At 50.9% G+C, this 562,512-nt stretch overlaps 4 protein-coding genes, 2 long non-coding RNA genes and 1 pseudogene across 18 annotated transcripts; 4 read left to right on the top strand and 3 right to left on the bottom strand.

Annotated features, from left to right (window-relative positions):
- Positions 1-17,651: 17,651 nt before the first annotated feature.
- GAN (gigaxonin) lies at positions 17,652-73,278 on the top strand. Of its 3 annotated transcripts, none has more exons than XM_054511242.2 (12): positions 17,652-17,973; positions 18,500-18,646; positions 41,445-41,559; positions 44,123-44,473; positions 46,307-46,524; positions 46,747-46,868; positions 50,262-50,374; positions 51,315-51,464; positions 52,322-52,458; positions 52,694-52,822; positions 62,227-62,336; positions 62,424-73,278. In XM_054511242.2, the coding sequence occupies exons 1-12, from the start codon at positions 17,807-17,809 to the stop codon at positions 62,603-62,605; spliced, it is 1,941 nt and encodes a 646-aa protein (XP_054367217.1). In that variant the 5' UTR covers positions 17,652-17,806; the 3' UTR covers positions 62,606-73,278. The 3 variants fall into 3 exon arrangements, with proteins under 3 accessions (XP_054367217.1, XP_045746637.1, XP_064437804.1); XM_064581734.1 differs by lacking the exon at positions 18,500-18,646 and adding an exon at positions 37,212-37,341 and having other exon boundaries at positions 17,845-17,973; XM_045890681.3 differs by lacking the exon at positions 18,500-18,646.
- LOC123855946 (small ribosomal subunit protein eS21-like) lies at positions 22,309-32,226 on the bottom strand (annotated as a pseudogene).
- Positions 73,279-110,506: 37,228 nt separating the features above from the next.
- Positions 110,507-340,847, top strand: CMIP (c-Maf inducing protein). Of its 5 annotated transcripts, none has more exons than XM_064581015.1 (22): positions 110,512-111,183; positions 209,494-209,634; positions 253,095-253,220; positions 264,702-264,752; positions 289,723-289,884; positions 294,439-294,480; positions 299,381-299,443; positions 301,975-302,055; positions 307,596-307,699; positions 309,066-309,170; positions 315,073-315,426; positions 323,952-324,017; positions 325,230-325,256; positions 325,557-325,605; positions 328,062-328,169; positions 330,240-330,356; positions 332,152-332,292; positions 333,032-333,079; positions 334,170-334,331; positions 335,160-335,265; positions 336,781-336,851; positions 338,851-340,847. In XM_064581015.1, the coding sequence occupies exons 1-22, from the start codon at positions 110,884-110,886 to the stop codon at positions 338,902-338,904; spliced, it is 2,478 nt and encodes an 825-aa protein (XP_064437085.1). In that variant the 5' UTR covers positions 110,512-110,883; the 3' UTR covers positions 338,905-340,847. The 5 variants fall into 5 exon arrangements, with proteins under 5 accessions (XP_064437087.1, XP_064437085.1, XP_064437086.1 ...); XM_064581016.1 differs by having other exon boundaries at positions 110,516-111,183; positions 334,185-334,331; XM_064581017.1 differs by lacking the exon at positions 328,062-328,169 and having other exon boundaries at positions 110,507-111,183.
- A 14,783-nt stretch (positions 340,848-355,630) lies between these two features.
- LOC135362824 (uncharacterized) lies at positions 355,631-358,925 on the top strand. Its single transcript, XR_010408086.1, has 3 exons — positions 355,631-355,743; positions 357,585-357,639; positions 357,768-358,925. It is a non-coding gene; the product is annotated as an uncharacterized LOC135362824 (long non-coding RNA).
- Positions 358,926-367,118: 8,193 nt separating this feature from the next.
- Positions 367,119-534,636, top strand: PLCG2 (phospholipase C gamma 2). Of its 4 annotated transcripts, XM_064580799.1 has the most exons (34): positions 367,119-367,209; positions 367,295-367,572; positions 383,707-383,941; positions 432,888-433,031; positions 435,090-435,183; positions 435,740-435,787; positions 450,512-450,596; positions 452,003-452,086; positions 461,338-461,381; positions 463,453-463,525; positions 467,646-467,747; positions 468,558-468,676; positions 470,405-470,490; positions 472,128-472,248; positions 474,308-474,476; positions 477,356-477,460; positions 478,441-478,530; positions 479,073-479,248; positions 480,463-480,663; positions 481,632-481,751; positions 486,423-486,603; positions 488,195-488,266; positions 490,589-490,698; positions 494,086-494,182; positions 495,497-495,563; positions 496,352-496,509; positions 499,109-499,211; positions 500,303-500,512; positions 501,770-501,915; positions 502,416-502,530; positions 503,395-503,562; positions 508,516-508,604; positions 529,085-529,269; positions 529,956-534,636. In XM_064580799.1, exons 2-34 carry the CDS (start codon positions 367,387-367,389, stop codon positions 529,996-529,998), a joined length of 4,026 nt encoding a protein of 1,341 aa, XP_064436869.1. In that variant the 5' UTR covers positions 367,119-367,209; positions 367,295-367,386; the 3' UTR covers positions 529,999-534,636. The 4 variants fall into 4 exon arrangements, with proteins under 4 accessions (XP_064436869.1, XP_045746634.1, XP_064436870.1 ...); XM_045890678.3 differs by lacking the exons at positions 367,119-367,209; positions 367,295-367,572 and adding an exon at positions 378,620-378,759; XM_064580800.1 differs by lacking the exons at positions 367,119-367,209; positions 367,295-367,572 and adding an exon at positions 382,380-382,488.
- On the bottom strand, positions 483,107-486,762 carry LOC123855226 (uncharacterized). Its single transcript, XR_006793481.2, has 3 exons — positions 486,684-486,762; positions 484,525-484,586; positions 483,107-483,732 (listed from the first exon to the last, which is right to left on the bottom strand). It is a non-coding gene; the product is annotated as an uncharacterized LOC123855226 (long non-coding RNA).
- A 15,607-nt stretch (positions 534,637-550,243) lies between the features above and the next one.
- SDR42E1 (short chain dehydrogenase/reductase family 42E, member 1) lies at positions 550,244-561,114 on the bottom strand. Of its 4 annotated transcripts, none has more exons than XM_045890676.2 (3): positions 561,046-561,114; positions 555,098-555,233; positions 550,244-554,520 (listed from the first exon to the last, which is right to left on the bottom strand). In XM_045890676.2, exons 2-3 carry the CDS (start codon positions 555,205-555,207, stop codon positions 553,407-553,409), a joined length of 1,224 nt encoding a protein of 407 aa, XP_045746632.1. In that variant the 5' UTR covers positions 555,208-555,233; positions 561,046-561,114; the 3' UTR covers positions 550,244-553,406. The 4 variants fall into 4 exon arrangements, with proteins under 4 accessions (XP_045746632.1, XP_054367216.1, XP_045746631.1 ...); XM_054511241.2 differs by having other exon boundaries at positions 555,140-555,233; positions 561,046-561,111; XM_045890675.2 differs by lacking the exon at positions 561,046-561,114 and adding an exon at positions 560,809-561,039.
- Positions 561,115-562,512: the final 1,398 nt, after the last annotated feature.

Genomic DNA, 562,512 nt, shown 5'->3' with positions numbered 1-562,512 from the left:
TACAGGTATTTTCTTAAAGTACTAAATTCTTCTAATGGGAGCACGTTACTTCATCTTTGGGACATGGCATGATGTACACTATCCTACTTCTGGACATTTAGGCTGTTTCCAATTTTTGACTATTATAAATAATGCCAGATGAGTAATTTTGCACACACGTTTCTAGAGCTGACCCCTCCCCCAGCTCTGTATTTAAGTGGTTATTATTGCGATTTTCTTTGGCTAGATTCCCAACTTGGTATTTCAGAGCCAAAGAGTAGAAAAACAAGGTTTGGTGTGTTCTTTGAAAGGTCTAGGGTTTTGGCTTGACTCAGAGGAAACTGAGAAGTCATTACAGAATCCAAGAGGCTCACATGGTCAAAGTGGCTGGAGGTCACAGAAAAAGAAGGGGGTACATGGTAATATAACTTTCGTCCAAATCCTCCCTTCCTCTTCTTCCCTATTCCACCTCCTCCACATCTTTCCACTCCGTGCAGACACATGCTCTTTTCCAGGTATATATTCACTTCAGGCACTCATTCATCCATTCAGTGATAACCAAGACTGTGTTGGCATTTAATGGTGAGCACAGCTAGCACCTCAGCTGTCCTCAGGGAACGTGCGGCGCCCTGAAGGACACAGCACCAGGGAGACAGACGGACACCATTCAGTGGAGTGGTGATAAGAAACAGGAACACCCCAGGGGCCACCCAATGCTGTCTTGAAAACCAGGGATGGTTGATATGGGAAGGATGGCAGCAGGGAACTAGGGGAAATGGGCGATTCCAGTGCTGAGGCCTGGAATCAGGGGAGAAGTTGGGAAATTTAGAAAACTTCAACTGTGAGGTAGAAGCAGGCAAGTTTCAGCCAGATCCCCAATTTATCTGTACTCAGGTAAGAAATGGAATTGGCACTAACTAAAGAAATCTCCAGTGGCCTCTTCAAGGACAATCAAGGACTGATAGTCATTCTTCTTTCTATTCTATTTTTTTAAAGATTTTATTTATTTATTTAGACAGAGGTGGGTAGGGGCAGAGGGAGAGAGAATCTCCAGCAGACTCTGCCCTCAGCACAGAGCCTGATGCGGGGCTCAATTTTACGACCCTGAGATCATGACTGAACCGAAATCAAGAGTCGGGTGCTTAACTGACTAAGCCACCCAGGTGCCCCAATAATACTTTTTTGAGATCTAATTCACATACCATAAAATTCACTCATACAAAGTATACAATTCAATGGTTTTTAGTATATTCAGTGCGGTGTAACAATCACCACTAACTTTAGAACATTTTCATCACCCCCAAAAGAAACCCTATCCCCATTAGCAGTCTCTCCTTCTGCACCCCCACCCCCAATTTCAGACAAACACAAGTCCATTTTCTATCTCTGTGGATTTGCCTCTTCTGGATATTTCATATAAATTGAATCACACAAGGTTTTTGTGTGATTTTGTGTGGGGTTTTTGTGACTGACTTCTTTCACATAGCATAATGTTTTCAAGGTTTGTTTATGCTTTTGCATGAATCAACACTTCATTCATTTTGTGGCCAAATAATAGTCCCTTGTATGAATACTCCACGTTTTATCTATCCATTCATCAGGTGATAGACATCTTGGTTGTTTCCTCTCTTTGGCTATTGTGAATAATGCTGCTACGAACATCATGTGGACACATGTTTTCATTCCTCTTAAGTATATTTCTAGGAGTGAAATTGTTTTGTCATATGATCACTCTGTGTTTAACATTTTGAGGAACTGCCAAGCTGCTTTTCAAAGTGGCTGCACCATTTTACATTCCACCAGAAATATATGAGAGTTTCCATCTGTCCACATCCTTCCTAACCTGTTATTGTCTGCTGTTTTTATATTAGCCATTCTAGATATAATGAAGTGGTATCTTGTGGTTTTCATTTGCATTTCCCTAATAACTAATGATGTTGAGCATCCTTCCATGTGCTTACTGGCCATGTGTATGTCTTCTTTGGAGAAATACCTACTCCAATCTTTTGCCACTTTTTTCTTTTTTTTTAAATAGACTCCATGTCCAGCATGGAGACCAACAGGGGCTTGAACTCACAACCCTGAGATCAAGACCTGAGCTGAGATCAAGAGTCGGATGCTTAACCAACTGAGCCACCAGACACCCCTCTTTTGCCATTTTTAAACTGGGGTATTTGTCTTTTTATCGTTGAGTTGTAAGGGTTTTTTATATATTATAGATGTAAATCCCTTATCAAATATATGATTTGTAATATTTTCTCCCATTTTGTAGGTAGTCTTTATTTTCCTGATGGTGCCCTTTGAAGTACAAAGGTTTTAAAATTTTGATGAAGTCCAACTTATGTAATTTTTTAAATTTCTTCTACTTTTGGTGTCATATCCAAGAAACCATTACTAGTCTACGGTCCCAAAGATCTACTCCTACGTTTGCTTCTATGAATATTATGGTTTTAGCACTTACATTTAGGTCTATGATCCATTTTGGGTTAATTTTTGCTTACAGTGTGAGGTAGGGGTCCTCCTTCACTCTTGCATATGGATATCCAGTGGTCCCAGCATAAAAGTCACTTTTTAGGGTTGATAAATCTTCCAGGCAGGGAAAAAAAAAAAATGTATCACCTTTTCCTCCATCATTCCCTAGAAGATGTTTCCTTCAATCAGCAAGAAGAAACTGTAGGCAGCTCTTGGCTGATCCCAGCAAGGCCTTGGTTCACCAACAAGGAAACCAAGATGGAAGGCTCAGTCAGTAGTGCATGGCTTCTCTGCAGTGGAAATTTAATATCTTCCTGCATCTTCATTACTGGGCCCTGGCAAAGTTCCAGGTAAGTCCAGCATATGTATGCTTAATTTGGAGTCACAAGCTCTGGTGGGATTTTCTAGCATTTTCTTTCTTTGAGTACATCCACTGTGTTCCAGGAGGGCTGTAGATGGCTGGTCTTTCTAGAGATCCTAGCGCATCCCAGGAGGAAGGAGAGCTGGTGGATGGCTTTGGGGCTAGTGAAAAGCATGAGTTCCCTGATTTTGTCTTCAGTCTGCCATTTGGGTTGAACAAGCTAGAGACCTTAGCCTAGTTCAGGGTTTTTATTTTTTTTATTTTTATTTTTTTTAAATTTTATTACGTTATGTTAGTCACCATACAATACATCATCAGTTTTTGATGTGGTGATCCACGATCCATTGTTTTCATATAACACCCAGTGCTCCATGCAATACATGCCCTTCTTAATGCCCATCACCAGGCTAACCAATCCCTCCCCCCCCCAAACCCTGTTTGTTTTTCAGAGTCCATAGTCTCTCATGGTTCACCTCTCCCTCCAATTCCTCCCCCCCGTTCATTTTTCCCTTCCTTCTCCTAATGTCCTCCATGCTATTCCTTCTGTTCCACAAATAAATGAAACCATATGATAATTGACTTTCTCCGCTTGACTTATTTCACTTAGCATAATCTCCTCCAGTCCCACCCATGTTCATCCTTTCTGATGGCTGAGTAATATTCCATTGTATATATGGACCACATCTTCTTTATCCATTCATCTATTGAAAGGCATCTCGGCTCTTTCCACAGTTTGGCTATTGCAGACATTGCTGCTATGAACATTGGGGTGCACATGGCCCTTCTTTTCACTACATCTGTGTCTTTGGGATAAATACCCAGGAGTGCAATTGCTGGGTCATAGGGTAGCTCTATTTTTAATTTTCTGAGGAACCTCCACACTGTTTTCCAAAGTGGCTGTACCAACTTGCATTCCCACCAACAGTGTAAGAGGGTTCCCCTTTCTCCACAACCTGTCCAAAATTTGTTGTTTCTTTCCCTGTCCATTTTTGCCATTCTAATTGGTGTAAGGTGGTATCTCAATGTGGTTTTGATTTGAATTTCCCTGATGGCTAATGATGATGAACATTTTTTCATGTGTCTGTTAGCCATTTGTATGTCTTCTTCAGAGAAGTGTCTTTTCATATCTTCTGCCCATTTTTTGACTTGATTATTTGTTTTTTGGGTGTTGAGTTTGAGAAGTTCTTTATAGATCTTGGATACCAGCCCTTTATCTGTAGTGTCATTTGCAAATATCTTCTCCCATTCTGTGGGTTGCCTCTTTGTTTAGGGTTTTTAAAATTACCATGGGAATGAACATGGGAGGAACAGTGATGTCTGCATCATTTGTGGAGCCTTCTTATTCTGACAGCAGTATAACAAGAGCAGATATGTAATGACAACTCAACCTCTGCCAAGCACTGTACTTAAGCACTTCATGTGCTGGTTCTCACATAATCCTCAGAATGCCCTGAGGTAGATCCCGGGACCATTCCCATTTTATCAATGAGAAAACTGAGTCTCAGAACAGTTAACTGACTTGACCAATCTCACATAGATGGTTCCTGAGACTCCAAAGTCCAATTTCTTAACCACTACTTTTATAGCCTGAATCTTACTCACTTCTCCACCTTTGGTGCTTAGTACAGTGCCTGGGGCAAAGCGGATCAGTTATTTAACTTCTCTGTGCCTCTGTTTCCTCATCTGTTAGAATGAGGATAGTAACAGAATGTACCTCACAGGGCTACAGTGAGGATTAAATGAATCAGTGTTCTTAAAGTCTCAGTCCTAATCTGAGTTAGCTGAGGTTATGTGGGCAATTCAGGCAGAGGATGCTACTTGTAAACCCTTGAGTGAAGGCTGGTCTTCCTCTCTCTGAGCAAGGCCTTCTTCCTGCTGTGGTGAAAGAGGAAAGGTCAGCCTCCCAGGCACCCAGAGTGGTCCAGTCCATCCCAATGGCCAAGTGGCATCAGAAATGACAAGCAGATTGTTGGCACACCCCAAATAGCCACCGCACAACAAATAATCTAATTGGGCATGGGCAGAACACGGTTGCAAGGGTTAGAGAGCAGGGCCTCTGGCTTACTGGGTTTCAGTTCAAATAGCAGCCATCTCCTGGGGTTGATATGACAACTAAAGAGGATACTATGTTACCAAAGGCACAGGCCAACGCCCAGCACAGGATGAGTGGTCAAGAATGGGAAGTCCACGCGGCAGGGATTTTCATCAGTTTGGTTCATCACCATATCCTTGTCTGAAATAGCACTGTTTTCTATGGCTGCTGGAACAAATCACCACAGACATGGTGGTGTAAGCAACCCAGATTTATTCTTACAGTTCTGGAGGTCAGAAGTCCAAAATGAGTCTTGTAGGAATAAAATCAAGGTGCAGAAGGGCAGCTTCCCTCTGGAGGCTGCAGGGGAGAGTCTGTTTCCTTGCCTCTTCCAGCTTCCTCATCCCTTGGCTCCGGGTCTCACACCACCTCCCCCCTTGTCTCCCTGCTCAGCATCCCAACACTTTCCTCCTTCTGCAGTCAAAAGCTCCTACCTCTCTCTTAATAGGACCCTTGTGATTATATTTAGGGCATACCAGATAACCCAGATTACCCTTCCTATCTAAAATCCTTAACTTCATGCCATCTGCAAAGTCCCTTTGCCATCTAGGTGACATTCAGAGGTTCCAGGGATTAGGACTTGGGTATCTTTGGGGACCGTTATCCAGCCTACCCCAAGCACCTAGATCTTAATGCACTCAGTAAATACCTGCTGCGTGAATGCGCAAATGCCAGACATTGAGCAGTGCCACTGGCACCACCTTGGCTTGGCCCTTACAAGAGTGACCATAGCAGCACACATGGCCTCTTCGCCTTCAGGTCCTGCTCAAATCTCACCTTCAGTGTGGATTTCCTGACCCCAGTTTAACACTGCAGCTTAACTCTGCCATCACACACACTCCGGATCCCCTTTATCCCTTTTAACTTCATTTTCCCTGAAGCACTTCTGGCCTTCTAGCACACTGTAAAATTTACATGTTTATTATGGCTATTGGTATTTATCCATCTTCCTCACTGGAAACTCAAGGATTACTTTCAGGGCAAGGACTTTTCTGTTTTAGTCTCACATGTCTCCTAGGGGTCTAGAGCAGTGTTGGGCACATAGCCAGGGTTCCATACATGAGTGTCAAATGAACATAGGACCTGCATGGCCTCACCAAGTTTCTCTCAGCTGTGAGTCTGGTTCTTTATCTTTTGTGCTTGATCGTGGCTTTCATAACCATGAAGGCATTGCCTGTGGTGAGGCCAATTGATTCTAGGCAACCTATATATTACCCTGTTCATGGTCTCCACCCCGTTCCATTAACACACTGGCAATTTTGATGTCTAAAATACACATAACCTCAATTCTTATCTCCACCAAGACTTGCGAAAGTCTGGGAGGGCAATGGATGATTTGGCTTTGGATATTTACTGAAGGATAAACGTTTGAGAATTGAGATGATGCAGAGATGGGAGGGTAAGTGATCCCTGGCTGAAGTTGCTGGGGTTTGTTATATTGAGTTATAATGTTTCTAACTAGTCTGCCTAGAGGTAATGAGTTTGTGGTTTCTGTAGTTGGTCAGGCATGGGGTTATGGTGGAGGAGCTTCAGGGTGCCCGTGAGCTTCCTGAAACTGCATATGTATGTATATGTATATATATAAGGAGAGTACAATCCATTGCTTGAATCAGCTTCTCAACAGGAGAAGTGGAGAACTTCTGCACTGCCCCAGCTGTGAGGATTCTATGAGTCTGTGACTCATGACATATAGCTCAAATGAACAGGCTGCACACAGCTCAGGGAGGAAAGGCATGCCCCCTTCTCACCACTCCTACCCCCTAACAAGTCCCCAAGCTACTGAGTTAAAGATGCTGAACCAGGCACTGGTTCAAATCTCAAGTTGGCCAATCTCAGTTTTCACAAGACTCTGGGCATTTCTTGAGGTCCCAGTTGTTCTCATAGGTAGAACTGGGATTGCTCTACTTTATTTGATTTTTGTGAGAACATGAAAGTTTTTCAAGGGTACAAAATGCTGCAGAATCGCAAAGTATTAATGATAAAGAAAATTGCCTTTTTTTTTTTTTTTGCTACGTGGCAACAGACTACCATCCATCCATCCACCCATCCATCCCATAAATATTTGCTTCCTCACAACATGCATAAAAGCTACTGTGTATGTGACAAAGCTTTATATAAAACACTAACCCTCATTTTAAAAAATCACGAATAAACTGAGGTTCAGAGAACTCAGGTTACTCACTCAAAACCTAGAAAGTGATAGAGCAGAGCCTGATTGAAAACCTAATTCTGAGTGCTGCAATGGCAATGTTCACCGTCATCACCCACCAAAACACTCCTGAAGGCAGAAGGGAGGGGAGCTACCTCCCAAAAGGAAGGCGGGAGGACAGGTCTACCAAAGACAGTACCTTGAAATCTGTGTTTCACCTTACAAAGCATGCTCATGTTACAGTGCACTCTGTATTATGCCCATGCTCATTTGAATATCAAAGAGTTTCCCAGCAATCTTTAAGTCCAAGTAACGCTCTGGGAAGGGGGTCTCCCCCCGTGTAGCTCTGCTACAATCCACACCCCAAACACCATTTTCCATGTCAGATGTTGGTTGTTCATTTTTGAGACTTACCTCCTGCACTGGACTAGAAGTTCCTGGAGGGCAAGAGCTGAATCTGATTCCTCCTTTCTCCCTCCTGAGACTGAGTCTAGTGTCCAGCCTGAAACAAGCACACAGATCATGAATTTGGCAAATACTTACTGCATGCCTGCCTAACCAAGTTCAGGTGCTGCAGGAGAGTCCGATGGGTTGCTTCTCTCAAAACATTTACAACTGAGCTGGAAAGGCCAGGCTTCCAGAACCTGCCTGAAAAGGATCTTCCCGAGACTCTTGGCACCACGTTTTAAAAGCTTGGGACTGTAATGCAGTAATAGAAGAAATGGTAGGTAATTAGACACCAAACAAAATGTGTCATTAAATAGGACAAATTTTGTGAAAAGTGACAACCTGTTCCTCTGGAAAGGCAGCATTGTGTCGGTTAGAGAGCACACCTTGAAGTCACAAAGTACAAATTATTGATGATGAAATGAGTCTTTCCCAAGAGGGAAAAGTTGGAAGCACAGCCACCTGCTCTTGACGCTCTCTGTTTTGCCAGAAGGGTCTCAGTCTCTGATTGCTTGGCCTTTGAGGGCCACATTCTAACCTTCAGCGGCACAGATAAACCCGTGTCCCTTTCTGACAAACATGGGTAGGTTCTGGGCTTATTAGATTGAATTCAATTCATGAGATATTTACTGAGCTCACTGTGTCTGTGCAGGCCATGCAGCGAGAGGCAGGGATACATGATGAAGGGCTTGGCAATGAAACAAACTTGGCAGTGAAACAGGGAGTCAAAATCCTGGATTCTCCGTGAATCAGCTGAGGGATGTGGAACAGGGTTTTTAGCTCTCTGAGCCTTGGTGTTTTAAACCACAGCATGGAGATCCTAATTCTTATCTTGTAGGTTGTTGTAAAGGTTCATTGGGGTGATAGACAAAAAGCTCTCCTCACAGGGAATTGCCCACAGATGACACAAGAAGGGGCAATTGTGGAAAAATTAAGGAAGTGATCTTTAATTTTAAGAAACCTCGGGTCTAGTGAAAAGACCAGTATGTTAACAGGTAAATGTCATTAGTATGATGGGTGTGACTATTTTTTAAAGTGAACATTTCTTGAGTGCTTACTGTGGGCCAGATACTGTGCTTAACGACTGTAGCTGGATAAGCTCATTTATTCTGCACCAAACGATGTATAGCAGGAACCACAACTGTTTCCAGTGGGGCACATGAGGCATAGAGGCAGTTTAAGTAACATGCCCAGGGGCACAGAGCTGGAAAGTGATATGAAGCAGGCTTTGAACCCAGCAGTCAGACTCCAGAGGAAGATTTCAAGGCACAACAAAAGAGAAAGAAGTCAGGAGAGGCTTCACAGAGCTGATACTAGAACGGTGAGCAGTTTTTCAGGCACCAGCCATGAGAGAAGGAGCCCAGGCAGGAGGAAAAAGCAGCTGCAAACAGCTGGTGGGATGAATAGCTTGTTCTGTTCGGGAATTCAGGTGGGTGTGTGCAGAGGGTTTGGGATGAGGGTGGTCAGGATCTAGAAGATGAAGGGGGGGACACCTCAGATGCCAGGCATAGGGACTTGGGACTTTAACCTGGAAGAAATGAAGGACCAATGATGGATGAGAAAGACGGGGTCACTGGCATGTAGGGAATGCGCCTGTCTGCTAGGTTCAAAGAGGAAATGACTCTGGGTACTCTATTGGGATAATCAGGCTTATATCATATCATATCAAGTTTTCCAACTAAATTACGACTTTCTAGATATTGTGTATGTGCAAGTCTCCCCTTTCCCCTACTGGCCAATAAGTTCCTTAAATGGGTGCTTGAAGAATCGGGTGAATGAGTGATGACAAGCATGAATGAGTAAATGAGAACTGAAGTTGTGAACTGAGTTGTGAGCTGGATTTAAGAAAATGCATGTAGCTGGGGTGGGTCGTGAACCTAAATGTGAAAGGGAAACAGAAAAACTTCTAGAAGAGAGCGTAGGAAAATAGAATTGTGGCTGCAGAGATTTTCAAACAGAACATGAAAAGCACTAGCCATAAAAGGAAAGAGTAATAAACTCAACTTCAATAAAATTAAGAATGTCTGTTCATCAAAGACGCTATTTAGAGAGTGAAAGGCAAGCCCCAGATAGAAGAAATGAGTGTTCCCATATATATGATAAAGAACTCCTAGGGCACCTGGGTGGCTCAGTCGTTAAGCGACTGCCTTCAGCTCGGGTCATGGTCCCAGGGTCCTGGGATCGAGCCCCGCATCGGGCTCCCTGCTCGGCGGGAAGCCTGCTTCTCCCTCTCCCACTCCCCCTGCTTGTGTTCCCTCTCTCGCTGTGTCTCTCTCTCTGTCAAATAAATACATAAAATCTTAAAAAAAAAAAAAAAAGAAGAACTATCACTTTGAAGAACCAATTTTTAAAAATGAGGGACAACTCAAACAAGCACTTAAATACATGTATTTAATATATATACACACACACAAACATATTAAAATACATACATACATATGTACATATACCACCACACACCCACCAGAATGGGTGTAATTAAAAGAGCAACACCACCAATTACAGAAGGATGCAGAGCAAATGGAACTCTCACGCATGACTGGTGGGAGTATAATTTGGTACAACCACTTTGGAAAACTGTCTGGCAGTGTTTGCTGAAGCTGAACATATGCCCGCCCTATGACCAAGCAATTCAACTCTTGGGCACATCGATGCAAGAAAAAAGTGCCAACAGCCCACCCAAAGACTTGTTCATAACAGCTCTGTTATAATAGCCCCGAACTGGAAACAATCCAAACATCTATCAGCAGGAAAATGGATAAACATAGAGTGGCACAGTCACACAATGGTATAGTCACATTTACAAAAAACCGACTATGGCTACAAGCAACCAAATGGAAGAATTTCAAAGACATTGTAGAGTGAAAAACGCTGGACGCAAAGGTTCAAGAACAGGAGAAACCAATCAATAGTGACAGAAGTCAGACGGTGGGTTCCTCTGGGAGGTACTGCCCAGACATGTGTCTGTGGGAGCCTCTGGGTTCCTGGAAATGTTCTTTATCTTCATCCGGCTGGTGATTCCATGGGCATGCTCATACGGAACAATTCACTGAGCCATACACTTAAGAATAGTGCACTCTACTGTACATTATACCTCAATAAAGATGTTTTGATAGATAATATCTTACAGTTTTGAAACTTGCTGAAGAAGAGGTCTGACATATTTTAGAAAACATTAAGAATGAATTTAAATGTTAAAACAATAAAATTAAAGGCACGGAGCATGAAATAAAAGGGCTAGAATGGGGTGTTTCAAGATCTGGAGCAGGAAAAGGGAGTGTTAGGGGAGTCAGAACAGACTACAGCCACCTAGAGCCAGGCACCAGGGAGAAAGCCTCAGAGAGGTCGTCAACCCAGACCTGCAGGGGACCTGGCCGGAGGGGAAGGGACTAGATTTTGCCATGGAAGTCAACTAGAAGCTAATCATTCCTGGGGCTCCTTGGTGGCTCAGTCAGTTGAGCATCTGACTCTTGATTTCGGCTCAGGTCATGATCTCGGGGTCGTGAGATTGAGCCCTGCATTGGACTCAGTGCTGAATGTGGAGCCTGCTTGGGATTCTCTCTCTCCTTCTGCCTTCCTCCCACTCATGCTCTCTCTAAGTAATTAAATCAAATCTTAAAAGAAGAAAAAGAAGAAAGAGGAGAAGAAGAAGCAGCAGCTAATCATTCCTGAGCTGGGCAAGGATGCCACTGAAAACCAGGATGAGGACTGGTGGTAACAGCGACAACCAACATAACACTTAGCATTTACTGAGCACCTACTACGTGCCAGGCCCTGTTGTCGGCACTTCACTGGAGTCATCTCCTTTAATCCTCCTGACCACTCTGTGAAGTTACTCTGGTTACCCCAAGTTTACAGAGTGCAGTAACTTCCCTGGGGTCTCCAAGGGTCAGAGAAAGACCCAGGGCAGGCAGGTAGGAAATCCAGTGAATTAAAGAATTTCAAATGACTTCAGACATTTGAACAGGTCTTAGGAGCAGACGGATTACTTACATGGTACCAATTCTGCAGGATAGACCTCCTCATTGTACACCCAGCAGTGTATTGACCAGAATCCTAGGAAAAGAGCAGAAATGGGGTATTTTTTTTAATGCTTTCAGGTATATAAACATATAATACCCAAACTAAATTTAAAGGGTACAGTGTGCAAAAGGGTGTGGCTTGAAAGGGGTAAAGTAAATGTTCTTGCACTGAACTTGGTTTGAAAGTAGATATTGGGGGGGCACCTGGGTGGCTTAGTCATTACGCATCTGCATTCAGCTTGGGTCATGATCCGGGGTCCTGGGATCGAGCCCTGCATCGGGCTCCCTGCTTCACGGGAAGCCTACTTCACCCTCTCCCACTCCCCCTGCTTGTGTTCCCTCTCTCGCTGTGTCTCTGTATGTCAAATAAATAAATAAAATCTTTAAAATAAAATAAAAAGTAGATATTGGGGCAACCTATGCCAAGAGCTGTTATATTGTGACCTCCTATGATCTGGGAGTTTCATTCTGTGTCCTTCAAGTCACTCTTGATAATTTGTCTTCCTCCACATTGGCAATGTCAGGTTAGGCAGCAAGAGATGAAAAAATCCAGGAAGCTTCCTCCCCTCCTCCTACCTTCCTTCCTTCTGTTTCTTTCTTTTGATAAGTATATATTTATTACACACATATTATATTCCATGCATTGTTTTAGAGGCTGAGGATACAGTGATGAATAAAATAGGAAGTTCCTGCCAGGCCTCATGAAACCTGTATTAAAGTTAGAGAAGACACACAATTCACAAATAAACATATATAATTTCAGGTAGTGATTGAATGCACTGAGGAAAAATGAAGTTAGTTAAGTGGGGGCCTTTCTGAGGAGTTATGTTTAAGCTCTGAGCTAAGTAGAATGAAAGAGCAAGCTATGAGAACATGAGGAAAGAGACTTCCAGGATCCAAAATCAGCCAGTGCAAAGGCCCTGAGGTGGGCATACATGAGGCCTGGTCAGAGAAGAGCAAAAAGGCCAGTTTGGTTAGTGCACACTGAGGGAGAGGACAGTGGTAGGAAATGAGGTCACAGAGAAAGTAAAAGCTCACACAGGGCTTTGTAAGCCACAGGGAAGCCATTGGAAGGTTTTGCATTGGGAAGCAATTTGATCTGATTAGCTTATGGGGAGAAAGAACTCACAAGGGGGCAAGAGAAAAAGCAAGGAGGGCAAAGAGGAGGCCATTGCTGGAGTCTAGGGGAAGTTGATTAGTGGCTCTATCAGATGGTACTGGCAGAGGTTGTAGGACGAGGCTGGATTCAGGAGACTGTCTATAGGAAGAGCTGCAGGGTTTGCTGGTGAGAACAGTATGAGAGACAGAGGTCAAGGATGTCCCTAAGTTTCTGTCCTTCAGTCCTTAAACGAATGATGCTGCCACAGATTTGAGGAATGATTAGGTTTAAGGGGTAAACCAAGAGTTTAATTTCTGACATGTTGAGTTGCAGATACCCATTAGATATTCACTTGGAGTTATTAGCAAACTGTTGCTTGGTGTTCGGTGGGGGAGTCGTAGAAATCATCTGAAGTAATCCCTTACGGACAGAAAAATCTCAGTTCTCCCTAGTTATTAACATTTATTCATTCAAGTAAATATTTCTTGAGTACCTACTGTGTGTCCCACACTGTACCGTGTGCTGGGGAGTACAGCACAGATTTGGTCAGAAACAGTCACTATCTTTGTTACAACTTAATTAGTTCACTGGCTTCTGAGACACTTCTCTGAATATTTTGTAAATACATGGAATCAACTCTCAAGAGTTATAAATACTGAGATGCTCTCTGACTCAGCAATTTGGAAGAGCTTAGATTTTCCGAAAGAAAGGAGCTATAAATAGATTTGGACAAATGACAGATTTACTCATAAAATATGCAAAGACCGCCTTAAAATGAATCAGAAGAGACTGTCTCAACCAAATTAATGTTTACGAACAGTCAACTTGGTGTAATGGAAAAGCTTACAGGGCTAGAAGGCAGAACTCTGGGCCTGTGTGTTCCGCTTCGACTAGGTCACATGTATGACCTTGACTGAGTCCTTGACTCATCTTGCGTCAGTTTTCTCTTCAACAAATTGAATCTGAGAGTCAGTGTTTTCTAAAGAGGCTCCAAACTATTGAGTTCTTTCTTTGCATTATTTCTTTTACTGGATTCTCATTCCTCTTTCCAACATTTATTAAAAAAACAAAACCCCAAACTCCAAGGTGATTCTTCTCTTCTATGAGGGCTCATTTTTCAAAGCAAAATAAAGCTTTTTTTTTTTTTCCTTTTTGCAACTGGAAAATTTTTTTCTGATTGTAAAAATGATTCATGATCAGAAAAGCACAGAGTAAAAAGTCTCTACAATGATACCAGTGAGGTAACTATGTCTGTTTTCACCATGGTTGTATCTGCTACGTATCATATGGCAGGTGCTGAATAAATATTTGTTGAATGAATGACCACTGCTGATATCTTGTGAATTTTAGTCAAAAAAAGAAAAAAAGGAGAAAAAGAAAATCCTTTCTCTGGGGGTTGTTTAGCCACTAAAGCAGAAGGGGTCAGTTACAGTCACCAGGGACTGAAATGGCTGGGAGCCTACCGGATCTCAAATTACTGGTTTCACAACAGCTGAGGTCTGAAATCTATGGAATGTGGGGAAACAATAACACCAAATATACCATTCTGATGGCTGTAAACAGTATCAAGGGTGGCTCAGTTGGAGCAATAACAAGAAAGGCTACAAAACAGTCCAAGGGTTGACCAGGAGTGGCTCTTGCAGCTGATGGGAGGCAGGCTCTGCCCTACAGATCCTTCCTCCCACGCTTGGGCCCTCTTCCTTCCCTACAGCACCAGGATGTTTTCTTGGGGCACCCGAGCTGACCTCAACACTTTATTGAAAACCTAGCATCTTTTTCATTGTTAACTCCCCTCTTAGTCAACCAAGGTCATTTTCTGATTACCTCTGGAAGTGAATTAAAGCCAGAACCTGTCTGCAGACACATGCTGCATCTTTTTCTCCCAAATGAAAGGAGGAGCTAATGTTGAAAAACTGGGACATCTGACATGTGGATCTGAATTTTCAGATCTCTTGAAAAATCACTGGTTTTGGCCCCACTGGGCCCTAATCCCATGGAGCAATCATCTAGAGCTGAGGGGCAGCCTCCTGCTCTGGACGGGGTGTTGCTCAGCTCCCTGTCATCCCCCTGACCCCACTGTGTTAGTTACATCCTGCCTCCTGTGCTCATTTTCCCAACTTGCTACCTCTAATTATGCAAAAGCACTCGAGCGGCATCTATTAAGTACCAGGCACTATGCAAGTCCCTTGGAACATGACTGAATATAACACAGCTCCTATCTTGAAGGAGCTTACAAACCAACTTAGAAACTGGTTAATTACAGTGCGGTTAAGTCCAGCACAGAAAGCAGGAACATGGCATAGCACAGGGACTCTGACCTGAGAGGCTGCTTGGAGACCTTCCTTGAAGGTCATGTTTGAGCTTGGTTTTGAAAGATGAATGAGTTACTCAGGCAGGTGGGTTGTTGGGAAATACTGCCAACAGCGGGGCTGTTTCTGAAAGCACAAATAAGGTCTTCTGTTGATCAGCCGCCTGTTGCGCAGGTGATCCTCTCAAGCCAGCAACTACCTTTTCCCTGGTTGATGCAGGTCTGTCTACAGTCTGTCTATAGCCCTCTGCCCAGATGTCCCCTGGTAATCAGAAAATCACCTTGGGTTTACTAAGATGGGAGTTAACAATCAAAAGGATGCTAGGTTTTCAATAAAGTGTTGAGGTCAGCTCAGGTGCCCCAAGAAAACTTATCCTGGTGCTGTAGGAAGAAAGAGGGCCCAAGGGTGGGAGGAAGGCTTTGTGGGGCAGAGCCTACCCCTTCCTTCTCTTTTGTCAAAATGCCAGAGAAGGTTCACCTCTACCAGGAAGAGCCTACCTGACTAATCCCCGGTCACCTCCAGTTATTTCAACTAAGGCAACACTCCCATTCCGGGGAAACTGGTCACCTGAGGGTAATTCTGTTATTTGAAAGTTGTTTTGTTTTGGAACCTCCTGATAGTTCAAGAGTAGACTGGCATTCCATGCAATTAATAAGTATTTATCAAATATCTATATTGTACAGAGAACTGTCATATACATCATCTTTGACCCCAACAACCCAGTTGAGAATGAAGACAAAGACAAATCAACTAAAAACAGAAGATAAAATTCAGAAAACATTTATTAAGTGCTTGGTATTCACAATTTTGTTAATCCCTCCATCCATCCAACATTCAGTGAGCATTACCAGGGCCCGGCACTGTGCTTAGCACCTGGAAATCGAGCCGCTTAAATATACAAGCTTGCTGGTGACATGGATAAATAAACCCATTTATAATAAGTTACCTGCCAGAGCAATGTTCAAAGTACAGCAACAATTTGGAGAAAGAAGTTTTGACTGCTTCCAGGGATACTGGGCAGGTATCACGGAGAAGATAAGTTTGAGCTGCTTATCTCGTTTTTTTTTTTTTTTTTTTTACTTTTATTGTGACATTTTACAACATACACAAAATACAGAGACTAATACAATGAAACTCCGTGTACCCACAACCCGCTTTAACAATTAGTAACTCATAGACACTTTTGATTCATCTATATCCTCACCCGTTTCCCTCCATCCCTTCATTTTGTTTTGAAGCCAATCTGAGACATCCTTATCATTTCATCCATAAATGCTGAGCTGAGTTTGAAGAAGGAACTAGAAATGTCTAGACCTTCCACTATTAACTTCCTTTTCCCCATCTATTCTGCCAGTGACTCTGCCAGAGTTACATACTCTGATTCCTGCGGTGACTCCAAAGCCTGAGCTGGTTCAGGGTAAAGACTCAAGGCTGTACTGGACCCTTTCAGCTGGTTGAAGAAAAAGATTGAACTGATCCAGTGAAAACCCCCTCCTGCCTTATCTGAAATGCTGACCATTCTTCAGGTCCTTGGCCCTAATCGCTAATTCTCCAGAAAAATTGCTAATTCTTTAGAAGCTTCTTGAGGGTTGTACAAATGAACTAATGTTTGCACAATCAGGTTGTACAAACAACCTAGTGTTTGAACAAAATGGTGGCTACATTCCACGTTCCCATGTGCCCTTTAACCTCCAGGGAAACCTCAGACCAAAGGGGCTTGCCCTGACTGAGCTCACCCAAAGTTGCTTCCTGTCACAACTCTGATCTTCACCGGGTTGGGACTCTAGTCACATCTTAACATCTGGTTCTCTACACACACATCCAACTCCTCTGGCATTTCCTATCTGTCCGAAAAGTCCCAACATCCAAGCAGTTACTCAACCAGAACACTGTCCTGACCCCCTCTCCCTCGCAATTCTGTCTATTCCTTTAAAGCCGCCCATTATTATCCACGTCCATCGCCATCCTTCGGTTTAGGTCCCGGGGCCCTTCCTTCAAGTACTGCAATATTTAAGCATCTTTCTGCCTTTAGCACCACCCTCCGCATTCTCCACGCAGCTGGGTGATCTTTACAAAACACCCTGTTCAAAACCCTCTCATAGGTCCTAACCCCTGCAGGATCAAGACCAGCCTCTTTACCACAGACAAGGAGGCTCTGCAAAATATAAGGCCTGTCAGTACTTGTCTAGCTTCATCTGCTACATCTCCTTGGCCGGCAACCAGATGCTCTGAGGGCCTGCCTTCTCGGCTCTCTGTCCTCTTACCCGGGAAGCGCCTTTTCTCTCATCAATAAGAGAAGCTACACCCACTGCGCCCTTGCTTACACGCGTGAGCTCACAAGAGTCCACAACAACACGAAGAAGTCAGCACCTTCATTTTGCATACGGAGGAATTGAGGATGGGCACCTTACCCATGGCCACACAGCTACTGAGTGGAAGAGCCAAGGCTCGGATTCAGACTCGCGGCGCCAGAGGCCCCGGGCGAACCACAGAGTCCCAGGTGCCTGCGCACCTTCCACCACTGCAGCAACGGTTCCTGGCGGCGGACAGACGCACCGCGACCAGCTGATCCAGCAGAGGAACGAGGCTTCTGATTGGCCGCCTCCGGCGATCACTGGCGAGGGGGAGGGCCCGAGGGCGCGGGGGCGTCGCGGAGAAATGACGCAACGCCGCGGCTCCTTAAAGGCGCAAGCCCCTTGCGCCGCCGATGGCGCAGGCGCGTTCCGGGGGCTCCCGCTTCTCCGAGCGCAGAGTCGGGCTGGACGGGCGCGCGCGCGCGCTGTGCAGACTGGGCGCGCGCCGGACGCGGGCAGCTCGAGGGGTCTGGCGGGGCGGCTGGGGCAGCTGGACCAGAGGGCTGACGAGCCGGCGCCGAGATGGCCGAAGGCAGCGCTGTGTCTGACCCACAGCATGCCGCGCGTCTGCTGCGAGCGCTCAGCTCTTTCCGCGAGGAGTCCCGCTTTTGCGACGCGCACCTGGTCCTCGACGGGGAGGAGATCCCGGTGCAGAAGAACATCCTGGCGGCGGCCAGCCCCTACATCAGGTGAGGAGGGGGCCGCGGCGGGCCGGGCGGGGCCGCGCTGACGGGCGCCCGGGGGCGGGCCGGGCCGGGCGTGTCCCGGGAGTCCCTGGTCCCCCTCCCCCAGCCGACCCACTCCTCCCTGGTCACCGCTCAGCGCGGGGTCCCTCTGGACGCCCTGCCGGGCTCCCGGGACAGCCCCTTAGCTTCGGTTACCCTCGGGCCAGGCCCGTGCCCCCCGGGGGAACCTCGGCCCTCTGGAATCGACCCCGGAGCCCGGCCGCAGCCCTCCCGTCCTCCCAGCTCCGGTGCCCACCGCCCGGCGTTCGCCCGGGCCTGCGAGCCGCCGAGGCCCCCGGACGCCGTCCCGAGGCGGCCCGGGACCCGCACCCGCGAGCAGGGCGGGGCCTCGCCCGGGCCCGGCCCGCGGAGCCCGGCTGAAGTTTGCCGGCCGCTCGCGTCCAAATCGCGCAGTGGGCCGGGCCCGCGCGGCGACCTGAGCCGGGCGCGCCCCTCCCGCGGAGACGCCAAACAAACACTTCCTCGCCAGCCGTGGGCAGAAGGAAAAGCTCGTGGGATCTTCTCCCTGGGATCAGCGATCCGACCCCAAGGCCGAAGTTCCTGTCCGACGTGTCTTTTTTCACTCCCGGTGGGAGCTCCATTTAAAAGCAAGGCTGCGCCTTATAGACACGTTAAAGTAAGCTGTAGCTAATTTTAGAGCACTTACTGTAATTCTCAGGATGCGGTTACAAGCGAGGATCATGAGATTTTAGAGACTCGGAGGGCATTTTAAAACAACTAAAACAAAGCTTAACCTGATATCCTAAGTCAACTAACCAGGTTAATTAAGGTTGATTAGATGGTGCTTAACCAAGTGTATCAGATCTTGCAAGGGGCTGTATTTTCTTATAGCAACTTTCTGCAAACTGGGTTGCTCTTTTTTTTTTTATTTTTTTTTTATTTTTTAAAGATTTTATTTATTTATTCATGAGAGACAGAGAGCGAGACAGAGGCAGAGGGAGAAGCAGGCTCCCCATGGAGCAGGGAGCCCGATGCGGGACTCGATCCCAGGATCCTGGGATCATGACCTGAGCCGAAGGCAGACGCTTATGGGTTGCTCTTTCAATAAAAGAAAACAAATACTAAAAGCTGGAGAAACTGTCCAGTAAGCGGGTTAAATATAGACTAATAGAGAATGTCGTTAGAATTGACAGGTCAGAAAAAGCAAAATGATGTGCATCGTATTCTTAGTGCTTTGTCCTAGCACAACCCAAACTCCATTTTAACCTTTGCGTTAGGAGATATCTATGCCAACTCAGAAGCAGTTCAGGTGCTCTTGTAACTTGTCCTGGCTGCGCTCTGTAAATCTACTTGGACTCTTTGTGGATTTAAAGGTGGGGTGCAGGGGCGCCTGGGTGGCTCAGACGTTAAGCGTCTGCCTTCGGCTCAGGTCATGGTCCTAGGGTCCTGGGATCGAGCCCCGCGTCGGGCTCCCTGCTCGGCGGGAAGCCTGCTTCTCCCTTTCCCACTCCCATGCTTGTGTTCCTTCTCTCGCCGTGTCTCTCTCTGTCAAATAAATAAATAAAATCTTTAAAAAAATAAATAAAGGTGGGGTGCAGAGAGTCTTTGTTAATATGGAATTTGGATTGCCGGTGTGACAGACAGATCCTAGCTGGCAGTTCCAAGATTTGAGCAATCAATATCAAATTGGAATCGGCGGATCAGAGTCTTCCCTGTATCCGAAGTATTCCCTGTTTGGGGAAATACTTAGGACAACTACTTTAGATGCATTATTGTTGCAGTTCTGTAAGTGGCATCCAGCAGGCTTAAAAGAAAATTACAAATCGCCAAACACATGCTCTCTATCCCCTTTCTATGCTTCAATTTTCTCCATACCACTTACCACTATAATATACCCTCTATTTCACTCATTTACTTTGCCCGGTTTCCCTAACCACAGTGTAAGCTCTGTGAGGTCAGGGATTTTTCCTTTGTCCATTACTGTATCCCTGGCAGCCAGAAAGGACAGTGCCTAGTGGTTCAGCATATGTGTTGAATGAGTGACTGCCTGCCTTTCTTCCCCAGCAGGTTGGACATTAGATGATTGGCTCTGTTATATTTCATTTCAGATGCTCAGTTATCCCTGATTGAGAAGAGCACTGGGCCTGCTTTCTCCTTCCAGCTTTTACTGTTATAGCTGTGAGCTGTTGGCAGATGACTTACTCTTGACTTCAGCTCACTAGTCTGATAAACGAGAGAGAAAATGTGTCTTTGTCTCATTTAATCTTTGACCTGTGCAGGAATGTGAATAGTGCTTTGAACTCTTCCAGGTCGGCACACAAGTCTACAAAGGTAGTGGTATTTACTGCTATATCTGCTGCATTTAGGAGAGGTGTGGTATCCACTTGTGACGTGGTGGCAAATAATGATAATATTTCGTAGGGTCAAATGTTACTTATTTATAATAGCAGTAATTTAGGTGTTATTAATTTAGGTGTTATTAATCAAGGTGGCCAAGCTGAAAGGGACTTCAGATCTTTTCTGGTCTAACTCTGTTACTCTTCAAATAAGGAGATGGGACTCAGTGGGCCTTAGTGATTTTATTATGATGAAGTTACTAGTACTTAGTGGTTGAACTAAGATTAGACTCCAAGTTAATGACACTTCATCTCCTACTCTAACTATACCAAGTTACAACATTAACTCGTAACTATTCTTTGTGTAAGCTCTACTGCTTATTGATTCACAATATGTTATAATTTAAATGCTTATCAAGTACTTTTACATACTATCTCATTTCGATTTTCACTTCCATCTTGTTTAGTAGGTAGGACAGATGTTTTTGACATTTTATAGATAAATATGAATCAGACCATGTGTTTTTGTCAGTGACATTATTTTAAGTTTATTTGACTGTTAAAGTGCTAGAATGTTCTTGGTTGTCTTTTAAAATGGTCAATCTCAAGACTATTTCAAAGCAATTTGACCAATCTGTATTACTACTTTGAAATAAACTGTTTAGTTAACTTTTGACACCTATGATTTTGGGCTTTTATAATGTGTCTGTTTTGTTTGAAAGGAACTTTAAAGAATTATGTTGAAACAAAATGAATTTGCATGTTCTAGCACTTGATGTTTCTTACTTTCTCTTTTGAAGCTTAAGCATTTGGATCTGTGATGTCATTAATACATGGATTGAGTGTTCAAAAGTCTGGTAGTCTCTGACATTTTATAAAAATTTTAGTTTTATTTATTATCTTTGGTTATCCTAGTTTAACTATCCTAAGCAATGTAAAGTTGTGTGGTTTAGAAACAATGTTATATATTGCTTTTGAATTGGTTCCCAACAGAGGGAACCAATTCAGCTTTGTCAGAGTAGGAATTAAAGCAACTCATTTGGCATACTTTCTACTATTTTAATATAGAAAAGTCTTTTAACCTAACGTATTGGTTTAATCATTTCCTGTGCTTTATCTCTGGTTTAGCATTTATTTTTCCTCCCGCTACTCTTAGCTATCATACACTAGGAAGACTTTCAGTATAAAAGGAAAAAAACAAAACTCGGCTTTAGTAGTAGAACCCTAATGATAACCTGAGAAGAGGTTGTATAGAGTATGTGTCAAGCAGCGTTAGGATACAGATGCTACTGGAAGGCAGGCAGGACCTTCCACAGTCCATCATTAAGCCCAGTAAGTGGGATTCTGCTTTCCCATTATGCCTTCTTTGCAGCTCCCTGAAGGACGTTTTTTCCTTCAGTTTGTTGGGAAAACTAAATCTAAATGTGGCTGATGTCCCGCCTGGGTGGCTCAGTCGGTTAAGCAGCTGCCTTCGGCCGGGTCATGATCCCGGGGTCCTGGGATCGAGTCCCACACCGAGCTCCTTGCTCAGCAGGGAGCCTGCTTCTCCCTCTCTCTCCCTCTGCTTATGCTCTCTCTGTCAAATAAATAAAATCTTTAAAAAAAAAATGTGGCTGACGACCTTTAAGGCAAAATTGAATTCGTTGGTATAACGACCCACAGAATCTTTCCTTTCTCAGCAACCCTGAGACCTTCTGGGAAAGGTTCCCTGAGGCTTATAGGAAATTTCCCTTTCTCTTGAATATTGCAGAGTTTGCTCTGCTTCATGTCTGAGGCTCTTCTGATTCTGGCACAATCGCATTGATCTGATAGAGAGTTCAGACTCTTTTCTCTTATGAGCTGTGTTTCTTTGGGAGTAATGTAGTTGAAAAGGATTTGAAAACGAACCACTGTATGATTCTTCAGGGACAGGTGTAAGTTCCTGTCTTCTATTCACTTTTTTTTGGTGATGGGGGGTGCTATTTATTTATGACAGATATTCTACATCCGTGATCCTCTCCAGTCAGAATTTCTTTAAAATGTTGCCATTGGCCTTGGCCAGTCAGAGGATAGAGTCCTCTGACTCACCCACCCTGCAAATGGCCCCACAGATAGCATAGGTTTTAAACTGGCTGTTGAGCCTGCCATTCACCTTGTCAGCCTCAGCCAAGTTCACGTAGTTCTTGGCACCGATGATGCAGAGGAGTATCTCCACAGCACGTGCAGGTGCACAAACTTGCCTGTGCCCTTCTGCACGTCGAGGGCATGTCTGCTGCCACCACCATGATCATGGGCCCAGAAGAGCCTCTGTTCACTCTTGAGAATTTCGTTTTTTGGAGGGTAGCTGTTGGAACGTTAATTTGTTTAGCTTTTCGTCCTGGAGAGTAAAGGGAAGAAAGATCCTCAAGATTTTTAGAACCCTTGAGTCAGCCAACGGTAAGAATGGCAGTTTCTCCCCCTTGTTTTTCAGGGAAAGCAGGTCCTGTGAGGGTGGAGTGGAGACATTGGGCCCAGAAGCCAGTCTAGAGCATCTTGTACTGCTTTTCTGGGACTCGGTTTCCTCATTTGCGAAGTGAGGTTGGCCTGGCCACATGAATGGCAAATCCCCTTTAAGTGTGAATTGTGTGGCTCCGTGCTATTTTTGTTTTACTTTGTGTATATGTTGTGGAGAGGGGGTCTGTTTCTGTTCTTACAGCTTTATTGTATCCTTTAAAGTTTTGTTGCGCATTGACATTAAAGCGTTTCCTTTGCCCTCTCATACAGGATTTGGTTGGGTATTCTGCTATATAAACCCAGCCCCATAGAGCTGTTTTGTAACAAGCATTTATTTTATGCTGTTACTCTGGATGTATTCCAAGGCCTAATTATCGATGAGCCTGTTTTGCCATTTAAATCTAAACTTTGACTCATAGATGATGCTGATGAACTACTTAAGGAGGCTAATATGATCTCTGTAGGAAGTCCAAGTTTCAGAGCAGCATGGAAATTGTCATCATCCTTTGGGCACCTGAAACCTGTCCTGTTAGTACTTGATAGGCACTAATGTACATTAGTTTTGTCTCCTGTGTGCAGAGCATGCTGTTGGTACTCAAGTCCCTTTTCTTTCACTTGTGCTTTGAGTTTGTGGTCCCCTGCATACGTCTGCTCCTGTCACGGGATTTTGAATGATGACTGTAGCCTGGTAAGTTCCTTAGTGCCCAAGGGTTCAGCTAGAAGCTCCCGGTTCTGAGACTCTTGCTGAGTCTTGAACATTCTTAAAATTCAAATGATGAGACCTGCCCCTTGCTGTTCCTTCATGGTGCTGGGAAATAAGTTGGGCCTGAATATCTTTCGGTGGATCTGGGACTTGTTTTCATCCAGCCACTGTAAGGCATCCCGAACAACTGCTTCATGAGATGAAATCTGTCCTGAAGGGCTTACAGTCATATAATGCAAAATGATTTTTTTTCTTCTTCTCCTCTCCCTCTTCCTCCCCCTTCTCCTCCTTCTCTTTCACCTTCCCCTCCTTTTTAGTGTTTGCAATTGTGTTTGATTAAACCCTTTTCTTACGTGAGTTTTTCAGAACTGATATTAAGTATGTTCCATTTCAGAAGACCAAAGCAGTATTTTCTCTGGCTTCTAAGGAAACTAAGCACTTGCAAATTGGAGCTCTAAGTTTAGCATAGATTACTCAATTCAGCTTAAAGGTATTTGTTTATTTATCCGAGATAGTGGTTGCCTGCTAGTAGCAGTGAATGCTCGAATTCTGGAGAGGTTTTTGGAAGGTTTCAAATGATGAAACAAATCAATAAAATTCTTGTTAGACTAGTGAATCTGACATAAAGTGAAATGTTAAGTGTTTAGATTTACTGTAGAACCTTCCTGAGGATTGGCATTTTGAGTAATAGTATATGTGATAGAAGTAAAACATCTCTCTGGGTGCCTGGGTGGCTCAGTCGTTAAGCGTCTGCCTTCAGCTCAGGTCATGATCCCAGGGTCCTAGGATCGAGTCCCACATCGGGCTCCCTCCTCGAGGGGAAGCCTGCTTCTCCCTCTCCCACTCCTGCTGCTTGTGTTCCTGCTCTCGCTATCTCTGTCTCTGTCAAATAAATAAATAAAATCTTTAAAAAAAAAAAAAAAAAGTAAAACATCTCTCATGAGCACTGATGGATAAGTTGTCATTTTTTTTTTTTTAAGATTTTTTTTATTTATTTATTTGAGACAGAGAGAATGAGAGAGACAGAGAGCACATGAGAGGGGGTTGGGTCAGAGGGAGAAGCAGGCTCCCCGCTGAGCAGGGAGCCCGATGCGGGACTCGATCCTGGGACTCCGGGATCATGACCTGAGCCGAAGGCAGTCGCTTAACCAACTGAGCCACCCAGGTGCCCTAAGTTGTCATTTTTTAATCTATGCCCTTTGACTTCTGCCTCTTCTTACAGTTTGTATTTTCTCCTGTAAGTCCTCTTCAGTGTTTTTAAAGTAATTTCTCTTATGTAATTTAGAGAATCAAGCAAAGTGCTTTTCTATAAACTCTGGTTCTTACAATGTAGATTAGGATAATATAGCCTAAGCGTCCAGATTACAAAGCCACTCTATCCATTGTTTAAACTGTTAATCAGTTTGTCTTATGATATCAAAGTGAGGCTTAAAATCTATTTATAATCCATAAAGAAAACATAATTAGGACAAATAAGGAGTCATTTGGCTTATGTGAGGTTAGTCCTTCAGGGAGCCGCATGATCCTTCAGCAGGAGACAAGTCTATCATTTTGTGTACTGAAGCTATAATATGAATGAATAATTTGTAAGTTAGAATTCTAGGTTAAGGGTGGAGATGCGGAGGTGTGCGGTGTGACAAGTGGCAGACTGGTTGCAACCTTGAATTCAAGTGCTTCCCGTGGGTTCTCCATCCCCTAAGACACGCTGAGTCCAAAGAAGGAAGGAAATCAAAGGCTGAGGTAAAGGTAGCATCTGTAGTTCTTCAGAGGGTAAAGGTCATGTCTAAATGCCCTCCAGTGCTCAGCCGGAGCTCTTGACCCCTGTGCTCAGAAGAGCAGAGAGTGAAGTCTTCTTTCTTGGTGTTTAGTGCCAAAAAGTGACTTAGCTATAAAATGATGGTCTAATGTTTGCTGATTCCATTCTTCTGTGGGAATAAATTATAGTATTTTTCCCTCTATTCAGAGATCTTAGGAAAATAGAGTACTTAGGAAAATAAGATCTTGGTAAAATTTTGTTAGATGAAATAACCTTTAAGCAATAAAGTTTTGAGAGGCAGCATGTATAAAAAATGGAAGATGGAAGGACTGGTTTTAAAAAAGAGACTGTTGAGTAATGGGATGTAGACAAATGTCCTTCGTTTTCCTTTGTAGAGTTAATGTGCTGATGGATATAGAACCTTAAATGTGTATTTTTTCCCACAGGTTGTGATTCTTTTCAACTACTGAATGTTTCCTTATCTTTTTAGGAATAAAAGACATTTGATGCTTGTGATTTTCATATTAACGTGGTAAGATGAGTAGAAATATTGTGGTTTTGTAGTCACATGAGCATCATTGGTAGCCTGTTGCCTGTGCCTCTGAATAATTGTAAATTGTTTAATATTCTTTTTTTTTTTTTAAAGATTTTATTTATCTGAGAGAGAGAGAATGAAAGAGAGATAGCACGAGAGGGGGGAGGGTTGGAGGAGAAGCAGACTCCCCGCTGAGCAGGGAGCCTGATGCGGGACTCGATCCTGGGACTCCAGGATCATGACCTGAGCCGAAGGCAGTCGCTTAACCAGCTGAGCCACCCAGGTGCCCCAATTGTTTAGTATTCTTGAGCTAAAAATATTTGTAGACTTTTTTTTTTAATTAAAGATTTTATTTATTTATTTGACAGAGAGAGACACAGCGAGAGAGGGAACACAAGCAGGGGGAGTGGGAGAGGGAGAAGCAGGCTTCCCGCAGAGCAGGGAGCCCGATGTGGGACTCGATTCCAGGACCGTGGGATCATGACCTGAGCTGAAGGCAGTCGCTTAACCAACTGAGCCACCCAGGCGCCCATTTGTAGACTTTTGTCACTTAAATTGCTCTCTCTCAGTCCTTGAATTGGAGGAAAACTCCCATTTAGGAATGTGGGGTTGGTATGAGGCTCTTCTGATGCGTGGAGCACGTTCACTGGGAGTAGCCGGAAGTTTGAGCAGAGTGGCACTTTGAGAGCTGAGGGGATCCTTGGTTTCCCTTTTCTCCTTGCCCACTTCTTCTTCGGGATGGAATTGGAGGCCAGTAGGCCTCAGGTCTTCTTGTATAGTCTTCCATTTGGTTAGCAAAAGGAAGCGTTTCCCACCAATGCCCAGTTTTCCTACACCAAAGCTGGAGTGCAAAGTTTAGACCTACTCTAGCAGGTATGGGGACATTTTGGGTGTGTTTGGTTGGTTAATTGGTTGGTTGGTTTGTTTGCTTGTTTTCCTGCCTGGCTCCTTTCAAGTACTAGTACTGCCTTGTGTGACCAGAACTACTAAGTCTATCCCCTGCCTGAAAATGATAATCCCTGTGGTTGGCAGGAAGGGAATAAAATTTTAGTTTTTTTACCTCCTGCAGTTGGGGGGCAGAGGGGTAGGAACAAAGTAGTTGTTTTACTTCCTTTCCCCAACGTCTCCTTTGCTACTGATAGGAAAGTGAATTATGAACATATGCACCACTGTCACAGCTGTTGGTACGTTCTTTAGAAATGACAACTGCCTTAACCCGTATGCATGTGGGATTGCGCTTACCAATAATACACTACAGTTCAAGAATTAACTTTGTCCTTCTTTCCAAAGAAGACACAGATGGCCAACAGACACATCAAAAGATGCTCAGCATCACTCATCATCAGGGAAATGCAAATCAAAGCCACAATGAGATATCACTGTATACCTGTTAGAGGGGCTAAAATCAAAAAGACAAGAAATCACAGGTGTTGGCAAGGATGTGGAGAAGGAACCCTCATCCACCATTGCTGGGAACGTAAACTGGTACAGTCACTGCAGAAAACAGTATAGAGGTTCCTCAAAAAATGAAAACTAGAAATACCATATGATCCAATAATTCCACTATCGAGTGTTTATCTAAAGAAAATGAAAACACTCTTCAAAAGATACAGGTACCCCTACCTACATTTATTGCAGCATTATTTACAGTAGCCAAGATATGTAAGCAACCTAAGTGTCCATCAGTAGATGAATGGATAAGGAAGATGTGGTATATTTACACAGTGGACTATTACACAGCCATAAAAAAGGATGAGACCATGCCATTCAAGACAGCGTGGATGGACCGAGAGGGTTTTATGCTAAGTGAAATAAAGAAAGACAAATACCATATGATTTCACGGATAAGTAAAATCTAAAAAAATAAAAGCAACAAATGAACAAACAACAAAAAGCAAAAAATCAGACCTAGAATTACAGAGAACAAACTTATGGTTGCCAGAGGGGAGGGGGAAGGGGTTGGGCATAATGGAGGAGAAGGAGATACAGGCTTCCAGTTATGGAATGAGTAAGTCATGGGAATGCAAGGCGCAGCATAAGGAATATGGTCGATAATACTGTGATCCTGTGTATGGGGACAGATGGCGGCCACACTTGTGGTGAGCATAACATAACGTATAAACTGGTTGAGTTACTGTGTTGTCCACCTGAAACTAAGGTAACATTGGGTGTCAGCTATGCTCAAATAAAAAAGAAAAGAAAATCCATTGTAGAAAAGTTAGCACTGTCTTAAAGGAGGACGTGTACTGTGTTAACCCATCACAGCTAGAGGTGGCAGTAAGGAGACCTTACGTCATTAGTGTTAACTGTCTAGGGGCTTGATTATAGGTTTAGCCGTTTGTCCATCAGGTACACAAGAAGCCACTCGGTGGCAGCTGGGTGCCGCGGAGACCGTGGTGACAGGTAACAGGCGAGGAGCTCACACCGCACTAGTCGCGGAGTCTTGTACGTTGCGAGGCTTGGTGGTGTTTGTGCGCCGATTGCTGTCCGATTGCATCTCCCACAGACAGTGTCGGGCCTGAGCCTGTGTGCGTGGGGACCTAAATCACTTAGTTATCTTTTCTACCTCGTTGGGGCTTGTAAAGGAAATAAACATAGGACCAAAGACTTTTCAACGTACTTTCGACGTTCACTTAAGTTTTCAATACTGTATATCCTGATGTTGTATGGTGCTGTCCGTTTCAAGAATGGGGAAGGAATAGGTTGACTTTATTTTTGGAGTAGATCATTCTGAAAGTCTGCTCTAAAAGTCTATTTCAATGACTCATCTGATCATGGACTATTACATTAGTGACTCCAGTTAATCACCTTTACAGAAACAACTGTCTTTGAGAACATGGATGGTTGGTCAAGGTTCCCTAATATGCTCGTTCATTCACTAAACTTTTCTTTTCTTTTTTTTTTTTTTTTAAAGATTTTATTTATTTAACAGAGAGAGACATAGCAAGAGCAGGAACACAAGCAGGGGGAGTGGGAGAGGGAGAAGCAGGCTTCCCACAGAGCAGGGAGCCCGATGCGGGACTTGATCCCAGGACCCTGGGATCATGACCTGAGCCGAAGGCAGACGCTTAACGACTGAGCCACCCAGGCGCCCTCACTAAACTTTTCTTGAGCACTTTTGTGCGGCACAGGCGTGCCCTGGGCACCCAGGGCTCCGACATCCATAGAGTCCATCTGAGGAGGCAGACAGTGAAGACGTCTGCCGCAGAGAGATGTAAGGATGGACATGGTTGCTGCTGCGGTCCAGGTGGAAGGAGCACCACTCTGAGGGTCTGAAGGTGCAGGAGGATTGACGAGAGCAGGTGGGGGGGGCCTGGAAGGGGGGTGGGGCAGGGGGGCACAGGAAACCGAAGTGCACTGGTCCAGAGACCAGAACAGACAGGCACACCAGATGGGGCGGGGGGTGGGGGGCAGAAGAACACCAGCATAAGATGGTGAGCAGTGGGTAGGATGGCATGAAACAAAATTAGAGGGGTGGGCAGGACCCTGTTGTCCTGGGTTGGCACTCACACTGCTCTCCAGTAAGATTAAACTTTTCACTGTAGCATTTCCCTGAGCTGCTGGATGTGTATTGGGAACCGACTGGGGAGGTGGTGGGTGTGGGAAAGGGACCCAATATAATCTTCCAACGTAGTTTAGTCCGTGCACGAGTTTAGGTTTTATTTTAAGGGTTATGGATAGACATTGAGGGGTTATAAGAAGGAGAAGATGTAGTCTTATTTGGGAGGGTGCTGCAGTTGTTGGGACAGGAAATAAAGAGGCTCTGGACTAGGGTTTGTCAATGAGTTGGAATAAACTGTCTGAATTAGAGGTAGTAGCAATAGGACTTGTCAGTGAGAAGACCAAAGAGAGTCTAGGTTCACGTCCTCATGATCACTAGTGAACAGTGCTTATCACTTTGAGTATTCAATTAGGGACAGCTTGAAAAGATTCTGTAAAGCACAGAATCTGTTTTCAAAGTTTACAGCTTAGTTGTGCAAAGACACAGTGTAGGACAGTATTTTAATTGTATAGCTACTTGTGGTTCTAGGAGTTGTGCAGAGGAAGAAGTACTTGGGTGATCACCTAAGGTTTCGTGCAGGAAACAGAATTTGGGCAAAGCCTTGAAGAGGAGGACTAGCGGGTGAATTGAGGGGGGAATGTAAAGAGAGGCAAGGATCATTCAGGTAGGAGAGAGGTATAAGCACAGGATCAGAAGGTGTGCACTCAGGTAGTCAATAGACCGATGGGACTGGACTGGAGGCTCGAATAGGAATGGGGGCAAGTGTGGATGGACAGGTAGGTAAGAACGGATTCTAGAGTGCCAGCTAATTAGTTTAGATTTTTGTTCACTCATTAAACACTAGTACTATGAATGGAGGTCCACTTTAGGAAGGTGACTTGGTTCTGGTATGTCCACAGGCCTGGGAGGGCCCTGGAGTTGCTGGCTGATGTGGATAGCCCACCATGGCAGTGTCCTGCGCATCGGCTAGAGGCCAGTATCCACGATTAGGGAAGAAAGCAGCCCGCTGTTCACTGAATGTGGGGACTAAGGATGAGGAAGGAGGAGGGGGTAGCAGGTTTTGAGCCTGGCTGCCTAAGGAAAGTGGGAAACGTAACATTCTGGTTTTGTGTTGAGTTTGGGGTAACATTGCTGAATAAACATCTTCATTATACTCTTCTGGTTCTTAAAAATTCTGCGAGTGCTTCACAGGTGAAGTATCTGTGAATACATATGTTTATTTTTGCACGTGTTTCTTGTCTCTGCCTTTCTTGACCTCTTTTCTGACAGATACATATGTACTCCTCCTTCAGGCCCTGATTCTGATAGCCCTGCCTAACATTTTCCCAGTTCCACCAAATAATCACTCCCTCCTACAGGCTACTTTAGCATATCGTGTGTGCCTTCATCACTGCCTGTCTTTCATTCTGTGGGGAGAACTAGAACAGACAGGTGCACTGGGTGCTTTCAGAGCCCTCGTCTTTATCTCTAGGGCCAGAGGCACTAAGTCCATTACTGGAAACCCGGTCCATGAGAGAATTGAGTTGACTGCTGTCTGTGTGTACTGACAGAGATGTGGAAGATCAGAGTCCAGGATGCTGGACACGCTGCTCCCAGACAAGGTGACACTTTTTCCTGTAACTTTTGCTGAGTAGCTGGCCATGTGCTGGGGATGGGGGGAGAGAGACAGAATAGACCGTCCTACGACAGAAGTTACTACAAGGGAGTCTTTAATTTGCCCTGTTTTAGATGCACAGTCAACCCAACAGGCTGTTTCTGGTGCCAAGAAACCTGGAGAGGAAGGGACCAAATTCTTTATTCAGAAGGAGCAGCTCCAGTGAGAGAGCTTTTGTGATGACATGACTAAAGAATTAATTGAGAAGCATTCATTCCCTTGACAACATTTTGGAAGGCGCTTTGAGCTTCAGGTTGTTTGGAGAAGTTTATAACAGTAGATTGCAAGTTGCGGAGGCGGCTTGAAGCTGCTGGAGAGGCGCTCAGCCCACCCTTTCTGAAAGGGGATGCACGGGGCCGTGCTCGAGGCCGTGTTTCTGCTTCTGTTTTTCTCTACCCCACTCACTATCTCCTTCCTCAAAAAGTGAAAATAAAAAAAAGAAACGTTTCATAACCTTCACTTCATGCTTTGGTTTGAACTGCTTTGAAAGGATGCATACAAACACAATAATAAAGTCATAGAAATTCTTACTCTTTCTGTGAGCTGATTCAGGAGCACAAATCCTCCTCCTCACTCTTTACGTTGGCAAAGAGGGAATGGGAGGTGAGTCGGAATGCAGAAGTTCTGTAGCACTTCATATCCTGCCGTGAAAAAGAATGAGAGGAGCCAGTTTTCCACTAGAGAACCCTCGTGAGAAGTGCCCCCAAATCAAAGGGCCAGCGCTTGAGAGGACCGTGTGCATGGGGTCTTCAAAGGGTACAGAAGGAGCCTCTTTTAAATAGCATCTGAAAATGCATCCTGAGTAGAAAATCTGGAACTGTCTTGACAGGTTGTGGCATGAATATCTTTCTTTTATGTGCTTTTCCAGAAGGTCAGGGTGTGCCCGGAGCGAGGGCTCAGGCTTGTTTCATTCTAGAGGAATTTTTTGCTTCACAAGTTTGCTGCATCATGATTCTGCCTTTGAACTCATCTTAAAATTTTAACGTGCATTTTCAAACCTTGTCTTCTAAGACGTAAATTTTATGGACTGCTTTACTTGCAAAGTTACAAGAACCTGATTTACATTTTAAGAATTTTTTTTTTTTTACACAAAAAAATCACGGAAGATCACACAAGAGTTATTCATGTCACCCTTTATTCTGGTTCTGAGCAGTGTACTTAATAGTCGTCATCACCCAGATAGACCTGTCACTTACGGCTCATCTTTCCCTCTCCTTACAGCTTAATATCACGTCCTAATCATCCTTTTTAATAGCCAGTTCTTACTATATCATGTTGCTGTATGCAACTTGCTCCATCGTTCCCCTTTGACGTTTTAATTTCCAGTTCTTTTTTCTTCTGAATAGTGACTCTATAAGCAAATTAGGAAAAAAAAAACCAAAACAGGAGGTTCTTTTTTCTTTGTATTTTTTGTGGGTACAGGTAAACCCACTTGGGGGGCTATGTGCCTGGTATATCTACTTCTGAAGATAGAAACAGATTCATTCTTGGAGAATAAAACCAGATTACTGTCCAGGAAGACTGGATTATCATGGAGAAACCCTGGCGGTGTATCTTACGTTTTTCCCACAGGCCTGTCACCATGGCCTTGTCGCTTTTGCAAGTGTTTTCTCAAAGGTATTGCCGTTGTGCCTATCTTTTAGACCAAATTTTTAAATGTTGTATGCTTGCTACGAGGAGGGTTTGGCAAAGTTTTTCTGCAAAGAGTCCGATGTTTTAGGCTTTTGAGGCCACAGGTGGCCTCTTTCACCTAGCTGTCTTTGTTGTTGTTTTAACAACCTTTTAAAAATGTAAAAACCATTTTTAGCTCAGACGCCCTACAGAAACAGGCTGTAGGTGGTAGTTTGTTGACCGTTGACCCTAGATTATTAAATTTTTTAAAAATTGGGACATAGAAACTGTAACTCTGTAAGATCATCTTTAAAGCTGTTTAAATCATGTAATGATGACTTGCGGGCCAGCCTTGGGTAGAGCACAGATCCACAGTCAAGGCTGATTCCCTCTGGCCCACCCTCACATCTTCTCTTTCTTCTAGGTGGTTGTTCTGTTGCATATCTTCTTCCTTCTATATTTTTTATTTTTTTCCCCTCCCTTCTAGCTCCTTGCCCCGGCACAGAAGCATGCTTGGGCCGCTTTCACGGCCTGATATGTGGGAGACAGACAAATGTCCAGCAGATGCATCTCTGCGACCTCTGCTAAGGAGTGCATGATTTTTTAAAATTTGTTTATTTATTTTAAGTAGGCTTCATGCCCAGCATGGAGCCCAACACGGGGCTTGGACTCAAAACCCTGAGATCCAAACCTGAGCTGAGATCAAGAGTCAGACACTTAACCACCTGAGCTGCCCAGGCGCCCCACAAGCACATAATTCTTCAAACAAGAGTCTCTAAATTTTGTCTTGTCCCTGGTCTCGCCACCTCTTTTTTCTTCCCTCTGCTCCTCTCTTATCACTCCATTAAACCTGCTTTTAAAAATTGCTAAATATAATTGCCAAATCTAGTGAAAACGTGGAAGTGTTTATCCGACTTGACCCGTCTGCTCTATTTATCACTCTTGGTCGTTTTCTTGACACTTGGTCTCTCCAGGCTTCTGTGACCCTTCTTGTCCCATTTCCCCTACTGCTGGCTTTTCTGGCTCTCCTCCCTGTCTGTCCCTATGCGTGATTGGCCCAAGTTCCTGTCCTCCCCCCCTCCCCCCACTCTCTCAACGACTTCATCTACTCCCGTGATGCCGCTGCCTTGGCCTCTCTGCTGAGCACCAGGCCTGATATACCCGACAGCCTGCTGCAGGGCTGCCCTGCCCCCCCAGGCCAGCTCCCCTCCCCTGGCTGGGTGGCCCACCCTTCACCATGCTGGTCAGTGTGCTGCCAGATTCCCTGGGAGAAATTCGGAGACCTTGGGGATGCGCCCCCCCTCCCTCTGCACCTCCGTGATGCCACGGCCCATCATTTTGGCCTCTCCGATCTCTGCCACTTGTCTCCTCTTCAGCATCACTGCTGCTCACATTCCAGTTCCTAGTTCTGAAAGGTGCCAGAACTGGTCTGTCTGCCCCCAGGCTCTGTCCCCATCAGTCCACACCGCTGCTACCCCAGTGCTCCTTCTGGAATGTCATTAGATAATGCCTAGAACTGATGGCTTCCGAGATAAGGTTGGTGCCGGTACTGGAGCAGGAAAAATACACCACGAGCCCAGAGCATTTGTGCCAGAAAGTCCGGAGGTGCTCAAAAGACGAGAGAGCCAACGTGAAAGAACTCTCATGTGGCAGTTTGAGCAAGGAAATGAATATCAGTAACACTGGATCATAAACCATAGAATGGATACATAGCCACATGTGTAGGCATGAGTAAATGAAGGAGTGGGTGAATAAATAAATGGGAGAAGAGATAGCTTTTATTTTTCAGTTTTATAACCAAAAAAACAACTGTTTTTGAGAGAGAACATGCATGCACAAGCTGGGGCAGGAAGGGGCAGAGGAGAGGGAGAGAGAGAATCGTAAGCAAACTCCATGCCCAGCACAGAGCCCGACGCGGGACTCGATCTCAAGACCCCGTGTTCATGACCTGAGCTGAAACCGAGAGTCAGATGCTTAACCGACCGAGCCACTGAGGCGCCCGAGATAGCTCCTCCTTACAGAAGAATTTCCATTAATAAATGTAGATGGAATAAAAGAATCGAAAACCATCATTTGAGCACCATAATAATAATAATTGTTACAGGCAAGATATACCAGTGGATACTGAAATTAGTGGGCAAGAGTTTGAGGAGAAAAAGGATATTTGGGGGCGCCTGGGTGGCTCAGTTGGTTGAGCGTCTGCCTTTGGCTGGGGTCGTTATCTCAGGGTCCTGGGATCGAGTCCCACACTGGGCTCCCTGCTCAGTGGGGAGCCTGCTTCTCCCTCTTCCTCTGTGATCGCTCTTGTTCTCGAATAAATAAAATCTTTCTTAAAAAAGGGTATTTGTATATTCTTCTAAATTATCTTCTCCAATAGACTTCATAATAACAAAGGGATAAATAGTGACTTTTAACTTCTTAGTGGAGAAACCCAGCAGATGCCATCATAGCCAAATGGCCAAGGTTAACCTCCTACACATCAGCATCCTGATACGCTGCACTGAAGGACGTGACATGACTTCTGTAGGGTTCCTGCCAAAAGTACATAACCTCAGTCTAATTATAAGAAACAAAACCCAACTTGAGGGACATTGTACAAAATAATTAACCACTACTCACCGAAGAGTCAGCGCCTTGAAAGGTGAAGATTTGAAGGACTGTCACAAGTTCGAGACACAATCATGAACTGAAGTTTGGAACCCTAGATTGGACCCCAGAACAGAGAGAAGACATTAGGGGAGAAACTGGTGAAATCTGAATAAAGTCCATAATTTACTTAATAGTATTATATCAATCTTTAGTTCTTAGTGTTGATAGTTGTACTAAGATTATTTAAGATATTAACATTAGTGGAAGCCATGTGAGGGGGGGTATAGGAACTCTCCGATTAAAAACTTTTCTGTAAGTCTAAAATTATTTCAAATTAAAAAGATTTTTAGGGGTGCCTGGGTGGCTCAGTCATTAAGCGTCTGCCTTCGGGTCAGGTCATGCCTGGGATCGAGCCCCGCATCGGGCTCCCTGCTCGGTGGAAAGCCTGCTTCTCCCTCTCCCGCTCCCCGTGCTTGTGTTCGCTCTCTCGCTGTCTCTCTCTCTGTCAAATAAATAAGATCTATAAAAAAAAATATATATATATTTTTAAAAAATTCCTCATGTACAACTCCATTTCCCTTGAGGTGAAGTCCAAATGTGCTCACCCCTGTCGTTGCTTGGACGTACAATACTTACTTCACTGCCTTTGCTGTCCCTCCTCAGTGTAAAACCCTCAGCTGAGGCCCGATTCAGGTGCCACCTCTGTGAAGCCTTTTCTGACCTCTCTCCCTAGAGAGCTGACTTTTTGACTCCCTTGTACTTAGCACAGCACCTGCTCCACGGTATTTACAGTGATTCACTTGTCTTGTCCCCTCGGTCTCCTCCTCTGTCACTCCTGTGACAGTTCCAAAGTCTTCCCTTATCTTTCTTGGCCTTGGCCCGTATGGGTGGGTACTGATCAGTTATTTGGTAGACTGTTGAGGAACTTGGGTTTGATTTCTTACAATTAGATTGAGGTTCTGCATTTGTGGCAAGAATAGCTCGGGAGTGGGCGCCTGGGTGGCTCAGTTGGTTGGGCGACTGCCTTCGGCTCGGGTCATGATTCCGGAGTCCCGGGATCGAGTCCCGCGTCAGGCTCCCTGCTCGGCGGGGAGTCTGCTTCTCCCTCTGACCCTCCTCCCTCTCATGCTCTCTGTCTCTCATTCTCTCTCTCGCAAATAAATAAAATCTTAAAAAAAAAAAAAGAAGAATAGCTCAGGAGTGACGTCGCATCCTCCTCCGTGTACCTGTCAAGGCCCCATGATAGTTTGTCCCAGCGTTAGATAACATTAGTTGATCACGTGGATAAAGATGGCGTCCACTGGTATAATCCACTGTATTTCTCTTTGTGATTAATAATTATGGGGCGATACTTTGAGACTATGAAAGTATTCCATGCCTCATCAACTTTCACTCACTAGTTTTAGTGTCCACTTGGCTTTGTAACTCAGTCATTCCTTCTGTCTTTAGACTCCTGTCAGGCTTATGCAGCTGGGTAGAGAACAGCACCTCGTCCTAAGATGGGGACAACCTGGGGAGGAACAGGCTTCCAGAAGGCTGGGATAGAGATTTATTGTGGGGACATAATGCTAGAGGCATCAGACTCCTAGAAATAACTCGTAGCATTTCATTTTACTGACCTGAAGCCCAGGGTTAGAGGTGATGGTTTGTCAGTTCCTCAAGATTGGGGCCCACCACCTAGTTGAGATCTGATTTCTGAATCCATACCTAGTGCTTGGTGCTGTGCCTGAACAGCAGGGGGACTCACAGCAAGGTTAGCAGCCTGGCCCTACAGGCTTTATGGGTTTGATCCCGTCTGTCCCTTCAGGGGTCGCTGTGCTTGGGCAGGTGTAAGTGAGTTCACTTGTAGCTGTTGCATATCCACAGTCCCTGCCGTGTGCTGTGGGTACCGCCTCCCCTCCCCACCCCTGTCCCCCCAGCGCATACCCTGGGGAAGTTTTCTCAGGCTCTCCTCCTGCTGAAGGTAATTCACACTTGGCATGTTTTCTTATCTGAAAACATTATCTCCCTCCAGATAAATTTTTCCTTTGTGCAGATCACATGACTCAAAGGCATACACTTTGTGTTCTCGTATTTCTTCCAGATATTGATGTAATTGGACATGGTTGCTCAGAGCAGGTCTAAATAGGAACACTGTATTTCATCTTCAGAGTGGACGGTGTGCCGTCAGAGGAAAATGGAAGACGTTTCTGTGACTCCGTGTGTGCTGCCAGGTCGGCGGTCGGCGGTGGGCAGTGGGGAGGTTGTCAGGGATGGATGGCACTGTGGCCGCAGCCTCTTGGGACTGGAGGTGGTTCTGCTTCAGCTTCATTACTGTGGGGCTGCTTGGTGGGATGACACCTGAACAGTAAACTCTTGCTTTTCTAGAAACCTTTCCTAATCTTTACATTTTTCCAAGCAGTGCGCTAGTGACGGTGAGCGGAGGGCAAGGAAGCAAAGATGGAACACCGGCCAGTTAGGCAGCTTCGTTCACAGACCGCAGACCTCCCCTAAGCCAGCCTTACGCTCCAGTTTACGTTGGCCCTCAGCACAAACTCAGGTGGTGGCACCCTGGACATTCGGGTAGCTTTGCAGCAGAGGGACAGTCAGTTCTTGAATTGCGGGACAGCACCCACGGATTGGACGCTGGGGGAAGCACCCCCTCCCGTCAGTGTGGGCGAGCGAGTGGGGTGCAGCACAGGAAAGCTCCCAACCGTCGGGCTGGTCAGTGGTGCGGTTTCTGCACAGGCGTGCTCGTTTCGTTTCAGTAACGGGCATTGCAGTGGTGAAAGGCATTGGTCCCCCAGCCTGGCTGTACGCTGCTGTTAATTCAAGTCATACACATTTGCCCAGTGCCGTTTGGTACCAGGCACTTCGTGAGGGAAGGGGATAGAGTGGTAGACAAGACAAAGTCCCTGTCGTCATGGATAGAGACATTAAACAGATGCGGTTTATGAGATGATGATAAATTCTGTGAAGAAAAATGAAGCAGAGGGGCGCCTGGGTGGCTCAGTCGTTAAGCGTCTGCCTTCGGCTCAGGTCGTGATCCCAGGGTCCTGGGATCGAGTCCCACATCGGGCTGCTCGTTTGGCAGGAAGCCTGCTTCTCCCTCTCCCACTCCCCCTGCTTGTGTTCCCTCTCTCGCTATGTCTCTCTCTGTCAAATAAATAAATAAAATCTTTAAAAAAAAAAAAAAGAAAGAAAGAAAAAATGAAGCAGGGAAGGGAGTAGAGGTGTTATTTTAGATAGCGTGGTACCCGGGCTGCTCTTTGGAGCAGAGACCTGAAGTGAGTGCAGTATTAAACCATGTGATTAGGGGGAGTAGAGGGTGAAGGGAACATTCCAGGGGTGAGGGAATGTGTCACAATAAGCTGGGGAACTTTTTAAATGTACACAGTTTTGGAACCTGACTCAGTTGGTCTGGGATGGGACCCAGGGATCTGCTTTTCTAGAAGAGCTTGCCAGAAGATTCTGGGAAGCCAGGTTCAGGAGCTACTCTTTTTTTTTTTTTCAGTCTTGGTGCTGTACATTCTGTGGGTTTAGGCAAATATATGATGACAGGTATCCATCATACTTTCACCGCCCTGGACATCCATTTCTGATGTGGTTTTTAGGAGCTCATGAAGATGAGAAAGGTGGGGAGGAGCATCTGTAAAACAGATTTCCTTCCCCGCCCAGGAACATGAATTAGGAGTTTGGCTTAAGCGGGCAAATGCAGTGGTGAGCCTAAGCCCCTCTGCACAGATCTCAGAGAGCCTGCTGTCAGTAGCTGCACAGTTTAAGGTGATATGAATCACTTAAAACCATATGAGTAATGCCCATGAATCATCCCAGAATTTCTATAAATCTTCACTTAAACATTACATTCTCTTGCATTCTATTTGAGTATGTTTCCTTACTTTTATTGGAGACAAGCTTTTGCATCAGAGAGGAAGAAAAGTCACTTAGATTTATTCTGTCACCGTTACATCAAATCCCATTCAGTGATGTCTAAAGTGGTTCTTGGAAGAGTAGAATCAGACCTGGTTACCTGGGCATTTAGACATATTGAACTTGTTCAGTAATTGGAAGCCGGTGAGGAAAGAACGATTTATAACCAACAGTTTACTTTGGCTCTGTTATACTCACTTAAAGGTTGTAGGCCTCTTTCATGGATGCAAAATTTTGAATAATACCAGCTTCTTTATTAACTAGTAGCCAACAATGCTTTTTGTTTTTCTTTACAAAATCTCTTTTCAGTGTTGCCAAGAAAAAGAAAAATTGATTTTGTTTCACATCTGTTCAACTTTAATAGGACAGAAAATAAATGCTTGCCTGCCCAGAGGATAGGTGATTGGAGGAAAAATAAACTTGTACAGCATATTCCACAGCAGGCGTGTTATAAATCCTCGATCCCTGATCGAGTTGGCGTGACTTCACCCTCTAGGACTCCACAGGACGCTTCCAGAGCCAAGTCTCTGCACAAACTCAATGGCCTGTTTCAGCTGTTTTGTCCAGAAATGTTTGGGGGTGGGAGAGCTCTCAAATCGCCTTATCTAACTGCTTCTTTTTACAAATGAGAAAACAGAGGCAGAGAGGGGAAATGTCTTGCCCTAGAAACAAAACTGGGGAAGAATGTGACAGGCGTGGATATTTATATCTGAACACCCGAGGCCCCATTTTATGATACTCTCAATTATTTCTAGTGTTTTCTGCGTGTGATAAAATTCTCAAAGTGACATTTTAAGACTGCTGCATTCTCCAGGAGTTTGTAAATTGACATCATATCATAATAAAAAAGAAGATGTTGCTACTTCCAGTAAATTTAGGTATGACCCTAAAGCTTCCTAGGGGAGAGATGAAGAACACAGAAAAGAACAGTTGACTTACCTCCTGTTTTTTTACGGGCTAACTTTCAAAACAGAACTGTTAGTTATAACGCTTTGGGTGAGGTTTCTTTCTTTTTTTTTTTAAATTTGTTAACTCAGCGCAGTTCACCGAATTCTGTGTAGCAGAGGAGAGAGAGATGATGTGCAAGATGAGAAAATTCTAGATAAAAAGGGGAAGTTATGGAGAAAATGTATTGGGCTGGAGGGTGAGGACAGTTAATTGGTGGATCTTGGGCAAATTAAGGTCTTTCCTGAAGGAAAGAAATGTTAAGTCAAAGTGACAAAAACTAAAGAGATCAAGAGACTTAGCTGGGGAATCAGGAGAAAGGGAAGACAAAAGGAGGGAAAAAGACACACTTGAGGTTACTGAGTTGGAAAGGCATGGCAGCTCTCCAAGAACTGAGAGAAGGAGGTGACAGAGTGACGGTAGGCTCTGAAGCAAGACTATTTCAAAATAGATTTGAGTGACTCTTACCAGCTAGGGTTAGAAGAGACTCGAGACCAGCTTTCACCATATTTTTGACAAACGGGTGGTCATCCAGCCTACGAGGACATCACCTGCACACTGATGATGTTCGGATAACAAGCCGCCATAGTACAAGTACATGCATGGAGGTTAAGAGTTGTTTTTTTTTTTTAGGATTTTATTTATTTGGTGGGGAGGGGGAGAGAGAGAGAGCACGAGCTGGGGAGAGGGGCAGAGAGAGAGGGAGAAGCAGACTCCCTGCTGAGCAGGGAGCCCGACGCTGGGCCCAATCCCAGGATCCTGGGATCATGACCTGAGCCGAAGGCAGATGCTTAACCGATCGAGCCACCCAGGTGCCCCACTGAGGTTAAGAGTTTAGACACTGGTAGCAATTTGCCAGAGTAATTTTACGTCTGTTGAATCTGATGATAAAATAATTGGGGCCTGCATTTTATGTGTCTTTTTATTTCAGTTTTCTAATAATTCCTTCATTTTTTAATTGCAGTATAATTGACATAACATTGTATTAGCTTCAGGTACACAACACAATGATTCAATATTTGTATACATTGCAAAATGATCGCCACGGTAAGTCTGGTTAACCTGTCACCTTACACAGTTACAAAACTTTTTTTCTTGTGATGAGAACTTACAAGATCTACTCTCTTGGCAGCTTTCCAATATGCAGTACAATATTATTAACTGTAGTCACCATGTGGTACATTATATTCCCATTATGAAGTAGGGATCCTTACTCAGGTGGCTCTCAGTTCTTCGGTTGTCTGTTTTTTAAGAAGTAGCATTCTGAATCCTGGAACAAGTGTTTTGTAGTCAGAAGTTATAAAAAATGTATATATATATATTAATCTAAGGTTAACAAATGACATTTCCTAGGTGGGGTTCATATGCTGATAATTATCTACTTTATAGAGTTTTAGTACATAAATATTTATAGCTGTTTCTGTTCTTTCATAGAAATTTTACATTTTTTTCCCTTTCTTAGGACAAAGTTAAACTATAATCCTCCAAAAGATGATGGATCAACCTATAAGATTGAACTTGAAGGGATATCGGTAATGGTTATGAGAGAGATCCTGGATTACATCTTCAGTGGGCAGGTATGATGAGACACACAGGGAGGAAGACTTAAGTAGAGGCCTCTCAAGCTCAGGGTGAGGGTCTCCTTCATCCATTCTATGACCCAGCAACATTGTCCTCTTCATCAGTCATTGTCTGCGTGACATGTATCTCCTGCTGGGAATGACGCCCAGCTGTTCTTCTGGGGCTCTGCTCTTAAAAGAAAAGCAGACTGAGTAAAATCTTAACCCAGTCCCAGTTTTTGTATTTATCATTCTGAGCTCCACCTTCCATCGTGAGATGGGAAGGACCTGGGATGCTCCTTTCATGGCTGTCTTTATGTTTTTAAACCTTAATTCCCATCTTGCTCTGTACCCCATAACCTGGAAATGGGAGCTTCCTTGGGCAGTGGGAGTTATTTTATAGAAATAAAGAGTCTGAGATTCATACAAATGACAAGCACCTGCGTTGTGTTCATGATGCCTGGGTTCTGTTGCCCCACTAGGACCAACATCCCTGTTGCACCCCATTCTTGCTGATGTCCCTTTACTTTCTGCCCACTTATATTTCTGGGGATTTAATGAAACCCAAGGGAAAAGGTGATAAGTGATTAGACTTTTTCTTTTTCTTTGCCATCCTCAAGCCCCCAACCCCTGATTTTGTGATTTAAAATGTAGCACGAGGGCTCTTATGAACAATCTTAGGTTGAACCAGGGCTAGTTTATTAACAGGAAGAAATTAGTGTATCTTACATTTGGGTATGTGAGAATACATTTTATCTTGACTCTTTTTGAGAGCTTCTTTCCTTCTCTCTCCTGTATTCCATCCTCATCTTATTTTACCTTTCCTGTTTGTAAGAGCCGCCTCCTACATGTTTTCTAACACACTGCTTGCCTTCTCTGCATATATTCATTCAGTCAACCTCGGTGATTGTCATTCTTTTTGAAGTTTTTGGGTTAATTTCATGATGTTACCCCTTCTCTTTTCTCTGAACAGTAGGTGGGGGGGGGGTATGTGCATGTAAGATGATGTGTGTGATTGTTAAAAATAAATGAATTTAGATTGATTTGGGACAGTCCTTAAAATACTGAAGATACTCGGAAGCATCACAAACCAGGCTGAGGACCAACCTCTCATCTAACTTTTAAAATCATTTCAGCAGCAACTATAACAAGTTACAAGCCAGGAGGAACATATTCCTCTTCGGGCTTGGATTTGAATCTTGAAACCTTATTTACAGATAGACTTCTGTGTTTTGTTCCCAGTTAAAATTAATTATGGTTTAAGAAAAGAAAAATAGAGAAAAAATTTAATTATGGTTTATAACCATAGTTGCAACATAAGTTATAACCAACTCCTGATCTGGCACTTCGGTTTTACCAGGATGGAATGTGGTGGTTTTCTTGCATGCCTGTATCTGACTGGTGTACAGCCATCCACTGCTGTGTGGCTGAATTTATTTATTTTTTTAAAAGATTTTATTTATTTATTTGACAGAGAGAGACAGCGAGAGAGGGAACACAAGCAGGGGGAGTGGGAGAGGGAGAAGCAGGCTTCCCGCGGAGCAGGGAGCCCGATGCGGGGCTTGATCCCAGGACCCCGGGATCATGACCCAGGCGCCCCTGTGTGGCTGAATTTAATACATCAAGTAAATGGGAAATTTTTCCTTACTTGTGACTTGCTCGACACACTTGTTTCCACAGTTCTGTTGCTCAGTTTATATAAGGTGACTGGCAGTCATACATTCTTTTTCTGCATCTGTGGTACACAATGTGTGAAATGTGACACAACATTTCTTGCTGTACTGTACTCTGGAGCCTCTCCTTCTCATTTCCAAGTGTGGGACAAGCGCCCATTCTTTGGGAGAGGAGAACCTGGACCGTTGTGATTGTGGCAATGTTTTAGAGGCTTGTTTCTTCACATCGCCTTAGTGTTGCATGCAAGAACTGTGAGATGGGAGGAGGAAGCAGCATCAGAAGATTAAGGAAAAGTGAAGTTCTTAATGATAAACAAGAAATCTTACCTTAGGGATTTCTTCCAGAAAATAGGTTTGAGACCAGAGTGTACATGTGGCACCGAATGCGATGTTTGGCATTCAGAATGAGGTCCTCCGGCCGCGTGGCCCGCCCCTCTCCAAGGGACCGGTGTGGTGTGTCTGGCATGCCATCTGGCAAAAGACGGAACGTGGTGTATCTGGAGGCAGGATTTGACGCAGTTCCAGTGCTGGTGTTTAAAGGAAACCCTTTCAGTTTACCACAGAAGGCAGCACTGTCCACCTCGCAAGCATTTCGGCCACTTAGTTCTAGAAGTGAGCAACGCGGACAGTGCGCCCGGGAAGGGTTCGTGATAGTTAATGTTGGTAAAGCCAGGGAAGTGCTGGGAAAAGTCAGCCAGCCATGTTCTGTTCACATTGTTTGAAGGTTCACCGGTGCCCTCAAACTCCTTTTGAAAAAGAAGCACTGGGCTGGACTGTGTGAAATTGCCAGTAGTTGATCATCTCTGACCTACAGAAGTGGAGCTTTCATACGGTTCAGCCTAATAGGTTAGTGGTTTGGGCTTTAAATACATACATTGAAGCGTAAAATATTTATGATACTCTTGTAGATCCGGCTGAACGAAGATACAATCCAAGATGTTGTACAGGCAGCGGACCTGCTCCTGCTGACAGATCTTAAAACTCTGTGCTGTGAGTTTTTGGAAGGCTGCATCGCAGCCGAGAACTGCATTGGCATCCGCGACTTTGCCCTCCATTACTGCCTGCACCATGTCCATTACCTAGCCACGGAGTACCTGGAGACTCATTTCCGAGACGTCAGCAGCACAGAAGAATTCTTAGAACTTAGTCCTCAGAAGCTTAAAGAAGTGATTTCTCTCGAGAAGTTAAATGTCGGCAATGAAAGATATGTGTTTGAAGCAGTGATTCGCTGGATAGCACATGATACAGAACTAAGAAAGGTACCTGTGGTTTATAACGTGGTCTGACCCTGCCTTTTTACCTCCTTATTCCATTCGTTCACTCATTTATTGGGTGTTTTCTCCTTTCCCATAAACTGGAAAGGCTTACGAAGTAGTGATCTAAAAGATGTCTGGGGGCGCCTGGGTGGCTCAGTCATTTGGGCCTCCAACTCTGGATTTCGGCCCAGGTCGTGATCTCTCGGGGTCATGAGATCGAGCCCCACATCGGGCTCCATGCTCAGAGAAGAGTCTGCTTGGGATTCTCTCTCCTTCTCCCTCTGCTCCCCCCATGCTCTCTCTCTTTCTGTCTCTCTCTCAAATAAATAAAATCTTTAAAGAAAATAAAATAAAAGATGTCTGTGGTACATCTTTGCATAGGATCACTGAAGTGGTTGTTTTTTTCAGACCAGACTACAAAAGCGCATGTAACTCCTAATATGGCAATGAAAATATTAATACTTGTAAGGAACATAATATCCTTTCTGTATTGCTTTTAGCGGGAAAATGCATTTCAAGCTTAAGCTGGGGATTTTAGAGATTCAATGTCTCTAACTCTCTTGTTCAGCATCCATCTCTGCACCATTACTGGGCGGACCCACACGGGGACTCTGATAAGGGCAGCAGAGTGAGAGAGGTGAGGGGAGGGGGCGTCTGGAACCTCTGTGGTGTGGGCTCTCCCTGGAGTGATCGACACCACTCAGCAGAGAGCAGGAGAGCGCTCTGCAGTGCGGCAGTGCGGTTCCAGAGGGGAAGGTTCTGGGAGCAACGGCTGGGAAGGAAGGGTCTCAGAGAATATCAGCCTTTAGATCCAAACTGGCACCACAGCGGGGGAGGGAGCAAAATCACGGAGCTTTAAGTCCAGTGTTTATAGACTCCAGCTACAACTGCTATATTTGAAATAAGAACTACGTTAGGTTTTAGGGAAGTTTTCAAAATGTATAATCGCATTGTTAATGGTTCTCAGCAACTGTTGACTTGGGTTTTAGTGAATATCTTGTACTTTTTAAAATTCTATAGGCTTATTTAGAAACTGTGGACTACTGTAACACGGATGGAAACTGTTGCGCAGTGATGATAAAGAAACGCACACTCCCGTATGGTCGTAGTCTCAGCATAGTCGGTACAACTAGCATTCGGTTTTCCACATTTGTTGGGTAGATGAGGAAAGGAGATAGGAGAGTTCCCAGTTTGCTCCCGCGCACAGAGACCACAGTCGTTAGCTGTCATTTCCTTTCTTCTTCAAGGGGCGAGGTTGACTATTCCAAAACCAAGAGAAACTAGTCACTAAGGAGTTTCACCTCGTGTATGTAGAATGCTGTAGTCCGTTAGTTCAAATTTAATGAGTCATCATGAAAAGTACATAATTCATATTATATGTTAGATTTTTTTAACAATGAAGAAATACATAGTACTCAGAATTTTTCTGAACTATACCTTTTCTGTGTTTTTCTTGTAATGTTAATGTTGATCTATTTTAATTATCTATTTAACTGTACAGAATCAAGCTACTCCTGTGTATAATGTTCCCATGAATGTGATTTAACTCCCAGCACATCCAGCTGTGTGAAATAAGGCCACTGCAGCCGAGTGACCCTTTGGGGTATAAAGAAAGCTGCTTGCTGATGATTCTTTAAGTTAAACTTGTCTTTATCAAGGCTATGGGGAAGTAGAAAGGAAAGGGGCCAGTAAAGCATATTCCTGCACTTGTGACTTGCCCGCTGATAATCCTTTAACAATTTCAGCTTTTCCGTGAGTCAGAAAACATATGTTCTACAAACTGTGTGCTGTGTCCTACATTTTTTTTCTCCCCATCCTTCCTACCCTCTGGTGCAGGTCCACATGAAGGACGTGATGTCAGCTCTGTGGGTTTCAGGGTTAGACTCCAGCTACTTACGGGAACAGATGCTCAATGAACCATTAGTACGAGAAATTGTCAGAGAGTGCAACAACATACCGCTGAGCCAGCCGCAGCAAGGGGAGGCCATGCTCGCAAACTTCAAGCCCCGGGGCTACTCGGAGTGCATTGTGACTGTTGGCGGAGAAGAAAGAGTGTAAGTATGGATCTGCATCGTTTCAAGAGTCGTAAAGGAAGAGCTATTTCCGTATAAACAGGAATTCATGGTATTTTTTTTTTTTTTGGTATCTAAGCATAATAGCAGTAGATTTTTTTTAAATGTTTTAAACATTCTTTAGAGCAGTAAAACTAGTCATAGTTATTATAAGCAGAACTATATAAAACACATTAACTGCTAATCAATTATTTATTTCCTTAGTTCACGGAAACCAACAGCAGCGATGCGATGTATGTGCCCTCTTTATGACCCTAATAGGCAGCTTTGGATTGAACTGGCCCCTTTAAGCATGCCAAGAATTAACCACGGAGTTCTCTCAGCAGGTACCATTCTGTGGTCAATTTTACTTAAACACAAGATCGAGTAATATGTACTTTTAGGGTTGTACAGAATGATTCAAAACCTTTTAGAGATTTAATTTTAAGAGATAATTTTATTATCTCCATGATGACGTCTTCTGTGTAGCTCTCGCTTTCAAGACTTTGTAAGGAGAAGAGTATCTTCTGTCAGTCTTTATTGTTCCTGAATCTTTAATACGTAAGCTATTTTTAAGACTTTAGTAGAGGAGCATTTTATTTGATGTCTTACCGATAGAAGAGCCACATTCAGTGACTCTTCCCACTCGTTAGCTCTGTGGCTGCACCCAGAACACGGAATTCCCTTGAGCCATAATAGTCCCGTTTTTTTGAATTCATGCAATTTAGAATTAAGTAACTACATGAAAAGTAAAGGTGTTATGTCAAAGCAGCCATTTTGTGTGAGACTTTAGAAAACATTTTTTATATTAGCAAGGCTTCAAGTTATTTTACTACAGAACGCATGTTTCACTTGACCTTCCCAAGTTTGAAAACGGCTCCATGTTAGTCAAAGCTCTCACTCACGAAGGTGATAGGAAAGGCTGTACTTGCTGCCTTCTGACTGTTCGCTGCCTTTCTCTTCACCTTGCTCTGCTCTTTTGGGTCCACCCACAAGTGCCATTTCACTAAATTCCAATTAAAATCAACAGTCTTCCAGGAATCCTTCATATTTTATAGTCTCTGCTTGCCCACTAACATTACTTTAAAGATTTTGAAAGCTATACCATACCATTCCATATTATAGAAATGGCCAAAGCTGTACTATAGTACAGAAATGGAATCATTTTTGGGGTTCCAAAATGATTGAAGTTATTGTCAGTAATAAGCAGCAGGATGCAGTGGGGTAGCCAACAGGATGTGAGTCTGATTTCCTTGTTCTCTCTTCTCAGAATTAGCTGCCTTACATTTCCTTCCCACAACGTGTACACCTTTTCATAGTTTTCACACACACATACCTGCCACAATGTTTCCTATGTCACAGATTTTCCAAGATTTCCTCGAGGGGTTGGTATTTCAGAAACATTGAGCAGTGAGGATGGGGTCGTGTCCAGTTGTAGTGAACAAGGCTGTGACATGACCAAGTGGTTCCTATTTGTCCAGCCAGTACTGTGTTACTTCTTTTCCTGCCTTTTTTTTTTTTTTTAAATTGATGGACTTTTTTTGTCATTCACTTTGTTTCTGCTCTTCCAGGTTAGAAGTTATATTCTTTGTCTATATTGCTTTGAAAGTCATCATAGATACCATAGCCTGTATTCTTAAGTTATAAAAGCCCAAGTGCATTTCTCCTGTTCTTCATGTTTCACAGTCTTGCATTATTAAAATATATGACTATTTATGAATAAGTATCTACATATGAATGTTTGATTCATCTGTTTTGAATATATGCATATAGAGAGAGAGAGAGAGAGAGAATGTTTAGATTTACCCACATATTCACCACTTTCTTTGTTTTTCCTTCTTACTCCTCAGACCTTCCATCTAGGATTATTTGCCTTCTCTCTGAGGTCTATCCTTTTGAATTTCCTTTATTGTGGTCTACTGGTAGCAAACGCTTTGATTTCTTTGTCTAACAATGTCACTGTTTTGCCTTCATGCTTAAAGGATACTTGTGCTGGGTATAGAATTTTAGGGCATCTTGACTCTGTGGCTTGGCCTTTCCTCAAATCTGGAAAATTCTTATTTTTACATATTCATGTATTGCCTCTGCCCCATTGTCCTCTTTCCTCCTGCTTTGGAAGTCCAATTAAACATGGCTACACTTTTTGCTCTGTCCTTAGCCTCCTGCCTCTGTTTTGTCTTGTTTTTCATGTTTTTGCCTCTCCATGTGCTGCCCTCTTTATGGTTTCTTTTGACTTACCCTCCACTTAATGAGTTCTGTCTTCAACTGTGACAGATCTGCCATTAAACCCATCTATTAATTTTTTTAAATTTTATCTGGTGTTTTTCTTTTTTTATTCCTAGACATTCTCTTTAAATCTTTTTCAGATCTGCTGTGTGACTTCTACAGCCCTCTTTTTCCAAGAGTTCTCTTAAAATTTGTCTTTCAGGGCATTTGCATCAGGCTCCCTGCTCAGTGGGAAGTCTGCTTCTCCCTCTCCCTCTGCCCCTCCCCCACGCTCATGCTCTCTCTTGCTATCTCTCTCTCTCTCTCAGATAACTTAATAAAAGCTTTTTTAGAAATTTGTCACTCAGTTTTTAAACAGAGTAAGCATTCTCATTTTATCATCTTTCTGGGTAGTCCAGTATTTGAAATTTGAAGTCTTTGCAAGACTACTTCCTGTTGTTTGTTGTTGCTGGTTCTTCTTTATAGAGTCTAGTTTGTGTGTCCGAGTATCTTTGGTTGGGTGCTGATCATTTTATTAAAAATTATTTATAGGAATAATTTGATGCTTTAAAATCTTAGAATATTAGAATCTAAAGATTAGGTAAGGATACTTCCTTCCACACAAGTTTTGCATTTGTTTCTTCCAGTTGCCTATAAGCACTGCAAATTTGGACTTGAATTACTGTAAATCAAATTCAAACCTTGAGATCTCCTAGACAAGGGAGGAGATTTAAATCTGGGTTCTAATTCCTGTTGAACTTTGGAGAGGCTCTCGTGCCAAAAGTCACACTTCCTGTGGGCCTGGGATTTTGATTTTTGTCCCTTTCAAGCCCTCAAAGCCATTATAAGAAAGGTTGGAAATTTCCCAGTGTGGTAAATGCCTTCAAAGCAAAATGGTTTCCATGGGTGGTGACCTCTCCAGCTCCCACTTTTCCTTTCAGCTTTGCCGTATTGTCCTGTTGGCTTCTTCTCTTTTAAGATTATTTCAAAAATGCTTGTCAAACAAAACAAAACAAAACAAAAATGTTTTGTCCAGCAATTTAGCTGTTTTGCACAGGAGTTGGTATGAATAACTTAATCCACCATTACTTGAAATAGGAACTTCAACAGTGATTCTTAGATGCTGTTTTTAATATGAAGTGCACAGGTGCCCCGGATCTGAGTGCTCCTGGGTCTTGAACGAGCATATGTGGGCTGTGGATCGGAAGTTGTTTGAGAATCACAGAGAGGGGTAGGATAGGTGGAGCTGCTTGGTGTCCGTGTGGGTGGTGCCAGTCTGGGTTGTACGCTGTAGGGTAGTCGGAATCCACTCAGCTGCCGAGTGAGGTGAATTGGCCAAAGTGACCCACAGATGTGAATTAGCCTCTCTCAGTGAGGATCGAATGAATTGTGATGAAGACCTCAAATCCACTGTTGTCATTAGAGAAGTTGCCTCCACATACTGTCTCTACAGCTGTGCCATTTGTATTCAGCAGGAGATGGAAGTTGAAGAGTGAAGTTTCAACTTTCTCGTGTGTCTCATTTGATTTTTACAGAGGGATTCTTGTTTGTGTTTGGGGGCCAAGATGAAAATAAGCAGACCCTGAGCTCAGGAGAAAAATACGACCCAGATGCAAACACATGGACGGCATTGCCACCAATGAATGAGGTAAAACGGTCTTTTTCATTTGTTTGGAAGTGTGTCTGTCTTCCCTTCAGCACTTCCCTTTGTTTTACATCTGTGTACATGTAAGGAGAGAAATGGCGACCCGCCACACCCCCTGCTGGCTACGCTAGTGGCCACCGTCCCAGCTCTCCTCTCGTCCATCAGACCTCCTCGTGGCTCCGCAGACCTGCACACTCGTGCTTTGGGACTTCTGCCAGCTGCCCATGGGGCTCGCTCCTTGCTTCCGCCAGTGTTTGTCCACGTGGGGCTTCCCAGGAAGCCTTCCCTCCCGCCCCTCAGCTATCCCATCTCTGCCTGTTTTCTTCCTCTTCATATCATGTGGCACTTTCTCACATATTGGGTATTTTTTAATTTTTCACACAAACGATGGCTGAGGATTTTGTCTGTCTGCTCAGAGCCCCGTCTTTAGTGCTAGAACAGCGCTGGGCACAGCGGGGATGGCGGGGACACCAAGTATTTGTTGTCAAATGACCCCTCAGGCTTCTGTCATTCCACTTGGCTGTAGCAGGAGCCTGGCCTCCCTGTGCCTCTCCCATCCTCGGGCAGTGCTCTTGCTGTGGTTCTTCCTTGTCTTTCACACACCAACTTGGAAACACTTAGCTACAGCCCATTGCTAAACACAGATAGTTTTAGTGAACCAGAAGGTAATAGTTCTTGTTGTTGTGAGCTGTGGTGAGTAAAAAATGGTGATTCCGCCAGTGAATTTATCATTGTCCCGAATAACTCCTGGGTTGGGTTCTGTCTCTTGTGACAGAAGGGTGAGCTGCTTAGGGAAATTACAGATGTCTGAGAGAGATGGTTTTGAGCATGCACCTCTTTGCTGAAACTCTGGAATGTGATGATATCTGTAATTTTTATTAAATGTGTGGATATCTGCTTTCAGTCTGGTAGTTGTGTACAGAGATCTTTGATGTCTTTTCAGCCACGACATAATTTTGGAATTGTGGAGATAGATGGAATGCTGTACATTTTAGGAGGAGAGGATGGTGAAAAAGAGCTAATTTCCATGGAGTGTTATGATATTTATTCTAAAACCTGGACGAAGCAACCTGATTTGACCATGGTTAGAAAGGTGAGAACCGTATCTTGTGATTACAAATTGGCTTTTAAAGTGAGCATTTCTTCTTTTCCCACATACGCCTTTTTTAGTGCAATCGGTAGTGTTAAAAGAGTGAACGTTGTAGGCTTCTGTCGCTATCGGTGGCCCGCCTTCATGGTCCTCCGCCGTGCACCAGGATAGGAGACGGAGTGTGTGCGAGAGCTCGCCCTGACGGTGGGCTCTGCGCTGGGCTGCTGTGTCCGTGCCTGCGCTTGACAAGCGCCTCGGGAGCGCACTCGCCTAGGAGGCGGCCAGGTCTTCCAGCCCTGTTTTCTTAATCATCATACGGGCCTGACGAGAAACAGCCTGCAGGTAAGCATGGCCACTGTGTCCTGAGTAGAGTGAAAACGTGGCTCCCACTAGCTGTTTCGAGCCCGGTCTGTCGTGTTCCCGTTCCCGTGTGGGAGGGAGGGGCTCTTCTTCACACCAAAGCTTCGTCCGGTCCTGTGGATATTTACGCCTCATGTGCTATGCTCCCAGTCTCAGTGCTTCACTCAGTTGGAGCAGGAATTGAGTGAGATGTTGCTCGACAGAATCTAAATCTTGGAATCTTCAAATAGTGGTAGAAGAATGGAGAGACTGGAAAGCTCCTTGAAAAATTAGGGTCATTTATGTATCTCCCTGAGCACAGTCGTGTCAGTGGAGGTAACAAACAGTATGTGTACTACCTCCTCTTCTCACTTTTCAAGTCCTGTCTTTGTAGTATTGGAAGATACCATAGTTTTACTATTAGAAATCGAAACCTTTCCCTACGGTGCTCTCTAAGGTTAGCATTTGCCGAACGTGGAGTGTAAGTGTTGGCCTCCCCAACTCTCACTTTCTCCTTCCAGATCGGCTGCTATGCAGCCATGAAAAAGAAAATCTATGCCATGGGGGGAGGATCATATGGGAAACTCTTTGAATCTGTGGAGTGTTACGACCCAAGGACTCAGCAGTGGACCGCTATCTGTCCGCTGAAGGAGAGAAGGTATGAGAATGCAGTTGTGGACTCTGTAGGCACCCCCTTTCTTTCAGATGAACCTTTCCCTTGACGTAGCATTTGGTTTCTATAAAAATAAAAGAATAATCCATTTCCTAAAAAGAAAGACTCACATATTCATGAAACCCAGAACGTTGCAGAGTTAAAACAAGCAGAAAAGGGGTTCGGGGATCAGCCATGAGTTGTAAATCCAGTAGCTGATATGCTCTGTGTGACCTTTCAGATTTGGAGCTGTGGCCTGTGGCGTGGCCATGGAGCTGTACGTGTTTGGGGGAGTCCGGAGTCGTGAGGACATCCAGGGGAGTGAGATGGTCACTTGCAAGTCTGAATTCTACCATGACGAGTTTAAAAGGTAAGTTTGAACGGTTTCACATAACTTGTACAACTTTCCCTTTCTGCTTTCAAAGTCATGTCTTAGATTTGTTTAGTTTTGTTTTCAAGTTACTTGACTGAGTTACCTTGTCTATTTAGGACATATGCCTAATGCCAACTAGAGATTTCGTCAGAGACTTCAGAAGTATTCGTAGCTTAAAACCATAGAAAGGTGTTTCTGAAATCTATATCAGACCTTGACCCTTGGTTGTTTAAAATCATTCATTGGCTTCCTATGGCTCTTAGGAGAAAGTTTAAACTCCTTAGCCTAGCATATATGGCCTTCTGTGATACGGTCTTTCTCTATTCTTTCTGCTACTATTCAACACATATGCTTTACTGGAGTTACACTGAGCAACATTTCCCGCCCCCCAAAACATGTTATGGTTATCTTGGCTCTGTGCTTTTGTACTACTCCTTTTGCCTAAAATTTGCCTTCCAACATGTATCCAGTTAATATAGCCTTTTCCAAAACTGTGCCTAATTATCACTGCCTGGAGAAAACCTTCTCACACCTCTCAGTCTCGTTTAGGCTCCTCCATCTGTAATCCCAAACATTTAGTTCATGTCTTTTGCATTGTAATTGTTAACCATAAGATTTTCTTTTTTTTTTTTTTTTTTTAAGATTTTATTTATTTATTTGAGAGAGAGGCTGAGAGAGAGAGATCACAAGCAGGGGGGAGGGGTAGAGGGAGAAGCAGACTCCCCACTGAGCAGGGAGCCCAATGTGGGATGGGATCATGACCTAGCCAGAGGCAGACACTTAACCAGCTGAGCCATCTAGGCACCCTAACCATAAGATTCTTGAGGGCAAGGTTCGGCTCATCTGTCCATGGATCAGTGGATGATTGATTCAGTGGATGAAGTCTGGTGTCACAGAGTCTTAAAACATCTGACGGGTTGCCGTACTGGTCTTGTAGAGTAGACACCCTCCTACTGACCTCCTTTCCTTCTCTCCTTCCACACGTTTTATTGTGGTAACCACTAAACTGGACTATTCAAATCCTTAGAGGGAAACGGTCATGTGAAAATTCATCTTGTTACAGTATTTCAATCCGGTTACCAGGAGGGGGTGCCTTAAGGCAATGTTTAATTTCATACTATTTTAGATGAGGGCAAACAATGAGCAGCGACCAAGACTTTAGAGAAAAATGTGAATGTTACCTAACTTTTAATGTATTTTAAATTGAGGATATTTGCATAGCCTTTCTTCCCCCTGTCAATTACATGGGTAGGCCCTCTTTGGAAAATTTATTAGACAACATATGAGAGCAGTTTAGAAAATGTCTGCTATGGTGGGGGTGGGGCAGAATTTCAGACTTTTCTACATTTCTCTGGATCCATTACTGTGAGGGCTACTGTCCAAGGTATAAAATAGCATGTTAATTCCTGCCCAAATGAATCTCAAGACTGTCTGCTCAACTTCATGCATAAGCAGTGGTCAGGGTGTTCGGTCTCCGGTAGAATATTGACTTGTGCCATCCTCAGAGGGGCCGAGTTCCTGTTTGGGCAGTGTGAGCTAGAGGCTGCCGCTGGTTTGCTGGAGGAACCAGGGCCACTTGTGCTTCACCCTCCCCTGTCCCTGTTTGTTTCTAGGACTTAAATCTGGTGCAGAGTTTCTCGTCTGCCCCTAATATGCTATCAGTTGCTAGAACTTTTATATTTCTGTCAGGTTGTTTCATATTAATAGTTGATAAGCTTTAAATGTAAGGGTATTACTTGCTTTCAGTTCATAAGTATTAGGCATAAGAATATGGCTCCTTCCTTGCTATTAAAAAGAACTTCCAGATAAATTCATGGATCATTAGTCTCTTTGTTTTTGAGCTGTCCAAAGTTAGTTTTTATTTATTTATTTATTTTTATTTTATTTTATTTATTTATTTTTTAAGATTTTATTTATTATTTGACAGAGAGAATGAGAGAGAGAGAGCACATGAGAGGTGGGAGGGTCAGAGGGAGAAGCAGACTCCCTACCGAGCAGGGAGCCCGATGTGGGACTCGATCCCGGGACTCCAGGATCATGACCTGAGCCGAAGACAGTCGCTCAACCGACTGAGCCACCCAGGCGCCCCAAAGTTAGTTTTTAAAGTAAGCTCTGGGCCCAACGTGGGGCTCGAACTCACAAACCTGAGATCAAGAGTCTCATGTTCTACCAACTGAGCCAGCCAGGGGCCCACCAGTGTTAGTTTTTAAATAATAGAATGAGGAAAGGTTCATTTCTTCTGTCAGTATAATGTATAGGATTCTTGCTTGGGTGACACTAGACACATACATAACACTGTTAACTCATTTGTAACTCAGTCTTCAAAACAACCCTCTGAGTCCATGTGCTCTTTTTATTCCTCTCTTAAACCAAAACACAGAGAGGTGAAGTAATGTGCTCAGAGACACAGGTAGCAAGTGGCAGAGCTGGAATTTGAACTCAGGCACTCTGGCCCCAGAGGCCACCTTTTCAGCCACCACACTACGTTGCGTTAAAAATACAGGCTTTCCTGTAAATATCTATAGGAGGAAAATAACATATAGCCGAAGTTTATTTCTCAGGAGAGCAGATGTTTCCAAGTATGTTATATTTGCGTATTGTGGAAACTGTTGCCAGATGAGCAATCTGTATTAGATTGGAGACCATTTATTGTTTTTAAGTAATCTCTTGTCTTTCCTGTCTTTGTTCCCTATTTTTAGGTTAAAACTTTCCTGGAAAAATGCCATATCTTATTTTCTGTGTTTCTAATGAAAAACAAAACTGTTTGAAGGAACGCAAAGAAATTGCCATAAGTTCTATCACGTCATAGTGACAACTTGATAATACATACAGAATGACAGGCAGCTCTGTTTCTGTTCTGGTGTCCCTGCTCTTCTAATACCACCATCCTCCCAGTTATCCCTACTCAAAAAAGCTCATCTTTGATTCTCTCTCATGCTTCACGTCTCATCATTTGCCAAGTCTCGTCTTCTTTTTTAGACTCTGGAATATTTCCCATGTCACCCACCTTCATTTCTCTGCTCCTGCCCTCCCGTGTTCACTTTCTCGTGTGTGCAATGGCATTAGCCTTCTAACCAGTTTTCCTGGGCATTTGGCCTGTTTGTGGTTTTGAAAGATTAACCCGACTTTGGTCATTCCATTCTCCTCCTGGAAATTCTTGGTATTTCCCCTTTGCTTACCAAACAAAGATAATAGTATGTAGCCTCCTGCTGGGGTTCTCCATTGTCTGAGGTTAAGAGAAATGTTCAGTCTTTTCTAGTCTCTTCCTTCCCATGTCCTGCACTTTAGCTCCCTTCTTAACCCATCCTGTGTCTGACTGCCTCCATGCACGTGCTCAGCCCGGATGCCCCCCTTTTGTTTCTTTAGAATAGTCATCGTGACTGTTGAAGTCAAGATCTGTCAATTTCATCTTTTGATCTATAATTGAGCAGACACACTTGACAACAGGCAGAATCCCCATGTTTGTTCTCTGATCCACGGGGTGAGGCCATTATGGTAGGAAAGGCTGCATGGAAGTCTCTGTAACTTTCCTACCAAGACAGAAAACCAGAAGCAGTTCTACATCCTTGAGGAATTTACGGAAATTAGTGCCACCATCAAAAACTTGAAAATGCAAGAGTGGAGCTGCCTTTCATATCCCCACTTAATTCACTTAGAAGAAGTAGAAAAGTCAGATGGATTTTGGAAAATAACTGTATGCTTTCATAAACGTAATTCGGTGGTTACCCTGATGATCACAGATTTAGTCCCAGATGTGGTGCCTTTCTGCAAATGTATCTTTATGCAACACGGACTCTGGCCTTGGTGTGCGGCTATTAACCCAGCTCATGCTTTTTCTTCGTACCAATTTGCAGGGACCACCAGAAGCAGTTTGCTTTTGCCCGGCAGGGCCAACAGGACCCTGCACTGTCTGGCCTCAGCGCTGTGTCAGTTCTGCTGTCTCCATATGTCACTCCAGGGAGATCTTGATCACCTTGGTGTTCCATGAAAACATCCTCCTGGCCCACCCCATTGACATTATGTGTGTTTGGATCATTGGTTAGGAGGTAGCAGGTACTACAGATGCCTTTGTAAGACATGGGGCGCTGAACCATACTCCTGACCAAATCTGTTTCAGTCACGGTCCAGTCAAGAGAAACCACACCAGTAATCTGAACAGGGAAAATGTAATTCACATAGTTATTTGACTGGTGGAAGAGAGTTCTGATGAGTGCAGAAATAGCTACTGTCGGAAGTGTGGTTACTACTACCTTTGGGCTGAGGGAAGTATCCTAAGGAGGAAAAACTGGGGAGAGAACTCCCCACCCTGCAAGGTATGGTGTGGCCACTGCATGCAGGACACTGCCTGTTGGGTGGCAGACCTTGCTGAGGGCAGGCACCTCTGGGTCTCCTGCACACTGCAGGCCGCAGCCCATGGGAGGAGGGAGAAAGGCACACCAACCCCAGGAAGGAAGCCCTTTGCACTATCCAGCCTTGCGTTCCCTCCGGCGCCCTCTACTGGCCAAGCCTACCACTGCATTTATTTTTTTCAAGGCTGGTTCATTTTCTCCACTGTTTCGCGTTTCATTGGTTTCTGCTCTTGTCTATATTATTTCCTTCTTTTTACCTTCTTTGGGTTTATTCTGCTCTTTTTTTCCCAGCTTCTTCAGGTAGAATTTTAGATTTTTTCATTTCTTTACTGAAATCTCCATCTTTTCATCACAAGCATGTTCTCTTTTGAACATAGTTCCAGTAGCCACATTCAGGTCCCCGCCTTATAGATAATCCCAGCATTCGGTCGTTTTGGAGTTGGCATCTCTGCATGGTTCTGAGAATGGGTTCTCATTTTTCTGGCTTTTTCTTTTGTTGAGTAATTCTGGGTTGCATCCCAAACATCGTGACTGTCACGTTGTCGGGGCCCTGAAGTCTCTTCCCGTGCTTCAGAGTGTTGCACTGAGAGTTCTGGCAGGCCGTGTACCTGGTTCGACTCCTGGCAGGCTGTCAACGCCTGCAGTGCACGGCAGCTCAAACCTCCCTATGGTTCTGTAAGCCAGCCTCAGTTACGAGCACTCGTGGTTCCGGGGTCAGTCGAAGACTTGAGACGAGTGCACGCACATAAAATTAGGCCTCCTTCTCTACCTCTCGTCTTTCTGAGACTTCCATACACCCTGGAGATTCTGGTTGGCTCAAGACACTCTGCCCTGTTTCCAGTGGCCGCGAAGACGGCAGGTCTTCTCTAGGGGTCTCAGCCACCTGGAGCTGGGGTGTCACGCTGCCTTCGGCCAAAGCTATCAAAGATCCACAAACTCCCTCCATGTGGGTTGCTTGTTCAACTTTCCCTTTCTTTCTCAAATCTGCCTGCTTTTGCTCAGTCTCCAGAGCCCTCGGGCAATTGTCTTTTGTATCTCGTCCAGAGTTTGTAGCTGTTTATCACAGGAGGATTGGCTTGTTAAGGGCTTCTTTCTCCCCCCTGGAAGCAGAAACCTCACTAAAGCTCCCTCTGTCTTTCCTCTCCTCTCCAGTTGATTGCTGCCCACCCCCCCATCTCTCCTGGCCTGTCTTTCCTTCCTACTCTGCTCTTGCTGAACTTCACTGCTACAAGCCAGGCTATATTCTAAAGTCTCCTTTGCAAGGGACATTGCTAATTCTAAGTTACCAGAAGACACATCCCTGTACCCTCAAGTCCTGATAAGCCCGTGTTTGAAAACACTGTAACTAAAGGCATACTATTGCTTCTTCTGTTACAAACAGGATTGCTACTTAGTGATGCCCGCCAGGTACAGGGCGCTATGTGAAGTATTTTATGCTGGCCACTTCATTTCATCCCTGCAAGTCATTGGATGTTAGTGGTTGTGTTTGGTCTCCCCACTTTACAGATGACGGTTAGCTAAATTGTCCAAGGTCAACAAGGTGATAGATGGCAGACAAAGAAGGCAAAACAATATGCCTTTTATACCTGTTTTAAAAGCAGCAGCTAAATACAATTCAGTTTTTATGTTTCATTTCCTTTGAAGCCTCAGCGTTATATGAAATAGATCACCTAGGATTATTTTTCTGAAACCCAGGAACTCTTGAGTCATTGATCTGCTTTGGACCAAATTTGGTAGATCATCTACATAGCCCGATTTCTTGAGCTTTGTTTAATTATTCCAGGGAGGAATAATAGGAGATTCTCAACTCTACAAAATTATGCCAAAATATTGTATTCTGATAGGCTTTTCAGTAAACAGTCTAGTCATAGATGCTCATTTAGAAGTGGCAGTTACCCTCATGAGCATACACATGGCCCCGTTATGGATTTGCCCAGAAGAGTTGTGTGCCTCTCCACTGGGGTTGGGCCTGGCTGTAGGGTTCAGCAGCAAATGAGACCTGGGGATGCTCATCGGCTTCGTTTGATTCAGAACCTGGGAAGAATTTAAATGTCAAGGTTTACATATTTAGGTTTAGCCCTGAACACATAAAATGTGAATAAGCCAGTTATTGTAGTTGGACGTTTTCAAAGATTTTCTTTCAAGGCCCGTTCAGGTCCCTATTTTTACTTTTCAGTGAGAGCTCTTGAATGTTTTCTTCCCCTATTTCTTAGAGACATTTTGACACCAAGAGCCAAACTATTCCCAGTTGCAGCAAACTGCTGGATACCGGTCAGCATTCAGGTGGAAGAGGAATCAAATGTTGAGTGCAGGTATTTGACTATGGCAGCCGTCCATTAGCCTTGCCTCTGAGTCGTTATGTGATCTTGGACAGGTCATTTTGCTTAGAATTCAAAATATGGAAGCTGCTGCTTTCCAACAATCTGGGAAGAGTTCTTTGAAATAAAAGTGCTGTTCTTAGTCATAGAGTTCCACATTTGTATTTAACATCCGGATGCACTAGATCTAAGCCGCTGGCTTCTTGGGCACTTCATGACAGAGTTAGAGACAAAGGAATAACGTCCACACGCTGTCTGTTCCACTAAGGAGTGTAGGCCTGGACGTTGGTAGTTCTGAAGGGTTTAGATCCATTCCCAAAGTCTGACTGAGGGCTGCTATACCCCAGCTGCGTCGTTAGCTACTGACAGGAAATTGTTTGGTCCAATTACCTTAAGTAAACGTTCTTATATAGCAGAATCTACAGTTGTTGTGGTGGTTGTTTTTTAAACAAAAACCACTTCAATTTTGAAATAATTTTACGCTTAAAGTTGTAAAAATAAAGTCCCCGTTAAGCCATTCACCCAGCTTTTCTTCATGTTAACATCTTACGTAACCATTATACAGCTATCAAAACCAAGGTATTTTTGTTGGTACAGTATTATTAAGTAAACTACAGTCTTTATTCGAATTTTACCAGCTTGTCCAATAATCTCTCCTTTCCCTTTGCTCTGGGATGCCATGCGGGATCCAACCACACACTGAGTTGTGTTTCTTTAGTCTTTTTTAACCTGTGATGGTTCCTTGGTCTTTCGCTGCCTTTCATGATCGTGATATTCCTGAAGATGACTGGTCCATGTTTTTATAGGGTATCTCTTCATTTGGCTTTGTCTGATGATTTCTCATGATAGGCTGAGGTTAAGCATTTTTGGCAGGAACACCATGGAGGTGATGCCCCCCTTCCAGGAGGATGTGCTGTCTCCATGTCTTATTATTGGTGATGCTAACCTTGATTACCTGGTTAAGGTGGGGTCTGTTGGGTTTTTCCACTGTAAAGTTGCTGTTCTTTCCTTTTAATTAACAAATATCTTGGAAGAGATGATTGAGAATATGCAAATACACCATTTCTTCTCAAACTTTCACCACTGATTATGCTTCCATCAGTGGACCCGCCTGCAGTCACTAGAACTGTGGTGGTCTCCTAATGCTGATCTTTCTCTTTCCCTCGTTCTGTCTACATTTGTTAACTGGAACTCTGTAAAGAGAAGACCCGTCCCTTCTCCCCCTCTTTTTTTTTTTTTTTTTTTAACATATTCCGTTACTTATTTGTATCAGTATGGACTCACGGATATTTATTTTACTCTCTGAGTTAGAAATCCAGTACTATCATTATTTATTTTGCTGCTCACTTGTTCCAGCTTCGGCCATTGGGAACACCTTCCTATTAGAACCATGTCCTGTGGACACACCCCACCCTTCTTTAAGCACTTCCTATGTGGCAGCACAAAAGCTCCAGACTTGTCTTGTATTTTCTCTCTCAGCTGGGGAATTGGCCACCTCTTTGTGGAGCCCTGGATCCCTTTTGTGGTTATTAAATTGATTTTCAACAGAAGTGCCAAGGCAATTTAGTGAGGAAAGAAACATCTTTTCAGCAAATGATGCTGGAGCAACTAGATATCTGTATGGAAGAAAAATGAACTTCTACCTCATACTGTACCCAAAATTCAACTTGAAAATATACTGTAAGACCTGAATGTAAAAGCCGAAACTATGAAATCTCCAGAAAAGAGCATAGGGAGGAAAACCTTTGCAACCTTGGAATAGGCAGGGATTTCCTAGAAGGACACAGAAAGCATGAACTATTTAAAAAACAAAACAAAACAAAACAAAACTGGAATTCGTCAAAATTAAGAACTGTTCTTCAGAAGGCTCCATTAAGAAAATGAAAAGATAATCGACAAGCTGGGGAAAATATTCATGATATATGTATCTAACAAAGGACTTGTATCCCCAGAATACAAAGAATCTTACAATTCAGTAGGAAGACAAAAAACCCAATTTAAAAAATGAGCAACTCTTTGAGCAGATGTTTCACAAAAGAAGATGGGTAAAATGGTCAGTGAGCGCACACGGAGATAGCCAGCATGCTTCTTCTCAGGGAAGCGCCCACCACTAACACGGCTACACTCAGAAAGACCGACAGTAGTGAGGGCAGGTGGTAATGCCTAGCCGTTGGAATTCCCCGATGTTGCTAATTGGAATGCAGAATGGCACAACACTTTGGAAAACAGTGTGGCATTTTCTTACTGAGTGGAATGTATCTTAAACCATATAGCCAGTCAATTCTGTGACATAATATCCACAAAGAAGATTTGCACTCCAATGTCCACAACGGCTTTATTCACCATAGCCACACACTGGCAATTACCCGGATGAATGTGAGCAGGTGAATGGATAAACCAATTCTGGTCTCTCCATACAATGGAATACCACTTAAAAAGAAATGAATTATTGATGCAAGCAACAGTGTAGATGAATCTCAGGAACACTGTGCTGAGCAAAAGAAGCAGATTGAAAAGTGCATGCTCTTTACGTTTCAATGTAGGTGACATTCTAGAGCAGGCAAAACTAGTATCCGTAGTGACAGGAAGGAACTCAGCAGTAACCCGGCAATGGGGATGCGGGGTGAGCTGAACTGGCGCAGTGCCTGGCACTGTGGCTCACCGAGTCGTGCTGTCTCCCTAGACCTCGTCGACCTCTTGACTTCCTTGGTTTTGCCCATGTGTTCACTTTCAGGTGGATCTATCTTAACGACCAGAACTTATGCATCCCTGCCAGTTCCTCTTTTGTTTATGGAGCTGTACCCATAGGAGCCAGTATTTACGTTATCGGAGATCTTGATACAGGTAAGACCGTTGTGGTGCTTCTGCTGGATCTGTTTCCTGGTGACTCCAAGGCACGTTGTATCATCTGTGCTGCTTCTCGCGGTCTAGGTACCAATTACGACTACGTGCGTGAGTTTAAAAGAAGCACAGGAACCTGGCACCACACGAAACCGCTTCTTCCGTCTGACCTTCGCCGCACCGGCTGTGCAGCCTTACGCATTGCAAACTGCAAGCTCTTCCGCCTGCAGCTCCAGCAGGGCTTATTCCGTATCCGTGTTCATTCACCTTGAGGAGGAGGCAGAGCAGAAGCAGAGCTCCTGACCAAGCGCACCATAACACGGCTTTCTGCGAGGGGAACAGAGGTGGCAGCCGAAACTTGCTGTGTGCCCGGCTTTGTATGGTAACTCTGGTGGTCTTACTGTAATGCTTAGAAGCCTGAGCTTCCGCTCTCGTTTGGGAGAACCCGTACCTGTTGAAAGGGAGGAATCCGTTCCTCCAGGGAGATGTGTCTGCAGACAGACGGAGGCTAGTCCATGTCAAAGGGGGAAGGGAAGTGGGAATCGGTATCATGTAAAATATTGAAGTTAAAATCCTAAGGTGCATCTTCCTTGAAGGGAACGCATGTCTGAGTGACTGCTGTGTTCAAGTACCTGACTTCGGTCAACAAACAAAAATCCGTATATGCAAATCCACATATCCAGACATACCAAGATTGCTTTTCTGCTGTACTTGGAAGGAAATATCATGCCCAACCCTGTCCGACAAATAAGGTTTGTGCCTAAAATGTTAGATTGGACTGTATGCCAGTTAGTGTCCACTTGCTACTAGTACTGTGTCCGAAGAATCTTTTTTAAACTGTATTATCATGAATTGAAACTAAGATAAAATTTCTCTTTTATGACATTCTATCTTAGTCATCTAAAGGTTCAATAAATCCATGAGTCAGGTTGCAGCCCTCGTGTGAATTGAAGGGAAGTTGCTAACTTCTGTGTTAATTCATATACATCATGCCATGATTTCTGGGGTTGTGAAGGCTCTCATACAGTGCCATTCCTCCTTGCAAATAATCAGAACCATTTTATAAACACGAGGTTATGAAGCGGAGTAGATTTTCTAGAAGAAAGACCTACGTCAGACAAATCATAAAGGTCTGCCATGGCTACAAAAACTGTCCAGACAAAATATTATATAGGGATCAAAAATACCCTTCTGTCCGAAAGCACACAAAGTCTTGTTTACTACTGTTAAGGATTGAAAACTTGTCTTAGAATGTGCACCTGCATTAAGTATCTAGTCTTTGTAGCAGAATTTTCTCAATGCCGTTCTCTAGCAAGAGTTTTAGACAAATTAAGTTATAAGTAAAGTTTGGCTGGTAGAATAAACTACCTCAACTTAATTTCATTCTGTTCATAGAAGAGCAAATTCATCTCTTCTCCACCCTCCGCCCCTCTCCCACACTCCCATGTCACCCCATGCTACCCCACTTCCTGTTGGGGGTAAAAGTCTGTCATTAGTAGCACTTATCGTGTAAGATACTTTGTTTTCCATTCAAATTATGCCACCTTAGTGTGCAATCAGGGACTTCACAGTGCTTGATGATGTCATAATTTGAATTTTATGCAATATCAGATTTCTAATCAATTTAATACAGAGCTCTTCATTTCTAATTGTTTTCTACAGCTTTTTTTTTCCCCCTCTTGGTAAATGGCTGTAAGAAGCAGTATTTTGTCTTAATGATTAATAAATGTATAAATGTATCCTTTGGTTATAAATTTGAGAATAGGAGTTTCTTGTGGAAACTTCCTAGATGGAATGCTTTATGCTATTAACAACATGCATATGAAACATCACTTACGTTTCCCCACCCATGAACAGAAGAAAGGATAACCCCCATCTGCAGTTTTTATTCCTACACCTATTAGGAGTCAGTGCAATGCTATAAAAGCTGCTGGGAGAAGCCTTGCCTGTGGGGGTTCTAAAGAACATTGTGTGTGGCAGAAGTTCCTGGTAAAAGAAGGCAGGCGGTGTTTATCTTCTGTATCAGAGGCACTGGGCCAGATTTGCCAGACATTCATATATAAAGCAAAGCTGACCTTTTTTCCTGTGTATTGTGTACCAGTCAGCTGTAGTCTGCAGACCTTCCCAGTGATTCCTGGGATATCTTTTTATCAAAGCAAGCCACGTGGCCACCGCAAAGAAAGCAAACTTCTTTTTCCAATTAGATAATACATTTTTTAGGGGAAACAAATTGCTGAAAAAGTGAATTTTCTTTGGTATCATACCCTGTACCGAACAGAACCTTGGCCTTCAGAAGTTGCAGCTGAGGTGCATTAAAGCAGTGACTGATGTCCGATGAAAGCCATGACAGTCAGCAACTCTCTCTCTTTCATTTCTGAAGTTTAAAATTCTTCCCAGTCTACGCCAGGCCTCTCCAAGGAGACAATTCATTGTTTAGGAGTGAATGGGTCCCTATTGCAATATTTTCAGTGCCTGCATGACTTGGTAAATTCATTTTATAAAAACAGTTATTCTTTTTTAGTTTTTTATTCAGTTCATTGACACGGTAGCTGCAGAAATTAGGTAATATTTTTTAAAATAAATTTGCCACATAATATGGGATGCTATAACCAACAGGATTAAGCTAAGTGCCAAGCTGTTATTTTCATATATATAGTATATATATTAAAATATGATGTCGAAGTGTAGGAATATATTTAATTTTATTATGTTCCAAAATTAATTTTTTTTGTAAATGACACTTCAGTATTGTGAAGTAAATTTTAACTCATTTCATGCAGGTTTGTTTTAACATTCCGCTTATGCTTGAAACATTTTTTTTGATAAATTTTTAATACTTCTTTTTCATAAGGCACTTTTACCAGGCGTAGGTTGGAATTGGCAGTTGAGGGTAGATCTTAAAATTTTAAATAAAATACCTTTGGGGGACGTGCAATGTATTTTCATTATCCCACCAACAGAAGGAAAGTTGTCTCAGGTTAGTCAGTGAATATTTAAAGGATCTCTCCTAGGCTACAGTCTAAAGTAGGCCTGTTTGTTTGTTTAATACATCCAAATATAGAGTTTTCGAAGAGGTAAGTGTTTAATTTAAAATGAAGTGTTTTTTGTGAGTGTGGGAGGGTGCTTGTATCCTGCCGGAGGGAAGAGTGTGAGAGAGGGAGAGAATGTGTGTGTGTTACGTGACTTGATGAGTGTGTTTATATATGTTTACTTTTTCAATTGTAGTTCGAGACTACATATATTATTACTGTTTCCTGGTGCTTCCGATAAATTCTTGAGCCTGTGGCCCTTCAGTTTATACTATTGTGTTAAACTCATGTTGGGTGTAAATATTCACAGAGTTGTAGTTGGTAGTAAGTTTTACTTGGTGTTTGCATTTCTTTAGTGGGATTAAGAACAGTGTCTGCCAACTAGTGTAGCCGGTAGACTATAAAGATTTGGCCTAAGAAATTTTTAAATTCATTGTTTATTTCATCAGTTCTTTATTTTCATTGCTGTGAGGAATCGATAGCTAACAGTAGGCCTTCCTCAAACTGCGACAACCAAAAACAAGTCTTTGGACGATGATGGTTGGTATCCTCTCTGTGCTGAAGTGTCTGGTTATGTCGCCACTTCAACGATGCTTTGACGGTGCCCATTTACAGGACGCACATCCGTACATTGACCTGGTAGCGATAGGGCTGTGTTTGCCCTGACGCCTCATTCCTCATGGTAGTAAGTTAGGTTTTCAGAGAAATTCTTTAGCTGCCTTGGTCCATTGGGGTTCCATCTGGTGCATTCCTACTTCATTGTACCAAACCAAAAAGATTTCCAAGGAGTGCTAAAAATACTGCAGGATTACCTTCTTGCTGGCCTGCTTGATTCCAGAGGGGCCTCTTGTGGTCAGATGAGGACAATCGATTATCTGGGGAAAGAATGAGGTGGCGCTTGGCATGGATTTAAAAGGCACTGGAACCCCCTTAAAAAGCACCTGGTTTGGGGCGGGGGGAAGGTAAGACTGCCTTGTTCTGTGGCTGCCCCTCATGTCCGTGAGCCTTTGTGGAGCCAGGGAGAGAGGAGACTCTGATTAGTGCAGAAAAGCTGCCCAGGGCTTAATCAGCAAATGTTTCTAGAGCACCCACCAAGAATTCTGTTCGGATTTCTGGGGAGCTTTCATGCTGCCCTCCCTCTAGATCATAAACTTCTTGTGGGCAGGCAGCGACCCTGTCTTTGCCCATCTGCCTATCCCAGTGCTTGGCACACAGCAGGTAGTCAGTAAGTGGTTGGCCACGGCATACAGTACCCTTGTAATCAAAGCGATGTTCGTCACAGGATGGAGAAGTCCTCTCCATGAGCAACTTATTTTGCTGGATTTTAAATGAGAAACTTTATGCACAGATGGGCTGGCCTCATAGAGTGAGAAACTAGTACAGAATAAAAAATGCAAAGTGCCTGACATATGGACACAGACCTCTGTGGTGTCCGTATGTTCTATAGGATTTGGGGCACCCGATCCTCAGCACACCTAATGCCGTTTATCACATTTATTGTTGGGCTTTATTTATTGTTTTTTATGTGTGGCTCCTAGCCTTTTCCAGAACATACTGCTTTGATCCTCACGTCTCTGTGATGGGTGCAGTGCATGCCCCCCTCCCGGCCCTTGGACAGAAAGCAGTCTCTGAGGCGCAGTAGATGGGGCCTCGTTCCCCACCCCACATGTGAGTAGAAACCAGAAGCAGAATCCAGATCTTTGTATTATCATTTCACTGTTCAGCCTTTGAGACTCCCACTTAATTTTCTAGGCACACAAGTATTTTTAGTCATAAAATAATCATTTGTGGTACAACTTAAGCCCCCACACATGTCCTTCACAAGTTACACAGATGTAAGCTGAAAGATCTTTGGTTCCCTTTGTCAGTTAGCTAGAGGAAATTTAAGGATTTATTAAGGTCGTAAGAACAGAAGTACTGTTTGTGTTTGACAGAAAAGCACTTTTTCCTTTTAAAGACCTGAAGCGTCATTTTTACTGTTTTTCTTACCCCGTCTAATCAGTAAGGGAGAAGAAATTGTGTCTTAGAATGATGGAGAAAGTCTTCTGCTAGTTTCTAATAACCCCTGAAGTACTCTTTCTAGCCGGTTCAGAATATAGAAATGTATCAAGGTGAGGGATGGCCCACTTGCCCATGCGGGAGAAGCACATGGGATCAGGTTGAGGTTTCGCTGCCTGCTGGGGGTAAAGTCCGTAGTATGGAAACAGAGACTTCTGCTATTTTTTTGGCAAGCCAACTGGTAAAACTTGTAAAATTTTTGTATTTTTCAGAAGGGATTCTATTTTTAATGTTAAATATATCTCAGCTTTGTCTCATGGCAGTCCTTGTGTTTACATGACATCTGAGGAGCTCACTTAATGCCTCTGTGTTCTTTGGTCTAAGTGCTCACGGTTGGGGAAGGTTTGTTCGCTTTCTGTTCTGTCACTGATGTTCTCTAAGTGATTGGGTCTTTAAACTTCTCCCCTTCCTCATCACATATCTGACAAATATAAACAGCCTTCCATAATTACCTAGGGGGAAGTACCTGTCGCCTTTTCTTTTCTTTTTTTTCTTTTTTCTTTTTTTTTTTTTGAGATAAAAACTAATACTTTAAAATTGCTGCTCAGCCGGAATGTAGGCTGATTCTAGTTTTTGGTATTGATGTCCTCGTGGCCCAACAAAGCTGCTGTCAATTCTTCAGTCACTGTGATGCGCGTTAGAGAAGTTACAAGCCGGAGGAGGAAGGCAGCCCACACAGCCTGGGTACTTTCAGATCAGGCCATTCATGTGACCCGTATTAATACGTGGCCACTTCCGATAATTCGGACCCCAAGCAGATGCAGGTTCAACTTTCTTTCTGGTCGGCAAATTATATTTATTAGACCTTTATTTTTAGCATTTCCATAAAAATCATAGGTTTTAAAATACCTTATTTTTATGGATCCTACTCATCAATTACAAATAAGGCATACATTAGAACCTTGGGTTACATTTTTTCCAGTTAAACCTGTGAACTTGGAATAAATATGACTATACGTAGCTCTCTTTATCATGTTTCCTGTTTAATTGGATGAGAATTACATGCACTTATTCCCTTGTTCTTTGTGTTTATAGGAAAAACTCTGTTCTCGGCTACCTCATTATGTAGTGTTGTGCTTGATCCCCTGCCAATTTAGGAGAATTCAACACATTCTGTCCTTTAACAAAAGCCTGGAAGCAAGCAGCAGGCAGCCTTGAGGAATACAATTCTCTTAAGGCATATTTTCCATTTTACTACTTTTTTCTCTTGAATAGGCACTTTTAATCAGGAGGAACAATCATTCTCCTAGAGCTGCTGCAAAGTGATTACTTGAAACTCAACTTGAACTTTAAAGAGTCTTTAAAAGACCGTGTTTTCATAGCGTAGAAAAGTAGTATATTTAAACAGCACTGCTGTGTAAAACAGAGGGCTTACTCCCCATCCTGTTAGGATCAGACAGGAGAAGGTGTCTATGTGGACTCTCACCCGGCGTGTGCAGTTTAGATGCTTGGGGCTACTGTGTTTTGTTGTCTACAAGGTGTTACTGTGAGCAGTTTAGGGAGCTAATAAGTGTGTTTTCGTGAATTTGTTTCCCAAGAATCTTTACTTTTGATGAAAATAGAGGTTCATTAGTAGATTCCTCTTCTCTTTTGGTTCTGACAGTCTAGGGTTTTAAAATGAAATCTGAAAGTATTTCCTAAGTACAGGGTTCAGGTTGACCAAGCAACATAGATGTGCATCATACTTAAAATCATGAGTGATTGGATTTGTTCTGAGCATCAGCGGAACGTGCCTTCTCCACGTGGCTCCGTCCTCGCCAGCATCTGTCAGCTTCCCTGGTCACTAAGGTAGGGGGAGCCGTGAGGCCCACCGATTCCTGCAGTCAGAGTGGTTTCTCACGGGAATTACCCAGCATCCCCAGTGCCCAAAAGAGTTATGCCCATTCTCAAAAACCTAGCGTACTGGGAATAATCTACGGACCAGGTAAAACCTAGCAACGGAACTGTCACTGTGCTCTGACGTGATCTAGTTTTCCAACCTGTACTTTTTAGAGTGAGAGGCAGAGTTTCTGCCCACATGACAGTACCACGTGGGGCTGGCAGCAGGCATGAGACATTTCCCTAAGTGGTTTCCAAGAGAACCGAGACGTACTGCCCTAGAGCCCCAACCTTGCTGTTTATTTTGAGGAAAGCATGTGTAAACACTTTGTGTACTTTCCCAAGCAAACCTGGTTGCTACGAGCATGCGCAGGCCGTGGTGCCAGGTGCAGGTGGCTTCAGAGACTGGCACCGCAGACTGTGACCTTTGGGAGCCCTGAAGCCCCGAAGCCCAGTTCCTTACCTGCAGACGCAGGCTAGACAGGGGTGTTTACCTCTTTGGGCTGCTGTGAAGATCAGGGGTGTAATGAAGGTGAGAACCCAGCACCCCTGTGCTTGAGCCATCACCGCGGCCACAGTGTTCGCTCAGCTCAGCTTCGGGTCACTGATTGTGAGCCCCGGGGGTGGGGGGACGGCAGTGTCCTCACTGCGTGTCCTGGCCTTCGTGCTTCCCCATTGGAATGTCTGCTGCCAGGGTCTGTAAGGAAATGGATGTTTGTGTTGATAAAATGATTTGCCCTAATATTTGAATTCAGGATGATTCTGTAGAGCTGAACCATCCCCTAATACCTGCTTGGAGTGTTTAGAGTTGTTTTAAATAACCCTGAATTCAGAATTTGCATAACGAAGCCCTCTAATGATACTTAAAACTCTTTACCAAAGTTGAATCTTTTTCCCCTAAGATGTCACAAGTAGCAACCTATACTGGTCTAATAAACGAAGATATTTTAGATCTCTGAGATCGGTATACCTGTTCTCTCTTAACTTGGATGCTTTGTGAAACTTAAGCAAACAAACAAACAAAATTTGTGTTACAAGTATGTGTGTATGTGTACAACTTTTGCACCTTCAAATAAACTAGGGTTATTTAAGAAAATGTTACCTAAAGTGAGCTTCTGAACCCTTCCATACTGTCACTTCCTCTCCAGTTCCCGCCCTGGGACCAGCAGATGGGGCGGCATGAAAGGCATTCTGTAAAGTCATGCTCTCTATCTCTGTGAATAAGAAAAGAAAGGAGAAACGGGGTTGACAGGGCTGAGAAGTGGACGAACAGCCGTGCCAGACAGCGCTGCCCAGGACGGCTGCAGGTGCCGTGGTGTGGCCATTTGTAAGGCTTTTCTTAGTGGCATGTATAAAAATCTAGAAGGCCGAGAAAAGTGCTGGGAGGGATTAAGTGATGGTTGTGAGGGTCCACAGCACTGTGACAATCTGATAAACGGCTAAATAGAGAGTCTTGTATCCAGGTTCAGAAAAGATAGTTCCTAAATGAAAAAGAAAGAAAGAGGGGTGGGGCGGGGAATCACTGATAATTTGAACATAAGCCAACTGTTGAAAAACAAGAATACGGGCACCTGGCTGGCTCAGTTGGCAGAGCATGTGGCTCTTGACGTCAGGGTCGTGAGGTCAAGCCCCATGTTGGGCATAGAACATACTTCTAAAAATAAAAGAAAGAAAAAAAAAGAATAGTGTTTGGGTGTGGGACTGGTAGCCAGAAAAGGAAGTCTCTTCTGCCACTTCGTCCTCCGACTGCACCGATGGGCCCCAGACCCACAGCATTTAGCTGCCAGTTCCAGTGCCACCATTGGAGAGTCCTGAGGCTCTGGCCTGTGGGGATGTCTTTAGAACCAGCAGGTGTGTGTGGCTCAGGCCAACAGCAGACATTGAGACAGAGTGGCCTCAGAGTAAGATGGGGACTCTCTGTGGCCCTGAGCGCTTCTCTGAACATGTTCCATAGGAGAGTACTTGCCGCATGACCGCATCAGTGAGAGAGTTCTTGCTTTGTGGCAGGATACTGGTCACCATCTCCAAAGCTCCTTGCAGATGAACAGTTTAGTTAAAAAAAGAGGGGGGGGGGGGAGTTTGTACTTCTACACCGATTTTGAGGAGAACAGTCTTTGTTCCTTTCAACCTGTGCTCCCTCCTCCTTTCCTCCCTGCCCACCTCCTGTCCATGGCCTCCTGACTGTGGCCTCCGGCTAACAGCCACGGCCTTCTTCAGCAGAACTTTCAGAAATAGGCACAGTTCTAGAGATTTCCCTAAAACTATATTGTCAACTAGAACAGCGATTCTTGCTTTTTATCTACTTTTTGCTTGAAATCTGTTGGTACCTCTGCAGATGTAAGAAAGCTGATAAGTAAAAATTGCATTCTTTCAAGCAGGACCTAGATGACTGAGGCCAGGGATGCTCTCGAGAGGGCTTGTGTGCTAGGCGGATTGGGCTAGCCGATTTCCTCGGGCCCCTTCTAGCTCGATGGAGTCTTGCCCTTTGAGAAGAGTTTCCAAGGGATCTGATTCCTCTTATGGTTTTGCTTTCCCTCTTCTATGGAGGCACAAGGCAGTCTTAGTCCTGGAGGGGAGGGAGGCCACCCCTGACTTCTCGTGTCTCTTCTGGCCCCACTGGCCTTGGCAAAGATCTGCCCCAAAACAGAGGAACCAAGCATCAGCCGGGGCATGCACCCAAGTCCTCGGGAAGGAGTGGTCTGTGCTCTCCCATTTCTTGGGTGCATTTTTCTCCCGATTTCTCGAGTCGTCTTGGCTTACAATAAGCTCTGTTTGAACCAGTGTTGGCTTTCCTCCTCATGTCCCGCCGCGGCTGCCCAAAGACCCCGCCGGTGGAGTCTCCAGGAAGTGGGCTCCCCCTCAGTTGGCACGTCCCTCTGCACCAGTTGAGGGACTTCAGTCAGGGTAGAAGAGGTTATTTCAGTCTCGTTTCCAAGGGTCCTCTTACTTACACCCTCTGCTTGGCCTTCCCGCCCTACCCTCTGCTCCTCATCCCACACCTGTCCCAGCCGGGCTTTTAACGGCTTATAAAGTACGTATCCCAAAAAGGGGAAAAAAAGAAAAAAAACAAAAAACCTCTTCTTGTCCCCCAGACCATTAGCCTAAAATTATTTATTGAAAAGGCATTCTTCTGGGAGCCCCTGAGCCAGCCTTTGTGACTCGCACTTTGCACAGCCAGCTGGCCCTGGCTGAAGAGAGCCAGACCTGTGCCCCGGGGCCCCGGGAGCCTCCAGAGTCCACGCCGCCCTGCTCCTCCTGAGGCATGGCCCGCTGCAGAGCGGAGCTCCTGGGGCCCGGCACGGCCGCCTCCCCCACAGGCCCCCTGAGCCACGCATACTACCTCAGCACCCAGCCGCAGGCACTGCATGGGCCCCGCATGGCCTGGCGAGGCCTGCTGGGGGGGCGGGGGGCTTGCCTGCACCCCGCCGCCCGCACACCCGCCGCACGGCTCGTCCCCAGGCTCATTAGAGTGCAGCAAGACCGCGGGCTCCTTTTCTCTTCGTTAGCTCGGACTTAAAAACACGCCGCTCAAATTGTGAGTAGAATCGGAAATTAGACTTGCTCATTTACACAATCAGAGAGAGACCATCTTTTCATACTTTTGTTCAAAAGGGATTTTTTTGCTTCAGAAGAAACTCCAGAAAAGACGTGTATTACTATTAATCTAGCATGTGCTTCCTGAGTTTGACTCTTAATGCTTTGTAAAAAATTATGCAGGATCTGGTACATGGGGCAAAAGGGAGTCATGAGCTTAAAAGCAAACCAATTTACGTGGGTTCACAACATCTTTTTCCCTCTGTGGGACCTCAGAATTCAGGTTCTCCATAAAAACAGCCAAATTCTGGGCGCCTGGGTGGCTCAGTTGGTTAAGCGACTGCCTTCGGCTCAGGTCATGATCCTGGAGTCCCAGGATGGAGTCCCGCATCGGGCTCCCCGCTCAGCAGGGGTTCTGCTTCTCCCTCTGACCCTCTTCCCTCTCGTGCTGTCTCTCATTCTCTCTCTCAAATAAATAAATAAATAAAATCTAAAAAAAAAAAAAACAGCCAAATTCCACATGGCAGATAATTTTATGGTGGGAGATGTATCAAGCGGCCTTTAGTGGAGAAAAGCACAGACTATTTAGCAACACTTGCTTAATTAAACCATCAGTGGCTTTTTCTGCTGATGGGATTCTTTTCCTTTTGACTCATTTGTCACATAGCTTTTGTTTGGTTCCTCACTCCTGCACCCCTCCCTGTTGCCAGGGACACAGCGATACCTGTTTTGCTTTGAATCTTACCATTTGTGAATTCTGACAACCGAACAGCAGGAATCATGGCCTTGGCAGAAATGTCGAGAGCTCACGGCAGCCTACCGTGCGGGAGTGTGCCTCCGCAGAACTGGGGTGGTCTGCGCCTTTAACGGAAGCCGCTCCCCGGTCCAACCCTGTCCGTTCCCATCCTCCTTAGAAACCATACTAAAGAAGCACGTTAGGCAGGCTCGGGCAGACTTCATGTTATCAGTGTATGTCCCCGGTAACGGAAATGCTTGTATCTCTGTGAATGAGATCCATCCATAACTCGTGATGCACCTGTAGATTCATTTGGTTTGTATCACTAATGCAGATCTCCTGCTAGAAGAAAACGATCAAAGGAATTCATTAAAATTCCTTAAAACGGCCAGCGATGCCCCTGTTGGCCCGTGGGCTATGTGGTACCAGGTATAAATGCATGACATTGTCAAGAACTGGTTTTTAGCATGCTCTTGATTTGCCATTTTGATGATTTTCGTGCCATAAGGAAGACACCATATCAGAATTCATCTGGTTAAACAGCAGTCTTTGTTTAATTAACATATTTATGTTTTCTGACATGGCACATACAGAATCGTTTTAGTTTAAACCCTGCAGCTTTTATTATCTGTTAAGGTTCCAAGTGGAGCAGTCTGCTCAGATGTGTGTACAGTTGAGGTTGTATTGTGTGTGCTAGGTATCCCGATCTTTCAGGAAACACCTCCTGCTTTAAAAAAAAAACAAAACAGAAAACCAGAGATTTGCAATGAAATACACAGAAGCTAAAGGAAGGACATTGTACGGACAGTTGGAAATACTTGTGGTACCAAGAAACTGCAGCTTGTAGAATTGTCCTCCTCAAACTCAATAGGACAGTAGAGAAATTGTGCTGACTTGATTTCGCTGAAATGTCATGTCTCAAACATCCTGTGGTCCAAATGTATTCGTTTGTTCTGTGGAGTAACTTTCTCTTCCTTTGCTGGTATGAAATTTAGCAAAGTGGAAGTAATTTTGAATTAGTAACGTTTCTTACAGAGTTGCTTGATGGTTTACAAGTAATACTGATGCAAAAAGAGTATGTTCACTTTGTCCAGTCCAGTAGCACGCGCTTTGTTCACCTGCTTCAGTGTGTTGTGGGGTAACTGGTCGATCCCTCGCCGCGAGCGCGGGCCTTGTGCTTGGGGAACACCTGCATTCGTGCTGTTCTCTTGTACCGAGGATCAGTGACAGTGTTTTATCTTTTTTATGTAGTTTGTATTGACTGGATTTTATAACTGTAAGAAAACAGAAACAGAGTGTTGTATTTTGATCTGAAATTTGTCTATGGTAAAGTAATTTTGTTTTATGTATTGGAAGTTCATTTAAAACTTGAAATATTTTCTAGAAGCGTACCGAACAAAATGAATTGTCTTTAAGCCGTTTAATTAACCTAATAAAACAATTTGATGGGGAAGGCATTCTGATTGGTCCTAATTTTTACAGCAGCTCCTAGTAAATTTGCATCATCGATAAAGCTTGACTTGATTTCCGAACGGATTATTGTCTTTTTCACACCACAGCTCAAACGGTTTGGGTCTCAGCTGCGTGGATCGTGACTCTTGATGTAAGATCAACTCCTTGACGGCCACTCTCCACGGTCATTGCCTTGGTGGCTTCCAGCCCTACCAGAATAAGTCTCTATTCTGTCCTTCCCAAAAAAATCGGTCTCAAATTTCCTTTTCTTGGAAGAGAGAAAGAAATTACACTTCAGAGTAATAGAAGAGCTTGATATCAGCAATGTAGTTAAATGAGAATTCCTTCTGTGGCAGATAGAAGTCTAATTTCCTTTTGCTGCCTTGCCCAGAGACAGCAAGCCTGCAATGACCAGTGCTGCTGAAGACGTGCCAAAGGGAGATCTCTACCGGAGGTCAGGGGCAAAGAGCTTAGAGAATCTACTAGTAATGTTGAAGTTATGTAAGTCTGCCAGAATCACTCCTGAAATCACAGCAAGAGAAGAAGAAATGGAACATATATAATGGGATGAGTATATATTTCATACACACACACACACACACACACGAACCCAGTCCTGGAGGAATATACCCGAGATTGCCTGTTATAAATGGGGGAGGGGTACTTTGCTGGTTTTGACACAGGTGGAGAGAAGCACCTCACATGTTAACTCACTTCGTCCTCCCAACAACCCATTTTATAGCAGAGAAACTGAGGCCCAGAGATGATGTCACTCTGCCAAACCCATGGGCCCAGTGTTCCGGGAGGGGGCAGAGCTGGGATCCAAGCCCAGGCCGTCCAGCGTCCCGCCTCTCTGGGAAGGGGACAGACCTTTGTGAAAGCCACTCATTTGTTTCCTTAATGGCCAAGGGTAGAAAATCGGACAGTTTTGTGGCTGAAAGGGTCAGCTGGGGGGAGGCTCCCGGATGGGAGCCCGTTAGGAGGGTCCATGCTGCCGCCGCCACCATTTTTAGCTGAAACAAGCCAATGAGAGTCAAGGTCTAGCTTTAAAAAAAGTAAGACCAAGTTTGAGTGAGTTTGTGTGCATTTTGTTTTATTTTAAAAGAAACCTGTACTGGTTCATTCTTGTGTTTTGATTCCAAAAAAAAAGAAAAAAGAGACTTGTAGCTTTCCGGACAACCTGAGGGAGTTCATTCCTATGCCTGCCTGTGGTTCAGAGTAGCTTCTGAAATTTGGGTGTGAGAGGGGTGTGCTCTGAGTTATTGGCGCTGGATTTTTTCCGAGGGCGGGGTCAGCTGCTTCCGCAGGCCCCAGTCCGTTTGTACCCAAGGATCGATCTCTGCATTCCACACATTCCCTGTTAATAGAGTCGCCCGGGGACTGCAGGGGCTGTGGGCCCTGAGGGCAGAGGGTTTGAGTTCTAGGATGACCTTGGGAATCCATTTCCTGGGCTGGATCAGTGAGGTGGGGCCGGGTGGTGTCTCTGCTCTGCTTTCAAAAGTGGAGGATCAACACTTCATACACACTAGGATGGTTATCATAAAACAGCAGAGGGTATCCAGGGCTGCTGAGGGTGTAGAGACATCGGAACCCTCACGCGCTGCTGGTGGGGACGTGAAATGGTGCAGCAGCTGTGGAAAACCGATCGGGACTCTGATACCCAGATGTTCCCAGCAGCGTTGTTCACAGTAGCCACAAGGTGGAGACAACCCAGACGTCCATCAGGGATGGATGGATACACAAGCTGGGCCCCATCCGCACGGTGGAATATTATCCAGCCAGCAAAAGGAATGAAGCGCGGGAGAACCTTGAAAACATGATGCCACGTGAAAGAAGCCAGACACAAAAGGCCACGTAGGATTCCTTTTATATGGAATGTCCAGAGAAAGCAAATCCCTAGAGACAGAAAGTGGATCCCAAGTTGCCGTGGCCTGGGGGTGGGGCGGGGCTGGGGCGTGAGCTCTCATGGGCATGGGATGATGAAAATGTTCTGGAACTAGGTAGAAATGCTTGCACGCCATGGGGACTGTACTAAATACCACCAGACTGTGCACTTTTCAGTGGTTTGTGTTATGTAAAGTTCAGCTCAATAAAAAACAATGAAGGATGGACTAGAGCAATGAAGGAAACAGATCAACTCCGAGGCTGCCACGCTGGGAAGACTGAGGAATTCGGGAGTCCGGTGTCAAACGCAAAGTGCCGTGTGCTGCAGACGGTCCTGAGCGAGCAAGGTCAGGATAAAGAGGGCCAGCTTGGCGGTGTGGGGAGGCCACTCGGGGGTGGCACCCCTGAGGGTCTGCCAGTGTCTGGGTGACCTGCTGATGTCTTCCACGCCATCAGGGAATTGAACTACGTTTCTAAATTAGATTCAAGAGGAGCCAGTCAGTTAAACAAGAGACTGCTGGGTTCAAATCCAGTCTCCGCCACCAACTCGTTCTTTGCCAAGAGCCTATCCCCTGAGCCTCAGGTCTCCTAGGGACAATGACAGGACGTGTGGCCACGGCGTCGTGGGGGAGAACTCAGCTCGTATTCGGCCGTGGCCCACACTCGGCAAGACCCTGTGCTGGTTATTACGCTTTTGTCTCAGTCAGCACTGCTGTTGGAAAAGGAGCCATGTTTTGCCCTCTGTCGCCACTGCCCAGTCCGGCCTGCCTCTTCCCCAGTGGCAATAAGCGACCCGTCTCGGTCCCAGAGCATGGCAGAGCGGCGAGATCGCGCGCCCCCTCACCACTGAGGGGGAACCCGAGCCACCGCGAGATTGTAGAAAAGGCAATGCCCGCTCCCCCAGCCTGGAGGTGGGGATGCTCAGAGAATTCCCAGCCTGGGAATCTTACCGTAAGGGTAGATATATTTTTATCCAGCAGGATATACTTATCAGCTAGGGCCAGGAAAGGGGAAACTGACTAACAATTCCAGCTGGACCAGATTTTCCAGATTCTAGAGCTGCCGCAAGGGCTGTGTTTCCCCGATGCAGCCGTGAGGCAGGGAGGGAGGAGAGCAGGAGACATCACCTGCCTGGGGTGTCGGCTCCTTAGCTGTCTTCCCCGCACCCTTTAAACTGCCCGGAGACTTGGTGGCCAGCATCCACTGGACACCTGCCATCCCATGCCGGGTCCTTGCTGCCGGTTATCTTAACCACATGCTCAAAGATCACGACCCTCACTTAACAGATGAGAAGGGCACAAGCTGTTTGAGTCCCTTAGTCCAAGTCATGTGGCTGGTCTCAGGCAGAGCTGGGATTTGAACCCAGGTCTCTTGATACCTAGGCCTGTGTTCCTTCTGCAACTGTCCTTTTGCCTTTTCACCATCTCTTTTTTGTCGTTAGACACAGTACAGTGGGACTGGCGCTAAAGAAGTGTCCCCTCCAGGGGTCCCCACAGCACCCTAAGATGAGGCCAGAAGAGCCAGCCGTCCTCGAGGACCGCCCTTTGGCTACACTCACTATGCAGAAAAGCCTTGGGACACCTTAGCCCCGTGGCAGGTGGGAAGATACCCGCTGCGTCCCAAGTACGTCCACGTCCTAATCCCCAAACCGGTGAACCTGTGAGCTGATGTGGCCAAAGGGACTTCGCAGATGTGACTCACTGAAGGGTTTTGAGATGAGGAGATGATTCTTCGTTATCCAGGTGGGCCGCTTGTCCTCACAAGGGTTCTTATTATAACAGGGAGACCAGAGGGGCAAACGGAAGACATTACAACAGAAGCAGCAGAGGTTGGAGTGACATGGCCACAGGTCAAGGACCACGAGCAGCCTCCAGAAGCTGGAAGAGGCCAAGGGATGGTTCTCCCTGGCAGCCTCCTGAAGGAAGGCCGTCCTGCATCAGCTTGACTGCAGCCCAGTGAGACCCTTGTTGGACTGCCGGCCTGCAGAACTTCGTTCGAGAGGATAAAGGCCCTCAGCCTGCAGCCGTGTGTCACAGCAGCTGTGGGAAACTCACACTGCCCCACCCTCTAGAAGTTAGAATTTTTTTTTATAAGATCTTATTTATTTATTTGACAGAGAGAGAGCACAAGTAGGTAGAGCGGCAGGCAGAGGGAGAGGGAGAAGCAGGCTCCCTGCTCAGCAGGGCTCGATCCCAGGACCCCGGGATCATGACCTGAGCCGAAGGCAGATGCTTAACTGACTGAGCCACCCAGGCGCCCCTAGAAGTTAGAATTTGCTTAGTCCAGAGGCGCCCAGGGAGAGGACCCAGGGGACCCTAACGTGCAGCTAGAGCTGCGAACCATCCATCTTCAGACGTCTTGGAAATGATACACCTGCTTCCATCGCTGGCCCGATGTGGCCGAAACTTTCAGGGGCCAGAGCTCACTGGTCCTACTTCTCCCCAGATCTGCGCCCCGCAGACTTTCTACTCTGCAGAGGCTACGGTAGAAGTCCCTGGGCTCGCCTGAGTTGCTGGAGGCCCCTCCTTACCTAGGCTTCCTTCAGACAGTGTCGAGGACCAGGAATCTCGACAGACAGCCCCTCCTGTCTTCATCACTGATCTCTGCCAATCCCACCCAGCTCAACTGGAAAACCCATCCCCCAAATCCTAGCCCCCTCCCTTTGCAATCTGCATTCGCAGGCTTTGGAAGTCCCACCGTGTTACTCCCCTGCTTAAAAACCCTTTGCTGCTGTCCTACACCTTGGGAAGGACACCTAACCCTCACGCTGTAGGCTCTGCACCACTGCAAGGTGTCTCTTACCCACTGCTTCAGCCTCATTTTATGCCACTTGACACCTCCCCTTACCACAGGATCCCTCTCTGACCACAGGGCATTGGCACATGCTATGTCTCTTCACCCATCACTCATCCTGACTCCTCATCCTTCAGGATGTGGCATCGATGGCACCGCATTATGGAGGGCTTCTCTGCCCCTCTCCCCCCAGCTCTGTATCAGAAGGCCTGAAAATGCCAAAAGGCCTAAAAGGTTCCAAAGTGAAGCCGAGGCATAGAGAATCAACTGCTGATTCTCTACAAATACGGATAATGTCCAAACACAGGCTTCTCAGTTCATCTCTCAGGTAGGGGCGATGTTTCTTGCTTTCCTCCTCAGCCCCACTGTCACAGCAACAAAGCCGAAGGGTCCTAGGTGGGAACAGACACTCAGTCCAGAGTTAGACATCACTGGGGAGGCAAGACCAGCAGCAAAAGGAGAGGGGCCCCCCCCCACCTGGTGGAGGCAGCTGCCTCTCAACTAGCGCTCTGCAGCCTGCCGTGCGGAAATGGGGGCCCAGCGTGGCCAGACCTCCTGACCTTTCCAAAGAAGCTAGAAAACCTGGAGTTTTACGTGAAAGGCTCTGGTCTCTGCATTTAAAGTCAATTCAATTTTTCAAAAATGGTAACACTGTTCAGACCAAGCAACTATGTCTGTGGGCCTGATTTCTGACTTCTGCCCTATTTCATCACCTGATGTATGTCTTTCCGAGCTGGGGATAAATGGAAAAACGTGGCCATGCTCTTTTGCAGCTGCTGCCACCAAAAACTGGGAGTTCATGGTGCCATCTCCTGAATCTGGGCCAGTTTCATGACTCACTGGCCAACAGAGTGGCCGAAGTGACACTGATCTGGTTCCAGAGCCCGGCCTGGAATGGCCATGTCGCTTTGCCTTTGCTCTCCTGAAGCCCTCCAGCCACCTTGTCAGGAAGCCCTCCGGCTAGACTCTCAGATAATGAGGCCATGTGGAGAGAGGGGAGGCGTGGTGAGGCCCGCTGAAGCCCTCCCACCCCAGTCCAGGTGCCAGATGCCAGGGGAGGTGACAAAGGGCCTCAGGCAAGAGCAGCCAAAGAACCTCCTCCTCCCGCCGAGCCCAGCCCAAGCTGCAGCACTGTGACGAAATGAACGGTGGTTCTGTGGCGTCATGTGTTTGGGGGTGTTTGTTACGCAGCAACAGATAACTGACACATAGTCCTTATCACAGGCTTTCATTCCCTTTTCTTACTTTCCGTCTCTTTTCCCTGTGCATCCTACTCCCCACACACACTCCCTGGACGTGGGCTCTATTAACCCACCGACCTTGTCTGTCTTGCTCCCTGTTGGGTTCCTAGTACCTCATATAATACCCAGTGGGTGTTCAGTAAATATTTGTTGAAAGAATGAATAAGTCAATGTTTAGTTCAACAAACATTTGTCATGCCAGCTCCTTGTTGCAAGACACCACGCTGGAGATGAGAGGTGACCCAGTCCCTCCAGAGGGAACTCAGAGCTTCCTAGACTTGTGGCTCATCTTCCATTGTATTCTTTTCTTTTCTTTTCTATTTCTATTTATTTTGTTTAAGTAACCTCTATGCCCAACGTGGGGCTTGAATTCACAACCCTGAGTATCAACTGAGCCACGCAGGTGCCCCCCTAAGTTATCTATTTAAAATAATACAAGGGGGGGCGTGTCTTGCTGGCTTAGTCAGTTAAAGGTCCGATTCTTGATTTTGGCTCAGGTTGTGATCTCAGGGTCGTGAGCCCAAACCCCACATCGGGCTCTGTGCTAGGTATGGAGCCTACTTTAGAGTCTCTCCCTCCCTCTCCCTCTGCCCTTCCCCGCCACCCCCCTTCCTCACTCATGCTCTCTCTAAAAATAAAAATAATAATAATAATAATTTAGAGAGGTCCCTTAGGTCCCTGGCTGATGTTTCACCCACATCCCATTCCAGTGTGCGAACAAAGTAGAAGAGGTAAGGCTTCACACTCGGGCAGATTTGGGCATGGATTCGGGAGCACTCACCCCTCCGTCATGTTGTCTTTAAATGGAAACAGAGGCTAATATCCCTTGAAAGGCTGCCAGGGGGCTTACCCGACATGCACGCAGCACCCGTATACACATCTTGGCCTATGCCTGGCCCGCCGGGGGGGGGGGGCACAGGAAATGCTGGTCCCTTCATGTTTTGGGAGGAAATGCTTGCATCTTAGCAGGGGATGGGTCTGGCTTTTGCACCAACTGCGTTTTCTCTCTGTCAGCCTCCAGCCCCTGCCCTCAGGGCCCCAGGCCTTGAGCCTCTGTCAGCTGCCCTTCCTGGGTGACCGGGCCACAGCCCACCTCCAGAAGGGTGCTTCTGGTCGCCTCCTGGACCACCCCCGTCCCCCCAACCGGCGTGACTGCTGAATCGTAGCCACCACTTATTGCGGACTCTCTTCTGTCGTTTATCCTCACAAAAACCTGTGAGGTATTTTCAGATGAGAAAACAAAGACCCAGAGAGCTGAAGTCATCTGTAAAAGGGAATAAGGAACCAGTATGTGTCATCCTTTGTGGGAGAGGGATTTGAGTGCCTTGGAAGGGAGGGGCCCAGACCAGAGCCACAGGCCGGAGCTCAGAGGCCTCCGCCTGCCCCCACATCCTCGCCGGACCTGAATTTCTCCTCCCTGGCACACCCCAGAGAAGCCAGGAGCCAGCAGCATGGGACTTAGAAGGAAGCAGGGTGCGTCCCTTCTCGGGAATTCTCAGGAACTTGGCTCAGTCCCGGGCGGATCTCCCACAGCCCTTGGCAGAGGCAGGGCTGGGATGACTTCATGTTTGCATTAGGCACTTTCAGGATGGCACAAAGCTTGTCTTCATATTTCAGGCCAATGACCTCGACGTGAGTGGGTGACCTCCCTCCTACCTGATGGGAGGTGAGATCCAAACTCATTGGGATCTTGGTGCTGAATTAAGAGTGACATAGACCCAAAGGGCATCTGAGCAGCCCTCCAGCATTTCCTGACACCTGCTGGGTGCCACCCACTGTCCCTGGTGCCCAGGACACCACCCCTGCTGTGGAAACTCTGGCCAGGTGCATCTTGCTTTTGCCTGAGCACTGGAATCACCCGGGGAGCTCCGCCGCCTGAGACCAGTTAAATCAGAACCTCTGACGTGGGACCCGCACGTTGGCATTTTTCTAAAGCTCCCGGGTTGATTTGCAACCCGGGCTGAGAGCTACGGCATGAATGAATAAAAGCCCACGTGTTGGGCATTTATCTTGTACCAGGCTCTAAGAATTTCATATTTATAAATATTAATTCCTTTACTCTTCACATGATCCCTTGGAGGGAGGTATTATTACCATTATCCCTATTTTACAGATGGGGAAACCGAGGCATAGAGTGGTGATGTCATTTACCCAGTGCTGGCAAGTGGCAGGCCCAGGATTAAATCCCAGACAAGCTGATCACTGAGCCTGTGCTCTTAAACAGCACACACTGCTGCCAGATGGGATAGGAAGGCCCCTGTAAACATGGACAAGAAGAAGATCTGGAAGTCAAAGTGGGCCATAGGCCAATTACAAATGTCCCTTTAATGGGAAAAGCATGGATGTCTTTGGAACGGGGAAAGGTCTGAGTTCGAATCCTTCACCTGTCACTCCCCAGCTGTGTGACCCTGGGCAATTAGTATTATATATAGACCCATGGAAATTAGTATTTCCATGCCTCAGTCTCCCCATGGGTGAACGAGTGCCGACCTCATACAGAGCTGGTGAGATGGCAAATGGAAAACAGTCAACACAGAGCCTGGCAAGTGGGGTGGAAGGTGTTCAGTAAGGAATAACTGTGCATCTTCCGCCCCCCCCCCCCCCCCCGCCAACCTCCCCATGTCCGCCTTGGTGCATCCCCAGAGAGAAAAGCCAGGGCTCCTCTGGACCTCCTTGATCTTCATGAAGCGCTGCCTGCCTGGGACTCACCCCATAGAGCTTTGAAAGGATGTTTTTAGAAGAGGCTGTCCCTCCCCAGCCAAGGAAGGACTTTTCTTTACTCAACATTCCTGGTCATGGAGACAGATGGGCCCAATGCCTTTTTCACTTCCATGCAGTCATGTCATTCTCGGGAGGGACGGGTTCCAGGATGCTTGGGGAGCCCTGACCTTCCACTCGGCAGTGCTGAGAGCCCTGCAGGAACTCGGGGTGCACAGGTACCAGGCCCTATGTCTTTTGCACCAACACTGCCTCAGTTGCTACCAGACAGAACTGCTCCAGGGGATGGCAGAAGGTAAGCAGCTTTCCCAGCACGGGAGCCCCCCACCTCCGGGGTGAATGAGGGGTCCTCTGCGTCCTAGGGGGGGCGGTACTATGGCCACAGCTGAGGGGGCCAGCCAGGCAAAGGAGAGAGTACTGACCCCGGGGTCCAGCCTGGGGTTTGATGAGGGTCTGCACCTGCGGAGCTGTGTGGCTTTGGGTGTGGCACTTGGTCGTTGGGACCTTCAGCTTTCTTATCTGGAAAATGGGCTTGATGACAGAAATGAGGCTTGAGCTAGGTAATGAAGCATGGGGCACATCACGGCTACTCAATCAATGAGTGATAGCTATTAGCCCTAGTAGTTCTATTCATTCAAAAATTATCAAATATCCAATAACTAGGAGGAGTAGTTCTAGTCATTAAAATAACCTTTTTACAATGATTATCATGGCCTTCTATGAATCCAATAGCCAATAAATAATATCTGATATCTAACAAATAATATTGAATAAAATATCCATAATAAGTAGGAGTAGTAATTCTACCCATCCAAGTAATATCCAATAAATAAGTTGGAGTAATAGTTACATCCATTAAAATAATTTTAATACTATTATTATCATGGGCTACTCTGACTCCAATATGTAGTAAATAATATCCAATAAAATAGGTAGTAGTAGTAGTTATATCCATTAAAATAATTGCAATGCTGTAATCACCGCGGGCTACTGTGAATCCTAAGAGAGGCCATAAAAGCCAGCGTGTGGGAGGGACCGAGTGAGGGTCCCGGCAGGGCGGGCCCTTATTGACGGGGGCACAGGCACCGACATGGAAACCACAGGCTCATCTGCTCCGGGCCTTCTTTCTCTTCGCTGGGGGACCGGCCACCTTCTCCCTGGGACTGTCTCCCCCTCCCCACGCGAAGAGAAAGGAGACCCTCTTCCCTGCCCGCCCCTGCCCTCCCTGCCACAGACACCTAAAGATCCAATTCTAGAGGCGGGTCCCGGCGGTACCCGGCAAACAGCGAAAGCGCCCAGCAGAGGGCGCCCCAAACCCACGCGGCCGGGGGCTGCTGCGCGGGGCCGCGGAGGCTCGGCGTCCCGACTCGGGCTGGTGTCCAGGGGAGGAGCCAGGTCGCTGGTTCCATCCTCTCCCCTCCCGGCCAGGTCTCTACAGGGTGACCTCCGGACTCTGGACAGGGCTGCATAATTCCTGCGCCTGATGCTGGAGGCACGAAGGGAGGGGTGTCCTGCATGCTCAGGAGCCCTGATTAGGGCGACCCCTGACCTTGGGAGGTTGCAGGTGGGTCTGGTCCACCCCCGGCTTGGGGCAGCTGTGTCCACTCAGGAGGTTCGTGGCTGTACCCAGGCCCTTCAGCTGCTTCCCTGAGAACAGTCTTATCGGGGAGGCAACTCTGCAGGGCTGCCTTCCTGCCTTTGCAGCTGGAGCACGTTTGAGTTCGGGGCTTCAGGCCCAACAGAAGAAACTCAGTTCTTTGTTCCTGTGCGTGGCCAGGCAGACCCTGGGCAGTCCACGTAGACAAGCGTTCTTCCTTGGCACAAATCCAATCATGGGACCCGTCCACAAGGCCTCTGAAAGAGCTCTAGAATCTCTGAGAGGCAGGTGCAAAGGCTTAAGTTCTCTGAGTCCCCATTTCCTTGTCTGTATACATGGTGACCCAGTGGACCCGCCTTTGCTGGAGGATCATGTGGGCGGTGCCTGCACGGGGCATGGGCTGCAGAAGGCTTGCACATGACCACTCTCCTCGATGCCCATTTGTTAATCCAGGCCACTGTCCTCTACCCACCCCTCCCCCCCAGGACAAGACAGGCCACCTCTGTCCCCCACCCCCACCCTCCAGACAAGTCAGGCCACTTTCATCTGCCCCCCCCCCCCCCCCGCATGGCCCCTACTGTCATTTCTTGCTCCTGCACAATCTGGGACACCATCCTCTCCCGGTGCCCGAACCCCCAGGCTCCTGAATGACCTCCCCGCATCTAGTCTCAGCCCCTCCCATCCACTGTCCACCCTGTAGCCAGAATGACTTCTCTAAAATGCAAATTTGATCACGTAGCTTCCTGCTCAACATCCGCCAATGGCTTCCCATTAAATTTGGGATTAAGTTGCAGCTCCTTGACGTGACTTACGAGCCCTTTGGTCGTCTGGTCAATGGCTGGCTCTCCAGCCTCATCCCTCTAAGTGACAGGGCACAACCATCGGGGTCCCAGGCAGGTTGGAAATATGACACTCCTCTTGATAGTTTTTAAATATGTGCACTTTTCTCCCCGAGGAAATGACGCTCTTTGTTAATATAAAGGACATCTCTCTCCCTCTCTTTGGGTGAGTACAAGAACATGCACTCAATCCGAGTAACCTGACAATTGATCTGGAAGTGAATTTCACTTGGCGCTTCTTGCCCTCATTCGGTGGCTAACAGTAATCAGTCACACTCCTGACAGACTGTGTGTTAGGTGGATTCCATCTCAAAGTCTTATCCACCATAAAGAGCCTCTACCTTTCTGAGCTGAATCGGGGCAGCTCTGTGCACCCAGCTGGTCTCAGGGCTGTGTCCTCACACGAGATTCACACATGAGAACACAGATGGGTCCACACCGGGCCAAGGTGCCTTTTCTGTTTCCACCTGAGGGCACTGTTTCGGAGGAGGCAGTGCGATGTTCAGACCCCCATCTCCTGGTCACCCACATCACTGAATCCTTCCCGAGGTCTGCGTGCTTCTTGGTGGGGGCCATGAGGGCTGGCTGCCCCATCCTTTTAGCCCTGGCTCACGGGCACGAAACCATTTCCCCAACTCCTATCTCAGGGGCTGGAACGTATTCAGACCTGCTGCTGCTTTTATAAAACGAGTATTTTGTAATGTGACTTTCTATTCTGAACTTGAATTCATGGGTATAGAATTCACCTGTACGTGTGACTTCCAAACCAGCAATATAATGCCCTAATTATAATATAAAGGAGAAGGACTAAAAGGGAGATAATTTGCCATAAAATCATATGGGAGGATGCTGGACCCTCTCAAAGATAGAGAGAAGGAATCAGAAGCTTGGCCCGATCCAGGAGCCCCAGGTCACAGGTGTGCCCGTGGGTGAGGCCGTTGGTGATGTGATTTTTAGAAATGGTGGCCAGCTCTTGGTTAATGTCCAAAAGAAACAAAGAACAGCCTTCCCCTCCATTGACATGGTGGTTGCGCTCCTAGAAAATTCAGTGACTGTGATAACTGGGCAGGGAAGGGAAATTTGCATTTATATGTAAAATGAAATTAGATTCTGGATGCAGATAACGTCAGGTAGGGTTTCGCCTCCATGAACGCGGGTGAGCCGTCGTGGCTCCCACACACCTGTTATCAGGACGAATTTCCAGCTCTGGTAAGGGCAATCCTGCCCCCAGGAAAGCAACAGTTGGTGGGTCAGGCCGTGCCCCTCCCCCACCCCAGCAGGTCTGGTCATGCTGTCCCTCCCTCACCTTCCCATGGAGGGACTGCGCTTTCTGCAGCTCTTCTCATATGTGTCATCCCTCCAGGGAGCCCACCCTGCCAGGCTGGGGTGAACGCCCCTCTAGGCCTCCACAGCCCCACACGCTACACTTTGCCCGTCAGCCCCCAGGAAGCCCGGAGCCGTCGCCCTTCCCCTGTGAACCCCAGGTCAGCCTCAGTGCCTGGCATACAGGAGACACGCAGTAAATTCTTGTCCGAGACCTGATCCTAGTGGTGGCTTCTGCCTCTGTGCTCTGCTCACTGGATCCTCCCAACAGCCCAGGAAGTGTTCTGAGTCCTGTTTCAGAGGACGAGACTGAGGTTCAGAGAGGTCAGGTGACAGACCCAAGGTGGCACAGGGAACTGGGATGCGAATCTGGAATTTCAAATCCCCTAGAGAGGCACCTTCCCTTCATTCTCCCTTGCTGCCCTGCCCAACACACCCAGTGACTCTCCAGCACAGACACAAGGACGGGGCCCCGCCAGCCCCCTGATGGCCCTGGGGTATATGGTGGCACCTGCCCACCCCCCACACACGGTCCCTGCTCCGGAACACAGCCGTGCTCCTTCCTGCCAGGCTTCCCACTCCATCCCCGCCATCTCCAGCTCAGCCACCCTGCACAGCCCACCTGCCACCTGCCGAGCGGCTGCACCCCCACCCCTGCTCCGCGCCCCTGCTCCCAGCCCATCCTCCCCGACAGCAGTGCCTGGAGGGTGGGGCCCATGCCTTCCTCACTCCCGAGCCCTTCCCCTGGCCCCCCGCACAGGCCCGGGCCTGTGGCCTGTCGCTGACCACGTGTGGATGCTCACTGTTAGCCAAGACACTGCAAACGCACGCCAGGGAGCTGAGGAGCAGGCCGGAGCATCTTCAGTGGTCCCCAAAGTTGCTGAGAAGGCTGCTGTCGCCAGCCGGACTGGGAGGCAGGCAAGGCTCCCTGTCTCCTGCCAACACCAAGCCAGCCCTGTGTCCCCCTCACCCAGAGCAGAGTCGGCTGCATGGGCTTCGGTGAGCTTCCAGCCACGAGTGGATGAGGGCTTGCCCTGTATTGGTTGTGATGGATGACGAGCAGGGAATGTCGGGGGTGGAGCCCCAGGGTCACACAGCAGACGGGCATCTTCCTTGCTGGGTCACTCCACAGCTGTGGTGACAAGTGGCTGATGATTTAGCCTCTCTGTGCCTCAGCTTCCTCATCCGCAAACTGAGAGTTTGGGAGCAGATGATCAGTCAAGGTCTCTTGTGCCTTTTTTATTTTAGGATTCATCCAACAAACACAACAAAATTTTCTGGAGCACCTATTATGTACCTGGAGAGTGAGATGCATTCCAGAACAAAATTAAAGGGTCCATCCTACCTAAAATCAAGCCATCCCCATTCCCTATCCTCCATCCCCACTTTATTTTTCTCCTTAGCTTTTAACAGCACCTAAAATACTTTAGATTTCATGTATGTGTCTTCTTCGCCACGTGTCTCCGTCCACAGCACCTACGGCAGGGCCTGGCACACAGTAGGTACTCAATAAATACATGTTGAATGAGTAGATGAACATATGAACTGTTTTCTGGATCAAATGATCTGAATGAGATCTAGAGTACGAGTTCACAAGGACAGCAACAGTGAAAACCATCTTTTATTTTATTTTTTAAAATTCTTTATTTAAATTCAATTTAGTTAACATATACTGTATTATTAGTTTCAGAGGTCGAATTTAGTGATCATCAGTTGCATACAGCACCCAGTGCTCATTCCATCACGTGCCCTCCTTAAAGCCCATCACCCAGTTACCCCGTTCGCCCCACCCACCTCCCAAAAACCATCTTTTAGGAGTGGGTTGTGATCCACACGATATTCCTGTTAACCTCTTTTGTGCCTCCTCAAACCTGCAAGAGGTCCTAGCAGGCCAGCGCTGCCTTCCAGAGGAGGAAAGCCGCTCCTAGACATCAGTGACCTGCCCCAGCACCCCTGGGTCTCCAGGATTATGGGCACGTTCCTCAGCTGCCACCAGCCCACCCTCCCAGCCACAGGGAGCAGCTCCCTGGATGTTCTGTATCTTTTTGTCCACGCCCTGTGCCTTTGCACACGCAGTTCCCTTTGCCTGAGAAAATCCTTCCCCAGCCCCTCCCTCCCTGCCGGGCACAGTGCTTCCACATCCTATAGAATGAGCACCTGAACTCTGACCTCCCTGCAGCACCCCAGACGTCCGCCCATTCCAGCCCAGCATGCGTGTAAATGACCAAGTAGGCACCCGCTTTCTGCCCACCAGGCTGGGAGCTCCTGGAAGGCAGGGCTATGCCCAGTGTCTAACTGGCTCAGCCCTCAGAGGTTCTGCCTCCCAGGGGGATGGGAGGCTGAAAGCAAATCAAGGTCAAGGCCGGGGGCCAGGTGCCTCTGGCAGATATGGACCACACAGGTCCCTGGCAGACAGGCAGGTGGGCTGGCCAGCCACCAGCGCTTGGTGAATGACCTGCTGGAAGAAGGCGTGCATGTCATTGCCAAAATCGCATCTGCTGCTGGAAGGTTCCTGGGAATCCCGGTGTACCTACTTTTTGTGCTGAATACAAAACTTTTTTTTTTTTTCTTTTTGTCACTCCACATGAAAGCACTTTAAAATGAAGTGTCTGGCTCTTTGTAGGGGATCTCCTGACCCATCATTATGTTTTAACCTTTATGTTTTAATTTTTTTTAAAAGTTAGGATGTATCTTCTATCCCATAAAATGACCAAATCTTAAGTGTACAGCTCCATGACTTTTTATACATGTTGACTCTGAGAAACTACCACAGAGATCAAGATGCAGAACTTGACCCCAAACCCCCACCTCCCTCCCAGTCAGTACCTCCAAGGTAATCCCCATCCTGACCCACCCAGCAGGTCATTCACCAAGCAGGCCAGCCTGTTTGCCAGGGTTACCATAACAAATTAGCATAAGCTGGCGGGCTTCATACAACAGAAACTTATTCTCTTATGGTTCTGAAGGCAAGAGTGTGAAATCAAGGTGTGGGCAGGGCCAGGCTCCCTCTGAAGGCTCTGGGAGAGGATCCTTCCTCATCTCTTCCAGCTTCCGGTGGCTCCAGGCATTCCTTGGCTTGTGACAGCATCCCTCCCATCTCTGCCTCCATCCTCCCAGGGCCTCCCCTGTTCTCTGTGTGTCTCCTCTGTGTTTCTTTTGTAAAGACACTCGTTATTGATTTAGGGCCAACCCAGGTAATCCAGGATGACCTCATCTGGAGATTCTTAACTTAATCACATCTGCAGAGACTCTTTTTCCAAATAAGGTCGGGGATGAGGACGTGAACATATCCTTTTGGAGTCACCATTTAACTCCCTATATGTACCAAATGCGCAGAGTGGAGGTGACTGCCTTCCCATCTTTGTCTTGCACAGAGTTCCAGTGTGTCCTTCCAGAGCTAGTCTTTGCCTGCGTGGGAATATAGGTATATATGTATGTGTGTGTGTCATTTTTTCACACACAGCGTTCTCTACACCCTTCTGTACTTGGCCTTTCTTAATGTGTCGTAGTAAGCATCCCATAGCCATACAGCTGCCTTATTTTTTTAACAGCTATGTGGTCCTCTTTGTATGGATGTACCCGTTTTATTGAAGCATTCCCCTCTTGATGGATATTCAGGTTGCTTGCAATCATCTACCGTTTCCACCAGTGCTGCAAAAACCATCTTGGCAAGTGATGTCTTTGACAACGTGCATGAGCCTATCTGTGCAGAAAATTCCTAGCTTCCCCTCCTTGATTTGTAAAAGACAATATAAGGGGATTAAAAACAATAATTAAAAAAAAAATCTTCTCTGAGGTGTCTGTGTGGCACGGTCGGTTAAGCGGTTAAGCGTCTGACTCTTGGTTTCGGCTCAGGTCGTGATCTTAGGGCTGTGAGATTGAGTCCCGCCTCGGGCTCCGAGCTCAGCAGGGAGATCTGCTGGAAATTCTCTCCCTCTGCCTCTCCCCCCACTCGTGCTCTCTCTCTCAAATAAATAAATCTCTTTTTTTTTAAGATTTTATTTATTTATTTGACAGAGAGAGACACAGCGAGAGAGGGAACATAAGCAGGGGGAGTGGGAGAGGGAGAAGCAGGCTTCCCACGGAGCAGGGAGCCCGATGCAGGGCTCGATCCCAGGACCCTGGGATCATGACCTGAGCCGAAGGCAGACGCTTAACGACTGAGCCACCCAGGCGCCCCTCAAATAAATAAATCTTAAAAAAAAAATTCTTCCTTTATCTCCACCATACCCACCACTTTGCACATTCCTTTCCAAACTGGTCCTTTATTGGAAGCATTTTGCAAGGTTGCAGGCACAAGACACTCATGATTTTTATTCTGTCCCATAAGCTACTACCTCACATCCTAAGAGCTTTCCGTGTTGCTACCTAGTCATCAGTTACATTTTTGTGGCTCTGTGACAATGTCCCTGGCCAGATGGGTCATGATGTACGAAGCCATTGCCCTGTGTGGACTCTTCAGGTTTATTTTCTCTTCCAGATAATTCTGCAGAGAACATTTTCTTTCCAATAGCTTTTTAATTTTTTTTTAAAAAGGATAATTTCCTTAGAATAGTTTTCCAAGCATAATATTATTCAGTCAAAGGGTATGAACAATTTTGCAGTGTTAACTGCAAGCTGCCAAATTGCTTTTCCAAGGAGACTGTCGGCCTGGTCCTGACGCAGGTGGTAGCTGGGCCTGCCTAACTCACCAGCCCTGACCCAGCCCCGAGGACTAACTACTCTTACCTAAAAGAACACAGGTGTGGGCTTCCTCAGAGTTGCTCTGATCTGGGTGCTTTTGACTTCTCCGTCCCACCACCCCTCTGCCGTGGACGCCCACGGGCCCAGCTTCCCACCCTGGCTCAGCCACTTGGCCTTGGTCTGGTCACTTCCCCCCTCTGATCCTGTTTCCTCATCTGGAAGAGGTAGGGTGACCATGATCCCTGTTTCCCTGAGATGCGGGATGCATGTCCCAGGCAGACCGGGCCACGTCGGGAGCCTAGTAAAAGTCAGAGGAGCCCCGTGCCCGCCGAGACATGCTGTGAGTAGGAAACCAGCTGACGGGATTCGAGGCTGGACTCTGGGCCCCTCCTGATCCACGTGGCTAGAGGACCCTCACCCTCCCTCACAGCACAGCCAGCGACCTCCACCGCGGGCTCCCCGGAGCCCAGGGCGGGCTGGCGCCCAAGAGGCACTCACCAAGTGGGCACACAGTGAATTCGTGGGTGATTCAGAGCCTGCTTTCAGACCCCTCAAGGTCTCCCTGACAGGAGCAGGCGGGGGGAGGGGTGGGATGTGGGATTCTGGCCACTCCTGAGATTCAACATTTTCCATAAATTTGTTTACTCTTTGCATCTCCTCTGCGCCTTCATAGGTTTACAGGCTCTGGGATTTGCATGCCTTTGTTGCTGGAAACTGGGTTCATTTTGTCTTGCTGGCAGCTTCTTTCTCGGCATATATTTGTTCTTTTCTTTCCTGTTGTCGTGATGTGAAAGGTGTATCTGAATTTTTCTGTTTCTTTATGAAAAGAAAATAGGGAGAGAAAATTGCTATGTCGTGTTGCTCTTTCTGGAGTCAGTGTGCATGTGCGTGTGTGTGTGTGTGTGCATGCACGCTCAGAAATGCTGCTTTCTGAAACTCACCTTGTATACAGAGAAAACTTGTGACGTCTCCTGGGAGAAGGGGTGACATGTGCCCAGAGAGGGGTCATGCATTAAGGAGCGTGTACCCAGACTCTTGTATACAGCTTTGCATGGGGCCCACCCCTGCCTCTCACCTAGTGGGCGGTGTTTGTTGAATGCATGAATTTTACCTTATTTCCTTCAATCCTTTTTAAGAAGCATCACATTCTAGGTTGGAGCTGAAGGCCCTGAGTTCAGGGGCTATTTTGCATCCAGGCATGTCTCTTCCCATGCGTGTTTTGAGACTACTGCTATTCATTTATGCTTGCAAAAACTAGACCTAGCGTCTTCGTGTGTCCACATGTACGGAAATGGTATCATGCTGTCCGCGTCACTCTGCAGCTTGTTTTTCTCGACTGCTTACCCGCTCAGCGAGCACTCCGCTGGATGGATGAACCACAGTTAAGGAGCCGCTCTTTGGTTGATGGCTGTATTGGTTTTCTGGGGCTACCATGATAAAGTGTTACAGGCTGAGTGGCTTAAACAACAGAGATTTATTCTCCCACAGTGCTGGAGGCGAAGTAAAGGTGTTGTCAGCGTGGGTTCCTGCTGAAGTTCAGGAGAGGAGAACCTGTTCCGGGCCTTGCTCCCAGCCCCTGGTGGCCCCGGGTGTCCCTGGGCTTGCAAAAGCCCTTCTCCCCCAAGTCTTCCCATTGCTCTCTCCCTGTGCTTTTCTTTCTTTCTTTCTTTCTTTTTTTTTAAGATTTTATTTATTTATTTGAGAGAGAGAATGAGAGACAGAGGGCATGAGAGGGAGGAGGGTCAGAGGGAGAAGCAGACCCCCTGCCGAGCAGGGAGCCCTATGCGGGACTCGATCCCGGGACTCCAGGATCATGACCTGAGCCAAAGGCAGTTGCTTAACCAACTGAGCCACCCAGGCGCCCCTCCCTGTGCTTTTCTGTCTCTGTGGCCAAATGTTCCCCTTTTCAGAAGGACACTGGTCGTGTTGGTGTAGAGCCCACTCATATGACCTTGTCTTACCTTAATTACCTTTTTAGAGAACTATCTCCAAGGAGAGTCACATTCAGAGGCACTGGGGATTGGGGCTTCAACGTCCGAGTTTGGGTAGGAGGGGGGCCCAGTGCGCCCGGGACACCAAGTGAGGCCTTTGCCCTCCACGATGGCTGCATTGATGCACATTGGCCAATAGGCCTTCCTGCTTCCCCGCCGTCCTCATGGCTGCTGACGTTGTCGGACCGTTCCATTCTCTGCCAATCTGGTGGAAGAGCAATGGCACGTGACCGCCATTTAATCTGTGCTCCCCCCTCCGATTTTTAATGAAACCAAACATCTTTTCATAGGTTATTGCTTGGGCCTTGGTGAATCCCCTCTTCATACCTTTGCCCGTTTTACAGTTGGACTTAAGAAGTTACCTCTCGTGTCGATCTGTAGGAGTTCTTTGTAAACCCTAGGTCCCAGCCTGCTCTGCAAGACTTTTCTGCTGGTCTTCAGCTTGTATTTACACTTGTTTATCCTTTGACGTACAGAGGGTTTTAACTTTAATGCAGTAAAACACTTCAAGCGCCAAGGTTTATCTTGCTTAGGAAATCCTTCCCCACACCAAGGTCAAAGTTATATTTTCTACTAATTCATTCGGAGTTTTGTTTCTCAAGTCCCAGCCTCCGTCCACATGGAATTTATGTGTGTGTGTGATGTTTGAAAAGAGCATCATTTTGTTTTCCCAGATGGATTGCCGGTCGCTGTTCTTACCCCATTTCACACTCTGGTATCCCCGGTGGGCTGAGCCCCGCATCCAGTTCCCCGACATCAACACTCACTGCATACCTGGGGATTTCTCTCTGACAGGGCAAGCACCCAGACACCTGCGCCTGCCCCAAGGATGAGCCCAGCTGCAGGCTGAACGGTGGCTGCGTCCTTCTGGAAGGGACTGCAGAGACGGGCACTATGTTAGTCTCCCGTGTCTGCCATAGCACATTACCCCAAACACGGGGCCTTGAAATAACAGACATGTATTCTCTTGTAGTTCAGGTGGCCAGAAGTGAGCAGTTGAGGTGTTGGCTCCTTCTGAAGCTCCAAGAGAGAACCTATCCCATGCCTCTCTCCTAGCTTCTGTGGCTGTCAGCAATTCATGGCGTTCCTTGGCCTGGAGATGCATCCCTCCATTCTCTGCCTCTGTCTTTACCTTCTGCTCTGTCTGTGTCTGTTTCCCCTCCTCTTCTCTTCTAAGGACTGTCATTAGATTTAGGGCCCACTCTAATCCAGGATGATCTCATCTTGAGATCCGGAGGTTAATTATATTTACCAAAACCTTTTTCCCAAATAAGGTCACATTTACAGATTCTGGGTAGACACATCTTCTGGACACATTCAACCCACTACAGGGACAATCGAACGTGGGGAGAAGTTTCTCCTCACAGGGTGGGAAAGTAGCAAGCCAACACCGGTCTCCCTCACCAACATACACTTCCTTCTGGCTCCCTTGCTCAGTGACTGGCACCCAGTCTGCCATTTTCTTTCATTTCCTCTTCCCAATCCCAAATCCGGTGATGTGTTATCCGCCCCCCGCCTCCAGAAATAAATCTTAAGGAACTGGTTCAACAGCATTAAAAAAAAAAATCCTCTCTTTGTCATTGCTTTGTTAATAATATTGAAAAGTTGGAAACAGCCCTCAAGAGAGGAGGTAATTACTTAATTACTTCAATAATATTTGATCATGCAAACTTACTGATAGACTTAGCAGTAGACGCAGGAGGGAGAGAGCAGAGAATGAGACCGCAGCCTTTACCCGCTTCTGAGTGAGGAGTGAGCAGGAACTTTCCCAGGTGGTGACCCAAAGGATCACCTAACATAAATTAAGAGGGGGGCACAAAGGGAAATCCCAGTTGCTGTTGGGTGCCCTAAGCTAGTCTGAGTCCCTGAAGCTGAGTCACGAGAGCAAGGGCGGACGAGGCAGAGACAGAAAGGAGGATACAGGAGGAGGTCCACCTCACTGGGACCCACGACTGGCCACCAAAGTCACAAAACCATGGCAACACAGAAAGGCTTGTGATTAGGTGAAAAATGCAGCATTAAAATGGATTCAGAGGGGTGCCTCGAGAAACAGAATTGCCATATGATCCAGCAATCCTACCCCTGGACGTCTACCCATACCAAAAAATAAATAAATAAACAGGCTTCAAAGAGATGTGTGCACACCTTTGTCCATAGCAGCACTGGGCAGCATAGTCAAAAGGTGGGAACAACCCAAATGTCCACTGATGGACACATGGATAAATCAAATGTGGTATATACATACGAGGGAATATTCTTCATTCACCTCAGAAAGAGAGGGAATTCTGACATATGTTACAACTGGATGAATCTTGAAGACATTCTGTGAAGTGAAATAAGCTAGTCTCTAAAGGACAAATACCATATGAGTCCATTTACACGAGGCTCCAGAGCAGTCAGATGGTGGTTGTAGGGGCTGGGGGCAGGGTGCAGGGTTCATGTTTCATGGGGACGGAGTTTCGGTTTGAGAAGATGAGAAAGTTCTGGAGATGGATGATGGTGGTGGTTATACAACTTTGTGAATGTACTTAACGTTAACAGAGCTGTACACTTAAAAATGGGTAAGATGCAAAATTTAGGTTATGTGTATTTTACCACAGTTTTTCTTAAAAAAGGGTGTCTAGCTCATTAGCGGAGAGCCGCCTGCCTCTGTGAGTTCCTTTACCCATTTGGCGAATCTTTTTTCTCCTGTCAGGTGAGGTGGTGAGGGAAGCAGACAGGATAGCTGCCCTCCTGGGGTTCCAGGTGAGAGGGGCAGGCAGACCTTACTCAAGTCACACCATCAAATACGTGCCTGAATTTCTTATTAGTTATTAGCTCTGTGACCTTGGATGATCCACTTCTCCTCGCTGAGTTTGTTTCCCTCTCTGTGAAAATCGGGATAGTACTATGCCCTGATAATGACGCTGGAGGGCCAGTGAGTGTCCTCTGCGTGGCCCAGGGGAGAGTGCTCAGCTCAGGAGGTGCTCTATATGGCTTAGCCCCTTTTCCATAGTTCTACATCAGAAATACCTGCTTAAGGACACACTAACGTAATTTGTGTTATGCAAGGATGGACTCATGCAGCATATATATATTTTAAGGTATGCAAAATCCTTTTATATGCAGAGAAGTTTTAGATGGATATTCACCAGGGTGTGGAGAATGGGAGATGGTGTGTCAGGTAGGAAATATTGTTTAATCCCTATTAAGGGATTTACTAGCGGGGTGATCTCAGGCAAGTAACCTGATATCTCTAAACCTCAGTTCAGTTTTCTTAACTGCAAAATAACAGTACCCCCCTATAGAGTGGCTTCTTTTTTTTTTTTAATTCTTTCTTATGGGCATTTTCAGACCCTCACAAAAGAAGAAGGAGTCATCCAATGGACCTCTACTAACCAGCTTCAATATAATTCCCAATTGTGTTTCATCTGTACTTTTTCCTGGTGGCTATTTTAAAGTGAGTTCCAGGCCCTCTAAAAAAGAATCACCACAATACCATGATCATGTATAAAATTTTTTTTAAAACAATTTCTTGAGATCATCTAATACCTAATCAGTGATTAATCATCTTTGGTTGTCCCATAAATGCCTTTTTAATTTGATTTGCTCGAATCAGGATCTGTAAGATCCGCACATTACATTTGGCTGATACATCCTTTTCGCCAGGATTTTATTAAGACAATGTTCCAACATCCAGCAAAGGTGGTAAGTTTTACTGTGGGCTCCTCAGCGTAATCCCCCAGACTCAGTGGCTGACCTGTTGCTGTGCTTTGTCACATGTCTTCCTATAGTTCAGAACACTTTTAAGTCTTTTTAAATCTAAATACTATCCCTTCTCTCATGTTTTTTCTTTGCCGTTTATTTGCTGAAGAAACCGTGTCATTTGCCCTGTGGAATTTCTCATTTGAGGATTAAATGAACTAACATGCGTACTGTGTTTAGAATATAGTGGATATTTAATTAACATTCATTATGATTTGCTTTATTATTTATTTATTTATTTTTAAAGATTTTATTTATTTATGTGAGAGAGGGAGAGAAAGAGTGTGAGCGCAGTGGAGGGGCAGAGGGAGAGGGAGAAGCAGATCCCACACTGAGCTCACGACCCTGAGATCATGACCTGAGCTGAAATCAAGAGTTGGATGCTCAACCGACTGAGCCACCCAGGTGCCCTGATTTGCCTTTTTAAAACTTCTGTGTATCTAATTATTTTTCCAAATGAAAATACATCATTTTTGTAAAAAAAATAAAAGTTTTAAAAAGTCCCTGGACTGTTAGGACTTTTCACAGCTGCACTGGTCTACAGCCACACAGAGGGTGTGCTCACCTTGTTTGCTGGGCCTGCTCCATCCATTAGGCCCCCAGGAAGGACCCCGTGGGCAGTGGGAGGTGGCAGAACAGGGGGGCTGTGGGAGTGGGAACCAGAACCAGAGGGGCTCAGTGGAAATGGGGGGCAGGAACCAGGATTGGCTCCTTCCTGAGGCTGAGAGATGTGATACCAGGAGGGGGGCCCAGAGGAAAGGCAGGGAGGTGGGAAAAAGCTGTAGAAATCCCAGGAGAGGGTGAAGGCAAAGGCATACATCATTAGGGATAGAGAGGAACCGCATAGCCTGCTTTCAAGGGGCTGGACAGATGGAACAAAGAGGAAGGTGAGCCTCCCCAGGGATCTGACACCATAAACTCAGACAACAAGCAGCAGGATGAGAAATACTGTGTCCTCCATCAGCCGCTGGAGAAGAAAAGCAGATTGGTGGGAGGGAGCTCTGGGGTGAGGGGTCAGGAGCTCTGATCCTGGTTTCGCCACCTGTGTGGTCTTGGGTAAGGCTCCTTACTTTCTCTGAACCCCAGCTTCCCCCACTTGCAAAATAGGAGGGGCGGACAGAAGACCTCAGGTGGTTTCTTTCAGCTCTAGCAAGGCAAATGTTCCATCTCACTGACTGTTCCCTGGCAATGGAGGGGATCGTGACCGCTAGGATTTGGATGCATTGATGACCCCCTTAGCATATTCCCTTACAAGGGGGTAAACACCCAAGTACAGGCTCAAAACTGTGAATCACCAAATCAAAGTACAAAATGAGCACAGACTCCAGGTTACACGGTCCTGGATTCCAGTCCCCACCCTGCCACTTCCTGGCCTGTGATCTCACGTAGGGTTCCACAGTGGTCACAGCCGGAGTAATGGGCGGGGCCAGCTTTCCACCCTGAACCCAGATCCAGGGCTTCTGAAATGCAACTAATCCTCAGGATAGATTTGGCTAGCTAACCTCTAGGTAGAATCTGCTTAAGATTTTCAGCCAAACCAAATAGAAAGTGAATAAATACAGAAATAACCCACTTGCCTGAATGACTGTCCCAGGACCCAGGCACCTGTCAACCACCAGCATTGAGAAGCCACGTGGCCTGAGTTCTCGCTTTGATTCGCCGGTCATTTTTGTCCACGCTGAAAGAGGCTCGTGAGCCCGTTGTGGGCTGTTCAGGTTTAACGCCACCAAAACTGCCTCGTGGAGCCAGAGCTGATGCCGAAGCACAGACAATGGGCTGTGTCCATCTGAAGAAACCACCCGAAGTACCTCACCAGGGGTGAGTCATGCCCCGCCCAGGGCACCCAGAGTGGCTCCTCTTGAATCACCACTGCTCCCTCCGAATGCTCTGGTGTGAGCTTGAGGACAGTAGGGCAGACTTGTGTCCGTGCCTGTTCCAGAGAAAACAGGAAGAGCTACGCCCTCCGGGGCTGAGCGGAGCCTGGGGAGTGAGGCGCGTTGTGGGGTGAACTGGCTGGGGGGCAGCACGGAGTGGCCCTTCTGTGGCGGGCTCTGAGCTCTGCTCGGGGCTGACTGGTGTCCCTGAGAAAGATGTCAAAGTCCTAACCCCCCTGACCTCAGACTGTGACGTTATTTGGAAGCAGGGTTGTCGCAGATGTACTAAGTGAAGATGAGGTCATCCTGGAGTAGGGTGGGCCCCGAATCCAATATGACTGTGTCCTTATAAAAAGAGGAGCTTTGGACACAGGCACGCGCAGGGAGAGCGCCTTGACCGTGAAGGCAGGGATGGGGGTGATGCATCTACATGCCAAGGAACATCCAACACCGCCAGCAAGCCGCCAGAAGCTGGACGAGAGTGGATCCTTTCCCGAGCCCTCAGAAGGCACCGATCCCGCTGGCACCTTGATTTGGGGCTTCGAGCCTCCAGAGCAGGAGCGAATAAGTTTCTGTTGTCCCAGCTTGTGGCACTTCGTTACAGCAGCCCATGAAACGGGCGCAGGTCCCGACAGACCGGAATCCTGACTTGGCACCTTCTCTCTGGGAGACGCTAGGCAAGTCGCTCTCCTTTTTGAGCCCGGGGCCTGCACCCTGAGACTTGGGGTCCTGGCCGGATCAAGTCTAGCCAGCTCGTGAGGTTCTTTACCGCGACATTGGGGAGTGGGAGATGGTGGCCATTTAGTCCCGGGGGCCGGGGGTGAGGTGGCCATTGGGGGCCCGGTGCCAGGCACATGGGCAGAGACAATGCTCCGTGAGGCACCGAGCAGAGTCCACCGAGAGCAGACGGAAAGGGGAGAGAGGAGCCTCTGTGCAGACCCCGCCATGATGCCTGTTCCTCCCAAGGCCTGGCTGCTTCTCGTTGGCTGGGTTCTCGCGTGTACCTTCTTTCCACAAACCCCCTTTTCTTGAAGTCTTACAGGGACAATATTTGACCTGATCTCTTTGCCTGTTTTTATTTTTTTTTTTAAGATTTTTTTTTTTTTTAAGATTTTATTTCTTTATTTGACAGAGAGAGATAGCGAGAGCAGAAACACAAGCAGCGGGAGTGGGAGAGGGAGAAGCAGGCTTCCCGTGGAACAGGGAGCCCGATGCGGGGCTCGATCCCAGGACCCTGGGATCAGGACCTGAGCCGAAGGCAGATGCTTAATGACTGAGCCACCCAGGCGCCCCTCTTTGCCTGTTTTTAGAAGCGTTTTGGAGACCATGAGGTGGGGTACACGTTTTCTCAACAACAACAAACCTTGCTGTGTGCAGGGACAGGGTAGGAGGTAAAGAAGCTGCGCGTCCTGCCCCAGGGGGGCCCAGGCCAGGGAAGGGTCGCAGGGCTGTGCAGAGAGGCAGCGGCAATGCGACCACGCCTGCTCGCCCCAACTCCAGCTCAGAAAGGAACAGGGAGACGGCCGCCAGCAGGTGCCAGTGTTTTCCATTGTCCACTATTAAATGCTTTTGCAAAATGTTACATATTACATTCTTCTCCTTCCTCACCCTTTTTTTTTTCCTTCTCTCATTTTGAGAGACGTGGGCTAACAGAGGACTTAGAAAAAGCACAATTGGGGCTAAAATAGATAACACACGTGGTAAGAGAGCAGGTCTGGTACCAGATTGGCCAAGTGCAGGTGTGATCTTGGGCAAGGTGCTTGGCCTCTCTGTGCCTCAGTGTCGTCGTCTGTATAATGGACAAAATAAACCTCATTGCACCTTTGTGAGGATTAATTTAAAGAGTCGTCATATGCGAAGTTCTTATACCAGTGACTGGCACACAGTAAGCCCTATGGTGGTTATTTGTTATGATTGTCAATAAGATAAAGAAATGCATATAGTTAGGGAACACAGTAAAACAGGTGGTTGTTACTTGTAATAAGACATTTCTTGGGTGGGGGTTGCTGTCTGGCTCGCAGTGACCTGCATGACCATCGTTTTCACCCTTAGAGAGTGGTTGTTAGCAACCATATTGGTAGAACTTGACTCAGCCACTGGCTGGAGGGGTGGGGAGCACCTCGCCCAAGCTGAGCTGACCAAGTCCTTCCCTTGGAACTGGGCCAAAGAGATCCTAGTTTGAGCCCAGCTGGTCTCTCAAATGGCTACCTTCTGTCATGCTGAGGTGACATAGCAGAGAAGACTAGGGTGGGAGAGGGGGGGAGCGTGGTGTAGAGAAAAGCAGACACACAAAGCAGAAAGAAGGCCCTGGGCCCTGGTTTCTGGTCTTCTCTGAGACTGCCTACCTTTATGCCACTGGGGTTCAGTGAGACACCCTTGGTTTGTACTCTTTTTTTTTTTTTTTTTTTTTTAAAGATTTTATTTATTTATTTGAGAGAGAGAGAATGAGAGACAGCACGAGAGGGAAGAGGGTCAGAGGGAGAAGCAGACCCCCCGCCGAGCAGGGAGCCCGATGCGGGACTCGATCCCGGGACTCCAGGATCATGACCTGAGCCGAAGGCAGTCGCCCAACCAACTGAGCCACCCAGGCGCCCCTTTTTTTTTTTGGTTTGTACTCTTTATGAAGCTACTCTGGTTTCTGTGGCAGCCGAGATCTTAGCTATGTCTGGATGCTGGCTTCTCACTTCTCTGCTGGGGCTACACAAAATGTCCACTCCTTTCCCTTTGGCCCAGGCAGGCTGGAATCAGCTCTAGTTTGGTGCTGTGATTGAAGAAAGAATATACCAGGAGTAAGAAGCCATTTCCCCCCACCATTGATTGAGCACACCGACTTCTTCCTAAGCCTTGTCTGGAGCGCTTTGCTCACCTTCTCTCATTAGCTCAATGGTGAAGATCACAGTGGGATCTCTGTTTCACAGAGGAAGAGTGAGGGTCAGAGAGTTGAGAGATTTGGTTAGCATCACTCAGCTAAGTAAGGTGGACATTTGGGATCCATATCCAAAGTTTGTGCTACCAACCTCCCTGCCATCCTGCCTGGAGCCCTGGGATGGCATCTTCCCACTCTCCTGCAGTGGGGTCTGAGACAAACCCCGGGTCCTGCTTCAGCCTCCTCATCTGCAAATGGGGTGATACCATCATCCTTGCCCATCTGAACATTGTCTGGAGGGCCCAGGGTGAAGGGGGATGTGAGCAAGTTGGGGGGGGTGGCAGGTACTTCACACATGTAACACATTCCCCCCAATACTTCCGTTCTTGCTTCTTAGCAACTGACTCAGAGCGGATAGAGGGGAAAGAAGTGAGGTCACATTTAAATTGGTCAATTTGAGCAGCTCACCGCAAAGGCTGGTGTGGGAGAGAGAAGCAATTAATCTGAAAAACACAGTGGTTTTTATTTTTAAAAACATGATCCATGGCCTTCAGTCCTCTGTGTGGCTGTGCCCAGGCATCCATTTCTGCACGTCAACAGTGCCTGGCGTTTGGGCTCTTCGTAAAGTCCTCGTGAATTAAAAAAGGAAAAAACAAAACAAAAAACGGCGCTGATCTTCTTTTTAAAAATGAAGACAAATCAACACATGCTTGTTGTAGAAATGTTGGAGGGGGGAGCGTAAAGAAGAAAACCATAGGTACCCGTGTTATAAACATGTGACGGATGCAGTAAGTGGACTCTGAAAGAGACCAGGATACACATACCAACGTGGATGAATCTCAGAAGCTGTCATGCTGAGTCAAAGAGGTCAGACCAAAAGGAGCATGGATCTTTCAATTCTATTTATTTATTTATTAAAAAAATATTTATTTATTTTCAAGAGAGACAGTGAGCACGAGGGGCGGGGTAGAAAGAAAGAATCCCAAGCAGACTCCCCGTTGTTCAAGGAGCCTGACACGGGGCTCGATCCCAGGACCCTGAGAACATGACTTGAGCCAGAACCAAGAGTTAGATGCTTAACCGACTGAGCCACCCAGGTGCCCCTCTTGTGATTCTATTTATATGAAGTTCAAGAACGGGTAAAACTGTCTATAATGACAGAAGGCAGAATGGGGGATACCTGGGACCAGAAGTGGGTGGCTGGGGTCGGCTTAAAGGAGCAACAAAAAACGTTTCTGGGCTTGTGGGAATGTTCTGTGTTGCTATCTTGATGGAGATGGTGGTTACATGGGTGTATACATTCTTCAACACTTATCAACCTGTTCTCTTAAAGTGGGTGTGTTTTATTTCATGTAAATTATTCTTCAATAACATGGATTTGAGAAGTGGAAAAAATGACCTGTAATCCGGCAATCCAGAGATAACCACTATTAAGGTTCTGTTGTGTGTAGGTAACTCAATCAATCAATCAACTGATTGTGTGTTAGAAATATTAGTTCCAGATAAACACTCGATCCTCTGTAATACTTTTTACTAACCTCAGACATAATTATTTGGTGAAAGCAAGGAAAGGAAGGGGGAGAGAGGATGGTACTTCATGTTCTTTTGATGCCCAGCTTTGCCCTCTGAAACCAGAGAAGCTTGGGGGGTGTGTGTGTGTGCAGTAATCATTCAGCTACCCAGTATCACAGGCTGCTGAAGAGGAAACCTGCTCCCACCCTCTCCCCCCGTCGCTCCCCACCCAGGAGCCTAGAAAATGAGCTGACTTTACCTCAGCTCAGGAGAGGGGGGAGGATATTCACCGACTTCAGGATGAAAACACAACTCCTCTCCTCATAGGAGGAAAATAGCACATTTTATTATTTGATCAGTACATTAAATGCCATTGGGATGGAGTGTGTGTTCCATTATGTTGGCGTCTCATGCCTGTTAACAATGAGGTTTGGGAGTGCTCTCCTGACCGGTGCAATTTTGAGACAGAGTTTCCAGAGGGAGCTTCCCGAGAGTTCCCCAAAAGAAATAGTGCCACGGATAGGTTCGAAATTGGGACCACTTAAGAACAATTTTGTTGCCTGCTTTTGGTGCTTGGCATCTGACTACAGGCATGCCTCGTGCCATGAAAATGGCTCCAGAAACAAGACTTAAAACAGGTTGCAACTTATTCCCTCCTGTGGGTCCGCGTGTTCCTGGACAGTCTGATAAAGCCGGCTGTGTTTGCTCCAGCCCCCGGGAAGTGGCATCTGAGGAGGAACATGCCATGGCATGAGTGTGGACAACATAATCTCCCCCAGAGGATGCCTGGGGAGCAGCGTGGACTGGCTAAGAGGGCGGGAAAACATCTTCCTTTAAACCAGGGGTTCTCAACCAGGGGTGATTTAGCCTTCCAGGTGACACGTGGCAATGCCTGGAGTCATCGTGGTTGTCACGGATTACGGCTGCTACTGGTGTCTGTGGGTCGAGGCCAGGGCAGCTGCTAAATACCGTACAGCGCACCCCACAGCTGCCCACGGTGAAGAACGATCCAGCCCCAAATGTTCATGGTGCCGAGCCTGAAAACCCCGCAGACAGGCTGTGTTGAGAGTGTCTGAGTGCCACTTGTTGGGCAGATGGGGGAGGTCTGGACAAGTGGACTAGACGGAAAGCCAGTGACCAGGGCCGGGGAAACGTGGCCTCTAAACTGACAGTAGCCACATCAGATGGCCATGTTTATTCAAGGGGCCTACTTTGTGCCAGACTGTGAGCCCAATGCTGATGATCTCATTTAATGTCTATGACCTGGGAAGAGATTCTGTTACTACCGTGCTTTATGGTAAATCAACAAAATACATATAGCTGAGAAAGGGACGGGCAAGGAGTTTGTTTTCTTCCTGGCATACTCTTTTTTGGGGCGGGGGAGATGATTGGAAGGGAGGGGTGTCTGGGTCCCCCCACTCAACTATGAGCTCTGTGAGGGCAGAATCTTGTGTGAGCTGGATCTGCAGTATACAAGTCCTCCCTTACCCGAGCTTTCAGTTACCCGCGGTCAACCCCTATCCAGAAGCAGGTGATCCTCCTTCTGACATAGTCAGAAGGTCAATAGTAGGGACGCCTGAGTGGCTCAGTCGGTTAAGCGTCTGCCCAAGTGGCTCAGGTCATGATCCCAGGGTCCTGGGATGGAGTCCCGCATCAGGCTTCCTGCTCGGCGGGGAGCCTGCTTCTCCCTCTCCCTCTCCCTCTGCCGCTTTCTCACTCTCCCAAATAAATAAAATCTTAAAAAAAAAAAAAAAAGGTCAGTAGTAACCTAATGCTACATCACAGTGCTTACATCATTCCCCTCACTTCATCTCATCATGTAGGTATTTAATCATCTCACATCCTCACAAGAAGGGTGAGTGCAGCACAATAAAGTATTTTGAGAGAGAAAGGCCACATTCACATAACTTTTGTCACAGTATATTGTTAAAACTGTTCTATTATTAGTCTCTGTTGTTAATCTCTTACTGTGCCTCATTTATGAATTAAACTTTATCATAGGTATCTATGTATAGGAAAACACAGTCTGTATAGGGTTTGGTGCTATCTGTGGTTTCAGGCATCCACTGGGGGGTCTTGGAACGTATCCCCTGCAGATAAAGAAGAATGAACTGTATGTAGCAAAGTCCTTGGCACTCTGGAGGCATGAATAGCGAGGTGTTTAATGGAATCAAATGAAAGAATGAAGGAAGGAGGCAGGGCAGTGTGGCCTAGTAGTCTGAATGTTGGCACTGATTTCCAGCCATTCAACAGATGACCACTGCGTATCTCCTCTGGGCCAGGCCCTTGAGACAGAGGCATCCCGGAGCTGACCCTACGCTGGCTCATGAGAGCCGGGTGCTGGTTTTTCAGAAATTCTTCAAGTTGGTTGTCAAACAGCCACTAAACAAGCTTGAATTATATAAAGTTACAATTATATTTTTAAAAGGTAATAGAACTCATCACTTCCTAATTATTCTATTACATTTTATTAGTATCTCTGGTCTGAAGGTAATGTCTATTGCAGAGGTCTCCAACTGTGTAAAAGGGCCAGAAGGTAAGCAGTTTATGTTTTGCCAGTCACAAGCGTTGTTTGCCGGTGTGACCCCTGGTACGTTGTATCTGTAGGTAGAAATATTCTACAATGGGATGCATCTCTTCCCAATTCCTTGTTCAGTGATGCACTTTGGTAGCTTGAAAACTGCCCTGGTGGGAATATTTCCACCAGGGAAATCAAATGCTCTAAATCAGGTTCTCTTCTTTCAGTCAGCTGATGGTTAAACATTTACCAGTAAATCACTGGGCACAGTGATGGGCAAAACTGGAATGAACCCTGCCCTCTTGGAGGGTACAGGGTGTTGGGTTTGTGCACCATTTCGTGGTGGGGTGGGGCAAGATGGGGGCTGGGCAGAGGCTGGTGGGGATCTCCACTGGGGACCACACCAAGGAGGAGTCCACCCAGCTCCAAGCATGTCCCTTGGAAGGGGCAGGAGTGCTGGAAGAGGGTGCTGAGGGAGACCTCTCCCAGGGCCGGCCATCAGCCCCATGTTCTCCTCCCCCACCAAGGACTTTGCCACTTCATCACATTCCTTTAAGGGCAGCCAGCTCTGTCTTTCCCCTCTTAGCTCAGGGGGAGACTTAGGCATCTGGGAGCCGAGATGTGAGCCCGTGAGGGCAGTTTATTGCCTTTCACTGCAACCCCAGCTCCTAGCACTGAGTTTTGCCACAGTGAGTGGGCTCCCTACCCATATGGCCCAGGAGGGGCCTGGCTTGTTCTTTGGAGGGTCTGGATCCGGTGACATCAAGGACAAGTCAGGTGTGTGATCCATCCATGGAAACTCAACCTGCTTGCATCTCCTACAGAGGTTGGGGGCTTGCAGGGAGAGGGCTTCTGATGGAATCTGGCACCTAGACTCATTGATTTTTAGGTCAGGAACCTGGGACAGTGGGAGGCAAGGGGCTCTGCACATCACCCACCGAGTATTAATGTTGCCAATATACAGACCCGGTCCTATTGCTTGCACATTCCTAAGCACCAGGGAATAGGTGAGTGTGACTATCAATTGGTCAATCACTGCCTATTTGTTGAGCCCTGACTGCATGTAGGCACTGAGCTAGTTCTGCTGTCGGCCAGGAACCGCTGCATTCTGCCTTCATGGATCTCTTCTTGCAGGAACTTGGGGGCTCTGTGTCACTGACTTCAAACGAACACCAAGAAATAGTATTTAAAGACGACATCAACTGAATTCAACACTTTTCCCCTGAGCACGTGTGCAGGAAAACATTACAAAGAAGGAGTGGGGACAGTGTGGAATTTCAGGTCAAACGGAATTACAGGTTCACATCTTGGCTGGATTCCCACAGTTTTCTGACCATCTCTGAGCCTTAACTTCCTCACCTTTAAGATGGGGATGATAATGATTCTTGCCTTCTGGGCTCCTTGGGAGGAAGGAAGAAGAACGAACATGAAAGCCCTGCATAGTACCTGGCACTTGGCATGCTGCTCATTTTTATCATAATATTCCTATTTCCTGGAAGAAATCAGGGATTCTCTGCACCCTGGTAAATCTCATTCTCCTGGAGTTTGCCCCCTGAATGCGGAGAGGAAGGTCCACAGATGTCCCTAAGGTGGACCGCAGCTGCTCTGGCTGTCCTCCTCCATGACTCCATGCTGGCCCCCATCATCGCCCTCCTGGGTACTCTCAACAGCCTCCCCACTGCCTTCCCTGTCCCCAGGCTGCTTCTCTGCAAACCTTGTCCATGTCATGCTGTGGCCAGTGACCTTATGAAGGTGACATCTACAAGCGACTCCCATGCGTGGTCCATGTGGTGGCTTTCCGTGGCTCTCAGAGGGAAGTCTGGTTCCTGGACCTGCATTTCAGGGCACTACCTGCGCAACCCCCGCTCACCTCTTAGGCCTCTGCCCTGCAACCCTGGGGCACTTTGCATGCCTTGGCAAATGCATGCAGCTTCCTGGACAGGCTGAGTGTCTCCCACGACTTTACTTTGCATGTGCCATTCCCCCTTCCAGGGGCACCTCTGCCCTTCTTTACCTGGTTCCTGAAGACCTCCTGGGGTTGGGACATGTACCCCAGCGCCACAGTATGGATCAGGTGTCCTCTCTCCGCTCCTCTAGCCCAAGCACAGCATGGTCATTGCCTTTACACTGTCCTGGCCTCTAAGCTCTGAGCCTGATGAGCTAAGTGAGCCTGGCGAGTCCCTCAGCCTCTCTGTACCCTTGTCTGCCAGAGGGGATGGTGATGGCACCTATATTAAGGGTGCTGTGAGAAGGAACAGTTGTATGCATGCACAGCACTTAGCATACAGGAAGAGCTCCATAAAAGGTTGGAACAGCAGGCCTAACCCCACCCCTTGGCGGCCTGGGGGTTTCGGTCCCAACCATGCCCTGGATCCACATCTATATCATGAGGTGGGGGCGTGGGCTTGACCCTTTCTTGCTTGATGATCTTCTCAGGGCCGTAAACTTTAGAATTCGAAGAACAGAATTTGCCAGCAAATTGTGGAGAGTTGATCAATTCCCCATTTCCTCACCTAACTGCCTCCCCCAGGACCCAGGAGGAGAGAATGGCCCATCTCCTGACACATTGCACATGCTCCGCCCTATGGCCTCCCACACCCCATTCCTGCCAGACTCAGGGATAGGATCTTTCCAGGAGCCCCTCCACCTTGTCTGTTCTTGGGAGAGAGTGGGGAGGGGACAGTCCCCACCACAGGGATGCTGTGGGCAAGCTGCCATGCAATTCAACACACACAAACTCATATAATCGCTACAGAGGCGCCTTCACTTAACAAAAAAGGCAAAAATCTGGGGCTTTAAACGGTATTAACTGCAGAAGCGTGTGGCTGTGAGAAGACCTGGCGGAGGAGCTGAGCATTTGCTGGGTGGCTTCTGGTGCCGCTCGTGATGGCAGAAAGAGGACGTTTTGGTTTCAGAGTTGGGAGTTCCTAGGTGACACTGTGGTTCATTCCAATATGATTCTCTCCCAGCCTTGTGCTGGGCCTGCCCATGCAGGGATGAATGGGCTGGTCTGAGGGGAGAGGCAAAGAAGCTGGCAAGGCTGGGGCGCAGGCAGAAGGGGAGTGGCCCAGTAACTTTGGGGAGGGACTTTGTTGTCTAGGTTCCTAGAAGGGGTCAGACTCGAGGGGCACAGGAGGGGGGCTGTGGAATCTGTCCCCTCCCCAGGCGGCTTGAGGACCACAAGGGCCAAGGCCCGACAGACATCTGTAAAAGGCCAGGGGGCTCTCGGACGGAGTCCGACAGGCTGAGACAGGGCAGTGCGGGCTCATTATCCGGATAACCGAGAGGACATTTTAAATTCGAGGAACCATCCCTGTCCTGTGGCCCCATCTAGCCAGTCAGGTGGACAGCCTGAGCTGTGGAGGGGGTGTCAGAGGTCAGGCGGTCCAGACCCCCCCCCCCCGCCTCCCGCCCCTCCAGCGCAGCCCTGCCGCCCACCCCGTCCACGCCCCCCCCCCCCGGGCCCTGGGTTTGCACCTGGCCGCACGTCGGCCGCCCGCATCCGCACGTCCCGGGGCGTTGACCGTTCCGATCCGGGCCGGCCGGGGCGGCTGGGGGGCCGGGCGGGGCGGGCTGGCCGCGCCGCTCCGCACCGGCCGGGGCACCGACCCGCACACCGGCCTGGGCACCGGCGGGGGCGCGGCTGGGCGTGACGTCACGCGCCCCGCCCCCGCGGCCCCCGCCCACCCCTGCGTTCCGGGCGGGGCCGGGCCGGGGCCTGCCGGGGCTCGCCCGCCGCCGCCCCCTCCCCAGGGGCCGCCCCCTCCGGTCGGGCCGCGCCTCGGCCCCTCGCGTCCCCGCCCGGCGGCCGACTCCGCCTGCGAGAGGCCGAAGCCGCGGCGGCCGCCGCCGTTGCCGCCATTGACGTCAGAGGGGCGGGCACATGACCCCGCGGGGACCAATCGCGCGGGCGCCGAGCGGCTTCTGCAATCTCTCAACTGAGCCGGCCCCCGCGGCCCCCGCCGCACACTCGCCCGCGGACGGCCGCCCGGACACACGTACCGTACACACGAGCGGGCGGCGGGGCCGAGACACAGCCGCCCGCGCGGCCCCGGCCCCCGCCGCTGCCCCGCGGCCCCGCCCGCCGCCCGCCGCCCGCCGCTCCGGCCGCCGCGAGCATGCACCCGACGAGCTAGGAGGAAGCGGAGCCGCGAGGAAGCGCCGAGCGCCGGCCGCCCGCCCGCCGGCCCCTCCCCTGCCGGGCGCCCCCCAGCCCCACGCCCCCCCACCCTCCTGGGCGGGGGGGGGCGTGCGGGCCGCCGCTCGGGGGCCCCGCCGCCCCGGCAGCCCGGGACAGCCCCCTTTCCCCGCCCCCGGCCCCCGCCCCGGCCCGGCCGGCCATGGATCTGACCAGCAGCTCGGGCGGCGGCGGCGACCCCCGGCAGATCGAGGAGACCAAGCCGCTGCTGGGGGGCGACGCGCCGGCCCCCGAGGGCACGAAGATGGGCGCCGTGCCCTGCCGCCGGGCCCTTCTGCTGTGCAACGGCATGAGGTACAAACTGCTGCAGGAGGGCGACATCCAGGTCTGTGTCATCCGGCACCCGCGGACCTTTCTCAGCAAGATCCTCACCTCGAAATTCCTGAGGCGCTGGGAGCCGCACCACCTAACGCTGGCCGACAACAGCCTGGCGTCCGCCACGGTGAGTCGCTCTGCGCGGCGGCGGCGCGCCGGCTCCCCCGCGCCTCGCCTCGGGGCCGGGAGGCGCCCCCTCTCGCCGCCGCTCACCTGGAGCCCGGGGCCTGCGGGGTGCCGGGGCGGGGGGCGGCGGGCGGCGGGGGGACCCCGGTGCCCCCTCCCGGCCTGCGCGCCGGCGCCTTGTGCCCAGCGGGCGGGCTCGGGGAGACCCTTCGGAATTCTGCATGGGATCCGGCCCACCCCAGCCTGGGCGTGTGGGGACCTCCCGGGCCCGGCGCTAGCTAGTGTTTCTTACGGATGGGACCGTGGGATAGACCTGGGCTGGGCCCCGACGGTGGTGGGGTTCCCTTTCTGAAAGCCGCGGCCCGTCTGGATCTGCGCTGGAGGGGAAAACAAAACAACCAAAAAATAAAGAAAGAAAGAAAGAAAGAAAGAAAACCTAGCAACTTCGAAATCCCAAAACCCAGAGAATTTCCAGAAGCCAGTTCCTTTCTGTGCTCTGCTGTCTTTTTCCTGCCCAGGCTGGTAGGCAACGCTGGGTGCTTCCCTTTCTGAAAAATCTCATTCGCACGTTGGGAGGTTGGAAGGGGAAGGGGAGGGGGGAGGGGGCAGGGGTCCTGGACTATCTCCTCCCCACCGAGGGGCGGTCAAGTTCTGGAGTGGAAGCTGGCCTGTTGGGCCCTGGTCTTGCATTGTCTGCGAAGTGTGTGTATACGTGTGTTCTGTGGCTGGTTTTATTTCGTTACTGTTATTGTTTCTGATACATGGCTGGGACTGGGCCCGCTGGATGAGAGGGAGAGAAGTCACTGATCTGTTTCTGAAATTGAATCTGCAAGGTGGGGAGAGACAGCTGTGGTGGGGTCGCAGGGGGTGGGGGTGGCGGGCAGGAGCCTGAGCAGGATGCTTTGTGTTTTGAAATCAGGACAGTTTAAAGCACCAGCTCTGCTTGGGCCTGAGCCTTGCTGAGGGGATCCCGTCCTCTGTGGAGAGGTGGTAGGTCTTCTCCAGAATGCACGCTCCGCCTGGGGCGGCTGGGATCCTGTTTACTAAGCACGGTTGTTGGGGGGGGCGGGTGGTGGTGGTGGCGGCGGGATCCAATGCCTGCCCACACCTGTGCCAGGAAAACCCAGCCAGGAAACAGGGTGTCGCTTACATGGTATGTCACAAACGTGTAGCGTGTGTAGACGTTTCCCCGGCGTCCATGTTCCCTTGGCAGTGTGTCAGAGGCTGTGACACATGCTCCAAGGAATGGGGAGGGGGGAAAAGTTAGCAGAAGAAGCCCTGCTCCTCGAAACCACTCCCCCCTCCCGAGAGCATCGAAGTACCCGGGGACTCTTATTCTGAATTTTGGGTCCGACGTGCTTAGAACACCTATTTTTTTTCTTTCCTGTGGGCAGGTTGGTGCAGTATCTGCAAAGACTTCTTCCTCAGGGAGGATCGCTGGTTGCCGGGAGGCGGTCCGGTCCCAGGTTCAGGCTCATGCATGTTCTGAAGCCCGTCCGAAGCCACGGGCCTCGGCATTTAGCTTTTCATTTGATGGAGGGAGAGCCTCAGAAAATTCGCCAGCGCGCAGTGTTTCAGGCTCAGGGAGGAACCAGTGCCCTTAAGAGTTCCCTGCCTGGGATCAGGAGCCCCCCAGGCTGGCTTCAGAATTTCCCCCTGCTTCAGGGGGGCATTGTTGTTTATCTACCACCCCTCAAAATGAAGGGGAGTTGGGACGGGGGGGGGGAAGCCAGCTTTGGAGGCTCCAGCCCCCCCCCCCCCAACTTACTCTGATTGCTCAAGAGGTATATAGGAGAGAGAGGAAAGGAACAAAGACTGAGGCTGGGCACTGGTTTCTCAAGCAGCCAGAGGCCCCGGCACCACCTTCACCAGCCAAGGTGGGTGGTACCTTCGTAGCTTGGGCCTCTCTGGAGAGGAGCTGTGATTTTCAGGACTGGGGATGAGGGCCATCCGTGGAACAAGATTTGTCTCAGCAGAACCCTGCTCTGGCAGGGTTGGAAATGGGGAAGTAGGAACTATGAGCAAGTGTCCGATGGGCTGGCAAATCCCCCTTCCTCCGCCTGTGGCCGCTCAGCCCTGTGGGCAGGGGATGTCCTTGAATTTTGCCCTGGTGGGCTCCAGTGGGGTGCAGGGCTCTCTGTGCCAGGGCCTGTGAGTGTGGAGGGGGCTGCTGAGGGCAGTCCTGGCTGTGGCAGTGGCCTCCAGGGCAGAAGTGTGGTTGGAACTGTACCAGGGACCTTGTCCCATCATGAGACACCTGGTTGGTGTCCAGGCCATGGGGAAGCAAAGCAGCCCCTGAGGGGTTTCTCTGAGGCCTGGGCATTATGTAATCTGTCTGCATTTTATAGTGTGTGGCCCAAGCATGCTATTGAGAAATATTAGCCCAAATGAAACAAAGGTGAATTTGAGTGTAGTTCACTACGACAAAAGCCCTGTGCAGCCCTGTGGCTTTGCAGAGTCCCCTGGCCCAGCCTCAGGCTGCCGAGAGATCAGGTATGTTCCGGATCGGGTCATATCCTTCCATGAAATGTACATCATCCATATATTAAGCCGCCTGCACAGCCCAACTCAGAACCATCTGGTAATTATCTGGTTAACTGTGTAGGCTTCGGGAACAAGACTCAGAATGATTGATCTGGATTCAAACCGATAAACAAACCACATACACTCCTGCCCAAACCGTCTTTGGAGCCTGTCTACACTGATCCAATTAACTGGATCGTTGTCAGAGATAAAGGCTTCCAGGACCACAGCTGCATCAGGCTAGGGTGGAAGCACATGGGGGCTCCCAGCCCGCCTGGTAGGCTGCTCCAGCTGGGTACACCCCGCAGGTGGACCTCAGTTGATTCCCCGCTGGGGAGATGGGCTCAGCCCGGGACCCTGGGGGCTGGCGGTCTGGGACCCTGGGGGCTGGCTGGGTCCCCCCCCCGGCCTGGCCGTAAACTTTGCCGTCTGTGGGGTCAGGTTGGAGCTTGCCCCTGTGCCAGTCTCCTGGGCCAGTTACTGATTAAATCCTTGCAGAGCCAGCAGTCTGCCTGACGCGGCCTGTGACAGCGCTGGGCCTGATGCACTCTCTGCTCGAGACTTTGGATCCCCAGTGCTCATAAACAAAGAAGGAAACACAAAGGCAGCAGTGACCTGGCTGACGTGTGAGGGGTGATTGGGACGCGTCTGCCCCCTCCCCGGGGCACACACGACCACACCTGCGGGCCTGCCCAGACTGTGGCCTAGACGTAGTGCCTCGTTCCCCTTTGGCATCCAGGCTTCTCACTCCCCTGGCCTCCTCGGGCTTTTCGTGGCTGCCGGCTGTAGTGTGGGTTGCAGCCAAGGGCCAGGGGTTCCGCAGAAGCAGCCGGGTCCACAGGACCAGAATCCATTTTGCCATCCTTCTCTTGTGTGGGTTGAATTTGATCACCTGCTAGACATGTTTGTCCGCTGGAAGAGGGCTTTTGTCTGCGTGCTTTGTTTCTCTGCGCCGAAGAAGCACAAATAAGCTGCCTACCTTTTCTTTCACCTTATTTTATTACATGGGGCACGTGGCATCTCAGAATGGTGGGTCCGATCCGAAAAGCCGTTTCTTCCCTGACCAAACAGGATACGGGTTGGCGCACAGGTGACCGCGGCCTTCTTTATTTTCAAGCCTTAATTCCTCGGTGCCTTGTTTTTAAGTTTTTTTCCCCTCTGCTCCTCCAGTTGCAGTGTTTCTGGGCTTTTTATCATGGCAAGGAAAAGAGAAGTCACCTTAATCCTTGTCGGTCTCTTTAATTTGGTGTTCTCTCGGGGGGGCAGCAACCTTCTGAACTTGGAGTTTGTTAACTAAGCACCTGCTGGGTGTCCAGTGGCCAGTGGAGAGCTCAGCCCCATGGTGTGCTTTCCGCCTGAGAATTAAAGTCTGTGTCGTCCAGGGTAGTCGCGGGTCCCACGGGGACGGGTGTGCGTGTACGTGTGCGTGCGCACGCGTGTTCGTTTTTTCCACTTTGTCACTTACCCGGCTCCTGTCAGTCCGTCCTTCCCGCCTTTGGTTCATTGGATGTTTCCTGCCTCAGTGAGTGAACACAAATAATTTTTTTTCTTTCAATACCATTTGTGCTAAGATTTTGGAGTCTGTCAAGTTTGTTTCCTGGGGAACATGTCTGATTGGAGGGGTGGAGGGGCAGGGGCCAGAGACAGAAGAGGAGAAAAGAATCTGAACTCTCCATAAACAGCAAACATGTTCTGCCTCTCCCAGGTTGTAATAAATAAATAAATGCATTTTAAGGAGGGAGTAAGTTTAATGCTGCCATTTGCCTAGCACAGTCCGAGGTGCTCTTTATGGCCGTGGACAGAATCGTGCCAGTCCAGGTGGATGGTGTTTCATGGCACGTGTCTGGGCTTTGCTGCCAGACTGGCGGTGGAGACAGGCGTGTGTTCCTGGCTTGGGCTCCATGGCCTGCAAGTGGCTTCTGCTTGGCACTTCCCGCTCGTGCACCCGCCGACTTGCCTGGCAGTGGGAGAGGGCATTTCTGGGGTACCGTGTCCGGTGAGGCGCTGGGGTAGCCTGGCAGCTGTGTTGTCCTGAGAACCGAAGCTGTCTCAGGGTTCCTCCCCTGCCAGCCTTGGGGAATCAGGGTGGCCTCTCTTTTTTCCGGGCAGCTGGGCTGGGCCCACATGAAGGGCACCCTCTTGGTGTTTTGGTGGAATAGACATTTGAGGTGGTTGAATTATGCCTTCGATTAAAGGATTAAATGAGATTAAGTGAGGCAGTGTGATACGGTTTAGGGTGTCCCCACCATGGGGCAGACCTGGCCTGGGTTTTGCTGTCACATGGCGCCGGGTCTGGATTCGGAGGTTATGATCTCCTGGCTGTGTGACTCTTAGCACATTGCTTTCCCTTGGTGGGCCTTGCTTTTTTTTTTTTTCCATCTGGAGGGTGGTATAATCCTACCCTACTTGGAGGATTGCCCTAAGGTTTGGAGATAATTCCGAGTCCTACCTGGTAGGACGGCCAGCACAGGGTGGGAATACGAGCAGGGGCCAGTGTTCCAATTCGCGTTTTCTTAATTGCCCCGAGAGAGCTTCTTGAAATTCTGCGCAAGTAGTAAGGACTGTTGCTATTTAAAAGTGGGCAGTCTCCAGAGAAAAGTCTCCTGCGATGAGCAGTGCACTTGGGAAAGTTAGGGGTGGTGAGCAGATCTGCTGTTTGCAGGCAGTGAGACAGACTGTTGAAAGCAGTTGAAGAAAGACTCCTCAGGAGTCCAGTCTAGCTTCTTTAAAGAAAACACCCCACAAAGCTCTTTTTTTTTTTTAATTGCAACAATAATACGCACACCAAATAAATTCAGATAGTACAACAAGGCGTATCGGGAAAAATACACTTTTCATGCCCCAGTGGCACCTCGTTGTCCTGCTTGCGGGCAAGCCCTGTTGCCCATTTCCTCTGTATCCTTGCTGCCCATTCTGGGCCGTGACTGGTCATTGGACAGTGTATTTTGTAGATGATTCCAGGTCTGTGCACACACGGCGGCCTTACTCTTCGTCACGGTTGCCCGGTGCTCTGCGGTGGAAGTGCGAGGTGACGCTGCGGGACCATCTCCTGCTGCTGGACGTTTAGGTTAGACCCAGTCTTTCGCTGTTCGAAACGAGACACTTTCCATCTTTATTCAGTGGAGCTGTTCCTGTTTTGATAATTTGAATGTTTTTTGTTTCTTTGGTGGGTGTTCAAATACTTAGTCCCAGAATGCTGTGCAAGGAAGAGCTGACCTTCCCCCCGAGGGGGATGGGCCGTGGTGCCTGGGGTCATGGGCGCCTGCAGGCATGCTTCCATCTGGCCTCATGTCACTGGCTGTGGAGCCCCCTTGGGGAGTCCGCCCACCTGGCCCCCCAGGAGCCGAACACAGGTGAGCAGGGGGCTCTGGGCAGTCACGCTGACCTGTGCCCCGAGGACAAGAGTCTGCGTGGCCCAGGCGGGCTGTTTCCTGCTCCACCTGAGAGCATCGTTTTTGTCCCCAGACTTCCTGCTTCCCCAGGATGGGAGCCAGGCCGCCCAGCCCCGTGGTAGAGAAAGGGAGGAAGTGAGAATGTCTCTTCCCCACTCCTGGCTCTGGCGACAAAGCACCCAGTGAGTTCATCGGGGCGCCGAGGGAGGTGGTGCACATTTGAAAGGAAGCCTTGCTGACATCAGCAGCACCACAACCAAAGGGTGATGAGGCGTGTGTGTGTGTGTGTGTGTGCACGCGCGCGTGTGTGCTGTCCTGGAGTCCTGAGGCCAAGGAGATCTCAGAGGAAGCGTTTCTGGTGCAGGAGTTGGTTCCCATGTTCAGGAACCATTTCCTTATACCTGCCGTGTGCATGTGTATCAGTGTTGGGCTGTGCGGTGGTGAGGTGGCTGGAGGAGAACAGCCAGACAGGTGAGCTTGAATCCCTGCCCTGCGGCTTCCTAGCTGGTGCGTGACCTTGCGCAGGTCTCCTAGCAGTCTGCATTTACCTGTAAAATTCGGATCGTGGGGATTTCCTTTTGGCACTGATGTCCGTGAGGTTAAGTGAGGTAAGGCACGGCAGTTCACGCATTTATTCAACAGATAAATATCACTGCTGTAGGCACTTTGAAGAAAACAAGACCCTGCTCTCCCCGCCCTCCCCCAGCCTGCCTGTTGGTGGGGTGGGTGAAGATGATAAACCACTAAGCGGGGAGATATAAAATCTGCGTGGTGGTGACAGGGGTCCTAGAGAAAACAAAGCCGGCAGGTAGGTGGGGCGTTCAGAGCTTGGGGACTGGCAACCTTGCTGCTTTGCACAAGGCAGGGAAGGGGGTGAGAGCGTTCCCGGCAGGGAGAGTGGCAAGTGCAAAGGCCCTGAGGCTGGATTGTACTTAGAAATCACCTAGTAAAGTGGCTGGCGTTTAGCAATTGCTGTACAATTGTTATTACCCTTGCCTTTTAGGAGCTGTTATCATCTTTTGAAAAATATTTATGAGCACCAGAATGTGCTAGTTGTTGGGCATACAGGGAGCTCCCTGCCCCATGGAGCTTTCATTCTTGTGCTTCTGGGGTGGGTGTGTGTGTTTTATTTAGCCAGGCTTCCTCTCAATAGATAGTGAATAGCTTTGGAGCAGTGCTGTAAGAGACTCTTAAATTACAAAGCCCAGCAAAACTTAAAAACCAGCTGCCTGGGTCCATCCTGCCTTACAAGCGTCCTAGGACTGAGAACACACTAATTGTTGAATTCGCCTCTGGCATTTTGCTGGCGGGGGGTGGGGGGTGGTGGGGGAAGTGGTGAGGGGAAATTTGTTGCTCAGAGATCCTTACAAATGATTCATCAGCAGAGCTGGGATTCACACCCAGAACTCCTACCTCCCAGCACCTTCCAGTGCCTTCTAGAACCTTCCAGTGCCTTCTGTCTTCCCTTTTCATTGGCCCTCCTGCTTTCAAGCTGCTATCAGAAATGATGCGATCGAGAAAGTATATAAGCAGATAAGGCTGAGTAAACTTACTTTGGAGGGAAGCAGAAGAGCTGGATTCTCCAGTCCCTGGGTAGGTAGATGTATAGGACTCAGGCGGGGTGATGGATGCTTTCGTGGGGCTGGGCTGGTTGGGTCCAGCTCAGGTGGGGTCATCAGGAGAGGGAAGATAACACTGGAACTTGTAGTCCTTTCCTGCGTGTCTTGAGCCAGTCCCAAGCTCTTAAAGGCCTGGAAAAGCTGCAAAGGGGAGTGCACAATCTGGAGAAACCAGGCCTGGCCTCCCCGGGCCCCCCCCCCCGCCCCCCGCCATTTGGCTCACTGTCCAGGCCAGGTGAATGTGATCACCGGCATACGCTAGTGTGAGGCTCAGAGGGGCAATGGAGCCATCCCTGTGGATGGGGCTGGGCGTCAGTCGGGGTAGGCTAACTAACCGCTGTAACAACTAGCCCCCAAATCTGCGTGACTTCACACAACATGGCTTATTTCTTGCTCTCCTCAGTCCGGTGGGGGATTCTGCCCTACTGGAGCTGGATCCTGTGGGCACCTGGCTCCTTCACGTTGTATCACTGGCTGCCCCTCTCCTCCCCCTAGGGCCTCACTGAGCGGGAGGTGGGAGAGGGAGAGAGCTCCAGGCTGAGCCAGTGGTAGGCCTGGCCACTCACATCCCTGGGATATGACAACTCCTGAGCACAGGGAAGGTGGGCACTGGAGGAAGGAGGCCGTGGAATGATGAGGACTCCCACCAGGATTCCTGGGACACCGCAGAGGTCTGGATGTCTTCAAGGTCCTGGCTGCAGAGTTGCTGCTCTGGAATGGAAGTTGGGACACCAGGAGCTCTTCTGGCTCCTGGGTGGGAGCTTCGTGGCAGTCTTCTCTCTGGTGGAGAATAAAATAGGCTAAGCAAACGTATTGCAAGGAATGGAGCAATGCATTCATGATTACAGGGACATTTGTTGTCTACCTACTGTGTGTGAGGAGCCTGAGTGGAGAGGCAACGGCAGGCCTGCCCCCAGCGTGTGGGTGTGCGTGTCCATGAGTGTGTGCATATCCAACAGTTAGACACAAAATGATTCCAGCCTCTTGCAGGCACATCTTAGCTCAGAATCAGTGGGCTTATCAGTTCAGTGTTTGCCGGTGTTTGGCAGACATTCCTTTGTGAATTTGTCAAGTGAGTTCAGGGAACTGGTGTTGGGAAGTGAATGCCAAGTATTTGTAGAGTAAGTACCAGGCACTAAGTTTGTGAGTCGAGTACCAGATACTGTGTGTGCAGAGGCAGTTTCCCGGGTACTGCGTCTGCCAGGAGTGCTCCCTGGTATTGTGCTTCCAGAGTGAGTGCTCCCGGGGACTGCACCCCCCAAGGCTCACTTACGTGGGGGTGCACCACGACCTGGGATGCACTAGAGGGCAAAGCACAGTTCCTCAGAGAGGTTTATGCCGCGTCCTGCTGTTTGGAGGGAGGAAGAAGTGGCTGCCAAGGGGCAGCTGGTTTCAGGAAGGACTTTGTAGGAGAGACACATCTAGACGGACAGACCCAGGAGGGAGACCGGCAGAGATGGGGCTGGGGGCCAGGGCTGGGAATGAAGCAAGGAGGGAGAGGCCACAGCTGCTGGGCCACGTTCCGGGTGGTCTGTGCCGTGTCCCTGAGCGGCAGGCGCCACAGGAGGGTATAGGGGATAAAGGTGGAGGCGGGATCGCTTCCCAGAGTGGGGGCCCCCAGTGGGGGTGAGCTGCGTGCCAGATTCACCAGGGCACGGTCCAGCCAAGAGGGCCCTGGTCACAGTGCAGAGAGACAGGAGACCAGCCGCCAGCAGGAGCCTGGGATCCCCCCAAGTGGAAGCTTCAGAAGTGCAGGGATCTGAGTCACCAGGGCCAGGCGTCTGTCACAATAGTGACCATGGCAGCAACCACTTGGGAGCGTTCCTTTTGCCAGGCGCTGTGCCAGGTGGTTACATGGGTGATTCCCCTGTGTTTCTCTGTCCAGTTTACAGATGGGGACACTGAGGCCTGGCCTCTCAGCAGACATTCTTTGGCTGGATGAACGGGTGGGTGAGCGAGTGAAGGAGGGAGCGAATGAGGTTGCTGCAAGTGCGTAGTTGGCAGGTCCCTCCTTGTTGGAAGGGGAGACGCAAGAGCTGTGCTCAGACCTCCACTCTCCACCCCTGTGACCCTGTGTGTCCCTGGCCTCCCGCATGACAGGCACAGCACACCTGCACCGCTCTCCGCTCCAGGGCTGCCGAGGCAAACGCGCCGTGTGTGCCGCCGACCCGTGGGGCACATGGCGTGCACGGCCAGCCTCAGGAGTGGACACAGGCCCGAGGGTTCCTGCCAGGCTCAGCCGACCAGCCTGGAGCTCCTGACGGGCTTCCATCAGAGCCATTTGGTATTTTCTAAGCCCTGGACCTGAAACCTCCCTTGTCAGCTTTAGCTCTCACGGCTCCCCTTCTGGAACCTTCTTTCCTGGAGGCCTGGTGAGAAGGTTCAGCCTGGCCCTGGGGCTCTTGGGAAGGTAGCACCATCAGGCTGAGGCCCAGGCAGGAGTGGCTTTGCTTCGGGTCTGCGGTGGCGTCTCTGGGCTGGCGGGCTGTGAGGTGTTGGGGCAGGGCTGCCCTGCTGGAAAGGGGAACGGTGACTTGGCTGAGATCCTTCGGTTGCTCTGGTTGGTTCGTGTGTCATGGCCCTGTGACCGAGGCTTGCTTTGGGAATGGGAAAATGAAAGCACTTGAGCTGCCCCAGTGTTCTGGTGGCTACTAGGCCTGGGGATCCCAGCAGGGTCAGCCTGTGGTGTCTGATGGATCAGGACAGTAGTGATCGTTTCCTCCAAGGGACGTATTTATGCATTTATACTCACACCAGCCCCTGGGGTTCCAGTTTATAGATGGAAACTGAGGCCCTGCAAGTTTCAGCTTATACATCTGGAACCCAGAGCCGAAGACCTTCCCCACATGCCACGATGCCTCCTTGCTGGGCAATGGGGACTCAGCACCAGCAAGGCCTTGGTAACAACACAATGCTTACGCTCTGAGCCCTTTGTGTATGTGAGCTCGTTTAAACTTCGTGATGCCCCTGTGATGCTGTTAATTCCCCCATTTGACAGATGAGCAAACTGAGGCCCAGAGAGATGAGATCACTGCTTACCCAGCCAGTAATGGTTGGAGCTGGGATTTGAACCCAGGCCATCTGGCTCCAGAGGGTAACCACATGTGTCCTGTGAGCAGGGCTGAAGAGCAGAGGGTCAGAAAGACCCACAGGGGCCGGTCTGGCTCCACGCTGAGAGGGGGGCCTTGCAGAAGTGGGGCGGAGGTGTGTGTGGACAGAGCAGAGTGTTTCGCCCTGGGGGGAGGTGCAGCCATTTCCTGCAGGCCTGTCTTTGGGAGAGCTGTGGCGGACCCGGGCTTCTCACCTGCCCGGGATCAGTCTTGGTATAGTGGACCCAGCCCTGTGGAGCCTCACTTTCCTTGCCTGAGATGGCCTGGCCTTGAGGAGCTGCCCGTCAGGCTGTGATGACCTGACTACAGCGAGCCTGCAGTTCAGGGTCCACTGGGGGTGCACGCCCAGCCTGGCCCGGCCCTGCCCGCCTTCCGGTTCCACTACCCCGCACCTCGGATCTCTGGCACAGCCCCTCGCTCTGCCTCGGTGGAGGCCACCAGCCCCTGAGTCTTCCCTGACCCCCAGTTGCTGTGGGGGCTCCCTTTCCCTCAGGGTGCGTTGCGCCCCTTCCCCAGCTGGATGCCAGTTGCCTCTTTGCTTTTCAGTCTTCTCTATTGGCTGTTCACTTCTGCACTTGCAGAATAAACAAAAATCATCACACAGGGATGATAAGCTTATCAAATAAAGAAGCAAAAATTTCTCCCACAATCCCAGCCTCCCAAAAGTCATGCATATGGACATTTGGGGGTGAAGCCCTCTGTGCTCTTCCTAGATGAGTACGTAGGACACCCATGGGATCCTTTGCACAGCAAGCAGGGATTAGGTCTTATTTCTAAATGCTAAGCCATTAGTACATTATCTCGAAGTGCTTCAGCTTTGTCCCTATTGACATTGGGGCCCGAATTATTCTTTGTGTGGGGGCTGTCCTGGGCATGGTAGGATGTAGAGCATCTCTGGCCTCAGCCTACTAGAAGCTCCCCACAGTTGTAGTGGCCCCAGATGCCTGAAGACATTGCCCCATGTCCCCTGGGGGCACCATTCCCGGTTAGCCTCCAGGGAGCTCATCTAATATCCCACCTACCGGGACGCCTGGGTGGCTCAGTTGGTTAAGCGACTGCCTTCGGCTCAGGTCATGATCCTGGAGTCCCAGGATCGAGTCCTGCATCGGACTCCCTGCTCAGTGGGGAGTCTGCTTCTCCCTCTGACCCTACCCCCTCTCGTGCACTCTCTCTCACTCTCTCTATCTCAAATAAATAAATAAAATCTTAAAAAAAAAAATTTAATATCCCACCTACCCTGCACGGCCCCGTTTGTCAGAGGGGGCCCTGGCTGTGGGTGGGCCTCTGGCAGAGCCGGAGCTCATGCCCCTGCCCCATTCACCTTGCTTCTTCAGAACCTGGCATGGAGGTGGTAAGGAAGAAGTTTGTGGGGGCTGCCGGAGCCCAGATGCCCGTGTCTGGCCTGGCATGGGGCCAAGTGGCGGGGCTCTCCGGCAAGGCCCCTGGAAGGAAATCCTGCTGGCCAGAGCATTAGCAGGCTCCCCACACCCTCGATCCCTGGATCAGCCTTCCTGCTGTGTCTGCCTTGATGACTCAGGACTTCAGAGATCTGGGGTGTTGAAAGGAGAATTGCATCATGCCAATGAAATAAAGAAAGAAAAATTAGCATTAGAAAGTTTTGGTGTGAGGAAAATGAAGCAACCTGTGTGAAGTAAAGTGTTTTCTGGGGGGGAAGGGTTGTGGAGAGGAGAGGGAGTGGGCCGGTAGGTCGGCTACCTGGCTACAAGGCTCTTCTAAGAAGGCCTTCATCTGCTTGACTAAAGCTCCGCGCCGCCCCCCCCCCCGCCCCCCCCCCGGCCTTCCAAGGCCATGTGTTGGGTCCCTCTGCCTTTTGGTGCTCGTTGAACCATACCACCAGGAAAGATATAAAAAGGATGCTTCTAGAGTATGTGTGGGTCCTGCCAGCAGGTGCGCTGCAGGAGTGAGGGGCTTAGGTTAGAGAGTGTTACAAAGAGCAGAGGTCTGGGGGTTCTTCTAATGCCCCAGTGGTAAGTAGGGCCCCCTCTGGGCCAGGAGAGCTGAGCCCTGGCTGGATCTCGGCCCCCATCCAGCCCCAGCACGCCCTGGCCAGCGTTCAGGGCAGCCTCGCTCGAAGGGGTGTGTGTTGAGGACTGGGCGACACACACCCTGCGCCCCCCTATGAAACCCATGGTGGAGATGGAGACGCTAAAGCCCCCGCCTCCCCAGGTCAGTCCTGCCTCACTGTCGTCAGGTAACGTGGTTACGAGTGCTGCCCAGGATCCACACACTTGATATTGGGCCGTGTGGCCAGGGGTGTGATGCAGTTCTGTTTCTGCATCTGTGGGTTGGGGATAATAGTGGCCAAGCTCCCACGCTGTCCTATGGGGGAAGGAGATAGTACCTGGGGGCGCTTAGAAGAGTGCCGGCGAGTAAGGGCTCAGTAAATGCGCCCGTTTTATCCTGGCTGCTCCTTCCCCTGCCTGCATTTCTGCTTCCTGCTCAGCTGTCAACTTCTCGAAGGCAGCGTCCTTTTAATCCAGGGACACCTGATGTCAGTGCAGGCCTTTGGCTGAAGGTAGTTGCTCTGGAGGGCGTCTGGGGGCCCCAGCATCACAGGCTGTGAAGGGACAGACAAGCATCTCAAGTTTTCTTGGAAACCCTGTCCCTGGCTGGTGTCCTTGGAGCTGTCTAGGAGAACCTCGGGGCTTGCCCCTGCCCCTGTCCTGTGACCTTAGGCACCACAACGTGGCATGGACCCTCAGCCCTGTCCCCAGCATCGGCCACCATGTCCCTGACTCAAGTGAGATAGAAACCCGAAGCTGGGAGGATTGAGGTATTACTGGTGGTTTTCACCTTAGCTTTCAGCAGCAGTGCTTGGGAAATAAGATTTTGATCTTGGAAAATATGATTTAAAAACAGAATTGAAAGTCGCTTTTGTTTTCTCAACGATATTGCCCCTGACACATGCACAGGGCCCGCAGAGTGGCGTCTGGTGCGAGTGTGCGGTGGGAGCCGCTCACGGCCTTCCCGGGAGGCACCCCTCTGTGTGTGTCCGACACCCCCCCACGCCCACCTTCACAGCACCCCCTTTCTTTTGTGGTAGCCCGCTGTGTCATCTTGGCCTTACTCACACTGTCAGTGGTGACCGTGCTGCCAGGGGAGGGGGCTGCTTCCTCGGAGCCCTGCTGTGTCCACCTTTGAATGGGGAGCATTAAATGTGTACATGCTGGCCTTGTGGAGCTTGAGTCTGGTTGTTCTACCCCAGCGCTCCCATCCCAGAGGGGGAGGAGGTTCCTGTCCTTGCTGTTGGTTGAGGACTGGGAACTCTGGGTCCCCATGGGCCTCCCTGAGGAGCCTTCTGAGAGGTGGGTCCTGGTACCCTGGTGATCCCAGGATAACACTCCGTTCCAGTTTGCTTTTTTCTGTGCCCAAGAGCTGGTTTGGCCACTGGGGACCCTGGAGGAGATGGAGGCCGTTGGCTCCTTAATTTAAGGTTGCTGTGGGTGGGCAGGGTCCCTCAATCACAGCTCCTATCCTGTCACCACCTCCCCCCACTCAGGCCTAGGGGTGGGAACACCTGCGGTAGAAATGGGGTGGCCACCTGTCCTGGCTTGCCTGGGACTGCCCCGGGAAACTTGTGCTTGCACGCAAGTCCTGTGTCCCGAGAAACCCTGCAGGCCGGGCAGAACAGGACAGTTGGTCACCCTGGGGAGAACAGCCATCTCTCGTGCCTTCCCTGTGCTCTGCCACACCTTGGTATGTCGTCCTTTTGTTACAGTTTCTCCAAATTACACCATTTTGTGTCTGCCATCTGTTTCTTCCCAGGGCCCCGGCCGATGCACCAGGAGCTTCAGGAGGATGTAGTTTTCAGAGCTTTTCCCTTTTAGAGCTCGCAGTAACCAAATGGGCCGTAATCTAAACATGGGAAAATGAAATTAATCTCTTGGACATAGACTCTTTTATGAAAGTAAGGCCGCCTTCACAGAATGGTGATGATGATCCCAGTGACCCTTTATCTGCCCAGTTACCACGGGCCTGTTGTTGTGTTAACTTTGATGCGCCCTTGTGTTGAGGCATTATGACAACCTTGTGAGGACTCTCCAGGGTCAGGAAACTGAGGCTGAGTGAGGTGAAGGCGTTTGCCCAAGGCTCAGGCCGGGTGAGAGGTCATACCAGGGCATGAAGCCCAGTGGAGCAGTCTGCGAGTTTGGTATGCCTACTGACTGGTGAGGTGTTTTACACCCCAGGCCAAATCAGACAAAAGCCACACTTGGGCTGCTTCTGGCTTGGATGTGGAGAGGAGAGGGAGTGGATGTGCAGGCCGCAGATCTGATGTTTTCCACTTCCTCCCGTGCGGCAGGGCTGTGAGCACAAAGCACGCAGAACTGGCTGGTCGGTCCTTTTGGCTTTGCTGAATTCAGCCATGGGCAGTGTTGGAAAATGTTAGTCTGTTCTTTCCTTTTCCATCCCCCCTTTAAATTTTTATAATTAGAATCAGAGGCAGAGAGAACCTGCAGCCATCTAGTTCTGGGATGGCGAATATATGACACACGTGCTGGAACTCCTAATTCCCTCACCCCTGGTAGACATTGCTAATCAATCCTGGCATACTCCATCCTTGCCAGGGAGCCCAGAGACAGCCACTACTAATCAACTGCCGTTGGCCCGCAGCCACTGTGCCGATCAGGAACCTGAGACCCAGGGACATTAAATGACCCTCCCTAGAGCCACCAGGATTGCAGTGATGACTCTCTGTTGAGAGATGACTCTGGGTCAAAAGTCTGACATCTAAACGAGGTATGGTGTAGGGGGAAGGACCTGGGTTTTGCGCAGCATTGCGCGGATCTGGGTCTAAATCCCAGTTCAGCCTCCTTCTGGTTGTCACTTCGAGTAAGTCACGTGACCTTTTGGAGCTTGGTCTGTGAAACTGGAAATTATAATCCCTGCATCCCAGTGTTGTGAGAAATAAATGGCTTGGAGTGTTTCTTCAGCATCCCGCAGATACCCAGATTGAGGACCTAGTGTGTTCTGGGCACTGCCGTAGGCCTGTCGTGTGGTCCTGCGCTGTGTGGACCACGCTCCACCCGGGAGCTCAGCTGCCTCATAAAGAAGAGGCCTGACTCAAGTAATGCTGGTTTTCTTCCTCTTTCCTTTCTGGAGGCCTATAAAATCGTATTGTTATTATTAATTTTTAATGATTCCTCTGTCACGTCCACTTAAATTTTGGCCTGTTTGTGCTCTGCATGACTCGCTTTGGGAAGTGATTTATTTTTTCTTTCATTCTTGGTCTCGTTTCTGTTCTCACATTGGAGTGGACGGTCAGTAGGTCTGTTTGTCAGTTACGGGCAATCAAAATGACAGAATCTTCCCGACTGAATGAATGTGCCAGGACACCGGGTCTTGGACTTTTTGAGCAACATACTCCTTTTGAACATTTGATGAAAGCCACGGACCCTTCTGCTGACGAAATGATAAGATAACAGGCTCATGGGATTTAGCATCTGTAATAGAGACATTCTTGGGGATTCCTTCCTGGACCCCCCCAGATTATAAGCCAGTCCTGGGGGTCTGCGACACTTCCCTAGCAGGAAACGGAACTTTGCACAGAAATAAACATGTAAATGATTAAAAGAAAAGTTTCATTAAGTATGAAAGATCAAGATTTTTATTCGGAGTTCTGCTCCTTAGGCTGGGGAAGTGGATTTGTCCACACAGCATTTTCTATGCTTTAGAGCTGTGTTTAGTCTTCTTGGTTATGGTGAAATATTTTTTTTCTTTTATCCTAGTCTGGAGTTTCAAGGTTGGTACTTCTTGCCCCTAAGATGTTTATTTTCAGATGTAGAACAGTGCTTCGCTCTTCGATAAGGCAGAGCGCATCACCGAAGCCATGCTGTGGTCGGCACGGGGTGAATCTGCCGGCATTGCAGATGTGGCCCAGGGCTCAGCCCCTCTCAGTACACAGAGTGACCTTGGGCCGCCTCACTTCTCTGACCTCTGAAGCTAGGGGATAGAGTGGTCGCCAACTCCCGGTGGTCAAGGATTAAAGAATAGTAAGCATAAAAAAAAAATAGGCCCAGAGAGTGTCCCAGTAGGCCATGGTGGATTTTGTTATTGATCACCTTGAACTTGACTCAGAAGTGTGGATCCGCTGTGCTGTGAAGGGCTGGTGTTTTTATTGAGTGAGTTATGCAGGCTGCCTGGCAAACTGAGCTGAAGCGAGCTGCATCCCTTTGTGAGGTGCAGGATGCATGCGGCTCTAGGAGGACGGCAAGGAGGCCGACCAGCATCATTGGTCTTCCTTGGTGGGTAACCTCGAAAAAGATCCCAATAAACGAGTTCCCTCATTGTCTTCGACTCTTCCAACGTGAGCCGGGCACCCATCTTGAGCCCATTCTGGAGTGAAACATGATTTGAGTGACTAGAGAGAGAGAGATGGTTCCATGGGGCCATTTCAGAGATAGACATGGAATTCTCCTGGGCTGATTTCTTTGCCACTGAATTTTGCATTTGCATGTTCTTAAGCCAAGAAAAGGAGTTGAACTTTCCCTTTTGTTTGCTTCATTACTCCCACCACATTTGGCAGTTTGGTGGGATGCGGTTGTGTTTTTTTATGACTCTCAAATTCTTTTTTAAAAGTGTGCTGTGTGCATGGAGGCCTCTCCCTTCCCTGAACATTCTGCAGAGAGAGCCGAGCCAACTCTCTGTCCAGCTGGGTGCAGTTTGCCATGGCCTAGGCTGGGCGAAACAATGGAATCTACCATTTCTCAGGCACTTACTATGTGCCGGGCGCTTGTGCGTCTGTCTCATCCTTGCATCCATCCCCTGGGGTGTGTCGTGTCCGTGTTTCAGGACGGGGGACAGCCCTTGGCCTCCAGGGTCACGCAGCTGTAGGTCTCAGAGCAGCGATTTGCACCCAGGTCAGGCTGACCTGAGCCCTCGTGTTTTTCCCTAAGTCCCACGCTTCTCCTGTGACCTCAAGGGACTTCCTGGGTGTTCTTTGTGTCCCCACCCTTGTAAGATTCCACCTAAGGAAAAATTAGGAGGCTTTGGTCGGCCAGCAGGGGAAGGCCCAGAAAGATCTCTGCTTCTCCAGCTCAGCAGCCTCCCTGCTAAGCTTAGGTGCAGCCGAGATTGGCCCAGTCGTCCTGGTCGCTGGCCAAGGTGGCCTTCTGCAGGCTACCAGCTCTGGGGTGAAGTTCATGCTCCGTCTGCCTCCCCTGTGCGACATTCCAGGGCAGCCCTGACCATATGAACAGGAAGGGGGAATGCAGAGAAAGTAACCGTCTCATCAGCCGCTCTACTTCACAGGTAAGAAATCTGAGGCTCCAGGGGTGGGTGGCTTGAGCATGGCCGCTCAGATATAACAGGAGAGGAGGCTGGGCTGAGCCTGCCGTGTTCTGAGCAGGTGCTCGCTGCCCATTTACCTGGAGGAGGTGCATCTCGGGAGTTGGCATCATGACCTGGAGGCCTTCGCCTGCCAGCATCTAGAATCCGCTCTGTGTCAGGAAGTGAAAGAGCAGGTCACCGAGCCCACGTCTGGTCCCCTGGGGCCTCTCGACATCATCTAGGCCAGTGTTCTTGTTTTTACGGTTGGGCAGACCGAGGCCTGGGGACAGACACTGCCTGGTCACATCCCTCCCCGAGTACAGGTTCTGGTTCTCTCACTTTGTCTACCGTGTGCTACCACAGTCTTATTTATTTAGACATTTGAGGTTCTGAATTTTTTTTTTTTAATGGGGGTGAAAGATACATAGTATCTACCACTTAAACCGTCTGTAGGCGCGCGATTCCGTGGCATTAAGTACCTTCACGGTGTTGTGTTACCATCATCACTGCCTGTATCCCAGACTTGTCATCCTCTTCAGCGTAAACGCTGTATTAAATCCTAGCCCCTCTCCCCTGCCCTGACAGCCTCCCTTCTACCTTCTGTCCCTGCGAACTTGCCTCTTCTAGGTACCTCATGTAAGTGTAGTCCTGTGACACTTGTCCTTGTGGGGCTGGCGCATGTCACTTAGCTTAACGATGTCAGGGTCCACCCATGTTGTAGCATTTCCCAAAGTTCCACTCCTTTTCATGGCTGAGTAGTCATCCAGCGTGTGGGTAGACCACATTTTGTTTATCCTTTCATCTGGGGATGCACACTTGGCCCTGGGATGAACGCTGCCATGCACGTGCTGGCAAACAGCTGTTCGGTTTACTGCTTTCCGTTCTTCTGCATATATAGCTCTTTTAAAGATGCTCAGCTCCCTCTCTCCCATTACATCGAGAACTCGGGTTCAGTGTAGAAAAATTAGACAATACAAACACACGTGGAAAATAAAATTTACCCAGCATGCTGACCTATAACGTTTTTGTAGGATGGTCACTTCTGTTTGCTGTTTTTTCTGCCCACGCAGGACTGTGCTGTACACGCAGAGTCTTCGGTGGTGTGGGATGGATCTTCATTTCAAAATACAAAAACCTTCGTGTGAGGCCCTGGGACTGAGGGAGGAGGCGCCACTCAGTGTTTGCAGCCCAGCTGCAGGTCCGCCGCCTCCAGGAAGCATCCCTCACGGGTGCAGTCTGAGTCCGGGAGGGCCGCCCAGCACAGTGCCTGGTGGCGGGTTGGCCCTCAGGAAATATTTGTCAAATGAGGGAATAAAGAAATGAGTGAAAGAATGAATGAGCGAGATGAGCGAAGGAGCCACCTTGCGACTTAGGGTGGATGAGTTGTCCGGGGGTCCTCTCAGGCTGGTCCCTCCCCCTGCAGCCCGCAGCGGGCCCGTTGGGCAGAGCCATGTGAACACAGTGAGCTGTCCCTCTTCTGAGGCCTCGCTCACATCTGCGGGAAAGGCAGAGGCTGTGTCTTGCGGTGGAGCCTGTCTCTGCAAAGCTAGGTCCACAGCCGAGTTTACTCCCAGCAGCAGGGCCGATGCGCGAATGTTTGCTTAGGGTCTCCTGTGTGCCAGGCGCTCGGCTAGGGGATGACCAAAGCAGGGTCCTCCCCCCCCAAGGACCTTACATTCCAGAGGGGGGACACTTGGCATGAAAGCACACGCTAATTTCAGATGGCACTAAGCGTAACAAAGAAAGTACATCTTTTTCTTTCTTTTTCCCTTCCCTTCCCTTCATTTCTTTTTTTTTTTTTTTTTTAATTATTTCACTTATCTGTTTCTTGGTTGATTGGCAGCCAGGGATGTTATGTGCAGTTACTGGGTTTGAATCCCAGCTCTGCCACTTGCCAGTGATGACCTTGGCAATGACCTTAAGCATGGTGAACCTCAGTTTTCCTGTCTGTATAAAGAAAGCTAACGGGGGCAGCTGGGTGGCTTAGCTGGTTAAGTGTCTGCCTTTGGCTCAAGTCATGATCCCGGGGTCCTGGGATTGAGCCCCAAGTCAGGCTCCTTGCTCAGTGGGGAGGGGAGTCTGCTTCTCCTTCTGTCCCTCACCCCATTTGTGCTTTCTCTCTTGCTTGCTCTCTCTCTCTCTCAAATAAAAAAAAGAAAGCAAGCAAGCAGTGTCTGCCTCTGGGGTTATGCTGACGCTTGATGGTGACACGCTCCTGAGGGACTTAGCACAGTGCCTGGCCGGTCCGAGTTTGCAAGGCTTGCTGCTCTTGTCATTGTGACCAGGCGGTCATTGGGTAGTGAGGCTGCTGGCTCTGTGGTTTTAAAACGACCAGACCAACACCGTCCAGTTGACGGGTCAGCTGGAAAGGGGCTAGGAAGGTGTTGAGCATCGTGGACTCGGTACAGCATCGCTTCCCTAGATGCTTTGGCTGAACAGAACAAACCTTCAGTCCCGTTGTCCCGCCAACCCCCCTCCCACCCCCCCGCGTGAGGTTGTCTCCTCCCTGAGAACAGGAACAAAAGGGCCCAGCTCTGAAAGAGGCCCTTGTTCCTTCACCAAGTTCGGGAAAGGCAAAGGCAAGTTTCTGCAGTCGGTTCCAGGAGTTCTGTGGCAGAGCCAGACCCTTCCTTTCTCCTGTGCCTCATTTGGGGCCCGAGCCTTCTGGTTGGACGATTGTGATGACCAGAACATGCAGGAAAATGAACAAAGAGAAGCCCTCAGGTCACCCTTTCAAGCGCCCTTGTCCTTGCAGGGCAGGGACAGGGATCTTCTTGCCCACAGAGAGGTTTTTTTAATTGAACAGATTTCCAGTTTGTCAGGCAAAGGGCTTGGTGACGCCGCCTGCCCCATGTTGGCCCAGCCCGAGTGTGGGTGAGTGACTTGGGCTTGTGTTTGCCGCCTGTCCCTACCACTCACTGTGGGTCTGGGTGAGTCCTTCAGTATCTCGGGGTGTCTGGCCTTAGGCCTCACCAGCAAATGAGGCTCATGTCATCTTGGCCATCGGTGGGGGGTGGGGGGCAGAGCGAGCACATGCAGGTCTGGGGCTTATCACAGAGCAGCCCAAGAGCGTTGCCCCCTCCACCTCTGCACAGGGGTGCCCCTCCTCCATCTTTCCTCCCCCCTGCCATGAGAAGGTTTGAATGTTGTCCCCTCAAAAATGCCATTTCTACCCAGGTTCAGGTCTGGGAAGAACAGAGATTTAGTGTTTTACCTTTCTTAAGCCTCCCTCTTTTGCTCCTCTGGGCCTGGGTTCCAGTGAACAAGACCATAAAATGCACCAGGGGCACTCCATGGCCCTCTGGAGGCTGAGATGACCAGGAGACAGCCTGAGGGTGGTTGGCGGATTTGGGAGGGAGGGCCAGCTGTAGTTCCCTTGCCCCCAGGAACCAGCTTGGCTCTGCCTCCAAATTCAGCTAGAGTGGGCTCATTCCCTCACCCCACCCTCCCACTCACACAATCAGGCCCTGTGGGTGTCCTACAGGTGAGGAGTACAAAGTGTGAAAAGTGCCTGGCTTCCCGTCCCCAGCCCTCTGAGTTCCTTCCATGGCGGAACCTTCTGCGGAAGGTAGGGCGGGAACGAGAAAATGCACCCGGTGTCTGCATCCTCTGTGCACACTCAGTGTTTAGGCATCCATGCCTGGAACATGCACTTACAGAGCACCTGCTGGGTACCAGGTATTGTGCCAAGGGCTGGGAATACAGAGATGCAGAGACCCTGACATACATAAAGGTGATGGGCGGGGGCTGGTGAAAGCGCCAGGGTTCCCTGGGAGGCAGCCGCTGAGCAGAGAAGGGGTCGACTCAGGCTGGTGGGGAACGCAGGGAATAGCATTCCAGGCCGGGAGCAGCATTGGCAGAGCCCAGGGGTGTGACATGGGGACATGTCTGTGGGAGGGAAATGCTCCTTGGGCCAGGAGTGTGCTGAGTGGGGTGGGCCCAGGTGAGCTGTCCTCCATGCTGGGCTCAGGACTTTGGACTTGAGCATGGAAGCCAATTCCTGGAATGCCCCCGAACAGCTTGTTCCTTCCTGCTCAGCCTTGAAAAAGCCTCATTCTTTGCCCTGACTTGGTCATCATCAGGTCTGAGAACCTGGGAAAGGCTGAACTGGTGACGAGGGTGGGGCTCAGTTCTTTGCCAGGGAGGAAATGGCCTCTCTCCCTCAACCTTTGGTGTTGGTAGAGAGGCTCAAAGGGGCGGGCCCTTGACGTTATTTCGGGCGGAAGCATCTAAACCCAAGATAATGGAGAGAATGTCTGGTATTGGAGATGCTGGGATCAGTCCACCACGGCGAAAGGAGCCCTAGGCCAGTGAGCAGAGTGGTAAGCTAGAGTTCCACCCTAGGCTCTACCCTTCACCAGTTGTGTGACCTTGGGCAAGTGGCTTCACCTCTCTGAGCTTTTGTTTCTCATCAGTACAATGGGGTGGATAGTGGTACCAATCCCCTGGGCTTCTGAGAGGATTCAGTGGGAAAAATGCACATCCAGCATCAGCGCCGTGCCCAGCACAGAGAAGGCGCAGGAGAAAGCGAGAGCTCTTGTTATTATTACTGTTACTACCAGTATTCCCAAGACTGCAGAGGAGGGGCCTGACCGAGCCCAGGGGATTGATAGTGGCCAGAAAGGGCCTCCCAGGGCAGGTGACAGGGAACTTTGGAGTCACACATTCCTAAGTTCAGGCTCTGCCAGTCTCTGGCTCTGTGTGACACTGGGCAAGTTGTTGAGGTTAAATTGAGTACATTATTTCCTTCTGTCTTAGTTGCCCTCTTGGAAAATGGGATAGCACCACTCAGCTCCCGGGCTGCGGTGGGGGCGTAAGAACTACCAGGTCAGGGCTCCTGCCTGCAGCACGTTTCCTGCAAGTCTTCGGGAGGTGGGGTGGGGAGGGCTCCTCCTTTCCCGTGGAGCCCCCTCTGATGGGTGTGGGCAGTGAGCCCGGAGGGCCTGCAGCCGTGACCTTGTCGGGAGGCTGGGGAGGCTGGTCGGGAGGCCGGCAGCCCTCCGCAGGTGAAGAGCGCTTCCCCGAGCCCTGTTGGGAGCCCTGCCTGGCCTGACGAATTAACCAGAGCCCTGTGTTATCTTTTGCAGAAGTCGTGAGCAGGGGGAAGGACAAACCACTTCCTCTACAGCCTTCAGATTTATCAGGCCCGACTTTTGACAGTTTCAGTTTGAAGAGAATGAAAAAAAAAAAAAAAAAAAAGATGTCGAGAAGCGTTAGGTAAACAAAGTGGCCCTGCGCCTCGGCCCTCCGCTGCTTCCCCGGCAGGGACCAGGCCCACCTCGGGCCTCTGGGCTGCTTGGCGGGGCCGGCGGGTGCAGCTTCCAGAGGCGGCCGCCGCGGGAGCTTTCTTGGTGCGCGCAGGCTGCCGGCCGCGAGGCCTCTGCCCGGTGTTTGCCGGCCTGTGCATTGTGGCTGCGGGCACCTGCACGCAGGCCAGGTCGCAGAGCCAGGCCTTTCCCACGTTTGACCTCGGAGCCGCTTTCTTTCCCCCTCTGGAAAAGGTGCTAAAGATAAGGCCAGGCCTGACCTGAGGCCGCCGACAGTTCCCTGGGGAGTCGGGGCTGGGTGCCTGCCCTCCGCCAGCCTGCCCGTAAAGACGCCACGCGAAGGTGGACTCCTGGGGTAGATTTGGGGGGGAAACCCAAGGAACTGTGACTTTGTAAGTCAGAAATGATTCAATACTGGTTTTTTTCTACTTAGAACTACTGGTTTGTAAGTAAACACAATTCCTCACTTCACGATGTCATCTCTTTGCCGTGGCCCCGAGACCCCAAAGATCAGTACAAAAGGAAAGCTTTTCCTGAGGAGGAAAGTGAGCATAGAGATGAGCGTCGGTTTGCGGGTGCACGCATATGCACGTCCTCAAGAGATGTCGTTTCACTCAATGGCATTTTCCTCCTTGCATTTAAATTTACTAGGTTTATGTGTGTGATTTTGGGCAAGTCATATAACTTGTCTAAGTTTCTTCATCTCTGAGATGAAATCAGTAGTAATATTTCTTTCGTTATTTTATTTATTTTTTAAAGATATTTATTCATTAGAGAGAGAGAGAGAGGGCATGTGCACACGTGTGAGCATGAGTTGGGGGAGGGGCAGAGGGAGAGGGAGAAGCAGGCTTCCCGCCGGGCAGGGAGCCCGCTGCGGGGCTCGATCCCAGGACCCCGGGATCATGACCTGAGCCGAAGGCAGACACATAACTGACTGAGCCACCCAGGCGCCCCAGTAGTAATATTTGTGACCTGCGATTGTGGTCAGGATGCAATGAAAGAATGCATGAAACAAACCCAGGACAAGACCCAGGACCCCAGAGGTGCCTACTTAAGATGAGCTATTCTTATTTTGTGTGTCCTTTATGGTGTCTTATCTTCAGCATTCTCACAGCACTTGGTTGGCCCCAGGATTAGGGATTTGACCCATCTGGCCTGTGGTTCTCCTGGTTATGAGTACATAGCGAACCCCATGACCCATTCGACACTGCTGAATATCAGCTCTGTGTTATGCACTGCTCTAGCACATTCTCGCACAGCTTCTGCTCTCTGGAAGTTTAGAGTTCATGGGGGTGGGGAGGTGACAGCAAACAAGTAAACAGTCATAAGGCCCCCCCTTCAGAGGTGGCAAGTGCTGGCATGAAGATCAGACAGGGCAAAGTGGTGGAGACAGACGGGCCGAGGGCACATTTTAGATAGTGCACGCAAGGAGGGCCTCTCTGAGTAGCAACACTGATGGAGGGACCAGTCCTGTGGGGATCTGAGGAGGAACATTTCGGGAGTGCACATAGCAAATGCAAAGGCCCTGAGGTAGAAGGCTGGAGGGCAGGCAGGGGCCAATCATGACTGCCATGGCAGCCTCAGCAAGGAGTTTGGATTTTATTCTGAGTGCCTTGGGAAACAGGGACATGATAAGATCTGATGACCTTTTGCAAAGGCTGGTGAGAAGAGGGATCAAGGGCAGACTGTGTGTCCTGTTCTTTTCTCGTCCCTTTGAGCCTGTCTTGGGATCAGCCACAAAGGGGCCGCCTCCCAGTGGGTGTCAGGTCTGCTTACGTCCCATCTCCTGCATGTGCCCTCAGTGACCTGATCTGTACAATGGGCCCTAGTATAGGGCTCCTCATCCCGGCACTCCCCTGCCTGGTGGCCCTGCCTCCCTGTGTCCTTCTCCAAGGTCAGTTCCTTTCAGCTCCCAGAGCACCAGCACCAGCGGCTGACGTTCCCCTGTCTTGTTTGTTGTGGGGGAGGGGTATTTAATTGCATTCCTCCTGAGTGAATGACACAGAAAGGGCAGGGGTATGTCAGCGACGCTGCTCTGTAATTTTCGTGTCTGGGACGGGTTTCAGAGCTGAGCTGTTTTCCCCTGACCGGCAGCGGCTGTTGCCCAAGTCAACAGCGGGGCACTCTCGAGATTGCCTTTGTTGGTTTTCTTTCTTTCTTCTTCTTCTTCTCCTTCTTCTTTTTTTAAATAAGTCCTTTTTTTTTTCCCTTCCTATGAAATAAAACTGGCGACTTGGATGTGGTGGGTAAGAATTAGTAGTTCCTGTCCCTTTGGTGTGGGAGTCGGTGGGGGTTGATTTAAACATTTATTTCCCATTAAGAGATTCATGGGCTTGGAAGCCAGCATTAGAAGTGGGGTGATCTCAAATCCCGACTGGTGATTTGCGATGCCTGTAGGACCCAGGCCTGCCTCAGAGGGAGGCAGGGACACGCTGAGCAGAGGTTGCAGGCGGGTGACCCACGGGCCAAGTCCAGTCTGCCCATATATTTTCCTTGGCCCACACATTGTTTTTTTGGGGAAAAAAAAAAAAGCATTAGTAAGTTGTCCACATTTAAAAATCAGGAGTGTTTCCCTAAAAAAAAAAAAATCTGGATTTCCATTTTCTAATAATAACACCAAAAGCAAACACTTCTGTGTCACTTACTACATGCCTGGTGCTGTTCTAAATGGTTCTGTCAGTCTGCTCCTCTGATCCTCAGAACAGTCCTGGGATGCAGATGCCTTTATTATTGTCCCCACTCTACAGCTGGGGACACCGAGGCAGACCGTGACCCAGTGCGCTCCCGGCCGTGCCCGCATCCCTGTGTGGCTGGGCTCGTGCAGGCTGGGCATGTGCTCTCCACTCCACCTACGGTACTCAGGTTCAGCGCCTGCCTGGGGCTGGGGGCATCGGACTTCGTCCCCTCTTGAGCCTGGAGAGGTCAAGATGAGTGGTAGGTAAAGCTGCTGTTCTTTGATCGAGTCACCTATCACGGATTGATCCCTCCCTCCATCCCTCCTGTGCGGTTCCATTCCCCCAGGCGCACCTGGGCCGTGCTGGTCCCGGTCGCTTCTGCTCTGCGGGCGAATTCGTGCCGGCTCCCTGGTTTCGGTCCAGACCTCCAGTGGGAGGCGCTACATGAGGATCCCAGGGGGGACCTGAGTCAGGCCACAGGAGAGGTGGGACCCCAGCCTCCTGTCCCGTGTCAGCCACACTCCTGTGGACGGGGAGCAGTGCCAGAGGCAGAGACCCCAGGCCCCCCCACTCTACCCCCCTCACCCCCGAGGGAGGAGCACAACATCCTCCTTGTGGGGCTTCCCTCCCTCGGGTCCCGCCCTTCCTGCCAGTGCCCGCTGTGCTCTGGGGAGCAAGCCCAGGATGGTATCCGTGCTGAGGTCCTGCCGACCTGGCCGCCCCACATCCCGCCGTGGGGGGAGCACTGAGGGGTGGGACAGCTACTGCTTGTCTTTGCCACAATGGCTGGTGGGTGGAATGTGGTTCTTGGGGTGGCCAGGCTGGAGGGTGACTCACTTTGGGAGCTTTGAGACATCATTTCACCTAAGGAGGCTGGAGGCTTCAGCAACATGGAGGTGAAGTGGCCCTTTCCACAGAGGGCTGTGGCTTCGTGGATGGGGCTGCTGTGGTCAACGTGGCTGGCCTTCCCTGTAGCAGAGAGGAGCGTGGGCCGTGATGAGAAGCCACCCTGTTTGGAGGCTTAACCCTTCCCTCTCTCCTTCTGCTGTTTCTCCTATCTCTGTGTCCCCCACTCCCATTTCTAGGTGCATTTAAAAAAAAAAAACCTTCTTTGTTGAGTTTACTTGACATACAATAAACTGTACAGTCCACCTTCCTTTTAAAATGCTGAATGATTTCAGCCATCCAAAGCAGTATATAAAATAATACGTAAGTATAACCACCCCGTGTAAGAAATAAACCGTTCCAGCTGCAGTTCCTGATGTTTCCACGTGTGCTTCTCTAATTTCAACCCCTGCCTTTCTCTTGGCCCTGAATTCTTCACAAACGTCTTCCTTTGCTGGAGTGTGAGAGTCTCTCCTGCTCCCACCCTTCTTCCTTTTCCTCTTCTCATCCTCCCCCCGCCCCTCCCTTCCTCTTGTCCTCACTTCCCAGGGGCAGCGCTCTCATCCCGTGGGCCCCCTGAGAACCTTCAGGAGACAGTGAAGAATAGGGAGAGAACCCCAGGCTGGAGTCCTAAGTTTTAGCGCCAATGTGCTGGATGTCTTGCGATTTCATCTGTAGTAGGGCTGTGTCTGTCTTGTGGGGCTGACATAATTCATGCAGATTTGAGCTGAGCACCTGGGGCATAGAGTAGGTATTTGACAAATGGTAGCTAGTTGTGGTATCATCCACTGATAAAACACATCCACTGATTTTGCAGAAACCATCAACCTTGGAAATGTTGGCCCTGAATTCTTAAGGGGCAGATATTAGGGCATGGTGTGGGCTATTGAAATCACCAGGGCCTAGCCACTGGGGTTACGTTCATTCCTACTGAAGGTGGCAGGGTGCTTTGCTTTGTGTGAAGACAGCCAGGCTCTCCTCATCAGCAATCAGACTTGATTTATCCTGCAGTTGGGTTCAGGGTGGATATAATATTAAAAAGAAAAGAAAAGAAAACAACAACAAAAAACAACCCAACAGCTTAAACAAAACAGAAGTTTTTTCTCTCATACGTAAGAGGTCTCAGGGATAGGCTGTCATATGAGGACACATTGGTTTGTGTTCTTCAAAGACCCAGGCTGCTTCTGTCTTGCTGCTCCTCTATTCTTAGCACTTTGCCTCATGGTCCAAGTAGCCGCTCAGATTCCTACCATTGCATCTATATTCCAGGTAGTGGGAAGTGGGTTCTTGGCCATCACATCTGTATTCCAGTTAGCAGGAAGTGGGAGTGGTCGATAAGAATGGGGAAGGACTTCTCCCCTTTTAAGGAGACTTCTGCTTTCATCTTATTGGCCAGACCGAGTCACACGGCAGCTCCTAGCTGCAAGGGAGTCTGGGGAATGTAGTCAGGGAGACACATTGTGAACCCGGAGCAGATAGACCTTCATGTTTCTAGAACAGGCCATCCTTTGGAAACCTGCTCACATGTGGAATGGTCGAAGGAGCTAAGTCTTTTCACAGGAGCCCGGATAAGGAGTAAGTTTTCTCCAGCAAGCGTGTAAAGTAGAGCAAAGGACCATCTTACTCCTTATGCTACCAGAGACTGGAACCGTGGTCCTGGGGAAAGCGTTGAGGGCAGAGATTTTGGCTTCCCATATGTGGAGGAACAGGAGAGGTAGTAAGCTCTCCGAAAGTGAAGTGTGCGAACAGAGGTTTGAATGGACGTGTGTCAGTCAGGGAGGTCACTGAGTGTATTCCAGATCCGGAAGGAAGGTTCATGGAACATCGTCAAGGAATGGCTCTCTAAGGAATCTCATCCAGGGGTGGCAAACGCACAGACCAAGAGTCGTCACCCCCCTCCCCATCCTGCTGATGGCAGACATCACTCGTCCATCCTGGGGCCCTGCTGCACCCAAATGCCACCTGAGAAACCTCCCCAGAGCCTCCCTCTTGACAGAAGTTGGCTCATGAGATAAACCCATTTACCGTTCCTGCATAAATCCAGCTCTCTCATTTCTGCTGCCGAGCAGGGCCAGACAGGGAAGTGATGTACCCAGAGGTGCACTGCGAGGGCTGGCTGGGGACCCAGGGCTCCGAGATTCATGTCTCTTTCAGCCATGCCCGTGCCTCTCCTGTGGGTCCTTCCCCTCCTGGAGTCAGCACCCAGAGCTGCAGGAATTGCCCCCTGGAGCCAGCGTGGCCGTGTCCTCTTTCCTGGAGCTCAGTGCAGACAAGTGCTTCTCGGAGCAGGCTGACAGGGCAGCACCTGCTGCCCACCCTCGTCTGGGCCTTGCTGGACCCCCAGGAGTTGGGGGACTTGGACAGGAAGTGAAAGTGTACGCCGGCCCTTTTAGTTCTGCTATTGACCAGGCAGGGTTTTTCCTGGGGGGAGGGGCAGGGATCCGCTGTGTTTTCTTTACTTAATCTGGCCTTGCCCCATAGAGAAAACAAACGCACAGTCTCCATCCTGTTTGTAAAGAGGGCGTTCAGTTACTCGAACTTGCTCGCCTGGAAAAACTGGGAAGCTGCCGTCTCCCGGCAGAAGCGGGGTGTGTGTCGGGGACAGCTCAGATGGCACTGGGCTCCTCCATTTATTAGGACAATGGTGTGTTTGGACCTTCAGCACAAGACTTTTTAAATTGTGGTGAAATACACATAATACAACATTTTCCCATTTTAACCATTTTTTAAGTGTGCCATTCTAAGTACATTCATCACCATCATCCATCTCCAGAACTTTCTCATCTTCCCAGATCGAAACTGTGCACCCATTAACCACTGACTCCCCATTCTTGCCCCTCACCCCCCACCCCGAGCAACCACCATTCTGCTTTCTGTCTCCCTCAATTTGACTGCTCCAGGCTTCTCCTAAAAGTGGGATCAAACAGTATTTGTCCTTTTATGTCTGGATTATGATTTTTTTTTTTTGCCTTTTTTTTTTTGAGGTGAAATTCATTTAACATAAAATCAGTCATTTTAAAGTGAACAGTTCAGTGGGATTTAGTACATTCACAGTGTTGTGCAACTCCCACCCCTGTCTAGTGCCAAAATATTTCCTCACCCCAAGAGGAAGCCCCGTGTCCATTGACAGTTGCTTCCCATCCCCCCAACCCCTGGCCCTTGGCACATGGTTTGAGATCTCTGAGTTTATATATACTAGCCCCTCTGCAAATGTATGTTGAATGAATGAGAGAAAATCATTGCGGGTTGCTGAAATCACGATGAAAACTTGGCTTTCCCGAGCCCCTGCTGCGTGCCAGGTGTGTGTAAGCATCTGTGTTTCTGCCCTTGTACCGTGGAATCACCCCAGGTGATCTTCATAACCCCTGACGCTGGACCCCAGCCTAGAGATGCCGATTGCATTGTTCTAGGGGAGACCTGGGCACTAGATTTTTCCACAGAGCTCCTGAAGTGATTCCAGCGCGAGAATGGATGATACGCATTATTTTTCTTGTGCCATAGCACTCCTTTGGGGGGCAGGTAATACTGTCTCCATTTCATAGATAAGGAAACAGGTTCAGAGAGGTTAAGCAACTTGCCCAAGTTCACACAGCCTCCAAATCTTTGAGTCCACAGCCCTGACCTGATCCTCTCTCTTGCCTCTCTGGTTGGTTCTCTTGTATGTGATTGCAAGAAGGGGGCTTATAGCTACTCATGTGTATACCATGGGATAAACTAACTACAACTGTCTCACTAGCATTTATGGAGTGCTAACTGTATGCCAGGCACTGTATGTCACTTGCCTTCTCTTATCGGACCTCTAAGGAACCCCACACAGGGGGACTGTTGTAGCGACTGCGTTTCTCCATGGGCTGACACCGAAGGGGGCGTGATGATTGGGGAGAGACGTTACCGGGGAAACAGGTGGTGCTCCGTCGGCCATCGTGGCGGGGGGAGGGGGGACTCGACCAAAGCAGAGGGGAAAGGGAAGGTTAGCCAGTGTGGTGTTGGTCTGAGGGCCAGACTTGGTGCTGGACACGGGAGAAGCTGTGCATCCTTTAAGGCTTTGGCTTGGCTCTCCGTCTTCCTTCAGGAACATTGTGTCCCACGGTTTGTCCCTTATCCCTCATGTCTGTGTTTGCGATCTTTTATGCTGTAGGACTCATTCATTCAACAGCTATTACTCAGACCTGATTGCCTGGCTCTGTGTGGGGCTCTGCGGACGTGCGGTGGACAAGACAGGCACAGTCTCCTTTCTCCACGGGCCTGACGTCTCGCACAGGATACAGATCGCGGTGGGGGGGGGGGGTGGCAAACCCTTACTTGAGCGTGCCAGGCTCTCTGGCTCTGTGGATGCTCTCATGCAAGCCTCGCAGCAGTTGTGGAAGGTGGTAGTTGTAGGCCCTGCGGGAAGCCCTCTGGGAGAGATGAGGAGAAGGCGACATAGACAAGTTAGGAAACCTTTCCAAGGTTGCACAGCTCATGAGAGGTGGAGGCTGAAGTTACACGGGGCTGTCTGGCTTCAGAGTGCAAGCTCGCAGGCATTGACGTAATTACGAAAGAGGAAGTCCTGGGAGCATCTGCGTGGGGTCAGACCATGCTGGGGCCATGGTAGGCCCCATCTTGAGCTGAGGGTACAGGCTGTGGCTTAGTTTCCTAGAACAGCTGTAGCAAAGCACCACAAACGTGGTGGCTTGAAACAAAACACATTTCTCATCTGACACTCCTGGGGGGTCAGAAGCCCCAAAATGGGTCTCATGGTGCTGAAATCAAGGTGTTGCATTCTTTCTGGAAGCTCTAGGGAAGAATTCCAGTTTGTAGAGACTGCCCAAGTTCCTTGGCTTGTGGTCGCCTCACTCCACCTCTGCGTCTGCTGTCCCATATCCTTCCCTGACTCTGCCCCTCCTGCCTCCCTCTTCTGAGGACTGTTGTGATGCTATCAGGCCCAGGACAGTCTCCCCACCTTACAAGTCTTGACCTAACTGCATCTGCAGAGTTGCATTTACCAGGTAAGGAAACATATTCATAGGTTCTAGGGATTAGGACCAGGACATCTCTGGGGGTCCATTGTTGTGCATCCCACCGCAGGGGAGAATGGGGCTGGCTGGGGTCCTAGAGGTGAGAGTGTGGCAGTTGGAGGGGCTCTTGGGCGTCTTGAGTGCCTGGAGGGAGGACCAGGAGGGTGTGTGGTGAGCCAGACAGGCTGGTGGAGTGCGTGCTGGAGTCCCAATGAGCCATGCTCCGGACTGGGAGTCAGGCACCCGCTAAGTGACTTCCGAAGGGAGTACCTCTGCTCCTGTCTGAGCTGTGAGGACACAGGAGTTGTTGTGTGTCTAAGGAGGATGGAGGATGGAGCCTGGCGGGGAGTCCCCTGCCCCACCCCCACACAGAGCATCCTTTGGGCCGGAAGACGGAGAGCTGGGAGCATTGGCGTCCTTCAGGATCCAGCAAACTCTGAGACAGGAGGGAGTTTGGCTCTCTGGAGTCAGGCAGGCCCCATATAACTGCATCTATCTGCCCACTTCTCTGGGAGGTGACATACCTGGGCTTTGGAGTCCCTCGAGCTGAGTGCACCCAGTCTCCACCACATTCTAGGCTGAGCCTGTTCTTGAGGCTAATCATGGGATATGCCTGGCACAGAGCAGGCCCACTCACTCGCTTATTCAGCAGGTGTTGCTAGAGAATCCGCTGTGTTTGGGCACAGAGCAGAACAGATGAGGTCCCGCCCCTCCTTAGGCCCTGTGGGGGGAAGAACATGGATAAGGAAGTAGAGAATCTTGTCAGCTGCTGATAAATGCTGTGGAGAAAAACACGGCAGGATAAGGAGGACAGGAGTGCTGGTATGAGTGGGGAGGGGTGCAGGGTCTGTGTGTGATGGCATGTTAAACAAGGCGGTCAAGGGAAGATCTGGATGAAAAGGTGACATTTGAGCACAGACTTGAAGGAGGTAAGGAAGCAAGCCATACAGTTATCTCAGCACGTGCAAAGGCCCTGGGGCAGGAGTTTGGTGTTTCCTAGGAATGCAAGGAGATGAATGTGGTCAGAGCAGAGCGAGTCAACTTGAGGAGGGTGGTAGGAGTTGAGGTCAGTGAGTCAGTGAGGAGCCAAATGGTGTAGAGCCTTGTAGGAACTTAGGTTTTGACTCTGAGGGAGAAGAGAGCTGTGCTAGAGCAGACATTCAAGAAAATGACAGCTCCAAAGCCCGAAAATGCCTCCCTCTCTCCCTCTGCTCTCCCCCCTCCCTTTCCCTTCCTGTGCTGCCCGCTCTGTTTTGTGGGAATGAGCCCAGGGTCTAGCCTCACCTGCAGTCTGATCTGGGGACTTGACTTAGCTGTCCCCTCCTCCAGGCAGTCTCAGTGCTGGTCAGATACGGCTTTTGCTATTTATACAGCACGGTGGTTTACAAACCCTGCTTCTAGAATTTCACAGTCTCTCCTGCCGAGCATTCTCTCTCCAGGCAAATAATGGTGATCTTTATCCAAATCAAAGGGCAAAAATTAAGGCTGTAGATAGAATTGTCCGCATTTCAAGTTTTCCGCCCACTACATTTTCCCTTAAATGTTGGAGTCCCACTGGATTCCTGTGTAAGGGAGCATTTTATGGTTACTGAATTAGTTAATATTTGTTGAACACCTACCCTGTGCAGGGTTTTCTGTTAGATGGCAGATTTTGTGGTGAACGAAACAGGTGCCTTTTCTACTTTCTTCTCTCTAGCTTTACAGAAAGCAAGAAAATAAGTCACGATAGTTGCAGACGTGTTCGGACGCCATCCTTTTCCACACATTACCCCAGGTTGGGTTGGAGGACCACCTGGTCAAAGCCATCCTTCCTTCCTTCTGGCAAGGTCAGTTTTGGTGAAGAGGCCCAGGCAGTGGTGGAGTCTCACTTGCCAGCCCGAGGAAGAGTTCTGGGAGGTGCCGGAAGCAGAAACTGCCCAGCAGCACTCGGCAGGCCTGGCAATGTTGCCGTGGCCGCCTCCGTCCCCGAGGGGGTGCAAGTGCTAGTTGACGCTAATGGAGAGTGATGGCCCGGTTATAAAAATCCCCGGGGTGAAACCCTCTCCCCTTGCCCTTGGTCCCTGTGGAGGGGGTAGCTTGAGGCAGGGGTGTGACTGCCCGGTGTATACACAGACCTGGCTAGTTAAGGACCGTTGGCAGACTTTCGAAGACCCTTTAGAGATGGGAATATTGGCAGATCCAAGACCCAGGGGTCCTGGACAGGGTTGAAGGTGCCTGGTCTTCCTCTTTCTGCTGTCGGCTTGCTGGGCTGTCTTAGGTTAATTTTTGGCTTCCTTACTCCCCTGTCCCTTCTTGGGAATGTGCTCTGCAGCCCCTGAAGACCTCTTTTGTGTCCAGGGCTTGCTCGGTGGGTTTCGAGTAGCAGTTCCCATCCTGGGCTGCACATCAGAGTCCCGTGGGAGCCTAAAGCGTGATATGCTGACGCCCGGGCTCGGCCCCCGAGGATTGGGATTCATGTGATGGGTGGTGGGGGCTGGGCAGCATTTCTATCATGACGCCCTCGACTGTAATAGCGACAGAGTATTCTAGAGCACGTGCGTGCGTACCACGCCCCTGTGACAGACGTTTCAGTTGTTTCTACGTTTTCCTTCCGTAGTACATTCTCCATCCATCTTTTTGTGAGATCTTGTCTGTCAGGAGATCCTGCAAATGCTTCTGAAATGCCTGGGGAGAGATCCCTGTGCCTTGTCTAGCTCACCTGTCTGAGTGATTTCTGCCTTTCGCTGTCTTTGAGCTGTTTTACAACTTTAATGATAGAAAGCTGATAATAATGTACATGATTCTTGTCCATAAAAATGCCAGCTCATTGTGCCTGTGAACACAGTTGCTTGCTGCTGGACACCACAGTTTGTAAACGCTCTGGGTGATTGTGACGTGTCGCAAGGTGGAGGTCTCGGAAGATTCTAGGAGGTTTCTAACCAGTCTCTTGTTGTCCCTCTGGACTCAGGGGAACTGATGGCTTATTTAGCACTGTGTGTGGACAGCCAGTCGAAATAGTAAGAAGAACTAGCATTTGCTGAGCACTTGGAATTTGCCAGACACTTTTCTGAGAGTTTCCGGTCTTGTTTCTTTATGCAGTTGGTGTTTTACATGGACGAGAATCAACCCGACGAAATAGGCACTCTTATTATCCCCCGACGCAGATGGGGAAGTGGAGGCAGGAGAAGTTGCCAGAGATAATCTGGCTAATGAATGACCGAGTGGGGGCTTGACCCGCCTGGCCTGCTCGTGTCACCCCAGAGAGCGGGAATCCTGGGCTCTCGCCTGGACCCTGCCTCTTCCTTCACTGTGTCGTTTAGCTGCTCTGGGCTTGTGTCGTGGGGCTGATGACCCCGAGCCCCCAGACCTGCTTCCAGGTGGCGAGGTGTGGGTGTGAGCCATGCCTGGCAGGCTGAGAGGGGGGCTCAGGAGGGCCACACTCCAGGCCGTCACCCCGCATTCTTTGCATGTTGGTTCGCACACGCATCACCTGTTTGGTCAGAGTGAGGGCGTGTGTCGGACTTCACGAGTGTGTCTACAGGAGGAAAACGAGGCAGTTCTAGCACGGTTGGGCTTTCCTGGGGCTCCTCAGGTTCCCGGGGCTGAGAGGTCTGTAGCTGGTGGACTTGAAAATTGAGGGAGAAGTGTGCGCACCCCCGGGGTCAGGGCCTCCCGTCTGTTCTGCAGGCCTGTCCTCAGAGCAGCCCTGGGAGGTGATGCCATCAGCCTCACTGGACAGATGAGGGAAATGAGGTTCATTCGTTCATGTTTGGGCTCCTTCACTCATTCAGCTCACCTCGGCCAGATATGCACTGAGCCCCAAGACACCGTGGCAAATCGGGGAACTGCGCTTGGAGTCCTTACTAGCCTCTCCTCTGAAACGATTTGCCCAGCGGCCCGGAGAGCTCAGGAGAGATGCCAGAGGCCACACGGCCAGAAGTGCCAGGGCTGGGCCTGCGTGCCCTCCCGAGCCATTTTGCACTTGAGCATACGAGGGCACTCTCCAAGTAGACCTAGAAGGTCCCATCCCTATCACACAGTTTCCGGGTGTCCTTAGCCCACGGGACCCCTCACCCAGTCCCCAGAGAGATCCGAGCTCCCCAGGAACTAATTTCTTAAGAGAACTTTATGGCTCTTAACACCCTAAGCGGATCCAGATGTGCCTTGTGGCCGGTGCTGCAGATGTCCTGGCCACAGCCAGCTTGGTTTGGAAGCCCGGCCCCGGCAGCCGCCAAGTCTGGAAATGAAGTAAATGAGCGAGTTGTTCTTGGCCATTTTCCCCTCATCTCAACCCAACTCAGATCAGACTCGGGCTCTGACCTCAGGCATCGCACATTCCAGCGTTCCCCCAGCCTCCTGGGGTTCCAGGGCCCGCGGCAGGAGAAGAGCACGTTGGGGGGCGCTGAGTGGCACAGGGGAAGCGTTCTAGAGGGAGCATGGGATGCAGGGGGGTGAGGGCAGCTGAAACAACTGCATTCCTCCAGCCACCAGTTCTGGGAGAAGCAGAGGGGATGCCTGCTGGGCTGGGGCTGGCCTCCAGCCATGGGGGGGGGGGTTCCCACAGAGAGAGGCAAAACTGGCTGAGCAGCTGGGGCAGGGGGCTGATTTGGGCACCCCTCTGGCCCCCCAGCATCTCTGCCCTGTGGGAGGGCACCAACCCAACTTCCCGAGTGCTGGGGGCCTTTCCAAGAGCTGCACCTGGATTCCTGAGGTCTTGGGGAACCCGGTTCAAAGCTGGGTGGTCAGGGGCGAGCGTGGTGCTGACTCCTCCACCCCCCAGGTCCAGAGCAGACCACACAGCCCTCAGGGGTGAATCACTTTGAAGTGATGGGGTTCCGGGGCCTGTGGCAGGCCGAGGGAGCCAACTTGGCGGGAATGGGCAGGCCAGGCAGGCTTGTCCCACTTGGCTTCCGGGCAGTTCCTCCTCTCCAACGGCGAAGGAAGCCAGAGATCTGGGGGGCAAGGAAGGGTCTGGACTTGGGGGTCAGCAGCTGAGTTCAAATGTCACCTCCTAGCTGTGTGACCTTGGGCAAGTCACTCAATCTCCCTGAGCCTCGGCTTGCTTTCTCGGCAACGGGGGGCATCCTTGCACCACCTTCAAAGGGTCTGTGTGAGCTTCAAAGGAGAAGAATCCCTGCGAAATGATGAGCTTGGTGTCTGGCTCCAAAGTTGTACCAAACCGTAGTTTTGGGAGGGCTTAACCCCATCCCCATCGCAGAGCCACCCCGGGGACATGCAGCCTAGACAGGAACGATGTCCGAGTTGTGCCAGTGGTTAGAGAATCTGCTGATACGTCTTGTCTCACTGAATCACTGCCTCCAGCTCCCCCTCTGTACCAGCTCTGGGGGGGCCATTGGTATGCCCTGCTCCTTAGTATTACTGTCGTGGGCTATCTGGTCTGTGTCTGCTAAAACCGAGAGTATTAATTAACTAATTAATTAACTAATTACTGGCTACATGATCAAAGCACACTAAAGCTGAGAGACATTAATCAGTAGTTAAGAGTTCAGATTCCAGAGCCAATCTGCGTGGGTTTTGATTTCCCTTTCTCCACTTACTAGCTGTGTGACCTCGGGCCACTTTCTGAGAGTCTCTGTGCCTCAGTTTCTCAACTGTAAAGTGGAAATAACACCGTCTACTTCACAAGGATGTTGGGAGGATGAAGTGAGGTAATATGTGTTCCGTGCTTAGAACAGGGCTTGGTGCGCAGGGGCATGATCACTGTATCATTCCTTTATTCTTCGATAAGTCTTTTTTTAAAAAATATTTTATTTATTTGACAGAGAGAGACGCAGCGAGAGAGGGAACACAAGCAGGGGGAGTGGGAGAGGGAGAAGCAGGCTTCCTGCTGAGCGGGGAGCCCGATGCGGGGCTCGATCCCAAGACCCTGGGATCCTGACCTGAGCCGAAGGCAGATGCTTAATGACTGAGCCACCCAGGCGCCCCAATTCTTTGATTAAGTCTTGGTTATGTGTCTGGTGCTCTCCAGGGGAACGTGGGGTAACGCCAGTCTCCTGGGGCTGCTGTAAGGGTGATCTGCCAGTTCCTTCCCCTTGGTGGCTGCCCCTGGGGTCACCAGCTTCCCTCGCTTTGCCCCCAGCCCCAGCACAGCTCCGGGGGCCACTGGGCCCCTGGAGCCTCCAGGCCCCCTTCCGGCCCTTGACTCACCCTGCTGTCTTGCGACCCCTTGTGATGTTGATGGGATGAGGAAGAATGGCTGGCGCGGGTAGAGTTGTGCTGGTAAAATCAGCTGCACGCTGCTGTCATGTGACTCCTGATGCTCGGCGGCCACTGGAGGGGGCGCCGGCCTCGCTGTCGTCCGTGCATGCTCCATTCATGGCTCCTTCTTTCATTCATTCGGGGTTTCCATTTGCTCTCTTCCCATTCTTCTTGCTGTCATTCATTCTCTTGGCGTTCATTCATTTTTCACTTCATCCAGCGTCCGGTGTGTGCTGGCCTTGCAGGCTTGGGAGATGCAGCCCTGAGCAAGGCCTGTACTGATGCTGCCCGGGGGGCTCTCAGGGGCTGACTTGAGGGGGCAGGGCCAGCTTCCTGGAGGAGGAAGCCTCTAAGTGGCTGTTTGGAGAAGGAGCTGGAGTTAGCTGGGTGAAAAGGGGAGTTGGGGCCTCACCTGCAGAAACTCAGGGTCGCCGAGGCAAGGGATGGAGTTCCAGACCTCGGCTGGGGCGGGGGCTGGTGATGCTTTCTTTCCCCTACAATGAGATGCATCATTTGGATGCAGGGGCCTAGATGCGAGACCAGCAGTAGAGGGCTTGTTTGTGGGGCCCCCGTTCCAAAAGTGCCACTGTACCCAGAGGTCCGGGAGCCTTTTGGAACAGGCAGGGACCCAGCACACACAATCATCAAACTGACCACGTGCTGCCATTCCCCTAGGACCCAGCCCCTGGGGGGCCTTGGCATCCGCCTCTGCGCTTTGGAGCCCTGGTCAGGTCTGTGAAGTGGCACTGCCAAGCCTGGCTCAAGGTGGGGGAGAGAGCTGAGCTGCGTGTGCACCAAGGGCCCAGCACAGGACAGGGTTCTGCAAGCGGCAGGCAGCTCCTTCCTGCAGGCGTCCAAGGTCCCAGTGCCGGTTGGCGCTGGGGCAGGGGGTGTGGGGGTGCGGGGAGTGTCTCCCTGGCAGGAGGAGTAGCAGGGGGAAGGAGAGACCCTGGGAACTTCCCCAGCCATCCAGTGCTAGGAATTTGGCTTTGCTCCCTCCAAGGGTTCCAGAATCCAGTAGATTTATTGAAATCTGTTCCCACTTCAGCAAAGCAATCCGTCATGTGTCTGGCCAGCAGGATTCTGGTATCTTCTCAGTGCCAGCCTTTCAGTCCCTGGGGAACAGGCAGAGAAGCAAAGAGCACATGGGGCTTACGGACACTGTGGCGGCCTGGCCAGAGGTGTGCAGTGTCCTGGAGAGTGAAAGGTCACATTGGCCTCTGGTTAAATGTGGCCGAAGGTTCCTGTTCCTCGCAGAATCATCACCACTGCTCATTAATTAATTAGTTTAACATTTATTGAGCTCCTGCTGCGTGCTAGGAAAATGGCAGTGCAGTGAACAAAGTCCCTTTTCTCATGGTTGGGGGGACCTGCCCCTAACCTGATAAATACATAGCATGTTGGGTGTGGGTAAGGACCATGAAGAAGACCAAAGCAGGGTAAGGGGGTAGGAATGTTCACAATGTGAACAGGGTGGGCTTCACCAGAGGAACATGTGAGCTGAGACGTGAAGGAAGTAAATGGGGGGCCACATGGGTATCTGCAGTAGAACGTTCCACACAGGGGGAGCAAGTGCAAAGGCCCCGAGGGAGAACATGGCAGGCTTGGAGGAGCACTTGCTATGGCCAGGCATTGGACTGGGTGCATGACCCACACTGTCTCCTTTTGTCCAGTAACCCCGAGAGGTTATAGCCCTGTTACAATTCCCGTTTTACTGGTTGGTCATGTTGAAGCTCAGGGTGAGTCAGTACACAGCCAGCAAGTGGAGGAGTCGGGATTCAGACTTGGGGCAGAGACTGCACAGCCTCGGCTCAGGTGTCTGTGCTGTCACCTTGGTCCTCATTTGGCCACAGGACTTGGATGAGGGACCAGTGGTAGGGGTTTGTCCTGCACCGAGTGTGGAGTGTGGTGATGGGCAGGTCAGGGCATTTCCCCTTTGGAGACTCTCAGCGGTCCGCCCTGGTGGCCAGTAGGTGATATGGCCCTGATCTGTGTCATATGTCCTGGGGGCAGATGGCCATGGCCAGACGTCCAGGGGGCTGGAGCTCTGGCATCCGGTGTAGGCCTCACAAGAGCCCAGGAGGACAGGCCTAGAGGGCCTGGTGTGGGGCCTGGAACTTCCTTACCAAAGGGCCTGGTTTGAGCCCCAAGAAAGTCAGCCCCTTTCTGGTTCCCCGTTTCCATCTTGGTGAAAATGGGGTCATTAAACTCTGCCCTACCTCCCTTCCGAAGCTTTTGGAAGATCAAGTAAGATTATACATGAGGTAGGCTTTTGTCAGCTCTAAGCCCGTACGTGAGAATCCTGATTTTTCCTTTATTTAATTGCAAAAACAGTATCAAAGCAACATTAAAGACAGTTTAAAAAAGAAAAAAGGAAGGAGGGAAAAATCCTTTACTTACGGTTCTACCACCACAACAGAACCACAGATACCCCCCCGCCCCCAGCTGGGTAGGTTTGGACACACTCTCAGATCAATTCCGTGCTTTCCGAAACGCGCTGCTTGCTCCCCGAAACTCCAGAGCCGCAGGGACTCGGACTGTTTGTTGTCCTTCGCTCTCCAAGCTGAATGGATCTGGCTCTCCAGACTTACTTGTGTTGGTTTTCTAATCATTCCTCTTGGGTTTTGTCCGTAGATACGGATGTTCTTATGTTTTTACAGGGTTCTGTTTCTGTTTGTGCTCCGCTGTCATCAGATTGGATTCTGTTCTGCGTAGTCTTCGCGAACGTTATTTTTAGTGGTCGCACACCGCCTTTTGTGGACCTGCCTCCCTTTGGTTAGATTCTGAAGCCGTTCTCAGCCTTCCTTCTATAGTAGAGCAAGCCATAGGGAAATCCGTGCGCTCGTGGCTTCTTTCCCCCTTTCCTTACGGTGATGGGGGCTTGTTGGGAAAAATACCCAGGGGGGAGCTTCATTGGTCAAAGGGGAATGAACTTTGTTGGTTTGTTGGCTTTTGATACCAAGGAGGCTGTCTTGCTTTCCAGAACAGGTGAACCCATTTGTAATGCCGTGGGCAGCTCGGGAGTGCCCTCGTGTTCACACAGCCCAATCAGCTTTGGGTTTTATTGTTTCTCTTTCTCTTAAATTAACTTTGCGGGTTGAAAATGGTGCCTCGTTGTGTGTCGGCAGTCACCGATTGACCTTGAGACGTATGCCTTAGCGTCCTCAGCCTGTGCTGTCCTTTTTCCTCCTGCCCCTTGTCTCAGCCGTTAGCACCGCTGTTAACAACACAGATCCCACAGGGTCCCCTCCAGCCAGGGCAAGGGGGGCAAGGAGCAGCTGCGGAGAGGGGCTCCCACAGGAGTCTTAGCTTCTCCTGTACTTGCCTGTGAATGCCTACTCCCTGGCTGGATGGAGGATTACGTGCAGTTGGCTCAGTGCCGCCCTGGGAGCCGGCCTGGCATGCAGGGCAGATTACCGCGTGGCCCGAGGGGCTGCCCTCTGCAGCCGTACAGCAGCCGGCGTGGGGGGTGCCCCGACCCAGGACCTTGCCCCCTTTGCCCCCCAGCAGTGCGGCTGATTCTGTCTGATCGTTCCCACTTCACACGTGGGGAGAAGGAGGTTCAGAGAGTTGGTAACGATAAAGGTAGGAACAGTGGTGGCAACACCCTGCCGTTGGGGCCCTGATAGCACGAGGCACGTGGGCCACCTGCAAGCCTGCAGCCCGTGGGCCCGGCAGAGGAGGAAACAAGCTCGAAGAGGAGCAGTGGGTGCCTGGGGCCGCGGGTCTCCCGGGGCCGCAGCGCCAGGTTGAACGCGGATCCGCCCGGTGCCGGAGCCCGGGCCAGGCCCACCGTCTGTTGCATTTTGCAGGCCCAGCTGATGAACTGGAGCTTTTCAGAAGTCTTAGGAAAGATGATTTCCTTATTAGCTGGGGGTTGTTTGTTTTTTTTTAATCTCTAAATTAAATTTTTTTGTGTAAGTATGTGGAACTGTGATTGCATATGTGATCTGCGTGGTTGAAGCCAAAATCCCCGGCTTGGAATGTTCCGGAGGCTTTGCCTCTGGGCGCCATCGTCGTGCACAGACTGGTCACCTGGGGAAGCAGGGGCAGGGTTAGGTTGGCATCAGGCTGTTGGAACCGCCACTTCCTGGGTCTCTTGGCCACGGCAGGGCCCGGCTTCATAGGCGTCTTGGCCTCGGGGACCGCGGTGCGGCCTCCAGCTGGCCCTGCAGCGCGGGTGAGCACCTGCCTGCGAACCGCAGTACTGTTCCTCCTGCTGTCCCTGGCTGGGCCGGGGGCACCCCGAGCGGGTCCCGGTCTGAGCAGGGTGTTTCCAGACGTGTACAGGGAACAGTGCAGTTGCAGGGGCGAGGGTTCCCCAGAAGTGGCCCCTACTGACACAGACGGTGGAAAAGGAGCCACGTGGCTGCACGACTGGGCAACTGGGCCGCGCTTCTTAGGAACGTTCCGAGGGAAGGCCGGACAACCTTCATGTCACCTCGGGGAGGAGATGGAGCAGGACACGCTTCCCACGGGAAGCCGACATCAAAAGAGAGGTTTGGAGAGAAGCGCTGGCGGGTTCCTCTCCCGGGACTTGAGCTTGGGCGGCTGCTCGTGCCAAGTGCCCCACGGGGTTCTCTGCACGGTTTCGGGGGTCACAGTGGGAGCAGAGGGGCTGCCCTCGTTTCCTTGCCCGTGATGCCCGGGGCCACATGGTCCGAAGTGGTGTGGCTGGGACGCAGCCTCCTTCGGCCGACTCCACATCCTGGGCTCCCTCGACTCCCTAGCGCTGCCCGAGTGCCTCTGGGTACCTGGTGCTCTTGTCCCCAAACAACACAGAAGTGATTTTTATTGTGAGCATCCTTAATAAGTAACAGTAACTGCCATTGATTGAGCCTCTAGGTGCCATGCACTTTCCTGCACTGTCTTGTTTAGCCCACTACAGAAGCCCATGACATGGGCACCGTTGTCCCCACTTTGCAGATGAGGAAACTGAGGCACAGAGTAGTTACATAATTAGCTATAGACTGTAGAGTTGATGGCAGGGACGGGACTTCCACCGGGTCCTGGTGACTGAAGCCTGATACCTGGTCACTGTAAGGTTTCGGGCAGGTCAGGTGACCTCTCTGAACCTCAGTTTAAAACTTCTCTACGTGGAGCTCGTTATGCTCCCTGTGGCAAAGATTTGAATTAATGGGAATTACTGACTGTAAAGGGCCTGGCACATTGTTACCTGTCATCGTCCTCATCATCATTACCACCATAACACGGGGGCTCATGAGGAACAGACACTGATGTGCAGAGTGCTTGCCTGGCCTGCCCGACGCAGAGGAAGAACGCTCATGGCTGAGACCCTGGGCAGGTTGGACACAGTGATCAGTGGGAGCCAGGCAGACGCACAGGGGTGAGGCTCCTCGGAAGGGGGTCAGGCGTGGGCGTGGACATGGAGAGGAACTGCCTTCCAGAGTGGGCATTGTAGGGACCTCCGGGAGAACACACCAGTCCAGCCTGTCTGCTGCAAGGAGGGAAGTTACGGATTTCCGCCCTGGCGTCCAGGGAAGGATGGGACCGGCTGCTCGGGGGCGGTCCACTTGGGGGGGGGGGGATGGCAGGGAAGCGTCCCGCGCTCACCATGCTGGTGTGGCTCTGCCCAGCTCCGGGACTGCATCCAGAGCTGGCTGAAGTCACAGACCCGCTCATGGGAGGGTGGGCAGGTGTGCACCCTAATCTGAGGTATTCTGGGTCCCTCCTCCTTTGCTTGTTGTGGAAGAAACAACTGAGACATCACAGCTGCTGGCTGCTGTTGTTTAGAGGCCTCGAGCCATGGAGCCAGCTTGGTAGAGGAGAAGCAGCCCCAGCCTGGCATCTGCGGGAGCTGTCCCCTCCTCCTGGAAGTCCTCCCTGATGCTCAGTGGCAGGTGCCCATCCTCCATGGATGTCGGTTAGCTCCACTCAGCTATTTTGCTGTCGGCTGTTGTGTTCCTTCCACCTTATTCCCCCACCTAGACAGGAAGTTTTTAGTCCCTCAGTCTCATGTGTGAAATGTGCGTGTTTGTCAGACAATCCTTGGACAGAGTGACCACATGGGGGAGGAATGGAAGGAGCAGGGTCCTGTTCCAGGTGAAGGGGAGCAGGACAGCTGGTGACCAAGGGTGGGAGCCTTGAAGATGTTGTAAATCCAGGGTTGTGAATCAGCTGTGCCTCAGTTTTCTTATCTGTAAAATGGGGATAATAATGGGACCTACCTCAAAGGGTTGATGTGACCATTGAGTGAGTTCACACATGTAACACCTATAAACGGAGTCTGGCCCATAGTAAGCACTATGGTTGTTACTGATTATTGAATTTAGTCAGTTAAAAACTGAGTGTGAAATCAGCCTTCGCTGCGCTTGCTGTTGTGCTGTGGTTGGAACAGTGAACGAGAACAGCCCCCTGCCCTCATGGGCATTACTGCCCGGAGGGAGGGACGGGAAATGGGTAAGTGCGTGAAACGTATGTACAGCGATGGTGAGTGCCACGGAGGGGCTTAAGCAGCACATTGGGGCAGGGCGTACGGCGGGGAAGGGTTTTTTGATGTCAAATTGGGTGCACTTTTGTGCACATGCTTTCATGATTTGGGCATCACAGCAATCCTCAAACACCACCACGAAGAGAAGTTTCATAAAGGCATGATGTCCAGGTTGAGGTGGGGATCAGCCCCCACAGGTACCCCTGGAGCCCATTTGGGGGCCCCAGGGAACACAGTTGGAAAACTCACGCTCCATCTGATGGGCTTCTTCCCAATTAAACAAAGTCTAAGAAGAACCTTCTGTTAAACAGAATGGGGGGAGAGGATGGACAAAGGGCAGATTTAAGTGGGAGAAACCAGTACCGACTGGAAGGCAGTCCTGGGGGTACCCGCATGCATCCTGGCAGTGGGGCTCTTGCTTACCCCGTAGTGGCAGGGGAGTTCAGGTGTTGGAAGAGGGCCTGAGGTGGATTTACAGGGATATGCCGGGTGTCTGGGGCTGTGGGACGGTTTCATTGCAGAGGGAGGGGAGGACACGGACCCCTTAGATAGAGCTTAGGGGTAGGTGATCAGAGCCCACGACACCCATGCTGAGGTCCCTTCCAGCCCTGCCTGGCCTCACATAGCCGTGGGGTCCAGCAGCGTGGGGCTCCCTTCTGCCCAGGTAGCTCTGGGCTCCCGCTGGCTGCCATTTATAACAGCCATCATGTGGGAGGACCTGCTGGGTGTCTCATGACCTTCTACCTTGGGCAGGATCGTCTCCTTCATAACACCCGCTGGATGATGGCTTCTTACCCCAGAGGAAGAGCTTGGCACTTGGCCACGTTGAGCCACTTGTCCAAGGCTGCCCAGAGCTGTGCAGCTGGAGCTTGGGTTTGCTAAGCATGTCAGGGTGGGGGCTTGAGGATCCACTTCTGAAGAGCCCCTGGACCCTGCTGGCAGCTTCCAGAAGGGTCTTGGCTGGGGGTGGGAGTTGGGGGGGCTTTTTTCCACTGTCCATCGCCTTGAGCACTACGTGGCCATACGACACAGGCTGCTGTGAGAAGTCACAGGGATGTCATCCTGCTGGTGACGTCCGGCGTCGGCAGCCTGGCTCCCCGAGAGTGTCCAGGCCTTGGCAGCGCGGGTCTAGCTAATCTAAAATCCCACAGGACTAGAGCAGAGCTCGGAATGCCAGTTTCCAGAACCAACACTGAAGGCCCCGTGGTGGGGCTGCCAGGCCTGCATTCTGACTCCGTGCTGACAGAGGCCAGCCTGGAAAACTCCTCGCACACCCGGCCTTCCCCTCTGCGCAGGCGGCCTCGGGGCTCTGCCTTTGTAGCGTGGGGTCCTGGGTCCTTTGCACGCCACCGTTACCACTGCCCACACCTCTCTGAGTTGGCCCTGTCCCCGACGTGGCGTGGGCCCAGTCCGCCAGCCACTTCCCCATGCTTCATCCCTTCTGTGGGCACTAAGTTTCGGTTTCTTTTTCATTGTTGTTTGTTTGTCTGTTCATTCATTTGTGCGTGCTTGCGTTTATTCGTTCGTCATTCATGCTCATTCATTCATTCTCAGACGGTCAGACACAGGGTCAGACGAGGCTGGCGTGGAATCCCCCACTCCCAGCTGGGGGTCTGTGGGCCAATTAGTTCATCTCTGCTTCTTTGTCTGAAAAAACGGGGCTGGTCCTCTTCCTCGTGTGTCCAGCGGATGGCCGTTGTGATGTCATGTGTCTGTGTCTCTCCCTCCCTCCCTCCCTCCCCCCCCTTCCTAACTTGCTGAGGCACAGGGTCGAGTCAGGTGTGGCTCGTGTCCCTGGTCTTGCTGGTCTGGGTTTTCTCCCCCACTTTTCTCTACTTACAGTCTGCTGGAGGTTCCCAGCAGTTCTGCGGGGTCCCCCTGGCCTCTGGCCATGGATCACCCACGCTGCTCAGAGCTGCCTTTCCCTGCAGCGTTATTAGGCCCGTGCTCACCATGATTCGCTCCTAGCGGTTCTACCCCACATGCGTGCATGCTCTCAGAACATGCCTGCACACCCTGCACACGCACACACACACACACACACACTCACATTCACATGCTACACTGGCCCATGAGCACTCTGTGTCTCGGGTACTTGCACGTGCTTCCTCCTCCAGGCGTCGCGGTTCCACACAGCGCACATGTTCAGGAATGGCTGAACACACCTCATCTTGCACATCCATGTACACTCAGCCCACGTTTCCCTGACCCTGCATGTGTGCACGCTCCCGTTTATTCTGTGCTGGGCACACCTCTCTGGGGATACACGGGCCTCTCTGCCCAGCTTTGTGACCATCCACCTACACTCACATTCTTATCTTTTTAGTACACATCTGCAGTATTTATAGGGCCACCTCTAAGTGCTTCACTAACACGAATTCATTTAATCTCCCTAACACTGCCATGAGATAGTGACCACATTAGCCCCATCTTCTTGGTGAGAAAGCTGAGATGCGGACAGGTTAGGCGGTTGCTCAGGCTCACATGCTAGTACAGGGCTGGGCCAAGATTCGGTCCCAGCCTGGCTCCTGTCCAGGCTTTGAACCCTGATACAATGCTGTTTCCCCGTGAACGTGCTTGAGCATGTCCTATACCCTTCACAGTGTACACAGATGACCACTGAGCACTCATTCTCAAGGTCCTCGGTGCACATACCTCACCCGTGTGCTGGAAGGGCACACAGCTTGCATGTTTGGGAACACGCATCCTGCCCTTCGCCCCGTCTCAAGCTCCCTTTCAGAGAGTCCTCATGCTCGCCAGGCTGCAGAGGGAAGTGATGCTGCGCGTCTAGGCTTGCCCACCCGAGGCCACCCATGTTCACCCTCCCCCTGGCTTGCGGCCTCTCTGGCGCCCTTATTCCTTCTGTCAGGGCCTCCACTTGGCTTCCTTCCCATCCACCTTCTCAGTTGGCACAGGACCCCAGCCCCCAGGAATCTGCGAACATCAACACTGGACTGGGCTGGGGACGTGGCCACATCCCAGGGAGCAGAAGTGACTGGTCCAAAGGCTTCCCATGAGTCGGTGGCAGGAAACTCACATCTCCTTCTGGTCCTTCATTTCCTGACCGCGCTCCTCGCCCCACCCCTGCCCCCAACCCACCCTGGCCACCCTCTGACTCTGAGCCACGCCCTTGGCTCCCAGTCTTGTCCCGTCCAGGATCCGCACTTGTTGCCGCCGCTTTCAGAGGCAGGTCTGGGCTTGTTGGCCTGGGCGAGACTCTCCTATTTTGGCCCCATCAGAAGCATCCAGACTTCTGGGCCATGACCCCAGTGTCCTTGGCCCTCACCCTCTGGGCTCCCCAGCCTGTTCTTGCCTGTACTTGTCTCTGCGCGTTGCTTGGCGGTCCCCTCTGGAGGAGCCCTTTCTTTCCTTCTCCCGAACATACCCCGCCTCCAGTGAGGAACCCAGTCCCCGCTTTGCATTCTGCCACCTGCGGCCATTCCTTGTCTCTGCTCCTCCTTCTGGTGTGTTCTGCCAGCTCCCGCCCCTGAACGCCGTGAGAGCTGATGGTCCGTGCTGAGCGCTGCTTGGGTGTGGAGGCACGGGCTTGGAGAGGACCTTAGTAACTTTTTTTTTGGTGAATTTTGACTCTTCAGCTAGATGCCTGCCCTTCCTTCCTTCCCACTTGTCTCCTTTTTTTCTCTCCATGTGCCAAGCACTGTGTCAAGCCCTGAGCACCCGCTTCTTTGAAGTCCTACAAAGTGAACTAACAAAAGAAGAAAACCCCAAGGAGAGGAGAAATCACCTGATTACGCAGGTGCCCTTTGCCAATCGGTTAAACAGTTTTTATGAGCAAATCTGGTGGTTATCCTTTGGAAAATAAGCAAAGGCAAACCACTTCCTGCCGTTTCCAGGAGCCGCTCAAGTGACTGCGCTTTCTAAGACCTACCAAGAATCTGAAACTTCAGGCAAGCTTCCTCCGTTTTCCTGGAGGACTCGGCAGTTTCTGTTGGTGAAATCCTACTGGGCCCCAGGGGGTTGGAGATTGCATTTCAGTCTTGTCTTGCAAAGGAATGTCTGAGATCGAGTAATTTGGTGAGAAAGAAAAAGGGGAACTTCGGCGTGTGACTGGCAGGCAGCAGTGCCCTTCCTCTGCTGGTGCCTCTTGGTTTTGCAAATGCCGCACAGCCCCAGGGGACCCAGGCCCCCCTCCCCTGAGTCAGCCACCTCTCTGGGCCCAGGGTGAACGCTGGCGTGCCCTGTGCCGCATGTGGATTCAGGGCTCCTTGCACTTCCCGCTTGACCTGTGTCCTAAGTTTCTAACTGGGGAGAGAATCTGTCGTAGCTCGCCATTCAGAGTAGTCGACCGCTGAGAAGGAGGGGGCCGGACTACAGGGTGGTTCAGACACAGGCCCCGAGTCCTAGGTTTGAATTCAGTTTTGCCACTGACTGGCCAGTTACATAACCCCTCTATGCCTTAGTTTCCTTATTTGTAAAACAATGATTCTGGTACTTTCCTGGGGATGGTGGGAGGACTTTTTATTCAATAAACACACATAATGCACCCACCACATGCTAGGTCCTGTGCTCTTGCTCTGCAAACATGAACTAGCCTAATCTTCACAATGGCCCTGTGAGACAGCTACCGCCTAGCCTCATTGTACGGATGAGGAAACTGCCACCCAGCTGGTCAGTGGCAGGGCTGGGCTCTAGACCAGGGTGTCTGGCCCCAGAGCTTCTCTAGGTGGGGTGAGTTGAGCTGCAGGGTGACCACTTATCCTGTTTTGCTCGGGACAGTCGCAGTTCACACCTACTTATAGTCCTGGTATCATTATCAGCCGTGCCCATTTCATTTCGTTCTCTTGGTTTGGAGGATAGACCACATGGTCAGCTTATGTGTGGAGCAATGACGACTGTCTCAAGAACACTGTGGGTGCTAGATTAGATTCATGGGAGTGATGGAGGGAAAGGACACAGCCTGTACGGCGTGGGGGTGCCTTAGTTTCTGCAGAGTGGAGAGGTCCTCCTGCATCAACCCGTTCACCGACCGTCCCCTGGGCATCTCTCACATGCCAGGCATTTGGGCATCATGCTGGGGTGGTGCTGAGGAGGGAGAGACAGAGACTCAGCCAGCAGCGCTGGGAAAAGAAGTCACACCCAAGACCCACCCTTCTAAGAAATGCAAGTATTACCGTTAGTATCCTATTCCCATTGCTTTGTTTGGCAAATTAGGACAGTATGTCACTAACTGAGCACATTCTGATTACTTATTGTTTGGAATTAAAAAAAAAAAGAAGCAAGTCAGGAAAAGGCTTCTGGTTATGGGCTGCTATTTAGAAGTTCCATCCTTGAGCAGGCCTCAGGGCAGGCCCAGTGCCCAGGCTGTGTGGAGCCATGGCTCATCTCCGTGATGCCAGGTAATCGATTTATCTTGGGTGCATCCGTCATGCCCTGTCTCTCTGTTCTTAGATATGTTTGCAGGGTGTCATGGGATGTGGCTTTCCCAGACAGACCGCTAAGTAGCCAAAGATCTGCTCTGGCCTCCTGGCAGACATTTTATTAAGGACCTGCCCTAGCTCGGCACCTGCGAAACACGGTAGCTAAAGAATGCAGGTCTGGAGCAGGTGACCAGCTTGTTCCTGTCTGCCCAGGACTATCCCCATTTTAAAATCCAAAGTCCCAAGTCCCAGGAAAACTGGACAGTTGGTTACCCTCCTCTGGAGTGAAGCCAGCCCTGAGTCACCGTACCCGGCCCTGCTGTTTGACTGCAGGTGCGTTACCTAACCACTCTGAGCCTCCGTTTCCTCTCCTGCTTACCTGTCCCTGCCTCACAGGGGCCTGGTCAAGTGCCAGTAGTCCTGAGAAGCGTTGAGCACAGAGGCACCTCATCACTAGCGGTAAACATTGGTTTCTAATGGTTATAAATTAAGATTTTCATTATGGAACCAAGGCAGTAGATGTTATGCTCTGGTCTCAGTGGACCACCAGGCGGTCCGCCAAATCCCCCTTTAGATGCCAGTCTGGCCACCTTATCTGACGGTGGGTGTCTGGAAGTAAACTCTGAATCTCAACCCAGTGCCTTGATCTCTGAGGGTGCTCGAGGCCTGTGGCCCCACTCCGATCGCTGAGCTGTTCATGGGGCCCGGCTGTGACATAGATGTTGTCCCCTGGGAGTCGGACAGGACGTGGACGAGTAGCTGATGTTTATTGAGCGCCTTCTTCACACCTGGCATTGTGTTCTGTGTGCCTTCTATATGAATCTTCGCCTGAACATTCTCACTTGACAAACAAGAGAGTCAAGGCTTGGAAAGGTTAAATTCTATCTCCAGCGTTGGAGAATGCCGAGCTGGGGCTGGGGCCTGCCTTTGTCTTTCTCCGCAGACCGTGTGTACCACCACAGGTGTGTGCTGGGGATTCGGGCCCATCTGTGAGAAGACAAGTCCAGAGCAAGAGAGTAAGGTCTAGGGACTTTTCTTCTAATGTGACATTGTAGTGATATTTTTATTGTATTTTCAAAAGGATTGGTCTGCAGTGGATTAGAAACTGCAAATAAGAATAGAGTCTGGTCTCTTGCCACAGAGAGCTCGACAGGTGCTGCCCCTGGACGCTGCCCTTTGACCCTTTGCAATGGCCACGTGGGGCTAGACTTTGCTGCGGTAACGAGGAGCCCGCCCGCCCGTAGCTTTACACTGTCCAGGTTTATTTCTCCTCTGTCTCCGGAATACCCCAGGACCCAGGCTCACGGGGGTCCCGTCTCAGCACGTGTTTTCACTGTCACGAAGGCGAGGACCAGAGATGTGTGTCTGCAGGTGGCACACGTCACTTCCCATCTCACTGGCCAGAGCAGCGCACAGGCACACCTGTGACCTAGGGGGTGAGTGGGGAGACGGAGTGGGGGTAAAGGAGGAGGCCGTGCCTGCTTGGGGACAGCCGTTCGGCCACTCTGATGGCCACTCCTCCCAGATGTCACTGGTCCTCTGGGTCAGGACGACTCCCACAGCTTTAGGGCTGCTGATTTTGTCCCACCATTTACCTTCCAGTTTTCAAAGGCCCCAGAGCATCAGGTCGAACCCTCTGCACTGGGTTTCTGGTCCCTATTGAAGGATGTCTTTAGAGTTTTGTTGGTTTGGGAACCGAAAGTCTTGTCTACTTCCGTCAGGCTGTATGAGGGGCGAAATTATGAGCATTGTCAGGAAACTACTCTGAAACTTTGGCCAGGATAACTTCCCCACCAGGACCTTGGGCCTCTCTTTGGCGTGAAATAGCGGCTAGTTTAAATCAGGAATGGTACAAACGATCTACTGTTTTATTGGGTGCTTACTGTGTGCTGGGCACCAGGCAGAGCGATTCACACGCGTATCCATTCATCCTCCTTCAACCAGAACAGGTGGGACTGTTCTTAGCCTCATGCTATAGAGGAAGAAATCAAGGCTCAGAGAGGTTAAGAACTTCCTCCAGGTCACACAGCAGGATACTGGTTGAGCTAGGGTTGGATCCAGGCCCGTGTGGTTGTAAACTTGTACTCCTGAACTGCTCTGATGGTACTTTCTGGGTTGGGGTCTGAGGAGACGGTAGTGAGGAAGCGTCCCCAGAGAAATGTTCAGCCCCTCAAAAAGCCCAGTGAAATCTTGACATTTATTATTGAGACATGGGTCCTGGTTCCGAACATTCAGCTATTTTATTACACAGGGAAACCTAGTCCTTTCTTTTATTGATATTTACTGCTTTTTAAAAATCGTCTTTATGTTATGGAAATAACATTGGAAATGAAAATGGAAACAAAAATTAGTAATGGCTTAGGAACAGTAGTTTGAGATGAGGAAATGTTTTCCAAATATAAAGATTATGAAACGGGAAGAAAATAAAGTGCGTCTTTGTGTGTGTGTGTGTGTGTGTGTGTGTTATTTTTTAAAGATTTGTTTGTTTATTTGAGAGAAAGAGAGCAAGCATGGAGCCAGATGGGGGGCTCGATCTCACAACCCTGAAATCATGACCTGAGCCAAAATAAAGATTTGGATGCTCAAACAACTGAGCCACCCAGATGCCCCTAAAGAGTGTCTTTGAGGGGGCGCCTAGGTGGCTCAGTTGGTTAAGCAACTGCCTTCGGCTCAGGTCATGATCCTGGAGTCCTGGGATTGAGTCCCGCATCGGGCTCCCTGCTCAGCAGGGAGTCTGCTTCTCCCTCTGACCCTCCTCCCTCTCATGCTCTCTCTATCTCATTCTCTCTCTCAAATAAATAAATAAAATCTTAAAAAAAAAAAAAAAGAGTGTCTTTGAGGTTGAAATAACTCGCAGCCTTTTTCCCACACGTACTCTAAGATGAGGCCACTTGCCTGGCCCTGGCTCCCTGGGGTCTTGGGTACCTGCTCTCTGCAGACACTGAAGGTGGGCCACAGACTCCTCATCTCAGCCCCGGGGGCGTCAGGAGCTCCCATGAACACAGGCTCCTCCAGCGTATCTTCTCCACGTATCCGCTTGACTCCTCGATTCAGAGGGAAAAGGTTGAGTCATTTAACTGATATGTAATTTAAAACATGGCTCCATCCTCTTCGAATGAGCATTTTACGTGACGGGTGGAAAGGTTAAGTACTTTAACTGGGGTATAATTGATAACACGGTACCCCTTTCTGGAAGCATCCATTTTAGAAGATTTGGTGAGGGGGGAAAGGTTAAATAGTCTAACTAGGGAGTCATTTAAAATATTATTTTGCTATTAGAGCAAATGCCGACATGGAGTGGGATAGAAAAATTCTCAAGACTTATTAAGACTAGACACGACTTGAGAGAAATTTCCTGATGGGGTAGATGTGGGTCGCTGAGCGTTTGCCTTCTCGATTTTGGGGTTCTTGCAGGAAGAAGCATCTGGGGTCCTCGGGAGGGTTGGCGGTGACCAGGCCAGTACCTCTGTGCCCGCGTGTCCCAGTGCTGCCCGGGATGCCAGGCCAGCCTTGTGTCTGTCTGTGAAGGACAGTGCTGTCTCCTCTCCAGAGACAGTCTAGGTACACAGCAGCAAATGTGTGCATATTTTTATTTCCTTCTTTGTTTTTGTAGACAAGGGACAGAATCCTGCACCCCTGTTCCCATATTCTTTTTGCACTGAAGGGCAGTAAGAGATTGCTGCGGATCTGTACAGCGTCCTCATTTCCTCATATTCCACTGTATGGAACTGCGTAACCATCCCCTTCCGAGGGGTGTGTCCAGCCTTTGGCCCTTCCGAGGAATGCTGCAGTGATCTGCCCCGTGCATAAGTCTTCGTGACATGCAAGGGTGTCTCTGGGATAAATTCCCAGAGGTGGCATCACTGGGTCAAAGGTTATGTGCCTCTGGAATATTGATAGATCTTTCCGAACTGCATTGCCCTAAGAGGGTGCCCCGGGAGAAGGGTCTCAGGCGAGCTCCTGGCGTGCAAAGCGAGCGGGCACCAGAACGGGGATTGCCATTGTAACCCCTGGGTCCTCTGTGCCGTATGCAGCCTGAGCTGAGAAGTGCTAAGGAGGACAAGTGTCACAGCCCAGGGCCAGCCCCCCTTGGCCTTGCCAGCCAGTTGCTTGCAAACTGAAGCACTTGACACATTCATCGGGAAGAAGTGGAATTTGGATATTTGGAGTGCAGAGCCCCCTTCTTGCTTTGCTGGAAGGCCCCCCACTTACAGGAATTCAAATCTTTAGTAAAAATGCAGATTCCCTTTCACTTGGCCTGAAGAACAGCAGCTTTCATGCCTTATTTTTGTTTTTCAAATAAAGACCACTCTTCAGGGAGAAAAGCCAGCAGGTCCCCATGAAGAGCAGGTTCATACAGGTCTCTGAAGGTGAGGCAAGCTCCCTGCATGGTAGGCCCTCTTCTGGGATCCTGGGTTGGATCCAGGGTCGTCATCCTCACTGCTCTTGTTAGCTCTTGTTAGCTCCGTCCTACAGATGAGCAGGCACGGCTCAGAGAGAAGCAGTGGGCACGACCACCCATCCTGTGTGCCTCCAGCCTCGAGGGTCTAATCCCTGTCACCCAGGCGCCCTGCAGTGTGTGTGGAGGGAGCATGGCTTTGCAGATAGTCACTGGGTTTGAAATAGAGGCTCCTCTCCTTCCTGGCTGTGTCAGCTCCGGCGCCTATCTGAACTTAAGGCTTTTCAGCACTAAGGATGGGAATGACCTTCATGATAGGCTGGGTGCTCTTGGAGTCATGGTCTGACTGTCATTCCCTCCTGCCCTGTTTATCCATCTCCCTCTGGTCACCCTGAGCACATCGGGCCAGTGTGGCCCCAACACAGAACTCTTCCCTTGAATTGCGGCAGGCATAACTTTCAGGAAGGCTCCGGAACACTGCCTGGACCACCCACGGGCATGGTCTGACCAGCTGTCTGTTGGGTCGCCTGCCCCCACGACATCTCCGAGGCTAGGACCTAGGACCTCCAGACTGCGGCCTTCCTGGCTCCCTGGTTGGGGGATGGGCAGGACCGATGTCTTCAGGTGGCTGGAGCCTGCCTGTGTGATGGATGGCATGGAGTGGACGGGCCTCCCCCGCCTCTCTGGGATGCAGGCCCTTTGTCTGGAACTCCAGGTGTCCTTCTCTCCACCTAGAAGTCCTGCCCTGGAGGAACTATGCCTAAATTGGATCTGGTCGGCAAATGGAGCCTCATTTTCTGATCAGTTTACATTTACACTTTCGGATGAGGTTGCTTTTCTTGTATCTCTGATGGGACATTTGGCAAAAGCCCTGCAGGCTTTGGCTTCTTGCCCCATGCGCACCCTGTCAAGTCGATGACAGTCATCAGCGTCCTCCCACCACCCTGCCTTCTCCTTCCTCTTGTAATTTGTGTCTCTCACAGCCCATTCAGGGACTGGGAGACATCTGCTCCTCAGAGCTGCCCAAGAGCTACACAGACCAGGTATCGGGGCCTTCACATCCCTGGGTGAGCACCCCAGAACATAGCTCGGAAACGTGGCCCGTGATGGACACCCCGTCTCCTGTGTGCTTTCCCCAGATAACAGTGACGAAACCAGTAGGGATGGTGATATGACCACCTGACATTATCATGGGTCCTCAGCTAAGCACTTAGTTTGGGTTATTTTATTTAATCCTTATGACAGCCTTGTGAGGAGGCACTGTTGTGCTTAGCAGAGGAGTAAACTGAGGGCTGGCAGCTGAAGGGATGGGCACAGTCCCGTAACCAGCCAGTGACAACATGGGGATCCCAGAGCTCCCGGTGCTAAGCTGCTCTCCACCACCGCCCTTCTCTGCTGCTGCCTCAGTCCAGCCTGACACTGACAGTTCTTTCTTTAGTTAAAAAAAAAATCAGACCTTCATTTTGGGGAATTTGAGAAAACACATTTGACAACAGAGAAGAGTTCATGAACCCCTGTGTGCCTGTCACCAGCTTTGACAGTTAACCAACTCTCAGGCAGTCTTGTCACCTAACTGCCCCCACCTGCTCCCCTCTCCCCCAGCCACTGAATTACTTGGAAGCAAATCCTTGACTACCTGTCATTTCATTAGAGGTGACTTACATAGGTTTCTCTAAAAAGTGAGTATCTTTAAAAAAAATACATATATATATATATAAATGCAATACCATTACCAATGCCTAAGAAACTAACAGTTCCTTGATATCAAATGCCCAGTCAGTGTTCACATTTCCCCAGCTGTCTCATAAATGATTTTTGTTGGGTTGTTCAAATAAGAATCCAAACACCGTGCGTACATTATGTTTGCGTAATATGTCTTCCGTAATCCCGGTTCTGCCAGCTGCTTCCCCGTGGTGTCGTTGAACACGTTCCTCTGTGCCCTGTCGTTCCTGTGCATTTTCTGTGCATCCCGTGACTTTCTAGTTCTCTCTGGACCTGGGCTGTCAGTACGACAGCCCCCGGCCACGTGGCCACTGAGCACTTGAGATGACTGATCTGAGTTTGAAATGTGCTCTGTGAGGCACGCACCCAGTTTTGAAGGCTTAGGATGGAAAAGGGAATGTAAAATACCTCACTGGTGATGCGTTATGGGGATCACATGTGGAAGTGGTAATATGTTGGACACAGAGGGTTAATAAGTGAAATGCCTCCTTTGTGAGTGGCGCGGGGCACTTCCCGTGCCGCCTGGGGCCGGGGCTCTGGGTGTGATTTGCGAGCGGGTTCAGACGCTGGCTGTCCAACCCATCTGTTGACTCTGTGGTCGTCAGCCGTTATCCATCAGGAGTGCAAAGTGCAGATAGTTTGAGTCTACCCTTTTTTCTTCATTCATTAGATGGAATTATTCTTTTTTTTTTTTTAAAGATTTTATTTATTTATTTGAGAGAGAGAATGAGACAGAGAGAGAGAGCACGAGATGGGGGAGGGTCAGAGGGAGAAGCAGACTCCCTGCCGAGCAGGGAGCCCGATGCGGGACTCGATCCCGGGACTCCAGGATCATGACCTGAGCCGAAGGCAGTCGCTTAACCGACTGAACCACCCAGGCGCCCCTAGATGGAATTATTCTTAAAAGGGGCTTCGCTTGGTCCATTACTTGGTTGTTCTGATGCTCAGTGCATACGGGAAAGGCAGACAAAACAGCTTCCTTCTTCCCCTTTATACCAAGTTTTACAGTAATGAGCTGACTTTGTGGGATCTTCCAAAGGCTTGTTTTTTAGGTTTTTACTCTCTTATGAATTCGTGGATTTACGTTTATATTTGATGAGTTTTTTTTTTTTTTTTAAGATTTTATTTATTTATTTGCGAGAGAGAATGAGAGACAGAGAGCACGAGAGGGAGGAGAGTCAGAGGGAGAAGCAGACTCCCTGCCGAGCAGGGAGCCCGATGCGGGACTTGATCCCCGGACTCCAGGATCATGACCTGAGCCAAAGGCAGTCGCTTAACCGACTGAGCCACCCAGGTGCCCCTATATTTGATGAGTTTTAATCAAAATCCTGTGCAGTTACTCTTCTGTTTGATGTTCAGATATGTCCCATCTTTGGCTGGAGGGAGCCTTTTACTTCGATGTCGATTCCTTGCCTAAAACCTTTATGAAGCTCTTGAGTCCTTTCGTCTGTTCGGCCAGTCGGCAGGTTCCCCCTCTGGATGGAAGCTTGCAGTGGGGCAGACCCGCGGCTGTTGCTGCTCACCAGGCCCCGGGTGTGGGGGCTGCCTGCCAACGCGCTATTCATAGGTGCCACCTTTCTCTTCGGCCTCGTTGCCAAGGTCCCAGCCAGAGGCTGGAGTGGAGGAACCAGGCCAGCAGTGCTGGCTCGGGCCCCACGCGTAGTAGGTGTTCCGGAAACGGCTGTCCAGTGAATGAAGGGACTGAAAGCTGATCTGCCGCACCACCTGGCTGGATTGGGTTCCTTTCCACCCTGGGATTCTCCAGGGAGGCCGACTCACAAATAGAGCTGCCCTTTGATTCTCTGAACGTCGGGACACCTTTCCAGGGCTGAGCGTGCACAGAGCTGGGAGTAAGTCTGCAGGGTCACACCGAGGGTGCTGCCGTGGGGGCCGCCCGGCCTCCTGGCACAGGCGGCGGGGTGAGCGTTGGGTCTGGACCCCCTTGGCCTGGCAACGGGCCGAGCTGTTGGGCTGGGGGCTCAGGCATGACCTGAGACAGCCCCCAGCTCAGCAGGAGGACTCCTTCCTGGTGTGAATTTTTAAAATTCTGGCTCTCAGAACCTCCGGGCTTGGTTTTCAGTGCCCTGACTCGCAGCCTCTGCCTGTTGTCTTTGCTGCAACGATATTGGCTCTGCTCCCCTTCGCCCTGGCCGGGCGGCCTTGTCCCAGCAGCCCAGCCCAGTCAGGGGCTGAAGGAAGGCTTTGTGATTTGGCCCCAGAGGGGACCACAGGGCTTCTGTTCTGGTTGCTACTGCTCGTTTAAAAAACAACACAAAACAAAAAAATGCTGCCAGCCTTGTTGAAGCCCTGAGAATCTGCATCCCCAAAATGATGTGTTTGTTTATAGAGGATGATGTCATGGATTTACTACACAAGAGGCTTGCATCCGCTGACACTCCCGGTCTATTTGGCGGGGGGGGTCTGTGTCTGGATTTGTTGGGAGGAGGGCAGGTGTTCCAGCCCCTGTGGTTGGGGGGTGGGGGGACAGGGAGGCGGGGAGGGACCAAGAAAGCTTCCCCTTTGGTGGGGGTGTGATCACCTCTGGAGGACCAGGGTGGGAGAAGTTTCCCAAGATGACACAAGGGGGGAGGAAGGGGCAGCTGGACTCAACTGTAAGAATGCATTTGGCCCCAGGGGGCGGTGGGGGGGTATGCAGGAGCGTGATTCTGGAACGAGACCACCACGTATGGCCACTTGTTAGTCTGTGACCTCGGGTGAGTGGCTTGACCTCACTGAACCTCCCATTTCTTCATCCACAGACCGGGGACACTGTGAGGATAAAACGGGGGCGCCCACGTGGAGCCCTTAGCATAGTGCCTGGCACGCGGCGGGCATGCCATCGCAGGGCAGGCTTGTGTAACCAGGAACTCGCAGTTACCACGTGAGGGCTCTGGCCCCACCACTTACAACCTAACTGCGCGTCCGTGGGTTAATTTCCAAACTTCTCTGTGCCTCGGTCTCCGCGTCGATAAAATGGGCTGTGAAGGTTAAGTGGCTGAGTCGGTCTGAAATCCTTAGGGTGACGCCCGGCGTGTGTGTCTGCAGTGTCCATGCTGGGTGTTATCCCTCTGGTTCACATCCGTACCGGTATCTCTCGGGTGAGGCTGCCGTAGACCCGGAACGGGGCCCTTTACTCCGGTGACAGCTTGCCAGAGCGACATCATCGGAGTATCAGGCACTGTCTTGGTAAATCTCCCAGCAGTCCCGGAAGGAGGTCGTATCTTGCCCATTTCCGAGAGCTGAGGCCGGAGGCTGTCCATGGCCCCACAGCCAGTTACTGGCAGAGCTGGGTAGCCTCGAAGCCCTCAGCCTTTTCCCTGTGCCTCCTCCCAGCTGGACTGAAGCACGACGCTAGCAGAGAAAAATGTGCTGGCAACCAGCCTTTACTCTGTGCCAGGACATGCCAAGGAACCTGCCCAGGATTTCAGGATCAACTGGGCAGGTGAGGCCGAATCCTCTCCATCTGGGCTTGGAGGCTTCAGAGTGACTCACAGCACAACGGAGCGTCTTGGCCTCCTGGTTCCTGTCCTTGAACCTCTGGGTCCCTCCTGCTTTGAAATGTGGAAATAGATCTCTGCTGGGCGGTGTGGACGTGTGTGGGGATGTGAGGGGCGGGGCGTGTCCGGTCCGGCTTTGAGGGCCGGGCAGGCGGGCACCACTTGGCTGCCCTTTCAGAGAACACACTACCAATTTTCCATCGAGTCCACCGAGTGCTTGGGAGCGCAGGGCCAGGATCAGGGATAGTGAGAGGCGTGGCCGTAGGTCTGAGAGCAGCTTCCATAGCTCTCAGGAGATTAGTCGCAGGCCTGGCGGGGCTCTGAAACCATCCCCGGCTTTATTTATTCTTTGAGCAAACGTGTCTCCTGCCCCAGACGCTATTTCAGGTACTAGAGGTTCGGCTCTGCGTGTCTGAGCCAGTTCCCTTCCCCCAGGGGCGGTCGGTTCCTCTGCTGGCTGGGGGTGGAGTAGGGGGAGCCCTGCAGGCCGCATGTCCCAGGTACTCGTGTCTCTGGGTTCAGCAGCTGGGGGGAGCAGGTGAGAGGCTAGGGGATTTCTCCCTGTCTCGTCCCCGGAAGTCTCTCTGACAGCAGCTGCAGCTCCCTCGGGGCTCCACCTGCCACCGGTGGTTCTGGCCTGGCCCCTGGGCTTCAGGGCCACCGCTTTCTCCCTCTGTCCCTCCCACCAGGAGGTGATGGCAGCGTCCTGCTGGTGCCGACCTCTGGGTTGCCTCATTGCCCCCTGTTTGGCTTCTCAGCTCTTCCGTGCCTGTGCACCCGTTTTCCTGCCTTAAAGCCCCTCGGTTCAGACACTCCAGGGGCTTCTGTCTTTGGTAAGACCCCGACTGATCCGGCAGGTGAAGATCCCACTCCTAGCTTCTGAGTGATTTCCAGTCCCATCACCCACCTGAGGGTCTGGGCCATAGTTCTTTTTCCCTTTGTGGTTTTCCATGCATGGAACCCCCTGCCCCTTGCGCTCTAGTCTGCTTCGGCCTCTCTGGCAGCCTGGGCTGTCACCTCAGCCCCTTCTCTTTCCTGGTGCCCCTGGGTACTTGTGTACTTACCCATCAAATCATGGCTTCTCCTCTGCATTGAGTCTGCTGCTTGCCCGCCACCGGCTTCCTGTAGGATCTCAGTCATACTACACAGCAGGCATGTACTCTCACTAGGCTTGGAATCTCCACCCAGTGCTCCTTCTGGGACACCCTAACATCTGTCCCTTTGTCTTGGCCAGCGCCGTGTAGGACCCAGCTCCATGTTCCCACAAGAGGAAGCTGACCCTGCCTCCCCGGCCTGGGCATCTATCTCATCGATGGCTGGGCACTCTGGGCTTGTGGCTCCCTGGAGCTGGGACCAGGTCTGGCTGTGCACTGCCAAGTCCAGGAGCCTAGCGAGAAGTACCAAAGCACCTAGGTGTCTGTTTTAAAGAAACTCTTTCACCCACCTAGAGAGATGCCCAAGGACGTGTAAGGGAGCAGAGTGAAAAGCTAGAGACAGCATCCAAGTTCATCAGTGAAGGACTACGTTAATAAATTTTAGTACATGTATTCTGTGGAATATGATGCAGTGGTGAAAAAGAAAAGTAAATGTAAAACGCATTGCTGTGGAAAGATGTTTAAGACACATCATTACACAAAAGCGTAACGCACAAAGTATTTTTTTTTACACAGACATAAAGGCCTAGAAAAATGATTCCAAGGACACACCCCAAATTGGCAAAAGGGTTTATCTCTGGGGAGGGTGAGTGGGATTGAATGCAGGTGAAGGGGACTTTGCTGCTTTTTGCTCTTCATATTTCTTTTCTTTTTTTTTTTTTTTTTAAAGATTTTATTTATTTATTTATTTGAGACAGAGAGAATGAGAGACAGAGAGCATGAGAGAGAGGAGGGTCAGAGGGAGAAGCAGACTCCCTGCCGAGCAGGGAAGCCCCATGCGGGACTCGATCCCGGGACTCCAGGATCATGACCTGAGCCGAAGGCAGTCGCTTAACCAACTGAGCCACCCAGGCGCCCATTTCTTTTCTTTTTAAAAAAGATTTTATTTATTCGTTTGAGAGAGGGAAAGCGAGCATGAGCGGTGGGGGGAGAGGCTGAGGGAGAGGGAGAAGCAGACTCCCCGCTGAGCAGGGATCATGACCTGAGCCGAAGGCTTAACTATCTGAGCCACCCAGGCGCCCCTGCTCTTCGTATTTCTGTATTGTTCAAAGTTTTATGACAACACTCTATTTGCATGTTAGCTGCATAATTGTAAAATAAATAATGGGCTCTCAAGGGAAAGAACACCCCTTCCCCTGTCCCATGTTCGAGCCAGTGTGTCCTAGACATCTCCCCTCAAGACACCAGGGCGGCTGGAAACACTCTCTCCAAAAGAGCAGCAGCGACTCCCTTGGGAACATGTCAGAAACGATCCCACCCTTTGCGAACGCCATTTTTGGAGTTAGATACTTCCTGGAGACTTGGAAGATTCAGCCATGGCACAAAGTTGGCAGTGGCTTGAAACATCTATTTCAGTGTTGACCTCCCGCCACAACAATGGGAACCTTTTATAGTTCTTGGGTTTTTCTAGGAAATTAGACACCAGTAGATTTGTGGAATTTCTTCGCAGGCCAAGTCAATGAAAGGAGTCTCTTTGAGCACCACCCTCCCAACTCCACTTGGATTACTTGTGTGTGAGGGTGTGCGGATGCGTGTGTGTGTGTGTGTGTGTGTGTGTGTTGGGGTGGAGGAGAAAGCGGGTAATGCAGCTACGGGACTAGTTGCTCTTTTGAAGGCTCCAGTCAACCAAGGCCCCTTCGGGACCCCCATGGCTAACGCCTATGGATGATCTCATCCCTCCATTTCCTATTTGGCTCTTTCTTTGGTCAAAAGATAGCTGAGCATAGAAAATTTGTCATAATTTTGAAACTGACCTGCCATCTGCTAAGGGGTCAGCTCACCCGGCCTGCTGGCTGTCCTCTGGGCTTGTTGACGCCATGGAGTTGGGAAATGAAGAGAGGTGTCAGGGTCGTGAATGAAAACAGTGGCCCTATCATGGTGAATGGGATACAGGAAATGCCCCGACCTATCTGGTAAAGGAGGAGGGGACAGGCATGGGAGAGACTTTCTGCCGGAGTCCCCTAAGTGACCAGGCTAGGCTGCACCCCTCCAGCTCAGTGAGGGTTCAGAGACGGGCCGTGGGCAAGGAAAGTAACGTATGCAGTCTGCTGCGTGGGAACCAGGCATGGTGCTGGGCTCCTGGCTCACATGACTGTGTTTATTTCTCAACTAGCCCCATGCATGTGTGCTAGCCAGCTGAGCTCAAACCCACTGTCTACCTGCTTCCTGTGTTCTGTGCCTGTTAGTATTGAGTAAAAACTATAAAACAAAACCCCTGTGATCACCGGTCTTACGACCACACCAGACCTGCTTCTCTTTGAGAGCAGAGCTTGGGCCCCCAGAGAACGTCCTAGCCCCCGGGCCCCCTCAACTCACACAGCACAGGAAGTGGTCTCTCTGGCCTGTTTTCCCACTCCGTCACACCCTCGCTGGGCTTCCCGGCCCCCAGGGCGGGCGGGGAGACAGCGTTGCTCGGCGGAGGGGAAGGACTTGGAAAATACGCAGACCTGGCTCCAGTCCTGTGCCTGTTGCTTCCTGTCTCTGTGACCTTGGGCCGTCACTCAGCCTCTCTGAGCCTCGGTTTCCTTATCAGCAAAGTGGAGTTGCCACGAGGCTCAGACAGCACAATAAACCGTATGTGGTTGCCCGAAGTTGGCCACTTTGAATCTACAAAATGGCAGCTTCGCGTGGCTCTGCGTATCTGTGCGCCGTGAAGATGCCTTTGTGAGGGGCCGGCACATGCCGGACTCTCGTGTCCTCCCCACAAGCCCTCCGTGTTGGCGGGCTCTGCCTTCCTGGGCTGTAGTGGGTGGGATGTGGGTTCTGAAGTGCCCGCCTCGGATTGAAGAGGGACCATTGAAATCGTGGCTCCCCGGAAGGCCCCGACTGCGCTGAAGGGGGCCATTAACCGATGCTGTCATTATTCCAGATTTGGGGGGGGCAGCCCTGCAGGGGTGCCGCTGTGGGTGCTCCCATATGGCCAAGCAGCATGACACGTGACATGTGTCATGTGCTGACAGGCGCATCCCAGACCATTTTGGGGAGCAAATGTGTGTGTGCTTCCTGGAGTCCAAGTACACCCCACCGCCGTGGGGCCTAATGTTTGTGTCTTGGCTGGCCATGTTGTTAGGAGGCGGTGCAGCGGGGGACTGAGAGCCCAGGCCCTGGAGTTCAGCGGGCCAAGCGTGAGCCCCGGGTCTGCCTCTTGCCCGCTGTGTGCCCTCAGACAAATTACTTCAGCTCTCTGCGCCTCAGCTCTCTCATCTGTGCCAGTTTCTACCTCATTGACTCTGTAAGACATCACCAGTAAGACGGTCCATGTAAGTATCTAGTATACTGTCTGGCATAGAGTAAGCCATTTCCGTGGAGTAGCTGTGAATGTTTACTTAAAAGAATGCTTATTAAAAATCACCATTAGCTGTTACTAATACGTAGGGCCTGATTTGTGCAACACTGCACTGGGGATAATAAAGGTGACCAGAATTTCTCAGGGCCTGTGAGTTAGAGATTCAGACAGCTCTGCCCTGGGTGCTGTGTGATGTTGGGTAGCTCGCTTAACCTCTCTGAGCCTCCTTCCTCCGTAAGATGTGGGTAGGAAGTAGGGAAATAGATTTACGAATACGGTTGTGAAGATGGAATCAGATGCCTCTTCTGGAAGGGCCTTACCCCAGTGCCTATGTGCCATAGGGGCTGCCTCAGTGAGCTTGTGGTTCTGCTCTGGGTGCCCTTGGTGTCACGGTCTGCCGTCTCCACTTGAGCCGTGGCCGTGTGTTGAAAGAGGTCCCCACGGGGCTCTTACCTGATGTGTTTGGCCCTGGGAATTTTTGCATCCCAGGAACAGGAATGCACTTTGGAAAGGGTTTAATTTGGGGGTAAATGAATTCTTGAGGAGCAGGAGATGGGCTTTTAAAACAAAAAACCAGTTGCTTCAGGAGGGTTCTGTCTGTCACTTCCTAGTCCCTGTGGCTGGGGACCGCAGGGCCCCGTCAGCCCCATGGCCTTGCAGCAAGCCTTCCTGAGTGGCCTCTGCATCATTGCTTACTGAGCGGATGGTACTGCACGGTTGCCATGGTAGCAGCAGGATGTGGTTCCTATGGTGACGGTCGGCAGCGGCCGGAAGACGGCAGAGGTTTCAGGTATCTGGCGGCTCCACGTTCGCCGCCCCCTGAACAGCACAAGATGGGCTGCCCCCACTGTCGCTCTGCTCCGTGAACCCACGGTGACTGCTGAGGTTGCTGCCTCCCGAAATGCCACTGCTGCCTCTTCTTGGAAGGACGGGGCTGTGCACGGGCGCTTCTGCTTCTGCTTCCCGAAAACCAGGGGTCCGAGTGTCTCCAGGGGCACATCAGCCGGGGAGGGGACGGAATCCCGCAGGCAGGGTCCATGGGGGCTTCTCCAAAAAGCCTCCCCCCCCCCCCCGGCTCCCTTGGAGGGACTCTTTTCCCAGCCCGGCCCCCTTTGTTTGCAGGCAGGTGTGGGGTGCTGAACTCACTAGAGAAACCAAACGTTTTTTAAAACTCTTGTCATACCTTGCATTCAGATTCCAAAAACGGTCACAGTTTGAGGGGTCACTTTGGTTTTCGAGCACATGACATTTTTCTTCAGTTGGGGGTTGAGATCAGAGAGAGGAAAAAAGTCTCCTGAATGTTTCTTTTCCTTTCTGGCATCCCGTATCTGACAGATAGAATTTCCCCCTAGAAAGGCGAATATATGATACAGTGAAATGTAGCATGCAGAATGTTGTTTCTTTTTTATCTAGGAAACGAGGGAGGGAAAGTGTGTAAGCAGGATTCAAAGGGCACTGTTACAATTTAGGAGTAAATCTGAAATTTAGGAGATGAGTGTGGGTGGACATGGGGGCTTCTGGCTGGTGTCTGTGTTGGGCAACGCCCAACATTTACACTTGATAAGGCTTCCCAAGGGAAAAGAAATGTCAACTGTCTCTGCCTCTTGCTTCAATTCTGTCAACCTAGTGTGGAAACACAATTCACTCATGTGGGTCAGGCGCTCCGATTGGTGACCAGTGATGTCACTGGGTTTCCTGGAGCGTGACTGGTGGATTGGACCCTGCCATCGAGCCCAATGCCAGGTGGCTATACCTGGACTGAAACAGGAGGGATGGCTAGTTCTCTGGACGCTTAGTGCTGGTGCTTCCCCTGCAGGACACCCAGGCCTCTTCAAGTGCCTGTCCTAGGGAAGCGGGTCGGTGGCAGGGCCTCTGGCCACGCAGACCTCTTTTCCCCCCGGAAACAGCCAGGGGTGGAGAAGGGCCTTCTAGCAGAGGCGTGTGGCGCCAGGACTCTGGATCCTTTTGGGGGAGGAATCCCATTTAGTGAGCACTTGGAGCGCACAGTGCATGCTCTGAGAGACTTTTTCTTTTTTAATTTTGAGAATTAAAAATGTTTTTCACAATTTAGGATATATGTACACACACATCATCATCATCATCATCAATAGGATTCGTTACCTGACCGTATACAGGTGTCCCAAGTGATTTTCAGGTCAGGCAACAGGCAACACAAACAGAAAGCAAGAAAGACTAATAGCAAAAAAACACATTTCTTCCACCCAGAACTGACCACTGTTAATGTTTTATTCTCTTTGCTTTGTCTGTTTTTAAGTAAAGGAATAAAATCTTACCGGACAAGTTACGATTACCTTGACGTTCACCTCTAGTTCACCACCTGCCTCTGGGTACCCTTCATCATAAATTCGACGTGGATCTTTTCATTAGATTTAAACACTTTCTCACACACACACACCCCATAAACAGTGTGTAGCATTGCTTTGGGTATGTTTTAAAATGTGCTCACAACTTGGCTTTTCTACCGGGCATTGTCGGTTTCTGTCTGAGCTCTGTCTCGTTGGTTTGTACAGACCCAGCCCATTCTTTCCACTGCTTCAGAGTGCCTCTGTGTCTGCCCTCCTGTTCCCCCATCTCTGCAGCCACAGATGGGGGTTAGGCTCACCCTGTCTTACATATAGGCGGGCCCCTGGAGCCCACAGTCACTCGGCTGCGTGGTAGGCCTCGTAACCACCCCGCCCCGTTCTGGTGGGACTCCAGAGGCAGGGCGTCCCTGACGGCACCTCAGGCCTGCCTGGTCCCCGGCCAAGCAGCTGACTAATCCAGTCTGTCGAATCCAGGTTCCCGAGTCACCCAGCCCGGCATGTTTGCCTGATTTAGGTCACTGCCTAACCCCTCCTCTCCGCAGAGGGCATCGTGGCCTAGAATGCCGTCTGAAAAGGAAACGTGCTGACAGCGCTGTTGTTCGGGGAGCACGGTGCCCATTTCCCCGCCGCCCTCAGTGCCTGGCTCAGCTGAGCACCCCGCGTCCCCGTCAAGTAGCCCTGAGCTTGTGCTCGGGCGCGGCCTCCTTGCCCAGGGAGCGGGGATGTAAGGCTGACCTCATCCCTCGGCTGTCTCCCAGCATCAGGGCCTCTTGAACCAAAAGTGAACCCCTCTCACACTGGCAGAAACTCACAGCTACTGGGTCCTGAGTCATCGGTGTTTTTGCCAGGTGTGTGTGTGTGTGTGTGCGTGCGTGTGCGGGCGTCCGTCCACCACGGGGTGGGTTATTTTTCCATCAACTGTGGCTCCCTCCAGTCCTGCCCCTATCTGTGGCTTCGTGGAGAACACTGACCTGTGACGTGCCTGGGCTGTCCCACCATCCACGTGGAGACCTGCACCGCTGGCCCTGTCAGTGCCACTGTCCCTTGCTTGTAAGGGAAGCCCGTTTGGGGGTCAGACAGGACCTGGTTCTTTCAGTTGTCGGCAGGCATTCATTGAGCCTTCAGCTCCCCGGCTCTGGGGATGGTGCGGCACATGAAACCGTCGTATCTGGGGCTGTCGTGCGGGAGCCTGCAGCCTAGCGGGAGAGACCGTCCACAAGGAACAGGCAGATACACACACATCTGACATGGGGTTCCTAGCCAGGTGGGTGACTTTGGGCAGGGTTACCTGAGTCATCTGTAACGTGTCGTCACAGTGTCACTGCCCTCACGGGGTTATCAGAAAGCCCAGCCGGATGACATGCTCGTCCCTGTCCTGGGCCGGTGACCAGGGCCTTTTACAGAGGTGGAAACTGAGGCCAGAGAGGTGGAGTGACCTGCCCATGGTGGCAGAGCAGCTCACAAGCCCAGGTTCATGTGGCGGCCCAGCCCGGCTCGGAGCCACCAGGAGAATGTCCCCAGCCACAAGGGAGGCTGTTCGTAACGGTGACAGCCCTTCCATGTTCCGTACGGACTGTTTTTATTCTATTTTCTATCTGCTCAGGTATACGTAACATAAAGGTGACCATTCTGGCCCTTTTTAAGTGTACAGTTCCGTGGCATTAAGGACTTTCCCTTCGTTCTTCCCCCATCACCACCTCGTCTCCAGAACGTCTTCATCTCCCCTGGCTGAAACGCTGTCCGCCTTCAGTGCTGCCTTCACATTCCCTGTCCCTGAGCCCCTCTCCCTTCCAGCTCTAGGAATTCTACTCCTCTGGGTACTTTACGTAAGTGGAATCATAGAGTGTTTGTATTTTTGTGGCTGGCTTAGTTCACGTAGCACAGTATCGTCGAGGTTCATTCCTACTGTAACACGTGTCAGAATTTCTTTCTTTTCTAGGTCTGAATAATATCTTTGTGTGTGTGTGTGTATTTCTCTGTCCATCTGTCAGGAGACATTTGGGTTGTTTGCACCTCTTAGCTGACGTGACTTATGTTGCTATGCACGCTGGGAGTGCAGGGTCTGTGTGAATGCCTGCTCTCACTTCGTCCAGGTCTGTGCCCAGGTGCAGCGAGCATGTTATCATCAGGAATAAAATATTGGGAAGGAGAAGCAAGCTCCTAACTCCCAGGAGTTCTTGTCCTCAGGGCCATGGATAGAATTCAGGGGATCTGGAAACTTGCATATGAAAAAGATGGCACCTTTATGGTCACTAACCTGTACCTGGAATGTCACAGTTCCTTCGGTGAGGACAGTATGCAGTGCTGCAGCTATATTTATTAGCAGCCCCTCTGCCTCGGCCACCAGCAGAGACCACAGATCTCTTTCCGTGTCCTGTTCCCGCCGTTACGCGTATCTCGAATGTCTCTACATTCATCACCATTCCCAAGTGATGGTAGTTGTCAGACCTACAGCTGGGTCCTGTTATTTAATGCAGTAAGGAAGTCATCTTTTGTTCTATCATACATTTTAAGAAATATTTTGATGATTGTATTTCAGTGTGATGGGTTTCCTTTGCAATCCTATGAATTTATTTTATACATTTAAAAAATCTTACTCTAGGGGCGCCTCGCTGGCTCGGTTGCTGGAGCGTGCGACTCTCCGTCTCGGGGTTGTGAGTCAGAGACCCGTGTTGGGTGTAGAGATTACTTTCAAAAATAAAAAGCTTGCTCTAAGAAAGGATCCAGATTCTCCACCACCCAAAGGCTCCAAGACACCCAAAAGGTCGAGCAGACCACGCCATCTTTCCCCCACGTACAAGGGCACACAGGCTCCCTGGTCTCCTCGGGATGCCCCTGAAGGACCCACAGCGCAGAACCAGCCACCAGAGTGGGTTCGCATCGTTGCTTCCAGGCCGCTCTGCCGAGGAGAATCAGTGTTTCTTTGGAGGGGTGGTCGAGTGTCTGGGGTCTTCCATGCTCTTCAAACCAGCCCCCCAAAATAAGAGAAATTTCACTTCATAATTACCGGAGTCTTCTCTGTTTCTGGGATGGCCATGGTCGTGTCTTGAGTCTTTCTGGGCTCCGGGGAATGAGCACCTGGGGCTGTGAGCTTTGTCCTCCAGGAGCTGGTGGGAGCGGCACCATAGGGTGGTGGTGCGATTCAAGCACGAGGCCAGACAGCTCTGGACCCGAGGAGGAGTGTGCTTCCTTGTGTTCTTCCACTTTGGGATATCGCTCTCCAGCTGGTCAGCCCAAAGTGGGGCGGACGTGGAGGGTGCTGGGGAGCCAGATGACAGGGTAAGTAGGTTTGCGGTGACACTGGCTTGGCAAAGAGCCTTGCAGGGGGAGACCAGGCTGAGTTGTTTGAGCAACATTGACTTTATGGCCTGCATGTCAAAGTATCATTCCTCATCATCAATGAGAATAACAGTAAGCCCTGTTGGATGGTTTAAGGAATGGACAGATGTCTGAAAAAGCAAGAAGAGTAAAATGTTTACTGTAGAATTAGGGTGATGAACGTGTGGGTTCCCCTGTAAGAGCCTTTCCCCTATCATCTTGTTCTTCTTTCTTTTTTTGAGATATCACTTGACTTACAGAGGTGCCCGACCATATGAAGAGATCAGTGAATCGTCACATCTCATGTACCTTCAACCCAGACCATGACCTCAAACATTGCCTGTGCCCCAGGAGCTCCCCTGGGGCCCCTCTCAAGTTAACTTTCCTGACCACTGGGGGGCTGCGGTTAGCTTTTCTTAGGTTTCAGCTTTATAGAAATCAGATCTCACTGTGCGTGTTCCTTCATGTCTGGCTTCTTTGGTGCGATACTGCATTTGTGAGATTCATCTATATTTTGCATATAACTGGCACTTACTCTTTTGGGTAGATACTGGTCTGTCTTAAGAATATGCTTCCCCACTGACGGTGAGCGCTCAGATTGCATCCATTCTTTGGTTTCTATGAATTATACTGCTCAGAGCACTCTTGCATACTCCTCTTGGCAGTGTGTGCATGCAATTCTGTTGGCTTATCATTAGCAGGGAGTTGGTAATTACGGAGTTTGTGTAGATTCAGCTTTTGTAGATGATGCCAGACGGTTTTCCAAAGTGGTTGTACCAGCTTCCTCTCCTGGAAGGAGTATATGGAATTTCTGGTTGCTTCACATCCATGCTGCTCTGTGTTATTGTCAGTTTTTAAAATTTAGCCATTTTGGTGGGACTGTAGCAGCATTCAACTTTTCTTTATGCTTGAAAATAAAATTACAAAATAATAAAATGATAAAATTTTTAGGAAAAACATGTGTTTCACACTCTTATGACAACTTCATAGAAGAATGGTATTTGTAAGGAAAATGATGGAAATTGGCACAGGGAGTGAAGACAGATCTCTTGACTCTGACTGTTCCGAGGCTGGCCCTATGTCCCATGACGCTGTGGCTCTCACCTCCACCACAGGCCCCATGCTGGTGAGTCCTGGATAAAGTTTAAAAAGCTCGATGTAGACATCCTCCCACGTGAGGGAGGTTGGGGTACCTTGAAGCTGAGCTCATGTGTCAAGATGCCATGACACGGAGGTGGGGCTCACACCTGGAGGAGGTCCTGCCTCGTACCTCCTGCTTGCTCTCATAGAGATATGCATTTGAGTCAGCATGGGAAATTAAAATAGCTCATTGACTTTTTGCTAACTCTAGTTGACTGTACCTCTCTTAGAACCCTCCTGGTGACGGCTCCCTGCTCACTAGGGCTTTCCTCTCTGACCTAGCGCAGATGACACTTCTGTCTGGAGCTTCTTCCATCTGTTGGTCCCTGCCTAGCTGAGTTCTCCCGACATGGAGGGTGGCCCTCGTTCATGCCTGTTTTCCTCCCTCTTTCCCTCCCTCTTTGCTTTTACTCAACAGGTATTTAGTGTCCATGGACTCTTGTGCCGGGCACTCACCCATTCTCCCTCCTTTCCTCTCTCCTTTCCTTCCATCTGTCTGCTCATCCAGCCATCCATCCATGCATCCAACCAGCCCTTAATGAGACTCATTGTAAGTCAGGCCTTGGGCCAGGCACAGATGAATGAGCTGTGGTCGTGGACTCTGAAATCCTCCCAATGCCCGCTATTGAGAAGACACATAAGTAAACAGATACTCGTCATACAGTGTGACGGGTGTCGTGGGATAAGTAAAGGGGAGAAAGAGAGATATCTAGGCCAGGTTAGGAGGATTGGGAAAGGCTTCCTGAGGTCACAATGCTGAAGCTTGTCTTAAGGATGTCTTGGGACGGGCCCCGTGAGGGAGGATAGTGGGGAAGAGTGGGCACCTGTTTTCCCTGAGGGAGGGAGACACAAAAGGGAGCAGTGCATGTACACTCCGTGAACCGTCAGTCACCAAGTGTGGGTGGGCGGCGTGTGAGGGGTCAGGTGGCATATGGTTCTGGAGAGGTCAGCAGGGCAGATGAGGTGGGGCCCATCAGCCTTCCAAGGAATGTGGGCCGTGAAGCTGTGGGGCCCTGGAGCGGCTTTTTTCTTGTGGCAGACAGACAGAAGGCTCCCCAGAGACGTCTGGGGCCTCGTCCCAAGACCCTGCGAGTACACGGCCTGACATGGCAAGGGACTCTGCAGATGGGACTGAGTTCAGGATCTTGAGATGGGGAGGTTATTGTGGGTTACCCAGGTGGGGTCCATGTAGTCACAGGGGTCCGCAGAAGAGAAGGAGATCTCCGTGAGCACCGGCGCAGAGAAGGGGAGCCGTGTGCTTTGAAGTTGGATGAGGGGCCACCACACAAGGAATGAGGACACTTCTGGAAGCTGGAAAAGGCCAGGAAACAGATCCACCCCTGGGGCCGCCAGGAAGAGTACCGCCCTGCCCACACCTTGATTTTGGCCCAGTGAGACCCATTCTGGACTTCCGACCTCCAGAACTGTGAAAGAGTAAACATGTGTCATTTTTGGCAGCCATAGGAGCCTGAAGCATTGACGGAGTGGGGGGTCGTCTGAAAACCTGTGTCCTAGGGTTGGGATTAAGGGTGGGGTGTGTGTGTGAGACTTTGGGGCCAGGGATGGTTGGACCGTCACCATTACGCGAAAACCTTCTCAGAGAGTTCCCCTTCCAGTCAGGCAGCTATTAAATGGTTTTCTTCACAGGTAAGTGGTTGTTACCATTAAGGCTGGGAAAAATTAATCTCATTTAGGTTCAAGGAGACTCTCCTCCGGTCCTGATCCGTTCTGGTCCAGGTTCCCATGTGTTATAACATTTGAACCTTCTTACTAGGGGATCCTGACCATCCCAGCACACAGGATGCGAAGAGAGCCCCACTTTGGTGGGGGGGAAGATCCCAGGAAAAGTGAGGGATCCCTCAGAGCCCTTGATGGAGTTCCCGTTACTCATTTCTCCTGTCTGTTGGGCGGGAAGGTGGGGTGTTTAGTGAGTATCACTGTAACCTGTACTTTTCTAAAGTCAAACAGATTTCTCTTGGTGGGAGTACTCCTCTTTTGTGGGATCGGTGCAGCCCGCCTGACTCAGCGACTCAGCCAGCCCTCTGCAGCTGACAGTCCTGACAATTCACTTGACTCTCCTGCCTCCCCCACACAAAGCCTGCTTGTTCTTCAGCTTCCCTCCCTCCCCAGAAGCAGAGGGAGCCTCTCCCGCCCCCCTCCCACTCTCCCCTCACTACGGTGTCACCAGGAATGGGAATATCAGCCAGCCATGGAGCCGGGAGCCTCCTCCAGATACTACCCAGGGCGGCTTCATGGAGTGGCCATGCGCGCCGGTGCTGTGCTCTCTTTTCCACAGATTATCTTCTTCGATCGTTACATCCTCTGCATTACAATTTCTTTTTCTCCTAACATCCCAGGGTTGATCATTGGAAAAGCGGCACCTAGCACCCAGCACATTCACCCCCTGTCTGCTGCTTCTCTTCTGCTGCCATTAGCTTGTCCTTTTTGTTTTTGTTTTGTGTTTTTTAAGATTTTATTTATTTATTTGAGAGGGAGAGCGAGCGAGCAGGAGCTGGGGGGAGGGGCAGAGGGAGAGGGAGAAGCCGACTCCCCAGTGAGTAGTAGGGAGCCCGACGCCCGAAGGGGGCTTGATCCCAGACACCATGACCCAAGCGGAAGGCAGACGCTTAGCCGACTGAGCCACCCAGGCGACCCGCCATTAGCGTGTTCCAGTACTGTCTCGAATGGTCGCTGTTGGAGTTGAATCGTGCCTCCCAAAATGTATGTTCAAGTCCTAACCTCCAGGACCCAGGAATGTGACCTTCCTTGGACTGGGGTCTTTGCCCATGTCATCAGTGCAATCCAGTCTGACCTTTGCTTGGAGAATTGGGTTCGTTGGGTTCAAGATCATTCCTTCCTTCCAAGTTAACTGATTTCAAGAGGTCAAACTGTGTGTTGTGGCTTTTCCCAGAATGGCTGATTCAGATCATTGCCAGAGCCAGAAAAGGGTGGAGGGAAAGATTATTGACTAAGAAACATTCATTTCTGTTGCAAATTGCTAGTTGGGGCTGGTTGTTGATTATCTCACCTCTGTTGCCATTTGTATTTAGAAATGGCTCATAAATTTGCTTACGTGGGTCTGGTCTGTCCTCTAAAATGAAGCGACTGCACGGCAAAGAGCTCCAGTATTGTGGCTCGATAGCTTCCATTTCGTGGAGCTCCGACTGTCCGCTGTGGAGCCGGGGGCTTTGCCTCCATGGTCTGTAGTTTGCACAGTCATCAGGTGAGCTCCATTTTACAGATGAGGAGACTGAGGCGGGGGATAGCAGAGGAAGTTAGACACCTGAAGTCGCAGAGCTCACATGTGTGCGAGCTCGCTTTCCCACTGCTTCTTCAGACCCAAGACTCTTTCCTGCCCTGCTTGTCTTTGTGCTAACTGCCAACAATTTCATAATCAGACGACGGAGAAAAACAAATACAGTGTTCCCACTGGGATGTGTGTTTGGTAGAAGAGTGTGTGTGTGTGTGTGTGTGTGCGTGCGCGCTTGTGCAGAAGGGCTGTGCATATGTATCATTGTCTTCAAGAACATTGACCGTCGCTAATGCTGAAAAATTTCCTAAACGACCTTTCCTGCCAGGCCAGTAAATTGAGCTCCACAGGTATATCACCTGGCTTATTCCCAGTCTCTTTAAGAACCTTTTAAATCCCACAAATAGCTCTGCGCCTCCCCAGGGGCTGGGTCTGGCTGTCCTCAGATGGGTCCTGCAGGCCAGGCTGCAGGAGGCTCCCTCAGCTTGTCCAGGGGCTGAGTCAGGAGAAGCTTCCCTGGGCCAAGAGGAAAGCGGGAGGTGAAGGTGGGGGGACCCAGTGCCACGCAGTGTGTTGGCAGGACCCCCCCGCCTTTTCTCCACCAGCCCCCAAAGGAGGGCAGAGGCGTGGCACCAGTGTGAGTCTGTGCCCTTTCCCCACTGTGACTGATGCCCGCTGATCTCTCAATGATTAACCGTGTGACCTTGGGCACACCATGTCGTCTCCCGGGCCACCTGCAAAGGCCACATGGCCTCCTGGGAGTTCAACTCATAGCTTGCACAGGACACGCCCTGCGGTGCCCCTGGAAGCCTCTGCCCCCACTGGTCCCCCTGCCCAGATGCCCACATTTCCTGCTCTGCGCTTCTGTTTCATCTTTACTCAGAAGTCACCCAATAGGGTTTCTTTGGCGGTCCCACTGACAGTGTTGACCCTCCCCATGGTATTTTATTTTATTTCTCATCCTCTGCCTTATTTTTTCTTCTTAGCGCTTTTACCAGAATCTAACAGACTATGCATGTCTTATTTATTTGGTTTATTGTCTCCTCCTGTTAGGAAGGCAGGGATCTCTGTTTTCTGGCCCTCCCGCTACTGTCTCCCCAGCGTTTGGCATAGGGCCTGGTCCACGTACATGCTCACTACTCTCTGAGTGAGCTTCGCGGATGAATAAGTGAACCGGGCTAGCTTTGGGGGGGGCCCCCGCTTTGCTCCTCAGAGAAGGAAGTCTGCCTACTGATGGGGCGGTAGCTCTCACTAACCGGTTGATACACACTGAGCGAGAGCTTCTGTTGTTGGTATGATTATTACGTGCCTCAACTATCAATCAGGGCACTGCCTCTGAACGTCCCCCAGAGCATGAGCAGGGGCCGAGTCAGCGCAGGGTGCAGAGAAGCTCCAGTTGGAGGGAGGCGGCAGGTAGACACCCTTCAGCCCCACCCCTGCCCGTCCCCCGTGCGCATCCTCGGGGCAGCCCGGCAGGCCCCAGACACCCGGAGATTAGGGTTTTCTTTTTCCTGCTGTCTGATTCTGGGCAGGGCAGGAGAGGGGCACCGTGGGGGCCCTGCTCACAGTTCCAGTGCGACCCCTGTGTGGGTCCGTGTGTCTCCACCAGGCTGGGGCCGGGGCCTTGTCTCCGTCTTCCTGCACCTGGGCACGTCCCGGGCAGCCTGCGGTCAGGCTGCATCTCATGGCCAGGACTTTCAGGAATGCACCCTCTTGACCACACAAGCAAGGCCACACATGCCCAATTGTAGTGAACTCTGAACTCTTTAAAGGAGTGTGAGTCTCACACAGCGCCCTCAGTAATGACTTGTTGCCTTAAATCTCACCTACTCCCCTCACTTTAGGGGTTCATTAGTTACTTGTATTTCTTTTGCACATTGTTTAGAGTCTTTGTGTTTTCATTTTTAGTTGGGGTGTGTGTCTTTTTTTTTAAAAAGTAGTTGGTAAGGGTTTCATTTTTGAGATGAAAAAATTGTTCATCCTTTTTCAAATCACATGTTGTGATCCAGTGTCGTCTTTTCTCCAGCCTCTCAATTTTGCGTGGGATATTTATTTGACATATAGAAGTTTTGCATTTTTCCGTGGTCAGAGCTGAGTGTCTTAATTAGTGGCTTCTTAATGAAATGTCTTAGTTAGTGGTTTAAAAAGTTCTTCCAAAGTTCGAGACTGGGCTAACATTCCCCGCTGTTTTTTTTTTTTTAAACAAGTAACTGTAAAATTAATCTAGAATTAATTTTTGGTATAAAGTGTGAGGCGAGGCAAGTAGTTAACACAATTGTCTAGTAATAGTCACTGAATAACGTTCCCTTTTCCCGCCGCTTTAAAAACATCATGATTGTCATGTACTAAAACTTGCAAATACGTGCTGAAGTCTCTCCCAGGCTTTCCGTTTTCCATCACCGTACTGTTGAGGTTATTTATTCTAGACTCATAGTGTTTGAAAGGTGAACCCCTTCATTTTATAGATGAAGGAACAGAGAGGCACAGAGAGGTCAAGTCTTTGCCCAGTCATACAGCTCCTGGGGGCTCCAGATCTCTATAATTTCCAGCATATTTGACCCTCTCATGGGTGGTGTCTCAGTGTTCCTTTCTGTGCTCCTTACCTTGGTCTCACGTTTGCTCACGGCAGATCACTGGGATGCATTTTTTCTTTTTAAGCGGCCGTGTTAAGTTCTATCTCTGTCTGGGTGGAACCAGTTATAAGCATCTGCCACATAAAGTTACTAGCAAGAATGAGATTAGAGGGGCGCCTGGGTGGTCCAGTCGCTTAAGCTTCTGACTTGATTTCGGCTCAGGTCATGATCTCATGGGTTGTGGCATCGAGCCCCGCAGCTGGCTTCACACTCAGCAGGGAGTCTGCTTGGGATTCTCCCTCTTCCTCTGCCCTTCCCCCTGCTTGTGCGCATGCGCGCACATTCCCTGTCTCTTTCTAAAATAAATAAACAAATTGTTAAAAAAAAAAAAAGAGCGACATTAGATATGTGAATTCGGTAGTATTATGCCTGGCACATAAAAGCTTTTAATCTGTTAATAATAATTATTATTGTTTGCCATTGTTGTTGAGTTTCTGTAAGGTGTGTCCTCCCTTTGTACCTTTCACCTTTGGGCAGAATTCATAGTAAATATACTGTAGTCACATGTCCTTGAATTTTCCGGATATTCCCAATGGCAAATATTTGACTCTATTACCCACCCCTCCCTCCACTAAATAGATTACTGGGATAGCCCCATACTCTAAAAGGGCTGACAGGTTGTTACAGTAAGGAAAAGTAATACACCTGCATATTCCTATGAGCTACAAGGACTCTAGGTCAATTCATGTGTCTTAGGCTTCTGGAAGAAATTGTCCACTCTAACTGACTTTAAGGGAAGAGTGTCTTGGATCTCTCTCCAGGGAGTTATGTCACCCATGGGCCCAGAGAACCTCAGTGATGCGGGACCCCAAGTCTGCAGTGTCCTGTGCATGCCCTGAAGTGTGCACTTCTGGGTCAGGGTGATCCTTGTCTGCAGTGTAAGCTTCTAGGCAGAAACAGAGAGCATCCCCACCCCAAGGTCCGCAAAGCAGACCAGTCAATGTAAAGATGAGTTTCTCTGTAAAAACCTTGAAACGAGATACATGTTAATTACTTTAGAATGACACAAGGAGAGATCTGGTTGCTCTGAAAGCTAATAACTGGTTCCTTGAATCCATTTGGAGGGTGACGACCAAGGGCGCTTGGTAGTGCCCGCCATCCATGCTGCAGAGATCGGACATCGCCATCTTGTTATGCACACGTGGGCACGGGGGAGGCGGGCGGATGGTGAGCGCAGGTTGTGTCCACGTGAACTGTCAGGTTGAAAGCATCTTTCGTCATGCTCTGAAGGAGCCTATGCATGGTGGTTCCTTGAATTGGAAATAGTTGGTCTTGCTTTGGGATGAAGTCGAGAGTGAGCTTTCAGCTAAAGGGAAAGGTGTCATTTTATCCAAGAGCAGGGTTCATCCCAAGTGTGATTGCTGAGCTTTCTTATCACCTGAGGACCGAGATGAGGAGAACAAGGATAAACAGTGGTGGCCCCTATCTCCAGGATTGTCCATTTGGACTGGGGGATTAGGACTCATCTAGGAGGTAGAAAAGAAGGCAAGGGAGCAGGTGTAATTAGGGATGGCAGATGGGTTTCATTGGGTTGGGACTGCTGGAGCATTGTGTTGAGAAGGATTCCGAAGCTGCATTTGAGCTCGTCAGGAAAGAGCTGAAGTCTCTTTCCATGAGGAGGGGGCAGTGGTGTCCGAGAGATAAAGGCATCTACAGAGACACAGAGTGAAACCGGGGCCAAAAGACACTTTGCAGAGTGGAGAAGGGAGATCACGAAGCACAGATAAAAGTTCTTTCTTTTCGTTTACTTTTATGATTAAGAAATATGAATGTAAAATATTCAAAGTGTAGAAAAACAGAAAATCATCAGGAATTCTGCTCCCCAGAACAATCATTGCTGTTTTTCGTGTCTGCTTTTCCTAGTCGTTGTCTAGATCCCGGCCTATTTTTTCCAAATACATAACATTTTGTGTCCTCTTTATTCTACTCACAGCTATTGCTAGTTGTTCATCTTTCCATGCCTTATGGCAAGATTTTGAAAAATGTAAGCCCAAGGGTACAACATGATGCCTTTCTCATCAGTCATTAACTCTGGGGCATTATAAATTGACCTTCGGGAATAGAATATTCACTTATAGTTCTTTTTTTTTCCCTTTGTCAGTTGTGGTAAAGTATATAGAACACAGAATTTACCATCTAAACCATTTTTAAGTGCCTAGTTCCTAGGTAGTGTTGAGTATATTCAAAATGTAGCATGACCAATCTCTGTAGCTTGATGTGGTGGTCTTGAGTAAAGTTGTGTAGCGCTCCCCGCCCCCCCCGCCCCCCCCCCCCCCCCCGCCGCCCCACCATGGGCACCTAGTTCCTGACCTTTAGTTGAGGTGGGTAGAGTTTAGGGCAGGTGGCGAGGGAGAAACAGCACGAGCAGAGAGACCTTCACAATAGGGTGATTCCCTCCCTTGTACCTCCCATTTTACAGATGATGAAGCTGAGGTACAGACTGTGGTTAATTTTGATGGGGGGAGGAGGTAAATGTTATTGAAACATAAGTCTGGAGAGGTGCACAGTGACTTAGACAAGCAACTTGCCAGAGACCTTAGGGCCAGTCGGGGGCAGACCTGGGACGTACACTCGGGTCAGCCCCATCTGCTCCACCAACCTGCCATTCAGGGGACATGTGGCCTGGGGGGGGGGAAATCCCGAGAATAAAGTTGGATCGAAATGGCCAGATCAGGGGTTTTATGAATGTTCAGTGGAGGAATTAGAGTCTTGGGCAAGCGGGGTATAGGCTGAGTGTGGGAGTCTGGGAGTTGGGGAGAGACCAGTGTTCAGGACAGAACAATCACAGTAATAACTGACATTTGCCGGGGGCTTCTCCCGTCCCAGACACTGTGCCAAGCACGTTACGCATCTTATCGCACCCCTGCCACAAGCCTGTGAGGTAGGTAATACCACTGTACCCATTTTTAGATGGGAGGACCAAGGCGCAGGCGGCTTGAAATGCCTTGCCCAGATGAGGTATCCCGTGAGGAGGAGAGGTGGGACTGGGACAGTGTGGTTCTCAGAACGTCACCCACAGCCACCACACTCTGGTCTGCGCACAGACACTCGGAAAGCAAGGATGCCCACGAAATGGGGAGCCAGCAGTGGGGTCTCCTGCTAACGGGAGAAAGGTTCCGTATCTGACTTCAAGGGCTTCGTTGGAGCAGTGGGAACAGGGTCAAAACCAGTGTGCTTGTCATGAGGGAGTGTGCTGTGGGTTAGCTGGATGGAGTCTTGCCAGTGGATTGGCTTGGGGCTGGCGTGGAGCTCCATATTCTTACTTCATAAGTGGAATAAGTTGATATCTGCCATTTAAGAAGAGCCTGGTTTTGGTAGGAAGTCGATTCAATTACTGTTTTATAAGATTTTCTTGGTCTGGTCTTGATCCTGTGGATTTCTCTTGGTTTCGGTAATTTCTGGGTGGTGATCTGTCCCCTGCCATTTAAGCCAAGTTCCACTGACATTCCGAGCACCCAGAAGAATGTATTCGAATAGCCTCGTTCCCAGAAGAGAGAGAAAGACATCAAGGTGCAAGTAGCACGTGACAACTGTGTTAGGACCTCGGGCAATGATAGGATTATCTGATTTGGGGGACGGGGCACAGGCAAGTTGTTTCCTTCTTTTTTTTTTTTTTCTTTTTAAAGATTTTTATTTTTTAGAGAGCGAGCGAGAGGGAAACAGCATGAGAGGGGAGAGGGTCAGAGGGAGAAGCAGGCTCCCCGCTGAGCCGGGAGCCCGATGTGGGACTCGATCCCAGGACCCCGGGACCATGACCTGAGCCGAAGGCAGTCGCTTAGCCAACTGAGCCACCCAGGCGCCCAAGTTCTCTATTCTTTTTTTTTTTTTTTAAAGATTTATTTATTTATTTGAGAGAGCGAGAATGAGAGAGAGTACATGAGAGGGGGGAGGGTCAGAGGGAGAAGCAGGCTCCCCGCTGAGCCGGGAGCCCGATGCGGGACTCGATCCCAGGACCCTGGGATCATGACCTGAGCCGAAGGCAGACGCTTAACCATCTGAGCCACCCAGGCGCCCGGCAAGTTGTTTCCTTCTAAGGTCATTAATTTCAGCCATATCCAGTGGAAATCGTGTTCATTTTGAATTAAAATAAAAGTAATGGCGTTCATCCGTTTTGGGAAAACTTCATCTGTTAAAGCTGATACGATCAGTCTGTTTACGAGTTCACCATGGGTCAGAACAACAGTATTTATATTCATGCACACAGGACACTCGATTAGATAACACAGAGGAAGAACACACACTGACGGGGCGTGATTACCCTGAACTCGGGCAGCCCGGATTCTGCAGCACGCTTGCACGTCCTATTAGCTGGGGAGATCCCTTTTGTGACGCAGGATCTTGCAGCAGAAACAGGCGGGTGTAGCCGCCTGGGAGAAAGAAGGGCTTGCAGCAGGGCTTTTCCAAGCAGGCGTCTCAGTGGCACAGAAAAACATCTTGGGAATGTTTCCATGAGCCCAGCCGTCCGAGGGCTTGTGCAGAATGTTGAAAGGGTTCTCCCCAGGGCGTCCTTGGGGGTTGATAGTGATGGGCGGGGGCTGCTGCCAAGTGTCTGGCAGCCCCGGGGGGCCTGACACAGAGTTTGTGGGGCCCATGGTGAGGGAAGAAAATGAGGGTCCTTTTGGAAGCACAGGCTGCAAAATCAGCGTTTTTCAGGTACAAAGGAGTGGCTCAGGTATAGGGAACACGACTCTTCTGCTCCAGAATCCCATCTCGGCTCCCATTGCCTTTAGGAAACTTCTCGACCTGGGCCTTGGGGCTGGGTGTGATTCTGTCTGCAACTGTGTCTCCCACCTCCTCAGGCACCATGGGGCTCCCTGACCCGGCTCCGGCTACGGGGCCCGTCTCTTCCGGGGGCTCGCGGTCCTCTTTGTAAAGACCCATCTCCCCTCCCACCTCCACCACTCTCACCCTCCTGAGCCACCTCTTGTCCTCAGCCTCAGGGCCACGGCTACAGGGGCGGGGGGCGCGGGGGTCGGGGTTGAGGGGAGGACGACACCACCACGGAAGACTTTTTATGGTCCTCCCTGACCTCCGACCTGGGAAACGATAGGTAAGTCCCCTTGGGCGTTATCAGCAAGAGCACAATTCACAGGAGACAGTGACTCATCTGTTGGTGGTTTTGCTTCCCTCTGCTACGTTCACAGCTCTGTCCCCTACTCCAAACACCATGCCAAGTGCATGCCAGGATCCACTGGCGGGGATCTACTGGGCCGTGAAGGACGAAACACACATTTGTAGCGAATGGGGATTCCACAGTACTCGTCTAGTTGCAGGATGATCTCAGGCACCTGGGGAGGGCCCTCCGAGGGCTACTTCTCGGTGGATTTGTCAGACACGCAGCATATTGTGTTAAATGGAGACACAAATCAAAGGCCAAGAGTGGTTGGTTGCTGCGGCAGCTTAGTGCGTACTTTGACCTTGGTGTCTGGTCAGAACACACTGGTTTGATGAGTCCACCAACTGTTTCTGGTCCTCCCCATTGAAGAGCTCCAGCCCATGAATGCTTCGACCACGCCATTCAGCGCTCACCCTAGCTGAGAGGCAGACAGCCGTTCCTTTGAAGCTAATAAAACGTTTCTTATTTCAAGTGTTATTTTGATTTCTTTTTTTAAGCTGCGTACTTATCAGGCTCTGGGCTTGTTTGTTTTATGTGCTGAACTCTTCTGTTAAATCTTACTGATTAAAAAAATAAAGCTCAGTTACCTACTTGATACAGACAGATATTCTTCTTGTGAAAAATGATGCCTTACAGAAAAATAAGAAGTTTCCTTCCCTCCACCACCAATCCCATTCCTATCCCACATCCCACCCTTGCAGCCTTAATATATTTCTGTATATTACTTTCAAGCAGATCGTTTGATAGAAAGTATGGAGTATAACTTTATGCAAGAGTTTATTTAAACGTAAGAGGAATCCTATTGTAGGTGTCTTCCTGCAATTTGCCTTTTCACTTAAGAAGACTTTGTGGAGAGGTGTCCATGTTAGTTCAGGAGAACCATATACGTCGCACTCATTGGACTGACTCCTCTAACTGTAAAGGGCAGAAGATGGAGCAGGTGGGCCAGGATAGCCGGCCGCCTGCCCCACTCCCTGGGCACGTTGCGGGCTGGGGCGCAGGCCGGGGGGCGCTCTTCCTCCAGCCAGCTGTGTTGTATGTTACCAAGGGCCGGTTGTGCTTGTTTCCAGACCCGATCGCGCCGACTGTAGGGGTTACTGTAATTGCATGATTTCATTGAAGATGATACAAACCTATGGATTACGAGCGTGAAGAGGGAGTGGTCGTTTTTTTTACGGAAGCCAAATGGAGAGCTTGAGAAAGTCTCAGTAAGCGTTGCTGGAAACCAGGAGCTGTTGCAGGTAGAACGGTGGGGAGGCCAGACTCCGCGGGATGGTCTTCGGGACAGGAATTGCCTGGGTGTCAATCGCATGTTGTTTGGGGTCTATGTGAGACAGACAGTGGGGACGTCAGAGGCGGGGCCATATTCAAGGAAGAGGCACTGAGTCCCTACCATGAAAGATGGAAAGCGAATACACATTTCACATGTTTCCAGGAAAAATAACATATCTATTTCATTTTGTAATAACGATTGACTTCTTCTGGGTTCATCACCCAGTCGCTGGTCCTGGTAGCTGGAGACCCACCTTCTGTTCACTGCTACCCCGAATTCCATAAAATGGTCATCCCTCCACCTCCGCCCCTGTCAGTGGATGTGACGGTCATTTTTCACCTTTCACTCTTACACACAGTACAGGAGCAAACTGAGGTTCCGTGCCTAAATCAGTTGTGGGTAGATGCGGAGATGCCGAATTGCTGGGTGTGGGCTCGCTTTCATTTGGAAGGAAGCTGGCACTGGTCGATGCCGAAGCCAAAGACGTCAGGCTGGGAGCTCCGTGAAGGCAGAACAGGTTTTTACCTGTGAAGGAGGGTTGCGCAGGGGCTGGCTCTGAAACGTGCAGGTATTGGGCCGGTGCTTGGCTCTGTTTGTTCAGCAAGCGTTTCTCGAGTCTCACTGGCATGCCAGGGGCTGTGGAAGGCAGGGGCATGGCGTGCCTGGTCTTGGGAAGCAGGTGAGATTATTCTGTGTGGGGGAGAACAGAAGGCATGAATGTGATGCTCTGGACCTTCGTCTGAGGGGGATGCTCTCCACCTGTCTTGCTGTCCTCGGGCCCCCTTCATGAAATACCAGACTGGGGGCTTGAACAATGATTTCTCACAGTGCTGGGGTTGGAAGTCTGAGATCAGGGTGGTAGCATGGTCAGCTTCTGGTGAGACCCCTCTTCCCGGCTGGCAGATGGCCGCCTGCCCCCCCCCCCCCCCACCGCCCCGTGCCCTCATGTGGCCGAGAGAGTGAAACTCCGGGCTCCCTCTTCTTACAAGGGCGCCTGTCCTGTCCCGAGGGTCCCACCCTCATGTCCTCATCTAACCCTAGTTATTCCCAAAGGCCCCACTTCCCAGTCTCATCTCATGGGGGGTTAGGACTTCAGCGTGTGAATTTTGGGGGTTTATTGCAAGTACAGACGTTCAGTCCATAACATCATCCCCAGCATGGAAGAGTAGAGAGGAGGAATGCTTTACAGGGGGGCAGAATATATAAAGTTGACTTGTAGCTTTGCTCTTTAGGAGGTTGTAAATTTTCTGTTCTAGGCTTAGTGAAAGGTAAGTTCAGGGGGCCATTCCAATGAGCGTTCATATGTCCCCTGCTGACCTGAAATCTGTAAGGTGGGCAGGGCGAAGGTCTGGCATCGTGGGGCCCTTGTGTTCCTCTTGGTTCTGCCTATTGCTTGCTCTGTGACCTTGGAATTGCTTCGCATCTCTGGGCCTCAGTGTTCCTATCTGGTAGGTGGGCCGGGTCAGGCTTGGGAATCAAAACAGAATGGCCCTGAGATGGCACAGAGTGGCCCCCGTGGCCATGCTTTGTGGCCATATTTGCCTTGAGCAGACTGACGCCCTCCCCTCACCTCCCCCACCATAGCCAAGGCTGCAGGATGGCCAGAGAGCCTTCTTTGTTGGCACCATGAGAACATTTGGAAGCAATCGCATTCACCCCCATAGATTGCTGCTTACTGCTAAGATGGCATCGGGCAGCCACCCCCACGTTCAAGTTCAGGGCTGCTCGGACTCTGCCGCTGTCCCCCTGGACCCTGCTGCACCTGCGTGTGGCCTTTCCTCATCCCAGCGGAGCAGTAGGTCTGAATGTGCCAAGAAGAAGGTCCCCCGTGAGCTAAGAGTCTGAGCCTTGGAGGCAGAGGCCCAGGTTCAAATTCTGGCTTTTGCGCTGTGATTTCTGGCATGTCACTTCCCCACCCCCCCGTGCCTCAGTTTCCCCACATGTATAAAACAGGGTGAAACAGACTATGGGCTTAAAACAGTGCCTGACTTCTCTATCAGGCCTCACCAAGATGGAGTTTAATTCTGTGGGACAAAGAGAAATCCTTATTTGGCCCAGGCAGTCTCTCCTTCCAAGGAAGTAACCAAGTTTGAGTTCATTGTTTAAAAATTGACTCCTTCCAATCCAGCTGTGACCCCTGAAGTCCCTTCTGTTTCAAAACTTCCCCTTTCTCTCTAAAGAAAAGGGTTTACTGAGCTAATTGCTGGTATTAACCGTATTGCAGGGAAGAAGGTTTATCCTGCTTAGGAGAAGGCAACTGTTTTAAGGAACCTTAGCACATTTTTATTTGCATCCACCTGCTGCAAGAAATGTCCATTGTGAATGAGCCTCCTTGGGGTAACTGTTCTCCTTAGAAATCAGACTATCAGTGCAGGAGGGGGGGCAGGGAGAGACCCAGGTGCAGGCCCCACATAAGTGTAGTTGCCCCCATTATTCCGCCCTTCAGGGGGTTCCCTGATCACTTCCCGCTCCTGCACCTCGGCTCTGAATTTGTCCAGACAGACCCACACTTCCCTTTTAAATGTGGGAGGAAGTTTCCTTTTAAAACAGGGCCCAGGCTAGACCGTGGTGCAAGTGAAAGAGTAGCTTGTGGTGGAGTCTCTGGTTCTGCATGTGCTAGACCTAACCTGCCAAGGCGTTCTTTGAAGAATCACCCATTGAGTGTGAGTTTGCATGCACGTGCGTGTGTGTGTGTGTTTAGGTGTGCAGGAAACCTCTTGCTGATAAACATTTCCTCCTCCACGCAGCCTGAAACTGGCTCTTAGGCCTCTCTGTGGCTTTCAGAACACACCCTCTTTGCTGTGTCTTGGGGTCTGGAGGCTCCCATTTCTGCCCTGGGCCCCGTGCAGGGCCCCTGTGGTGCGCGCATGTGCGTGTGGATGTGTTGCGTGTTTGCACACATGTGCGTAGAGGTGTGTGTGTGTATTTGTACATGCATGTGGAGTGTTGTGTGTCTACTACATACGTGTGTCTGTAGGGGGTGTGTTCCCTGTCTTCAGAGCTGAGTAACTTCAGGAGTGGCACTTAAAACTCCCCGTTGTCCACAGGATAAAGTTCAACTCCATATTTTCTTGGCAGAGAAGGCCGAATTTGGCCCAAACTCAGCCTTTTCATTTTCATCCCCTGCCAGTTCCTTACCAGGCACCCTGTGCCCCAGCCACAGACAGCCTTTTGCTGTTGCCCAAAGAGCCGATGCTCTCGGGTCCTTCTAGGTCTTTGAGGATGCCAGGGATCCCCATTCTGTCCTCTTTCCTGGCCCTGCTCACATGGTGTGAAACCTCCCCTGCCTGCCCAGACCGAGCCCTCCCTCCTCTGGGCTATACCCTCCCACACGCTCGCAAGACCTGCTCTCCACGCGCACCATTGTATTTATCTAACGTGTCCATCATCCCGGCAAATGGCCTGCTACCTGAGAACAGGGAGAGTTGACCCATCACCACACCCAGCACAGTGCCTGGCAGGGTGCCCATGCTCATTGCTGGTCAGAGGGAAGGAACGGATATTCGTGTTGTGCGGCTAAGAGAGGTTCTTGCAGACAACAACAACATCAATAAGAGTCTGTGTTTATTGAGCGTTTCTTTGGTGCTGAGCCCCGTGCTAAGCACTTTGTCTCTACGAATGCATTTAATTCCTATCCTCCTGTGAGGCGGGTGCTGGCATTATTCCCCATTTTCAGGTGGAAACAGGAGGCTCAGGAAGGAGGAGCACCTTGCTCCGGGTTGCAGAGTTATATGCGGTGGGTCCAGGATGCTCACCCTAAAGTAGGGCCAGTTACCATGCTGCGGATCTGCTTCTGTCCTGGGAACCAGCCTCCCCTTGGCATTGCTTCCACGTGACAGTGGCTTTCGAGCTCCAGTTGCCCAGCTTTCTTGGGCACAGGAACCACCCTCCCTGCCCGCCCTCCCACGTGCCCTAGGATCTTTGCACAGGATTTCCACGTGCTCCTGAAAGCCGGGCTCAGCTGAAGGAGAGAGCACAGGGTCCCTGCATGCCCATGAGAGAATTGCTAAATTTGCTTCTAGCAGTGCCACCCCCCTCACCGGAGGCATACCTAGTGATTGCAGGGAGAATCCATCGTGACCTACATCAGAAGGAAGTGGGCCAGGCAGTGGGGGGGAGGGGTGCAGAAACACAGATGATGCTCGCCGTGAATAACAGGGTTGACGAGCATCCCCGTCACCCGTCGGGGATGAAAGGCGGTGATTGATAATAGAATCTCACATTCATCCTCCTTCCTGCTAGTTCTCATCTTTCTGAAACCTCCTGAGGGGACCCTGCTGCCTGAGCAGGGAGGCAGGGAATAGCAGCAGCCCCAGGGGGAATGAGGAGCCCTGGTCTTTTCCTCTGAGTCTAGAGCAAGCCGACTTGCCCTGCTTCTTCCCTGGCATCAGGAGAGAGGGAAGGACACTCGAGGAAGGAGGAGCCTCCTCACTGTTGACAGCAGGTGCGACAGAGCCCGGGATGCAGGGGGCAGACGGTCACCTGAGTGAGAAGGAGGGACTGGGCTGGAAATCCATTCAGAAGCCAGCCCAGTGGAGTGCTTTCTTTCATCAGCTCCGTAAGCTTGGTGGCGAAGGGAAAGAGGCTCCGAGTTGCAGGCCATTCATTCATGCATGCATTCATTTATTTAATTAGTGTTAATTGAAGATCTGTGTCCCAGGAACCATGTAATACTTTGGGGATAGAGTGGTGAGCCAAGTCTCACCGTATCCTGCCCTCACAAAGCTCTCAGCCTGCTGGAGAAGATTGATGTCAGATGATGATTATTATTTTTTTTAAAGATTTTACCTATTTATTTGACAGAGAGAGACACAGCGAGAGAGGGAACACAAGTGGGGGGAGTGGGAGAGGGAGAAGCAGGCTTCCCGCGGAGCAGGGAGCCTGATGCGGGGCTCGATCCCAGGACCCCGGGATCCTGACCCGAGCCGAAGGCAGACGCTTAATGACTGAGCCACCCAGGTGCCCCTAAGTCAGATGATTATAATGTGGGTTAATAAAGTAGGACAGCGAGCATCATTCATTCATTCAGCCAGTGGGTGTTGAGCACCTACTCTGCACTGGACACTATTTTAGACCAGTGCTGCCCAGTATGGTAGTCAGTAGCCACATATGGCTATTCAAATTTAATTAAAATCAAACCATATTAAAAAGTCAGTTCTTCAGTGAAGTTGCAAATAGTGCAGGGCCGCATGTGGGTAGCAGCTCCCGGGCCGGCCAGCGTAGATACAGACCGTTTCCAGCGTCGCGGAATGCTCTAGTGGACAGCGCAGCTCCAGACTCGGGGCTGTGAAGGTGAGGCGCCCCGAAGGGCTCTCTGCCCTCAGAGTTGCAGGTCTAGCCGCGTTGCTTACGGAGCGGCGTGTATGTGTTCCGTTACCAGACAGGGTGACGGGTGCAGAGGTGTGCACGCACAGAAGCAGGGCCTCTGAGCCGAGCCTGGCCGAGAGGGAGGGAGGTTTCAGCGAAGTCTAAGGCACGCGAAGAGCGTATGCGGCAAAGGAGGAGGGGCAGGGTGTCCCAGGGAGGGACGGGCACGTGTCAAGGCTTGGCCACTAGAAGAAGGATCTCCGTGTGGCTGGTTGTCGATCCTGTGTGTGTTGATTTGGCCACGACCCGTTGTGTGCAGTGAGGGACCAGCCAAAGGTATTAGAGAGCAGGCCACATGGGCTCTCCTGGGACTTTCTGCCCCCTCTGGAGACTGACCCCTCCCTGGGCATGCAGGCACGGGGTCCCACAGCCGGGTCAGCCAGACCCTTGGAGGAGGCTCTGGTTCTCGGGGCCGGGGTGGACATCTTGCTTGGAGAGGCATGCTGGGCCCTGGAGACAGACTGCCCTGTTGGGCAAAAGCAGAGGGTGGCAGGTGGGGGACAGGGAGAGGGAGGAGGAAGGGGAAGGAAGTGTCTGCTTCGAGCTGTCTGCAGGGTCCAGACACGGGGGTGTCTGTCCACTCGGTGCCCAAGAAAACAACGCTGGAAGTAGCCCCCCCCCCCCGGTGGGCCTGCAGAAGGCAGGCAGAGGCAGAGGCTGTGACTGTGGGGCAGCCAGGGGGATGGGTTGTCGCGGGGAGGCTGGGCCCCAGACCTGAGGGAACGCAGGTGCAGTCCGGAGGCCCAGTCAGCTCTGCTGTCTCCTGTCGCCGGAACGAGTCACAGCCTCTGTGCAGCTGCCTTCTCTGCAGTCTGGTGACAGTAATGTCATGCTCTTGGGTTGCTGGGACAGTTTCGAGGTACTAATAGGCCCTGGCGTTTATGGGGGGGCCTCCCCTGAGCCGGAATCTCTCGCCGGAGGCCCTACGGACGCGGAGGTGGGCCGTCCGCTCTCGGGGGCTGTCCTGTTGGTGGTAGGGCGTGAGCGGCACCCCGGCCTCCGCTTCCTAGATGCTAGCAGCACCCGCCCCTGGGGCGACGCCTGGCCATGTCTCTGGACAAAGGCCCGTGGTGGAGAAGCCCTGTTTGCCGTACGTTGTTCCGTTCATTCCCATGGCAGCCCGTCCGCTCTGTAGGCGGGGCCCACTGCCATCGGAGCTGAACTGTGGGCACCGGGATTCGAACCCAGGTCTGCTTGCTTGGGCTTGGGCGCTCGGCTCTTAACTCCATTTTACTGTTGGCCTTAGTGGAGGGAGCACAGCCCAAGGCCAGGCGCACAGTAGGGGGTCGGTGAAGAGGACTCTTCCGACGATCTCGAGCACAATCAACCAGACCCTCCGTGGTGGCAACCCAGGGTGGGGGAGGGCAGGGTCTGCCCCCCGATGCTGGTGCCCGACTTGTTGGCCTGCGGTAGCACCAGGGGGCCAGCTTGAGGGTAGAGGGACTCATTTGTCCTTCATGGGCAGTGATTAACCTGGCCGGGCTGGGAAACCATTCGAGGGCCAGAACTTTACCCTGCAAAACGCCGGCCTTTCTGACGTGGGGCCGTTGGTTTCCTACCTGCCCTTCCTCCCTCCGGCTTGCGCTGCCCACGAGCTCGGGAGGGTGTAGGGGGCTGCGGTGTCGCCCCAGCAGATTGCTCCCTCTTTTCCCTGCCAGGCCTGGGTTTTGTGTGGTGTGTGTGCGTGTGTGCTGGGGGTGTTGGGGCAGTAGCCCTGAGAGGCAGGCCTGAGGCCTCCTCGTTTGTTTACTGTCTTTGGAAACCACCGTCAGTGATGAAATCATCCCCAAAGGGCAGAGGTGGCCAGGACTGGCCGGCGAGCCCGGAGCGGGGCCTGTGCCCCAGCGGGGGCAGCGGGTGCTGACTCGCTCCCTCACGGGTAACTGCGTGCCCCCTTCGCCTCCGTGTTGAGAAACCGCGTGTGTACACCCACGTGCGTGTGCGCCCTCGGGCTTAACACGTGCCCGTGTGAGCTCTGTGTGCCCGTGTGGGATAGGACCCACCCTGCGCCGTGGTTGCAGGGCTGAGGGAGGGAACTCCAGGCACCTGGCAATGCCGATGTGGGCCCGGCCCCTTCTCCCCTCTTTGTCACACACGGTGGCTACACCGCTGGGTCGGACGCACAGCTCTGCCGGTTACGTGCTGTGTGACCCACAGCTAGTGATGCACGCTCTCGGAGTCTCAGCGTTCTCGCCTGTGAAACGGGACAATAAAAGCAACTGCGAGAAGGTGCAGCGAGGATCACAGGTGACACGTGTGCACGTGGCTGGGGGCCCAGCTGGGAGAGGGCAGTCCGTAGGTGGCGTGTCCCCCCGGCTTGGGGAGGCGTGGCCTTGTCCACGGGGGGCTCAGGAGAGCCGCTGGGACTTCAGCTGCTCCTGCCCTCGGCTCTGAAACCTTGGCAGCACTGGGCAGGACTGCGTAGACGGGTCTCATCCCACCATCTGCACTCTTGGTGTGGCCCAGTCATGTGGCCTCTGGTGCCAGGGGAGGCCTGAACTCAGTGGGGATGTTTGTGCTTCCATAGCTTGCCTGGTCAGAGGTAGAAATTACTAGAAGGCTGAGGTCAGGGGCTCCAGAGACCCTGGCTTTGCCCACCGGTGACCACCACACTGTCATTCTTACGGGAAGCTGCCGCCCTTTTCCCTGGTGACAGCCCCCAACATTGTCCATATCTGCTCAGGAGAGGACAAAGAAAACCGCACCCCCATTTTGTACCCAATGCCTGCCCCGCCCCCCACCCAACTCCGCCAAATAAATCCAGCGGGTTCTCAGTAACCGCGGACAACCGAAAGCAAAGAAATTAGGAGTATTTTCTCTGCCTTGCCACTGCTTTCTGATTAGCCACTCCTAACTAATTAGCAAGTGACAAATGGGACAGTAAAGCTCTGAAAATATCCAATGACATCCTAGGATCCCAGCCACAGACATGGCAGAAGGGCCTGGCGAAGAAGCAGAGAAATGAGGAGACATTTGTGGGTCCCCGGAAGGAAGCACAAAGGACCACTGGGTGTGTTGGGAAGGCCCTGAGGGTGTGCACTTCAAAGACACACTCGGGACGTGTGTAGGAGATGCAGGAAGCTGCTCCACTTTCCCCTTTCCCCCATGCTGTTTGGAAGAAGTGACTTCACTTCACGGTCATCCAGGGACTAAGGTGGACATCCCCCCCTGCCTGCCCCCCCGTCCAAGGTGCCGGGTGTCAGGGGCACCCTGGGGACGGTGTTGGGGTCTCTGGCTAGCTGCTGCTTCCAGAGACAGGTCCCCACAGGCCTTATCAGGATGGCGTGTGGTATCCGAAGCCTCCCAGGCCCACGGGCGCAAGACGGTTTCTCCCAGCTCTGTTGCCATGTCTGTGGAGGGTCAGCAGGGACCTGCTCCATGCGGGCAGCGCACAGGGGGCCGGGTGGAGGTTCTCCCAGCTGGTGATGCAGTCCCCCCACACGCAGCCTCCGGGGGTGCTCTTGGGTGCTCAGTGCCAGCCGTGCAGCCCTATAGCCTTGGAAGTGACATGAGTCATGTTTGTTTGTCCCACCAGAACCCGTCACGTCCCCATGGCTTGGCTTCAAGGGGGCAGGAATCTTCGTCTTTCACGTACTGGGAAGGAGGAGGAAACCGGGACCCAGTGGCTATTAGTAATGCCTGTATCACGGATGGCGTTTCTGTGGGCTGGATCGTGACCGGTGGGAGGTCCCCCGGGTGCCCTGCAGCTTCCTGTGGCTATTGTGACAAATTCCCACAGACTTGTGGCTTAAAACCACACAAATGTATCCTCTTACAGTTCTGGAGATCACAAATCCAAAATGGGTCCCCTCGGCTAAAGCCAAGGTGTCGACAGAGCAGTGTTCTTCTGGAGGACCCAGGCAGCTCGCCCGTCCCTGCTTCCACAGGCTGCCTGGGTCCCTTGGCTTGTGGTGGCACCGCTGGACCTGTGCTCCTGCCATCACATCTCTGCCTTTGTCCTTCCTGCCTCTGTCTTACAAGGAAGGACATTGTGAGGACGTGGGGCCCATGGGATAACCCGGGATCGTCCCCCGTCTCAGGGGCCTTCGTGTAATCCCACCTGCAGGGGCCCATGTGCTGTAACAGGTTCCATCTTCACAGGTTCTGGGGGTTCGGATGTGGACATCTTTGGGGGCTGTGGATCCACCGACCACGGTGGGCCAGCTCTAATCGGAGAAGCCAAGCTCCTTCCCTCCCGCCACCGCCTCAACTCTGTCCCCCCCATTTCCGCCAGACATTGTGCTGGGGCTGACGAGGTCCCTGCCCTCACAGAGTTTCCAGTCCATTCCAGAGGGGAGACTGACATCAACGGGAGTTTCCATGGGCAGGCAAATTTTACCAGGCGACTCAGCCTCCTCCTCTGCGGGGGTGCGGGCAGGAAGTGACTTGTTAGCTGTGGTCTGAGGAAGGAGGAGGGTGAGGGAAGTGAACTGGGAGCATAAAGATGGGTTCCTTGCACTTGGTCTCAGCACCCAGTTTCTGGAAGTCGCTCCTCATTTTTGTTCACCGTGGTTGCGCCTGCTCTCTTCTCAGACTCCTCTGCCCACTGCTTTTCTGGAAGGCGGGAGGGGTCAGCTCCCTCCCTGCCCTGGTCTCTGGCCCTGGAGCGGGCCAAGCCTCCAGGAGGCTGACCGGACTTAGCTGCAGGGATGTGGGAAATAGGACCCAGGACCATATTTGCAAAAGCAACAAAGTTGAAAGCCGGGTGGGCAGGCTGGGTTCAGCTGTTGGCACTGGGGGAAGCGCTGGCCTCAGAGATGCCTTCTTCCTCTTCCTCCGGCCAGAAAGGGAGATTGTTTAAGACTCCTCTGATGAGGAACATCTATTCCAAACAAGCCCTGTTGCCAGTCCGGTGCCAGCCTGGAACAGGGGAGGCGACTGTGCCAGCCCATGCCACCCCTTCACGGCGGTGGGTGAGGCTGCTCAGGCCAAGGGGAGAGGAGGACCTCAAGTGCAGCGTTCAGATAGAAGCTGGGCCACGCTCCGCCTGCTTCTAACACACCTCCCCTCTCAGTCCCGGAGATGCCATCGTGTCTTCTCGTTCCTGTGCCCGCACCCCTTGCCAAAAGCGGTGGGTAGCATGGTCGAGATTCCTCTTCGGAGTGGAAAAAAGAGAATGAGGCATGAGCTTCTGATTAGCAAAGATCAGGTGCCCGCACAGGGGCCACCCTCGGCTCCGTGTGCGGCAGCCTCCCTTGGTCCCCCTTTCTGTCGCGTGCCCACAGTCCTCAGCGTTCCAGCACCTTCTGGGTGCCAGGCCCGCTGGACAAGTGTTTCCAGTGGGCCGTGAGCAGAAGGGTGGTTTCCGTGTCGGAACCAAATCCTTGGCAGGGAGGTGGAGGCCACACCAGCAGCACCAGCAGGTGTGACCCCCCCCCCCCTTGCTTCCCGCTCGAGGCATTTGGAACAACCACAGTGAGTAATTATTAAGTTAATTGCTTGTCTTCCTCACGGAGCTCAAAGAAGGGAGAGACCCTAGGACGTAATCGGTGCCCAGTAAGTGTACATTGACTGGAACCTACCCTTGCTGTAAGAATTGAGTTTTACCTCTGCATTAACAAATTCCAGGTGTATAGTTTAACGTCAGAGAAAATACCCTTTTTCAGAAGGTATTTCTACCTATCATTCTGTACCTGAGCCCATTCAATGGAGGGGGAAGCTAAGGAGTAGGGGGAGGATTCAGGGAGGTCTCCTGCACCAGGCGGATGTACGGTAGACGAGCGACGATCACTGTGCTGTTTCACTCCTTCCCACTGCTGTGCCCAGGGCAGACATCAGTAATCAATCACCACTCTTTCCTGTCGAGCCCCGATGCAGCTGCAGAGTCCTTCACAACACACTTCCAGGATGCCCCTTCCAGGCATTGGAGAGGTCTGCAGAATCCCAAATTGGCAAATATCTCCACGTAATCTAATTCATCTCATACCTTCTGTCCAGATTTCTGACTCAGGACAGGCGCTGTACTTCTCTCTCTCATTTTCTTCATTCACCAGCATCAGCAAGTGTCCTTCTTTCTGCAGCCACTTTACTGGTCGAGTAACCCTGGTCAGGCCACTTTATTCTTCCCTGGACCTTCGGTCCTTGTCTGTAGAATGGAAGTAATTGTAAGCCCTGGCAAGACTCCATGAGACCCAGCCAAAGCAGAGCACGTTTAGCAGAGTGCCTGCGAGCACCTAGTGGGCACTCGAGAAATGATCGCAGTCTGAAAATACAGATTGGGCCCCTGGCCGCAGGTGGCACTGGGCTGGGAGCAGCCAGGGACGCCCAGCCCTCCGCAGAGGCGGGGGGCGTTCCGCAGCCTCTGGCAAGCCCTCCTCAGCACACCTGCAACCGGGGGGCCACCCTCTCTTGCCCTGGTGCCTCACCCCTGCAGTCACAGCCCCAGGGGGACCCTCCCCCACCAAAGGGCCTCACCTCAGGTCCGTAGCATCCAGCGAAAAGCCAGAAGGAGAAGAAAGCCTGTCATTTCCCTTCTCGCAGAAATCCACAAGAAATATTTCCAATGTTGTCATAGTTATAATAAGCAGCAGGCATCATCCAGGGAGGGGAAACGTGATGGAGCAATGCGGGGAAAAAATACCCTCGGTTCCTTTTTCTCCAGAGTGGTCGCTGTGGCTCTGGAGAAATCAGGGTTCCCCTGGGCTTCAGGGGGCGGGGACATTTGTCTCCTTCCCGATTAAGCTCTAGGGCGCAGAACGACCCCCCAGCGGGTGTACACGCAGACACAGTGACCCCGCAGACTTGCTCACATCACTGCCAGGCCTCCTCAGGGTGGGAGGTGGGGGGTGGGGGGTAGGGGGCCGGGGGTCTCCAGGCAGATCTGAGCGTGACCCTGCAGGCCTGGGGTCACCTGAAGGGAAAGGGCCTGCCAGACAGGAAGTGGGTGGAGAGGACACCCAGCGGGGAGCAAGGCCCCGGGGCCTTCTGCAGCTCCTGCCACTGTTCTGCGCAGCTTGTCAGGTGTGTTACCTGGGCAGGTGTGTTTCTTCTTCCCTGCCCCCTGCTGGGAGCATGCAGCTTTTTCTCTCTTTGTCCCTGGGCTCAGATTCCTCGCAGCTTCTCCATAGCTCCAGGTGCTCCCATAGCCACGTTCTCCTGCGAGGAGCCCAGCGGCCCTGGCGGGTGTATACCATACCTACCCCGCCTCCCCTGCTGAGACGGATGCTCAGAGCGCTGAAGCCACTGGCCCAAGGTCACAGGGCTTCCAAGCGACAGAGCTGGAGTGTGCCCAGTCCTCCGATCCTGGGGCCGTGCAGCACGGCTGTGTTGCCTCCTTGGGACACACACTGGACCCTTGCCGGAGCTCTGCATGGATGAGTAAATAAAACTGGTGGTAGGGAAGAAACTCAAAAAGTAAGAGGCAAGAAACATGAAATCCGGGAGGTAGTTTCGATGTGGGTCAGTGTGGAAAGAGGGACTGCCTTCCTGTCCCTCCCCTCCAGCCCCTGAACAGCTGTCTCCCCCTGGCAGACCGTCTGCCCCAGGGGTCCAAGACCCCCTCCCCCATCCATCCTTGGCTGTGCACCCCTCGATGCCAGTATTGCCCCTGGGGCTGTTGTCCATCAGGATATGGGGGCCTGATTCTTGTCAAGCGATTGTTCTCCCTGGATCTTAGTTTCCTCATCTCTAAAATGGATCAGTGGTAATGCCTACCAGGCTGGGAGCCATGACGATAACAGCTAGGAGCTACACCTTGTCATGTAGTAAGTGCTTAATAAATAGGAACTTCTTTGTGGCTGTCGTTCATTTCTTTTACAACTTGAGTATAGTCCCTGCCAAATGGAATCACCATCTTCTCTGCCTTTAGCCTTTGTTTCCCTGAGAAGCACAGACCCAGGGATGAGCTGGAAATCGCGCTGATGGGCTCCCCTAATTCCTGATGCCTCTAGCTAGGAGAGGTGTCTTGTTGGGGTCAGAACTTGGCTTCCAGAGTCACACTGGCCACGTTGCCACCCCTGTGACCTTGGACGAGTCACATCTCTCGTCCAAGCCTCTGTTTCCGCTGCTGTAGAATGGGGAGTTATTATAGCATCAGTCTCGAGGTTTGTTTCAAAGTCTGAGCAAAACCTCGTCACATGCTTATTTAGCCCCGTGCCCAGTGAGGGACTGTTTTTAGCAGGATGTTACTGCTATCTTGGTGGATGTTGTTGCTATTACTTCACGGTGTGTGTGTGCGTGTAAGTTGGGGAGGGAAGGCTTGCCCATCAGAGCTCTCCTCCGGGAAGGGAGCCATGCTTTTCCTGCCCTTGCTCCAAGAGCCCCCATTTTGCCAGTGCCACCAGGCCGTGTCACAAGTGCCTGAGGTCATCGAGAGGGTCAGGAAAGTGTGGGTCTGGCCTAGTGCTGCCCATCGCCGGGGCACAGCCCTTTCAGGGAGGCAGGGACTGCCCGGGGGCTGCGAATTTCCTGGGGTGGTATCTCACTATGGCCCTGCCTTCTGATAACCTAGACCAGGGACCTTGAGAGCGAAGCTGGACCCCGCTGGGGCTGTGGAAGGGTGGGCGTGCGGTGGGGAGACAGGCATTGAACTGGTTATTGCAAGGGGAATGCTCTAGAAGATGTCCGTGGCCTTGGGATGCGTCCACTTTTTGGCTATGATGAATAATGCTGTGACCATAGGTGTGCAGATAAGCACTCAAATCCCTGCCGCCGATTCTTTGGGGCATATACCTAGCAGGGGAGCTGCTGGGTCATGTGGTAAATCTGTGTTTAATTTTGGGGGAGCTACCACACTGTTTCTGCACAGTGGCCGCCTGCATTCTGCATCCCCCCCGCTCCGTGCATGAGGTTCTGGTCCCTCTGCACCCCCTCAAGCCCTAGTTCATTTTCTGTTCTGATAGTCGCCATCCCCAGGGGTGTGAAATGTCCTCTTCTTGCGGTTTTGATTTGCATTCCTAGAGGTGGAAGGTGGATTAGCGCTTACCCTGGGGCAGGGGCTGGTGAGCGGGGAGGGTGTGCTACAGGGACCCAGTTTCAGTTGGGGAGGATGAGAAGGTTCCAGAGACGGATGGTGGTGGTGCTGGCGCAACATTGTGGGAACATTTCATGCTACTGCACTGTGTGCTTAAAAATGGTTAAGAGCATAAATTTTATATTACGTATATTTTACCACAGTTTTTTTTTTTTCCTAAAAGGAGGTGCCGCACTGGAGAAACCCAAGTTGACGGGCATTCTGTTAACACTCCCGCTCAGCTCCTCAAAACTGTCAAGATCTTCAAGGACAAAGAGAGGGAGACACTGTTCCCGAGTGGAGGGGGCCAGGGCGCTAAGGGGATGCATATAATGGGGGGTCCTGGCTAGGATCCTGGAACAGGAAAAGGGCAGTGGGGGGGACACAGTGAAGTCCAGGTGAAGGGTCACGGTCAGTGACTAAGTCATGTACCAGTGCTGGTCTCTCGATTGTGACCAGTGTCCATGTTCCTGAGGATGTTAGCGTGAGGGGAACAGATGAGGGTAGAACAGGGGTCCCCAGAAATCCCTGTACTATCTCTGCAACTGTTTTGTAAACCTAAAACAATTTGAAAATAAAAAAGTTTAAAAGGAGAGGGATGAGTGCCTGGTCTGGGTGTGAGCGGTCAGGGAAAGCCCCCACCCCACCCCACCCCCCGCCGCCCCAGGAAGTTCCTTCCGAGTTAGGACTTTGATGGTGGGGTGAGGCCAGTCTTACATGGTGGGGGGTCCAGCCCACCTGCTAAGGGAAGTGCCCTTGCCCCCCCATAATCCCTAATCTACTTTCTGTACTGTGAACTTGACTACTTTAGGTACCTTGTGTACGTGAAGTCGTACAGAATTTGTATTTTTATGACCGGCTTATTTCACTTAGCATTGTGTGTATGTACCCTGTTTTCTTTACCCATTCATCTTTCTGTGGACACTTGGGCTGCTTCTACCTTTTGGTTATTGTGAATAATGCTTATATGAACATAGATGTGCAAATCTCTCTCTGAGATCTTTCAGTTCTTTTGGGTATATACCCAGAAGTGGGCTGGCTGGATCATATGGTGGTTCTATTTTTAATTTTTCAAGGGATCTCCATACTGTTTCCTATAGCGGCTGCACTATTTTACATTCCCACCCGCTGCTGGCCGAGGCCGGGCACGCTTCTCAGCACTGTGCGGTGCCCAGGACAGGACCACGAATGAAGGATCCGGCCCCACACGTCCGCAGGGCCACAGCGGAGAAACCCTGCGTGTGAGTGAGTGAGGTTGCAGGGGTGGGGGAGGGCCCGTTCGGGCACGCTGCCATGAAAATTGAGATGAGCGTGTCCCAGAAGAAGAAGAACAATAACCACAGCAGCAGTTCGTATTTAGTGAGCGCTTCTCAGTATGCAGACAGCCCCAGACGTGCCCGTTCGGCGCACTCTCAGTTAAACCCGCCCGAGCACGAGGCTGCTGAGAGCGTGTTGAAAGTGGGCCGCACACAGTAGGGCCTCAGGAACCCGAGCTCACCCTCCTTGCCCACTGCAGACTCGTGGCCTGCAGCCCCTGACTCGGCTCCCCTTCAGTGTCTGTTCGCCCCTATGCTTTGTCCTTGCAAAAGCAAGGCATGAACACTGGTGGTCAGGCCGGCAGACAAGACAGGCATACAAACAGCCGGCCCCTCCCAGCGGAACCTGTGTGGCCGTGGTTGTGAGGGACGGGGTGGGGTTACCCAGCAACCAGGCCCGCGGGTCCTGCCTACTTCCCTGCCGCCACCAGACTTCCTTCTGCGTGGAGTTTCCAGCTTCTTGGCACCAAGGGCGTGCTGGGCAGAGGAGAGGGTGTTACTGCTTTGTTGTTTTATATTCAAAGAGAACAGCAGGCCTGGCCCTGAATATGACCGACCGGGTTTGGGGAACGAATGATGATGACAGGTTATTACTACAGTAGCGACAGTGGTTGTTTATTGAGCACCTACTGTCTCCTGGGCATCTTGCTCATGATTGTTTTGTTCATCTTCTTTGAGGACCCGCTATATGCCTGGCCGGGGCTGTTCCAGGCACAGGAGATAAAGCAGTGAGCCTGATAGGCAAAGTCTTTTGTTTTCATGATCCCTACATTCTGGGAAGGAGAGGGAATAAATAAGTGAACAAATACATAATATTTTAGGTAGCCATGGGCGTTCTGAAGAAACACGGCGGGGGAAGGTGACACAGAGGGGACTCAGGATGTCATTTCCTGGAGTCAGGGGAAATATTGGAACAGAGCCTTGAACTAGAGGAGCCAGCCGTGAAAATATTTAGGGGAAGTGTGTGTGGGGGGGGCGGGGGGGTGTGGGTGGGTGGGTACCACATGTGCAAAGGCCCTGTGGCAGGAGCGGGATTGGCAGATTTAAGCAACTGCAGGGAAGCCAGTGAGGTTGGAAGAGAGTGAGTGAGGGGGATGGCAAGGGCTAAGGCCAGAGAGGGTGGAGCTGGGCAGGTCATGGAGGGTCTTACAGGCAGTTGCCAGGGCTTTGGGTTTTCTTCTGAGTGAGAAGGGAGTCACTGGAGGGTTCTGAGCAGAGGACAGGCACAATCTGACTCAGCTGCTAGATGGAGAATAGTCTAAAACTCTAATCCAGTAGTTGTTAGCCACGTGTGTGGCCATTTAAATTTAAGTTAATTGAAAAGAAATAAAGTTGAAAATTGAGTTCCTCAGTCGTGGTTGCCACATTTCAGGCCCTCACCAGTCCATGCAGCTAGCGAACATTTCCAGCATCACGGAAAGTTCTCTTGGCAGTGCTGTCTGAGGGATGTGAGCATGCGCACCGGGGCCCTGCCAGGGCTGCCAGAGCAGTCCAGGCAAGAGAGGAGGCTGATACTTGGTCCCTTGGCAGCACTGGCAGTGGCCGTGACAGGTGGTGGGACTCGGCACTAACCTGGAGGGAAGGAGGACTTGCTCACGGGTTGGATGTGGAAGTGCGTTGTGGGAAAGCCGGGAGCCTCTTGGTGACTGTTGGCTGGAGAGGCCACTGCGGGGTGAGGGTAATTATGGCTCACCTGATTGCGCACGTGATGTGCGCCAGGTACAGACCGAGTGCCATACGTGGGCCTCCTGGAATCCTCTTGCCGGCCCCATTTTCCAGAAGAGCCAGCTGGCTCCGCAGAGGGGCGTGACCTGAAGGGCTCACCCTGCTCAGGGTTCAAGCACCAGGATTCAAACCCCGGTCTTCTCGACTCTGATGCTGTTCACAGGGAATGCCTCACTGGCACTTCTCTCATCCCAGAAGCCACGCACGAGATCCCAGACCCTCCTGCCCTCAAGCAGATTCATTAGGGACCGACCTGTAGTGTTGGCCATGCTGGGCAGTCGTCTGGCCGTGGGCCTCTTGGGCCAGGGCAGTGCTCACTGGGCTGGCGCCCGTGAGAGTGGGTCATGCAGCAAAGCAAGGCTGCCGTGATGTCTGCCCCTTACTTCCCAGCAGTGCTCTCCCCCGTCGTGGGCAGACTACCCCAGCTGGGCTTCTGAGCACCCTGAGTGGCTCACTCATCTGTCCAGGGCTGATTCTGCTGGCACCAAAGGCTCCAAGTTCATATCTCACAACCATTCTATGTGGGAGGTGGGCATTTCTCCCATTTCCCCCACATTTTCCAAATGTGGAAACAGGCTCAGAGAGGTACAGTCACTCGCTCGAAGTCACACAGCCATGATGTAGTAGAGGTGGAGTTTGAACTTAAGGCTCTCCGTTTCCGAAGTCCTTGCTCTTCACCGCTTGGATCCACTGCCTCAGGCTGAAGCATGGCGAGTAGGGACTCCTGTGGAGGGTTGTGCAGTTTCAATTTCAGACCTCGTCCCGCCCATGCGTTGAGCGGGCTGGAATCGCATGTGCCCTGGCAAGGCACTGACCCACCCAGAGGAAAGGGCATCTCGCTCTTTGCACAAAGACTCCCCCAGCTCACCAGGCCATGACCTGTATTATCTAAGCGGGGGCTCATTTTCTAATTCCCATAGCCTGGCTGGCACCCGGGATGGCTGGCACCTAGGACGGCGGACCCAAAGAAATAGCGAGAACATAGCAAAGCCTGGAGGGCTGGCTGGGGAGGCATCTTGGCTCAGTGGTTACAAGCTTGTGTCTGGGAGCCCACAGTCCTGAGTTCAGACCCCAGCACCGCCTCTTTTGCCTTTGTGACTCAGGCAGCTCGTGAATTTCTACAAGCTGCAATCTCCTTTTTGTTGTTAAAATGGGAATGTTGGTAACAATAACGTCTTCCATCTGGTAGGGCAGCCCTTTTCTGTCCAAGATGTGGCCCATGGGCTGGCAGCATCAGCCTCACCTGCACGTCTGTTAGAGATGCAGGCTCTCAGACCCTGCCCCCACCTCCTGCCTGACAGCCTGGATGTTCACAAAGCACTCCACGCAGTCCATCCGCACATTAAACACAGGAGACTCCGGTGTGGACGGAACGAGGTGATTCAGGCACCAGCGAGCACAAGCAGTACGCTGCTCTTGGTAGGCATGTTCTGTCTCCTCATTAGTGGTGTCGTCTGGAGCCGCCGCCGGTCACGTACTCTGAACTCTTGTCACTTCAGCACTTCATGGTGCCGAGATGAGGTGCCCTGGAAAACAGATCAATACCTAGAAAAGGTTCTGCCTTTGGCCCGGCTCCTGCTGCGAGTTGGTGCTATCTGGCCACTTATTGCTCCTTGAAGGGCCAGATTTCCACTGCAGACCACGACCTGGAGACCCACAGGCCAGCCCCTGAGCTGGCCTTTCGCCCCTCTCCTTGCAGTTTTAGGACAGAGTGATGTATGGTCTGAAGGAGCCCTGGGCTGGGTGGGCTAAATAAATCTCCCAGGGGAGGAAAGAATGCAGCGCTCACACGGACAAGGGTGCTGGGCAGCCCAAGAGGGACTGCGCGCGAGTAAAGATGTGTTTGCACTGGGTCTTCGTCAGCCTTGCCCTCGGCACCCCCACTTAAGTTGCCTTCCTTGGGAGAACTTTCCTAAGATGTGTTCACGAAGACCTCCCGAGACTCCATTTAAGAGCGTGCGTGTGTATCTTTGTGTGTGCGTGTTATATATTTAATGCTTTCAGAGCAGAAGTAAAACCACAGCACTGTTAGAGCGGAATGTCACCTCCATGTACTGTGGTTCTGAGCCCCTCCTGGCATCCCCCAGAGGCTGATGGGGGCCATGGATGACGAAGATGAGAAGGAGCAAGCTCTCTGAAACCCGCCGCTCTTGAACTCGAGCGTATGCAGGCAGCGTGGGCATCTGTTCTAGGAGCGTGGTTCCCGGGTGTGGCGACAGTGGGTTGGGCTGCTCTGTGTTTTAAATAAGCAGAGCCAGGTAATGCTGGCTGATGCTGCTGGCCCTGCAGATCCACTTTTAGGAATTGGGTATTGGGGAAAGAATCAGCACGTCGGGCCACGTAATAGGTACTCTATAAATATTTAATGAGCGGAGGCATATTATGTAGGCATGAATAAAACATGCAAGAGCTAATGGATGAATATACGCAGAGTGAGTTTACAAATGACAGTGTGCTGAAGGAGAGTGTCTGAGAAGCAGGGAGTGGTGTGTGCTGGGGTGCGTGGATGCAGGTTGGGGTTCGAGGACAGCAGGGCTGGAGCAGGGGCCTCCAGAGTGGGCTAAGTGAAGGGTAGTGCTCTGAATGTTCCAGGAGGGAGCTCGAGACATTTTCAGCAAGCACAGGCTCAGTTCCGGAAGTGAGGCAGGAAGGGGACCGTTACCATGGAATCTCTAGAAAGTCCCTACTGGGACCAATGTCAGGGCAGCACCGTGAACTTTAACCCACAGTCTGGGTCCCATCTGGGCATAGAGAGATAGCTTTGACTACGTGGCCGACCTTCCAAAGGGAAGTTTGTTCTTTTGGGTGTCATTGGGCTTAGAGGAGAGGAGCCTTTCTCCCTAGTCTCTACTGTGTAAACTATGCATCCTCCAACACCCACTGAAATATGCTGCCTCCAGATAACCTTCCAAAGTCTAGGTGCAGATCACAGCAGCCCAACTCGGGGAGCTGTGGGAAGGCGATTGAAGAAGGGACTAGAATCCCAGGGCCCCTTCATCTCCATTTTTGTCTGCAGTTCTGCAGCTCCACACTGGAAAGGAAGGAGACTCTGCTCTTTCTCACTCTTGTGTCCAGGCTCCCAAGAAAAGTACCCCATGTGGCCAGGCTTAGGGTACATGCCGACCTCTGGACCAGTCGCCGTGGCCACCAGGCAGGGTTCTGGCGAATGTGCGCAGCGTCCTATGGTAACCATGGTGACCCCACCACCAGTAGGGTCAGGGACGTCCATGGGGGCAATCGAGAGCTTTCACAAGGGGAGGGAGTGACAGCGACAGTGGCTGGGCGGCCTGTACCCCACGCCCAGGGCGAGCTCACTTGTCTCCTGGCCTCTGATTCATGCTCTCGGCCGGAAGGTAACGTTGGGCACACATGCATCCGCTGTTAGGTTTCTCTGCCTTGGAGACTGTGAGCTCCGACCGGACGTGTTGGCCTCGTCCGTCTTTGCCCACCCCCGTGTTGGGCAGATGTCACACTCACCCCCTCCTCCGGGTTTCAGGACTGGAACCCGAGTCCCAGTGTCCCTCTCCAGACACTCTACAGTCAGCAGGAGGCTTCAGGAGAGAAACTGGAGAGGCGGAGAAATAGTCGGTCCTTTGAGGCTGAAATCGGGCCGTGGGAGACGTGGGGGACCGTTGACTGTCATTTGTTTAGACAAGCGAGGCTTCTGCCACTCTGTCTCGGGCACTCTGGGGGAGACAAAGGCGCTTCTGATGGGAGGCTGCCCTCTCCCCAAGAAGGAGGGCGCGCCGGGGCGGCTGGATGCGTTTGCTTCCAGATGAAATTATGTGCTTGGGGTTTGAGTGGACTTAGGCCTCATTCATGCATGTCTGTTTGCTCAGTCTGCCAGGCCCCCATACCTGGTCTCCCAGCCTCTTGGGGACAGATTGGGGCCTTGCTGTTCTTCCAGGGAGTTAAGGAGCATTATCCTCCCCTGTGCTCTCTTTCTCCAGTAGCTATCACTCAGGGCACCCACCCCTGTGAGGCCAGGAGGAGGCGTGGGGCTGGAACCATGCATAGCTAGGTTTGAGTCCCAGCTCTGCTGCCCTTGAACTCTGTGACCCTGGGCATGTTACTTGACCTCTCTGTTTCCTCGTCTATACAGTGAGGCTCATATTGCTTGCCTACCAGATCTTGGCAAGGCTCTAATGCATTCATTCTAGCTTCTCCTAGGATCCAGCAATCCTAATCTCAGTTATATTCCCAAGAGAATTGAGTGCTCGCTCTCTCTCTCTCTCTCTCCCCCTCCACCAAAAGACATGAACAAGGATGTTCAGAGCAGCCTTAGTAATTAGCCTAAAATTGGGAATGACCCCAATATCCATCAGTAGTAGAATGGATAAACAAATTGTAGCACAATCACCCAATGGAATACTATACAGCAGTGAACAATGACAAATACAGATGTTGTGTTGAGCAAAATAAGCCAGACACAGATGAGTACATACTGCATGGTTCCATTTATATGAAGTTCAAGGGCAGATAAAACTGGCCTGTCGTGACAGAGGTCACAAGAATGGTGACTTCTGGGGGACGCTGACCAGGAAGGGGCACAAGGGAGCCTTCTGGGTGCGAGGTGATGGTCCCATGAATGTGTTCATTCTTGAGTGTTCGTCAGACTTATGCATGCTGTCAGTGCACGGGACCGTATGGAGGTAACACCTTGGACCCTCCTGTCCGCCTCCCCCCCCACCCGCCACTCCAGAGGGAAGGATCCTGCAGCCATAACCCTTCTGTAGATGCTCAGTGGGAGAAATGCCAAGGTACACTTGCAGATCTTTGCTGCCTGGTGTGAGAACCCGCTGAGGAGGAGCCCACAGCAGCCATGGTGCTCTTGTGGGTTCTCGTTGTCCTCAAAGTGTGTCGTGCCTGGCCTGGGGGCACTGTTGCTGCAGGCTGGGACCCCTTCATCCTTGGGTGTGGCGTCCGCGGCAGGCATATTGGGGCCGCAAGAATACGATGGCCCTGGGAGCATTTACTTACCCTGAAGTCCGAGCCCTAGGGTTGGAGGAGAGACAGACCGACTTGCCCTGGAGATCCGTTTGCTGCACCTCTGTGGGCCTCAGTTTCCACTTCTGGCAGCACGAGGCAGCTGAAGGGATGAGTGAAGATTGCCCAGGAGAGAGCCTGTGTGATGTGCCAGCCCCTTGCCAAGATCGCCTGTCGCCCCCACACCACTTCGCCAGGGCCTAGCCCCTTCTCCGCACATCTGGTCACAAAGTGCGTTTCTTTTATTGACTCGTGGCTTCCCTGTCAGCTCCCTGAAGGCAGGGAGTTTGGTCTCTTGTTCACTGCTGTATCCACAGTCCTTGGCACATAGTAGGCACTTAATAAATAGTTGTTGATGGGGCGCCTGGGTGGCTCAGTTGGTTAAGCGACTGCCTTCGGCTCAGGTCATGATCCTGGAGTCCCGAGATCGAGTTCCGCATCGGGCTCCCTGCTCGGCGGGGAGTCTGCTTCTCCCTCTGACCCTCCCTTCTCTCATGCTCTCTATCTCATTCTCTCTCTCAAATAAATAAATAAAATCTTCTAAATAAATAAATAAGTAGTTGTTGGCCTGGCACTGACTTGTTAGTGGCTGTTAGAAGGTCCTCCTCATATATTCACGCCTGAGGCTTTCTTTGGGGTGGAATTGAGGCCAGAAAACTTGAATATCCTCACCCAGGGATGATGCTGGGAGCTGTATGCTGAGTTGTTTAGTGTCAGCTTCAACTTTTTTTTAAGGCTGGAAGTCACTGATAGAGGGAAGGCCCATTTTGCGGATGTGGAAACGGAGGCCCAGAGAGGTTCCAGGGACTTGCCTTCCAGGGCAGCTATGGTGGTGAAGGAGGGCAAGGGAACCTCTGTTGTTGCCCCTTGGCATTAACTGTGGACCATGGCACAATCCGTTTCCCTCTGACTTCCAGCTTGTTCTCCCCGGTGCTCTGGCCACATGCCTGCCCTCTGCCCACTGGAACTGGGGACATCAGAAGGGAGCTGTGTCCCCATCCTCAGGTGAGGGGCTGCTTGGTGAAAACCCTGTGGGCTGTGTGTCTCCCGGCTCAGCTTGGCTGGGACCCAGGGCGAGGGCACCGTGCCTCGGGAGTGAGTCACTCTCTGTCCATGACAGGCAGGAGCTCCAGGGGCCAGGGGCGTGACCCCACAGAGTGCAGGCCCAGTGGGAGGAGGCCCAGGCACGGCCCCGGCTTGCAGGGGGAGAAGGGAGGGGAGTGGAAACTTTGACATTAGTGGGGATCAACCTCACAGACCAACAAGAGCCCTGAACCTTGGCTCTTTCTGTTCGAGAAACCACAAAGGAAAGGAGACCTGGATTTGGCTACATAGAAAAGTGACCCTCGAGCACGGAAAAACAGACCAGTCAACCTTACCGTAAACCAATTTGAAAGGCAAATGATGAGTTGGGAAAATTCAGTGGCAGCGTATTTGACAAAGAGTTAAATCACCTTCATACGTAAAAGGTGCACATGAATCAGTAAGAAACGGACTGCCTCCGGGGGAAATGTGCAAAGCATAAAAGAAGTGAGTGGCCAATAACTCTGAGAAAATATCAGCCTCTCAGTGATCAGAGAGATGTTGTGCTAAAAAGAAACTATGATGCAATTTCTCGCCTAGAAAGCTGGCAAAGATTTAAATATGAGAATGCATTTTCCAAGGAACAGAGGGGCCTGCAGCACTTTGTGGGCCTCTCCCTGGCGGTTCTGTAACCTCCCCCCCCCACACACATTGGTTGCTCTTCGGGTGACCTTATCCTGTTACCTTGTGCCCTCACCTCGTGTCCACAGAGGTTAGTAGCCGCAGCTCATGAGCACCTACTGTATGCCAGGCTTCCTGCTCGTGTCCTCGCATCCTGCACACCCAGTGTGGGATGGCTTGGTGTCCCATTTTGCAGGTGAGAAATCCGAGGCTCAGAATGGTGAAGGGACTCAGTTGAGGTCTCCCGTTGGATGATGGGGCCAGAATGTGAATCCAGACATAACAAGGCCCTGAGGCCAGGCTCTCCTTTCTGCTTCGCTTCTGACCACCGTTTGGGCCCCGGCTGTCTCAGAGGGAGAGGTCGTTGACTGGGGCCCAGGCGGTCCCAGCCTCTCTGGTCTTCCGTTTGACTTTCCAGAAGCCAAGGTCTTCAGGAGCTAATTAGACCGGATCTGCCCTGCCAAGGACGCCAGTGGGTTACAGAGGCCCATCCCGATCTGGGCCGGGTGCCGCTGGTGCTTTTGCTTGTTGGGGCAAATGATCCCGTAAGGATCTGAGCCCTCCGTGTGGGGGCGTGGGTCTCTCCTGAGGCGCACACGCTCAGGGAGAGTGGTGTGGCCGGGGAGTGGAGAACATGGATGAGAATTCAGACGACCTGGATTTGAGTCAGGGGTGTGCTGGGTGCATCTGCTGTCTGGGGAGTGGTGAACTTTCTGGTGGGGGATGCCTTCAGCTGTACAGTGTTTACCAATTTCCACAGTGTAAATAGTGCCACTGTGGCCAGAGCAAGATCACCACGTGCACAGCAGGAACCAGCAAGAGCCACATCCATCACACGCCGCCACCCCGTCCCGCTGGCTGAGCCTCAGTCTCCTCACCTGTGGGCATGATAACCTGCTTTACGGGGTTGCTGTGAGGACCGTGGGTGAATCCGTGTAGTGCTTGGGTAGCACCTGGGTGTAGTAGGTGCTCTGTGTTTGTTAACATGTGCATGTAACTATTCATTCCCTCAGTCCTTTAGTCCATCAGCATCTGTTGACTGAGGACCTCCTGTGCCCCAGGCTTGTGCTGGAATCTTCCTTTGGCCCCCACCTTCCTTGGAGAATCACTAGCGGGGAATCTGAGCCCCTTCTGCAGGTGGACTTGGCCCCACCCTCATTTGCTGTGATTTGAGCCAAGGGCAGCCGTGTTTTTCTCCTTGTTAGAAACTTCTGCTTGTGGAGCCACCCGACTTTGTGGCTGATGAGGGTCGAGAGGGCCACGGTCAGCACCCAGGCGTGTGACCGGCTGCATACGTTCTGCCTCCTGATCATTGCACCCCGTGTTGTCAGTGCAGAGGACGTGACCTGGCCCTTCAGGTGTGACTGTTGTTGGGGCAGGTGCAGTGGGAGCCTGGGCTTGCGCCTGATTCAGCCAGTTCCTGGTGATGCCTTGTTCTGAGCCTCAACGTCCTCATCTGTAAAATGTTCGTTATTGAGGTTGGGGGTTGGTTTTGAAGTGGCCGAGGCTGAAAGGCCCTTTCCTGTGGCGTGTTTTCAGTGAGTGAAGCACACTGTTGCGTCAGGCCTGGGTTAGCCGGGCCCTGGGCAGGGGACTCTGAGAGTCTCCAGGTCCAGCTCCTTCTTCCTTTAGGCTCCAGCAGGGCCTGGGGAGGGGAGGTAGGGAGAGATGAGGGAAGTGGTTTTCCATGGTGCAAACACCTGTTTGAAAAAGACATCTGCTCTCCGTTCCTGGAGGACCCTGGTTCCCAGTCCCCTTTCCGTGCCACCTTCAGGTCATTAGTACCCTTCCCCACCTCCCCCATGGCCACAGTAATCAGGACCACATTTCCTGAGCCCTGGCAGGTGCCGGGAGCCTTAGAGGTGTGCCTTCTGGTCCCTGTGACCCCCCTGCAGCATGGTTCCTGTAATTCTGTCTGGTGGGGGCCAAGCAGAGGTCGGACGCTGATGTCACTCACCTGCTCACAGTTTAGCAGCGTGATTCGCCTCCCTCCAGATGCTGAGCTCCCCACCCCCCACCAGGTAACAGCCTTGGAGCCGTTTGGTTTGGTAAAGAGGTAGGAATGGTATTGGCCTTCCAACAGTGACTTCCTTCCAAGGAGCACGGTTTGGACAAGGGAGAGAAAGGAATAACCTGACCGACATCCCTCGGCCAGCGGGTCGCGGTCAGCAGCTGCAGGGACAGGTCATGTCAGGGCATGCCCCTGGCGGTGATGTGAGGAGAAGGGCACTGTACCTCTGGGGGCTTCTTCTCTCAAACCCACAGGCCCCGTCTACTCCTGAGAAAAACATCAGTCCGGTCCCCTTTCAGGGACATTCCACAGAACACCTGACCAGCACTGCTCAAAACTGTCCAGGCCGTCGAGAATAAGGAAAGTCTAAGAAACTGTCGCAGCCCAGAGGAGCCTAAGGCGACAGGAGGACTAAATGTAGCAGGGTGTCCTGCATGGGATCCTGGAACTGAACAGAACGTGCAGTAAGAACTGTGGAAATCAGAAGCAAGTGTGAACTTAGGTTATAGTAATGCATGGCTATTATTTCCTTAGTTGTTAACAGACGCACCGCCCGAGCTAAAAAGGAGCGGCGGAGTATGGCACATGCGCAGACTCTGTGCTCTTGCCCATTTTTCTGTAAACCCGAAATTGTTCTGAAAAACGTATTGGAAAAAAAAAAGGCGTTCCAGGGAGGTGTGGGCTCGCGTAGCTCCCTTCCTGGTGACCCCACAGGGCAGAGCTTAGTGCGCGCACAGCGTGGGCTGGTGTGCGTCCCCCTCGTTGCCGCGGTTGGTCACGCCCTGGCCTGCCCCGTGAGTGGGCCTGGTGGCCCTGCCTCCCAAGCCAGGAGCCTCTCCCTTGATGCCCAGGAAGAATCCCAGCCTCTTGTTGCACTAGCGGACCTGCACTTCCACGCCCTCCCTCCCGGGTCTCCCCTGCCCCAGCCCCCTCCACCTTCATCTTGCAGGGGGAAGGGTGTTGAGAAGAGCTCCACCACTAGACCCCTGGTGGACCCGCTCACCAGGAAGTCCTCAGCCCCGACCCTGGGCACCAGCCCAGGACACTTTGATGTAGTGTTCTGGCTGGTCCTCGGGCCAGTTCCCCTCCTTCTTGGCCCAGGGCTTTTTTTGCATGTTCTTCTCAAGGCTTCGAAGACCTTGAGCTCACCATCTGAAGCGGCCATCTCTTTCCTGCATCTCCAGAATGGTGAACTCTGACAGCCACCTCGGACTCAACTTCCCATTTCTTTCCCATCAGATCAGCCTCCCGCTGGGCTGTGGGTCCACCCTGTAGCTGCTCAGAGCCGCACGCGGCCCCTCTGAGCGCTTTCTGTGGACAGGAGAACCCTGGGGAGGAGCCCTTGCATTCGTTCAGAGGCCAGACTCTGCGGGGTCCATCTTGGAAAGAGGCCCCCCTCCTCCCTTGCGAATTTCATGGGGTGTGGTGGGGGTGGAGAATGTTAGTTAAGGGAGTTCTTTTGTTCTTTCTTAGATGTATTCAGAGTTGTTTCTTGCTCATCTTCTTGGCCTCTCCTACTGACAACAAAGAGGGGACAAGGAGCCAGTGTTCTTTGAGCCCTTACTGTGTGCAGGCACTTTTATGTCTTTGTTCTCCCCACGACAGCCCTGGGGAGGGGTCTTATTGCCCTTCTCTACAGAGCCGCCGAGGTGCCAGGAGCACGTGCTCAGGAGGCCAGGTCCCAGAGGTGGAGCTGGGATCTCAGACTCGACTCAGTCTGATTTCACAGCCAGGCTCCTTTCTCCGTGGCCCTGGCTTGCCTGGTAGCCAGTGGCCCCACAGTCAGAGGGGCCCAAGGTCCCCAGGGATGGTTGGGAAATCAACCTGAGGCTTCTCATGGAAAGTGACATAGTCAAGGTCGGTGACCAGCTGGGACTTCCCTGTTCTAGCACCAAAAGGCCCTCTTTATGGGAAACCCCTCAGTCCCAGGCCAACCAGCATTCTGGTCACCATGCCCCCCATGTAGGTTTTGTGACATTTCAGGTGTTCCGTAGCCACTGTAGTTGGATGGCGGAGGTACAGAACCTTTCTATCATTACAGGAAGGTCAGCTGGACGGCGCTGGTCTGGAGGGTTGGCAATGGCCAGGGCTGCCCAGCCAAGAGCCCGGGGAGCCCAGCTGTCTTACTTCCCCGTGCTTAGCGTCCCGCTGGAGGCTGCGAATCTGCCTTCATCTCTGGGTCTCCTTGCAACCCCGCAGCCCCTTTGTGCAGACAGCCAGCCGCCCCCTGGTGCCCCTCCCCACGCTGTACCGCTTGGCCCGGCCCAGGCTGCCCATCGCCTGGCCTGGACTCCCTTCCCAGCCCAGGGAGTCCTCCCTGCTGGCCAGCAGGGGGACGTGGAGGGGGTGCTGGGTTTGGCACCTGGCACTGTTGGTTCAGCTGGACTGGGACAGGCCCAATCCTGGCCTTGTGGTGTCCGTATAATCCGTCAGGAAAAGGTGATGGTTTGGCGAATACTGGGAAGCTGTCGGAGGCTTTCATATTGGACAAATTGGGAAACTGTCAGTCACTAAAAAAGTGGGGACGGGGGAGAGATAGTGGGAGGTCCTGTAAAAAAGAGGCTTTGATTTTGACCTGAAATAGCTCCTCAGCTTTGCTCATTTTCTCACCCTTCTGCGAGCAGGTTTGATGTGCCCGATGCTGTGCTCGGTGCTAGGGATGCATGGGTGATCTCTGGGGCTAAGTCACCATCCCTGGTCTCAGGGGTTCCCAGACACTGGGGAGAGACAGACACAGGAGTGAATAGTCGCATTTCAGCTCAGTTGGTGCTTAAAGCACTAAGACTGAGTATTAGAATGGACCCAGTGTAAGGTCATGTGGGCAAGGACTATATTGGCCCCTGGGGGTCCCCAGGGCTCAGTGCATAGTAGGTGCCCATCAAGTGGTTGCTGGAGAGACATTTGTATAGGGTGTTGTCACCATTGCTGAGGTCTTTCTCATCCCCCTCTCATTTCGCCCTCTGAGAGGAATTATTCCTTGCTCCCATTTGATAGAGTTCAAAGAGACATGCCCTCTAATTCTGGAGCGTACTCAAGGAGAGTTGCCTTCTGAGATAACTAGGATGAACTGAACACATGCAAAACACTTTACCCTGATTATCTTTTTAATCTGCACAACAAACGTACGGGGGACAGAGGAGGAAACTGAGGCACAGAGAGAGCCGGGCAGTTAAGCCCATGCTGCGTTGTGCAGCAGTGGGACAAGGCTCCCCGAGCCTCCTCTCAAGCTTTTGCAGGCTCAGAACATTCCTGAGATGCTGATTTGGACTGAACCGACCCTGGCACCGACTCCCTAGTCCTTGCCCTCCACGCCGCCCGCAGAGATGTCTCCAAAGCTGTCGCCGGTCTGACTTTTCCAGGAGGCTTGAGGCAGCGGTGATGTGGGGCTGCAGGGAACAGAAAACTTCTCCCCAAGTTAAGCCAGTGGGTCTCCTGAGTGATGATCTGGGCCCCAGGAAGGAAGGTCCCACACGGAGGCTGACTTCATCCGTGAGTGCAGAATAAACACCATGATGCGCAGCCCTGGAGGCTGCAGCCGGGGCCCGGGGACGCGCCTGCCCTGCTCCCCTCCCTTCCTCCCCTGGTGCCCCCAGGGATGCCTGCTTTCCTGTCAGCGTGACAGTGCTGCAGCCCCAGCCAGAGTGCTTGGAGCGGTGTGGGGGCGCTTAGGAGTTCTGAGTTCAAGTCCTGCCTGGCCCATCCTAGCCATGGGAGCTGCCCATGTGTGGGGAGGGGTCTCCCAGTCTCTCAAAGAGGGACGTGTTTCTGGCAAAGGGTCTGGCTCAAGGTCTGACCATTTTGATCCCTTAACGAACACCTGAATAGATTTTGCAGGCTGGATAACCTCTAAAATGTTTTGAAGTAAGAACAAATGCTTCTAAATGCTTATTTTGTGCCTGGTGCTATTCTCAGCACTCAGTGTATATTATCTCGCCCCGTCCCTGTGACACCCCTATGGGATAGGCGCTACCATCTTTCATCAGATCTGAGACCCCACTGCTTGTAAGATACCCCATTCTTTTATGTACCTCGGAGGGAGCAAAGAATGTAGCCAGAGCCTTACTACCCAACCAACTTTAAGGAAGGTTCAACTGTGTGTCTTTGAATTGATGAAATACGGTATTACTGTGTCAATTCCAGGTGAGGAAATCAAGGTACAAGGAGGTGTGTAACTTGCTCAGCACGCAGCTAGTGAGAAGCAGAGTCAGGATTCGAACACTCGTGGCCTCTTAGCAGAGCCTGGTGTCATAACCGCTGCGTCGTGCTGTGCAATCGTGTGAACTAGCGTAGAACAGGGAGTCAGAACACAAGAGCTAGAGTTAGATTTGTGGATCCCACTCCCATGACTTACAAACTGTGTGGCTTTGAGATGTCCCAGCGTTTCTCAGCCTTAGTGTCTCAGGTGTAAATGGAAGTGTTATGACACAGGTTCAATTTGGTGAAGATCAAGAAGCACTTGGCCACATTGGAGGCTGTTCTCTGCTGAGGCTGTGATCACCACCATTGCGACCACTGCCATCACCATCATCACCACCATCCCCACCCCCACCACCGCCACCACCATCCCCATCATCACCACCATTGCCACCACCATCCCCATAACCCCCATCACCCCCATTATTCCCATCATCACCATCACCACCATCACCTCCATCACCATCATCACCATCACCACCATCACCACCATCACCAATCACCATCACCATCACCACCATCCCCACCCCCACCACCGCCACCACCATCACCATCATCACCACCATTGCCACCACCATCCCCATAACCCCCATTATCCCCATCACCACCATCACCACCATCACCTCCATCACCTCCATCACCATCACCACCATCCCCACCCCCACCACCGCCACCACCATCACCACCATCCCCACCCCCACCACCGCCACCACCATCACCATCATCACCACCATTGCCGCCACCATCCCCATAACCCCCATCACCACCATTATCCCCATCACCACCATCACCACCATCACCTCCATCACCTCCATCACCATCATCACCATCATCACCATCACCACCATCCCCACCCCCACCACCACCACCACCACCACCATCATCACCACCATTGCCACCACCATCCCCATAACCCCCATCGCCCCCATTTTCCCCATCACCACCATCACCACCATCACCTCCATCACCTCCATCACCTCCATCACCATCATCACCATCATCACTATGACCACCATCATCATCATCATCACCACCATCACCAGTTCATTCAAAGTGAAAGATGCTGCATGTCAAGTCTCTTCCCTGCTCTCCCTGGGGACTTAGGTGCACTAGGTGTAGCATCTCACTCAGTCGGAAACAGTCCCAGCCCAAAGTCATGTGAGTACTGGGTCTTTCCTGGCGTTAACCTTCACAGTGTCCATACAATGTGCAGGTCATGCCTGTCTTCAGAAAGGAAAGGCAGGGGAATATTTTAAGTGCTCTCGACCCCTGTCCTGGAAATAACAGGCCATAACATTTGATTTGGAAAATGACAGTGTTTTGGAGTTACGTGCATATAACGAGGGAGTAGGAGAAACCACTTGATGAATTCTTTCTGGAGCACCAAGATGGAGTGCAGTGTGAGTCCTTTGATCCAGCCTGCCAACGAGCCCAGGGTCCCACTCAGGGTCCAGGACAGATGGAGAGTGGGAAATCCCAAGAGGGCACTGAGATGAGGTATCAGCCTCTGTTTCTTCATCTGTGAAATGGGCACCATAACACTGCATTCACTTATAGTTCCCATGCCTCTTCTCTTCCCTCACCACACTTCTCTTTTTTTATGCCACTTTTGGGAAAAAAACTGTGATTTTTTTTCTTATTTCTGAGAACTTTCCCTGCGTGGTGAGCTTAGATGATTGTTACAAGGGCTTTTTCTGAAGGGATGTTCTTAGAGACACAGTGACTCCTGAGCATGGAATGCCAGGTCAGGTCCTCACCTGTGAAGGGAGAGGGGAGTAGCAGGAGGTGACACTGACAGACCAGCACCCCATAATCCAGGGCCTCGGACCCCACCCAAAGGGATTTGGATGTTTTCTAAGAGCTAAGGCGGTGCCAACAGTTTCTTAAGAAGGGCAGTTGTCTTTTTTGTGCAGTTGAGAAGGACTTATTCCCAAATAAATGAACTGCCACCCTCATCTCCAACCCCTGCCTTCCTGGTCCTGCCCGAAATGTCTTAACCAAATATTTCCTAGAATGAGTTTTATTATATGATAAGGGGTGCTAGCAAAAAGTAAAAATAACCATCACCACCATGACAAAACAAACACAACCAAAGATTCTGTGACATAGAAACAGTAGAGGCAGGTTTCGTGGTTGCAGGACCTCTCAGTGCCTTTAATGTATCACTGTGACTTGTAAACCTCAGTGACAGTTTTCTAAATGTATTTGTCTGTGGGACCTCTACCTTCCTCCCTCCCTTCCTTCCTCTTTTGTCCAAAAAATGTTCTCCTCTTGGAACTCACATTGGAGCTGTTCTTATGAATTTCCCCATCCCCTCCCCCGGTCCCTTCAGCCCAGAAAGTATGAAATCTTCATGGATGGGCTGATGTGCATGATATTTTTACTGAGCAGTTGGATAAGGACTCCTTGGACTTGTCCACATGGGAGACGTCACAGAAGGCTGTGTGCAGGCATGCTTGGTGGCCCTCTCTGGGGCTGAGACCTGGAAGCCACAGCACCTGGTCCCTGCCTGTCCTGGCTGCAGGGACGTGCCATACGCCAGACCTCTCTTCACACTAGTCCTCAGGGAAGGGCAATGACAGAGGCGAGCCCAAGCCAGCTGCTGCCCTGGAGCCATCCACTGCCTATGAGGTCCCACATCACTCCTCACTCAGCATCAGCTGACCTCTCCAGCAGTGTCCTTCTCTCCTCTCCGTGCTGGCTGACAGGATGGGGGGAAAGGGGCATTTGGCCAAGAGTCGGGAGACGGGTGTTCCAGATTTTCACTTGAGCCACCCACAAATCTAGTACCTTCTCCTCACCCAGGACAGCCCTCCAGCTTTAGAAGGCAGTTTCTGCCTTGAAAGTAATTCTTTCCCTGAGAGAAAATGGTTCACCTTGAGCCTCCTTCCTAAAGGAATCATCAGAAACCTGCTGGGCCTGTTTTTGGGTGTCTTGCTGGGACGATGGGATGGGAGGAGACACGGGCTTGGAGAGATTGTTCCTGAACCAGAGCAGAATGGGAGAGAGTCCCAGGCCCTTCCGAGCACCCCGTCCTCCTGAGGGGCACCACCTGTATGTTTTACCTGTCGGGACTTTGAACAAAGATTTCATCTGAAGAAAGTGTTCCGCTGCTTAAAAAAAAAAAGTTAAATGATAGAACAGGCTTGCAAGTACTAAGCTGGGATAGATGGGTCCCCGGTTGTCTTTCTAAGGAACAGATGTTTCGCGTAGAGCTCAACCAGTCAGCATCTTTGGGTTCATAAGAGTTCCTTCTCCTCTTAGGACCCTTGTAGGCAAGGAAGGGTAGGGTCTGGGGGCGCCTCCTTACCTGCCTTCAGACGCACCTGCTTTATCGGCTGCCACACCCCTCCCACCTCCTCCCGCCTCTCCAGACGCCCTCGTCATCATGAACTGAGTGTTTTTACCCATGGACCTGGCACTGTGTTGGCCGCTGGTATCCATTTTCTCATTTCCCTACCTTAGCAATGCCATGAGGGCATGGCTATGACCGGACCCATCTCCTGGACAGACAGGAGCCTGGGACTCAGTGAAGAGGGGTGCCCGGGTCTCCTGGCACCAGAGCTTTTGACACAGTGAGCTTTGTGCTGGGCACTGAGCTAAGGCTTTAAAAATTCAGATAAAATCCACTTCACGTGAAATTAATCATTCTAAAGTGAATGATGTTGTGCAACCACCTCCTCTGTCTGATTCCAGAACATTTTCACCACTCCAGAAGGAAACTCCGTGCCCATTAGAAGTCACCGCTCACTTCCCCTTGCTCCCCTCCTCCAGCCCCTGGCAACCACCAATCTGTGTTTTGTCCTATGGCTTTACCTATTCTGGAAGCTTCAGATAAATGGACTCCTACCGTACACGGTCTTTTATGACTGGCTTCTTTCACTTAGCATGAGGTTTTCAAGGTTCATCCCTGTTGTAGTGTGTGTCAGTCCTTCGTTCCTTTTTCTGGCTGGTTAATATTCCGCTCTGTGGGTGGAACACATGTGGTGTGGCCATTCATTCACTTGTTGATGGGACATTTGGGTTGTCTCCACCTTTTAGTTATTGTGAATGATGCTGCTGTGAATTTTTGTGTTTGTTTGAGTCCCTGCTTTCAATTCTTTTGGCTGTAGACATAGGAGGGGAATTGCTGAGCTTAGCATTTTTAGGAACAGTGACTTCTTTAATCCTCACAAAGCACCCTGAAGTAGATACAGATGGGGAGACTGAGGCACGGTGTTAGAACCACCTGCCTCACATCAAACAGCTTCTAAGCAGCAGAGCTGGGATTTGAACCCAGGGAGTCTGATCCCCAGAGCCTTTAGCTCCCGTTCCCTGCCTCTGCCACATAGGGCCTGGAAACCAAGGGGCTGCTCCCCACCTAGAGGAATGCTCCAGGGCTCAGCGCGGTGGCCCCGGGAATCCCTCCCTGGAATGTTTATCTGCTAACACGCCAGCTCAGCCCCCATTTCTCTGAGCTGGACAAGCCTAGGCACTGTTTTTAAAAAAATCACTTAGACCAAGCTTGAGAAGGGCAGGTGAGGTTGGAGGCGTGGGGACCAGGAAGGGGTCCTCTCGGAATCAAAGGCCTGCTCAAGAAGGTGGCGCGTGGCCTTTGGTGACTCCCTGGTGTTCAGTGGGAGTGTTTTTCAGTTGCCAGAAACTCCGCTCTCTGAGTTAGCGGTGGCCCTTGGTATCGGTACACAGAGGAACGCCTCACTTATTCTGAAACCACTTTCCCACGGGCACACTGATCCCAAACACAGCCCAGAATCCCAGGGAGAACCACCTCAAGAGGTGGGAGCTGCCTGCTCCCCCAAGCTCACAGCCTTTGCGCTTGGGGCACCAGCAACAAGTGTATCACCCTAGGGTTTCTGAGACCATGGAAGTGGGTGCAGCTCACAAATTAGGAGGAGGAAGGGAGACTTGCAGACATGCTGTCCCTGGAGAGCAGAACTACCTGGCAGCCTGAAGTCTGGGCAGAAAGAGGGGGGAATGGTAGAAAGAAGAGACAGGAGACGCACAGCCGCCGAGGCCCATTCCTGCAGGGGGCCAGCAGCTCACGACTGTCCGGGAGCTCCTGCCGGTGGCCATGTGCAGTAACACATGCTCCAAACGACGATTATGTCATCAAGAAAAGGGCAAAGGGTAATCCGCATGGTCTGTTAAAGCGAGGAAAGAGGAGACATTTCTATCTAAAAATTATTAAAATTTTTCTAAAGGGCCTTGGCACTCAGAGGGTAAGCTCTGGCTGGCGTTGCCTCTGACCTTGGCCGCCTGACGGGGCAGTGAAAGGGGGAATTGTTCCTGGGGCTGTGAATGGGATCCTGCCAACATCTGGGCTGCCTGGCCCCTTTGTCTCCCCGCCGATGGCGGGCAGCGTTGCGAAGGGCCCGGGCCCCATGTCTGTGTGAACGTCTCCCCCCGCCGTCACGAGTCCTGCCCCCGAGGTCGGGGCCACGGGCCCCTCATACAGCTGTGGTCCCACACGGCAGCAAAGAAAGCTCTGTTCTTTGACCCTGACGGCCATCAGCCGCCCATCTCTGCTCACTATTTGTTGAGCAACTGTCCTAGGCTAAATCTGAATTCTTTCTCAATCAGTGCCCAGTTTTGCTTCGTAAAAATACATCGTTGGGAATATTCGTCCCTGGGCGGAGAGGCCCACCAGCGCTCAGTGGAAGTTGACAGTAGAGCTTCCTACGGTCAGGTCAAGGAGGCCGAGGGAGTGGAGAGTCTCTCCTCTCCTTGTCCTTTCACACTGGGGCTAACTGGCGAGACTTTTCTTTGGACCCAAGCTTCCCCATCCCCTCCGTCTTTGTGCAGGTGCTTCTAGGTCCACCCTGCCCACGTGGGTTCCGCGAAAGAGCATCTGATAATTTTTTTTTTAAGTGACTTAAAACCAGCAAACATTTATTATCTCACAGAATTTTGAAGACCAGGAAGCAGCTTAGCTTCCCAGGGCAAGCCCCTGGGTCCCGGGGCCAGAGGGCTTGGATTTCCCTCTCAAGGCAGAGTAGGGCCATCCAGAGCCACTGGGCAGAGGAGCTAGACACGAGAGCTGTGTTTCAGGAAGAAAGCTGGGGCCGTGTTTGGAAGACAATAGGGCTGAAAGCAGGAGATCCAGACAGGAAGCCTTTGCCGTATTCCAGAAGAAAAGCGAGAGGAGACGGAACCGGAACAGAGGATTCGGAAAAGTGTGGGTGAATCGAAGGGGCAAGGCTGCATTTGACCCTGGTGACCGACTGAATTCAGGGGTTCAGGCTGTTGCTTACAACAGAGCTGTTGGGTTTTGCATGCAGCCAACTGGTAGACGTGCTTGCCACAAACCAGGCTTGGGAAGACAGCAGGGAGAGCCCAGGGGGTGGGTTCGGCTTGGCTGGAGGTCATCAGGGTGGTGGTGACCAGCAGGCGGTCACTGACACGTAAGCCCTCCACGAAGGCAAGGAGCTCTGCTTTGCTTGATGACATGTCCCCAGCACCCAGAACATGCTGGAAGCACTCTTCTGTGGCACACAGGAAGCGCTCAATAAATATTTGATAAATGAATAAACCCTGAGTCTGAAGCTCAGGAAGCAGACTCTTAATCCAGTTTTTAGACTATTTCAAGCGGTTTACAAGGCTATGTGTATGTGTGTGTCTATAAAATCATCCTTCTCTGGGCAAGAGCGGCCCTGTTTTACCTCAAGTGGTCGTCGAGGTTCCGTGGAAATTGCTGGGGCCATTGATCTGGTGTCGGGAGTGTGTGGACACCGACTGACTGCGGTCATATCGTTGGCTTGGCTCCTCCCACGAGGGAGGCCGACGCTCTTGGACATGAACTCTCTTTCATCCTGTGTGGACCAGCCCAGTGTCCTCCATCATCTGAATTCTTCACACGTGATTAGAAGCCAGGGGATGATTTCTGCTCCTGAAGTGGCCTCTGAAGGAGCCCCCTGGGCCCCCGGCTCTTCCCCTCCCCTGCTGGCTGGGGGCACAGTCTGTGGGGCCTGCGCACCTGCACGTGGGGTCTTCCCGGGTAGCCCACCGCCCTGCTCGAGGAACAGTAGAGGCTTCCAGCCAGACCCTCCGCCATCATCCTCGGGGCTGCGAAATTCTTAGAATTCATGGCATTTGTTTTGACGTTTTTTTTTTTTAATTGAGGTGAGATTCACGTACTATAACATTAGCCTGTGTGAAGTCTGTGCTTCAGTGGCCTGCAGGTGCCACGTCTTTGTGGCCCCACGATACTCACATCCCCTCCAGAGGCTGGAGTGGCCCCTGTCTTCTCCCCCAGCCCCTGACAAGCACTCACCTGCTTTGCGTCTCTCTGGACCTGCCTCTTCTGGATGTTCCGTGTAGGCGCAGTCGTATACTGAGGCCTTTAGTGTCGGGCTTCTTTCATTTAGTGTCGTGTTTTCGAGGTTGTGTACGTTGGAGCCCATGTTAGTATGAATTCATTGTATTTTGTGGAAAGGTCCACGTCAGACTTCAGAGTTTGCAGACACTCCCTGCGGGAGTGCCCCTCAGCCCTCTTCCCTGGACCTCGGCAGTTGCTTTTGCATGACCCCGGCTTGGGGAGGACCCCCCCCCCCGTCCTCCTCCTGTGGCCAGATCCGCAGCCTGCCCCTCGACCTGACCGGAGCCACCGGACAAAACCCACACCTGCAGTGTGGCCCCCCCAGCCCTTCCCAACCCAGTCTAGTTCTCCAGATCTCATCACCCAGCCCTCTCCCTTGTGTGTGCCAAGCTGCAGCCAGGCCCACTTCCCACCATTCCCCAAATACAGTTTTCCTCTTGCCCCAGATGCCTCTCCATCTCCTTGGCCCAGCAAACTCCAACTCGGTTCTCAAGAGTCAACTTTGAGCACAATCGGTGGTTGTCCTTATCCCCAGGGGAGAGTCTGTAACGCTTTGTAGCACTTTGCCTCCTCCTGTGCTCACCATGCCTCGCACTCCCCACAAGCTCCTGGAGACAGAGCACAGAGCACTGTCAGTGAATGTTTGTTGAGTGAATGAGTGATCCAGTGAGTAAACAAACGGCGTTCTCACACTCAGACTCCATTGCTTCCTCTTGCTGGCTTCTGTGAGGTGCCACGTTGTCATTTATACATGCTCCTGTCTCTCCAGAAGGGGTTTGGGGTTTGCTTGTGTCTCTGTGAGTAGCATCACCCCACACCTAGCCTCCCAGCTTCAGGACCTTAACTCATGCAGGCTCTCTGAGAGGTAAGATTTTGGAACCTCTTGAGCAAATGGTGTGCTGAAATGGACCACTCTTGGATAACACACATTTAGCAGTGCTTTTTGCGGACAGAGCAGAAATCACATGGTGGCCTGTGTCCCTGAGAGAGACCCCTCCGAGGACTGTAGTGTGGCTCTTCCTTCGTTCACGGGATGGCTCACTGTGATTGTTGAAATATAGCAGCAACGGTAACAGACACGGGTGTTCACGGCTCACCTAGTGGCAGAGACACGTAGCGACCGCGATCCTTGCTGGTGGTCCACTGAGTCACCCCTTGTACTTTAGATGACTCGATGTCTCGTGTTTGGGGGGAATCGAATCCCGGTGAGTGCCCACATTCCTCAGTCAGTAGAAATCCAGGCCTCACAGCCTGGTGTTCAGGGCTCTCCATGATCGGGATCTAACCAGTTTTTCTGACTCATCTCCCTCAACCTGTCTCTCCGCCTGATAAACTCCTATTCACCCTTCAAAACCCAACTCAAACATTGCAGAACTTTCTGGAGTCTCCTTGAATGACCCCATAGCTGAGTTAGTCCGCCTCTCCCCGGGCTCCTGTGCCTCCACGTGTGGAGATATCATACACGCAGAATTCTAATAATCTCTAGGCATGTCTGATTCCCCCTCTCAACTGAGAGGTCTTTAAGGGAAGGGATTCTGGACTGTTTTTTCTTGGAGCGAATGCTTGCCAAGTGAATGAGGAGGTACCTGTGTGGGTCTGTAATGCTACGTAGAGAGGGAAGGGGGGTAGAGAACTCAAGAGAGGAGAGATATTTAGATTCAAATCTGTGGGTTTCCAGAATCCTAGGGGTTCACAGAAATCCGTTGGGACCCATAAGCTATTTTCCTAATTTTGAGAAGTGTAAAGAACAGGAAGCATGAGATAAAATCTATGGGGCTGGTTGCTGGATTTTGTTTTTCAATACAATGTACTCAGTTTGATTTGGCAATACCAGTTACGTGGCATTGGTCTGGAATGCTGGTGGACAGGAATCCAGGCTCTTTTGTCTGTGAAAAGGGGGACTTGTGTGACCATTGCCATGAGCAGGGGTCCTGCAGAATGCACCCAGATGATCGGAGCAGCCCTTTACGGCTGGCACTCATTCCTATCCGTCTGTCCCTACGCCGTATCAGATGTTCAATATTTTCACTCTCACTTCTGCTCATTACGTCATAAGTAGATTGTTTTCGTGTCCTAGGCAGGATTGTAAAAGGTGGAATGCCTTTGGGTAGGATCGATGCGGTGGTCAATCTAGGTCACATACGCACACATGGGGACCTGGACTCGGAGGCTGGCTTCACCTCCATGCCCAGAACCATCACTTAGGAAGTTCTCGGCTTCCTGGCATACAGACCGTCACACCCATCACAATTATCATCTTGTGTAAGCCGTTGGCAGAGCCAAGGCACCCAGGGGGGAGGGGGCTGCAGAGCCCAACGGGGATCCAGGCATTCTGAGTCCACATTCCAGAACTTTCCTCTTCCCACCTGGCTTCCTGACGTGACTGAGCCTGTCTCTCTCCTCTCTGCCTTGGGGGAGTAGATTTTTCTTTTTCTTTTTTTTTTTTTTTAGATTTACTTTTTTTAGAGCAGTTTTAGGTTCATCACAAAATTGAGGGGAAGGCACAGATTCCCATATAGCCCCTACACCCCCCCACACTTTTATAGCAGTCCCCGTATCAGCGTCCCCATTAGAGTGCTACGTTTGCTACAGTTGATGAACCTACAATGACTTACCCTCATCACCCAAAGCCCATAGTTCACCTCGGGATCCATGAGTTTGGACAAATGCCCAGTGCCAGGTATCCACCACTATAGTATTGTAGAGAGTAGTTTCACTGCCCTAAAAATCCTCCATCCTCTGCCTGTTCATCCCCCCTCCCCCAGACCTCTGGTAACCACTGATCTTTCGTGGTCTCTCCGTAGTTTTGCCTTTTCCCAACTGTCATAGAGCTGGAAGCATACAATATATATAGCCTTTTCAGATGGGCTTTTATCACTTAGTAATATAAATTTAAGTTTCCTCCATGTCTTTTCATGGCTTCATCGCTCATTTCTTTTTAGCACGGAATAATATTCCGTTGTGTGTATATACCAGTTTATTTATCCATTCACCTACCGAAGGACATCTTGGTTGCCACATTTTGGTGATTATGAATAAAGCTGCTGTAAACATCCAGGCGCAGCTTTTTGGGTGGACCAAAGTTTTCAGGAGCAGGTCTTTAATGATTCTAGAGCTCCCACCTCAGAGGTGGTTCTGGCCCTGCAGCCCAGCTTTGGTGGAGAAAGATCACTGGGTTTGTGCATAAGCAGCCAGCGTCTAAGAATTCCCTTGTCACACATCCTGGAGCCCTTGGATGGAAGCCTGCAGCCCCCCAGGCAAGATCTGAGCTGAGAACAATCAGGGATTTCCCACTTTTTATTTGAAAGACACCAGCAATGGCTGTCAGCCCTTGCTTCCCCAAGAACTATTGTGTTTATTTGTCTAAGATTATACCCTGCCTGCCTCCAAGAGGGCTGTGGCTTCTCAAGACACCATGTGAAATGAGGCAATTAGAAGCTCACAGAACGAGCCCCTCCAGATCCCCAGGGACGGGCCCCGATTATCCCAGGCCTTGTTTGGCTGCTTGGAGCGTTCTGTTCCCGCAACACAAGGGAAACACAGTTGACATTGTTTTTGTTTTCTGACCAGGAAAACCACACAAATCCTTCTCGCGGGATAGATCCCTTCCCTTCCCTGCCTTTCTTCTTTGCTCCCCCACTCACAGATGAAACCTCTCTAGGAGATTCTAGGTAGACCTGTCGACCACAGTTGTCCGTAAAATGAGAAAGCGTCTTCTCATGTTTAAATTCTGACCCTTGCCCTAGGGGCTTGTTAGCTGGGCCCTGTTATGTCACCTTCTGGTGGTCTCATTTCTGGCCGGGGGTGGTTTACCGTGGGAAATACCAAGCAGTGGTTCCCCATACGTCTCTAGAATTATCTCTGTGCGATGGTTAAATTATACTCTACTTTTCTGTGAAATTATTTGGCCATGCCAAAACCCAACATCCACTTTTGCGCTATCTGCTTTCTTTATTCTACTTGAACTTATCATTTGACGTTCTAACTATTTTGCCTATTCATCTCACGTTCTGTCCGTCTCCCCGCTACGAGGGAAATTCCATGAGAGCAAGGATAGTGTTTATTCACAGCACACAGTAGGTCCTCAGTGCTGCATGCATGGACATTGTCAGTGTGCTGGACACGGTGCTAAGTGGATCACCTGCTTTCTCTCATGGAGCCCTCATAATGACCCAGTCATCTGGGCTCTGTTATCAGCCCCATATCACAGGTTCCAGAAGACTAACTTGCTCTCTAGCCCCGGGGCCCAGAGCCTGTGGCGGCAGACCTGGTATGTGAAGTCAGGGTTTCTGACTCCCACGCCTGGGTTCTTTACCATTACAATCTGAAAAATACATAAAATTCCATATATTCTGATCGCAGTACTGCTTTTCAACAAATTTATATTTGTAACAACAGCATGTACCTATATTTGAGATACAATGTGCCTGTGTATGCAGACATAACATGTTTTCCGTCTACGGGCTATGCTTGTGGACAGAGACCACAGCGTCCCCCTAGCCTGGCGTGTGCCTGGCACACGTGGGCTCTCTCTGTTGAATGATGTAGGCGTGCATGATGAGAAAAAATCATCAGAGTAATTCTTAGGCCCCCACCATGGTCTTTGTCCATAGATCGGCAACCGTTGACCCAGAGGAATGTCGTCTTTTCAAAGGAAATTTTTTTTGTTGAGTTGTGTAAAATACCTACAGAAAAGCACACAGATATTAAATGTACACATTGGTGAATTTGCACAAAGGGATCATTTCCTTGTAGCCTGTACCCAGATTAAGACAGAGTGTGACCAACACCCTCCCAGACCCTCCATGGTCCCCGGTCCAGCCACCACTGCCCCAAAGGTGACCACGACCCTGACCTTTGCCAGTGTCTGTCCCTCAAATAAAAGGGCCTGTGCGGGAGGTACTCTTTTGGGTGGGACTCATCCTACTGCTGAGTAGATGTGTGGTTTGCTCCTACCCCTGCCAGATGGTTCTCCTTTGGGTGAGTGCGCCATGATTTCCTTATGCATGTTTATTACCAGGGGCATCAGTGACATGCTGCTGTGAGTCTTGAGGACGTGTGATCAGTGAACATGTTCCTGTTGGGGGGCTCTCAGAGTGGAGCTCCTGGGCACACGGGCCAGGGACAGAGTTAGCTTTAGCAGATGCTGCCAAGTCACTTCCCAAAGTGCTCTACCAGTTCATACTGCCACTAGCAAGGTGGGAGTATCCGGGCTCTTCCACATCCTGACCATCGCTGGATCCTGTATTTTCCCCCCAGTTTTTAAAATTATGGTGAAATATGCATGGAATGGATCGCTTCACCCATTTTTAAAAACATACAGTTCTGTGTCACTAAGCACATTTGTTCTGTGTGCAGCCTTCACCACCGTCCATCCCCAGAGCTGTTTTCCTCTTGCAAAACTGAACCTCTGTCCCCATTAAACACTAACCGCCCATTCCCCTCTTCCAGACTGTGGCGACCACCACTCTCCTTTCTGTCTCTATGAATCCGACCTCTCTAGGTCCCTCATGTAAGTATAATCGTAGAATATTTTGTATATTTGTGGCTGGCTTATTTCACTGAGCATAACGCTCTCAGGGTTCATGCACGTTGTAGCATGTGTCAGAGTTTCCTTCCTTTTTCTGGATGAATAATATTCCACTGTGTGTATATACGACATTTTGTTTTTTCATGCACCCACTGATGGGCACTTGGGGTTGCTTCTACCTTCTGGCACTTGTGAATCACCCTCCATGAACATGGGTGTACAAATATCCATTGGAGTCCCTGCTTTCATTTCTTTTAGGTCCATACCCGGAAGTGGACTTGCCGGATCGTATAATAATTCTGTGTTGAGCTTTTTGAGGCACCTCCATACTGTTTTCCACAATGGCTGCAGCGTTGTCTCCTCCCACTGGCAAAGCACAAGGTTCCAATTTCTCTGTATCCTCCACCAGCACTTCTTATGTTCTGGGTTTGGGTGTTTGCTTTGGTAGTGACCATCCTGATGTGTGTGAGGTGTTGAAAGTATCTTTTTTAAAGGCCGTTCTGTTGGGTGTGGAGCGATCACATGGTGGTTTTAATTTGTGCTCAGAAGAATGAGGTCGTAATGGGTTTGGAGGTCTGTCTTGGTAATGGGTTGTTACAGTCTAGGTTGTCGTAGGTGATGCCAGATCGCCATCGGCGTGATTCCTAATTATTGTGATGGTGCTGGTACACAGTAGGTGTTCAGTAAATGCCTGTTGAGCTGAATGAAGTGGCTGGTAAGAGTGACCGCTGCGTACAGGCATTCCAGAGGCGAGAGCATAGAGACACCGTTGGACTGTGCGTGGGATGACCCGCCGAAGCCCCATGCCAGCGGGGATGCCGGTATATGTCTTCTTTTGCAAGAAACGACCTGTCCCCTTCCCGAGTTCTTGTGCCAGCATCTGATCACAGCCCAGTCCGGTGTCCTGTGGAGTAGAAGAGATGGCACAGCCTGAAACAGCTGCTTGCCATGACCACCTTGAGGCCCCCCAGGAGCCTTGAAATGGCATTACACCCTGGCATATGAAAGACCAGCCTTGAAGCTCTGACCAATATGGCCACGTCCGTGTGGCTGTCACTCGTGCATGGCGACACCTTCTGGAAATAACGAATCTGCGCGGGCTCAGTGTTGTGGGACCTGCACTGGGCTCGGGCAGGCCTGTGCCCACACGGCACTTGCTACCCATGTGAGCGTCGTCCAGAGCCACTGTGGTCTCATGGTGTGTTGAGGCCAGCAGCCAGCCCTACATTTTTACCGTGTGCCATTTTTGTTTGTAATTAGAGTTTTTTCCCCCCAGTCCACTTGTTTGTTGTGCTGATAGACACAGACTTCAGGTGGCTTTGGCAGATTTCTGAGTGGGCTCTGGGCTCGTCTGTCCAATGCCCTTAGGCTGGTTTCCAGGACAGGAAAGCCTGGTGCTGCCATATGCTTTGCATCCCCAAGGGCCTCTTCCCCTTTCTCCTTTCTCCCCATCTGCCTCCCGCTTCTGCAGCCGAGGGGCTGCTCCGTGCCATTTGTCAATGCCAGCCTTATTGTTAAGGGCTCCACAGTAGTTACGAGAGTTGGGCAAGGCAGAATTGAAGTCTTGGCTCCACTGCCTCTTTGTGACTTTTCCGCTCGGTACCTCATTGACTCATCTGTAAAATGCGAAGAACAACGCTATACACCTTAGGGTGTTCTGTGAAGATTAACTGGTGCTCAGAAAGTCCTGTCCATGTTCAAGCTCCATGAAAATCACTCCTTCCCTCCCTCAAGTTGTCATGGCGGGTAGATGGTTTCCATCCGTGACAGTACAGGCCTGGCCAGCAGTAGGTTGGCATCTGCCCAGGGGCTTCCGTGGTCTCAGAGAAGAGGTGTTGAATCCTGTCGGAGAGGCATGAGTCACTGAAGGGTGAGGTGGGTGTCCCGAGGCTGGATGCTGAGGGAAGGATTGCAAGGAGCGTCCTTGGAGCATAGAGCATGGGGAGCAATTCCGAAACTTGGGTCTGCTGGCCACTGACGATGCTGAGCCACCCCAGGGTCTAGCTCAGGGGCCTCCAGAAGGATGCCAGAGGGACTCATGGCAAGCAGACCCTATCTCGGCGAGTGACCCTAGAGTTACCACACCTCTCTGGGCCTATCTCCTGTGCATGTGGGACCAAAACATCCTCAATCTTTTCCTCTCTCCCCCATTCCTTCGTTCCTCCCTCTCTTTTGCTGGTATTTTCTAGAAGACTGTGTTGATATGTCCCCAGCTTTCTTCACGTGACTCATTTTCATTGTTTTGGGAACAAGAGTGAGATGTGGGTTGCCCCACATAGGGTCCTGACAGTTCACTTGGGGGTCATCTCCAGCTGGCTGATGTCCTCAGTGGATGTAGGTGGCTCTGGGAGAGAACCCCATGTTTCCTGGCTTCTGGGTCATTTGCTTTCATTTAGGGATAGGCCCAAGGGGTTTTTCCCCAAATACGTCCTCTGGGAAATTTCTGAAGAACTTGGCTGATTGATGCACCCATAGAATTTAAGGGTAGGGCTAAGGCCAGTCCTCAAGAGAGGACATTGCTGGAGAACATCTCGGTAAGACCCAGCCCTGGTGGATATGATAAATAGCAAATTCTTCCACTCACTTCCCCATCCACTAAAGTCACCTTAGGAAGGAAAAGAGGAAGACTTTCCACTCGTCACCCATCCATCCACCCAACCATCCATCCAGTTTGTTATTTATGTTCTGGAATGGTTCAGAGTAACAGTTGGCAAACTATGGCCCCAGGCCACACCTGCCCCTGGCCTGCTTTTGTCAATAAAGTCTTTTTTTTTTTTTTTAAGATTTTTATTATTTATTTGAGAGAAGGGGAGAGGGAGAGAGCACAAGCAGGGGGAGCTGCAGAGGGAGAGGGAGAAGCAGACTCCCCGCTGAGCAGGGAACCTGACATAGGGCTCGATCCCAGGACCCTGAGATCATGACCTGAGCCGAAGGCAGACGCTTAACCAACTGAAAATAAGCCCTCAATAAAGTTTTATTGGAACGTGGCCACAATTATTCGTGTACTCTCCGCGGCTGCTTTCACATCGCAGTAGCACTGCTGAATTCTTACAGCAGAGACCATGTGACTCACAAAGCCTACAGAATTTATTATACGGCCCTTGACAGAAAATGTTTGCCGACCTTTGGATTAGATCAAAGGGCTGGAGTTCCAGTCCTGGCTTCGTTAATAACTGGGTGCATGACTTTAGAGCAAGTAATTTCTCTTCTCTGGGCCTCATTTTTCTCAGCTGTAAAATGGGATCCCCATGGCACCATTCTCACGGGTTGTTCCGAGGAGTCAGTGGGAAAACGTCTGCCAGCACAGGAGGCACATAGATGGTCCTTGATCAAGACACTTCCTCTGGACGTGGACTAATGTGGCACGTTGAAAAGCAGGATCCCTTAGTGCACGGGAAGCTACCAGGGATGAGGCATGCCCGGCCTATGAAGACACAGAAGCAGGTGCCCCTGTTTCCAGGCTGTCCCAGGCCACAGTTTTGCCCCAGCTGAATTACACCATCACCTAGAATATGTTCTTAAAGACCTAAAAATTCACTGTCTGATCCCTGCTGGTCTCCTTACATCTGGAACACCAAACGGACAGAGTGAGGCCTGCTGACATTGGTGTGTGATCTGAGTTAAATTACTACCAGTATTAACAAAGAAAACTACAGTTGCTGTTCCTAGCCTTCTCCTCGGAGCTCTAGAGCTCTGATCTTGAGCAAACGTGGCCTTTCCTCTTGCAAAAGCATCTGCGCCGAGCACGGGGAGCACCCTGGACACCCAGGGGAGCAGAGCTGGCCCTTTCTGCCGCTGAAGTCACAAAGTTTCTGTTTCGCCACCACTTCCTCTATGGGCGCTGAGTCTAGTTTTGAGAAGGGTGCTGTCTCTCCCACGGGGCTCAGAAGTCTCCTCTGTGGTAGACATGCTCCGCCTTTTGAGAAAATTGAGCTCTGTCACAGGCCTGAGTCCGTCCTCCAAACTCAGGAATCTTTGTCCTTTCCAAGGCATAACTACCTGTGACAGAGACTCTACAAAGGAGCTTAGTGTCACATAAAACTTGCCTGTGATTCCCTGTGAACGTGTGTCTCTTGGGCTTAAATATAAGCATTTTACTCTGTGGCCACCCAAGAATCCCACTCCTGGGTATTTACCCAAATACTTCTGTCTCTGCTCTGCCCACCCCAAATATGTACAGAAATGTTCACAGCAGCTTTATGCACAGTAGCCCGAACTGGAAGCAACCGAAGATCCACAGACATCCATGCTACATGGGAAGGAACACCACTTTGCGATTAAGAAGAAGCCCCCAACGTATGCGTCCACAGCATGCTGAACAAAAGGAGCCAGACACAAAAGCCTGTCTACTGTGTGATTCCATTTGTAACAAGTTCAAGACTGACCTATAGTGACAGATGCCAGACAGACACCTCCAGGTAGCGTGGGCGGGAAGGACATTGGGGAGCCTGCTGGAGGGCTGGAGGCATCCCGTTATCTTGACCTGGGTGGTGGGTGGTGGTTGTGCAGGGCTGAGCCTGCCCCAGATACATCCCGCTGGACACGTAAAACCCATGCACTTCCACATTTAATGCACTTGACTGTTTATATGTCTGCCTTAACTTAAAAAAAGAAGGGAGAGGAGAGAGAGAAAATCCACGAGTCTGAGAAGTTTGGGCTGTGGAGAGCTGTGCCTTGGTCTGGTCCCATCTCAGGCTCCTTCAGGAATCCTTGAACCTCTCCGCTCATCCCACAACTTCCTGTTCCCAGCCTGGGGTCCCCGCACTCGGGGCTGTCTGTACTTTCCATTTCTTCTGCTGGGAGTGCCCGGCACTCCCCTCGCCACCTGAAGACCCAGCTCAAAGGTCACTCTGGGAAGCCTTCTGCAACGGTTTCTCCCCGCCCCCTGTCCTTTGTACCTTACACCTCTCAATTATAGTGCTTATCGGGTTGTGTGCTCTTACCCATCTACACCTCTGCCCCTGCCTCCCATCATGAGGCCCACTCTGGCGCACCCTGGCCATCTTGGTGCTCCCAGGCCAGTGTCCGGCAGGGTGGGCAGGCCATGTGGTACAGAGGATACGGATCTGACCTCTAAGTCAACGATGCAGACTTTCCACTGACCAGCTGTGACCTGGGGCCACCATTTAGCCGCTCCCAGCCTCCCCTTCTTCCCCCACGAAATGGGGGTCCCAGCAGTGCCCATTTGCCAGGGGCCTTGTGGAGAATAATAGGCCAAGATGGTGCCTGGGGCCGCCAACGCTTGTTGCTCCCTAAAACTATTTCCTGACTTGGTGGGCGGAAATGTGCTGACCAGTGTCACAGCCCCCAAGAGCCTTGATGAGCTCCTCAGATGGCCGAGGTGCCCAGCGGCACGGATGTGGAGCACCACGCCCTGGGGACTCAGGTTTCCGTGCCCCAGTGGTGACTGAGGTTGGAGAGTCCGAACATGGAAATATCAGTTCTTCCTCTGTCATTAAACCTCTTGAGCCATTTGTCCATAAAAGGGGGTAGCTGCCATGGCTGGACTCATGATTAATGAGCCAGAACATGCACTCCGTGGAGAACAGCCTTGGCCTGCCCCTGCTGGCCCTGCCCTCACGGCCCAGCCTCCAGGCATTGCTCTGCCAAGATCTGGGCCGCAGGCAAAGGGGACCCCCGCTCTGGTGCCAGGTGGCCCCTCCCAGGCCCCCAAGGTGGGCTGGGCGTGGAGGGCTTGGTTGAGATGGGGCAAGAGGGTGTGGACGAGAGAGTCTGGGGGAGGCGGTATCTAACAGATAGGATCCTGCTTGACATTGGTCTTCCAGAGCTGGCTGATCACCCCTGCGCTCAGGGCCGACTTCAAGCCAGAGCACCCATCTCTGTCCTATCATTTTGGAATCATCTGTGGGTGAGGGAGGAACCTAGAGAGGTTTGCACAAAGCCCCTTCTTCCTTCTTGCTGAGGCTTGAAAATAATCACCTTGGTATAATGAGCTCCTGCTTAGCACCTGGCACCGTGTTGGGAGTTTAACTCATTGAGCTCAAACAGGTGAACCCTCACTTCCTTGCCTCTCCTGGCTGCCTTCTAGAGCCACCCTGTGTAACCCCCTCGGAGTTAACACTACCAAGTTCTCACAGGTACTGAGCACAGGATGCGCATTTCATTACTCAGCGCAGCACCCTTAAGATAGGTTTACTGTTACCTTTTTTATTGCAGTGTAATTCACCCACCATAAAAGTCCCCATAGGGGTCATGTGGAAACCCTGGTTAACTTTTCCCAAATGGCTGTACCATTTCACTTTCCTGCCAGCATGGATGAGGGTTCTAATTTCCCCGTATCTTCTCCAACACTTGTGATTCCCTTTTTAAAAATAGCCATCCTAATGGGTGTGAATACTATCTCACTTTTGCAGGGGAGAGAATGCAGGCTCAGAGAGGCCAAGTGATTCACCTAAGGCCACACAGCCAGCAAGGGGTGGAGCCTGGATTCGACTCTAAAACTTGTGATTTTTCAAAAAATCTTTTATCGACGCATGACGTACATGCAGATTGTGTCCTGCTTGATGCATTTTAACAGTGCGCTACCGCCAACCTGAATGAAGACCCGGAACAGTACCGCATGTCCAGAAGCTGCCTCTGGCATCTTTTGAGTGTTGTCCCCATTCGGGGGGAACCAGTATTGTACCAGCTCATCCCGGTTTTCCCAGAACGTTCATGGTTTTAGTGGTGAACAACCAGTGTCGCAAGAAACCCCCTCAGGCTCAGGCAAACCGGACAGCTGGTCACCCCAGTAACCAGTACATTGACCTCTCACAGCATGGAGGGGTTCGCCTACTTCTGGACTTGATAGAAATGGAGGCATATACTCGGTGCGTCTGTGTCTGGTTTCCTTTTCCTCAGCATTAGGTTCATGCAGTTCATTTGCGTGCTCCGTGTAGTCGTCGTAGATCATTCTTTCTCGTTGTGTGCTGGTCCACGGGGTGAATATACCACACTTTCTTCATCCATTCTTCCATCGATGGACATTTGGGTGGTTTCCAGTTTGTTCCAGTCTGGGGCTGCAGAGTGCTTAGGCAACGTGTGTGCAGGTCTTCATGAGAACATATGCCAACATTTCTTCGTAGGAATGGGACCGCTGGTTGCAGGGGATACAAGTGGCCAGCTTTTGCAGACACGAATGCACCGTTTTCGTTGAGCAGTTCTGGGGCATTCTAGCTGCTCTGTCTGTGTGCCGACACTTGTCACTGTCTTTCCCATCTGAGCTGCTTTGCTGGAGGATGGTGCGGTGGTGTCACCCTGTGGTCGTCCCCCTGATTTCTAACTCACTAGCTGTTATGGACAGCGGCCAGGACATGGACCCTGAAGGTCTCGGTTCTCCTCCCAGCTCTGTCCTGAATAGCTGTGTGTGGTTGGTCAAGGCTCAGAACCTCCTTCTGGTCCATCTCGGGGGTGATGGTAATACCTGCCTCCCGAGACGGCTGCTGGAGGTGGGAAGGGCCATGCAGAGGTGGGAGGTGGGCACGGGGAGCCAGCAGGGTTGCTCCCAGCCTGAGAGGTCCTGACACTGGGGCAGAGGGAGGGATACCTGACACCCATGCCTGCTGCCAGCTCCTCGGGGCCTCAGTGGGAGCCAGGGCTGGTCCCTCCATCCAGGCTTCCTTCCAGACTCACTTGGTCAGTTGCTCAGCTGTCACAGGTGCCCAGGGGCATAGGTAAAAAGTGCCATGCCTGGAGAACACAAATTTCTGTCCATCAGAGTCCCCCGTTTTCCTGGGCCATCTGTCTCCTCCCTGTCTCCAAAGCTCCATGATTGTAGGGCCGTGTCCCTCGCCTCCACATGGGTTGCACATGTGAGGGGTTCCGTGTGTTGAATGACTACACACATTCAGTCCCGAGGTGACCGTTGCCCGAGCCACCTTCCATGTGCTCAGTGGCCCACAGGAGGTTACTGCACCGGACCGTGCAGAATCAGAGCATCTCCACCGTCACGTAAGTTCTCTCGGACAGTGCTGCTCTTGAGTTACTTAAGCTGTGCAGAGCTTGATTATTAAGTTCCCTACAACTAAGAAAAGAAGATGAAAGCAAACACCACAAAACACAAGAAGAGTGTATTTTTCTCAGGAGAGACCTTCTCGCTCAAAACCAAGTTACTTTTACTTTGCACACAGCTGTGGCAAGCCTGGCGTTCTGGTTCCACGGGCTACAACAGAAGAGCAGTAACCTTGTGATGTAGGGTGTAGGGGAAGGTCCGCTGGCAGCAGTAAGAAGTAGCCATTTGGCATCAGGAGAACGGTTGGAAAAGCCGTTCAAACAGACGCGGCATCTCCAAGTCAGAGGCCAGTAAGGGGAGTGGCAGACAGCTCTGTGGGCCCAGGCCCATTGCTAGGCTGCAGCACGGCTCACCAGCGGGTGGCGGCAGGAACAGTGGCCCTGGGGCAACCAGAAAGGCTGAAATTAGGTTGGGTATCTTTGGTTTATGGAAACAAGGGGAGGGGAGTGTGAAAGGCATTTGAGGAGATTTGCTCCGGGACTGGGGCCCAGACTGACCCACGTAGCAGCAAATTGTTACCGCCGCTTTGCTTCTGTGGTACAGCTTTCCCTTTGTGGGATTAAAGGGAACATCAAAATATTTTGACAGGCCTTTCCCAAACGAGCCCGTGTGGGTTTCTGCCCCCGAGGCCGAGGGGAGCTGTAGGTGGCCTGGGGACCTGCGGGGCTGGGTGGCAGGAGACGGGCAGATTCTGGGACCCCGGCCGTGCCAGGTTCTGGTCCTGCCACCCTCTCAGGCTCTGGCTTCTCTGTGTGTAGCATGGGCTTGCCATGCGTGTGCCCACAGGTACGCACGCTGGGGTCGGGGTCCGGCTGGAGGAGTTGGCAGAGCATGGGGCTGAGCTCACGGTCCTGGCAGTCGTGAGATGGAATTCTGGGTCTGGCCCGTAAAAGCAGGGGTCTGTGACACGTCCTCCCCTCTCTGCGCCTGTTTTGTCTGTAGCATGTGGATCAGCAGGGATAAATCCAGCACCCCCGCCAGTGTTTGCGGTATGGTGAGATGAGATCATACCTATAAAGTCCTCAGCATGGTGCTGGCCACATGGGAACTGCTCTAGAAACGTTGACCAGGGGCGCTTGTGTCTTTCTGTGTGGGAGGGGCTTCACGAGGCTTGAGTTTGCAGAGCCTGTATCCTTCCTTATCACTGAAAAACCGTGTGACAGACTCTTCACCATACCCCAAAGGTGGGAAAACTGCCCAGATGTCCTTCTCAGCTGAAGTAAATGAGTAAACCAAATGTGGCAGATCTATTCAGTGGAACGTTACTCAGCCATAAAAAGGGGCAAAGTACTGATACACGGTTCTGTGTGGATGAACCCCCAAAATGTGACCTGAAAAGAGTCAGAGAGAAAGGCCACATGCCGTATGATTCCGTCGAGGTGAAACGTCCACACGGGCAAATCCATGGTCAGCAGCCCCGTGGGGGAGAGGTCATAGGGAGTGACCCCTTCACGGGGATGGAGTCACCTTGCGGAGCACTGAAAATGTCTTAGGACTAAACTGAGGTGAAGTTGCACAACATTGTGAATGCACGAAATACCACTGAGTTGTACATCCGGAAATGGTCCATGTTTCATGGTATGTCACATGCATTTCATCTGCGTTTTCTAACAGGCAGCAGGGGAAGATGAGCTGAAACCCCCTCCTCTAATTGGAGCCTTTCTGTGGTACTGCCACGGAGGGGACGGTGCCATCGTTATGATTATTGTCGTCGTTGCCTGTCCAAAAGGGCTGGAAGGGACTTCGCCATCCTCCAACCTGCAGTCTCTCTTTTGAGGCCGGGGTGTGTGTTGAGGGGGCGGGTGGCACGAGCGAATCCTTCCTCTTTCCAGTTGGGAGGTGCCCCGTGGAGTCGGGCTGTGCAGAGCGGGTCCCCCGACACGATGACTCAGGCAGCCTCCACGCGGGCACAGAGGGGACCTGTCTGCGGCGCAGCTCACCCAGCAGGGTACTGGGTAGTTACTTACTTGACTATAAGTAACTACCCCTGCCCCGTGACAAACAGCCTGCTGTTCTCAGCCCAGGTCCCCGGGGGCGGTGGGGGCAAGGTTCCCCAGCCTCCCACATCCACTGGCCTCGGGAGTGAGCTCGTGGAGGGTGTTTCCAGACCCGCTTCTCCTCTTGGGGTCTGGGAGCCTCTTCCCTGCTCCCCTTCCCAGGAGTGATGCTGGGCACCTTCCCGACATGCACCTTGAGTCAGCCTGGAGCCTCATCTTGGGGGTCGCAGACATCATGATTCACACTGGCTTTTAGAGAAATCCCCATGGAAACCAGCAGGCAGGTTTGGGTGGGAGGGAGCTGGCTCCCTGGAAAGCAGGGGGAGGTGAAGCCTGGGGGCTCCCGGGGTGGGGTGCTGGTTCAGGGGCCTTTGGTCACCCTACTCCCTGCCCATTCTGACGTGGGAAGTCTGACAAGATGCCCTGTTTGGAATGGCAGCTCTGAGGGCCTTTGAGAGTCCCTGAGGGGCCTGATGAAGCCCCTCCAGGCTCTGCTGTCTTGAGCCCAGATCCAGCATTGAGGGGACACCAGAGAAGAAGCTCATCCCAGAAACAGAAGCAGAAGCAGAGTGTTCTCTTGCTGGTTTGGCAGAGACCCAAGACCCCCCCAAACTAGCCTCTCATCAATCCTCAGAGCAAAAGGACAAAGGCACCCCGACTTTCCTCAACCCCCATGGGCAAGCAGCCTCCCAGGAGCCCAGACCCTGGCTTGCAGACTTCTGGGACCCCAGTCCCCGTGCACTGCAGTCACCTCGTGGGCAGTTGGCGGCCAGGGTGGTCCCTCTGAACTCACCCGGGCCAGAGCATGGCTTCTAGCAGGACCCAGCGAGACTCGGAGCCCAGGATGAAGGCCCCCTCAGCCTTAGCCAGGGCTCCCCAGGTCTCTTAATATCTCTTTAATGAGAGCAATTTGGCAATGACGTAAAATATGCTCTTGCCCTTTGTCCCAGTAATTCCATTTCTGGGAATCTGGCCTAAGGAAATAATCCTAAATATAGGGTAGAAAAACATGTTTCACAAGGATGTTCATTGTGGAGTTGTTTATAGTAGTGTAAAAGGAAACAACCACACTGTCCATGGTTTGGGGGAGCTGTGATAAAATAAAGAGCAGCCAAATGTTTTATAGCCACTAAATGATAGTTCTGGAAATTATTGTCCAGAATATAGGAGGCGCGTGTGATGTAACATTATGTAAAAAAGAAGAAAAAAGAAAAAGGCAAGTTACAAAATTATATGTACCATATGACTTGGGCTCTGTAAAAAAAAAATCATGTATAAAAAATCCTCAGGAAGGTGATATACCAAAGTGCTAATGAGTGGTCTTGGCATGATTTTATCTGAAAGGTTGCCTCCCATTCATCATCTTCCAAATTATCTATAATATTCACGCATTGCCTTTCTTAGGTTTGAGTTATAATTTACATTCAGGAAAATTCACCCTTTTAGCGTGTAGATTTGTGAGTTTTGACAAAGGTATATAGTCAGGTAAGTAACTACCACCATGATGGAGATACAGAATATTTTCATCACCGCAGAAAGATCCCCGTGCCCCTTGGTAACTGGTCCCCACCTGCGCCCCGGCTGCTGGTGACTGCTGGTCTGATTTCAAGCCCTGTCGCTTTGCTCATTCCGGAATGTCATGTAGACGGGAATCGTGCAGTTTGCCTCGCTTTGCTTCTACGTGTAGAAATAACTTAGTCTGCTTATTGTTCTCTTAAATGTACCTCGCAGAGCTGGATTTCCTGGCTTACCTCAGGTGGAGGAGAATTTCATTTTTCCTTTTCATCTGACTCAGCCTTTACCCCATGTAGGAATCTCCTCCGCTGTCGCTCTGATCATCATGTTCAGATTACCAGGGAATTATCAGTTATCTGTGAAATCGTCCCAGCCGCGCGAAAGTACCTAGGACGAAGGAGGTCCGTGGTCAGCCCTGGCTCACACCTGAATCTGAAGAACAGCATTCGGGGGCTTGCGGTCCCAATCGTCCCCTCTCCCTTGCAAGCCTCCTGGGCTCCCGTCTAGGCTCTGTCCGGGAAGATGACCCTGGGGGACAACAACATGCAGCAGTTCATTCATTTCTCTTAATGAACATTTTATTTTAGGACAGTGTGAGAACGTACAGGAAAGGGACAAAGGCGGTACAGAGTTTCCATTTACCCCAAACCTGCGCCCTTGGTGGTTAACATTTCACAGAAACATCGTACCTTTGTCACAACCAATGAACCAATATTGATATGCTATTATTAAAGCCCATGCTTTATTCACGTTCCTTCGTTTTTACCTAATGTCCTTTTTCTGTCCCAGGACCCCGCTGGGGATCCCACAGTGCATGGAGTGGTCAGTCTCTGTAGATGCAGGCTTCTCAGGGTGGGGACGGTTGCTCAGACTTTGCTGGGTTTTGATGAGTATTGGTCAGGTGTTTTGAGGAATGTCCCTCAGTTGGGGTTTATCTGATGTTTTTGTCATGGTTATGCTGGAATTATGGTTCTGGGGGAGGAGGACCCCAGAGATCAAGTTTATTATTTCTCACAGTAGTTCCTTTTATTGGGCTTTTTGGAATGTTCCAGATACTGTGCTAAGCCCTCGACAGATTGGATCTCCTTTAAGGCTTCTAATAATCCTGTCTATTAAATTCTCATTTTACCATTGGATGAAATGCGCTCAGAGAGGTATAGTAACTTGCATAACGTCACACAGTAACAGGCTCAGACACCGGTCCTGTTGAGTCTACACATTTTGCTTTTAGCCAGTGTTGCGTCCAACAGTGGGAAAGCAGTACATCTGCTATTAAAAACCAGTACGTATTTATTTATACCCAGCCTTTCCCCAAAAAGCCTGTGTTGCAACTTCTAATCAAGGCCACACTGAGGCAGCTGAAGCAGGGTCGTGAGAAAGGCAGACGCAGGCGGCTAGCAAGCCCCGCCTCCTGGGAATGGCCCACTGTCAGGAGCGGTCATCTTCTGGAACATGCTGCCATGGGCTTGGTGTGAGCCTAGGGCAGCTCAGGCCCCAGGGAGGCTGGTGGGAAGCACAAGCCTGGAGGCCTCAAGGTATCCTTCTAGAGAGACGAGGCCGGCCGTTTGCTTGGTCTGAATAATCAAGTCTTAACGATTTTCGGGATGGGCCTTTCTTTCTTTACATGGTGTGGTGTGATCTGGCAGTTTCCACACGTGCTGGTGGCCACGTCGTAGCGCATGTCCTCTGGCCTCTGGGTGTATCGAGGGGTCGGTGGGCTGGAGTTTGGAGGCCGAGCGGACCCTGAAGAGGGAGAGAGGGGGGTGTGGGCCGTACAGAAGGGCGCTCGGCACATTCGGTACCCAGGTGCCATTGCTTCTTAAAGCAGATTTCTTTTTTTAATTTATTAATTTATTTTTAATTTTTAAATGTGATTTTTAAAAGAATCCCAAAAGCCACCTTCCCAAGGATGTTATGTGTAGTGATTGTAAGTAGTACGTGGATGAACACTTTTTCATTTAGGGCAATATTCCTTCATTTATTTTTTTTTTTTTTAAGATTTTATTTATTTAACAGAGAGAGACACAGCGAGAGAGGGAACACAAGCAGGGGGAGCGGGAGAGGGAGAAGCAGGCTTCCCGCGGAGCAGGGAGCCCGATGCAGGGCTCGATCCCAGGACCCTGGGACCATGACCTGAGCCGAAGGCAGACGCTTAACGACCGAGCCACCCAGGCGCCCCTATTCCTTCATTTATTAAGAAAATAACAATCCGCTTCTAAGTGCCAGGGTCTGTTTGGGCACTTGGAACAGAACAGGTGGAAATTCTTGCTCCTGGTGCTGGAACACGAGCAGGGGAGACAGTCAGCAGCAGCAAATAACCCTCCACCAGGACCCCAGGCTGGACCCGCGGGTCCCTCTGGGAGCGGCTGCCCCCCTCTCCAAGGCATTTCTTACCTGAGTCTTCCTCCCTTTGGCCTTCTGCTCCTCCCCGAACATGCCCAGCCTGTTCCCAGCCCTGGGCCTTGGCACGTTTCCTCCACCTCTCCAGGGCGCCGCAACTCTTAGCCCCGTGGGCACCCCTATTTGGAATCTGAGTGCTGCGTTTGCGATTTATTTGCCTGTTTTGTTTATTTGTATCTCTTTGCGCCATTGGGCTCCTGTCTCATCCACGGCTGTATCCCCAACACCTGGCCTGTGGGCCTGTGACATAAGAGGCACCTAATAAATACATCAAATGAATGAATGAATGAGCAAATTGATTGATCAGTCTCTTATTTCCTGAGCCTGGTGGCCGATCGTATCAGGGAAATTTGAGGCACCTCATGCCCTCAGCCCTCTCCCCCTCCACCACCACCGCCGCCACCACTGTATCTCCACTTTGGCAGACGGAAGTGGACATTTAAAACCTCACGGAGGTCCTAAATCCTGATGGTAAGATGAACTTGTCAGGCCATGGATTTCAAATCGCATCCCCTCTTGCTTGTGGCTCAGCAGAGTAGTTAGGGCACCGAATCCTGAGTCACCAGCCCAGTTCAGCCCTGGTCAGCCCCCTTCCTAGCTGGCTGAACGTGGGCAAGTCGCAGGACATCTCAGCTTCCCCATCTGTCCGATGGGATGGCCCTGGCACCTGCCCCGTGGGACTGTTGTGAGGATGGAAGGAGAGAGTGCTTGTCCCCTGCCTAGGGAGTGCTCGGCACCCGTCAGGGCTTGGGAGATGTTAGCTATTACATTCTGCCTTTTTGGCTATGTGACACTCGCCCCTGATTCTGTTCAAGTATGGCTTTCTTGGGGTCAGAGTGACAAGGACCCTGCTGGGACCTGGTGACCAGTGCATCCCCCTGGCTCCTGCTGCCTTCTCTCCAGGACAGGGGAGCTCACTCAGCAGTGAGCAGTTGTGAATTTCTCTCTCCCCACCCTCACCCCAGCATTGACCAATGATAGCTGTTACTGTTCTTTCTTTCCACACAAATTGTTGAGCCCTTGCCACGTGCCAGGCACTGGGGAGAGAGGGCAGGGACCAGGACAGACATGGGCCTGACCTCCCCGAGCTGCAGCCTGGCCAGGAGGCAGACATCAGCAGGTGACACACAGTATCAGTCCACAATAATTAAATAGGGTGTGGGGAGCACCGAGGGTCCAGGGAGGGATGTGACCAGGTGGGTTATAGGGTCTGGAGGGTAGCAGGGCCCCCCGAAGTCCCTGTGCACCTGAGGCCTGGACAGTAGAAGAAGAGAGGCCAGGGATCAGGCCACAACCTTTCTGGGACAAGGGGCAGGCTGAGTTTGCGACGCCATCGGAGGGTAGGCTGTGGGGAGTGCAGATGATAAAAAGAAAGCAGGTGGGGCTAGAGGAAGGAGCAGGTCCTGACCCGTTGGGCCTGGCGAGGGTGGACGGGAGTGTGGGTTTCGTGCTTGGGCCACTGGGAGCTGTGGAAGGACACTGAGCAGGGTATAAGGGGATCGAGTGTGCCGACGTGGAACGTGGCCCTGGGTGCTGGGTGGGGAGCACACATCTGTGGAGGGAGACAAGACAGGGAAACCGGTGGGGGTCCATGACTGCTTTCTGGGCAGGAGAAGGTGGTGGCTTGGCCACAGTGAGGGCTGGAGAGATCCAGACTCTGCCCTGTGCTGGGCCCCACAGATGCCCGAGGAACACTGCACAGTCTTTGCCCTCAAGGTGCCCCCAGGCCAGTCACGACTCTGCACCCCTAACCGTGTGGGCAGGTTTCCACCATGACCTGTTTCCGCCAGCTGGGAGGCTGCCAGCCAGGAAAGGTGGAATTCCTTTGGTTCCCAGAGTTGCCCAGTGTCTGTACCAGTCTGCTTGTTGCCAGGGTGGGGATGTTTTTCGGAACCTTCTTCTGAGGCATGGATATTGTAACCAATGTGTCTTTTCTTTTTCTTCTTTTTTTTCTTTTTCTTTTCTTTTCTTTTCTTTTTTTTTTTTTTTTGCTGCAGCCAACTGGGTACATGGAAAACTCAGTCTCCTACAGCGCTATTGAGGACGTTCAGCTGCTGTCCTGGGAGAACGCCCCGAAGTACTGTTTACAGCTCACAATTCCTGGGGGAACGGTCTTACTGCAGGTAGGAGAAACAAACATGAACAAGCAGTTTCTTCTGCCCTGCCTCCTATGCCCTCACCCTCCTCTTTTCCCTCAGAGGAAGACAGCCAACCACCAGGAGGAAAGGTTGTTTAGCTTAGGGTGCTTTTTTCTCCAACATAAGAAAGGTATAAACTGGGGCTCTCTGGGGGAAAGGAAGAGGGAATGTGCACAGACTGAGCTCCTACTGCATGCCTGCTCCAGCTCAGGAGTTTTATATCTTATGCTTTTTTTTTCTCTTAACAAGCCTGAGAAATAGGTCTTCTGGTCTCCATTTTACAGATGAGGAAACTGAGGCTCAAAGCCATGTTGTTAGGCCTTAAAAGGCTATAGAAAAGCAAGTAAGCAATGGGTGCCACATTTTGCTGTACTTCAAGTGAGGAGGAGGTTCTTCTTGTTGGTCTAAGTCCTGAGACTGTTAGAAATATGAGCTGTCTCAGGCGCCTGGGTGGCTCAGTCATTAAGCGTCTGCCTTCGGCTCGGGTCATGATCCCAGGGTCCTGGGATCGAGTCCCACATCGGGCTCCCTGCTCGGCGGGAAGCCTGCTTCTCCCCCTCCCACTCCCCCTGCTTGTGTTCCTGCTCTCGCTGTCTCTTTCTCTGTCAAATAAATAAATAAAATCTTTAAAAAAAAAAAAAAAAAGGAAATATGAGCTGTCTCCTTGGGAAGGGGTGCATTTTGTGTGTATCGATCGGGGCTGTTGGTTGGAAATGATGCAAACATTCAAACTCTGAAGCAAAAAGAATTTGAAGCTGTAACTATATTAAGGTAAATGGGAAGTCTAAGAGAGGCCTTCAGGCATAGTTTGATCCAGGAGTCCAATGATGCTAATAGTGCCTCTCTCTCTCTCTCCATCTCCTGGTTCTGCTTCTGTGTGTTGGCTTCATTGTCGGGGAGGGTCTCTCCGTGCATGGGAAAGATAGACTTCTGTCCTTTTAAAAATGTGAGAGCCTATTTTCCTTTTGTATCTTTCTATAAAATCTCATAAAAAATTCTGATTGGCTCTGCTGGAGTCCCATGCATCCCAGGGAATGCCCTACCCTAGGTTACATACCCACCCTTGACCATAGGCAGCTGTGTACTCTGATAGCCCTACCAAGACCTTATGGTCGGGGAGAGGTGGGTCCACCAATAAAAGAATTGTGACAGAAAAAATTGCTGTAGTACATATACACGACATGTTCCTTATCATTTCAGGCAGAGCCATCCCAGTTTCCAGCAGGGACCCCAAGTCAGAGACTCCTCATTAGAGAGAATGCGCTCTCTTTGTTGGGAGAACAGGCCTTTCTTTTAGGAACAGTTTCTTTCTGTCACTCCAGGGAAACTGCCCTGAGCCCAAAGAGATGCTTCCCTAAAACATGTTTCCAAAGTGGCCACTAGATTGTGTAACAGCGTTCCAGCCAAGAGGCACACAGTTCAGCCTCTGAGGAATGCGGGCCTCAACGAGCTCACTGTAACAGCTAATTCTTTAGAAAAATCCTGTTCTTTACTGTCATCTTTTGGAGGACACCGAAACCATGCCTGCCTATGTGTTTTCTTCCTGACTCTGGCATCCTCCATACCCGGCCATCTTTCTTTCTTTCTTTTTCTCTCCTCTCTTTCCTCTTCACTTCCAGCCAGCAGAGTTCTCCTGTCTGTCCTCCCGGCCCATGTGAGCTGGGGCCTGAGCAGCAGAGGAAGATTCAGGGGGGCAATGATAGGGTTCTGTGAAGAAGCTGAGCTGGTCTGTCCCCTGTGCTGGGGGGGTGGGGAGGCAAGTGAACCCCTCGGCCCCGTCCTTGAAGAAGTCCAGGGCCCTCCGGGGAGCAGAGCTATAAACACATGGCTGCAGAGACAACAGCTAAAATAGAGGCAGGTCCCGGAGGACTGGGAGCCCAGAGCAGGGAGTGACTCACTCGGTCTAGGGGTTCCAGAGAAGGCTCCCTTTACAGCTGGGTGTAGATGGGTGAGTAGGAGTGTGCCAGGATGGGGGGCACGTACTCAGGGCAGAGGGAATGGGGGTGCAAAGCATGAATGTGGGAGAGGGGGAGGTACGTTCAGGGCTCCCTGGATGTGTCCAGAGCTGTTGGGTCATAGCCAGATCTTACTGGTCTTGTTGGCGGAGTGAAGAAGCCAAGGCTATGTCCTGAGGGCAGTAGGGAGCCATTGAAAGCTCTTAAGTGGTGAAGGGAACAATGGAGGGATCCGTCTAGTTGCAGGGCAGAGAAGGCTGAATATGGGAGTGTCAGAGGGAGGTGGGGGTGGGGAGGGGAACCTTGAAATTGTCCCGCTGGAGGATGGATGGCCCTGAGCCCCCATCTTCTTGGGTGTGTCGTGGTTGGTGCTTCGCCAGCAGGAGGACCTCATTGCTTCTGGGGTCGGAGGGGGCAGTGTACCCCCCAGGAGGGCTGAACATCAGGGAGGCTTGGAGAGATGGGGGTTGCCCGGCAGTGGAATGTCCCTTTAACCCAGGCCGTGGCTGCAGGCCGGCTGTGATGACTCGCCTGGCTGGGGCTGCATCCGGCAGTGGCCTCACGTCAGAGCTCCCCCTGCCGAGCCGCCAGGCGGGCCTGCTCCAGCATCCCCCTCGCTCGCTCCCTCACTGCCCCCCCCACCCCCAGCTCCGGCTCCGTGGACAGAGGCTGGAGCAGGAGAGCAGGACTCAGAGCTAGGACGGGGAAGCAGACACAGCCCTCTACCCCATTACTCGGAGAACCCAGGTGGGTGCAGCACCCCCCTCCCGCCTCAGTCTCTCCTCCTGCCACTTCCATCCACTTCCACCTTGCTTCCTTCTCATCATCACCCTCCTCCCCCCTCCTGTGATTCATGGGTGGCGTGTGGCCGTCTCGTGCTGTAAATGGCTTCCGAGTCATCTTGGGGGTGGGCGTTGGGCTGGGAGGCCCCTGTGATGGTGAGGCGGCTAGAGGGCACCTGGAGCCCCAGGCTGGTGCCCTGAGGGGCCAGGCATGCGTGCCTCACATGCCCTTGTGACAGCTGGCGGGATGCTTTGCTCTGGGTTTGTCCCGGTTCAGGTGGCAGGCCCCCGAGGGGTGGCATGACAGAGCAGTCCTCCCTGCTGTGGGTGGAGGAAGGACCGAGAACCGCCCAGGTGTGCCCGGGGGGCAAGGCCGATGGGACGAGCTCCGTCTGGGTGCTCCTGGTCGGCAGAGGATGAAGATGCCTTGAGTCGTGCTGTCCACAGCAGCCACGGGCCACACAGGGTGCCTGCGTTGTAACGTATTACATCAAACGAAGAATGCAGATCCGAGGGCCACTGGCCACATTTCCAGCGCTCGGTAGCTGCCTGGACCTAGTGGTTGCTTATTGGGCAGCCCAGATGAAGAACACCTCCATCATCACAGAAAGTTCTGCTGGATGGGGCTGGACCCTAGCACTTTTCATTCTGACCCCGTGCTCCACGCACTGCTTCCCTGCTGGAGGAGGTAGCCTCCCAGCGCCGGAGGGTCTGGAGTCTTCCAGCATCGCTGAAGAGGGTCATGTCCCGCTGCACATGCGCGGCTGTTCTCTACCTAGGAGTGGTGTTGGGGCTGCAGGAGTCCCCACCCTCACCTGCCGGTCTCTCGCTCTGGGGGGCTCTCTGTCAGCTTCTCCGTATCCAAGTGAATCTGTTTCCTCCCCTCTCCCTCTCTCTTTCTCTCTCTCCCTCCCTCTCTCTCTCACCCACTCTTTCTTCCTCCTTATCTCTCCCCCATCCCCCTTTCTCTCTCCTTCTCTTTCTGTCCCTCTCTGTCTCTCATTCTCTCTGTCTCTCTCCCTCTCTCTATCTCTTGCTGTGTTTCGCTCTCTGCTTCTCTTGCAGTTTCTTTTTCTCTGATGTCTTTCTCCAGGCCTCTCTCCACCCCAAGCCCTTCTCTCTGTGCCTCTCAACTTAACTCCCTCTGTGCCTCCTCCTCCCTCTGTTCCTCCCGCTCCAACCTCCGTCCCTCTCCCAGGAACCTCCTTACAAAGCTGCTTTGTTAGAATTTGAATTGGTGCCTCACTCAGACCCCTGGGAGCTGACCTATCCGAGTTCAGGGAAGGTTAAGAGCCGCTCTTAGGCCAACGTGCCTTCTCCCAGCCCAGAGACACCGAGCACTCTGCCAGCAGGTCGAGTCGCCAGACAAAGGCGCCAGCCTCCCAGCCTGGTCCAATTGGTGTGTTTCTGGATGCTTTGTGTTTTTCAGCATGAGCTCCCTAATGCCATGTTATTAGAATCCCCGGGTGCAGAAAGGACCTATTTATCTTCTTTACCCCCTTAACGCCTTTTGTGCTGGTGTTTCATTGTGAGGAGGTAACTACATACGAACATAAATGGCCCGATGAAAGCATCCTGGGGGGCTCCTTGCCGGCCCATGGGGTGAGGTGGCCAGCATTTAAGAGCCCCATGGTGCTGATCATCTGGGGATCTCGGCCTCGCGGTTGGGTGTCCGCCCGTCCAGGGGAAGTAGACAGAGCCCCCTGCTCTGTTTTGGGCGGAACCAGAACAAGGAGACTCTCCTTTCCTGATGGTCTCCGAGACTGGCTCTTCTCCCAAGAGGATCTCCAGAGGCCAGGCGGCAGGGGCAGGGACAGGGTGGGTTCCCTTCTTACTGGAAGCCGGCGAGAAAGAGCTTTCCGGTCTGAAAAGCACGTGCTGTTTTTTCCCTAAGAAGTTGGGCCAGGAAGGAGAACTTGGGAACAGTCACCCATAGTGCACCCTTGGCTGTTTTTCTCACCTCTCGAGACAATACAACAATGAGAGAGAACTTGGCAACTTTCGAAGAGGAAATTAGGCAGAATTTGCCTGGAACGGGGCCCTTCCAGTATTCGAAAGATTTATCGCTAGGAGAAGTTGGCGCTGGCCTGAGCAGGCCTGCCTGTTTCCAGGGGCTCTTTCCCATGCTTGAATCCAGTGACCCTCAAGACTCTGAGCTATGTCCCGTGTCCCATGGGGCCACGTTGTCCTGGCTTGGCTGCCCGCACAGCAGTATGGAATCTCTGTGCAGAAACTCACCGTGTCCCCCAGGGCCAGACACAGTCCAGGCCACTTTCCCTTTCATTGGAAGGCACTTAAAGATGCCTGCGCTGAGATCCTGGATGTCCCCCAGCAGCCTCCGTCCTTCTTCGAAACTAAACAGGCCAAAGGAAGGAGTAGTTCATAGCCCACCCTCTCTGGCTCCATCAGTGAGAGATGCGCCTCCCCTCTTCCGGAGGAAAGTCCTGGTCCACCCTCTTGTTTGTGGGTTGGGGCCTCCTGGAGATGGGAACTGGAGCCAAGTCCTTCCTCCTCTCCTTTCACTGGCATAATGCCTTCAGATTTCCCAGCCCAGTTCCTGGAAGCCTGGTGGAGCCCAGGCACGTGGCTCTCATGTTCAGGGTGGACAGCCTGTGTGGTCAGACAGACCCGAGTCCCCGCCCAGCTCCACTGTGCTCTATCTGTGTAGCGTTGGGCAAGCAGGAATAACCTCTCTGGGCCGATGATTTATCTGTGAACTAGAGTCATAAGACCTGCCTCCTTGGACTATGTGAGGATCAGTGTTATTACGTGTAAGATACTTAGCACTGTGCCTGGTCACGGTAGGTGTTCAGGAAAAGACCGCCATGATTATTTCTCAGTCTTAATCAAATACGCCTTTGGGAAGAGAGGGTATCAAGGCTGAACAGTTCCCTTGACGTTTTACTGCGCATGAAATTTTCTTCAGTGAGCAGAATGGGTGATGCTTCATCTATCCATCTAGCTATCCACCCACCCAATCCATTTATATATCTGTCTGTCCACCCATCTGTCCATCCATCTACCCATCTATCATCCATCCATCCTTCAGTCCTTCCACCCACACATCATCCATCCATCCATGTATCCATCTGATCGTTCATTTGACAAGTCAGCCAACCTTTCACTTAACAAACATCTCTCGGGGTTTTATGCATACAGTGGTGAATAGTCACACATGGTCCCCGACCTCACAGAGCTCACAGCCTGGAGAGAAAGAATAACAGTGAGATGAGCAATTGCAAGACTGTGGTTCTGTTAGATGAGGCATCATCACCTGACTTGGTTGGGGATGGTGAGGGGAAAGCATTTCAGGTGAGCCCTGAAGAGTTAATGAGTCGTTCAGTGGGCAGTGCTGGGGGGAGTGAAGGCAGAGAGCCCCTGGTGGGATGTATGTTCTGTGTAAAAGCCAGATGAAGAGCAAAGCCAGCCAGGTCATGCTAGATTGTGCTACAGTGACGAGCAGCCCCAACTTCTAAGTGGCTCAAAACAACAATGGATTATTTCTCACTCAGGCTGCGAGTCCACCGTGGGTCAGCTGGGAGCACTGCTCATGGAGCCGGCACCATCTGGAATGTTGCTGGTTACCACGGCAAAGGCCAGGGCCCCTGCTAAGTAGTGCACCAGCTCCCAAGGGCTTCCACCAGAAGCGACGCAGGTCACGTCGGCTCGTGCTTTGTTGGCCAGAGCCAGCCCGTGGCTACCAGTCCTACCACGTGCTGGGAGGAGAGCTGGAAACGTTGGGGGAGGACGCTGATGACACCCAGCAAGTCTGGGCCTTGGTTTGCTCACCATGGCAGGGAGGGACAGGTTGGGCTAGAATTGGCTCCTTAACCCGTGGTCTGTGGTGTGTTCTGAAACTCTGTGTGTGTGTGTGTGTGTGTGTGTATGTGTACAAATGGGCACCTTACTCAGATGTGAATCTTCAGCTTGTTTCAGTCTCTCAAAGGGTTTCAGGTTCCCATAAATCCCCCCAAAACTGAGAACTCCTGGACCAGGTGATCCTTGAAATCCCTTTGAGCCTTCGATTCACAGAGCCTCGTTTGTTAGAATGGCCACCGCCGCCAGTCTTCCTGCAGGTGGAAGGAGGTGGCCATCCCCCCTCCCGGTTGTGCTGGGGCGTAGTGGGCCCGGCAGGTGCCGTGGGACACGGTCGCTGTCTCTACCTGGACACCTGGATGGCACCTCCGCTCTTCGCCTTGGTGTGAGGAGTTTCCTGGGCGGACTTTGTGACACCAGCCTCACCCAGGAGGGGGCAGTTCCCCGGACCGGACTCGGCCTCCTTTCCCAGTCCTGTGGGTGCGACTGATAAACCGCCGGGGCAGGATGGGGCTCCGAGAGGGGCGGGAAGGAGTTCAGGGAAGCAGAGGAGGGAGGGTGGTCCCAGCCGAGGTGCTGCGGGAGGCGAGGGGTTTCAGAGCTCACAGAAGAAGGGGCGTGTGTGCCAGACGAGGAGCCCGGGCAGTGAGGGTGACGGTGTGCTCGGGGGCGAGGCTGGGTCAGCTCCCGGGGCGGGGGAGGGGGGCCCTCCCACCTGCTCTGAGCCTCAGTTCCTCACCTCAGAGGGATGCATGCAAAGCACTGTGCTCGATAACTGGAAGGTCACGTCAGCTGGTGTGACTGCACCGAGGGATCTCAGTTCGGGCCCGCGCCGCGGAGAGGCAGGTTCCCGGGCGCGTGCTATGGATGGGGAGGTCCAGAGTCACACAGCTCTTAGCTGGGATCTATCAGCTGCTCCGCTGGACCCAAACCTGCCTTCTTCCCAGAACGTGACGCCGACCTCCGGTTGAAACACCCACGGGAGGATGGATGTGGCTGGGCAGCTGGGTCGCACCAGCCAGGGGGCTCGCGCTCTTCCCCACGAGGGAAGACTTGGAACGTGCAGGGTGTTCTTCCTGGAAGGTTAGGCTGTGAGCCGAGGTGACCAGGGCAGGTGAGATGGGGTTGTGTCCCTGCAGACACCCTCCTCCCGTTCTAGACCACGAGGGCGCTGTGAAAGGCAGGACACAGTGGACCCAACTGAGACCTGGGGACAAGGTCCCGGGCGCCAGGGCAGGGGAGGAAATCTGTGTGGCCATGCCCGCTCAGCAGCAGGCTGCCGCCCGCTGAGGTCTGGGCAGAGCCAGACTGCCAGCGGGGGATCCCAGGAGGACTCGAGATGTAACCAGGAGAAGCCACAGCTCTGGGAGCTGGCTGGCTCCTTCAGGAGGAACAACGGCACAGAGAGTGCTTTGGAACATCCATTTGTGAGCAGGAGGAAGGGTCCAGTGGGGCCATGCAGATCAGTCAGGACTCCCAGATGTAAGCAGCCAAAATGGACTCAGGCAATCGCCAGCAGCAAAGGAATATGCTAGAAGAATTGATGGGAGCCTGGAGAACAGGCTTGGAAAACGGACTAGAGCCGAAGCAGGTGATGGGACCATGTCCCAGCCAAGCATTCACCTTTACAGGATGACACTGCTGTGCCTCATAATGAATTCTTCCCTCCTTCGTCCTGACGTTACTTTGCTGCAACCTAGATCACCTGCTCGCGCTCAACCCAGACAGGCCGGGGACCCCCTTAAAGATCCCTACCAGGGGCTCGCACGTCGGGGAGGTCCCCAGAATGGGAATGGGCTGCGCCAGGTTATGAGGGAGACAGGTCTGTGTTGGACAGGCTGCCGAGGCAAAGGAAGGGGGTCGCCTCGCCGTCGACTGCTCACGACCAGGGCTCCGCTGTTTGTGTTCGTTCGTCCTTGTGCAACCAGCCCTGACCGCACCAGCCCTGACCGCACCAGCACCTACTCAGCGCCGGTGGTTTGGGAATGAGATTCTGCCCTCAGGGAGCTCACCGTCCACTCATTCATTTGTTCGTTCATTCATTCAGCAAGTCTCGCTCGGCCACCCGGTGCCCCAGGTCCTGGGGATACGGTGGTGGTCACACAGGGACATGTGTTTGCGGGGCACTGTGCTGGGGCCAGTGGGCACAGAAGAGGGATGGCTGCACTTCTCCCCCTCTCCTTCCTCCTGTCTTCTCTGTCTTCCTTTTTGTCCTCACTTGGCCATTCAGTCCAGCCAGTGACACATTATGGGCACTGCCCGGGCCCACGGTGCTCCCTCAGAACCAGTAGAAGAGCCCGATCAGCCCTAAGCCCGTGTGGCCATACCTCCCATACTCGTTTCCCACGGCCACTGTGACAAATTACCACAGGCGTAGCCGTCGGAACAACACAAATTTATTATTTGTTCACGGTTCTAGAGGCCAGAAGTCCAGCACAGATCCCACTGGGCTAGAATCAAGGTGTCAGCAGGCTAGTTCTTCTGGAAGCTCTTAGGAAAATGGGTTTCCTTGCATCCTCCAGCTTCAGAGACTGCTGGTGCCCCTTGGCTTGTGGCCAAATCCCTCCAGCCTCTGCTATCTGTCCAACTCTCCAACCTCCTCAGGACCCTTCTGATGACAGCGGCTCACCCACATAATCGGGAATAACCTCCGCATCTCAAGGTCCTTAACTGACTCACATCTGCAAAGCCCCTTTGCTGCCTACGGTAACGTATTCACCAGGATCAGTGTGTGGACCATCTTCGGGCGTCCTGTATCTGGCCTCCCACACCTGCCCCTCTCTCTGGCACACTTGGTGTGTGAGAGAGCACAGACTGGGCATGTGCTGGGGCCGGCTCATACTGGCCAGTACCAGCTCCTGAGAGCCCATCCTACTCATCTCTTGCAACTCTGGTCCAGGGTGGCCCGGGATCGGCCAAGGCGGGATCGTTTATAGCCCCAGGGGTGGCTCGTGCTGTGGTCAGGCTTTCTTATTCTGGAAAACCTGTTGTTCCACATTTATCACCACCCCACTGGCCGTGGCTGCATGGATCCTGAGCCCCCCAGTTTGTAGAGTGTCTGCACATGCCAGGTGCGGAGCGAAGTAAGCACTTTACAGGGAGTATCTCATTGTTGGGGATCTTTGCATCGCTCTCCCTCAGCATGGAGTATATTTTGTCGTCCTAATGAATAGGAATTGTCACAAGACCACAGAGCTAGGTCAGCACTGAGAGGAGGTGACTCAGCCACAGATTCTCTGGGGTGCTGCTGGTCCTGTGGCAGACTCCCATCTCCCCAGTCAGGTGGTGCAGGCTCTGTGTCTTTGGGGTACTTGAACCCAGGTCTGTTGGAGACTCAGCCATTGCAGAGGTCCCGGGATCACACAGACGGTGTCCCCGGGCCTGCTCCCTACTCGGGGCAGAGGTGCAAACTTGCCTTGTGTCCGTGGGCTGGCCTCAGTCTGAGATTTGGAACGAGTCTCTGAGCTTGCCCACAGGAGCCTGATACCCCGCCGTACTGGCCACTGAGCTGATTCATTTGTTCAAGCCCAGAGATTGCCCCAGACTCTGCCCTGGGAGAGCAGCTGAGCATCAACAATTTGGGTGGGGAACCTGGATCCCCTGGACAGAGGGGGACCCTGAAGTTGGACCACTTGTATGTGCATGCATGTGTGTGTCCGTGTGGGTGGGGAACAGAAGTTGGACTTTGATGCTTGGAAAGAGGCTCCGGCCTTTGTGAGAGTCCCTGGACCATCAAGGTCGGGGTCAACTTGGAGCAGAGGGCTGTGGGGTCAGGCGAGAACAGACGCTGCATTTCTGCCCTTGGGGTTGGTCAGTGGAAAACTTGGAATGCCATAACTATGGTTCACAGCATGAGTCGGACTGCCTGGGTTCAAGTCTTGGCCCCGCACCTGCTGCCTGTGAGCCTGTGGGAAAGCTCCTAACCTCCCCCAAGCCTCAGTTTCCTCATTTGTACCCTAGGGGTGACAATGCTGAGGGTACCAACTCCCCAGGGTAGACTTGCGAGGACCCAACAAGCCAGTTGGGCCACGTTTTATTTGAGAGGAACTAATGATGGTTTTGGTGATGACAGCAGTGACCGCATTTGTGGGCGACCACCTGCTCTGTGCCAGGCCCGATTCTCTGTGCTCCCCAGGAATCATTCCCAGTCCTCATGACATTCCTGCAAGGTCAGGGTTCGTGGCCCCATCTTACAGACGAGAGACGCCAGGCCGAGTTGTCAAAGTCTGTGAATGAGGGTGGCGTGGATCTGGGAGGGTTTTGCCCCCTGTGTGGTGATTTTTAACTCGGGTCGGCCTGAGTTCAAGGCTAGGCGCCTTCTTCCCTGACCTTCTGCAGTCGGCAAGAGGCTAAGCCCACCGGCTTTGAAACCAGCCTGCCTGCGTTTGAGTGTACCTAGTTGATGTGAGATCTTGGAGTCTCAGTTTGTCCCCCTGTGAAATGGGCATAGTGCCAGTGAGCTCACGGGGCTGTTGTGAGGGCTGACAACAGAATGTGTGGCTAACAAATGCCAGGCACCTGGAGCAGCGCCTGATGGAAAGGAGGTGCCCGAACCGCTCCCACTCCCAGCATCCCACCACCATACCTCCCTCTTCCCATTCATCCCGGTCCCTCCCGTGATCCTACATAAGTCAAGATACGTGTACAGTGAACGCTTCCAGCCACCAGTGTCTGGAGTCACTCATACCCAGCAAAATAAGCACACAGTGGCAGTGATGTCTTATTCCAGGAAAATCCCACTGGTAGCTGCTTCTGTTTTGGTTTTGTACCCAGGAGGTTCCACTGGGTGAATCCCTGTGTGAGGGCCGCAGAGCAGACTCTGCTGGGTAGGGCAGGCTGGGCCCCGCGTGCTTGTGCCCTGAAATGCTGCAAGCCGGTGACTGGACCTCGCTGTCCTCTTCTTGTCGTTGCAGGCTGCCAACAGCTACCTTCGAGACCAGTGGTTCCATTCTCTGCAGTGGAAGGTAAGTCCTGACTTGGTGGCTCGTTGAAGGCGGCTCTGTCTCCGGCCGCCTCCTGCAGGCTCACAGCTAGTCCGTTACCCAGAGGTGTGAGGGCGGACATCTCTTGCCTTACAGACGGCTCAGCCGAGGAGCCTCGCCCCATTGTGTAAAAGCCTCTCCCCCTTCTCCCTCTGATGTTCGATGCCTTTCTCCCTGCGATGGCATTCCTGCCCCGTTGGCCACTGACTTTGCTCATGGGCTTTCTAGCATTGTGTCTGCTTCCGAAAGGATCGTAGAAGCCCTTGCTTTCAGAACAGGGGCTCTCCTGAGGGGCCGGGTGAGGCAGGGCTCAGGGTCTCAAGATGCTGGGTTGAAAGTAACTTCTGAAGGTTGTTCCAAACATAAATCTGCCAGAGATTCAGACACCCAACCATTCTTCCGCAGTCTTCACTTCCTTTTAGCTACCTGGTTCTTTGGCCTAATTTTCCTGTTCACCCTCTGCGTAGGATGGTCCAGAGCCTTTTAGCACATAAGGAAATGAGTCCTCTGCTGGTCACTTTCAAGACCCAGGGGCCAGATCTGCTGCAAAGGATCCTCCCAGCCCCCCCCGGGAAATCCACGTTCTGCTCCAGGGTGTGGAATGTGCCCTCAGCTTCTCCTTATGCCCCGCCTCCCCGTCCCTCCCCCTTTCTGATCTTTTAGTTTAGAACAAGCCGTGACAGTCGTGTGGCCTCACCGAGCCAGCAGGGTATGGCTGGAATGAGCGTGCGTGTCCTGAGCTGTCAGTCGTTACAGTAAGCTGGAGAGCTGCGGAGGATGAGCGGCAGGCGCTGTGCAGGGCGTGAGGCCGAGTGCCACGTTGGGCTGACCAAGGGAACACTCGGAATTCCTCCCGTGCCTCGGAGGGACTCCTGTCACAGCCGGCCCAAGGACGGAAATACAACCCCAGAAAATGACATTCCTGGCCCCAAAGAGGGCCACTCCTCCCCACTCCCCCGACAGCTGCAGGTCGTCCCGCTTGGTGCCCATGTGGCAATCTCAGAAGCTCAACAAGAAGTCTCCAAGTTGGGGCTGCAGAGGGAAAGGATTCGAATTTATTGAGCACCTACTGTGTGCCAGGCCCATGAAGCTGGGCTCATCGTGGCCATTTCACGCCCGCCACAGCCCTTGTAAGGCTGATGGCTGTCACTGCTCCCATTTTACGCATGGGGAAGGTGAGGCTCGGCTGGAGCCCGGCTCCCATAGCTAGTCAGGGCTGGAGGGAGGGGTCAAACCTGGGTCTCTCTCATGCCCACAGGTTTCTGAATGTAGGCAGCAGGCAGCGGGTGACAGTGAGGAAGGCAAGGTGGCACATTCCTGCCCACGGAGTCAGCAAGAGCTGCTGAGAGCTCAGTTTCCCCAGCAAGATTATCCCTCGTCCCTGAGGCCTGGCTCTCTGCGGCCCCCTGTATCCCAAGACAGGCAGGGCTTATGTCAGGACCTGCTGGGGGCCCGTCTGGGAGTCAAATGCCAGAGCAGTCGAGGGGCAGGGAAGATAATAGGGATGGAGTGGTTGGGGAGCTACTGAAGGAAGGGGCCATTTCACTGCCGCAGACCTCGGCTGCTTGGCCTCCTCCCCCTTCTGTTGTCCGTATGTGTTTTCCAAGTGAGTGGAAAGCTCAGTAGGTGATTGCCTTGCTTTGTCTTAGCTCAGGAAGGGGCAGGAAGGACTTGGAGACATACTGTCCACTTGACAGGTGGGGAAAATGCCGCATTGCAGAGGTGGCCAAGACCCATGCCAAGGGAGAGTTTGGCTCTCTTCAGTGGTACTCCTCAGAGCCCTGCATTTGACTGCATGTTCTTCAACTGTTGTCTACGGCCTATGGGAACACCTAAGAGGCAGTGCTTGGGGAATTCGTGAATAGTGTGCAGCTAGGAGGGATGACTAAGATGGTGGGCACGGAGAGCTGAATTTCGGAGACTGGCTAGAAAGATGATTTGAAAGTGACAGTCTTGAAATGTACAAATTTAAACGTCAAGTTTAATTTTCAGACGATTGACTGAACAGGTACGGAATTGGGGATCCCTGGGCTTCCAGCAGTGTTCAGGAAGACCTGAATGTCTGCACTCAATTTTGGTGGCATTTGGTTTCTTTATGGTTGTTAAATTTAAAAAAACAAAAGCCACCCCGCCTAAAAAAATAAAAACAAACAAAAGCATCCAGGAAAGCCAAGTCACAGTTTCAAGGAACTGGCAAATGCCTGGCAGTGTGTGGCCCTTTTGCCAAGTGGCAGATGGTGACCTTTGTTATCACTGTATAAGCTTTCACTTGTGTCTTAGGCGGCTGTAAGACACTGGCAGTCTTCCTCCTTTGACAGTTGCCCCCCCAATAATTTAGGTATGCTGCCACCAGGTGGCAGTGTATCTTAGTGTCAGCACCTTGGTTTCAGTTTTGATGAGATTGGAAGAGGCATGTCCTCCTTACTTTTTAAAATGGCGAAGAAATTTAAGGTGTTTTGGAGGCCCTTCGGGCTAGCAAAATCAGCTGAGAGACCTGGATTCGAATTCTGGTTCTCTTAGGGTCTGGGTAGACTCTAGGGAAGTGTTCATTAATTCAGACGCAGTTACAATGTACCACGCACGGCTGTGTACTTTTCTGTGCTTTGTCATTCAGCAAATGAGGGAACCAAGGCTCAGAAAGGTCCAATTACCCATAGCCGCACAGCAGATCTTAGTACAGATCTGTGGGGCTGCCCTGCCTCCTGCTTGATCCAGCTATGCCTGATTCTGAGCTTTGGATGCTTCAGCCCACTTAGGATGTGACCTTCTGCCTCTCCTGATGGAGCCTCTTTTTTCGCCATATTTATAACCAATCTTCTTGGCTTTTTCCTTTTCCTCTTCTCAGTATCTTTTTAGAAAATCAAAAATAAGGACTTTAGAAATCCTGCAACCTCAGCCTGATCAAAATTTTCTACGTGTTGTTTTTGTCCTTTTCCTGTACATCAACGTGTGTGTGCATATCGTTGCTGCAGTGCGTGTGGAGAAACCATTCTTCTATTTGTAAGGAATGTTGCCTCTTAAATACTACACTCCCATTGGTTTAGTTTTTACTGAGTTCTACTGGTGTCTCTAGGGCTTTCTCAACAGAGAATTGCTCCCAAGGGGAGCCAGATTGGTTCTTTGGGGCTTAAAAAACCTTAAGTTATTACAATAGTACGTGGCCCTGCGAAGTTCAACCCCATTCAACAAAATCTAATTATTTAATTTCAAAGGGAGGAAGGGAAATAGGAGGAAAATGCCTAAAAAGGCTCTTGGGGTGGGGGTGGGGGGCAAGGATAATTAGAAAAAGGCTGAGAAATGCTCAGTCTGCCCCAGGTGGTGGTGTGGGACAAGACAGAGCGTAAATAGGATACCTGTGTGATCTTCTTACCTCCGTCCTGGTAATCCTGTTGTTCAGTGACCTCACCGCCGGGCTTCTGCCTTCTCGCACTGTCACAGTCTGCTTGGTGAGTTTTTTTGGCCCAGACCCTGTATTTTGAGCATCGTTTGGTCTCCCTGAATAGTCCGTCGTTACTGACGCTTGCATGTGAGGACATCTGAGTCACTGGCCCATGCTCCCAAGGCTACCCAGAAGGGTCCCAGCTCCCGGGTTCACCTTCCCTGCTCCCCCCACCCCTCCGCCTCCTCCCCTCTTCCACTCGGCCTCCTGCCTTTGGCCAGCACTGCTCAGGGAGACCTTCTCACAGGAGGACAACCAGCTTCTCCAGGCCCAGGAAGGAGGGTGGACGGGGCTACTCTGGGTGGTAGGACAGTAGCAGTAGCCCTCCTAGGGTCCTCTGGAGCAGAACATGCTGTCTTGAGGGCTCCCTGGAGAGGCCAGCCCTGTTTGGTTTGGGTGGTTTGGCCCCTGAGGCCAATTCCTAGGGGTGTGGAAACATAAACAGTTGTAGTGAGTTAATGAGGCCTCATTTCTGAGTCAGAGATGCACCTTGGAGGCCAGGTCCTGTGGAGACAGGCCTGTCTGTGTGTGTAAGACCGGGAAGGGACAGGCCTGCCGACGTGTGCAAGGCCATGAGGGGACAGCCCTGTCCCTGTGTGCAAGGCATGTGAGGGCGTCATGTGTGTTTACAAAGCTGCGAGAAGACCGGCCTGTTTCTGTGTCCCAAGTTTTGAGGCAAGAGGCCTGGGTGTGCACGACTGTGCGGGTCAGGCCTGTCGGGGTGGACAGCCCCTGGCTGGGAGGAAGCATGCACCAGGCCCATAAGGGAGCCCACAAGGATCGAGATACACGGGTTTCACATAGCTGGCACTTCTGGAGTCTCCAGCTCTGGAAAACGGCCTTTTCACTTCCTGAGAGGGGTTCCATTGTGGGCCGTTGCACAGAAGTCTTGAAAACCAAGACGGTTTTATCCCCAGAGGAAGCGGGGTTATCCCAAGTGCTGGGGGCAGAGAAGCGGACTCCACATGAGACGAGAAGCTGACCTGTTCTCCTGGCCCAAGGCTGCGGGGCAGAGGCATGTCCTGGGCTCTGGGAAAATCCCAGCTCAGGTTTGTATCCTGTCTGGCATTCCGCCCTGGCCATGCTGCCTCCTCTCCTTGAGCAGGTTTCCCCAAGCCCCTGGGTGGCCACAGCCTCGTGGTCACCCCATCTCTGGCTCTGTCCCTCTTCTGTACAGAGCAGGAAGGTAGAAAGGAACGTGGGATGCACATGCCTGTGTGAGTGAATGAGTGTGTGAGAGAGAGAGAGAATGTTGCATGTGAGGGGTAACCATGTTAGGAGTGTATTGGGTGTGCAGTGGGTTTATTTGAGCCTCAGTTTTCTCCTCTGTCTATTGGGGATAATCCAGCACCTTGCTCACTGGGTCCGGGCGGGGTGGGATGCTCTGCTGTGCATGAGGCAGTTAGAAGGGGGCTGGCAGCCGCTGTGAGAGCCTCACAGACACTCTGATTAGTGTGGCTCAGTGCGCACCCCCCCCCCCAGCCCCTGCACTGGCCCTGCGAGGCGTGTTTTAGAATCGGGGATGGGTGGGGGGCGCCTGGGTGGCTCAGATGGTTAAGCGTCTGCCTTCGGCTCAGGTCGTGATCCCAGGGTCCTGGGATCGAGCCCCGCATCGGGCTCCCTGCTCCACGGAGAGCTTGCTTCTCCCTCTGCCTCTCTCCCTGCTCATGCTTTCTCTCTCTCTCTGTATCTCTGTGTCTCAAATGAATTAATAAAATCTTAAAAAAAAAAATAGAATCGGGGGTGGGTGGGAAGTGTCCTCAGGAGGGCCTTACCTGCAGCGGGCGGCTGCCGTTCCTCAAGGCTTTCGAGCACTGCTGTGCCTGGCACTTCACACATGGGCACTCCCTTAATCCTCTCCCGGTCCTGCCCGGTCTTCACCACCCCATCTCACAGACGAGGGGCCAAGGGCATTACCAAGGACAGCCAGCTCCTAATGGTGCCACAGTCGAGCTTCCACATCAGGCCTGGCTGAGTCTGACGTGGGGCTGAGCCCATCCTATGCTTGGAACCTCTACCGAGCCATAGCCACCATCAGGGGCCCCTGTGTGCAGGTGAAGAACTGGAGGCGCAGAGGTGAAGACTGCAGCTGGAAGCCTAGGTCCCTGCCCCCGTAGGAGGCTTCGGGGGGGCTGGACGCCTCACCCCATCTCCACATGGCGAGAGGGGTCGGTCCAGCTGGTGCCCAGATTCCCAGGCAACCAGGTCAGAGGGACAAAAAGGGCCCTAGAGCTGATGCCCCTTCCCCAGAGGGAAGCCCCTGGGGAAGGGTGGACCCTCCAGTGGGTGCCATCACCCCCAACTCTGACCTTCCTCCCAGACCCACCTCCCTCTTCCTTCTTGGGCCTTTCCTCCTGGGGAAGAGCCACGTCTAGTCCTGCATCTATGGCCCCTAGACGCCTCTGGACCCAACCGCAAACCTCCCCGAGCTGCACCCCCCCAGCCTGTGTGCCCCGAGTCTTCATCCACCTCCCCCTTCAGCAAAGGCAGCAAGTGACCATTGTCACCCATTGAATCCTCACAAGCCTGAGGAGGAGCCTGGTCTCCCTATTTCCCATTTCACAGATGTGGAGACGGAGGCTGAGAGGGTAAACCCCTCGCTCAGGGTCAGGGGCGGAGCTGCAGTGTGGACAGAACTCCAAGTCCAGAACCTGGGGTGGATCTTGACCACCGGGAACGTGGCTCCCAGCTGCACACGTGTGTGTGTTCCTGCAGCAGACGCGCGCGCACACCGGACGGTTCCTCACACTCGTGGGCTGGCACCGCCCGGCCGGCCCTCAGCTACTTTCTCTCCCGTTGTCTGGCGCACGCTGGGCCTCGGTGTCTCTGTTTCGCTCGGCATTTCATGAGAGCTTCACATTTTTCTCTCAGTCTCGCAGACGTCAGCGCGAGGGTTATGGGAGTTAGCCTCTGGCTAGGCAGTCCCGTTTCTCGTGGGTAAAGGCTGATTGCCCTACCTTGTCCTACATGCCCCAGGACCACTGTCACGCCACCTTTCCTGGGCCCAGAAGGTCAAGCTCAGGACCAGCCCGCCTCCACATCTGCCCCAAACACACCAGTGTCCTCAGATGCCAACATCGAGGCTCTGCGTGCCCAGACCCAGCTTGGCTCCCGACCCCGCTGCACTGGGCCACCGCCCTCCGGTGTGGCTCCTGGCTGGGCTTGCCTGCCCCGGCCAGGACGCCCCCTTGTCTGGAGGGAAGGCAGTGACCCCTGCGCACCCCTCCCTGCCCCCATCACCCTCCTCTGTGTCCTTCTTCCCCTTGCTCTCTCCATCCTTTTTATAGCCATCTTGAAAACACCTTCACAACCACACCAAGGGCAAAGCCACTGGGCTCCTGCCAGCCCTCGTCCGACGTCCGATTTCACTCTCGCAAACGTCCTTCCCGGCCTCATCGGCCTTTGCGCGGGGGCTTTGGTGGCTGTGGCCAGGGGCGCAGCACAGACCGTCCCTCTAGCGTCGGCACAGCCTTGCCGCTGAGACATCTCAACGTGGCCAGGCCTATATGCGTCAGCTCTCTAACAGCTGCGTAACATCTGTGAAGAGCTTGTGGCCTAATTTACCACAGGACTCACTGTGGTTGGGCATCCGAGCTCTTCCGGTTTCCTCAGTGACGGGTAATGCAGTCATGCCTTTCCCCCAAACCTAAGCTTCTACTTTTTTGGAACTACTTTTTTTTTTTTTTTTTTTTAAGATTTTATTTATTTATTTGACAGAGAGATAGTGAGAGCAGGAACACAAGCAGGGGGAGTGGGAGAGGGAGAAGCAGGCTTCCCGCGGAGCAGGGAGCCCGATGCGGGGCTCGATCCCAGGACCCTGGGATCACGACCTGAGCCGAAGGCAGACACTTAACGACTGAGCCACCCAGGCGCCCTGGAACTACGCTTTTAAGGCAGATTTCCAGAACACTGGCCACTGTTCTGGAAGAGAAGGGGTATTCTTTGCGGCTCTTACCACATTTGCCTGTTTGCTCCCAAAGGAATAATTTCTGCAGGGCCTGAAGGTGAGAGCTCGGGGCCGAACTGCCTGGGTTCAAATCCCGGCTCCACCACTCACTGGCGGTGTGACCCTGGACTAGTTACTTTCCTCTCTCAGCCTACTTTTCCTCCTAAATAAGGTGGGGCTCACAGTAAGACCAAGCTCATTAGATTCTTATAAGGATTAAATGGGTCAATAGCAGTAAAGAACTTAGAAGGGCACCTGCCATGTGAGTAAGTGTTAGATCAATGTTGATTATTCTTCTTCTGCTTTAATGATCAAAGACGCTGTTTCCCTTTGTACAGAAGGGTCCTAGCAGACAGCTCCGGCAGAAGGGCCGCACAGGCAAGGCATGCCATCAGCCTGCAGGGGGCCCGCGACAGGCATCACTAATCAGTCATTGTGCTCCTTTCCCTGGAGGCAGAACTCTTCCCAGCAGAGCCCCTGCGGGCTGACCGGAGTTGACAGAGGGAGCAAAAGCTTCCCTCCGCCCTGCTTTATGACCTCCTAGACCGTCACCCATCGAGCGTTGCTGGGATCCACATCTAGTCCTGTTGGCTCTGCTCTGTGCTGCTTTGGGGCTTGCTCATGGGAGAAGTTGTCAAGCTTCCAGGCTGACCCTCTGGGTCTGGTTCTCCTCTGCTTGGGAAAGGCATGAGTGTTATCCGTCCACCTCTGAGAAAGGAGGTGAAACAGGGAAACGGGACAAGGATGGGTGGAAGCTGGCCTCAGACCTCTTATGGGCCCGGGCACATGTTGGCTTCATCCAGGTCAGAAAGGCTGGAATTTGATCCAGATGCATTTGTGGCTCTTGGTCAGAGTGGGCCTTGTGACTTCTTAAGAGGGGGTCACAGGGACTCGGTGGAGAACGGTGAAAGGGGTGGCTTTCCCCAAGAGGCAGGGCTCATGCCAGCCCAGGACTGGGGGAGAGGCCTCAGCGGAGGGTCAGCTTGTTGGAGCAGAGGCCCTTGCAGGCCCCTTAGCTGGCACCTGTGTTCCGTGGAACTGAGTGGAGGCCGCTAGGGCTCAGGCTGCCAGCCCCCGGGAGGGCCACAGTCTCCAGAGACTCAGTGGGCCATCGGGGCCCTATAACTAATACCAAGGGCAGCTTTGGGGATTGAAACCAGCAAGTGGCAGAGGGCTGGGTAGCCCTGGGGAAGAGATCTCATGCCCTTGTGGGCTTTCTTTGGTAAAGCGATCGTTAGATACCTACTAACATCAGGAGCTGTGCTGGGGGCTTTTGTGTGTGTGTGTGTGCGTGTGTGTGTATGTGCGTGTGTGTGTGTACTCTCTTGAAATCTTCCCCAAGTTTGATTAGGCCCATCTTAAAGGAGGAGCTAAAAGGGTAAAGGGCTTGTCCACGGTCGCACAGCCAGAACCAGGCAGAGCCAGGGTCTGATTCAGGGCGGTTGGTCTCCAAGCCCAGCCTCGTCCTTCCAGCAGCAGGTGGTACCACCACGGACGTGGAGAGGGTGGGGACATGAGCACAGCAACCCCGTCTCTGAGCCCAGCGAGGCAGGGGAGTGCCCAGCAAGCGTGAGGCCCTTGCAGTACATCTCCACTGTCCCCGACCAGAGCTCTCTGTGGCATAGACATGGGCCACTTGAGTCTGTTTGTTGAATAAACTTTTCATTGAAGGATCACATGCAGAAAGGGACACAGATCAAAAGCGTACTGCTGGGTGAATCCTCCCAAATTCTCAGAATTGACCTGAGTAACAATCACCCAAATTGAGGAACAGAGCGACTGCCTCCCAGGCGTCTCCTCGGCCCCTCAAGCCCCTCTGCTCCCCCTGCACCAGAGAAGACCACTGTCCTGCCTTCTGTTGGCACAGATGTGTTTTGCCGCCCCCCCCCCCCCCCCCCCCGTAGTAGACACTGCCCCAGAGTTTTCCAGAGTGGTCATACTGACTTATTACCTGCCAGCAGTGTGCGAGGGTCCTCCAGCCACAGGACATTTAACAGCTGTATTTATGAAGGTCTTTTTTTTGATGCTCAAAAGGACAAAAAGAACTTAAAAAATTCCCACTGCCTGTAAACCTGTTCATACATCTTAAGTTAAAAAAAAAAAAAAAAAAAACAAGCTATGACTGACATGTAACAAAATGCACACATTTTGACTGTTGGGTGTAGTGAGTTTTGACTATTGTATTCACTTGAATAACTACCACCCAAATTCCTGTCCCCCCAGAAGATTCCCTTGTGCCCCTCTGCCGTCAGGCGCTCCCCCCCACCCCGACCAGATGGCCTCTGTGGACATTTAAGGAGAATGAAAGCTGTGGGTGTGTATGGCGGTTCTCAAGGGCACAGGAAGGTGTGAGAGGAGCGGTCTCCTCCCCACACCCACTATCCCCAAGGCAGACCTGTGAGCCTCTTGTGGGGGCTTTCAGAGGTCCTGTAACTATTCCTCTTTAAACACCACCCAGACCTTATTACCCACACTGTTTCATTCCTTGCTCCTTGACCCTTTAATTACATATCATGGTGATCTCTCTGGCAGCCCAAAGGGATCTACTTCATTCCTTTTTATGGTTTTATACTCTTCCGTTCACACAAGCATCAAACTGTGTGGGACTTCAGATCTTTCAGTAAAACACTGCTGTGTAGACGGGGAACTGGAGTTTCTGCGAGAAGGGATGGGGGTGGGGGAGCATGTGTTGAGCACCCCCCATCTACGGGCCAGAGGCAGTGAGAGATGCTTGCTAAGTAATCCTCCCCACTCGAGACAACCCCCCCCCCAGCTGTCCCCAGTCGATAGGTTCAGAACCTGGAGCCCTGCGGAGGGTGCGGGTGTAATGACCTGGCCCAGGCCACAGAGCAGGAAATGGACCAGCTGGGTTTGCAGCTCATCTCTGGGACCCCAAGCCCTTCCCCTGTACCCTCCTGCCCCAAGCGGGGCTTCCCCAGCCCCCACGAGAGGGCTGGCCTTGAGCTTTGGCCATCAGGACCCCCCACCTCCTTGTGTGGGAAGGTACTCCCTGGGCCTCAGAGATGGTGCATGACAGCCGGCTCTCCAAATGGCCAAGAAAGAAGTGCATTTGTGGGTTGTTTTTTTTTCGCCAGACGAGGAAGGGGGGACCAGAGCTTTGGTGTGTCATCCCACGCACGCTTTGATGCGGGCTGATGAGTCACTGAACCATACAAGGAAGTTTTTTCACGTAAATGGTTTGCGGGTGAACTTGTTTTCTGCCCTTTAAGGCAGATTTTTTTTTTTCTCTCTCTCTTGCTTTCTCTTTAAAGAAGAGCCTTTAGAACAGAAATGTGAGGCAACATCTTGACGAGCAAGACCTTTTGTTCTGCAGGAGTCTGCAGCGGGTCCCTTCCGCAGTTGGGCGGTGGGCAGCTGGCCCCGGGAAGGGGGATGCCGGCCGGCTCTCAGCGGGGGCCGTGGCGGGTGGTCTGGCCGCAGAGGGGAAGGTGGCCCGCCGTTCTGTGTGGCTCCGAGGCTCCTACCCGACTGTTGGCTCTGTGGGCTCAGAGACAAGGCCAAACAGACTCCGAAAAGAGCAGCACCTGTCCCCACAGAGGAGTGAGGGCCTCTCCTCATCTGATGATCATAAAATACCCAGCGGGGCAGCCGGCTCAACGCTCTGGATGGAAAGGTGCTTTGGAGCGAGGCTAATTGACCAGGAGGCAGGGCAGAAGCTCCACAGACTTGGTGGCCATCACCCACGCCCTGCTCCCCGGGGGTCCTGGTGCCCTCTTAGAACGGACAGATGGGCTCACGGAACACCCTGAAGTGGACAGAGACGCCCTTCTGAGGCACCTGATGCCCCCTGACAGCTGGCCTTCCGTGGCGGCAGAAGACCGGGCTGGCTTGCGGCGGGGTGGGGGGCCGGGCAGATGCTTGGGTAAGACCCTCTGGCCGAGTGGATGGAACCTGACCTCTGGCTCGAGCAGGTGTCCAGGGACGTGTGGACCCTGAAAAGCACACCCAGGGAGTCAGGGGCCAAGTCAGCGTTAGCCAAGCAGCCCATTGGTGTCTGTTGGCTTTGTCACCATCTGCATGGAATTAGGCTGGTCTTTATCTCCCCCCAGGCCTCCTGGCCACAGTGGGCACGGGGGTTCCGAACCAGTGGTTCTCAAAGGGGGGTTCCTGGACCAGCAGCACCTGCTTCACCTGGAAATTTAGTAGAAGTGCAAATCTTCTGTCCCGTAATCCTGAATGTCCTCCAGGTGATTTTCAGGCCCACCGAAGTTTGAGAACTGCTGCAGTAGCTTAAAGAAAGGGCAAAGAGCAACAGACATTTACTGAGTGTCACCTGTTTTCCCTCCACTTCCCTGTGTTGTCCTCGTCAGGCCGTTCAGTGTCGCTGAGGGGTAGGGACTATATCCCCCTTTCCCAGATAAGAAAACTGACTCTCAGACTAAATAACTTCCCTGTGTGTCCAACCCAGAATTCAGAGCCCGCCTGCGCCTCCTTCTGTGTCCTCCAGGCCCTGCTGTGGGGTCCCTTGCGTCCTGAGATCAAGTATAAAAGGCTGAACAGATCTGTGCTTTTGGGTCCCTCTACCAGCACTTCCCCCATTTGTGCAGCTAACTTAGAATCACTGCGATGGACACACTCCCAAGTCCCCCTCCTGGCTCCATCGTGGACTTTCTGGGCGAGTCTACAGGGCCCTCCTCTGCCAGGAAGGGACAGCCGCCCTGTAAATCCTGCCTCTCCACGAGACCCCTACTCAGGAAGGCAGGAGCAGACGTTACACTAGATTCAGGCCCACCGTCATTACCTGTTGGTACATGCGCACCAGAGAGCACCTGTAAATTAGGGAGCTGAACTCTTTTTTAGCTGGCTCATAAACTCAGGCCCAGGTTCCAGCCCAGAGGAGTCAGCCCCCACCCCGCCCCCCCAAGGAACGGATGCTTCCCCAACAAAAGGATGGACAGGTCAGATGCCGTTTGAAGTAATGCGAGCACTAGATAAAGTGCTAAGACAGATAAACAATGGAGGCCCCCACTGAGATGCTACGTCTTGAGGCTGAGCAAGGAAATTCCTTATTTGGGATAGAGATTTCCCTTTATCTGCCCAGAGGAAACAGGGCGGAAACGGGGCCCGGTGATGCTGTCCTGTGCTGTCCCCCGCATTTCAGGGAGCGAACCTCACTGGGGCCAACCCCTCCCACATGGCAGAGGAAAAGAGCGGCCTCTGGTACAGTATGTGCATTTTCAAATTTATTTGGTGGGTTGCTATTATAACCAGGGGTGTTTCCTCAGAAAATGGCATCCCCTTTAAGGATTGGCAAGAGGCCCCCACTGCGGTTTTCACTTCAGGTTCAGCATGCACTCCGGGCACGGGAACGCCACTGGAGAAGTCACTGGGAAGTCATAGGGTCTTCTTAAGTGGCAAGTTGCAAAGGTGGGGTCTCAGCCATCCCTGGGATGTGAAGGGACTGTGTCGTGTTTATCACTAGGAGGGACAGGACAAGCCTCTGGCTGACTGAGAGCCTGGGGAGGACGGGTGGGCTGCGTTCCTGGAGAGCCCGGCGGTCTGCGCTGACCGAGGGGGCTGGCTGTAGCCCCTGAGGAAGGGCTCTTTGTCACAGCAGTCTGGCCAGGAGGGGAGGACACGGAGGTATGGCGGTCACAGCAGCTGATGGCGTGGCCAGAAAGCCCATCAGGAGGATCTGCACAGAGGGCTGAGGTCAGGCAGGAGGACTGCTGTTTGCTTCATTTTCTGAATGTAAAGCTGATGCTTGAGGTGGCATTATAAAAACACACAGCACGGGGAAATCTGTACTGATTGATTTGGAGGGCCTTCCTCCAGGGGTTAGGAGAGGAAAAGCAAGACGCAGAGACCTGCGTATAATGTGATGCCCTTTTTTGTAAAATGAAATGGGAGACAAAATAGCAAAATAGCAAAAACTGAGGACAAAAACTAAGTCTGTATGCTTGCATTTGATTACGTGGAGCCGCGGAGAAAGATCTGAATGGATACATGCCAGGGGCAGCAAACTGCCCAGCCTCCCGCCTGGTCTTCTGAAGAAGGGGCATTTGGGGGACACAGCCCCACCCACTCATGCTACCATAGCAGGGGTGGCCAGAAAAGCCTGGAATATTATTATCTGGCCCTTTGCAGAAAATGCTTGCCGAACCCTAGCATGTGTTGGGGTGTTAGCATGGGTACAGGGGTGGGGGAGGTGGGGTGGGAGACAGAGGTGAGGTTAACAGAAGGCCAACATACCTGATACGGGCTAAGTTTATGTAGACATTTATCCTCGTGTGTGTGTGTGATGTGCAGCCCATGGCACGGTGGCCACCAGAGTGCAAACGTGCAGGCCACGGCGAGCCACGCGATGGAATTCTGGTGCTCTGCTCTCCACCCTAACACAGTCTGTATGATTCCGTTTTCCCCCGAACATATATTATTTCAGAAACCAGGTAATCTGCTGGAACATTGGAGAGTCAAAAATACTAGGAGCTCAGATACCTTTCAGCTCTAAGAACATGGGATTCTGACCGCTTTGAAAATTCTGTGGGAGGATAGCACCACCTTCATGATCCCAATTTCTGAAGTCTTTGGGGATTTTTTTTTTTTTAATACTCCTTTTTAACTAAGTGTACAGTACATGGATCTGGCTTCCTGTGACATGTCAGACATTACAGATAAAGCCGGAGCTCCTCATCCCCCCTCCTTTGCCCCGGGCCTTGGTTTTCCCTCAAGCCACTTCCCTCTGCAGGAAGGCGGTTGTCATCAGCCTGACCCATGTCCCCCTCCCCGCACTATGCAGCGCACGCATGTAAATATATGTGCACACGTGTGTGTTCGCTTCTGCCAGGTGGAGCCCCTGGCGGACCTTTCAGCTCTCCTTCATTCTTGTAACTGCTGTCTCGTACGACCCTGTGCATGGGGCCGCGGTCTGTTCAACGTGTCTCCACTGACGGGCGTTTCGGGGGTTTCTGGTCACCCTTAGTTTTTCTCAGAGGTTAACTACCGTCAGTCAACGTCCTGCAGCACTCAGTAGCTGCCATTTATTGAGCACCTACAAAGTGGTGGCATTCAGCCTGACATAGCACAGTCTTGTCAACACGTGCAAGAAGCAGGTGCTCCTACCGTCTTCATGTACAGAGGGAGGAAATTAAGGTTCCAAGAAGTGATAGCATCCACTTGACGCCGCCCAGCTTATCTGCAGCAGAGCAGAAGTCCGAATTCAGATATGCCCCCTCACTCAGTTTACGACACTGCACACGCCTGAGAGCCAAGACAGGGCCTTGCCCGAGCCTCGAAGCCCCTGGGAGTTGACAGGCTGGTAGGAGAGGCAAGTGAGCAAAGGGAGGTGAGGGTGTAGTGTTGGGTGTGCTGAGTATGAAACTGGGGATCCCCCCCACCCCAGTCTCCTGAGAGTGCTGTGATGAGCTCTGGAAGGCATGTGCAGCCCCTTCCCGGGTATCTTGGATGGCGTTCTATTGCGGGGCGGGGGGCTGCTGGGGAAAGTGGCCTCCCCTGGGGTTAGGGCCATGTGGAGACAGGGGTGCATTTCCAGAATGCTGAGAGCAGGTCTGGGGCAGTAGCTGGGTATGCTCACAGTCATCCTTGACTCTGGCTCAGGACAAGCAGGTCACCTGAGGTGGGGTCCTGGTTCAGATAGCCGGCTTTCACCCCGAGCAGGTAACCATCCCCCCTCTGTGTGGCGGGTTCCTTGTCTGTATGATGGGGGTTGCCCCTGCCCCCTTACACTGATCCCTCTAGGTCCCGCATGTAAGTAGAATCATACAGTATTTGTCTTTTTGCGAATGGCTTATTTCAGCATAATATCCTCAAGGTTCCTCCACGTTGGGACACAGGTCTGACACATGTGTGACCCTCATAAAAGGAAAAGGAGCTCCATTTGCTCGGAGCTAAAGCCCACCTCATGACTCTTCTTTGCCAAGGCCTCGAAGCTGGCCCTGTGCCAATGTCCTGCCTGAGCGCGGGGAGCTCTCCCTGCAGCTCCACTGGGTGTCCAGGTGACTCCTTGAGACATGGCTGATGTTGCAGGTACCCCGGTGCCTAGCGGGAACACCAGCATTTCCACCCTCTGAGGGAGCAAGAAAGAGATGGGGGTCAGCTTCTCCCCCAGGAAGAGAAAACCCCACAAATTCCAAACTGAGGAAGAGCTGGGAGAGGCTGCTGAGCACAGGGGCACCCTGGGTGTCCGTGCCCCCCGCCCACACTGCCACACGCCCATCAGATGAGCCCTGGCTGCCATCTTCCTAAAATAAAAGGGTTGGAAGGGTCAGCTTGAGTGGCTGAAGCAGACTGGCGGAGCCATCAGGAGTCAGGCTTCCTGGGGTCCGTCCTTGCTTCGATGCTCACCAGCTGTGTGAGGTTCCTGGGGCTCCTGGGAGAAAGTGCCACCAACCAGGGGGCCTAAAACAATAGAAGCTCATCCTCTCAGAGTGGGGGGCCAGAAATCCAAAACTAAGGTCTCCCCCCTCCACAAGGCTGTGCCCCCATGCACACCCTTTATGGGAGGTCCTTTTCCTTGCTTCTTTTGGAGTTCCTTGGCTTGTGGACGCATAGTTGCAACCTTCTCCTCCAGCTTCATATGGACGTCTCTCCCTTGTGTATGTGCGATGCCTGTTGTTGGCTATAGGGCCCGCCTCTCATCCAGCCTGACCTCATCTTCCCTTGATTGTGCCTGCAAAGACCTATTTCCAGATAAAGTCACATCCACAGATACCAGCGGTTAGGACTTGGACTTTTCATTTGGGAAACACAACTCAACCCACAACACCAGCTGTATGACCTCAGGCAAGGTATTAACCCCTCAGTGCCCTCTCCTCCCGTGTATCATGGGGACAGACTTCCAGGCCCTACTGGGCCCCACCTGGCTCTACGGAGTTGGAATCTGCCTTTTTTTTTTTTTTTTTAAAGATTTAGTTATTTATTTTAGAGCGAGCACGCGTGTGATCGGGGGGGAGGGGAAGAGAGAGAGGGAGAGAAATCCTCAAGCAGACTTCCTCCTAAGCAGGGAGCCCCACGCAGGGCTCGATCCCAGGACCCTGAGGTTACCACATGAGCCAAAACCAAGAGTCGGCCGCTCAATCGACTGAGCCACCCAGGTGCCCTGGGAATCTGCCCTTTAACAAGACTCCCCACATGGTTCCTGCTCACATTTGGGGGTGAGGAGCACTCGGTGGGTTTTAAAAGACTAGATTCGGCGCTCAGCACAGCAGAAGCACTTCATATATGTCAGCCATTATTTCTAACCTTCATTTTTCCTCCATTTTATAAACACTGAGAGCACCTTCCATGTGCCCCGAGAAGCTCCGGTCACCACATAAAACAGGGCAGAAGCCCACGAGACATAATCCCTACCCCCGAGGAACTCAGAGCTTAGGGGGGAAAACAGCCACGTGCAATCTTTTTAAATGTGGTCAGACCGATCCGGGTGATGATTGGATTTTGCCAAGGGTTCTGCGGGCCCTGAAGTGCCAGGTAGGATGGAGTGCCTGGTGGGGAGCCTGGCACCAAGGCCTGTTGCTCTCCTCACCAGCCAGATGCGTGGTTGCCCAGGCAACCGGCTGATGCCCCAGAGACGGCACTCGGGACGCTGTGCCCGAGTTCCCGCTGTTTCCTTGGAAGCACTAATGACTGTGGAGAGACCGCCTCCAGTGGGCACGTAGGGGACTGAGTGCCCGGGCTCTTTCCCCTCTTTCAAACAAATTGTCCGTCTCCCCAGGACCTGGCTTTCCAGGCAGATGTCAGCAGGACGCCCAGCTGCAGTCGGTCTGGAGCTGCCACGGGCCAGTCTCACCTCCCCAGTTTAAAGGACTTCTTGTGCGTCTCGGAGCAGGGGTGCAGCTTCCATCAAGGCAGAGGAAGCTCTCAGGTGTGCCTGCCAGAGTGGCTCGGTGGTCGGACCCGGAGGATCTGCAGCTACGCCTGCTCCCAGTCCCGGCTCTGGTTCTTACTTGCCACAGGACTTAACCGCTCCCAGCCTCGGTTTTTCTCCTCTGTATAATGGGCCCAATCGTATCCCACACCTTGTTGAATGGTTGGGCAGATTCAAAAAATTACTTTGTTATATAAAGTGCTTCACACAGGGCCTGGCCTGTGGAGAGCACTCCAGAAGTGATAACCATTATGCTTTTGTGTCACTTGTCACTTGGGTCATTATGCAGGGTGGTTGTTCCTGGAACATGGTAACCACTGGATAAGTGGTAGCCAATATTGCTGTTTCATAGCTTTCTGAGCGTGAGTTGAGCCCTGCTTTACCTGCCAGCCAAAGCGGGGGGGCAGACCGGGGCTAGGCCTGGGTCCCATTTTGTGTCCTTTCTCTCACTGCCGGTGTCCCCATGGAGCCAGTGGCCAGGGTGGGCATCCCTACACTCCTCTTGATAATCCCAAGGCCCTGGAGGGTAATCACTGATGAATCCATCTGTCAATTAATTACACCAGCAGGTAACATCCCAGTAATTGTATTTGCTAAATTAGCATCTCTTTGCACGACCACAGGGGCCTGGGAGGTTATAGGCTGTCTCAGGCTGAGGGTCGAGACCTGAGGGCCAAGTGGGCAGTGGGGGTGACACGCGTGGGCTGACCACAGGCCAGGCTGGTATCTGAAGGCAAAGTGATGGTCTTTGATGCCAGAAGGATTTAAGATGTAGTGTCCAGTCACTCTGGAGGACTAAAGAGAAGGCCAGCAGCCCAAGTGTTGGGGCCCCCAGAAGCACACCGCTTGGCAGGGATGGTGAGTTAGCTACACAGCCCCATAGTGAGTCATGAAGGAGTGAGGAGGTCAAGGGCCCCTGTCTAGGAATCGGAGAGCCTGGACAAGTTGCCCAACCAGTCAGTCTTCCTGGATGTGTGGGGGACATTTGGGGACACCACCCTGTAAACCTGGGAGGGAAAGCCAGAGGAGCAGGACAGGTGGGGAGGGTGCTTACTTACATTCTGGCCCCAACGTGCTGGCTGAGCATGGGAAGAGGCAATGAACGTGCTGCTGGTCCTCTGGGAACATTGGTGACGGGGGGGCCCCAGGACCTTAGAACAGCATTGCCCGATGGAACTTTCTGCAGCGATGAGAATGGTCTTTCTCTGCATCGTCCGCTGTGGTAGCCACTGGCCACTTGTGGCTGGCAAGCAGCCACAGTGTGGCCAGTGGGACCGTGGCACTGAATTTTTCAGGGCATTTCATTTTAATTAAGTTAAATGTAAGGAGCCACGTGGGTCTAGGGACTTTGGGCCTGGGCAACACAGCTGTGGGCCGTCCACTGGAAAGAAGTTCTAAAAGCCAGTCTGGTTCCTCCCTGGCTCGTTTTTCTCGGCAGCCCCAAGGAGCTCCCGTGCTGCCTTTCCTTTAATGACAGGTGGTGGGGAGCATGCGTGCTTGTGTGAGCCTGAGCCTCGGAGGCTGCGGCAACCAGCACAGCAAGCAGCCCCAGCACCGGGAGGCGTGCTTCCAGCACATTCTGAGTCACGCCTCTCCTGGTGAGGGGCACACTCCCGGTGACAGCCTGTCTCCCGCGGAGGAGCCGACAGGCTCCGCTTTCCCAGGCCGGAGAACCCCGGGCGTCTGTGGTCGTCTCTGCCGTGGGAGCAGTTGCCGGAGAGATGGCGGATGTTGCCCAGGTAACGTCCCCTCCCTGATGAGCAGAGGGTGAGGACTGCAATGGAGTGACTGGCTCTGCCACACAGGAGGCAAGAGGCTCTTCCTGCTGGCTCTGTTGTTTCGGGAACTGGTGGGGCTTAGTCACGGATGCCAGGAGTCCTCCTAAGTTCCACCTGCTCTGGATCACTCACTTCTAGGACATGGTAGGTGACAAGAATGAGAGCTGCTGGTTAGCCAGCGGTGGGGCTAGGTGCTTTATAGATGTTATCTCATGGAAGAGCCGCGGAAGCCTTGGGCAGTAGTCAGTCCGACCCCACATTGCAGATGAGGCAACTGGGTACAAGGAATAGACCGTGAGTTCCACGAGCACTTGGGGCCGGTCTGCTTTGCTCACTGTGGAGATCCTTAGTGCCAAACACAGGGCTTGGCACATCATAGGAGATGGGTCCTGGTAATTTTTGTTGAATGGTTGGATAGATGATGGAAGGAGGGATGAAGGAAGGTGGATGGGTGGATGCACAGGTGGATGGATGGGTGGACAGGTGGACAGGTGGATGGATGAAGCGGAGCTTAGATTTGAACTGAAGTCTGCTGTTCCAAACCTGTGCTCTTGGCCACTAAGCAACACCAGCTCTGGTTTTGTCTCATGTCCTCCTCTGCCTGCCTAGGTGGGGATTTTTTCTTAAACACTTCAATTGGAGTATAATTTACACACCTTAAAATCCACCAATTGTACGTGTTTGATTCAGTGACTGTAGTAAATTCATGGAGTACATGAAAAACAATCGTGGTTTGTTTTTTTTTCAATTTTAAAGATTTTATTTATTTGAGAGAGAGAGAGAGAATGAGAGAGAGAGCACGAGAAGGGGGAGGGTCAGAGGGAGACGCAGACTCCCCGCCGAGCGGGGAGCCCGATGTGGGACTCGATTCCGGGACTCCAGGATCATGACCTGAGCCGAAGGCAGTCGCTTAACCGACTGAGGCACCCAGGAGCCCCACAATCATGTGTTAGAATATTTCCATCATCCCAAAAGATGCCCTCCCGTCTGTCTGCGGTCTGGTCCCTGTTGCTCCCCCCTCCCCCCACCAGCCCCAGGCAATGACTGTTCCGCTTTCTGTCTTTATAAATTTGCCTTTTTAGACATTTCGTAGAGAAGGAATCCTACAAGATAGGTTTTGCTCCTGGCTTCTTTGACTTAGCTCACATTTATAAGGTTTGTCCATATTGTAGCATGTATGAATAAATCCACCCTTTTTACTGCAAATACTAGTCCACTGTCTGGATAGACCACATTTTGCTTACCTGTTCACCAGGTGACGGACATGTGGGTTGTTTCTAGTTTGAGGCTGTTGGGAATAATGCCGCAGACATTCGTGTCCATGTCTCTGTGTAGGGGTCTGTTTTTCTTTCTCTTGGGCAGATTTCTAAGAACAGAACTGCTGGGTCGTATGATAAATGTATGCTTCATGCTTTAAGTAACCATCGAACTGTTCTCCAGTGGTGCTGTGCTCCTGCACGATGCCATCACCAGCGTGTACGGATCCCAGTCTCCGTGTCCTCGCCAACACTCGGGGCCATCTTTCTGGTTACAACCTGCCTGGTGGGGGTGAAGTGGTGTCTCTCCATGGTTTGAATCAGTATCTCCCTGGCAGCTCGCCATGTTGAGCAGCTTTCTGCCCACTTACTCCTAGACTCTTTGCCCTGAAAAGCCAGGGGTTGGCAAGCTTTTTCTCTAAAAGGACCAAATATTTGGGGCTTTGCGGGCCACACTAGATTTCTGTCCCATGTTCTTTGGGGTTCTTTGCTTCACAACCCCTAAGAACATTCTGGGCTTCCTTGCACAAAATGAAGCCAGGGGCTGGATTTGGTGGCCTGCCACACTTCGCCGACTCCTGCTTTAAGCCCCTCACGGAGAATTCCAGGGCCCCTGCTGAAAGAATCTGGTGGCCCACGGAGCCCACGCTGAACATGGCAAGAGGTCACCCACCCCTCCTGGTGAAGGGGCTCAGGGGGAGGACGATCCTGCAAAGCCAAAGGGTCAGGTTCCAGAGGTGTCTCCATCCCGCCCCACAGTGATTCAACACCCGATGAGCTCATCACAGTTCCTGGGATGAAACCTAATCATTTGTCACCCAAGACGGAGTGAGTGGGTCCCTGTGGGTCCTGGGCAGGCCTCCCTCTGCCCTGTCCCAGACCTTAGCGCCTCTTGTGGGGCCCAGCAGCCTGTCCTCCCCATCCCCACCTTGATTTCAGAGCCCTGCTGTCCACCTGCAGTTCGTACTGGTACCTCCCACAGCCCCTCCACCCCCTGGTTGCCTGGCCTCCGGCTCTCCAAGCCCCCGTGGACTTGTCCTGGCCCTCACCGTACGCCCCCAAGCCTTCTCGACCCCCTTCATCGCTGTGTCTCTTGGCAAATCTATCCCTCCTCTTCACTGTCTGCCCTGGCCCTGACAGATGTGATAGAGAAACACCTTTGGAATTAACCAGAGCCCATTCTGACTCCTGAATTGTTGCTTTCTAGCTGTGTGACCTTGGGCGAGTCATGCCACCTCTCTGGCCGTGAGAGTCCTGTATATAAACGGGACACTAGAGTCCTGTAGCAGACGTTGCAGAGGAGCCCCTCAACCACTCCGCTCGGAAGGCTGCTCACTGGGACCGCATGTGACCGCCTGGGGCCATGTTCTTTTCTGGCTGTGGGAGCCCTTTGTCCTCGGCACAGGGCCGCTGCAAGTAGGGCAGTGTCCGGGGAGCTGGTGGGTAAATGCTACAGCTTCCTCGCTCCCTGGGTGGGGGGCAGGGGGGCACGGTCTCCTCGAGTCCCCACAGGACTCACAGCCGGCCCCACAGTGGCCCAGTCATAATACTTGGTGGTGCCCCGTTAATGATTGCCTTCTCCTCCCCACCCTGCACCGATGTGTCCTACAACGCCTTGCAAATAAAGAAACCGTTTGCGCTTGGGTTCTTGTCTTAGGGCCTGCTCTGGGGGCTGCTTAGCCCGTGGCAGGTCCCCATCTCCAGGAGTACTGTGAGGTTGCAGTGAGATGATGCCCAGAAGTGCTCAGCGCAGTGCCTGGTGCGTAGTATGTGCTCTTTATGCATTGGCCCTTGTCACAAGCCCTGGGACCTTCTGGATTTGAATGCACCCACAGGTCCTGGGGAGGCCCATTAAGCAAGGGCTAGGGGGCTCGCAAGAGAGCTGTTGTCCTTCCCCTGTAAGGAGGGGTGTGTCGGTGAGCGCTGAGGCCAATGCTGCCCAGTGAGCCCTTTTGCCTGGACCTTGCTGCCTCGAGTCTCAGGGATGTCTGAGTGTGGAGAGCTTCGGACAGCACTCAATGCCCCTCCCCTCCCCTGCCCCTCCCCTGCCCCTCCCCTCCCCGTACCCCCCCCACCCCACACACAACACGCGGGCTCTATTTGGCGAAGTTTCAGTGAGGGTTGGGTGGAACAGTGTTCACCAAAGATTAATGATCGCTTTTTCTAGGTTGTGGGATTTTTGAGGCCTTTTTTCACTTACCCTCTTCTTTGTGCTTTTCCAGCATGGTTTAAATGTCTTAAAATGAACAGGCATCATTTTCACAAAAAGAATGAAGTCATTATTCTTTCAAAGGTAAATAACTTGCTGCTGGTCAGAAGATAGGGCCCTTATGGCTCAGACCGTTTTCAACTCTCGACTCCACTGTGGGAAGACATGGATATGAATCGTGTGGTTTTCTTTGGGGCTTAATATTTGGCGAGTTTCTGTGACCATTTCGCGGTCATTTAAAAATAAAGCAATTCTCTGGGTATAGAGCAAAACCACTGTGTCCAGGACTCAAAGGAGCATTCACCTTCAGGGATGGGAAGTGTCTCCATGGTGTTAGACTTTGGGCACTCTGTGTTTGCACAGGCCAGGCAGTGCGGAGGTGGCTGTCTCCTGGCTGACGGTGACTGGGACCGGGGCCTCAGGGAACTGGGGCGTCTTGTCATGAAAGTCATGGGGCTCAACAAACCCTCATAGTCACCATCATCCCCCCCCTCCCGACCGTGTATTCACTGTTCACTAAATACCCTCTCCTGACACAGCTCCCCATGCGTGTCTTCCAGTCCTTACAGGATCTAAAATGATGGACAAGTCATGTCCCCCACCTGAAGAAAATGATGCTGTCCGATTCCCCCACTTGTTTCTTTTGCCCTGCTGCCCCTCCAAGAGGACTTGTCTCCTAGTTCTTGATGAGGGATGGTGACTGGCAGAGCACAGCCAGACCAAGAGGGAGAATGAAGAGGCTGTCCTGGGCAGGCAGGCTAGCCAGCAGGTGCAAGAGTGCTGGGGGAGTGGGGAGACAAGCTACATTGACTTACACAAGAAAGATCGGGGATTTGCGGTGCCTGGGTGACTCAGTCGGTTAAGTGTCTGCCTTCAGCTCAGGTCGTGATCTCACCCCCCACCCCCGCCTTCGAGTCCTGGGATCCAGCCCCACATGGGGCTCAGAGCCTGCTTCTCCCTCTCCCTCTGCCCCTCCCCACCCCAGCCGGTGCTCATTCTCTTAAATAAATAAACATTTAAAAAGATCTGGGACGATGAGGGGAAGCAGACTTTGTTGTGAGTTAGCTATGTGGGTGATGGTGGTGATGATGGGGCATGATTAGCAAGTGAGAGACTCTGGAAAATCATGGAGTTTGGGAACAAACGGGAGAAAGAAAGTGGGATCCTATTTGCATTGCTGTGGGTTGTCTGTTTCACCCTCGTGAAGTTTCTCTAAAGAGACAGGTTAAGAATCCGGGTTCCCTTTTCGTTGCCAGTCTCTATTCTGTTTGGCCTCTGCCTTCGAATGTGACTCCGTACAGAGAGTGGGCCACATGGGTCCAGAATTTATGAAGATCACACCCTGAAAGAGGCTGCAGAGTAATTTCATGCCTAATTTGCAGAAGAGGAAACTGAGGCTCAGTAGTAGGTGATATGCTTTATGGTAAGAACTGGGCCTCCAGTCTGTCTTGTGTTCCACTGCGAGGCCTCACTCAGCACAGTTAACTACTCAGGTTGATAAGGCATAGGTTCCCCCAGATACTTCCCTGAAGGCCCTGGGTTCCAAGACCACTTTGCAATTCCAAACTCAGAAACTAAATGATCAGGAGAGCCCTGGCAGCCTCAGGGCCAGGGGGGCACCCTGACCTCCTCCCTCCCACTGCCTCATTCAGATTCTGGCTCAGAGATTGCGACTTGTCACCCCAGCTGGCTGCTGGCTCGGTGACACTAAACAGGTTTTCCCCAGGGAGCAGAGCACTTAATGAAGGAGTTCATCCAGCGGGAGACTCCCAAGCGAGCCAGGGCGGCAGAGCCAGCTGCAGAGCTGGGAGGGGGTTTGGCTGGGACCTCCGCCTGCCAAGGGTTGCTGTTTCCATGATGTCAGAGAGGCGGAACTCTGCCTCACATCACGGGAGACAGCACCCCTCTCCCCAGAGGTGTCTGGCTTTGGACGTGGCCCTGAGCAAAGGTGAGAATGCTCGTCTTACTCACCAGGAGGAAACTGAGGACTGCCTTCACGTTTCTTGGGGGCCTCTGGGCTTGTCAGCACCTGGCCGGAGTTGAATTCCTGGCCCCAAGCCTTTCTGTTCCTTTTTTTAGCTGGACTCCACTCTCCAGGGGGACCTCTTAGGACCGGGATGAGAGAAACCGTGCCTCCAGCTCAAAGAAGGTCCCTCTGTGCACCCTGGAATGCACCCGCTCTGGCTGCGTGTGAATACTTAGGGAGTACGTTTGGCAGATGTGATATGAAAGAGAAACCGCTTCATTCTTTTTTTTTTTTAAGTCATTGGAAGCAGTGTGAAGACTTCTCGGCTAGTGTCTGGGAGGCCTGGTTGGACTTTGCCTTTCTCTGGGAGTCCGTTTCTTATAGGGTGGTCCACGCCGACAATTTCTCGGGGCCTTACACATCCTATTGCATCTGTTTCTCTGATCATCTTGCGTCTTCCGCCCTCAGCGTGTCAATAACATGTTCGTGTCTCCTTCTCTCTCCTGACCAGAAAAAGATTTACAAATATAAGAAAGTCCTGAGTAACCCAAGCCGTTGGGAAGTTGTGTTGAAGGAGATCCGAACTCTGGTGGACATGGCCCTGACATCCCCCCTGCAGGATGACTCCATCAACCAAGCCCCACTGGAAATTGTCTCAAAACTGCTCTCAGAGGTAAGACATTCCTCCTGCTTGATTTTGTACACCCGCCACCCCTGCCTTCAAGTTTTTTTTCCTTTCCTTCGGCTGAGCACAGCGCTGTGCCTGGCGGCAGAACTGGACCTGAGTTTGTGTTGTCTCCCCATTGCCCAGGGAGGTGAACGGTGTCCCCCAGCCCGAGGGAGCCCAGCAGGAGGTGTGTCCCCAGTGCCTGCAGCCGAGCACCCCGAGGGTGGGGCAGGGGTGAAGGGACAGTTGTTGCTGCCCTGCCAGGCCCCCCCCCCCCCGAACATGGGGGACACTCTTGGGCCTGAGGCTGGGCGGGTGGAGATGATGGTGGCAGCATATTTCAGAATTTTCCAGTTCATCCCTGAGCCAGAGCACGTCGGTCAAGCCCCCAGACCGCGCTTCCTCCCTGCCCCTCGGCGTGGGGGCCGGCCGTCCCTGCCCGTCTCCATCCTCCCCCTGCCCTGGCCTGCATCAGCTCCAGGGGCCCAGGCAGCGATGGCTTTCTGCCCCCACCACCCGCCCAGCAGCAGAAATTCCGGCAGCAGCCCGCAGCCAGCACAGCTCGGCTTTGCCAGGCGGCCCCACGCTAGGGCGTGTGCCGTGCAGGACGCTGTCCTGGGCATGGGGACGAAGACAAGCCCCTGTCCTCCTGGAGCCCACGTTCCCCCAGGGGGACAGACAGAGCAAGGGCCTCAATCAGTGTCGGTCCTGCTGTTTTTCGTGGGGAGGTGATGGCTGCTTGGAAATGCACTGTTTAGTCTGCCCCAACCATCTTGTCAGCGCTTCCCAAATACTAACACTTGTCTCGTTTGTTTGCCTGCCTGGCCCCCTGGAGACCTGGCGTTGATGACTCCTGATTTAAACCCCACATGGCCACCAGCGTGATGCTTCTGTCCCCCTCCCCTGGGACGGGCCCCTGCTCTCCTGGCATGCCCGATTCCCTGAGTAGCTTCTAGATGCCCCCTCTGAGCCTGCACAAGCTCCTTGCTGCCTAGAGTCACCCCTTCCTCTGTGGACCCAGGCTGGTTGCTGCCAGTCAGTCCAGGAAACTGGCCCAGGCCTTCCACGTCTGCCGAATAGAGGGTCCCTTGCCCTGGAAGCAAGTGGGGGCAAGAAGTAGAAGATAGGCAGTAAAGACTGTCGCAGGTAGGGGAGCAGAGACCATGCCCTCGGGTGTGAGACAGGTTCATTTCACAGAAGAGCAAAGACTCCGGCTCTGAAATGAATCACAGTCAAGGTCTGGAATTTGAGACCAGGCCAGGTGCTGTATACCCACCGTTCCCTCCTGGCTTCCCAGCCCCAGCCCAGGCTGGCTGCTCACCATCAGTAAGCACCTGCCGTGTGCCAATAGGGTCAGGTGCCGTGCACACAACGTCTCAGGTACTACATCTGCCCTAGAGAGCTAGGCCTTGCTGTCTCCATTATACAATCGAGGAAATTGAGGCCCCGAGACACTGAGCAACCTGCTGAGCAAGCAGTGGGGCTGGAATTTCCACCTTAGGGCTCCCTCCCTCTCACTGCAAGGCCACATCGCCCACCCCTTCTGCTCCACCAGTCCCTACCCCACCACCACACCATCAGTAGATCAGGCTCGCTGTCAGGACGACGGGGAAGGTGGCAGGTGGGCTCTACCGCCAGCTTCTGGCAACATTTGTTTCCATCTTACATGTTTCATAGACCACGTGCCCCTGGGCCTTTGCATCACCTGTCGGGCCAAGGTTTTAAAAATCGTCTGACCCCCAAGCACTAGGGTGGAAAGAGAAAGGCATTTAAAGGGAAAAGAAAAAAGGAAGAAACTTGCATCTGCTGTGTACCTACCGTGTGACAGGCAAGGGGTCATTATTATTCACTTTGACAGACAAGCGCTGCTATTTGGTAAGGGACAGAGCTGGGACTGCAGCCCAGGCAGCAGCCTGAGTGACATGTTTTTTGAGTACATACTCTGTGACCACTGCTTTGGCAGGCACTTAGAGCTGATACTTTACATTTCTCCAGGAACCCTGCGAGGTAAGTCCTAAAATGTACAGATGAGTGAACAGAGGCTCAGAGAGGCTGTCACTTGCCTAAGTGGTGGGCCAGGATCCACGCCCAGGTCTGTCTTTTTGGAAAGCTCACGCTCTTATGCATAGATGTAGCATAAATTGGTAGAGACTTTCTAGTGGGGCGGGGGGCGCCCCAGCTGTGTAGGACAGGATGGTTGAGAACAGGTATTGTAGAAGCAGGAGGACCTGGTTCTACCCTTCAGGTGCTAACTGGCCGTGGACAATGTACTAGGTCTCTCAGTACCGTTTTCTTCTGTGAGTTGGGGCGAAGATGAGCACCCATTCCATAGAATTAAGGATCGGGTGCTCTAATACGTACAAAGCGCCTGGCCCTGTGCCTGATTTACAGGGAGCATTTGATAAATGGTCACATTTTTGTTGTCATGGGAGATGGTTGTGATCTTGACCTTAAGCTCTCTCAGCTGAAGGGTCTAGGGGGATGGGTGGAAAAACAAACAGATCCTTCCTCCTCCTTGCCCTTTTTTGTCTAGAATATATGGGCTAGATTATTTGTTCTCTTTCCTCAGGTTGCTCCCGGGGTCTCCTTCTGGGAGGCTCCAGGTGTCCCCAAAGCAACCCGAAGGTGGGCAAGATCCCAAGGAAGGGAGCGAGGGAGGGGGAGGAGGGGGCTCTTGGTTCTGAGAAAGGACTGCCCATCCACTGGCCAAAAAAAGCCACATCCCTGACCCCCCGGGCCTTTGTTGAGTTGAGTAGATAGAGTGACCATTCAGTTTAGGGTTCCCACGTCCCCTGCGATGCACTGGCTGTTAGTGAGTGCTTTCCACCCAGGGTGGAAAATGGCCTTGGTGGAGAGAAGTGTCCCTGCAGAATGGCACAAACTGCCACCAGAGACTGGGACAAAGGAACTGGCGTCTGTGCTTGCTCTTGGTGGACAGGTGCAGTGAGGACTGGGCTGGACCCTTCAGAGCTGCCCAGCGCAGCCTGAGAAATGGAACCGTCCCTTGCGTGGGCCGAGCACCAGAGCTCAGCAGTTAGAGATGCCCATTGTGGCATCAGGACAGTGGTCCACCCCCACCCCAACCTCTCTTCCCTGTGCTCCTAGGCCAGCAGCTCCTGGGGCTTGGGTAGCTCATCTGTCGATGGGAGAGTAGGAGAGCCACTGTAAGAAAGAAATGGGTGGGATGAGGATTACGAAGTGTACTCATGGCCTGAGGCGTAGTGAGCTTGCCGTCAGTCCTAAGGAAAGACCAAAGCTTTCCATCAGAAAAATTACTGATGTTTAATAATCTGCCACAAATGGGCTCCTTAAACGCTACCAATGTCCACTAAAAGAAAAAGCCTTTGGAATGCAAGACACATCCTTCCACCTTCCACGTGTTCCTGGATTCTAAGCGCTGAGGACCAGGCTGTCTGCATGGTGACTTGAGGACTTGAGGAGCACGGACACCGGTCCGGGTTCCGTGGCGGTCCTCCCGCCTCGGGCAGCCAGGCAGAAGCATGTTCACGGCCCCCTGGCTTAGCTTTTGCTTCAGCTGGTTGTCAACTCCTTAGGTATCCTGATGTTCCTTACAGCCGATGCCGGGTGGTGAACAGGGTGGGGCTCTTTCTAGAACCCTAGAACGCTCGATCTTGCTAGTTCACTGTCCAGTGAGGCAGCACAAGACGAGGAGGCAGACGTGGCTCTGTTAAGAGATCTGAATAGAGGCCGGTGAGAGCCTGTGCCCACCGAGACGAACAGACGCAACAGAGCACACCGTGAAACTAGCAGAGAAGACAGTAGTGACAGTTCCGGGGTTTTCCCACGATTTCTCGCTTCTCGTGTGTTCATTCCTTTCCTCAGTCATGTATTCACAGGATGGTGGTAATAGGCACCCACTGGGTAAGAAAATTCCAGATCGGGGAGAAAAAAACCCTAAAAATGAAACAGATTTAATCCATTCAACTTACTATTCTTTCTGCAAGCTAATTGCTGGAATTCAAATTTAACTAAAACATGTTTGGCTCACGGAACACCATCCTTCCCTGGGAACCCAGCTGGAGAACCACTGAAATAATATATGTGAGGCGCCTAAAAGCCTGGCACACGGTCAAGATTCAAAAGTCTGTTTCTTTCCGTGTTTGCTGTGAACCTGCCTTCTGGCTTCCCAGTAGCGTCTGTATGACCAGCATGGAGCACAGGGTTAAGCCCTGTCTTTGTATCCTCTCACTGAAGCCTATGGAAGTTCCCTGTTTATGGAAGGAGAAACGGAGTCTCACCAAGGGGGAGTGACTGGTCCAAGGTCACATAACTCACAAGGGGTGAAACTGGGACTCGAAACTCAGTGTTCGTCCCCCCTGCCCCGGCCACCCCAAAGTCATACTTTTCTCCCTTCCTGGCCGAGCCTTGGAGGGTTTTTCTGATCTGCTTAATTAAGACGAAGCAATACCTGCACTCTGAGAGGCTGAAAGTATTTTAAACTGTTTGGACCTTTGAGATGCAAACGTTCCATTTGATTAATATTGTGGTTTTTTTTGTTTTGTTTTGTCTTCCTCCTGAACTTTCCACTCAATCCCTTAGAACACAAACTTGACTACCCAGGAGCATGAGAACATCATTGTGGTAAGTCTCTCGAGATCCCTCTCCCTCTGTCCACCTCCCGGTGCCCACAGTTCTTGCCCCTGTCTGAGTGGTTTCTCGAAGCACTGGTGTAATCCACTAGCATGGCGACCTCACTCAGTCTTATCTCTTCTGTCAAGCCAGAGGTGTCTGCCTCCTGCCTTTGCACATTTCAGAGCCCCAGTTGATTGGGGGGGGGGGGTATGTAATTATCAGTCTTTGAGGTTTGTAACAAATGTGTCTTCATTGCCTCCTCCTTCCTGAGTGTGCTGGGGGGAGTTGAAGGCAGATGGCAGAGAGCATATAATTTATTCAGAGGCATAACCCTATTAGCTGAGAGGTGAACGGTCTCTTTCTTGCCCCAGGACATGTCTCCTAATTAATCCACGTATAGAACCTGGATTTAATTCTCTCCGGTACACAAAGTGAGGTCATATTTTCTGGGACTTGACTATGATGTAAGCATCTTTGGGGTAAAATAGCTTCCTGGGTGATTTTAAGCTCTGAAATGTGACTCTCACTAGAGAGAAATGAGGTTGCAGCTACTGGGTGCCAAGCACTGTGCCATGTATTTGAATCCATAGGTAATGAAGACAGGCCCTGCTCTCAAGGGGTTTATCATCTATTGTAGGAAGACAGATGAGACCACGGCAAAAACAGGATGTAGCGTAGAGAGGAGAGTGATAAACTCACCTGGGAGAAAAAGCCATGGTGCTTCCTGGAGGCAATGATGTCTGAACTGGGTTTTGAAGGATCAATAGGAGTTCGCCAGATGGCAAAACAGAGTAAAGGCATTCCAGAGAGAGGAAACAAAACATACATAGAGATGTAAAACAACATGGTATATTCTGGAAGCTTCAGCATTGCTGGAGTGTAAAGTATAAGGACGTGGGAAATAGGGAGGCAGAACTTGAGATGGAAGTGAGAGGCAAAGCCTTATGTGCCCAGAAAGGACATTCACCTGCCCCAGCGGTCCTGCGGCTACAGCCTTTGAAACAGGGGCAAGATGCCAACTCCATGCCCCTCTGAGCCAAATGAAGATTTCGTAGGCCCACCCACTTGGTCCTGGCGAGCCCAGCCTGGAGATTCACCCTCCTCACCCCAGCTGGGTCTTGTGGGTACCAAAGGAGGTGGGTCCTAGGCTACTTATTATGGAGAGTAAAGGCAGCAGCTTCTGTGGAGTCCCGCCTACAGTGGCTGGCACATAGTAGGTGCTCAGTGAGAATTTGCTAAAAATATAAAAGTTTTTTTTTTCTTCCCCTTGCTGCATCCTGACCGCTCATTGCCTTCTCTTGCCAGAACAGGGAAATTGTCAACCTGGGTGCCCCCACTCACCACCACCACCTTTCTCTGGTATACCACTAATTAATAAATTCATTTAGCAAACATTTGTTGACATGTAAGGACAATTATGTACCAAACACTAGTCTCTGTTCCACAGACCTAGAGCTGCTATTGAGAGATTTATTGTGTGCTAGAAGAACCTGGCAGGTCGGCAGGTAATCAGGGGTTGAGATTCGTTTGGAGTGTTAGGGGAGCACAGCGGGCAGATACCTAACATCCTCTGCCAGTGAGGGTGCTGGGAGGAGGATGACAGAGGGCTTGCAGGTGGAGGTGAGCAAACTGGATCTTAAAGGAGGGGTAGGAGTGCTCCAGGGAAAGGCAGTCCAGGGAGAGGGCCCAGCACGAGAAAGAGCAGTGAGACTGGCAAAGCAGGCGGGGACATGGGTACCAGGGAAGGAGTTGACCTCTTCCTCTCCCTGCTGGCACCACCTTGTGGATCCACCCCCCTCCTCCCACTCTTCAACCCTGGAAGAAGGGTGAGGGCTTTGGACTGGGGATGAGCCTGGGAAAGGAATTTTGATCTGAGCGATCCAGGCTGCTTTTATCCAGCTAATTTGGTGAGGCTGACCCCTTAATTGGGCTGGGCTAAGCTCCCCTGCTCAACAAACGTGCCTGAGAACAGAGAAGAATTTGATCTGAGGTCTGCCCCTCAGCCCTGCATTTTACAGCCTCCCTTTCAGTGCTCTTGATTACCAGTGCCCTTATCATTACTGGGAAGCCGCCTTCCTGTCCAGAGATGACATTATCTGATTTGACCGGTTAGCAATTAGTCTTCTCCCAGCGGGGCTTGGTATGTTTTTAATGTGCTTGCTTTTCAGAAATACTTTCACAAGTAACCTGAGTTGGTTTTATGCGGCCCATCTGGGGTCAGGCATCTCTGTGCTGGTAACAGTTGGCACATCACTGGACGTGCATGGACCTGGAGCCCAGACCCCAGCTGCTGTCCCACGTGCTTGAAGCTCAACGTGAGCTCAGGTTTTGAGCCGGTGTAGACCCCAGGCCCACCCCTCACTAGCTGTGACCTTGGGCAAGTAATGGGAGAACTTTAGTTTTATTGTATTGAAAATATCTTTAAGATATTCTTTAAAAATACTTTTGCAAGTATTCCATGAAAATAATTTCATTAGAAGGAAGGAAGGAAGAAAGAAAAGGATTTCACCCCATCCCACTGTCCTCTTCAGAGAAAGCCCCTGGCGGTTTTCAGGTAGTGACAACAAGCCACACGGATACGGTTGTGTTTTTATTTTTTGTTTTCAGCATTGATGATGCGTTGCTAGATGGGCTGTTCTGCGTTGGTTCTTTCATGTAACACGTCTTGAGGATGCTTTCAAGTCTCTTCGTGCCTATGTGCCCCACGGTTTCCAGCCTCAGTACCTGTGACATTTGGGGATGAATCATTGCTTCTGGGGGGCCGGTCCTGGGCATTGTAGATGTTGAGCAGCATCCCTGCCTCAACCCACTAGATGCCGGTAACCCTTCCCTGTCGTGATGATCAAAAATATGTCTCCAGATGTGCCAACATCCCCTGGGAGGCAGAGTCAACCCTAGTTGAGGACTGTTGGCCCACCGCATACTTTCTACTGGCTCTAAAATATTTTTATTTAACCAGATGGCCATTCCGATCATTTTCAGCTGATATGACACATTAAGGCTCAGTCTTCTCATCTATGAAATGGGTATGGCAACAGTGCCTTTCTTACAGGGTTCCTGGGAAGGTTCAGTGAGCTAATGCACCTAACATGCTCAGCCAAGGACCAGGCTTATAGAAAGAGTCCACGGAATATAAGCTCTTTTTATTAATCATACCTTTTAAAATAATCATAATTCTGTGACCAGGGCAGGACTGGTAACCTCCCCTACCCTCTGTGTCTTCATCTGTACAAATGGGAATAGCTCCTGCTTGACCTCACCGAGTTGTCATGAGGATCAAATGAGATAATAGCATGGAAGCACAGAGTCGCCGCCTGACGCCCACTCTGGGCACTTAAATCCTCCCCACTCCTTTATTCCTTGACTCATTCTCGAGAAAGAGGGGCCTGACATGAGTGAAGGGGCTCAACCCTGCACATGATCTACACCGTGCTGGATGGTGCTGCCCTAGACAGGTAAGACCCTGGGCCATTGGTCAGCCTGGTTGGTGGTGCTCCACGGCAGAACCTCAGTATCACTGACGTCCTCCTTCACAGAGGTGCATTCGCAGAAGTGAGGTCATCTTTTCCTGGCATCCAATGATGCTTCCTTTCCCTGATGGTCCCAAGCCTGGTGGAAGGCCTTGCTGAGAGGTCCCTACCCATATCCAAAGGCATCACTGCAGGGAACAGACCACCGAGACCTCTGAGATTGAACAGGCAGGGTCTGAGCCTGGAAGTCAGTGATGGGGAGAGCGTGTCCTCACAGAGCCCTCCTGGGAGTCGGGCAGAATCGCCACCCCTTGCCGCTGTGTCCAGTACTGCCCAAGACAGCCCCCCCCCCACCCCGCCCTGTGATGGTGGCAATGGGCTTATCCTGAGGCTGAGACTCCAAAGCTTCTACAGTTTTCTCTTACCAAATTCCCCCAGCAACCCTGTGAGTTAGTCACTCTAGTTCTCCGCATTTTATAGGCTAGAAGACTGATGCCCAGAGAGGTTGAGTTGCTCACTCAGGGTCACCCAGCCTGGCAGTCTTGGTGCTGGGTCCTGGGTCTCCTTGTTGCTAATCTTGTGCTCAGTGTGCAAACAGGAACATGAGTGGACTTCACATAGGCATTAACCATCCAGTAACTAACATTTATGGAGAGCCGGCCCTATTTCAGACTTTATACCAAGGGTCCTCAATTCAGTGTAGTTTTGTCCCCCATGAGGCATTTGGCAATGTCTGGACACGTTTCTTTTCAATTGTTCAAATATTTTATTTGGATCTGAAGTTTAGCACAATCATTAAAACAGAAATTATGAAAGGGGAGGAAAAATCAAGAATCAGACGTCGTTCGGGCCATGGGAACCTTGTAGAGAAATGGCAGTGGGAACCAGTAAGAACTGTACAGCTAGCCTAAGAAGCCTTGGTGAGACATGAACTCAGCGGGTGTTAGATATTCCAACCTGCCTTAATATGAAATGAAGCGTGTCAGGAGGCTTTCTGATTGTCACAACTGGCTCAGGCTTGTGACTGACATCCAGTGGGTTGAGAACAAGGTCCCTGCTAAACGTCCCGCAGACCTTCCCTCCCGTTCTTCTGGTGACTCTCTGCTCCGCTTCCCAGGTGGGAACTCGGGCGTTAAGAGAGAGGAAATAGCTTGTTCTAACAGGCTGTAGTAAGCGCCAGAACTAGAACTCGCACCCAGGACCCTGCCCCCAGTGCCTGGGCTTAGAACCACGATCCTGTCCTGCCCCGTAGTCCGGGCCTGTTGAACTGAGGGCGACGTGGATGGACGTCAGCAGGTTACGGAGCCCCTGTTGGTGTGCATTTGCCCGGAGGGCAGCCCCGAGCTTCTGTCAGCGTCTCAGTGGGTGCCATGAGCCCCCCGACCCCAGTAGGATTCATTTCTAGAGATTCCAGCTGACATTTGTTTGTGATCTTTCAGGCAATTGCTCCTTTGCTGGAAAACAACCATCCACCACCAGATCTCTGTGAATTCTTTTGCAAGGTATGGCATGACTGAAATGGGGCTGTATTTGCAGGAGGCAGCCTGCCTCCGTGTGTGCGTGCTGGGGGTTGGCTTTGCATAATTTGCTGAAAACCCAGGCTTCCCCGACCTGGGTCAGGGCCCCAGACAGAGCCAGAAGGCAAGTCAGGCAGCCTGTTCTTAGAGTTACCGCTGTCTTCTGCCAGACAGGTGATAAACAAGGCCCAGGGTCCAAACCAGTGGGTCAGCGAGGAGCATCCGGCTTTTCCTTGGAATATCTTGGTAGCTGTCTTGGGAGAAATTTGTAGCAGATTTTCTGGGTTCCTGACGTCAGAGCTGGTTTATTATTAGCCACGGCTCCTCTGAGCACCGGCTGGCCCACAGTGGGACACAGCCATGGGGCTTTTCCTGAACAGGGAAAACAGACAGGGGATGCCAGGTTAGCCGGGAGGAGCCACAGAGCAGCCCATCCTCTCCCTTGGACCCAGAGTCAGGCTTGCAGGGGGTTTATACGGAATGTGCCCAGGGCATGTCGGGTACCAGCCATCCCTCACTCTGAAAACACACTGCAGCGGTCAGGGGGCTGAACCAGCAGGCAATCCTGTTTTGTTCTTTGCTTGTGATTTTTTTTTTTTTTTTTTACTGTAATGATTTGATGTCCTTGGAGAGACGCAGGGTTTGCTGCTACCCCAGCGCTCTCTGCTCTAGCACCTGCTGACTCACTTCACTCATGCTCCTTCCCCCCCTGGCTCCTTCCACAGCCACATCCTGTCCTTGGCGGGGGGCGTGGACTACGTCCACCAGCGAGATGAGCACGTGGCCTGGCAAAGCAGGCACCTGGGAGGCCCGGTGGTTTCTGGAGGGAAGGGGACTGCCGTGCCCTACTGCCTCTGCACCCCGCTCAGAGAGCATGCTCTCTGTTTGTCAGAGGGCAGGAGCTTCAGAGATTATGGAGACAGGGTCGCATTATCCCCTTGGGCCCAGTGTCTCCAGCAGGAGACCTTTTCCGGCAACCCACAGAGCAGAGGCTGGACCCAGCCTGCCGGCCCAAAGCACCCGGGTGTGTTCTCAGTGTGCGTGTCCGGGCACATGGCAGTGTGTGCCTTCTGGGCCAAGCAGGGGAGCGTCTGGCTGCGTCTGTGCCCGTGTGTGTGCAAGAGCATGTCGGCACAGGCATCAGGCTTCGGTGCTGAATCGAGGCCCCCTCTTCCCTGGGCCTCAGTGAGGCTAAAGACAACTAGAACACGGGCCTTCTTGGACCCCAGCGCTGCCCCAAGCGGGGTGGGGTCACATATCCCAGCGCTTCATATCCTGCTCCCTTACCTATCACAGCAGGTCATCTCCTCTCTCAATATTTTGTCCGATTTCATCCAAATCTGTTCCTTGTTCTCCTCTCAAGCTGTATGGTTTCTCCCAGATTCCATGGTTTTCAAACTCTTGTTCTTTTAAAACAGTGGACCTTCGTTCAAAGTAAATTATACCTGCGGGTTCCTGGTTTGAAAACTCATGATGTAGAAGAAACCATTCTTTTTGGCATTTCCTGATAGAACTCCAGTTGGTCCTGAAATAGAAGGCTGCCCTGTCCTTTGGAGGGAAGGGTCTGAGCCTAGGGGGCCCGTGAGCCTTCAGGCTGTTTTCCCTCGGGGCGTCGGAGTCCCAACCTCAGTGCCCCACCCACCAGGCGGCCTGCCCAGAGAGGAGAGCTTGAGGGGGAACGAAGCAGCCCCCCCTGGGTCCACGCTGGGACACACTGGACATGCCTGGGCAGCCTCGCCTCCCAGATTTCAAAACCAGAACCCTAAGATCTGAGGAAAGCTTTATTGATCTTGGATTTCCCAGGAAAGCCCTGATTTCTAATATCCCACGTCCAGGGTCCTCATCCAGGGGTTAGAAACTCAGCACTTTCAGGCCCGGGCAGGTTATAAATATGTTCGCGTGGTGGGGTTTCCTCTGTTCCACCCGTAGGCCTTCAATTTCAGTTTGAAAAACAAAACACGCTGATGAAGTAAAGTACATCTGAGAGGGGCATTTGATGGCCTGCAGACTGCTGCCAGCCTATCAAAGCCAACAACTGAAAAGCCACAGAACTTTCAAGATTCTGGGGTCCAGACACTAAACCCCTGGCATTCTTGCACCCAGTTTTCAAGAGACTTCTCTGTTAGACCATGTCCTCTGATCCTCAGTGCTACAGTGTCGCTGGGGTAAATCAGGACATGTCCAAGTGGACCCCTGTCTGTACCATCTGATGAAAGCTCAGACTTTATTTATTATTTCTTTTTACAGATTTGATTTAATCTTCAGAGATTAGAGAGAGCAAGGGAGAGCATGTGCTGGAGAGGCAGAGGGAGAGGGAGAAGCAGGCTTCCCGCCGAGCAGGGAGCCCAATGCGGGGCTTGATCCCAGGACCCTGGGATCATGACCTGAGCCGAAGGCAGACGCTTCACCGACGGAGCCACCCAGGAGCCCCACAGTCTCAGACTTTAAGAGCCACAGGCCACAGGCTTGTGGACCCTGCCAGGCTCGGTGCTGACCGTGCCCTTCTGTCTCCCCAGCACTGCAGAGAGCGGCCCCGGTCCATGGTGGTCATCGAAGTGTTCACTCCCGTGGTCCAGAGAATCCTCAAGCATAACATGGTGAGTTCCCCTGACGGCCCGACTGCAAAGCCAGTCTTTCACTTTTCCCCAGCCTTTCGCCATTCCCCAAAGATTTGGGGAACAGGGTTGGCTGGCCTGGCCTGACAGCCAGGGACTGGGGTTCGGATTCTGTTGAAATTGGGGTGTTCATGCAGCCTGTCCTCCTTGGCTCTATCTTCTTCTCTTAAGGCAACGGGAAGAATCTTTCTCACAGTAAAAATAACAAAAATGTGTGGCTGGGGGAGAAGAGAGGAGTTTCCCATGCGTAGAGTCACAAATGTCTACAGACACTCCACCCTCAAGGAGGGGGTGGTGCTCCTTACATCTTCAGTGGGGCCATGCACACAGTGTCCTTCCAGAGGCACAGTATGGAAAAGGGCAGAAGAGTGACCGTATGATGGAGAAACCTAAAGTCACAGCCGCGGCCAGTGGGTCACGGTCAGCAGCCACAGTCACGTGAGGGCCTGCACCCTGAGACGGTGTGATGAACAGGGCGCCGTACCTCTCGGGGCTTCTTCTCTTAAACCCACAGGCCCCGTCTAGTCCTGAGAGAAACATCAGTCCGGTCCCCGTTGAGGGACATTCCGCAAAACACCTGACCAGCACTGCTCAAAACTGTCCAGGCCGTCAAGACCAAGAAAAGCCTAGAAACTGTCACAGCCCAGAGGAGCCTAAGGCGACAGGAGGACTAAATGTAGCGGGGTGTCCTGCATGGGATCCTGGAACTGCAAAAAGACATCAGGGCAAACAAAGGCAATCTGAATAGAATATAGGCTTGGCAGTGTGCATGATGGCCCCTTGGCGTTCTTATCAGTTCAGTGAGAGTAGCAAATATCATTGCTTTCTCCATGTTGCACGTGGGGAAACTGAGGCTTAGCAGAGTCCACTCACTGGCCCCAGGGGCCACAGCTATGAATGAGAATAACATCTACTCATAGATATTTACTGAGCACCTTCTGAGAGCCAGACACAGTGTGACACTCAAGCATGTCACATGTCATTTAACCCTTATGAAAGCCCGGGAGCCCCTTTCACAGGTGAGGTGTCTGGGACCCAGAAAGGCTCCATAGGTCACTCAGGGAACCGATGAGCAGCCCGAGTGTTCGTGAGGGGTGTCGAGGAGCAGCCGTCGAACGTGAGGGCCAGTGTTCCAATGTGCTCTACAGAGCCAGCCACCAACGTGGACTCAGGTCACCTGGGTGATAGGGAGGCATCTCTGTAATTTCAGCACACGTTGGGGCACTGAGTCGGATGTGGGGTACCCACGACAGCTGCCCCCCTGCCCTGTCAAGATTCAGCATGTGAAGACCACTGTGTCTCCACACCAATGCCCTAGCCCCAATCCGGACAGAAGTGTATGACACGTGTCCTCTTATGCCCCAGCCACACTCACGGCAGACATCATCAATCGATTACAGCACTCTTCCTGCCGAGCCCAGAGAGAGCTTCCGAATCTGTCTCAACACAGCATTCCAGCAGCCACTCGTAATTGAATGGTGCCGGCGCCTTATGGGTTCTCTTTACCGCTGTCTGCCCTGGGCAGTCCCACACCATAATTGAATTGCTGCTTATTTCTGAGATCTTCCCTGATTTGAGATAAATACATTTCTGATTTACACAACACAGTGGAGAGGAGAATACTCCATCCAGTTTTTTCTCCGGGACTAACAAAGAAGTTCCCCATGGTAGTGGTGGAGAGCGTGAATTTGTGCCCTAATTTGGGCTTTTATCGTTTCAGGGGCACTCTCTGGCTTCAGGCTTCTGAGAGGAAAAGATTTCTGATTGTTCACTTTAAAATCACTGTGGAGGTGCTGTGAGGTGAGGGCTGTACCCTTTCAGAGTCTAGAGCAGAGATTTCAGAGTTTCTTTTGCAAAGGACCTTCCTATCACAACTTACCAATGACAGAGCCAAACCCCCAGGGTATACGGTCTGGGCCCATGCTTCCTCGGGCACAGAAACATTTTTGCATATTCTGTGGTCATCAATAGGCTGTTTAATAACGCTTCTTTTGGGACATCTGATTTCCGAGGGAAGAGAGTCCAGATTCAGGCCAGCCTCCCACGGCTTAACCATACAACATCTCCCTTATATTTGGTTAGTTTTATGGGCCTAGAGTGTTGACCATGTAATAATTTTCTGGATAAAATTCAGAACAGCTACAGGGCAAATCCACAGTTTATAGCATCTGTTGTGGCCTGGCAGAGATCAGGGACCTTCAGGCATGAATTCTCACTTGACGTTTAAAGAGCTCCCCAAGTGATCCTCAGCGTCTGGGGATACAATAAAGCTCCGTGTCGCTCTTTGCTCTTGGCATCTAATTACATGCCATGAACTCTGTTAGAAGAGAACTGTAGATAGGAGGGAGGGGGATTAGTCCCTTCCGCAGAAGGACAGAAGCGTGTGAAGCAGTGATCGTGGCTTCTGTAGGCACAGGAAGCATGGCCGACCTTTGGTGTCACTCATTTCGTGCTCCCTACAGCTTATTTCCCGGCCATGGGCCAGAGGCACTATTTTGAGCTGGGGCTCTCGGCTGGCGTGGGGAGTCTAGTCACTGGTTAATGGGTGTGCCTCGCCTGCCACCAGCTACACGACTGTCAGCATCACACGAGCAGTGGCTTCTCTTCACTGTGCGTGCAGCGTTTCTCATTAAGGAGGCACTGGAACATTTGGGAGCTGGAGGAAATCATAGACCACAGAGGTGTTCTGGGACTTTAGAGCTTCCCTTATCCTCAGGGTGCATCTTTTGGCAAATGTATCACGTGTCCCATTTCATGGATGAGTACACTGAATCTTAGAGAAGAGTCTCAGAGAGTGTTACTCACAGGACTGAAATAAAAATTAGACACAAATGGAAGCAGTCCTCTAGAATGTTCTCCTGGAGATTCTAAACAGTTTGTTAAACTGTATTCTCAAGAGTGGCTGTGGTCCCTGGTGGACCACTGGGTGATCTGACCACCTACTTTCCAGGAGGAGCATTTTTAGCTTTTCCAAAGAGGTAAAATGTCCCTCCCCCACACGTCAAAAGGCCATCAGACCCATCTCATAATGTTCATTTCCAAGAAAATGATCTTGACTCTCCAGAAATCTAATAGCAAAGATAAGGACGGTTATCTTTAGCAGGGTTGAGTTAGAGCAGTTTTCATGGACTCCTAAACCCTTCGAAGTGAAAGGGGGGCATAGAGATCCATGGTTACAGCCCTCACTCCACAACAGAGACAGTGAGGCCCCGAGAGGGCCACACAGCCTTCCTGTCACCTTTTTCCAGGGCACTAGAGGACTTGAGAGGTCTTCCTCAGTTTGGAAGCACCATCAAGTTTCAGTTTTTCTTCAGGCAAGGGCCTTATCTAGCCCAGTGCTCTGTGTATGTGAGTGTGTGTGTTTGTGTGGGTGTGGATCTGTGCACACACATGCATGTATATTCCTGCTGAGCTTTCCCCGTGGCTTCTGCCTCCCTCCTTATGTAAGAGCATCAGCCTGGTAGGGAGAATGGAAGCAATGAGGCCCCTCATTGTCTTGAGGACTATAATTCAGCCTCTTTACTCCAGGTGAAGAAGCACCAAGCAGCTCTAGAAACTTGCTTCTGGGAGCAGGCAGGAGGGCTGGGAGGGACGTGTTCTCCTCTGAGCTTTCTCGAGGGCCCGCAGAATCAGTTAGAGCCGTGAAGAAAGTCTCCGCTGTTTTATCTTAAATGAGAATGCCGATCCAATTGCTTTTTACTGAATGGGTTCCACTTAGTGGGGGCAGGAAGAGGGCAGATGAGTTTGGAGATGTGACTCTTCCCCCTGATGTCTGGCGGGTCACCCTCCTCACACACCACACCTCACGCCCCTCCTGACTGTTCACAACCCAGCCCCCAGGTTGAGAAGTCCATGAATAGAACTGCTGTCCCAGCAGGCCTCACCCCTCCAGGCCCCTACCCGTGAATGTGGGAACGGACATAGGGTCCTTTCCTGGCTATCATGTCTCCTCTCCTGACAAGTCCCTGAGCCAGCAGCCACCAAGGAGATGTGCCTCTCCACTCAGCTGAACTCTGTCACCTGCCCCGTTGATGTGCTGTGTTGGGGAAGCGAAGAAAACAGAGGTGTCCAATGATGCCACTCATTGGAGCAGGGAGGAGTCCCTCTGTCCTTGCTCAGTGCCCCTTAGTTAGGCATCAGCTGAGGTGAGATGCGGGGACTCAGGCCGAGCCGGTGGATGGAAACGTCCTCGCCCCTGGGGGCTGGGACCTTCCCCTAACATTGAGCAGATTTACCCTCTCCTCCCTCCTGCCTGCGCCCCTTTCACATGGACCGCCAGACACATACCAGCCACTCACTGTCCAGGGCACACACCTCCATTCCCAGGCCATAAGCCTCACACACACATACATGATCTGTCTCTCACACACACCTCCTCCCACACCCTACGTCTCTCACACACACCCCCTCCCACACCCTACGTCTCTCACACACACCTCCTCCCGCACTGCATGTCTCTCACACACACACATACATCTCCTCCCACGCCCCACATCTCTCTCACACACACACATATCTCCTCCCATACCCTACGTCTCTCACACATACCCTCCCACACCCTATGTCTCTCACACACCTCCTCCCGCACCGCATGTCTCTGTCACACACACACCTCCTCCCACAACCCAAATCTCTCTCTCTCACACACACACACACCCCCTCCCACACCCTACGTCTCACACACCCCCTCCCACACCCTACGTCTCTCACACACCTCCTCCCACACCCTACGTCTCTCACACACACCTCCTCCCCCACCCCATGTCTCTCACACATACACACATATCTCCTCCCACACTCATCTCTCACACACACACTCTCACACGCCACCTCTCTCACACACACACACACACACCTCCTCCCACACCCCACGTCCCTCACACACACACTCCCACACCCCACGTCCCTCACACACACACTCCCATACCCCACGTCTCTCACACACACACTCCCATACCCCACGTCTCTCACACACACACCTCCCATACCCTACGTCTCTCACACATACCCTCCCACACCCCACATCTCTCACACACACACCATTACCTGTCCAGCCAGCCTTTTTCAAGCTTGTTTGTCAGTCTCATCTGCCTTTTTGATTCCATGTGCCATATGAGGGTAGCTTTTTCTACAACTAAAAGAACAAAGTCCTCAAATGCTCCTTAAGTATTTTCTGGAACCCAGTGGGTGGCTGGGGTCAGCCTAGAGCAGGAGGGAGCCATCTGAGGAGCCCATGACTGGGAACCAGCTTCACCCTGGGACCATGTCTGGTTCTTATACCTCCTTCCTGCCCTCTTGCTCAGGAGAAGAAACAGGGCAGCCATCGAAGGGTGTAAGCAAGAGTGTGACGAGGCCAGGTTCTTGAAGTGAAAAACGTGTGCTTTCTAGAAAGAGGAGTCGCTGGTGTCTCCCCGTTGCCTTCCACACCAACAGCTGTGGGCAGAGCAGGGTCCCGTGGCCCCTTCTGGGATCCTGGCCTCCTCTGCAGCCTCTCCCAGCTTCTCCCTCTGCTCTCTCTGCAGGACTTTGGGAAGTGCCCACGACTGAGGCTGTTTACTCAGGAGTACATCCTCGCCTTGAACGAGCTCAACGCGGGGATGGAGGTGGTAAAGAAGTTCATTCAAAGGTGGGTTTCCCAGCTGGACCCCCTCCCCACCTTGTCTACCAGCCAACTCTCCTCTCCACCCCAGAACTACTCACGCCACTGATGCCCAGAGAGAAGCTGCTTGTATTCAAAGGCCCCAAGCATCTCATCTTCTAAGGGGGTCATCTGGGTCCTCCTGACCCCATGTGGTCTGAGACGCTTACAAGCTGTGTGACATTGAGCCAGTTGCTGTACCTCTCTGGTCCTGTTTACTCCACTGTCCACAGGGGTTGTTGCATAATTAAATAAGGTGATACATGAGGAAGCCCCTGGCACAGTACCTGACACACAGTAGGCACTCAGGAAATGGTACCAGTTCTAAATAATAGGATTGTTTCCATGGGTCCCACACCTTCCACACCTTTGGTTTACGAGTGCTGGGTGCGTCAGGGGATAGTGCCCCGCTAGTCCCAGAGGTTCATCATGGGGAGGATTTGAACAACCACCTCCCAAACCTGGGCAAGAGGAAACCAGATCTTCTGGTTCTTACTCACTTCTGGTGTTTTGGAGGAGAGGGCTTGCTTTTTCTTTGATTTTAAAATTTTCTTCCTGTGTCTCTGTCTCCTTATCTGGAAAATGAGAACCATAGTACTTGCTTCATTCGGTTAATGCGCAGGTTCAGTGAGCTAATATCCGTAAACACTAGGAACTGTGTCAGCACGATGCAGATGTCAACGATCACTGTCATGACTCTTCTCATTTTTTAAGAAAATCAAAAGAGCCTGTTTAAGCTGGTTTTGAAGCTTATGTGTTTCCTAAGTATACTCACCTAGAACTCACAAAGCATTTCTAAATCCCAAGGAAGTATCCCTCTGCTGGAGCCCTGGTGACTTCAGGGTCCCTTTAAAGTACCCAGTTATGGTTTTGTAAAATTTTTTCAGGTTAGGCCTCTCTTATCAGTGGCCACAGTGATTTTCCAGGAGTGTTACAGATATTATGCCCAGGCTCCAGACAGCCCTGGAGTAGCGGTATTGGCCTCCATTTTACAGATGAGAAAACTGAGGCACAGCGATAGCCATAATGAATAACAACAGCTGGCGTCCAGGGAGGACTTAGCAAATGTGTCCCAGGCCCTGTGCTGGGCCAGGTTGACCATAATCGTTTTTCTTTCAAGGCAGGCCACTTTTGAGACTAAAACGTGGTATTATGAATTATTATTCCAGAACCCCCAGGCATAAATATGACTGTCCCGGGATATATGACTACCGTATGCTAAGTCTTTCCGTGAATCAGAAAACTGGGTTGTTCTCCGAACCCACTGAGGAGGGCTCCACCCCCCCCACCCGCCTCCCTGCGTGGGCGCTGATTCTGCAGCGGCCTGCTCACCCTGTGCTCTGCTCTCTTCCAGCATGCACGGCCCCACGGGGCACTGCCCCCACCCCCGGGTCCTGCCCAACCTGGTGGCCGTGTGCCTGGCTGCCATCTACTCCTGCTATGAAGAGTTCATCAACAGGTCAGCCCTGCTACCCCCAGGAGAGCCCGCCACCACCTCGGGATGGGGACTGCGAAGGGCCGAGTCACCGGGGAGGGCGGCTTGTACCTTGGCCAGCCAGGCAGGTGGAGTGGCGTTTGCTGGGACTGCCCCCAGGGTGTTTGCCAAGCCCGTGCGCTCCCCGATTCCCGGCCCTGAACCTAGCGATGTTACTGGAAAAGCAAACACTGTGAATCAACACTGGGAACTGCGAGACTGTTGTGTTGCCTTGGCTTTAGGAGCAAGTGTTTGATGCTGAAGATTTCTCACCACCTGGTGCGTGTGACACATCGGGGCTTGTGTGAGAGAGAGCGTGCGTGCATGCAGGTGCAGGTGTGCGTGGGGGGTGAGTGTGCGTGTGCGTGCGTGTGCACAAGGGCTAGCAGGAGGTTTTCTCCCTTGTCTCCATCGGCAGAATTTCATTTTGCCCGTGGTGCGCATGGATTTCTTGAGTGCCTGTGCGCGTCAGGCACGGTTTCCGGTGCTACTGGGGGAGATGGCCTACGATACGCAGGATCGAGTCAGATGGGGAAAGCCTGCGAAAACAAGAAACTGGAACCATATGCTAGCGTGTGGCCAGAAAAGGGTATGGCAGGGTCACTGCCTTGGGTCCTCCAGGGTTTGGGGGCAAGCAGCTTATTAGGGACGTAACCTGAGGAAGCTCTGGGAGGGGACCCAAGAAGGGAGGACAGCCAGTAGGTCTGATGACCATGGCAGGCACCTGCACATTCCCCACTGGGACCCCCCCCCCAGGAGACTGTGTGGAACATGTCTGAGCCATTCCCCTGAGGGATGATGGCGCTGGGGTAGTTACTTACCAGCTTCCATTCTTTCCTGAGGTTCACTCCTGGGATGCAGAGTGACGCAGTTGCCACTAGTCTGTGTAGAACTTTGTACAGTGACCTCTGGGGTCATTAGAGAGGATGTGATGCGCAGGACCAGGTAGCATCTGTTGTAGCTCTCCTGTCCAGTTGTTCCAGTGCTACACTGCACAATTCCCAGGGGACCAAAGTGTGTGTAGCTAGAGCTACTGTCCTTAGAGAGAAGGTGGTGGAGCATTCTGACACACAGAAAATCTGCACAAATGAAGCTTCTAAAACAAACACTGTACTTTGAGATCTTGGGGAAGGGGCCACAAAAGCTCATTAAGGGCATATTTTCTCATGACAGGACTCGAGAAGGGAGGATGACTGTTTTCAATGTCCGTAGCCCTAGGTCCTGATATTCAACCGGGACCTCTCCATTCTTAAATCATTTCCCTGTTCAGAAGGAGGTGATAGAACCCCTGGGGCCAGAACATGAAGATGTCATGCAGGGCATTCATAAGTGCTTGTTCTGTGCCCTACAGCATGTTATATTAAAGGCAAAAGAAACAAAAAAGAAGCAGCAGCAGGTCAAAGGGTAGCCCTTGGCTAGTACCACCATCCCGGCATCCCTGTGTGCAGGGACGGTCACTTGCCCTTGGCCTCCCACATTGCAGCTCCGGAGCCGGTCGCCATGCATTTCTAACTCAGGCCACCCTAGGAAGCAGGGAAACCATTCGGACTGTCACACATTCTCAGGCTCCCTTTCCTGCCGAGGCCCGTGACTCATGTCGCCCTCCCAGGGCCCGCTCGGTGGATGCCTGGCCTGGGATTGGGAGGGGGCAGGAGCAGGAAACAGCACCTCCCAGAATTTTCCCTCTGTGTCCTCAAAGCCCTGCCCAAGTGCCCTGGAGCAGGTTTTCCTGACTCAGGAGCAAAAAGCAGAACTCTGGAAATCTCTCTCCCAACACCCACCCCAGGAGAAGGGCAGAGGTGGAAGGGACCAGGATTAGGAACTGCGCACACTGTTGCACAGACAGGGGCCTGGGGACAGCAACAACCAGCTCTCATCCTTCTCATCCCCTCAGCCCTCGTCTGATGACAGCTCATTATGTGCCAGGTGCCGAGGGCACAAAGGTGAACCAGTTAGATGGAGCCCTTGCCCTCCCAGAGCCGACAGGAGATGGAGGAGTAGCGAGGGAGCGTGGTCTGTGTCAGGGAGTTTCAACCTATCCGTCACAAAATCAGCACATTAGCTAAGCACACATGTACCCTGTGACCCAGCTGCTCATAGCTTTGGGGACGTTCATCAGAAGACACGTACAGGAATGTTCTAGCAGCGTTTTTTGTAACAGCCCCTAACTAAAATCTGCCTCCACTCCTACGACAGGAGAATGGATGGACAGCTGGGGTCTGTCCACACAAAGGCACGCTATAGAACAGCAGGAACGGAACGGATGAACGAGAGCAACAAACAGTGAATAAATCTCACAAAGGCAAAACTGGGCAAAAGAAGCCAGACCCAAAAGATACATACAGTTGTGATTCTTTTTCCTGGGATTTCAGGAATAGGCAAAAGGAATGTGTGGTGGTGGGGGCCAGAAGGACGGCCACCTTTGGGGTGGGGCGTTAGCTGGAAGGGCATGAGAGAAGCCTCTGGGTTCCTAGAAACGTTTCCCACCTTGCTCTAGGTCAGTGGCGCTCGGCTGGGCGCAGTTCGGAGCCCCGCGGGTGTTTGGCAAGGTCTGGAGACCTTTTGGGTTACCATAGCCTGGGTGGGAGGAGGGGTGCTGCTGGCATGCAGCGGGGAGAAGTCGGAAATGCTGCTAAGCACGCTACCGTGTCCGGGCAGCCCCCCGCAGAGACTGATCCGGCCCCAAATGTCAGTGGTGCCGAGGTGTAGGAATCCTGATCTGGCGGCTGGGTGTCCCACAAGTAAAAGTTTATGAAGCTTGGCACCTGAGTTTGATGCGCTTCACTGTCCGGGGTGTGCTGGAGTCCTGTTGCATTGGGAAGCGCGTCATTTCCCAATTCCATAGTCCCTGACGGCTCCTTGATAGTTTGGGTTCAGTCGTGGTGGGCATATTCTCACCAAGGACACTGGCAAATGCTGCAGCCGGGGCTCCTTTTTTCTGGCGAGTTCTTGTTGCATCAGCATGAAACTGGTTTTATCTTAAGAGGAAAAGGGGTGCCCAGGCCCCATCCACTGTAATTCGGATCTAATTGGGAGGGCCCTGGCATTGGTTTTTTGGTTTTGGTTTTGGGTTTTTTTGCTCTTGTTCTTTTTTCATTTTAAACTTCCCAGGCAAGTCAAGTGTGTGGCCAGAGTTGAGAACTCCTGCTCTGGGGGGAAGTGAGGGAGGGATCCTTCACAGAGGTGATATTTAAGTTGAGAGCTCCTGGCTCTTGGCAAGGCAAGAAGCAGGACAAGGTGATCTAGGCAGAGGAAACAGCACGTGCAAAGGCCCAGAGGTGCAGATGGAGTTGGCATGAGTCACCTTTTCCATCTCTGCTCCTTAAACACCTGCTTCAGAATCCCTGGGACACGGCATTTCGCGGGTGGGCCCAGGAATTCTCGTTCTTTGCAGCATCCGCAAGCACTCTGCTCCTCGATAAAGGCCGCTGCAGGGGAGAAAGGGAGGGAAACAGTGTGAGAGCAGAGCGAGGGGAAGAGAAGCGAAGATGGAGTTGGGGAGGACAGCAGCCTGGCCAGGCCGTGGGGAGCTAGTACAGCTGAGCAGCTCAAGCTTCCTGTGCTGAGCACATTCCGATTCAGCAGGGCTGGGCCGGGGCCTGAGACTCTGCTTGTCTTCCAGCCTCCCAGGCGTGCTGGTGCTGCTGCCTGGGGACCACGCTTTGAGTGGCAGAGCTGGCCCTGTGTTTCAGTTGTGTAATCTGAGAGCACAGGGGTCACCGATAGGTTTTAAGCAGACTAGGACGGAACTTGATGAGCTGTCAGTTTCCAGATTCCCCCCTGGCTTCTGCTACATGGAGGATGGACTGGAGGGGGGCAAGTGTGACCTTGAGCGGATAGCAACCAGGTGCCCAGGGTGGAGGCCTGGGGAAGGCGAGGCAGGTCCTGCTGCTTCCTGCATAGGCCTGTCCCAGCTCCCAGCTCAGAGCAGCGCAGCCCCCTTAGAGCCCAGAGTAGTTTCCTGTTAGTTCCTCCAGGAAGTCATCGTAAGGGCTGCAATGCTGGGGGACCTTTGCCGGGCTCAAGTCCATCCCATCCTGGTGGTCAGTCCCTGGAAGATAAAGCCCCGTGTCCTCCAGGCCTGTCCACAGTGCTCTCAGTGGGTACATGATGTACTCACAGAAGAACAGACAACTTGACCCAGGTTAGCATAGCTCACTGGAAAATCACCCGATCTGAGCCAAACAGCCTTGAAAATCCACTCCTAAATCCCGGCAGAGGCAAACAAAGGGAAATGGAGTGTTGAGTATTTGGGTAGCAAATTAGCTCTGAACCCATGGAGATAGTTACACTCCCACCCCCGCCCCAACCTCGCCCCAGACCACACACAATTTTCCATCAGCCGTTGACTTTAGCTGATGGGTTTTGTTATTCCCCAGCAAAGTTCAAAGTGTACTTATTCAACATCTTTGGTGGGCTCAGCTGAGGCCTGGCTTGTGGCACATGCCGGAGAAGTTCGGGCCCTCCAGGTGCATTGCACCCGAAATCTGTGCTCAACCCAGTCCTTGTGCACAGGAATGTGTACATCTCTTTGCAAGCACAGGGCACGTGTGTGGCACATTTAGGGAGGGCCTGGATCAGCAGCTGTTTGTGATCATGCTGTCATGCTCAGAGCCTCTTGGAGCAGCGGACTCAACCTTGACCGCACACACAGGGAGCCCGGAAAGTCACTGGTATCTGGACCCCAACCCAGAGATTCTAATCAAATTGGGCTTCAGGATGTTCAGAAGTGCCCGCAAGGGGGAGTAGTATCCAGCCAGAGGTGGAAAGCTCTAGTTCAGGGGTAGAAGTGTGAAGGTGGCAAGTGGAAGAAATCAGGGAGGACTTCTTGGAGGAGGAGGATCTGCACAGGACCACTGTGGTGGTGAAGAGCCAGGGCTATGTAGTCAGAGACCTGATTTCAAATCCCAGCCACCTCCACTTATAAGCCATGTTATCAAGGGTAGGACATTTGACCTCTGAGAGTGTCTGCTCACTGATAACATGGTGGTGGTAATACTGGCCTTCCCGAGAGGTCTAAGAATATCTGTGAGGCCTGGGATAGCCCTCAGTGCTGTGCCACGCCGGAACACCAACAAAGGAAGCCCATTTCTGGGATTGCCTTCACTCTAATGAGCCGCCCACTGAGTGAGGAGGTGCTTTAGCCAGCCTCAAGGCTCTGACAAGTCCTGCGATATAGAGGCCTAATTTCAGTGTGTTTGGCCCAGCATTTCCCACACGGATGTGACATCAGGGATGCCGTGGAGCCCTTTTCTCAGCAAACCCCTGTTACCAAGCATCGTCCTCCAGGTGGTTGGAGATGCTGTACCTGGGGGTTCAGCCAAGAGCAGGGGTGACCCGGAGGGACCCGCAGACTGCAGGAGGCTAGAATTCTGGGGTTTGGGATCCCTTTGAAGTGGGCTTCCAGGTGGAGAGTAGATGCTGAGCTTTCTCACCTGGCCAGGGATGGGGCAGTAGAGGTGAGGCCTGGGCCACCCCCCCAGGGGGGAAAAGGGGCAGCTAGACTCCAGGATGCAACTAGAAGCGAAGGCACTTAGTAGGTCTCATAGATGGCCAGGGAGGGCCTTGTGGTGGAGGTGACGGCCACGGCCTCGTGGGTATCACGTAGAGATTAACGTTCACTCCCCCATTCATCAAATGTGTGTCAAACGCCTTCTTTGCGCCGGGATTAGAGCCGGAGCTTCAGTGACAGGTGGACGCCACCTCCGCCTGGCCCCGTCCGGAGACCTGGAGCAACCCACTCTCCCAGCCTGAGCCTCAGTTTCCTCCCTCGTGGGGTGGGATAGGACACCACCGGCTCGCGGCACCACCACCCGCTTCGGGGTATGTGACGGCTCAGGCCGGTGCGGGCGGCCCTGCTCACGCGCCCCCTCCGCTCTCCCGGCAGCCGCGACAACTCCCCCAGCCTGAAGGAGATCCGGAACGGCTGCCAGCAGCCCTGCGACCGGAAGCCCACCTTACCTCTGCGCCTTCTGCACCCCAGCCCGGACCTGGTGTCTCAGGAAGCCACGCTGTCCGAGGCGCGGCTCAAGTCGGTGGTCGTGGCCTCCAGCGAGATCCACGTGGAGGTGGAGCATACCAGCACTGCCAAGCCGGCGCTCACGGCCAGCGCGGGCAACGACAGCGAGCCCAACCTCATCGACTGCCTCATGGTCAGCCCTGCCTGCAGCACCATGAGCATCGAGCTGGGCCCCCAGGCCGACCGCACCCTCGGCTGCTACGTGGAAATCCTCAAGCTGCTGTGAGTGTCCCCTCTGCGGGCCTGTCACCAGTGGGCGGGAGAGGGGGACTCGGTGGGCATGCTGGGCATGTGTGCACACGTGTGTAAGCGCGCACACGTGAGGTGTGCGTAAACGCGACTGGGTGCCCAGGACGCAGATGCGGGGCGTGCGGGCACACGTTTAGGGTGTGTATGTCTGTGAACATAAGCTCTGTGCGTGATTGCGCGCGCACACGTGGGGGTGCACGCAGGGCTGTCGGTGTTCGTGTCTGCTTATTTGGGCACATGCGCAGGGCGTGTGCATGAGCCTGACGTACACAGCTGTGTCCGTGAGGTGGAGCGTGTGTGTGTACGTGTGTGCATCCAGCTGCCAGGATGGCCGTGAGCCCACGGGCGCCCAGGTGTGTCTGTGAGTGTGTGAATGACTTTATATTTTGCGGGGGGGGCGGCCCGTTCTGAGTTTGTGAGTGCATGTGTGTGTTCAAGCGATTTTGGCTCCGTGCAGCTGTGACAACACGTGTGTGTTGCCTGAGTGTGTGTGTGTGTGTGTGTGTGTGTGTATGCATTTGGAGGTGGATGTGCATTTTTCTGAAGGGGCCTGTGTGTGTTTTGAGTGCCTGTGTGTGTGTGTGTGCACAAGTGTGAGTGTGTCTGGGTGCTTTGTGCTGCTTTGTGCATGAGCAGCTATGAGTGCGCATGTGTGGCTCTGAGCGTTTGTGCACAAAACTTGGAGCGCGTGCGTGTTTCTCTGTGTGTATGTGTGTGGATCTGCGCACGAGCCAGCACGTGACTGTGTTTCTGTGTCATGTCGCCTGCATGCTCTGTGTGTCTTTCTCTGTGTCCCAGTGGGCAGGGACGGAGCGTGGCGTGCAGAAGCTGGCACTTGCAGGCGCAGTCGGTGGTGGCCGGGGGGCTTTTCAGAGGGATTGTGCGCGCGACCGTGTGGTCCCCTCTAACCAGTGCAAGGTGCCTGTCTAACGACCGGGCACCAGGGCCCCTCGATGCGGGGCGATGCCTGGTTACTGGGGCAGGTCCGTGTTGCCGGGCCTTCGCCGAGTCCCGCTTGTTGCCCGGCTCTGCGGCTTCCGCTCTGCCTCTCCCGTGAACCTGTGGTTGCCCAGAGTGCGCTCGTGGGCTGCAGGGTGGAGGCACGTGTCGGCTGCCTGGTGAGCGGCTGACCTGGACTTGGGAGGTGCCTAGGGGTGTCCCACATGCTGGAAAGCCGAGGCCTGTGGTGCATACGTGCACCCGTACTCGCACAAACACACACACTCCCCTAGGCACCCACGTCGTGCAGCGACTTCTTGTGGCTTGAGAGTTGGGGTGCAGCAACCCCAGACACTTCCTCTGTCCTTGCTTTGGCCCCTGAGAGGGGAGGGTGAGGCCTCCCCGGGGTCAGCTGCGGCCTCGCCCACAGTTCTGGCAGCAGAGGCCAGCCGAGGGCACAGCCACATTGAGCCGCCTCCTCACACGCCCTGCACCTGCCGAAGGAAATTCCAAATTCTGCTCAGAGGGCGTTGCTGAGAACACAAGTCAATTTCTTTAAAGCAGCGGGCAGCCCCCGCTTTCTCCCAGGAGTGGCGATCAGCCCTCCAGGGGACAGGCCGCGGCCCCCTTACTTCCTCCAGCTGTTCTCCACAAACCCCTGGAACTCCCAGGCCTTCTGCTGGCTTGGGCCCTGACTCACGTTTCTCACTAAGCACTGACGGTTTGCCTTTCATCATGCAGTTGACACACATTTTTTTTTCCTTCTCCATAAACATGCTCACGAATGCGGATTCTGTTCTCCCTGGTCTGCTTCCAGACCTCCTGCCTGCTGCCAGGGCGTGGGGTGGGGGGGTCAAGTGCCCGGGCCAGGGCTGGCCACCGGGAGCCAGGAGGCATTCCTGGCCACTGCCCAGAGTAACACCTCACCCCTGCCCGGGGGATCTCCACAAAGCAGGTTTATACTTCTGGAAGCCTTTTTCACCTCGGGGTGGAGGGAGAGGCTCAGGACATAATTCGGACTTGGGAAATTCTTCCCGAGCCTTGCTTCCTGCTTAAAAACGTCGCTGGCCCACCAGAGGCCCTCAGACACGTTGGACCCACAAACTCCAGCAGCTCCAAAGGACGGTACATTGGCAAAAGCAGCAGATTCAGAGCCAGACTGCTGGGTCCAGGGCCGTGGATGCCAGGGGTGGCTTGTGGCCTTGGGCGAGTTAGTGGTCCTCTCTGAGCCACGGCTGCGTCCAGGCACGAGCGTGAGAGGGACGTTCCCTGGGCACTGGCGCGGCGTAGACGCCTCGCAAGCGCAGACCTGGGCAAGTGGGAGTTACTACACTTTGTGGTTATAACAGTGTTCCCTCTATTTTAAGATACCATTGGGAGTGAGATGCATCCTCGATTTAATAGCAGCAGTTTGAGAGGGAAAAAGCCCCAATATGGCATTCAGTGCACACTCAGATCGCAAGAAGCGTGCGTTGTCTGGGGATTGAGGGCGTGTGGCCATCTCACTTAGCCTGCTGTGTAACTGGGGGCAGCGTTTTTGGCTCCTGGGCCTCAGTTTTCTTGTCTGTACAATGGGTATCGTGACGTAGGGCCTTTCCACTGCTGGCCCAGTGCCGGTTCTTGGTGAGAGTGCACTGCTCTTACCAACTGGAACACTCGCCAGTGAGAGTTATGTGTAAAGGGGAAAGAACAGAGGAACGGGGGGCCTTGTGGGGGCCAAAGGAGCCCCACTTAGAGCAGGCACTGCCACTCCCCGGGAGTGTGGGCAGCGCAGCCCACAGCCCCTGATTAGTTCCCTTCCCACGGGAAGGGTGCATCCTTGGAATCTGACACCTTTGAAAAGTAACATAAGCCCTGAGAAGTTCCCCAGAGACCCTTAAAAAGGAAAACTTTTCCCAGCGCAGGCCAGCATCACCCTGTGAGGCCCAGGCTGGGTGGTACGATGGAAAGAATGTGGACTCGGAAGCAAGACTGAGCAGGTTTGGGTCTCTAGGAGTTTGGATTCCACCTCTTGCCCTACGAGGCAACTGTGCACAGCTCACACATTTCTTTAGGAAAAGTGCTTTCTTTATCAAGCACTTGCCACACACGTGCACTGGGCCTGGCTCTGTGCTAGGTGCCGGGGGGACGGGGGGTGGAGACGGATCTCCTGCTCTCAGTCCCTCTGCATCTGAGCAGCACCAACTACAAAAATGGTGACAGCGCCTGCTTGGTGGGACGGAGTAGGGGAGGCTGCTGGCCCACGGAAGGCCACCAGCAAGGGGACAGGCTTCTGTCCAGGAAGAGAAAAGAGCAGCCATCCTGAGGGAGTGATGGGCACATCCACTCTTCTGACCAGCTCAAATCTGGCTACTTGATCTTTTGCAAATACCCACGTTTTGAAAGAGGTCTTGTTGGGCTGGAGGTGAGCTGGAAGATGCCTCGTCCCTCAGGGGCCTTTGGGGGAAAATGCAGACAAGACTTGGGGTTGTCCTAAAGACTGGGCAGCGTGACTAGAATGTAGGAGGCAAGCATCTGCATCACCCAGGACAGTGCTGCTCAGTAAAGAACTGTCCCGGCCAGATGCCACAGCTCCACTGTGAGCACCAGAGGCTTGGTGCAGGGAGCGGGGGATTGTTTGGAGGCTTGGAAACCCTGTCCGACAAGGAATGGCTGAAACAGCTCCCAACAGCCTGAGAGCTAGAGAGGGAGGGTGGCTGGATGGGAGGGACCAGGACCAGGTCCCAGATCATTGCTGGAGTCTGACACCCCCACCCCGGGGGGCCACCGCCTTGTGCTCTCCAGCTTGTGGCCTGGGAGGGCTGGGGTTCGGGGTGGGTGCTGTTGTGCATGCGGCTGTAAGGGCCAGGCCTGCCTGCCCCCGGCCAGTACGCTGGGGACTTCGGGCTTCTCAAGGCTCGCACGGCGCACCTGCCCTCTGGCTCAGCGTCAGCAGCTGTTCTGCGGGTAGGGCAGCCTTCTCCCCACATTGTGCAGAAGTTCTGAGAATCAGGAGGAAACCGTGTGCTGGGAGGAAGCATCTTGTCCCCGGGACAGGTTCGAGCTTGGGCTCAGGCCGCAGCTGTCAGGTTGGCTTACGGTTCCACCAAGCATACGCTGTATGTCTGGCCAGGCCAAAGCTGCTGCCCCAGCCCTGGGAACCACCCTGTCCCCATTTCCTCACCTGCCCAGCTTGTCCCTGGTGTTACCCACACCCAACACAGCAGGAGAAAGGCGGTTCTTGGCCATCTGGCTTCTAAACCACCCGTGGAATGCAGAATGAGGCTGAAGACCTGGGCCTCGTGCTCACTGAGTCCAGCTCTCCCCCTTATTAGCTCTGTGACCTCCGGTGGCCGCCCTGAGCTCGTTGGGAGGTCTGGGGAGTCCTAGAGCCAGCCTGGCCCCGTTGATGTGAGGACTAAATGTTAGGTGATTGACACCTACAGCTCATCGGAGGCCTTTGGGATGCTCAAGGTGCCTTATCTCCCTTTCCTTCATGAACGCAGGGCAGGCCTGGCTGTCTTCTTCCCGGGGGGTGGGTGGGCAGGCCTCTCCCCGCCTAGCTGCCGTTCTTCCTTCCGTCCCAGGCCAGTCTGGCCCGCCAGCCCTGAGGCTGGCACTGCTCTCCGGATGCTCATGGCCGATGCTCTGCTGGCCACGGGTGTCCCACACCCTACCCCTTGGGCTTGGCTAGCCCTTGGGCACCCAGCCTCTGCCCAGCACGCCTACTGTGCACCCCCAGACTGGCCAGCCCGGGCATTTGGAGCAGGGCCAGGAGCTAACTGCAGACTCGGAACCGGGCCTGGCTGAGGCAGGAAGGAGGTCCAGTGCCCTCTTTCTCTTCGTGCCTGTGTCCCCCACTCGCAGTCCTGTGTGAGCTGCCAGGATGGAGCCTGCAGGAGGCCGAGCTCGAGGCGGGGGAGACTGAGCTTAGCGCCCGGGGAGTGCAGGCGACATGCACCATTGTGCGGAATGGGCTCGTTGAAGTCCCCTTCTGCTCAGGAGTGAACCCAGGCCAGGCTGTGTTGCTGCCCTGAAGGCCCCGGCTCCGTGGCCTCTGATACCCACTGATAAGGAGCGATTTATCCTCAGGGTTTTCTGTATTTAATGGCATTTCTACATAGAACATGTTTTATTTTTTTAAAGCCAAAGAAAAACTAGTAAGCGCCTTTTTCGATAGAGGGAAGTGGACTTCTGTGCAGGTGGGAGCAGGAGACGAGACGTCGTGCTGTTCAGTGAATAGGACCGCAGACGTGGGAGCCAGGCTCCTGGGTTCAAGCCCCAGCTCCTACCAGTGGTGCGACCCTGGGCCAGCCCTTACCCTGAGGGTTTTCAAGTCTGTAGAATGGGGGTGGCAAGTGCGTCCAGCTCAGCAGGTTCCTCAGAGGGACGCAGGGGCTGATCCATGTGTGCATTTGGAAGAGCCTCTGCTCCCAACAAGCTCTGTCTATAGTGTTTGCTCCTGTTACTTTTAGATTTTTCTGGAAACCATGAATCAGACAGGTGAGGGAGGTTGTGGGGAGGGGTTTAGAGGGAAGACAAGCTTGTCACAAAAATCAATGACTCCCCCCCCCAAAAAAAGAAGCACATAGGTTTGGGGTCAAAAGGGGTCTCCACATCCTGCTGTGAGGCCGATGGGCCTGTGGGCTCGCTGGGCCCGGCCACCTGGCACGAGAGCTCATGCCCAGCCTTGGGCACTGGGGTCCAAGGACCCGGCTGTGGATCCCAGCTCCCCACTTCCCAACTGTCCGGACTCAGGTGGGGCCTCACTCTCAACTGTAAGGCAGGTAACTCGAGTGCCAGTTCTGAGGAGCCCATGAGCAAGTTTGGGCCCAGTGCACGGCCTCACGAGTGCCCCTCAAACCTCCACATGTGGCACTGTTAGGACTTAGCTCAAGCCACCAGACGCTTCTGGGAATTCTTTTCCAGGGTGGGAGCTGGATTCTAAAGGCTGCCACTTTCTCACTGGAGTCTCTGCAGGGAGGGAGGGCAGGAAAGGGCTGTCACCCGGGGGTTATATAAACAGTGCCTTATTGGTGGGGGCACATACTGGTTCCTGGGGATGAGAAGATCTCAATTGTCTTTTGGTGTAAAGTACAGACGTGTGGCACGTAAACAGATACGCAGCATATTGGGACAACAGTCAGGGACAAATGTCGAGAAAGCTCCTCAGGGCAGGGGCGGTGGGGGGTGCACAGGGGCACCAGCACATGGTGGTAAGAAGCTTGAGAAACACCAGATTCTCAATGGAAAGGAGCCCCAGGGCCACAGGCCCACGATTCAGGGTCCTTTCCTCTGCCCAGGCCATCCAGGCACCGTCGGGGCCCCTCCTGTGGGCAGTGCCAGATGTCAGTAGGGGTCCGACTGTAGCCCTACCCGCGCCAACACAGGCCATTGGATGAAGGGTGCAGATACCCCCTCCTGCCAGAATCCAGCTTCCTGCCCCAGCCAAGACAGGATCCAGGTCAGACTGCGCGCCCGAGTGCGCAGCTGAGGACGCACGCTGTTCCACTTGTCAACATCCCCTTCGACTTGGGAGTGAACCCCGGACCCCCGCTGCCTCTCCCTAGCATGTGCTGCATCCGCAGCTCAACAGGCCTCTTCCGGGCACCAGCCATCTGCCTGGCCTGGTGCCCAGCCTGACAGGTGCAGAGATAAGAGGCAGCCCCTCCCCGGGCTGCTGTGAGCAAGGTATGTGCGCACCTGGGCACCCGGAAGACTTCCGTGTTGGCGGGGCTGTTCCAGGGGCCCCACCGCTGTGTGTGGGGCCGCAGAGGTGCCTGGCTGGCTTAGGACGGTCGGTGAGAACCGGCTACCTCTGGGTTCGCTTTCCAGCACAGTCCCCAAAACCAGAGTAATCGGAGAACCCAGGTCAGGGGCTGTACCAGGTCTAGGCTCTGGGTGGGGCAAGAGGAGGTCACAGCCCCAGAAGCACCTGAGGTCAAATCCAAAGTACTAGCTGGTGATTTGTACAAATATGAGACATCTGTGGGCCTTGTCCTCCTGCAAAATGGGGTGTAGGAATTAGGGGCCTCGGGGGGTGTCTATGAGTGTTAAGCGGGGCACACGTGAATGTTCTAGTGCCTGGTAAAGGCCCGTCAGTCCTCAGGCTGAGGTGCTGCCATGTCCCACGCGTTCCTTCCCCTGCTCCTGATCCTCCTGGCTCCTCCTCGGGGGCAGTTGGCAGAAGCTGGGATGTGGGGGAGCCCTGCCGACTCTGCCGCGGCCTCCAGGAGCTGTCGCTTCCCTTCCTGGGACCTCTCTCTGCGGCGCAGCTCTGCGGTCACCTCGCCAGTAACTGAACCGCTCCCCACCTATAACACAGATTCGTGGTGGTCGGGCTGATCCCATGGTCTCAGCGGTCCCGACACGCAGTGGGTGCTTGGCAAGTCATTCATGCCAACGTCCCTGTTCTCGAACAGTCCATCCCAGGCCGGGGTAGGGGCAGGACCCTTCAGTGCCTGGTCCCACCTGAGGCCTCAGCTGCCATCTGTCAGAGCAGGCGAGGGCAAGGCTGGATTTGATTTCTCATCCACCACAGCTGTGTTACCTTGCACAGTTAACTTCTCGGAGCCTCGGTTTCCTCACCTGTTGAGTGGGGCCGAGCTTAGTTACTTCACTGTGAAGAGTAAGCAAACAGAGGTAAAGCTCTTGGCATCATGCAGCGCGGGTACAACGTGCTGTCGCCGTCCCAGCTGCTGGGTTTTGTTCCGTTACTCTACTCTCCCCATTGTTATTACTGTCATTCGAAGGGACTGTTTTGTTAAAGCACTGTTATCTGGACATAGGAGGAGAAGCATCTGATAAATGAGGCGGGTTGACCAAACTGCAAATAAATAGCACATATTTATTGTTTTTTATGAATGAGTCTATACATTTGCCCCTCAGTTCTGGTCACAGATGAGAATGCTTTTGCATTCCCAACATAAGCCTCCTCTGCTAGTCAGCTCGGGCGGCCGCAACAAAATTATACAGACCAGGTGCCTTCGGCAACCGAAATTTATTTTCTGGCAGTTCTGGAAGCTAGAAGTGTGAAATCATGGTGTGGGCAGGGTCGGTTTCCTCTGGGGTCTCTCTCCTGGGCCTGCAGTGAGCTGCCTTCTTCCCGTATCCTCACAGGGTCTTCTTCCCTCTGTGTGTGTGTGTCCTGGTCTCCTCGCCACGTTAGGACGCTAGTCACACTGGGCTAGGGTCCCCCTCATGGCCCCATTTTTGCCTTCATCACATCTGTGTCTCCAAACACAGACACAGTCTAAGGTACTGGGGTGAGGATTTCAGCCCGATAATTCGAAAGTCGGACGGAACAACGATCTGGTAACTGGGGTGCAGGGGTGAGGTGGGATGAAAGGGGAGGGGTAGAGCTGGAGGTCTGGCCCCTTTGGTTGCCATAAGGAGGTCTCTGGACAGGTTCTGTCAGGCGCATAGACACCAGCTGCTTGTCTCCCCAGCTCCCTGGAAGCAGGACAAAGCCCACGGGAGTCTCTGCCAGACCCTCGCCCCATCGTGGGCCATCCGTGACAGGACACGGTGAACCTCTCCTTGTCCAGTCTGAACCTGACTGTCACCCCCTCTCTCTCTAGGTCCGACTACGATGACTGGAGACCGTCCCTGGCCAGCTTGCTTCAACCCATTCCATTCCCCAAAGAGTAAGTCCCACACCGGTCTCTGACCTCAGTTGTCCACAAGTCACCCCGGGAACACCACGGACAGTGGTGAGAGAGGGAGAGGTTGGTCTTCAACCGTGGGACCCCTGGGGAGGCACAACCACACCCCACCCTGAAAAATGGGGAGGTTACCTCATGGCAACATTACAAGGATTCACTGAGCTAAGAAGGCAGACAAAGCCCTCCCCACCATGCCTTCATGCAGTGAAGTTAGCGATTTTGATTATGCCTCCGATGGGACCAGGACTGCCTGCCTGCGCGCTCTCCGAAGGCCACAGCAAAAATCACAGGATAATGCACATGGAATTGCTTTCTGGGCCTTACAGCGATATGCTGAACACACTCTTACTGCGCCCATTACGATTATTACCTTGTGTTCCACGGCGAGTTGGGCCAGAAATGGGCCCTTCGTCTTTCTCTTGCCAGCCCTTATCTCAATATTGAATTTATCCGAGGAAAATAGGGAGAAAACTGGTGGATAATGGCCTGAGGAGAGAAGGCTTTGTCTGAATAACCAGGCCCTAAAATGCCTCCAGGTCTCTGTTTTGACAGATGTGGAGAAGCCAGGCCTCAGGAGGCAGCTCGGGGCTCTCTCAGGAGCCGATTAACGAGCCTGTGTTTATGAAATGCGGCTCTCCAAGGGGGACATTACACCCGGTAATTGCCCCATTTGCTGGCCTGGCCGGTCCCTGGGGCCCCCAGGGCTCAAGACCGGAGAAATCTGACTCCGGAGAGCCACGGCTGTCTCCAAAGAGCAGTGGCGTCATTGGCTGCATTCGCTGTCCCCACGGCCCCGGGGACACACGTGACAGTGGGCCCATGATGCAATTCACTTGAAGAATGGTCCCCGAACGCCCCCCCGACGTCCAGCGTAATTAGGGCGGCCGCACCTTCTCGGTGGAACAGTTACCGAGCACACCTGGGTCACGGGCCATCCGCTCAGCGCCGCTGCTGTCCGCAGGTGCGGGGCCCGGGGGGCTCCGTCTAGTCCCGTTCCTACAGTCTTGGCCTCATCAAAGGAGGCCTTCGTTGTGCAGTTTCAAGGAGGGACAAAATGTCCGTGTTTCATTCTCAACTTCCTCCTCATTCTTCGGAGCAGACGAAGCCTCCCTGTCCCCAGAGGAAGATCTGTGGATCATTGTGGGTCTCAAAAGCACCCCGCTAATGGCAGTTTTCCCTCTGTTTTTGTTCCAGAGCTCTCGCACATGAGAAGTTCACCAAGTGAGTATTGGGGCAGCGCCCTCGTTACCTCCTTCCGGTGCAAATGTCCTGTCCTCTCTCCTGAGGCCGTCCCCCTGCGGCCAGCCCTCCTTCCAGCCCCTTCTCAGTCACGTGCATTCTGGGAGGCAGCCATGGCTCCTCTTGGAAGTTCTGCACCACATGTCCAGGCCTGTCCGGGTGTTTCCTGACCCCGGCCAGCTCTGTTCGGCTCCCCATGCCCCGGCCCTCTCCTCTAGCCCCCATCATGGTCCACTCGAACCAGGACCCGGCGAATGACTGCCACCACCCTGTCTCTTTCAGGGAACTGAAGTATGTGATTCAGAGGTTCGCCGAAGACCCACGACAAGAGGTGAGGCCTCCCTCCCTCCCTCGAAGGCACCCTCTCAGGGCTATGGCAGGACACCTGTGGGCCTCTCCGAGCCTTCTGTAGTCTTCTGCCAGGGCCTCCTTGTCTCCCACAGGCATTCAGAGCAGTTTACAAAGGCTCCTTGCCTTGATGCGTAAACACAGCCCCCCCCCCCCGTGATGGGGGGTGCCCGGCCCATGATGTCAGTCCTTTCCTATACCCTCAGGCTCACCAGAGGTGGTTTCCCAGCGGCTGGCGGTTTCTTATTGGAGCATAGGTCTTGCTTTAGGTGCAGCCTGCCACAGGGGTTCCCAGCCAGCTCCAGGATAGCAGTGGGTCCTCGTTCGGCTGCTGTTCTGAGAATCAGCAGACCAGGGAAGACATCTGAGCTGGGATCTGAGCCGGCTTTCATTTCCCGAGCATGATGGCTGTGGGCCTCCCTGAGGGGCCACTCCGTCCCTCCAGTATCTGGGCTTCAGGGAGAGCTCAGCTTTCCCCACCCTCCGCTCCCCCCGGAGGCTGTGTGAGCAAGGACTGTGTGGCCTGGGTTCCTCCATCCATTGTATCAGCGCAGCGACAGGCAGCCTTGCCTCGGGGCTCACCCTGTGTCAGGCACATGCGTTTTCTCCTTGAATTTCCCCCACAAGCACGAGGAGATTCTGTCATCACCCCCGTTTACGTCGGAAGTACCCTCCTCTTAGAGTTGAGAAACCTGAAGTTGTGGGACATCCCCACAGTCACAGAGCTGGTATCTGGCCGAGGCAGGACTCAAACCCAGACTCTGTGGCTCCAGAGTCTATTCAGTGCCCAGCTCCGCAGCGGACACACTGGGCCGGACAGGGCTGCAGAAATGAGCAGGATGCTGGCCTTGCCCCGTGTAGCTCACAGCCCCCTTCTCTGTGGGCAAGGACCCTGGGATGTGAGGGGATCTGGCTTCCAGGTGGAGACAGACCGGGACACATGTACCCCCAGCGCAGTGGGAGGTTAAGGATGGGCAGAGGAGGAAATGATTTCTTCTTCTTGATGGAACCAGAATATTCTCTCTTCAGTCCCCGCTGTAAAACCGTTCTAGAAGGATCAAGTTCTAAAACACCTTGATTCTAAACCCTGATTCCCAAAGTGGTCCTCAGGTGCAGTGGGAACAAGCAAAACTGGCAGATAGGGAGCTCTTAAGTGGCCGGATACCCGTGCTGGTCTAAGCCATCCTTCAGTGCGTGTGAAGACAGATTCTCAGAATTCCCCTGGAAAGTGAGCCTTTAGTTCAAGCACAAACTTTGAAGCTAAAGAGTAAAAGTGGTCCCAGCTGCTTCCCAGAGTGGAGAGGCAGAGCCGAGTGCTGGCAGGGAGCTTTCCGAGCCCGGTACCATCCGCAAGGCGCCGGGGGCACTGGTAAGCAAGGGGCCCGTCCTGCAGGGGAGGCCCTGACCCCAGCAGGCCCCTCACCAGGCCTTGCTCCGGGCTCCTGTGTGCCTCTCCCTTTGATTCTTTTTCTCCTCCTCGCTCTCCCCTCCCACCTTCTTCCTCCTGAAGAAGCCAGAGTTATAAATCCTTTGATGTATTTGCTGAACAGTTTCATACTCTTGATTCCTTATTTCTTTGAAGTAGACAAATTAACATTTGATATTCTTCCAACTCCGAGGGAAAAATCAAAGCCCCACTGCCTCTGTTTTCTGTTTACTTGTGTGTGGGTTGTGATCAATTGAATATCTGTGAGTAAGTGGCTTTTGGCAGCAAATTGTCCTTCACTCCTGAAGGAAATGATCGGGACATCTCTCAGCTCTCTTCTGAGGACAGGGAGGAGGGGAAGAAACAAAGGCTTTTGCTTCTCTCTCTCTCTCTCTTCAGTTATAGGAGGGGCCGAGGTGTGTGTGTGGAGCTCCTTCCGCTCACACATGCCCACCACACACTCCCACGCGCAACTCTGGGAGGGCGGTCGAGACCCACAGAGGGAACTGTGCTCATGCACACAACTGTCCCACCCTGGACAAAGAGCCTTCCAGGGAGAGGCACAGACCAAGAAGGAGGTGCAGACCCCCAGCGGTGAAGGGGGAGGGTGCCCTGTGAGCAGGATGTTCGGAGGGAGCTGAGGGCAGAGAGAGAGAGGAGAAAAAAGAGCTCCTCCCGTGACCACCCCCCGCCCCCCAGAGGGGCATAGGAGAAAAGGGGACTGAGTCTGAGCAGTTGCTTGGAGTCTCTCTTCCCATGATTTGGCCACAGACTTGCTTTTGTTGCGGGCAACTCACCAGGCCCGGCCTGGCCCTTCGTCCCTCGGAGCTGAAGCTGAATGGCTGGAGTTCCCCAGTTTATGGAAGCCACACTTTTCCCCAAAAGGCCTTCCATGGTATTAGTAGGAGGTGGGAGTCGCTGGACTAGAAGTGAAACAGGCCTCCGAGCCTTTACCGTCTGCCGGGCTCCCTGGGGCCCCCGGGGACTGACCGCTGTGCCCCTCCCCTGCGCAGGTGCATTCGTGCCTGCTGAGCGTGCGGGCGGGCAAAGACGGCTGGTTCCAGCTCTACAGCCCCGGAGGGGTGGCCTGTGACGACGACGGCGAGCTGTTCGCCAGCATGGTATGCGGGGCGGGCCCCCCTGGGGTGCGGCGGGGCGGGCCCCAGGCTTGCCCCTCGGACGAGGCCAGAGCTGCCCCGACCCGGCGGGGGCGGCCAGCCTGGGAACCCCCAGACTGCATCGAGGCTGAGGAGGGGGATGAAGGGGACGACCACAAGTGTCGCCTGCCATCTCTCACCTGAGGGGCACCCAGCCAGGGGCTCAAAACTCCTGCCCGCGCGCAGCCCCACTCGGCTCCATGAGGCGGTGCCACCTCGCAGACGAGGGGCTGAAGCCCGAGGCGCCCACCGCCCAAGCGCACACCGCTCATCGTAGCAGCGGCGTTCAGGTCCGGCCACGGAGGGCTTGGTGTGCACAGGGGTTCCAGAAGGCGCTGCAGACCCACCGGCTCGCCTGACCTTTGCCTGAAAAGCCAAGGTCAGGATGATCGTCTAACCCTGGAGATGAGAGATGTGAGGTCACCAAACCAGTAACCGCACCCCCGGTGACCTCAGTGCGTTCTTTGCGCCAGACCCCGCACGTGCGCTGTTTCTTCATCTTCCGCCTTCTGCCTTAAGCACGCTGGTGTTGAGGCAGCCTAGGGAGGCGTGGTGGCCTCCACGTCGCTCCGTGACCCAAGCCACGCTGTCCAGAGCCGACCCCTTCTGCCAGTGGCAGCGTGCACGTGTCTTGAAGGGGGCCCGCGCTCCCCTCCCGGTGGCCGGGGACCTCGTCCTGCTTGCTGACGCGGCCAGCTGGGCTCTGGGACCCTGCGTGTTCCCAACCCCAAGAAAAGAGGACTCGGACGGCGCCCTGGGCTTCGCCACCTCGTCTGTGAGCCAGGAGCGGAGCGCCGGCTTCTGGGCTCACCGTGCCTTTGCACGCGACAGCAGACGCGGGGCGCCCAGCCAGGGCCTAGGGCACAACGGCCTGCAGTTGGTCTCGTCTCTCTGCTGGGCCACCCGTTCAGCGGGGCCCACGGCTCACGAAGCTCTCGCAGTGACGCCAGATCCGGCGCTGCCTGTGGAGTCTTTCTGGAAAGGGACTTATTTCTGGAGCGTCTTCCTTGCGCACTGGCCCTCCACTCCTCACCCGCTGCCTGACGAGCGCCTCTCGAGTGCCCTGTGCACCCTGGAGGTGCTGGCCTCCGCCTGCCCGCACCCCCCCACCTCTCACGAGGGCTCCCCTGATGTCACAGCTTCACCATGGCAACAGCCAGTGGTCCCCCACCCCTCGATGTGGGGACTCAGTGTGTGAGAGAAGTCGGGCAGCTGGCAGCTTCCCAGCCTGCGAGATTGCGTCCGTGTGCCAGAGTTGTTAATGATGGAGGGGAAAAAATATACATGGAAAAGGAAGCAGGCAGCCCCTGGGATGGCAGCGCCTCGTTTCCATGGAGATGCAGGGCACGGGAGAGGTCCCCTTGGTCAGGCTGCCGTTTCCAGCCATGGAAGGGCGTTTGTTATCGCATGAAGTCTGGGGGGAAAGCACACGAAATGCATGGGCCCCAGCCCTGTTGGTTGGGGTCCCCTGCCCTTGGGCGCCCCTCCAGATACGCCAGGAAGAAACCGTTTTCTCAACGGCGGCCCTGCTTGTAACCCGGGTGGGGCAGAATTTGCCCATTTCTGGATTTCTGGGGCAGGTGATCACTCAGCACCCCTTGGAGCTCCCAGAGTTTGGGAAGGGGGAGGCAGAGCTCCCTGCCGTTCTCTGTCCTGCATATGGTGGCACTGTACCCCCTAAACACTAATGCCGCCCAACCCCCACCCTGGCAACCCCCATTTGACTTCCTGCCTCCAAGCCTGACGCTCCAGGTCCCTCACATGCATGGAATCCTACAGGATTTGTCCTTTGTGATTGGCTTACTTAGCACCATGTCCTTGAGGTTCATCCACATTGGAGCGTGTGTCAGGGAGGGGGGTCTTCTGAATCTCCCTGCAGGGAGGGATCTGATGATCATTTCAGATCGAGCGTCCAGGCGGGAGGTAGGGCGGGCCTTCTGGTTTTGGAATCCTTCCAGCATCCCAGAAGCAGGCGTCTTGGGCCACAGCCCCACGGTGGCCCCTGCTCTTCACACGGGCCGTCTCCCCTCGCAGGTGCACATCCTCATGGGCTCCTGTTACAAGACCAAAAAATTCCTGCTCTCCCTGGCGGAAAACAAGCTGGGCCCCTGCATGCTCCTGGCGCTGAGGGGGAACCAGACCATGGTGGAGGTAAGGAGCCGGCCCGCGTCCCTGGCCAGGCCACTGTCCTGTCCGGGCCTTCGTCCTTGTTGGCGGAGCGCCTTGTAGGAGCCCAGAGCTGTGAGCTCAGCCAGAGCACAGCCCCCGCCGAGGTGTGGCCCCGGCCTGCCCTGAGCCTCGGGCTAGCCTGCCGTCACAAGTTACCCGTCTCACTTGTCATCTGTGTTGACCCGAGGGATCAGGGGAGGTTTCTGTTCCATTTGTCTATTGCTGTGTAACAGAGCACCCGAACGGGGGCTTAAAACGGTGATACTTATTTGGCTCACAGATCTTGGGGTGACTGGGCTCAGGTGACAGGTGCTCGCTCTGGGTCTCGTGGGGAGGCCAGAGCATCTGGGGCCCCGGGCCTCTCTCCATGCAGCAGCCTGGGCCGCAGTCTTCCGCTCACCAGGGAGCGCACGGGTGGCCCAGTTCCTGTCTGTCTCCTCCCAAAGTCCCCAGAAGCCTGAGGCTCCCAGAGCTGCTGTCCAAAGGCAGACAGAAGCCGTCCTGCTCTTCCTCAAGCACCTCCCAAGTCAGCCCCCTAATGTCACTGTGCCACATTCTGCAGGGAGAAGTGCCAGCCCATAGTCTAGGGCTGGGGCTGAGAACACCTCTTAGTGGGAAGCGCGTCCCGAGAATTTGAGCCCCAGACTTTCTTCCCTGCCACTGAGCGTTGCAGTGAGATTTGGGGGCAAGGAGTTCACAAGAAGGCAGGAGCAGGGCGCCTGGGTGGCTCAGTTGGTTAAGCGACTGCTTTCGGCTCAGGTCATGATCCTGGAGTCCCTGGATCGAGTCCCGCATCGGGCTCCCTGCTCAGCAGGGAGTCTGCTTCTCCCTCTGACCCTCCCCCCTCTCATGTGCTCTCTCTCTCTCATTCTCTCTGTCTCAAATAAATAAATAAAATCTTTAAAAAAAAAAAGAAGGCAGGAGCAGAGCGTCCAGGCCAGGCCCTGCAGCAGGAGGTGTGGTGTGAGAACAGGGAGGAGGCCAGCATGGCTGGGTCGAGGGGCAAGAGGTTGGGGATTCAGGTGGATGGGCCTGGAGAGCCTATGAGGCACCCACAGGCCCTGGTAAGGATCTTGGAGGTTGCGTCCAGATGCTTGTGCAGGGGACTTGCAGGGACTGGGGGTGGCGGGGGAGCCGGGAGGCAGGTGAGCCATGCTGTGAGGGCCTGGGCCAGGTGGGCTCTCCTTGGGAGGGGAGGAGTCATCAGAAGGGGAATCGAGGCAGGGCTACCTTCGCGTGAAGCCCGGGCTCCCAGGCAGGAGGGCTGGGAAGAGTGACACACGCAACCGCCCGAGGCTCCAGGAGGCATGATGTAGCAGGTGCTCCCCAGGGCTCCAGTTTAACTCAGTGAGCATGTCTTGAGCACCAACCGAGGGCCAGGCAAAGGAGAGAAAGCTAGGGATGCAAAGAGGTGTCCTGTCTTGTGGGCTCTCTCCCAACCCTTCAGGTCCTGGCATGCATCCTTTCTCCATGCATTTGCCAAGGGCCTGCTCTGTGCTCAGCTGAGTATGCATGAATGTTCCCATTGTATGGATGGGAAGCTGCGGATGGCGATATCACACAGCCGGAAAGGCAGAGAGGGGAGAGCACGGTTGCTCGTTTTCAGGATAAGATTTTGAGGTGCATAGAGCACACCGAGCTTATCCATAGACCCCTGTCCCCTGGTGCGTGGGGCTGTTGGCCCAGGCTGAGGGGGTTTGGCCCTCTGTGCCTGTAAGGAGCAGCCCTGCCCGGAGTCTCGGGCTGGCTGTAAGGTGCCTCCCCTGCTCTTGCGCAGATCCTGTGCCTGATGCTGGAATACAACATTATCGACAACAACGACACCCAGCTGCAGATCATCTCAACCCTGGAGAGCACGGGCGTGGGCAAGCGCATGTACGAGCAGCTGTGTGACCGGCAGCGGGAGCTCAAAGAGCTGGTGAGTCCACAGCCCGGCTCCGCGGCTCCAGAGCTGGGCCAGCCAGAGAGCACAGCTGGGGTGCGGTGGGGCAGAGGCCAGGACCACCACACCTGCATGGGCCTCTGTCCCAGTGAGTTCTCCAGACCCAGAGAAGTCGGGACTACCACCTGCCACTTTCCAGATGATCACAGAGAGGGCAAGTCAGTGGCCCACAGTCACAGAGCTCCTCCTTGGCCGTGCCAGGAATGCGTCCTCACCCCCAGCATCACGCACGCCAGTCACTGTCACCACCCCCCCCACACACATTATCCACGTGCCTTAGGCCCTTCTTTAAGGGCACCAGGGCTGGACTTCAGAATGGCAACGAACTCATGCCCCTGGTCCCCCTGGAGCAGCTCTCACCCAGTGGCTGGTAGGGGAGGGTGTGTAAATACCCCAGCTCCCTCTCCACGCGGGTGGGACACCTCTGAGACGTGACCCAGAGGCCCTCAGCGGTAGCTGTGCGCGAACACTCCCTTCCTGAAGGGGCTTCACTGTCTCCCTTCCCCTGCTGGTGTTTCTTGGGATCCCCTCTCTAATAAACCAACTCCACCCCAGCCTTGTCTCAGGGTCTGCCCCGAGACCAAGACCCGCATGTTGTTGCCTTGTACCACCCAGAAGTGAACCTGGCGCTGTGCGTGATGTTAATGGGGAGGGGGGGTGCAGGATGGAGGCTCAGGGGAAAGAATGGGTCGTAATCAGTCTGTTTCTGTTGCAGCAAAGGAAAGGCGGGCCCACTAGGCTAACACTGCCCTCCAAGTCCACAGTGAGTTGGCTTCAATCTTCGGTGGGGCCGGGTGGGGGAAGAAGGTGGTTGGGCCTCCCCACTGGGGAGCTGCAGCGTCTGGCGGAGGCGAACAAGACAACGTAGTCCTCGACAGGCCAGCTTTTCCAGGAGGCAACCGGGGTGCAGGAAACCAGACAGGATAAGGATTATTGTTGATACTAATGTTAATATGTTATCAGTTAGTCATAACAGCTAATACGCATGGAGCGTTTCTGTATCAGATGCTGGGTCATGAGTCCATTTTATCACCACAGAAGCGCTATGAGGTTGGTGCCTCTTTGCGGCCCCATTGACAAGTCTTGGGGGATCTCAGTCCCTCCTGTCCTGCTGCCTCACCGTCCTTGGCATGAGGCTTCCACCTCATGGTCCAAAAAGACTCCTCAAGCTCTAGCCATCATGTCTGCATTCAAACCAGCAGAAGGAGGAGGAGCAAAGAAGAACATGCCCCTTCCCTTTCAGGACTTGCCTGGAAGTTCCAGTGGACACATCTCCCTGTATACCATTGTCCAGGTTTAGGACATGGCCACACCTGGCTGGGAGATTAGCCTTAATTCAGGGCAGCTGGCTGACGGCTAAAATTCAAGGATTCAGTCGCTAAGGTGGAAGGGAGAACGGATTTTACCCTCGGTGGCCTCTTGGTCTAGTGCTCACACAGGCACTGATCTACACAGGCCTTAGAGTTGGGGGGACCTCAGTGTTCACAGGTGGGAAATGGGCACAAGGTGCTGCCTGGGAGGGTGAGTTGGCCAGGCACACGTGGACGCGCGCACGCACACACACCCGTGGGAGGGACGTGGCCTCAGAACACCCCAGTGGTGAATCAGGGCGTGAGTCACAGTACTGGAGGCTTTCTCCCTCACCCCCAGGGACGAGGAAGCAGCCTTTCCCTCCCCGGCAGCCCCCTCGGCCCACCCCACCCCCCCCGAGCCCCAGCGTCACCCCACCTCCTGGGGATGAGCTGCCCCTAGCTACAGCTCTCTGCGGGGCAGGGGAAGGGAGGTGGGGAGAGGGGTACAACGGGGTCTCAGGAGCTGCTCGCAGCCCGAGGCCTTCCCCGACACCCCACCAGCCCGTCTGTTTGCAGGATGCCGACTTGGCTCGTTTGCTGAGCTCCGGCTCTTTCGGGAACCTGGAGAACCTCAGTCTGGCCTTCACCAACGTAACCAGTGCCTGCGCTGAGCACCTCATCAAACTGCCTTCTCTCAAGCAGCTCAACCTGTGGTCCACTCAGGTGCACACTGCTTGCCTGCGCCCTGCTCCGTGCTCCCACCCGCCCCCTGCATCCTGCACCCGCCCTCATGCCCCCGTGCACCCCTGCTCCGCTCCTGCTCTGGCACTCTCCTCCGTGGCTGGCCTTTCTGCCCAGAGCCCATGGCCCCGTCTCCTGATTACCACACCCCCTCCCCCGCTCAGCACCCACTCCCGAGGCCAGAGGAGGTTTAGGAGCTCATGAAGCCCAGTGGCCCATTTCACAGGTGCAGTTGCTGAGGCCCAGGGCAGGGCAGGGATGTGCTGGGCAAAGTCTTAGAAGCCCCGAGAGGCAAGGCCGAGAGGTGGGCTGGTCTCATGCACCTGCCTGGGGAGCACACGGGCAGCTCGTGGGTCTTTTTGTTGTAATAAAAACCACAGCACACGGCTGCTTGCTGCCTGTGCTCAGGATCATTTTCACTGTTGAGCACCTCCCGTGGATCAGTGCATGTGGTCCCCACACCAGCCCTGGGACGGGCAGGCTCCACCGGCGCCCTCGTTTTTCAGGGGAGAAACCAGGGTATTCCTGGCCGTCTGCCTTCCGGGCCTATCCCACCCCGTCCCCCTGTCCTGCCCGGGGAAAGCTGCTTTGGTCCTCACATCCCACCAGCAAAAGCTGGACTCGAACCCAGGTCACGAGAAGCACTGAGTCCTTGGAGAGAAGCGAGAGCAGCAGACCCCTGGGGCTTGGAGGGCTGTGACTCTGTCCCCATCGCCTTCCTCCACTGCTACCCCAGCTTCAAGGTCATTTTCCTGGGTGCCTGGGGGAGGCCGGTGGAGCCCCAGGGCTGAGAGGTTCTCTGCTCCACAGTTTGGAGACGCCGGCCTGCGGCTCCTGTCCGAACACCTCACCATGCTCCAGGTGCTGAACCTGTGCGAGACGCCCGTCACCGACGCCGGCCTGCTGGCCCTCAGCTGTGAGTCCCGAGGGCGCTGCCGGAGTGGGGGAGGGCCTGCTGCATGCGTGCATTCAGCAGACCTCGGCTAAGCACAAACTGCGCCCTGCACTGTGCTATGTGCTGGGCTATATTCATGCAACACGTGTTCACTGAGCACCTGCTGGGCGCCAGGCACCATTCTCGGTGCTAGGAACAATACAGGAGGGGAAATATCCCTGCCCCCGGGGAGCTTATATTCTAGAAGAAAAAGGGAAAGTGAGTACCCATACCTTCCAGATACTTGCCTGAGGAAGCAGGTTCAAGGAAAGTGCTCTAGGACACTGTTGCCCTAACCAGCGGCAGCCATCCCCTGGGGTTGGAGGGGCAGATTCTCAGGTCCTGCCCCAGACCTGCTGACTCAGAAACTGCATTTTAACAAGGTGCCCAGGTGATTCCCGTGCGCTGTTCAAGTTTGAGAAGCGTTGCCCTAATAGAAGGGGCGCCTGGGTGGCTGAGTCGGTTGAGCATCCAACTCTTGGTTTAGGCTCAGATCATGATCTCATGGGTCGTGGGATCGATCCCCACGTCGGGCTCCGCACTCAGCAGGGAGTCTGCTTGAGCTTCTCTCCCTCTGCCCCTCTCCCTCCTCGTACATTTTCTTGTCTTTCTAAAGTAAATAAATCTTTAAATATATATACATACACACACATTCACACTCAGGGAACTCAGGAATGCTGATTCCTGTACCCCAACCCTCATCTCCCGGACTAAACTCTTGGGTGCTACGCCTGAGACTTTGCACGTCCCATTTCTGACCCACTGGTTTAGACCAGAGGCCCCATACCTTGGCTGGAAGGAATCGAGGAAGGCTTCCCAGGGAGGTGACTGGATCTGGGTGGACAAGACACATACGTAGGAAGTGGCCGAGGAGGGGTATGCTGGGCAGTGGCCATGGCTCCTGCAAGGTTGTTGGCAAACTCCAGGTGGCTTGGGCAGGGTGGGCACAGGAGACGGGAGTAATGGAGGGCAGAGAAGATGAGGCTCGGAGACGTTTCTGTACAAATGCGCTTCTTGGACACCGTCATTAGAGTCTCAGAGTCCCTGGCTCAGCGCCCGGGAGTGGAGCCGAGCGTCGTATCTCTAACGAACGACTCTGACCAAACCAAAGTTTGAGGCCTGCTTTCAAGAAGTTGGGGCCTGGGTCAGCCCTCCCGGGAGAGTTTGCAGAGTTCCCCTGGAGGACGGGCCAGGCCTGGTCCCCTGGGGCGATCTACGGTGTGGCAGGCAAGCTCTGGGGATATTTGGGGTACAGGCAGTGGAGGGAGGCTCAGAGAGCAGGGAGAGAACATAGGCCCAGACCAGTGCCTGCCTGAAACAGACTTTCTGACTGGTGGGCCCCGGCCGTGCCCCTGAAACTCCACTCCCCCCACCCCATCTCCTCATCAGGGGCCTGGGCCCTAACAGTCAGTCCCCCAGCTTGACTGCCCCATACCTGCAGTCACCCTTGTGGGGGTCTCACTGACTTCATGACTGTGTCTGTCTGTCCTTGTACAGCCATGAAGAGTCTCTGCAGCTTAAACATGAACAGCACCAAGCTCTCGGCTGACACCTATGAAGATCTGAAGGTAATTCCTTGCTCCCTCCCTCCCTCCTTCCCTCCTTTCTTCTCTCCTTCCTTCCTTCCTTCCATCCATCCATCCACCAGCATCTAGATACTGGTGCTTCACCCTCATGGAGTTTACGCTCCAGCAGGAAAGGCAGTAAATGGAATAACGGCAGGTTGAAAGGAATGATAAAGAGGAAGCCAGCAGAGAATGGGTATATTAGAAATAGGGATGGTCCCTTTGAAGCAGAGGCCGCTTAAGCTGAGACCTGAAAGATAAGCCACAGATGCAAAGGGTGAAAGGAAAAGTAAGTGCAAAGGTCCTGAGGCAGAAAGTGTTGGCATGAACTGACTTTGTGGCAGATGTGACTAGAGAGTAAGAATAGACTGGGGCCAGACTTAATAAGGCCTCGTAGGTCACAGAAGGGCTCCGGATTTCATCCAAATTCAGTAGAAAGCTTTCAGAGGCTCTAAGCAATGTAGTGAGTTAATGCTTGTAAACGCTTGTTCTGGCCGTTACCAGGAAAACTGATTTTTTTGCGGGGGCCGGAGGCAGTACCAGCAAGATAGAAACAGGAAGCACATTTATGGGGCTGGTGCAATCTCGCAGATAAGAGCCTGGACTGGCAGCCTGGGCTAGGTTGGCAAGATAAAATTGGGGAAAGGAAAAAGGATCTGAGTGGGGAAAGGCAGGACACATTTTGTTTGTAAAACAGGTCTCGGGGGTTGGGGAAGCCGGGCCTTCAGCAGCCCCCTGCCCCCGTCTCCCTGGGCCCGGTACCCTCTGCCCCCGAAGGAGCGAGCGGGGCTGCACTTAGCCTGTGCCAGGGACGCCGGAAGCCCCTCGGACGGCATCCTCACCAGCAGGGAGCCCACTGCCAAAGATTGCTCTGCCCCTAAACTTGAAGGAACCCAGATCCAGACGGTGCAACCGAGCAGCAAAAGGGTGTACATAGTCAGCCACCTGTGGAGAAGAGCCACTTTCATGCATTCGAGAGGCAGGCGGGCGAGGCCCTCCAGATCACCGCCCATCCAGGAGAACCTGGAGACCACATCCCTGTGTTGCAGTCTCCTGATCTTGAGAGGCTGGCTTAAAGGGTTTTTTACCATGCTGCAGGGTGACCGCAGGCCCCCATGTTGTCACCTCTGCCTGGGAAGCGGGGGGCCGTGAGCTGGGCCCCAGCAGAGAAGCACCAAGGAGCTGTGTGTGCTCGTGTGTACGCACGCGTGGTAGAAGGTCGCCCTGGCCGGGGTGCACGGGCGAGTGGGAAGGGAGGGAGTGCGGGGAGGAGAGCCGTTAGCCCTCTGTGCAGGGAAGGCTTGTGGAGAGAAAGCCAGCTGTTTATAAAAGAAGGGAGGAACTTGTCTAGGTAGCAGGGATAGAGAGCAGGAAGCGGCTCTGAGCAATAGCAGGTGGAATTGTCTGGGAGGATCTGACCGAGTATCCCGAGGGGGGAGACTCTCCGCCCCCCCAGTACCTGCCCTTACGGGGATCCCGTGATCCCGCTCCCCATTTGCGTGCCCGAAGGCTGGTAATGATGGGATGTAAGCAATAGGAAAAGGGAGAACAGTCCCCATCTGCAGAGCATACCGTCGTGTGTCGGACGCGGGCGTGCTGTGCGTTAGGTATTCTGTCCTTAGCACTGTCCTGGGAGCGGAGGACTGGATCCCATTCGCTCCACAGACGTCTCCTGAGGCTCCCGGAGGCTGGGGGCTCTGCCCTGGGTCCTGTGACCAGCAAGTGGCTCACGCCCCAGGCTTCCCGCCTACAGAGCCAGGGATGCACAGCCTCTCAGAGGAGGGGGGCGTGGAATCCCCAGCAGCTGTCGCCCACGATCTCCGGGGCTGGGCACACCCCATGTGCCGTGTCCTCCCCGAGGTCACCCAGCTCTGCGCTCCAGGGAGCCCCCGGTGGCAGGGTGGGGGGAGGGCAAGGCGGGACCCACAGCCACCGAGGCAGGGCAGCCGGGCCCGCGGGGTCGGGCGCTGGAAGGGACCAGCTCCTTCTTGCTGCCCCACAGGCCAAGCTCCCCAATCTGAAGGAGGTGGACGTCCGCTACACGGAAGCCTGGTGAACCTCCCGGCTCGGCAGGAAGGCGTTTGCAGCTGCGACACACAACTCTTGACTAATAGCCGTAGAGCGCCGGGCCTGGGGTCCCACCCCCAGCGTCCCGGCTGTGAGATAGATGGGGGAGTCTTTCTGGGGGCAGAGGGCGGAGGGGGGAGGGGGTGGGGAGGGGGGGCCGTAAGCACGCCCAGCCCCACCTAATTCTTTTAGCTTCATAATTGGAAACCTTGACCTGATCTAAAATGGACTTTGTAGCAACCAGAGGAGCATCAGCGGGTCGGGGTTGGGGGGGGGTTGGGGGGGGGGGTTGGGGAGGGGGACCCTTTGTGGATTTTCTTTGCCTTTGTGTTTAATGCTGTGTGGGAAAAGTCAACCCCGACGCCACCGTCACACGACCCCGATGGGCCTCGAGGGCCGAGGAAGGATGCTTTCTTCCTCAAGAGGCTCGACCGAGAACTCGCCCCCCCCGCCATTGGGACAAGAAAACCCAGACATGTCATCGCACCGTCCTGTGTCCTCGCCATTGCTATGCAAAGTGATTCTTGTTGTACATAAGATTTAAATAATGCGCCTATTTAAGAAATGTTGACAAATTGCGGGTCTGGGACCTGCCTCTTATTTATGAAGTCTTTGACCCTCCCTCCCTCCCACCCTCCCACCCTCCCACCCCGCCCGCCCCTGGCTTGTAGTACTGTACAAACCAGTCAGCTGTTGGGGTAGTGGTAGTATTATTGTTATTTTTTTAAAGGAAACCGACAAAAAAAAAAAAAAAACCTCCTTGGAAAATTAATTGCTTTTTCGTAATGGATTCTGTATGCTACGGCTCGGCCGTCCGTCTGCCCGCCCGCCCCCACTGTGCATTTCCAAGTCCCAGCTGTCTCCAACTTGCTCACGGGTGGGGGTCTGGCCGGGGGGCGGGTGGTGGGAAGTGGGGTCCCCACATTGTAGTCTCGCTCCCGCCAGGCCCCGGCTTTCTCTCAGCCCCCTTTTACACGTGTGGGGGGTGCTGACCTGTGCTCCCTGCCCCCTGCCCCGGAGAGCTCCCATCTCTGGTGGCCTCTGCCATCCCTGTCCCTGCCAAGACTGTGGCCCGCGGCCTCCCCACCGTCCTGTGCTTCGTGTGGTCTCCTCATGCATGCCCGCTTCTTTGCATGGTCTCTTGGGAGAAGAGAGAGACGTTGCCTCCACCAGCCTGACTGCCCAGCCCGCCCCCCATGAATGTGGCCGTTGCAACAGATGCCCCTTCTGTCCCCACCCCGGGCCCGAGGACAAACCAACCTCCGTTTCTTTTGTAAACAGTCGGCTTTTTCTTAACAAGCCCTCACTGTACAGAACAGCCCTTTTATGGTTTACTTGGGGTCCCCTCTCCCCCCAAGCCCCCTTTTCTGTTGGTTTAGCACAAATACCGCCCCCTCCAGCACCTCCAGACCTAACCCCCAGTCAATGTAATTGTTTTATATATATTTAATCTTATTCAATGGAAACCATGCTTTTGTCGTTTTATACTTTGCTAGGTAGACTTTATTACCCCCCGACTATGCCCTCATTTTTTTAAAAAAGGAAAAAAAAAAAGAAATTGGGTTTCAGTCTTAATTCATTTTACGTGCCAGGTTTTATTTTGTGTGTGCGTGTGAGTGTGTTCTGTTTCGTGTTGTTTTGTTTTTGTTTTTTTTCTGTTGTTGTTGTTTTCTGTTGTTCGGTTTTATTCTCTCCCCTCCGGTCCCATACTTTACAGCACTCTGGTGCAGGAAGAAGCAGAAGCAAAAAAAAAAAAGACAAAAAAAAAAAAACTTCAAAAAACTTTAAAAAAGGAAAAAAAAAAGAACCGAGACATGCCACCTTTTCCCTTCGCACTGTTGCTTTTCCTGATGGTTAATACTACTGTCACGTAGCTGTGTTCAGAGATGTGAAATACTTTCAGGCAAAAATAAACTGTAAGTGACTCATTGACATCTGGCCTCTCTGTGTGTCTTCAAGGGGGCCTTTCGGTGGGGGTGGGAAGGGGACAAGACCCAGGCCGAGCTCAGGACTCCCGAGCGTCCAGGGCTCCTCATCCGTGGCGCTGCTGACACGTGGGGCCAGATCCCCCTTTGTCATGAGGTCATCTGGGCATCCTGTGATGTCATGCGACCCACCCCCAGTGGGTCAAAATCACCCCCCAGGGGAAACCCCCGGCTGCCAACGTGTGCGTCAGGGCCCTTATGGCCGTTCTAATTTAGAACTTCTAGGACCGACGTGCCTTTCCTTCACCTGGGGGTCTTGGGAAAATGCAAATCCTGATTTCCAAGGTCTGGGGGGGGCCCGAGACTCTGCCTTCCTAGGACCTGTGGGCAACACAGATGCGCTGGTTTGTGGAAGCTGTTCCGAGTTCCACAGACTGGAACCTTCCATCTAGCTGCCCCCTCACCCAGATGTCCCCAAGAGGCAATTCAGTGTGTCCAAGGAGAGACTTTATTTCCACCCCTCTCCCAAGTCACTTGCTTTCCAGGGTTTCCTCACCCAGCAAGGGCGTTACCCCAGCCCAGTGGCCCCATCGCTCACCCCACCCCACGTCCGGGCCACTGCCAGCCTTCAGAAGCCACTCCAGAATGTTCCTGTGTCTCCTTACCCATCTGTACTTCCACCTCCTTCGCCCTAAGCCAGGCCCCTCATTTCTCTCCGGAAGACTGGAGCAGCACCCTCACCGCCTCCCTGGGTCCATCCTACACCACCTTCCTACCCTCGCTACCTGCCCTGCCTCTCCACATCCCTGCTCCCCGTCCCTACCCTCCTAGCCTCCAGAGGCCTCTGTACACCCATTAAGTGACAGCCCAAGAATGTGATGGGTTATTAGCTGCTCCACCTCTGGCCACACAGGGAAAGCAGGTGCCACGGGTGAGGATCAGGAGGGCCCTGGCTTCATGATGGCCAGCGCTGGTGGAGATGTGCGTGCGCAGGTGCGTGTGCAAGGCACTGCCGCCTACCCCATCGCTGATCCTTCCCACCCAGGGGAGGGCCTGGCTCACACCAGTGCACGTAACTACCAAATGCATGGGGGGGGGGGGTCCCTGCCAGTCATCCTGTCCTCAACCCTCCTCCTCACTCTGTTCTGCAGCACCTGGGATCCTCTGCCCACTGGCTTCTGGGGGAGCCTGGAGAATGCAGGCTACCTGGGGGAGGTCGGGAGGCTGGAAGAGAGAGGTCAAGGTGCTTCTTCTCCTGGGCATCCCAGCCTCACGGTAGCCTCCCTCCACAGCTCCGGCTCTGGGAGTAATACCACTCTGACCCCCCGCGCTTAGCCTGGTCAGACCTGCCCTCTCCTGCTAGCTTGGGAGCCCCACATCCTTTGACCTAACCTGCCCTGCAGGAGGCCCCGAGTCCGGCTAGTGCCCTCCCCCCGGCACGGCTGAGCCTCACTGTGTTCCCTTTTAACCCGGTGGCTTAAAACAACAGAAATGTATTCTGTCGTGCCTCCGGAGACCAGAAGCCCACAAAGTCAAGATGTCGGCAGGGTTGCACTCTCTCTGCGGAGAAGACTTTCCTTATCTCTTCCCGCTCCTGGGGGCTCCTTGAGGCGTTCCTGGCCGTGGCCGCACTCCTCCAGCCTCTGCCTCTGTCTCACATGCCACCCACCTCCCCACTTCTGCATCCAGTCTCCCTCTGCTTTCTCCTATCAGGACATCTGCCATTGGATTGAGGGCTCACCTGAATGACCCACGATGACCTCATGGACAGGTCCTTAAGGTGATCACATCTGCAAAGACTTTTTTTCTAAGTAAGGTCACAGTCATATGCTCCAGGTGAATGCATCTTCTGGATTTGACCCACTAGAGGGCAAAGAGGGGGGTGAGATGAGCCCATATTGCCTTCATCATACTTCCAAGTCTGGGATTCATCCTGAGGGCTATGAATGACAAGGAGATTGTAATTCTCTACTCATTTTCTAACGAAACACTTCCATAGCCCCTACCGTGTCCCAGGCAGGGAAACAAGGGTTTTGTATGTCGTCTGAACTCACTGACTCCTCCTGACAAGCCCATGAGGCAGGGACTAATAGGACCCCTCTTGACCAATGGGGAAGTGGCGGCCAGGAGAGGCTGGGTGTCTTGGTCAAGGTCGCACAGGGAGCAGGGCATTTGGGGGAGATCTTTGCACTGCTGGCTGGTGAATGGTTGGGGCTGGGACCAGGGCAGGGACCATGTCGAGAAACAGATTCAAGAGGAGCTTAGGAGTAAAACTGCAGAACATGGTGATTGGTAGAGAGGCAAGACCAGCAAGGAGTCAAGGATGCCGTTCCGTTTCTCGGCTGAATCCCCAAGGCAGGCTTCGAAGGGCCTGGAATTAGCACATCTACCTGACAGCAGTTCTCAAGGACAAGCAGGGCTGGTGTGTCAGTGCCCTGGCTGCCTCCCTCCTTCTCAGGAGTGCCTGAGAAGAGAGGAGTGCACTCCCTAGGGGTGCCTCCACGCACGGTCACCAGGTATGTCCGCCCAAACCCTAGCCAAACTGGAAGCACTCTACAGCTGGGGACCCCAGAAGCCACTTGCACCTGTGTTCAGAGCTGGAGCTGGTGGCTGACGGGAGCTTTGCTACATGGCCGGGAGGCATAGAAATTGGATCGACGGCTTTGGAAAGCATACCAGCTAAAGCTAAACACCTGCCCACCCTGTGACCCCACAGCTCCGCTCCTGGGCACGCACTCCAGAGAACCGAGTGCTCATGTGCAACAAGAGACACAAACAAGAACGTTTATAGCCAAAAAATTGGAAGCAACCCAAATGTCCACTAAGAGGAGAATAAACAAAGCAGGGTAGTCACACGGCGGGACTGCGCACGGGTCCCCATCAACAGGAGAATGAATAAAGACACAGTGACATAGTCCTATGATGGAATTCTGCAGAAAAGGACCAAAAGAGTCAACTATGGATACCCACAATGAGGTGAATTAATTGGACAGATGTTATGTGTGTGAAAGGAGCCAGACATAAATGAAGGTTTGCCATCGGATCCCATTTACATGAAGTTCATGAACAGGTACCAGGCACCTATGATTATAGAGGTCAGAGCAGTGGTTATTCGTAGCGCAGGGGTGGAATGTGCTATTACTGACTGGGAAGGTAGCAGGGAACTTTCTGGAGTGAGGAAAATGCCCTCCATCTTGATCAGCAGTCACATGGATGTTTAAACATTCATGGAGCTCCACATTTCAGATTTATGTCACTTACTGCATGTGTTACACCCCCCTTTAAAAGTGGCATCAGGGGGCACCTGGGTGGCTCAGCAGGTTAAGCATCTGCTTTCGGCTCAGGTCATGATCCCAGGGTCCTGGATGGAGCCCCATGTGGTCAGGCTCCCTGCTCAGCGAGGGAATCTGCTTCTCCCTCTCCCTCTGCCCCTCTGCCTTGTTCATGAGCTCTCTCTTTCTCTCCCTCTCTAATAAATGAAATCTTTAAAAAAAAAAAAAAAGTGGCATCAGGTGGACACAACCCAAATGTCCACGACCAGGTAATAAGTGTGGTAAATCCAGACAACAGACTACTATCCACCTGTAAGAAGGAATGCACTCTGGGTACACACTCCAACATGGATGAATCTTGAAAATGTGATGCTCGGTAAAGCAACCCAGACACAAAAGACCACATGTTGTTTGATTCCATTTACAGGAATTACCCCAAATAGGCCAAACTATATAGAGAGAAAGCAGATTGGTATTTACCGGGGGCTAGGAAGCAACTGCTGAATGGCAATGGGGTTTTGTTTCGGGGTGATGAAAATTTTTTGCAACTAGAGAGAGGTGGTGATTGCACAATACTGTAATTGTTGTAAATGCCTCTTTGAAATGGTGTGTAACGTGAACTTCGCCTCAATTTTTAAAAATGGCATCAAAAAAGCAGTTTTTAGAGGGAAGAGGGTGAGTGGTCCAATGCCACCATGACTTCTAGCCGAGCAGTACTTGCCCGTGCTCACCAAGCCGCCGCCTCAAAACACTCTACTGCCACCTGCTGGACAATTGTCATTGTAAATGACACATACAATGTCATTGTAAATACGCAGACTCCCTTAGAAGTGGCACCCTTGTGCCATGCACAACCTGCACTGCTGTATAGCGTGGGACGGCTGACTTGGCTTTATTTTTCAGTGCAGCCTCTTCAGATTTGGATGGGGCTTCGCTGCTCTCCCCCCACCCACCCCCAGCCATGCCCTCGCTAATGCTGAGCCAACCTCTCCCAGATTCGGCAGAGAGATGCCGTCCGTGTGGTTCCTGATCCCCTCATCCCTGCATCGGGACCTGCCCTTCAGACACGCCTCCAGAAACGAAAGCCTCCCCAGAGCCTGTGTGGTCATCTTCACAGCAGCGGGAGGCTGAAGACTGGCTCGAAGGTCTCCGGCAAGCCCCTGGAAATAGGCCTCTTGGCCGTTTGTGTCCCCTCTCAAGGTAATGGTAGGAACAACAAGCGGTTTCTCGAAAACGCCAGGCTGTGTCTCCTCTCTGATGTGCCAGGGAGGAGAAGGGGCTGTCAGATCCCGTGGGCATGGGGCTCTGGGATCTCAGCCGCGTATATCCGAACGCTATGGCAGTCGCCTCGGGGGCCTCCCCCCAACAATGGCCACAGGGGATCTGCTGAGGTGGCAGGTGGGTCAATGATTCTCTCATGAATTTGTTTGGTTTTTTATGGATAGCAGTAATGCATCATAAGCCGCTCATACCCCTGGAGTTCCCATGGTATCCATCATGGGCATGGGGTTGGGGGCTATCTCCCCCGGCGTTGGCTGTTCAAGACAAGCGTGTCTTAGAGAAATAGGATACAAGCCACATATATAATATAAAATGTCCTCATAGCCACAGTTTTTTAAAGAAACAGGCAAAATTAATTTTAACAAAATATTTTTCTTACCCTAACAGACTGCAAATATCATTTCAATCGTGTAATCAATATAAAACTTATTGAGATATTTCAGATCTTTTTTTTTTTTTTTTTGTACGATGTCTTCTGTGTATTTTGCATTTCTAGCACATCTCAGCTGGGACCAGTCACACACATCTCAAGCACTCGATAGCAGCCATATTTGGCCAGTGGCTCTCGTAGGCACAGCACAGTTCTAGAATTCCTATAAACCCGGAGCCGGGGAAGTGGAGAGCAGCAAGGGTACAGGACTTGAAATAGCCTAACACCCCGATAAAATGGTTTTCGCTTGGATGTGTGTATGGAGAGGCCACCTCAGAGCTGCCTGTGAGCGACCCCAAGCAGGAAAGTCTCTCAGGTGCACACCTTGAGGGGGAGGCCCTTGCAGAACTGACCTGCAGAGCTGCTGGGTTCAAGGGTCTAGGCCCCTGTCCCTCTGGGAAGCGAGCTTCTGTCCACTTCAACTGGTTTTTTAAAAGAAGAGTAGTATATTCATTTAAAAGAGAAAACTTGGTAGATCATAAGCTTGCATTTCTGTGGGGTGGGTGGATGGATGGATGGATGGATGGATGGAAAACCTCAATGTAAAGATTGGCCTTGAGCTGAAGACAATCACGTATGTATCCAGGACAGCCAGGCCACAGTCTCTCCCAGAGCTCTGTCCCTCATGAGATGTGGATCCTGACAGGGATCTGTGTCCCCCCTCCAGCTGGCTGTCAGCTCGCCAGGAGAGCGCCCTCCGCTTGCTTCCATAGCCTTTCCTTCATTCACTGAGCAAACGTGTTGCTTTGAGCCTTGAAAACACTGTGCTAGGTGAAAGAAGCCAGTCCCACAAGTCCACATATTCTAGGATTCCAATCATATGAAAGCCCGGAATAGGGACATCTATGAAGAAAGTCCACTACCAGTTACTCAGGGCTGAGGTGCTGGGAGGACAGGCAGGGGCACGGGGTTTCATTCTGGAGTGGTGAAAATGTTCTCCCGGGCCTGTGGTGTTGTCAGAACGACACTGTAAGCGTGCCAAAACCCACCCAACTGTACACTTTACTTGGGTGGATTGTGTGGTCAGTGAATTATATCTCAGTAAGGGTTTTTTTTTTTTTTTTCTCAAGATTTCATCTATTTATTTGAGAGAGAGAGAAAGAGCAAGGGGAGGGGCAGAGGAAGAGCGAGAGAATGGGGAGTAGACTCCCCGCGGGGCCTGGAGCCCCATGCCAGGCTCGATCCCACCACCGGGAGATCATGACCTGAGCCGAAATCTAGAGTAGATGGCTCGACCAACTGAGCCGCCCAGGCGTCTCTCAATAAGACTTTTTTTTTTTTTTAAGATTTTATTTATTTATTTGAGAGAGAGAATGAGATAGAGCATGAGAGGGGGGAGGGTCAGAGGGAGAAGCAGACACCCCGCTGAGCAGGGAGCCCGATGTGGGACTGGAGCCCGATGTGGGACTCGATCCCGGGACTCCAGGATCATGACCTGAGCCGAAGGCAGTCGCTTAACCGACTGAGCCATCCAGGCGCCCCCCCCCCTTTTTTTTTAATGCACTGAACACCTACTGTGTGCCAGGCACGCTGCAGACTCGGGAGTAAATAAAGCAAGGGCCATCCCCCACCCCATGCGGTCTGGGGGCGGAGGCAGCCACTAGACGACCCCCCGACCCTTTCTCCGGACTGCGGCGGAGAGAGCCAAGAAAGGAGGCGCGGGCTGCTGGAATGAGCGCCTCCAAGAGGGGGCAGCACCGAGCTCACGTGCCCCCGCTTGAAGAGCCCCAGAGGCCCAGCCCCCAGGGCAGGTGGAGACGGGAACCGCCTTCCAGGCAGTGGGAAGCGCCGGCGCGGAGGCCCTGAGGCCGGCCCGGCACCAGGGAGGCAGGGACTAGCAGAAGGGAGGAGGAGGCAGTGGGGGGCCTGAGCAGCAGGAGGGAGAGGCGGGGGGCGGAGGCCGAGGGGTGGGGGAGGGGCGGGGGAGAATTCGGGAGTCGTTCCCATGCAAACCAGCCCCGCTCCGTGGTGCAGTGGCCTGGGGGGAGGCAGACGGGAGCGTGGGAGAGCGGAGGAGGGCGGGGGTCGCGGCACAGCACCGCCCGCCTTCCCCTTAAAATGCCGTTCTCCCTAGGAGGGGGCTGCAGGTTAACGAAACGGGAAGGCAGGTCTGTTCGGCTGGCAGCCGCGGAGGACACAGGGGCCGGGGAAGCTGGCAGGCGGGCGAGGCCGGGCGGGCCGGGGCAGAAGGCAGGGCGCCGCGCCTCCGCCTCCGCCTCCGCCTCCGCCGTCCCGGCGGCGGCAGGTCGGGGCTGGGGCGGCGCCAGGCCGGCGGCCGGGGGCGGGGCGCGGCGAGCCCGGGCCTCGGGCCCGTGACGTCAGCGTTGCCATGGAGACCCGGCCTCCCTCCGCACGCTCTGCGGCCGCTGCCGACCCCGGGGCTGCGGGGGCTTTGCAGGGCTGAGGGGAGCGGGACGGACGGACCCGAGCGCGGCCCAGCGAGAGGGCAGGGCACCGAGACCCCGCAGCCTGCCCCGCCCCTGTCGCCCGGACGCGGCTCCTTTCTTGCAGGGCTGGGAGGTGCTTTGGCGTGAAGAGCGCGGGGTCCCGCCGCCGCCCTCCCCGACGGCGACGTACCAAACGGGGGCGTGCCCCCTCTTGGCGACCTCCCCCGCCCTCCCATCCTGGCTCCACTGTTGGGGGTCCAAGGCCCCTTCCGTCGAGGAGCTTCGAGTGAGGCCCTCCCGGGGCCCTGCGGGTCCCCAACGCTTTGCCAAGTCCTGCAGCCCCCAGCACGACGCAGCGAGGGGGAAGGGGCATCGCGACGCGGCGGCGCCCCGGGGGCGCAGCGCTCCGTGGAGCTCCCGTAGGAAACGGGGTTCTCTTTGTCTCTCCACCTGGCTCAGTCCAGTCTTTCCTTCCAGATTCTTACAGGCACCTTCAGGAGCCCGCTGTCCAGGCGAGTTGACTTCAGCCTCACCCCCAGATCCTCCTTCACTTCAGGCCTCTTCCCTCGTCCCGCTCCCAGGGGGGTGAAGGCGGAAAGGGACGCCTGGCCCCTACTTGGCTGGTGTTGCCCTTGCCTTTGTTTGCTCACGGGTGCTCCTCCCGCTGGTGACGGGGTTGCTTACACCGTGGCGCTTGGGAGGACTGGAAGGCGTGGGGGTGAGGGCCCCCCGCGACAGGGTCCCTCCAGCTCCCTCCCCCGGTTGCTAGCCACCCACCTCCAGCTGCTTCCGGCTGGGGTCTCCTCACCCTGGCACCGACCTTTTCGGGTGGGATACGGGAAAGCTCTCTTGGCCGTGCTTCCTTCCTGGGGTCCCTGTGACTCCCAGAAACTCAACACCTTCCCGACATGCCATGGTCACCTCCCACCACCCTGGCACCTCTTACCAGTTCTCTTTTTCCTGATTTGGGCAGGCATAGCATGAAGACGGGCAAAACCCGTGTTGCCTGGGGGGATGGGTGCAGGGTGGCTGGGGGGGACCTGGAGATCTGGGGAGGGGAGACTCTCTCTTTTTCTCCTCCCATCTTTTGTTGGTACTGGGATGATATGAGGGAAGGTAAGACCTTTGCAGCCACTTTGTAATAAGCCCTGGGGTCTGCTCCTCGGTATTCTTTCTCTAGAATGTGGGGAACTTACACCTGGATGATGATTTCAAGGCTGCTGGAGAAGTCCCACTTAACATCCTCTCACTTGGCGCTCTCCTCATCCATCCACCCACCTTGCAAACCTACTGCGTGCTGGTCACTCTGCTAAGTGCGGGGATCTAGCAGTGAATAGAGACCAAACCCCTCCCCGGGGGAGTCTGTGTTCTGAGAGAAGTCAGGCAACAAACAGAATTAGTAAGAACAAGATGTAGTGTCTTAAAAGGACAGATGAGATGAGAAGAAAATGAATCCAAAAAGGGGAATGGAGAGAGTGGAGGAAAGGTGGCCAGGGAAGGCCTCACTGAGAAGGGGACATGTGGGCAAAGACCTGAAGGAGGAGAGGGAAGAGCCAAGCGATATCCGCAGTGAGGAGGGGCAGAGCATTCCAGGCAGCGAGGATAGCCAGTGCAAAGGCCCTGAGGTTGGAGCAGGGGAGGAATGTTAAAGGAAGAGGAGCTGGTGCAGCCAGAGCAGAGCCAGCAAAGCGGGGAGGAGAGGAGAGGGCTGAGTCACCCGAGTCGACTGCCCGCTGCTTGGAGGCCGTGGGTTTTACTGATACTCTGCATGCTTGTCCTAGCAGCTCAGCAGACAGGCTTCTGTCCCTGCTGCCAGTGGCCCCTTGCTGAGGGTTACAAATGCCCGCAGGGGGTAGGAGACTCTGCTGTCCCCAGTCTTCCTTCTCCAGGCTGATGGCCCTCAGTAACAGCCAGCAGCCTTAGCATTTGCCCCCCTCCGCCAGGGCAGGGGAGGGGGGAGTGGGAGGGTCGGTGGAGAGCAGAACCAGGCTTTTTCTATCAGGCAGGCCTAACAGATTTGTGGGAGGATTGAGGGTGGTTTTTTCAGGACAAAAGGAGGCTGGATGGGTTTCCGGTGGAGAAGCTACTTCGAGGGAGGCGGCCAACCGCCTGACCAACCCCCTAAGTCCCCTGGCCTGTCTCAGCAAGTCACATAGACTTCATGTTTAGAAGATGTTTCCTCGTTCATGTGACAGATATTTACATGGGTCTATTCTGTGAGGAACAGAGGGGGGGCTGGCCGGGTGCCTGGGGGCCTGGGGGCTGGCTGGGTGTTTGGGAGGGGGTGGGGAGCTGGCTGGGTGGCTGGGTGAATAAGTGAATGAACAAAGGAACAGACGGGAAGATGGATTAGTGGACAGATACATGAATGGATAGGTAGGTGAGTCGATGGGTGGATGAATGGGTGGCCGTGGAAAGGGATGAGTGGATGATTTTAGTGACTCATGAATGGTTATATTAAGTACCTACTGCAATGTAACAAATCACCCCAAAATGTAGTGGCTTAAAACAACAAGCAAGTATCTCACTCTTTCTGTGGGGTGGGAATTCAGGAGTGGCTTAGCTGGGTAGTTCTGGCTCAGGGCCCCGATGGGGCACCCATCAAGACAGCAGCTGGGGTTTGGGTCTCGTCTGAAGGCTTTCTGGGCTTGGAGGGCCCACTTCTGTGATGGCGCCTCACATCGTGGTTGGAGGGAGGCCTCAGTTTCTCCTCACATGGTCCTCCAGAAGGCTACTTGAATGTTCTCATGACATGGCTCTTCCTAGGGTGAGTGATCAGAGAGAGACCAAGCCTGAAACTATGGTGACCTTTGCCAGCAGGGTCTCTGATGGCCCTCATTGTCACTCCTCCTGTTCCCATTTATTAGCAGCAAGTCACTGAGAACAGCCCATGCTCAGGAGAGGCAAATTAGGGTCCACCTCTCGAAGGAAGAGCATCAAAGAATTTGTGGACAGATTTTAAAACTGGGGCAACAGGTAAAGGGATGGTGTACCCGCTATTCTTCCCTGACGCTGGGATCTTAGAATAATCTCAGCCCACGACCTGCTTCTGAAATTCACCCAGGACGTTTGTAGACACTCCCAGAGCAGGGACTCCAACCCCAGACCCTCTTACTGAGTTGCTCTGAGCAGACTTGGACATTTGTGGGTTCATTTTGTGGAATGATCTGAAACTTTAATCGTGACCTTTCTGTTTCCAGTGCATTTTGTTATTGTGGTAAAATGTGTATAACATAAAATGGACCGTTTTCGCTGTTTTCAGATGTGTGGTTCAATGGCAATGAGTATATTCACGTTGTGGTGAATCACCTCCAGAAATGGTCATTTTCCCAAATCGAAGCCCTACCCATTGAACACCAACTCCCCATTCCTCCCTCCGCCAGCCTGTAGCGAGCACCACGTTCTGCCTCTGAATTCGGGCACCCTAGACCTCATCGGAGTGGAATCCTGTGCATCTGGCTTGATTCACTTAGCACAGTGACGTCCAGGGCTCATCCACGTTGTAGGCACGTCAGAGTTTCATTCCTCCAGTGGCTGAATGACCTTCCATTGTCCGTATGGACCCCATTTTGCTTATCCATCATCCGTCAGTCGATGTTGAGGTGGTACCCACGTTGGTATCCACATTGGTATTTTTAAGGCTCCCAGGTGATTCTGATGAGCTATCAGGGACGAAAACCAAGGCCTTGGACCAGTGCTTCTCAATCCTGGCTGCACATTAGGATCACCTGGTAGCTGTTCAAACAATACCAGTGCCTGCTGAGCCTGGCCAACCCACTAGGTCAGGATCTCTGGAGGTGGACCCAGGAGTTTTTGAGACTATCCATTTATTCCCAGTAGAACGCCAGCGCGTGCGGACTCATTTCCAAGCTTCTGCTGCCATCTGGTGGCAGCACTTGGGATTTTTTTTTCTTCTCCCTCCCCAGCACACGCTTGCACGCCCCTAAGGAGCCCAGAAGGGCCAGGCCCCAGTGCCATTCCCTGGGGGTCTGCGGACCCTGTAAGGCTCTACCTGCCTCCCCTGCCCCACTATTTCCTGGCTTCCCTGTTTAGAAGAACAGGTGAGTCTATTAGGAGAAGACGCAGACAGGTGGAGGACTCCTCTTTGCTCCTTGCCGGCTGCATGACCTTGAACAAGCCATTTCACCCGCGTCGGGCGGGACGACCACAGCTGCCTCTGACAAGTCCCTGAGGTCGCAGTTAAGTCTGTGTATTAGCTCTGGGGAAGCACCTAGAATTTCTTAGCCTTGGCACTGCGGATATTTGGGTAGGATTATTCCTCATGGTGGAGTCCTCCTGTAGGGTTTTGGACAGTGTCTCCGGCCTCAACCCACGAGACACCAATGGAATCCCCCAGTTTTGACAACCAAAAACGTTTCCAGACGTGACAGATGCCCCCTGGGTGTAGGGTTGCCAGACAAAGATGCAGGTTTCCCAGTTACATTTGAATTTCAGATAAGCGACTCACAGCTTTTTAGTGTAATTGTGCCCCAAAGATTGCATTTTTATTTGCTAAATCCAGAAACCCCACACGACCACCTCAGGTGAGAGCTATTGCCCCAGGAGTGTGTGAAGCCCGCAGGAGGCTAAGCTACCAGATGGAGAAGGTGCAGCAGGAATGCGCTGGTCTGCCCCAGTCGGGGCGGGGTGCTGTCTGCGGGCAGGCCCAGCAATGGTGAGTGAGGTGGGCCTTGGGAGAAGGGTGGCCGTGGGAGACGAAGCGGGGTTCACAGTTGGGCCAAGTCCCTCTGGGGGCTCAGAGCCACTGATGTGCTGGGCGCAGGGGATACCCTGTTTTCCCAGCACCTGGGGACAGAGCAGTTTGTGGCCAACCACAAGTTGGAGCAGTTCATCCCCAACTTTTCCCCAGAGAGAACCCTCAGTAGTGTGTGTGTGGGGGGGGGTCAGGCCCAACTTGCTCATTTGCAAGAGGAAGAAACAGGCCCCGAGAGGGGCAGTGACTGGCCCCAAGTCACACAGCCAGCTTATGGCCGTGGCAAAGCTGGTGTCTGGCCCTTCAAGCCAGGACTTAGGCCCCTGGGGTGGAGCCTGGGAATGTCCTCAACCTGTGGTAAGTCCTCTAAGAGCTCCCAGCATTTTCCAGATGCAGGGGCACTGAAGGCTGGGCCACCTGCGGTCCCAGCTGCTGTCCATACTACTCCAGGAGAGTGCTGGGCCCCCTTCTGGGGCTGCCCCTGTGGGGACCGTCTCTGGTTACTGTCTGGTAGGGGGAGGCGACATGAGGAAGGGGTACAGTGTTGGACTTGGAGCCAGACTGGGGCGGAATGCAGATTCTGTCCCTCCCTAACTCTGACCTGAGGCGCCCTGTGCCTCAGCTTCTTCACCTTTACAATGGGAGTGATGAAAATGATACCTACTTTGTAGGGTTATTAGAAGGATTTGCTGAGTTAACAAGGAGGAACTTAGAACAGTATGTGGCAGATAGTAAGGCTTACTACTTATCTTACTCTCTTTCATTCTTCCGGTAACATCAACACTTCTTCTTTGGGAGCTGATTCAGTGGGGCTATCAATCACAGTCACCAGCCCTGCCCTGCCCTAAGGGGTATGTGAGTCAAGCAAAGAGCAGTCACTGCACCCTATTGCCCAGTCACTGGGTTGATCAATGAGACGACCCTGATGAAGATCTATTGAGTTCCTGGATCCAGCCTGACCTGAAGGTAGTGCCCAACAGGTGAGACAATAAATTCCCCGTTTTGCTTAAGCAAGTTTGAGAAGAGTTCTGATCCATGTACCTTTTTGCTTCACAGAGCAAGAGTGGGTCCCCCAAGGCAGCCCCCTTCTCCCATGGACCAGGCCCCTCAGCCTTGGTTTTGATCCAGCCCCACATTAGGCCAGTGACCCACTCTCAGGGAGTCAGAGGGAGGTTCTCTGTTTGAACTGTGATGGGAGCTCACAACTAGAGGAAACAAACAAGAGGGAGAAGCCCCATTACTATACGTGGCACATTGAGGTACTTTATACACCTTTTCTTTCTTTCTTTCTTTCTTAAGATTTTATTTATTTATTTGAGAGAGAGAGAGAGAAAGATAGAGAGAGCACGAGCCAGAGGCAGGCAGAGGGAGGGGAGAAACAGACTCCCCGCTGAGCAGGGAGCCCCACTCGGGACTCGATTCCCAGGACCCTGGGGATCAAGTCCCGAGTGGAAGGCAGACGCTTAACTGACTGAGCCACCCAGGCATCCCTCAAGGAGAGTTTAGATAAATGGCAGAATCCTGGTCCAGCCAGCGCAGGAACTCCCAATGCACTGTCCCTGGGAAATGATTCTGTCAACAAAGTGGGGAACACTTAGTGCAATGATGTACAATGTGCGTACGGCATTACGAAGGGCAAGGTGGGGTGCTCTGCCGGGGGGGAGGTTACCAGGATCAGGGCCACCTCTCCTGGGAGGGGATGTTTAAGCTGGCCAGCCCCTCAGAGGCCCAGAGCCCACCATTAAGCTCCCCCAACTTCTAAATTTTCATAATCAGCTGCTTCCTTTGTTCCTCTAGCCCTGGGGGGTGGTAGCTGCTCTGTCACTATTAAGCCATGATGCCTTTTTAAATGACCCTTCTTTACATTCTCTCAGTTAAAAGAACTGGGGTGCTTTCTGTCTGCTTGTAGGACTCTGAATGACACAGAGTGAACAGCTGTAAGCCATGCAAAGAGCAGAAGGTAGCAGGCCGTGAGGCTAGAGGGAGCAAGGCATGTTCCAGCAGCCAGGACCAGTGGGCCTGGAGGGGATTTATGGGGTGGCCAGTAGAATAAGGTGCAATTGGACAGGTCGGCTCTCACAGGCCATGACATGGAGTCTGCATGGGATCCTGAGAGCAACGGGAAGCCGTGGAATGTGAAGCGACGGAGTGATTTAACTTTCAACCATTGCCCTGGCTGCAGTGAGCCTAACTCCCTGGAGGGGGCAACAGTGGGTAGGGACAAGAGGGCATATTAAAAGGTGCTTCCTTCCGTTCTGCTTGGAAGGGAGTGGGTGTCTTAAGGAGGAAAAACATGGGTATGCTTCTGGCGCAACATGATGTCACAGAATAAAGGACAGAATCTCACGGTCCCTAGAAGACTCAGCTGTAAAGTGAATGCCAGGATCCTCAAGGAACCTCTACTAACCCTAAAGTGGGCCAGAGTCTCAACCGATGGCTCCCCGGGTGGTAAAGGGAGAGGGGGAAAGTGCTTTCGGGCCTCCCCTGTGTCTCCTGGCTTATAAGTGTGACACCTGTTCCCACCAGATGCTTTTGGGCCACGTGAGGGTGACAGCCCCAAGGTCCTCCTCCCGCCCTCGGGGTCCCACCCACTGCACAGAGACTGCAACACCCAGGAAGGGCCGGAAGCGGAAGTGAGCGGGCGGGTGTGGGCGCACTGTATCCTGGGAGATGTAGTCCATAGAGACCAGAAGAGTCCGTGAGAGCGATGCATTCTGGAGAAAGTAGTTTTCAAGGGATCTGAGAACGCGCGGCGGTAGCAGAGGTGATGCACCGACCCCTAACGCGGTGGCGGGGGCTTAACGATTTTTAGATTTAGAGTGAGTACGTAGGATTTGTTTCTTTCTGTCCCAACCACCCACACCTGGCGGGGGGGGGGTGCGAAGAATAAGACCTATGCACGCTTCTGTGATGGCAATGAGGCCTGAGTCGGTTATTCCTCAATCAGACAAGTAAACCGCTTATAACCTCCCTGAACCTCAGTTTCTTTATCTGTAAAATGGGCAAATTAGTCATTCTCACTTGTCAGGCTTGATAACATCCATCAATCAACTAGCAAGGTGCTTAACACACCTTTGCTTAACAAATCCTCCCTCTGAATCGGAGCTTACAGAGCATATGGATGTGTTTCGTAACCAAGAGCAAGAATTGTTCTCCAGGGGCGCCTGGGTGGCTCAGTTGGTTAAGCCTCTGACTTCAGCTCAGGTCATGATCTCAGGGTCCTGGGATCAAGCCCCAAGGCAGGCTCCCTGCTCAATCAGGAGTCTGCTTCTCCCTCTCTCTCTGCCCCTCTCCCCGCTCCTGTGCGCTCGCTTTCTCTCTCTCTCTCAAAAAAGATAAATAAAATCTTTTAAACAATTGTGCTCCTCTGGAGCACTTGGGACTTTGTCTTTGGAAAGTAGGCTTTCTTGCCAATTCCAGGAGAAAATGTAAGGAAATGTAAGGAAATCTTGTCCCCCAGAGACTTGACAAGGATGTGTGACCTTACCAGACAGGACACAGTGAGATGCAAGTTAAAAAATAAGACAGCCTGGGCACCTGGGTGGCTCAGATGGTTAAGCGTCTGCCTTCGGCTCAGGTCATGGTCCCAGGGTCCTGGGATCGAGTCCCACATCGGGCTCCTGGCTCAGCGGGGAGCCTGCTTCTCCCTCTGACCCTCTCCCCTCTCGTGCTGTTTCTCTCTCGCTCGCTCTCTAAAAAATAAATAAATAAATCTTTAAAAAAAAAAAAATAAGACAGCCTTCTGGCGAAAGCGTCTTCACATAGTACTAGTGGGAGTACTAATGAGTATATCCTCTATAAAGGGCAGTTTATGTAGGTGCAGTGATTCCACTTGTAGGAATTCATCCTACACACACTGGACAGTTTCAGAATGACAAAAGTTTCAGAATATTCACTGTAGCATTGTTTATGAAACATGATTGGAAACCACCTAGGTCTCTATGGGTAGAGGACAAGTTACATAAATTGTAATGTACTGGGATACTATGTACCATGAACAATAATGAGGTGTAACGTCACCCATGTAACATTCCGGCAAAAAAAAAAAAAAAAAAAAAAAAAGCTTAAACTAAGCATATTGTGAGGAAACTATCAGAGAAATTCAAACTGAGGGTTATTTTGCAAAACTGGCCTAGACCTTCAAAAATCTTGATGTGGTAAAAGACAAAATAGGCTGGGAGATTGAACGAGATTAAACAGACATGGCAGTTAAATGCACTGAGCACTCCTTCATTGGAACTTGGATTCTTAAAAATGACATTTTGATTAGACACCTGGGGAAATTTGATTATGGGCTATATATGAGATAGCATTGTATCAATGTTGACTTTCGTGAGTGTGATCATTGTATTGTGGTTATATGGGTGAATGTCCTTCTTAGTAGATATCTGCTGAACTAACTCTGGGCTCTTGGATAGTTTAGAAAAAAAAAAGAGAAACAGAGCAAAGGTGGCGTGTATTAATAATTGGTGAATCCGAGCTTTAAAATATGGTTGTTCATGTTCCTCTTCTTGCAACTTTTTTATAGTATTGAAACTTTCAAAGTAAAAAGTAGGCATGAGAAAAAAAAAAAAAAAAAAAACGAGGAAGCTCCATATGCACTGATGGGGGAAAACCTTCAAGAAACATTGGCAAGACTTTTTTTTTTTTTTTTTTAAAGCAAGGTGCAGAGGTGGAAATGCATGAAACACCCAGAGAGAAGACACAAGAAAGAGGTGACAAAGGCTGCCTCTGGGGCAGGGACCTGGCGGGAGGGGTCAGGAGTGGGAAAGAGACTTGCTTCTCACACTTACCCTTTTAGACCTTTTGAATTTTGTTTCCTGTCCATGTATAACCTGATCAGATAAAACATAATAACTTCGAAGAAGACTATTTCTGGGAAAGCACTTGTGGTCAGAAAACCCCAGACTGGGCTCCCCTATTCCCCAGCTGTAGACCTGTTGGGAAACCCAAAACAGAAGGTAGGAAAACCAGTTACTTTCACATCCTTTCCCACATCTGCTCCTCATCACAATCCAGTGAGTCAGTCAGGTTTTAGCAGACCCATTTTATAGATTAGGAAAACTGAGGATCAGAGAGTCTTAGCAACTTGTCTGAAGTCAGACATGTGAAATGAGACACTATTGGAGCTGAGATGGAAACTGAGACCTTCCCGGTGACCCAGCCTGGCTCCTTCCCTCCTAGAGGTGACCTCTCCAAGCTCCGAGGGTCGGATATGGCAGGGGAGGGCCCAGGGTGGGAGCGTAAGGGTGGGGTTGACTTCCAGGCTCTGGGTGCTCACTGAAGCTCAGCCCAGCTGCCTTCCTGCCCTTGCTTTTACACGGGGCTCTCCAGGCAGGAAACAGAAGTCAACGCTGGGCACCCAAAGCATGGGTTTGATTTACATGTTCATGCGCAACTGGTTTGGGGGTTTATTTGGGGGACCAAGAACTAACTCAGCCAAAGAGCCTCTTCCCTGAGCCCATCTCTGTCCTCTTAAACAAATCTTAAACAAAGCAGCCTTTTTAATTAAAAAAAAAATAAAGTAATAGAGGGATATTGTTATCAAGTCAAACAGTAAAGTATTTGGAGGGCAATTTGACATTTCTGTCAAATTTTAAAACATACATATATGTTTTGATAATGTGATCCAGCATTTACAATGGAAAATAATTTTTTTTTCTGTGAATATTCTCCCCCAAGTGTTCAGAAATACATATGGAAAAATGCACTGCTTGTAAGAGAAACAAAGACACAGAACTGTAAACAACCCAAGGACAATGACGTTTGCTGGATTTGCTGACCTAGAAAGAGATGTCCGTAGTATATTGTTAAATAAGCAAATTATTTGATTCAAATATAAAAAGAGCATTTCATTTTCATTTCTTTGAGGACTAGTGAGGTTGACTATCTTTTTCTTTCTTTTTTTTTTTTTTAAGTTGGCCAATTGTGTTTCCTCTCGTGTGAATTGCTAAAATATTACTGTCCCTCGGTCTTTTGTCACACAAAATAGTTGTAAACTTCTGGCATCATGTCTCTAAGAGTTTCTGTTTATATTTCCAATGCTTCCTTTGGGGGGTGGGGGCGGGATTTTGGAAAAGTTTGCTGAACTTGAAGCAGAGGATGGTCTCAGTCTTAATGGAGTGAGTTATCCTGTGACATGAAGGGCTCTGAGAAATAGAGGAGCCTCTCTTCCTTTCTTTCATTTCTAGGATCTTCTCATAAAGCGTCCTGTTTGGTTCTTGGTGGATAGTTTGGAAGTGGAGGTGGCTGTACCCTTTGAAAGAGGGAGGAATGGGAACCAGAGATTGGTTGCCAGGGTCTGGAGAGGGTGAGGTGAGTGAGGGGCCCTGGGGACACCCTAAAAGGAAAAGCTTCAGGAGGCACGCATTCTCAGGCTCCCACCCTAGGTGCCTCGCTCACCTCGCTCAGGTCCCAGCCCTGCTGCCTGCTTCTTGATGACGGAACAGGAGATTTGCAAACAGCCATTGTACCGTAAGCCTAGAGTGGCCTCTGATACTCAGAGCTAGACTCAAGACGGTGGTGGCAGCAGACAGATAAAATGACATCTGCATGTGGGGCAAGGCAGCAGAGTTCTGGCTCGGCTCCTGAGATGGTGTCCCGGACCCTTCATGCTGTGGTGGTGGTGGTTCCTCCTTCCCTGGAGGTGTTTGAGGGTTAGACTCTGCAATGAAGAGTGTTCAGACTGGACCTCTGGAGAGATGGGGATCAACCCATCATCAAACCCATTTTGTCCTTAAGATTTTTCTGATTCTCTCTCCATTTGTGGTAGCTGCATGGCTGGTTTTCTCTGGGTGTGCCCTGGGCCCAGCCTCCACCTGCTGCCAGCCCGCCGTGGGCCCCCGCGCCTCAGAGATGTCCCTGACATCAGAGGAGCTGCCATTTATCAAACTCGTCTACACAGCAGGCCTTGCCTTTAGTGCTCGACGTCTCATGCCTCACTGAGCTCTCACCAGTCTTCCAAGGACTTGGTTGTCTCCACATTCCCGAGGAGGACACCAGGGCCCGGAGAAGGTGAGCAACCTGACCCTGACCACAGAGCTAAGAAGTAGCAGAGGCAGGATTTGAACCTACAGCTCCCGAGGCACAATCTTCACCGCCGTGCCCCGCTCCTCCAATTTTCATGAGTGCTGGCCACTAGATTGGGGGCTCCCACTGTCCCCTGGACATCGGGGATCCCCTGGAGGCCTGGAGGCCCTCAGAATTCTAGAGTGTTTTCAGGAGGTCACTGTGGGGTTAAAGCAGGTTCTGTCTTCCCCCGACTTCCCCGGGTGGGAGGTTCCCAGAAGTACAGGCCCAGCTCAGTGGTGGCCCCTTTTCCTGCGACAGGAGGGGGTGGTAGGAGTTGGGACACGTCCTCTTTGAAGGTTCTCTCTTGCTGCTTCTGACCACTTCCTCTCTTCCCTGGGGCGGAGGCAGCTGGTTGGTACTAATGACAGCCATCTGGCAGTGGCCAAGGAAGCCTCTGAGTCTCTCCAGGAAGGGCTGGCCCGGCTGGACTTCCATCCCCTCCCTGCCCCCAGGTCCTCCCCCCCCTGCCCCCAGGTCCTCCCCCGAGTCCCCGGGAGCAGAGGGGGAGGGCGGTGAGTGGGCTCCCTGAGCTCTCCCTCCGCCGGACTGAAAACACTGCCCCTTGCACCTGCCCCCCCCTCCATTCGGGCTCCACCGGGGCTGAATCTGCTTCCAGCAACTTCCATGGAGGATGTGGCCCAAGTTCAGGACTCCTGCCCAGACAGCCAGCCCCCTTAGGATGCCCAGGGAGGTGAAGACCTTGGCCCTGGGTAGAAGCCCCAGCCTGGCCCTTGGGCACCTCAACCATGAGTGCCCCCTGTGGGCAGAGGAGCTGCGGCCTGGGAAGAAGATGGGCATTGAAACTGTGGGTGCCAGGCCTGGCTCTGCTGCTGGTCAGCTGGTGGGCTGTTGAGACCACATTTTGCTTATCCACTTAACCATCGGGGGACACTTGGCTTGCTTCCACATCCTGGCTGTTGTAATAATGCGGCTACACACATGGGTGTGCAAATATCTGTCTGAGTCCCTGCCTTCAGTTCTATGGGGTGCATACCTCGAAGTGGAGTTTCTAGATCACATGGTAATTATGTTCGACTTTTTTGAGGAACTGCCCAAAGTCTTGGGGTTACAAGTTAGGACACTGGCATTGGGGAAGCCCCTCTGGCCACACTGTGGACAGGGAGATATGAAATCAGGAGCTGGACGTTGTGGGTTCAAATCCCGGTTCTGCCACCTCCCAGGGGGGTGACCTTGGGCGAGTCACTTAGCCTCTGCGCTTCAGTGTCTCAGCTCTACTGGGGATGAGAGCAGTAGCTGCCTTGTGGGGCTGTGGTGGTATGGGGAGTATGTACTTAGAACGGTGCCTGGTACCCCGGAAGCTCTAGGACCTGTTAGCTCTGTGTTCTTCCAGGGATCTGATCCTGCGATCTCACTGCTGCCGTGGCCCCACCCCAGCCTGGTCCCTCCATGGAACATCCCTTTGGAGCTGACCCTGTTCCCACCCCAAGACTCTGACTTCTTTCCGCCCTTTCCCAGGTCCCTGGGACTCTCTCTTCAATGAAGGAGTTTCTCTTTCCCTGCCCATGGCTTAACCTCTTGAAAACACAAATCAGGAAGTAATGCCTCAGACTAACTGGGAGAACCTGAGCCTGGACCAGAGGGGAAACCAAGGGCACTGGCTAACAGGTGGGCATGGGCACGGGCGAAGAGGAGCCCTTTCTTCTTTCCTTTGACCTCGATCATGCCATTCTCCAGGGCTGAGTCCAGTCTGGGCCCTGAGTTTGGGGAGGGGTGAGGAGAGCTGGGAGGGTCCCTGAAGACGGCCCACAGGCATGATTACAGGGACGGGGAAGAGGCGCTCTGGACTGAGATGAAAGGAGCGGTGGTTTGGCACTTTGATCACGAGGAGAGTCAGCTGGAGGGTTCTGGTTAGTGAGGGGTGGCGGTGGAGATGAGATTACCCGCGTCCCTGGGCCAGCAGCCAGGACTCCATGGCTGGGGCCAGGACAGTCCCACCTCTGGTGGAGGCCCAGCTGGGGTGTGTGGGTGTGGCCTGGCCTGCTTGCCTGGTCTGGGTCCCCAGCACATCCCCACCCGGGGCGGGGGGAGCTGCTTCTGCTGGCCCTGGGTGATGCCAGGAGGAAGGTCAAGGCAAGACCTGGCGGGCGAGGACTTTGGTCCTTAGAGACCATGCCTGGAGGTTGACCCTAGTCAACTAGGTTGACTTCTAGTTTTTGCCACCTCTACCTGTGACGGGAGGGGACAGAGAAGCCTCCGGGATGCCCCACACCCCATACCCCTTCCCATTCTCTTCCTTTCCTATTTTGTCTTCTCCGTTCCTTTCCTCATGCCAGGTGGTAGGTGATTTGGAAATTCACAAAGCAGTGCACTTCTCTTCACAGTTTATCAACACCCAGAACCTGGTAAGAAGTCAGCACTCAATTTCACTGAAGTCGGCTTTAGTGAAGGACTTTCTGCATGGCCCTCTGGCAGAGCTTACTAAGGGGCCCTGCAACTCCTGATGTTTAATTGTCCTTAGCATTGTCAAATCCAGGCCTGTCTTCGATATTTGCAGACATCCCCAAAGGGGCACTAATATCTGTCCTGGGTCATTAAATAAAATATGCCATGAAGATTAAGTAGAATAACATGTAGAAAATGCCTGGCACATTATAGTCATTAAAAAAATAGTTACCATTATTTTTTGTTTTAAAAAAAGTAATGATTATATTAAAAGGGAGGACAGTGGTTTTTTGTTGTGTTCTAAAGATTTTATTTTTTTTGTTTGTTTGAGAGAGGGAGAGAGCATGAGCAGGGAGGAGGGGACAGGGAAAGGCAGAGAATCTCAAGCAGACTCCATGCTGAGTGTGGAGCCTGATGCAGGGCTCGACCTCAAAACTCTGAGACCATGACCTGAGCCCATGACTTGGGGCAAAACCAAGAGCCAGACACTTTACCAACTGAGCCACCCAGGTGCCTCAGGGAGGACAGGGTTTTTAAAAGTATTTATTGAACACCTACCATGTCCCACATAGTACAATGTTGGCATTCTGCCCTGGGAGTCAAGCTGACTCTCCCAGCCTACATCAGAAGCAGTGAGCTCCATGAAGGTCTTCGTCCCAGCAATAGCACAAAGCGAGGGAAAGGTAGAAAGGGGAAGAACCAGCTGTGTGTTCTTAGGCAAACTGCCTGGCCTCTCTGAGTCTCTGTTTCCTGATCTGTAAAGTGAGGCTGGAGATCCTCCCTTGCCCTTCTCCCGGGATCAGGGGTCAGATGAGATAAAACACGTGGGCAGCCTTGGCAAGCAGGAAAGTGCTACCCAGCGGAGCAGAGGGGTGGCTCTCAGTAGGAGACAATCCCCCGCCTATATCTTTCACTGAAGTACCTGCTCTCAGCTCCCGAAAGCCATCCCTGCAGAAGCTTGGAGAACACCCCTTGGGGACGCTAAAACTGTGCTCTTCTCCAGAGCACTATGCCATTGGGTAAAGAATGTTCTACAAAGTTCATCCAAAGCCAGTCATTCCCCTGGTGACCCCAGCTATGAGTGTAGTCATGCCCCACCCTCCTCGGTTCCATGCCCTGACTCTGGGCCAGTCGATACAGTATGTTTCCAGGGAGACCGGGGAAGGTGACGGCATTTCCTGGGAGGAAAGATGGGCTTGTCCAGGGGCACAGTGGGATTTCAGAGGTTGGTGCTAAAGCCATGTGGTGGAGCCATCACTCTGCCATCAGGATAAAGAACAGGATTGCCAAGCCCATCGGGGAGGCTGGGTGGATGGGCAGCATTTCCCTTGGAGGGCCGATTGGATGACTTGCCATTGTCCCACCTGCTCTTCAGACAGAGCTTAATGGGACAGCAGTAATTTTCTGCTGGTCTCTATTATTATTGCCAGCAGTCGTGGGGTACTGATTCTGTGCCAGGGATTTGTAAGATTACCTCCTTGAATCCTCTCAACAAATTTATAACGCAGCTACTATTATCCCCATTTTACAGGGGAAGAGGCTGTGGTACGGAGAGGTTAAGTATCTTGCTCAAGGTCACACAGTGAAAGAGCCGAGCCTGGAGCCCAGTCCAGGTCTTCCGACCCCAGAGCCTGTGCAGAGAGAGGACCGTGCCATACACCGTCACGGGCCAGGGGAGGACAAGCAGAGAGCTGAGTAGGGGAAAGAAGCGAGGTAATTTCTAGGTCCCAGGTCCCATGTGAGCCTTTTGTTTTTTGTTTTTAAAGATTTTATTTATTCATTTGACAGAGAGAGACACAGTGAGAGAGAGAACACAAGCAGGGGGAGTGGGAGGGGGAGAAGCAGGCTTCCCGCAGAGCAGGGAGCCCGATGCGGGGCTCGATCCCAGGACCCCGGGATCATGACCTGAGCCGAAGGCAGATGCTTAACAACTAAGCCACCCAGGCACCCCGAGCCTTTTGTTAATATTGGTGTTGAAGAGTCACAGACGTCACTAGAAGGGTGTCACTGGCTCTATTTTATGGAGGAAGAATGGGAGCACAGAGAGGTTGAGTTGCCCAAGCACGGGAGCTATACTTTGAACCAGATGTGTCTACACTGCAGAGTGTCGCTCTTTCAGTGACCCCACCACCTTATCTTGCTTCCTTGGCAGTTTGTTCCAAGTCTGATCTGTCTTGGGAACCCTGGGACCTGGAGCCCAGGCCTGGAACAGACATACCAGTCCTCTACACATGTTTTCTGAAGTAATATAAGAGATCCCAGTTGTTTCCACTTGCTGCTACTTTGGGCGAGGGAGAGGAAATGTGGTAGGAAGTGTAGTGACCTCGCATCTTTTGTGCATGGATGTTTGCTGGGCCTGAAACCCTGCTCAGATGGAGAGTTATGCAAAGAGAAGCATGTTGGAGTAGTTGCGTCTCCTTTACTTTTGGGTGTGTTAAAGAAAAAAGAAAGCTCTAGGAGAGACCCAAATTGAAAATTCCATCTGTCTTTCTTCCTACTTTCCTTCCTTCCTTCCATCTATCCATCTACCCACCCACCCACCCACCACCCACCCACCCACCCATCCATCCACCCATCCACCCACCCATCCACCCACCTACCCATCCATCCATCGATCGATCGATCCATCCATCCATCCTGTTATAAATCTCCCTTAGTAATCTGTTGCTCCTTGGCCCCAAAACTTCATGGTTTAAACAACAACAATTCATTATCATGGTTTCTGAGAGTAAGGAATTCAGGAAAAACTGGCTAGTTAGTGCTGGCTATTGGTGAGAGGACTCAGTCCCCCTCCACATAAGCCTTTCCAGTGGGCTGTTTGAGTGTCCTCCCAGCATGGTGGCTGGCTTCCTCCTAAGAGAGCAGCCCAAGGGACCAACGCAGAAGCTGCAATGCCTTTTACATCCTAGCCTCACACATCAGACATTGTCTCTTCCACAGAATTCTGTCAGTCAGAGTCAACCCTTGTTTAGTGTTGGAGGAGGGAACACAGGGGCATAAATCCCAGGAGATGAGCCTCATTGGGGGCCATTTTGGAGGCCGGTGACCACCATTCATCCATCCATCTAGCCATCCTTTCGTCATCTGTCCATCCATTCAATCAATAAACATTTGCTGGGATCCCGTTTGTGCCAGGCCCTGGAAACAACACACATATACCCCAAAACCAACAGAAAAGAGGAAGCCTCAGAGAAGAAAGCCATTGTTGAATATTTCCCTCCAGTTCTTTTTTTTTTTTCAACATTTTTAAACAACTTTATTGAGATACAATTCACATACTATACCATTCTCTCACTTAAAGTATACCATTCAATGGTTTTTAGTGTATTCACAGAGCTGGGAAACCATCGCCACAATCAATTTTAGAATGTTTTTATCACCTCAAACAGAAACCCCCGGCCCTTAAACATTTGTTCCCCATTTCCCCTTTTCTCCAACCACCTAAAATCACACACTTACTGTCTCTGTAGATTTGCTTTTTCTGGACGTTTCAGGTAAATGGGATCATATATTGTGTGTTCTTTTGTGACTGGCTTCTTTGCATGATGTTTTCAAGGTTCATCCACGTTGTAGTGGGTGTCAATCCATTCCTTTTTGTTGCTAAATATATTCCATTGGATGGGCAGGCCACATTTTGTTTATCCACCCATCAGAGGGTGGACATCTGCCTTGTGTTTCCACCATTTGGCTATTATGAGTAATGCTGATATTAATGTTCACATTCAAGTTTTTGTGTGGATGTGTGTCTCCAGCTGTCTTGGGTCTACACCTGGGAGTAGAATTGCTGAGTCATATCATAACCCTATGGTTAACCTTTTGAGGAACTGCCATACTGTTTTCCAAAGCAGCTGCCCCATTTTACATTCCCACCAGCAGTGTATGAAGGTTCTGATTTTCCCCTCATCCTTGTCAACACTTGTGATTGCCTTTTATTTTTTTTTAAGTAAGACCTACCCCCAATATGGGGCTCTAACTCAAGACCCTGAGATCCAGAGTTCTACCGACTGAGCCAGCCTGGCGCCCCTGTTATTGTCTTTTCTATTTTTGCCACCCTGGTGTGTGTGAAGCGGTATCTCATGTGATTTCATTTTGCATTTCCCAGATGGCTAATGATGTTGAGCATCTTTTCATGTATTTTATTGGCTGTTTGTATATCTTCTTTGGACAAAAATGTCTATTTGGATTTTTTGCCCGTTTTTAATGGTTTATGTGTCTTCTTGCATCATAAGATGCCTTTATATTCTAGATACAAGATACAAGTCTCTTATCAGATATATGATTTTCAACTATCCTGCCCCATTCTGTGGGCTTCAGTTCTTTTCCACTGTACCTTTTTTTCCCTGATTATTAAGATGTTTACTGAGGTATTCGAAAAATGCAGAAATGTGTAAAGAGGTGGAAAAATAACCACCCAGAGATCATGATTCATAATTAATCATATTTCCTTTTTTTGTCCTTTTAATCAATTCAATTACATATTTATTTTTTGACGGGTAATATTTGCACAGATAAAGAATTCTAAAATCGGCTTTGAGTATTAGGGACTAATGACTTTTTTTTTTTAAGTGAGCTTTACACCGGACATGGGACTTGAACTCATGACCCTGAGATCAAGAGTCACATGCTCCACAGACTGAGCCAGCCAGGCGCCACCAGAGTTCTAAAGGTTTAATGTTAAGTTTCCTGCCTTTGGCCCCAGCCACCCAAACTCCTTGCTAGGGATAGCCATAGACACTGTTAGCGCTTTCCTGGTGATTTTTCAGAGCTAGTTTATACACATATACATATCCACCTCAATTTCCCCTTAAATGGTAAGATAGTATCCTTTCTACTCAGCCCTTGTCAACACCTTCTTTCCAGTCTTTTAAGTCAACACAATTTTCTTTTTACCTTTAGGAATCACCCTGAAGATACAACGTATCCAGCAGTTGTAGGAGGTAGAGCGGGAAGCCTTCCAGTGTTGGCCAAAACAAGGAATTTACTGAAGGATGTTGGGTGGCTTGTATATTTTCCAGAAGGGCAGAGATCCAAGTCTGGAATCTACACCGCCTGAAGCAAAGCAAAACCCTGCACCAGATGGTCCAGTGGAGATATCACAGCTGATTCTGCTGGGCTCAGACAGCCTGTGGTCCTGCTGCTTTGGGACACCGGTGTCCACGACATGCCTTTGCCAGGTAGATGCCCTCTGCCCTCTGCTTCTCCGGTCGCCAGCTTCTGAACACAAGCCTGGTGCTGGTGCACCTGCCCGACGGGGCAGCCGGGGACTGTCTGCACCCTAGCTGCCAGGGAGCCTGGGAAAGCAAGACTGACTTCCCCTAAGGTGTAGCCTTGTAAGTGGGGAGGCCCCAGACACAGGAGGGCAGGTTTCCCTGTGCAGCCCCAAAGAATGGCATAAGACTTTGTTTAATATAAGCGTGTTTTAATTATACAATTATAATTCCTCCAATTATAAAGACGTGCCACGAGTGAGAGGTGGTATGTCGTCATCACGAAGTGTGTACTGTGCTGGGGCTGACTAGCTAGCTTCACTCTCACTTCTGTCCCTTTCCTGCCTCCTTACCTTAGGCGTGTTTGGAACTTCTGCATGCCCAGCTTCCTCTTTAATAAAATGGGGGTAATAATCAAACCTCCCTCTGAGGCTGGGCTAAGGACTGAACGATTTATCAGACTGTGAGGTTTAGGACCAGAGCATTGTATTTGCTATGTAGTTGTTTGCTCTTTTTAGTTCCCCAACATTTTATTATGAATGTTTTAGAACACACAGAAAAGTTTAACAAATTGGACAGTAAGCATCCTGCAACCTAGGATCCTCTTCTATGTTTGTTTTATCACATCTTATCAATCTGTGTTTCTTTCCAGTCATTCATACATCTTAGTTTTAATGTGTTTGAGAGTAATGGCAAATGTATATATGTGTCACTATTATCTTTTTATTCTTTATTTATTTTTAAAAATTGTCTATTTTAGAGAGAGAGCATGTGCGCATGAGTGGGGGTGGGGGTGAGGGCGGGGGAGGTGAAGAGCAGAGGGCGAGGGACAGGAAGAGGGAGAGAATCTCAAACAGCCTCCCCACCGAGTGTGGAGCCCGATGTAGTGCTCGATCTCACAACCCTGAGGTCACGACCTGAGCCAAAATCAAGAGTCGGACGCTTAACTGACTGAGCCACCCAGGCGCCCCATCTCTATTACCTTTTTAAAGCAATTCTTAACTGTTAGTTTAAATAATATGTGTGTAGAATTTGTCCTGTCCTTCCCTATAACACAATGAGCTGAGCCCTATAGGGTGAATCAGAATTTGTCAGGTAGAAGGAAGAGCAAGAGGACAGGTCAGGGGCTTCATATAGTGTCCCTCCAAATGGACATTTCAAATACTTGTTCAGATTTTAGTTAGAGGAGAGGAGGAAGAAGAGGCTGAGGGAGAGGGCAAAGAGGGAGAACTCCAGATGGCAGAGCCCTTCCTGTCTTCTGGTGCCCTGGACAATTCTGCTCTGCCCCAAACCTACAAGCCCACTTGACAAAGCAAACTCCTCGTATCAATGATCTATTGCTGTGTAATGAATTACTCCAAAACTTACTGGCCTAAAACCACAATACACATCGATTATCGAGCATGGTGTCTAAGGGTCAGGAATTAGGGAGTGGTGGGCAGTTCCGGCTCAGGGTCTCCCATACCGCTGGGGGCAGCTGCTGACTTGGGTTGTGGTCATCTCAGACTTCTTCACTCTTGTGTCTGGTACCTGCGCTGGGACCAGAGGGGGGCCTGGAGTAGCGGGGGCTCCCTGGGACTCTCTCTGTCTCTGCACAGTGCCCATGCGGTCTCTCCAACATGGTGGCTTCGGGGGCGCTGGTCTTCTTGAGTCCTCTTGGGGCTCCTAGGGCATATGTGCTGAGCCAGGCAGAAGCTGTCATGCATCATCCCTTCTGAGGCATTCTATGGAGCAATTACACAGTTACAAAGACTGGCCAGGTTCAATGGAGGAACGTCCACATCACACTGTAGAAGAGTAGATGGTATGGGCGGGTAGGGGTGTCTTTGGAAAATACAGTCTCCCACAGCTGGCTTTTGAATGGATTCCCTCTCCTCAGAAGGCCGTTTAGCCACCATCGATTATTACCCAGGGATGTGGGGTCCTGTGGGGGTCTCATCCTCACCCCTAGCAGTTACCGCTGGGTGGGCAGCCCAGTTCAGACCTGTTACCAAGGTTCAGTCACTGAAAGATGTCCCCTGTGGACACTGCTGTGTGGCTGAGGGAGGTGACACACAGGGAGAGAGCCGGCCAGGGCCAGCTTTGGTGACAGGGAGGATTCAGCAACAGATGAGTCACCAGACACAAGTATGTTTGCTTGCTCGGGCCTTTTTTATTTTTTAGTTTTTAAGTTTGAAAAATCCAGATTGCCTTTCCAGGTGTGTCCTCAGTCTCCCTGTCTCCGGAGCTGCTGTGATTCTGTCAACACGGAAACTGTTTACAGTGGCAACAGCTGTGACCTTTAGAACCGGGAGGAAAGCCGCCCTTCTGGATTCGGGCTGTTCTCTCCACACTTAGAGCCATAAACTATCATTCCCCCCAAAATATGGAGGATGTGGGGCAGGGGCATGAGAGGCAGCCACTCATAGGGGAAGGCTCTGTCCATCTCCTGCTAGAAGGGAGACCCCTGCGCCCCACTTCATGGCTTTTAGGGATTCTGCATCCACTGTGTGCCCCCCCAAAGCGATCAGGCCCCCCCCCCCCGGGGCCTTTGCACTTGCCTGAGAAGTTCCTTCTCCAGATCCTCACTTAGGGCTCCTCCTCTTCCTTAGGTCATGCTCAGATGGCATCTTCTCTGAGAGGCCCGTTGTGACTGCCTTATCTAAATTCCCTCTCACTTCCCCCATTATACCCATCTGCTCTGTCACAGCACTCACTGCCCTCTGGGATGACCTTGGTAATCTGTTTCCTTGTTTATGGTCTGTCTTCCCCATTAGAATGTAAGAGCCACAGGGATTTTTGGTCTGTCCCCAGCTCCTGTAACAGTGCCTGGCACACGGCAGGTGTTTGGTTAACATCTGAGCCGCAGAATGTCTGAGCCAAGAATGCACAACCATGGAGGAAAGAACGTCTTGGCCAGTCTTCCTGCCTTCAGCCTGGCTCCCTCAACCCACTGTCCCCAGTGGATTTTCCAAGCCAGAAATCCTCCAGATCACTCTTCTGTTCTAACACCTTCGGTGGCTCCCCATTGCCCCCAGGTAATGTCCAGATGGCTTAGTGAGGCTCGGCAGGCTGGGCATGAGTCAAGCCCGGCCTTCCTTCGGGGCATGTACACCCTTCGCTCCAGCAGAACTACACCCTGCCCAGAGCGCGTCATCCGTCATCCATCATCCGTGCTGCTCTGTCTGCCACTGGTTCTCTCTCCTCCTGTCCCCACTCAGCTGACAGCTCTCGCCTGCCACTGGCTTCAGAGAGAGACTCACTGCTTTCTGGAAGCCTTCCTGACCCTCTTCTCCCAAACCTGCATTAATGACTCCTTTTCCCTCAACACCCCCGCTGCCCTTGGTCTTCATCTGTAGTATTATAATTTTTTTTAAGTAAAATACGATTTACGCTCAGTAAAATTGACCCTTTTGGGTATATAGTATATGAGTTTTGGCAAATTCATGTAGTTGTGTAATCTCATTACAATCAAAATATAAAACAATTCCATCACCCCCCCCCATTCCTTTTGTAGTCAACCCCCCGGCCTCTGGCAACCAGTGATCTATTTTCTGCCTCTGGTTTTGCCTCTTCCAGAATGTCACATCAGTGGAATCTCACCATTGTAACGTCTTGATTCTGGTCTGTCTCACTTAGCATAATGCCTTTGAGCTTCACCCTTGGTATTGTGGCTGTTAGTTTTTTCCCTGTGATCGATGCGGGCCATTTCGGTGTGTGCACGTTTGTTTATCTTTTCACGAGTTGAAAGGCATTGGGGTCGTTTCCTATTTTCAGCAAGTATGAATAAACCTGCTGTGGACACTGGCAGACAGGCTTATGAATGGACACAGGTTTCCATTTCTCTTGGGTCCGTACCTAGATGTAGGATTGCTGGGTCCTATGATCAGTGTACGTGCGCCTTTTTAAGAAACTGCCCAACTGTTTCCTGAGGAGGCTGCACCCTTTGGGGTTCTCAGCAGCTGCTCCCCACCTTCTCTAACACTGGGCATTGTCAGTTGTCTGTAGTTTAGTTAGCCATTTTAACAGGTGTGTAACCAATTTTTTTTTTTAAGATTTTATTTATTTATTTGACAGAGAGATACACAGCGAGAGAGGGAACAGAAGCAGGGGGAGCGGGAGAGAGAGAAGCAGGCTTCCCGCCGAGCAGGGAGCCCGATGCAGGGCTCGATCCCAGGACCCTGGGATCATGACCTGAGCCGAAGGCAGACGCTTAACTGACTGAGCCACCCAGGCGCTCCTGGCCTTGATTTTCAAACAGTTTAGTTTCCTAATATAACTAAGATGTACTCAGTGAAGAATATTTAAAAAACACTGAAAGCAGAACAAGTCAGAGATGACCTGTTAATGTATCGAGCAGACTTTTAAAAATATTTATTTTTTATTGAGATATGCATAAAGTTGCACAAGTTATAAGTGTAAGGCTCATTTTCATCAAGTGACCGCCACTTGTAACTACAGATCAAAAGGGAGACTATCACAGCCCCCAAAACCCTTCCTTCTGCCCCCTCCCAGGCAAAGAGAACCACTATTCTGACTTTAAGGGCGTTGATCAACTTTGACCAACAAGCCTGGTTTATAACTAAGCTTCTCTCTCTCTCTCTGGTGCTCTTGGAAACCTCTTGTGCATCCCTCAAGACACAGTTCTGAGGTTACCTCCTCTGAGAAGTCTTCCCAGCCCTTTGGTTTATCCCTCTAACCCAACTCTTATCATTCCTTGGTAGTAAATGTCTCTTCCTGCTATCTCTCCCTTGAGTGCTGAGTGGACTGCCCTATTTACCTAATACAGGGTTAGTGGGTTGAATCATGACCCACCCAAAAGATCTAAGTCCTAACCCCCTATACCTGTGAATGCTTTTTTTTTTTTTAAGGTTAATTTATTTATCTGAGAGAGAGAAAGAAGAGGCGAAGGGACAAAGGGAGAGAGAGAGAGAATCTCAAGCAGATTCTGTGCAGAGCGCAGAGCCCCACATGGGGCTCGATCCCACCACCCTGAGATTGTGACCTGAGCCAAAATCAAGAGTTGGACGCTTAACCGACTTTGCCACTCAGGTGCCCCTACCTGTGAATCTGACCTTAGTTGGAAATAAGGTCTTTGCAGATGTAATTAAGGATCTCAATATGAGATCATCCTAAATTAAGAGCCCACCTTATATCCAGTGACTGGTGCCCTCACCAGAGAAAGGAGAGAGAGAATCGGGATCCAGACACAGGGAAGAACATCACTGAAGATGGAGCAGAGGTGGGAGGGATGCAGCTCCAGATCAAGGAATGCCCGAGATGGCCAGCAGCCGCCAGCGCCTAAGACAGAGGCACCGACAGCATTGTCCCCCAGAGCCTCCAGGGGGAACGCCCCTGCCAACACTTGGACTTCAGACTTCGGGCCTCCAGAACTGTGAGAGAATGAATATACTTCTGTTGGCTTAAGCCATCCAGTATACAGTATTTTGTATGCAGCCCCCCAACACTAACCCACAGGGTCTGGTGTCAAGTAAGGGCTCGGTGTTTGTTGAGTGAGCAAGAACCGGGTTGGAGGCTTGCTGGCCTCTGGAGGGAACGAAAGGGAATCTCCGTCCTCGGATGACCCTTCTGTGGTTGCCTCATGGAGCTTTGTGATCCCTGCAGGACCCCATGGGCTGCCCACATGACATTGTCCCCATGCCCCCACCAACAGTGACCCTGTTTTGCTCCACACCTCGGGAGGCCCCACATGGCTTCCTGCATCCAGCCAGATGTGGGATCCCATTCCTTGAGCAATAGCTGAGGCCGAATGGGCTTGGGACCCAATCCCGATCAATGATATGGGAGAGAAAGTGTGCTGTGGGCTTTGCGGGGAGTTTTCTTCTTTCTTGCTTTCCCCCTTTCTGGTCTGGCTGCCAGGAGTGGCAGATATGGAAGGAATCTTCATCCTCTTGATGTCCTTGAACTTCTGACTGCTCTGTGCCCGCCTAAAAACAGTCTTTTTGTGGAAGCTGAACAATCCAGACTCAGGCTCCAGCCGTTAGAGGTCCTCAGCCGCGCAGCTCAGGAAAGAGACCCAGAGAGACTAAGTCACTTCCCTGGGGACACAGGGTAGGAACGTGGCAGAGGTGGGATTCCCACCCAGGCCTCTCTGTCTCCACGTCGTGCATTCTCAGCTGCCCCTCCACAGGAGCTCCGGTTTTAACTGTCTCTCCTGATTTTGCACAAGGCCAAGGGCCTGGGGAAGCAGCGGCTGCAGCCAAGCACAGCGGGGACGGTGCGTCGTGTGTCCACGACAAAGCGATGACTGCCTTGTCAGTGCTGGGGTCCCACTTAATCAGGAACAGTGCCCAGGACTTGGACACGCATCAGCTGACTCGCTCCTCCACAGCAACCCTAATACTGATGAGGAAACTGAGCCTCACTGAGGCTGGCAGCTCTGTGCAGAGCCATGCAGACAGCGAGGGGCGGAACTGGGCTCGACATTGCTCGGTGTCACTCTGGAGCACCCCCCAACCCCAGCTCCCCATCTATAATGTGCGCTCCCGGAATGGGACTTTGATGATTCCTGCTGCCTTCCTGGAGTCCAACAGTGCCTGGCTCCTGGAAGGCACTCAGCAAGTGTTTGTCGAATGAATACATGAGCCCCAGCAGCAACCCGAGGCTTGAGAAGCCCAAAGAAAAACCGCAGAACCAGAGGCTCTTCCCACCAGCCTCAGTTTAGACAGCTGACTCCTACAACTCAATAGCAGCAAAACAACCAGATTTCAAAGTGGGCAGAGGACTTGAACTGACATTTCTCCGAAGAAGACATACAGAAGGCCAACGAAAGTGTGTGTAAAGAGACCCCACGTCACTCATCACCAGGGAAATGCAAATCAAAACCAAAACGAGATAGCCCCCTCCCACTTGTTAGAGTGGCTGGCATTTAAAAAAAAGGTAACGGGTGTTGGCAAGGGTGGGGAGAGTGGGGACCCCTCATGCACTGTCGGTGGGATTGCAAACTGGCGCAGCCGCTGTGGAAACAGCAAGGAGGTTCCTCACGAAATGAACACCAGAACCACCACGTGATCCAGCAATCCCACTTCTGAAAAGAATACATCCCCAAAACCTGAAGACAGGATGGTGAAGAGGGTCGCATTCCCGTACTCATGGCAGCATTATTCACGATAGCCAAGAGGCAGAAACAATCTAAATGTCCACCAAGAGATGCGTGGATAAAGAAAATGTCATATGTACCCACGACGGTATTATTCAGCCTTTAAAAAGAAGGAAATCCTATCACTTGCCGCAACGTGGATGGACTTGGAGGACATAATGCTAAGCCAGGTGGGCCAGTCAGAGAAGGACAGCCGGTGCATGATTCGTCTCCGGTGAGACATCTAAAGGACTCAAACTTCTAGCTGCAGAGAAGAGAATGATAGTTGCCAGGAGCTGGGCGGAGGGGAGGGGGGGTTGGGGTGGTGTTCAATGGTTATAAAGTCTCTGTCACACAAGGTGAGTAAACTCTAGAGCTCTGCTATACAATATTGTGTCTACAGTTGACAATAATGTATTGCACATCTAAAAATGTGTTGAGGGCGGATATCCTGTTCAGGATTCTTGCCATACACGCATACACAATATAACACAAAAGGCAACTACAATGACAAAGGGACGCAAGGAAACATTTGGAGGGGATGGATATGTTTGTTACCTTGATTGTGGTGATGGTAACACAAGTATGTGCATACATCCAAGCTTATCAGCTTGTAGATGTTAATTGTGTGCAGCTTTTTGTATAAAAATTATACTTCAATAAAGCTGAGAAAGAAAATAGCAGAGGTTTCTGCCCCCCCCCCCCCCCCCCGCCAACTGCTAGGCCTGGCCTAACCCTGACAAGGTCTGGAAGCCGGCTCACAGAGGCCTGCCAGCCAGCTGCTGGGACTGGGCTTGTCCCCAGGGGACATGCACGTCTCTGAACAATGTCGGGAAAGGAAACCAAATGCAAAGGCTGTCAGGGGTTTTCTGCTCATTTTTGGCTGTGGGGGTGGAGGGGTAGGCCAGAAGGCTCCCTGGGGCACGGGGAGGGGGCTTCACTGGGGCCTGGGGAGAAAGGGGCCCAGGTTTGGAAGGCCCACCCTGTAACAATGATTATTATAATGAGAGGCTGTTACTTATTGAAAGCTGTGTTGTGCTCAGCTCTGTGTTACCCACTATGTTGAATTCTTTAAACAACTTTCTAAGGTAGGTATTTTTTTTTTAAACAGCTTTATTGAGATATGTCATATATACACAATTCGCCCTTCTAAAATGTACAGTTCAATAGCTTTGGGTATCTTCGCAGCACTGTTTGACCATCTTCACAATTTTAGAACTTTCTCTTCACTCCAAAGGGAAACCTTGTACCCCGTAGTCATCACCTCCCAGTACCTGCATGCCCTCAGTCCTAGGCAAGCACTCATCTACTTTCTGTCTCTATAGATTTGCCTATTCTGGACAGCCCAGAGGATGGAATGATGGGGAAACTGGAGGTTCAGAGAGGGTGACTGACCAGCATAAGGTCACACAGCTAAGGAAGTGGCTTGAACCCAGGTCTCCCTGTTCTTCAAGTCCCCACTTTCCTGCTACACCGCAGTGTTCTTCTTTCCAATGACAACATTAAAAACAGTCAGCTCTGACGGTTGAAGAAGGATGCCTGCTTTAGCTTGTGGCTTTTAATCCTCGCCATCGCCCGGGGGTGGGGGGGAGGGCAGATACGGTTATTCTGCCCATTTGGCAGAGAGGGAAACAGAAACACTGAGGGCCTAATGGTCCAGTGCGCCATGGGGGCTAGCCAACGGAAGAGGGTTATGGGGAAAAAAAACAATATGTACATACTGACGACCGGCAAGGAAACACAGGATAAAAAGTTGAGGCAATGCTGATGAAAAGACTAGTTTCTTTCAGGTTATCCCCCCCCCTTCTTTCTTTTTATATGAAAAGGAAAAGAAAGTTCCCTCCACCCTTTGAGGTCACTTCCTGACCCATTTGTGAATCTGTGTGGAGTGGTTACAAATTCACTTCTCCCTGCCTGACTGCCTCTTATTAATGTTTTGGATGGGCAATGGGGCTATGAGTCCATGGGTGCTGGCACCAGACAGACCTGGGTTCAAATCCTGCCTCCACCGCCCATTGACTTAACAATCTGCAAGTCCTCCCCATGACGGGTACTTTTCTTCTTTCTTTCTTTCTTTCTTTCTTTCTTTCTTTCTTTCTTTCTTTCTTTCTTTCTCTTTCTCTCTCTCTTTCTCTCTTTCTCTTTCTTTCTCTCTCTCTCTCTCTTTCTTTCTTTCTCTTTCTTTCTTTCTTTCTCTCTTTCTTTCTTTCTTTCTCTTTCTTTCTCTCTTTCTTTCTTTCTTTCTCTCTCTTTCTTTCTTTCTTTCTTTCTCTCTCTCTCTCTCTCTTTCTTTCTTTCTTTCTTTCTTTCTCTTTCTTTCTTTCTTTCTTTTTTTTTTTGACACGGTGTCTTTTCCCCCTTCCCACTGTGCTTTGGAAAAGAAATGTCATTTTGTATTTGAGTCCTCCCAGAAGGAGGCGGGGTGGGGAGGGGCTAATGTCCCAATTATTTTGAACAAACAAGCTGAAGTTTAAGAAAAAGAGATGAGGAGCCCCAGAGATTCCTATTCATTGCACCGGATGCCTTTAGCTATTCACCTGAAGATAAACAATGAGGCAGAGAAGAAAAGCAATGAAAAAATATGAAGAAGCAAACTGCCATGTACTGTAATCATCATCTCATGCAGGTATTTTAGCTGCCAAGATGTTGTAGGCTTACAATCGCAGGTTAAAAGGGAGTTCTTCGAATTGAAGCATGGACTACATGTTCTTCTTTTCTTGCTTGACCCCCAGGGACCAGAGAAAACTCCAGCCAGAATTAGCATCTGTTTGGACAGAGGTTAAGAGCCAAGGCTTCCAGTAGTGGTCTCCAAAACTTCTGATTGCACACGGTCTCATTTTGTCAGCAAGAGATTCAACATGCTTCCCTACACAAGCAGATTTTGGAACAGTAAATTGTACACATATATGGTTGCACCGAGGTACCATGCACATGGTGTAAGAGGTACCAAAGTAAGTGTTAAAAAGATTGATGGAAATAAATATTAAGTTGGGAATTCTTAAAAAAAAAAAAAGGCAAAGAAATTTTACCTACAGTTAGCCACTATTTCTTGGAAATTGGCCCATGATTCCAAGTGGCTGACGTTGTAAGAAGCCTCCCAAAGCTCTCTTTAGAAAACAGGGCAGTAAGTGGTGCGTGGTGAACAGTCACTCCTGAGATGGGGCAGGGAAAGAGAGGAATCTGTGGATTTCTGAAGCTGGCGAATGCGCCCTGTGGCTTCACACAGAACATTTTCAGTCGCAGCAACATCCACAGGATCAAAAAACGCTGTAACTCAGTTTCGGAGTAGCGCTGATGTGCTCTGCGGGCTCTGGAGGGGACCCTCACGCTGGCCTGAATCACCACGAGGACACGTGTCAAAGGTGCACACGAAAAGTCTAAATGACATGGTTTCGTGAAACGCAAGAATGGAAAAGAGCCGTCAACTAAGTACCATAGGTCGGCACTTGACTCTCTCCTCCAAGCGCTTAGAGGTTCACCAAGGGAGCCATTAAAAAACATCTTACTGGGCAACCGGCAGATCCACTCCCAATCCTGCCTCCCTTGCAACAGACTTTCGGGGCCTGACGGACGGGGACACTGAGGCTGGGCGTGCCGAAGTGGTTTGCCCAGGGGAGTGAGAGGCGGTCCGACGCGCGCGCAGCCTCGCGGACGATTTGAAATCTCGGCCGGTGAGCAGCCCTGTCCAGGTGATGACGAGTTTGTCCACCGCGCCCCAAAGCACCTGGGTGGAGTGGGCCTCCGTCGGCGCCACGCCGGCGCCCGCAAGTTCTCGCCCTCCCTCGCCAGGGGCCTCGGGCGGCTCGCCGCCCCGCCCGCGGCCTCAGTTTCCCCCCCGGGCCGCGGAGGCGGGGTCCCGGGCGCGGACGAGGGGCCGGGGCGCGCGGCGGGCGGGCGCGCGGGCGGGCGGGGCGGGCGGCCTCGGGGCGCGGGGGGCGGGCCGGGGCGCGGGGGGCGGCCCCCACGAGTCACGTGGCGCGCGCCCGCGGCCGAAGCAGAAGTAGCAGCGCCCGCGGCGGAGGGCGCGCGTCGCAGGGAGTGCCCGGAGCCGGGACCCGCGGCGGGGGCACGGCCAGGTGAGCGGCCCGGCGGGGGGAAAGCGCGCGGGCGCCCGGGGCGGGGGCGGGGGCGGGGGCGGCGCCGGGGCGCAGCGGGCGCCGGCGGGAGCGGGCGCGCCGTCGGGGGCCCCCGCCCGCTGTGCCCGGGGCCGGGCGGTGGAGGCGGGGGTCGGGGCCCGGCCGCCGGCCACTTCCTCACCGGGGACGGCGCCACCTCGGCGGTCCGTGCCCGCGGACGGCCCGGGATTTCAGGGGGAACCCGGAGGGTCGCGCTGGCGTTGGCGTTCAAGGCTCCCGTGGCCGCGGGGCTCCGCGGGGGGTCCGGCGGCGGTGCTTCCCGGCCGCGTCTGTGCTCAGGGCTCGCCGAGGGCGGGCGGCCGGGCAGGCCCCCGGCACCTCCCTGCATTACACCTTCCAGGCCCCATTACACAGGTGGTTGCGGGTGGTGGGTAGCGGAGCGATGCCACGGAAGGGGCAGCCCTCAGCCAGGAGAGGTGGGGAGAGTCTGGGGGGAGTCGGATCCCCGTTCCCACCCCACAGCTGTATGCATAATTATATGTGTTCGTCTGTGCGTTTTTCTGGTTATGGTTTGGAATCCCAACGAGGTCATTCCCCTTCCTGCCCCCGCAAAGCGGAAGAATTTGAGGGAAAACGGTCTCCTTTAGACAAGGGCTGGCGCCTGGATTCTGGTGGAGAACGGGGAGGGGCTCTGCTAGCACCCCGATGTTAAGCCAGGCTGAAAGAGTCTGGTGGGTTGAGGAGGGGTGACGTGGCACAAGGCAGCAGGTGGCCTTGTTAATCAACTTAATTTGAATTTCAATTCCAGCTGTGTGACCCAGGGCCCGTTGAAGAACCTCCGTGAGCCTCCGTTCCTTACCCTGGATCCTGGGGCTACTCAAACCTACACTCCAGGGCTGTTGAGAATTGGGGCCTATCTATGGAAAGGGTGCCCTGGCTAGTTCTTGACCCTCTCTGGCTAAGGGCCATGCGTGGGGCTTGGCCATCATCCTTAGCTACAGTTCTGCGGGGAGGGGCCGATTTGGGGGCCTATGCCGGGCCCAGGCCGTTAGCCTGCTGCAAAAGTGTGTGTGCCTTGTGTATCCCAGTTCGGGGACAATACTCCCTGCAGGCTTCATGGATGCAGAAACCGCCTAAAGCTGCTGCAGCTGCCTCCCCCAACCCAGGCCCCCACCCCCACCTCTATTGTCCCCTCCTACATGCCCCCCCCCACCTTGAGAGTGTAATGCTTCTCTAGAAAAGGCAAAGCGGGGACCCCATGAATAGCCCTTTTGCTGGGTGGAGTTAGTGAGAAATTGCTGATAAGAAAACTTCAGAACCTTTCTTAATTTAGAAAACAGTAAAAACAGGAGAAAGAAAAGCTTATCCATATGTTACCACTTAAATTAATAAAAAGTCAAGACCTGGTCTCTCCCCTCCCCTCCTCTAAAAGTAACCACTTTCCCTAGATTTATACGCAGGCAGCCTTTTAAAAAACCTGTTCTTTGATGCGTACTGGTTTGCCACTCTTTTTTCATCTATTTCGTGAATCTTTCTGGATTCCATTGCTTATAAATTTTCGTGTTGCTATCTGACAGCTGCGGAGCATTCTTTAGTGTGCATGTCCCGTGATTTCTTTAAGGGACCTCCCTCCCAGTTGTGTTCTTTTCTATCACAAATAATGCTTCTGGGAACATCTTTGTGTTTGTTCCTCACCTTGGTGATTGCTGATCAGAGCACATGCATGTTTCATGGTTTGACAGATGATCATAGGTTGCCCCCCCCCCCCCCCCAAAAAGTGGACTCATTCACATTCCTCCCTGCCCTGGATGACACCACCTCTTCCTCCAATAAAAATCCGTTGCTGCAGGGGGGGGTGTGAGATGCAGCCGTACCCACCTTCCTCTGAGCTGTTGGAGGAGCAGCTACCTCTCAGGGATGTGACTGTGCAGAGTTTAACAGAGGATTGTGCTGTGGGATTTGATATGAACTCCTCTATGGGCCTAACGTGTGCAGAGAACACTGAAGAGAAGAAACCGTCCCTGCTTCTTGGTTCTGGGTCCTTGTAGCCCAGAAGTTTATTTTGAAAAGGACATGAAAAGTAGAAATGGCAAAACCTCTTATTAAATCTCAGACACCATAAGTCATTTTGCAAAGTTATCCAGGGAGGATGAGAAACAGGACTAAAAAAGGGATTTCAAGGCCCTTTCTTTCATTTGTGCTTTTCTCTCTTTTCTTTTCTTTTCTTTTCTCTTCTTTTCTTTTCTTTCTTTTTCTTTCAGCAGAAGCAAAATGGAAATTGCCTCTGATAGCTAGTGCTTTCCCTTGGGGAGCCAGCCTTGGAGACTTCCTTGCCTTAGTTGCTGAAGCATCAAACTCTGGAAGCCTGAGTCGGGAGCTGGCAGGATTTTGTTGGTTGACTCCAAGGATCTCGTGGCCATGAGGACCTCTTTCCAGTTCTTGGCTAGAGGCAACAGGAGAGACTTGATGTTTATAGTTGGGCCAATCCACCGGGCTTCTGAGCTGGAAGTAACCAGAATCTGGGGAAGGTTACGTCCAAGGCCTTCCCAGGGCCAGAGTCAGAAAGAAATGAAGATCCCAGTGCCTCCGGGCAGGCAGGTTTAATTGCGGGTGGAGGTGTTGTGACAGGGTGTGTGTCCCCTATTTATGCCCTGCTGCCTAGAGCCCTGGGAGGGAACTCCAGGGGCACATGGCTGGGGGGTGTTCAGCACAGTGAAGAGCTGCAGAGCTGGGACCAGGTGCAAATCCTGCTTCTGCCACTTCCCAGCTGTGTGACCTTGGACAAGGCCTTCCGCCTCTCGAGAGGGTTGGGAGGGCCAAACTAGTTAACTTTCTGGCCAGATTCTGGTGCAGAAAGAATTTCTGAGTTCCAGAAGGCAGGTGCTGACAGACTGGGGGCGTGGGATTCAGACCAAGGCTCTGATCCCAGTGCTGCCACGTTTCTGCGTGACCTTGATCGTGGAATTTCCCCTCTCAGGACTTGGTTTTTCACCTCTGGTAGTTCTCATTGAGATAAATGATGAAAACCAGGTATAGCAGGTGCGGGCCCCTGGGGAAAGCCAACAAACAGCTAGTTCACCAGGATGAGACTGGCCACGGACGCCTTGTTCAACGGCTTGACCTGGATTACAGGGTGATGAGGCAGGAGGCTCGTTCCGGAGTCTGTGGCACAGCCTAGTAGTCCTGCAGCTTGCTGGGCTTTGGCTTAAGCCAGCTCTTCTGATCAGAACACTGTTCCCTCCTGCTTCACCTTTTGGATTCAGATACCCTCTCCTCCCAGAAGCTTTCTCTGATCTAAGTAGGGGTTGAGCTGACAGGTCTGATTCCAGGTGGGCAGAGAGCAGGTGTAATTCATGGTTTTATCTCCAGATGCCTGTGGAGGTGCCTTTGGTGATGGGCAGGAGCTGGAGGGAGGAGGGGGCAAAGGGCAAGACCTGGGCCTCTCCCCACTCCCCCTGATTTGCATACCAGTCCCCAGCTCAGTTCCTGGCACAGAGTTGACACTCAGCATGTTGAACAACTGGCTGATGACTATTACCTGAGGCCCTGCCAAGGGCTGGGGGCTGTAGCTTTCAGTCCTTCCAGCGCCCCTTGAGACTGGTATTATCTGCATTTTACAGATGAGGGAACCGAGGCCCTGCTTTTGAGCAGCGTGGCAGGAGGCTGTCAGAAGGCGGACCCAGAGTGAGGGCCTGCGTGACCTGGGCTGAACACCTGCCTCTCTACAGAGTAACAGCTGTGGGCTCCTAATGCTGTGGCATTTGGGGGGCGGGGAGGAGGTGCACGGAACAACTGATGGGCAGTAGTAGCAGGAGCTAAATCTGGGGAGCACTGACTTTGCATCACTGTTCTAAGGGCCCCAAGATACACTATCTGGTTTAATCCTTCCAAGAACCTTGGAGATTCTTGGAAGGAGGGATCGCCCTTTAGGAGTGTGGAAATAAGGCTTGGGCTTGGGGGAGGGTCTAGAACGTCTTCCATTGGACTCCCCTCTGCAGAGCCAGGGCTCAGGCCACGACTGCAGCCGGCTGGTCAGAGGGGTTGACGGGGTTTTCATCTTGTTCCATAAGTGTCCTCTAGCTCCTGGTCACTACTGGGCTGTAGGGGGCTGGGGCAGAAGCAGGAGAACAGGTGGGCCACGAGAACAATCCAGCTGTGAGATCCTGGGAGGAGCCAGTGAGCCGGGAAGATGGGTTGCATTTGCTCATGGATTGGATGTGGGTGTGAGTACGTCCAGACAAGGATGGCTGTTGGATTTGGGGCCTGGCATCTCTCTGACTATGTGTGGGTATGAGTGGTGTTCCAGAACGCCTACTGCGCGCTGAGCAGAATGCCGGGTGCCCCTCACCATCCCAACAGCGCCGTTAGAGAAATGATGCGACTGAGGCTTGCGGAGGTCGTGCAGCCTACCCAGGGCCACACACCAGGCCTCGACCCTGGGGCAGCTGCGCCCTGACCTTTTCTGTCATTTTGGCTTCGTTTCCGTGCAGAGGTCTCCACAGACACATTCTGAAGTGGCTTAATATTTTTTTCTGTTCCCAACTTCACTTAGGAAGTAAGGGGCTGCTGAGGAAAATCTAGGCAGAATATAAAAGGATGCTGGGGGTGGGGAGTGGGGCCATTCTGGGCTGCTTTGGCTATTCAAATATTCTAAGCATGGAAGTGTGTGGGGAGGGTAGGGGTCACTGCCAGGCTGGGGTGATTTGGTTATTCAAAGCCAGCATAACAGTTCAGTCACTGAGGTGAGGGGCCTCCTCCCCCATGTCCACTTCTGTTTAAACCTCTGTGTCCTGCATGGGTGGTCTGAGTGGTCCACGATTCCCTGCCACCAGAGCCGCCTCCTGAAACTCATCCCGATGGGCATGAGACAGGATTTTGGCTGTTAACTAATCCCCTCCCCCACCCAGTTAACAAAAACCAATTCACTCCTTTATTCTGCCCTTCCAGCGTCCTCTGCCCTCACTCCTGCCACCCCCTATTCTGCTGACAATGACCGCCCCAGTCAGCGTGGACACCCTTCCTGAATACGAGAAGAGTCAGATCAAGAGAGCGCTGGAGCTGGGCACAGTGATGACGGTGTTCAGCTTCCGCAAGTCCACCCCGGAGCGGAGGACCGTCCAGGTGATCATGGAGACGCGCCAAGTGGCCTGGAGCAAGACAGCCGACAAGATCGAGGGCTTCTGTGAGTACCCTGGAGCCCCGGCCTGTGCACTTCTCCCCTTCCTGCCTTCGCTTATTGGCTCGATACCTTATCTTCTTCTGGAAACGCAAGTGTGGCCATTCTGTCTGGGTCTCCAGTGGCGCTTAGAATAAGTGGGGGAAGTTCGGCCCGAAACGCCCTGGTGAAGCAACAGAGGCCTGCGTGGGCCAACTTGGAAGTGACATAAGGTGGCTCACCTGGGCTGGCAGGGGTGTGCGCCCTGCCTGACGGCATCGGGGATCCTTTAGTTTCTGCTGCTGGTCAAGCTCTCTGCCCTCCTTTTTTTTCTTTAAAGATTTTATTTATTTATTTGATAGAGAGAGACACAGCGAGAGGGATCACAAGCGGGGGAGTGGGAGAGAGAGAAGCAGGCTCCCCGCAGAGCAGGGAGCCCGATGCGGGGCTCGATCCCAGGACCCTGGGATCATGACCTGAGCTGAAGGCAGTCGCTTAACCAACTGAGCCACCCAGGCGCCCGCTCTCTGCCCTCCTGATGGCTGAATGACGGAGCTACAGAAACTCCAGGCTTGCTAGCCAAATGCCTGTTTTGTTTTACCATGAACCACAGAACCAGAGGCCTTTACTTTTCCTCCGTGTGGACAGAGCACGTCACTGAGGATTCTGGAGCTTTTAAATGAAGCTCTGGTCCTGGGGGTGGTGTTTTCTTTCCCCACCCACCTTAGATTGGGCAATTGGCTCAGTTCCTAAAGTTTCTAAGACTGTTTTTAACAAACGGAGTAAGGAGGCTTAAGCAATTTTCAGTTGCAGACTTGCTTTAATTTGCATTTTTTTAAATGGACTTCTTTTTTAAAAAGTCAGCATAATTGAAAAATTAAAATATACACTGGGAAAAAAAAAATCAAACAATTCATTAATACATGTATCTCCTCCCCAGCCCCACCTTGTGCCCCGGGGCGAGCTCGTTACCAAGTTCTTCTGGCTTCCAGAGTATTCTGTGCTTGTATCATGTGAAAGTCGTGTTTTTTGCACGAATGGGTCCCTACTAAAATTTGTACACCTTGATTTGTTTTTTTAAAGATTTTATTTATTAATTCATGAGAGAAAGAGAGAGGCAGAGGGAGAAGCAGGCTCCCCAAGGAGCAGGGAGCCCAATGCGGAACTCGATCCCAGGACCCCAGGATCATGACCTGGGCCGAAGGCAGACGCTTAACCATCTGAGCCACCCAGGCGCCCCTTGATTTGTTTTTCTAATGATTATTTGGAGGAGGGTTCTGATCCGCACATGGGTCTGCCTGATTCTTTAACGGCCACGTAGCATCTGGCTGTGATTCAGGGTCTGAGCCCCGGAGGTGGACACTGGGGTTATTTCGGGTGTTTTGCTATTAGCTACTGCAGCTATACTTCTCTTCTTCCTTTTTTTTTTTTTAAATAATAGCTCTATCGAGATAGAATTCACATACCCTACCCCCCACTGAAAACGAACAATTTGGTGGTTTTTAGTGTATTCACAGGTCTGTGCAACCACCCACCACCTCCATCAATTTTAGAACTTTTCATCACCTCAGCAGGAAACCCTGTCCCTGATAGCCCTCACCCTCCTCCCCTGCCCTAAGCAACCCTGAGTCTCCTTTCTGTCTCTGTAGATTGCCCTGTTCTGGACATTTCCCATAAATGGGATTCTGTAACATGAGGCCTTTTGTGTCTGGCTTCACTCACTTAGCGTGATGTTCCCGAGGTCCATCCATGTTGTAGTGCGTGTTGGTACGTCATTCCTTTGTGCGGTTGAATAATATTCCATTGTGTGGATTTTCCACAATGTGTTTATTTGCTCATTGATGGACCTTTGGGTTGTTTCTACTTTTTGGCAACTGTGAATCGTGCTGCTGTGGGCGTTCATGTACAAGTCTTTGTGTGGGTGTATGTTTTCATTTCTCTTGGGCGTATGCCTGGGAGTATAATTGCTGGGTCATATGGTAACTCTGTTTAATTATTTTAGGAACTGCCAGACTATTTTCAAGGTGGTTACAGCATTTTACATTCCCACCAGCAGTGTGTGTGGGTTATCCTTGCATGCTTTTATTCTTCTAACGTGGGCACACCTGAAGGACAGCTTCCTATAAGTGTTATTTCTGAGTCAGAAGGCAGTTTGGCAGCACCCCCCCAAAAGCCCGTGAGGTACCTCTTCCCAAACTTGAATCCATGCTGCAGTGGGATTCCAAACTTGACCATTCACAGGTGGACTCTGCTAGCTTGGCATAGTTCTTCATTTGATTTCTTTCTTTTTTTTTAAAGATTTTATTTATTTATTTGACACAGAGAGAGACACAGCGAGAGAGGGAACACAAGCAGGGGGAGTGGGAGAGGGAGAAGCAGGCTCCCGGCTGAGCAGGGAGCCCAATGTGGGGCTCGATCCCAGGCTGCTGGGATCATGACCTGAGCCGAAGGCAGACACTTAACGACTGAGCCACCCAGGTGCCCCGGGAATTTTTTTTTTAATTAAAAGATTTTATTTATTTATTGGACAGAGAGAGAGACAGGAGAGAGGGAACACAAGCAGGGGGAGTGGGTGAGGGAGAAGCAGGCTTCCCGCCGAGCAGGGAGCCCAATGCGAGTCTTGATCCCAGGACCCCGGGATCATGACCTGAGCCGGAGGCAGACGCTTAACGACCGAGCCACCCAGGCGCCCCTTCATTTGATTTCTTATCATGAGTCAGATTAAATAGCTTTCCAAAAGGTTTCTTCTGGCTTTGGAGCCAAGCAGGTCTCAGGTGGTACAGAGCCAGAAGCCCTGCTTTGAAAATGCCCATGTGAGTGAGCAGCCAACTTTCATCCCAATTTTGCTTGCATTTGGCTACACTTGATCTCCCAAGTGGCCCAGATACTTGTTGGAGCTGGGGTGGGGTTGGTGGCCTGCTGGGTGTGGAAGGGGTACAAATGGTAAAAGCAGGGATGCCATACTGAGAGTGGGCAGTGGGTCCCAAGCCTGACTGACAATCAGATACCTGGGGGACTTTTAAAAACACCAGCTCCTGGAACCTTCTCCTGAAGCTCATTCTAAGGGGCATGAGATGGGATTTTGTCTCCTGAAATCCATGTCCTGTAGTTCTCCCCCTTCGGTTGACTAAATGCAATTTTGCCCTCTCCCTGGAGAGTTTGAAGGTGACTGTCATTCACTAGGTAGTTTGGGACTCCGTATTTTATTTTATTTTATTTTTTTAATTAATTAATTTATTTATTTGACAGAGAGAGACACAGCGAAAGAGGGAACACAAGCAGGGGGAGAGGGAGAGGGAGAGGGAGAAGCAGACTTCCCCCTGAGCAGGGAGCCCGATGCGGGGCTCGATCCCAGGACCCCGGGATCATGCCCTGAGCCGAAGGCAGACGCTTAACGACTGAGCCACCCAGGCGCCCCTATTTATTTATTTTTTTAAGATTTTATTTATTTATTTGAGAGAGAGAGAATGAGAGAGAGCACATGAGAGGGGGGAGGGTCAGAGGGAGAAGCAGACTCCCTGCCGAGCAGGGAGCCTGATGTGGGACTTGATCCAGGGACTCCAGGATCATGACCTGAGCCGAAGGCAGTCGCTTAACCAACTGAGCCACCCAGGCGCCCCGGGACTCCGTATTTTAATCAGCCCCCCAGTGGTCCTGGTAATTAGCTAGATTTGGCATATGATGCTCTTGAGACTTCCACCCATCCTGCCATCCCTCCTTCCTTCTGTAGTTGAGCATCCGCGCTGCCAGGCACTGTCCTAGGTACTGAAGACACGGCAGTAATCAGCTTCAAATCCTCATGGAGCCGACATTGTTGCGTTAGGTACGAGCAGCATGGGGTTTGACTTGGAACACTGTTTGAGGAGCTTTGCTGTGTGGCCATGGGCGAGTTACATCTGCTTTCTGAGATTTAATTCTCTCATCTCTAGAAAGGGAATAATACTGGTGTCCACACTGCAGGGTTATGGTTGGGAGTGAATAAATGAGTTAATATGTTAGAGGGGTTCAACATGGTGCATGGCATGGGCTAGGCACTCACCCATTGGGAACCCCTGCTGTATTTTTGCCATTGTTGTTGCTAACGAGTGGTGTCCAGCTTGTCCAGGGTGGCAAAGTCTTGCTCAGGTGTTTGGACTTTTTCTGGAGGGCAGCAGGGATCCAAGGAAGGGTTTTCAGAAGAGGGATGACATGATCACATTTGCATTTTGGAACATGCTCTGGCAGTCCTGTGTGAGATGGATGTGTTCCTGGTAAAGAGACAGAAAAAGCCAGTTCTGGGGTAAAGAGCTTAGTAATGGTGCTCCCTGACCCCTCAGAGAGCAAGCCTTCAGGTCCTTGATAGGGACTCTCAGGGATGCATTTCCAGCTCACTGTTGTAAGGGTGATGTCCTGAGGGGGACCCCAGGACATGGTGTTCCTTCAGGGCTGTAAGTTAGTAGGACCATGCAGGTTACTGGGATGCCTGCCAGCTTGCACGAGGGAGCACGGGCAGGTGGTTTTGGAGTCCTCGGCAAGTGGTGTGTGACTTGTGGACAGGTATCCCACACACACCGGCTGCCCATGCAGGCTTGGGTGACGGTAGACACACAGAGGTCCTGCTGTCTAAAGCAGGGAGTGGTTCTCCACCAGGGCGACCCCCCCGCAGCCCACTGGGAGCATGCAGCAATGCCTGGAGATACTCTTTGTTGTCATCATTGGGGATGGGGTGTGCTCCCGGCATCTAGCGGATCAAGGCCAGGGATGCTGTTAAACATCTTACTATGCCCAGAACAGCCCGTAACACAAATAATACTCTAGTACAAAGTGTCAGTGGTGCTGAGGTTGAGAAACGTTAGTTTCAAGTCACGTGTTGCTTTGCTTAGGGCCATAAAATGTCAGTGGGTTTAATAGGGTATCTCTTTGGACCCTGTCGTGATGGAGCACTGTCATGTGTTCGGCCCATATTTGCTGTCCTATTGGGTGCTGGACTGCTGTGCAAGAGGCGGAAGGGTGGAGCCCCTGCCCCTGGTGGGGAACAGACCCAGCAACCAGCCGTTGCAGGGTTGTGTGATCAGTACCACAGTGAGGGTCTGGGCTCGGTACCGTGTGAGGAAGGACGGTTCTTACCCATCTGGCTGTGAGGGGGATGGTAGGGAATGGGGGGGGGCCTCCTCGAGGAGGAGCTTCTTGGGTGGCAAGTTGAAGGAGAAGCTACCAGGTGGCCTGCAGGCTGGCTGTCTTGAAGTGGGATCAGCAGGTGCCATTGAATATGAGTGAGTAAGTTTGTGGGTCAGAGATTTGGGCAGGGTTCAGCTGGGTGATTTTACCCTTTGTGGCCTGGACTCAGGTCATTTAGTGGTACTCAACTGGTGTGTCCCTTGGTCCGGAAGGTTCCAGAATCTTCACTTCCACATCTGGCGCCTTGGTGGCGATGGGTGACTGTGTGCCTACTGCCTGCTAGTCCCAGAGTAGTTGGACTTAACACGGTGCTTGGCATCCCCCCGGTGGGTATGTTCCAAGAGTCCTCAGCAGAAGCTTCAGGGCCTCTTATGGCTTAACCTCAGAAGTCCCAGAATGTCCCTTGTACCAGCTCAGGTCACCAAGGCCAACTCGGGTTCAAGAAATGGGGAATCTCCTCTGTGAGGAGAAGCCTGCATGTGCAGGGTGGGAAGGAGCTGGGAGTGGCTGGTTACCATGAGAGCACCTGGACCCCGGATCCTGACTTGCAGCTCAGATCCCCACTCCACCACCTAGTAAGCATGTGAACTGAGGCACTCCATGCCTCAGTTTCCCTATCAAAGTGAGATAATTGCTCCTATCCAATATGAATTAGATGAATTTTAGGATAGACAAGAATTAAGTGGATTTTATGTACTTTTTTTTAATATGTGGGAGATTGGAATGTAATACAGTAAAAGAAAAAGGGGAAAAGACACTGGTGGGGAGTCCCAAGGCCTGGCTTCTAATGAAGACTGTGGATCTTAAGCCACTCACCTCTTGGCTGTCAGTTTCCCTCTTGCTTTCCAAGGGGGATGGTAAGATGGTGACTGGGATTCCTTCCAGCCCTGGCCTCCTGAAGAGCCTCTGAATATAGGGAGGGAGCTCATGGGACAGCCGGGAAATGCTGTGTGTGTGGTTTTTCTTTCCTTCCAGGGGCACCAGCTGAGTCTCCAGTAGAAAGGAGCCCACTTGGGGCCCTTGCTGGGTTAAACCTTTAGGGTCCTCTTGCATCTTCTGCATTTGGGAGGCCTGGAATGTGTCTCGGGAGCTGACGTGACGCCCCCGGTTTGTGGAGTCCGAACAGGGTTGGTGCGGCAATGAGCTGCCTTTGAGGGTGTGGACTGTGGCCGTTTCGACTGAGTAGGCTTGTATCCCGAAGTTTGCAGTTGCACCTACTCATGTTTTCTCCATCTGCTTATTTTTGCCAAGTTGTGGCTGCCCGTGAATTGAGGAATTCTCAAAAATAGGAGCTGTCCCGTTGCCCTGGTGTGGGGTTCTTGGCTTGTCCCCCTGACAATGACGAGACCTGCCTCTAACGAGTGCTCTCTGTGTACCTCTCGGTGTGGCAGCACATCACACACACGAGCTTGTCAGCTGCTCACAGTGAACCTGGGAGGCAGGCATCCTCCCTGCACTATTGAAGAGGACACGGCGTCCTGGGGAGTCTAAGAGATGCGCCCAAGGCCACACAGCCACGACCAGGCACAACTACAATTTGTACCCGTTCTGTCTGTCTTCAGAGTCCCACCTCCTGGTGCTCTTAGCTGTTTCAGTTCTGTGCGTGATGGAGAAGCACCCCGCTGGCGACCCAGGAACAGTAGCTCCGCTCAGACCGCGTTGTTGACAACGGGAGGGAAATGCATTCATTCCTTCTGTGCGCACAGGACACGCTCTGCGGGGTGCTGGAGATGCTGGGGGGGTGGTGGGACTCTCGACGTGCCCTGGTGAGCAGGGAGACAGGCGTGCCAGGGGGCTGCACAGTGTGGACAGGTGCTGACAGCCAGGGCCGGTGAAAGGGTGGCGGTTCTGTTTCTCCGCTAATTCTGAAATCCATCCTGGGGCTTCATAGCCCTTAAAAAAATGAATATTTTTGAAAGTTGTTGTTATCTTATCAGAAGGTTTTCAAAACAATGGAGAAGTGGCTGTTTTTCCACTGGCATCCTCCATCTAAGAAGAAATCCACATTCCTTCAGACATCCCATCAGAGATAAGACTGAGCCAACATCCTCAGTATCTATAAACTTATTTGTTGATTTAGATGTGCAGTTATGGTACATGATAGCACAGAGTCCAGAGCCCAGATGCCCAGGGTCCAATCCCAGGCCTGCCACTTAGTTGGAGTGTGATCTTGGGCCACTCATCATCTCTTTGTGTCTCCATTTCCACATCTGTAAAAGGACTAGTGAAAGAGCCAATTGCACGAGACTTTTGAGAACATTAAATGAATACATGGGAAACGCTTGCTACGTTGCTGAACACCCTGGAGGCAGATGCTCGACTATTAGCTGCTCTTGTCATCCTTGTCATGATTATTGTCATTGTCCTCATCAAACATAAAGGCAAGCGGTATTGTAGAAAGGATGAGATCAATGTTAGAACTTCCACTTACATAGTGATTTTCCTTCCTGGTTCCCTTCTGGGGTATACTCCATGATAGAGACTGCTGGTATAAAAAGTAGAATTGACCTTTTCATTTATTTTTTTTAAAAGATTTCATTTATTTATTAGAGAGCGCATGCGCAGGTTGGGGGAGAATGTGGAGGAGCAGAAGGAGAGGGACAGGCAGACCCTGTGTTGAGCGCAGAGCCTGATGCAGGGCTCGATCTAACAACACTGAGATCATGACCTGAGCGGAAATCAGGAGTTGGACACTTAACTGACTGAACCACCCAGGCGCCCCAACCTTTTTATTCTTGTTATTGGTTCAGACCTGCTTGTATGCTGGATGGTTGAGGAATTGGTTTCTGTGGTTGTTCAAGGGTTTTCTGTCCTGGATCATGATCATTTGATGTTCTTAGAATTTGTTCCTTTGTTGATTTAGCAAATGCTCAAAGAGGACTGAGTGTGTATCGGGTGTTACACTGGTCACTGGGGATGAAGTGCTGAGCGGGACAGTGGAGATCCATAAAGGAGCCTCTAGTGCCTATAGTTTCATGGGAAAGAAAAAGCCAAACTAATCATTCCATCATTTTGGATTGTGATGGATGCTAGGAAGGAAAGAAACAGGGTACTGGGACAGAGTGACCAGTGAAGAACACTGTTTGTAGGGCAGGTCTCAGAGAAGCCTCACTGTGGAGGTGACATTTGAGCTGAGACTTAGTGGGTGAGAAGGAGGGAGCCAGGGGAATCTCTGTGGGGAGAGCATTCCAGAGAGGGCATGGCAGCAAAGCTTCTATGTTAGTCAGGGACAAAGTGCAGTGACAAGTGATTTCTTCATATAGTACAAGTTTCTCAGCCAAGTCATGAAACAGTGGGTGGGATTGAGGGGTGGGGCTCTGCTGCCTGGCAGCACCGTGATCCCCTAAGACTTCCGAGGCCACCTCAGGATCCTCTGTGTCCAGCCAGCATGCAGAGGAAGAGGAAGAATGGAAGATGCCTTAGAGGGTTTTATGGGCCAGGCCTGCAAGGTGGAAGGTGCCCAACTTCTGCAGACCAGAACTTGGCATGTGACCAGCTGCAAAGGATCCTGGGAAATGTGGCCAACCTGTGTGCCATTAAGAATGGGAAATGGGTTTGGAGGGCATCTTGCAGGGTCTTCCATGGCCCCTAATTTTGGAGGGGGCAGAGGTGGCTATAGCAACCTCACGGATGCCTGGAGAACAGAATGATTGTAGGGGCTTGCTTGGGGGATGGGTTCTTGTAGGAATCCAAGAAAATGAACAGTCTTACCCTGTAAGTGGCCTTCGTGGGAAGGGGAGGTGGTGGCACTGAGGACTCACCATCCTGTCGGTGGCAAGAGCCCCTGGCGGTGGCTTCTCTCCATGGACTGGTCTCCCTTATGTGTCCTGGTAGCCATGGCTGGATTCCCCAGCAAAGCCTTTCTCCAGCTTGACTCCCTGTGCGGCCCCTACCAGGAAGCCTGAGGTGTCCCCGCCCCCCCCCCCCCAGGGATGGGCTCCTGGGGGAGGCCTGTGATTGGCCAGGTCTTTTCGAGCCAGTGCACAGGGATTGGCTCTTTTGAGGCCATTGTCCTCTCTTGGGTGTGGGCAGGGTAGGTGACCTCTCCTGTTGGAGAGCGTAGTCTGGCAGCTTCAGGACTTATGGGCCGTGGGGGGGGGGGTGTCCCTGTAATGGGTTGAATTGTGACCTCCCCCCAGATTCATACTTCAAAGCCCTAACCCCCTGGTACCTCAGCATGTGACCTTATTTGGCAGTAGGATCTTTGCAGAGGTACTCATTAAGGTCATGCTGGCGTCGGGTGGGCCCCCAGTCCAATATGACCGTGTCCTTAAAAGGAGAAGAGACACACAGAGAAGGCCCAGTGACGAGGGACGCGGGGCTGGGAGTGGTGTATCTACAGGCCGAGGCACACCACTGGTGCCAGAAGGTGGGGGAGAGGCACGGAACAGATTGACCCTCTCAGCCGCCAGTAGGAACCAACCCTGCCAACACCTGATCTTGGGCTTCCAGCCTCCAGGGCTGTGAGACAGTAAACTGCTGTTGTTAAAGCTACCCGGTCTGTGGTATTTTGTTATGGAGGCCCTAGCAAACGAAGACACTCCCCTTTAAAAGGGGCCTAAGGGGTGGTGGGCTGAGCATGACCAGAGGTGTCCATCTGGCTGCAGATATGATGGGCAAGTTGGAGTTTGTTGTAAAAGAATTTAGGGCCTTTGCTTTATTTCAAGGGTCCTCTTGCTTCCTAGCTACGCTGGTCTTGACCCGGGCCACAAGGACTGCGTAGGTTTGACTCCTGACTCTGGCTTTTTAGCTGTGTGACCTTGGGCACGAGACTTAACTCTCTGTGCCTCTGTTTGCTCATCTGCAAAATGGGAAGGTTGGTAGTGCCTGCCTTCCAGGGTTGTTAGGAGGCTCAGATGTGTGTGTGCCTGTGGGTTTATCACTGAGGCACCTGGGAAGCCCTCTGTAAGGTTTGCTCTTGTCCTTACGGCTCATGCTCCTTTCCTGTCTCTTGGAAGTACATCCCGTGAATTCTCTCCTCCAAGCAACCAAGCCTCCCCTTTGAAGGACCCTGTGTACGTCAAGTGAGTTGTAGTCGGTCCACTTTGGTGCTCCATCTAGGGAGGGAGCTGTTAAAAGCGATCTCTTGGTGAATCCTTTTAGAAACTCGTCCCCACCTCCCACCATCCAGTGGATCTTAGAAATGAGCATGCATTTTTCACACATCAGGGTAGCAGAGTGACATGTCTTGGGTTGTCTTGGAAGAGACCTAAGTGCTGTGCAGTTTGAAGCTGAAGCCAGAAATCCTGGTGTCAGCGTTTCCTGCCCTCTGGCAGGGGCTGACCTGGAGCCAGACGCTCAGTGGTCCTTCCTGCCCAGACTGTGAGCTCCGGGCGGCCGGGTCCCGTCTGTCCTGCTGACCAGACCAGCGAGGAATCCCCAGCGCTCCGCCTGTGCCTGGCCCACAGCGGGTGCCTCCCGATACGTGTCCGGTGGACGGATCCGGGAAAGGACCTAGATGCCCCTTTCGGCCCCCGCCCGCCTTTTTCTCCCCCCAGAGACGGTAGGATCTGGGGTTAAGATAGGGCATCCCTATGGCAACTTCCTTTTTAGCCACACACACATACAGCAGTTCCGGTCTCGGCCCTGTGCTTACTGGCTGCATGACCCTGAGCGATTCATGCCTCTTTGTGCCTCTGTTTTCTCTTGCGAGAGATGGGGTGATGGCGGAGCTTTCCGGCACGATCCTTGGGAAGATGACATTTGTAAATGTGTGTAACATGCCTGGTGTGGATCCGAAGGGGGAGGGGGTCTCATGCTCAAGCTGCCCTGGTGGCTTGTCAGCGCCTGCCTTGGTGTGTTCTGGAAACGTTCTCGGGGCCGTATGGGGCCCATTCACAGCGGCCACCACTTCCTGCTGTTTTGGGCATGCAGGGGGCCTTTTAGGGTTAAGGTCCCCTGGATTCCAGCCTTGGGTAGGCCAGCAGCTCTGGCCCTGGCCTTTCTCCTTGGAGGCTGGGGAGGCCCGCACTCGGGGAGGAGGAGTGTCCACAGGTCAGTGGTGATGTTTTGGAAACAGAATCAGAGACCATGCCATTTGAGAGCAGAGGGGCCCTTCCCACTCTCCCAGCACGGCTGGAGGAAGCTTTCACCCGCCCCGAGCTGTGCTGGCAGCCAAGGGTGAGTGTGTGAAGGAGAGGAAGAAGAACCTGGAGACTGGCAAAGTTCGGGTCCGCACAGCATGATAGAGACTGGGAGAGGAGACCCTGCGGGGCACCTGGTCGGGGGCGGGATGCCAGCCTCAGGGTCATGACAGGATGTCATTGGCAGGTGTACCCTCCCCGTCGTGCCCGGACCATCCAGGCCACTCCTGGCCTGCTGCCGGCCTCTGCTGGTTGCCCTGGGGCCTGGCCGGAGGAGGACCCGAGTCCCGGGAGAGCTGAGAAGGGCCCCAGCTGGGGTGGCCGAGCATGAATGTTACGCCAGTTTCCTGCTGGAGACCACTCCGAGCTGATCTCCTCTGACCTCCTTGTGCTTGCCCTGATTAAAATAACTCCGATTTTGTTCTCCTCGAAGCAGTTACGTGTCTTCATGAGCAGAGATGTCTTTAACTACAACTGGGTGAGGGTAACAGCCCCTTTCCCCTGACCCAGAGGCAAGTGTGTGAGCACTTGGTCTACACCCTTCTGGATTTTTTTTTTTTTTGGGGGGGGAGACATAGATACATTTTTCTAAAAGGCTGTCCTTTTACATATTCTGGTGTCATGCCTTTTCCATTTTGTGCTCTATTGTGACCATTTCTTACTATAAGCTGTTCTCTTAAGGCCTGGCTGCCTGGGTTCAGATCTCGGTGCTGCCACTTAAAGTGTTGGTGACCATGACAAGTTAGTTAGCTTCTCGTTGTGCCCATCTATAAAGTGGGGTCAGAGTAGTGCCTCCCTTAGGGGATTCTCACAGACATTAGCTGAGCAAATTAGGTTGCACACTTTGAGATAATGCCTCACAAGTATCCCAGAGCCCCCAGCAAGGGTCAGCTGCTCTTGCTATGATGAAGGTGGCAGTGATTTCTGTGGACTCTGTGGTAAGCAGAATCAGGCCCCCCTTCCCCACCCCAAGACATCCCCATCGTAATCTCTAGAATCTGTGCCTACGTTATCCTGTAGGGCAAAAGGCTCTCTACAGATGTGATTAAGAATCTTGACATGGGGAGATTATTCTGGATTATCTGGGTGGTCCGGATGTAATCACAATGGTCCTTGTGAGTGAAAGACAGAGGGAGGAGGGTCAGAGTTGGAAGAGGAGATGTGATGATAGACCAGAGGTCACGGAGGTTAAATTAGTGGCTTTGAAGGTGGAAGGGGTCCATGAACCAGCCGCAGGCCACCTCCAGAAGCCAGAAGAGGCACGGGAACAGATTCCCCCGTAGAGCTCTCCCAACACCTTGATTTTAGCCCAGAGAGACCCATACCTGACTTCTGACCTGCACAAGTGTAAGATCATAAATGTGTGTTGTCCTAAGTCGCTGAGTTTGTGGTGATCTGTTATAGCAGCCATGAATATACCCTTCTCTCCAACTTAGACAAATCATATTTGCTTCGGGTCATTGTTTTTAGTAAATAAATATTAGGGCGCCTGGATGGCTCAGTCGGTTAAGCGCCTGCCTTTGGCTCAGGTCATGATCCCAGGGTCCTGGGATCTAGTCCCATGTCAGGCTCCTTGCTCAGTGGGGAGCCTGCTTCTCCCTCTGCCTGCTCTTCTCCCTCTGCCTGCTCTTCTCCCTGCTTGTGCTCTCTCTCTCAAATAAATAAAATCTTAAAAAAAAAAAGAGAGATTATACCTATAGCTAAGTGCTCACATATACCCCTTCCTCCCTAGGGAAACCAGGATGCTGCTTTGATAATTATTCTGATGCATATTTTTTACATTTCAAAAAAATTTAATCTTTAATTAGCATATAATCTGTTAGTTGTGAGGTATCCACATTGTTTTCAGTGGCTTTATTTTAACTGCCCTTTGGTTTCACTCAGTGAGTGTCTCCTGATGGGACACCTGTCCTCATGATGATGGTTATTTTGGTTTCCTGTGGTGGAAATCTTTCCAAGTACATACCTTCTGTTTGGTTTTAAATGGCTATAACCTTTCCACCTGGTCTTTCCAAGTACAAACCTTCTGTTTGGTTTTAAATGGCTATAACCTTTCCACCTGATCTTTTTCTTTGTATTTGTTTAGTCAGTTTTCTCTTTCTGGATATCATGAAGCTTACTATTTCGCTATGTCAGATATTGATCCTGGGAATATTTTTAGTGCTAATCCTTAGGCACGTCCCTGGTCGTTTCATAGGATAAATGTTGAGAAGAACTGGTGGGAGCAAGGGAAGGCTGTGTCATGGGCTCTGGGCACACTGTTCCGTGGTCTGCAGGAAGGCCACACTGATTTGCATGCTCATCCACCACCCTTGCTAGCATCCGGGTGTCTGTGAACTTTTACAGATGTGAAATTCATAGGCAGTGAAGGGTCCCATGAGCGTCATGCTTCCTTGCCCTGGTTGGGTATTCTTTCTTTCCGAGGCTGTGGATCCAGTAGCTTGATTCCCCTGGTGGCTAAAGGCCGTGGATCTCACCATGGCATCAACATGACCACTTGGGATGGTGGTAGGAAAACTTAGGAGCCCATCCTGTGGGCTAAGGCTGCCGACAGACCCTCATTTAACCCACACAGCAACCCCAAGAAATTGGTATTTTCCTAATCTTCTTGCTGAGAAATTGGATGTTGAGGGAAATCTAGTCGTTTCTGAGGTTGACAGTTAGGATATGGTTCCAGTTATTCTAATTGCTCAGCTCATGTGTGTGTCAGGCCATCTTCCGGGAGGAGTTGGATGTCCTGAGAAGGCTTTGAAGGACCTTCCATGTTGGAATTGACTCCAAATGTACGTAACTCTAGAGAGTTGCTAACCAGAGCTGGGTCTGCCAGGAAGAGGCTGGATTCTGATCCCCTGATCTGTACTTCTAGCACCAGGGACTCTGTAAATGTGTGCTATTGAGCTACTACTTTCTTTTTCTTTTTCTTTTTTTTTTTTTTTTTTTCAAAGGGGGAATCTACTTTCTGTTTCTATAGATTTGCCTTCTCTGGACGTTTCATAGAAATGGAATCATAGCGGGTAGCTTTTTTCATCTGACTTCTTTCATTTAACATAACATTGATGTTCGTCCACGTTTTTGGTGTGGATCAGTACGTCATTCCTTTCTGTGGCTGAGCACTGTTTCATCGTTAGGACAGACCACATCTTGTTTATCCATTTCATCCCTTGATGGACCTTTGGGTTGTTGCCCCTTTCTGGCTGTCATGAGTAATGCTGCTGTGAACCTCTGTGGACAGATTTTCGTGGAAGTAGGTTTTCGTTCTTTAGGTATATACCTAAGAGTGGACTCGCTGGGTCACTTGTAACTCTGTGTTTGCTTGTTTGAGGAGTGGCCAGGCCGTCCTGCACGGTGGCTGCCCCGTTTTACATTCCCCAGAGCAGCGCGGGAGGGCTCCCATTTGCCTGCATCTTTGCCGACACTTGGTATTGTCTGTGTTTTAGGATAGCCATCCTAGTGGGGGTGAAGTCCTAGCTCTTTGTGTTTCTGATTTGCATTGCCCTGATGGCTCTTGTTCTCTGTTAAATAGAGCTCCTCGTGCTCTTTGGGTGATGCAGTGTTTTCCCATTGAACACTTTCTGTGGCAGTGGCACTTTCCCGGGCTGGTGGTGCCACCTGCGTGCTTACCTTGGGGGTAAGCCTAACGAGGAGCACATGGGTCTGGACGCCGATCAGTGGGCATGTGATTCCTGGCCTGAGTCTAGAAGTAGACATTTTAACCCTTACTTCTGTGTTTTGGGGGGACAAAAGGACCATTTGATGAAGGTGATAGCCCATCAAAGTTTCCTTCGTAAACATGCAAGATCACCCAGAAGCTGTGGGTGAGGTGTGGCATAGATTTTCCCTCATTTCAAGGTTCGATGCCTTGGCCTGGGGTGTCCGCTTCCCTCCACACTTCCCGACTGCCTACATGAGCCTCCACCTGCCGTTCGGCCACCAGCCGTCCCCTAAGGGGGAACGGAATCGGGAGGCATGATGCCACAGTAATTCCTGCGTTTCCTGAGCACGTGCCTCGAGCCGCCGTTGTGCCGAGCCCTGCACGCGCACGGTATCCGTGTGATCGTGTGTACAGACGTGCCCGTATGGTGTGCAGTCATCACAGGAAGCCTGTGAGCTAGGTCCTCTGTGCCGGTGAGTTAGGTGAGCTTAGGGGACTGGCCCACGGTCATCAAGCTTTTTGGAGGAACTATGTCAGGCCAGTTTTCCCCTTCACCAGCTGCTGTAGAACCTTCAGGTTGAGAGATTGAAAAGCCGAGGCACAGACTGGGAGAAAACGTTTGCAAAACACATGGCTGATAAAGGACTTGTTTCCAAAATATATAAAGAACTCCTCCCCACCCCCTCCCACCCACCTCTCCATTCTGAAGCCAAACTGGGCTACTTCTAGACTAGTGTTGTCAGCAGCAGTGCCAGGCCTCTGTCCGTAGAATTTAAATTCCTAGGCACCACGATAAAAAAAGGTACAAAGAAAAAAGGTGAAGTTAATTTTAATATATGTTATGTAACTCGGTCTATCCAAAGTATTATTATTTAAACATGAACACAGTATAATTATTGAGATTTTATATTCTTGTTTTTGGTCTGAGTCTTCAAAATCCAGGGTGTATTTGATATCTACAGAACATCTCAGTTTGGACCGGTTCCATTTTGCGTGCTCAATAGCTGTACCTGGTTGTCGCTGCTTTATTGGACAGTGTCATTCTAGAACATACCTCCACCGTCTCCACCTTCCTTCTTCCATTACCCACTTCATTATCCCCACACTCTTCTTCTTCCTCAAGCAAGAGAAGTGTTCTCCCTGGGACGGCTGCTGTGATGATCATGATGGCAAGTATGCATCTTGCTTCGTGGGAGGTCAGGTGGCTTCATTTTCCCACAGAGATGGGATCGTGCGTGTCTGCTGGCTTTGCCATCTGCCTGGGCATCTGTCCTAGATTGAGGTGTGACACCTGATCAGCTGGGCCAGAGTGTCCAGTTCCAGTTGTGCGTCTGCAAATTACTGGGGAGCCCAGGTAGAACCTTCCTCTGGGGGTGGCCTGCATCCTGGGGGGCACCGATCAGCTTGCCGACTGGGGAGCGTGTGCGTGCCCTCGTTGTGTATGTGTGCATATGCGTGTGTCTTTCTCCTCTGGCTGCTGATTGCCCAGTCTTCTGTGTCACCTGTCCTAACTCTGGAGAGTGTGTGTCTGATGGCCCAGTTGCCACTGCCCAACACACAAGCTGGGGTCTTTTGGCCGGTGAGGTCAGAAGCTACTTCCAGCATAAAAGAGAATTCCTGGAATGGGGGGCTGAGAAGGAGGCTCTGTAACTGACGGAGTCCAAGGAGCCAGGGCGTGGGGGTCAGGAAGCAGGAACGGCCTCCACCATTCCCTGTTCGTCTTTCCTCGGCCCTCCTCATTTCCCCTTTCTCTTCGTTCACAGACCTCCTCATCTGTAGATCAGATCATGTCGCCTGGGGTGCTGCTTTCTCTGAGCATCCACAGTTGGTCCTCGTTATTTGTGGATCCCAGCCCCATTTTGCCCACTCGCTGAAATTTTTTTGTAACCCCTGCACCGAATCTCGTGGCACTTCTGTAATCCTTCGCAGACATGAGCAGAGTGGGGAAAATATTGAGTCGCCGACATGCGACATGTGTGTTCCCAGCTGGCTTCTTGTTTCAGCTTTCCTACAGGTAACAGGTGTCCTTTCCTCAGATGGTTGTTGACACGTTTTTCTGGTTTTGTACTTTTTGGGGTGGTTTTGTTGTGTAAAATAGCCCCCGAGGGCGATCTAGTGTTCCTGAGCCCAAGAAGGCTGTGGCGTGGCTTATGGAGAAAATGACAAGTGTTTGATAAGCTTTATTCAGGCATGAGTTCTAGTGCTGTTGGTTGTGAGTTCTGTGTTAATCAACAATGTATATTAAATGAGGAGTCTTTAAAAAGAAACACAGAGGGGCTCCTGGCTGGCTCATTCAGTGGAGCATGCGGCTCTTGATCTCAGGGTTGTGGGTTTAAGCCCCCATGTTGGGTGTAGAGATTACTGAAAAATAAAGTCTAAAACAAACAAACAAACAAAAAACCATACACACACAAAAACGAGGTTACATATTGATCAGCTGATGCAAATGTCGTGACCAGAGGCTCGCAAGAACCTAACCCTGTATTTCCTTGGGAGCACTGGTTCAGTACTTGCTAATTCAGGGTTCATGGTGACTTTATAGAATGTAACTGCCATGAATGATAGAGAATTGGCATATATGTCAATCCAGGGAGAAGACTCTGGCTCTGCTTTTGTCAGGGGCCCATCACTTGGTCCACGGATGTGAATTCTAGAAGAAGGAGATGGGTTCTAGCCAGAAGATGGGTGGGAGAGCGTGCATCTGGTTTCTTCTCTAGACTGGAGAGAGAGTCTCCTCCCTCCAAAGCCACCTATTGCAAGTCTCAGGGTGCAGCTTACAGCCCCAGGTCCTGCTTCCAGAACTTTCCAACTTTTCTTCCCACAGTCCCAGGAAATACCAGACCTCACGTTTGAGAGGGAAGAAAGTCTCTTTCTTTGAGCATTAGCCTCTTCCACTGCAAAATAATCAAAGCTTCTGGGGAATTGGTCTGTTGGAAGTGTGCAGTCAGGAGAAGACATTAGGCTGTAGCTATCAGACCGGTCACAGGTAGGGGCCACTAACTGGTCATCTCTTGGCGTTCCATTGTCATGGCTTCATTCATTCCCACCATTATTCATTCATGTAGTTAACTGTTTATTGATAAACCAAGGGCAGTTGTTGAGTTGAGAAAAATAGCCTTGATCTTTAATTCCATGGACATTGTTAGGGAATGGGCAAACGTTGGATCAATATGGGACATGAATGCACGTAGAGTGAAGATGAGTATGAGTTCTCCCGCTCTCTAAGAGGGCTCTGGGAGGACGTTTTGTACCTGATGGGAGCCAGACTGATCCAACAGTGGCCTCGCCAGGCCCAGTGGCATGCTTTGTGGCCCAGAACCACATCTGACCTCTGGCCCCGAGGGCTGAGGCTCTGCACTTTCTGGTTGATGTGCTGTGGGAGATCCCGTGACATCATGTATAAGAGCAGTGTTGGATTTGGACAAGCCTGGGCTTGACTCCTAGCTGTGTCACTCTGTAGGGGACCTCCCACTTGAGTATCTGTGAGATGGGCGCAGGGACGGTATCTGCCTTGTGGGTTGGTGTGCAGCCTAGAGGACAGTATGTGAGGCCTAAGTTAGCTCAGAATTAATTGAGTGCTTTTGTTAGTATCGTCATGAGGGGAGGGCATTGCTTACCAGGTCCTGGACTTGGAAGGCGGGGGGGTCTTTCCTGATGTCCATCTCCTGAGAAGGAGGTGCAGCTCCCTATTCCAGGCCCGGAAGCCAGCCTGGGGATGGTGCTTCAGGTACCTGTTGCCATATAACAAACTGTGTCACAACACCGGACTTCAAACAACAATTCTGCGGGTCTGGAATTTGGGCAGGGCGCACCTGGGTGATGGCTGGAGTCCTTCATCCAGCCAGCTTCAACTGATGGTGGGTGCGAATTTCCACGAGGGCTCTCCTCCCTTGTCTGCCCCTCGGTGCTCTTTACTGCAGTTTCTCTCTCCCTCCCTCAACATGCTTAGCTTGGGGTGTCACTTCTGGCGTGGTGTCACTTGCGCTACATTCTTTTGGTCAAAGCACATCATAAAGCCAGCCCGTGCTCGAGGGGAGGGAAGCAGATTCCACCTCCTGATGGAAAGAGTGGTGAAGAATTGGTGGCCGGCTTTGGTCCACCAGCAATAGAGACCGTGGTAGCCGGGGGCATCTCTTGGCCTTGAGCTTGGATGTATCCAGAGGTGTAGAAGGCAGCTCCGGTAAAAGGTCCCCCTCCACAAGGACAGAGGGAGGGAGGGTAGGGATGGGGGACCCAGGCCAGGGTCAGCGTGCTTGTGCCAAACTTTGGGGCTGGAGCACAGATGTCTTAAGACAGAATGGGAGGAATGGGGTCAGGTCCAGGGATGGAATGTCTGTCCGCTGTTTGTTTTTGGTCCCACTGTTTTATTGTTCTCCTCAGTGGGTAATAAAGTCTTTTGAGGGGACCAGCTTGTTTTAGCTGAAACAAGTGGTGGGAGCATTCGGGAGTGAGAGTCTTGCTTCGGTGTCAATGAGGTGGGGTGTAGCAGGGATCTCCCTGAAAGACACCCAGTGGGAGATGAAGCACGGGAGATTGGGGAGCAAAGATTGAGACTGCTCTCCTGGCCCCACTGCTTCTTGCTGTGTGACTGTGGGCAATTGAGGGAGCCCCTCTGAACCTCAGTCTCTTTGTCTATACAGAGGTGTGTAATGGAGGGGTCATAATGGCCCTCACCCCATAGGGTTGGGGTCAGCTAATACAGGTCAGATTTGTAGCACAGCGTTTGGATCAGAGTAAGTGCTCAGTAAATGTCAGCGGCTGAGGATGACCATGCTCACAGGGCGTCACCTTCATTACCGTTCAGATTATGCTCACATAGCCTTACCTTTATCAGGGTAATTCTCACATGGGGTTACCTTTATGACCAGGGTGTTTCAGTAATTCTCTCAACCTGCCATATATCTCCTTCTAGGACTAAAGCTTCCAGTTGCCAAGGTTAATTGGGAATGGTTTCTTTTTCCTCAGTTAAGAAAGGACTGTGTGGTCGTCGTCAGCAGCTGGGGACAACAGAAGGCTTAAAATGAGCGACCTGTGACATTGTCCCTGCGATGAACATTCATGCTGATGGGGGCTGGGTGAAGGGGAGCAGTTCCTGTCCTTTCTGGACAGCAAAGGGCGGGGTCCTTCAGCTGGAGGGTCTCTGCTCTCCCTGGGGCGCCCAGAGTAGTGTGGCTTCCCGGCCTCCTGCCCCTCACCAGGGGGGTCTCGGCCAGAGCAGTTTGGGGGCCACACAGGACAGTGAGGTGCTCATGCTTGGCTGAGCCCTCTGAATGTCAGGGGCAGAGGATATGGTCCTGGGGTCATCTGTCCCCCAGGACGGAGCTTTGGGGAGCTATGAGACCACCCTGTTCGGCCTCCTAGTGTGTGTCTTCAGAATGGCCATGGCTGGGGCTGTTTTCCTCTTCTGCCCCCTCCCCCCAGCCTGGCTTCTGTTGACTTAACCTGTTCTGAGGCTACTGCTCTTTCAAAGGCCAGTGGGGGTCAAGCGCCATCTGGAAGACAGAGACTCCAGCCTTGTTGTGGGGGATCCAGGTATGATGCCCGATGCGCCAGCCTCTGTGGACGTGGTTCCTTTGATGCTCAGGGTCGTCCTGGTGGGAATCTTTCCATAGATCTTCAGGGTACTATTGTTTAGTGCTCTCAAAGTTACTCTTCAGGTACTGGACTATTAGGCATGCCCCAGTTTGGGGCTATGAAGGGGGCCACCTGACAAGTCTGAGAAGGGGGACCTTGTTCCTTGTTAGAAATGATTACTTAGTTCTGAGACGATGGGGTCTGAGAATGGAGAGCGTTGGGGGCACTGTTACTTGGACACCCGGGGCCTTATCCCATTTCTGCCCTTTGAGATGGGTATTGGGCCTTTTCGGAGCCGGTTGCTTTGTTCCTGTGCCTTACCCATTTCTCAACTACCCATTTAGGGCCTAGAAGGTGATAGGCACTAGATGTGTTGGGTGCTGGGTAAATAGAGGCAAGTGACCTGGACAAGGTCCTTCCCATGAACCTTGTAGGCCGGTGGGGACAGAGGGATAATAGAAAAGAAAGGGGGATGAAGGCCTGACCTGCCCAACAGAGACAACTCAAGGGGAACAGCGTGAACCCTCAGTAGGCGTGCTCAGCTAAGTCCTCTCTGAGCAGGAGGCGTTCAGGCCTCGGTCTTCCTGTGTATAAAATGGGAATAATAAGAGAACCTCTGTCACTAGGCAGGTATGAAGGTAGAATGAATTACTGTCTGTAAAGCATCTATCCTCTAAAAGCAAAGGTGTTTTAGATGTCATTATTTTACTGTTATCCTAGCTGGAGGGCAGTCTTAATTTTCGTGTGTGTGTGTGTGTGTGTCCGTGTGTGTCTGTGTCCTGCCCGGAGCTGTGTGTGTTTCCTTCCACTGTTCATTTCAGTGCTGCCTGGAGGTTTTTAAGAGGGAAGGGTACCCTTCACCCATCTCAGAGAGCTTCTGGGGACGGGCTCACACAGCGCGGGACCGCCGACCCTGACCGCGTGGGTACCTCCCTGTCACACTATTCTTACTATTCTTACTGCATCTGTGTAGTTTTAATTCACATGCAGTGCATTGTTCAATTCCTGGCATACAGAAAAAGCCGAATAAACGTAAGCTATTACTGTTTGTGGGGGATGAAGATCATGGGCCTGGGCCAGACAGCCTGCATTCCAGTGCTCACTGGTGAGGGACCTTGAGTAAGTCACTTCACTCCACTGAGTTGCCCCTTTTATTTAAAATAGGGGAACATTTCCTCCATTTCACCGGGTTGTGTGTGTTAAATGAGTTACTACGTGAGGGACCGGAAGAAAGCCTGGGCGCTACCTGCCGGGCGGACGGGTAGTCGCTGACGGTGGTGATGGTGCTTTCGGCTACACATTGCTGTGTAACCAAGTGCCCCCAAACTTAGCACCTTAGAACTGCACAGATTGGCGCCTGGGTGGCTCAGTTGGTTAAGCGACTGCCTTCGGCTCAGGTCATGATCCTGGAGTCCCGGGATCGAGTCCCGCATCGGGCTCCCTGCTCGGCAGGGAGTCTGCTTCTCTCTCTCCCGCTCCCCCCTCTTGTGCTCGCTCTCACTCTCTCTCAAATAAATAAATATAATCTTTAAAAAAAAAAATGCACGGATTTATTACCCTGCACGATCCTGGGCAGTGTTCAGTGGCCGTGCTGGCCTTGCCCACGCGGTTGCTCTCAGCTGGGCTGGGAGTTCGGAGATGCCTGGCTCACATGGCTGGCGGCCGGTCCTGGCTGTGGCAGAGGCTGGGAGCCTCCGCTGTACCTGTGGCCTCTCCTCTAGGAGGCTGGCCCGGCTTCCGAATGCGGGGGTCTCCGTGGCACCTTCCAAGAGGCAGAAGGCAGGAGCTTCCGAACTTGTACCCTGTGTCACCTCTGTGTCGTCCGACTGGTCCGAGCAGGTCCCAAGGCCAGCCCAGATTCGAGGAGAGGGAGACCGACCCCTCTTTTCGGCGGGAGGAGCTGTGAGGTGTGATGGCTGGGCTTTGCAGCATAGCATGAGGTCTTCATCTTCACCTGGAGGCGCCCTGTCCACTCCCCCGTGCAAGCCACCAGAGTGGTTTCGAGCACCCTTTATCAGTTGTATTCAGTGTGACAGCAGCGTTGGTGGTAAAAGACCAGTTATACCTGCTCTTCGTGAAGACTTCAAAGCTCGATGCTGATCAGAGGATACGTGGTGATTCTTTGACTTAACACATCCATCGAGTACTCAGGACGTGTCAGGCTCAGGCCAGGGTGTGCGAAATCCAGACGCACCTGCTGCCCTCACGGAGCGTGAGGTCTGTGGTGCTTGGTCTTAGGGGAAGAAAAAAGGGATTAAGTGAACCTTTGGGGTTGAGAGCAAGAACTCAAAGGAGAAGTCCGATTCCGGGAGGGAGGGGGCAAGATCGAGGGACCTGGCTGTCCTCTCCCTGTTCCTTCCGACCACGTGAGCTGGGCTCAGTCACTTCCTCACGGTGGCCTGAGTTCTGATCTGTGAAGTACAGATGATAGTACTTCATGGGCTTGCAGCGAGGCTTCGGTGAGCTGGGATGGAAGCTCTCAGAATTTTTCTGCTCGCTTCTGTCCTCTGGGCCTTCCTTGGTCTCCTCACTGGTGAGGGCCTCTCTGTCTGGATTGTCTGTGGCTTCAGGCAGCTCTTCCTGCCTCCCCGTCGGGTGTACAGCCCAATGAGTCTCTGGTCCCACGGTGCCCCGCGCACGGACTGGCCCACCCACGTACCGCAGACTTGTCTGAATGGGCGAACGTCGGTCTTCCCTTGCCTGGGGCCGCAGATACGCTGTGGCGGCTGTGAAACGGGGGTCTGGAGGCCTCAGCTTCAGGAACCATCCGTCTGGAGAGGGCTGTGTTTCTGGACGCTCCCAGGGCCTGGACAACAGCCAAGCCAGAGCTGTTCGTATGGGCACAGCCTTCTTCAGCCGTGGCAGGCCTGGCGAGCCCTCGCAGGCAGAGGGGGCTGGTTGGAACAGCTTGCACGAGGACGCCCCTTGTCCTTCCCAGGGAAACCGAGGGCTGCTTAGCCCATCACCCTGGCATGTAAGGGAGGAGGATGGACAGGAGCATCATGGGAGTTGGTGTTTAGGTGGAACATGAATGGGTAGGTTTGCTGCTTCCTCCATAAATCAGTGGGAGCTCATAGCATTTGTTTAAGTTTTAGTGGGAGACTCTTAGAATCAAAAATAAAAGCAAATACACACTTTGAGAACTCAGGGCGTACCCAGTACCATTATTTCATTTCCTTCTTCCAGGCTCCCCTCCCCCGCTACCGTTATAATGGGTTATCATACATCTCCTGATTTCCAGATGAGGAAGCCAAGGCTCAGAAAGGCCCAGTGACTTGCCCAAGGCCACACAGCCAGTGAGTGGCAGAGTTGGAGTCCAAAACGTGGTCTGCCTGCCTCTGGGGTTTTCTGGGCATACAACACAAAGTGCCTGCTGGGCCCGAGGCTGCTTCGAGGGGGTGTGTGGGGTGGGTGGAGGCTGGTCTGTGTCCCTTCCAGAGCCGGATGGCTGGGCGGGGTGGGCAAGTGGAACTCATGAGTCCTCATATACAACCAGGCTCAAGGAACTAAGGATTGGGCCCAAGCACCCAAGAAGCCTGAGTCCAGCCAGGTACATCTCCTGACTCCTTGTCCAGTGCCCTTCCACCCTTTCTTGGGGGGACAGAGTCACCCGGGACATCTCAGGAAGGCTGCACTGTGTCCCCTGTAGCTTTAACTTATGTGGCCTGTGGTTTTATTTTGCAATACAAGAGGAATACATGTTCATTGTAGACATTTTGGAAAAGAGAGAAAAGCACGGAGAAAAAAAAAAATCTCTCTCCCATTGCCTGCCATCCAGGGATCACTGGAACCAAACAGGAATTGGGTTGCTTTACTATAAAGATGTCAGACTTCATCTTTAAGAGTTTTGATCTTCTGGGAGACAGAAGATGTGCCTGGTGTCTTTTTTTTTTTTTTAACTGTTCAATTGAATTTTATTGAGGTATAAGTAACATGCAGTGATACGTACCCATTTAAAAGTTCAGTATGTTTTGACACCTGTGTGACCACCATCCTGATCAAGACGACACCTCCATCAACCTAGAAAGTCCCCTCCTTGTCCCTTTGCACTCAGTACCCTCTCCCCAGGCAACCCCTGACCTACTTGCTGCAACTCTAAGCTTGTTCTGTTCTAGAATTTCACACTGATGGAATTATATGGTATGTGCTCTTTTGTGTTTGGTTTCCTGCACCGTGTGATGTTCTTGAGGTTCATCGTGCTGTTGTGGGTTTTAGTGGTCTGTTCTTGTCTCTTGTGGAGTGGTGGTCCATTGTCTGTACCCTTGCATCTGTTTACCCTGGTCTCCTGAGGGGTGACCTGGGCACCTCAGTTTCCCCTTCTGTAGAATGGGGGGGATTCTTTTTTTTTTTTAAGGTTTTATTTATTTATTTGAGAGAGAGAGAATGAGAGAGAGCACGAGAGGGAAGAGGGCAGAGGGAGAAGCAGACCCCCCGCCAAGCAGGGAGCCCTATGCGGGACTCGATCCCGGGACTCCAGGATCATGACCCGAGCTTAACTAACTGAGCCACCCAGGTGCCCGAATGGGGGGGATTCTTAACCACATGACTGGATGTTGTAAGGATTAAATGAGCTTCTGTGAATGATTAGAAGAAGGCCCGACAGACAGCAGGTGCTAAACAACATGGCGGTGGGTTATTGTTGGTAATAATCATGGCTTCCATTATCGATGGCTGTGTAACAAACGGCCCCCAGAACTGGGTGGTGGATATAGGAGTTTCCAGTTTGGGGCTCTTTTGAATAACATGGATGAGTGAATAAAATAATTAAAAAGGGCACCTTCCTGGCTTCTGCCTTCATCGTGGGTTCAGGTGCTCTGTTTCTTGGCGACTGGCTGAGAGGCAGCCGCTGCTAAAGGTGGGCGGCTTTGGTTTTGAGGTGGGTCCCGGTGCCTCTGATCTGCTCAGCACTGGCCCTGCCTCTTGCCCTGCGTCCTGCTCTGAGTCTGGCTCTAGTCTTGCTGGGTAGACACACCAGCTTGCCTCATTTGAGCCTCAGGAAGTGGCCTCTGTAGAAAAAAAAAAACCAACAACAAAATGTATGAGCAGCAGGCGGTGAGCTCTCGGCCAAGTGAGCAGATCACTGGAGCGCAAAGCTCCAAAATAGACCTTTCTCTGCTCAGCCTCCAAGCAAGTGGGGGCAGAGGCAAATGCTTTGCATAGTTTCTTACCCAAAAGGAAAGGTTCTATTGTGAATAACTTTTTGAGACCAAAAGGAAAACAGAAAACCAGCTCCAGAGGACCCAGGGTTTTTCAGAGCAGCACAGAGCGAAGCTAGACAAGCCTGGGTTCAAATCTGCAGGCTCTGTGACCTAGGGCAAGTGTCTTAAGCTCTCTGTGCCAGTTTTCCTCCTCGGCCAGGCACCTTGGATTCACTTCTGGGTGTTTGCCTGTCTGGCTTGGACGGACTGTTTTGTTTTTTTAATATTTTATTTATTCATTTGAGACACACAGATACAGAGAGAGAGAGTGAGAAAGCATGAGCAGGGAGAGAGGGAGACGGAGAAGCAGGCTCCTCGCTGAGCCAGGAGCCCGATGTGGGGCTCGATCCCAGGACTCTGGGATCATGACCTGAGCCAAAGGCAGACGCTTAATGATCTGAGCCACCCAGGCGCCCCTTGGACGGACTGTTTGATTAGACTTAAGGATGTGGGGTGCCCAGGGTGCCCGGGGACCTGGCCTTGGAGCTCTGGTCCATGTGCACGGGGGGCCACGAGCCCCTGGGGCTGGGGCAGCTGCTGCAGGGAGGCATCCTCTCTCCGCCCCCCCCCACCCCAAGCAGGAGGACAGCGAGCGGCGTGCTGGGCCAGGCCAGCCTAGGAGCCCCTGCCACGGTGGGGTCCAGGTGTTCTCTGAGGCCTGCTCTTCTCCGTGCGCTGTGGATTTGTGTTTAAGTTTTGAAAATGGTTGTTCTGCTGTGATTTGGCACAAATAGCCCCCGGGGATGTGAGCATCGGGGACCATGGCCAGCCTCCTCGGAGAAGCAGGCCTGGACTCGGCTCCGTGACTCTCTCGGGACCCTGTTTGGATCTGCCTTGGGCCTTCTTGCTCTGTTCTTCATGCACCACGTTTGTGAGGCAGTAGGGCATGTTGGAGGTTGGGCATCCAAATTCAGTAATAACTGTTGTAATTAGGGATCAACACCGGTGCTGAGAAATGTAACCTGTCGCATGGCTGAGGTCCTCTTGAGGGTTGCCATTGTGTGACCTCCGCCCCTTCTGTCCTTACCTGTGACCTCCCCTTTCACTGGATGCTGACTCTCTGTGTAGGCAGAATATGGCCCCCAAAGATGTCCCCGTCCTAGTACCCGGACCTGTGGATGTGTGAGCTCACATGACAGGTGTGACCGAGTTAAGAGCTGGAGGTGGGAGATTATCCTGCACGATCAGGGTGGGCCCCATGACCTCACAGTGGTTTTTAAACGTGGAAAAGAGGCAGAAGGTCAAAGTCAGGGGGCGAACGATTCTGGCTCTAAGGATCGAAGGGAGGCCACAAGCCAAGAGATGCAGCCGGCTTCTGGAAGGAGGGAAAAGGCAAAGAAATGGATGCTCGCTGGAGCCTCGAGGAGGAATGCACACCCATCTTGGAATGCCCATCTGCAGAGCTGGAAGATAGGACGTTTGTGTTGTCTTAAGCAGGCAAATGTGTGGTCGTTTGTTAGAGCAGTAACAGGAAACTGATCAGTCCCAAATGTGTGTGTCCAATACGATGCCATTCACTGGTCCATTTGGTAAGGATTTATTGAGCACCAACGACGTACTGGATGCTGTGCTGGCATCGAGGTCCCCGAGTTGAGTAAAGCAAGGCCCTGGCCCTCAGGGCTCACTGTGTAAAGGGGGGAGGGACAGGAAGGCGACAATGCTACCATGGGACACGCAGGGTGCCGTGGAATCGTAGGGAAAGGCGTGGGGATCAGACTGGGGGCCACAGGAGGCTTCTTAGAAGAAGTCATTGAGCAACAGGAACATTGAGCTTGGAGGAGGAACTCCGGAAATGTCCAGGCCCCTCTTGGTTATCTCTCCTTGGGCATCTAGGGAGTCCTTCAGACTCAAACTGTCCCAAATGGAACATGGCACCAAAAATAAAGCCTTTCCTTTTATTTTTTAAAGATTGTATTTTTTTTTTTTAAAGATTTTATTTATTTATTTGAGACAGAGAGAATGAGAGAGACAGAGAGCACATGAGAGGGGGGAGGGTCAGAGGGAGGAGCAGGCTCCCTGCCGAGCAGGGAGTCCGATGCAGGACTCGATCCAGGGACTCCAGGATCATGACCTAAGCCGAAGGCAGTCGCTTAACCAACTGAGCCACCCAGGCGCCCCTAAAGATTGTATTTTTAAGTAATCTCGAACTCACAACCCTCAAATCGAGAGTCGCATGCTGCACCGACTGAACCAGCCATGCGCCCCAAGGCCTTGCCCATTAAAACCTGCACTGCTTTCCCCACGTGGTGAGAGGTGCACCACGGCCCCCACTCGGTTACCCACGCCAGAGTCCTCCTGACTCCTCTCCTTAACCTCTGAGGGCTGTGGGTTTTATCCCCTTTTGGAGACGTGTTTCCCCCCTTCCAGGGGCAGAGCGCTAGAATCCCAGGCCCAGACATGGAGGACTGAGAAAAATGTCAGTAAAGCCTGTGTCTTCATACAGGTAGCGGGGCCAGTAAGCATCCTGGCCGAAAGGGTGCATTCCAGAGACAGACTTCCTAGGTTCAGATCCCCACTTTGTACTTGCCAGTGTGACCTGGAGGTCCACTTGCTTCATCTTGTGTGTCTCTGTTCCACTGATGAAATGGGAACAACAGTAGGACCTTTGCTGTAGGGATGTTTTAGAATCAAGTATGTTAATATATATATAAAAAGCACTCTGAATAATAGGCTCAGTAAATGGCGGTGATGGTGGCTGGAGAAGCCACTAAAAGAAGAGCAGCCACTTACTGTGTTCTCTGAGTGGTCCTTACCTCTGTCCTTGGTGCTTTATAAACCCTCTTTATGCTCCTTGATGAGTCTACCCATGTTACAGATGGGGAAACTGAGCCTCAAAAAAGTAGCATGACCTTCCTGAAGCCGCTTAGCTGGAATAGCTCTGCTATTTCCAGTATGTCTTTCAAGGCAGCTGAAACAATTTTGAGCAACTCTTGGGTTTTTTGAACTTTCTTCCTGCATGGCTTTGCAAGTCTCGGACCTTACTGCTGGAGCCTGCAGACCCAGCCTCCTGCTTCCCCCCCGGACAACCAGTCTGCTGAGTGACGCCAGGACACTTGGCCCAGAGTTTTTCTGGGCACTCAGCCTCCTTCGTTCCCGTGAGGAATTGCCCTGTGCTTCCCTGATGACCACTGTGCTCGCATGGCCTAAGGACGCACGTCCCTCTTGACCTTGTGCTGAAATAAGACTCACTGGACATCTTCACGGCACGCAGGGGAAGGCACCTAGTAAATTAGTGTCTACTATACTTTCAAAGGGTCAGTGTTTTGGAACACAGGCTGCTTCTATATAGGCAATTAAGTTTTCAGACCCAAGAATAGAATCTTCCATTTATGGCTTCAGAAATCCTACCTCTTCTGTTGCAGACGAGGGATCAGAAACTCGCTTAACCTGTAGGAGACCAGGCAGGTGACCTAAGTAAGAGAAACGGCTGGGTCTCGGGAACAAATACGGGCTGCACAGTGGGCGAGATGCCAGGGTGGGTGAGAACTGCGGTCAGTGGGGAGCCCATGCTTGCCTGGTAAAGGGTGGGCAAATCGTACCCCCCTTTGCAGGCTCAGGGGCGGCAGATCAGAGGCTGAAAACCTAGGTCGTTACTGCAAAGTCTCCTTTTCGTCAAGCGCTAACTCACTTGAGCAAATAGCATGGTTTTTGACCTAACAGAAGATGTCTGCCGCCAGATGCAGTTGCCTGGCCAATGATTTCTAAAATCTGTGTAGACTCTGGAGGATCTTTGTGATTTTTATGGAGTGGCTTTCTTGTATCCGCCACAGTTTTGATCGGTGGGTCCTTGGTGTCATTCCCCGGGATCCTGGAAAGATACACTTGTGTGACCTGATACAAGTTATAAAACGCAGCCAGAACTCCGTTCCTATATCTAAGCTGCCCTACGCAGCACCAGCCTTTCAAGGATGCTGTGATGATGGAATGGTGCAACATTTTTCAGAGTGCCCGGTGAAAGGTGTGTTACCTGGAAGGTTTCAATAAATGTGAATTTCTTTCCTCTCAATTTGTGTTCCTTCTTTTTCCAAATCTTGGATTAAAAAGAAAGAAAAGGAATGGAGTCGGGCCAGAGTCCAGGGGTTCATCACTAGAGGTATCCTGCCACCTAGCCCACGGTTTTGGTTTCTTGTTTGTGTTGGTTTTGTTCACACTTGGCTTGGGTCTGGAGATGCACCAGGGCAGTATGGCTTATGTAGAAGGAAGTGTAAGTGCTGCCAGAGAACGGGTTCTGAATCATGGCAAGTGCCAAGGCCCTGTGGCCAGAGAGCACTTGCTGTGTTTAAAAAAAAAAAAGGCAGGGAGGCTATTGGGAGCAGAGTGGCTGGAGGTGAGGTCCGTGAGTTGTGTTGTGGTTTTAAGCTTTCTTTGTTGGAAGCAACATGTTATTTGATACAATGAATACTGATAAGATGAACTACCATGTAACAGTCCCTCAACTCTAGAAGCCCCAGGTGTGTCTTCCCATCATCCCTCTCTTCTCAGCTGGTGGCTTGGTTTTTCTTTATGGCTTGACCATCTCTGCAGCTTTTTGCTCTTGTCACTAAATAATATTTCAGGAAATCCCTCCAATTCAGCTGGCACAGATGGTCCACCCCCTTTACTGAATTCAGAGTGACCCACGGTGTGGCTGAACCAATTAACTCAGCTATTCTTGTCCTTTCACTATCTTTTCAGTTTTTTTGCTTTTTTGGGTTTTTGTTATTTGTTTTTGTTTTTAGCCCCTGCAGACATTGAGCTAAAGGAGCCTCCTTGCCCTATTATTGCACTGCTGATAATAGGTGTGTACTGTAAGATTGTTTGAAATGCGAGAATTTGAAAAATGTTTTTTTCCTTCTTTCCTCCAAATCCTGGAGGTAACCAGTACTAACCATTTGTGTATTCTTAAGAACATCTTTCCTAGGTGTCTGTAGACCTACAGACACACACCCTTAGGTACATAATTTTATGTGCAGTTTTTTTTTTAATTTTTTTTATGTTAATCCCCATACATTACATCATTAGTTTTAGATGTAGTGTTCCATGATTCATTGTTTGTGCATAACACCCAGTGCTCCATGCAGAGTGTGCCCTCCTCAATACCCATCACCAGGCTAACCCATCCTCCCACCCCCCTCCCCTCTAGAACCCTCAGTTTGTTTTTCAGAGTCCATCGTCTCTCATGGTTCGTCTACCCCTCCGATTTCACCCCCTTCATTCTTGCCCTCCCACTACCTTCTTCTTCTTTTTTTTTTCTTAACATATATTGCATTATTTGTTTCAGAGGTACAGATCTGAGATTCAACAGTCTTGCACAGTTCACAGCGCTTACCAGAGCACATACCCTCCCCAGTGTCTATCACCCAGTCACCCCCTCCCTCTCACCCCACCCCCCACTCCAGCAACCCTCAGTTTGTTTCCTGCGATTAAGAATTCCTCATATCAGTGAGATCATATGATATATGTCTTTCTCTGTTTGACTTATTTCGCTCAACATAATACCCTCCATCCACGTCGTTGCAAATGGCAAGATCTCATTCCTTTTGATGGCTACATAATATTCCATTGTATATATATATATATATATATATATATATATATATATATATATATATATATATACCATATCTTCTTTATCCATTCATCTGTCGATGGACATCTTGGCTCTTTCCACAGTTTGGCTATTGTGGACATTGCTGCTCCACAGGATGCGTATTCTGCAGCTCGCCTCCCCCCGCCGCCCCCCCGTCCCCCCGCCCCCCCCTGCCCCCCCCGCCCCCGCTTCCTGTCCTTTGGGCAGCCTTGTGGTCAGTCTGCATGCGTCTGCGGAAGTCCTTCCTGGCGGCTGCGTGGGCTTCCAGAGTTGGCTGCCCTGCGGGGCAGGAGGTCCGTCCCAGGCATCCAGCATAGAAATCTGCCCCCCCACCCCGTACCTGTATCCCTGTCCACCTGTGCAGGATGGGCCCCTAGAGGTGGAATCCCTAGATGTGCACCTCGAACATTTTAATAGATGGTGTCCTCTTATCCCGATGAGGTCGTATCTCGCCAACTGCAGCCTGGTTTTCGAGGGATCACTGAAGGAATTCTGTAGTGAACATTGCATCTCTCAAACATGTGTAGACCGGGAATCCTCAGAGAACCCTAGAATCGGAGTTTTAACGATGAGGGATGTGCTTCAGTTCTGCCCTTTTCCGCTTCTGTGGTTTTCATCCATTCATTTTGTTTGTTTTCGTATTTTAATTAATAGGTGTTTGAGTTTTTCAATGACGACTTATTTCAAACATACACAGCAGAGCAGAGAAATAATATAAATGATGCCCAGTGACCCAGTTTTACCAGCTCAGTGTTTTCTTCATCATAGTTGCCTGAGATCTTTTTAAATTAAATGTTGTAGATAAGGCTATAAAACCTCTGTCATTTCAGAAATAACCATTTTGTGAACCTTTTTTTTTTTTTTAATGTTTAACACTGTTAATATACTGGGATAACAGGAATCACAAGTACCCATGACAGTTGGTTTACGTCTTTTAAATAAATTGTTACCATTTGTATAAATTTTTAAGCTTCTTGCAACCTTTTTCCTGCTTAACTGACTGAGCCACCCAGATAAACTTTTAATTTTAGAGTAATTTTGGATTTACCGAGGAGTTGTAAAGCTAGCACGGAGAGTCCCCACATACCCTTCTCCCCCACCTTCCCCTGTCCTATGCTACTTGGTGAATCTGCCCAAACCAGGAAATTAACATTAGTATGTGACTGTTAACTAAACTGTAGACTTCATTTGGATTTTACCAGTTGTCCCACTAGTGTTTCTCTGTTCCAGGATCCATCCAGAATACCACATGGCACTGAAGGGTTTTGATTTATCCACATCAGTACATATAGGTGTTTCCATAATTATTGTAGAGCAAGCCACCGATGACAGAGCCAATGTGCCCCCTCTCCCAGTGCTGGACATTCCCGTTGGGTTCCCTTTCTCCTTTGCAAGCAGTGCTGCAGTTGGCATGGGTGGGAGTTGCTTCAAGTTGAATGGTGAGAAGTAGAATCACTGCGTGGGAGGGAGTGTGCCTTTCCAGCATAATCCCTGATTGCCAAACCACTCTCCAGGGGCTTTGTTCTGCCCCTTGACTGAGTCCTTACTTGGTGCCAAGCACTTTCCTGAATGCTGTGGTTACAGGAATGAGCAGGACAGTTCCTGCCTTCCAGGGGCAGGGAGGTAGAACTAAATAAATAATGGAGGACCACCACCTGCCCAGGGCCGCAGCAAGGGAGGGGATGGGGCTCCAGGGAGGTGGAAAGACTGAAGGGATAGATGCAGAGCTGGTGTGATCAGAAGGTGTAGGTAGGAGAGGTGAGATGGGCAGGCAGTGGGGGACCTAAAGACTCCAGGGAGCTTTACACACACACACACACACACACACACACACACGCACACACGCACGGTGTGTCCCAACCAGTAACCTGCTCTTTCTAGAATGTGCCATGCATATTTCCCTCTTGGGGCTTTTGCTCTTGCTGTTTGCTCAACTTGGAATATTCTTCCCCAGACACCCACCTGGATATGCCCTCACTTCCTTCAAGCCTCATCTTAAAGGACACCTCCTCTGGGGAGGCCTCCCTGATCACACCTGCTAGCAGAGTCCTTCCCTTGCCCTATCACCCACTGTGCCTCACTCTGCTTTGGTTTAATTCTTCTGGAACTTAATGCTACCAAATGTAATATATATTGATTTGCTTATCTCTCTGCACCCCCCCCTCCCCTTACAATGTAATTCCTTGAGGGCAGGGATCTGGTCTGTTCGGCATGGCCTGCTCCCGGCTATACCAAGCTCATGGGTCCTCAGCGGCTCTTTGTTGACTGAATGAGTGGGTGGCCGTTGCCAGGACTGTGATAATCTATGGGTGATCGCAGCAAGCATTTAGCACTAGCTTTGTGTAATGCACTCTACTAAGCTCCTTGATGTGAACTGTTGTCCCCTTAAATCCTCACGTCTGCTCCACGAGCCTGGCTCAAGTTTTATTGTGTGTCCATTTTACAGGGGGGAATGGAAACCAGAGGGGGTGTGGCTGCCTTATGTTGGGGCTGAGATTTGGACCTCTGCCTGACCCCAGACTCCAGTTGGGCTCAGTCCCTAGCAAATGCTGGGAAAGGGGGAGACAGGCTGTAGGTTTCAGCCCCAGGTCGTGGAGTCAGACTAGTGTTCATATCCCCTGGGCTGGACTTGGATCCTTGTGCAGAGGGGACTCGGGACAGACCTGCCTGGGCTGGAGTGTTTGGGGGACCCTCCTGCCCTGATGCTGCCTTCTCTGAAAGGGAAGGAAGACTCTCACCTTCTAGCTCGCTGTAACAGGAACTGCCACCCCCACCCCCCAACCTTGGTTTGCAAAACTGAGCCGGGTGGGGAAATGAAGGGCTGGCTTGCTAACCACAGTGAAGACTCATTTGCAAAAGTAAAACAGGGGCAGCAAGGCCCTTCTCTGACCCCAGCAGAAGGGGTCAACTTCTGCAGGCCATCTTCTTGCTGGAACCACTCGAGCCCCACCATTGGGCTTGGAGCTTGGGGGCACTTAGCAGCTGCGGGCTTTATAGTCTTGCGACCTCAGTCTTCACCTCTGTTCAGTGGGAATAATAATAATAATAATATTATAGTACATGAAGCGCCAATGAGGAAATGCATGTAACGCCTTCTCTCCATGCCCGTTTCTGCAAACACTTGGGGGATAGAGGCTGTTATTACTGTGGTGGTGGACACAGTCAGCATCCCTCTCTTGGGCCCCGCTCCACACAGTAGCCACATTTCAGGAAGAGTCCTCAGGTTAAACAACAGAGGGGTAAAGGAATATCTTCTAATGCATGCTCTTCTTTTCCTTTTTTTTTTTTTTTTTAAAGATTTTATTTATTCATTTGAGACACAGAGATAGAGAGAGCGAGCATGAGCAGGGAGAGAGGCAGAGGGAGAGGGAGAAGCAGGCTCCCCGCTGAGCCAGGAGCCCGATGCGGGGCTCGATCCCAGGACCCTGGGATCATGACCTGAGCCGAAGGCAGACGCTTAACCATCTGAGCCACCCAGGCGCCCCTCTTCTTTTCCTTTTTGAGCAGAATTTGGCATTTTAGATGAACCTCCGTGAGCAGGCTGACAGTGAGTTGCTTGGTGGCATAGCGAGGGCCGGACCTGTTCCTGCAAAGCTGAGGTGGGAGACAGGGCAGCCCTCCTGCCTGGGTTTGGGCGGGGGAGGGGGTTGCGGGAGGAGCGGGGAGCTGGGAGTGCCCTGTTAGCCATAGGTAATTGTGTGAGGCTTCTTGCCTACTGGCTCGCGTGGGGCTGGGTCGCAGCCCTGACACAGGGCCACAAGTAATGACAGTAAGTGAGAAGCAGGGAAGGGGAAGTTGAGAAGCGGAAGGCAAGTCCTCCAGAGTGGGGGCATTTGAGCTGGGCCTTGAGCTGAGCTGAGCGCTCTTTCCTGCTCTCGGATTCCTCAGAGAACCTGCTCCTTCCCTGCAGAGAGCAAGAAGCAGGAAGGCCCTGTGTTTGGAGTTCAGGGACCCCATGAAGGCTCAGGGACCCAGGATGAGATCACCCCTTTAAAGAATGAGGGCTTCACCTTTCCAGGGAAGGCTTTCTAGGCCCAGAGGGCCAGGTGGACCACGACTGGGTGTGTGGTGCATTCACCCTGGGGCACTGGGAGGGGCTTCTAGAAGACCAGGGCTTTCTCTGGCAGTCTGTGATGTCCCTCCGAGCCCTTCCCCTTCCTTGGCCTTGGCTCTCAGTCAGTGGGGAGGGTCCTGAGCCAGTGTTCTGGCCCAGTTCCCCCCCCACCCCCCCAGTGAAGCGAGAGGCGTCTGGAAACCCCAGCCTGTCCTGTTGATTATTAACAAGGTGGAAAGGTATTTCTGTCTTCTCTAATGACTGACTCTGGCAGTGGGAGCCCTGAATACGTCCGGCGTCTCTCTCTACCTGCTGAGACTTGGCTTGAAAGAAAGGATCTACCTTCATTCGGATTCTAGCCTGTTTATTCCAGGGTTTTCCAAGAGGCCGTTGTGGGAGCAGCTCTCTTGAAAATGGAAAAAGGAAGGGGAAAGAGCCGGGCCGCCTTGCCCACAGCTGGCTCTCCGTGAGACGCCCGTGCGTCACCGTCCTGCTGTCTTTGGCATCAAGGCCCAGGCAGGTGGCTGAGTGAATGACTTCAGTTTCCTGAGCCAACTCTGGAAAATGGGGGTTTGTTCCCAAGGTTGGCAGCAAGAGTGAGGAGACGGTGAAGTCAGTTCTGGCACCTAATAAATATTTCATGAGGAGGGTCCGGTCTGTTCTCCATCCAGATCAGGTGCTTCTACCCTGGGCTTGACCTTGGCAGGGCTCCGTTTGCTGCCGGTGGACTTGGTAGGTCAGTCTGTGCAAGCGCCTTCAGGCAGGAGCAGGTGCGGGTGGTGTTTGAGAATGCCGGCTCTGGGTCTGGACTGGCAGGGCTCAGACCCCCAGCTCACCCAGCCCGCTGGAGCCTCTGTTTCCTCCTCTGCAAAATGGGCAGGCTGATAACAGGGACCACTCACCTCTTGGGGCTGCAGGAGGCATCCCTCAGACACTGGACACCAAGCACTTGACTGGTGTTTTTTTTTAAAGATTGTATTTATTTATTTGAGACACAGAGATACAGAGAGAGAGGGAATACAAGCAGGGGGAGTGGGAGAAGCAGACTCCCTGCTGAGCAGGGAGCCGGACACGGGGCTCGATCCCAGGACCCTGGGATCACGACCTGAGCCGAAGGCAGACGCTTAACAACTGAGCCACCCAGGCGCCCCTTGACTGGTGTTTGATAGACCAGGAGCTGTCAGAGCCCCTGCGGCCTCTAAGGGCTTGGGGGCTGGGATCCTTGCAAGGATGCTCCTGAGAGGAAGAATCCAGCTGGGCCAGGGTGACGGCCGAGCCGAGGGGCGAAGGAGGGGGTCTGCCCTGGAAAAGACCTCCTCCTTCCCTGTGTTGTGGTTAAGAGGACAGGCTTGGGAGCTAAGACTGCTGGGGTTGAAATCCGGGCTCGACTCGTGTAGCCTTGGAAAGTCACTGACTCTCTGCCTCAGTGTCCCCATCTTTGGAATGCAGATGGTGATATCAGCCTCACGTGAGCTCACACGTGTCAGAATCCCTGGCACACTGCTTGGCTGTACTAGATGTTTCTGTAAATGTGGCTTCCCTTCCCTTTTCTCTTCTCTGGTTTTCTCTGAAGTCAAGAGGTGGGTAGGAAGATGCAAACCAGCATTTTCCATGGGAGGATTCAACATCAGTCAACTTCTAGAATTTTGTGGGAGTTGAACAGAATAGTCAGTGTTCTCGGAACCTTTCTTTTCCTGTAAAAAAAAACAAGGACAAAGCATCTGGCTGAAAGAGTGAGCATATGTTTACGAGCACCGCTGTTTGTTGGGCTGAGGTTAGGGAAGGCGTGTTGAAATGAGTGGTTGCTGCTGAGATGGGTCCACGTTTGCCTTCTCCCGGGGCTGTGCGCAGACTCCTGGCGGACGTTCACAGAAACCGTGTTCTTGGCTGTCGTCGCTCCTGCCCTCTCGAATCTGTGGGCCCCTGGGCCAGGCCTGGCTCCAGGCCCCCTGCTGGCCACTTCCTCTGGGTTTCTGACTGGCTTATCAGAGGGCTGCATGAGCATCTATTTCTGGCCTGGCTGGAAATAGTCTGGATCCTGGTACAAGGCGAGCCCGGAGTCAGTTCCTGGGATGGAGAAGTAGCCCAGTGGGAGGAAGTCTTTTGACACTGTCCCCCAGGGGAGACCAGGCCCAGGGAACAGGAGTCACCAGTGGTTCCCTTTGCAGGTCCCTTGTGGTCTCCCTGAGTGTGTCAAGGAGAACATCTGTTTGGTATTAGCGTGTTTTTTTTTTCTTTCTTTCTTGATACTCTTTATCTTTTAATTGAAAAATGTATTGAGATAATGATAGATTCATGTAAAATTGTAAGAAGTAATACAGAGAGATCTCATGTAGATGTTCGTTTCTCCCAGTGGTCCCATCTTGCGAAACTTCAGTGTGCCAAGCACAGCCAGGGTATTGACTTTGATTCGGTCCACTCATGATCTTGTTCAGGTTTCCCAGTTTTACTTGTCCTGTGTGTGTGCGTGTGCATGCGTGTAGAGTTCTATACGATTTTATCACATGTACGTTCTTTGTATCCACCACCACAGTCGAGATACTAGGTAGTTGCATCATGACAAGGATCCCTGGGGTTCCCTCTTAATAACCACACCCACCTCCACATGGAAGGTTTGCATTTGGTAAAGCGCACAAATGGTGAGTGTAAGCTCACATTTACACATAGGGACACCTCTGTGGCCACTTCCACACCCCACCTCCTGTCCACATCAGATCTAGACCACTCCCTAAACTGCTGCCCCCAGGAGGTCACCACCGCTGTGACTTCTGTCTCCATCTGTGCGTCCAGTACTGTTCAGTCGGCCTCACTCCCTCGAACCTTTTCTTCTCACCTTTTACAACTCAGAGCCACACTGAGGGTGTGGTCTCTGGCATCAGCTATTTCTAGGCAGAATTTAATAATGTCCTATTTCCACTGCCTCTGTGTTGTACAATTCCTGTTATGTATGGTGGGTGGGACTGGTTTTCTTTTTACCAAAGATAAACTCCTTAAATATATATATATATGTGTTTATATTCAGTTGAAAAAGGTGAGTTGATTTAAAGACCGGTATTAGACAAAGAGTGCCAGCACTATGCATATGGGGCAAACTTCGTAAAATTGATAATCAAATGATATTTGAGAAAGAGTGTCAGAAGCATAGATGGCTCAAAAAAAAAAAAAAAAACCACACCCAGTCAAAAACTGGTCCAGTGAGGGGGTGGGGGTGGGGGAGGGCGGGATCTATACATAGTCTGTACCGTGAAGGCCTTCTGTGTAATTTTGATAAAGAATACTGGTTTAAAGCAGAGCAAATTAAAATTTCAACAGGCTGCGTGAAAGGTGGTGAGCCCTTCTATAATGTCTTAATGGTTTTTGTTCTATCTGCATTCTGCCTGTTCTATAACTAAAGCATATTTTGAAATGGACTCAATGTTTTTTACTTAAATTTATATAAAAGGAACTTTGATCCTCAAGTTTAGAGGTGCTAGATGTATATTTTTTCCAATTCATGTTAAAATACATCACAGTTAAGACCTAACAAAATGTGGATACCATTTAAGGTCCTTCCCCATATCCCATGATGGGGTTACTCCCATTGAGTTTCCATTAAGAGGGAGAAAACATTAAACTCAATAACCCCGGAACAGTGAGTGTTTAAAGACATTTGTGATGGTCAGTGTTTGGGGTTTTAGCTGGCCAGTTCATAAAGCTCCTCTCTTTCTCGTCATCTCCCGAATTTGGAAACAATTGAGAAACCCGGATAACTGATATACGGCAACAAGAAGGTCTGCTCTTCTTGTGCCTCCTGTGGAGTCTGGCTTAGATGCCGTCTCTGGCCCCTGACCTACTCACTCTGTCTGGCCCTGGTGGATGCCCACCGACCTCTTAGAGGCAGCTCCCCCCTAGCGCCAGGGAGCAGAGCAGGGCGTGTGGTTCCTGGGGGACAGATCCGACCAGAACCGGACAAGGAGGCTAAGCTGGGCATGTCCAATTCCTCCTTCTGGACTCCTGTTAGAGAGCGTTCCTGCTCCCCTGGAGACAAGGGGTCCCTGGAGGGAAGAGAAGCTCAGCCAGTTCCTCTAGTATCACTTGAAACTCTGAAACATCTAGAAAACAGTTCATCCAACATTTCTGTGTGAATATGAAGCACGGCCGTAACAGCTACCTCATCATTTGAATGCTGTTATTCCAGAACCTCCTATGGAAGCGCAAGACTGGAATATTCCCCACTGGAGATCAGCACAGTCTCAACAATTGTTTCTTTTTTTAACAAAGACGAGAGCAGTCTCCCTCACCCCCGAATACGTAGGCTTTCAAAGGACTTTCATTCTACAGCTCCTGAAACAGTTTACATTTTACCAGGTTCTTTCAGGTATATCTGCCTATGGGATGGATATTTGTTCCCATTTTACAGATGAGAAAGTAGAGGCGAAGCCAGAATAAAGAAACCCATCGCGAGTTGGACTTTAAGTGCATGTCTGCTAGATTCTTCTAAAGTTGGGCTCTTTCTGCTCTCCCACGGGTGACCCCGTTAAAACCGAGGGTTCTGCAGTGCATCTCACTTGTCCATCTAGCTGTCAGGCTAGCTGCCGTCCTGTATGTCCAACAGCCCAACACCCTTGGTTTTGTAAAGCAGAGTCTTTCACTGAGACCCAGCAACCCTGAGACGAAGTGAAACCACCGGCGTCGGTGAAGGTGTTCTTAGAGGGTGGTGTGCAAGAACATGCATGCCAACAGCTAGGTTAACCTTGACTGAGACCTCCTGGGGGCCACGGGGTTCCTGTAGTGTAATTTCACTTTGTTGCTAGAGCAGCTCCGTGAAGGAGGTACCCCTGCCACGGTCGGTGCAGGTGGGGAAAGGACAGAGAAGGCAGATGATTTGCCCAAGCTCCCAGGTGCCATTGGGGCAACTTGTCCAAACTCCGGGACCCCTGCAGGGCTTTCTACCCTCCTCACCGGGTTCCCTCCAGCCTTCAGAGCTCCCACACCCTCACACCCTCAGAGAAGCCTCTCTTCCCTTTGCTGGGAAGAAGCCCCCGTGTAGACTTTTTTCCTCTCCTTTGAGGTGTTTGGCATGGTTGGAGGTTTCCATGTTCATGTGCTGGTTTGGAGAGGGTCTGTCCTCCGTGGGCTTCTGAGGGTGGGGACCATGTCTGTGTGCTTCCCCCGCACATCCTCAGTGCAATGCTCAGTAGCGGCCTGGCTGACTGAATGGCTGACATGTGGACAGGAAGGTGGGGACATGTGTGCGAAGGTGTCGAGCCTCAGTGGCCTCTTTTCCCCTTAAATATGGCTGGAGCTTCCCTGAAAATGCTTGAAGCCTGTTGTCAGATGGTACCACTCGAGGGCAAGTGCGGGAATCGGGGGAAAGGCCACGTGCCTGGTGTGAGGGTAGGCGGATGTTCTGGGGGCAGGGGGCAGCTTGAGAGTGTGGCCCAGAAAGGGAACAGGGTTTGAAGAATGGGGTCATGGGGACCGTCGGCAAAGGGGGTGGTGGAGTCAGGCGGGGGAGTGGGAGGAGGCTGGAAACCCCGTGTGTGTGTCTGCAGGTGATGGGTGGGGAGGGCCGCGGGAGGGTGGCCAAACCTGGGGAAGGCCCGAGGTGATGCCAAGAAGCCAAGTTTGTGCAGAGATGAGGCCTCGCAATGAGGCTTCTGCGGCTGTTATCTTCTTCAAGCAGGAAGCACGGCTGCTGAGCCCCGCCGCAGAGGGACACGTAGCTTGAGCTCCGGCCACCAGAGCCTATTTGGAAAATGGAGTCGGTCATCTTAATGACTGTGTGCCTTTGGCAAAAATTCCAACCAAAGCAGATCAAGCCCACCATTTGCTCGTCATCCTCCCCACCAGTAACCCTCACTGTCAGCAAATTGGCGAAGTTTTTTTTTTCCTACCTTTACACACGCAGGTATACATGGACAAATATAGGCATCCTTCCTTAGCTGAGTCTAATGCATTCCTGGAAACTTGAGGGAGAGCAGCTTTTTTTTGGATACTGTATATCATGTCCTGTTACGTGGATATAAATGTTGATGCATTACCAACCGATTGGCAAAAACCCAACCCCAGTGTTGCTTAGTACCCTTAAACACCTGGAGGCCAACCCATCAGCTATTTCTGGGGGGACTATATGGTGTTGGCTGTGAATTGTCATTTTTTTTCCTGTCCTCTCCTTTGGAACTTAATGGAAATGACAGTGAACTAACCTGTTACAAATACTAGAGATGTTATCTAAATTGGACTCTGTTTGGTAGAAATTTCTCCTTGTCAGAAATAAATGCTGGGACTCAGGCAGGACTTAGTGGGGTGGGCGGGACCCGAGGTTTGATGCAGGATGATTTTCAACATCGGGAACGCTGGACTTGGTCCTCTCCTGTTGCAGATTGATACACACCAATATTTTCACCAGTGCCTGTGCATGAACATCCTATAGCGGGTGTTAATCTGGGGAGTATGTATGTGTACACATGTTTGTACATGTGGATTCACCCATGTACACGTGCACAGCACCCTATTTACATAAGGTGTTGTCGATTTTTTTTCCACATCAGTACATATGGATCTGCCACTTCAGTTTCCACAACAGATAAAATTAAGAGACTGTTGTTTTTTCTGGGGCGCCTGGGTGGCTCAGTCATTAAGCGTCTGCCTTCGGCTCAGGTCATGATCCCAGGGTCCTGGGATCGAGCCCCGCATCGGGCTGGCTGCTCAGCTGGAAGCCTGCTTCTCCCTCTCCCACTCCCCCTGCTTGTGTTCCCTCTCTCACTGTCTTTCTCTCTGTCAAAAAAAAAAAAAAAAAAAAAGAGACTGTGGTTTTTTCTTACACCTTATGAGTCTAGCTTTATTCAATTGCATTAGTAATTTAAAAAATAAGAGCTAACAAGCACCTAGAAGTGGCTACGTCTTTTATTAGTTGTCATTTCGAGGCACTGTTGTAATGGACACGCACACGCACATACTCCTTTAATCCTCAAAGAGCACTATGTGAGAAGATTATTCTTGCTCCTATCACTCACATGAGGAAGTGGAGGCCCAGAGAGGTGAATTCTGCTGGAAGCACCTGTTAGAAGCTGGGATTCACACCCAGGCCTGCCGGTTCCAGAGTCCATCCCCTGGTCACCAGACACACACTTTGCATAACTTGGGTGACACATTTGCAAACCTGGCACTGGGATTTGATTTCCAGCTGCATGTCAGAAAGATGATTTGGGATTGACCTAGTTGAGTGCAGGAGGCCTGACCCCCCCATGGCTGCTCTATACCCCATGGGCAGTGGGGTCATCCTTCAGCAAGGTGCCCCTGTGTGATGCAAGATCAAGTGCGTGTCAACAGAAATGACCAACGGGCCCCTCAGACTTTGCTGATTGCCAAATAGAACCCCCCCACACCCGCTGGTGAGGGGTTTCCTTCCTGCCTTCTTGGGGCTCCTGGTAACCAAGGGGGTTCTGGATAGCGGGCAGCCCTCTGGTTCCTCTGGCGCTGGCCCCTCCTTGCTCAGAAGGCCTAGGAAGTCGTAGTAACAGCTGTGGAGGGCTTGATGGTGGCCCCACCACCTTTTCATGGAGGCCTTCGCCACAGCCTCATCCACAGCTGACTTCCACCTGTGAACGAGTGTCCTCCCTGGTCTGCACTGATGGCTAGACAAGCCCGTTGGCATGAAGGGGGCGTCTCACAATTAGAAGGCCTGCCGCCCTAAGAGTGTGGACTCAGGAGGGCTGCTTTCCACTCCTGGGAGATACCCGAGAGAACTGAAAACAGAAACTTAGATGTGAGTGTTCATAGCCTCACTATTCACAGTAGCCGAAAGGTGGAAGCAATCCAAAAATGCCCATCAGCAGAAGAGTGGATAACTAACGTGTAGTCTGTCTGTACTGGAATATTACTCATCCGTAGAAAGGAACACAGTCCCGGCTAGGACACAGAGGAACCTTGAAGACTTGATGCTAAGTGAAAGATGCCCGGCACAAAAGACCATGTATTGTATGATTCCCTTTGTATGAAATGTCCAGAAAAGGCTGATCTGTAGAGACTGAAAGTAGGTTCGTGGTTGCCAGAGGCTGGTGTGGGGACAAGAGGCGAACGGGGAGTGTTAGCTGCAGGGTCTTTGTGGTCTTTGTCTTTGTGGTCATGAAGATGTTCTTACATCGATTGGTGGTGGTGGTTTGCGCAAGTGAATATATTAGAAGCTATTGACTTGCATGGTTGAAATGGATGAATTGTACAGCGTGTGACCTCTATCTTGATAAAGCTGTTCTGTTAAATGAGAGTACATTACCTATAATCCCAGAAACACCTGCTGAGCCAAGATACGTTTGGGGGTACCGAACGCATGGGGCAGTGACATCTAGTCCTGTCTCCGTCGGGGGGAGCCCAGAGAAGCTGTTCTTTGCAATGACTGGGACTTGGCCACATCCATCCTTCTGCTGCCTGAAATACATACTGGGCCTCTGACCCCTCAAACATACCGATCCCTGTGTCCCATGGGGGTAGCACAGAAACTACCGGATCCAGTACCTGATGTAGCAGAGGCTGCCTCGGGCGGATTCTGCTCGCCATAGCATTGATGTCTGCCTCTCAAGGCCAGCTTGGTGTGAACGCTGCAACCCTGTGCTTGAGGACAGGGGAGGCAGGCCCCAGAAACAGCCCTCGACCACCAGCAGATGGGGTTTGGGGATAAATAACCCCGGTTCCCTTACTCCGTGGTGGGGCAAGGACTCCCAGAGCTCTCGTGGGATCTGCTCCAGGTACCCACGGAGGGCCAGCTTGACGTCCTAGCAGCTTCTTCCTTAGCTCTTTTCCTTGCCGGTCTCACATCCTCGCTCCCCTACCAGTGTTCCTGGGACCACCTCCCAAATAACCTAAGCCATTCATTGCACACGTACCCGAGTTCTGCTCTGAGCCAGGCTCTGGTGCACGTGGCCGTGAGTCTCCAGTTGTGAGCGCGCGGGACAGACAGGATCCCTGTTGTCTGGGGGCTCAGAGGAGGATGCGCCTGTACATACAGATGTGCACGTGAGGAGCTTTATGGGCCAGTTATAAAAATAACAGGACGAGGGGCGCCTGGGTGGCTCAGCCGTTAAGCGTCTGCCTTCAGCTCAGGTCATGGTCCCAGGGTCCTGGGATCGAGCCCTGCATCGGGCTCCCTGCTCCGCGGGAGGCCTGCTTCTCCCTCTCCCACTCCCCCTGCTTGTGTTCCTGCTCTCGCTCTCTCTCTCTCTCTCTGTCAAATAAATAAATAAAATGTTAAAAAAAAAATAACAGGACGAATCATTTCAGGGGTGGGGGTGGAGAAGGCAGGCAATGTTGAGCAGGCGCTCGGGTGAGATCTGCACGAGTCCGGTCAGCTGATGGCAGGGGAGAAAGGGCTAAGCCCCTGCAGAAGGCCTGGTCTCTTCAGGAGCATCATGAATGAGCCTGCCTTTACCTGGGGTGGGGGTGGGGTGGGGAGGAGGGGAGGGGCGTGGTCGGCATGATGTCATGGAGGTGACGGGTCCTGCTGGAGCGGTGGGTGCCTGCAGCCCTCCCCCGGGACGTGTCTGGCTCCGAAGCTGGCGCCAAAGTGGAAGGCAGGACCACTCGCCTCCCTAGAGTGGCTCTTTCTCTTTCGTTCTCTTTCCACGTCTCACGCTTCTTCCTGTCTGACTTGGTACCTGTGCGTGTTTGTATCCCTCTCCCTCCTTGTCCAGGTGGCACCTGTGCTTGTTTGTATCCCTCTTTGCCCTGTCCGGGGGTCTCCTTTTGTGTTTGTTCATATCCCTGTGTCCATCTCCGGTTTGTGTCCCGGTCGCCCCGACCGCTTCCTCATTCCACAGCTATTGATTGGGTCCACTGGGTACCAGCCACTGTGCTAGGGGCTGGGACACGGCACTGAGGAAGGGAGCGCCTTCGAGGGAAGAGGTTCCGAGCCCACGAGTCCCACGTGCAGGCACTGGCCTCGGTTCGGTGCTGTGGGGAGAGGGGCGGATATGTATGATAGCAGAAGTTGGAGGGTTTTCTGTGAGTGCGATGGTGGTTGAGCTGAAACTGGAAGGGGGAACTCGGAGGGAACCAGGGCCAGAGCATTCCTAGCAGAGGTAGCAGCACGTGCTGATGCTGTGTGCTGGGGGTGACCGCTCACCAGGTGGCTGGAGTGCCGAGGGCGCAGGCAGGTGGAGCTGGCGGGGTCGACACCGGGCCTGGGTTCTCCGTCCTAGGGGCCCTGGCGTGCAGTCAGAAGGTTTGAAGCCCAGGAGGGTCGTGAACATATTTATTTATTTACTTCCTTATTTTTTAAAGATTTATTTATTTTAGGGAGAGCATGCACACACGAGAAGGGGGAGAGGGAGAGACAGAGGGTCCCTGCTGATCGCAGAGCCTGGTACAGGGCTCGATCTCGTGACCCTGAGATCATGACCTGAGCCAAAATCAAGAGTTGGATGTGAGTGTTCATAGCCTCACCATTCACAGCCGACTGAACCACCCAGGCGCTCCAACATGAGCTTATTTAAATTTCATAAAAAAGGTTCTGGGGTAACTTCTGTTTACTTCAACAGGCCAAGCAAGAGATCCAGTGACTTGGATTATGGCATTGGCCGTGGGAATGGAGAGAAGTTGACCGAGTCAAGAGTAATTTAGAAAGTAGAACTGGTAATTGCCTGAGGACGGTGTTACAGTATATGAAATTTTTTCTTTATGTACACGTGTCAGATTTTTATTGTAAGTTTCTTGTAGGGAGAAAAACTTACAGTAGGCCGACTCAGAGATTCTCACCTACAGATACTTTATGGGGAACAAGGATAGTAGATAATCACTGCTAGACTTGATAGGAAAAAAAAAATATATTTGCTTCTTGCTTCAAGTCACTAGCATCTTGCCCGGCAGTGAGCTGGGTGGGTAACATCCAAGAACAAACTCACCACCCTCAATGTTCTTAGAGGAGGTGTAAACAGTTAAATTGGCAAGGCTAACTTCCTCCCAGAAGGCTGTAAATTTCAGTGCACATAAAGGGTGTTTGTTTTTGGGGAGTGAGGGCAAAGAGAAAAGACTTCAGGTTTCTGGGTTCGGTGAAGAATGGGGATCTGGCCCCTATTCCTCTCCCCACCAGGGTTTAGAGGCATCCATGCTCCCAAAATAAAAGGACCACTTATGGTTGAGAAGTGGTTTTTTTGGGGAGGGGGTTCCTTTTTTTTTTTAAGTTCAATTAATTAACAATATAGTGTATTATTAGTTTCAGAGGTAGAGTTCAGTGATTCATCAGTTGCATACAACACCCAGTGCTCATTCCATCACATGCCCTCCTTCATGCCCACCACCCTGTTACCCCATCCCCCGCCGCCCACCTCCCCTCCAGCAAGCCTCAGTTTCTTTCCTATGCTTGAGAAGTCTCTTACTGTTTTTCTCCCTCTCTGGTTTCATCTTGTTTTATTCTTCCCAGGTTTTTTTTTTTGTTTTTTTTTTTTTTACTAACCAGAATCATGCTGTAGGTATTGTTCTTTGATGTGCTTGTTGGAGATGTTCTCAGCCTAGCACACTCCTTTTATCCATTCTGTATTCCACAGAAATAGATGTTTGGGTTGCTTCATTCTGCTGTTATAATTATGCCCACTTTTGTGCACAAACCTGAGCACAGGGGCTGGAATTTGAGGGGAAGAGTGTCAATTTGAGCCCTTGGCAATCTGAGCTGAAGGCGTGTGGACTTGGCATTTAGCAGGTGGCAGGCCGTGCATGCTGACTCGGGCAGGAGGGCAGCTGGACTGTGGATTTGGGACCCACAGGCCGATGGCATCGGGTGTGACAGGGACGTGGCTGGTTTTGCTTTTAATTTTTGGGTGTTTTCTGGGAAACTTGATCTCTCCCTCTATTCTAAATGAAAGCCTTGCTGGATAGAGTATTCTTGGCTGTAGATTTTTTCCTTTTAGCAGTTGGAATTTATCATGCGAGAAGTGGTTTTTAAAACTTTCTGGTTTGCAACAATTTTACACTCATGTGAACATTGCAGAAATAGCACAGGATTTCTGTGTACCGTTCATCTGGCTTCCCCCGGTGATAACACCTTTCTTGTTCAGTCACCAAACCCAGGGCACTGACACTGGTACGGTGTGATTAAAATACAGACCTGGGAGGCGCCTGGGTGGCTCAGTCGGTTAAGCGTCTGCCTTCGGCTCAGGTCATGATCTCGGGGTCCTGGGTTTGACCCTCGTGTTGGGCTCCCTGCTTGGTGGGGAGTCTGCTTCTCTCCCTCCCTCTGCACCTGCACCCTGTGCTTCGTGCTCCCGCGCGCGTGTTCTCTCTCTCTCTCTCTCAAATAAATCTTTAAAAAGTAAAAACTAAAATAAAATAATTACAGAACGGAACTGGTTTTCGCCATTTATTTTACGTGAACCCGGGTTTGGTTTGGTGGCTTTCTCACGTGGATAGGATTGTGTAAATACTGCCACACACAGGGTGCAGAACAGATGCACCCATTTAAAGTCTTTTCACATTCCTTCATGACTCCTGTCCGCCAAGCTGTTTTTGGTCTGGCTAGACCCATGGGAAGAAAGTAGAGAGCTTCCAGTTCATTCCGTCCCTCTCCTTCCTGATTGCATTCACTGCACCCCCACTCCTGTTGCTACCTGTGCATGAACCTTTCCTGCTGTTTCAACCCTGACTCTAAATGCCGTTGTTCACCTGTTGGCTTCCTCCATTCCAGGTCCACGCTCCCTCCCTCGCCTCCCATTTCCAGGGATACCTTTTTGCCTGTTTCTCTCTTCAGTACAAGGACTGAGATATACATGCCAGGACTCTGAGGGTTGCAAGTGATAGAAACTCAGGTCACACTAACCAAAGCTAGAAAGAGAATTTATTGTGTAGGGGTTCAGATAGTACATCCGGGCTCAATCTTTTCTTTCTTTAGGGCAGGCAGCATGCTCCCCGTTACCCCCAGACTCCTGTTTCATCAGCCAGGCCGCAGCAGCAAGAGAAATTGTATAAATATCTCTGGCCAAAAAAGTGCCAAGAGGATGCTGGTGGGCCATGTGCTCGTCCCTGAACCAATCATGGTGCCCCAGCGTGGGGCACCTTGGTCATTCCCAGGACCCTTGGGCCCCCTCTTTGACTTGTTGTGGTCGGTGGCAAGGAGAGGCAGATCAGCTTCATCTGAGGCACTTCTGAGTGGGTCAGGAAAGGTGCTGTTTTGACGGGACGGGTTAGGTCCAGGAAAGGTGCTGTTTTGACGGGAAAAATAGGCAGGAAGGGACTGGTCGAACTTGTCTCTTCGTGACAGTCCATGGTCATCCTGTGGCAAGGAGGGAGATCTCCCCTGGGTCGGGTGGCTATCCTGTGGGGTGGGGGGAGGAGTCACCTGTGGGTCATTTGGCCATCCTAAGGGGGGCAGGGTCATCCCTGAGTCAGGTGGCCATCCTGTGGGGGGAGCGGTCACTCTTGGGTCAGCTGGCCATCCTGGCCCAGTTTGGTTAGGAGTGGGTTGGAGTCCCACAGCAGCAGGGGTTATGGGGAGGATAGATTTCTTCTTGTTTCTATCATCTGTTGCTATACAACTATCCCAGTACTTAGTAGCTTAGAACAGCAAGCTTTTTACTTGCATATAATCCTGCAGTTTAGACAGGGCTGAGGGGCTGGGGAGTAAAGGAGCTGGGCGGTGCATATGGGGCGCAGGCGGTGTGGCTACGTCCTCAGGTGCAGTGAACTCTGGCTTCTGATGGGCCCGTCTTAATTGTCTTTTAGTGGATATCATGGAAATCAAGGAAATCCGCCCAGGGAAGAGCTCCAAGGATTTTGAGCGTGCAAAAGCTGTCCGCCAGAAGGAAGACTGCTGCTTTACCATCTTGTACGGCACCCAGTTTGTTCTCAGCACGCTCAGCTTGGCAGGTGAGTGCGCCTCCGTGTGCCTCTCTCCCTGCCTGTGCCTGGCTGTTTCCTAGGATGTTCTGTAGTAGCAGAAGGCTCACACCTGCCTGCCCCTAATGTGTGTTTGGGGGCATCATGGTTTTGAATTCTAACCCTGTCCTGTTCTAGCTGTGTGCCTTTGGGCAAGTTACTCAACCTCTCTGAGCTGCAGTTTGCTCAGCTGTGAAATGGGGAAAATGGTAATGCCGGCCTCATTGGGACATTGTAAGCATTATGTTAAGGGCCTGCTTGACTCATGCAGGAAGGTGAAGGCAGGCTATAGTTTTCATCCAGCAGAGCCTGGCCTGTATTCAATTGAACTGGAGAAACTTCCCAAAATCTTAGATCTCACACATATGTGCACCCCCACATAGACACCCCCACACAGACACATACGTGCTCACACATGTACACACAATACACTTAAACACACACGTGTGCATGGACGTGTGCACTCCCATAGACACATGACCTGCAGGTGAGATTTCCAGCCATCCCTATGAATTCACCCAAAAGCAAAGGGGCCTCTGAGAGGCCAGAGAATGAACTGTGGAAAAGCTCAGGCGCTTGACTCGGGGGCAGAAGCTTGTCACCCCCTTCAGGTCCACTTCTAGAATTCATTGACTTAGAACCGTATGTACAGCTGGGAGTGATGAGAGAAAATAAATCCCATTAAAAGTAGACCCAAGTGGGAGGAAACAATGAAAGCTGAGCAGTGTCAGGGACATTTAAATTAGGGCCCAGTAGCTCTCATTGATTTGCTCTCTCGCTTGCTCAGCACGCACCTTTGAACACGTACTCTGCACTGGGCTGGAGGCCACTGGGGCTATTGGGCCCAATAAGCCCGGTTGCTGCCTTTCAGGAGCTCACAGTACACTGGGATAAGAGCTACAGTCCATTCACAATACAGCCTGCTGTCGGAGTGCAGAGGGCCAATTTCAGGGAAGGCTTTGCGGAGGAGGTGACTTTTAAATTGGGTTTTGAGGCATCAGTAGGAGTTGGGAGGAGAGAGGGAGGCCAGTCCAGAGAGAGGGTGTTCCATGTGTGAGGGCTTGAAGGAGGGAAATAGCAAGCTGGGTGTGGGACATGATGAGTGGACGTCTGACTGATGGTGTGTGGTTGGTGCAGAGATGGGGCAGGAGAGAGGGGCCTTTGCCCATGAACTTCAGAACTGTGTCCACTTAGCCCTGCTGCAGGTTGAGGCCTGGTGGTTCTTGGTAGGGAGACCACGAGAGCCCAAGTGGGTCTTGCGGTCCAGGTTGCTAACTCTGTTCCACTCTGGGGTCTTTCTTTTAGAGCTCTAGAATTTAGGTCCAGGAGAGCGATGGGCAAGACCTGGATTCAGATCCCAGCTTCCCACTTACGGGCTCTGGGACAGGTCTCCTAACACTTCTGAGCTTAATCCTCTCCTCATTCCCATGGGAAGAGGGAGAGCAGAAACCTTGGCATGCTCTCGTCCAGATAAACAAGGTACCTGGTCCTTAGGAGATGGTTAATAACTCAACGAGTGTCTGCGTGGCTAGCTCCCTTGTACTGATGAGGAAATGAGGCACAGAGGGGTTCAGGAGACAGCTGAACGTCACACAGCCCCAAAGTGGTGCCGTGGGACTTGTCAGCAATGCCAAGCCCTTCTCTGCTGCTTGGTGCTGCCTCTCTCCTCTCTCTCCCTGGCCTTGATGAGAAACGGGAAATGCTGAGGGCGGCTCAGGATTGTGGTGGGAATTATCCCAGACCCTGCATCTTATTCACTAGCATACGGGTAAAAACTAAAACTCTTGGAAAAAAATTGTCCCACTTGTCACCCTTGCTGTAGAAGGGTCATCACGGGCATGTGGCTTTATTTTGGACAAAAAGCAGGTCTAAGAACCATGAAGGTGTGAAGGAGATGCCCTCTTGGCGCCCTTGAGCAAAACCGGAAATGGGTCCTGGCTCCTCCTGTCCCCGTGGTCTGTATGGGGCTGGGATGGCCCAGGGCCCCAATTGCTCTGCAGAGGTCTTCCCCAGGGAGTAACGCCATTTCCATCCGTGTTCACCTTCCAGCTGACTCTAAGGAAGATGCGACTAAGTGGCTCTCGGGCTTGAAAATCTTACACCAGGAAGCAATGAGCGCGTCCACACCCACCATTATCGAGAGGTACTGACTTTTAAGCAAAAGTGCTTGGCTGCCTGGGGTGAGGCGCCTGCTGAAACCCAGACAGAAACAGGCATTGGTGGTGTTTGAGGGGAGGACAGAGGGCTTCCTTCTTGCAGGATTAGGAAGGGATTCAGCCGACTCACCAAAGGACAGCCCCATACAGGGTGTGGGATTTGCCACCCACTCAGGACGGCCTTGTCTGTGCGTCTGTGTCGTGGAGGTCCGTGTGGGATTGACATGTGAATGATTGTCCCCTCGGTTAAAACGCTCTGATTCCCACCGTTTTTCTCATCAGCTTTTTGGGGGGATAATGAACAGAGAGGATTGTCCGTTTAAAGAGTGCCAGCCTCTATGCGTTGTGGGGGGGTCCTCTTGGCTCAGCTAGGGCGTCTCAACAACAGGGAGAAAACTGCTTCTTCCCGAGCTGCTCGAGTTAGCAAGTTGGAAAGCTTTTCTTGTTTCCAGTATCCTTTGTCCCCATTCCATAGAACTAACCGAAACTGGGACTGTTTACTAACTCACTCTCTCTCTGTCTCTATCTCAACTCTCTTCCCAGTTGGCTGAGAAAGCAGATTTATTCAGTGGATCAAACCAGAAGAAACAGGTAAGATTCGTTCGTATTTCTGTGGTTTTCTCCAGATCGTATTGGCCTCTGATGTTCTTTCTTGAAACGTTCCACGGCCACCGGAGCATGTTTTGTGGTGTGGGAAGGCCCTCGTGCGGTCTGGCTGGACCTGCGAGGTGCCAGATGCCGTGCCAGGCGCTGGGGGCTGATGGTGACACAGCCCTCACCTGGCTGGAGCCTCACTTCCGTGGATGTTCAGGTCCATCTGCAGAGAAGGCTGCTGTGCCGTGGAGCACTTGGACCTCATTCTTGAGGCCCTCACATTTGAGCACCTTCTGTGTCCTGGGGAGACACAAGATTGCCACGCACCTGCCCTACTTTGGGGCGGGAGAGAGGTTGACCGTAAGGAAGGAAAGCAGGTTGACTTGCGACAGTTAGACGGGCCAGGCAGACATGAGCCGGGGAAGTGATCAACGGAGAAATGCAGTGTATGTGTTCCCCAAACGGTGCGTCTCGGAGCGGTTCCCCGTCAGTGGGACATTTTTGTAACAAACATGGTTTGACCTTGGACTTGGCAGCATGATTCCCTTACTGAGGAGAAATCGTTTGCTTCCTGATGGACGTAGAGTTGCTCCCGGTCCATTAGTATCATGAATACTGCTGCTTAGAAACCTTGGGGTCTCCCTGTTTGTATGCGTGTGTGAGGAGGAGACAAACAGGACAAAGAGGATCGAGTCCTAGAGGAGGGATCCCAGCGGTGAAGTGTTTTCTGGTCTAATGTTTTGAGAGAGGTGGTAACAATTTGTATTTCTCCCCGTGGTGCAAGAGGGCGCGCCTTTCCTCACTCCCTGTATTACCAGACCTTTGGTGATCCTGATGGGTGAAAGGCAACGCAGATATTTGCTTAAATTTGTATTTATTTTTGAGTAAAGTTGAGCATTCTCTCTTCCATTTTTTAAGGTTTTGATCCAGTTATTATTAATAATGTAATGATAAATCCTACCATTTATTGAGCACTCAGCCTGCCACACAGTGCTCAGTGCTTTAAATTATTGTATCATTTTAGCCTCGTGTAAGACCTTCTTAAAATTTTTTACGTCATTTTCCTTCCTTCAATTCTCTGTTAAGATCTGTCAGCATGATACGTGAGGCCCCAGCTAACCTCTCCAGCTCCCCCGCGGTGTCCCTTTCCATCTCTGAGGCCCCTGGGTGTCAGGCCAGTGTCCTGCATCAGCTGGTCATCTCAGAGTTTGGGTGTGTGCCGCGTGCTTGCTCCCACGTACGCCGCCCGATGGGATGATGGAGAAGCGGTCCCTTCCAGTGGTGAAACGTTCAGTAGTGTTGTCAGGTCCGCCAGAAGCGCACCCCGCGTCCCCCTGTCCACCCGCCCTCCCTCCCTCCTCCATCCATCCGTCCAGCATTCACCGGGCTGCGCTCCGGTGTTAGGGAGGTGGATCTGGGGAGGTCCCTGCGTTGGAGGGTTTTGTTCACACTGGTCTCTTTCAGCCACCAAGGTGGGGCCTCCCTGGTGTTTCCTTTCTGTGTGGCTTAGGGGTGATTCATTGTTGAGGTTGGCGCAGGGATGATAGACGGAGCCCTCCCGGGCCCTCTCCCCATGCACAGGGGGGCGGGGGGGGGGGTCCAGGGTTATTGATTTGGTTTGGAAGTCCACCTGTCCATCTTGTCAGGGCAGCCTCCCTCTGGCTGTCTCGCTCAGAATGGATTCCTGCACCTCCTCCCTAGAGACCCGTCTTTCCGTTGGCCGGTCCAGAACCTTCGGCAAGAGAGGAAGTCTGTTTGTGGACTTGATGCCCGTATTCCTCGCTTCCTGTTCGCTCTCCCCGACCTTCCTCCCAGTGGGCAGAGCCCCGCTGCTCTGTCAACATGTGGAAAAGCCCACCTTTCCTGTGGGTCTGGGAGGCCGGGAGGGAGCTTTTCAAAAGGAACTCTGACCAAGGTCCCGATGAAAGGGCAGCTGACTGACTTCTGCTCTGCCAGTTTCCCCTCCCTTCCTGTCACCCACGGCTGGTGGCGTTTCCTGAAGGAAAACAAAGCAGTGGCCCAAGCCAAGGAAAGACTCGGGCAGCAGTGGGAGGCGGGCTCGAAGCCGGCTCCCAGCGCTTTCCTTGGCCGGCACGCCGCGTCCCCTGCGGGGCGTCTTGAGGGGGCAAAGGGTAGCAGCTGACCCTTGCCGAGGGGTCTTTGTGCAGCAAGCCAGCGTACCCAGCACGTTGCGTGCTCTCGGAGTTGGGGCCTGCTTCTGGAATGCGCGCAACCCGGGGAGCTCGGTACCCTTGGACCCATTTGGTGAGGCCAGTGAGGCCGAGCAGAGTTACGGGACTTGGCTGCAGCAACTTGGCTTGTGGGGCGGGGCCCCGGGCCCCAGGGTGCGAGGCTTACCCATCACGACCTACGACACCATGTTGCTTGTCTTCTTTTATAATCTGTACTCAGGAAGGCCGGTCAAAGGCAGAAAACTTCCCCTCCCACCGCCCGCCCCCCGCAGCCTGTAAGTGAAAACTGTTTAATTGGTCTGATTGTGGTAACATCGACACAACATAAAAGCTACTCTTGTAAGCGCCTGCCTCCGTGAGATTAAGTGCATTCGTACTGTTGTGTGTTCCTCACTGTCATCCTCTTCAAGCGCTCTTCGCCTCGCACAGCTGAAGCTCTGTCCCCGTAACGGTCCCCCCTTCCTCCTTCCCCGCCCCTGATAACACTCGGCTCCACCTCCCGTGGCCCGGAGTATGACGGCGCTAGGCACCTCGCACGGAGCGGAGTCAGGCCGTCTTTGTCCTTGGGGGGCTGGCTTGCTTCACTTAGGACAGCGTCCTCGCGGTTCATCCATGTTCCTGTGACAGCGGTCAGAATTGCCCTCTTTTTTAAGGCTGCGTAATATTCCCCGGGAGGTGGAGCCCATGTGTTGTTGATCCGTTCATCTGTTGATGGACACTTCGATGGCCTCCCCCTTTGGCTGTTGTGAGTGTGGTTGCTGTGAACATGGGTGTGCAAGCCCCTGCTCTCAGTTCTTGTGTACATGGCCCGGAAGTGGAATTGCTGAATGCAGCGGTAGTATGCCTCCATTCTTAGATGCAGCGCCTGCTGCTTGCCATGGCACTGGCAGCCTTCTCTCCTACCAGCGCTCCGTTCTTCCCACTTCTTGCTCGTGCTTGTTTCCCCTGCCTGCCTGCCTTCCTGCCTGCCTGCCTGCCTGTTTTCCTGCCTGCCTGCCTTCTTTCCTTCCTGCCTGCCAGCCTGTCTTCCTACCTGCCTGCCTGCCTTCTTGCCTGCCTGTCTTCCTGCCTGCCTGCCTGTCTTCCTTCCTGCCTGCCTTCTTTCCTTCCTGCCTGCCAGCCTGTCTTCCTTCCTACCTGCCTGCCTGCCTGTCTTCCTTCCTGCCTGCCTTCTTTCCTTCCTGCCTGCCTGCCTGTCTTCCTGCCTGCCTGCCTGCCTGCCTTCCTGCCTGCCTGCCTGTCTTCCTACCTGCCTGCCTGCCTTCTTGCCTGCCTGTCTTCCTGCCTGCCTGTCTTCCTTCCTGCCTGCCTTCTTTCCTTCCTGCCTGCCTGCCTGTCTTCCTACCTGCCTGCCTGCCTTCTTGCCTGCCTGTCTTCCTGCCTGCCTGCCTGTCTTCCTTCCTGCCTGCCTTCTTTCCTTCCTGCCTGCCAGCCTGTCTTCCTTCCTACCTGCCTGTCTTCCTGCCTGCCTGCCAGTCTTCCTTCCTGCCTGCCTGTCTTCCTTCCTGCCTGCCTTCTTTCCTTCCTGCCTGCCAGCCTGTCTTCCTTCCTACCTGCCTGCCTGCCTGTCTTCCTTCCTGCCTGCCTTCTTTCCTTCCTGCCTGCCTGCCTGTCTTCCTTCCTGCCTGCCTTCTTTCCTTCCTGCCTGCCTGCCTGTCTTCCTTCCTGCCTGCCTGCCTGCCTTCCTGCCTGCCAGCCTGTCTTCCTTCCTACCTGCCTGCCTGCCTGTCTTCCTTCCTGCCTGCCTGCCTGCCTTCCTGCCTGCCTGCCTGTCTTCCTACCTGCCTGCCTGCCTTCTTGCCTGCCTGTCTTCCTGCCTGCCTGCCTGTCTTCCTTCCTGCCTGCCTTCTTTCCTTCCTGCCTGCCAGCCTGTCTTCCTTCCTACCTGCCTGCCTGCCTGTCTTCCTTCCTGCCTGCCTTCTTTCCTTCCTGCCTGCCTGCCTGTCTTCCTGCCTGCCTGCCTGCCTGCCTTCCTGCCTGCCTGCCTGTCTTCCTACCTGCCTGCCTGCCTTCTTGCCTGCCTGTCTTCCTGCCTGCCTGTCTTCCTTCCTGCCTGCCTTCTTTCCTTCCTGCCTGCCTGCCTGTCTTCCTACCTGCCTGCCTGCCTTCTTGCCTGCCTGTCTTCCTGCCTGCCTGCCTGTCTTCCTTCCTGCCTGCCTTCTTTCCTTCCTGCCTGCCAGCCTGTCTTCCTTCCTACCTGCCTGTCTTCCTGCCTGCCTGCCTGCCTGTCTTCCTTCCTGCCTGCCTGTCTTCCTTCCTGCCTGCCTTCTTTCCTTCCTGCCTGCCAGCCTGTCTTCCTTCCTACCTGCCTGCCTGTCTTCCTTCCTGCCTGCCTTCTTTCCTTCCTGCCTGCCTGCCTGTCTTCCTTCCTGCCTGCCTTCTTTCCTTCCTGCCTGCCTGCCTGTCTTCCTTCCTGCCTGCCTGCCTGCCTTCCTGCCTGCCAGCCTGTCTTCCTTCCTACCTGCCTGCCTGCCTGTCTTCCTTCCTGCCTGCCTGCCTGCCTTCCTGCCTGCCTGCCTGTCTTCCTACCTGCCTGCCTGCCTTCTTGCCTGCCTGTCTTCCTGCCTGCCTGCCTGTCTTCCTTCCTGCCTGCCTTCTTTCCTTCCTGCCTGCCAGCCTGTCTTCCTTCCTACCTGCCTGCCTGCCTGTCTTCCTTCCTGCCTGCCTTCTTTCCTTCCTGCCTGCCTGCCTGTCTTCCTTCCTGCCTGCCTGCCTGCCTTCCTGTCTTCCTACCTGCCTGCCTGCCTTCTTGCCTGCCTGTCTTCCTGCCTGCCTGCCTGTCTTCCTTCCTGCCTGCCTTCTTTCCTTCCTGCCTGCCTGCCTGTCTTCCTACCTGCCTGCCTGCCTTCTTGCCTGCCTGTCTTCCTGCCTGCCTGCCTGTCTTCCTTCCTGCCTGCCTTCTTTCCTTCCTGCCTGCCAGCCTGTCTTCCTTCCTACCTGCCTGCCTGCCTGTCTTCCTTCCTGTCTGCCTTCTTTCCTTCCTGCCTGCCTGCCTGTCTTCCTTCCTGCCTGCCAGCCTGCCTTCCTGCCTGCCTGCCTGTCTTCCTACCTGCCTGTCTTCTTTCCTTCCTGCCTGCCTGCCTGTCTTCCTTCCTGCCTGCCTTCTTTCCTTCCTGCCTGCCAGCCTGTCTTCCTTCCTACCTGCCTGCCTGCCTGCCTGCCTGCCTGCCTGTCTTCCTTCCTGCCTGCCTGTCTTCCTGCCTGCCTGCCAGCCTGTCTTCCTTCCTACCTGCCTGCCTGCCTGTCTTCCTTCCTGCCTGCCTTCTTTCCTTCCTGCCTGCCTGCCTGTCTTCCTTCCTGCCTGCCTTCTTTCCTTCCTGCCTGCCTGCCTGTCTTCCTTCCTGCCTGCCTTCCTGCCTGCCAGCCTGTCTTCCTTCCTACCTGCCTGCCTGCCTGTCTTCCTTCCTGCCTTCCTGTCTGCCTGCCTGTCTTCCTACCTGCCTGCCTGCCTTCTTGCCTGCCTGTCTTCCTGCCTGCCTGCCTGTCTTCCTTCCTGCCTGCCTTCTTTCCTTCCTGCCTGCCAGCCTGTCTTCCTTCCTACCTGCCTGCCTGCCTGTCTTCCTTCCTGCCTGCCTTCTTTCCTTCCTGCCTGCCTGCCTGTCTTCCTTCCTGCCTGCCTGCCTGCCTTCCTGCCTGCCTGCCTGTCTTCCTGCCTGCCTGCCTGCCTTCTTGCCTGCCTGTCTTCCTGCCTGCCTGCCTGTCTTCCTTCCTGCCTGCCTTCTTTCCTTCCTGCCTGCCTGCCTGTCTTTCTACCTGCCTGCCTGCCTTCTTGCCTGCCTGTCTTCCTGCCTGCCTGCCTGTCTTCCTTCCTGCCTGCCTGCCTTCTTTCCTTCCTGCCTGCCAGCCTGTCTTCCTTCCTACCTGCCTGCCTGCCTGTCTTCCTTCCTGCCTGCCTTCTTTCCTTCCTGCCTGCCTGCCTGTCTTCCTTCCTGCCTGCCTGCCTGCCTTCCTGCCTGCCAGCCTGTCTTCCTTCCTACCTGCCTGCCTGCCTGTCTTCCTTCCTGCCTGCCTGCCTGCCTTCCTGCCTGCCTGCCTGTCTTCCTACCTGCCTGCCTGCCTTCTTGCCTGCCTGTCTTCCTGCCTGCCTGCCTGTCTTCCTTCCTGCCTGCCTTCTTTCCTTCCTGCCTGCCAGCCTGTCTTCCTTCCTACCTGCCTGCCTGCCTGTCTTCCTTCCTGCCTGCCTTCTTTCCTTCCTGCCTGCCTGCCTGTCTTCCTGCCTGCCTGCCTGCCTGCCTTCCTGCCTGCCTGCCTGTCTTCCTACCTGCCTGCCTGCCTTCTTGCCTGCCTGTCTTCCTGCCTGCCTGTCTTCCTTCCTGCCTGCCTTCTTTCCTTCCTGCCTGCCTGCCTGTCTTCCTACCTGCCTGCCTGCCTTCTTGCCTGCCTGTCTTCCTGCCTGCCTGCCTGTCTTCCTTCCTGCCTGCCTTCTTTCCTTCCTGCCTGCCAGCCTGTCTTCCTTCCTACCTGCCTGTCTTCCTGCCTGCCTGCCTGCCTGTCTTCCTTCCTGCCTGCCTGTCTTCCTTCCTGCCTGCCTTCTTTCCTTCCTGCCTGCCAGCCTGTCTTCCTTCCTACCTGCCTGCCTGTCTTCCTTCCTGCCTGCCTTCTTTCCTTCCTGCCTGCCTGCCTGTCTTCCTTCCTGCCTGCCTTCTTTCCTTCCTGCCTGCCTGCCTGTCTTCCTTCCTGCCTGCCTGCCTGCCTTCCTGCCTGCCAGCCTGTCTTCCTTCCTACCTGCCTGCCTGCCTGTCTTCCTTCCTGCCTGCCTGCCTGCCTTCCTGCCTGCCTGCCTGTCTTCCTACCTGCCTGCCTGCCTTCTTGCCTGCCTGTCTTCCTGCCTGCCTGCCTGTCTTCCTTCCTGCCTGCCTTCTTTCCTTCCTGCCTGCCAGCCTGTCTTCCTTCCTACCTGCCTGCCTGCCTGTCTTCCTTCCTGCCTGCCTTCTTTCCTTCCTGCCTGCCTGCCTGTCTTCCTTCCTGCCTGCCTGCCTGCCTTCCTGTCTTCCTACCTGCCTGCCTGCCTTCTTGCCTGCCTGTCTTCCTGCCTGCCTGCCTGTCTTCCTTCCTGCCTGCCTTCTTTCCTTCCTGCCTGCCTGCCTGTCTTCCTACCTGCCTGCCTGCCTTCTTGCCTGCCTGTCTTCCTGCCTGCCTGCCTGTCTTCCTTCCTGCCTGCCTTCTTTCCTTCCTGCCTGCCAGCCTGTCTTCCTTCCTACCTGCCTGCCTGCCTGTCTTCCTTCCTGTCTGCCTTCTTTCCTTCCTGCCTGCCTGCCTGTCTTCCTTCCTGCCTGCCAGCCTGCCTTCCTGCCTGCCTGCCTGTCTTCCTACCTGCCTGTCTTCTTTCCTTCCTGCCTGCCTGCCTGTCTTCCTTCCTGCCTGCCTTCTTTCCTTCCTGCCTGCCAGCCTGTCTTCCTTCCTACCTGCCTGCCTGCCTGCCTGCCTGCCTGCCTGTCTTCCTTCCTGCCTGCCTGTCTTCCTGCCTGCCTGCCAGCCTGTCTTCCTTCCTACCGCCTGCCTGCCTGTCTTCCTTCCTGCCTGCCTTCTTTCCTTCCTGCCTGCCTGCCTGTCTTCCTTCCTGCCTGCCTTCTTTCCTTCCTGCCTGCCTGCCTGTCTTCCTTCCTGCCTGCCTTCCTGCCTGCCAGCCTGTCTTCCTTCCTACCTGCCTGCCTGCCTGTCTTCCTTCCTGCCTTCCTGTCTGCCTGCCTGTCTTCCTACCTGCCTGCCTGCCTTCTTGCCTGCCTGTCTTCCTGCCTGCCTGCCTGTCTTCCTTCCTGCCTGCCTTCTTTCCTTCCTGCCTGCCAGCCTGTCTTCCTTCCTACCTGCCTGCCTGCCTGTCTTCCTTCCTGCCTGCCTTCTTTCCTTCCTGCCTGCCTGCCTGTCTTCCTTCCTGCCTGCCTGCCTGCCTTCCTGCCTGCCTGCCTGTCTTCCTGCCTGCCTGCCTGCCTTCTTGCCTGCCTGTCTTCCTGCCTGCCTGCCTGTCTTCCTTCCTGCCTGCCTTCTTTCCTTCCTGCCTGCCTGCCTGTCTTTCTACCTGCCTGCCTGCCTTCTTGCCTGCCTGTCTTCCTGCCTGCCTGCCTGTCTTCCTTCCTGCCTGCCTGCCTTCTTTCCTTCCTGCCTGCCAGCCTGTCTTCCTTCCTACCTGCCTGCCTGCCTGTCTTCCTTCCTGTCTGCCTTCTTTCCTTCCTGCCTGCCTGCCTGTCTTCCTTCCTGCCTGCCTGCCTGCCTTCCTGCCTGCCTGCCTGTCTTCCTACCTGCCTGCCTGCCTTCTTGCCTGCCTGTCTTCCTGCCTGCCTGCCTGTCTTCCTTCCTGCCTGCCTGTCTTCCTTCCTGCCTGCCTTCTTTCCTTCCTGCCTGCCAGCCTGTCTTCCTTCCTACCTGCCTGCCTGCCTGTCTTCCTGCCTGCCTGCCTGCCTGTCTTCCTTCCTGCCTTCTTTCCTTCCTGCCTGCCAGCCTGTCTTCCTTCCTACCTGCCTGCCTGCCTGTCTTCCTTCCTGCCTGCCTTCTTTCCTTCCTGCCTGCCTGCCTGTCTTCCTGCCTGCCTGCCTTCTTTCCTTCCTGCCTGCCTGCCTGTCTTCCTTCCTGCCTGCCTGCCTGCCTTCCTGCCTGCCAGCCTGTCTTCCTTCCTACCTGCCTGCCTGCCTGTCTTCCTTCCTGCCTGCCTGCCTGCCTGTCTTCCTACCTGCCTGCCTGCCTTCTTGCCTGCCTGTCTTCCTGCCTGCCTGCCTGTCTTCCTTCCTGCCTGCCTTCTTTCCTTCCTGCCTGCCAGCCTGTCTTCCTTCCTACCTGCCTGCCTGCCTGTCTTCCTTCCTGCCTGCCTTCTTTCCTTCCTTCCTGCCTGCCTGTCTTCCTTCCTTCCTGCCTGCCTGCCTTCCTGCCTGCCTGCCTGTCTTCCTACCTGCCTGCCTGCCTTCTTGCCTGCCTATCTTCCTGCCTGCCTGCCTGTCTTCCTTCCTGCCTGCCTGTCTTCCTTCCTGCCTGCCTTCTTTCCTTCCTGCCTGCCAGCCTGTCTTCCTTCCTACCTGCCTGCCTGCCTGTCTTCCTTCCTGCCTGCCTATCTTCCTTCCTACCTGCCTGTCTTCCTTCCTGCCTGCCTTTCCTTCCTTCCTTCCTTCCTGCCTGCCTGCCTTCCTTTCTGCCTTCCTTCCTGCCAGCCTGTCTTCCTTCCTTCCTTCCTGCCTGCCTGCCTGCCTGCCTTCCTTCCTGCCAGCCTTCCTTCCTGCCAGCCTGTCTTCCTTCCTGCCAGCCTGTCTTCCTTCCTGCCTGCCTTCCTTTCTGCCTTCCTTCCTGCCAGCCTGTCCTCCTTCCTTCCTTCCTTCCTTCCTCCCTCCCTCCCTCCCTCCCTCCCTCTCTCTTTCTTTCAAATAATAGTTATCTTAATGGGTATGAAGTAGTAGCTCATTTTGATTTTGTTTTCCATCTTCCTCATTGCTAGGGATGTTGAGCATTTTTTCATGTACTTTTACCAAATGTCTTCTCTGGAAAAATGTCTGTTCAGGTCCTCCTTTGCCATTTTAAAATTTCACCTTACAATTTTAGCCCTTATTCAACTTTCAAGTGTTGACCCTGGGATAGGAACTATATAACCTACTATTTTTCATTCATTCTATTCTTCATTATGCTTTTCTTTAGCATTACCATTTGAAAAAGTGCACATAGATTTTTTTTTAAATATAAAAGTAATTCATGTTCATTATAGAAAATTTTATAAATTCTGAGAACTAGAATCTGTATAAATGTGATATTAATAAATGTTACATACCATGAACCCCAGCTACAGTTTGTCTCAGCTTTGTTTTTTTACTTGTTTATTTTACTTCATTAAAATCTAATTACACATATGATCTTTTTTCCTATTCTTCTTTAATTTCTAAATTTGGGGAGGGGCACCTGGGTGGCTCAGTCGGTTAAGCATCTGCCTTTGGCTCAAGTTGTGATCCCAGAGTCCTGGGATCGAGCCCTGCATTGGACTCCCTGCTCAGTGGGGAGTCTGCTTCTCCCTCTTTCTCTGCTGCTCCCCCTGCTTGTGCATGTGCACACATGCGTGCTCTCTCTCTCTCAAATAAAATCTTTAAAAAAAATAAATTTGGGGTTAACTTTACATTTAGAGAAAAGTTGCGAAGATAGTACAGGAAGTCCCCAAATACCCATCTGCCCAGGTTTCTCTCATGCTCCCCTCGTGCATTGCCACGTCGTGTTTGTGGAAACTGAGGAAACAGCATTGGCACAGGACTCTGAACTGAGCCCTGGACTTGATGGGGAGCTCACTATTTCCCCACCGACGTGCTCTTCCTGGTTCCAGATCTAACCGCCCTCCCCCCCCCGCCCCCCCCGGCCCCGTTACACTGCATTGTTCTGCCCCTTGGTCTACTCTGGGTCGGGACAGTTTCTCCATCTTCCCTGACGACCTTGACGATTTTGGGGAATACACCCAGGTATCTTCTAGCATCTCCCTTAGTTCGTGTTGGTCTGACATTTTTGTCATGATGAGGCAGGAGTCATGGATAGGCTGAGGTTGTGGGTGTTTGGGAAGAATATCACAGAGGGGAAAGTCTTCTTTGTCCTGTCATCACATTGAGGGCTGTGTGTTCTCTTCAGGGCTTGTCAGTGGTGATGTCACTCTTGATCCCCTGGCCAAGGTGGTATTGGGAAGATGGCCCTTTGTAAAGTCACCCCACCACCATTCTTTGGGAATAAATCGCTGAATCCAGCCCACCCTAAAGGAGGCGAGGATTAAACCATTTTCACATCACGTTACAGCTTAAGAACGTCTCCACTTCCTTGCAGCTCTTCAGGAAAGTGATGTCCGTGCCTACGTTAGAAATCAACCAATGGGAATGTGATACTTGGTTTGAAAAGTTGTCTTTTGTCATTTAATCTATGTCCAGTTTTTCCTTATGTTCACATTAGTACCGAATCATGTTCCAAGTAAACACAGGATGTGACCCTCACGAGAAGCATTTTCAGGGCCACTGTAGGATTCTTGGTCCTTGTACCATGACTCCGCAGTCCCCCATTGGACAGACATGCTCTGCTTTCCTGGAGTCTTACCTTCCTGTTGCTGCTTACGTTGGCGGGGGCGCCTTGAGGTCAGGGGTCTGGCTGGTTTGGTCTTCCTAGTGTTTGTCAGATGAAAGGAAGTTCTCCCTTTCATTCCTAGACATAACATTGAGCAAATGGAACATTCTAGCTTGGGAAACTTTCCTTATGACATTTCCAGGCCTGCAGAGACTGAGTCAGAAGTGTCCGTTCTTTAACAGTAACTCTTGGCTGGATTTTTAGAGGCAACGCCCACCCACACCCCCATCTTTGAGCCTTTAGAGTTTAGTTGTCTCTTATCAGGGAATTAGGTTCTGAGGTTGTGCAAAAGGTGAATATTTCTGTGATCAAAATACCCCTTGAGAAACCCCCCCTCCCCCAGCGAACCTTCTGTGAGGGTCCCTGGAGTTGTTCCCTGGTGCGAGGCTCACCATGGCTGCGTCCCACGGAGGGGCAGGGGCCTCAGGGTTGGGAGCAGATTGTCTCCTGTGGACATTTCTTTCCCTCCTTTGCCTTTTGCCCCTGGGCATATAACATGGAATTTGCATCGGCTAAGGGTGGGCTGCCCGTTTTCCTTCAGCCTGGCAGGGGCAGAGGGAAGACTGTGTTGTGTTTCAGGAGGCAGAAGGGCCAGGGGTTCCAGGTGGGAGATAGGGATGTGCGTCCGGGTCTCTCCTTCAGCAGGAATGCAGGGAGGTATTATGCAGGTAATAGTGTGGCCCCAGCCCACTGGGACTGCCTGGGGGCTTTGGCCTTAGGTATGTGCAGTCTCCCCAGCAGAGATCCTGCTTCACTAGGTCTAGCCTGGGGCTCAAGAATTTTGCATTTCTAACAAATTCCCAGCTGATGTTGGTGCCGGTGGTCTGGGGACTCTACTTAGAAAAGGATCCTCTAGAGCTGCTCTGTCCAATACGGTGGCCCCTAGCTATAGGTGGCTATTTAAATTAATTAAAATTAAATAAAATTTAGTTCCTGGGTCATGTTAGCCACATTTCAGATGCTCAGTAGCCACATGTGGCTAGTGGCTACCCCATCGTCCAGCCCAGATCTAGAACACTGCCATCATCATAGAAAGTTCTGTTGGGCAGTGGTGAGGTTTGAATCTCTGCTTCAACACTTATTGGTTGTGTGAGTTCGGGGAAATTACTTAATTTCTCTGTGCCTTAGTTTTCTAGTCTGTAAGAGAGAGCTAATAGTTGCTGCCTCCCTGGGTTGGTGTGAGGTCTCAGTGGGTGGGTATGTGAAAGTGCTTAGATGGTGCCCGGCTTATGGTGAGCGCTGACAGAGGCTTAAGATTGTCCTTACTGCTCTACGAACCCCGGGGGTGGTAGAGGTGTCGGTCCAGCCTCCCGTGGCAGGTAAGTTTCCTGGGGCAGCGTGGTCAAGGCTGCTGGGGTACGGTGCCGTAGGAGCTGGGACGGTGCCAGGCCGGCACGGGGAGGTGCCACGATTGTGGAGTGATGCCTGCTGTGGAAGGGGGAGGGGCTCTGTATGGCCTGTGGTGGGGACCATTGCTAGCCTTCCCTCTCCAGAGGAATTGCCCTGGTTCCTAACCCACGGTCACAGGCTGAGCCTGCAGGAAGCAGAATCTGAGATGGGTGTTAGTGTGCAGGAAGCTTACTGGGGAGGGCGTACTGGCAGGAATTAGCTGCCGTGGTCACAGCCACGGCCTCCAGAGCCGTCCTCCCTTGAGGTCCTGAGAGGGTTGGGGATGCTGGATTCGACCTTGCTGAGGCACTCTCTTCATCTGAGGACAGGGAGAGGGGTGAGGTTGGGGGCTGCTGGATTCTTCCCCTCCAGCAGCTGGGGAGCCCCTGTGCCTGTCCTGGCTCAGGGTCAGGCGGTGCAGCCCAGACCCACAGGCCTAGAGTGGGGGGCGTGGAGCGGCAAAGTCCCAGCACAGGAGCCCAAGGAAGCTCTGTGGCCCCCACCTTTACCTGGGGGCTCCATTGCTCTGCTGTAAGGTGGGACTTTTGGAGCAGGTGGATTCGGGTGCCCTGTTGCTCAGAGTCTTGTGCCCCCAGGTCTGGTTTGCTCCACTGGCTCCCAGCCCCCCTGTCTCTGTACCTGGAGGTAGGGAGGTTTGACCCTGTTTCTGCCTAGAGGTTCTGAGTTCCCCAGGGGACTCTGACCTCTTCCTTGGTGCTGGATGAGCCCTGCAGGGCCACCAGCTTGGCCACACCCTCTCCTTGCCCCGTCTTGGGGCACCAGACCCTGTTGCTCCTCTCTTTTCGTCCTGTTCCTGGCCAGGCCTTGCTGGACATCCCGGGGGCTGGGTCAGAAAGGGGGTCTCAGCCAGCCTGCTTGATTCTCTGCCCAGCCAGCCCCACCTGATGTTGTTGCTCTCATTTCTGGGAAAGCCCTTGGTGCTGACCCTGTAGTAGTGGGGGGCAGGGAAGCCTCTTGCAGGTGAAGATGTCTGATGTTAGGGAGGCTGTTAGACTAGAGGTAGAAAGGCTGGCGGTGGGGACACTGGGACAGCCGGGAGTCCCACTTCGTTGTCTGCAGGGCCAGCTGCGGAGGGTAACGTGCTGCTTCTCTCCGGATGTACCGGCAGAGGCCGAGTTGACAGCGTTGGGGAAACTCGGCCATTTTCTGCCCACATCCTGGACTGGCTTCCTTCCTTGGCCATGCACAGCCCGGTCCAGTCGGACATCTCCAGAACACAGAGCAGTTTTCTCTGACCATACCAACAGCACTCCCAGACCACCCTCTCTCGCTGTAGCAGACACTCGGCTCTGTAGCTGCAGGGGTCTGGATGCCATGCCCTTGACCCCCCCACCCCACCCCCCACCTCCCCACTGTTCGTGCTGTCCCTGGAGAGGTAGGGAAATGCCCTGGAGTCCACCTCCCCCATCTCCCAGCTCCGAACCTTCTGAGTCTGTGTCCTCACCCGGGATGTGGAGGTGGTGATGGTACCCACCCCAGGGAGGTCGTGAGAGCATGGAGGGGGTATGTGTCTGCGCATCCGTCCACCCCCCGGAGCGGTGCCTGGCATTGAATATGCGCGGCTGAAGTTCCAGTCGCTACTGTTATTAACTAGAGCTGCGACAGGTATTTCTTTTGCTCAGAATGTGCTCTCCCCTTCTTTCCTCTGCAACTGAACTTGCCCCCTGGCCCAAGTGAAAAGCATGCCTGGGGGTTTCTGTGATGTGGTCCACATGACTATACCTTTTGGGATTTGATTCAAACCCACGCTCTGCTGTCACCCAGCTCTGACCTAGAGCAGCGTATCCCTCCCAGACCCCTCCCCCGTTGCCTGATCTGAAGCCCGAGGGTGGGTCATGCTTCCTGTGTAGGGGGTCAGGTGTAGGGAGGCGTTAGGTAACATTATTGCCTGGATGACACCAGGGCAGCCTGGCACATAGTAGGTGCTCCTGTGAGGCTGGATCCTTCCCCTTTCCCCTCCGGCCTTCTGTGACCGCCCCCCACCCCTTGGTTTGAACCCCTGGGATGTTTCATGTCTGCCCCTCGAGGTCAATAGAGCTGGGGTTTCCCTCTTTTGCAGCATCAGCCTCCGAGAGTTGAAGACCATCTTACCCCTGGTCAACTTCAAAGTGAACAGTGCCAAGTTCCTCAAAGATAAGTTTGTGGTAAGTTTCCTAGCTTGTCTGGCCTGGCGATTTTGTGAACTTAGGGTCACTTAGCCTTTGAGCCCTGTCAAATGGTGCCCAAGAGAATCCTTCACCTCCAGATGCATCTGTCCCAGTCCAGACAGAGGAACCACGTGAAGGTCGTAGCACCCTGTTCACAGACCTAGCTGAGGACGTCCTCCACAAGGACCATGTTTGCTGAGCTGCTTGACTTGCTCCCACCAGTATAGCCTTTCCATTTCCTCACCGTTCTGCAGCCTACTTTCCTTCAAGTAACACGAACTAATGTGTTTCTTTTGGAAAATATTATGAAAGGTTCCTTATGTTGGTTGTCAGGGGCGTGGCGTTTTGTATCCAAGTCCTCATAACCTAGTTGTCCGAGTTGGCTCTTCCCTGGCTTTCCCCCCACTTCCCACTCAGCTGTCCTCCCACCCATCATTTAGTTTGGTTACGGTCTGGTGTAATTAAGCTGTTGGCAGATCTGTGGCAGGTTAAGTCACTCCGAGAGTGATGGTGCAGGGTAGGGCAGGTGGGGCCTTCCCGAAAGGGGTTAGGATGAAGATGTGTAGGCCCCCTGACTGGTGCTCAGAGAGATCCCGACTCTTGTCAAGGAACTCTGTGACACTCTGTCTCCCTAGCTCCAGTTGCAGGACTCACGTGGCCTTCCCAATGGCAGCCCCAGTCATAGGCTTCCTCAGCCACGGAAGTGCATTCATTTTTGTACCAGTGAGCTCTCGGAAGAGTTAACCCATTTTCTGGCTATCAAGCCATCTTTTGACCTGCCTGGAACGTTCCAACTATTCTAAGAAGGCAGAAACAGAGACGGGGAGCATTTACCATCGATCGTCACATTGTTGGAATCTTGTTCTTTATCAAGGCTTTCCTGAGCTGGCGATTCGTAGATGTTATTGGTTTGGTTTTGGGGAAGTCCTAGGGAGGGCGGTGGTGGTTTTCCCATTTTATAGATGAAGAAACTGACGGTCTGAATGGATCAGGTAAATTACCCAAACCATAAGCAATTCGGGGGACAAGCCTTGACGGGAGTTGAGCTCTAACTCCAAAGGCTTGGTTAGTTTTCCCATGCTTTTAGAATGACCCTGTGCTAGGCCTGGATTTGGAAGTGTCTTCTGCCCCCAGAGGGAGGAGTTCTGCATTACCGCTCTTGGAATTCTGGCCAAATCTCTTCTGTTGTGAAGGGCAAGAGCAGGATCTTACCCGGTGGGGCCCCTGGTGGGTATGTTCTCCAGGCAGAAACATGAGGAAACCTGTGGACAGTTTGGGTTCAGAGGAAGGTGAGTTTGCTTGTAACCAGGGCTGTAGATCAGCCCTTCCGCCTGGTCACAGTGTGGGGCCTGCTCCTGGGGACTTCAGAGATCACGTGGTCACTTTTTTTTTTTAATTTACAGGAAATCGGTGCACACAAAGACGAACTCAGCTTTGAGCAGTTCCACGTGTTCTATAAAAAACTTATGTTTGAGCAGCAAAAGTCGGTAAGATAATTCTTGAGCAAAGGATCAAATGATGTCTTTGTTTCCCCTGTGTTTCAAAGTCTGGCACGTTCCTAAGAAACCCAATAGAAGTTTTGAGTGTCCGTTCTCGTCAAGGAAAGGCATGGTGGGAATGACTGGGATGCACTATTTGCAACTGTTAGATTATGGACACGTGAGAGAGCTATGGGGAAAATGGGGGGAATGGCTCTTTCATACCCTCCTGGTGGGAATGTGAGAAGTCTGGAATTGCAGCCTATTAAAGTAAAAAAGTCCCATTAACTTGGCTGCATGATCTCATTGTGGAAGGAAATTTATCAAATTATTAAGGGGAGCCATCTCTGGGTGGAGGGATTATGTGTGTGTTCCTTCTTTTTATGCTTTTATTCATTATTTATGAGAGTATTTTTTATTAAGATAATATGCCATTTTAAAATTAAATTAAGATATGCATACATTTTGACCTGACAGTGGCATTTTGGGGACTCTGTTTGAGAGAAATGAGGGCACGGGGACCTAGGAATTTATTACCAGATTGTTTATTGCAGCATTACTTAGGCAGGCAAAATACCTGGGAGCCATCTGCCTGCTTCTCAGTAGAGAAATAGCTAAGTAAATTATGGTCAATCCCTACCACGCAACATTATGCAGCTGATTAAGAAGTCTGAGTCTGTGTGTTGGTTGATCTGGAGGGATGTTCATGATATTTTGTGAGCAAAGCCAGCGGCAGATCCAAGCGAGGAACTAGGTCTGATGAAAAACCCAAACCAAAACCAGGATATAATAATCCTCCTCCATATGTCTCTGTGTGTTTTATGAACAAAGGAAAAAGTGTGGAAGAATACACACTAATGTTGATTTTGTCTGTGTATTGAAGGCGCTTGGGAAGATGGGCAGGAGACATGATTGCATTTTCCTCCGCACACCTCCGTTTTCTTTGACTTGTTCCGAAGAGCACATTACTTTCACGATAAGAAAAAGTTCCATTAAGTGTAAAGCTTAAAAAGTGGGGTTTGGTGCGGTGCATGGTGCACAGTGCCTGGTGGGTGGTGCACACCCCACAAACAGGAGCCTTTGCTGTCGGAAAAGGGCTTTGCAGGTGGCAGAGGTGGGTCCAGAGCAGAGCTGCAGAGCAGAGGGGATGTGGGACTTGGAGCCGGAGATCTGGTTTCTCCAACTAGCTGTGTGATCCGGGGCTGGCCACCCACCACACTCAGCCTCAGTCTACTCATCTGTGTGATGGGGGCAGGGATTCCTGCCCCACTGGGCTTTAGGGAGGATTGAATGAGGGCTTGGAATGGGGAGGTCAATAGTGCAGGCATTTTTAAATGATGAGCATATGAAAGTCACTAGAAGGGGGGCTCTTGGCTGGCTCAGTTGGTTGAGCACACTACTCTTGATCTTAGGGTTGTGAAGTTCAAGCCCCATGTTGGGCATGGTGCCTACTAATAAAAAAAAAAGAACAAACACAGTTGCTAGAAGACACTTATTAATTGCCTTCTGCATGCAGGCTTGCAGTGGGCACAGGATGAGGCTTCTTGATAGGTGACGGTTGGCTGTGGGATTTGGGATGTATCTGAGGCAAAGAAATGGGGGCAGCATTTCTAGTCTGCCTAGATTGGAGGAAAATACAGTATTTTATAGAGTAAAACATTCCATTGCGTTGTGTTGATTTTCACATATTAGTTCTTGGTTTGCCAAATAGAGTAGAAAGACTCTGTAGGTTTTGGGGATTGAAAGTCCTGGAGTTCAGCCCCAGCTTGACCTGGGCTGACCACAAGTGATTTTGGGGAAAGTCATCTTTTTCCTGTTCACTCAGCCACCTCTGTAAAATAAAGGTATCAAATCAGGTCATTGGTTATGAAACTTTTTAAGTTATATAACCTGCCTGCCCTTTTTTTTTCTTTTTTAAAGATTTTATTTTTTATTTATTTGACAGAGAGAGACACAACGAGAGAGGGAACACAAGCAGGGGGAGTGGGAGAGGGAGAAGCAGGCTTCCCGCTGAGCAGGGAGCCTGATGTGGGGCTCGATCCCAGGACCCTGGGATCGTGACCTGAGCTGAAGGCAGACGCTTAACGACTGAGCCACCCAGGTGCCCCTGCCTGCCCTTTTTTATATGAAAACTTAATTTAAAAAAACTGTATAAAAGTTGATCAAAACACGTTTTTTAGGTTAAAATCTGTTTTATTTAAAATCAGTTCTTGAGAACAATGAAAATGTTTTGATGACAATGTACAAGTGAAATCCAGAATAATGACAGTTGCTGTCTTACGCAATTGACCGGGATTGAGAAAAGCTCGATTCACTCAAGATAAGTAGTTGCAAATAACAGTTTTTATAATCAGTTGCCTTGAAATTTCGGGATGCTGTCTCAGACAGATGGCAGGCGAAGCTTGAGAATAAGGTTTGCACAAAAGCTATTTCATCTGCCAGCACAGGTTAACCCATTGGTGGTCTGTTTCCACTGTGATAAAATTCCACGTAAGACTTATCTCAACCTGCACTTTTGTTACAGTTCTTTTTAAGGCTAATGTGTGTGTGTGTTTGGGAGGGAGAAGAGGAAGAAGACATTTGAGTCAGATTTCTGCAGAATCCCCGAATCCTCTGGGGATAACTTAGATTGCCCAGTTTTGGGGGGAAAACATCTGTACCAGAGGTTGCTTCTGTTGGCCAGAATACCACCTTGAGCCTGCATTCTGTTGGACTTGGCCTAATGCTTTAAATATTTTTAAAATGAATTGCCTACATTTAAAACTTAAGAGATTCCACATTAAGATCTAGATTTTCTGGGGGCGCCTGGGTGGCTCCGTCGTTAAGCGTCTGCCTTCGGCTCAGGTCATGATCCCAGGGTCCTGGGATCGAGCCCCGCATCGGGCTCCCTGCTCGGAGGGAAGTCCCCTTCTCCCTCTCCCACTCCCCCTGCTTGTGTTCCCTCTCTCGCTGTGTCTCTCTCTGTCAAATAAATAAATAAAATCTTAAAAAAAAAATCTAGATTTTCTGCTTCTTTTGGGGAAAAAAAAGACATGTGGCTATATATGGGTCCTGAGTTCCCCATGAGGACTTCTGAGTAGGAAGGAATCAAGCCCTCTCTGGTTTGCCCAGCTCCCACCCCACCCCCCAGCTCTCTACTGATTTATGTTGCCTACGGGGCCCCAAAGACTTTGGCTCTCTAGCACTAGAGGTAGAACTGACTTGGAATTTGGATAACAAAGCCCTCAGCTCTATAGGTAGTTAATGGCCAGCTTGAGAGACCTCACTACTCTTGTGCAGGTGAACGCCCCTCCCCTCGGGTCAGCATATAATTCACTTCCTGAGTTCCTCACTGGCAGCACACAGCACAGAAAAGCAATAGCTGGGTGCTCTTTAGAGGCTCAGCTGGATTTCGTAGGCTCCTTTGGGGAGACAGAGCTGTTTACGGTGAGAGACAACCCCCCAGCCTAGATCCAGGAGTGGGTTCCTGCTCATCAGCAGCTGTCGGTTCCCAGCTTGAGGACACCTGTGTCTGACCACCTGCTTACATTGCGGCTGTCAGCCTCAAAGCTTCTCGAAGTTAGGCAGCCACAGGAGGACAAGAAACTTAATTCCATGTGTGTCCCCCGTGATATGCCTCTAACTGGGCTGTACGAACAATATTATGACTAAAGAGCACGGCGAACATTTCTTAAGTGTAAACTGTTCGCTGGGTGCTGTGCTAAGTGTTGTCCGCGCATCTAATTCTCTTCTCTAATTGTGTGAGAGGCACTGTCGTTATCCCCGTTTTACAGATGAAGAGCCTGAGTCTCGGAGAGATTACTTGCTGGAGGTTATACAGTAACCTGTAAACTAGGTTACTATACAATAAGCTGCAGAGCTAGGATTTGAGTTCCCTTCTGCCCAACTTTGGTGCCCAGCCACTGATAACTTGTTTTTAATTTTTAAAACATTTGTATCCAGGGAAATTTCACACATACATCAGCAGAGGTGATAGTGTAACAAACTCCATGTACCCATCAGCCAGCTTCAGCAGTGATCGACTCATGGCTCTCCTATTTCATCTTGCTCTTACCCACTTCCCTCTGCTCAGGGGACTTTGAAGCAAACCCTCTGCTCAGGGGATTTTGTATTATTTCTCCCTTAAATGCTTGAATACCCAGCTTCTGCTGCTGTGCTCCCTCCCCACCAAACTGGGTTAGTGGCAGCCAGGCATCAGGTACTCACAGGCTCTGATCCGCAGTGAGGATGGCTGGTTAATTTCCTTCTTGCTCTTGGTCCAGGATTCGAGTTTCACCCCTGTGGGATGCGGTGGTCAGGTTATTGTTCATCGGTTTTTACCCCCTGCCCTTCCGTATGATCTATTCTCTGTACCCTCTGGTAGATACCTTTGGAAATGTGTTAGGGTTCTGCATTAGCTGCATAACATTATCACCACGATGTTCATTGTTCTTTCAGTTTCTGGAGCTCGGCTATTTAGCTGGATTCTCTGATTTGGGGTCTCATCTGAGGCTCAAGTGGGAGAAGACCTGCTTCCAAGCTCATGAGGTTGTGGAACAATGAGTTCCTTGCAGGTGTAGGACTGAGGGTTCAGTTTCTTGCTGGCCAGAGGCCACCCACAGCTCCTAGATGCTGCCTGTAGCTCCCTCTGATGGATGGAGCTCTCCTGCATGGGTGGTGGCTTCCTCAAAGGCGGCAAGACCGGTGCTCAATCGTGATAGCGGCATCTTACAGTCCGAGACACATAATCATGTACATCCCATTACTTTTGCAAGTGGCAGGGAAATGCAGGGGTGTGGACACTGGGAGGAGAACATCCTGGGGCCACCTTAAAATTCTGTCCACCATGGGTTCCCATAAACCCAAGATTCAGAGTTGCTCTCCAGCAGCTCCCAAATAATCATCAGCTCCCAGATCGTGTCCAGTGCGATTCAAACAACAGGTGCCTTCCCAACCCTGCAAGGTACCAGAAAACAAGCACACACGGCCTTCTACCATCCATCACCACCCCCCTGGACTCTGAATGTAGGTGTCTTCCATTGCTTGTTTGCCTGTTAAGACAGAAAATGGGGGCGTCTGGGTGGCTCAGTCGTTACGTGTCTGCCTTCGGCTCAGGTCATGGTCCCAGGGTCCTGGGATCGAGCCCCGCATCGGGCTCCCTGCTCGGCGGGAAGCCTGCTTCTCCCTCTCCCACTCCCCCTGCTTGTGTTCCCTCTCTTGCTGTCTCTCTCTCTGTCAAATAAAAAAAAAATTAGCTATAACTTTCTTAAAGGTGGCACTAACCTTGCTTTCGTGTTACTTGTAGCTGAGAGCAGTATTAAGTTTCCAGATGCTCAGTCTTTTCTGTTACATGGGGCTGATGGTACCCACCCTCCAGGCTTATTGAGAAGATAAAGAGGGCTCGTCGAGAGCAGTCCCCCAGCAGACAGCATGCAGCGCACAGCTGGCCCCCAGGACAGCCTGTCCCTTCCTGTGGCAGAATTACCTCGGAAGAAGGGACTACAGCTTGCCTTGGTGCTTCAGCAGGACCATCTTGGTCAGAGTCAGTGGGTTTCCCAGGGGGGTCCTTCGATACCTCACTGCTGAAGCACAGGACCGGGCAGCCCTTGATTGGAAACGCATTTCTGATGTTTCAGTAAATTGTATGATAAGCAAAGTAACGCGTACTTACTACATAGAAGTAGGAAACTCATACAAACAAAAAGATAAGTAAAATGTCTCCAAACCTTCTATGATTATACGTTGAGGAGAAAGATTAATATTTATTCTTTGAGCTTTTACATGGGTGCCAGTGTGTGGGAAGTGAGTCACATTCTATAATGGTCGTCTGGCTGAGGATTCCAGAGAATATTGCAGATTATTCTAATGGGCGGTGGGGGTGGGGGGGGTGGGATGGGGAGAACCGTCCACAGTACAGAAGTCAGCGGTGAATCTCTGGTTAACTTTTTCTGTCACTGTCATTTTCCCCTTGGCCTCCTGGCACCGAATGGCTCACGTAACCTGCTACGCACAGAGGGTGTAGGGCGAGTCGTAGCCTGGAGGGTGCGCTGCCCCCCCCTGCCCCCCGCCGGCCATGTGGGGAGACTCATTCCCTGACCTCAGGTTGACCTTGACGCCTCTGGGCCCTTGCTTTTGTAGTCCCCATCCTTTGGCACAGTCCCTTCCCTTGTCTCCTGGGAATCAGAAGTCAAAGGTGACTCTTCCTTGTAGCCTTCAGTTATCCCCAGAGAAAATTAATTTGTCCATTATTTTAGGCATTCATTCAACACACATTTGAGCCAGGAGGTCACAGTGGTTAATAAAACAGACATCTCCCCTGACCTCATAGATCCTTTGCTGGGGCCAAAGGGGTCAAGGATGTCACCTCTAGTCACATGGAGCCAACAATGTCCTGGTTTGGTAGACTTTGACCACATAACCCCACACAGTAATGGTAGAATAACTTAATTGCTGTCTCTCCACTGTGTGCCTATAGCATCTAGAATATTCTTCTCTCATTGCTAGGATGCCATTATTTACTCTGTGTGCATTTGCACGTATCGTTTGGGACAGTGGAGAAGTGCCAAGGTAGACCAGGTTTGAGATTCTGACCCCATGACATTCTAGATATGTCATCTTAGAACACCTGCTTGTCCTCCCAGAGAAAGGGGGGGGAGTCTGTGACTGACGTGGGGTTTGTTTTACTGCCTTCCTGATGAGAGGGGCACGAGGGGTAACTGAGGTTGTGGCTGCCCTGCATCAGCTCACGACAAGCCCTGTGAGTTCGCCAGGGCTGCCCCGACAGACCCCAGCTAAGTGGCTGAAGAGAGAACAGACCTCTGTCTCTCGCGGTCCGGGTGCCAACAGCGCTGAGGGCCCACTGACGTCTCTGGGGAGGATCTGCTTCTTGCCACTCTCCTTGCTTCTGCTGTTTGCTGGCCATCCTGGGTGCTTCTCACCCCCCCGTCTCTGCCTCTGTCATCACGTGGCCCCCTTGTCCTGGTCTGTGCCTGCTCCAGATGTCCCCCTTTATAAGGACTCTAGTCATGGCATTAGGGCCCGTCCTAATCCAGGAGGACCTTGCCTTCACTTGATCACATCTGCAAAGATCTGATTTCCAAATAAGATCACATTCGCAATGGAGCGGGGAGCGGTTGGGGCTTGCACAGATCTTTTGGGGGCCACTTATGGACCCATAACACATGCTGTAACCTCTTCCTTCAATAGGATGCCCTCCCTGACTCGTCCCCCCCGTCCGACTGCTGCTGCATCTCTCTGCCCCGGGACCTGTCCAGGAGCACCATCAGCATCACTCTCTGCACCGCCTCCCCCTCTCTGTCTCCTGAGCCTGTCCCAGCCATGTGTCCAAGCCTCCCCCCCCCCCCCACGGCAGTTCATCTTGTCATCTCGCCAGTGACCTCCACGCGGACAAAGCCATTTGTCTGCATTCTCCTCTCACTTCGCTCACAACATCCTTGGCTGGGTCTCTGATTTCTTGGTGTCTGGAGGTTGGTCATCCCAAGCAGGGCCTGTGCTTAGCCAGACTCTCCCCTCTCACTGCCTGCTTGCCTTGCATCTCACGCTGCAGTGTCCAAAAGCGACCGCTTGATGCTTCTCCGCTCTCCCCAGCCTCCACTGCAGTGGGGGTGTGACTGGCCGCTCTGTTGGGTGGGCCCGGGAATCTTCTTGCCTTCTACCTTCCTTTCCCCATGACCCCCACCCCCACACCTGCCCTGTTGTGTTGCATCTTTGAATTCTGCTTCTGCTTGTGCAAGTGGTGAGCCTTTTGGCTTTTAATCCTTTCCCTGCCCTGCTCTGTACCCTGGGGGTGCTGATTCCCACAAATACATTCCTAGGTAGCTGAACCTCTGCTAGCAGGTTCAGCAAGTGGGGTGACCAGGATGGAGACACAGGCATACGAGAGGGGAAGCTGGGGTGTTTCTCCCCATATATTCTGGCTCTGGAAGCATCTCTGCAATAGGGGCACCTCCTTTGTCCCAGCTGTGCACCTGGCTGAAATGGGGTGGAGCTTTTTTGGTGCTTCATTGAAAAGAAGGAGAGGAACCTGCTGGCTTTAAAGATCTAGTAGAGTGGATAATTGACTGGGCTTTCTCCAGGTATAAGGAGACCAGTCTTGGGGTTTGGGTTTGGAAGGGATCTGGCCTTAAACACTAGGTCGATCTAGGAATCTAAGTGGCAAATGAGACCAAATCCCAAAGAGCACACACTGCCCCAAATCCCCTTCTTTTTTCTTTTTTTTAAATAAAGAAATAGCTCTGCTGTAAATTGCACGTAAATAGAAGGAAGTACTTCTGAGTTTTTCTGAAAGAGTGGTTCTTAACCTATTTGGGTGACCTCTTTCTTTGAGATGCTGATTAAAGCTATAGATTATTTTCCCAGAAAAAAAAATACATACGAGTGGAGATTTACACAGACCTCCTGATGCTTCCTGGGGGCCTGTAGAGAATTCTTCCAGAAGGTTGGTTTTCCACGTGTCATCCTGGACTCCAAGCAGCTTGGCAAGAGGGCCGGGGGGTCCAGAGCAGAAGTGCCGTTTATATTATTAGTGCTTGTAACGTGCCAGTGGATGCATTTCCATTTGTGCCCTGAATTTTTCTTTTCTTTTTTTTTTTTTTAAGATTTTATTTATTAGAGTGAGAGAGAGTGTGTGTGTGTGTGTGTGTGTGTGTGCCTGAGCAGGTGGAGGGGCAGAGGGAGAGGGAGAAGCAGGCTCCCCACTGAGCAGAGCCAGACGTGGGGCTCAATCCCGGGACCCCAGGATCATGACCTGAGCCAAAGGCAGACACTTAACTGACTGAGCCACCCAGGCGCCCCGTGCCCTCAATTCTTCAAATGCTTATCTAATCACAGTCTCATTAAAGATGGTTAAGTAATGCTACCTAACATCAGTGATGTACATATTATGGAATACAAAGTTTTCAAAGTAGGGAGGCAAGACTATTTGAGGTTGCAGAATAATATGTAAAGCCTAAAATGAACAGCTTAAAGTTTGGAGACACACACGTACCGTAAGATATAATTAAATGAATATCCATCAAACACATTCTAGAAGGAAACCTACCAAATTACTGAGATTGATTACTTCTCAGGAGTAAGACTAAGAAGGAGGGTGAGGAAGACTTCTCCCTTTTGTTTCATAAGTAAGTTTCTGCCATATTTGCCTGCTTATAAGTCATACCAATTAAAATTTTTTAATAAAAAACTGTTCATTTGCATCGAGTGGCTTGACTTGTCTAATGTTCTTATTTTTTTATGTGTTTTTCTTCTGTCTTCTATTTCAGATTCTTGATGAATTCAAAAAAGATTCTTCCGTGTTTATCTTGGGGTGAGGCACCTCTTCTGGGGTATTGTTCGGGGTGGTTGTGCTGGGCACAGGTGCCCTTGTGGAGCCTCCCAGTTGGGCCAGCTGGTGCCAGGAGGGCCACCTCTGTGGGTAGCCGCTGGTCTCCACAGACAAGGTCTCCTACAGGGGGATTGGCTTTCCCGAGCCGTGGCATGGATAAACATGAACCGCAACAGGGTTTGTGGAGTGGTGGGAGGGTGGCCTAGAAGGTTCTGTAGAGAAGCCTGTATGCCTTAGGACCTGCTTTCCCAGAAAGGAGTTTGGGAAATTCCTGGTTAAACAGGTTTAAGTGAATTAAAATGAGTCGACGCATATAAAGTGCTTCATGTGGTGTGTGGGGTGGCAAAGGGCTTGTAATAGTGATGATGGTATTATTATTACAGTGTAAGTGCTGCGGGACTTCTCAGGACCTTTACTGTTCTTTTTTTTCTTTTAAAGATGTATTTATGTATTTTAGAGAAAGTACAAGTGAGCTGGGGGAGGGGTAGAGGGAGGAGGAGAGAGAGAATCTCAAGCAGACTCCGCGCTGAGCTCAGAACCCAACACAGTGCTCAGTCTCACAACCCTGAGATCATGACCTGAGCCGAAACCAAGGGTCAGATGCTCAACTGACCTACCTAGGCGCCCCAAGACCTTCACTATTCTTACTAATTCCCCAAGTGGGGGATTTATGAAGTGTTCTGTGTTTCCCAAGTCTAACTGCCTGGGAAAATGTTTGGTCTGGAGTTAATAGCACCTAAAATGATTTGTGACATGCTGACCTAGGCCTGCTTTTCAGAACCAGCCCTCATTGATGAGAACACTCTGGCAGCTGATCCTGCTGTCCCTTTCTAAACCAGAAACCTCAGGACTGCAAAGTACATATGAAACAGATTTGATTTTTATGCAGTATTTTAAGGAAGAGGTTAGTGTTAGACCATGAGGCTGGTTAGCAAAGAAGGTTACAGATACACTCATAATTAAAGACATTAGACTTTTGAACCCTGAGTGTGTAGTAAAGGGAACAGCTAAAAGTGTGTTTTATCTCCTGTATTTAAAAAGACCCCCCCCCCCCGACCCTCAATACACACATACACACACAGAGACACCTTGCAAATGCTCAGGGTAAAGTACAGATTTCCCTGGAAAGCTCTGTTATATAGAAACACTTTCCATAGAGACCAGGGTTGCTGGTCCAGTGAGGTCCCAGTATTTCAGTAACCGCGAGCATCCTCTCCTGTGAGGCCATCTGTCAGCAGGCTGCTGGCTGAGGTGGAGTCTCCCTGTATTCAGGGTAAAGGGTTCCCTCGTCTCAAACAGAAAATCCTCCCAACATTGGGCCTCTGCCTGCTCCAAAGCCTATGTCTTGCATCTTCGGGCTGATTCTCCCCATCCGCCCAGAATCTGGGGGGGCTTCATCTGGCTCCCACTCCTGCTTCAGAGCCCTCACTGGCTCAGCAAACTCTGCATTGTGGCTTCTGAGGAGACCCTCTGATGGGCCCCTGTTCACTTCTCCAGCATCGGCTCCCCCGAAATGCTGTCCACATCCAGCCCTACCTAAGCATTTGCTGTATGGCTCACGTCTGCCCCCCCCCATGGCTCTCTCCCCCCTTCCTCCCCTTTCCCCCTTCTCTTTTCCGTTAGGCCTTTGCATATATGGTTCCCTTTGCCCGAGACCCTTTCCACCTTCTCGTGAGCCCCTGCTCATTCTGAGACTCCCATCAGCTGCTGCATCCTCCAGGAAGCCTCCCTGGCCCTCCAGGTCTGGATTCGCACCCCGCCCTCCCGCTTTCCATCATCACTGCATCGCCTTACTGCACTGCGTCCCCCAAGGCCACACTCCTGGAGGTGCTCTGCAGATCCCAGGGTGTGCTGGCAGCACAAGGGAGCAGCGAAATGCAGATTCCTGGGCCCCACCCTCCCAGGTTCGGGCGTCAGGGCCCCCCCTTGCATCCTCCGACGTCAGGGATGTGGGGTCTGTCACCTTGTCTCCCGGGAGGGACTTGCAGTGTGTCTGGTGGCAGCGTCTGTGGATTGTGTCCTGTCTAAATACCCTCCCTTTCCCCGAGGGCAGCAACACCGACCGGCCCGACGCCTCCGCCGTTTACCTGCACGACTTTCAGCGCTTTCTCCTACATGAGCAGCAGGTGAGAGACGTGCAGGGCTGGGGGAGTGGGGCGGAGCTGCCTGGGCCGCTGTCTCCCCTTCTCCCCACCTGTCACCTGGCCTGTGATTGAAACACGGTGCTCCCTGTCCAGGGCCGCTTCGGTGTCTTGGACTCTGGAAAGAGAACAGCCTCATCTGGGCCCCTTTCCCAGGCGCAAACCGGGGAAGGGGAGAGAGAGCGCAGTCCAGGGTAGTGGGGCGGAATGTGTCATGTGAGCCCCCCCTCCCCCCCCCCGCCCCCGACTGGCTTCTGCTCCTTCTCTTGGCTCATCGCACTTGTCCCTTTCCCAAAGCCTTCCCTGGCTGATGGGAAGCTGTGACTGGGCGGACGAGCCTGCCAGGTCCTCTGGGGGATAAGACAGCATAGCTGTCCTTTAACGAATGACACATGGCAAAGTCTCCAGCGTGTTTGTGGACAGGCTGGTGGTGGGTGAAGGGGTTTTGTGTTGGGCAGTTGTTTTCCATCAGAGTTGTTCTACTCATTTTTGGTTGTCACAACTGGGCGGGCTACTGGCACCTAGTGGGTGGAGGCCTGGGGCGCTCTTCCACATTCTGAAATGCACAGGACAGCCTCCCCCGACCAAAGGTAGTGCTGAGGTTGAGACACTCCGGATTCAACTGAGAGAAACCTGAGATCCTCTTACTAGCTGGGTGACCTTAGGCAGGTGGTTTGACCTTTCTGCTCCCCAGTTTCCTCTGTAAATGGGGATGGGAGCCCTACTTCCAGAATTCGTCAGACTGTAATGATCTTTGTGTATGTGTATGAGTATGTATAAATGTGCATATACATGTAGGTACTTAAATTTTTTATATATTTCACTGGAGTTGTCTTTATTTTTTTCCTCCTTATTTAATTTTTTGGTTTTGTTATTTGTTTTAATCGACTTTATTTTTTTAGAGCCGTTTTAGGCTCATAGCAATATTCAGTTCATCTACTTCTCCAAAAGCTCGGTACTGCAGAACACCTCAGACACAGACAAAAGTGGACCGACAGGCTGGCATCATGGATCACCATGTACCCATCACTCAGATGGAGAAATGATGCACGTGTTTCCAATTTTATTTTACGTGTCCTCCTCTCCATACCTGTGTGCCTCCCTTCCCTTCCCCCTCTTCTTCATTTACTTCCCCTTCTTCTTCATACTCGCTGGAATATTCTAAAGCAAACCCCAGACTATGTATCGTTTCATTTGTGAATGCCTCAGTGTGTCTTTCTCCAAGATAGACTTTTTTTTTTTTTTTTTTTTTTTTTTTTAACGAAACGTAACCACAGTAGTCCCTGCAGTGCCTGCTGAGTGGGGACCGAGGACATGGAGAGGCCATTGCTTTCCCCACATGGGCTTGAACCAGAGTGACCAAGAGAGGGCTTGTTTGCTCCCCCCCGAGACGAGAGCTGAAGTGGGGTGCACTGAGGGAGCAAATGCAGTATTTGTGCACCTTACATGCTGGGTAATGTGCTCCCAACAGCATAAAGCAGAGAGAGGGGCCCGTGCTTTTCTTTTTTACTTTTTTTTTTTTTAAGATTTTATTTGTCAGAGCGTGCACGCACGCAAGTGGGGGGAGGGGCAGAGGGAGCAGCAGGCTCCCCGCTGAGCAGAGAGCCCCGATGGATGATGCGGGGCTCAATCCCAGGACCCTGGGACCATGACTTGAGCTGAAGGCAGATGCTTCGCCGACTCAGCCACCCAGGTGTCCCAGCAATATGCGATTAAAACAAAAACTTTGGGGGAAAAAGGTTTATATACTTTGATTAAATAATTGCCCTTCTAGGAACTTATCTTAAAGAAGTAATGGCAGGGGGCGCCTGGGTGGCTCAGTTGGTTAAGCGACTGCCTTCGGCTCAGGTCATGATCCTGGAGTCCCGGGATCGAGTCCCGCATCGGGCTCCCTGCTCGGCGGGGGGGTCTGCTTCTCCCTCTGACCCGCTTCCCTCTTGTGCTCTCTGTCTCTCATTCTCTCTCTCAAATAAATAAATAAAATCTTTAAAAAAAAAAAAAAAAAGAAAAAAAAAAGGGGCGCCTGGGTGGCTCAGTTGGTTAAGCAACTGCCTTCGGCTCAGGTCATGATCCTGGAGTCCCGGGATCGAGTCCCACATCGGGCTCCCTGCTCAGCGGGGAGTCTGCTTCTCCCTCTGACCCTCCTCCCTCTCATGCTCTCTGTCTCTCATTGTCTCTCTCGCAAATAAATAAAATCTTAAAAAAAAAAAAAAGAAGTAATGGCAGAATCCTTAATGGAAATGAAAACTTGGAAGTAACCTCAAAGTTCCCACTGGGGGACTAGTTAAATATGCCACAGCCCAGCCCTGGGTTGGGTAAAAGGAAGTCTCCAGAACTCATGTGCCTGGGTTGGTCTCGGGCTCATTGTCGGGTCTCGGTATTTAATGACGTGAAGCCTCAGTTTCTCCACTTATATAACATGGAGAGTAATAGGTACTTCCTGGGGTTGTGGGAGTTCAAAATGAGCCACTGTGTGAAAAAGGTTTAACATGGAGCCCGGCAGGCAGCCCGTGCCCAGGGCTGACTCCCATCGCTGTTCCCTTCCTTCACTCTTCTTAACATTTTCATTATTATGGCTGCCTGGCACATTACCCCACACCAAATAGATACTTTTTTTTTTTTTTTAACCCCCCAGATTATTGGTATTTTAAGCTCTTTAGGCAGAAGATTTCTTTATACCCAGCCAGGCTAATTCCAGGTTACACTAGGTAAGGACCTTTGCTTGTTAATAAATGCAAAAGCTTTGTAGGAGAAGGAAGGGGGCACCAAGGGCTGGGGAGGTGTTTGCATTTGAGTTTTGTGTCCTAGTATTCAATGATTCTAAAACCTCGTATACAGATGAGTTGGCTGTTCCTCAGCCTCCTGGCTGTTTTGTGTCCCTATCCAAGGAGATTTGCAGGCATCAACAGAAAAGGCTCAGTGTTGATCTGCCACCCACGTACCAGCGAGGCCATTTCTCACCACCTCATTTGTATCTGTCCTTATGCCTTTGTTTCTTTCAAACATCCTTGTCTGACCCTTCCCATCCAACCACACACGTATCTGGTAGCGCATTTGTTTTTATTATCCTGAAAGGCTGAGCTTTTAGAATATTCACAACCCATAAAACATGAGTCAAAGGTGAATCTGTGTGTCATGTTTCATCTTTTTGGCTATGAATATAGGGGCTTTTAGGGATTAGAGAGGAAAACAGTAGAATTACTTTATATTGTGTATTCTTTTTCTAACGGGCTTCATTTCCAAGCTGCAGAACCTGTTCTTAAACCACTGGTTGTGTATCTCCGACCTCATCCAAGCCTCTGAGCAGCATTACCTGGCTGACTCTTGAAGAGAGGACATACGCTGTGTCAGTGTATTTGGAACCCTCACTCAGCTCCTTACTAGTTGTGTGAACTTGGGATTGTCATGTGACATCCTGAGCCTCTGTTTCCTCCTCTTTCAAATGACAGTGTATGACCTGCAGAGTTGCATGGACTAACAGAGGTGACCGTACGAGGAGGAGGATTGTTTGTACCAGCTGCTGGGATTGGAGCGATGTCTGTGTACAAGATGCTGTGTTAAATCCATAACCTTATTTCATACAGCCTTTCACAGAAACTACACCTGGGTAGTATTCTTATGTAGTAGAGGAGGACGCATAGGGAGGGTACGTAGCTTGCCAGGGTCAGCCAAGTGAGTAACCCTGGCAGTCTGACGTCATTGTGCTTGCCGTCCTCTTCACGCCAATCAATGTAGAGAACTGGCATAGGGTAGGAATTGGCGAACTATGGCCCGTGGGCCGAATGCGGCCCACCACTTGTTTTTGTAAATAAAGTTTTATTGGAACACAGCCATGCCCATTTGTGTATGTATTGTCTATGGCTCCTTTTGCAGTACAGGAGCGGAATTGAGCGGTTGTGACGCAAAGCCTAAAATATTTAACCCTCTGGTCCTTTACAGAAAAGGTTCGTCAGGTACAGAGTAATGTGTGATACGTGGCGCTTGATTGCATATGCATCTGAAATACATTGATATTTTGGTCTTTGATGGGAAACTGGATCCTGAGAGATGAAGGATTTTGCCAGTCCTCTTTCTGATGATTTCTTGTTCTCTCTGTCATTCGAAGGAGCTTTGGGCTCAGGATCTGAACAAAGTCCGTGAGCGGATGACTAAGTTTATCGACGACACCATGAGGGAAACTGCTGAGCCCTTCTTGTTTGTCGATGAGGTGAGTGGGCTCCTTGTCAACTTGGCTTGACTTTTTGATTCACGTCTGTGACCTCTGATGTTTTTCTGGTTCTCTCCGCTTGGAGGGCTTTGCTGTCATCTGCCCCCCCCAATTGACTCTGTTGGTTGAGAGCTGGTTTTCTTCTAGGTTCTGAAGCATAGCCTTCTGTTTTGCTTATCCTTCTCTACTGGGCTGTGTGTCCTGGGTGGGTTCTTTGCCTTCCCTGCCAGAGGACGTCTGCTGCCAGGGAGCGTCCAGCAATCACAAGCACAGTGACCAGATTTGAAGGTCGATGGGGTGAAGCAGCAGGGAGGTGGGGCCGAGAGGAGAACTGCACTACTCCTGCCTCACGTAAGGCTGGTCCCAGGCAGCAGAGTATAGCCCCGTGCCACTCAATCTGATTTTTTTTTTAAAGGAGTGAGTGAGGAATTGGGGTAGGAAATTTCCTACCTTTTCGATGTTAGGATACCGGTGATGTTCTTTTGCTTTAGGTTGGATGGTTTGAGTACAGATATTCATGGTATTATTATGCCTTAAAACTTGCACGTGGGAGGCCTGTATGCTTGTATCAACTATTTTAGGCTACACGTTACAAAGGGAAGCGTTACCCAGTTGAGTGAAAACATGCGTCTGTATATCCTGTTGCAATCTGAGCATTCTGCATTACAAATTCGGGTACCTGAGGCCAGGAGATCTTATGAGTTCCCGTATCAGATCTGCCATCTCCCTGTGTTGGCCGAGACCAGAAAGATCCAGGCCCCACCCATCCTCATCATCCTCATGAGGATCTCGTCTCTGTGACTTTCCTAGTTCCTCACGTACCTGTTTTCGCGGGAGAACAGCATCTGGGATGAGAAGTATGACGTGGTGGACATGCAGGACATGAACAACCCCTTGTCCCATTACTGGATCTCCTCTTCGCATAACACGTGAGTTTCTTGGTGAGCCTGTGATGGGCCGGGTGGCTGAAGGGCGGGGTGTTGGGACGCCAGTGCCCAGCTCTGGTGAAGCGTGTGGGAGTGGGCAGAGTGCAAGGCCACACTCCTCAGACTAGATTGTACAAAAGCTTCTGAAAGGGGCATGGGAATGCACCCAGCCCTTTCCCAGTTGGTATTTGCAATAATCACGTTTTTTTCTACGACCCTAAAAAGCAAGTTGGCAAAGCTGGTTTTCACAGACAGCTCTTAGTAGCCACGGCAAAGCAACTGAATGAGTTATTGAGCTGATATTGAGTGTGTGCCCTGTGCTGGGCCCTGTGCTTGCAGGTGCTGGGGATACAGCAGGGAAGAGAGCAGGAGCAGCTCTGTCCTCATGTACTTGGAGGGGAAAAGGCCTCCTTTGTTTTGTTCTGTTTTGTGTTAAAGATTTATTTATCTATTTTAGAGAGAGTGCAAGCCCATGAGCTGGGGGAGGGGCAGAGGGGGAGGGAGAGAGAGGGAGATAAGCAGACTCCCCGCCAAGTGTGGAGCCCCGTGCAGGGCCCGATCCCAGGACCCCAAGATCACAAGCTGAAATCAAGAGTAGCACACCCACCCGACTGAGCCCCGCCCCCAGGTACCCCAAAAGGCCTCCTTTGATTCGAGGATCAACAGGAGTTGATGAGAGAACAGGTGGTGAGGCAAGGAGGAACCACACGTACAAAGGTCCAGGGGCAGGAGGAACTGAGGGGGATTGGACTGTAGAATCCAGGAGGGTGAGTGGCAGGAGGGGAGGGCAGCAGTTCTGCTTGAGTGGGACCGTTTAAATCACAGCAAAGGGCACTTGGCAGTAGGAGCCACTGATGGCTTTGAAACCAGAGAGCAACACACGTTCACATTTTTGGAAGATTATCCTGATTGCAAAAGAGAGGGTAGACTGGAAGGGAGGAGTGAATGTTGCACTCAGGTTCCCCTATTTAGTCTGCTTGTAAGGTGAGAGGGTGAAAGTCTTGGGGCCTGGGCACCTGGCAGATTGGTGCCTTCCCAAGTGTCACCACAGGCAGGAGTTAGAGAGACGGCATTTTGGAAGGTGACATCTTCTTGGGGGCAAATTGATTGCATGATTCTCTCTTTCCCACCATGTCCGTTGGCTTAGAGTGCTGAATCCTACCAAGCCTGGAGGATCGTGAAGGAATGTGAACTCTTAAAAGGGGTGTGGGGGGGTGCGGACATGGAGAGGAGGAAGGTGCATACAAATACGCATTTTTATGTCAGTTTTGGTGGACAGGGTTCAAAGCATAGTGAATTCCAGCAATAGTTCTTCAAGACCTGTGCCTGGCCTGGAGCCCTGATACCAAAATGGTGGCCCATCATTGGACTAAGGGTCTCCTAGTGGGCACCATGGTGGTGGTGGGTGGGGTAGTAGGGTCATTAATTGATTGCCACATGTCAGTTTCACTCCTGATACCCTTTGACCAAGTTCTCCTCCAAAGAATACACAGTCTCGACTCTTGCCTAGGATCGCCAAGGTGGCTGTTGTCCACATCCTGCGATTTTGGCCTTGAGCCTAAAGCTCGTGACTGGTGTGGCCACACGATTGCTTGTGTTTGGCCCAGATCCTCACCATGGATCTTTTAGACAGGAAGGATTCAGGATGTTGGGCACTTGGGCTGAGAAGTTCCCCAGGATGCCCCAAGGTGCAGCCCTGCCCCCACATGGCCACCGCCTCCTCTCCCTCAGGTACCTCACGGGTGATCAGCTGCGGAGCGAGTCGTCCACGGAAGCATATATCCGCTGCCTACGGATGGGCTGTCGCTGCATTGAGCGTGAGTACCATTTTCCCGGTGGAGATGACACTTACGGTGAATTGAGGTCTGCCAAGTAGCTGCTCGATGCTTTTTGTTGTCTGAAAGGCCTGAGTCGTGGGGGTGAGTGGGACAGGCAAAGGGAGGACCCGGGTGCCCGTAGCATCTCGGGGTGGAGGACGTGGCCACCAAATGCTAGGCACCTTTCCCCAGAAGATTTCCCCCCAGGACGAGGTATGGTGTCAAGCCTGGCCGGGTTGGAGTCAGAAACCCTGGGGCAGGACGAATGAAGGGGGAGAAATCGGAGGGGGAGATGAACCATGAGAGGCTATGGACTCTGAAAAACAAACTGAGGGTTCTAGAGGGGAGGGGGGTGGGAGGATGGGTTAGCCTGGTGGTGGGTATTGAGGAGGGCACATTCTGCATGGAGCACTGGGTGTTATGCACAAACAATGAATCATGGAACACTACAGCAAAAACTAATGATGTAGGGCACTTGAGTGGCTCAGTTGGTTAAGCGACTGCCTTCGGCTCAGGTCATGATCCTGGAGTCCCGGGATCGAGTCCCGCATCGGGCTCCCTGCTCTGACCCTCCCCCTTCTCGTGCTCTCTCTGCCTCTATCTCATTCTCTCTCTCAAATAAATAAATAAAATCTTAAAAAAACCAAACAAACTAATGATGTAATGTATGGTGATTAACATAACATAAAAAAAAAAAAAGAAACCCTGGGGCAGTGGTTTGGGGCATCTAGAGAATGTCCTGATGTAGTGGCTGGGCTGGGAGTCCAGTACCAAAGATGGCTTTGTTACGCTCTTTTCTCCTTCAGCTTCCCTCCAGGCTGTTATTTGAGGAAGGCAGGAGCCCTCTATGTTTTAGCATCTGGCCCAGCTGCTTTTCAGAGTTGCTCACGGTCACCCCAGCACAGACGATCAAGGCCCCTGGACGTGCTCAGGAGCCCACTGCTTCCTCCCAGCCTGACCGTGCCACCAAAGGCGGGCGGGTGTACTGGGCTGAGAAAGGGCACAGAGCACTGATGGAAGTTCCAGTTTTATCAAGCACATTCATCAGAGCATCAGACTCGAGTGGCACTGATTCCTATAGACGTTTGCCTGGTGTATGCCCCCCACCCCAGAAAAAAGCAAACGTGAAAAAATCAAGTTTGAAACGGTCCGCTCCTCTTACCTCTGGGGGTTGAAAATAGAGGGGATGTTCACCTTCTGCATAATCTAGTTCTGTTTGAATATTTTCCTGTGAACTTTAAAAAAGTAAATGTCTCATTGCTCTTATTTCCATTAGCAGAAAAAGCAAGCCAAGTGAAATCAGAAAAAATCCCACATTATAAATCTCTTAAAAAAAAAAAAAGGAAACATTGAAATTAGTTTCTTTGGGACAAATGTATTGGGGACCTTTAATTAAGCAACCAGAGTCTTCCCGTAACTGCATGAGTAATGCATGTACACAGATAACAGGGGTCCTCGTGCTGCCGGCCCCCGAGGGGAATTACTGGGTGTGGCCCCCATGTCCTGGTGACTGAGCCCTGGTGGGGGGCCGGGGCCGAGCTTTCAGCCGCCCCCCCCCCCCCAGTGTGGCTGCCATCAGTGGGCTCTCGAGGTGGGGAGAGACAGCGGGTGTGGCGACTACACGTTTCTTCCCTCAGTGGACTGTTGGGACGGGCCCGACGGGAAGCCCATCATCTACCACGGCTGGACACGGACCACCAAGATCAAGTTTGATGATGTCGTGCAGGCCATCAAAGACCATGCCTTTGTCACTTCAAGGTCCGTTGACTGATTCCCTGGTGGTTCGTCTTTAAGGGAAAGGTGGACAGACGCCCTCGTGCATGCAGGCACAGTCACACACGGTCTCTCACACACACACACACACACACACATAGTCACAGACAGTCACATACAGTCACATATAGTCACACACAGTCACAGCGACACAGTCTCACACAGTCACACACACAGTCCTATACAGTCACACAGTCTCTCTCACACAGTCACACACAGTCACACACAGTCACACAGTCTCTCTCACACACATACAGTCACATAGTCACACAGTCACAGTCACACAGTCTCTCTCAAACACAGTCACACACAGTCACACACAGTCACACAGTCACACACACAGTCACACACACACATATATAGTCACACACAGTCACACACACACATACAGTCACATATAGTCACACAGTCACAGCGACACACAGTCTCACACAGTCACACACACACACAGTCATATACAGTCACACACAGTCTCTCTCACACAGTCACACACAGTCACACACAGTCTCTCTCACACACAGTCACATAGTCACACAGTCACAGCCACACAGTCTCTCTCACACACAGTCACACACAGTCACAGCGACACACAGTCTCACACAGTCACACACACAGTCATATACAGTCACACATGGTCTCACACACACACACAGACAGTCACAGACAGTCACATACAGTCACATATAGTCACACACAGTCACAGCCACACAGTCTCACACACAGTCACACACAGTCACACACGGTCACAGCGACACACAGTCTCACACAGTCTCACACAGTCATATACAGTCACACACAGTCACGTCACACACAGTCTCACACACAGTCACATAGTCACACAGCCACAGCCACACAGTCTCTCTCACACACAGTCACACACAGTCACACACACAGTCATATACAGTCACACAGTCTCTCTCACACAGTCACACACAGTCACACACAGTCACACACAGTCTCTCTCACACACAGTCACATAGTCACACAGTCACAGCCACAGTCTCTGTCACACACAGTCACACACAGTCACACACAGTCACAGCCACACACAGTCTCTCACACACACACAGTCACACACAGTTACACACAGTCACAGCCACACACAGTCTCACACAGTCACACAGTCTCTCTCACACACATACAGTCACATAGTCACACAGTCACAGCCACACAGTCTCTCTCACACAGTCACACACAGTCTCACACAGTCACAGCGACACAGTCTCACACAGTCACACACAGTCACAGCCACACACAGTCTCACACAGTCACACAGTCTCTCTCACACACATACAGTCACATAGTCACACAGTCACAGCCACACAGTCTCTCTCACACAGTCACACACAGTCTCACACAGTCACAGCGACACAGTCTCACACAGTCACACACAGTCACAGCCACACACAGTCTCTCACACACACACAGTCACACACAGTTACACACAGTCACAGCCACACACAGTCTCACACAGTCACACAGTCTCTCTCACACACATACAGTCACATAGTCACACAGTCACAGCCACACAGTCTCTCTCACACAGTCACACACAGTCTCACACAGTCACAGCGACACAGTCTCACACAGTCACACACAGTCACAGCCACACACAGTCTCACACAGTCACACAGTCTCTCACACATACAGTCACATAGTCACACAGTCACAGCCACACAGTCACACACAGTCTCACACAGTCACACACACACACACACAGTCACATACAGTCACACACAGTCTCTCTCACAGTCACACACACACAGTCACACACAGTCACACAGTCAGTCTCACACACACAGTCACACATGGTCTCTCTCTCTCTCTCTCTCACACACACACACACACACACACACACCCGCCTCCATCCTCTGCTGGCGCCCAACAAGTCTTCAGCTGAGCGCTGGCGCCCCCTACAGGCCCAAAGTGCAAGTGCCGCCCTGGTTCTGGCGTGGGGAGGAGGCGGGCTGGGGACACCAGTGACCTCTGGTTCCCGGCCCTGCCGCGCCCCCCTGCTGAGCTGAGCTGCTCCGCCCGCACACAGCTTCCCAGTGATCCTGTCCATCGAGGAGCACTGTTGTGTGGAGCAGCAGCGCCACATGGCCAGGGTGTTCAAGGAGGTGTTTGGCGACCAGCTGCTGATGAAGCCCACGGAGGCCAGCGCGGACCAGCTGCCCTCGCCCAGCCAGCTGCGGGGGAAGATCATCATCAAGGTAGGTGGCCTTGGGTGGCCTGTCACTCCGGAGACCAGGTGGCTCGCAGCCCAGGCTCCTGGTCCCGCTGCCTGGACTCACACCAGCTCTCCTTGCTAACTCCCTCAGCGACGCTGGGCAAGGTCGTTTCACCTCTAGGTGCCTCTGTGTCCCAGTCCAGTGTGTGAGATGGACATGGACTGGAGGTGGACAGTTGCCCCGAAAGGCTGCGTGTGCTAATGGACGAAGGCGATGGCTTGCCAAGTGCTATGGGGAGGGATGAAGGATCAGCCGTGCCCGAGAGTGCCAGGGACACCGGGGAGAGGGGATCTGTATTACTAAGACCAGAAAAATAGTGGCTTAAAGCATAGGAGAGGTCATTTCTTCTTTGGCTGAGGGAGAGTGTTCTAGAAGGTTTGAGCTCTGGTCCACAAGGCTATCAAGGGAACCAGCATCCTCTTAGCTTGTTCTGCAGTCTCCTCGGGAAAGGATTTTCAGCTGAGGTTCTGTAGACCCCTCCAGAGAAGCCACAGTTAGAATCTGGGGTATGGTAGTGTGTGAACTTTGGGGGAAAATGTTGCCTCTTTACTTTTATTAACCTGTAAGTAAAACTTAACGTTTCCTTCCATTGTGAATATTGGCAACAAGCCACTTGGGGCTTTGTCACCAGCGGAAATCGTGGATATTTTCATATCATGTTTACAGTTACTACAAATATCTCAAAATGATCTTGTCCTCATCACTACTTTGAAATTATGGTGGTTAATAGATTTGACTCTAGATCTTATATAAAAAGTTAGTAAGGAAGCACATCTATTTATATTATAAATATTTGATATGTTAATAACTGTATTTTAGTGTAGTTTTTCTTATTCTATGCATTGTCAATGTTGTTCTGAGAAAGGGGTCCATCGTCTTCACCACCTTTGAAGGAGGTCCCTGGTACAGAAACTGGGTGGACTCTGCCCTGGGGGGGGGGGGTGATGTTGGGTTGTAGACTCATCTGAGCTCCAGCCCATAGAAAGGGCAACGTGAGTGTGTCCAAGGTCCGCAATTTCTGCAAATAAGCAGGATGTCAGTTTGGTATTTCCCAGCCTGTCCTGTGTGTGAGAACTGTCACATGACCACATCTCCCACAAAGGGGGCTGAACATGAAGTCTCCAGTTGGTGGCCATTGGTAGAAGGAGTGGGATGGATTTTGTTGACAAGTAGCAGGTTCATATGGAAGAGTGGACAGGTGTTTATTAGGCAGAGAGGGGGCAGTGCTCTCAGGTTGGGGGAATAACATCCATAAACGTGTGGTGGTGTGAACGCAGGGCACATTCCCTAGATTGTCACTGAGCCATCAAGATGCACTGGGTATAATCCCTGTGTGCCAGGAGGTCATGGTCTAGTGGGGAGACAGACCTGTCAACAGAGATGTGCCAAATGGCGTGAGGGGGCTTTCTCAGAGGTTCATCCAGAGGATGGGGTGTTGGTGCCCTCAGGGTAAAAGCACCAGCCTATCTGCAGGATTTGACTAAGACCCTGGGGCACTTCTCCCTGAGACACCAAGGGAAACTTCCAGCCTGGGGAAGGCAGGACTAGAAGCCGAAGGAGCTCGGCTTGGGAGGGTCTACAGCTTCTCAGGCATTAGGTCAGTGAGTCTGCATTTCTCTGTAGCTTCGCTTTCTTGGGACTGTTCTCTGTGTGTCCCCAGAGATTTTCTGGCTCTTGTTTTAGGGTGTGACGTAGTTACAGCCCTGGTCAGAGCACCCATTGCCTCCCAGTGGTACTTCTTGGCTCACTCCTGTTTCAGGAAAGAGGGCAGGAATAGCATTTGTGAGCCTGGCTAGGTGTGACACTAAATACTATCCAGTCTCCTACAGCCCTGAGAGGTGGCAAGTCCCAGGCCCCATGCCCACTTTCCAGTTGGGGACCTTGAGGTCTAGAAGGTGGCTTAGCTGAGGTTGTGGTTAGTTCCTGCCCAAGAAGTAATTCAAGGCCATTCAAAATGAAATACATCATGCCTCAGTGTTGACAGGTGTCTTTCACGCCCATGGGCTGACAGGACGCAGCAGGGGCTGTCGTTAACCCCATTTCACAGAGGAAATGACTGAGACTGAGACTAGTTGTCACAGCGAGTAAGGCCCCACACTCCAGCCCCGGACAGACTCCCAATCCTGAGCTCCCTCCACCGGGCCACCAGAATCAAGGGTTTACAAATACTGGCCTGGGTGGGCGTCAGTACTCACCTGGATGTAGGTTGTTGTAGTCGCTGTCTTAGTCTCACTGATGAGAACTGTGAGGCCCAGAGAAGTGCAGCCTCCTGCCCAGGGTCACACAGCTGATAAAGCAACTTAATTCTGCATCCCCAGTGTGCAGTCCACTGCCCTGCAGTCTGGGCTCCCGGACGGCTGTTCCTGCCTTTCCCTGTGTGTGCCAGAGAATGTGGGGCATGCGGGTGGTATTGCTGATACATTGAATGTTTATTGAGCACTTCCTATTTGCTGAACTGCCACAGGAGATTCAACAGGGGACAGCACAAAGTCCTGCCCTGATGGGGCTTATATTTTTTGGCAGGGAAGACAGAATACAGATAGACACATAGATACACAAAGGGCCAAGAATATGGAAAAATAAGTCCCAGGGGCCAGAGAGTGACAGGGGTGGAAAGGGGAGTGGAGGCTATTTTTAGATCAAGTAGTCGGGGAAAGCTCATCTGAGGAGGTGACACTGAGCAGAGAGCTGAATGTAGTGAGAGAGAAACCAGGCAGCGAGAACGGGCAGTGCAAAGGCCCTGAGGTAGATGCTGCAGATAGATGCTGGCTGGCTGGCTGATGTGGATGAATGCTTGCTGGCTCAAAGATCCTAAACTGGGGTCTTGAAGGAGACAGGCTATGTGTATTTTTTCCCCTCAGCATAAGAAGCTGGGCCCCCGAGGCGACGTGGATGTCGACATGGAGGACAAGAAAGATGAGCACAAGCAACAGGGTGAACTGTACATGTGGGATTCCATTGACCAGGTGGGTCTCCTTGTACCCCTTCTCAGAGCCTTGAGTGCATCTGAGGCCTACTAGAGAACTCTGAGAATATTCCTATCTTACTCCCATTTTGACCTTTTTTTTTTTTGCATTATTATTTTACTTTGAAATTACTTTATATTCCACATAACATACTATGCATTTACATGCACACACACAAAGAATTTTTACATACCCTTCAGTCAGCTTCCCCCAATACTAACGTCCTCCTTAACCAGAGTATAATTATTGGAAGCAGGAAATGAACATTGGTGCAGTACCACTAATTAATTCATGGACCTTATTTCAGTTTTACCAGTTGGTCTCCTGATGTCCTTTTTTTGGTCCAGGGTTCAATCCAGGATGTGACAGTGTATTTGGTTGTCCTAACTCCTTAGTGCTCTTCAATCTGGCACAGTTCCCGCAGAACCCTTATTTTGGTGAGAGGGATGCATTGTGAATGCTAATGCCACTTCTCACGTCCCTTAACCTAACATACAAATCCATTTGCATATATTTTGATATCTCTGTCCTTACATCCTAGAAATACTAAAAATTGTTAATGCTTAAATAAAGGATTAAGTCACAGACATTGAAGAGTCGCTAGACAAACGGGCTGAGGAATCTTGAAAGTCATAAAAAGTGGAGGTAATAGAAAAAGACAGTCACGAGACCCAAAAGACAATCCCATCATTCATAAAAGGCTTCACATTAAATAAACATGAACTAGAAATTTGATACTAAGTTGTATCAACCCTTAGACACAGTGAATTTAAAAAGTCCTGAAAATGCCCAAAGAACCCAAAAATAGATGTCTTAAAAGAAACGTCTTGAAGGGGATGGAATTCCATGGAACCACCGTAAATGTCCAAGAAAAGCGGGAAAGGTGCATCCCTCGTAAATCCTGGCGTCATGCTGGGCGGGGCCCCAGACTTGATGGGGCAGAGGCTGAGGGCAGAGCTAATGCTGGTTTCCCTTTCTAGAAATGGACTCGGCACTACTGTGCCATCGCTAACGCCAAGCTGTCGTTCAGTGACGATATTGAACAGACTGCAGAAGAGGAGCTGCCCCAGGTAGGGGACACAGCCTCCCAACCTGTCCTCGCTCCCATGGCCCCCAGGCCCCAACATCCTCAGCCCAAGGAGCTGCCTCTTTGGTACCCAGGTCTGCCTGGCTCTTTTCTGATTGGCTGGCTCGGCAACCAATGAGATTCAAGCGGTTCTTCCCTGCTCCCTGAAGGGCCTGATGGGCCTGTGCTCTGAGTGGGAGGGGAGGACCTTTGGATGCTCTGTCCAGCCCCACCTCCAGCCTCATTCCCAGCTTTCCTGCCCTCTCCCCTCCAGCTCCTGGCCATCCTTGGTGCTGTTTCTTGAGTGCAGCGCCCTGGGCATTATCGCTCTCAGATTCCTTGTGCAGTAGAGTTGAAACCTGTACCAGGGACCCCTTAGCCCATGTCTTAGGGCTCCAGGAGGCCACCACCCATGGTGGCAGGCAAAGGAGGGCAGTGGAAGCCGTCTTCCCAGACCTCTTGGGGTGAGGGCAAGCTGAAGCCGGCCTGTCTGCTCTCCAGTCCTGAGCCAGGTTTTCAGAAACTGCTCCTCTCTTTGTGGCCCAGGATACACCCCCCACGGAGCTGCATTTTGGGGAGGAGTGGTTCCACAAGAAGGTAGAGAAGAGGACGAGTGCCGAGAAGCTGCTGCAGGAATATTGTGCGGAGACGGGGGGCAAGGATGGGACCTTCCTGGTGCGGGAGAGCAAGACCTTCCCCAATGACTACACCCTGTCCTTCTGGTAGGGGCATGCCGCCTTCCCCTCGCAGCTAGCCGGGGCAGCGGGGGCGGAGTGGGGGAGAGCATGCTGTGAGTTGTGCGAGCTCAGGCCTAGACCAGAACCCCAAGCTTCATTTAGGAATCTGTGCGGGGCAGGGGTGGCCCAGGACACTTAGCAATCAAGATTAGTGGTATTTCAATGCAGTATTTTTTAAAAATCAGAAGTAATGAAAAATCCGTGATGAACACAGTATCATCAACATTTTAAGTAAAGACAGGATCTGACCCTGCACTAAGGACAGTGTGGCCTCACACACCCCCAACCCTCCAGTCCTGGCTCTAGAGCAGGTGGGGTGCCCTTGGGTAAGTCACTCAACCTCCTGCAATCTCTGTTTCCTTGTTCCTAAAATAGAGATTCTAAAGGTTGCTTTATGGGGCTGTTGTGAGCTTTCTCACTCACTCACTCATTAGTACCTTCATTCACTAAAGGGTATTCATTGAGTGATTGCTCTGTGCTGGGCACAACGATAAGACAGACAGGATCCCTGTCCTGATGGAGATTACAGTCTGGTCAGGGAATTAGACAATGAAAAAGGAATCGATTCGCTATAATTATAGTTGTGATACGTGCAATGCAAAAAATGCTAAATGTTACAGAAGTCCGTAAGAGCAGGACTTGATGTAATGTTGGGGGCCGGAGTGGTCAGGGAAGACTTCGTGCAAGAAGTGGTGTTTCCATGGAGACACATTATAACAACATACCTATAATAGTGACCGCTCACACCTACAAGATGCTTCCCATGTGCCAGGCAGCATTCTAGGCACATTTTGTGTGTGACCTTGTTCAGTCCTCAGGACAGCTTAGCGAGGACAGACCATAAGGATGATGATGTGGAGGCTCAGAGAGGACAAGTCACTTGTTCAAGGTCACTTAGCACATAACTGGCTGAGTCAGGATTTACACCTAGGCCATCTGGCTCCAGAGTTAGGAGTTATGTAGGTAAAAGTAGGTGGACGAAGTAGGTAGAATGTTCTGGAAGCCAGGCGCTAAAGCCCAAGCCTGTTCTAAGAGCAGAGGGAGGCCTGTGTGGCCGCACATAGTGCCTCCCCATCAGTGCCCCTGGCCGCAGTCCTGGCCACCCGCCCTTCCCTCCCTCGCCACGTTCTCTGACACCCTGGGTGTAGGCAGGGCCGGTGGGCCCGGCCTCGGTGCTAATGTTGTCTGTCTCCCTACAGGCGGTCTGGCCGGGTCCAGCACTGCCGGATCCGTTCCACCATGGAGGGTGGGACCATGAAGTACTTCCTGACTGACAACATCATGTTCACCAGCATGTATGCCCTCATCCAGCACTACCGGGAGACGCACCTGCGCTGCACGGAGTTCGAGCTTCGGCTCACCGACCCTGTGCCCAACCCCAACCCCCACGAGTCAAAGCCGTACGTGCGCCCGTGCTCCCAGGGCAGCAGACCTCAAGCGCCAGGTTTAGTGGGTGCAGACGCCCAGGCGGAGTGGGTTTCCCAGTCAGAAAAGCCAGTCTTGTGGGTGTGCTGGGGCCCAGCTTCCCACGAGGCCCCTCACCCAGGTCCCCCGGGATCTCTTAAATTCCCCAGGATGGCCCCAGTTTCCAATCACCTACTCCCCCTATTTTCTCTTTCCCTCGGCCTCTCCCTGCCCTTCTTCTCCTTTACCTTCACAGTCCTGAGCTCTCGGGTGATGATTTTTGGAGGTGAATTTTGGCCGGGTGATGTCATTCTGCTTGTCAAAGCTCATTCCTGTTCACTCTGAAAGTGAACAAGAAGGAAAGTAACTGGACACATTTACCCTTCATTTTTTATCCAGTGAAATGAATATTAGTTATGCCTTGCAAAGGGTTAACCAATTCTGGAAATAAGTGGTGGGGCGGGGGGAGCTCTTTTTAAGCACAAGCCTGCTAAAATGTACATTACTGAGAGGCCTTGTAACTTATAGCAGCTTTCTTACTTTTGTCTATATTCGTATGGATTGCCTTTTAAAATTTGCTATTTCATATCTTTGAAAGTAACCAAAGACCAGCCAGACCAAAAGACCTTCCTAAAACTCTGTTCCCTGTGTTCTCTGCCTCCGATTTTCTGTTCTCTGCGGTGATGGATGCTGGCCCTGAGTCAGGCTGATGGGGTGGGAGGATATAGTTAAGTTAAATTTATTCTCTCGTGCTCTAAGCAGACCTACTGTAGGCATGTTTTACCCGAGCTACATCTTGGTGGTCTCCTAAAAAAATTGCTGTCTTCAGCGGCGTTGTTGGGTGGGGAAGCCCACGGTGCAAGTTCCATGGTGGTTTCTGGGGTCATATTCCAGGTGTCCTCAGAGCCCAGTGCCGCCCCCTCCGTGGGTGGCTCTCTCACGTGGCCGTGTCCCCGTGCTGCAGGTGGTACTATGACGGGCTGAGCCGCGGGGAAGCAGAGGACATGCTGATGAGGGTTCCCCGGGACGGCGCCTTCCTCATCCGGAGGCGGGAGGGCACCGACTCCTACGCCATCACCTTCAGGTGAGCGGGCAGGTGGGGGCCGGCTCTCGCTCGCCAGGGGAGGCCTGGGAAGGACAGGGTGGAGAGCAGGAGCCGCTAACGGGAGCTGTCAGGGCGTGGGGCCCGGGTCTGCGCCCTTGAGAGTAGCACCTGGCTGCGGACTCATTCTGTCTTCCAGCAACTTTACGACCATGATCCTTACTGTTCAGAGGAGGAAACCGAGGCACAGAGAGGTTAAGTAACTTGCTGACACGTGCAGCCAGTAAGTGGTGGAGCTGGGATTTGCACCCAGGCAGCCCCAGTAGCCCAGAGCAGTGATGTGACAGACCAGCTTTCCTCCCCTCTGCCCTTGCCACCCGGCCTTGGCAGTGGGAAGGCCGTATGGACCAACCATCTCTAGGACTGTGGTTCTCTACTTTAATTCCACCCCAAGACCCCTGATTCCTCTGGTTTCCACCAGTGACAGTGTTGGGGGGGGTTTCAGACCCAGTTCATTACACTGTCCCTCCATCTCCCCTGCCCCAGTGTATTGAGTTCCTAACTAACGTTCCAGACCCTGGGCTGATCTTGGGGCTTCATCTGCCTGAGTCCTTCGTTGCAGCCCATGAGGGGGGTAGGTGAGGTACTACAAGTAATGGAGGCCCAGAGAGGTTAAGCGACCTGTCTAGAGCCACACAGCCTAGTCCTGGGCTGAGGCAGAATTGCAGACTTGGACTTATCCATGTTCAAAGCCTGCTCTCTTGGTGAGGTCTGAAGAGGCTTACGGGCTAAACTGAGCCTCAGCCTGCATGGTTATGTTAAATACTGGGGAATTTCACTTGAAAATTTAGATTTCTTCTTAGGAGAAGTGGGAAGAGGTGGAAGCTCCGGACCCACATTCCCATGTGGTGATGATGGTGACCGGCTGCACTATAGGGGCCCTGGTACACCCAGGCTGCTCCTGTTCCTTCCGTTGCTCTTGCCCTGGCCCATCCCCTTGGCGACCCTACCGGGCCGCCCCCTTCTTCCCCCGTCATTCCTGCCTTCTTGGGTGAGTGGGTGGTGGCGGTGATGGTGATTATCGTTGCCGTTTACTGAGCATCTGCTGTGTGTCGGCTCCAGGCCGCGGGGCTCCTCTGTGCTTTGTGCTGCCAACAGGGAGGCTCTGGGCTCCTTGGCTTCGGCGCCTTGCCCTTTGCCCCGAAGCTCCCGGTGGCGCCTCCGCCACCCAGATGGGACTGGGCATGTTTAGTGAATATCTGTTGTACCAGCCAGTATGTTGGGTGTCGGGGATTGAGTTGTGCTGCAGTCCTGTCATTCAGGGTGCTTTGGGGTGCGAGTGACAGAAACCAAACTCAGTGGCCATGCAGCCAAAAAAGGTGGCATTTATTGGTTACTTGCTGAGACGCTCAAGAGGCGAAGCTGGCTTCCAGCAGGCCTGGATCCACGTCTCAGCTGGCAGTCCTCGGGAGACTGGTTCTGTGTGTCCTGGAGCTACTCCGCATTGGCTTCACCTTGAGAACCAGTGTCTAGTAGAAAAGACGAGTCCTGTGATACATCCGTTCCCCCTGGCCTGGCCTGAGCTGGGTGTCATGGTTCTGACTGGGGACCTTCAAGCTGGCCATGGGTTGGAATCACTTCACTGGAACCATGTGGAGGAAGATGGGATCCCCAGATGGAGGCTTGATTTTATACGTCCACCATTCTGTTTGCACATCTGCCCTTCCCGTGAGATTGGTGGTACCCTAAAAGCTGGAGTTTATATATTTTTAGGGATCAGTAAATGTTCATTGAGCACCTACTATGTGCCAGGCTCTGTGCTGGGCTCCAGAAACACTGAAGTGATACAAACCGCCCAGTCTTTGCGCTCATGAGGCCAACAGTTGGCTGAGAACGAGAATGAGAAATGTCCCGTTACTCGCGTGTTCTCTGGAGCAGTTCCCTCCTGCTTAGCGTTGCCTCGCCAACGGCAGGTGGTCAGGACCTGCCGGCTGAACGAGCCAGTGACGAGGTCCTGGAGTCTCTAGGAGGAGAGGAGGGGAGGGCTGTTTCCACTGTGTTGGGATGGTGAACGTCCCTGGTCTCCACCCACTGCATGCCTGTTGGGGGCGCGGCCACTGTAATAGTCAAAGATGAGCCCCCCCGCCCCCCCGGCCTGGACACACAGACTCTTTCTAACCCACTATGGTCAGGGTGTGGGGTGGGTGTCACTCTCCCTCACTGAGAAGTGTTGCCTGGGGCAAGAGAGTGAGACACATAAACGCATCGCTATAATGTTGTGCAGTAAGTGCCACAGAGAGAGGTCGGGCAGGTGACAGAGGGTGAGCAGGGGTTCTAGGGGGACCAGGTGGGGATGTGCTCCAGGCAGAGGGAGAACACAGGTCTGCAGGAACTTTCCCTCCCTCCCTCGCCCCGCCTCCCCAATATCACCTCTCCTGTGCCAGGTGGTGTTCTAGGCTCTGAGAACACAGACTGAACTGGATAGATCCCTACAGGAGAGGACAGGTGTCTGCTTTCAAGTCTATGCGAAGAGATGAAGCTGCTGTCTAGGTGTGATCAGTGGGAAGTGGACCTCAGTGGGACATGGGAGCAGGGGCTTCTTGGCAGAGCTGAGTAGGACCTCAGGTCACAGCATCCACTGGCGTGTAGCAGCCAGGGGGCTGGAAGGTGCGATTCATGCTTAGCCCTGTTCTGCCTCCCTTCTTGATTCTTCCCTCGCCAGGGAAGCTCGTTTTGGCTTGACCTTGATTCTGTTTTCCTAGCCATTCATGTATGGGTTACCCTCGGGGTGCCGGACACATTGCAGAGGGCTTACCCTGGGCTGTCAGATGGCGGTGTTAACACTTGCCTTGACACAGGAACGGTCCATCCCCGGCACTGTGGACAAGGAGACAGAGGTGCAGTCAGGCTACCAGAAGGAACTGGAACCTGACCCCCACTCTTAACTAACCTCCATGCCCTAGAGCCTCCCTGCCCTAGGGAGCTTTTGTAAAAAGTTTAAAATTTCTTAATTACGTGAATATATTCTTAGAAAAAATTAAGACATCACAGTAAAGCTAAGCCCCCTGTGGTCCTTCCCATCTGGGTCCTTGTTCTGGTGGAAAGCACAGTTTTCTAACTGGTGTCTCCATGTGGACTCCAAAACAAACAAACAAACAAACGAACAAACAAAAAACCAAAAAACCCAAAATGACCTCCATGTATATGTACCTATAGAAAATACAGTGCCATTTTGTGTGTGGGGATTCCCCTTTTTTAAACGTTTAATTTTAAAAAATACAAATGAGATCATACTATATTTTATCTTGCAACTTGTCTGCTCAGCAGTGTTTTTTGTTTTTGTTTTTTTTTTAAAGAAATACTAATGAAATATCACTGCAAATAAGCCACTGAAGCAGAAATCTTTTAGCACTTTTACAGGACTTACTGAAGAAATGGCTTAACAGTATGTGTTTTTTAAAACAAAAAGTGTCTTTATGGTGCAAAATATGTGTATTTATTTATTTGAGAGACAGAGCACAAGCTTGGCGGGGGGTGGCGGGGTGGGCAGAGGAGGGAGAGAGAAAATCCCAAGCAGGCTCCACGCCCAGCACAGGACCCCAACACAGGGCTCCATCTCACGACCTTAACCGACTGATCCACCCAGGCACCCCTCCAACGTGTAAAATTTTTAAAAGACGAGTAGTTCACTGTAATTATGCCTTGAGACAGTTTACGAAGATGCTTTTTGGCTGTAAAGGTAGGGTCAAAGCTTAATTTCCCAAATGTTTCTGTTCTTGCTGATAAAAGCTAGTAAGACTGAAGATTGTGGGGTTTTTGGGGGGGGTTTTCCCACCTCTTGTGTCAGCAGGGTGAGGCAATAAAAGATTGGTTTGCTTTTTGGAAAAAAAAAAAAAATTCATGGTTGTAGTAGTTGGGCCACTGAAGATAAGATTTACGGATTTGGGCATCAAATCCCAGAGTTCTGGAGTAGAGATGAGCAAACATTTCCTGTAAAGGACCAGAGGGTAAATATCACAGGCCTGGCGAGCCCTGTGGCCTCTGTTGTAGCAACTCAGCATCTGCCTCTGTAGGGTGAAAGCAGCCGCGGGCAACACGGAAGTGGATGAACGTGGCTGTGTTTCAATAAAACTTTATTTACAAAAGCGAGGGCGGGGGCCACATTTGGCCTTTGGGCCATTGTTTGCTGACCCTGATCTGGACACCAGGACCTTCCCAAAGTCAAGTCCTGTAACTGGGGCCGGGCGGAGTGGGCAGACAAGAGAAGCCAGCTGTTGAGTCACTCCGTACTTCTTTTTTTTTAGTTTTGTTTTTTTAAGATTTTATTTATTTATTTGACAGAGACACAGCGAGAGAGGGAACACAAGCAGGGGGAGGGGGAGAGGGAGAAGCAGGCTCCCCGCGGAGCAGGGAGCCCGATGTGGGACTTGATCCCAGGACCCTGGGATCATGACATGAGCCAAAGGCAGTCGCTTAACCGACTGAGCCACCCAGGCGCCCGTCACTCCGTACTTCTTGCAAGATACAGCTTTTTCTGTATCTGTGTTGAAAAAACCCGCATCACTGTATTCCCCAGGAGGGCCATCCCTTGTTCATTTATCTGGTCCCCTCACGATGGAGAGCTAGGTGGTTTCTAATTAGCGGGGCTTGTAGAACAACTGTCTGGTTTCTGGGATTTCGGTTGCCAACTCTGTGTGATCTGCCCCCCTCCAGGGCCAGGGGCAAGGTAAAGCATTGCCGCATCCACCGGGATGGCCGGCACTTTGTGCTGGGGACCTCTGCCTACTTCGAGAGCCTCGTGGAGCTCGTCAGCTATTATGAGAAACACGCGCTCTACCGGAAGATGCGACTGCGCTACCCCGTGACGCCTGAGCTCCTGGAGCGCTACAATATGGTAGGTGGTTGACTCGCTCGCGATTGGGGGAGTATCATTCATCTGTCCGTTCTTCCAGCAAACCTTTATTGAGCACTCACCATGTGTCCAGTACTGCTTTGAGTCCTGGGGACAAAGAGCCCACCCTCATGCTGCTTGCAGTCTAGTGTAGGGGAGACAGATAATAAAGGACATAAATTAAAAAAAAACAGATCGTGTGTCAGAGGGTGACACGTACTATAGAGAAAAAACTGGGCAGGTGGAGATGTGGATGCAGTGATGGGGAAGGGGCTACAGTTCTCGAGCGTGCTCTGGAAAGATCTCACTGAGAAGGAGGTATTTGAGCAGACGCTAGAGTTCATGGAAGAATGTGCCGTGCAGCTACGGACAGGAAGAACAGCAAGTACAAAGGTCCTGAGGTGAGGGCATGCCTGGAGGCTCAGAGAAGCAGCTGGTGTGGCCGGCACTGAGTGAGCCAGAGTTGAGGTAGATGTAAGTAAGGACTGCTTTGTGCAGGGCAGGCCCCTGGGAGACGCTGGCTTTTATTCTGAGCCACTGGACGGTTCTGAGCGGAGAACAGACCTTATCTCTGCCCCTGTCACATGGGTTCATTGATTTTTTTTTTTTAAGATTTCATTTATTTATTTGAGAGAGCAAGAGAACACAAGCAGGGGGAGCGGTAGGCAGAGGGAGAAGCAGACTCCCCTTGGAGCAGGGAGCCCGATGTGGGGCTCGATCCCAGGACCCTGGGATCATGACCTGAGCTGAAGGCAGACGCTTAACCGACTGAGCCACCCAGGCGTCCTAGTTCATCGATGTATTGAAAAGAGATTCAGGATACACCAACCATGGGCCAGGAATGATTGTGGCTCCTGGCAGTGTGGTGGACCAAAGCCTGCCTTGGGACATTTTGGTTCTGGACGGGGGAGCTAGACAGCTTGCAGTCACATAAAGAAGCTGTCCCGGGCAGTGAGGATGACAGAGAAGCCAACAGAACAAGGGTGGGTGCTGCTTAGGACTACAGCTTAGGAGCTGTCGGAGAAGGTCAGAGGAGGGTGAGCACGGGAGCCCAGGCCTGACAGCAGGGACCAGTGGGGGCTGGGCAGCTGTGGGGGAAGCCGGTTCTAGGTCAGGGAGCGGCTGTGGCACAAGCCCGGAGGGGACTCGGAGAGACAGGGACAGAGCAGACAGGGCAGGGTGGGTCTTCAGTGTGAGCCGGTAGATGTGTGACGTGTCCGGGTTTATGGCATTTGCCAGTTTCCATGGTGCAGATCCTTGGAGGCGGGGGCCCGTGTTCCGCCGCGGACATGGAACGTGGGTCAGGGAGAGGCATACGGCGCGAGCGGGGAGCTCCCGCACGCACTGCTCCCCGGGCTTGGGTTTTCACAAAGGACTGCAGTGCCTGGCACAGCGTAGGCCGGCACAGGGGCCTCTCTCCTTTGGGGGTGCAGTTTCCGATTTGGGGGGAGCTTTTTACCGTCTCTACCAGGAGGCACGACGAAACTGGGAGCTTTCACCTCTTCGGCGCGGGGGTGGCCGAGATCCCTTGTTCTCTGTCAGGCTGCCCCAGGAACTCCGATGCTTCCATTTATTTCGCTTTGTTCTTTTTCAGGAAAGAGACATAAACTCTTTGTACGACGTCAGCAGAATGTATGTGGATCCCAGTGAAATCAACCCTTCCATGGTACGGTGCTCGCCCTCCTATTCACACCACGCCCCGGGCCCTAGAACGAGGCAGAGTCCACCCCACGCCCCCCAGCCTAACAGGGCAAGGCAACTTTTGGGCAAACTTGCCCCCTCCCAATTGGTTTTATTTTTTTGAGAAAAAATGATGATTGACAATGAGACATCGGGTTTCAGGGAAGAGCTTAATAGAATTCCACCTAAAAGCGACGGTGTCGCGCTAAAATTCTGAGGTTTGATGAACCACCTTTGGGCCAAACGGCTTCTAATTTAAAGTCTTTCAGATGTTTCTGGCTCACTGACTGAGCCCGTGGTGTTTATAAATTCCGTTTGGTTCACTGACCCATTTGCAGTGTGCACCTTATCTCCTGTTCCCACCCTGGCTGGTGGTGTGATTTCACGCAGGTGGGCGTGGGTTTTAAATTTTCGCCCCCAGCTCCTCCTTGCTCTGGTTCCAGCTCACACGGTGGTCAGACCGCAGAGGAAGAACAACGGCGAATTTTCTGTTGGGTCAGGGGTGGGGTGCACCTGGCACACAGTTCATGTATAATTCTTGCTAAGGAAGGGGCCCTGCTGACGGGCTCTGTGGAAATCCAGAGATGAATTTCTTCTCTTCTTTTAGATTTATAATCCTCAGCCAATGCAAATCCCTTCCAGCAAGAAATGAAGGCTTGGAAGGATGTGGGCAAGGGGAGAGTGTGTGTGAAATTATTAGGGAACTTTGATTAGAAGTGAAGAAGGCGTCGGTAGTGAGGATGACATGGCCACCTATCAGCCGGATGTCAGGTGGTGGACACTGTGGTAAACTGAGGAACTCACACCCCATCTTGAGGACAGCTATGCCCTGTTCGCACTCAGTTGCTACCTTTCCAGAGAGCAGGCCAGGTCTCCTGGTTTTGCAAGCCAATGATCTGGATATTTTACGTGAATTCTCCCCCATTTTTAAATCCTGGCAACCAACCCAAGTTGTAGAGAAAATCTTCCTGTACTAAGTGAGACAAGTGAAACACGATGGTAGCTGAACGTGATCACAAGCTGCCAGACTAGGGGGAGCGCCTCAAAAATAAAATCATTGCTATTACGGTGATTGAAAATGGTTTAACAATAAAAAACACCACTTTGAAAACAAGACCGATAATTAGCCCTGGTCTCACCGTGCGAACTCAGTCGCTCTCTGCGTTCCTGGGCCTTTGCCTGCACGGAGACGCATTTTGCAGGCCCCCCCCCCCGCCCCCGCACACCTGCCATTTGTGTTCTGTTCACCTGCCCCTTGGTCCTGTGTGGGTTTCTCCATTGCTCATTTTCTTCATGACCATTCTTACTAAAACTGGTGAGCCAAGTAATTCAGATGAAACACAGGGATTGCAATTTTAACTTTTACAAAAAGAATTTTTTAACGTTGCAGAATATTCTGGGTGTCTGTTAGGTTAGCTGCGTCCCCGTCAGTGGCCATGTGGGTCATTTCTGGTCTTTGCTGTTCTGGGTAACGTTAAAATGAACTTCACATGTGAGGCATTGGGCATCTTCTGCATTATTTCCTTCGCGTGCGTTCTTGGAACTGGAATGACCAGATCGGTCCTAACGGGCATATGGATGGCCACATAGCAAGCATTGTCCGAAGCACTTGGTAGCTCACTAATGCTCAGCAGCCCCATGTGTGGCGTGCTGTTTCTATGCCCACTGCACAGCCAGGAAGGTATGGAGCTGGAATTTGCACCCGGGCCATCAGGCTTGGAGGCATGTGCTGTTCGTCACTTTGTTGTGCCGCCTGCCAGCCTGGGCATCCGATGGATGGCTCGTTTCTCTAGTTAACGAAGGACCTGACATTAGGACCTCTGCTGCCCTCTGTCAGGCTGGAGACTTGCTCCTCATGGAAGCCATTGTATGGCACCTCCCTTTGCCACTGGCTGTACCTTGCAGCCTTGGAGCCTGGCAGTGACCCGTGAAGTTCATGGGGGAAAGATGTATCCACCCTTGAAGGGAGAGGCACAGATAAAGCCAGCTCTGGTTGGAAGTTCTTATGGCAGAGCTTCTAGAACCCACATTGCTTCCTACAGAACATCATGAACTATGGCAATAGCTCACATTAACTGATTGATTTCTGAGCTCAGCCACTTTTAACAGCTGGTTGACCTTGGGCCAGTCCGCATCCCCTCTCCCTGGTGATTTTGGCGGCTCTTTTGCAATGCAGTGCCCGCCCTCTGCCAGCAGATGGCGCTGTAACCTCGGGCTTAAGCATCCTGTTTCCTAATGAGACCCAAGGCAGATGCCTCTCTGCTTCTGTCTCCCAGCCTGACCTTCTCCTTCTTGTTTTCCCTGAAAGCCTCAGAGAACCGTGAAAGCTCTGTATGACTACAAAGCCAAGCGAAGCGATGAGCTGAGCTTCTGCCGTGGGGCCCTCATTCACAACGTCTCCAAGGAGCCCTGGGGCTGGTAAGGCTGAGAGGGGCTGGGCCGCTTGCTGGATGAACTTGACTTATCCCTTCTTGCAGGTGAGGTTCAGGTGCTGGCTGAGCTCTGGACCCCCTTTCTCTGTCGTTCCGGGCTGGCTTTGACCTTTGTACCTTCTCTGGGAAGGTGGCTTAAGACCTGCTCTATTCAGAAAAGCGTTAAGAACCATTTATCGCATCATATTAAGTTTTATTTTAGTTATAGCAGAAGTTATCACTTACTGAGGCCTTCCCCGGTGCTGAGGGCTGTGGTGATTGCTTTCATATGTGGTCTCTCCAGATTCTTGGTATGACTCTTGGGGTTGACTGTGGGTACCCCCACTTTACAGAGGTGGCAAAGGGGGCTTTCCTAGGTTGTATAGCTATGAACTATTGCGGGCTCTTCCCATTATGTGAGCCTGTGTGTTACTGTAAATTCAAATTCTTAAGCTATTGCTTGGTCCTGTGCAGTGGCCCTACCCTGGATGGAAGCAGGGACATCATTAGGCCAGAGCTCCCTGGGTATATGCCAGCGATCAGCTACCTCTTTTCCCTCTCCACCTGGGAAAAAGTTTCGCTGCCCATCCATAAGTCCCCGGGTAGGTGGTCTTGTAGGATTCTTTCGTTTTTGTTTTTTTTTTTAAAGAATTTATCTATCTATTTGACAGAGAGAGACACAGCGAGAGAGGGAACACAAGCAGGGGGAGCGGGAGAGGGAGAAGCAGGCTTCACGCTGAGCAGGGAGCCCAATGCGGCGCTCGATCCCAGGACCCTGGGATCCTGACCCGAGCCGAAGGCAGACGCTTAACGACTGAGCCACCAGGCGTCCCTGTAGGATTATTTCTTACCATAGAGCAACAAGCACCTTGCAAATGTGGCATCCCTTTCTCCCGTAAGATAGCGGGGCTTGAGTTAGAGATCTGAATGGCAGCTTGAATAGAGGGCCTCTTTTTGTCAAGAACCATTTTAGGGGCGCCTGGGTGGCTCAGTTGTTAAGTGTCCGCCCTCAGCTCAGGTCATGATCCCAGGGTCCTGGGATCGAGCCCCGTATTGGGCTCCCTGCTCCGCGGGAAGCCTGCTTCTCCCTCTCCCATTCCTCCTGCTTGTGTTCCCTCTCTGGCTGTCTTTCTCTCTGTCAAATAAATAAAAGCTTAAAAAAAAAAAAAAGCACCATTTTAAAAACTTCATCTGAAAGAACTCACTTAAACCCACACAGTGACCCTGAAAGGTTACCTGCATTTTACAGATGAGGAAACTGAGGCACAGACAGGTACAGTAACTTGGCCAGGGCCATCCAGCAGGCTGGGATTCGAAGCCAGACCTTCTGACTCCAAAGGCCATACTCCTAACTTGACTCATGGTCGGGGGTTTTGAAGTTTTTTGTTTGTTCATTTGTTTTTTTGAGAATGCCCTCTTTCTAATCCAAATCTTACCTGGATCCCCAGAGTCAAAAGAGAAAAAGTGACAACAGAGTGATGTGCTGAAGCTGGGGGTGGGGGCCTGGAGCTCCTGCTCGTAGGCTCCCAGCCTCAGCCTGCCAACTGTGGTGGTGTCCACCTGTCTCTCCCTGAGGGGCACGGCCAGAATCCGGGTGTCCCCTGGACCCATGATGCCCCGTCCTGTACCCTGCCTCTGTCGAGGCCCCAGTGCTGTGTGTGTGGGTGACTTTTACCAAGTTGTGGGTAGACCTCTTTAAAGCACACGCTTTTCCACGTGTGAAACTGCCTCCTGCCTTTCCACACGTCTGAAGTGGGGTGCTTTAAATTTCCAGGGCTCTTGAGATGAGCTGAGAGTCTGGTGTAAGTGCCTTTGGTGAGGGGCTGTGGGTGAACTGCCTGCCCAGGTCCCCTGGTTTCTTTCGCTTTGGTGGCAACAGCACCATCTAGTGGAGCATCGTCCACCTTTTTGGGCGTCCTCCCAACCTGCTGCCCGTATGGCTAGGGCACTGAATTGGTCTTGTCCAAACTGGGATGCATTTTAGAGCAAAAGGAATGTTACTGTCAATAATTACACCTGGACAACAGGTATGAAGTTAATTCTGGGCAAATGGTACATATGGTCACCACGGATATAGCCAGTCTTTGCCTGAAAGGGGTCTGGAGAAACGGAGGGGATGAGGGTGTCTGCCAGGCCTCTCTTTCCACCAGGCCACAGGTCAGTCGGTCCTCACTCTGCTTACTCAGGTCAGCAAACATTTACTAAGTGCTTCCCACCACCCCTGAGTACTGATTCGATTAAGATCAAGAAAAGGCCTCACACAGTGGGGAAGACAGAGGTAGAAGTTATATAAAAGGCAGACTGCCTCCCCAGCTGTGGGGACAGATGCCACAGGGGCACAGAGGAGGAACACTTGGCCTAGGTAGCAGTCAGGGAAGACTCCCTGGAAGAGGCATGCCTGAGCTGAGTTTCAGCTGGTTAGTAGGGACAAGCTAGATACAAAGGGCATGGACAAAGGCATGGAAGCTAGGCAGCACGGCAGGGGCAGAAGGGTGGGGGCAACAGGCTGTCTAGGAGGAGGGTCAAGTTTGAGTCGCAGAGGGGCAGGTGTTAAGGTCCAAGAGTCCGTGGGGTCAGGCTAAAGCATCTACGCTTGATTCTGAAGACTCTGGGAGCTATGGGTGTGGCGTGGTCAGAGATACTTTCTGGAAAGAGCCCCCTGGCTGCAGACGGTACCCACAGGGGGGCAGTTGGGGGGAGTGGCCCGTATGCCTGGGCACTGCTTGCGGGGAGAACCTTAGAGGTGACCACAGCTTGGTGGAGTTGAGACATGTACATAGATCAGTTATGTCTCTTGTTACCAGTGCTGTTACAGGGAAGAGAAGAAGGTCAAGGGGAGCGGTATTTTAGCTGAGTAATGAGAACATTATCTGAGCACTTACTGTATACTGGGCACTGTTAAAAACACTCAGCATATGCGGAATCCTCTGGTCCCAATACAATCCTCTGAGGGAGGCACTGGGATTATTCCCATTTTATAGTTGGTGGTGGAGCTGGAATTTGATTCCAGGCTGTCTATCTCCAGAACCTTCCTTAGCTCTAAGTTCACAGCCCTCCTTGAAATGGGGTTGAGCCTGCTCTAGACTTGAGCTTTTGCCTCAAATGGCCTCCGATGTCCACCTAAAGCATTGAAATTCTTGGTGTCCTTGACTAAACATTAGAATCGTGTTATGGGGAGGACACCGACCCTCCGCTCACGCATTGCTGGTTAAAAAAAGCAGAGGATCCTTGGAAGTGCTTGGTTGTCACAGATAATGATCACCCCCTCCCGTCACTTGGCCACTTGCTGCCTCCCCCCTCCCCCCCCCGCCGCAGCGGCTGGGATCTAACCAGCGGCGAGGGATCAGTAATGCGGCCCCACGAAGGCCTTTGGATGCCCTCTGTTTTCATCTAGGTGGAAAGGAGACTATGGGACCAGAATCCAGCAGTACTTCCCATCCAATTACGTCGAGGACATTTCAACAGTCGATGTGGAGGTGCTGGAGAAGCAGGTGAGTCCGGGTCACCGCATGGGGAGACCTGCCCATCCTGTTCTTCGAGGAAACCGCAGGGCTGTGTTGCACATGCTGCTGCCGTGGGGTCCCTGTGGAGCAGTGGAACAGGGACACCAGAGTGACAGGGAAATTGGGATTGTCCCCACAGTTGTGGGTGAAGGTCACGGTGACAAGCCCGTCATGTTTTAATCAGGTTGTGCTGGGCTGGAAGGCTTTGCGTAGGCAGGAGAATTCCCTCTGGAGTGAAAATGGCCAAATGGGGAATCTGTCCTTTGCTTAAAGCAGCTTGCAAATGAAACAAGTTGAGTGTGGCCACCAGACATTCCCGAACGTGCTTGGTGTGAGTAAGCAGGGCGGGCCTAAGTGGCCGTGAATGCGGCCCTCCTGGTGACATTGCAAACATGATTTGGGTCCCCTCGCTGCCTCTCGCCCAGAAGGCCCAGAGAGCACCCGCGGGTAGGTGACCCCCTGCACCAAGGACGGACTCTCTGTAACGAGGACTCTAAGGCCTTTTTGAGCCCAAGGAATTTCCTAGGGGAGTTGGGGCAATCTGGGAAGACTGCATGGAGTAATGGACATTTGAGCCTTAGAAGTCAAGTTAGAGATCACCAGCAAGGCTGGCAGAATTCCAGCGCGAGGTGCAGCCTAAACAAAGGTGTGGGGCTGGGACCGTGGCTGTGTTCAGCGTGCTGGGCCAGAGCCAGGGATGCGACCCCTCAACCCCCTCCCCAGTCAGCATTTCCCTGGTGGAGGGGTGGGGGTGGGGTAGTACACGCAATGAGCAGATGTGGTTCTGCCAGCTGGCCAGAGAGCAAGATCTTCTCTGTCGCACCCGGGCCCTGGGATGCATCAAACGTGCAGTGGCAGGTGCAGCGGGAAGGCTGGCCAGGGCCGATCCCAGAGCATGGGCATCATGCCCCTAGGACATGGGGAGCCACAGAAGGTTCTTGAGCTGGGCTTCAGGAGGCTAGCTGGCCCCTTTTCATCATCATGTCAGAATGAAGGTCGAGGCTATTTTTTGAAACCAGATCCATGGGAAGTGTTTCAGAACCTGTTCTAGAATTCACAGGGCTTGTTTTTACAAACTGGAAAAAGAACCGCTGAACCTGTGGGCACCTGCTCGCCGCTGGGTCCCCATCAGCAACACGCTTCGTTATTGAGTGCTCTCCCCACGGATGTATCCTGTAATGAAAATGCATTTTAAACAGCTCCACAGGCTGTGTCTCTGCTAAACGGTGTGCCCTGGAAAATTGGTTGTCTTTTTATTCTTCCTGTTAAGACTAACGTGAGTTATGTCTTGTTTCTTCACAGATTATTGAAGACAATCCCTTAGGGTCTCTTTGTAGGGGAATATTGGATCTCAACACTTACAATGTCGGTACGTACACACGTGGGCGGAGCGTGGATTCACACCCACGTCCCCCACCGCTGGGCATTGGAAGCGCCCAAGGCAGGGAGGGGGCTGCCGTCAGTGAGTCTGTTCCCTTGCCTGTAACATGCATATAAAACGATTAGTACCCCTAAAAGGCTGTGATAGGGGTTAAATGAGATCCAGTGCATGTGATCTGCTTAAAATATTGCCTGGCCTACAAGAGCGCAGAGATCTTAGCCAATGATATTATTGAGCACATAATTTCTCCTCCCGTGGCCTTTTCTTTCTAGAAAATAATTTCTCTGCAGAGAGAATCTATCGCCTGCCTGTCTCCTAGCTTCTGGTGCCTGCTGGAGATCCTTGGCGCTCCTGGGCTTGTGGTTCCAACACTCCAACGTTCGCCTCTGTCTTTGGGGGCCGTCTTTCTTGTGTCTGTGTCTCAAATTTCCCTCTCCTTTCTCTGGATTGGGAAATCCTAAATCCAGAAGGATCTCCTCTCAAGATCCTTAAGGACATCTGCAAGGATCCTCTTTCCAAGTAAGGTCACCTGCAGAGGTACGGGCGTTAGGTTGCAGACAGAACTTCCGAGGGAACACAACTCGGCCCACTCTCAGGCTGTGAGGTAGGGGAGAGGCCAGACCGTGCCTGCCACAAGGCAGACGCCCCCGTCCCCACGGACCAGGCCTGTAGCTGCTGCATTTGGGCTGGTTTTGTGCAGGACGTGGCTGGGGCGGCGTGAAGTCTGGCCTTCACATCCAGGCCACTCAGGACTTTCCCTGTTCTCTCTCCCGAAGTGAAAGCACCGCAGGGGAAAAACCAGAAGCCGTTCGTGTTTATCCTGGAGCCCAAGAAGCAGGGCGACCCCCCAGTGGAGTTTGCCACGGACAAGGTGGAAGAGCTCTTCGAGTGGTTTCAGAGCATCCGGGAGATCACCTGGAAGATGGACACCAAGGTGGGCACTTGGCTCAGCTGGGCTCATGCTGTAGAGGTGGGGGGCTGGGGTCCTGGCTCGGGAGGACAGGGAAGACATGGACTGGGGTTGGGCCATAGGCGTGCCAGTCATGGAGAGGAAAGGGACCCGGGCGGTCCCCTGAGAGGCTATGGCTAGTTGGAACCTCCAGAAGGCTCAGGGTAGAGTGATCATTTGGGGTCTGTCTGACCCCGCATAGCGCTTACCACCACTCTTACCAGAGAGAAATGCAACTTCACTGGAAGGCTCTTCGCCCCCGCAGGAAGGGTTCTGAAATCAAGCCTGGCTCTTCATGGCTTCCCTGCTTCTGATCTACATTCCTCCTTTAATTGGTTTTTACGTCTGCTAATTCTCATTATTACGTGTGAAGGTTAAGAAAACACCGGTCAGCAGAACCCGCCTAATTCCAAATCCCGCCCCTGGGCAGCACCAGCTGTACAAGGAGCTGTGTGGGAACAGGGAAGACCCCCCCCCCCCGCCCCCCAGTCCTTAGGAAACCAACACGATGAACACCCAGCTCACTGCCGGCTCCTGGCCCTGGCCTTATCGTCCTGTCTGTCCCCGACCCCCTGCTTGGGGTTCTGTGACTTGACCATGGAGGGCAAAAGACCAGTCACCAAGATCTGTCTAGTGAGTTTCCTAAAGCCTGGCCCGTGAAGGGGGTTGTGACTTCAACTTCTGAGACAGCCCATTGGGTTAAACCTACGGGTCCGGAGAGTAACTGTTAACACAATTTCGAGGAAGAGCTCTTTCATCTTGAACAGACACTGGTTTCTGCTGAGGTTGGGGGAAAAAAGGGGGGGGGCACCCTATGACTTGTCACAGCTCTGCGCTTTGTGAGTCCAAATTTCCACAATTCAGCAGTGGTGGGACATGTCCCACCACCCTGTTGTATGCAATTCTCTTGTCCTTAGGGGAGGCAGGTGTGGGGTGGTCTGAGGGGCCACCATTTGTGGTCTTCCACACGCCTGGTAGGGTGCAGCGGGCTCCCTGCTTACATCTCAGTGGTTCTGGGAGGGGGATACTCCAGTTAGCCTCATTTTCTAGTTGTGGAAACTGAAGCACAGAGAGATTATTCAGTGTGGCCAGTGGGCACACCCAGTAAACAGAGGGCCAGCGTTTGAGCTGATGTCTGATTCGAGTTCCTGCTGTCCTAACCACGTGTTAGGAAGCCTCTCTCACCTAATCACCAGCTGTCCCCCTGAACACTTGCTACCTGCACATGGCTCCGTGGGGACAGCTTTAGGCATGAGTGGCGCATGGCCCCATTCCTTTCCTCGTCCTGGCTGCAGTTAACCAGGAAGGCTTCCTGGAGCAGGAGTGAGCTCATGGACTGGCAGAGGAAGGATGATTTGGGGGGTGTGAGAGCAGGTCATTGCTGTGGTTCAGAGGGACCCAGGATGTGATCCTGGGGGCATTTTAGAGGAATCTTCTCCAGGAGATGATGTATAAAGGACAAAGCAAGGTGTTCACAAGGGTGAGGTCCAGTGCAGAATTATCTGGTCTCGTCCCTGGCCTGCCATGGAGCATGGATACACTGCTCAGCCTCTGTGTACTGCAGTTTTTTTTAAAGATTTTATTTATTTATTTGACAGAGAGAGAGAGAGAGCAGGAACACAAGCAGGGGGAGTGGGAGAGGGAGAAGCAGGCTTCCCGCCGAGCAGGGAGCCCGATGTGGGACTCGATCCCAGGACCCTGGGATCATGACCTGAGCCGAAGGCAGACGCTTAACGACTGAGCCACTCAGGCGCCCATGTACTGCAGTTTCTTTGCAAAATGGGCACACATTCTACCTCTGAGGGGAGATGGGGGCTACCCTACGTAATATCCATCACACATGTAGTGGGTGAGGCCTGAGGCTAAGCAGCCCTGTAAATGGTGAAGGGTATCATTTGCACGTAATTTTCTCTCCAGGCTCCCCCTTGGCCAGGGCAAGAAAGAGTCAGAATTTGGGGAAACCTGAGACGGTGGTCTGGTTTAGGGGGAAGCAAGCACTCATCCTTACACAGATGGAGATCGATCACATAGTGTGTCCTCCAAGGGGAAATGGCATGGGGCTGAGGGCCTGGAGAGCTTTAGTCACAAGCTGTGATGGGTGAGGGCAGAGGCGCCCTGCAGCAATGAGGGGGCTCAAACAAGGATGTGCAGCGCCCACGAGGTTGGGAGGTCGTGGGCTTGGAGAACTCGAACAATGTGGTTTTAGGGGACTGGGTGGGGCAGGAGTCTGAGAGCAGAGGGTTGAGGAGAGTGGGGTGCTGACAAAGGGGACCCTCACCCCCACCCCTGTTCTTGGGAGCCATGCCCAGGGACCCAGCTAGCCCCCAGTTCTTGACAAAGGGGACCCTCACCCCCACCCCTGTTCTTGGGAGCCATGACCAGGGACCCAGCTAGCCCCCAGTTCTGGGTGGAAACAACGTAGGAATTTCGGAAGGGAGGAGAGGAGGGGTAGGACAAAGGACCACTTCCAACTGTATTAAGGATCTGAGCCTGCAGGGGGCCGAAAGGGGGTGGGGAGGGGGGGGTCCCGGGGAGGAAAATGCAGGCCAGCCTCCGGGCTGACACTGGGGACTGGTTCCAACAGGAGAACAACATGAAGTACTGGGAGAAGAACCAGTCCATCGCCATCGAGCTCTCGGACCTGGTGGTCTACTGCAAGCCGACCAGCAAGACCAAGGACAATCTAGGTAGGGTCTCCCTGGGCTGTGCCCCAAACCTTCCCTGCAAAGCCTGGTTTCCTTTGGAGTCAGGGGCTGTCAGAGAGCGAAGTGAGAGACTCCTGTTTCTTTTCCACGGCTGGCTCTAAGTGGGGCTTGTCCTTAGGGCAAGTGTGCAGCTGAAACGGGCCCTTCTGGGGTCTTCAGGAGGAAAACTCCCAGAAGGCACATTAGTCTCCCATTGCTGCTAAGAGAATCCGGGCCTTGCTTCTTCTAGTGGCTGCCGGCATGCCCTGGCCTGTGGTCACATCTCCCTCTACCTCTCTAATACACAGACCCTACCTTTAGGGCCCAGATAATCTCCCCCTTTCAGGCTCCTTAATTTAATCCGATCCGCAAAGTCCCTTTGCCAGATGAGTTACAGTCACAGGCTCCAGGAAGCAGGACCTCGAGGCTTTGGGGCCCATGGAGCTTGCCATAGAAGGATTCAAAAATGAATCTTCTCCAATCTCCAAAGGAGCAAGTTCTTTGCCCTAATAAGATCCTGTTCATCTTTGCCTCCTGCTTTGATCTCAAGCATCTCTGATTCCAGGACGGACGACCAGAGAAACAGCACTGAAGCCTAGTTACCGGGCACTGGGCGGCGGGTCCCTCAGAACCGGACTCAGCAGGGTTAGGGGCCGCCCGCCACAGGTGCACGTTCCTGTACCCGCTCTGCTCCCACCCCTGCCTGCAGGCAGTGGACTGTTCCTCCCCCGTGGTGCCTGGTTCACCCATCTTCTGCACAGGATCCCCTCCTCCTGCTGATCCCTCTGGCCATCCTCCACCGTGTCCCCTTCTGTAACTGTACCACTCTGGTGTTTTCGGGCACAAGCCTGGTGGTGGTTTTAAACAAGAAGTAAATTACACTGATCCCAGAGCGAAAGCCAGTGGGCACGCTGGGATCCTCGGAGGGCAAGGGCCCAGAGCCGTAGTGGTTATGGCAAGAGCATCCTAACCACTGGGCTCTCTTGGCTCGGAGGTTCCTGGTTTCAGCTGACCGCCTGCGCATCCAGCGGGGGCAGCAAGCGTTACGAAAGTGCATCAGATGGAGTAAATGGTGTCTCCCTCTCTGTGTGCAGAAAACCCCGACTTCCGAGAAATCCGCTCCTTTGTGGAGACCAAGGCGGACGGTGTCGTCAGGCAGAAACCCATCGACCTCCTGAAATACAATCAGAAGGGCCTGACCCGTGTTTACCCCAAGGGACAGAGGGTGGACTCCTCCAACTACGACCCCTTTCGCCTCTGGCTGTGCGGCTCCCAGATGGTGGCACTCAATTTCCAGACTCCAGGTACAGGAGCACTGTTGGTGGCATCGCTCCAGGCCCAGTCTGCTGGGGCCACCAGTGTGACCGGCTGTCCCAGAAGCCGTCAGGTTTCACCCAGCATGCTGGTATGAGGCCCAGCCATTGAATGGAGTGATGGCGGGACATGGGGCATTTGCATCTGTCAGGCTCTGCGATGGCAGGTGACCAAGACGTTGCAGGGTGGCTTATGGGAGAAAGGAAGCACTTGAGCTCACGTAATGGAAAAGTCCAGGAGTTGGCACTGAGCTTCAGGCACAGCTGGATCCAGGTGTTTGGTGGCTGTCTTCAGGGAGCTCTTCTCCTGGCCCATCCTTCTTTGAGGGCTTCATGGACAGACTCTTCTGGAGATGTTCATTGCTGAGAAAAGCCCACATGCAAAACTTTTGGACACCAGTGGTTGCAGCATAAATCACAGTGCTGTGCTCTTTGGTTGATGGGTCTGGGGATCAATAATCTCCTTTATGTTCTTTTAAAGCCTATGCAGGATTCCATTGAGTGGATCCCTAATCTATGTAACAGGTCTCCCCCACCGAGGCGCTGCTCTCGTTTGCTCTTACGGACGGCCCTGCCCTCTGTAACCTTACATGAGCACCCTTCACGGGTGGGGGAGGCCAGGGGCAGGACCGAGAGCTCAGAGTGCAGGCTCAGTCCTACCGCACTGGCATTTGGGCCAACTTCCTGAGGTGTCCCACTGGACACCTGCACCCGTCGTGCCTGAGCTCCGAGGCCTCACCACACTGCCTTCCAGAGAGACCTTGGGTGGGAATGCCAAGTGGGAAAACGTTCGAATATACCTTTCCAGCAGGGACTTCCCTTATGAGTAAGTGAACCAGTTTCCCATGTATTTAGGAAGCATTTTCTTTTCTGCAAACGGTTCATGCTTCTTACTGCATCTCGGAGCGGAGGTATTTATAGCAACATCATCAGAACGCTTTCGTTTGTGGATCTTTCCCTGTCATTTGAGTTAAAACTTTTTTTTTTTTTTTTTTGTGCAGCCTATCTTAAGTGAAATTTTAAAATTAACTCTCAGAAAAAAAAATTTAAGAAATTTTGAGCATTGAGTAGGTTTTAGTGTCATACTTAGAATGGTGTTCACCAGTTGGGGTTTTTTTTTTGAAACGCATAATTTAACAACTGCCTGAAATTATTTTTGGAAACAGGTTTAAATCACCCCCCCCCCCCCAGCACCGCCGGCCCAAGAGGCTACCTTTTCTTACAGCTGCAGTTCCCTTTCCTTCCCAGACAAGTACATGCAGATGAATCACGCCTTGTTCTCACTCAACGGGCGGACGGGCTACGTCCTCCAGCCTGAGAGCATGAGGTCCGAGAAGTACGACCCCATGCCCCCAGAGTCCCAGAGGAAGATCCTGATGACTCTGTCTGTCAAGGTAACTCAGGCTTCATGACACAGGTCAGCTTGTTGAAACCATCAACACCCAGTCACCGTTTCAGGATTTGAAATACAGGGCACCCCAGGGTGGCCAGTTTTAGGGGGTGAAAATTGTTAAAAATGCATCCAACTTTCAGACAGTGTATTGTCTCTTTGTAAGAGTTCGGCTTTCTCCTCTTTTGGAAACCATGCAAGGTGGAGATTTGAATCATATTTCTCATATAAGGAAGAAAAAAAATACCACCTTCTCCTCTGTCCTTTCCTGGGCTGTCTCTGGAGGTTGTCTGTGCGCAGGGGACGTCTATGAGTGTGGAGGCATCAGGGTTCCGATCCTGGCTTTTCCAGCCCTATTTCCCCATCCATAAAAGGGAAGCGGTTGGGTGGTCCCCACAGAGGGCTGTCAGGCCGACTTGGACCTCCTGTGGTCTGACTTGAGCACCCAGACTGAGCTCTAAGCTGCATTGGGGAGAATGCCAGTACTTACCTTTGGTGTCCTAGGTTCTCGGGGCTCGCCATCTCCCCAAACTTGGACGAAGTATTGCGTGTCCCTTTGTGGAGGTGGAAATTTGTGGAGCTGAATATGACAACAACAAGTTTAAGACAACAGTTGTGAGTAAGTTGCATCCTCTGGGGGATTCTGTGTACTTTTATCGTCCGGGGCTTTTCCTTCATCCCTCGTGCTTGTTACAGTTCAGCTCGGGGAGGAGGGAAACACAAGACCCCATGATTAACTAGTTGGACGGGTACCCAGTGCTGCTCTTTGCTGTCACTCACATCTGGAGTCTTGGGCCAGCCCCCTGTAGTAGGAAGCCAGGGTGGGGGGGTCCTCTTTGTCCCCCCCCTCCTGCTTTATCTACCGTGTCCAAGGCGAGGCAGCAGAGACACAGGGTGTGGCTGACCCCCAGGCTGCTGCCTAACCTGCGCGATTTTATCCCTCCGAGAGGAGGGAGACCCTGCAGCTAGGAAGAAACAATCAATGTTTTAAGGCCTGGGAACACTGCCCCTGCTGGGAGTCATGCACCAGGCTGCCTCTTGTGTGTACCAGTGAAACTGGCATTTCACAGGGGCGGGCGGCTGTTGCCCTTGCTCCGTGAGGCTGGTTCACCCCAACAACCCCAGAACCCTCATCCATTCTACCTCTTCAGAGAGCCAGACCCACTTCCCTGTCCAGAGGAGCGGTATAGCTCCCTGCTCTGATCTCTTCCAAACCTCCGTGCACCCCGCTCTCCCAGCCCAGCCCTAGCCCCGGGAACCGAGATGGCAATCATAGCATTTTCTCTGCTTACTAAGGGCCAGACCTGTGACAACAGCTTTTCCAGGACTGCTACTGGAAAAATAAGTATTTCTTAGATCTCGGCCTTGATGCATATTTATGGGGCTGCTAAGGAGATTCCAAAAGCCAAGGGCTAAGAGAGGTGGTTTTACCAGGAGGGGGTAGGACCAGTGGAGCCTCTGCTGAGCCTTGATCTCCTTCCAGATGACAATGGCCTCAGCCCTGTTTGGGCTCCAACACAGGACAAAGTGACCTTTGAAATTTATGACCCCAACCTGGCGTTTCTGCGCTTTGTGGTCTACGAGGAAGATATGTTCAGTGATCCCAACTTCCTTGCCCACGCCACTTACCCCATCAAAGGAATCAAGTCAGGTAAGATGTTTTAATTAAGATGTTCTGTTTGGGCTAGCATCACTTTTGGTCTGTGCTGCTGGTTTTAGAAAGAATGAAGCATTCTTCCTGGTTTTTAAATTTTTTTTTTTTTTAATTTATTTATTTGACAGAGAGAGAGATAGGAGAGCAGGAACACAAGCAGGGGGAGTGGGAGAGGAAGAAGCAGGCTTCCTGCAGAGCAGGGAGCCCAATGTGGGACTCGATCCCAGGACCCTGGGATCATGGCCTGAGCTGAAGGCAGACGCTTAACGACTGAGCCACCCAGGCGCCCTCTTCCTGGTTTTTATTAAATTGTTGCAAAATTGATTGGGTGGCTTGGACAGCTGATCACATAAGGTTGTCACCATGAGCAGGCATCCAGCCTGGGGAAGGTGGGGAGGCTGCGCCTTTCTCAGTCAGGCCTTTGTGTGCAAAGCTGGCTTAGTGGCCTGTCCACCTGGCAGTGTAGTCAGGTCTCATTTTGAACGGCTAGGGGCTGCGGGACGCATCTCCCACTCTGCCGGGCCGGCACTGGGCCCGGGTGGGAAGAAAAGGGCTCTGAGCAGTCTCAGATCTGCCTCTTCCCATGGCAGCAGAGCTTCACCTTCCTATTCCATAAAATTGGAATGGTTAATAAATCTCCATTTGTGAGTGCCTGGGTGGCTCAGGTCACGATCTCGGGGTCCTGGGATCCAGCCTGCTTCTCCCTCTCACCCCGCTCGTGCTCGCTCTGGCATGCACTTGTGCTCTCTGAGTCCCATCCCCCCCCCCCCCCCCCCCCCCCCAGGGAGGAGATTTGGGACACATGAGCTTGATGCTGCTTTGTCAATGTGGCTGCCCTTATCTTGTGTAGTTGCTCTGCTTTTACTCTCCTGCTGGATTGTGTGTGTCACGTTTGACAAACAGGCCCTCACTGGATGCTGAATTCTCTTTGCCCCTTTCCTTAGCATTTCTGAGGCATGAGCCATAAGATCATAGATCCTTCTGGACTCCTCATGAGGTCACTGTTCCCCAAGGATCATTTTTCAAGAGAAACAGATCACTCATTTTAGTGATTTATATACCAATATAGGCTTTTTTCTTGATGTTGTTTGGAAACCTTGTGTCTTGTTTCGTTTGTTTTTTTTCTAAACTTGAATTGTATCAGATATTCCCTAAATTTCTACCTTTCCTAGTATCCTAAATCTGATCATTTCCAGTACCTGCCCAGCTAGCCAGGTACTTAGAAAATGCAGGTCGCTGGGCCCGTTCCTGCGCGCTCGGCTCCCCCTGTGGATGGGGGTTGGGCAGGAAGGTGCAGGTTTTGCCAGCTCCTCAGCGGGCACTTTGAGAGGACTGAGCTCGGCTGCTCATCTTACCATCCAGGAAACAAATTCCTAAGTGCAGGAGTAGATGAACTTTTAGAGAACATTATGAAGATATAGTATTCACGTGTAAGTCCCCACAGTGTGATATTTGGCAACCCCTCTTGGTTAACTTGCCCACTCCATCAGGTACTTTAAACCCAGCTGCAATTCTGTAATGTGCCCTTTTACAATACCAGACAAACAAAGCTTAAGATAGATTTCTTTCTATGGTAACTGTCTTCTTACCCCACCTCCCCTGGGCTCATCCTGCTCTGCTGTCAGGACCTTGTAACCATGTCCTCTTGAAGGACAAGGGATGTGAGCTTTGTAATTGCTCCTCATGCCTTGGAGAGAGGTCAGAGTTGATGAACCCTCCCTTACCTTACCAGCCAAATTGTGTCCTTTAATCTAGAAAATGCTAAGAGTTAGCTTGGAGATTTAAAATACAAAGAATAGGAGTACCTGGGTGGCTCTGTTGGTTAAGCATCTACCTTTGGCTCAGGTCGTGATCTCAGGGTCCTGGGATAGAGCTCAGCGTTGGGCTCCCTCCCTCTCCTTTTCCTCCTCTCTCTTTCTCTCAGATCAATAAAATCTTTTGTTTTTTAAAAGAACAATATGTCATAGATAATGAAAAATGTGACCCTTCCTCCAGCCGTCAGAACGGTAAGGACCTTGTCTCGTTCCTGTGCAATTTCCAGCAAGGCCTGGCACATCCATAATCAGGGAAGGAGTGAAATTTCGCATAAGGCATTGGGACCCTTCTGAGCTCACAAATACACTCTTCCCATTGTCGTTAGGGATGCACTTAAGCTTTTGAGCCAGATGAAGCTCAGAAAGGAAGGAAAACATCATTTATTGTGTTTTGTGCCTTAAACTCTTTAATCCTTGCAGCAGTCCTGTGAAAGAGGTTTTATCATCTCTGCTTTTTAAACACGAGCGTTTTGGGGCCTAGAGATGTTAATTAACTTGCTCAAGGTCACACACCTGTAGGATCAGAGCTGGGCTGCAGACTCACTGCACACTCCACCTTCTTCCTACTCTACAGGCCTCCCCTACTCCTAATAAGCCAAAATACTGACCATGCTTCAAAAGAGGTCTCTATTTCTCTTTCATCTATGACACAACCCAAATCAACAAGGGTAACACAGAACCAAACTTTCTGGTGAAACTGGGCAACACCTTTCCACCCTAACCCCAAGATGCGTGAAGGCCGCTCATGAAATGAGACCTGGCCATTGAAAGGAGGGATGTGGGGATGGGGCTCACTTCTCCAAATCTGGAGGCACCTGCTGAGTGTTGGTTCTAAGCAAAAGGGCACTGCCACGTCATTGGAGTATCGGGGCCATCTGATAGCCTTCCCGATACCACGGAGCGCTCAGCAGTCTAGAACAATTCTAACAGTCGATCAACACCTAGACGGACTTCTTCTGCACTATCCCCCGACCAGCCCTTAGAGATGCAGAATCTCAGGCCCCACCCCAGTCCCTAGGCAGAATCTGCATTTTAATAAGATTCCCGTAACATTAAAGCTGGAGGAGCACTAGGCTAGACTGCCGGAATACTGTAGGTATCCAGGCAAAAAACCGGACCAGCAAACAAGCCAAGAAAAATCACCTCATCTAGAAGGGGAGAATAGGTCAGAAAACTTCACATTATTCCATGAATAATGGAAAGCAATGTCCTCAAAACCCTCCGGGGAAAGGTTTGACCTGAGAGTTTTATACCCAAACTGTCACTCAAGTGTAAAACCAAAGAATGGATGCGTTCAAGTATGTGCTATTTGAGGACTGTATGTCTCGCAAGGTGGTATTAAAATGAGAGAACAAGGTTAGTCAACAAAAACACTGATAGAGAAGTCCAATAAAAAGGTGGTGAGCACTGGACATTTGAAAGTTACACACAATGAAATGCACAAATTTTCAATCGGAAGGACACTGAAAACAAGTATTGAGCTCCAGCTCATGAGATGCGTGCCAGCGTATATAGGAGGAAGTGTACAGATGTATTCATCTCACTTTGAAATATATATACACCTGTATGCTAGATGGAGGAATGGATAAATGTGATTAAAAAAACACAGTAAAAGGTTAATGGTACGATCTAGGTGGCTGGTATACAAGTGTTCCTTGTAATATTACCTTAGCTTTGCTCTATGTTTGAAAACTTTATAACCAAGTCTCCCTTTGTGGAAGAATTACGGTTACAAAAACACAATAGAGCTGACCCCTGAACAGTGTGGGGGTTGGGGATGTCCATCCCTCAAGCAGTCAAAAAGCCACCTAGGATTCTTGACTCCCCCAAAACCTACTAACAGCCTATGGCTGACTAAAAGCCTTATAACAGTCAATTAACACATACTTTGTATTTTATACTGTATTCTTAAAGTAAGAGGAGAGAATATGTTAAGAAAATACATTTACATTACCATACTTATTGGAAAACAATCTGTGTATAAAGTGGACCTGCACAGTTCAAACTTGCATTGCTCAAGGATCAACGGTATTTACATGCAGTATCTTGTAGAGACAATAATTCAGCTAACCCAAATTAGGGGAAGGAAGGCGAGAGGAGGTGTGGGCTTGCAATAAGCACATCAACTTCCTCACCTGAACCTAGTGGGTAGGGAGAGAGGGATTAGTCAAGTGATACTGTTAAAGGTTCTCCAAAAGAAGTAATAATAACAGGACAAGCCAAAACCTGGGTGGTGGAAGACACAGAGGGTACAGTGTGAGTGCCCTAATTCAGGCATTGCTTGTCTGGGAGAATGAGAAGACAGAATGCAGATAAAAAGCTTTCGAGACAAACTAGGGCCACATCATCTCCAAAATACAATGTTAAATGAAAACCATACATTACTATTATTAGTGACTTAAAAGAAACTCAAGATAGTACCTTGGGGAGATACTGTTCAAAGTGGCTCCTTCTGAAAGAAGGGATTATGAGCGGGTAGGAACGAGACTTCAGTTTTTACTATGTATTTGTTTAGAGTAAATTAAAACAAGCAAATCAACCAACTTTTGAGATGTGTTGTCTTAAACATTACTTAATGAGGGGAAAATCAGCTCTAACTCAACCCTCCCCCCTAAATAGAGTGTCCTAATTATAAATAGAGAAAAGCTTTCAGAGGAGGATCAATACTGCTATGGACTGCCAAGGGACAGATTTCCTCCTATTGGAAATCTTTCAGGATAAAACAGTGCCCCCCACCCCCTGATCCTACACTTCGTAAAGGCAGACATGGAGGAGGGGATACAAGGGTGCATTACTCCTGTGAGTCTTTTGGCCTCCGGCGGACTTAGGGAACGGAACCACAGCTGCAGTCCCTCTAAATGTGTGATGTTCTGTACATTTTGATTTCTTTCGAGTGAATGATTTCCATTTCTACATGGCTGAGTTCTTTAACTGCACTTCTCGGTGTGGGCCCATCCATTGGGGCTGCATTTTGGAGCCCCTCTCCCGAGCTATCAAGAAGGGACCTCCGGTTTCCAGAAAGTCAGCCAGCAGCTTACCCGCTCCTGGCACTGGACATGCGATCCCTGGGTACCCTAAGAAAGCTAAGGTCTGACCTTAATGGCCTGTATTTGCATTGCTCTTCCACTCTCTGCAGGATTCAGATCTGTTCCACTGAAGAACGGGTACAGCGAAGACATCGAGCTGGCTTCCCTCCTGGTTTTCTGTGAGATGCAGCCAGTCCTGGTGAGTGAAGAAACGCCAGTTGGGGTTCCCTGAGCTGCGTCTGCTGGTGGGGTGGAAATGGTCTATGGGTATGGTTGGCTGATGGACTTAAACCCGTTGGGAAACCACTAGCGGGACAAGCCACGTCATAAAAGAATTCCTCCGTGGTCCCAGGTTTTTCCTTCCAGCATCCTTCCTTCCTTGGAGAATGCCATAGGATTCTTTGAGTAGGTCATGTAGTTGGAAAGCTGAAGCTCTTGGGAAGTTCCGTATAGTTTCATTTCAGCAAGTAGAGTCAAGCAAGATAATGCTCTTTTAGAGAAGCTCATCTCTCCTGGGTGCTTTTCCCCCCACTAATGGTCTTGGGAGTCCCTTAGAAGGGCTGAGAGCATCCACCAAGGCCTTGTTGGGGCCTGTGCTGGGGAAACACGTTCATAGGGATGGGCACTACTTTTGTCCTTCTCTTTGCTCCTGGAGGAGCCTGCCACCTTGGTCCTTTTGTCAAGACCTTGAAGATACATGGTCTCTCCTTTGATGAACCAGTGTGGGGAGGGTTGGTGGGGGAAGGGCTTGGCCTCAGTGAACGCAGCACCAAGCTGGGATAGTTCAGGTCTCGGGTTGACAGTGGGAGACTATCTGGATATGTGATCTTGGAGCTGCACAATCCTCTTGATAGCCCCGCCCACAGAATGGGACCCACTTGGCATGTCTTTTTGCAAGACCCCATGATGTGGCCAATCCAAAGACCTTTCCATTTCCCTACCACAAAACTCAGCATGGGTTGGGTGAGTGTGTGGTCACCCCACTTCTCTTTGGATAATCTAGAAAAACCATGGTTCTGGACCCCAGTGGGCTGATGTGGCCTTGGTCATTGTGCCTGGATATGCATCTTCTTTTGTCTTCCCGGTTGTTCTCTGGGTAGAGAAATCACAGCCTCTCACTTGTTGTTTGGCTCTAAGAACTACACAGGGATTTGGAAGTTGCTTATTTGGCAACTTCCAGAATAGAGCTGAGAACCATCCAACGGGGAAGGGAGATGGCAGGGGTAGAGATGCCTTTTAGCAGCTGTAGCCATAGTCCGTGCAGTAAAAATTCATGAACTTGACTCAGAGGAGAGAACATTCTGCATAGCTGTCTGCCTTACATTCAGTTTTTGCAACCTTGCTAGTTTTCCACTTTAAAGCATTTTATCAACATTGAAATGGAAGAGGTTGCAAAGATAAGGAAAGACAGAAAGCAAAAGCAGGAAGCAACACTTAAAAGGCACAGTTCTTTGGTGGCCAAAGAACCTCGGTGACAGCCAGACGTATCACTTCTGTTGGTAGAAGATAGGCTCCTGATGACAAAGTTGTGTCTTGAAAGCATAAGGCGATGGATAATGCAAAGTTTTCCATTCTGAAACAAATCTGACATGTCCATGCCTTTAGACTCAGTCAAAATAAATGTTTCCATATGAAGTGAATAGTCACTCGAACCTTGAATGATGGATCCAAAAAAAAAAAAAAAAAAAAAAAATCACCTTTCTTGATTCTTACTGTGATAGCAATATTCGGTCCTGAAAGGACAACTCAGTTAGCTGTCAAGTCCTTGGTGAGAATGCCCAAGACTTTAAGTCCATTAAAAAGATCTAAGCCAGAATACATTATTTTGTGTAAATGGCTAAACACACACACACACACCACCCAGATTGTGCCTACTATCCAGTCTTATAATTTGGGGGAAGAGACGAATAGATCCGGTAAGCATTTGGTTTGATCCCTTCTCTTCCTAGGCCAATGCCTTTTTTATGTAAGTGTAATAATAATACAAATCCATGTGTCCAGTCTCTTTTTTAAACTCTGGCATTCTTCACATTTGGGGCCAGATCATCCTTTGTGGTGGGGGCTGCCCCCTGCATTTGGACTGTTGAACAGCATCCCTGGACCTTGTATAACAACCAAACTATCTTCAGACATCGTTCCATGTCCCCCGGTTGGCAAACTTGTCCTTGTTGAGAACTGCTTTAAGTGAAATGATCAACACTTTTCATACTGTTAACACTTAAATGATGGACAGGTTTTTCCATCGAGTGGGCTGACCATAGATTAATCACCATTCCCCCAGTTGGGCATTTATGGAATCCACTGAGAAATAAGGCTTTTGTGAAATTTTTCATGTGATTACTATTTTCCTTCTTTAATTTAGTTAGTTTCTTAGGATTGATTCCCAGATATGGGATCAATTTATTTATTTTAGGATATTATTTATTTGAGAGAGAGGCTGACCATGAGCAGGGACAGTGGGGAGGGCAGAGGGAGAAGTGCAGACTCCTCGCTGAGCAGGGAACCTGACATGGGGCCTGATCTCAGGACCCCCAGGATCGTGACCCAGGCTGAAAGCAAACACTTAACTGACTGGGCCACCCAAGCACCCCTGGGATCAGCTTATTTAGCAGGACGGTAAACCTGTAAAATGGAGTAAGTAAGCTTGAAGACCCCTGGCTGAGTCCAGCTTACCTCTCCCTGGGCCACAGAAGGATCTGGGATTCTGTTGCCTGGGGAAAGGCAACCAGCATTTCCTCGCTGTGTACATAAAGCCCATCTGCAGACATTTCATGGAAAAATGATATGATAAACTTGGTTTCAGATGGGGATGGGGCAGCCTCGGTCTAGACATTGCTCTACAAAGCTGTTGTAAACAACTTGGAAACATTATAAATAATTTGGTAACACCAGCAGCAGAGAAACTTTTAGTATTAGTACGTGTTTAAAAGAAAATGTATTTGTCTAGATGTAACTTCCCCCATGTCGAAGACTCCTGGGAGGGGGCTGTGGGGACCACCCCGTGGAGCACGGGCAGGGAGTGCGGGCAGGGTGGAGGGTGCCAAGGGGAATGTGAACGTGCCCAGATCTGCTCTGTGAAGGAGTTTTGGCAGAAAAGGTGTCTATGATGTGCAAACCTCATTTCAGTGGATGGTTTTTAAGCTTTAATTCCGCATCTGTCCCCTGGTACTCAGGCACTCAGAGGTGTCATTTGGAGTTTCCGCCCCACAGTGTGACGAGGCGTCTCTGGGGAGCTACACTGGGGTGTGTGGTAGACCTGGGCTTTCTCCTTGCCCAAGGTCAGACCTTGTTCTAGTAATTACCATATCCTCTGTCATGCCAGGGAGAAACTCTGGTAAATAGCCTCACAAAAGACTTCTCTGAGTCAGTAATTGATCCAGTGAGGGCTGGATGGAGTTTAAAGCTCCAGAAAACAGTCAATGAGCACTTCAAGCTGCTTCTCAAGAAGCCATTGACATGTCACAATTTATCAATGCTCAGTCCTTTGCCCTGTTAGCGGCATATATGGTTTACAAAAAATCTTTTCAACGCCGTTTTATTACCTACTACACTTGAGAAGTAGTAAAATAAAGGAGGAAGAGGGTGAAAAAAATCCCCATCAACTACCCATACCTAACCACGGGGAGCATTTGGGCCGATTTCCTTTTTGCACGATAAATCCACAGTTGGATGCATACAATACGCACGAACGTGTGCCCTTTACCTACTTCAGGGGTGACTTGGAGCCTTTTTCTAGGTTATGGTTTTCAAAGCCATGAATGCCTGTTTCATCAGGTGAGGGTCCCTCATTCACTTAGCCATTCTCCCAGGGATGGACGATTAGGTTGTTTGCCGTTTTTTACTTTATAAATAATGAAGGTCTTCATAAACCTTTTTTTGATTAAAAATTATTTCCTGGGGCTAGAGATTTAGTAACGGAATACTAGTCAGAAGGAAAAAAACCCCGCATCTTTGTGAAAGCATGTTGAACTGTTCTCTGCAAGTAGTTTCTTTTAAGCTGATGTATTATATCCAGCCTTACCATTAACTGAAAAAGGGCTTCCCCTCAAAGGATTTTAACTTGTGGGATTCAGAAGAAGGGGACAGGATAAAGTATGAAAACTTGCATATGCATCCTCCTCATCATCAATGGGAAGCTGGCAGTACCTGGGATCTCTGAGTACTGATCCTGTGGCAGATGGTGCTGCCTGGGAGCTGAGGGGGGAAAAGACCAGCATGCTGAGGCTCCCAGTGTGGGCTCAGCCAGAAGAGATGTGTGAAGCCCTTTGCAGAAGGGCTCTAGAGACCCAGGGCGGGGAGCGGCACCCTGACGCTGAGCTTGTCCTAGTTTTGGCAGATGGTCAAGATTTCTTTACAGTGGGGAAGACCCTCCTTGTGCAGCTAGTGTTTGCCAGTTTGATCCCAAAGAGCAGAGACTTCGGTGCCTGCCACAAAGCCCCACCAACTTGATGTGACTACTGGACAGACCAAAATGGTGAGCGTGAAGTAGCAAAGAAAAAACCTAGCACACAGCAATAAGAGGAAGACCGACCCAGGTGGAGCCCTGGTACCAGTGGCCGGCAGCTGAAGTTGAGCCATCGAAGCATCTAAAGAGAACCCTAACATCCAAGTCGTAAGAACTTTCAAGGATGTCTAAATAGAGCACTGAAAAAAGACTTTCTGGAATTTGAAACAAAAACCTGATTTCTTGAATTTAAAAATTCAGCTCATCAACAGAGATCTGCTTTAGTGACCCAAAAGATAACATGGAAGACACGGCTCACCAGCCAGAGCAATACCACCATGAAGGAGGCTCAGAGAACAGATACAAGGACCTACATGCAAGCATGTCCCCCAGAGCAAAGTGGAACAGAGGGTAGGGAGCCATTAGTGGAAGTTAATAGAGGGAACGTTCTCTTACTTGCTGCTCGAGAGGGTTTACTTGATTCCCCAAAGGGGTGAACAGCAGACGCACTGCACCCCAAGGTGTTAGTTCTAGCACAGGCATCCCTTGTTTTATTGCACTTTGCAGATACTGCCTCCCCCCCGCCTTTTTTTTTTTTTTTTTTTTTTTACAAATTGAAAGTTTGGGGCAACCCTGTATCGACCAAGTCTAGTGGTATCCTTTTCCCAAAAGCATTTGCTCACTTCGGTCTCTGCCACATTCTGGTAAAACTTTTGTTGGGGGCGGGGGGGGGGGGATCTTTCTTTGATGGTACTCTTCACTGTTGGGCAGTACCCAGGACCACACACATGTAAGACAGCGGACTTAAACGTGTGCGTTCTGACTGCGCCACCCATTCGCCATTCTGTCTCTTTCCCCGAGACGCACTATACTGACGTTAGGCCAAGGAATAACCCTACCATGGCCTCTCTGTGTTCAAGTGAAAGCAATCAGTGGAGGGAGCAGACTTTTAAAATTGCCACCCCAGACTTGAGCAACCACCACCCTGATCCGGCAGCAAGGTGGAGGCCAGACCCTCCACCAGCAAAAAGATGGATGTGCTGAAAACCTCAGAAAATGGTGATCATTTTTTGGCCACAAAGTATTTTTAAGTTAAGATATGTACATTGTTTTTTAGACAATGTTATCACACACTAAATAGACTACTCTATAGTGTACATTTAACTTTTATATGCACTGGGAAACCAAAAAATTCATTTGACTTACCTTATTGTGCCATTTGCTTTACTGTGGTGGTCTGGGAACACACCCATAATATCTGAGGTGTGCTTGTAACACTTCGGAATTCCAGGGGTAAATAAAAAGCGAGACTTCCCAACCTATTATCTACTAAGAAAATAAAGCTAACATCAGACTTGTCCTCTTCAGAGAAGACTAAAGAGCTCAGTCTCCAGCCACCCACATGTGAAGACAACAGAAATACATTGTGGACATTTTTAGATATGCATCCCCCTAAGGGAAACCTCAGGAGAGCATAGATGAAGAAGGGAAATAATTCAGTAGTTTCATTTTATAGTATAAGTCTGATTAAGATTGTGACGTTGAATACAAGGATTTCTGAAACAGAAGTACACTGAGAAAAATTTTGTTCTCGTCTGGAATTGAAAATATTTAAATATCAGCAAAACCTTGGGGCTGAGAGGTAAAATCAAGGTGTCCTAAAAAGTTTTGACTTTGATGCGTGGGGGTTCAGATGGCAAATAGAGCATCCTGTAGGTGCAGAGTCAATTCTGATACTTTGGTGTGAAAAGAAAAAGAAAACTGAAACAGAAAGTTGAATAAAAATAATAAAGTAAGAAATTAAAGAAAAATGTAATCAAAATGGAAGGGATAGAACATATTTGATTTAGCCAATGGGCTGAATTCTCCCATTAGAAAAGCAAAAAAATCTAACTGCAACGTTTACAAGAAATTACCCTAAAATCAAGAGGATATTGCAAGAGCAAAGTTTACAACCCCTCCCCCAAGAATGCAAGAGTTACTGGAAGAAATTGGGAAGAAAAAATTAATCTCCAATTTTAATTTAATGATGCCTGAGTGGCTTAGTCAGTTAAGCATCTACCTTCAGCTCAGGTCATCATCTCTGGGTCCTGGGATCGAGACCCACATCAGTCTTCCTGCTCAGCAGGGAGTCTGCTTCTCTCCCTCTCCCCAGCACTTGTTTTCTCTCTCTCTCTCAAAAAAAAGATAACTTAAAACCAAAAGTATCAAAGATCATTAAGAGGAACCATACGGAATGATAGTTTGGTTTACAAAGGGATGCAAGAGGCCTTGGGGTTTAATTAGGACACAGCATCATACCTGAATCTATAAAACAAAAGCTCCCACAAAGGTTACTTGATTAAAAAAAAAAAATCAGCAAGGACAGATGATCAAGCTAATATTAACAAGCTTGATTTAAGAGATAAACACCTTTGTGTCCATCAGTCGATAATATACATTTTCCTTCTGTTGTCCAGAAACTTTATAAACTTGACTGCATAACTGGTTGCAAAGACAACTTAAATACATTTTAAAGGAGAAGGATTTCATAAGTTGCTAAGATTTGGAAGATAATAAAAGATAGCCCAAATGTTCACTATTGGAAAAGAAATTCCTAGATAAAACAAATGAAAACAATTACCTAAACAGCAGTAAAATATTTATGCCGTAACTATATTTAGAAGAGGAAAATGTTTGCCTTAAAACCAGAGAAGACTGAAAACACATGCACTAATTGTCCATCTTAGAATTTTTTTAAACACCAATAAAATAATAGGAACAAAATAAAGGTAAAGGCCAACTGAATGAAATACAAAACCTAGAAGAAAAAAGAAACGCTGATTCATTAAGATCCATTAAATAAACTCTTTGTCTGCTTAATGAACAAAGTAAGAGCAGAAACAAGAGTAAATATTGAGAAGGAGAGTGAACCCCCAAATAAAATACATTTGTAAACTAGGGCATATGGGTGATTACTTGAAGAATGTACGTGGGCGAAAACTGTTTTAAGAAGCCATAGAAAACTCACAGAGTCCTGTAGCACTAAAACAGCTATCAGGTAAAACAGGTATTAGATCTGGATGGTTTTATAGCTAAATTCTACCTGGATTTAAAGAACATAATTCTAATGTTAGTCCATTGAGGTCAACAGAAAAATGGAAATGCTCCATTACTGTCTAGAAGCTATAGACATCTGTATCAAAACTGAAGATAGAGTCGTAGATAATTCTTTAAAAAAAAAAAAAAAACACAGCAAGTCATTTCCAGCTATTTTCTAGAACAAAGATTACCACTTACTATTTTTTATTCCAATAATGCAAGGATGGTTTGTCAACACTTTTAGTGGCAATACATAAATCACTAAATGCCACAAATATAACCGAATTTTATCTCTTCACCAAATTTATGCTGATTATCACCATTCACGAATATGGCTATATAAAGACTCCAGTTTTAAGGAAACTTATTTTTGTTTTGTATTTATTATCTAACCACTTTATTCTAGAAAGAACAGTTAGAAATGTAGGGTGGGAGGCAGGGACAGATAGTTTTTTTTATCAATATCATGAATGAGATTTCCTAACAATTTACACATTAGTGAAATTTAAATTAAAGTATACAGCTTATTGGGGCCCCTGGCTGGCTCAGTTGGTAGAGCATGCAACTCTTGATCTCTGGGTTGTGAATTCAAGACTGATGTTGAGTGTAGAGATTACATAAAAATAAAATCTCTTTAAAAAAAGGAATATAACTTATAAACACTACCTGAACAAGTAGTATAGATCACCCTTCCAGAAATTGTTTGATGGGAATCAGAGGTATCAATATAAAATTACTTTAAAGTATATATATACAGACACACACACAGGTAAGTACAGAAACAAATGCATGTTGGCATTGGAAGAGATAGCTCTTCTGTATGGAAGAATTCCAATTAATAAATGTACAAAGGAATGAGAAATAGAAAATCACCATTTCAACACCAGAGTAATTGCTACGGGTAAGATCTAAGGGATGCTAAAATTAGTGGAAGTTTGAGGAGACATAGGATGCCTGCATAGTCCTAAAGTATCTTCCTTCAAGAAATTTATTGACTGGAAGAGAATTAACCAAGTGGTCAAGATTACCATCAGTATTAAGACACGATGGTATCACGCACTTTCTGAGAAGGCTACATCACTTCTTTGACATTCTTGCCAAAGCTGCACCATGCCAGATAAATCATGGGAAAACACCAAACCCAAATAGTAGGACACAGTTCAGAATTACCGGCTAAACTCTTCAAAAGTGTCAAGGTCATAAAAGATGAGAGGATGGAGGAAGTGTCACAGTCTGTGACACTGGAAGACTCTAGGGAGACTCAGCAACTACAGGCAATGTGGGATCTTGGACAGGATCCTGGAACAGAACAAGGACACTGATGAAAAACCAATGAAAACCAAATAGAATGTGTAGTTAACTTCTTAGTTTGGATAACTGCACTATGATTGTGTGGGATGTTAGTCCTGGGGAGTGGGGAGGAGATAGGGGATGCGAGAACGCTCTGTACTTATAGTGCAACTTTATTTCATCGTAAAAACAAAGCATCAGTGGGGAATAAAAACAAAGGAAAAAAAAACAAAAGGTACAGAACTGAATGAAGATCTTGTCACAGGCCAGGTGTAGTTCATTCAAAGATCTTCTCCAAGATTCTAAGGACCCGAAATTTTAAAAATACATAGATCCATCTAAAACAAAGGCTTACCGATGATATAAGGGTTCAAAGTGGGAATAAAAAAATCACAATATAAACAAATTGAGAGACCCCCCCCGATGGACATATAGCCATAGGGGAACAGGAGAGAATTGGGGAAAACAGCTAGATCTTTCTCCCCAAAGATAATTCCTGAAAACTGAAAAACCAAGAACTTGCATTTTAAGGTGTTTTTTTTGTTTGTTTGTTTTTTTAAGAACTCTCAATAATCAAAAGAAATTCCTAATTTTGAGGAGTGGGGATCATGAGAGCTGGGGGATGATTAACAAGGAGAAGTCTGGTGTGTTTTTTTTTTTGGCTAATAATCCTTATAGAACTTCTTGACTTTCAACTTTGTGCATACATAATTAATAAAAACTGAAAATTTAAAAACCTAAGTAGGAGATGATGCATTGCTGGGGAGCATAGGACATATTCAAGGACCTTTGGTGTGAATGTGACAAGAGAGATGGGTTAGTAGTTGGAGGGGGGTGTGGGCTCAAGGAGAGCTTTTCAATGTGTTTGCTGCTGATGGGAGTAATTTACTAGAGAAGGGAAGGATGGTGCAGGAGGGAGGGGTCCTGGGGCCAGCAGGAAAGAATAGATATGGCACGCGGGTCCTGGGTGGGCAGATTTCCTATGTAATTTCTCCTCTGTTCCACGTGAAACAAGAAGCAAGGCCATTAGCTGAAACCAGGGAGGTCTGAGCAAGAGGTGTGAAACAGTCATCTTAAGAGAGCAGGAAAGAGGATTGCGTAGCTAAATACAGCAGGATTGTTTTGTTTAACGTGCTTCTATGACAGAGGCATTATTAATATTTTATTTAGGATTTTTGCACTGAGAGTCTGTAGTTTTTGGTCAGGTTTTGTTAGGCCAGCTTCTTAACAATTACATGGAGGCCTTCTTTCTCAGAGCTGTGGCACATTTTGAATAGAACTGGAATAATTACTAACTACACCTAACATGTTAAAGACATCATTTGTGAAACTTTCTGGGCCAGTGATAAGAGCTTTCTCATTTTCTTCTAGGATAAAATGAGTCTCTTCAATTTTTTTTTTCTTATTGGATAATTTTCCATAATAGGAAATGTAGGTCTCTATAATAAAAATTGGAGATGTAAGAGCCTTATAACAAATACAAATACATATTCTCTTCATGGCCATCTTGGTTTTTATTTCACAAATTCCTGCCATTTCTAGGTTTACCTTTACTGACTCAGTCTACTTCCCTTAGACCTGTTCTTTTTACAACTCCTTGTGTTTCGATATGTAATTCTTTTATTTCCTATCCTTTTTGGGTGCTAAGGCAGTGGGGGCTGAAGGCCATCCCCAAGTAGATGATTCAGGGCCAGGTGAGGCTTCCTCTCCTGAAACACACTTCAGAAAAAAGGACATGGCACGTGCCCAGGACTCAGGCCAGTGATTGGCTGCGTGCTGGAGGGACTGAGATAAAAGTGGACACAGCCCTGAAGCCAGAATGTGTACTATTCCTGAGAACCTAGAGCTCTGAGCAATCACCTTAGCCCTTTGCTGGCCCTGCCCTGTGAATCCCCCATTTAGAACATTCAGTAAAGGACCGGGGCCCCTGGCTGGCTCACTTGGAAGGGCATGCAAGTCTTGATCTCAGAGTCCTGAGTTTGAGCCCCACGTTGGATGTGGAGGTTACCTAAATAAGTAATTTAAAAAAGAACATTCAGAAAACCAGATACCAATGTATAGATTCAGGGAGGAAAGAAGCCCCATTCAAGATGAGCTTGCACATTATAATTTTAAGATGCTTGAGGAAAATATAGCTAACAAATATAATGGCAAGAGGATTCACCCAATGAATCTGAAAATAACTTTGAAATATTTTTTTTTTGTTTTTTAAAGAATCCAATGAAGTATCTGCATTTTAAAAAGAACCACCTTTTTTACTATTATGTAAGACTGAGAGGGCCAGTTAGAAATCCTGGAAATACAGTTTGAAAAACCTTACTTTCTTTTTAAAGCTTAGCAAGTGGGAAATTCTGGAATGGATATGGTTAAGGAAAGAATCTGTAAATGTAAAGATTGTATTGGGGAATTTGCTTTCCAACTGCAAGACAAGATAAAAATATGAAAAGGGTAAAAAAAAAAAAAAAAAGTATAGAATGCAGAGCTCCAGCATAAAGTATTGGAAATATTCATGGCTAAAAATCTTCCTGGTACTGAAGAAGCACATGCTCTCCACCTATAATCAATAGCTGTGTGAATATGCACATAAAGACCCATTCCACTGAATTGGCAGAAAACCAGAATAAAGAGAAAATTATAAAAATGAAAAAGGTTACCTATAAAGGAGTCTACAAAGGATTCTACGAAGGATTGGTAGACCACAAGCACTCCCCTCTATAGCAACCGCAGCCTCAAGACTAAGGAATATCTTCAGAAGACTTAAGACACAAAGCTGTAAGTCTAGACATTCTGTATCCTAATAATTACCATTCAAGAGTGAGGGCAAAATGAAGGTAGTTTTCAGACCTACAGAGATAGATGATTTAGTACTAATAAACCTTTGCTAAAAAGAACTACCAAAGTCCTTACTTAGGTAAGAAGGACCACAATGCAAGAAGCAATGGTGACCCATGAAATCAGTAAACTCTATTAGAAAATATCATGGAACACTACATCAAAAACTAATGATGTAATGTATGGTGATTAACATAATAAAAACAAAACAAAAAAAGAAAAATAACTGTAGGGGGCATCTGCGTGGCTCAGTCAGTTAAGCGTCTGCCTTCGGCTCAGGTCATGATCCCAGAGCCCCGAATCGTGCTCCCTGCTTGGCGGAAAGCCTGCTTCTCCCTCTGCCTTCTGCCCCTCCCCACCCCACTCATGTGCTCTCTCTCTCTCTGCTCTCTCTAATATTAAAAAAAAAGAAAACTGTAGACTTGGAAAAAGCTAAATTTTGTGTGAAAACTCTGACTCGAAAGAAAACCAGGAAATAACGATCCCAAAATTCTAAGAGGGAACGAGGGAGTCTTGATCAAGAAGGGTGCACAGGGCAGACAACCTTCTATTTCCTCCTTTGGCATCTCCACAGCTGTTTATAGTTATTCATTAAGCCGTATATATGTTTCTACATACTTCTCTGAATATTTGTTATGGAATACGGAGTACCGAATTTATATAACATGGTATAAATGCACTGGGATTCAGAAAATGAGATAAAAGTCTGCAAGCGTAGATGCATTAGTAGAAAACATGGATCTTGAACTTAACCTGAACAAAAGTCATTACAAATGAAAGCAACAGAAGTTGTTTTATTCCGGGTAGAAGGAAGGTGAAGAGAGATCATTTGTAGTACAGGGTTAAGACTTAAATGCAATTTCTGCTCTATTTTTTAAAAAAGATTTTATTTGAGAGAGAGCACAAGCGGGAGGGCAGAGGGAGAGAGAATCTTTAGCAGACTTTGTGCTGAACACAGAGCCTGACATGGGGCTCGAAATCACCACCCGGAGATCACGACCTGAGCCGAAACTGAGTTGGATGCTTAACCGACTATGCCACTCAGGAGCCCCTCTGCTTTATTCTTAATAGGAAGGGAAGCTGGTCTCCTTGGGCAAACATAAATTGAAGTAGAGTCATTACTGACTCTTCCCAGTGCCTCACTGCATGCACTGAATAGTCACGAGGACTGTCCCTCTTACCTCCTTGCCCTGTGCAAGTCTGCCTGCTTTTTCTCCTCTGCGTCTTTGCAAGTGGCCAGAATACTCTTTGCCATTGCCCTCCCCACTCTCCGAAGCCAGAGTTCTAGTTATCCTGGCAGATGTCCATGATGTTTTGTTAGGTTGTTAAGGTGGGGAAAATGTGCTGAGCAAGTTATGGTCTGAGTCCATTTTTTTGTAAAGATAAATGACAAGAGAAACCCATTCTTGAATACTGATGGCACATTTTTGTAGCACTGGAGTCTCTCACTTGAACTACTCCATCAGTAATAGCAGCCAACAGAGTGACCTCCGGAGTATCTTTTACATAATAGTCAGTAGATGGTGGAGTAGGAGGGTCCTGAGCTCATCTCCTCCCGTGGACACATTGAGACATCTACAGATAAGAAACCCACTCAGAAAATGACCCGAAGACTGTCAGAGCAGATTGTCCCCAGCTAAAGACCTAAGAAAAAGCTACAGCAAGAAGGGTCTGAGGGGCAGAAACAAGGTTGGGACCCAACCCCCCCGTGCAGTGACCCACAAGCAGGAGGAATATCCCAGGTGAAGAGGTGCTCCCTGCAGAGCAATGGAATCCAGTCCCACATCAGGAACACCGGGCCCTGGGGACCTGCCCTGGGAAGAGTAGCCCCTAGTCTGGCTTTGAAGATCAGTGTGGCTGAAGTGCAGGAGAGTCAGCAGGCGATAGGAAACCAAGACTCCACTTGTGCAGAGCCATGGTGCTGTATCGCTCCGTCTGAGACCCCGCACAGAGGCAGCTGTTTGAAAGCACCCGGGTGACACATGGAGTTACTAATTTCAGGGCATGTGCTGGAGGGTCAGGGATCTGTAGGAGTTTTCGCTAGGAATAGAAGTGCGGGTAGGTGCCATTTTTCTTGCCTCCCTTTAGCCTAGCTGGCAGGATGCTGGTAGCAGCCAATTCTGACGCCCTCATCTACTGTGCTAGCACCATTCACCCCACCAGGCATTCTCCTGCAGACTCCCCCCACGCCAGCAGGTGCCCCTGCCCTCAGCAAATACCACCCTGCCACAGGCAGTGGGCAGCCCTGGTCAAGACCAGAGCCCCTCCAAAGTGACTCCTGGGGAGGGGGAGGCAGGCCCAATCACCATGGGGGGGCATACACAACCCACACAGGACACAACCTTGGAGCTCCTGGTTCTTGTGACCAGGGGCCATTGCACTACTGGGCCCCACAGTACATCTACATAAAGCCGTTGCTTTGAAGACCAGGAGATGTAGCTGACCTACCTAATACATAGATACAAACACAGACAAAATGACGCAGAGGACTATGTTCCAAATGAAAGAACAAAATAAAACCTTAGAAAAAGAACTAAATGAAATGGAAATTAACAATCTAGTCAATAGTTTAAAGTAATGGTCATAAAGGTGGTCACCAGACTTGGCTGAACTCAAAATTTTAACAGAGACAGAAAATATAAAGAAGAACCAATCAAAATTGAATACAGTAACTTAAAACCACACTCAAAAGCAGGGTGAAGGATGTAGAGCAGATCAATGATCTGGAAGACAGGATAGTGGAAAGCATGCAAGCTAAATAGCAAAAAGAATAAAAAATAATGAGGATAGGTTAAGGGACCTTTGGGAAACATCAAGTATACTGACTTTCACATTGTAGAGGTCCCAGAAAGAGAAGAGAGCAGGGCAGAAAACTTAATTGAAGAAATAATAGCTGAAAACTTCCCTAAGGTGGAAGGAAACACACCCATGTTCAGGAAGCACAGAGAGTCCCAAATAAGATGAACCCAAGGAAGTCCACATCAAGACACATAATAATTAAAATGTTGAAGATTAAAGACAGAAAATCTTAAAATCAAGAGAAAAGAAAATAGTTACATACAAGGGAAACCCCATAAGGCATCAGCTGATTTTTTTTTTCAGCAGAAACTTTCCAGACCAAAGGGAGAGGTATCATATATTCAAAGTGCTAAAAGGAAAAAACAAACAAACAATCCTAAAACCAAGAATACTCTACTTGGCAAGTTATTCAGAATTGAAGGAGAGAGTGAGTTTCCTAGACTAAAGTTAAAGGAGTTTATCACCACTAAACCGGCCTCACAAGAAATGGTAAAGAGACTTATTTCAGTAGAAAAGAAAAGCCCATAACTAGAAGAAAATTATGAAAGGAAAAAATTTCAGTGGTAAAAGCAAACATAAAGGTAGTAGATCAATCACTTATAAAGCTAGTACAAAGTTTAAAGGACAAAAATAGTAAAATCAGTTCTATAGACAGAAAGTTAAGGGACACAAAATAAAAAGATGTAAATTGTGATGCCATATACATAAAATGTGAAGCAAGGGAGTAAAAATGTAGTACTTTTAGGCTGTTCAAAGTTTGGTTTGAACTTAAGAGATCATCAACTTAGTACAGACTGCTAATATACACAGGATAGAGGTGATCCTTGTAATCACAAACCAAAAACCTATAATAGATACACAAAAAAAATAGAAAGGAATCCAAGCATAACACTAAAAAAAGTCATCAAATCCTGGAAAAAGAAAAAGGAACACAGAACTACAACAACAATCAGAAAACAATTAACAAAATGGCAATAAGTATATGTCTATAAGTAATTACTTTAAATGTCAGTGGACTCAATGTTCTATCTATATGCTGTCGTCCGTGTGCTGCCTCCAAGAAACTCACTTCGGACGTAAAAACACTGAAAGTGAGGGGGGTAGAAAAATACTCCATGCAAATGGAAGTGGAAAAAAAAAAGTTGCAGTAGCAATACTTATGTCTAAAAAAGAAAAAAAAATAGACTAAAAAAAAAGTAACGAGACAAGGCCATTACACAATGATAAAGGGATCAATCCAGCAAGAGGCGATAGCAATTGTAAATATCTACGCACCCAACATAGGAGCATCTAAATCCATAAAGGGAGAAATGGACAATAAAATAATTGGAGGGGACTTTAACATGTCACTTAAATGGATAGATTATCCAGACATAAAATCAGAAAGGAAACAGTGGTTTTGAGGGACACTTCAGACCAGATGAACTTAACATATATACAGAACGTTCCATCCCAAACCAGCAGAATACACATCCTTTTCAGGGGCCCACGGAACAATCTCCAGGATAGGTTACATTTTAGGCCACAAAACAAGTGTCATTACATTTAAGAAGACTGAAATCATATGCAACATTTTTCTAACCACAACAGTTTGAAACTAGAGACCAATTATGAAAGAATCTTGGGAAAAAACAAGGAAACTAAACAGGATACTAAACGACCAGTGAGTCAACAAAGATATCAAAGAGGAAATCCGAAAACACCTGAGACAAATGAAAATGGAAACAACAGTTCGAAATCTCTGGGATGCACCAAGAGCAGTTCTAAGGGCGAAGCTGATGGAAATATAGACTTAACCCAAGAAAAAAACAAATCTCAATCTCTACTTTTACTTAAAGGAACTAGAATTCAAGAACAAAAAACAAAGCCCAAAGTTAGTAGAAAGAAGGAAATAATAAAGATCAGAATGGAAATGAAATAGAGACTACACACAAAAACAAAACAAAACAAAACCACCACTGGAAGGAAGGGCTGTTTCTTTGAAAAGATAAAATAGATAAACCTTTAGCCAGAGTCATCAGACCCAAAAATCAAAGGGGACTTCATGCAGGAAAAGTTACAACTGACACCACAGAAATATAAAGGATTATAAAAGACTACTACCAAAAATTATACACCGAGTTGGACAACGTAGAAGAAATGGATAAGTTCCTAGAAACGTACAATCTTCTAAGACCGAATGAAGAATAGAAAATAGACTAGTAAGCAAATCAAATCAACGATCAAAAAACTCACAACAAACAAAAGCTCAGGATCAGATGGCTTCACAGGTGAATTCTACCAAGTTTTTTTTTTTTTTTTTTTTTTTTTTTTTAAGATTGTATTTATTTATTTGAAAGAGAAAGGGCACAAGCAGGGGGAGCGGCAGGGAGCCTGATGTGGGACTTGATCCCAGGACCCTGAGACCATGACCTGAGCCAAAGGCAGATGCTTAACCCACTGAGCCACCCAGGTGCCCTTTACCAAGCATTTAAAGAGTAACCTATCCTTCTCAAACTCTTCCAAAAAGCTGAAGAGGAAGTAATGCTTCAAATTTCATTCTATGATGACAGCATTATCCGGATACCAAAACCAGACAGACACACACATACACACATGAAAATTACACACCAATATCCCTGATAAACAGATGCAAAAATCCTCAACAACATATTAGCAAAGTGAATTCAACAATACATTAAAAGCACCATTCACCACCATGAAGGGGGATTTATTTCAGGGGTGCAAGAATGGGTCATTATCCACAAATCAAAGTATTTATCACATTAATAAAATAAAGGATAAAAACATCTCAATAGATGCAGGAAAAACATTTGTCAAAATTCAACATCCATTTATTATAAAAACTCTCAAAGTGGGGGTAGAGGGAACATACCTCAAAATAATTAAGGCCATGTATGACAAGCCCAGAGCTAACATCATACTCAACAATGAAAAACTAAAAGCTTTTCCTCTAAGATCAAGAACAGGACAAGGGTATCCACTCTTATTCATCATACTATTGGAAGTCCTAGCCACAGCAATAAGACAATAAAAGGAATCCAGAGTGGTAAAGAAGAAGTAAAACTTAGCAGCTGATGTGATAGTATATATGGAAAATCCTAAAAACCACCAAAAAAAAGCCATTATAACTAATAAGTGAATTAAGTTGCAGGATACAAAATTAACCGACAGAAGTCCGTCGTGTTTCTGTACACCAATAACAAGTTAACCAAAAGAGAAATTTAAAAAAAATCCCATCTACAATTGCATCATAAAGAATGAAGTACCTAGAAGTAAATTTCACCAAGGAGGTGAAAGACCTGTACTCTGAAAACTTTAAGACATTGATGAAAGAAACTGAAGATGCAATTAGATGAAAAGTTATACCATGCTCATGGATTGGAAGAATATTGTTAAAATGTCCATATTACCCAAGGTAATCTACAGATTCGATGCAATCCTTATCAAAATACCAACAGCATTTTTCACAAAGATAGAATAATCCTCAAACTTGTATGGAATCACAAAAGAACAGCCAAAGCAGTCTTGACAAAGAACAAGGCTGGAGGTATCACACTTCCAGATTTCAAGATAAACTACAAACTACAGTAAGCAAAACAGTGTGGTACTGGCACAAAAACAGACACATAGATCAATGGAACAGAACGGAGAGTGCAAAAATAAGCCACACTTATATGGTCAATGACCCTATGACAAAGTAGGCAATAATATACAATGGGAAAAGACAGACTTCAATAAATGCTGTTGGGGAAACCGGACAGCTGCATGGAAAAGAATGAAACTGCACTACTTCCATACACCATACACAAAAATAAACTCAAAATTAATTAAAGACTTAAATGTAAAGACCTAAAACCACAAAACTGCTAACAGAAAATACAGGTAGTCAACTCTTTGGACATCGGCCTTAACAATACTTTTCTGGATCGGTCTCCTCAGGCAAGGAAAACAAAAGCAAAAAAACAAGTGGGCCTACTACATCAAACTAAAAAACTTTTTTCACAGCAAAGGAAATCATCAACAAAATGAAAAGGCAACCTACTGAATTCATACAACTCAACACCAAAAAAAACAAAACAAACCCGTCTGATTAAAAAATGGGCAGAGGATCCGGACATTCTTCCAAAGACGACATACAGATGGCCAACAGACACATGGAAAGATGCTCAATATTACTGATCACTGGGGAATGCAAATCAAAACCACAGTGAGAAATCAACCTCACACCTGTCAGAAGGACTAGTATTGAAAAGCAAAAAGAGCACATGTTGGCAAGGGTGTGGAGAAAAAGAAAACCTCAGTGTTGGTAGGAATGTAAATTCATGCAGCCATTGTGGAAACAGTATGGAGGTTCCTTCAAAAAATTAAAACTAGAACTACCCTACAATCCAGTAATTCCACTTCTGGGTATTCACCCAAAGAAAATGAAAACATTAATTCACAAAGATATGTGCACCCCTATGTTTACTGTAGCATTATATTATACACAACAGCCAAGATAGGGGAGCAACCTAAGTGTCTACTGATAGACGAATGGATAAAGAAAATGTGGTACATGTACAATGGACTATTACTCAGCGATAAATAAAGATTGAAATCCTGCCATCTGCAGCCACATGGATGGACCTAGAAGGTATTATGTTACATGAAATAAGTTAGAGAAGGACAAATACTACAGGGTTTCACTTAGATGTAGAATTTAAAAACGAAAACAAATTAACAAAACAGAAATAGACTCAAATACAGAGAACTGATGGTTGCCAGAGAGGAGGGGGAGTGGGAGGATTAGCAGAACAGCTGAAGGGGATTGAGAGGTACACACTTCCAGTTATAAGTCATGGGAATGAAAAGTTCAGCAGAGGGAATGTAGTCAATATTGAAATAACTTTGTATGGGGACAGATGGTAACTACACTTATGGTGGTAAGCATTTCATAATGTCTGTAATTGCCAAATCACTATGTTGTACAACTGAAACCAATATTGTAGGTCAACTATACTTCAATTAAAAACTTAAATTAAAAAAATCAGTAGAGTAAAACATCCTCTTTCTCCCATGCTGAAATCCCAACTCCTTGCTGTGATAATTTTTTTTTCTTAACATAATGGAGGGAATATTTTGGGTAGGAAAACTGCAGTGTTTAATGGTAGATCTTGCTTCAGTCATGGCCGGATCCAGGTGCTCATCCAGTGGCTCTATTTCCCTCTCTTTTAACTTCATTCCCAGCTTTCTCTACATGATAGCAAAGGGACCACTATCAACTAGAAACATTCACTGCTCTTTCAACTGATCCCCAAGAAAAGAAAGTTTTTTTTTTTTTTTTTTTCCCTAAGAAGAGCACCAACCAAACTCCCATGGAATTGGCCTGGCTTGGGTTGTGCTCACAGGTGGTGGGCAGGGGGAGTAAGACATCATTACTAGCTAGAACAGAGTCGAATACCACCTCTGGGGGGCATAACCTAAGTTAGCTTGGCTTGGGGGGGATGGGGTAACAGCTTTGCAATATAATTCATATACCATATAAATGACCCATTTAAGATGTGCTATTCGGTGGTTTTTAGTATTTTCAGAGTTGTGCAACCATCACCATGATCAATTTTAGAACATTTTCATCACCCCAAAAAGAAGCTCTTGCTCTTTAGCTATGTCCACTCCCAGCCCAGGCAACCACTACTTTTCTGTCTGTATGAATTTACCTGTTCTGGACATTTCATAGAAATGCAATCAACCGTGTGTGGTCTTTTGGAACTGGCTTCTTTAACTTAAATAATGTTTGCAAGGTTCATCCGTGTTGTAATGTGCAATCTTGCGCTTTAAGGTCTTCAAAGATCTGCCGGCCCCTGCTTCCCTTTCTGTCCTATTAGGCTACTCTCCCCCTTCCCTGTTGTGTTCTACTTTAAGCACATAGCTACTTAGACCTTTTGCATTCGGGTAAGGACCAAAAGGGGACGGAGAATGAAAACCCAGATTTAGGCCCTAGGATCAGCGGGCAGTGCAGTTATTGCAGGGTTTCACAAAAAAGCCACCCTTTATTGGGGACAGGGGTTTTTCAAACTGCTTGCTTCCAATGGAATAAATAATTGTGAGTTTTATCTTCTGTTAAAATGGGCCCTGCCTTTTTTGGGGGGGATAATCCCAGTTGCGAAACTTCTGCCTCCTGCTCCCCTCACTCACTCTGTGAAGATGTGGAGCCCCACACGGTCCCCATGTGGCTGTTCTCTCCCCTCCAGGAAAGCGAAGAGGAACTTTACTCCTCCTGCCGCCAGCTCAGAAGGCGGCAGGAAGAACTGAACAATCAGCTCTTTCTGTACGACACACACCAGAACTTGCGCAATGCCAACCGGGATGCCCTCGTTAAAGAGTTCAACGTCAATGAGAACCAGCTCCAGCTGTACCAGGAGAAGTGCAACCGGAGGTAGGCTGGTCCCTCCCCCACCTGCAGATGCGCAGGTCTTGCTCCTCCAAGCAGTGATGTGGGGCACTTGAAGCCTGGCCCCCATCTTTAGAAATTCTTTGATCCCCTCAATGCTAAGGCTCTTTATAAATAAACTTACAGTAATTTTTATTAAGTATCTGCACCTTTCCTAAGCCAAACTGTCACCACTAGGAGGACACATCGATATAATAGTGAAACTAAACTGTGACCTCTACCTTCCAAAGAGCCTTGTCATGTTCCTGCGGTCCAGTGGTTCTGGACTGGGGCAGAACCCACCCCCCGGCCCCCAAGGGATGCTTCTGGTTGTGCTACAGAAGCAATGTGGGAAGGGGGGTGGGCAACCACGTCCACCTAGTGCCCTGAAGTGTGCCAGACAGCCCTGCTCAACAGAACTAGCCTGAACTGCCCAAACAGACTCAGTGGGAAACAGTGTAGACTCTTTACCCATATGCTCATTTCATCCACACTATAGCCTACAGAGTAGCAGGGAGCCCTGTGCAATGCCCAGCGAGGACACAGAGATTCAGAGAGGCTACCTGTCTTGCCAGGAGCCCACCTCCCTGACCGTCCGCCGTCTACCAGCCAGCCACAGAGGCCCTGCAGCTGTTGGGCACACGGCCCGGGTCTGAGCCTAATGCCTGATGCTGAAATCTGTTTTATTGCAGGTTAAGAGAGAAGAGAGTCAGCAACAGCAGGTTTTACTCCTAGGAGCCGGGGTACATGACTAAGGGGGTCACGCGTGCGTTTGTCCTCTCTTCAGGCCCTGGGAACATGCTCATCTGTGGGGCCATCCTCTCCTCAAGCCTGGCCCCAAGAGGACATTTCTGGAGATCCCACTGGCAGGAGCTGAGGTTATTTCCTGCTCATTTTTTCATCTCGGACAATTTCTTAACTTATATTTTCTATAGAGGATTGTGGAAACTGTGTTCCTCATTTTTGGCCTCTCGTGTTCCAAACCTCCTTGAATAAAAGCCGTGAAAATCCCGCTCAGTTACCCCTCCCGTGCACGACCCTTAGATGACCAGCATCCCTTTTCCACCTCTAAAGACCCAGGTAGTTGACTTCCATGGTGGGAGGAGCCCAGTATGTAAGGAACGCATTCATTAGATTCTGCAAAGGAGGTTAACCAAAAGGCAAACGATTCCTCAGTTAAGGCCACCGGCTTTCACCAGGGCCCACGGAGGAGCCCTGCCCCTGGCTGCCGTCCCTGCCGGCCTGCCCTGGCCCGGGTCAGCGGGCTCAGCTCCAAGCATGCTCCCGCCGGCTGGCTGGCCTCACGGACCAGTGGCCGTGCCTCAAAGGGGGATGGAATTTCTCTTCAGGAGGACAGCTTCAGTCCATGGTGGAGGCTTGCTCTGTGACTGCAGTTTTGGGGGGTGGGGGTGGGGTGGGGACCCCTTTGAATTAAAAAGTCTGTCAGAGAGACCAGAGACTCACTGAAGGCTCAGCCAGCCTCTTAACCCCTGGCTCTGCTCGCTCAGGAGCTGGCTGTGAGCCCGTGGAGAGGCCCTGAGTCCACAGCTCTCCACAGACAAGAGGTCATCTACTGATTTAACAAGGTGATCACAGTTAGCCCTCCGGTCATCCCATTTTCTGGAGCACTGAGCTAAGCCTCAGCAAACTACAAAAAAGTCCCATCTGCAGCCATCCCCGCAGGGGCTGACCCACCGAGGACAAGAGAGTATTCCTCTCCAGGTCGATACTGATACAACCAAGTGATTTGTACAGGGTGAGGATTTAGTAAGGTTTCTTTTTTTTTTAAAGATTTTATTTATTTGAGAGAGAGAGAATGAGAGACAGAGAGCATGAGAGGGAGGAGGGTCAGAGGGAGAAGCAGACTCCCCGCCGAGCAGGGAGCCCGATGCGGGACTCGATCCAGGGACTCCAGGATCATGACCTGAGCCGAAGGCAGTCGCTTAACCAACTGAGCCACCCAGGCGCCCTAGTAAGGTTTCTTAAAGACAAGGATAGTGGGGGCGTGGAGGGTAGGACTCTGTAAAGTCACAACTTGCTCAGGGGGAATGGAGAATTGACTTGGTGGGGGAGGGGAAGTAACTGTGAGAAAACACTTGTATCAGGACGACCAACTAGCAAGAAGCCTGGTGGGTTGACTGCTTGGAACTGGATCCTAGCAACCCATTCAGCCCTCCCCTAGTTACCCTGGACTTAGCAAGTCTGCGTTATTGCTGGGAAGTCCATTAAAGCCAGCCGGGCTGTGTGTGATCAAAAAGCCTTATGCCTGCATTCCAAAAAAGTTTTTAAGCACCTCAAAATACCAAGCACTGTGCCCATGGTCAGGGGTACGATGTAAAAAAAAATAAAATAAAAAAATAAAAAATTAGGGGTTAAAACCAAAAACCCGTGCTCGCTGTTCTGGAACATACCCACATGCTCCTGAAAGAAATGCATTTTACCTTCCCTGAAGCCAGGAGTGTAGGTAACAGCAGGCTGACGAGGGAGCTGTTACCTTGTGACATTACTTATTCTTCCAACTGGAGTTGCTATTTTATTTCGCAGTAGCAACTGAGCGAATATTCCTGATGGTGGCAAATGTTCAAAGCAACTTTGAATAGAAGTGAGAGGCAAAGACACTGAGCTGAGTGCCACGCAAAGGGATTTGCAGACTCTAGAGCCAGTGTCCTGTTCGCCATTGGCCAGGTGGCCACTGGAGCCTAATCATTGCACCCCCAGCCCTACCTCCAGACTTCTTTTGCCTCCATCATTACCTCTACACCACAGAGCTCAGGTGCTGCTGTCGTCTCCCCTGTTTTCAGCTGAGCGGGGAGTAAGAGACCTAAACCTTCCCACTTCACTCCATTTTAAAGTCAAAGAGCTAAAGCCTGGATCCCCTTTCTGCTTAAAATGGATTTTCTGCTAGTGTGTCAAAGAAATTAAGATGGGGTGGCATAGAAGGCAAAAACGGAGCACCTTTTCAGCTGTTACCGTGTAAAATCCATACCCATCCACACCTATGCTGAGAAAAAGCAGATACTGGGGTAGTGGGGATTAGAACATAAATGGTGCTGCGAAGAACTCTTTCCCTAAGACTGTCTCCTCCTAGGTGCTACAGTGACTTGAATCCACCATTAGGGAGTATTGGTTTTTGCTCATCCCTTCTCCCCTTAATAGGGTAACACATGAATTTAACTGAGAGAAGGTGGTACTAGGATTCTCTCAGGAAAGACGCAGAGGGAATGTGAAGGGCACAGGGGATATCACTACTCTTCCCATAGTCTGCCCGGATGCCACAGAACCTAAGTATAAGATATTCAGCTGAGGCTGTGGCTTAACCATCGTGGAATAAGCACAATTCAGGCCAAGCAGAACAGTGAGAGGAGCATCTTGAGAGACCCCAGCAGCACAGCAGATCTGAACCACGACTGTGTATGCGTTACACTGTTTTCGTTAACCGCTTCTCTAGGTGGAGCATTTAGAATAGGTTTTATCACATGGAAAAAATAAAGGGGTGGGGCTGGTTAGATCATTAGAGTTTGGGAAATTCAGGTTGTACAAAGTTAAATAATTGCTCTGCTGCGAAACGTGGCTATCCTAATGTGCACAGTTGAGAGAGGTGTGGAATATCACATTTCCCAAATTAGATCTCTCAATCCTTTCGCCAAGGGATGTCTATCTCATGGGACTAGTGTGCAAGGCAGCACAATTGAGGGCCGGCTGCTCTATGAAGAAGACAGCCACAGGGCTGCATGACTGCCTCAGTTGGAAGAGCAAGCGACTCTTGATCTCGGGGTCATGAGCTTGAGGTTCCATGATGGGTGTAGAGGTTACTAAAAAATTAAAAAGGCAGCCAGGCAAGAGAATCTAATAATTGATATACCTTGTGACTTAGTTAAATAAAATCTGAACTTAAGCCACTAAGGCCAATGGTCTTAAAATGGGGCAGCCTTACCCCCACCTATCTACCACAGCTTTCTAAGGAATACACAGGGCTCAGATAGTTTTAGGGGATCAATTTTCAGATCCTTACCTTCCTATTTTACTCTTTCTTAAGACTCATCTGCCTCAGAAAATGCCTTTTTCTCCCCTTAAAAAGAAAATGCTCTTTCCCCAGAGTCAGTCTTAAACTATGGAGCATGACTCAAGGTATAACATTTACAATATGAGTGCTTGGAAAGTGAAAGCCTCTTAACAATCAGGTACAAATCCTTCTGCCATTCAGGTGGTTCTCAATTCTTTTGATTTCAATGAAGTTGAAGGAACACCCAAGATTTCTTAGTATTTTAGCATGTAGTTCTGAAGGCCTTGGAAGAATTCAGCTATCACGCTAACACAAAAACGCCTTCTGTTCCTGTCTCCTTATCTCCTCGAACAAAGATCAGCAACACTTGCATACATAAAATTGCCAAAGGAGAAAAGAATTGATACTGTGACCATTCTAACAAAGGTAACCTTCATCCACAGAGAGATGAAATAACAGGGTAGAAGCTTCCTTCAACACACTGACACATTGCCAATGAAATTTTACTATGTTTATTTATTAAAATTTGTACTCTATTAGTTTTATTGACCAAGTTCAATCCAGAAGAAAGTTTCAAATACATCGAGCCTTATGATTTATAGGATATCATAGAATTGTGTTATAAATATGCAAAGAATCAATATAAAAGCCAAAAATCAATAGGCTAAAATTTTGAAGGGAAGTAGAATAAAAATACACATTCAAGGAGTAAAAGGAAAAAGTGTGGTATTTCCTACCATCAAAAATTGCCTTATTCATGTAATTTTTTAGAAGGGTAGTAGTGTCTCTCAGCTCTTGTATTTAGAACCTCTAGGCTAAACTTAAAGAGGAATGTAAGCATTTTATTTTAAGATGCAGTATCTACAGCATGCTGACAACTTGGATCCTTTGCAGTGATTTACGATGAAAAATTTTAGACATCCATTTAGAAATGTTCAGGCGGATACTCAGATTTTCAAAATTCACTGAAGAGGTCTCTGAGTGTTAAATTTTAAGACGGCTGATCTGGGGCCACTAAGTGATGAGTTGCACTTGAAACCAAGAAGGACGGCTAAAAGGGGCCCCAATCCTTTTAACAAATTTAAAATGGATAAAAGTAATTTTCAGGGCACCAGGGTGGCTCAGTCAGTTAAGCGTCCAACTCACGATCTCAATTTAGGTCTTGATCTCAGGGTTGTTAGTTTAAGCCCTACGATGGGCATGAAGCATACTTTAAAAAAAAAAAAATGAAGTTAACTTTCAACTTTCAACTGCATATTGGGTGACTGCAGCTTGGGTGACTGCTAACTTTCTGGAGACAACCCTAAAAAGCCATACTCTGGCCAATGGAAAGTTAATAAATAGTTTAAGAAATATGCAGAATGACAAAATTGGCATTTGAAAAACAGTGATTTCTCTTGGTTCTGTCCTTTCTGAAAATTTTTCTTCTTGAACCAGATTCTACAATGACCCTGCCTTTCAGAAATTTCCTTATTTCTTACTTTTCAATAGGCTTTAAAAAGCTGCATTTGTAAACTTGTGTTTCATTATTAAAGCTTAATTTATTTTTTATATAAACTGTGTGCTTGTGTGTACATAGAAAATCATGTGAATGCATCACATAAATATTGGCTACTGCTAATGTGAAAATTAAATGGCTGTATCACATTTTTAAAAAATAAAGATTTGGTCTAAATGAATACAGCAATCTGCCCACAATTGTGTGTGTGTGTGTGTGTTTTAAATATGAATCACTTTTTTGCTCCCATATAAAACAATAAATACTTCAGCCTTGAGATAGGTACAGTTATAATTCTTTTCTCAAAATGTGTTTTTTGGGGCACCTGGGTGACTTCGTCATTAAGCGTCTGCCTTGGGCTCAGGTCATGATCCCAGGGTCCTGGGATTGAGCCCTGCATTGGGCTCCTGGCTCAGCGGGAGGACTGCTTCTCTTTCTCCCACTTCCCCTGCTTGTGTTCCCTCTCTCGCTCTGTCAAATAAAATCTTTAAAAAAATAAAAAATAATGTGTTTTTGGGGCACCTGGGTAGCTCAGTCAGTTAAGTGAGCAGATTTCGACTCAGGTCATGATCTCAGGGTCGTGACATCAAACACTGTGTTGGGCTCTGTGCTGGGTGTGGAGCCTGCTTAAGACTCTCTCTCTCTCCCTCTGCTCTGCACCCCCCAACCCACCCCCCAGCTCGGGCATGCTCTCTAAAAAAAATAGTAAAATAAAATGTGTTTTTCTATCCTATTACACTTTTCTTCTAGGTTACTGATCTATCTCCCTTTCAGGAAAAAGTCACTCAACGTAGAAACCCAAGTTTATACAATTAACACATGACCACTCAGCAGTCTGTCAGTCTTTGGAAGAGTATTTGGTGCTAGAGGGGCAATGAGGTTATTATAAGCACCTGTATTTCTCAACTAAGTGATACGGCATGCTAGAATCATCAGTCATCGTATTTTCTTGCCAAAAGTGGCTGGTACATGGGCAACCATGTTGTGTATCCTAGGACTGTCCCACCCCCGACCCTCAGCCACTGATTGGATTAGTCACCACCTTCCAAAACCTTAAGAACAGCCTATGACAAACCCCCTGCATTTAGAAGATGAAGGAGGAGTAGCAAAAAGCAAAGGCAAAGAAGGAATTAGAACTGCTAAGCTATCTTTTTTAATGGATAAAGTTAGAACTTTCATAAAGATATAAAATGAAGACAGGTCAAAAAATTTAACTCATTAACAAGGGAACCAATAAAATGTTACACTGGTTCAAAGAGTAATTCAAAGAACAATACATATTACAGGCTATCAGATGTCCAGATCATCTGATTCTACACTTGTCATTGTAACTCAGATGATTCTTGTCCAAAGACATGCAAACTATGTCCAGTAGAGATTCAAATGTTCACTGTCTGTGGCTATCAACCAGTTTTGCCAAGTTTTGTATCTATTAAGCGAATTTGTTTCAGCATCACCAGTGGACATGAAACCTGACCCCCTACCTTACACCATATACAAAAATAAAGTCCAGTTAAGATTGTAGATCAAAATGTAAAAGATAAAATGGTAACATTTCTAGAAGGTAATCACAACCTTGGAATAGAGAAAAGCTGCCTTGACAAAAAGCAAAGACACCAACCCTAAAGGAAGACTGCTAAATTAGATTCCACTCAAGTTCACAACTGCTGTTTATCAAGAGATGCAATTAGAAGAACAAAAAGGCAAGCTGCAGGGTGGGAGAAGGTACTAGCAATAACATATGTGACAGAGAACCTCAGTCAAAATAGGATTCTATCCCTCCAACAAATCAGTAAGAAAAAATTCATTAGAAAAAGGGCAAGTTTCATGAATAAGCAACTTACAAGACTATATCCAAATGGCTGATAAGTATATTAAAAGATGCTCATTCATTCTTAAGAGAAAATGTAAATTAAAACCACAATAAAATGCCACCACACAATTATTAGAGTGGCAAAAATTTAAAAGCCTAATAACATTAGCAACTTGGCAAGAAGGTAGAGGGACCGGCACACTGCTTGTTTTGTCAATTGCTACAAAATTACGTTATAAAGATATTTGACATTCTCTACTGAGTTAAGCCATATGCATACCCTACAACCCAGCAATTCCACTCCTAAATATATGCCTAATAGAAATGCATGCATATACACACCAAAAGGCACGTACCAGAGTGTCCATAGTACGGTTATTCACAATAGTCAGAAACAGAAGAGCACTACTGTCCATCTACTGCAGAGCCGGTCAATTGTATGTAGGTGTTTTCACAATGAAGCATAGACAATGATGACAAACGACTGAGCTATGACAACATGTAACAACATGGACGGACCTCACAACTACAAGCTGAGGGAAAGAGGCTAGAAACACACAAATGTAGCAAAGGAAAAAATGGAATAATCTAAATTAGAAGGATATACAGGAAAATGTAGGCTATCTGTAAGAGGAGACCGGATAAGAAGGGGAGACAGGACACGGCACAGCACGTGTGGGGAACACGGACACCTTTACCCACTATCACTGGAGGAACGCAAAATGCAGGGCAATGCCTACCCAGTGGTACCATATGTCAAACACTTTTTAAAAACTTCACACAGACCGTATTCTACACTGCTTGTTAGCAGACATATGGATGGACAGGGAAAAGTGTAAAAATGGGCTGAAACGAGCCTCTAAAGGCAAAGACGGAGTCAGTGGGAAGGTGAGGTGAGGCGAGGCGACAGATAGGGCAAGTTCAGCTCCATCAGAGATTTTTCTCTTTCAAGCACCGGAAGGGTTGCTCTGTTTGGCACAAACATGCAAGATGGCTTGCTCTACCACAACTGGATACGGGCATATCCCATCTTTCTGGTCCACGGGTGAACACTTACAGAGAAGAATAGGAGTAATGAAAAATCAATGAGGGAGCGAGCCTGGGGAGGGGGGAGGGGAGGAGAGGAATCAGAAGGAGGGAGGAGAGAGACCACGGAGATGAAAACTAAAAGAAATAGTCCAAAATGTTAGCAGCTAATATTTCTGGTAGTGAGAAAATGCCATTATATGAGAAAGGAAATTTTCAACTTTTAAGGTTTGTGGGCCCTGCTTGTGGGCTCAGGGAAGCTATACTTTAACATTTAGTTGGGTCAAAAGGACTCAGCTAAACCCCAAGGCATGGGCTCTATTTCTGCCCGAAGCGCATGCTGTACATTGGCTTCCTTCCCTGGCTCCTGATAACAAGATAAAGTCGGTAACTTTCTGGAATGTCCTTCCTCATGATGATTTGTACCTCTTTGTGTAAAACAAAACAAGGGGCATCTGGATGGCTCAGTTGGTTAAGTGTCTGCCTTCGGCTCTGGTCAAGATCCCAGGGTCCTGGGATCAAGCCCCACATCAGGCTCCCTGCTCATTAGGGAGTTTGCTTCTCCCTCTGCTGCTTCCCCTGCTTGTGCGCTCTGTCAAATAAATAAATAAAATCTTCAAAAAAATAAAACAAACAAAAACAAAAAACATATATAACCCTCCACTGAAAGAAAGTTCCTTCCCTGGAGCACTCTCTTCTTTTTGAGGATTGTCTATCCCTGAGCAGCTGTCTTAACTGGGGTTCAAATAAAACTCTTCCCTGCTCTTTAAAAATTTTAAAGCGGAGCCTGGGTGGCTCAGTCAGTTGAGCCTCCCACTCGTGGTTTTGGCTCAGGTTGTGATCTCAGGGTCATGGGAATCAAGCACAGAGTCCGCTTGGGATTCACTCTCTCCCCCTCTACTCCTCCCCCACCACACACGCACTCTCTCTAAAATAAATAAATCTTTAAAAAATTTTTTTTTAAAAAGGTTCATTTTGCATCAATATATATTATTCTTTTTTCAATTTTACTTTCAAAAAAAAAAAAAGGAAAGAAAAATAAAACTATATAAAAAAGATTTACCTGGCAAATTTTAATAAAAGCACAGCTGGAGTAGCTTGTTAATATTAAATAAATTGCAAAGCAAGGCAGGTACCCCTCACAGTAACATTTTACCCTGGTAACAAGAACACTGCCCCAACAAACTGCAATAGACACAAACCTTGATGCTTCTCACAGTATGTGATGCTTCTCACATAAAGCAGACTGGGGGAGAGAAACAAGTTCACAACTGTAGTCAGGGACAAAGAGTTCTCTCTCCGAAAATTATAGCTTAAGGTGACAAAATAAGGACAAAGAGAACCTGAATAATACAAGTCACAAGTTTGATCAAATGCACACATATGGTCCTACAAACACACCTGAACTCCGCACCCAGAGGGTACTGCTTTTGTTTAAGCACATTTACAAATATTGACCAAGCCATGGGGGTGGGGTGTACCACAGGGGTGTACTTGTACTCGGATTTTTTTAAGGGTTCACAATAAAAGCCACAAAGCATTTATTTACAATTGTCCACTGCAGTTCTCAAGACCTAATGGCAAGTATGTGTGCTGCACTCTGAGGACCCAGGGAGAAGGCGGTCAGTGGGGACAACCTGGGTCAGGACAGGGCTGCAGGTGGCCCCACATGGAGCGCCCAGGTCTGCGGGCAGGAGGCAGAGCTGAAGGGAGGATTTTCATAGAATTTTATAAGCTGATTTCAAAAGTCACATGAATAATGTAAAGAAATAGCCTGGGAATTTTGAAAAGAAACCAGAAGGGGAACGTATGTCCTAGCAAATGCAAAAGACCTGATAAATCCATAATAATCGAAACTATGTTATCTCCACAGTGAAAGGTATGAATCAATCAACTTGAGAAAAGGTTGGGAGAGAAACAGGGACACAGGGGGAGGGGGAAATGAGAGGAGGGGGGGGTAGAGGAAGGAGAGAAGGTTAGTAGGATGACCAATCCAATTATGTTGAGATGACTGGTCATTTAGTAAACCCCAAGTTACAAATTTACTTCACATCATTCATAAAACTAAATATCAGATAAAGGTAGTAGGGCAAAAACTAGAACTTTAAAATTATTCAAAGAAATATTTTTTTTCCTTCAGAATGGGAAACACTTCCACAAATATTAAAAGAAAAAAACAACCAAAAAGATAGATTAGCATCTAAATTAAAAGTACTGTTTAACTAAAAAGACAACTGGAACAAAGTTAAAAGGCAAAGGTTCAAAAACCCATCCCTGTCTCATCTGGTAAAATGGTATCCTCTAGAATACATCCTAGAAATCCGTATAAAAATGAGCAACCTGACAGAGAAGTGAGGAAAACTAGGACCTTGTAATTCACCTGGAAAACCCAAACCTCTAACAAATACCCAACAAGATGCTATCTTTAGTAGTAATCACAGAAGGGTAAAAATCAAAAAAATAATAAACCATTTTGTACTCATCAGATTGGCAAAAATTTAAATGGGAGAAAATTCAATGGTGTTGGGGAGCTAGGAACTCTGGTGGGGGGGTAAATTTCTATGGCCAATTTAGCAAATAAGCGAACAAGGTGGCCAACCCACCCCCCACCCCCCTTCCAGTGTTGGTCTAGGCGTAGCTATGGGGTCTCTGTTCTGGCCAACAGGTGCAAGAAGAAACCACAGAGTAGGCTTTCCAGAAGGCTTTTTAAAAGGAGCAGAGACTGGAATTCCCTTTGACCTTATCTTTTCTCTCCTTCTTGCCTATAATGACAGGTAGAAATGCAGCCACCTTCTCAGCAAGAACATGAGAATGCAGGCCTAACAGTGTGGAAAGATAGGGCCTGGTCCCTGAGGTCAGCATCCTACACCTGCTGACTTCTGGACTCCTTTGCAGCATGAGAACAACCAACCCCTGTTTCTTTAAGCTACTCTGAGCTAAGTTTGTAAATGAGCAGCTAAATGCGTGTCTGGCACGGTAGAATCTATTAAAAGGTCAGTTCTGCTTCTGGGTGTCTATCGTCACGACTCATTTGGAGAGGTGGAGAAGAGCATTCACAGTGGTGCGGTTTGAGCAGTGGCCAAGCAGACAACTGAGTAAGCACCAGGAAGGCAACAGCCATATCACCAAGGGTGTACGTACACCATGGAATACCATGCAGCTCCTAAAAAGACTTGGGTAGATCTACTTCATTTGATGGTCATAAAGACGACCCATCCCATGCCCCCATGGTATCACACGTTGATGTCACTGGTCCTATAAAACAAAGGCAAGCTGACCTGCCGCAGCTTCTCCCTTGGATGTGTACCCAGCATGGGGTGCAGAAAGGCAATCTGGGCATTAGACCTCCCAGCTCCTAGGCCTCACCCCAGGAGTCATGCAGGTGACGTCGGCAGGGAGGTGGGAGACGTAGATGGGGCAAAACCACAGTCGGGAGTGAAGTTCTGATGAGCACCTAGAAGGAGAGCTCTTCCCACACCTGGGGAGCTTCGGGCTTCTAGAGCAGCCTGGGGTGGGGCTGGGGGCAGTCACCCCGGGCTCCGAACACTTCTGTCCCTGTAGTGCTGGCCTGGGCAGGCCTTGTGGATGGCTTCCCAAGTTTGGGATGGTGAAATCACCATAATATTGCGAAAGACAAGGCGTCTTTTGAAGCTACTGTTGCCTCTGGACCAACGCAGTGATGGCCAATTACAGGGACAATTACCTGCACTCCGGGGCGCGGGTGGCTTTTAGGTTGTGAGAAAATGAAGAGTAAAACATTTATGACGCATTTTACGAATGCTTTTGGAGGCACGTTGCTCTATTTACTGAAATATCAAGTTCCATTTGAATTCGCTGGATTGTTTTCCTTGTTGCTTGAATCCTACAGTATTCTGCAAAATGGTTTATTCTACGGCATTCACCAGGTTGATATTGGAGTTTGTTCAAGGCTATCGTTGTGCTGCATAATTTGTACCAGTATTTACTGAAATGCTTATTTTTCTACATGCACAATGGCTCCTAGAAGAGGAATTTATTCCAATGTATTAGTTTGCTACGTGACTTTTACCAGGTTTTACTGAGATTTGCTTCATTTTGCCTGTACTGCAGAAAAATGCCTTCAAATATATTTTGCATCGTGGCTTTCTTTTTTAGTTCCCAGTATTCAACGAAATACAGTGCCTGTGTTGGCCAGTATACTCCCACATGTCAAATCACCTTCCCTTCCACCGGTAAATACATTCTGCAGCTAGCTACATCAAAGGATCACTGACAAACACATATACATAAGATTTCCTTTAGCTAGGTAATTTTAGACTGATATTTCAGGATTGGTAGAATATTGCTGCATACTCAGAATTTAGAATTTCCTACTTGATTCTACCGTACATGTACAAAATGATATTTTTTTCCTTTAAAACCACTTCATAATAGCTTTAATACATATATTATGGAAAAACACTTAATTCTTTATATATTTCAGTATCTTATATAGAGAGCGACCACTCAATTTATTATAGACAATGAGACACATTTGAAAGTGAAAGTAGGGAGGGGGGCACGCCTGGGTGGCTCAGTCGGTTAAGCTGCTGCCTTCAGCTCAGGTCATGATCCCAGGGTCCTGGGATCAAGCCCCGCATCGGGCTCCCTGCTCAGTGGGGAATCTGCTTCTCCCTCTCCCTCTGCCTCTCCTCCTTGCTCTTGCTCTCTCTCTCTCTCAAATAAATAAAATTTTTAAAAATCTTTTAAAAAAAAAAAGAAAGTGAAAGGCGGCACTATTAAAAATTAGGATGAGGGGCGCCTGGGTGGCTCAGTTGGTTAAGCGACTGCCTTCGGCTCAGGTCATGATCCTGGAGTCCCGGGATCGAGTCCCGCATCGGGCTCCCTGCTCGGCGGGGAGTCTGCTTCTCCCTCTGACCCTCCCCCGTCTCATGCTCTCTGTCTCTCATTCTCTCTCTCTCAAATAAATAAATAAAATCTTAAAAAAAAAAAAAATTAGGATGAGACTACAGGAATGGAATTGGGACGGTCCTTGCCAAACTGCGACATGCAGTCACCATATTATATACCAGCACACCTCCTATGTCAGCAAATAAGGAATATATACTAATATCAGTAGATCATCATGATGCACTATTTTTGAGAAAGAGATAGAGAGAGAGAGATTGAGAAAGCACGTGGGGGGGGGGGGGAGGGGCAGAGGGAAAGGGAGAAAAAATTCCAAGCAGGCTCCCTGCTGAGTGCAGAGCTCAACACTGGACTCAATCCCACAACTCCGAGATCCTAACCTGAGCCAAAATCAAGAGTCGGACACTTAACCTACTGTACTACCCAGGCACCCCATGATGCACTATTTAATGAGAAACACAAACAGCAGAAGGAACTGTAGGGTAGGAGACAACAGTACGGAGAAAAATGAATACTACAGCCCTATCTCCTATACAAGTCTATACATACACACAATTTCGAACACATTGGTAAAAGCCTGCAGTGTTTTAACTTTTTACAAGGAAAATGTATTCATGCATTAGTTGTAGTTACTTTTAAAACTAAAAAGGGGTATTCTGAGTGTATAGGATTAACAGCTTGACTGATACTCCATTTTGAGTTGGTTTTTCAGCCTGCATGGTTTAGAACAAAGACACACCATTGTGACTGTCCAAGTACAACAAAATGTAAAGCAGACACGCACAGATTACCATTTTTTCCTCTAACACAGTGTAACCTGCTCTCCAGCTTAAAAAAAAAAAAAAAGCCTCTGGAACTTCAGAGCTCAAAACATCACTGAACTGAAGTCTTTATTAAAACCACAGTAAACAAGATGGCACCTATTACAAGGCCAGGAGTCAATGAATCATTTTCATCTCCACCTTCCCTGTCTGAACATCCAATTCTCATTCACACCCCGGTCCTGCATGGCTAATTGCTTAGTGAGTCTTCCACTTGAATGCCTCAAACTCAACCAGGAGGTCCCATCGACTCCCATACACCACCAGCTCCCCCTCCAAAACCCTCCTGCCTCCCCGAGCAGAACAGCTATTAATTTTAACAATCTATGTGCATATAGTGCTTTGCAGGTTACAAAGGGGCCTACACGCCACCTCACTGACCAAGCTCCCCCGTGAGAGGAGTAGGAAATGCTTTATCTCCTCCTTACAGATGAGTGGCAGATTGGTTCAGTCACATTGCTAATAAGAGGAGGATCCCACCTAAGGCAGGGCAAACAAATGCATGTGTTCCTTGACCACTGGGGGGCCATGAACACCCACCACCAAGTAATTCTTTTCCACTTCCCAGGGCTTAGAGAAACCTCCCCTCGGAAGTGCTTCGAAAAAAGTTCACCTTTCTGTGGGAGAACTGAAATCATTTAAGGATAGCCCGAATAGCCCGAAAAGTTGGACTTTGCATTTTCAATACTTTGGCAGGTTTCTTATCAGGCTCGTGCTCCACACCCAGAATGGTGTAAGAGACTGCAGGGGAGGCCACGCTGTCCATCACCAGAGGGTAATCCTTGGGCTCTGCTCCCAAGATAGGATTTAAGATGCTACTCTAGGAGAGGAGATTAACACATGTGCAGTATGACCAATGCCAGTATTGGATTAGGTGCAAAAACAAATCAAGTTTTCTTTGAGGATGTTCTATGGGTTATTAAGGCTCTAACATGCCATACTGCTTAACTGACCTACACACACACACACACACACACACACACACACACACTCCAGCCCCACGCACGTGCATTTATACAGTAAAATGCTTTGCTTGTCGGTAGAACTAGGAGTTTGCGCAGCAGAAGTACAGGTAAGTGCTTCTTGCAACAAATAAAATAGTAATAGTATTTTAATGACAAATAGTGGCTGGGTGATGTCTGGCCTTGAATACACACCATGCATGATGGCCATCAAGAGTTTGCTGTCTGGATCCAAGTGGACATAGCTCAAATCTCAGCTTTGCCACTTCCTAGATGAATGACCTTGGGTGACCTTGGGTAAGATGCTCCATCTTTCTAAACCTCCATTTCCTCACATGTAAACTAGAGATAATAAATGTACCTACTTTTAAAAGTCATTCAGAGGGGCGCCTGGGTGGCTCAGTCAGTTAAGCATCTGCCTTTGGCTCAGGTCATGATCTCAGGGTCCTGGGACTGAGCCTCACATCAGGCTCCCTGCTCAGAGGAGCAGGGAGTCGGCTTCTCCCTCTGCTCCCTCCCCCCCAACTTGCGCTCGCCTACTCACGCACGCGCTCACACTCTATCTCAAATAAATAAGATCTTTTTTTAAAAAAAGGCATTGAGAGAACTAAATGAGCTTAAGAAATATAGACAGCCTTACACATGGTAAATGGTCAACAAATAGTAGCAATTAACTATTAAGAATGATTGTTTTTGAGTAACTTAGTCAACGAGAGTGGCAGGTAATATTCATCATTATCCCAGTGTTTAACACACCTAGGAGCAAAATCCCTATGGAAGTTACTTGACCACAACTCAGTGGGGGTGTTTTAATTGCCCCAGCGACACAGCAAATAATTCCTCCTCAAAGCTGGGCAGCGCTTCAAACCTCTATTAGTTACTCAAGACACTAACACGTAGGGGATGGTTAAGGGTATGCGACGACTCATTCTCATAACACAATTTAAAAATATGTATTGGCAAGAAATTGTTTCACTCTTAGAACTGTAATAAGGCTCCACTGGAAGACTGGAGGAAAAAAGACGTCTAGAATATTCACCAGGATTAAAGTCCTACATATTAGCAATGAAGAATTTTTTAATTACTTGCATGCTTCAACCAGCTCTGTTAAAAATAAGCATTGCAAAACACTGCAGTTAAACCCCTTGTTGGCTGAAAGACACTTGCCCAGGTCACCTTACTATGTGTAATTTCTTTGTAGTGAGCTAGGTTTTGCCCCAGCCGTAATTACTTGATTCCAGTAACAAAGATATATTTCTGGGTGCGCATGAGTTCTAAAATACAGAGGGGTAACATCTTATGAATTTGCACAGCTTAGAAATACCATGGACTGGTTGACTCCATTCCTGGTTAGATTTTCAATAGCAAATGGCGAGTCTGTGCTAAGAGATCACGTAACCAGGCCCAACCACATGGACTGCAGAACGAGCCCTTTGGCCCAAAGCAGCCGGTTCCAGGTGGACTGGAGTCTGCACAGAGATGTGGCCAGGCTTGTCAGGGAACCAAGGACTGCACATGCACAAAGGGGGAGGCGGGAGGTCACCTGAGTCTGAAGTCCTTTTGTGAGTCCCATCCCCCTCTTTATTCATTCAGCAAAGGGGTGCTGAGCACGTAGTGTCACAACGTACTAGGAGGGAAGACCAAGGAGCATTCAGGAGCCTCTCACTTAGCATCCTGCAAAGGGTATCAGTCAGCATTTCTCACCTCCTTGTTGGAAGACAAGAAACACCTGGAGTACACAGTCCCAGGCCACTCAGACCTTCTGAATCAGTAACTGCCAGGGGAAGAGTCTGGAATCTGCATAGAATTTTTATTGTAGTAAAGTATACATAACACAGAGTTCTGAAATTGTTGGTTTCTGATCATTTTTTCCCCTGGTTTACTGGTTGCTTTGGCGAAACAATAACCCCTAAAGCTTCTCTCTCTGCTATTCTGCGTCACATCGCTCCTCTCTTACTTTCTTTTTTAAAATAAAAATGGTATATATTTAAGGTGTACAACATAAGGATCTTATACATATATACACAGATAATGAAGTCATTACTAGAGTCAAGCTAATTATCTCCTCCCATAGTTACGTTTGTGATGAGAGCACCTGAAATAAATCTAGAGCGCTAACATACCCCAAGAGGGCTCCAGTTAACAATCCTGTACTAAATATTGGCATCTGTATTTTTAACTTGGGCCTCCAGTGTTATGTTCAGGGAGAGCTGGGAGCCACAGGTTTAAAGGAGTGGGTAAGGGGAACAGCAGAGCCACATGAGGTCACCTGGCTGATAAATGCATTCAGCCAATCAAGAAGCATTTATTGGGCAGGTGAAGGGCTGTATGGTGTTCTCCGGATAAAGAAGTTGACAAAACAGCCATGGCCCCTGCCCTCATAAGGACACCAAAATTCTGGGGGAACAAATCACTTTGTCAGACAATTTTCTTACTAAAGAGAGAGTTTGAACTAGGTTGCTGAAAGCCTATCAGCCCAGACACGCAGGATTCTATAAACGGACATTAGTCCAACTCAGCAAGAAGAACGCCAGCGAATGTTTGGTTCCCCGCGGGATAAAAGCGCACTCCCCTCGGGCTCCCCACCCCCTAGGGCAGAAGGCACACAGGTGAGTGGAGAATGAGCGCCCTTAGGCACCAGAGTGCGTTCAACTGTGCCCAGGAGTGAGCTGTGGAGACTATTAACTAAGACCTTTTGCAATGCATGGAGAAAAACCCAACTCGAGACAAACAAACAAAAACTTGAAGCAGGAAGAAAATGCAGTGAGACTCACAGGACAAGATGATCCAGGATGAAGTCAGCCTTGGGTACAGCTGGGCGGCGGACTCGGTGAGGTCTTCAAGGACCTTCTCTGTCGCCCTTTCTGGGCTCTGGGGTCCTTAACTCCCAGCCGGAGCCAGGAGCCCAAACAACGTTTTCAGAGCTTAGTCTCTCTTCCTGGGTAGAAGAGTCCCCGGCAGCCCTGAATCCTAACCTCGGGATGAAGCCACCCAGCAGGCAGAGTTTCTCCAAACAGCTCCAGGAGAAAAGTGGAAGGGACGATGCTGATTGGCCCCCCGTTGACCAATGACTGTGCTCGGGAGGATGGCCGCCTTCTGATTGGCCAGGTCTTGCACAAGGAGGTCAGCACCAAGGAATGGGCTGGGAATGGGTATCTCTCACCAAAGAGGGGAGAGGAGTGTCATTCTCCAAAGCAAGGGGTGCTGGCAGACAGGGACAATTTTAATAAGACACGAACTGCTGGTGTTGGATGCCAAGACCAGCTAACATGGGGACCATTAACCCCAGGGTGCCCAACGGGGTGAGAGCTAGTTCTACGTTGTCTGGAAGGCGAGGGAATTTGGAAAAGAATGCGAGATAGGAGGTACACCAACAATTGTCAGTAAAACAATCTACAGCAAAACAATACTGGCTTTCTTATAATCAACATTTTAGGTGATTGAGAAAAATAAAACCTTGGGGTGCCTTTCTCAGGTCATGATCCCAGGGTCCTGGGATGGAGCAGAGCATTGGGCTCCCTGCTCATCGGGGAGCCTGCTTCTCCCTCTGCCACTACCCCTCCCCCTGCTCGTGCTCTCTCTCTCTCTGTCAAATAAATAAAATCTTTAAAAAAAAAATACCCCCCCCCCCCCCCCGCCCCAAGACCTACTCTGTAGCCTTGAGAAATACTCTAGCCTAGGTCATTTGGTGCCAGAATTAGTCATTTGGCCCCCAGGAAACTGCTGTTTGTAACATGGCACCCTCTGATACTCGTGTTTAGAACAGCACTAAGGAAATCAAGTGTTTCCACCGGACGGAAAAGGCCCTTTTTCCTTTTTTTGCAGACCTAGGCAGTTTTGCGTTACCTTTGGTTTCCACTGCAAGGCTCTTTGTCACAGGGTATGATCCTCCAACACACTTACCAATGACCGCCCAACGATACCTTGGAAGCACTGGCTGGGGTGGCATGGCTGGCTGATTCATGCCCGGTGTCTAGAAGCGCCCCTGTGTGCACAAGCGTAAACATGGTTTCGTATCATTACGCAGGTTTGGGGATTCAATCCAAGGTTGAGGGAAGGGGAGGGCAACTAGGAATGTTAGAACTAATGGAATTCCTTAACTGTGGTATCTCCTGACCTGAGAAAGGAAGTGCGTTACCTTTCAGAAAATAGACTTGGGGCGCCTGGGTGGCTCAGTCATTGAGCGTCTGCCTTTGGCTCAGGTCATGATCCCAGGGTCCTAGGATCGAGCCCCGCATGGGGCTCCCTGCTCCGCAGGAAGTCTGCTTCTCCCTCTCCCATTCCCCCTACTTGTGTTCCTTCTCTCTGTGTGTCTCTCTCTGTCCAAAAAAAAAAAAGACTTGACTTCTTTCAAGTGGTCCGCTTTCAGCTGCGATGTGGAGAACTCAAATAACTTTCCACTTTGCCCACATCCCTCGCCCTTCCCCGAACTTACTCCAGCATATCGGAGCTCCACCACATCACATGGAACATGACCTTGCTTATTTACTAGAGCCCATCTAGTCTTGATTTCGTCAACACACGGTGCTCGAATAGTAGGTTGGCCATTTTTCCCAGTCAACAGTTTACAAATGCTAATGTATGCACCAGAAAGGAGTGTTCACCCTCAGAAGGAAAAATAACGTTCCTTAACAAATACCTACCGAACTCCTGTTCTGTGCAAGGTGTTAGGGATAGAGGAGCTTACAGGCATTAGACAAATAATTGCACCAACTATTGCAGTTGTGATAAAAGCTGTAAAAGAGAAGCAGGTGGTATGAGAGTTTGTAGCAGGAGGACCACACCTACACTGTTGGGATCATGGAAGGCATCTGGAAGAAGGGAGCTGAAGCTGAGGCGTGAAAAAAACATTAGGCATCAAGTGAGGAGGGATGTGAGAAGCTGGGAAGCCGGAACCTGCAAGCACCTGGTGTAGTTCAGGCAGAGAAGGGAGTGTGGGGGGAGGTGATCTTGAAGCAGTTAGCAGGGGCCAGATCAAGCACGGCCTCCCTCGGACTCACATTAAGGATTTTCAGCCTATATCCGAGGAGAGTTTTGAGCAGGGAAGTGACATACATTTACATATAGGATCACTTTGCTTGGCCCATGGAGAACGGACTGAAGGCAGGCAGGAGGGTATGTAGGTGGAAGAGAAAAGAGGGTATTATTGGAGCCTAGGGGAGAGAGGTAACACCTGTTCCCTGGACAACATTGAGGCATGAACAGATGTTAAAGTCAGTGGGTTTCGGGGGGGGGGTTAGGTGTGTCAAGGGCAGGCAGGGATCGAAGATTATCCCAGATTTCTGGCATAAGAAATTCAGCGGGTACTGGTGATGCTTACTAAAGAGAGAAACCCTGTAATTTGGAGGGGTTGTGTGATATGTTGATGGAGAGGTGCATGTGACATACCCAGGTGGAGATGCAAGGGACTTGGATAGATGGGTCTGGAGCTCAGAATGGTCTGAGCTGGAACTCTAGTAGTATGTATTTGGGATAGAGATGGAAATGAAAGCCAGGGGTTTGGATGCGATCAGGAGCTTGGAGAAATTATATTAGAAGAGGGTCTAGTAATGAGCACTGAAGAAATCTACCACTTAGGACTGGAGTGGAGGAGAGGACGAGGGAACTGACGAGACATAGGAGTGTGGTAGTGGGCTCCAGCATGGCCACCAGTGATTCCCCACCACCTCGTCTTTACGTCCTGGGTAGTCTCCTGCCACATGGAACAGGGCTAACCTGTGTAGCCAATATGGTATTGTGCAAATGACAGTGCATGACTGAGGCTGTGGCTCTAAAACCTTTGAAGATTTAAGAGACCCAAGGTGGTACTTAAAAGTGTTGCTCAAATAATAAAGCTTTTAGGAATCTTAAGGGTATTGTCCCTCAGCAGCCTGAGCAGAAGCCCAAGGTAGAGAAGGACTTATCTCAAACTTGTGGGTGTGGCTTTTGCATAATGGGGTGAACTGGAATAAGACTCCCAGGAGACACACAGTGTTCAGAAAAATTTTATTTGCAGTAGCACCACCAGCTTGGGCTGAAAAGAGATACACTACAAAGTGTAAAGAGGTCTTTAGACCTCCCAAATTCTACTGGGTGGTAGCAGGCTGAGAAAACGATGTAGCTGTAAATATGGGCTACCTTTAATGGAAAAGGAGACTCAGAGGATGGAACCAAGAGCCCAGCCTCCAAGATGGCCCCCAACATTCCCCACCTTCTGGTATTCAAACCTTTGGGTACTTCCTTCCCACACTGAATAGGACTGACCTGTGTAAACAGTATATTATGGAGTGACAGTGTGTGACCTTTGAGGATACGTCATGAAAGACATTGTACCTTCCACCATGCTCTCTTAGATCACCTGCTCTGGGGGAAACCAGCTACCATGTCATGAAAACATTCAAGCAGTCCAATGGAGATGCCTACATGGTGAGGAACTGAGCCTCCTGCCAACAGTCATGTGGATCAGCCATCCTGGAGGTGGATCCTCCGGCTTCAGTCAGGCTTCCAGATGACCGCAGTACCAGATATCATGAGATGACCCTCATGAGGGACCCTAGGCAAGACCAACCCAGTTCAGCTGCACCCAAATGCCTGACCCATAAAAACCAGGACGTAATGTTTGTTGTTCTACGATCATATGTCTAGGAGTGATTTGTTAAGATGGTATGTCTTAGGGTAATTTGTAGTAGATCTTGAGGTAATACAATAGGTCATTAATACAAGGAGAAAGACCAAGAATGAGTTCACGAACAGTGAATGAACTGTTTCAAGGAAAGAGTGGACAAGAGTGTCAAATGTTATGGCGTAGCCAAATGCCTCACACCTGGATGACAAGAGACCCCATATATCCGTCCTGAATTTCATGGGGCTCTCTTGATTGTGGAAAACAACAAAACCAATCAAAACCCCACTATACTCAGTATACTTGGTGTAAGAAAACTAAGAAGTATCTATCATTCTTTTGAAGGACTTCAATAAAAACATGTTTTGAAAGTCTGCAACGCCTCTCAGTAACAGCGGACAAATGTTTTACTGAACGTACCCGCTCCATCAGTGACCTCGTGTGGACACGCCATGCCATTAGTGGGCTGTAAGGCGGCAGAGGGCAGAGGAACCTGCCCTATAGCTGTACTGTTGGGTATGCCATAGGTGCTCATACAAGGTAACTCCAGACTAAAGCAAAAGCTTAAGATAGGGGCGCCTGGGCGGCTCAGTAGTTAAGCATCCAACTCTCGATTTCAGCTCAAGTCATGATCTCAGAGTAGTGAGATCGAGCCCCACATCAGGCTCCGTGCTGGGCATGGAGCCTGCTTGGGATTACCTCTCTCCCTCTGTCCCCCCCGCCACCCAACAAAAAAAAAAAAACTTAAGGTAGAAAAGACTCTAAAAACATTTTACCAAAAATGAACACTACCACTACCTCGTATTTATGTGGTAATATATATATTAAAAGTACTTTCACAACATCTTATTTTGTGCTCACAAGAAACCCTGTGAGGTGGGTGGTGGGTCTGTAGAAAAGGCAAATACAAGTCATTCCTATTTCCCAAGTGAGGAAAGTAAGAGGCTTCAGTTACTGGATTAAAGCCACACAATATCTTCATGGTTGCAGGTCTTCTGGTATCAGGTTGAGCATTTTTTCCAAAATACCCAGGTAGCATTTACCAGGGAGTATTCATCTAGCTTCCTCTTTCTGCCAATAATCTCAACACAATTCTAACGTAACCTTCTGCAGCAATCTCTCTGCCTTGTGCTTGAATATGGTCTTTTCTGAAGCTGGAATCATGGAACGGGTAAAGATTCTCTGTCTTCTTTTCACTTTGGTTCCTGTGCAACAGGACATCTTGAATGCCTTCCACGGCAGTCCTCAAGGGTGGCTGGACAATACCACCATTGTTCAAAACATCCTTCACTGGAAGTTGCCTTCTGAGAACCCAATTTCTTCCCAGAAGAAAACCAGTCTACTGGTTGAGAGTTATGTTTCATTTTTAAATTACAAATGGCATCATCAGCTTGATCATCTTCCTTAGTCAGATGTGTGGCTGTTTCCTAAACTTCAATCTAAGCTCAGAGACCAAAACTTTACAAACACTGAGTATATTCAAACATGCTCGTTACAGACTGAGGGCTTATCACAAAGACGTTCCAGAAAGGTTAGTGACAACAGCACCCTCTGAACAGAATTCCCCTGAGGAAGAAAACCCTCATAAGGAATATATAGCAACGATATGAATAAAAACAAGGGCTTGTGTGTGTGTTGAGTGGCCCTTTACATGTCTTGTCTAATTTAATCCTCAGAAGAATCCTATGAGGTAAGACAAAGTTCTGTTTGTTTAAAACTCAAACATTGCCACGCGGTCACACATGGGTCATGCCTTATATCACAAAGGGCAAGAACTAATTCCTAAATCCTACAGGAATGAAGAGCTAATGCCTCTCAACAGCTACCATCTCCTCAGAGGGTTGGTCTGTAGGGATCTGACCCATTTTGGGGTTTTTCACACATTTTCAAGCCTGTTAGTGTTCTGCCGTTCCCATATCAGTGCACATTTTAGTCTATTTTCAGTGGATGCAGAGTGTAGGGAACAGAAATAAGTACATTTTTGGCTCAGAGAAATTCAAGACATTTCCAATCTTCCTCAGTCTGGCTCCATGGCTCCAATATGATTTCTATCATACCCATCCAAAGGAGAAGGATACAAGAAATTACATTTCAACTTTGTGTTTGCTTCTTTTTTTCTCCTATCAGCATTAGTGCAAGAAGGTAAGAAATGAAGACTTGATCCAAGAATCTATTCTTAAGTAGCAATTTGAAGAGCCAAAATTTGCTACCAGAAATCTATTTCTATCTATCTAGATATCTATATAGATATAGATATATTTAGATCTAGATAGACATTTTAAACCCATAGTTTTTTTGTTTTTTTTTTTAAAGATTTTATTTATTTATTTGAGACAGAGAGAATGAGAGAGAGAGAGAGCACATGAGAGGGGGGAGGGTCAGAGGGAGATGCGGGACTCGATCCAGGGACTCCAGGATCATGACCTGAGCCGAAGGCAGTCGCTCAACCAACTGAGCCACCCAGGCGCCCTAAACCCATAGTTCTTGAAAACCATCCCAGCAAGTGTGTTCAGGTCCTTATTTCTAGTTCCCTCATAGTGACAGAACCACAAAAGTAGGCAGCCACGTGAGAACTGCTATAGCCAGGAGTAAGACCATCAGCCCATCCCAAACAAGACACTCAGAGTCACGATTCCCAGGACTTCTGCCATGACCATGGGCTTTAAACCATTCTACTACTTCCTGGAGGTCAAATGGCTGAGGCTCATAACCGAGCTCCTTCTGGGCCTTCTCTAGGCTAAAGTAATGTGTGACGCCAGTTTTGTAAACTTCTGTGCGGGTGAGGAAGGGCTGGAAGTTGTAGAGTCGACCTAAAATGAAGTGAACCATTTCTGTTAGGAAAGCAAAGCAGTAGACGAGGGTCAACGGCAGGCGGACAGATGGGAACGTGTAGCCTAGGCCCTCAACCAAAGGCCGGAAGAACTCAAAGTTGTTCACGGGCCTGCCATCTGAAATGAAGTAGGGCTGCCCAGAGGCAATGTGGCCCTTGGCAGCTCTCAGAGCCTCTGAGGCCAGAATGTGAGCCTGTACCAAGTTATCCACATGGATAAATTCAACCAGGTTCCTAGGATCTCCGTACACAAACTTGAACAGACCCCTCTCAATGTACCTCACTATCCTGGGAAGGTGCCTTTGCTCTCCAGGCCCATAGATACCAGCCGGCCGCAGAGCACAGCTTCTTAAGACACCATCACTTCTTACCAGGCTGCTACCATTGGCCTCCAGCACCTTCTTCTCTGCAATAGATTTGGTCCGAGAGTAGTGATCAGGATGGAGGTGAAGAGGTAGGTAAGGCAGAGATTCATCTCCATTTCTGATAACTTGACCTCCAAAGATGACATTGAAAGTGCTGGTGTAAACAAATCTTGGCACCCCTCTCCTCCTGCAAACCTGGAGGATGTTGTCTGTGCCCCCCACATTGACTTCTTCAATCAGGCTCCAATTCAGCTGCTCCCGCCCCGACATGCCATAAGAGGCAATATGGAACACACACGTGACATCCGCATCCTGGAAGGCGCTCTCCACGTCAGAGAGGTGGCGAATGTCTCCATGGATAAACTTGATTCCTTCTGGAATAGAATGAGCAGGGCTGCTGATGTCGAACAGAATCACATGGAATCCTTTCTGGTTCAGAGCACAGCCTAGGCTGAGATGAGAAGCAAGTTAGATCAAATCGCTAGTAAGCTATGCCTAAGGAAAAGTGCATAAAATAATTTACCAATCAGTGTAGGGCTGATCCAAGCCTTCTAGGCTCATCCCAAGTCCCTTACTTTACATGTTCATTGGTGCAACTCTTACTTATGTAAGTAAGTATGCAAATATTCAAAACTGAGGATCCACACATCTACTCGAATTAAACTGAGAGGCTTTATCTTCTAATACAGTGGCATCTACATATTCCATTCCCCCCCCCCTCTGTTTATGAAACCACCACCCATTCTTTGGAATATTTATGAATGATAACAGAACTGCAAAAGAATAACTATTATTTCTAATGTTTTTGGTGATGTCAGTTATCTCCCTAATTTAATACCTTTACAAAGAATTTTTCTTAAAGTAGAATACATCTGTAGTTCTGAATTTCAGCATCTGAGCAGTGGGCAACCTAGTTCATTTCTGATTTAACACTATTCAAACAAGTAGAAGCTGACACTACATTAATATCAGAGTTGAAGGCTCTGTTTTTTTTCCAGCAACTGAAGGCTGTTTTTTCCAGCAATTACCAGTAAAATAATTCCATGGACATGTGTGATCGATGCACTGACCGGAAACCAAAATAGCCACCTCCTCCTGTAATGAGGACAGTTTCCTTTGGAGATTTTTCGAAGTCCATGTGTGACAGTCAAAAGATCACTGGACCTATGAGAAAGAAGTATGCAACACTGTTACTGATCCCTCGGAGGCTACTGCTGCAGGAAAAAACAGGGCGCTGATCATAAGCTCACAGGCTTATGAAAGCCCAGCAAAATGCCCGACATAATGGGCACTCCATGAAGCCATTTCTCCAATTTCCTTTTCTTCAAGCTCTAGAGTCTGGGCATTGATTGCTCTATTACATTTCCACATACCATGATTACACCTCTCAAACGTACACGGTTGCACAAAGCCTGACAAGTTCTTCTGGATGAGTGTACTAAGTACATCAGATGGCCAGGAAAGCTAACCGGTCCATCATGCAGCGATCAGTTGGTGTGGCGCCTACTGAGGCTGTTTCCAAACACACTGGATGTCAGTCACTGATACTTCACCCCAGACTTCTTCCCTTCAGTATGTAGGTCTGCTTGAATGTCACTTGCTCAATCAGAGACGCTTCTCTGATCCCCCTAAAAGAGCTCCCCTTACCTTAAATACAGCTTTGTTTCTTCATGGTACATTTCGCTACATAAAATTATCTTTTTTTTTTTTTTTTTTTTTTTTTTTTTACTACTGCTCTCCTTCCAAGAGAACTGAGTAAGTTCCATGAGAACTGAGACCTTCCGCCTTTTCCACTGGCAGGTCTGTACCAGAACCTAGAACATGGCAGATGCTCAACAAATATTTGTTCAAATTATGGATGATTTTGAACTGTGAAATACATCCAGTTCAGTAAAATTATGATGGGCACAAATGACGCAGGGCCCTGCAGTGTGTAAGAGTCATCGTTATGTTTGTCAACGAACACTGCTACTTTCATTTAACTTCTCTTCTGAGAAACGCTGAGTTATGGAGTGAAAACAACACAAAGCTAAATGAGACAGAATTCTGCTTTCTGGAATTTATGATGGAGAGAGCCTTTTGCAAATATCTAAACTACAAAGCGAAAAGGAGAAAACAAGATTACTGTTAAATGTTGGTGTAAGCAAAGTGCTATGGGAGCACCGAGGTGGTGTCGAGAGAAACTGATTCTGAAGGGCGTATTAGAGAAGACTTCACTGAGGAGTGAATCAGGACAAGGCAGAGGCTTACCACCGGCTGAGGGGGCATCGTTAATGAATGGAACAGCAACAGGAAGGCTGTGTTGGGCAATTAATATGGTGAGTCCACTGGGGCTGGTATACAAACTGAAGCCAAAGCACGTAGCTGGTGACTGAGGTGGGAAAGATGGCCTAGGGTCGGCTTTGAGACACCTCTGAGTTCCTGGGGGGGAGTGTAGATTCTATTCTGTAGACAGTTGAAAGCCTTTGTAGGTTTACTGAACAGGCTTGCTCCCTTTGGTCCTTGCTAAGGGTCAAGCTTTCCCTGGAGGAGGGTGAGGCTGGAAACAGCCAAGAGTCTCAGTAAAGGGTGATGGGACTGGGCTCGAGGCTTATCTGTGAGGAAGAAATGCCAGCGTGCTGAGCTGAACACAGGACAGGATCTGGTGAGCAACTGAGACCCCAGTGGGCAGCGTCCAGGTGAAGTCTGAAGAGTGTGCAGACATTCACTGAAACAGTACACATAGGTTTTAGAAATGTTCCATTTGGTTAACAGATGTTCTATTCTGATTAAGAGGATGCCAGATAACAAAGTTTAAGATATTCTTAGTGCCTCCACAAGAATTCCACGAGAAGGGATTCAGAAAATGGGCCAGGCCTCAGAGTCCAATTAGGAAAATTCCAACAGAAATTCTTCCTAATCTCTAATTATTCTTTGTTTTTAAAACTGCACATTCCAGTGCAGTCACAGGACCACAAGTCAGCCATGGTTCATGTGCACATTAGTCATGCTGGGAATGTACAAGTTCAAATTATTAACGCATCAGAGTACCTGCCAGGCCTATTCATGCTACTCCTTATTACTTTCCAACTAATTCCACAATGATCTGAAGCAAGAATTTATATAACTGACCTGATCAGGAGGGTCAGAGGAGAAAGGTGGCAATGAGTAAGGAAAAAGTAATGATTTAGCAAGACAAACAGCAAGGAAACGAAGCCTATCCACCACCAGGTGGGTAAAACCTTCACAGGTTACCAGCCATTAGCATTACCACCAGAAGCCACGGCCTCCCTTCCTGGCTCCCCACATCAGCAAGCATAGACAAAACGCAGTAGACACATTTCTCAGGAAATTGCAAGAAACTCCCAAGAACACTAAGCCAGAAGGGAGAAGAGTAGATAACAGTTTTTCTTCAACCAGCTGCCTGATCTTTACACTTTACGGCTTCTCTTTTATTAATTAGTTACCATCTGATTCCTTCTGGGGCTGGGCACTCAATCTCAACTGCTTTAAGGCTCTTTCAAAACCCAGCTTAGTAATTGCTTTCCCCTGAGTGGAGGGTGAACGGTCACATCTGACCTGAGCAGTCATTCTAGTGGATATGGGTTAAAGTTAAGTGCATGAGCCAGAAAAAGGAATCTTAATTACAAACAAGAAAAAATGAAATTTAAATCCACCTGACCTCTTGATAATACTAAGATAAAAGTGAGGGTAATAAAGTTGATATCTCACAGGGAAGTTATGAGAAAACTCATAAAAATGACTATGGGTACTTTAAATTTACAAAGACCTAATTAAATGCTAAGGATCAGTAATAAGAACCTTAGATTACGCACACAGTTCCTTCATCCCGAGTTCAAGATGACAACTGCTAACCCTCGGGTATAATGCAATATACAAATCTAGGTGCTACTGGAGTCCAGAACAGATAGGAGAATTGAAGACTGCTTTCATAAAAATAGATTTTTATTGGGGCGCCTGGGTGGCTCAGTCGGTTAAGCGGCTGCCTCCGGCCCAGGTCATGATCTCAGGGTCCTGAGATCGAGCCCCACGTCGGGTTCCCTGGGAACCTGCTTCTCCCTCTCCCTCTACCTGCCGCTTCCCCTGCTTGTACTCTCTCTCTCTCTCTCTAATAAAAAAAAAAAATTTACTTCATGTTTGCTTCAAGGAAGATAAAAACAGCTCCAAGTGGTTTAACTCTGTGGTGGTATGTTTTAAATTACTGCCCACGTACTACCTAGAGGCAAAAGGTAACTGTGTTCTTACTGTATTGAGATCAGGAAAATACATCGAGGCTAGACGGTTTAGAAATGGTGCTGTTCAAATTCCATGCGTGATCTGAAAATTATTTGTGCTTAATACAAAGCAGTCAAAGCAATAAAGACGAAGTCGGTAAAGATGATAAGGGGAGTAACCCTGATACAGGTAAAAGGGATGTGAGGTATACAACCTAAAAGGCCAGACACATTTGGGAAGAAAATTAGCTGAGGGCATAGCATTAAGTGGGAAGTCGACATACTCCAGGGGGAAACATCGTGGTTACCAGGGGCTGGGGGCTAGGCGAAAGGAGATGTTGGTCAAAGGGTACACATTTCCAGTAATAAGGCAGGATGAGTTCTGGGGATCTAATACACAGCAGTATACCTCACTACAGTCAACAATACCTTACCATGCACTTGAAAATTGCCAAGACTAGCTCTTTAGAGCTCTCAGCATACACACAAAAAGCTAATTGCGTGAGGTGCCTGCGATGTTAACAAACCTTACTGTGGTTACCATTTCACAGTATAACAAATCATCACATTGTACACCTTAAAACTAGTGTAATGTCAATTACCTCAATTAGCAGGAAGGAAAAAAAAAATCTTAAATTCCCCACCCAGAACTGGTTGTAAGTGGCTGAGCTACACCCACGGCTTGAAGTCAGATGTGCAGTACTCCCAAGCCTGGGCTCCCTTTTTTTTTAAGATTTATTTATTTCAGAGAGAGAGAGAGAGGGAGAGAGATGGCGCTCAGTGGGGAGGGGCATAGGAAGACGGAGAGAGAAACTCAAAGCACATGCTGCACTGGGCTCAGAACTCACGCGGGGCTCAATCTCAGGACCCTGAGATCAGACCTGAGGCTGAGACTGAGTCCAAACGTGTTGCATGGAGCACTGGATGTTTGCGCAAACGGTGAATCATGGTGACTAACATAACATAATATAATAAAATAAGATTAAAAAAAATAAAAAGTCAAAACTAAGGTCGTAGTAAAGTGAAAAAAAAAAAAAAAAAAGAGTCCAAAAGGACTTTGCTACCCAGGCGTCCCCCCCCACCCCCCAAAGGCTGGGCTCTTAACCAGGCGAGTCGCCCTATGGGGTTGGGACAGTGCACTGTTTACTTACCACCTTTACAATTTCTGTCACATCTGGTACCTCTGCTACCTATTATGTTTGTTTAAACCTATTTACCTTTTTACAAGAAATACATTCATTTTAAGGGCGACCCTCACATTCCCACTTTATTTTTTATTTTTTATTTTTTAAAGATTTTATTTATTTGAGAGAGAGAATGAGAGCGAGCACATGAGAGGGGGGAAGGGTCAGAGGGAGAAGCAGACTCCCTGCTGAGCAGGGAGCCCGATGTGGGACTCGATCCCGGGACTCCAGGATCATGACCCGAGCCGAAGGCAGTCGCTTAACCGACTGAGCCACCCAGGCGCCCCATGATTTTATTTATTTAAGAGAGAGAGAGCATGAGAAGGGGGAGGGTCAGAGGGAGAAGCAGACTCCCTGCCGAGCAGGGAGCCCGATGTGGGACTCGATCCCGGGACTCCAGGATCATGACCCGAGCCGAAGGCAGTCGCTTAACCGACTGAGCCACCCAGGCGCCCCATGATTTTATTTATTTAAGAGAGAGAGAGCATGAGAAGGGGGAGGGTCAGAGGGAGAAGCAGACTCCCTGCCGAGCAGGGAGCCCGATGTGGGACTCGATCCCGGGACTCCAGGATCATGACCCGAGCCGAAGGCAGTCGCTTAACCGACTGAGCCACCCAGGCGCCCCATGATTTTATTTATTTAAGAGAGAGAGAGCATGAGAAGGGGGAGGGTCAGAGGGAGAAGCAGACCCCCCGCTGAGCAGGGAGCCCGATGTGGGACTCGATCCCGGGACTCCAGGATCATGACCCGAGCCGAAGGCAGTCGCTTAACCGACTGAGCCACCCAGGCGCCCCATGATTTTATTTATTTAAGAGAGAGAGAGCATGAGAAGGGGGAGGGTCAGAGGGAGAAGCAGACTCCCTGCCGAGCAGGGAGCCCGATGTGGGACTCGATCCCGGGACTCCAGGATCATGACCTGAGCCGAAGGCAGTCGCTTAACCGACTGAGCCACCCAGGCGCCCTATTTATTTATTTGAGAGAGAGAGAATGAGAGAGAGCACATGAGAGGGGGGAGGGTCAGAGGGAGAAGCAGACCCCCCGCCGAGCAGGGAGCCCGACGCGGGACTCGATCCCGGGACTCCAGGATCATGACCTGAGCTGAAGGCAGTTGCTTAACCGACTGAGCCACCCAGGCGCCCCCTCTCACTTTCCCACTTTAAATGGGAAACCAGAATGATTTGTCGTAAGGGAAGGGTAATATTTCCAGGAACTGTGTGATGAAAACAAATGATCAAGTCTAGCCAGATGGAGATGCCTGATGAAAACTCTGAGCTTGGGGTCTGCTCTTTAAAAAACCAAAAACAAAAAACAAGAAAAGAAACAAAACAAAACAAAACGCACCCAGCGGCCAGGGTCTGAGGCCTCCGAGACAGCCTAGAAAGCCTGGCGCGCCTGGCTCCTTGGAATCCAGCAGAGAGCTGGAAAGGGGGGTCGTTCCCGCCACCAGGGTGGGCGTCACCGACTGCCGCGCCGACCACCGCGCGCACGCTCTGCTCTCGGCGCTCCCGCCGGCCCGGACAGCGCACCCCGGACCCCGCGGGGCGGCCGCGGCCGCCCTCCCAACCCGGGCCCACTCACAGCATCGAAGACGGCAGCACCTGCTGACCGCGACAGGCCGGGAGGCCGGGAGCCCAAGCCTCGCGAGACCGCCGCGCCCGTGCCGTCGGACGCGTCTCGGGGAGCCACTTCCGGGCCTCTCTAGGAAGGCCGGAGGTCTCGGCATCTCTATGATGTGCAGGTTTCACGTCCATCCTCACCTGTGCTGGGCCAGTGGGTTTGCTCCAGGAATCTCCCCTACGTGCCCAGCCCGACTGTTCCAGCTTCAGGGCCGCATCTACTTTTATTCCCACGTCCAGTTTCTGCTTTTAGACTTCCGCCTCCGTCTTTGTGTACCCACAGTGCTGAGCACGGTGCCTGATAAATGTGTATGGGGGGGGGGGCGTGTCTCAGCTCAATCAGTATTGCTTGGATAGATATAGATGGATGATGAATGGATGGATGACGATGAGGCTCCATAAGACTCCTGAATATTCACCTGCATGTGTCTTTTCAACTCTCCATCTCTGAGTTTCCACATTTATGTGTATGCATATGTTTTCCGGTGTCCCTGATTTTCCCTCTTTTTTCCAATTCCGGTAGGTGTGAGGGCATGGCAGTGGGACACCGACAGCATCTGCTACACACCAGAATCCTCTAATGCTGTGCTTTTTAAGGGTGCTCCATATTGAGGTTGCTGAGGAGTGGGCTTTCTCTCCAATCCCAGTGATTTCCTTGGGCACAGCTCCTCAGGTGTCTACTGAGGAAGTGGCTTATGACACGAGCCCTAAAGAATGAATAGGAGGCGGCCCAAGAAGAGAAGAAAGGGACATCTTGGTGGAAGAAATAACAGGGCAAAAGTGTAGAGTCGGGATTGAGTGTGATACGTCTAAGGAATAGAGAGGTGCGGGCTATGTCTGTCCTAGGAGGAAAAGGGAAATACGGTTCTGCATACTACTCAGATACTGGAGCTTCTTTACACCTCTGCCGTGGTTTCAGGGAATTGCAGCATCTGAAAAACACTGTCCTGATACACTTTGAGGGCTTCCTTCTGCCCCTTGAGATCCTTTCTCCAGGAGGCCACACTTTCATGGTTGGCGGTTTTCAAACGGTATGTGTTGTGATCAGCTAGGAGGTGTTATAACTAATGTCCTACCTAGAGTATAGTAGTGAGCATGAAGTAATGAATAACTCCCCTTTCTAGTCTTTAGACTTAAAGGAGGTATAGCAAGGAAGTAAGAAACAGACCTTGGAGTCAGAGCAGTGGGGATTTGAATGCCGACTCTTCACAGAGGAGTCCTGAGCTGATGAGATAAGGTGAGGTCTGTGTCCCCCACAGACCCCTGCTGGGCAATATTCGCTGCTCCTGTTACAGATCACCTTCAAGACTATACGTGCAAAACGTTTACAGGAATGTTCACATCCACATTATTCATAATAGCTCCAAAAAAGAAAGAACCCAAATGTCCATTAATGGGTGAATGGACAAAAAAAATGGGATACATCTAC

The sequence above is a fragment of the Mirounga angustirostris genome, unplaced genomic scaffold (assembly GCF_029215605.1).
Source record: "Mirounga angustirostris isolate CCGP_5_RB_7025 unplaced genomic scaffold, mMirAng1.0.hap1 SCAF_16, whole genome shotgun sequence".
NCBI lineage: Eukaryota > Metazoa > Chordata > Mammalia > Carnivora > Phocidae > Mirounga > Mirounga angustirostris.
This window is presented reverse-complemented; position numbering and strand designations above follow the sequence as displayed.

What these genes read in the sequence shown, in the direction of transcription:
- GAN (XM_054511242.2), top strand. Translation starts at nt 17,807, where the DNA reads ATGGCCGAAGGCAGCGCTGTGTCTGACCCACAGCATGCCGCGCGTCTG. An exon ending in ATGATACAGAACTAAGAAAG is followed by an intron (nt 44,474 to 46,306) that starts GTACCTGTGGTT and finishes CCTCTGGTGCAG; the next exon opens with GTCCACATGAAGGACGTGAT. An exon ending in CATTGCCACCAATGAATGAG is followed by an intron (nt 50,375 to 51,314) that starts GTAAAACGGTCT and finishes ATGTCTTTTCAG; the next exon opens with CCACGACATAATTTTGGAAT.
- CMIP (XM_064581015.1), top strand. Translation starts at nt 110,884, where the DNA reads ATGGATCTGACCAGCAGCTCGGGCGGCGGCGGCGACCCCCGGCAGATC. An exon ending in GAATCCTCAAGCATAACATG is followed by an intron (nt 302,056 to 307,595) that starts GTGAGTTCCCCT and finishes CTCTCTCTGCAG; the next exon opens with GACTTTGGGAAGTGCCCACG. An exon ending in GCGAGCTGTTCGCCAGCATG is followed by an intron (nt 328,170 to 330,239) that starts GTATGCGGGGCG and finishes CTCCCCTCGCAG; the next exon opens with GTGCACATCCTCATGGGCTC.
- PLCG2 (XM_064580799.1), top strand. Translation starts at nt 367,387, where the DNA reads ATGTTGGGTGGCTTGTATATTTTCCAGAAGGGCAGAGATCCAAGTCTG. An exon ending in CCTGGAAGATGGACACCAAG is followed by an intron (nt 496,510 to 499,108) that starts GTGGGCACTTGG and finishes TGGTTCCAACAG; the next exon opens with GAGAACAACATGAAGTACTG. An exon ending in GTGAGATGCAGCCAGTCCTG is followed by an intron (nt 508,605 to 529,084) that starts GTGAGTGAAGAA and finishes TCTCCCCTCCAG; the next exon opens with GAAAGCGAAGAGGAACTTTA.
- SDR42E1 (XM_045890676.2), bottom strand. Translation starts at nt 555,207, where the DNA reads ATGGACTTCGAAAAATCTCCAAAGGAAACTGTCCTCATTACAGGAGGA. An exon ending in TCCATGGAATTATTTTACTG is followed by an intron (nt 554,521 to 555,097) that starts GTAATTGCTGGA and finishes TTCTCATCTCAG; the next exon opens with CCTAGGCTGTGCTCTGAACC.